Source organism: Eretmochelys imbricata, chromosome 1, assembly GCF_965152235.1.
Source record: "Eretmochelys imbricata isolate rEreImb1 chromosome 1, rEreImb1.hap1, whole genome shotgun sequence".
NCBI lineage: Eukaryota > Metazoa > Chordata > Testudines > Cheloniidae > Eretmochelys > Eretmochelys imbricata.
Window position 1 is genome coordinate 30,207,721 of NC_135572.1, and position 576,716 is coordinate 30,784,436.

At 43.9% G+C, this 576,716-nt stretch overlaps 2 protein-coding genes across 4 annotated transcripts; both read right to left on the reverse strand.

Moving 5' to 3' along the window:
• Positions 1-35,146: 35,146 nt before the first annotated feature.
• MAML2 (mastermind like transcriptional coactivator 2) lies at positions 35,147-318,330 on the reverse strand. Its single transcript, XM_077805571.1, is given in 11 exon segments — positions 35,147-36,169; positions 40,730-40,841; positions 50,407-50,613; positions 59,012-59,045; positions 62,274-62,318; positions 67,017-67,020; positions 72,878-72,911; positions 120,363-120,398; positions 123,573-123,585; positions 124,199-125,652; positions 317,902-318,330. Coding segments are annotated over 11 exon segments (3,348 nt in total). The 3' UTR covers positions 35,147-35,189.
• Positions 318,331-324,025: 5,695 nt separating this feature from the next.
• On the reverse strand, positions 324,026-341,203 carry CCDC82 (coiled-coil domain containing 82). Of its 3 annotated transcripts, none has more exons than XM_077808492.1 (8): positions 341,185-341,203; positions 339,070-339,628; positions 338,139-338,358; positions 337,157-337,249; positions 333,900-334,024; positions 333,025-333,195; positions 327,668-327,853; positions 324,026-326,329 (listed from the first exon to the last, which is right to left on the reverse strand). In XM_077808492.1, the coding sequence occupies exons 2-8, from the start codon at positions 339,619-339,621 to the stop codon at positions 326,264-326,266; spliced, it is 1,413 nt and encodes a 470-aa protein (XP_077664618.1). In that variant the 5' UTR covers positions 339,622-339,628; positions 341,185-341,203; the 3' UTR covers positions 324,026-326,263. The 3 variants fall into 3 exon arrangements, with proteins under 3 accessions (XP_077664618.1, XP_077664609.1, XP_077664627.1); XM_077808483.1 differs by having other exon boundaries at positions 341,100-341,198; XM_077808501.1 differs by lacking the exon at positions 341,185-341,203 and adding an exon at positions 339,967-340,774.
• Between the last annotated feature and the right edge of the window lie 235,513 nt (positions 341,204-576,716).

Genomic DNA, 576,716 nt, shown 5'->3' on the forward strand with positions numbered 1-576,716 from the left:
GCAAAAAACCCACCCCAAGCAAATTGGGGCATGTCCTTTCCCTTTGGTTCTTGAGTCCAGCAACCCAAAATCACCCAAAGTCCCAAAAGTTCATTGACCCAAAAGTCTCTGTCCCTGGTCAGGGCAGCCCCAGAGTTCGAAAGTTTATCTGCAGAGTTTTATCTCCCAACCTGGGTGGAGATGGGGGGGGGGGGTTTAAAGGGGCACCTTACATGGTCCAAAGCTGATTGCCCCACCTTTCCACGGGGCTCTGCTCTGCCAGCCACCCCCCCCCCCCCATGAGCTGCTCCAAGCATCCACCAGCCGCTCTGCTCTGCCAGCCATCCCACTAACTGCTCCGCCATATATCTTCAGGCTCCCCCACTACTTAACACAACACTCAGTGATTTCAGCTCTTAGTAAGTTTAGCTCTTTTATGATTTCAGCTTGTAGTAGGGGAGCCTCAGTGCTGGTGCACTATTAGCCCAAAGTGAATTCAGCTCAGCAGCCTGTAACTAGACTTCTAATAGAATTCAAAATTAGCTCTGATACTCCACAGTAGAGAGAGGAGGAAGTGCAACTAGCAAGTAAAACCCTCACTAGGGGCCCATACCACCAAAAGTATTAATACCTATCCCCAGCCTTTCTTCATTCACTGGGTTTTGGAACCCATGACCCTTGCCTAGCGAGTGCTGCTTAGTTGATGGTGAGTCCCTCCATCATAACAAAAGGCCAAGTACAGTTCCACTGTCCTTGATTCACATAATCAGGATAATAACAGTTTGTTCCTGCCCCAATAACAGAAAACTGGGGCTCTTACAGCAGCCAAAGTGACCATCTAGGCAGGCTGGGTGTGCCTATGCAAATGAGATCAGCCCCTAGAGTTCTTTTGCACAACCCACCATGACTTGCCACCAGATGTCAGGGTAGAGCTCATCCTGACTCTGCTTACACTATTATAAGATCATAGAGAGCAAAGCTGGAAACAACCTATCAGGTCATCTAGCAGGTCCCTAAGGGGTTCACATTGCGGGGAGGGGGGAGGGTTATGGAGGAAGGATTGCTCCCTACAGTATATTCTCCAGTGCTAATGATTAAAGGTATTTACATTTAAACAAAAAGGGATTTGCTTCTTCATAGCCTCTCTCCCCACTTCATCCTGCAGATGCGATGACAGCACATTTATTTCCATGTTACAGGACTGCAGCTGACACATTCAGGGCTTTGACTGTTCTGTGGGATCACACAGAAATTAGGCATGGGGGAGAGAGCTTAATCATAGAATGATAGAATATCAGAGTTGGAAGGGACTTCAGGAGGTCATCTTGTCCAACCCCCTGCTCAAGCAGGACCAATCCTCAATTTTTGCCGCAAATCCCTAAATGGCCCCCTTAAGGATTGAACTCACAACCCTGGGTTTAGCAGGCCAATGCTCAAACCATTGAGCTATCCCTCCCCCCACAAACACAACTATCACTAGTAATAGCAAAGAACCAGATTGTACCTGGCCTTTATTCAACTGCAGAGCACTGGCAGGAGGTCACAAGGAACCTTCCCCACTCCACTATGTGCCCCTTCCTCAAGGTCAGGTGCAATGGTAATCCCCAAACTTCCCTGTCTAGTGTCCTGGGAGATGCAAGCCGCTTCTAAAGGCCATGGAATGCTGCACCAACCCTCCTTCTATTCCCTAGAAGGGTTTGTGCCTACAAAACTCCTTTAGGTGACTGTTAGCAGTAATACTGTGATGGGTTCAGTCACAGAGACCCCCTTGGGACTGCCACCTGACATGCTGGAATTACCTTTGAGCCCGTTTCCCTGCTTGGGACTCCAGAACCCTGCCTTGTTAAGCCAGACATGCTAGTCTGCTGCAACACAGACCCAGGTCTGGTCCACACCCCCAAAGTTGCAGACTTTAACCAAAAACTGCTCAGCAGGTCATCTATCTCCAACATCCAGACACCCAGTTCACAATGGGATCCAAACCCCAAATAAATCCATTTTACTCTGCATAAAGCTTATACAGGGTAAACTCATAAATTGTCCGCTCTCTATAACACTGATAGAGAGATATGCACAGCTGTTTGCTCCCCCAGGTATTAATCACTTACTCTGGGTTAATTAATAAACAAAAGTGATTTTATTAAGTATAAAAAGTATGATTTAAGTGGTTTCAAGTAATAACAGACAGAACAAAGTAAATCACCAAGCAAAATAAAGCAAAAACACACAAGTCTAAGCCTAATATATTAAGAAACTGTTTACAGGTAAAATCTCACCCTCAGAGATGTTCCAATAAGCTTCTTTCACAGACTAGACTCCTTCCTAGTCTGGGCCAAATCCTTTCCCCTGATACAGTCCTTGTTAGTTCCAGCAGACATCTTAGGTGGAAAACAGGGGCTTTCTCATGCCTGCAGCCGCTTTTGTTCTGTTCCACCCCTGTATGTAGCTTGGGCACAAGGTGGGAATCTTTTGTCTCTCTGGGTCCCCACTCCTCCTTCTAAATGGAAAAGCACCAGGTTTAAGATGGATTTCAGCATCAGGTGACATGTTCACATGTCCTGTGAGACCCCAGCCTCCATTCTTCCAGGGTTGGCCCACACGTACATAGGAAAGTTTGCAAGTAAACAAAGCCATTTACAGGTCACTTATTCTGAAGCACACTTAATGGCTTCCACTTAATGGGTTTACATCAGTAATACAAGCATATTTCCGTAAAACATTATTTCCAAAAAAAAATTACAGTACACCGTAGAGGCCCCAGCTTCAGTCCCCCTTGTGCTAAGTGCTGTCCACACATATGGTAAGAGACAGTCACTTCTTCCAATAGCTTACATTTAGGCATACATACCTCACCACAAAAATTGTTCCAAGGTTATCCCAAAACCAGATGGAATGGGTATTATGGAACATGGTGGGACAAAATGATGTGACTAAGTAGAGAGTCAGGTCTGATTCCCAGCACAAAAAAGAAGCTGATCGAACGTTTGCTTTACATGGACCACAGGTCACTTTGTGTGCCAGAGAAGGTGCTACAATAGATGATCACTACCAAGAGTTAGATAGTTCTGTGTGAGAAAGAGCTTGATATTCAGCCTCTTGGAGCACCTCTATATGCAAGAGAAAATATTTGCAAAGATTACAGAGTTGCAGTTTGAGTTATCTGGATGACAGCAAGGAGAGGAGTCTTCTATATTCACAACTGTTGTTTAGAGTGAGACCCTGTGAAGCAGAGAAAGAAGCCAAAGAACTGAGAAAGTGTCAGCACAAGAGTCCAGCAAGGCCCACTAACCACATCTGTCTGCTGGTAGAAGAACACCCACTGTTATTAACATCAGAGTATAAATTGCACCAAAAAGAACTGCAGTGGCAGGCGTAAACAGGAGTTGGAGTTTGCAGCCATGCCATCTCACATTGCTCACAGGTCCTCATTCAAATAGGCCACTGCTTTGTAACACCCTCATTGTCATCAGTGGCAAATAGAACCCAGGACCTTTTATAGCAAAAGCTCTGTTAGCTCTACTATTTGAGCTAAAGGAGAACCTCTGTCAGTAAAGAGAAAGTAAGAGTCTGTATGGTTCTTATGCAGACCTTACTTACCAGGCCTAGGGCAGCCAGGTGCCTGGTTTTTGACCGAAAGGGGACCTGACAGATCTACTGACCAGACACCCAAAGTCCCGATTACTGCGAGGCAGGAAGGCGCCGAGTCATCACCCGCGCCAGACCCTACTTAGCCGAGGCTGCCTCCTACCTGCGTCAGGCGGCTGCAGCTCCCACCCCCAGCTCTGCAGGCAAGTCCCTCCCAACCTGCAAAGAGATGGGCAAGAGAGGGGAAGAGCAGTGAGTGATGAGGGGACAGGGAAAGAGGAGGGAATGGGGCAGGGCCTCAGGGGGAAGAGGTAGGGCAGGAGAGGGGCCTTGGGGGAAGAGGCAAGGCAGGGGTGAGGCTTGGGGGGTGAGGCCTCAGGGCCTCAGAAGGAAGGAGCAGGAGACAGTCCTCCGGGGGAAGGGGCGGGGAAGGAGAGGTTCCAGCACTCCGCTGGAGTGTCCAGCTTTTAGATATTACAAAGTTGGCAACCCTAACCAGACCAGTGTGTTACACATGTGTATTTCATGTCTTATGATGTTACATCTTATGGCAGAAGCTGTTGGGTGCTGAGCACTTCAAAAATTCTGATTATTTGTGTCTTGATAGATTGTCATCTGCGCAGGCTGAAAATGACAGTTTTCACATACTCATAGCTTCCTTCAAACAAACCAATTCTCTTTTCAAACCAAGTAAAGACACCACTTCTAAGTGAGGAATCTGTGCAAAGTTTTTTTAATTTCAGCCATTTTTGCTGTGACCTTGTCATTTAAAAAAGTGTGTTTAGAATTTTTTTTTTAAATAGGAAAAATATTCCCCGTAACTCAAACAAAGGTTTCTAGCAAAAATTGCAACTTTGTCGGGCAGGAACCATGGAAAATGTCAGACTAAACATCAGTGTTTATGAGCAAGCAATAGCAGAGGCTTATGAATAGGGAAATATTTTTGCAAACTTAAATATACACCAACCCCTCTTAGAATAGGATCAGTCACCACTATAATAATCTGTTCTATCTGGGCTACTGTACAGTATCCCTCTAATATGTGTGTGACTAATCACCTGTTCTAATAATAGTTGTGAGCTAAGTCACAAGATTTCTTGTTTTCTCTAATACCTATAGAAGTAGTATCTAGACAGTAACTCATCCAGCAAGAAGTGGATTTTGCGTTCTCCCATTCCAGTGATGCCTGTTTTCCCCATTTTGTTCCTTTTCACACTCACCCTTTCCCACTATAGGCTGCTGTTGCGGAACTCTGGATAGACAGGCAAATATCCTTCCAAGTGAATGCTGGTATTTCTTCATGAATCAGCCATCAGGGGGTGCACTAACAGCAGAAACCTTGCCTCTTTGTAAGAGATTAAATTAAATGTTACCCATTCATGGTGATACAGCCCATTTCCCAGCGCTTCTCAGAACTGAGTTCCCAAGGTTAACCCCTGAGTCGAAGTCAGTGTTGTATAACTAGCATGAGGCAACATACAATAGTTTTTCCCTGTCTTCCAAGACTTTCATACAGAGCCTTTAATTATCTATGTTTACATATTACCTTTACTGCCTTTGTTGACCATAGTTTGATAATGGTGCAACTGTTACAAAAGTCAAGTAGGAATTACAAAAAATTACAACCTCCTTTGCTATGTGAAGGTATTAAAGTGCCTTCCTTTCTTCCTAATTTGCCATTGATGTGGCATTGCTAAACAGTTTATTGATGAAGTGCTCTGTTTGCTTCTCACTTCCCTGTTTTGTTCTTGGCCTTATCCCCAGGGCCTGTGAAACCCTATCGAAATCCCCACTGGTGCTCAGTAAATGAGAACAAAGCTAATCACCTCCTGGATCTGTCCTGCTGTTGAAAGAAACTAACAATCTGCACAGTGAGTCTTTTTGCCCAGCAATACCTCTTTTTTAAAGTCAGCAAGAATTTCTCTCTGTGAAGTGAGTTACTTCAGGGTTCTTACAAACGCCGGAGAATTAACAAAAGGCTCCAACCGTAACCAAAACCAATTAAAGGCAATTCACAGAATAGTTTTATAACTGGTGTAAAATGAGCAGAGCTCAGTCCCTTAGCCTAGTTTTTCTTGCCAGATCCCTTATTACTATCTTACAAATCACATTAGAAGCTGTTCCTTTAATGAGGGGTGGCCTAACTGTGATGTAATGACTCAAAACATAGAAAATATTACTAGAACATTAAAAGCACGTCAAATAAGCAACATAATATGATGTATTCATCTTTAAATATTTCCAGCTGATACAGGTAAGTTAAATTAAATCCCGAGAGTCAGAGAAAGAGAGAAAGTTGCTAGAGAAAATTCACTAAGGCTACTATCCAAAAAGGAGGGCTGTCAGATGTCCTAAAAAATCCCATTGTTAATTGTGCTTCATAGTCTCCCTTGGTCTGTAACATCTTTTAAGAGCTTAAAAACATTTGACCTGACTTTCAAAGGTGCTTAGCACCTATGGCAGCCATTAGCTGAAAGATAAAAAGAAAGGGTGGGCTTGTGGTTTGGGAATTAGCCTGGGTTTTAATGGTTCTTAGTTCAGTTCCTACTTGCTATGTGAGCTTGAGCAAGTTATATAGGGTCTGGTTCGCCTCTTGCTGATGTAAAACTGGTATAAGTGGGAGGAGAATCAAACCCTGGTGCTCAGTTTTCCATCTGTAAAATTCAGATAATGTTTGTCCTGTCTATTTAGATGGTAAGATCTTCAGAGCAGGGACTCTCTCTTACGATGTGTATGTGCAACACTTAGGGCAACATGGCCCTGGTCCATGCCTGGAATTCATAGGCTCTACTCTCTGCAATACAAATAAATCATCATTGGGTCCTGATCCCTGTTGGAAATGGCCAAAGAAAAACTTCACTGACGGGGTCCTGCAAAATCCCAAAACCAGTTCTGTCTGTTGGAGCTCTTAGAAGCCCCTATATTTCCTCTCCACATTTCCTCATAAATTCCTGTGTCACTGCCTGAATCTTTCTAGCCAGCTCATTGAATAGTTCATGGCCCTGCCAGCTTCACGCAGCGTGCTTGCGTCCATAGTGTCTGCATCAGGCTCCAGCAAATCTGCAGCATGACTCAGTCCCATAATTGTTCTAAAACCACACAGCCAGAGACACGCTGGTTTCTCCTTTAGATTCATTAAAATAGCTCTTAGATTTAATACATTTTCTTGTCTCCTTGCTGCACAGTTTAAGGGCAGCGGGCAGCTGAGAAAAAAAGGATGAATTGTCACTGACTAGACTACGCAGGGATGTATTGTCTCTGATTCACACTGAAGGTGATATGTGTTGTTTTTGTCAAGCTACATCACTGATGGCAGTATATCGGGTCAGGGCAGGAGCAGTGAGAGCCCTCACAACTTGCAGGGAGGCTGACAAAGAACCAGCTGCCACGTATTGGATGTGGGATTATAGCTGCTGGTGATTTCAGGAACACCTGTTACATGATGGTCATGGGGAATGTGCAACAATTCTTGCTCATCATGATGCTCTTGTTGCCAAGGCTAAAACCAGTCAAAACCAGCATAAGGCTGCACTTAGATTGTCTTCCCATCCCAAAAATTGCTGGACACGAGGTCAAACTGAGGCAGATTCATTATGCTAAAATCCAGAGACGATCATCCATGATGTCGTTCTTTTTGGTCCTAACAGCACCCTGATGGTGTTTTTGCCTTGCATCCCATGCATGTCCACTAGAGGCAGAATGTAATGGCTTTTGGGCCTCAGTGTATGATATTTCATTTGATTTGCACCAGGGTTGGAGACTGGGGGGGAGGGAGGCATGTAGGAGTGTTGCCCCTCAAACTGCATCTTTCCATTTCCCTCCCAACCCTGGCCCTTCAGCACAGCTCCAGGGCACACAGTCCTGTCCACTTGCCCTGCTTGACAGAGCCTGGGTGGAGAGCATGTGTAGGGAGGAGTTTGGGGAAGGGAGAAGGTCTGGAAGAGAGGGATTTTTCAGTGGGGGGGAAGCTGGGGTCAAGGGAGCAGCAAAGGCGCAAATGGAAGGTTTCCTCCAATCTTCCTCAGCATCTGGCTTGCAGGCAGTAAGAGGGGGGGGTTGCTATTTTGCAGTGGGGAGTATCGGGGACACTCCCCACCCCACTTGCACTGAGCTGTTCCCTCTATCTCATTTGCCGGTGGCAGGGTGTGGGTGTGCTGTTTTGCAGTGGAGGACATCTCTCCCCAGGGCACTGACCTGTCCCCTTCCTGCCCGCCCTATCTCCACTGTCCATGCTAGGAGCCACCCATCCCTCAATTGCAGGCTGCGCACAGTGTGGTCCCCAGCAAGCCAGCCCTCGCCAGGGTGGAGCATGAAGCTGCCAGGGGGAGCATCCTCAGCCTGTCACTGGCAGCCGGGCTCACCCATTTTGCCGACTGGACACTCCCCTGCCAAACCCAGGGTTCCCCGTCCCAAAGTTGGGGTTCCTCCACTCCACAGCTCCCATCACTTCCCCCACAATGTGGCTGCCCCACCCCTTCCGAAACACCCTTAGCTGTTCATATGCCACACCCCACCCCACCCCTTCCACCTCCCCATGAGCTATCTATCATCAGTGTCTTCCATCTTGGACCAAACTGGTCTCTATGTCACCCCCTCATCCCTCTACCCCAGTTCTCTGGGGCTGAACCTCTTCTCTGACTAGGGTAACAGGCTCTGTCTCCTTTCTCTGTCCCCTTCCCCCTCCCCCACCCGCCGCATCTCTCCTTGCCTGCTGCAGGAGACCCGGGCTCTGTGGGCTGAGCTGGCATTGTGGCGGTCCCAGGGCCAAAAAAAATGTCTGTGATGGGCAACACCAAGGGACCTCAGCTGCCCCACCCCGCCACAAGAGCCCCTTGGGGACAGAGGCCAGCTGGAGCTTGCTTATGGTAAGGGGGGGACATGGAGCTTTGGCTGTATTTGGGGGGTGAGGTCAAAGCTTTTGCCCTGGCTCTGCAAGGGAAGGGGTGCTGGGCATCAATGGGGTGAATTGCCTTTGGGGATGAGGGGTAGCACCTGCCCTCAGGCTGTAGCACTGAAGGGTCAGGGTCAGGAGGGGAGTGGAAAGACGCACTCATGAGTCCTGGCCCCCAGCTGAACAGGGCCCCCTGCTGACCCTAGCCCTTGAGCGTGGCCATGTCTGCTTTCCCTGCGCAGGTTCTGTCAGGCAGGGCCAGAGGCCACGGCTGTGTGCCCTGGAGCTGCACGGAAGGGTCAGGGTCGGGATGGCAGTGGAAAGATGCACCGAGGCTATTGGCCCCCTGCCCTCCCAAATATAGAAGTCAAACTACACCGATGTTTAGCACTTTATTTATTTTGCATGGTATGTGTAGCTTATGTCGTCTTCTTTGTAACTGCAGCATCCAGATGCTACACAAATAAATAAATAAATATGTACCCATGACAGCAGTTACAGACTTGAATTTTTACATTCACCATGGGGGGCTGATCCAGCGCACGGCTTTGCACCACTACTCTGAGCGTAACCCTACAGTGAGGGGCTTACATTACACATTTCTGGCAGGCAGGGTATTCGGCTTGCTGCCAGATGCCCTGGGCTATGCAAGGCTTACTTGCCCTCAGTGCACCCCAGACAGCTATTCCCCACAGAGCAGTAAAGGACTAGGCATCAGACGAGCTAATGGGTGTGTCACAGTCTAATCAGATGTGTGTGTGTGTGTAGAGGAGACAGACTACTAAGCCTGTGGCTGCAGGGTCCCATCACTTGGGAGGAGGGTGTCCAAATTCCCTAACTGTTCTAACCCCCTGCACACACATGCCATGGTTCTCTGCAGATTTAGCACCCTCTGAGCTGTGTAACTGGTACTAGAGCTTGTATTTCCTCTTTAGGCCTCTAGGGGGAAGGACCACCATATGCATCTGATGAAGTGAGCTGTAGCTCACCAAAGCTTATGCTCAAATAAATTTGTTAGTCCCTAAGGTGCCACAAATACTCCTTTTCTTTTTGCGAATACAGACTAACATGGATGCTACTCTGAAACCTGTCATAATATACTGCCGAAAGATGTAATTTCAACGCACTAGAAGATCAACTTTTAGTATTGCTTTGAATAAAATAATACAGCACCTTTCCTCCTGAAGCATTAAATACTTCACCGCAGCTCTCTGGCCTTCTCAGGGCTTGGAACACAACTTGACCATCTTCACAATAGTCCCCAGCTATAGAGCCTGATCTAGCAAATTGTGCTCATGTAAGGATTTCTCACATGAGCCAGGCTGGTAGGCTCTGGTCCATAGTCATTGCATCCCATTGAAATTCTGTGCATGGTTTCACAGTTATGTGCCCATTAAAAATTAAACCGCCAGTGTTAGAAGTGTGTTGTCGGTTCCTGTGCAGCAGATTACTTTTAGGGTAGTTAGAGAGCTTGTGAGAAGCTTGAGCAAGAAAATTCTAGGTACCATTCTCAATTATGAGGAACGGGTGAATCCCTAAAAAGAGGGGCCCACATTCTGCAACCCTTACATTGAACAGTCCCTCTGAAGTCCATGTGAGTGTTGTTATTCAGTATGCTTCTGAGTCATGGAACTGGGGCCTTAGAGTGAGTCTTACAGTCTAGAACTAAACGTTGATTTTCAAATAAATAAATAGCCAAAATGTACATACAGATCACTTTGGGACAGGGACTGTCTTCTTATTAGATGTGTGTACAGTGCTTGGCACAGTGGGGCTCCGATCCCCAACTGGTGCATGTAAGTGCTACTGCAACTGAAATAATTAGCATGCATAAATTCTGTTTCACTTACATTCATGTCCTTCTGAGGGAAATGACATTACTGCACATTCACATGAAGCAAAACCATGGGGTGATGTTCATTGCAGAAAGTGGTCTTAAAACTGGAGAGACAGAGATAGGACACACAAAACAAATATTCTATTCTACATAGGTTCTTAAAACCTCATCAACATAGTATCTGAGCACCTTCCAGTAGTGCATTAAGCAACTACTCTTCTGTCACGTGTTGTTTGTTTTCTCATCCTCTTCCCTGGGGGAGGATGGATGTAGGAATAAAGTAGAAATGAATGCATTTTGCTACTTGGTTTGCCAGAACGACTTCGGGTTCACTGTACCAGTTCTTGCAAAGCTGCCTGACTTGTTTTACAATCAATAAGATGTGCAGATTTAGTTATTAACGGGATGAGGAGGTACAGACTTAAGAGCAGGTGCAAACACTCTAGACCCTAGAAGGACGGATCTGTTTGATGGTGTTTGGCCAACTTAGCTTAATTTCTTTCAATATTCAATATTCTTTCTTTCAAAATTCAATAAGGACAAATGCAAAGTACTCCACTAAGGAAGGAATGATCATACAATATGGGAAATAACAATATGGCATACAATATGGGAAATAACTGCCTAGGAAGGAGTACTGCAGAAAGGGATCTGAATATGAGTCAACAGTGTAACACTGTGGCAAAAAACCCCAAACATCATTGTGGGATGTATTAGCACAGGGATTGGCAATGTTTGGCACGCAGCCTGCCAGGGTAAGCTCCCTGCCAGGCCAGGCTGGTTTGTTTACCTGCCGCATCCACAGGTTTGGCCGATCGCGGCTCCCACTGGCCATGGTTCGCCGCTCCAGGCCAATGGGGGCTGTGGGAAGCCACAGCCAGCACATCCCTCGGCCCGCGCCACTTCCCACAGCCCCCAGTGGCCTGGAGTGGCAAACCGCGGCCAGTGGGAGCTGCGATCGGCCGAACCTGCGGATGCAGCAGGTAAACAAACCGGCCTGGCCGGCCAGGGAGCTTATCCTGGTGGGCCGCGGGCCAAACGTTGCCGATCCCTGTATTAGCAGGAGTGTTGCAAGCAAGACACACAAAAAAGGTTCTTCTGCTCTACTCTGTGCTGATTTGGCCTCATCAGGAGAATTGTGTTCAGTTCTAGGCACTACATTTCGGGAAAGATGTGGACAAATTGGAGAAAGTCCAGAGAAGAGCAACAAAAATAATTAAAGGTCTAGAAAACATGACCTCTGAGGGAAGATTGAAAAAACTGGAGAAGAGAAGACAGAGGGTACATAACAGTTTTCAAGTACATAAAAGGTTGTTATAAGTAGGAGGGAGAAAAATTGTTCTTAATCTCTGAGGATAGGACAAGAAGCAATGGGCTTAAATTGCAGCAAGGGCAGTTTAGGTTGGACATTAGGAAAAGCTTCCTAACTGTCAGGGTGGTTAAGGACAGGAATAAATTGTCTAGGGAGGTTGTGGAATCTCCATCACTGCAGATTATTAAGAACAAGTTAGACAAATGCGTGTCAGGGATGGTCTAGATAATACTTAGTCCTGCCGTGAGTGCAGGGGACTGGACTAGATGACCTCTCGAGGTCCCTTCCAGCCCTACAAGTCTGTCTGTCTTTCTTTCTTTCTTCTAATGTAGCAGGAAAGTACTGTGAAGTGTAGGCAAATTCTCTTGCTATCTGACACCCTTTTTTACTTCTAGGCGGAAGGAACTGAGGAGCACACGCACAAAGGGCCTGCAGACTTGAGAACATACACAAGAAAAGTGAAAACAAGGATACAAATGGCCATGGGGGATAATTTCTTCCATTCAAATTATATTATATTTGGGGGATCTGGGAAGACAGAACTTAGGGAGTCCATTCTCCCAGTGTTCCCATTGGCCACGTGAACTTAAGGCACCTAAGATGAGGAAGTTGGTCAGTGCTTCTAGCAGCACAGACTACCCCAAAAAGGGTATATGGGGGCATGATGAGACAGTGCTAGTGGTCATGATTCCTAGCACACTCTGGCCAGTGGGTGTGCAACTACACTGGAAAGAAGCACATCAAATTTCTGCTCTCTAGCTGTCTGCAAGGCCACCAGTTAGCATGAAGGAATTATGCATGCTCCTTTGCAGGCATAATATGTCCATGGTCCCAGTCTGTCCTCATTAAGTCATCTTCTCAGAGTCTTATTATGGCTGTTTATGTAGCACCCCCAAGTGTTTTATGTGCACAGTCAAATAATACAGCACATGTACAAAAACTATGGTAAAATAATGTGATTTAGGTTGCAAAATCAAGCATTTGAAAGTTAAGAAATACCAGGTTTATGGCTGCCCACAGACCTGTCATTCAGCTCCCTTTGTGCATCCAACCTGGGCTTCGAATGAGACTGGGGTCCTGTGGAAAATATAATACATGATCATGTAATTAAAGGCTCGATCATGATGCATACCCACAAGGGGGCTGAATTAAGGTCACCCAGGCAGCTGTAAAGCTGGCATTGCTTAACTTTCGAGTGCTTGACTTTGCAACCTAAATCATAGAATCATAGAATATCAGGGTTGGAAGGGACCTCAGGAGGTCATCTAGTCCAACCCCCTGCTCAAAGCAAGACCAATCCCCAACTAAATCATCCCAGCCAGGGCTTTGTCAAGCCTGACCTTAAAAATATCTAAGGAAGGAGATTCCACCACCTCCCTAGGTAACGCATTCCAGTGTTTCACCACCCTCCTAGTGAAAAAGTTTTTCCTAATATCCAACCTAAACCTCCCCCACTGCAACTTGAGACCATTACTCTTTGTTCTGACATCAGCTACCACTAAGAACAGTCTAGATCCATTCTTTCACATTCTTTCAGCATAGTTTTTGTATATGATTTCCTATGTTTTTCTGAAGGACTAAGGTAAAAACATTTGTAACCCTTCTGCCAGGTGGAGCCAGTAGCAACCAGGGCCAGGTTCAATATCTAGGGGGTTCCTTTCCATCGATATAACACAGAACCGGCTCAAATCCCCACCTCGTAACCTGGGAAAATTGCACACCACGCTGGGCACCTCTGAGAGGCAATACTTCTCCACTCACAAGCACAGAGTCTGAGTATGGAAAATAAACTTTTAATAAAAGGAGGGAAGTAACTTGGCATTAATTTGGGAAAACACTGCAAACAGGGTTCATAAACAAAAACCATGAGCAAAGGACCCACCCTCAAGTAAGTTGGGCAGAGTCCTTTCCACCTCATGTTCTTAAGTGCAGCCACCCAAAAGTCCCTTTTAGGTGTCTGTCCCTTCTCTGAACCCCACTCACATTTGCTGTATTTGGTCAGTGCAGACCCAGAGTTCAGAGGTTCATCTGCAGAGTTCACCTCCCACCCTGGGTGGAGCGGGGGGGTTAAAGAGGCACCTTCATCGCTCGCTGCTCGGGCACTTGCTCGCCACCCCTCTCTGCCAGCTGCCCTGCCAGCCGATCCCCACGCCTCTCTGCAGGGCTCTGCTCTGGCCCTCTCCTCTAGCCGCCCTGCTGGCCGCTCGCTGCACCTCTCCACCAGCCTCCCTGTTGGCCACTCACTGCACTGTCTGGCCACCCCGCCAACCACTGCTCCTCACCCACCACTTGTTCACCAGCTGACTATCAGTCATCTTCTGCTGCCACCTGCCTCTCTGCTGTGTCCTCTGCTCATCGGTCTCAGTAATTTTCAGCTCTTTGCAGGCTGAGCAGAAACACTGCCCCATCTCAAAGTGATTTCAGCTCTCAGTGATGTTTAGTTCTTAGCAGGCTTGTTAGAAACATAGTCCCACTGCAACTGATTTTAGCTCTGATTGAACATTTAAAATAACAAAGAGGCTCCTAATGAAGCCTATTTAGCTCTTTCTTTGAACAGTGCAGGGGAACAGGCTAAACCAGACTGGAGAAGACCTTTGGGGAAGGCCTACATCTCCTGACTAGGACACCTGTCTGCCCCTCTTACTTTCACAGGGCTCTGGCATTCAAGACCCTGGCTTAATGAGGTCCTTTCAGCTGATGGTGACCCCCTCATTAGGGACTGGTTAAGCACAGTTCTGCTCCCCTTTATTCATACAATAATTACAACATTGGCAACAGCATTTCACTACCTCTGTATTCAGTACTAAAGTGATTTGTAACACAACACCAGCCAGAGTTGATTGCTTTGAGGAAAACACCACTCTATCTGCTGGATATCTAAGCAGAGCAGGAGCAAACTCTATTTACATGAACACACCTAAAGTCTCTCCTCCTCCCAGCTAGCTGTCAGGGAAGAATTAATTCAGACCCTGCTTACACATTTATAGTATGTATCTGTAATAATCCTCCTCCCATTGTCCAGCATTCGAGCCCTCAGTCTTCAACATGCAGGTTTTTACCACTTGAGCTACAGAACTCTCTCTGTTAGCTGGCAGCAGGAAAAGGCTGTTTATTCCAGAGTGGGGGGAATGAGCTACTACTGCCATGTGCTGGCTTGAAAGCGTGATCAGGAGTCTGACCCAGCTCTCTCTCTTCCCCACTTTGGGCGGTGGGTGGCCCCTGCCCCATGCTGTGCTCCTGGGGTGGGGCAGGGGGATGAAGTGGGAAACTAGCTGCTGGAGCCATGTGATTGGTTTATGGGTGGGGCTTGGCTCAGCTCCCAGTCCCCCTCCCTAACCCTAGGAGTTTGGGGAGCTTCTGTCCAATGTGCTGCCCCTGAGGGGAAGGATTGGAAGCTGGAGCCAAATGCTGGGTCTTGTGGGATTGCAGGATCAGCTCGTGACTCTCTCTCTCTCTCACCCCCTGCAGACGTTGGGGGAGCTCCTGCTCCATGTGTTGGTGAGGGATTCTGGAGGGAAGGCTAGCTCGCTGTCTCCACCCCTTCCTGCTACAGGTGCTTGGGGCAGATCACGCACGTTCTCAGTGCACTATCTGCTGCTACTGTGGGAGCAGCATGAACCCAGCCTTGGAATCGTCAGTGAACTGGGTGTGTGTCCAAACGTTTCCTGCACACTGGAAGTGAGAGAAGGGAAACAATGGAGATGAGTTAAACACTCACCCAAACCTGGATGGCTTTTCACTGGATAAAGAAAAGATATTTCTCTAACCTGAGCAGATTTCCCCTGCCCAATATCAAAGGCTGGCTGCAAACAATGGAGGTGTGAGGGCTTCTCTCAGAAAAAGTCACAAGAATACTTTGCAATGGAAATGCAGTGCCTGCCTAAGATCTAAATTTATTCTGGTTTAGAAAAATGAAGGAAAAGAAATATGAAGATGCGCTCTCATATGTTTCTTTATTATATGCACTTCCATGTCCATGAGTCTCTGAAGTCAAATCTTGAGACAAATAATATTTCATGGGAAGTGCTTAAAAACAGAAAGTCTCTTTTGGCAATAAAATATCATTGCATAAATATCACAAACTTCCCCTAGCCCAGGGCCTATTGTGAAAATCTTTCAATACTACTCGGCATTCTGTGCTCTGTATTCCAGCTCTGGGTGATCAGAACAGAATGAATTTGTGAGGTTTTACACCATGGCTGTAGTGGAGGTGAAGCAAGTTTTCTCCTCCACCATAACAATTATGAAGTCCAAACCAGGGCAACTGTTACAGGCGAAGGACAGCTTGGAAAATCTGGGCTGCCTTTGCTCAGACAGACTCTTTTCTTGCTGCAAAGAGTGTTCCCTCTTCTTTGAGGACAATAGCAACTGAATCCAGACCAAACGGACTGCTTCACCAACCTCTCAAAAGCTCTACTACTACTGGAGGGGGAGAGGAGGAAAAAATACAATGGGAGAGAGTCTCACACACACACTACCTCTTTTACACTGAGTAGAAGGTGTAAATGTGCCCTAAAATCCCAGTTCTGGCTGGGAGAGAATTTCCCCAGTGCAGACACTGCAGCATTCAGCCATATGTGACCCCATCAGAAGCCCTTGGTATAGGGGCATGCTGTGGGTGGGGCCGTGGAGAGAAGGAGTGTCATGTCATATATATGGCACTGCCTGAAGTCTCTGCAGCTCTGGGACTGGGACTCAGGATGGAGTCTGCCATAACTTAGACCAGGACTCAGGGCTAGTCTAAGTTCTGCAGAGCAGCGTAGGATTGAGAGGGCACAAAGTGTCTTAAAAGCCACCTTAGAGGTACAGCATGGACACTCACCCAATGTCTTTTCTGATTTAGTTTCCACCAGTCTGGCTCGTTAAAGGCTAAAGCTGTAGATGTGCTGGGAAAACTACTGTTTCTGACTTGCAAATTGGACCCTCCGCTATCTGGGCTGGTTAAATTTGTTGAGAGGTATGGGGCTCCATGTTTTGGAGATTGTCAACTTTCCTTTGTAGGCCAAGGTGCTATCTTTTCTCAAGTGGCCTTTGGTTAGGCCTTCACTCAAGATGGAGCTGACAATCTCATTATCAGAAGGTTCTGATTCTAACCATCCTGTTTAGAAAAGGTTATTGAGAAAGTAGCGACAAAGCCACTCTGGTTTCTTTTGGAGACTGCTGTGTTCCTTGACCTTTTCCAGAGGGAAGCTTTGAACTGGCTTTTGTCCATGGTGGGGTTTGTTCATTAGTGTTGTGCACTGCCAGACCACATGCTCAGATAATATGATAGAGATTTTTTAATACATCCAAAAAGGAATGTCTGACAGATCCATGTATAGATCTGTAGATCATGTATGCATTTTCCAAGGGTCTTTTTTTTTAAAAAATCTTTCCTGATCCTGGATTTAAAAAGGAAAATAGTTATTTTACTATCATCCAACAGCTTTGAAGTTTTGATGAACAGTGAAGAAAGCCGAACAGATAATTCTTCACTAATCTTTTAAATATCCACAAAAGCACATTGCACTCAAACACTTTTAAGCCTGGTTCTTTAGAAGCTGTATGTCTTCCTCTAACTCTTCTTTTAGGTTTGCAGCTTCATCAGACCTGAACAGAAGCCTGTAATACCTCTTTCTGTGGTGACTATCTTTCTGGGAGGCGTGCAGTGGGATGTTTTTTCCATAATAAAGCAGTCATCTGGATTGAATTGCAGATATCTAATCCTCACACAAACTACTCTTGTTTGGTTTTGTGAAATGAACAAAGACATCAATTTAGACATGCTCAGGACTGGATTTAGGCATCCCTCAGACCTCCTGATCGTACCAATGATTAACCAATGTGCCTTGGTCACTTTAACACAAAGGGGAAGCTTTGAATAAAAAAACTCTTTTTCACAAAGGGTATGAATGGTAGATTTTCTTATATGTATATAAAGAAGAGAACTAAGGCAGCAGCAGAACAGTGTGGACAGAATGCGCTCATGGCTCCAGCAGTATTTCTGTAGTTTCGAAGTAGAGCAATTGCATTCAAACTATGACATCAATGAATGAAAGAAAATGTTTTAAGAATTCCTTATTATACATTGGTTCATACATTACAAAACCATCTTGCACCAATGCTTCTATGATTCAATCTGAATCTATTTTCTCTGTCTTTTCTCCAAAATCCTGACTCTGAAATATCAATTTTTGCTAAACAAAAATTGTAAACACTGGAGAGGATGTAGCTAGGGCCCAATTCTGCCGTTTTAAGGTTCCACCCCACAAATGGGGCATTTTGGCTACTATTTGCAAGGACAGCATAAACTATTTGCCATATCGCCCTTGCTTTTCTCAAGGTCTGCACAAGAATGTCTCATTACAGAAAGGGCGAGTTTTTTGCTACTCAAATACTGATGTTATAACTCAGGGCCACATGTTGCCCTTTTGAGCTGCATGGACTTAGACGCCTAACTTTAGACTTAAAAAATCTTGGCTTTGGTGATTAAAGGCTCTAATAATATGGTGGGAGGAGGCATAACCTGTTGAATGCTTGGGAAACAATGTAAAGTAGCAATTCTGGAGCTAAACTTCCATCTGAATGCAGGGCTATGTAGTGTCTTGCTTTTGGTGGGGATGGGTAGGTTTCATTTCTTTATTTCATATTCTCAGTCATCACTAAATGCTAAACTAAGCAAACAAAAGGATCATAGAAATGTAGGACTGGACGGGACCTTGAAAGGTCATCTAGTCCAGTCCCCTGCACTCATGGCAGGACTAAATATTATTTAGACCATCCCTGATGGGTGTTCGTCTAACCTGCTCTTAAAAATCTCCAATAATAGAGATTCCACCACCTCACTGCAATTTATTTCAGTGCTTAACTGCCCTGACAGTTAGGAATGTTTTCTTAATGTCCAACCTAACTTGCCCTTGATCCAATTTAAGACCATTGATTCTTGTCCTGTCCTCAAAGGCTAAGAATTTTTTTTTTCTCCCTCCTCCTTCTAACAACCTTTTATGTACTTGAAAACTGTTATCATGTCCCCACTCAGTCTTCTCTTCTCCAGACTAAACAAGCCAAGTTTTTTCAATCTTCCCTCATCGGTCATGTTTTCTAGACCTTTAATCATTTTTGTTGCTCTTCTCTGGACCTTCTCCAATTTGTCCACATCTTTCTTGAAATGTGGTGCCCAGAACTGGGCACAATACTCCAGCTGAGGCCTAATCAGCGCAGAGTAGAGTGGAAGAATTACTTCTCAGGTCTTGCTTACAACACAATTGTGCTTCAGCACTGAGGAAGCCATGTAATCTTCTCCAGGATATTATTCCTATTTTTAACAATGCTACTGCTCAATATTTGAATCCAGGGCTTTGTAGCCCTTTACCAGGCTCAAAAAATCCCCCAAAAGGATTTAAACTCCCACTATGTTACTCCATTTCTATTTGTAAACTAGCAGATTATATTGTAGAAAATCAGACTATTCTGGGTCTTGTAAAAAGCATTCTGCACTTAAGAGTAAATTTGACTATTTCAGACACAGTAAATTCCACTTGAGTCCTCTGGATTGTTGAACACATTTTTACTATAAAAGTCCAAATTCTGCCCTCACTTATACTGGTGTAATCCAGAGGAAACTCCATTGACTCCAGTGTATTTATACCAGTGTAAATAAAGGCAGAATTTGGATCCAGATGAATGCCATGTACAAATGTCTCATGTTTTCTATACTGGAGCAGTCAGTGGGGCTGCACAAGTGTCAATGAGAGTAGAATTTAGCCCTGTGACTTTGACAAGCCTATTTCTGCCCTCAGCTACATTATTTGAGGTTTAGTGCCGTATATATGAGGGCCAACAAATATCATCATAGCTACATAGAAGTATAAGAGATGTGGGGCAGGTATAAACCAGAATAAAATCTGTCCTCTACTGAATAACACCTGCCCAGAAAAAAATATACCATCTAGCACAGTGGGTGACAGAGAAACAATAAAGACAAGGAGACGTGTAATCACTCCTGTGATGCTCTGTACCTCGGGGAACCCCCAGAACCCCCATGTTCATCCTTGTAAAATGATTGTGTGGTATCCAATGCAAAGTTTGTCATGTCAGGTGTCTTCAGAAGGCTCATGATGCACTGAGCATTGTTGTTATAGTGATGTTATAGTAATTGTTGTTATAGTTTTGTTAATGGTTATAATTTGATGCATATAGTTATGAGGCTGAAAATGTGTCTTCATGGCTTAAAATAAGCCCAGGCAAAAACTCTCCAAGAGCAGAGAGGCAGTTCACACCTCATCAGGGCATGTATGGGACAAACCCAGCCCAGCCTCACAGGAACAAAGGATGCTGGCCTAAGCAGCAACAAAAGGATCTGTTAGACTCTTGAGTGAGTCATCCCCCATTCCTTTGGTCAGTTTGGGACTGCAATGAGGTAATGCTCACCTGCCTCTGAAGGCGGGGGCGGGGGGAGTCAAGAGAGAAGAACGAACATGATAAAAGGGAGCAACGTTTGCCATGCTCTTCTTCTCCCTTCCACCTCCATCTACAGACACCACACCAAGCAACTGAAGCACTGATCAAAGGGGAGAGCCTGGCTGAAGGGCAACCAGCCAGCCTGTGGTGAGAGGCATCTAAGTTTGTAAGAAGCATCTAAGTTTGACCAAATCTGATTTGTTGTGTTTTGACTTATAATAATTTAAAATATATCTTTGTCGTTAATAAATCTGTTATTTATTCTACCTGAAGCAGTGTGTTTGGTTTAAAGCGTGTCAGAGACTCCCCTGGGGATAACAAGTCTGGTGCACATCAATTTCTTTGTTAAATTGATGAACTCATATAAGCTTGCAGTGTTCAGTGGGCATAACTGGACACCGCAAGACGGAGGTTCCTAGGGTTGTGTCTGGGACCGGAGATATTGGCTAGTGTCATTCGGTGGCACAATCCAAGGAGCAGCTTACGTGCCAGAGGCTGTGCGTGAACAGCCCAGGAATGGGGGTTCTCACAGCAGAGCAGGGTAAAGCTGGCTCCCAGAGTCAAGGATTGGAGTGGCCTAGCAGATCACCAGTCCAGATAACACCAAAGGGGAACATCACAGTCATCCTCTGAAAGAAAAAGGAACCCATGAAATGTTTAAACACTTATTCATATTTGGATCCAAAGAGGGAGATCTAGTTTTATTAATTTATACACCTGGGGTGAAACAAATACTCTAAAAAGTTCTTAAATATTTATACTCTACACCCACAGATTTTCAGCAGCCATAATAGTTTATCATGTGAATTCTCATACATTTATCTTTTTGACAGACATTTTGGGGTTTTTTTTTTAAGTGGATTAAATTCACTCTAAGAAGTAATTTAAAGAGAGGTGGGCAACATGCTAAGGCCCAACGCTTTCCTTGCAGAAAGTTCAGGCCTAGCCACTGATGGAAGTTCTACACACATGTATTAAGAGAAACATCACAGTCACACAAACCCCCTCTCAGTTGTTAGTCATGAGCTCTCTTCCTGGGGCTAATCCTGTGAGTAAGGGCTATTTACGTGAGTAAGGATTTCCAGGATTCCCAAACCAATAAGACAAACAAGGAAATTCACAGGGCATAATGGAGCTGTGGACCTAATTCTTCAATCAGACACAGACTGTGAAGGTGTGATTGACTTCAGTGAGCGTTCTGCTTGTGTACAGACTGCAGGATCAGCCCTACACCCATAACGCATCCAGTTACACCCATAGGTATCAGATCAGCACCCAAAGCAATTAGACCCCATCCCTTGCTTTCTGTCCTTCATGTTGCTCCAAACACAATTGTTACTGGAGATAAATTCTGTCCTTAAATGCATGTACGTAACAACCACTGAGCTCCAAATTTTTACTCAGGCAAAATTTCCCTTGACTTCTGATCAGGGCAGAGTGCAGGATTTCAGTATCGGGGCTATTTACTGTAATGTGAACAGAGGGCACACATCCGATGACAGAATTTTGTCCTAAGTAGTAATGTACAACAATAGATTGTCAATGTTGAGGCATTAAACAGGGGTAGGAATAAAATATAGACTGCAAACCAACCAGACACAGTAAAAATGAATTACAAGCAACACTCCAAAAGTACAGGACAGTACAGTAATGGAATGCATGATGTATTAATGATCAAAACTTCTGAAGACCCAATCACGCTCGCATTGAAGGCAGTTGAGGTTTTGCCATGGAATTCAATGACAGCTGGATTGGTCCCTTTGTCATGCATTGTAAGTAGAAGGACATCTTAGCTGCCAATTTAATTTCATTAATCATGTGATGGCAATACAAATATAAAGAGAAGTTTAACAGAAACCACAATCATTTGCTTGATATTTGCTGTTCAGCACAGATAAGATTGAATCATTAGCAGTCATTTGAATCAGTTATGATGGAACTGCAAGATCATTAACTACTAGAATTCTTTTCATAGAGTTTATGGCCATAAAGGCCATTATGACCATCTAGTCTCACCTCCTGCATAACACAAGCCACAGAATTTTACTCAGCAATTCCTATATTAACCCAGCAAATAGTCCTGTGGCACCTTATAGACTAACAGATGTATTGGTGAATACCCACTTTGTCGGATGCATGTAGTGGAAATTTCCAGAGGCAGGTATAAATACGCAAGCAAGAATCAGGCTAGGGATAACGAGGTTAGTTCAATCAGGCAGGATGAGGCCCTCTTCTAGCAGTTGAGGTGTGAACACCAAGGGAGGGGAAACTGCTTTTGTAGTTGGCGAGCCATTCACAGTCTTTGTTTAATCCTGAGTTGATAGTGTCAAATTTGCAAATGAACTGAAGCTCAGCAGTTTCTCGTTGAACTCTGGTCCTGAAGGTTTTTTTTGCTGCAGGATGGCAACCTTTACATCTGCTATTGTGTGTCCAGCGAGTTTGAAGTAGTGTTCTACAGGTTTTTGTATATTGCCATTCCTAATATCTGATTTGTGTCCATTTATCCTTTTACGTAGGGACTGTCCAATCTGGCCGATGTACATAGCAGAGGGGCATTGCTGGCACGTGATGGCGTATATTACATTGGTGGACGTGCAGGTGAATGAACCGGTGACAGTGTGGCTGATCTGGTTAGGTCCTGTGATGGTGTCGCCGGTGTAGATGTGTGGGCAGAGTTGGCATCGAGGTTTGTTGCATGGATTGGTTCCTGAGTTAGAGTTACTATGATGCGGTGTGTAGTTGCTGGTGAGAATATGCTTCAGGTTGGCGAGTTGTCTGTGGGCGAGGACTGGCCTGCCTCCCAAGGCCTGTGAAACTGAGGGATCATTGTCCAGGATGGGTTGTAGATCACTGATGATGCATTGGAGAGGTTTTAGCTGAGGACTGTACGTGATGGCCAGTGGAGTTCTCTTGGTTTCTTTCTATATTAACCCAGTAATGTGTGGTTGAACTACCCTGCAACAGCTTTGAAAGTTGGGAGAAAATAAAATAAATGATGTGAGTTATTTTGATGTATACTTCTCCAATAATTTAGATATATATCAAGAAAGACTGGGGTATATTGGTCAATCACAGGAGGACTATGAGCCACCAATATGATGGGGCTTGGAAAAAGGCTAATGCTATCCTAGGATGCATTAGGCGAGGTATTTCCAGTAGAGATAGGGAAGAGTTATCACCATAATACAAGGCATTGGTGAGCCCTCATCTGGAATACTGTATGCAATTCTAGCTTCCCAATATTTAAGAAAGATGAATTGAAACTGGAGCAGATGCAGGAAGGGCTACTAGGGTGATCAGAGGAATGGAGAACCTACCTTAAAAGAGGAGAATTAGGAGCTTGGCTTGTTTAGCCTAACTTAACAAAGGCTGAGGGGAGATACGATTGCTCTCTATAAATACATCAGAGGGATAAACACAAGGGAGGAAGCGGAGTTATTTAAGTTAAGGGCCAGTGTTGGCACAAGAACATGGATATTAACGTCAACAAATTTAGACTTGAAATTAGATGAACATTTCTAACTATCAGTGGAGTGAAGTTCTGGAACAGCCTTCCAAGGGGAATAGTGGGGGTAAAAAACCTAACTTAGTTCAAGACTGGGCCCTGTCTATACTACAAAATTACTTTTGTATAACTACACCGCTGAGGGATGTGAATAATCCATATCCCAGAGAGACGTAGTTATACCGACCTAAGTGCCAGTGTATAGAGCGCTATACCGTCATAGCTATCATCTCTGGCAGAGGCAGAGTTATTAAGCTGACGGAAGAGATCTCTCCCATCGGTTTAAAGCATCTCCCATCGGTTTAAAACATCTTCACCAGACATGCTACAGCATCGCAGCTGCATCAGTGCAGCTGCACCACTGTAAATTTGTAGTTTAGACTTGCCCTGAGCTTGGTAAGTTTATGGAGGGGATGGTATGATGAGGTTGCCAGTCCTGCACCTGCTTTTAGTAAATAGCTCCAAATACCAGAAATGGGACACTAGATGGGGAGGGATCTGAGTTACCACAGAGAATTCTTTCCCAGATGTCTGACGAGTGGGCCACGCCCGCATGCTTAGGGTCTAAGGCCTGGTCTACATTACGGCATTAGGTTGACATATGCCACATTAGATTGAATTTATAATATGTGTGTCTACACTACCGAGCCCTTTCCGCTGACCTAAAGGCCTTGTAAAATCGATGCCTGTACTTCACCTTGGTGAGAGGAGTAGTGCTAGAGTCGACCTTCCCGGGTCAAATTAGGGGTAGTGTAGACACAACGCTGTGTAATTCGATGGGATTGGCCTCCAAGAGGTGTCCAAGACTGCGCCAATGTGACCGCTCTGGACAGCACTTTCAACTCCACTGCACTTCAGCCAGGTACACAGGAAAAGCCCTAGGAACTTTTGAATTTCATTTCCTTTCTGATCAGCATGGTGAGCTCACCACCACAGCTGACCATGCCTGCCCAGGGCTGCAAACGCACTCCAGAATGGAGCATACAGGAGACACTGGATCTGATTGCTGTGTGGGGAGAAGAGTCTGTGCAGGCAGAGCTCTGAACCAGCAGAAGAAATGCTGACATCTATGCCAAAATCGCCCAGGGCATGGGGGACCAAGGCTACACTAGGGAGACACAGAAGTGCCGTGTGAAGATGAAGGTGCTCAGGCAAGCGTACCAAAAGACAAGGGAGGCGAAAAGTTGCTCTGGTTCTGAGCCACAGATATGCCGCTTCCATGAGCAGCTGCATGTGATTCTAGGCGGGGACCCCACCAGTGCCCCAACACTCTCCCTGGATAGCTCCCAGGGGACCCGGGCGGCCATGGGCAACAAGGAGGAGGACATTGTTGATGAGGAAGAGGAGAAGGAGGAGGAGAATGCGCAGCAGGCAAGCGGAGGATCCATTCTCCTGACAGCCAGGACCTTTTCCTAACTCTGGAGCCAATCCCTTCCCAGGACCCACTGGAGCGGGACTGTGATGGTGGGGAAGGCCCCTCTGGTGAGTGCACACTTGTAATCACACTACAGGGGTTAAATGCTATTGTGTTTAATGCTTATTCTGAGGTAAACAATTGATATACAATGGCAGCCAGTCCAGCTACGCAACAGGTGCTCCCCAGAAAAGCCTGTTTATGAGCCAAGTGTTTCCCCACCAAAAAAATGTCCCTGGCTGTGCCCTGACACCATCTATCCTTTCTTGTGCGCTCACCATGCCTGCCTGCAAACTGAAATCTGCTGCCCAGCGCTCTGCTGTGTGTCGTACCTTACTGGTAGGTGCTTCTTTCAAAAGACAAAATGTGGCTGTGTACCTCAGGGAATGTATTTACTGCTGTGAAGTGCTGCATTCATTGCAAGAGCTAACCTTCTGTTTTCAACCATGTATGTTCTGTAAAGCTACCCTTGTGTTTTTTTCCCTTGTAGCTGCAACCTTGACTGTGGGTGCTTCCTCCACACCAGCACAAAGGCTGTCCCAGATTAGAAGGCGAAAAAAGTGGACAAGAGAAAACGTGTTCTGTGATTTGATGCGTTCCTCCAAGACTGACAAGGCCCAGCCGAATGCATGGAGGTTTACACTGTCGGAAAGCATGCGCACCGACCAAGAGGGCAGGAAAGCATGCAGGGAACAAGAGCATAACACGCAAGAGGAGATGTTGCAGCTTATGCGGGAGCAAACAGACAAGTTGAGGTGCAGGAAAGGCAGCTAGACCTTAGAGTCCCGTTGCACCAAGTGATAAACCAGCTGCTCTCCTCTCCAAGTTCCCATATCCTCCTCTCCCAGACGGCCTAGAATGCGGGGGAGGGAGGGAGATTCATTATCCCTTGAACTCAACACCAGGAGATAGTTCATGGAGCAGAAAGTTCTCATTCCCACAGCTTTGACTGCTAGAAAATGCAGTTGTAATAAGCTACGTGTGCTTGCCCCTCCCACTCCTGTGTTATCAGGCCCTTAAACCTGGGCTGTCTTTGCTATTCATTGCTGTCTCTGTTCAGTGTCTGTTAGCATAATAAAAATGCATGGATTGAGGACAAGAGGCTTTCGTTCACTGTGCACACTGTGGTTGGTGGGGGTTTAGTTTACAGGGCAGTACCTGCGAAAAAATGGGGCAGGTTGGTAAGGAACAACACATAGAACTGTCAGATCAGTGTTGGGTCATTCATGAAACTGGTTTTCAAAGCCTCTCAGAGATGCAGTGCACCTCAATGTGTTCTTCTTATTTCCCTGGTGTCTGGCTTCTCATAATTGGCAGCCAGGTGATCTCCCTCAACACCCCACTGCTCCAAAAACTTTCTCCCCTTATTTTTACAGATATTACGGAGAACACAGCAAACAGCAACAACAATGGAAATATTGCTTTTGCTGAGGTCTAACCTAGTGAGTAAACTGCGCCAGGGCCCCTTTAAACATCCAAAGGCACATTCCACCATCATTCTGCACTTGCTCAGCCTATGGTTGAACTGCTCCTTACTGCTGTCCAGGCTGCCTGGGTACGGCTTCATGAGCCATGGGAGCAAGGGGTAGGCTGGGTCTCCAAGGATAACTATTGACATTTCAATGTCACCAATGGTAATTTTCTGGTCTGGGAAGAAAGTTCCTTCTTGCAGCTTTCTGAAGAGACCGGAGTTCCTAAAGATGCGAGCGTCATGTACCTTTCCCGACCAGCCCATGTTGATGTTGGCGAAACGGCCCTTGTGATCCACTAGGGCTTGCAGCACTATTGAAAAGCACCCCTTGTGGTTTATGTACTCGCTGGCAAGGTGGCAAGATAGGGATGTGTGTTCTATCGCCCCACCACAGTTAGGGAACCCCATGGCAGCAAAGCCATCCACTATGTCCTGCACATTTCCCAGAGTCACTACCCTTCTTAGCAGAAGTGAACTGATTGCCCAGGCTACTTGAATCACAGCAGCCCCCCCGGTAGATTTACCCACTCCAAACTGATTCCCGACTGACTGGTAGCAATCTGGTGTTGCAAGCTTTCACAGGGCTATCGCCACTCGCTTCTCAACTGTCAGAGCAGGTCTAATTTTGGTACTTCTGCACTTCAGAGCTGGAGGAAGCAATTTGTAAAGTTCCATGGAAGTGGCCTTACACATTCGACAGTTATGCAGCCACTGCTCCTCATTCCACACCTGCATAACTATGTGGTCCCAACAGTCTGTGCTTGTTTCCTGGGCCCAGAAGCGGTGTTCCACCATGTTAACAAGCCCGGCTGCCACTGCCAGCATGTGCAAATTGCTCCATTCCATGACTTCCAGCACGGCTATTTGCCTGGCATCACATTCTTCCACATGGCGGCTCCTGGCTAGGCTCTGCAAATATTGCAGGACAATGCGCGAGGTGTTTGCGACACTCACAGCAACAGTGTCCAGCTGAGCAGGGTCCATGCTTGCCATGCTATAGCATCTGCATGGGTAACCCAGGCTTAGGAGTGAAAATGATTGTCTGCCATTGCTTTCAGGGACAGAGGGAGGGAAGGAAGGAGGAGGCAAGTGCATCATGGGAGGCTGATGATATGTACGCAAAACAACCTGCAAAAATGTTTTTGTCCCATCAGGCATTGGGAGCCTAACCTAGAATTCCAGTCGGCAGCAGGAACTGTGGAAAGCTGAGCACAGTGCATCGCTCTGTGAGTCGATGCTAGCCATGGTAGTGAGGATGCACTCCGCCGACGGAATGTGCATAGTGGGGACATGCAACATTGACTTTGTAAAATCGGAGGCTAAATGTCGACTTAAATAAATTTGACCTAATTTGACATACCCTAACTGATCACCCTATTTGGGGTTGGGAAGGAATTTACCCCACAGAACAGATTGGTAGAGACCCTGGGTTTTTTTTTTTGCCTTCCTCTGCAGTGTGGGGGATGGGTCACTTGCCGGTTTGAACTCGAGTAAATGGTGAATTCTCTGTAACGTGAAGTCTTTAAATCAAGATTTGAGGACTTCAGTAACTGAGCCACAGGTTATGGGCCTATTACAGGAGTGAGTGAGGTTCTCTGGACTGGGATGCACAGGTGAGACTAGATGATCATGATGGTCCCTTCTGGCCTTCAAGTTTGAGCATTTGATTGAGCTGGCATCATAGGGACTCCGGCAACTTGGTTTACACCAAACATTCAGGTTCTTATTTTTTTAAAAATGAGATGATGGTGTTTACACTGCACATGCCAATATTTTCATGAGACTCTTCTAAAAATGCAAAGACAAAAGAATTTGGTGGATTTAAACATTCCCTTTTCAGAGTTGTGATCCTAGAAACAACAACTTTGTGGCAGTGCATGGGACCCTGGAAATGAAACTGACTAGAAACAAAACTGAAATAGACCTGTAGTTTCACTGCTGGAACTGAGCAAAACACACAAAAAAGGAAACAAACTGCATAAACAGTGTAGAGCAATTGAGAATTTTAAAAGTCATTCGGTTTTAATTATCCACAATGTTATCTGTAACACAGGGATGGAAGCTAAGAACATATATGACTTTTATTTTGACAGTATCCTCGTTTCCCCCCCTTTGCCGCTTTCCCCTACAGTGTCAGTATTACAGTGGGATGGGGTGGCATTCTTTAAAGTGCTGGAATAGTAGCAATTCCTGCGAGTCAAATCAGCTGCATGGGTGAAGGTCAGCCCTGTTCGGACATTTTGCGATGCTCCAGGTGTGATTTTACTTGCCAGGAATAAAAGATCACCAGTCTCCGCGAGAACGTCACTGTCCCGCTAGCCAGGGACCAGGTTGTTCCTGAGACTCCCTCTCCCTCCCACCTTCTCTTACAGCTAGGGCTGGTCCTAGCGGGTGATGTTGTTGCATTAGCCAGACGTGTCACAAGTAGCTGCATAGTCTCCCCCGCCCTCCACAAAGTCAATTGCAGCTACCAACCCCTCTCCCCAAAAGTCACTGGCTGTCCCCTACAATACATCCGTGCATCCTGATGCTGCCGCCACTGTGTCTGCTGCTCCCCGTGGGGGCCAAGGAGCCCTGGGCCAGAGTTGAGGGATACTGGGAATGTGTTGCCATCGTCACTTCCACCTGGCCAGATGGAGCAGCTGCTGGAAAGCCAGCTCTGGAGTGGAGCAAGGTTGCAAACAGAGGAGGTGGTGGGGGTGGGGGCTGATTTCTTGGGGCAAGAATGCCGTGAACTCTGTAGCCGGCTGCACAGCCATTGGGGAAACAAAGCCTCCCTGTGCCAACAGGTCTGTCCCTGGGGCAGTGGTGGTGATGGTGAGGGCTCAATGGCAGTAGGGAGTGGCGGGGGCAGGAAGGGCTGGGCCCCTTCCAATGGACGGAGGTGCGGGACAGGGATTCCCCTGACTCTATGTGCAGGGGGCTGAGAGCTGGCCCAGCTTTTGCCATGCAAAGTAGAGCCCGGGAAAGGCTCCTCCCCCCAGTGTCAGGGTCTTCCCCCAAAAGAGTTCCCATCCTATTGGGGTGGGCGCAGGGGGAGGGCTTCCCCAAGCTCTGCCTTTAAAAGGCCAGGCTTAGCACTTAGCTGGCTAAGTGCAGGAGCTGGTTAGCACAGCCAGCACAAGGGGATGTGTTCCCCAATGGACTGGGGGGCAGCGAGCCCCAAGGGCAATCCCTTATGGAATGAGGCGGGAGCAGCTGATCACTCCCAGACAACAGAGGGGAGAATGGAAAGGCCACTGGGCCATCCCCATAGACTAAGGAGGGGATGGACATTGGAGCAGTAGCAATTTTAAGGCAGTGGGGGCACCAGCAATTCGGGGTGGGCAGCAGCCCACAACTGAGTAACTGGAGTAGAAGGGTGTGGTGCAAAAATGTTGGAGGATCAGGGAGGGTCAGGAGTAACACTACGGGGGTCAAGGTATCTGGAGCAGTGTGTGGGTTGGAGGATTGGGCAGGCAGAAGCAAGGAAGATCAAGTGACTGGAGCTGAGTGGGATGGGGGTCAGGTCAGGATGGCTGGAATAGTGTGGTGGGAGTGCAGGGGCAGTGACAGGGCTGAGGAAGGGGAGTCAGAGGATGTGGGCTGAAGCAGTCGGGGGGGCCTTCACTAGCTGGGAGCAACTCTCACTCCTTGGCCTGCTCCTTTCTGGGCAATATGAGCCGCTACCCTCCCACATCGGGCCCTTAAAGGGCCAATGGCATGTCCCTTGAATGCATTGCTTTTCCGTGGCTGTGTATGCAATCACAGTTACTCTGTAAGAGAGTAGGAAAATGCATGAGTGCTATGCAAGGCGCGTGACATTTGGCAGGGCTGGGACAAGACTTATACACTACTTCGGTCCCACTTACCCCATTTAGAGGCTGTAAATGGGACTTAAGGAGTTAATATGCTTTGTGCTGACCCTTGCCTACAAGCAGATAAACTCACTCTGTGTGTCTTGACCCACAGGCTTGGTATGTTGGGCAACAGTGTAGTGGTTCAGATGCAAAAAGCCTTAACTAACCCCCAAATCTGAAATGGCATAAGAAATCCTTCTGGTGACACTGGCATTGAACATTTCCCCTTAGAACAGGTGCCCACTTGCCTTGATTTAATGGGAACTAATTCATAACCCACCAAGAGACTAAAACAGTAGCTGAAGGGCATGAAACGTTGTCATTGCCAAGAAATCAATTCCATAGAACTCCTGGAACTTCTAAAAATAGCCAGGATACGATTAATATTTTAAACCATGTGAAATCACACACAATACAAAATAATCTTTTACATGTTGAAATTCTTTGAGATTACGATAACATGTAATGATACATGGATAGTGAATTTAAATCAAACTAGAAGGGAATCACTGCTTAACAGACACAATTTAGACTCATGAGAAAAAATGTTAGTTCCATTTAAAATATTCTAGTACTCTGATATTTCTGACTCATGTAAATGTCAAATCATAGTCCAATACCTCAAACCATGCAGAGTTTTGTCACACCTTTCTATTAAGGTTCCATTTATAAAAGGCTTATAAAGGATTAGTAAATTATTAATATATGCTACAAGTACTGTATGTTATAAACATGAGTTGTATGTGTTTACAAATGGTTATAAGTACACCAGTGGAAGATATTATATACGGTCATAAGCAAATGATTGACCAGCTAAGCTCTGTAACAATAAATTTACCCTTTACTAAAAATCTATTAATCATTTATTAACTCGTAATAATAAATGCCTTATAATCTGTTTATGAATGGAACCTTCATATAAAGAGTGACCCAGATTTTAAAATGTTGTGATACATGTAACTTTACTGCAGTCATTATTTATAAGAATGAAGATATTGCCTCAACCTGTAGAAAAATAAAATCTCCCTCTCTAATGGACAGTCTTAGCAAACAGAAGTTGTTTGGAACACATTTTTTTCAAAATATTCCTGTAATTTAATGAACCAAATGAATATCTGAATAAATAGATATCAATGATGACATTCACATGAAGGAAAGAGACACCCAGAACATTTTGATTGATTTACTTGGTGGAATTTTGATAGCTATTGAAAAAACATACTATTAATGGTTAGGTGAAAAATAAATGGCGTTGAATAAGTGTCACTGCATAGTACGAGGAGGTATATACAGCCACATGTAAAAATGCATAAAACACAAACATTTATGTACAGCAATTTTTCCTTTCCATTTGTCTAGCGAAATACTGGTTTATAATATGAGAAAGTATAAAGCAGACATACATGCAACAAGGACATGACAGTTACATATAAAAAAACCTCAAAAGCTACAATAAAAAACCGGTTGAAACCTGGAATGTTTTCATATTGAGGTTTCAGGAGAGCCTCAGATTTGAATGTATCTGAAGTACTTTTAAAGGCTTGATCCAAAGCCACTTGAAATCAATGGAAAGTTCCCAAAGGTCCCATTCCGTCCTCCCCCACAACCCGATGTTTAAGTCTGAGGATGAAAATAAGCAATCATACCATACAAAACTTTGTATATTAGAATACAAAAGGTAACCATTTACTTTTTGTATAAAATACAACTTTGTAGATAGTATATTTATTTCACATATATATAAATATAACCCAAAGAATATGATTTTATTATTCCTACCAAAATATTATTATTAATTTGTTGTTTTTACAAAAGTTTACAAAACAAATAAATCTTTATATTTACAACCCAATACTGCAAAGAGCTCCTGGTCTAGGGTGAAAAATATAATATAAGGGTAGTGCATGCAGCCATTGTTACACAAAGAGAGCTCAATTTAAAGAGACCGGGGTTCTTAAGAACTGAGACTGGGTTCAAGTTTTGGTCACAAAAGTCATTCATAAACTGACATTTAAAATGTAACGTGTATATCTTAACAGGACAGCAAATGGCCTTTGCTGCATGTGAGTTTAAATTTATTTAAAATATACAATGGTGAAAGAATTTAGATGCAATTAAGGGCCTTATCCAATGCCGGCCATCAATGGAAAGATTTCCATTAACGTCAACGGATGCTGGATTAGGCTGAGGGCCAAATCTTGTAGTGTTTGGGCCAGAGTCTCAGCTCTTCCCATTTACACCAGCTGAGGATCTGGTCTTCAATGTTCAGGGGGAAAATGCAAGTTTTGCCTGCATCAGGACTGTGGTAGGGGGCTCCTTGCTATCGGACAGCAGTGTCACATGAGTGCATATGCTGTTTTAGGTGGTTACCAGCCCACTTGCTCAGGGCTCATGATAAGAGCAATGAAGGAGGAGTGCATACTCAGCCACTGTTGCAACAGGAAATCACTCACTCATGCAAGAGCTTTAGCATCGCTGCTGACCAGCTTACTGACACTGTGTATGTGTGACAGAGGTGGGCTGATTTTGATCCTACACCTGATTTAAACTGGTGTAACTCCATTAAAGAAATGGAACTGCTCCTGCTTTCTACAGGTGCCAGGGAGCGCAGACTCAGACCCCTGGTATCGCTCTACTCCCATATGTCCATATCGCTTCTCTCTAAATCAAGGTGGGACGCTACCTGACTTGTGCTGAAAAGCTGTTTTGTTTTTTGGGCTAAGCAATATCTGCCCTTCCATTCCTTAGGGATCGGCTAGAGGAGGCAGCCCAGCTCCCTAAGCCCAGGAGATGTGGTTGGGGGGAGGGCGGCTGTTGGTTCTGGCAGTGCTGAACACTCCCGAAAGGGAGTGTCTGGGAGGGTTAGAAATGTAGTCAGAGCCCTGGCCCCCTGCACTGGGAGGCTGATGCACCTTTTCTGAGTCTCCTTGGAGATAAATCCCTCCGGACATCACCACCTCTTGTGCCGTGCATGTCTTCCCCTCTCCACCGTCCCAATGCAGCTCTCCTTCTTGGAGCCATACCTGATTGCTCAGAGTAAGACTGGCCAGGCTCTGCACAGGCACATAAAGCAGGGAGGGTGTAGAGAGGTTTCCTCCTCACCCATCTCCATTTCACCTTCATGGTGTCTGAAAGCGGGAGAGGCATGGATAGGACCATGGCTCTGACCCCACCTGCCCCGGCCAGCACAGCTGGTCAAGTGTATTGTGGGCACATGATGCCCCTCTCTAAGGGTGCTGGAGCTGCTGCTCTTGTGTGTGTATATGCCAGGAGTCCTCAAGGAGGAACTTCTCCACAAAGAAATGATGGATTAATTAAAACCCATAATGGTGGTATAGTGAAACCTTCTGAAGGAATATGTTACTGGTCACCTCCAGGCATCTGCAAATGGGCTCTATATTCCCTAGCCTTATCTGACTCAGATTAGCTTTTGAAGGACTCTCACCACATCAGCGCAAGCAACATCTTGCTCACCTTGTCGGCAGAATCCCTTCCCTCATCCTCCTGCTATGAGATCGACTGGGAGAGTAACCAGGCTTCAGAGAGGTAGCTGTGTTAGTTTGACTCCTCATTGTTTTAACCAGGCTGTGAATTAACTGGTTTGAAGGGCCGGATTCTGGTACCTTGACTCGGGCTGAAGGGTACCTCACTCTGCAAGTAGTCCCATTGATTTCAATACATCAGCTGCACATCTTGGTTTCAGTGGGACAACTCAGAGATCAAAGGACGACTCAACCTGAGTAAAGGGATTGGAATCTGGCCCACAGTGTGCATCCATGAAACCGTCATCAGCACTTTTAGTTCTCAAGCGTGTCTCTCTTCTGACTCCCTTGACCTAGTGAACGAGAGAGTTACGGATATTCTCCACAGGAGTCACGCTGTATGTTGTCAGACTGAATCAAAATGGAAGTCTTCCCATATGCACATATAGCCCAGAGCTTGAGCAAGGATGAAGCAAATAGCTGGGTACATGTGGAACGCAAATATGGAGTGGGGAAGTATTCTTTTGGGGCCAAATCTTCCACCTCTATCTCACTCAAGCTGTCCATTCAAGTCACTGGCACCATCTGTGAGAGCAAAGAAGCAGAATTTGGCCCTGGAATTTTGGAATAGCTGATGGCATATTTACACCAGAAACTACACCGAACCTACTACCTATTGGAAAAACAGCCTCCCTTGTTACAACAAACCAAATCCCAAGAGAGAGAATAAAAGCTAGCAACCACTCCAGGGTGTATCTCACACAAACTGCTTTCCTCCTTCCTTGAAAGGAACCACTTGCCCTTTTCTATACAAGTTAGGTGGTTTAAAATGAAATCAATTAAAAGGGAAAAATGAGAGTTTCTACTATGTAGAAGTAAACAATTTTTATAACATACAAGAATTAGTTGTACAGAGGGCCTGATTTTGTGAGGCACGGTGTACTCTCAATGAGAGTGGAGAGCACAGAGCTCTTTGCTCAGAACTGCATGGGGTCAAACCCATAGCGAGGTGGCCGCTTGCATCTGAGACATGAAGTTTCATGATCTGCATACCGTTCAGGACTTCTGTTTGCTGAATGCATGTTACACACCTTCCTAAGCCAAATGCAGACAGTTCCCATGAGAACAACAGGTGCACTTCTAATGCCTTGGCCATAAACCCTCTCATCTGTTTTTAGCTTGACAAGTATAACTATCACCCTACATTATACTTTCATCTGGGGTAAGACTTAGAATCAGATTTTGTTCTTAGACCATCTCTTCAAACAGAGCAATCTCTCCACTTGGATCCTTATTTTAAACCAGTGGTTCTTAGACAGCCCAACCACTGGAGAGTAAATTAATAAAGCAGATTGTTGACCTTTAAAGAGAGAGCTATAGTCAATCCTGCCTCTTAGTACTTAGAGCATGTCTGTTTTATCATCAGCATTGTCTTTTATGAGTGGTTCCCCAAGATTTCGTCAAGGTTGATGTCTTTCATCCAGTCATCATTACCAGGCTCTGTTTTCAATAAAGAATCTATAAAGTCCGAATCACTGTTGAGTGCAGGCCCTATATTGTCACCATGCTGGTTAAGAAAGTCAAAGGCTAAGTCATTCCCATGGTCAGTTCCTTGGTAAGCCCTAGAGTTTTGGTTGGTAGATGTAAAACTGGCTGACGGCAGGGATGATGGTGGCGTCATACTTGTTCCTGGGTGATTCAAGTTAGGCACAGTCTGTTGTCTGATCTGGTTAGCTCCTACACTTAAACCTCTTAGTGACCCAACAGGTTGTCCATTTATTGTTTGGTTCATTTGGTTTAGAGGAGGTCTCATTTGCGCTCCTGTTGTTAATTGGTTTGGAGGTGCCATAGCATGCTGAGGAAACTGCGGATTGCCTATGGAGCGCTGCAGAGACTGGTTAGGATATGGAGTGCTCGTCGGGAAACGAACTCCTGTAGGTTTCAGTGCATCCTGCTGCTTTGTTGCTGCCTCTGGAGGGGCCCAGTTCTGAGCAGCAGCACTGGAAGTGATCATCACATTCGATGGTCTTTGTGCTGGGATACCTGTTGCTCCGTGGTTTAAACCTGCTCTCACTTGCTGAGAGTTAACCGCTGACCCAGTCCCAAAAGCTGTTACGTTGTTTCCTTGTGCCAGGGCTGGCTGGCGAGACATCATGAGGTTATTTTGACTGGTTATGATTTGGTTTTGGTTTCTGTGTTGCTGCACTTGGTTCATTCCTGACGTCACGTTGTATGAGCTTGGTGGATTGCAAGGAATGTTTCCGTAACAGCCCATGTTCCGGGCTGCTGAAATAGAAGGCATTCTGGTTCCATGGGGAGTTGACAAAAGGCTAGAATTCTGTGACAAAATGCTATGAGTTGAAATAGGATTTGATAAAGACAGATTGGAGCTCATACTCACTGCCGGAGAACCACCTAGAAAATGAAAAGAAAACACAAAGGTCTGTATTGATAATTGTTTCATTAAAATGTGCAGGTTAAAATCTAATTTCCATATAGCATAAGCTCTCAAATGGTGTATGTTGCCCTTGGTGGAGTGATGAAGACTTTACTGTTTGGCAAGGTCTACAAAATGCATACGAACCAAAGAAAGACCAGATCCAACTTCCATTTAAGCCAGTGGTGGTCTCTCCATTGACATAAGTGGGAGCTGGGTCAGATCCATAGGCCTTGACTGCAGTATCAGTAGCCCGCAGTTCTTCTTCTTCCAAACATTAGAAACAACAAAAAAAGGTCCTTGGCAAAAAAATTGACAACCACTGCCGAGGAGAGAGGAATTTACTGTATTTTCACGGCAATACAACACTAAGTATGGGAGGCAGTATACTTAAGTGATTAGAGCACAGCAAAGCAGGGATCATGACTTCTGATTTCTTATTCATTCTGCCACTGATTCCCTGTGTAACTTTGGGCAAGTCACTTAATCATTCTGAGTTTCCTTATATGTAAAATAGGGATATATACTCATCATCCCTGTGCTTTCTAGGCATTGGAATAGAATGTTTTCATTTACCCCTTTTGACAGATGTTTAATATTTTAAGGTATATTTATACGTGACATAAGCTGTACCATTTTTTACCACTTATTATTATTTTGCCCACTGCGGGGTGTGTGGAATGGGATCTCTCTGTATCTGGGCCACAATCTGTGCAGTGGGCCACAATCAGCAAGAAACTAATTATCTTCACCGATTTTTCAACCCTTTCACAAGCTTCCCTCAGTCTGGTTCCTAGACATGGCCTTACAATACAGTTATATATTCCAAATCAACATGACTGAACTTCAACAGCAGTAGCAGCCCTAAGAGTATGAGGGACTGGGAGAATCCAGCCTGGTTCTTCCACAAAGCGCGTTCTGGGCCCCTAATCTCAAAGAGTGCTATCAGTAGGCCACTGGGCTGCACTATACTTTTGGAACCAAAGTAAAAATCAATGCTGAGTCACTAACCTCATTAATTAATCTCCAACTTTGACTGCACTAACAATTCATTTCTTGCCTACCGTTTATCTGAAATATGGTAACATTTGTCTGTGATACCAAAGAAGGCCTGGGGCCTGATTCTCTTCTGATTAGCACCAGTGTAAATGAGGAATAGCTCCTCTGAAATCAGTGGAATTACATAGAGATGGAACTGCCGTAAGAGGAGAATCAGGACTCTGTTACCAGGTTAAATAAAGGAGCCTTAATACATTTACAGACTCACTTCACTTACTGCTGGTCTGACGCCATTCCTCAGGTGGAACATGCCAGCTCTTTAACAACCCCGAGTACTACCACCCCCAACTCAAGTGCCTTCCCATGAGATTGTTACAGGTCAGATGTGCTCAGGACCTTGCTTCCATATCTCCTCCAACAGACAAAGTTTGCTCTTTCTTTGTGTTACTATTTTTATTCTTGTATTTTTTAACCAAACTATTTTTCACTCTAATTTCTTCCAGATGGGAAGAAATGTCTTCCATAGCAGTGTTGTCCAGACAACATATCCAGTGCTTAGACACCAAGGGACACAGTGGAACCGAGGAGAATTTATTGCCAAGTTCACCTGCCATTGTCATGGGGTTTATTGTATTATAGAGGAAAAGAGCCCAGGAATGCAATGCTTAATAATGTCTCTCGGTGTCTCCACGGTATTTCATTTAACTTCTTGCTGTTCTGAGCTGTTTCCCTTCTTCCATTACTTGAGCACAGCTATTCCCAGAAACAAGCAACAGATTCCCAGCTGCTGCTGCCTTGTGCAACAGTTTCCCAATCAGTCCATCTGGTGGTTTCCCTGCAAGCTCGTAGCAAAGCCCTGTCTCTTATTCTACTCGGAAAAGCTGCTCTGCTCCCTGTGTATATTCAATCATTGCTAGTGACTTGAGGGACAGAATAACAGTATACTTAATCCTGCTTTGGCATAGGGGGGATGGACTAGCTGACCTCTTAAGGTCCTTTCCAGCTCTACATTTCTAGGATTCTGGTACTGCCAAGCCCAAACCTTCAATAATAAGGAGTCAGGCCCCAAAGTGTCATGAGGCTGGCATAACATTTGTGAGATTAAAAAAACAACAAACATTGGGGTTATTTTTATTTGTCATCTGATTTTTGAGTTTTAGGGTGTATGTGGGTCATATTTCCAAACTTTTCTCCACAACAGCTAGAAACTTATTCTTTTTTAAATAAAAGCAGAGAGTCTTAGTGAATCATGGGACTCCAGGAGCTGGGGCTTTAAGAGAAAAAAACAAATATCACAAGATTTCCAATCAAATTGCAAGAGCTGATGGCGTTTTCACTCTTGGTTGCACTGCAGGTGATGATACAGCACAGACAAACTGGGTTCTAGTCTTTCTGGGTCACTGTCATGGGAGCTGGCCCTTTCAGGGGAGTCAGGGACCAACCTACCTGTGACAGGCTCCTGTAAGGGAGAACAAGTCAACCCAGCCCCACCTGGAAGCAACTAAATCCCTACGTGGCTGGTTTGGCTAATTAGCCAATGAGCCAGCTAAAGGGTTACCAGGGCTCCGCTGGGGTGGTTCCCGGAAAGCTGGGACTGGACGACAGGGGTGGATCACTCAATCAGTTGCTCTGTCCCGTTCACTCCCTATGAAGCATCTGGCACTGACTGCTGTTGGAAGACAGGATTCTGGGCTAGATGGACCCAATATTGCCATTCTTATGTTCTTAGAGGACACTCCTGAGGAGAGTTGCTCCCAGGAAAGCTGAGCAAGAGAATTCTCCAGAGCAAGGAGCCTAGAGGATGTGCTCCTAGGTCCAGGAAACTCCCAAATAATGTCAGGAAGCCCAGCCAGTCAGGAACTACAGTCTGCCCCATAGAAGAGCTGCAGCTGACACATCTCTTCAGAGCCCTGGCTATGGGGAAGGATTCTTTCAGATAGTGGAAAGAGACCTGGCTCAAGAGAAGGGACCCAAACTGAGAGAATACTTCTGGAGGGGCATGGTGGATACAGGTGGGAATGGATAAACTGAGACTGACTTTGTCAACCCACTAAGACATTAGGTGAAGACTTGCTTGTATTTTCATTGGGTCTTTGGTTAATAAAATAGATCCCTCAGAAGGGGTATTGTTCCCTATGTAAAGCCTTGGTGAACTTAGTGATTACATAAAGGGAAACTGAAGCAGGGAGCCCCCCCTATAGTGCCAGACTTGGCTAAGAGGGGGCACTAAAGGGCAGGTACACCCTGTGACAGAACTGTTTGCTAAATTTGAGTCACTGACACCTGTGGAAACTTGCTGAAGACAATGGATTTGAGCAAATGTTAAGGGCATAACCTGACCTGAAGAACTTTGTTACTGAAGTAGACATATGGGAAGGAAAGAACCCAGCCGGACTCTCAGATCCAAACTGAGTTTACAAGGCAGGCTGTTAGAAAATAAAGTCCTTTTTACTTGTGAACTGAGCACATTAGATATGGAGATTACTGAAAAGCAAATGCTACAGATATCCCACAATCCTGTTTTTACAGGGTCATTCTTCAGAATAAAATCCCACTCTAATCTCATCTGCTGCATTTTCCTCACTTCCTGCCTCTCTATGTATCTCTTTTTATTTCATTTTTGTTCTCTCTCTATGCTGTGCAGCCTACCGTTAATGTGGGGACACAATCAGAATAAAAATCCAAATCCATCCACCTTCAGTCCTTATTTAGGCACAACTCCCACTGAAGAAAGAACTTGGTCCAAAGGGATTATTCTGGAATATTGCTAATTATCTCTGTTAGACAGTTTGGGCATGGAAAGTGAAAGGCATCAAATTTAAAATGGATCAAAAGAACTTTTCTTTTTACACAAAACTTAACTGACCTGTGGAACTCATTGCTACAAAATATCATTGGAGCCAAAGTTTTAAAAAAGGAGTAGATCATTAAATGGTTATTGAGCTCATCCAAAATTACATCAGATAGGATAAAAATAAATGAATTAGGGATACAGGCCCTCAGATTTCAGGACATAAACCAACCATCTACTGATGGGGAGATTCTTCCATTCAGGGGGGTTTCTTGCCTATTCCTCTGAAGCAGCTGGTACTGGCCAATGTCAGATACTTGATACCAGGCTGTATGAAACACTGGCTAATTCCCATTATTATTATTATTATTATTAATAATCAGCATTTTTCAATAATGCCATAGCTATAATATTGATGTTTTAGAAATGTACAGTATAGGAGCAACATTCAGAACCTGCTAGGAGAGATGTGTTTCAATCCGGATTGTTCCCCTTGAACATTTCCTGAGGGTGGAGGAACCTTCAAGACATTATTCTCCATTACTCCATGTACAGTTATTTACACTAGTGCAAGGTGACTGTACAATGTTGCCATGTCAGAATGGTGGCATTTTACACCCACTTGGCACTTGCTTTTGCACTGATGTAAGTGACTACACAGAGAATCAGGCCCATATTGTCAGTACTTGCTGGGCCTTTCTGTCTGGTCTTCATAACCATGGTTTTCTTTTTGGTTAAGTGCGCTTACCAGAATACTGGTTTGCTTGTTGCATGCTGACCACATTCCTTCTCTGGTCTTTGTAATCTGGTGGTGGCCTTGTCAAGTGTCTGTTCAATTGATCTTGAGGAGCGATTTTCTCCTAGAGAATTAGAGCAGAAACGGAAATATGTTACTTCATTTTCTTTCTACTTTCTACTCACACTTACAAAGTGGAAGCTGTTCCTTCCCTTTGCCCCACCCTGCCACAGTGGTAGTGCAAACCAAAGTGTTGACATTGCTCTTTAGGGGCCTGATCTATTGAAGCCAGTGGAAGTCTTTCCTTTGATTTCAATGGACTTGAACCTGGTCCTACTGCCATTAAAATTACTGTGTGCTGGGTCAAGCCCCAGCAGTCTAGCAATCTGTTTTTCATTATTTTGTGTACCACTAACTCCGAAAACTCTGCCTCAGTCCAATTCACCCATTGTGTAAGTGGGTGTAACTCCATTAACTTCAGTGCGCCCACTTGGCAATGGGGATTTTGACTCATCATCTAAATGAGCTTTCTCTTGTATCACCCCTTATAGGTCACTCCTTTATACACTGGCATAAAGAAAGAACTTGAAGCCTGCACTGCAAATGTGTCGTCAGTAATAGGGTGCCTCATCAAGAACAGAACAGCCTGAGAAGTTGCGAGATGAAGCGGAAAATATATAATGCTTCAGCAGTCAGTATTCCGATGTATGGGACTGAAACATGGACCCTCACGGTCAAGATTGAAAAGAAGTTGGACACCATTCAGCTGCAGCATCTCCAAATGATCAAAAACATTAAATGGTACAAACTCCTGTCGATTGAAGAGATCCGTTTTTTAACTAAACAGGTCCCGCTCTCTCAAACAGTAGCCCAACACTCTCTACAGTGGTATGGTCATCTGCTCTGAAAGCCTACCTACTTCCCACCGAGAATCATCTTCAACTTTGACCCAGTGGAAGCAAAAGACCCTCTGGAAGCCCTGAAACATGATGGCTGGACAACATCAACACAGACCCATCCTTCACAGGTATTTACATGGTAATGTGCCAGATTTGAGTCAGGACAGAACATCATGGTGGCATATAATGCATTCAGTGGCCTCTATGCTGTCCAAGCAACAGCATGACAAGGAAACCCTTTATAGCTGGGAGGAGCTCCCTGTAAAAATCCATAAAGCCACTATATTATCCCACTTCACATTTCTCCTTAAAACTCCCCTCTGCTGCAATGACTACAAAAAAACCTGACCATGGCTAGGCAGTTCATGTGCTGTGGCTGCTATTTGTCACGATAATTAAAACTGTCTCACGGTTGCCTTGTGCTTCCCCACCACTTTGTTGCATCTGCTTGTCTTTCGTCTTATGCTTAGATTGTAAGTTATTTGGGGCAGGCACTGTCTTTTCACTCTGTGTGTGTGTGTACAGTGCCAAATAGAAGGGGGCCCAATCCTTGACTAGACCCTTTCGGCACTGCTGCTATACAAATAACTAGTAACTTACTGTATGTAACAAATTACACGAACCCGCTCCATAAAAAGTCCCTTACTCTGCCCAGGTGTTTTGTGGATTGTTGTATAGCTAAAGGGAGAAAACAGCATTACAGATCCTTGCTGCTTGAATGATGTCAAATGCAGCCGACAAAACTGCATGTTACCAGATATTTAACGTGGTGATCACTATTATTTGAAGAAAATTTGTCTCAAAGAACAAGTTCTGTATAATGTTAGATTAGAAGCTGTTTGGAGGAGGGACTATGAGTTGGCGCTGGGTCTAATGCCATCAAGCCGTGATCCAAACTGGGGCCATTGGGCGCCGCCACCATACGAATAAATAACCAAAATAATACTAGCCTCTTCTCAAAGAAGAAAAAGCAAGAAACTGAAAAACGGAGATTTGGGAACTAAAGTTTGAACCTGTTACCATCAGCCTTCCTACCCCTTCCCTTCTTCCCAATGTCAATCCCTTTCATCCCCCTCCTTCCTCTCCATTGCATCATTCTGCATAGACTGCACCCCGATGAAATCCCCGCCGTGTTCTACCTTATGGCTGCCAGCCCTTGTACCGAGCCTGTCGGTCTAACCCTCCTAAGAGGTGAGCCCATGCCTCTAAGAGATGATGAAGAGGTGCTGGTAGCAGGAAGTGCATGCTCCTCTAGGAAAGTGGTCTTGGGAGCTGAAGAAGCCGAACCCTGTGGTGGGGAGAGGATTCTGCGCTGCGGCCCTGATTTCAACAGCCATGTCTGCGACAGAGGGAGAAGAGCGGGGCACTGTGACAGGGTGGAACAGCCAGCACATGGTTAAGGACTGTCTGTCTGTCAAGGTTCCTCCCCCACTCTGAACTCTAGGGTACAGATGTGGGGACCTGCATGAAAAACCTCCTAAGCTTATCTGTACCAGCTTAGGTCAAAACTTCCCCAAGGTACAAAATATTCCACCCGTCGTCCTTGGATTGGCCGCTACCACCACCAAACTAATACTGGTTATTGGGGAAGAGCTGTTTGGACGCGTCTTTCCCCCCAAAATACTTCCCAAAACCTTGCACCCCACTTCCTGGACAAGGTTTGGTAAAAAGCCTCACCAATTTGCCTAGGTGACTACAGACCCAGACCCTTGGATCTTAAGAACAATGAACAATCCTCCCAACACTTGCACCCCCCCTTTCCTGGGAAATGTTGGATAAAAAGCCTCACCAATTTGCATAGGTGACCACAGACCCAAACCCTTGGATCTGAGAACAATGAAAAAGCATTCAGTTTTCTTACAAGAAGACTTTTAATAAAAATAGAAGTAAATAGAAATAAAGAAATCCCCCCTGTAAAATCAGGATGGTAGATATCTTACAGGGTAATTAGATTCAAAAACATAGAGAACCCCTCTAGGCAAAACCTTAAGTTACAAAAAAGATACACAGACAGAAATAGTTATTCTATTCAGCACAATTCTTTTCTCAGCCATTTAAAGAAATCATAATCTAACACATACCTAGCTAGATTACTTACTAAAAGTTCTAAGACTCCATTCCTGGTCTATCCCCAGCTGAAAACCAGCATATAGACAGACACACAGACCCTTTGTTTCTCTCCCTCCTCCCAGCTTTTGAAAGTATCTTGTCTCCTCATTGGTCATTTTGGTCAGGTGCCAGCGAGGTTACCTTTAGCTTCTTAACCCTTTACAGGTGAGAGGAGCTTTCCCCTGGCCAGGAGGGATTTCAAAGGGGTTTACCCTTCCCTTTATATTTATGACACTGTCACATAATTCAGCTGCACTGTAAAGGGAGGGATGTATCCTCTTCCAGGGAGACAGAGATGCAGCCTGTTTGCTCCAAGGGAATAGCTTCTGTTTGTTTTTTAACCTGAGGCAACGGCCTGAAAAGAGACTTGGCCACAGCACTGAATTCTCCCTGGCTGCTGAGCGAGCCCACCACCTTGCAGGCAAGAAGTTCAAGGTGCTAGATTCATAATCTGTCCATGTCAACAGCACAAACCACGTCATCCTCATTAAGGGCTTGAGCCGACACATATTGAACACACTGGCAAAACTCCATTGATTTTTATGGTACAAGACCAGCCCTAATACGCCTCCTGGCGTGTGTAAGCAAGTACAGTCTTGTTTGACTTAAAAATCTATGTCTCCAGAGTGCTACTCATAAGCTCACAAGCAATGACTCCTCCCAGGAATGACCCTCAGTGTCAGCAAGTATGAGTAAGTATTTGGGCTTTCACCTTTATTTCTTTACCACATATTTATATAATAATAAACTACTAAATCAGCAGCATTGATTTACACCCAGTCACTCCTGGAATTGTGCTTCCTGTCCCTTAATCTCCTGAATCTCACTCTTGCTCCTCAGCGTGCTAAGCAGTGCACTTGCGTTTCATGCTTGGGAATAGGGTGGGCCTTGGTCTGAGGTGGGCAGAGCCGGAGCAGCCTCCACCAAAAAAATGCTGGGAAAATAATCTCAAAACCTCGGCCCCTTGGCTTACTGCTCTGTTTGTGAAAAGCAGGAAGCATATCCCCCCCCTTTGCCCCCCAGCAAATACACGCCAAAACCCAGAAGCCCAAGTTGTGACGCTCTCCATGAGTTGTCAAACCTTCAGACAGAAGGAATCTGCTCACATCTAACAACCCAGCACGCACACCAGTGAGCAGGGGACGTGTCCTCTGAAGGTTCACAGAGGCAGCATGTGGGTGGTCTCTGAAGATTCCCACCATCTGCTTGCTAGCAAGGGGAGCTGAACATCCTCTGTATCCAAACAGCTCTGAGACTCTACAACCTGCTCTCTCTGTCAGCCTGCCAGCAAAGTCTGTCCAACCTCTCTCCTTTATCTGAAACATAAGCTATATTTGGGGTGAGGAAAAGAAGAGATTTTCTGATCAGAGCTGAGGAAGGTGGCAAGTAGTAATCCGCAAACCTCAAAGGGCACAAATTTCAGAATCACAGTTAGAACGGGGCCTTGTCTCCGCTACACAGTTTTGTTGACAAAAGCTGACTTTTGTCGATGAACCAGTAGAGGTGTACACACTGAAATGCTCCTCCCACTGATGTAACTCCCCTGCTACGCCGACAAAATTAAACCACCTCAACGAGCGGCATAGAGCTTTTTGTGACATAGTTAGAGCAACGTAGACACTGCTCTGGCTTATGTTGCCCTAATTGGTCTCCAGGAGGTGTCCCACAATGCCCATCCTGACCGCTCTGGTCAGCAGTTTGAACTCTGTTTCCATGCAGGTACACAGGCATGCATCCCTCCCCTGTTTAAAGGCCCGGGAACTTTTAAAATTCCTCTTCCTGTTTGCTCAGCTTGGACTGTTCACACAGCATCTCCCCAGCTGACCATGCCAGCTTTCCGCACTCCTGCCTGGAATACACTGGAGCTGTTGGATCTGCTGGGTCTGTGGGGAGAGGAGGCTGTGCAGTGGCAGCTTTGCTCCTGCCATAGGAACTTTGATATCTGGGGCAGATTGCTCGTGGCATGCAGGAGAAGAGACACGCAGCAGTGCTGTGCTAAGATCAAGGAGCTGAGGCAGGCGGGCCAGAAGGCAAGGAAGGCCAACCATTGCTTTGGTGCAGCGCCAAAAACGTGCTGCTTCTACGAGGAGCTGCTCGCCATCCTCAGCAGCGACCCCACCTCCACTGTCAAGAGCCCTGTGGATACTTTGGGGGGACAGGAGGCAGCAGGCAGCAGAGTCAGCCCTGAGGACGACCCAGTAGATGAGGAAGTGGAGTTGGAGGAGGATGTGGGACATGCGACAGGGTCGTCTGGTGGCATGGCGAGCCAGGACCTGTTTTTGACTCCGGAGGGGTCTAGCCAGTCCCAGCACTCCGGCTGTGGAGTGCATGAAGCAAGAGAGGCAAGCTCTGGTAAGCAGGCGTTTTGCTTTGATATTGCAAGGTGATAGGAGATTGAGGTTTCATTTATTTTGTTATATGGTAGATGAGGGAGACGAGATAAAAATTAACAAAAGAGCCTATACAGCTACATGGTGTGGGCCTGGCGGAAAAGTTTGTTAATGTACACCGGGATGTCCCGGGAATCCTCCATAGAGATCTCTAGGAAACATTCGTGTAGGTACTCTGCAATCCTCTGCTGAAGGTTCCTTGGTAGATCTGCCTTGTTTCTCCCCCCGCTGTAGGAAACTTTTGCCGTGCCAACCGGCAATTATTTCTGCAGGGACCAAAGTGGCACACACATGAGCAGCATACGGACCCCGTCTGAAGCCACACGTATGCAGAAGATGCACCCTTGCATCCTGGGTTACCCTCAGGAGTGAGATATCGGGTTTGATTACCCCAGCCTATGGAAAAGGGTGCCAATATTTTCCTAATACTAATTTCTCCCTACTGTTACTCACACCTTCTTGTCAACTGTCTGTAATGGGCCACTCTCTTACCACTTCAAAATTATTTTTCCTCCCTTGGTATCCTGCTGTTAATTGATTTATCTCATTAGACTGACCTCACACTTCGTTAAGCAACCCCCATCCTTTCATGTATTTATATCTGCTCCTGTATTTTCACTCCATGCATCTGATGAAGTGGGTTCTAACCCACGAAAGCTTATGCCTAAATAAATTTGTTAGTCTCTAAGGTGCCACAAGGACTCCTTGTTATTTTTGCTGATACAGACTAACACAGCTACCATTCTAAAAAATATTCACAATAGTCTCCCTAGGCCCTCTTCACAAACCACCCAGACCAATTGTCCCCTCTTGCCCATTCCCCCTTCCCAATCACCCACCTCTGAACTCACCATATTTGGGACTTGCGCCAACCTGTGTGCTAGCCAAGAGACAGTGAGGAAGAGGTGTATATAACTTTTATGATTCACGGCTGTGAGTGCACTCACAATACTGTCTCTGTTCACTGTTTCTTTTGCTTCTGCAGATAAGCCCTTGAGGGCCAACTCATACCCACCAGCAGAGCACCTCCATCAGGCAAGGAGGTGAACCAGGAGGAGTAAGGAGGATATGTTTTGCGAAGTGCTGCAGTCTAGAGATACAGCAGATAGCGAAACAAGAGCATGGATGGAGACAATTAATGAAAACTCAGACTGGATAGCCTGGAGAGGAGGCAGGGGCAGGAGTGGATGACAGATGGACAGGGGTGGATGATAAAGCTACTGGAGGGCCAGACAGAAATGCTCAAGTCCCTCATAGCGCGACAGTCTGAGCACCTCTGTGCAGGACTCATGGTAGTTGCTGCTAAAATTAAAGCACAGTTGCTACAGGCAGGAACATTTGCTCAGGAACAATTCAAGCTCAGGAAGCAAGCATTACAGGGGTCACTCAAGGTGGCAAGTAAACATTGCCTGGCCAAATGCATCACATAAAGACACATTACTGGGGCTCACTATTAAAATGCTCCTTCAAAGTCTCCCTGATTCAAAAATCACCCTGCTGAGCCTCTCTAATTGCTCAGGTATCTGGCTGCTCAAAATCAGCAGCCAGCCGATCCACCTCACTCCTGAGGAAACTTTTCCCCCTTCACTTTGCAAATGTTATGCAGAGCACAGCAGGCTGCTACGACCATCGGAATATTGTCCTCAATGAGGTCTAGCCTGCCAAAAAGGCAGCGCCAGTGACCTTTTAATCTGCCAAAGGCACATTCAACAATCACATTCAGCTGAGCCTGTTGTTGAAGTGCTCATTGCTGCTGTCTAGCCTGCCGGTGTAAGGCTTCATGAGCCATGGGAGCAAGGGGTACGTGGGGTCTCCCAGGATCACTATGGGCATTTGAACATCCCCTATTGGAATCTTCTAGTCTGGAAAGAAAGCCCCAGTATGCAGCTTTCTGTGCACTCCAGGGTTTGTAAAGATGCATGCATCATGAACCTTCCCTGATCACCCTGCATTGATGTCAGTGAAACAGAATGATCCACCAGTGCCTTCAAGACCATGGAGAAATAGCCCTTTCCGTTGATGTGTTCGGTCACCACTTACTTTTCCACTGTGAGGGCAGCTGTCATTCTGGTGTCCTTGCACACAGTTCCAGGAATGTGGCTTTGCATATCCAAAAGTTCTCCAGCCACTGCTTGTCATCCCAGACATGCATCACAATGCGATCCCTGCACTGAGTGCTAGTTTCCCAAGCCCAGTACCAACGGTCCACCGTATGCAGCTGCTCCAAGCATGCCAGCAGCAATCTTGAATTGTTACTTTCCATTGCACACAGCAGGGTGGGCATCACAGATTCACTTTCTATTTCGCAGCTCATGAAATACTGTAGGCCCAGCTGCATTGTGTTCACGACACTCATCACTAGACTGGTCAGCAGTTCAGGATCCATGCTTTCAGGCAGAGATGGCAGGAGCACAGTTTACAAGGGCTGTTCAAAAATGGAGCAAAACAAAGTCGGAAGCCCTTGGAATGATGGGACGGACAGTACTGTATCATGGGACAGTGAGCATACCCCCATGATGCATTGCGATCTGCTCTCAGATCTCCAAGTGGCAGAGGGTGGCGAGTTCCATAGTGGGATAGCTACCTACCACGCAACGCTCTCTCTCTGTCGATGCCAGAGCACCAGCTGTGGACGTGCTCTGCCAACACAAGGAGTATTGTGTGGATGTGCACAACCGATGTAATTAAAGTGGCTTATGGTCATCAACGTAACTTAAGTCGACTTAACTCAGTAGACATGGCCTAAATATCCAAAAGTTTTGGGGTGGGGAAGGGGAGGGAGGTTTCTCATTTACACAAAGGCTCCTGTACACCACTCTGGCAATGTCCGGGGCACTAAAGCAGATGTAAATTACAATTTATTTTCAAGATTCTTTACATTGCCAGAATGGTGAAAAGGGGCCTTGATGTAAATGAGAATCAGGCTCTGGATGTTTATCTGAAGGTGATCAGAAATCAGAACTATTCTGACCTCTTCTGCCTGAAATCTCACACAAACAGACCTTCTTGTGAGAAATCTGGTTCTTCTGCTTCCAGCCATGGTTATAAACACTGTGAGAACACTCTTTGTTGTGGTATTCAGGCATTTCCGTATTCCAGTTTTGGAACCTGTGATCTGATTAAGATTGATCAGGCTCATCTTAACGAACTGTCCAACCTGAACCCTTGTGAAGAACAGAAACCTTTTAATTCTCATAAAAATCTTGGTCTGCAGCAATTCCTTTAAATTGCAACTGAGATTGTTTTATGTGTGTGTCTATGAACTTGTGTGTGTATAACAAGTGCAAAACAAAAACAAACACAAGCTGACCCACAGAGGGATTCACTCTGCAGTTATTATTTTAATTTTCCCTTTAACTTTCGTTTACTTTCCTTTTAGCACTTCTCAAGATGCTTGTAGGGCCTGATTCTCCATGGTTCCACCCCTTATACAGTAATCGACACCAGTGCACAGTGGATATAAGGAGCTACCAATCAAACTGGTATGATTTCACATCCACTTTACAATAGTGTTAATGGCTGCACAAGCTACAGGGTAACGAAGAATTGGGCCCCTAGGATTCAGAACTACAAATAAGGTAGCATGTGCACATCCTGTATCTCATAACATGACGATCCTGCTACACAAAGAGAAACTCTCTGCCTTCCCTCAAATCAAAGGGGAAATATGATAACTGGCTGCTAGTATCTAAAGGTGTGTCAACAATATGAAATGGGATTTATACAGCCCATGATCCAGCAAGCTACTTAAGCAAGTGCTTAACTTTAAGCACCTGACATTGAAGTCAATGCTCCTGATTCCCCTTTGCACTAAGACCACTTTACACCACTCTGCCCATGTAAAGAAGCCTTAAAGTGGGTGAAAACATAATTTATATCACTTTGAAGCCTTTCTACATGGCCAGAGTGGTCACAGTGGCTGCAGTATAAATGAGAATCAGGTCCATTGGGGCCACTCACATGCTTAAAATTAAGCATGTGCTTTGCCGGACTGGGGCCATAATCTGGAGTATTAAAATGAAACTGAGCTAAGGGAAATTTAGGCTCAATATCAGGAAAAATCTCCTAATGGTGAGAACAGTCAGACGGTGGAATAGTCTCCCAAAGGAAGTAGTGGAAGCTTCATCACTTGAATAATTTAAAATAGGCTGAACAGAGTGATCAAGAATATTCTATAGGAAACAAGCGTGAATGTTCAGTGGACGGACAAAGTGATCTAACCGATCTTTTCCATCTATGAATCCGATCGAAATTTATTAGACATAAAATAGGAATTAAAAAGAAAATTTACTGTTTCTGCCAACATCTGCTGCTGTAGAAGGAGCTGCTGCTTTTGCTCCATCATCTGCCTCTGCAACGCCTGTTTCTTTTCCATCAGTTGTTGATTCAACGTTGATTGCTGGGATGAGTTCATGTAACCACTTCCAGTGCTTGGATTTGAGCAAGTACTGGAACTTGGACTGGGGCCTGCACCTTGGCCTATCACAGAGTGTTGATCCTGAAAAAGAAGAAACATCTTATGAATGAGAAAATGAATAAAATAAAATTAAAAATCATCAAGAAAAGGCAATGACTCTTTTTACACACTTAGATTATTAAAGATCAAGTGTGGGACGCTGCTCTTTAAGCTGCAGGACAAGAGACTGACAACAAAGGCTCAGATAAAGAATCAAGCAGAGGAAGTAACTCTAACACTGTATGGAAAGCTTTGAAAACCTACCATGTGGTTTCAGTGGGAAACCTTGACATTCTAACAGGAGTTTATGGAACCTCAAAGGAAGTAACTGAGCTGTCCTGGGAATTTTACAGGGAACTCCCATAAGAACACATGGCAATTTGTATGATTACATGGCAACAAACACTGTATCTACTGACACCTAAAATTTGGTTAGGAACAACAACTATTATATTGAGACTCTCTATTAGAAGTGACAGCTATTTGTAACCTTGTTAGAAAACAAGAAAGTGGTTACTTGTCACTTCACTGTGCAATGACTGGTGCCTTTGCATTGGCTCCTTCATGTTCCCCCAGGAACAATCTCTGTGAAAGAAAAGAGTGAAAGCGTTTACAGTCTAATGAGACAAGACAGACGCAGGGTGGGGAGAGGGGTCTAATACACAAGCAGAGGGAACAATGTTATGGCAGCAAATGACATGGTAGTTCCATGAATTTTTTTTTTTTGTGGGGAGGGGTAAATTAGGAGGGGATTCTCTAAATGGGAAGAAAGGAGAAGGGAGGGAGGAAGAGGGGTCAGAACAGGGGCTGAGAAGGTAAGGGAGGTGTGGAGTGAATCTGAGGTGAAGAGACGATGTGTGTTTGGGGGGGGGGGGGGAGGGGGGTTTGGAGCAAATGGCCAATCAGCACAAGGCAGAACAAGTCCAATCAACACTGTTGAAGTTCTCTGAATGTTCAGTGGTCCTGGTTTTGGCTGCATCTGGCCCAATCGGCTGGCTCCTCTCTGTAGTTTTCCACAAAAGGCCACACTGGGGTGCGGAGAGGAAGGGTAGGGCGACCATCTTTTCAAAAGGCAAAAGCAGGAGCCCTGCCCTCTCCATGACCCTGCCCTGGCCCCTCCTCTTCCCCCAAGACTCCACCCCTTGCTCCTGCTCTTTCAACTATATGTGTTCTGTTTACTTTCTTGTTACAAACTAGACTAAAAAAAAAGGTCTTGCTTACAGCAACAGTAGACAGACCTCCACCCTTCCATAAATATAGAAAAAGAGCTACCTCTGTCCCCGTATTATCACACAAAAACCTGGAGCACTCCAATGCCACATGCACAAAGTTGCGCAGCTATAGATCAGACAGGAGCTACTGGGGAGTTAGCTAAAATGATGGGGACATTATTTTCCTGACGTTTAGGCTCAATTATTACAACTCATAGAAATGAAGCCATGCAATCTGAAAAACCTCCAGTTGATACAATATGCAGCAGCCTGTCTGCTCCACACCATAGGTGTCCAAGAACACATCACCCTGGTGCTCCATGGTCTGCATGGGCTCCCCCAGTGATTAGAGTCTAACTCCAGGATTCTGTCCACTGGATTCTTCTAGCTACTTGAGAGACGACCTCTCCCTCCATGACTATGATCTTCCACGACAGCTACATTCCACTGGGATAATTATACTTCACCAATGACAGAGACTCATGAATGCCAGAGTCAGAACTTTCACAGGCGCCAAAATTAGAGTATAGAACTCACTCTCACAAGAGACAGGAATGGCTACCCTGAGAACTACATGCAAAGTTAATTTCTGTGACTTAGCTTTCCCTCAATAAGTTCTACACACACATACACAGACACACACACCCAACCAAAACATACATGAAAAACAAACTGTAAATTAATCCAATTACTTCTCCTACCAGCTGGGAAGGAAAAAAATACATTGCTGGCCACTGTTTGCAGTATTGTTATAGCCATGTTGATCCCAGGATATGGGAGAGTGAGGTAATACCTTTCACTGGACTAGCTTCTGGCGGGGAAAGAGGAAAGCCTTCAAGCTCCACAGAGCTCTTCTTCAGGTCCTTTGTGAATCCTGAAAGCTTGTCTCTCTCACCAACAGAAGTTGGTCCAACAACAGATCTTACCTCACTCACTTTGTCTGTCTATTGATGGTTATTATTATTTCTAATTTAAAATAATTCTGGGGCATTCAGACAGGGCCATATAAGTAAAGCATTTAACAGTCTAAATATGAAATAAAACCCACAACTTTCTGTTGGAGCCACCTGCAGCCCCCAGGGCAGCATTACAATTGCACCTCTGAAAATTTAATGGGCTTTTACACAATTCTGTCTTGCACACATTCTTTTCAATTCAAGAAATAATCCAGAATTGCTCAGCCACTGTCACATTCTTCAGCCCGTATGTTAGCTGTGAGACAGAGAGTATTCCTTTCCACAGACCAGCTTGCCAAGATGTTGTGCAAACTTTGGTACTTCTTAAAATATTTTGAAAGGAAAAATATGTTACAATAAATTGGCTTTGACATCCCTATTCAAACTACACTCTAGCTTAAACCCAACCCACATGTTACATCCATTAATAGAATTCGTCTGTTTTCTCATTGCACAGAAAATGCAGACTTCCTCAATGTATGCTTTCAAAATTCATGGTAATATATGTATATTTATCCCCCCCCGGTCCATGTAACTGTGTGTTTTATTTTTAGATAAGCTGGACAGTTTCACTTCTCGATACCTAATAAATGATTTTTAACAATCATATTTGGAATAGCAGTTGGCACAAAAAATAGCCATTTAGGAAAAAGACACTGCAAGAGCAGTGTAAATCATGGAATTTGAGCTGTTTTATTTTTCTTTGCTGTCCATGAAATGAGAGTGTTAGTCTATGAATCTATAATGTGTTATTTGTCCGACTTGCTGGTGTTCCAGAGGAGGCCATGTGATGTGAGCAATTGCCTAATAAATCACACTTGATGCAGAGGATTAGTTGTGCTGCAGACTGACCCTTAAAGAACTGGTCCTGTTGGGCCTGATTCTCCTCTCACTTCCACCAATATAAATCAAGAGTTTATAGAGCTGCACCACTGTAAAACAGGTGCAAGTCAGATCAGATTTTGTCTAACAAGATTCGTTTTTTTAAACATACATATACAGTGAGAAATTCTGGCTTTGGTGGATTTACACTGCTGTAATTGAGAGTAGAATTTGGCCCAAAATGTTTTATATCTAATAATAACGAATATTTTACTGGAATTGTCTTTCCTTTCTAACTAGACACCAAGTATACCAGGCAACATTAGACCATTTCATCTTCCAGCATGCAGGATGAAATTGATGTTGGATGGGATTGGGCTGTGGAAGGAACTTCCTGCGGAAATTAGGCAAACCCAAAGTCAGACAGGCTTTTAGGAAATGCTACCAAACCTTCTGTGACAGAACAGGATGTGTCATTAGCAAATGGTAAATTCAATTTTCTATTAGGACCTCCATCTTGTATAGGGTGACCAGATTTCCGAAAGTGAAAACAGGACACCGTGCGGGGCTGGCCCAAGGCCCTCCTACTCCTCCCACATGGGCTCACCTGAGCTACCTGGTGTTATTGCTCGCCTGAGCCCCCACCACACATGGGGCTGCCCCATGGCCTCTCGCTCCCATACGGGGCTGGCCCAGCCCCTTGGCATTGCCACTCACCCAAGCCCTGCCTCCTGGGGCTGGGGCTGACCACCTGAGTACCACCGCCCAGCGTCGCTGCTTGCCCTATTGTATGTTCCTCCTTGTCCCCCTAGGGAGGCACACCCCACTTTTTTGGAAAAACTGGGCATTTGTCCCATTTGCTTTTGCCAGCTTGGCAAGAGCAAACAAGACCAAATGCCCAGTTTTGCCAAAAAAAGTCAGGATGTCCGGGACAGGGCTTAAAAAGGGGACTGTCCTGGCCAAAATGGAACATATGGTCACCCTAATCTTGTACCGTGCTGAACACCTCTAACCTTGCACAAAGCAAGCTTATGGAACTGCATTCCATATAGCCACCTTGCTGGGGAAAGATGGTTGACACCTTATTGAAGGATCATAATGGAGAAGCCATCAAGGAGGCAATCTAGGGCCATCAACTTTGAGAGGATGCTTGGAAGAGTAAAGTGACTGTGGTGAAGAAATTCCTATGCTAAACCTGTGTTCCATGATTCCCTGTCACATTGTCCCCAAAGGGGTTAAACTAGAAGACCAGAGAGCCCACAGCATAGGTGGGACTTTGAGAGAGCACATGAAAAAGATGAGGGGGGCTCAGAGGTCTGAAGCACTGGTTTTGGGGTCAGGGGCAACTGGACTGCAGAGTCCCATCTCCCAAAGAAGGGCATCAGACAAGAGGTCTGAGCCTGCGAGTGTGTCCTATGGTTCCAGAGCTAGAAACAATGACTAGATTCTACCCAGACCCAGTTGCCTTTTGAAGCATGTTGGATCCAGCTCAAACTGGGTCCACTTGCAACAGATTGCTGATTACACAGAGGGGCACAGGGCCAAGTTGTAACACCTTCCTCTCCAAAGACACACTTCCATATAGCAAGAATGGCATTCACAACACAGACACCCCTCATCTCCAAACAACCTCCCCTCAAAATGAATGAACAAATAAATACAAAAAAATCTGTAACAAATCAATGGGCGAAGAATCAGAGACTATGAAGTACACGAGAGACTTTGCTATTGCTATTATAGGGAAGGGGCTCTGCTACTTTGATGATTGGCAGCAGTATAAAACACTTAGATAGACAGACAGAGAGACTGATAGGTTAGATAATAACTCAACAAATCCTCCAAGCAGGTAATACTCCCAGGGTTTGGTCATGAAAACCAAGGGGAATTTTAAACACATTTATGTAACCAGCAAATCAAAACATTCAGAATCAAATTTTCTTTTCTGTTCTACTGCTGCTACCTCATTTAAGTCTGGGGGTTGCCATAGTATAATTGAGGGGGAGAATTTGGCTCCAAACATACACACATAAATGTTAAAACAGACTTTCCTTTGTTTCTTATGGGTACATTAGGTGTAAAATACAACAAAAATGCCAGATGAAGATCTTAATTTAGTTCTACCCACGGCATATCCAACCTCCACTCCCAGGCTCTAAGCACCATTATTTGTTGATATCACCATACGGGTGATATCACCTATAACTCAAAGGCAGCTCCATCATTGTTATGAATATATGCTAAAAATCACCAAGTGATGCTGGCCTGAGACCACATATACTGAGAAGTAAGGAATTCTGACCAGATTTCTACAGCCAAGTTACATATCCTTGAAACAGGCGTTAATAATGGAAACACTGACACTTGGAAGAAACCAAAGGGTCAGCTTTATTCAACCCCAGATGGGTTATGCGATCATCCTTTACTTGTGTAATTAAACTGTTTATGACAGGTTTCAGAGTAACAGCCGTGTTAGTCTGTATTCGCAAAAAGAAAAGGAGTACTTGTGGCACCTTAGAGACTAACCAATTTATTTGAGCATGAGCTTTCGTGAGCTACAGCTCACTTCATCGGATGCATACCGTGGAAACTGCAGAAGACATTATATACACACAGAGACCATGAAACAATACCTCCTCCCGCCCCACTGTCCTGCTGGTAATAGCTTATCTAAAGTGATAAGTTGGGCCATTTCCAGCACAAATCCAGGTTTTCTCACCCTCCGCCCCCCCAACACACAAACTCACTCTCCTGCTGGTAATAGCCCATCCAAAGTGACCACTCTCTTCACAATGTGTATGATAATCAAGGTGGGCCATTTCCTGCACAAATCCAGGTTCTCTCATTCCCTCACCCCCCTCCAAAAACCACACACACAAACTCACTCTCCTGCTGGTAATAGCTTATCCAAAGTGACCACTCTCCCTACAATGTGCATGATAATCAAGGTGGGCCATTTCCAGCACAAATCCAGGTTTTCTCACCCCCCACCCCCATAAACACACAAACTCACTCTCCTGCTGGTAATAGCTTATCTAAAGTGATCATCAAGTTGGGCCATTTCCAGCACAAATCCAGGTTTCCTCACCCTCCGCCCCCGCCCCCGCCCCAAACTCACTCTCCTGCTGGTAATAGCCCATCCAAAGTGACCACTCTCTTCACAATGTGTATGATAATCAAGGTGGGCCATTTCCTGCACAAATCCAGGTTCTCTCACCCCCTCATCCCCCTCCAAAAACCACGCACACAAACTCACTCTCCTGCTGGTAATAGCTCATCCAAACTGACCACTCTCCAAGTTTAAATCCAAGTTTAACCAGAATGTCTGGGGGGGGTGGTAGGAAAAAACAAGGGGAAATAGGCTACCCTGCATAATGACTTAGCCACTCCCAGTATCTATTTAAGCCTAAATTAATAGTATCCAAATGAATTCCAATTCAGCAGTCTCTCGCTGGAGTCTGGATTTGAAGTTTTTTTGTTGTAAGATAGCGAGCTTCATGTCTGTGATTGCGTGACCAGAGAGATTGAAGTGTTCTCCAAACTGTTTATGTCCTCCTCTCCATATGTTCTATATGTGGCTATATTCATAATTGTACTGCTTAGGTATCTGGAGCCCTGAGTATCACAAGAATTCTCCCTTTTGTTTTATATTGGTAAAAGGTGCCTACAATCTGACATAACTTGGGCTTCTGTTCACCATGCAATACAATATTGAAATATTCTATACAAAATATTCTATTCTCTTCTGTTTAAGCTTTTATACTGTGCTCACCACTGCAGTAACTGAGCACTTCCACCACAAGGACCCAAAACATTTTACATGCCACTCTCCAGCTTTTCATCTTGCTGCTCCCTTCATCATTCTTTCACATTAATTTTGGCTCCATGCCTTGTATCATCCTGGTTCCTGTGTTTGGAACAGTCTCCCACTTGCATTCCATCTAGATCCCTCCCTCTCCTTCTTCAAATCACCTTCTTGGAAACCACTTCTTCCTGGAATTCTTCTTTGCCCTCTTCTCTGGTGATGTGGTTCTCACTGTCCTGATCCAGAATGGGTGCTCTGGCCTGGTCTATACTTAAAATGTAGGTTGACACAGCTACATTGGACAGGGGTATGAAAAATCCACACTCCTGACTGATGTCACTATGGCGACCTCATCCCCCAGTGCAGACGCAGCTATATCTATAGACGAATGCTTCCATTGACCTAGCTACTGTCGTTCAGAGGAGTGTGGTGGTCCTACACCGATGGGAAATACCCCTTGCATTGGAGTAGGCTGTGTCTACACTACGTGGTTGTGCCACCATAGCCACACTACTGCAGCTATGCCTGTAATGTGGACATCCCTTCCAAGTCTTGTCTTGCAACCACACTTGGGACTTCCAGAGCCACTTTGCTTGTCTGAAGCACAATGCATCAGAGCACTTGATGGGGGTAGTGCACCTCTGTATTGCCACCTACTACTGGGCTGGGCTTAATGCCACACTTGAGATTCAAATGAATTTATAGGACATGACAGGACATTCCCCTACGTTATAGAAATCTCAGCCTAGCACGTTCATCCAGTAGCAGCAGCTTTAAATGTGCCTTGTATGCATGACACAGATCTATAAGAAATGATAATTATTTACCTGTAAAAACACGTTAAGGGCTTGAGTCTTATTTACACTAAGGCCCCTTCCCAAAGCTCTAGCAGTGCAAAGTAGCCTTTATTGTGTCTGTAAATCATAGAATCATAGGACTGATGTAATCAACTTGATATGGCTAGGCAGAGTTGGCCAATGGGAAAAATGCAGCTCATGGAGTTTGCAAAGTAGCCTGTAGCCCTCTACAGGCCAGGTATAAATTTGTGTAACTCCACTGAGATAAAAGACTGACATAGGCTTCTGTGCAACTTTGGGCAAGTCACTTAGGCCAGCCTTTTCAAACTCAGGTACCTAATGTTAGGTACCTTAATAAGTGCCCTGATTTTCAGTGGTGTTGAGCACCTGCATTTTCCATTGGAGGTAAAGTAGCATATATGGTCAGGTACTAAATATTATTGTTACTCATTTCTATTTTTTCCCTTATAGATCCTTCCCCAGAGACCCTGTAGTGACTGGAGCCATCACTGCAGATTTAAAACAGCTGACCATGGCTCCCGCAGAATCAAACACTACTCTTGGCTGGGCCTGTGGCAATTCTTTGACAGCAACACCGGAGACTGCAGCCCCTCGGCATCTCGCTTCCACGCCCCTCTAAGTGAGTCCTGTGTTGAGCTTGTGAGGTGAGATGAAAGGCTGTGTAGTAATGGAAAACATTATTTTTATAGGCTGTGTCACAAAGGGAAGCAGGGAATGTTCCTGATCCATGCTTCAATATTACAGCAATAATGGTTATAGAAACATGATGATAGACAGACAGACACCACAAAGCAAAGAGCAAAAGTTGACATTCTGAGTCTCCCCCGCCACACTTCTCTCCCTGTCAGCAGCTTGTCCAGACCCCCTGAAATACCTTTGGAAGTTTTCATTTCTGAACACATAATTCAAAGGCATTTTATGGAAATTTGGTTGGAAAAATGGACACAAAACTTTAGCTTCCCCCCACCCCCAAAAGGGCGCTGGAGTTGGTGAATATTATTTTCGGTGGGAGAGAATGAAAATAATGTTTGCTAAACCGCAGCTCCCTCAGAGACTTTGCCTCCTAACTAAGGAGAGTTGGCATTTGTGACACGATGGGGTTCTAGTTCTTGAAGATTTTCTGTCAAAAGGAGCAGACATTTTATTCTGCCTTTCTGTGACACCACAGAGTGGCTCATTTTGTTTTCACAGTGTCAGGCTTGGAGAAACAGCTCCAACTTTCCTTCTCCCCTTACATTAGTGGTGGTTTAATGAAACAAATACAGTAAAGTAAAGCTCTTCAGATTTATTCACTACAGTCTGCCCAAGGTCTGACGTTCGGCTGATGAAAACCTCTAGCTCCAGCTCTCTCCAGGGGAAAAGATGTGTAACTTTTTGTTTGCCTGGCAACTAATTCTGTACATTTTGTTCACTTTTCTGAAGCAGTGGGTCTCAGTTGTCTCAGCCACCATAGCAGGCTATTCCTGGTGCAGATCAAGGCTTCTACCCAGATTTATTTTCCCCTTACTAAGCAGTCAGACTTGCTTGCAAAATATTCCAGGCTACTGTATAACCCCGGAGGCTGTACCCTACAAGCCCTACACTCACTAACTTGAACAACCCAAATGTTGGCCTCTCGCTCACCTATAAGATGGCACTTTCAACAACACAATACTTGCTAGCCCCATTCTGAGCCATTGGTTTACTACTAGCCGAAAAGGAGTCTGCTGAAGCGCAAAGTCCACTTTCTGCAGTCCCTGGGCTTTTCCGGGAGGTCTCGCTTCCAAGTACTGACCTAGCCTGACCCTGCTTCCGCTGCGATATACAGAGCTCAGCAGAATTTTTCTGACCATTTTTTGTGTGTGTGCCCAAAACAGAAGATTTGGGTCAACTGAAACATTTCACAAATTTGTGTCAAATTTACCTAACTGTTTTGGCAACAAACACACAAAAAAATTCATAATTTTTTTTGCATTCAGGTTGACCTGAAACCATTTATTTTCAATTTTTTGGTTCAGCCACCAAACTGAAAAATTGGTTATGAGATCATGGCATAAGCAGGAATGGCTGCAGAGACTCTGTGGGTACATCTACACTGCAATTAGACACTCATGACTGGCCAGCTGACTTGGGCTCGCAGGACTAGGGCTAAGGGGTTGTTTAAGTGTGGTGTAGACCTCTGGGATCCTCCCACCTCACAAGGTCCTACAGCTCAGACTCCAGCCTGAACCCGAATGTCAACACTGCAATTTAACAGCCCCTTAGTCCAAACCCAGCGAGCCCAAGTCAGCTGGCACGAGCCAGCCACATGTTTTAATTGCAGTGTAGACATACCCTGTGAAGTAGAACTATTATTAATTATTACTAGGAATAAGTTAAATATTCTATTAATTTAAATAATAGCAGAATGTATAGGGCCAGATCCTTTACAGGTATAAATCAACATAGCTCCATTGAAGTCAATGAACCTATGCCAAATTATACCAGCTGGAAATTTTACCAACATGTATCAGAGCTGGATAAAAATAATACTATGTAGACAGGATTTACAAAGCAAAGTGGGCCTAATTCTCTACTGCCTTGTACCTTCTTTAGTCAAAGTCGGTGTAAAACTCTACCATTCTGTTTGGTAGCATCTTACACTCTTTTTACTCTCACTTTACACATGTGTACAAGATGACACAAGGTGTGAGGCAGTGGCAAATCATGCCCATTGTTTTGAGACTAAGGATATTGTTTTCATGTACAGAGCTACCTTAAAGTATATCAGATCATAATCTGTTCAGATGCTTTTAAAGGCCCAGATCCTTCCAACACAAACAAGTTTACATGTCTGTCAGTATCCTAATAGGCTCTAATGCGACTACTCACATGGATAAAGTTAAACACATCTGTAAGCGCAAGACTGGGGTCAAACACTGTCCCAGCATTTGAAAGAACTGAGGATTGGAAGAGCACATGATCGCTTTCAGTGTCAAACATCTTGAAATCAAAAATTCCAGGTGAACAATGCAAAATATTTTCCTTGAATAATTTTTTTAAGTGTTCACAAAAACTTTCCCTTGACCACATGACCCCACTTCTGTGTTTGCCTTCCATGAACATCTTGAGCTGTTGACCTTGACTGGCAAAAATGTTTCAAAGGCATATGCATCAGGATTTGTGGCAACCAGATTTTACAACTGCACAAGCAAGAATTGGCTGCCAGACATGCTTGTGCTCTCCTCCAATAAGAGAAAGGAAATAAACTATGTGTGACTTCTCTGACAAACCACAGCCGAGGTACACAGCTCAAAGTGCAAATACACATGAATTAGTCCAAAGAGTGCAAAATTTGAAAAGAATGTCACCAAAACCATTTGAAAATAATAATATATTTGTGGAATAATGATTGGCTCCTAGATATTCCATACAGGGGCCCCTCTGTCTCCAACTCATCTGTAATTCAGGAAAGGATTTATGTAGGCAGATGGGCCTATCAATCCACCTGGAAGCAGCAGGATCAGGGAATAATCTGAGTGGTCCAGCTTCACTATATATTTAAAACACTACAGGGCATCAATGCCTTACAGTGTCCTAGGCTGAGAAGTAGCCCCACCCAGGTCCTGACCAAAGGCAGGACCACCAATTTATATCTATTTAAGGTGCTTATGTGGCCCCGTTACTGTAGAATCTGAGTTCTTCACAGTCAGTAACGTATTACCTTCACAACACCATTGTGAGATAGGGCATTACTATTATCCCCATTGTACAGATGAGGCACCGAGGCACAAAGAGACTAAGGACTGGAGTTTTAAAGATATTCAGACTCCTACATATGCAGACAGGCACCTAGTGGGATGTTCAAAAGCATCCCTAACTCCTAATGAAATCAATCCGACTTGCAAAAAGTCAGAGGAAGTCTGTGGCAGAGCAGAGAATTGAGCCTAGTTCTGCAGCATCCAAAGCGAGAACCCTACTGACTGGACCATCCTTCCTCTCTATGGGCTAGTCTTTCCTATAACAGCTGAAGATATGGGTCTACGTCTGGGACACCACTGAGTGACAATGAGTGAAAAATTACAAAGTTTGCTATCAAGAAAAATTCCCATCCCCTCGCCCCCTTCTTAATTGCACAATCATTTTATTCTGGCATTTCTCCAGTATCATTTTCTGTTCTCTTGGAAATTTAAAGAAGCAATAGCAAAATAATAAAATAATAATACTAGTTACTTTACATGTACTAACTTGGCCAATGTACAGAATCATATCCAATCAGCAAATGCCTTTCTTAAACGACCACTTTCATATAAAAATGAGGAAAAAAAATCAACGAAGTTGTTTGTGCAGTTTTTACTATAAACACTTTTAAGCACTTTGTTTTTTAATTTAACAAACAAGCTACTCATTCCTGAGCCCTTGTGTGCCAAGTTTCGGCTTGGAGTGTTGTTTTTTTTTAATTTATTTTTGCTATCAACCTAGGAACATGGGGGTTTATGTGTGAAATACTGAAAGACGGTATATCCACTAGCAGGCGCTGCTATAAAAGTGCTTTCACTCTAGCTCATTAAAACCTGGGCAAACACAGAATTGCATTTTTTGCATGGGCTGAAGAGCAGATTCAGCACTCGCACAATCTCATAGCAACAGACACAGAAACAGTGCCTCATTACTAGCCTTGTCCAACAATCAAGTCTTTAACAAGAACAAAGGTTGACAGTGATTAATCATTAAGCAGTTTCTTGTTCCTTTCTGCACGTGTTCTATGCAGCCTCCTGCAGAGTCAGTCTGGCATACTTCCTGTCTGTGCTATACAGTGCCCATGCCTGGGCAGACAGAGAAGCCTTTTGCAAAAGCTAAACATACAGCTGAACATCTTGTCTCTCATTCTGAGTATGGCAAATTCTGAATGCACGCACATTCTGCAAAAATAATAAACCCTCCACTATACATCTGATTACTGTACATTCTATGGAAATGACCTAAATAGAGATTTGTCCACATGAAACATTTCCCCAGAGATTTCAATGATATATTATTAGAATTTTCCCAAGTACACCAGGATAATATTTTAATGCTATCTTCTGGCCTAAGCAGTATATTTAAAGGTCTCCATTTTGGAAAGATTTTGTTTGTTTGTATTAAAAATAACACGCATGTTGACATAGCACCACGTAAGGTTACTGTCAAATGTCTACATCAGAGATCATGGGTGAAATCCTGGCTCCATTAAAGTTAATGGCAAAACTCCCATCGCCTTAAATGGGAATAGGGTTTCACTTCATGCCTCTACCACCTATAGTGATACAGTGGCACTGTTCCCTCAGAGTGACCTTAGCCTATACGTTAGGGACCAGATTCGCAGCCTGAATACATGGACACAGACATAGATATAGTGTCAGATCCCCAGACAGTGTAAGTGGAAATGACTCCACTGAAGCCTGTAAGGTGCTGTAGTTTTAAATGTTCCACATGCTCTTATTTATATTAAAGTGAATGGGTCTATTTGCATGAGCAATGGTTATCCCCACAAAAAAAGTGTTCCCTGTCGTACTTCAACATTATCATTTATTTCAAAGCTGTTAACAGGAAAGTAAACTTCAGTGCAAATACTGCAATAAACTAAACCCTTTAGTGTGTGTGTGTGTGCGTGAGAGAGAGCGAGAGTGTGTGCATACTCCTATACACCCCTTTGTCTCTCTCTCCTCTATGAATACTATGCTACATTCATTTACATGTATAATGAGATTTACATTTCCTAATTGCAGCTTTGAAGAAAATGATGAAATTGAAGTAGTACATACAAAATATCTGCAGCTCTTTTCTCCTGCGAATAATCCTCGGGTGTTCAAAGAGTCTGAGCCCTTGTCTACCCTGGGGGAGAGGAGGGGGGAATATCCATCTAAGTTACGCAACGTCAGCGATGTGAATAACGTAGCTGAAGTCGACGTACTTAGACCTACTCACTGCGGTGTCTTTGCTACGGTGAGTTGACGGCTGCTGCTCCCCCGTCGACTCCGCCTGCGCCTCTCGCGGCGGTGGGGTACAGGAGTCGACGGGAGAGCGCTCGGGGGTCGATTTATCACGTCTAGACTGATCACTGATTCGTGACAAATCACTGATTTGTGACTGTCCCTGGGAATGAAGAGTACTCATGTGAGTGTGGGTTGCAGGATCAGTTGCTAACACTGTAGCTGTCAATTAGTGACTTTCTTAGACATATAATGGACACAAAACTATACACATAAAGGGTGGGAAAAGATCAAGTTTTTCTCAGTACTTAGTACCAATACAACTTACAATACACCACCAAATTACATTTACTTTAATTTTCAGGCTAATCACCAGGCTGTTTTAATTTTTGCCATTGATATTTATCCTCCCTTTATTCAGCCATATCTGCTAATTTAAACTAATTTGCTTTGCTTCTAAATGAAAATAAAGCAAAGAAATAATTATAAAACCCCACTCGGGGAAAAAAAACCTAAATGAACAACACTCAATGCTCAAAGGGTCTGAGTTTTACATAGGGGGAGGGGAACATCAACCTGAACTAAAACGTTTAATGAAGAAAGGAAAATAATGAAGAAATACAAAGAACACCATCAACAAAAAAGCCCACGTAGCTGGTGACTGAACACTTTCATACAAACGGACACGACACAGATGACATAAAAGTCAGTGGCCCAGAATAAGATCAAAGCACTCCTGCTGTGAATGCACAGCAAGAACATGAACATCTTTAAACTGGAGCCTCCTGGGATCAACTTTCTAAACTAACAACCCTGAACTCTGAACTCAGATGGAAAACAATGCTGAACACTGAAAAGCAAAATACTTCTACTGTACAGATAATGTCTCGTAGCCTGGACCTGCCTGCAGCCTCCATGTGTGCTGATTAACCCCCTGTGCGGGAGATTTAAAACACACAGTTGTATTGGAGGTATTGTATTGTTTCCAAGCTATATATTCTCTAATAATGAATTACATAATTAGGAACCAAGGCATCAGGATGCAGGTTAGGTGTCCCACTAAGAGTAGGGAATTAGTGGTTCCCCAGCTGTGGACACTGTGGCGTAGGTCTGATTGGGCAGCACACAAGTTCTAACCGAGCAGGCAAAATTATCCATCTATTGTAATGACCTGGATACTTATTTTTAAATGGCTACCCAAGTATATAGCAGTTGTAAATACAGCACAAAACCATGCAGCTACACTTCCCCTACAATCCTCTGTTTAGAATTAACACTGCCTCTGTTATAAGAGACCCAGGGTCCATATTGGTGCTTAATTTGAAGGATTGACTTATAGTTAAGGGCTGCTGTCATCCCTCTCTTTTGCCATCCAAGTGAGTGGGGGTAAAGGATGTCTATGAGCAATGATAAGAACATAAAAGAATGGCCATACTGGGTCAGACCAAAGGTCCATCCAGCCCAGTATCCTGTCCATTGACAGTGGCCAATGCCAGGTACCCCAGAGGGAGTGAACCTAACAGGTAATGATCTAGTGATCTCTCTCCTGCCATCCATCTCCACCCTCTGACAAACAGAGGCTAGGGACACCATGCCTTGCCCATCCTGGCTAATAGCCATTAATGGACTTAACCTCCATGAATTTATCCAGTTCTCTTTTAAACTGATGACAGCCTCAGGGTTAGACAGAGCTGCACAATTTTTAATCTAGACTAAAAGTAGTTTCATTAAAATGTGAACCAAGAAGATTCTCCAAAGAGCACTTGAGGGGTTTTAAAGCATCTTTTGTGTGTGTGTGTCAAGAAATGATAACTTGGTGCAATTTTGTCATGTGTCCTCATATATTTACTCTGTTTAACCTGTGGCATTACTTGGCATGGGAACTGTGAAATGAAGCACTTTGTGTGGCTGCATGCTAATATTGGTACACAGCTTATGGACCCTTCCCAGAGATGCTGGAGTCTGAGTATGCAGAGCAAAGAGAAAGGCTTGTGAGGGTGCATGTGTGTATGTCTGCACTGAATTATTTCATTTGTTCAAAACTATATCCAGCCTTTTGGTAATCTAAGTAGGGCCAGCTAATGTGGTGAGAATAGTTCGGTCCACAATGGACTGCTTCTCTCTCGGGCAACATGCCTCTGAGAAACTGCTTGAGAAAATGCTTCCTTAAATAAGTGTCAAAAGAGAATGATAATTACAGCATTTATTATTTACAATGCCCTAATTACACAGTATAGGAAAGCTACAATACAAATAGATAATACAGAAATTCCCTTCCTACACCTGATAAAGTGCCATTCATGCTGTTGGAAAGCTTGGCTGCCAACAGACAGCCATGACAGGCCTCTTCTGTTTCTCTTGTATCACTCTTCTACGAGGGCAATTAAACAGCCCCTTTCCCCCTTTCACTCTCATTTTCCAATCAACATATCCTTATAATTAAAAAGGAGAGAGCTAGTGAACAGGAAGTCATGTACCACAAGTTCTCTGTTTTATTGACAATAAGGATGTGTGGCCTAGTGGTTAGTGCCCTCTCCTACTAATTAGAGGATGTGGGTTTTAGTCCACACATGGCTGCTAATCTGGTGTGATTACCTTCACCTGCCTCTGTTTCTATTCCTGCTCGTTGTCTGTCTTATCTAATTATAGTGCCTTGCATGGTGTCAAGTATCAGGGGGCAGCCGTGTTAGTTTGTATCCACAAAAACAACAAGGAGTCCGGTGGCACCTTAAAGACTAACAGATTTATTTATGCATAAGCTTTCGTGGGTAACAAATCCAGTGTTACCCACGAAAGCTTATGCACAAATAAATCACAAATTTAAGGTGCCACCGGACTCCTTGTTTTTAGCTAATTATATGGTAAGCTCTTCAGGGCAGGGACTGTCTCTTACTCTGTATATATACAGTGCTGAGCACGTGATTCCAGTTTTGCTTGGGGCCTCTGGGGATTCACGAATTATAGCTTTTGGCATACCAACAACCAGTATAGCTCACAGTGGGTGGAGCGACCAACACCCTGTTTCCTGGACTAATGAGGAAAGGTTGGATTCACTCCTGTGCCCTGGGTCAGCACAAGCCTATTATCCATTCAATATGGGACCCAAATGGGATTTAAGTGATGTATTGGCTTTATGATGCCTAGTGTAGGGGTGAATTTTACCCAAATGGAACAGCTGCTCTTCGAGGATCACCAGAAGCCCCCTCCCCCAAACCTTGCACTCCACAAATTGTTTTGTTTAGGCATTGTGGTATTAAATTTGCCCTAGGTGTCTTGAGAGCCAGATCCAGAATCAGTGGAAAGACTCCCACTGCCATAAAGCAAGGTTCTTAACTAAAACAAATACTGAGATTTAGCCAGAGAGACACAGCTGGGGAAGAGAAAGGGGAAGGGAGCCTGCTTTTCAATCACAAAAGAGTAAGAAGGCAAACTGACACTCAAAGGGGACGGCTCTTTTGGGCACCTCCAGCACTTTTTGTCTGCAAGGTTTCTCTGTCTTGGCCACTTCTCCTGGCTTCACTTCGGCCATTTCTAAGGTGTACAGATTTATAAACCAAAAAGAACAGTACAAACGTAATATTGCATTAATATATTAAAATCCGGTTCTGGGCTGAAGAGTGAATGTAAACATGGCACCTTCTCACTCAACAGGCCCATTCCCTGTGAGTCAGAGCTCTTCATTTTAATGACCAAATGTCATTTTTTAAGACTTTTGTCTCCTGCAAGCTCTGCACAACCAACACAGCTACCAGACCTGAATTGTCTTCTTGTGCACCAGCAATAGAACAGTTTATAAAGTTCCTATCTCTTCCACCTGTGAAGACTGAATGGGGCTGAACAGTTGACAGAAGGGCATAAGTTAGCCTGCAGAATCTTTAATACTGGTGGTGATGCATGAGGAAGAAAGAACTCAGCTTGATTCAGAGCCCAGGTTATATGGGCAAAGCTGAAAGTTAGCAAAATAGGGATTGGGGTAAAACTTGTTTTGCAGACAATGGGAAGACTTCCACTGACTGCAATGGGCGTTGAATCACAGTCCATACTGAACACATTTGATCTGGAATGACGGACAAAATAAACATTGTGTCCCACAATGGCATTTTTACAGTCACTGTTTAGAGCAGAACTGTACTTAAGGTTTGTATTGTTCTTTGTAAAACTCATACCATACCAAACAGCACAGAAAGGAAACCTTGCAAGAAGATTCTGTCCCAGGGTAGCTTAATCCTAATTTACATGCCTTAAAAACATTAAAAGACATTCTTTCTTTTTTAACTATCCTACTTTTGATAGGAGTTCTCTCTTTACTACCTGTCTGATGCTGCCAGTACAACATCTGACAATCACATGGGGAAGGAAGTGCCCCTTGGAGTTCAAATTCTAAAATACTCTTTTGTGCAGATTTGTGTCTTTTCAATCTGTTCCATATGAGGGCATTTCAGGACATTACCTCCTAAATGACACCTATCTTGTTTGTGCAGTAATTTTGCAATGGCAGGGATGATCTAAAGTATTTTCTGTTTTAAATTCTGTGATGCTATTTCATAAAGATCCTTGTTCAAATCAAAGTTCTCTGGTCTTTCTTGTCCCCACCGTACATAAATTGTGTGAACTGATTTTCTATGATCAGTCTGTCTAAGCTGCTAAAAGCTGGTTCAAATAGCCAGATCATACGCCAAGTGGGCAGTATTTCATTGCCATTTCTACTGACAACCTTTAAGGAGAATATTTCAATTTACACAAGGTAGCTGCCAGCATTAGACATCAGTTAGGTCCAGTGCAATCAGACGGAGGTCAGATGTCCCCATTTTATTTTAGTATTTTAGTATTTTATTTTAGTATTTAGCATTAAGTATTTTATAAAAAAGTGGAACAGCTTAAGAGGTGAGATTACCACCCAAATACCCTATATCCAGTGGTTAGAGCACTCACCTGGGCAGGTCCTCTGAGGGGTCCAGAGAGGCCTAAGCCACTTCCAGCTTTTGAGGCTCCTAGCCATAATAAAAATAAAAAATGACGACACATGAGAACAAAATAAGACACCAAAAAAAGAGTGAGACATAATTTGAATTTTTTTTATTTAACAAATGCTTATCTAGCTGTTTTCTGTGCAAATGCACTAATTATTGAGGAAAAATCTAGCTTTTGTGCAATGTCACAGTTGATATTAAGCATGGCCAGCCCATTCAAATGCTCTTGTCCCATAGTTGAATGGTGATAGTTCTTTACCAGCTTCAACACGTTGAAGGTGCATTCACCTGAAGCCACTGATGCAGGCAAACTGACAAAAATACGCAATGCAATTGTGATATTAGGAAACACCCCAGAGAGTCCAAGTTCAAGTATTTCTTGAAGCAATTCCTTTGGTTTGTAATCCAATTTGAAGTTCATGAAATATATTCGTTTGAGAAAGATGACCTCAACACTGAGATCTTTTGAGATTTCTTTGTTGTACTGTTGCTGAAATTGTTCAACTGCAGAAAGTAGATCATCATTACTCAGTCTGTTGAATTGCCAAAGAAACCCAAAAAGGGTACAAATTAGTCACAGTGACTCAAATCGACATGTAAGACCTGACTGAATAGAGTCAATGATGACAGGGAAGACATTGACTCTATAATGCTGCTTGGCATTGGATTCAGTAGGTAAGTTGCGATTGCTGGAGAACTCAGATGAAAAGTCAATATTCTGTGCTACTAATTTGGGCTCAGTCAGGATCACATCCCATTGTTCATGAATCTTTTGAATGTCTTGATAAGACTTTCAGTGTTATCCCTCTCAACATCAAGTGTAGCATTGCGTGCTTCAACTACCAGATTAGTTTGGTGGATCATTGTAAGTAGCTTCATCCACAAAGATGACATCAGAATGAATTCAAATTTGGACAGGTGCTTCTGAATAGACTGAAGTTAGTTTGAGCCTGTGCAGTGAGATTGAGAGATACAAGCTCATTTAAAGCCCTTCTCAGTAAATTCAAATGCTGTGCAACTGGTTGAACACCATCAATCCGTGCAAAGCATCTAGTTTTGGACATCCCATGCAGTGAGACAGGAAGATATTCCTTCAGAATTTCCCACCTTTGTGGACTGCTACTGAAGAGACTGTACATTTGCTGAACAGTTCCAAAGTATGTAATTGCCTCCTTGCATGATTCAGCATGGTCAACACCTACGAGGTTTAGTGTGTGGTTTCCACAGCTGGAGAAAATACAGTTTGAATTATGCTCAAGCAGAACTGCTCGTACACATTTGTACTTCCCAGCCATATGAGATCCATTGTCATAGGCTTGACCAATGCAGACTTGAAAATCTAACCTAAAATCTTCTAGAATTGCTAATACTCGAGCAGAAATTTCTTTTCCAGTTTTTCTCATGAAATTATCAAACAAAATAAACCTTTCTTCAATTGAAAATCTTGAGCTGTCTACAATCTTAACATATCGAATAACCAGAGCAGTCTGTTCCTTGTGAGAACAATCTGGATTGGCATCAACAACGATTGAAAAATACTTGGCATTTCAAATCTCATCAAGAATTGTCTTTTGTACGAATGACCCACATAGCTCAATAAACTCGTTTTGTATGCATGTGGAGAGATAATGGACTTGCATGTGCTTTTGACTCTCCTGAGATTCTTGAACACGTTTAACATGCTCTGATAAAAGTGGGTCATATTTGCTGAGGAGCTCAACTATGCCTAGAAAGTTTCCATTTGCATGATCACCAATAAGTTGACTGGAACCAAAGAAAGCCAATCCCTGCTTAGAAAGAAAAAGGATGACATTCAGGATGTGCTCAAGAAGTTTTTTCCAGTTATTAGTTTCTGTAGAGAGTTCAGTCTAGAGTAAATTCTCAACTGAACTTTCAGCTGATGCTGCCCTACAGGCTGATTTCCATGCAACATAGTTTTCTTTGTGTGATGTTGAACTCTCATGTGATGATATTTTGTCTTTCAACTTCCTCCAGCCTCTGTTGATGCTCCATCCTGATTGATCAGAAAGAACTGATGCATTTGCAGCACTTTTGTTCAAAATGGAGCAGGGTGCACAGTACGGAGATTATTCTTCTGTACTCCAGCATAACCAGTCTCTTGTGCAGGTCTTACCATTTGGAAGAGTTTTAGTCAGCAGATGAGTAGGGAAAGCATGATTATCAGCATCTCATGGAATGTTACTTGGAATTTCAAAATAACTAATTTGAAGAAAAGATTACATTTGGGCAGCATTGCTCTTGTCAATAATTCCAACGTCAGTCACAGTCAAACCCGTAGTATTCATGAATTGCTCTTGCTGAGTAAGATCTACATCTTCCTGTTGCTGTTGAGTTTCTTGATCATACACAGGATCTTCGGCTGCATCTGTTACTGTTGGCACATCTCCTTCTTGACTCCTGTCCTCATGTTCAGGTACTGACATTAAAATATCACCTGTTGCAGTTGCAGAGTTTTCAGTATCTGTAGCATTGTTTGTTGGGTAGGGTGTTTTCTCCAGTGGTTTGAGAAATGAAGTTATTGGCTTTGAGCTCTTAGCTGCTGCTTCACTCAGTTGTTTTCACTCAGTTGTTTTCACCATCTCTTGCTTGCACCACTTTCAAATCTCCTCTTCATAGTGATCTATCTGGTCAATACGTAGCCTATCCACACTTGAAATATTTTGCTGTGAATCAAAACTCAAGCACGCAAAGTATAATATAACCGGCTAAGCTGAAGACAAAGGGATGACATATATTTAGTAAACACAGACACGGATAAAGACAGAGGGATAATGTCCAAAAATTTCAAACATGTGTCCTCACGAAACTCATTGTACAAGATTGTCCTCATAAAATTTCACCTTGAACCTGGGCCTGTAGACTATGAAAGCCTATGATGATAGCCAAGCTACCAAGCTAGGGCTCAACCAACCAATCAGTCACCTCTTTTAGCTACCATATGAAGCTAACAATGAGGAATTTTCACACATAAATCATTCCTTAGTCAACTAAATGTAAAACTCTAAATACACTAAAATGTAACAATTTTCTACCTTACAACATGCGCTTGATCCAGCACCAGCCACTAGTAGTGGTTTTTTTATATAATCAGCTGATCTGAGAGGACATGTTCATCATGGTCTAATTGTGCCATCAGAACAGATATATTTTTATTAATATTTATGAACATTTTTAACCCTTTAATATGACAAAATCTATATCAGTTAACAAAAAATTATGTCTTTTACCAAATCACATCTCTTATTTGCTTAAATTTGCAGCTCTAAGCTGACAGAGTGTGTCACATTTTGGTCTGATAGGGATTTGCATAAAAACAAGTTGTGAAACTTATCAAATGCCAAAAAATTAACAAGTGTCTAAATTTGAGGCCCCCTTTGAGCTTTAGGCCCAGGCCAAATGGCCCTCCTGGCCCTCTGATTAGCCCTGCACCTGGGAGGTGCGAGACCGGGGTTTGAGCTCCTGCTCCCAATCAGGCAGAGTGGGGACCGGAACCAAGTCTCCAACATCCTGGCTGAATGCGCTACACTCTAGTCCCCACTGGATTATAGGATATAAAAGGGAAGGGGGCACCAAAACCTCCAGTAATTATATTTTGTGTGGGGCCCAATCTATCTAGTAGGCATTCTCAGAGGCAGCCTACCAGATGAGGTCCCACATATGACACAGGCTGGGGAACGCCTACTTTGTGAAGCCCACCACGACTTAGGTGCTGGGCAGCTCAGCGCTATCAGGCCTTAGGCAGCTATGTGCATGCCCACTGGCAGAAATTTAGACACGCATAGGGGACTTTACCAGTGGAAACTTAGGTGCCTAGGGATGTTAGGTGGCATATGAGCAGGGGCTTTGAGAATTTAAATTTGGATTTAGGCACCTAAAGTAGCAATTAGGTGCCTAATCCCTTTGTGGATCTAGCCTTGTGCGTCCCCTCTGGCAGTCTGCAGCGTGCTGAACACAGACTGACTGCTTGTCTCTGCAGAGAGCAGAGTCCTTAGAGATTTAAAGAAGAAGCACACAGACAATCTATGGGCTAGATGGCCCAGCAGTTACATAGCTAAAAATATCATTGCTGATTAGCTCAATCCTAATAAAGAGGGACAATCCCCTTCACATTGACAGATATATCAGCATCTTTGGTGTCATTGGTCTTGAGTTTTGGAATACAGGGTCCCAGTCTCACTGATCTTAATTATGGGTGATTTTTAATTTCTGATAAAGAATATAATCATTGAACCGTAATAGCTTCCATTTCTGCCTTAAATTCCTTCTCTAGTCCCCAAAAGAGAAGTAAAATGTTATTCCTTATCTAAGAATTAGGTAACCCAAATGCTCTCCAGATCTGAAGCACAGCTCTGCGTGGCTCAAAAGCTTGTCCCTTCCACCAACAGAAGTTGGTCCAGTAAAAGATATTACCCTCCCTCACTTTGTCTCTCTCATATCCTGGAAGCCAACATGGCTAGAACACTGCAAATTTCATATCTAATAAGTCACTCAATCCTCAAAGATTGTTTTAAAAACATTTTATTTGGCATGGTGAAGTTCTGTAATGATGCTGGTGTGACACAAAATGTAGGAAGACTCACAGTAAATTCTGATTATGTTGAAAACTGGCTGCTCATCACTACAGTCAGAGCTACAGTCTCGCCTACTGAATAAGACACTCTTCCATGGAGGGAACATGCACAAATTAAGATACACTTGATTTTAAAATTTGCTAACAAGCGCCTTTCAGTTCCAGCCCATTTTTTAATACACTCCTGTCATAAATATAAAGGGAAGGGTAACCACCTTTCTGTATACAGAACTATAAAATCCCTCCTGGCCAGAGGCAAAACCCTTTCACCTGTAAAGGGTTAAGAAGCTAAGAACCTCACTGGCAGCTGACCAAAATGACCAATGAGGAGACAAGATACTTTCAAAGCTGGAGGGGGGTGGGAACAAAGGGTCTGTCTGTCTGTGTGATGCTTTTGCCGAAAACAGATCGGGAATGCTCTTCATAACTCCTTAAGCTAGTAAGTAATCTAGCTAGAAATGCGTTAGATTTCCTTTCGTTTAAATAAACTGGCTGGTAAAATAGCTGTGCTGAATGGAATGTATATTCCTGTTTTTGTGTCTTGTTGTTACTTAAGGTTTTGCCTAGAGGGATTCTCTATGTCTTGAATCTGATTACCCTGTAAAGTATTTACCATCCTGATTTTACAGAGATGATTCTTTTACTTTTTCTTTAATTAAAATTCTTCTTTTAAGAACCTGATTGCTTGTTCATTGTTCTTAAGATCCAAGGATTTGGGTCTGTGTTCACCTATGCAAATTGGTGAGGATTTTTATCAAGCCTTCCCCAGGAAAGGGGGTATAGGGCTTGGGGGGATATTTGGGGGGAAGACGTCTCCAAGTGGGCTCTTTCCCTGTTCTTTGTTTAACACGCTTGGTGGTGGTAGCACAGGGTTCAAGGACAAGGCAAAGTTTGTACCTTGAGGAAGTTTTTAACCTAAGCAGGTAAGAATAAGCTTAGGGGGTCTTTCATGCAGGTCCCCACATCTGTACCCTAGAGTTCAGAGTGGGGAAGGAACCTTGACAACTCCTCACTCCTGCAGATGCCATTGCATACTTAAGGAGTGTACACCTAGCCAAAAAAGTTCACTCTCCCTGGAGAAGAGTGCATTACTTTGGGAGTAAACAGGATTTATTTCAACTCTGCCTCTGCAGCAAAGGTCTGACTCAAAGCCCCCTGAAGTCAATGGGAGTCTAACTGAGCAGATCCCTAGCTCTTTCTCTCATTTCCCCATCTCTAATATGGAGATAACAATATCTCCTTTCTCCAGTCCTTCATCTGGCACGTCTATTAAGATTTTAAGCTCGCAGGGCAGAGACTCTCTCATCATTTTTATGTACTAGCACAATGGGATCCTGATCTCAGCTGGGGCCTCTAGCTGTTAATAATACATAAATAAAGAAATTAACTAAAAATAACAGTGTCAGCATGATGAAATAATATATATTGAAATTATTCTCAGTGACTCTTAACAGGTATATGCTAAACTGTACTATTATTATTTTAAATACAACGATTTCTGTATGTCCCTAAGTGGCTGGCATGCAGCCAACAATTTAATAAAGCTGAAATGCCTTCTGTCAGTCTCAGCTTCTGACTTTCCCCCCAGGTACCCTAACCCCTTGACTTTGGGCACCACAATAGATCTGCGAAACCGAGCAGATTCTTTTGAATCAAATCCATCCTGGAGAACTTGACCCCAGTTTTAGAACACTGACTAGGTTTGTTCCTGTACCGGAGTGAGGAGCCAATGTGTTTGGGAGATTTGCCAAAACACCAGTTCAGCCCAATTACCTGGGACGCATTCTGGGAAATTTCTGCCCACAAGCAAAACTTTGGCTGGTTCTCCTCACAGTAACTGATGCCTCAGCAGAAACTCTGGCTTTGCAGTTTCCCTGCTGTTTCAAAGCAGCACTCGAGTCAATGTCACATCCATGATACAACAAGGTTGAATATAAATTTTCAATATTAAACGTTGTTGATTGCAACAGCTTTTCCCCTAATATCATCCAAAATCCAACTGTAAAAAGCACATTAAGTTAACAGGCAGCTGCAATTTTATTTGATTTACCTTTCTGATATGATGGGGCCCTATCCTGCAAACTATTACACATGTATATAATTATCCTCACATTCCAGTCAATGGGACTCACAGCAGTAGAGAGGGGATTACAGTGTGTTAGGGTTTAAATCAGTAGAAGCTGGTGAAAGTCAGGACTGAATCTAGCCATGTGTCTCTAGTTGAAAGGTAGCTGGCTCTGGGTAAGAGATTCTGTCTGTCCTTAGAGAGATGAATCAGCTGCAATGAGACAGGGATGGAAAGTTCCCAAGGACATGGCAGGAGGTTGTAGAAGCACCAATAAGGATGAACCCATGGTGGGGCTACCAGAACCACGCAGGCATCTCACTGAGCTGCAGAGGAATGAGAGGAATTGGAGGGACGGCATAAAGGAAATATTATTCCCAGGCCTCCAGGGGGGCACTGGCTCTCTGGTCCCTCTCCAATAAAAATAAGGCATGTGGTGACCACCACAATCATAAAATCATAGAATATCAGGGTTGGAAGGGACCTCAGGAGGTCATCTAGTCCAACCCCCTGCTCAAAGCAGGACCTAATCCCCAACTAAATCATCCTAGCCAGGGCTTTGTCAAGTCTGACCTTAAAAACCTCTAAGGAAGAAGATTCCACCATCTCCCTAGGTAACCCATTCCAGTGCTTCACCACCTCCTAGTGAAAAAGTTTTTCCTAATATCCAAGTAGCTCAATGACAAGTAGCTCAATGTTGGGGTCCACCACCTGTGGTAGATTATATCAGCTATATCCCAGAGTGGATTACTGTATGAAAAAAGTGAGAAAGCTCTCCCGCAAAATGCCCTGTGGCCTTGGGGAAGCTGAACTGACTAGAAGCTAGGTGACCATCAGCTGTGGTCCCCTCTTCTCCATTCATTGCTGTTAATATTTCTCTGCATGTCACAACCCTTATTATTAACCAAGGCATTATGGCCCAGATTTTTAATGCATCAATGCATAGACTGACTTAAGAGCCTATGGCTCATTTTCAAAAGGGATTTAAGCACTTAGGAGTCTACATCCCATTGAGTGTCAATGGGATGAGCACATCAATGCCTAAATACTTCTGAAAATGTGGGCCCCTATACCGACTTCGGGGGAGGCCACTAGCAATTTTCTGGCTATACAGGTGAGATAACAGAGGGGCTGTATCCGGTCACTTCACGAACCGGGAACAGTACCTGGGTCTCTGCTATTGCACAGCCAAGTCTCATTCACTTGACCACACTTTCAGAATGAAGGTGCCAAATTATGTGCTTGGCTGTCCTAACTGTAACCACAAAACCACACTTTGCTTCCAGAGTCAGGACTAAAACCCAGGAATCCTGATACTCAACATTCCAGCAATGTCTAAGAAATAGTTACCATACCAGCCCCTAGCGTGACCTAGGTCAGCTCTAACTGATGCCAGCTAGAATAGTCTCCTAGGGACTACTTTGTTAACCAAAGAGCACTGAAATGCACTATGCTCTGCCCAGGTTCCCTGCAAGCAGGCCCTGGCCCAATCAAGAATGATGCCTGTGCTTGTGGGGAGGAGAGACAGAGGTGTAGAGCTCGCTATACTGTCTTTATGTCTTCTAGAGGTCCTCTATGTCTGCACTCTTGCACTACTGGAGCAGCAAAAAGGGATGGAGCTGGGGGCCAAGAACTGACCTTTCGTTTGGAATTAAGCCATGTTTAATTACCCCCCCCCAATCTGGACTGCTATTGCCTTATGGGCAGATTCCCCCTGTCAGCCCCATCTCCCCGGCCCACAGTGCCTTGTCCTGGCTGAACTGAGGACTGCTCTAACAACACAGCTCCTGAAGTGGAAATTTCCCAAGGTGGCTGATAAGCTCCAGAAAGAGAAAAGTATGAGTTGAAAAAGCTTGGACTTTAGTCCCTAAATCTTTCATCTGAGATTTTAAAAGACATTAGTCCAGGGAACAAACCTGGAGACGTAGTTAGACAGTAGAGGTGTCTTTCCGCTGCCAAGTACTTTGTAAATATTTCTTTTTGTAAATATTCTACAGCGAAAGCAGAATTCTGTGCTGAAAAGGTTTTTCCAGCCACTCCCAAGCACTAGGACAGAGAGATATCTTCTGAGCTAATACATATTTCTTCAGCAAAGAGCCGAGGAGGAGAGAGAAGTAATGACTGAATTTCTTCCCAAAGTCTGCAAAGGAGCAACAGTCCCTGTGCTTTTTAGAATGAGGAAACAATGGCAGTAAACCCCTTTTTCTTTGGGGGAGGAAGGGATGGGGCTCTGCAAGCAGATTCTTGTGAGAGCAAGAAGGTGTGAGAAAGGGTTGATACAGCGGTGCACAGACAATCCAGAAAGTTTTTGGAAAGTGTAGGGGACAATTTCCTGGTGCAAGTGCTGGAGGAACCAACTAGGGGCAGAGCTCTTCTTGACCTGCTGCTCACAAACCGGGAAGAATTAGTAGGGGAAGCAAAAGTGGATGGGAACCTGGGAGACAGTGACCATGAGATGTTGAGTTCAGGATCCTGACACAGGGAAGAAAGGAGAGCAGCAGAATACGGATCCTGGACTTCAGAAAAGCAGACTTTGACAACCTCAGGGAACTGATGGGCAGGATCCCCTGGGAGAATAACATGAGGGGGAAAGGAGTCCAGGAGAGCTGGCTGTATTTTAAAGAATCCTTATTGAGGTTACAGGGACAAACCATCCCGAATTGTAGAAAGAATAGTAAATAAGGCAGGTGATCAGCTTGGCTTAACAGTGAAATCCTTGCTGATCTTAAACACAAAAAAGAAGCTTACAAGAAGTGGAAGACTGGACAAATGACCAGGGAAGAATAATAACAATATTGTTCGGGCATGCAGGAGTGAAATCAGGAAGGCCAAATCACACCTGGAGTTGCAGCTAGCAAGAGATGTTAAGAGTAACAAGAAGGGTTTCTTCGGGTATGTTAGCAACAAGAAGAAAGTCAAGGAAAGTGTGGGCCCCTTACTGAATGAGGGAGGCAACCTAGCGACAGAGGATGTGGAAAAAGCTAATGTACTCAGTGCTTTTTTTGCCTCTGTCTTCACGAACAAGATCAGCTCCCAGACTACTGCACTGGGCAGCACAGCATGGGGAGGAGGTGACCAGCCCTCTGTGGAGAAAGAAGAGATTCGGGACTATTTAGAAAAGCTGGACGAGCACAAGTCCATGGGGCTGGATGCGCTGCATCCGAGAGTGCTAAAGGAGTGGGCGGATGTGATTGCAGACCCACTGGCCATTATATTTGAAAACTCATGGTGATCGGGGGAGGGTCCCGGACGACTGGAAAAAGGCTAATGTAGTGCCCACCTTTAAAAAAGGGAAGGAGGAGGATCCGGGGAACTACAGGCCAGTCAGCCTCACCTCAGTCCCTGGAAAAATCATGGAGCAGGTCCTCAAGGAATCAATTCTGAAGCACTTAGAGGAAAGTGACCAGGAACAGTCAGCATGGATTCACCAAGGGCAAGTCATGCCTGACTAATCTAATTGCCTTCTATGACGAGATAACTGGCTCTGTGGATGAAGGGAAAGCAGTGGACGTGTTGTTCCTTGACTTTCGCAAAGTTTTTGACACGTCTCCCACAGTATTCTTGCCAGCAAGTTAAAGAAGTATGGGCTGGATGAATGGACTATAAGGTGGATAGAAAGCTGGCTAGATTGTCGGGCTCAACGGGTAGTGATCAATGGCTCCATGTCTAGTTGGCAGCCGGTATCAAGTGGAGTGCCCCAAGGTCAGTCCTCGGGCTGGTTTTGTTCAATATCTTCATTAATGATCTGGAGGATGGTGTGGATTGCACCCTCAGCAAGTTTGCAGATGACACTAAACTGGGAGGAGAGGTAGATATGCTGGAGGGTATGGATAGGATACAGAGACAAATTAGAGGATTGGGTCAAAAGAAATCTCATGAGGTTCAACAAGGACAAGCGTAGAGTCCTGCACTTAGGATGGAAGAATCCAATGCACCGCTACAGACTAGGGACCGAATTGCCAGGCAGCAGTTCTGCAGAAAAGGACCTAGGGGTTACAGTGGACAAGAAGCTGGATATGAGTCAACAGTGTGCCCTTGTTGCCAAGAAGGCCAATGGCATTTTGGGATGTATAAGTAGGGGCATTGCCAGCAGATCGAGGGACATGCTCTTTCCCCTCTATTCGACACTGGTGAGGCCTCATGTGGAGTCCAGTTTTGGGCCCCACACTACAAGAAGGATGTAGAAAAATTGGAAAACGTCCAGCGGAGGGCAACAAAAATGATTAGGGGACTGGAACACATGACTTATGAGGAGAGGCTGTGGGAACTGGGATTGTTTAGTCTGCGGAAGAGAAGAATGAGGGGGGATTTGATAGCTGCTTTCAATTACCTGAAAGGGGGTTCCAAAGAGGATGGATCTAGACTGTTCTCAGTGGTAGCAGATGACAGAACGAGGAGTAATGGTCTCAAGTTGCAGTGGGGGAGGTTTAGGTTGGATATTAGGAAAAACTTTTTCACTAGGAGGGTGGTGAAACACTGGAATGCATTACCTAGGGAGGTGGTGGAATCGCCTTCCTTTGAAGTTTTTAAGGTCAGGCTTGACAAAGCCCTGGCTGGGATGATTTAGTTGGGGATTGGTCCTGCTTTGAGCAGGGGGTTGGACGAGATGACCTCCTGAGGTCCCTTCCAATCCTTAGATTCTATGAAAGAAGGGAGTGAAAGTGGCTGGGGGAAACTGCTGCCACACTGGGTATGAAGAGAGGAGAGGAGTAAACCTTTGACTCTGTTTTTGCAATTAAACCTTCAGAGTGATTGCTGAAAAGGACCAGGGGAAGAAGACAAGGGAGCCAAACTGAGACCTTCTGAGATGTGCTTCTGAGAACAACCTCAAAGCCCATGTTCATGAGACAAATGGTGTGGCCATCTGTGGAAAGGCTGATGTTACCTTGTAACTCTCTCTACTAACATTGGCCCCTTCTGTGCAGCAGTCAAGCAATATTTAAAGGTAATAAGTAAGTAAATAAATAAATAATACATCTTGGAAAGAAATAGGAGATTCTTCAAAAAGTAGGCCAAGAACATGACCTGGTACCTCTGAAGAAGAGATCTGAATTGAGGATTAATTCAGTATTGTTTCTATAGACTATGAAAAGGTAAATAACTATAGGTTTGTTTTCCCTAAAGAGGTGCACAGCTTCAAGGGCAGACCAGCCAGCCATCTTAGTGCCTGATGGGAGGAAAGGAAAGCCACAGGTGGCAGAGGGGTAGAGTGGAGTTGGCTATAGGTGTATGGCCTTGTATATGTAATAAATACTAAAGGATTTGATGAGCTTGAGGGTAGAAACATCCCTCTCCTTGTAGCACATCCCACCCTCTGAAGGAAGAATTCAGTGGAAATACCACAAAAGGGGAGCATCACTGAGTTGTCTTCCTCTCTTGGGTTTTTCTTTGGAAGGAAGAGAGCTTGGTGTACACAAGTGGTATTATAACTACACACTTGGAATTTATGGCTGATGTCAAGACAACTGGCATACATACCTGTGACAGAGATGTCCAAAGCAGTTGTATGAGTGTTTAAACAATTCCAACCTTTCCTATACAGTTCATTTAAAATGACTACCTGGATGATTCTATGACCAGTAATATAATGGTTATAACAAGCGACCAGAACTTGATAATTTGTCTTTTATACAGTAAGACTGTGAAGAAAACCTGGATTTGTATTGTCCCTGGCAGCTTTCATGACCAGATGTTAGGCTACATTTGAGCAGGCTTCCTTAGACATCTGAACTTTTCAGTGTTTATCTGGACTGTTTGAGACTCTCCCATCCATAGTGTTGGGACAGCAAAGGGTGCATCACATGAAGGAGGAGCGTAGTGGACTGAAAATCCATTGGAGAAGATAAAGGTACATTGATCTGTTGTGATTATCTCTGCCCCATTTGGATGGGGGCAACTTTGACATTTCTGGTTGAACATTGGCCTGCTAAACCCAGGGTTGTGAGTTCAATCCCTGAGGTGGCCATTTGGGTCAAAAATTGGGGATTGGTCCTGCTTTGAGCAGGGGGTTGGACTAGATGGCCTCCTGAGGTCCCTTCCAACCTTGATAGTCTATGATTCTATGATTCACACTGAGATGGGAGTGGACTTCACTAGTGGAACATTCCTTGAAAAATCTTCTACTTGCTGAAGGCTTTACTGTGCACCACTGACTCATCCTTGTGATGGCTCAGATGAGTAGTCCCATCGGCTCTGTGGCCCGGAGAGCTCATATGTCAATGGCACTACTCACATAAGCATTTACTACCATAAGCAAGGGTTGCACAGTGTGGATCCTTTGGATCAAAAGACATCACAAGGATCTCTCCTAGTTCTCTTATCCCCTTGTTCTCTTATCCCCTGCTGAAGGCAAGATAATCAGGTGGAATTTTGATGAGAAATTTGAAGGGCATGATTGGAGACATTATCTCTCCTAGTTATATGATGGGATCTTTAGGGAACAGAGGCAGCAAGGAGAGATCTTCAGTTAACAGAGTTGTCCCCCACTGTCATTTATCTCATGGGAACTTGAGGAAGCATGCTACAGAGTCCTATCATCCTGGACCTTTTGCTCTGCAGAGGGAGGACGTGGTGTATCTGACACTGTTACCTATTTCCTATAAAGTGTGAGGAACGCACACAGAAAACATCAGAACAAACTGGCAATGGAGGCTTGAAGGCTGAAGATGAATTTGCCACAGTATTGTCTCAGCTGCTCCCTCCTGTTAGCCATAGTGAATGCTGAGTCATGCTGAGTCTGTGGTGTTCTTTTCCAAAGAGCAGAGTCAACCTAAGAACATAAGTTTCAGGATGGAGTTGGAACAGTTTAAGAGAGAGACGCAGCGAGTTGGTAGGAAAATTGTAAAAAAATTTACTGGTTTATCCTGCCTAATTGACAGGGCAGGAAGCAGAGAGTACCACAATCTAGGTGTATTCAAAAACATTCAAAACTGCAATGATCAAAATAAAAATATTATCCAGATAAGTATTTACTCACATGTTTTCTTTGCTATAGGTTGACAATAATGACAGGAGGAGAAAAACATTCTGATACAATCACACTCTTAAAAGATTACATTAATCTTTCATATACTGCAGATACAGCCGAACAGGAAGAAAAGATTATTTAAATGGAATGTAATTTTTGCATATGTAAGTTGTTTTATTTGTGAATATTTTTTACTATACTTTTTTTGGAGAAGAAGGAAATATTGACTTACTGTGATTACCTAAAAAACTTGAATTTGAAATTTATCTCGTTTTCAAAAAAATGATCTCTCATCTGATTTAATACATCTTGCATGCCAAGTTTCCTGTTTGGAACACTTGTTTAAGATGGTGAAACTAAGGTATTTCAGTTTCTTTTTTTATCTGTTCCAACTTCAGAAAAATGCTAGTTTTGATGTATAAAATGTGCCTTCACATTCTTTTCATTCCCCCCCCCCCCGTTTTTAAGTTTATTTGACAATGAGACTGTATCAACTTTTTGTATCAACTTGTACATTCCTTCTGCTGACAAATCCATGGCGCAAGCAAACCAAGACCAGAAAAATTCAATGCTAAGCTCCGTTGGAAGAATTTAACTTTTTGCACATGCATATGTTCAAACATATTAAAAGTAAACAAAACATTCACTTACACATATTTGCTAAAAGCTGTCAATTTTTATGATAATAATAATAATAATAATAAGACAGCTGTTCAGCAATTCCTCTGACATTCCAGGTAAGATTTTAGTGCTGGAATTCTTTAATGTGTTATTTGACGTGGTTTGAGATGGGTAACGTACCTTGTTTAGTACAAGGGGGGAGAAAGTTTCACAGGATTGAGAACAGATATGTTGCTTCTGGGTTCTTAATTTGTGTAGAATTCTTCTTGCACATCCCCCAAACCCTCTGACCTTGATTATCTCCCTAAACACCCCCTCAGACATTTCTGGACTCTGACAACAAGGGTATTTTTTAGGTGCTAGAAACTAGGGGTGAGTGAAACGGAGGATATTCAGACGTGGGTAATAAATTCTGGGGGCCTTAGTGAGCCTTGAATCTCAACAGCATCCAAATCCATATATCAATCTGACCTCCCTCTTCCTCTTCTCCTCCTAACAGTCCCTGGGCTCCCCTACTGTCCATTACTTATCCAGAACCACTGGTAGATCACTAAATTTACTGGCTATTTCTCACTAGGTTCGGTTAGCAAGGAGATGGTAGTGCACAAAGAAACCTTGTGCCCCACTCCTGATGTCTCTGGTAGTAGCTAGCTTTAGTCCTCCTCCTTGGTTGTGAGGAGTCCTGGCAATTGTGCATGCTGTCACTCTAATCAACCAGTTATCTTGAGGGTGGTTAGTTCGCCTGGTCTTCCCATGTCCTGCAACAGTGGGAGGGTAAAACATTTTCCTCTTCCTGACTCTGCCTCTTGATTGTCTTTTAGCCGATTCTAAGGCCTAGATGCCCCAGAATGTTCTAGACTAATGGAAACCCCACCCATATAGACCAGCATTAGGAACATTCTGGGACTTTAATGACCAAAATGCCATTTTAAGGACCAAAGTAAATAAGAAAATTTTCAAAATCTCAAAAGAATGAAACACAGATCAGACAAGAATTCCAGATAAACTCTCTTTCTTTCTTTCTCACACACACCCTTCATAACCATCATCTCTGAACACCTCCAGACCAAAGACGTTTGTTTGAGCTTCATATATTAAAGAATCCAAAGATTCCATTACCATTAGCTGTTAATTATTGAATGCCTCCAGTGTGTTAGGTGCTGAATTATGACGGAAAACATGGCACTTACTATTTAAATTAGACCGACAACACAGTACAGACACATTTATCCATTTTGGGTGGCCACAGTTCTACTCTCTCCTCTGTCCTTTTCTGTATATCCAGTGCTCCTCTTCCCACCCTTGTTCCCAGCTCAGTTCCTTCTCTCTGTTTGCTCTTCCCCTTCCTTTGCCCCCTTCACCTCTACTGCCCAGGATGTGGTCAGCCTGAAAACCCTGCTCCCCATCAGAGCTGTGAAGAACTACACACCAGATCTCCTCCCGGCCAGCTACAGATTTCACACTTTTCAGCTGATTGGTTGCTGAGCTCCGGAGGGAGCTGCACAGAGCACACAACACAAGTGTTATTTGAGACAGAGGCACTCAACAGGCTTCTCTGGGGTCACCACATACTGGATATTCACTGAAATATAGAGAAAAACCCAGGCATTGAGAAAAAAACCTCCCTTTACCTTTTATATGTTCCCATGCACTTCTAACCAATAGGAGAACAGCGGCTCACGTGATTCCACCACACAACTGGTGTGCACACATTCTAAAATAGCATCTACCCTTCTAGTTACTCCAGCAACAACCTATGAAGCACATACTGGGCCAGATTTTCTGCCAGTGTAAATTGGCATTACTTCATTGTGCTGAACACAATGTTTTAAAAATGTATATTCTGTGGCTAGGGTTTTCAAAAGGTCTTAATATTCCCCTAACTCCACTTCCATCGAAATCAAGGGAGTTTTACCATTGATTTCAATGGGAGCAGACTAAGCCCTGGTCTATACTAGGACTTTAGGTCGAATTTAGCAGCGTTAAATTGATGTAAACCTGCACCCATCCACATAATGAAGCCCTTTATTTTGACTTAAAGGGATCTTAAAATCGATTTCCTTACTCCACCCCTGACAAGTGGATTAGCGCTTAAATTGGCCTTGCCGGGTCGAATTTGGGGTGCTGTGGACAGTATTGACCTCCGGGAGCTATCCCAGAGTGCTCCATTGTGACTGCTCTGGACAGTACTCTCAACTCAGATGCACGATTGTTTGCCGTTGCTCTGACGCAGGGAGGGGCAACTGACGACGCGGCTTACAGGGTTGGCTTACAGGGAGTTAAAATCAACAAAGAGGGTGGCTTTACATCAAGGAGTATTTCAGACAGGACTTCTTGGACAGGACTTCTTGGACAGGACTTATTGGAACAAGCAGGTTGGTCTGGCCTCTGATTGATACATGGCTAGATTTACCTCGCTGCACCTTCTCTGTGAGTGACTGCAGTGTGACCTAGACGAATGAGTCCCCTAGATGGGAGGCGGGGGCGAGGGTTGCAAATGAGTACAAAACAAATCTGGTCTATTTCTTGTTTTGATACACTCCATCTATCTTTTATATCTTTGGCTGGCAGCAGACGGTACAGAAGGACTGCATGCCATCCACATCTCATGGCTGCTCAGCAGAAGATGGTACAAGAGGACTGCTAGCAATCCGTATCGCCTGCCTGTTCACCATAAGATAGTTCAATAGGACTGACTGCAGGACTAAAGAGAATGACCAGATCAAGTCACTCCAAATTTAGTCCCTGCGCCCATGTCTGCCCAGGCGCTCCTGATCGACCTCACAGAGGCAACCAGGAGCACCTCAGACATGACGATGACAGCTACCAGTCTTATTGCACCATCTGCTGCCAGAAGGCAATGGGTTGCTGCTGCTGTGTAGCAATGCAGTACTGTGTCTGCCAGCACCAAGGAGACATACGGTGACAGTGAGCTGAGCGGGCTCCATGCTTGCCGTGGTATGGCGTCTGCACGGGTAACTCAGGAAAAAAGGTGTGAAACGATTGTCTGCTCTTGCTTTCACGGAGGGAGGGAGGGAACGGGGGCCTGATTATATGTACCCAGAATGACTCGCGACAATGTTTTAGCCCCATCAGGCATTGGGATCTCAACCCAGAATTCCAATGGGCAGCGGAGACTGCGGGAACTGTGGGATAGCTACCCACAGTGCAACGCTCCGGAAGTCGACTCTAGCCTCGGTACTGTGGAAGCGCTCCGCCGAGTTAATGCACTTAATGCACTTAGAGCGTTTTCTGTGGGGACACACACACTCGAATATATAAAACCGATTTCTAAAAACCGACTTCTATAAATTTGACCTAATTTCGTACTGTAGACATACCCTTATTCCCATTGACTTCAACAGGAGCAGAGTTGGGGCAATTGCTAAACATTTTAAAAAATCCCACCTCCAGTGCCCTGATTTTAATTAAATAGTACCGCTGCCCCTTAACAAGATATGGTTGGATTTTAACAACCATGAAGAACCCTCATATCTTGAGTCCTCTTATTTCTGTCACTATGTGCTGCGAGATATCACATCTCTTATTTCACATAACCAATGCAGTAATTAATTATCTACTAATCCAACTGCAGTGAAAAGAGAGCTTCTTTCTTTTAGGCTAGGAATTAATGTTATGTAGATGAGCATCAGTGTCTATGATATTTGGGTTGTCTGTCTATAATAAGTTTGGCTGGCATGAGATATTCTCTGATAACTCATATCTGATGTCTCCCTTATTGTTTTGTGATTTTAAAAAACTATTATTATTCCCAAGGAGAAATGAATAAAAGTGCTAAAATATATGACTCCTGTAGTGCTGTTGTGCAAATGTCAAAGTTTCAGTGAAACACGATGGGTTACAAGGTAACAGTAATGAGCACCGGAGAAACAGAGAATTAGATCAGAGAAACAGTTTTAATCCTGATTTGTTGCTTTCTACCTCTGTTTTTGTTTTATTTTTAGACTGTGTGGGCCAAGGTCCTACAAATATTTGCATAGGAGCTTAACTTTACTACCACGACTTTAGTGGAGCTACTCACCTAAGTACAGTTAAATGTGTGTGCGTGTATGTTTGCAGGATCAGGGCCTATGTTTTGGATATACCTATTGCTGATGATAGCTAATGTATTATTATTATGGTTTAGTAATTTCCCTTCCAAAATGCCGCTGGGGATTTATTTTCTCCACTCTTTACCATTCTTTATGTTTTAACTTTTCATTCTCCCTTAATATCCTCTTTTACTAATTGCACCAGATCTTCCATTTTGCCATCTCCCATCTTGCTCCTCCCCATTCATTCCTCTGTAGTCTCATCTGTCTCAGACAAAACAGATCCCAGTAATTCAGTAGTCTAATTGTACAAGAACAGAAAACAAACTTTACTGAAAGCTGGAGGGCAGAGATGTCATTATAGAACTCCAGGCTTCAAAGAAAGTGAAAGGTGAAATTCTGGCCCTCCTAATTGCTGCTGACTGACTATTGATCACTTGATAATTAATTTCAACCCCCACGTTATTTTGAGCACAGAGTGTTTGTTTCCGCTTCTCTTTTTGACAATCTCTGTAACATCCAGCAGATGGCACCTGTCTCTAACTTCTAGCAATGTTTACTTTGCATCCAAAGGCAATTAAAAGTATTTCTATTTTATAATAGTTTAATACTTTATTTTTCTCCCACAAATATATTTTTACATTATATCTATGGTGGAAAATGCTAAATGAAAAGCAAATAAGAATGAATCTGTACCATGCCATTTATCCCCTGCAGTTTGAGCTGTTAGGTTGCTGCTCTCTGTGTTCACAGTGACACCGCAGGCTTTCAGAGTGTGATGAGAACCACAATTTAGAAACAGGCCAGCACAAAGAGAACAAATTAATAATTAAGGCCAGTTCCCTTTTGTTCGAATCTATTAGTACAGAGACAAGGTGGGTGAGTTAATATCTTTTATGGGGCCAATTTATAGACACCTTGTGTCTCTCATATCCTGGAACCAACATGGCCACAGCAACCCTGCAAACAATAATGGAAGGAATCTATTGGTACAGTTATTCTAGACTGTTGTGTAGCCTACCAGCTATGTAGCAGTCTATCATCTAACCAAGTAGATAAAGCAGTCTGTAATCTCAGCAAGTGAAATAATAAAAGAAGGAAACAACAGCAACATAACAATGCCCATGTACTCCCTCTCTAAGAAAGAGGCAGTTACCACCAAAGAATATGTTATGAATGAATGAAGAGAGCAGAGATTTACATGGCTGTTTCATGGATGCAGAGCCTCCCTTCGTTTTTACCATGGATGAAGACATGAGTGTGACTGAATGACTTCTAACGTCTAATGACACCTGTGCTCCAGTGTTTTGTAAACTTCACACATGAATACACTGATCCATTTCCAGATGATCCGGGAGGCCCAGATCTTTTGTAGCTCACACAAAAGAAACAGGGAGGCGGAGCAAAAGAAACAGGCAGCCCATGGAGACAAGTCTTGAATAAGTTCTAAACTTCTAAGGGACCTGTGTCTACTGGGGATGGGGATATTAGTATTGGTGTAGCTACACTGATGCCATCACCAATGCAGATGTGTTGTAGTGATGTAATACAGTGCTTGCCCCATTTAAAGAAGAGTAACAACTGTTGTTTTGGTTGTTCTGTGGTACTGAGCTAGGCATCTCTAGAGAAAGGACGTGAGCCTCTGCAGACTGAGTTAAAGGAATAAAGGCCTGACCTAAAGCCCACTGAAGTCACTAGGAGTCTTTTCATTGGATGGGCTTTGGACTGGGCCTTAAGTCTACCAGCTGAGATCTGTAGCAGACTCACATCTTCCAGGTATCAGACACACATGGGGACACACAGAGCATGCTGAATAGTGGGTTACGCGGCCCTGTTTTACATCAGTGTGGTTCATCTACTTGGTGTAGCTGCACCAATAGAAAAAATCCCCCGTAGAGACAGGCCCTCGCTTGTAACTCAGCAGTTTTATGGAGTCACCATATGTGAACCCTTCATTGCTCTTGAAGAGAAATTCTGGATGCATTTAAAGGACTTTGGGCAAATAAAACTCCGAACGAGATTCCCTTAGTAATATCTCTTCAATAAGGAAATCAGTAAGGAAATCAATCTATAAGTGTAAGAGAAAATCGTGTGTCTACAAAAAAGAGTTAATATTGCTTCATCTGGGAATTGAAACCAACTACCACCATACCATAGCTAGTCATCTGAAGCTGAAAGCCGATTGGCCTTCTGGTGTATACACATATAGAACAAAGACATGAAGCAGGAGAAGCACAGAAGAACTGAAAATCTCTACGAACTCTTACAGAAGAGGTCATATGTATCTGCTCTGCCTTGCACCTATGTCTGAAATAAGATCTTCATTTTCCTTGAACTAAGAAGAGGGAAAGTCCCAAATCGATTCAGCTCATGTCAACGGACTTTTACTCTGCTTCAATAGAAGCTTCACTCCACATAGGCCTGGTCTATACTTAAAAATTTTGCTGGCATAGCTATATGATTTTGTGCCAACATAGTTATGTTGACAAAAGCCCTAATACAGAGGGAGTTATATTGGCAAAAAAGTCCTTTTGCTGGTCTAGCTTATTTTGCTCAGGGAACTGATATCAGCTGTCCTGGCAAAAATCTTCTTTGGATGGTATTAAATGAGTCTACACTAGGAGGGTTTGCTGGTATAGTTATACAGATAGAACTAAATTGGCAAACCCTTTTAAATGTAGAAAAGGCCTTAGGTGTTGTCTAAAACAAAGTGCATGATCAACATCAGTTGTTCTTTCTAGCCAAACTCTAAGCCACCCTCTGTCCAAACACAAAGTTCCCTCAGTTGCTATATTTAGAGTGTGGTGTGGCTACTGCTGATCCCCGTTTCATTGAATTATGTCTAGGTCAACCATGCTAGCTAGTATGGCTGGGGGACAGTGTCATGTTTCAACAAGTGAGGCAATCTAGTACACCAATGTTGTCCCATACCGCCCCGCAAACTCCCCTAAAGTGGCCTGTGTGGCTACTCCATTTCCAAGCGATCAGCCCAGCTGCCGTTGGAGCTGGGATAGGAACTCTGGATGTATGCCCAGAAGTCAATGCAGCTCAAACAACTGAGCGTAGCACCAGTGTGGAGGCAGCCCATAACAGCAAACTGGGTGCACATATGTGTACGTTCAGCATGTGGAGGCACTGACTCATGGTAGCTTGCATTGAGAGAAATCACTTGAGTGAAGCACCACAGATGTACATCTGGAATCTAGACAAGGTCTTAGACTGCGTTACCTTAAAGTCTCCCCCTGTCCCATTACCATTGGTGCCACCCCAGCAGTGGAAGCACCAGTGTCCGCATTATGCACCAGAATTTTTATCACTGTTCTGTCTACCTCAGTAGGTCTAATGACACAGTGGTAAAAGCAATGGCCACCAGACTGCAAGGGTGGGAGATTTTCAGAAAAGGACTAGGTTAGGGTGGTCAAGGTTTTATAGTGAAGCTTCATGCCATTTGTCTTTTACTAGACAAGAAAGTTGTGCTGGTTTAACTTACATTGGTTTTAAAGCCAATTTCATTAAACTGAGGCAAACCTTGTGTGGAGGCTCTTATTTCGGTTTAGGTGGTTCATTGTGCTCTAGCTTAAACCGATTCCTACACAACTTAAGCTAACCAGAAATAAACCCTGTTTAAACTGAAATAGGAGAGCCAACAAAGGGTGTGCACTGTTTAACTGAATCACTTTTCAATCACACCTTTAGTTAAAGCAGTGCAACTTTCTTCTGTCGGCAAGGCCCCAGTGAGTACCACTGGGTGCATCCCTCCTACAGCTATTAGCCTCTACAAGGCAAGTATGAAGTGCTGCATTCCCAGAGAACTATATCCTGCTTCTGTTCCTTTGTTCAGCCACAGCAGAGGCGGAGGGGGGAGAACAAGAGATGGAGCAACCGCTGCAGCTGTTGTGTACTCTTTATGCACTGAACTCAGTCTTTAGGATGTATTGTAGCTGCCATAACAGGCTATTTAGAGATCGGTGTACCTGCATGACCAATTGTACTAACAACAAGGAACTTATTGTTCACCTGTAGCTCCTCTGGGAACCTTCAACAATTAAGTGCTCACCTGCTAGTTAGTTTTTGTACTGCTATCATTATGTTGGTTTACAAAGTGATATAGTTACAGTGGTATAACCAGCTAGCGTGGACACAGCTATACCAGTGTATCTTACTCTCCTTCTACTTGTATAACTACCTTGTCAAGAGGTGGTTTGGCTTTAACTACTGTATATTAGTTTCTAAACCAATATAGTTATACCAGTACAAAAACTGTGTAGACAAACCTTTATTGATTATTTCAGTCATGTGTTTTCTGATCTCTTAGGCATGTGTTTCTCACATGGACATCTATAGTGTATCTCTAAATTGCCTACCTCGCCCTGAGAGATTCAAAGATAGATTGATAGATTGTCAGATCCTCAACTGGTGTAAACCAGCATAGCTCCACTGACTTCAGTGTATGCCAATTCTCAACAGCGGTGAATCCAGTCCCCCTCCCATTTCTTCTTCAAACCCTATGAATTTTGCCTGTCAAATTAAGGAATAGAAATGATACCATACGTTGGATGAGACCAATCCCAACTATCCATCACATCTCGACTATTGAGTATCAGGTGCTTGCAGTGAATTCTTCATGCTCAATCCACAGAGTGAAAAACAATTCTCGAAAGAAAAAAATCCAATTAAATTTGAATACAGAATATGTCTGAGGAAATCCCCATGGACATTCTGCAAGCAGAAAGTGGTGAAATTTGTAGGGTAAATTATTCCCAATGAACTATTTGCTTAACTCTAACTTTCAACAGGATGTTCTCCTTGAATGAAGATTTATGTTAACCCCAGTGACTAGGTCTAGTAATCTGACTGTTTTTTAAAAAAAGAATAATTGCATAGAAGATGATAAAAAGAAATGTACTAGCTATGCCACTATTTCTGCATAAGGATTTAAAAAGTCTGAATGCCGATTAGTCCTGGAAAGGTTCTCAAGATTGGTATATTATTATATTGTACCACCTATTTGCACAATGCTGTACAGGCTAAAATTTGAGTGCTTTTCAGCCATAGGTTGACCAAAGGCTTTTTGTATAATCTAAAGCCTCTCTCTTGAAAATAATTGATGGATCAATGGGAGAATCAAAGAAATTTGAGATGAAAAAGACATCATTTAGTCCAAAACCCTGTGTTAAACCAACGCTGAGTGCTTTTGAAAACACTACCCCCTATTTGAATGGAACAGTCATTTTCTTTGGGTTTTTAGAAAAGCTAACTCCTGCTGTTATTCCATCCAAGAGGAGCATATGGCTGATCTAGAAGAATTGAAAGTTAAGCACATACCTAGGTTAGAACATTTACTGTGGCTCGTACTATGCTGGCATTTTTAATCGTGAGGCAGTTTTGCCTCATAGACAGAGCAGTGGACTGGAATTCAGAGAGCTGGGATCTATTCCTGGCTCTGCCACTGGCTCTTTGGGGGCTAGTCATGTCACTGCTCTCTGCCTCAGTTTCCCCAACTGTAAAAAGGGGAAAATGTAAAATTTGTGAAGCACTTTGAGATCTACTGATGAAAAGCACTTGAATTTCCAGGACAGAAGTTACATTATTGCCTCTCCACCCCAGCCTGAACATCTGCACTGCAATTAAACAGCCCCTTAGCTTGAGCCCTGAGAGCCTGAGTCAGCTGGCATGGGTCAGCCATGGGTATGTAACTTCAGTGTAGACACATTCTTGGTGTCTCCTCCCTCATGAAGGGGCAAGGAGTGGGGGGTATTCAGGGGAAAAGAGAAACATGGCACAAAAATGGCACTTTTCTTTTTTTCCCCCACGCTCCAGCCAGGATCTGCGCTCAAAGACTCCCCTTCACTCACAGAAGCAGAGCAGAGCATGGGGGATTTAATTCTTGTAAAACTAAGATCTCCCTTTGCCTACTCACTAACAAAATGTGCACACTGCTCTCAGATATGCCTTTGTATCAGGCGGGCATCATTAGTCCCCTTCCTCTTAAATTGTCCCTTTGTGCTATGGCTAAATCATGATGATTTTTCATTGGGAAAATAGCCTCCTGTAAGACATGTGGCCATAAATCCACAGAAATGAACAGACCTAGGGAAATGCTGGCCTGTTTTGCAGCACAACTGAAAGCGTAAGGTTTATTGTCCTTTCCAGAAATTAAATAATTCAAAATGAAATGAAACTATTTTCAAAATGAATTAAATTTTTTTAAATGTTTTTTTCCCCCCAGAAAGTTAACGTCTCCCCAGAACACACCAACCAGGAAGCGATGGGAGTGGGCGTGTTCCTGGCAGCAGAGAGATGAATGAAAACAGGAAGTAAGCGGGACCAGGCAACTGTTTGAATACCTTAACCCCTTCGTTGCTACATTCAATCACGGCGGTGGCTTTAAGATTGTCTTGCCACAAAGAATATGAGGATGGATCTGGTGGACAGATTATGGGAATCGAAGGGCCAGATTGTGTCCTCCTTGCTCCTGGGGAGCAGCATATTTCTCTGCGAGTAGTGCCAGTTATCTTTATGGGATTTCCTTGGGGAGGAAGGTACCAACTCAATGTGAAGGTGGCAGAAATGTGGCTTTAAAAGTCTACATCCAGTCTGACTAGGTATGGTGCATTGTTTTTTACTTTATTTTAGGCACAGACTACTTACGCCAGGGTTTTCCAAAACCTTCTGTAGAACTGGATGAAATTTTTAAGACAAATCTGTTTTCAGTAAAAAATGTAAGTTTGTGAAACATTTCAATTTCACCTAATTCATGTCAGTTTTGCTGAAGTGTTTTGATCAAAACCTATCATCTCCCCCTCCACCCCCACAAAAAAAACCCAAAACATTGGCAAGAAGTAAAAAAGTTTACTTCTAACATTTTCAAAATCAACCATCTAGATTTTCCAGTTCAAAATGAATTAGCACTTTGAAATGTCCTTTAATTTAAAAAAAACAACCCCAAATGGTCAAAATAAAAATGGAAACATTTCTATTTTATCAAAAGGAAACATAAAGTTTGAAATTTTGTTTGACTTTTCAATTTGCTGAAAATTTTGAAAAATTTTGTTCATGGCTTGATCTGAAACAAATACGAGTTTTTTATTTTTTGGAATCACCAGTGAATGGAAAAATCTGTTATTTGCACATAGGTTTGCCAACTTTCTGCTCACACAAAACCCTTGATCCGCCCCCTGCATCACCCCTCCTCTGAGGCCCCGCCCCTTCTCCGAGGACCCAGGCCTGCTCACTCCATCCCCCCTCCCTCTGTCGCTCGCTCTCCCCACCCTCACTCACTCATTTTCACCAGGCTGGCTCAAGGGATTGGAGTGTGGAAGGGGGTGAGGACTCCGGCTGGGGGTGTGGGCTCCAGGGTGGGGCCAGAAATGAGAAGATAAGTGTGTGGGAGCAGGCTCCGGGTTGAGGCAGTGGATTGGGATGCAGGAGGGGGTGAAAGCTCTGGCTGGGGATGCAGGCCAGGGGCGGGGCCAGGGATGAGGGGTCTGGGGTGCAGGAGGGGGCTGCAGGCTGGAGGGTGGAGTTGTGGGGTTCACAGTATGGGAGGGGGCTCCGGGCTGAGGCAGGAGGTTGGGGTATGGGAGGGGGTATGGTCTCTGGGCTGGAGGTGCAGGCTCTGGTATGGGCCGGGGATGAGGGGTTCGGAGGGCAAGAGGGGGATCAGGGCTGGGGCAAAGGATTGGGGCATGGGAGGGGGTCAGGGGTGCAGGCTCTGGGCGGCACTTACCTCAAGCAACTACCGGAAGCAGTGGTATGTCTCCCCTCTGGCTCCTATGCGGAGGTGCGGCCAGGCATCTCTGCGCACTGCCCTGTCCACAGGCACTGTTCTCGCAACTCCCACTGGCTGTGGTTCCTGGCCAATGGGAGCTGTGGAGCTGGTGGTTGGGGCAAGGGCAGTGTGCGGAGCCCCCTGGCTGCCCCTACATGTAGGAGCCGGACAGGGTACATGCCGCTGCTTCCAGGAGCCACATGGAGCCACAACAGGAAGGAAGCCTGCCTTAGCCCTGCTGTGCTGCCAACTGGATTTTTAATGGCCCAGTCAGCGGTGCTGACCAGAGCCACGATGGTCCCTTTTCGACTGGGTGTTTGGTCAAAAACTGGACAGCTGGCAACCCTATTTGCACAGCTTTAGCCTTCTGCCTTGGCCTACCCAGGTTCCTACTGAAGTCAATGATACAATGCTAGCAGCAGAGGTAGGCCAGTGGTGAGGGCTTTGGCAAGTCCCACCTTTAATGTTTACATGACTTGTCCCTATAAAGATGTTGGGCATGAATTACTCTGGTGTGAGATGGGACTTTGTGGTTCAAAAAGAGCAGAAGGTGGATAATGCACGGAACTGGGAGGGAGAGGAAATAGGTTCTGCTCTGCCTGCCACAGATTTCCCATGTGACTTTAGCTAAAGCCTTTAATGTTCTGTGCCTTAAGTTCCTCATCTGTAAAATGGGGTTAGTACTTCCCTACCTCATAGAGGAGTTGCCATGAACATTCTTGAGTAGTCACTATACAAAGACAAAATAGTACAAAATTCTGCCCTTAGATGTCTGCATAGAGCTCACACTGAAGTTAACAAGAACCCTGTGTGTGTATCCGGAGGACAAAATTTAGTTCTGAATGTGGATTAGCACAGCAAGATTTCTCTTTGGGAGGCTTTGCAAGTGAAGCTCATTTAGCAGTATTTAGAACAGATAACATTTATCACAAAGAGCTTGTACTCTGTGCAAGCCAGGAGAAATGGGATGGCCCACACAGCAGAAGGGCAATATTTTGCTTCCAGCACGCTTGGATCGGTATAAATCCATGTACCTTTAGGTATCCCACAGTGCTTTACTTTTGTCTACTTACCTGTACCCTTTCTTCCCCCTTTCACCTCTCCCCATTCTAACTGGTGGCTTTCCTTGTACATTTGCATAGAATGGCAGGCTGGGCCAGCCACAAAGGGAAAGGCAGGAGAAGAAGAAGAAGCCAAGAGGAGGAAAAAAGCCTCCTTGCCTCACTGCTTAGAGGTTTGGGGTGAGAAATCAGAGTGCTGGTTGTCATTTCATTGTAAGGAACTAGTGAGTGTGTGTGAGGGGAGGTGCTGTATAAAAGCCTCCCTACAGTATTAATCTTTCTTTCAAAGTAGTCCCAAGGACCTGGGTGCCCAATTCCTATTGAAAGTCCTGATATATGGGGCTTTTTCTTATATAGGCTCTAGTTCTCTGCTTGCTTTCCATTACTTTAGCTCGTGCTGTGTATTGCTGAAGCCAGTCCTTATCCCCCATGATGCACTCAGTCTCTAGCTGATCCGCTGTATTTTATGTTCTCAAAGGTTCACAAGCTCAGGTCCCTTGGCTAATTCTGTAGTGCACTAAGGTCAGTATCTCCAGAGGCTATGCTGTGTCAAAAACAGTAACAAAAGGCAGTGTATGTATTCCAAAAATGCCTGCCTTCCACGTTCAGAGCGTGCATTTCAGCAAATTACAAGGGGCATTTCTGTTCAGATAAATATGTTTCTTGCAACCAGCTGCATATCCCTCTAACAGTAATGCTTCTGTTTCAGTAGGCAAGTCTATTATGTCTGTAACTGTCTAGCCACAATCATTCAGAACACAAAAGCAATCACATAATCCCCTTATTCTCTGTGAGATAAGTAAGGTTCCAATAAATGGAGTACTTCTTCTCTTGAGGATTAAATCTCCATTTGAGGGTTTTTATTTTAAATGATCATTCTCTTTAATAAGCCACTAGTAAGGAAGGATTTAGAATAAAAAATAACCCTTAAAATCTTAAAACTTATGTATTTCTCTCTCTATATATATATATAAATTTTATATATATATATATATAATTACGCACACAATCACTAGATTCAGAAGAACCTTTTGATTTGATTCCACAAACATGCACCTTTCCAAACAGAAACGAAGTGCCATGCTTTCATGCCAGTGGTTTCAAGTTGCAAACTTTAAGCTTTCACTGACCTTTGTACAGATTAAAAAAAATTTTTTTTGGAACTTCCAGCTTGATGGTGATGACAGAAACAGACTCAAACAGCTCCCTGCCCCCTGCCCCAATAAGGAAAATCATTAGCTATGTTGCTTTTCTGGTTTGACGGTAAAAGGTCAACAGCTTTTTCTGAAGCAACAAGACATTTACAACAATGGTAAAACCTTGTCTTCCTAGACATCTCCCGTGCTGAGTTCTGAATCAGATTCACATCTTGACACTGTTTATCACTGTCAGGACTTTATTTCTGACACTGAATGGCAAGACCCTGGACCTCCTCTGTCCTGGCAGCACACCTAGGAGAAGGAAAAATGGCTTCATACAGTTTTTGACCTAAAAAGAACTGTTTTCAGGATAAGAAGCAGCTTGTGGCTTAAAAATGAGAGACAAAAAAAAACCAAAAAAAAAACCCCAACAACAACAACAAAAAAACCCACTCCCAAAATTGCCAGGCAAGACAGTGAATCAAGTTTACAAGAAAAGTATTGGTCATGAATGATTAAGTGAAAAGATATTCCTCCCCTCTACTAGTGCCCCATGATTAATGCTTCATTTAAGGTACACTTAGGAAAGGTCAACATGGATTAAATAGATTTTACCAGGAAAGCTTTGCCTTACCTATTTCTCAAAGTCCCTTACATACACTGGGCAGTAGGAAGCTCCTGTTTTCCCAATATGAAAAAGTGTGAAAGAATGTTATACTGAAAAATACATGTTGGAACTCCAAAGCCCTTTGTGCTACATAGATTCATAGATTCCTAGATACTAAGGTCAGAAGGGACCATTATGATCATCTAGTCTGACCTCCTACACAACATAGGCCACAGAATTTCACCCACCCACTACCTCTCACCTATGTCTGAGCTATTGAAGTCCTCAAATCATGGTTTAAAGACTTCAAGTAGCAGAGAATCCTCCAGCAAGTGACCCGTGCCCCATGCTACAGAGGAAGGCGAAAAACCTCCAGGGCCTCTCCCAATCTGCCCTGGAGGAAAATTCCTTCCCGACCCCAAATATGGCGATCAGCTAAACCCTGGGCATATGGGCAAGATTCACCAGCCAGATACTACAGAAAATTCTTTCCTGGGTAACTCAGATCCCACCCCATCTAACATCCCATCACAGGCCATTAGGCCTATTTACCATGAATATTTAATTACCAAAACCATGTTATCCCATCATACCATCTCCTCCATAAACTTATCGAGGATAATCTTAAAGCCAGGTAGATCTTTTGCCCGCACTGCTTCCCTTGGAAGGCTATTCCAAAACTTCACTCCTCTGATGGTTAGAAACCTTCGTCTAATTTCAAGTCTAAACTTTCTGGTGGCCAGTTTATATCCATTTGTTCTTGTGTCCACATTGGTACTGAGCTTAAATAATTCCTCTCCCTCTCTGGTATTTATCCCTCTGATATATTTATAGAGAGCAATCATATCTCCCCTCAACCTTCTTTTAGTTAGGCTAAACAAGCCAAGCTCCTTGAGTCTCCTTTCATAAGACAAGTTCTCCATTCCTCGGATCATCCTAGTAGCCCTTCTCTGTACCTGTTCCAGTTTGAATTCATCCTTCTTAAACACGGGAGACCAGAACTGCACACAGGTGAGGTCTCACCAGTGCCTTGTATAACGGTACTAAAACCTCCTTATCCCTACTGGAAATACCTCTCCTGATGCATCCCAAGACCGCATTAGCTTTTTTCACAGCCATATCACATTGGCGGTTCATTGTCATCCTATGATCAACCAATACTCCAAGGTCCTTCTCCTCCTCCGTTACTTCTAATTGATGCGTCCCCAGCTTATAACTAAAATTCTTGTTATTAATCCCTAAATGCATGACCTTACCTTACACTTCTCACTATTAAATTTCATCCTATTACTATTACTCCAGTTTACAAGGTCATCCAGATCCTCCTGTATGATATCCCTGTCCTTCTCTAAATTGGCAATACCTCCCAGCTTTGTATCATCCACAAACTTTATTAGCGCACTCCCACTTTTTGTGCCGAGGTCAGTAATAAAAAGATTAAATAAGATTGGTCCCAAAACCGATCCTTGAGGAACTCCACTGGTAACCTCCCTCCAGCCTGACAGTTCACCTTTCAGTAGGACCCGTTGTAGTCTCCCCTTTAACCAATTCCTTATCCACCTTTCAATTTTCATATTGATCCCCATCTTTTCCAATTTAACTAATAATTCCCCATGTGGCACGGTATCAAATGCCTTAGTGAAATCTAGGTAAATTAGATCCACTGCATTTCCTTTGTCTAAAAAATCTGTTACTTTCTCAAAGAAAGAGATCAGGTTGGTTTCGCACGATCTACCTTTTGTAAAACCATGTTGTATTTTGTCCCATTTACCATTGACCTCAATGTCTTTAACTACTTTCTCCTTCAAAATTTTTTCCAAGACCTTGCATACTACAAATGTCAAACTAACAGGCCTATAGTTACCTGGATCACTTTTTTCCCTTTCTTAAAAATAGGAACTATGTTAGCAATTCTCCAATCATACGGTACAACCCCTGAGTTTACAGATTCATTAAAAATTCTTGCTAATGGGCTTGCAATTTCGGGTGCCAATTCCTTTAATATTCTTGGATGAAGATTATCTGGGCCCCCCAATTTAGTCCCATTAAACTGTTTGAGTTTTGCTTCTACCTCAGATATGGTAATATCTACCTCCATATCCTCATTCCCATTTGTCATGCTACCATTATCCCTAAGATCCTCTTTAGCCTTATTAAAGACTGAGGCAAAGTATTTGTTTAGATATTGGGCCATGCCTAGATTATCCTTGACCTCCACTCCATCCTCAGTGTTTAGCGGTCCCACTTCTTCTTTCTTTGTTTTCTTCTTATTTATATGGCCTTTTACTATTGGTTTTAATTCCCTTTGCAAGGTCCAACTCTACTTGACTTTTAGCCTGTCTCACTTTATCCCTACATGTTCTGACCTCAGTAAGGTAGCTTTCCTTGCTGATCCCTCCCATCTTCCACTCCCTGTATGCTTTCTGCTTTTTCTTAATCACCTCTCTGAGATGCTTGCTCATCCAGCTTGGTCTACAACTCCTGCCAATGAATTTTTTCCCCTTTCTTGGGATGCAGGCTTCCGATAGCTTCTGCACACAGTAGCAGAGTTGGAAAATGAAGAAGGGGCTGAGGAGGTAATCACTGAAGGTGGAAGGGCAAGAAAGAAGAGAAGAGCGGCTAGTCCTATAGGAAAAGGGGAAGAGTCAATGGAGACTACAGCAAATATGAGCCCCAGGAGGATACAGGATGGGTTGAAGAGGATTACAAGGGAGAATAGGAATGGAAAGAACTTGCAGCCAGAGGGAACAGAGGATGATAGACTGGATAATAGCACCATCACCAGGAAAAGGCAGGTCTATGTGATCGGAGACTCTTTACTGAGAAGAATAGACAGGCCTGTAACCAGAGCTGATCCATAGAATAGAAGGGTATGCTGTCTTCCAGGTGCTAAGATACAGGAAGAACTTATGGATCTAAAGGTAGAGGAGGCCTGGGATTACTTTAAATCAAAGCTGCAGAAGCTATCGGAAGCTACAGAACTCTTGGTACTGTATCTTGCACTAAAATCAAGAGGGCAAAACTGAGGGGGAGCCAGGCAATTCCATGCATGCAATAGGAGCATACAGTTGACACACAGAAGTGTTCTCATACTATAGCAATCATAGAATATCAGAGTTAGAAGGGACCTCAGGAGGTCATCTAGTCCAACCCCCTGCTCAAAGCAGGACCAATCCCCAATTTTTGCCCCAGATCCCTACATGGCCCCCTCAAGGATTGAACTCACAACCCTAGCTTTAGCAGGCCAATGCTCAAACCACTGAGCTGTCCCTCCCCCACAAAGTTATTAAAAAAAAATTCCACCCTGGGTAGAGGTAAGGAGGCATCTTACTCGCTCCACTGCTCGGGCACTCGCCTACTGGCCACTGGCTGCGCCTCTCCAGCCACTGCTGTGACCTCTGCACATCAGTCTCAGTGATTTACAACTCTTTGCAGGCTGAAACACTGCCCCATCTCAAGTGATTTCAGCTCTGATTAAGCATTTAAAACAACAAAAGAAGCTCCTAATGAAGCCTATTTAGCTCTTTCTTTGAGCATTGAGGAGGAACAGATTAAACCAGACCAGGGGGACCCTTGGAGAGGGTTTCCAATCCTCCTGGCTGGGACACCTTTCCCCACCCCTCTTGAAGGGCTATACAAGGGCTATACAAGAAGATGTGATGATAGACAGACAGCCTCTGAGCAATTCTGTTGCTCTACCTTGCACTAAAAACGAGAATACAGAAATGGCGGTGAACTTTTGCACGAGTCATTCTGTTTAGTTATTGATAACGAAATCTTAGCTTGTAGCTGAGTCAGATTGTACACACGAATATACAGTAACTCCTGGGGGATATAAGTTCATTTAGTAAGGAGAGTACACATGTGGCCACATCTTTAGATTGTAAGCTCTATAGGGCAGGGACCGTTATTTACTGTATGTTTGACTAGCACCTGGCACAATGGGGTCCTGACCTGGTTTTCATTTAGCTTCTACTGAAATATAAATGTTAATAATAATAATAGTAATAATAATAATAATAATAATAGTACTCTAACGGTTGTGTTTATGCTCTGATCCTGCAAACACTGACTGCAATGGGACTCCTCACATGAGCAGTGTTAAATGCACACATTAATGTCTGTGGAAGGGCCTTATACTATAAGCTCTTCAAGACAGGAACCCATTTTGTTACAGGTTTCAGAGTGGTAGCTGTGTTAGTCTGTATCAGCGAAATCAATGAGGAGTCCTTGTGGTACCTTAGAGACTAACAAATTTATTTGGGCATAAGCTTTCATGGGCTAGAACCCACTTCATCATGCATTTCAGTCTTATCAAGAGTCTAATGAAGTCAATGGGAGATTTAGCATAACATCTAGCATATTTTGGGACATGACAAATAACAATAAAAATGTAACCATCTTAAATTATAGTTGTAACTTTTGAGAGCACTTTGGATAAGACTCAGTTTTAAAATAATGAAAGTTTTTAGAAAGGCATTTCAATTTTTAAAAATATTATTCTCTTCGTTTTGGGTGGGACAATGTCCTTGGTTAGGATTAATTATGTGGCTATGGAAGGTAGGTATTCAGAGACAGGGTTTAAACTTCAATGTCCATTAACAGGAAATCCTTTTAAACTGTCATTCTGCTCCTACTCCTTCTGATGCTGACTCTGCAACGCACGGTTAAACACTGCAACACAGTATGCTGAGACATTATTGTTGGTCTTTGGTGTTCGTCAGTAGATTCAGGTCTTGCATACAAGTGACATTTTTTAAAGGGGAGACATTTCATTTTTATAGTTAAAAATGGTTTAAATCTCTGAGTCGCTGAGATGCCAAAAACACATAACCTCACAAGGCCATGTTCAGATTTACTTTTCATTGCAGAATCACACATCAAAGCTTCCCAGCTGTCAGCAATGCCAACTCCACCTGAGGTTTGAAAGTCAGACTGTGTTCTTTCCAGCCTATGCATCACCAGCAGTAATAAAGTTTCTGCAGTCTGAACATAGTTACCAATTCTGTTGATGACGTGAGAGCCAGACTGATCTAGTCAGCTCTCCCTTAGATGTTGCTGTTCTGCATTGCTAATAGGAGGGGAAAAAATAGTAAAGACTTGTTTGTGGCAGTAAAGTAAGTAGATATGACTCTGAGTTACGGTGACCAGATAGAAAGTGTGAAAAATCGGGACGGGGTTGGGGGGTAATAAGCGCCTATATAAGAAAAAGCCCCATATATCAGGACTGTCCCTATAAAATCAGGACATCTGCTCACCCTGCTTTGAGTGCACACTGGGGCCAGATCAGTTGAGTAAGAAAGTGCCTTTTTTACATCTTCACTTTTCTAATTATAGTCATACTTTAATACAAACCCATGGAACTTTGGCCTTTGCATTAATATTGCAACAGTACTGAGTAGCGTAATTGGGTTATCTTACACTATTTTCTTGCAAAAGCCTTTCTTGTTGGTACACAAATGGAGATTTGGCCTATGCGGTTAATAAGTTAATTTTATTCTCCTTCCCCTTTTATTTCTCCCTGCTTTTCTCTATTTTATTTCTCCCTGCTAGCTCTGCTTCTAATGAAATAACTATAACTGCATCCCATGACAATTCCACTATGTGATGACAAAGATCCTTTGCCCAGGGCTGGAATCATATTATATTTCTAGTCATCAACTTCAATATTCCAGTCAACAGTGCACTGAACTATTACAAACTGCAGAAATCCTGTATTGGGCCAAATTTATCTCTGGGATTACCTTTGTGTGTCTAAGGGCTTGTCTACATTACCTGCAGGATTGACGGGCAGTGATCGATCCAGCAGGGGTCGATTTATTGTGTCTAGTCTAGACGGGATAAATCAACCGCCGAGCACTCTCCTGTCGACTCTGGTACTCCACCGCAGTGAGAGGCGCAGACGGAGTCAACAGGGGAGCGTCAGCCGTCGACTTATCACAGTGAAGACACCGCGGTGAGTAGATCTAAGTACGTTGACTTCAGCGACATTATTCACATAGCTGAAGTTGCGTAACTACCTAGTGTAGACCAGGCCTAAAACAAAGATTTAAACAGAGGTAAATATTCTTTGGTACGCGTTTCCTTCTCAAATATTTCTTTGTTACATGTGTTGATAGCTCAAGCTACACGCACTGACTTTTGTTTTTGCTGGTGGGTGCTCCTCTCCGCTCCTCCCCCACCCCCATGCGAGCAGTGGGCGGAACCTGATTGGAAAGAGGCCAAGCAGGGGAGGGGCCTCTTGGAGGAGCACAAGTGGAGCAGGGAATGGGGCCATGGTCCAGGCACCATGGCCCACAAAAGATTAATCCAGACCTCCCGGTGCTGAGCACCCTCTATTTTTTTTTCAGTAGGTGCTTGAGCCCCAGAACACCCATGGAGTCGGCGCCTTGGTTCAAACTCTACTTTTAAATGACAGCCATGCACAGAAGAAAGCCACCAGCTATTAATCCTGTGAGCCAGCTTTTCCAAAAGACTTCTACTTCCATTTTACGCACCAATATATATGGACAGATGTTCAGAAGAGCTCTGTGTGTTGTGTGCATGTCAGCTGCTGAGCTCTTTTGAAAATATAGCCAGGAGACTCTCTGAGAGCTGCTGGGCACTGAGCCCTCAAACACCTGATCCTAGGCTCTTCTGAAACCCCAGAAGAACGTAACCGTTCAGGGCCAGATTTTCACACCAGCTCCACACCCACCAACTCTCATTTAGGCTCCTGCAGGAAGCTGGACAGATTTTTCAAAGTGCCCAGCCAGCAGCTCTTGTTCTCAACAGGAGAACTCGTGGCTATCCAGCCACTTTATTTGGGGGCAGCTGAGCACTTCTGAAAATGTGCCCCCCCCATTTGTGATAATCACATGCTATTTGATTCTGATGTACCCTAACACTCCTTTATGTCACTTTGGCAGTTTAAAGTGGGCTTTAAGTGGGGTTAATGTAACGGGCTCATACTTGAAGGGCCCTTTACACTGCCACTGCAAAGGGGACCTAGTGTAACTGAGAGCTGGTCCCACTGTATATTTGGAATTCATGGTTTCAATTGTTATATAACCTATGGCACCTTTTCACCGCTCTGGAAGTGTAAAAAGGCCTTGGAGTGGGTTTAACTGTAATTTATTACACATTCTTTAAGGTCCCTTTACACTGCCAGGACAGCATAAAAGTGGCTTAGTGTATATAAGAATGTGGTCATCTTGATTCAAGACTCAAACTTGTGACAATGAGAACTGCTGGTCACATGGGCAAAGTTCTCAGATCAAGACCAAGTGACGCAAAGTAGGCTCTCAGGCAGTCTGTCTTTTCCTCTGATGAGTGAAAATGCTGTTTCACTGGTGAAAAGCAGAATTTTCCCCCTGTTAGCTTCACACTCCACTTGGAGTAGTTTTGCTCACATGCGCATCTTTCATACAACCTTGAGGTATGTCGTTTATAAAGGCTAATAAATCTTTCTTTAACAATGAAAATTAAAAATTTGCATCATGAATTATAAGGTTACAGCATAGACGAGTGAAAATCTATCATCTGAACATCTGCAGCATTATTTTCCCTGTAGACAACCTTATGCCACTATTTACATTAGCTGAAGCACCGTAACATTTCCAGAAATACATTATCCCTGGGCTACATTTTGGGTCTGATCCTGCTCTCACTGGATTTTTGCCATCCTCTTCACTGGGAGCAGGACTGGGCCCTCTGTGTTCATATTTGTGAACATAAAGGATATAGAACAAGCACAATATGAGAAATATTAACAAATGACTCATTGCTGAAGAGCCATAAATTCATATATGACAAGGGAATAGGGTTTAAGTTCCTGATTTAAAGGCTTCACTTATGACTCTGACTAGCTAGCCATAAAGTAGCAGAAAAAGTCAAGTTAAGGACGGTGTTATTTATCTTTCTTCTTTAGTCAAACCTTCTAGGTAGGTAAAACACAGTATGGAACTACCAGACCATCAGAGGGCTCAAAGCTTTACCCGTACTGCAGTTTCATTTCAAAATTATTGGCAGTAAAAGGGTTCAGATGCTATCTTAGTTAGAGTAATGTAACACCACTGAATGCATGCCCATATTTTTTTTTCTCCCCAAAGACTATGTGGTCAAAATAAATGGGTAGGATAGTTATGATTTTATTGCACATGCACATTTTCTCACTCTCCTTTAAACCCCCAAGCAGCTTATCATCTACAGCCTGATTTTCCAAAACGAAACCTATTGCCTCATGTGTGTTTTGTTCCTTGTTTCTATCTTGTTGGAAGACTAGAAACAGACACTGGGGGGAGGAGGGGACAGAAATTAAGATTTTAAAATGCCATTTCCTGTGAGCAAAATTCACATCCCTGGGTTGCAGTTAACAAATCTGTCTGTTTTATAATGCCAGATAAGTGCCAGCAGAATGATAGGATTTGGCCAAACAGAAATTCCCATCATTCCTTAAACCTCTTCCACAGAAATTGCTGGTGAACCAGTCTGGGGAGGGAGGAGGGAGAGGAAAGGATGAAATGCAACAATCTACATCAGTCTATTATCCATGGGCAATAAGGGTATATTTGAAAAATAAGTTTATACTCAGCAATTACTAAGTGTACCTTTCATCTTGATCACAAAACGTTATTAATGAATTTGTGCCATTTGGCTGTGAGAAATATTGTTTTAGCTCTGCAGAATCATCTCCCTGAGGATTTGTGGAAGCATTACCTCAAACATCAAACATGCATATTTTAATGAACAGTATTAGTCTGTGCTCTGCTAAGCTATAGTCCTAGGCTTTCAAAATGGCAAAGTTAATGAGTTCTCCCCTCTTCCAATCAAATAAAAATAACTAAAAAAAATTCCTTTTTGCTAGCGGGGGTTTGAAATGAGCTGTATTTAAAAGAAATCAAACACATCTATTCTGTATTTTAAAAAAGCCATTTTGAATGTGTAGACTAGGATGATGAGTCCCCTCCCTAGAGTCAGTGAAATCAATGGAGCTATGCTGATTTACACCAGGTGAGGATTTGGTCAGATCACTGCAATACACTTAGTAGCCCATTCAAATCTTCCAAAGGCCACAGGCAAAATTCTGCTCTCTGTTTACCCATGCACAAAACTGGAGTAATTCCACTGACTTCAGTGGAGTTACTCTGGATTTGCACAATGGCGTAACAGAGAGCAGAATCTGGCTCCCTTTGAAATGAGTATATGTTTGAAAAAGCAGAGCAGTGGTCAGAAATGTACGTGTTAGGTATGCACGGACACAGAGGCCACAAAGAGATAGGTACAGGCGGCTGTTCTCTCTATGAACTTTTAAACTGATATCGCATGTGCCACGAAGAGCAGAATGGCAGGCTGCTCCTCTGTTCCTACTGACATACACTTACACAGATCCACATCATTACTGCTGCCTGCTTTGACTTCTCACAGTAACTTCCTCCATTTATTCCATGCTAGGACGTGGTCCCAAGGGAAAGCTTAGGCATCTCACTTTTGGCAAAGGTTCTCATTCCCATGGAAGTAAGCACAGCTTTTACACCACCATTTAACAACATGGCAACATTCTCATACATTAGACTCATTTCCTCACTGCCTTGACTTGAGGAGCAAATGCTGGAGAAAAGCCAGTCTATGCAAAGTGAAGCAAATTCTTAAACCGTTCATCTCCTCTGAGATGATTTACAAAAAACCCAACTGTGTTTTATCCTGTACTGTTAGTTTAGGGTCATTATAAATACATGACTTTGGATCATTTTACATTCTGAACTCCCTCGAGAATACAAACAGGCTGACCAAAGAGTAAGGATTTCTGAAAAGCAACTTCAATTTGTAAGCTCGTGTTTTAGACTGAATTCGCATCCATTTTGCCTTGACTGAAACATAAATGGGTGTAATAATGTGTACAAAATTTTACAACAGCACAGTCATCTGATGGAACAAGGTGGGGCAAAAAAGGAAACTTTTGAAGCTGATCAAAGCTTTTCTTTGTAGCTGAAAACTAAAATAGATCAAAGAAATGAGAGACAGACCTAAGCTGTAAAATTCAGAGATGGACTTTGAAAACCTGCTCCGACCAGCTCCAGGCTGTCCTGTGGACTGAAACCAGATTGGAGCACACCAGAGAATTCTATCCAGAGGACACTTCAGTTGCCCAGCTGTAAACGTCTTCAGCACCTTCCACCAAAAGGGAGATTTGAGACTAGATCCTCAGTGCGCAGTGAGGGTTTCTTCAGCCATTCTTTGACATATTTCTGCTGAGCTGGCTCTCTGCTCCTCTTAAAAGAAACATTGAAAATAGGTCCCATAGAGTGTTAACCTTCACAAGTCACAAAGAGCAAGGATCTTGTTCAAAGTCTGTGGGTCCATGTCCCACAGATCATCATGGGACAAGGCAGTGTCAAACCCAAACAATACAATGACATTTCTGGTCTTCTCCTATGCCAGTCCTATTTTGGCTGTTCTCTCTCTCTGCTACTGCTGCTGACAAAGAAGTGCAGTGAAGCCTGGAGCTTATTTGACTGATCTTGTCAGCAGAAAAGAGAGAAATATACTCAGAGAGTGTTCAAATGACAAGACCACTTCCATATCACCCATAACTCATTATAACACAGCATAACACAGTGCTGAACTTATGGCTCTCCGTTACTCACACCACTACATTCTATTCTATATAAGTTCTTATACCACCCTCATCCCTGTAGCATTGGAGTGTGCAATAGACAAGCTTCTCCCACCTCCGATACACCAGGAAACACCAATTGAGGTCTCCACAAGTATAGTTTAACTGTAATGAGTTAAGGCTCTTAGGGCGCTAGAAGACTCTGTCACTGTTACAGTGTATTAACAATTTTTTGTGCTTTCTATACATATGGTATATACAATTAACAAACATATAATTTATTACCCTTTCTCACTGTAGCTGAATGTTTTAAACAGAGGACCTATTCATCACTCTCTAACTAGTCCAAACAAACAGGTCTCCAGTGTTGATTGATGAATATATCGGGTTTCTTTGCTGCCGCTCCTGCTGCTGAATTAATTATTCTGAGTTTACTTTCCACATGGTTTTCTTTTTTTAAACAGCAATTGGAACACGTAGGGACTGACTCACTACCACTAAGGCCCCTTTACACCGAAGTCCACCTTACTGTGTAATTCTATTTCCACCCTCTTTAAGGGCCCTTTCTACTGCCAGAACGGTGGGAAAGGGTCTTAGGTTTAATGAGGATCAGCCTCGGAGTCTTTTGCTTACAGTTCTTCAACAGCAGGGAATAATAAAACAAAAAATGGAAAAGTTAATACATCCACAGCTATTTTTGCAGGACACTGGTAATTCATTCCAACTGCCTTATAAAAATCAGCAAAAAGTTTTTTTGAATATTATAGGGGAAGCTGGCAGCAACCCCTATATTTAGGCTGCCTAACACTTTACGTTATAAAAGATTCTTGTGGCCATTTTTGAGAAGTTCGAACACTTCTACTGTTTGCAGCAAACCTTTGAAATCCAGCAGGGACAGAGCCCTGAAGCTAGAGACAGGCCTTTCACTTCCCCATGAAATTTCATTCAAATTTGGACGAGTTATAAACGGTTGAAAATCATCACTTGCTTTCCGCTGCTTGTGTTCCTCAGGAAAATTCTGGCACCATGGCAAAATAATAACTGAACGTTAACGTTCTGAACAGGTGGGCCAAAGTTGCAACAGCAGCACATGCTGCACTGGGAACACCTGGAAAGTGCCCGAGCAGCTGTAGAATGGGGGAGGAAAAGAACGGAGCCTTCTCCCCAAATCCGGCACATGACCTTCCTCTGAGAGCACCACATGGGCAAGAGATCCCCCAGCTCCAGGTGGGGGGAAGGGGAAGAGAGTCAAGCAGGGCTTCCCACAACCACCTCTCCAGATCCAACACACCGTCTCTGCAGCCCTTTCCTCCTTTGTGGGTACCACGTGGGCTGGAGATCCACTACTTCAGTGGGAGAGACAGAGCCAGGCTGAGCTCCCACTGACTACCCCCCAGATCCCGCACATTGCCTCAGCAGCCCATCCCCTGCCAGAGTAACAGCCTACTCCTGCTACTAGCAAACATAGTCGTGGAGCTCAAGTGGTAGATATCTGCACTCCAGTGGTAAAAGTTCAGGGTTCAAAACTTGCTGCTGATACATGATGGGGTGGTTGATACAGCTGTACATAAAAAACTTGGTCTTTCCTTTTTTTAAATAAACCTAGGAAATTACACACAAAGAACTATGTGAAAATAATGTATTTAGGTTCCAAGTCACTGACTTGAAAGGGTGCTTGTTTGGCACTTTGGAAAATCAATTCATCTACTTAGATACCTTATTGTGGCTTTAAGTGCCTAACTTTTGGCCACCCACGCCTGAAAATGTTGATTTTAACCTCTTAGTTTATCTGTAAATTGGTTACTTAGTTACCAGCGTCACAAGCATGGTGGGGATGAATTAGTTAATGGATGTAAAATAATTTGAAGATGCTACATATTTATTTATTTATTATTACTACACAGTACTGGAATTCAGATGCCACAACAAAGGGCCATCTTTTCTCTCTCAACTATCTTATTTGTGCATTTTTATTTGTGCACTTCTAGCATGAGGCTGAAATAATGCAAATATTGGTCATTTACCATCTGGGAACTGATGTCCCAGAAGTCCAGCTATAGCATTGTTTTGTCACTATAAATGGCTTGCTGAGACACTAGAAAAAGCTGTTAGAAACACAGACATCTGTACAAGAGCCCACGCACACCCAGAATAATTGCTCTGAGAAATGCTGCTCTTTTTCCGAGAGGCCCAGGGATCTTGAAAACTTCATTCTAGTGAGGCTGCAACAGGAAATCAACCACTTGTTCTGCTTACACACTCGCTTTCTTTCCCTGAGAATAATGTGCTACTTTATTGTTCAGATCCATTGCATCAAATGCAAATTTCAAGCCAGAGTTCTCTAATTAGTAGCCATAGAACTGCTTTTCGTTTTATTTTGTTTTGCATAGTGGCCTCCTCTGCTTGAAAATCAACAATGCAGATGAATAAAACAGTCCATTAGCATTGCATCCGTTTGTTCACAGCAGTCCAAACATTTTTACACTCCCTAGTATCAAATTTAGAGGTCCTTATAGAAAATATCCTAGGGCCTTTCATTTCTTTTTTTTTCTTTTCCACAAATGATTTTCATTAACTATCAAAGTGCAAATGCAATGATTGGAGTATCAGTCTAATGGTTTCTGACTCACTTTGGATTCCACTTGGCGAAAAAAAAAGAAAAGAAAAAGAAAAAACCCTCCTGAACAGATTATAACAATAGACAAACCTAATGATAACTAGCACAGCCAGGGTCCTTTGTGTCAGCTGTGCTAATGCATGGTACACACACATCCCCAGTCGTCCCCTTCTAAGGGCCTGTATCCTGCTCAGTACATGCTCACAAATTTCCCATTAGCCTTCATTATCAAGAGGCACACATGAACACACAACAAGAGGACAAATTAATGTCTCAGCTCACGAGAACTTGTGTACTGGCAGGGGGAGGGGGGAAGGAGGACAGGCTGGGAAATCTGGAGAAATAAAACGGGCCTAGAAATGTTAAAGTCACAGAATCACCCAGGAACACACCTCGTTTTCTTGAGCTGAGACTCTCCCCAGAGCTGGGTAAGCAATTTGGACATGGATGTCCAAATCCCACGATGTGCCTTTACGAATTATAGCCTGAACATTTTAAGATTCATTTTTACACCTCTACAAATCAAGGGCCAAATTCCTTAAGTGAATATTCCAAGCTATTAGTCCATAACAAGTGAACACATCTCAGCAAGGACTAAAAGCACTATACATTATTTTGTTTTACAAAATAATTTGCTGCATGCATGCGGCTATTAAAAACAGCTACAAAGAGCCCAGTCCAAAGCCTGCTGAGAGAATGGAAAGACTTCCATCGATTCCAATGTACTCTGGACCAGGCCCTACTGCTTGTGAAACGTACCGATCTGAACTGCATTTTTAGGATGAAGCCAGAACCCAGCTGCTTTTAGCTCATGGAGTAAATTTCCATGTTTGCTAAGGAGGGTTTAGTTTGTGGACTGAGAATAATCCACAAGTTATTTACCTACTTTAAAAATAAAATTCGGCCCTGAAAACTCTATCAGAAGGCTGCTGAGTCCCAAAACCAAGGGAAGGGATATGGAAGGGTCTCCTATACCTGAGCCCAAAGGAGATGACTTCTTTCTCGAGGTGCTGGACCACACGGTGGTCCAACACCACTTAAGAAGTGTTCAGCTGCACAGGAGTGGAGGGATTGGACCTCGAAGGGGTGAGGGTAGTGGGAAAGACTTTGAGGAGACAGGAAGGGACAATGAGTGAAAAATGGGATGGAGGAATTCAATGAGATAATCGAGGGAGGTGAGAGCAAGGAAGAGAGGGCAGAGTGTGGCAGGGAAGTCATTTGGCTGCAAGGCTGAGGTTCTCAAAAAGCCCATTGAATTTTGGGTGGCTAACTCACTCAGGCGCTTTTTGAAAATCCCAGCCTACATCAAGAAGGGATAGTAAATGTAGCTATGAAATTAACAAGAATAGATTAGTGAAACATGTGAGCTGGCTAAATTATATAAACCACTAATTAAACAGACAATCAGCAGGGCAGGGCAGGTTAATTAAGTGGATAGAGCATCAGCTATGCTAGGAAATGAGACAGGCCGATGGTTTTGGATTGGCTCAGTTTGTGTTTTGGTTTGGTTAGTGCGGCACATAGATGGTTAATGCACACCTAAAACACTACATTAAAGGGAGACCATTGGGTCTGTTGCTGTAATAATGTAAGTTAGTCACTGGTCTGGATCAGCTCCCTGCTGATCCAGAAATATCCTACAGGTAGCATTGGTCAAAATAGGGATAAATGTTTAGCAACAGTTTCCAGGAAAAAAAATAGTCCATTTTTTTGCTGGGAATTTTTGAAATTCCAATTATTTTGACCAGCTCCACCCACAGGAAGGGAGGGGATGGAAAATTCCAGAAGGATGAAAGCCCCTTACGATCATTCCCAGAGGAAGGATTGGTTTATGTCACCCCATAAAATGCCCCCCCGCCCCATCCCATGGCATTCTCAAAAGCCAAAGGGAACCAATCCAAACCCATCTGTTTGCCTTTTCTCTGGACTAGCTGTGCTCAACATTATATATACACATAGGAAGAGACAGCCCTTGCCTTGAAGAACTTACAATCTACTAAGCAAGCTAGACAAAGGGTGGGAGAAAAGAAGTATTATTATCCCCACTTTACAGATGGGGTACGGAGGCACTGAGACATTAATGGCCTCATTCAAAGCCTACTGAAGTCAATGGGAAACTTTGCATCCTAGGAAAAAGACAGCAAAGCCATCCCAGAATTTATGGATCCCACAGGAGGCCAGGATCCTCCATGTGAAGGCCCAGTTCTGAGACAGGGAAGATCTATATAGCGGGGACACTGTTGGCAAGTAATCCTGACTAGACCATCCGGCCTGCTATTACAATTCTGTTCTCCCAGAGGAACAAAACTCTCACCAGCATGAAAAGATGAGAGAGATGTGCTGGTCCCAAAACCACCATATTTGTATTTTTCCATGAAGGGTTAAGTCTATCAGGTTCGGCATTTTCCTTTGTGGTGCCCTGGCGTATTGCACCATGCCAGATGTGTGCAATACTACAGAAATAAAAGCGAACGCCCAGCAGACACTTTGGAAGCAGTTAAATTAGCACCCAGCAGGGGCAAATTTGCAGCTTCAGGAGCAAGGTTAAAGTTAATGTGTTTTCATTCCTGGAGCATATTTGCAAGTGTATGATGGTAAAGATATAATTCTTAGGGCAAACTGGGAGGGAACAGATGTGTTTGGACTAAGTATGAGAAGCCAGAACCAACGCACACCATCTGCGATGAATTTGAATCTTTACAGTTCTAAACAGTTCTGTTAATTACTATATCTTTGCATGGTTCCCGCAGAGACCAAGAAGACTGCGTGAAAGAGGCTGTTTTTTATTATTGCCATTCTAGCTGAAACGAGAAAACACTGAAATTGTCCCAAGAAAGCCTGTTTTTTGCTAGGTTTAAAGTTTAGAGACGTTCAGATGAGTTTAGATAAGCACTGAATAAACTTGGTTGCTCTTCTAACCTCAACGAAAGCATTAACCCTTTAGTCATTCACCCACACTTAGAGCCCAGTTGTGGTCCAGCTTGCGTATAAGCACGGCCATACTGGGTCAGACCAATGGTCCATCTAGCCCAGTATCCTGTCTTCCAACAGTGACCAGTGCCAGGGAATGAATAGAACAGGGCAGTTGTGTGAAGAAATAAGGGGGTGCAAGGTTCCACATTACTCCCTTGTGCTGAGTCCTCGTACTGCAGACGGTAGTACAGGAGGGGATGGAGGCTCTATGTTTCTCTCCACTCCTGTGCAGGCAGGTGGGAGTGGATGGGAACTGGGTGGAGCCACAAGTCCATCCCTCGTTGGTCGCCATAGCTGTGCCAGCACATGGGATGATGTATACTGCACCAGGAAGGGTGGGGAAGTGCCATGAGACAGATTGTAATTTGCAGAGGAACAATCTGACTCCTGTTCTGCTCAACAGGAAGCACAGCAACACACGGCCCCTTTCTTGGGGCTCAGAGCAAAGCCACAACTGAGGTCTTAATTGGGACCTCCGATTACATATTCTCATCCAATCAATCTGACATTGTGTGTGTCCTACAAGCTGTAGCCCAGAGGCAGTGTAACCCAATAGATAAGGGACCTGGAGTCACCTCGGCTCTAATTCCTGGCTCTTTCACTGACTCACTCACTGACCTGGATAAATCAGTTAGCCTCTTGCCACCTCACTCTGCATGCCTGTACAATGGGGATTATGATCCTTACTCACCCGGGGATCTACAACTATGGAAGGGCTAAATTTTGCTAGCATAATGCTTTACAAAGTTAGGCTGGAATTTTCTACGGAGACTAAAGGAGTGAGGCACTCAAATCCCAGTGAATTTTAATTGGGGCCTAGCTCCAAACTCTACCCTCGTAAACAAACAAAAAATAAGCTACACACTGCATGAGTTTTAACTAAGCCCAGACCACTGGTGGAATAAACATTACACGTAAGCCTCCTCAAATATGAAGTCCCCAGGGAGCTAACTGTCTAAGGATATGGCTATATTGTAATTAAAAACCCGTGACTGGCCGGTGCCTGCTGACTCAGGCTTGTGTTGCTCGGGCTAAGGGGCTGTTTAATTGCAGTGTAGACTCACAGACTTTAAGGTCAGAAGGAACCATTGTGATCATCTTGTCTGACCTCCTGCACACTGAAGGCCACAGAACCTCACCAACCCACTCCTATAACAGATCCATAACCTCTGCGAGAGGGTCCTAGAGCTCAGGCTGCAGCTGGAGCCGGAACATCTACACTGCAATTAAACAGCCCCTTAGCCCAAGCCCCTTAGCCCGAGTCAGCTGGCACGGGCCAGCTGCAGGTCTTTAATTGCAGTGTAGACATATTCTAATTCCGGCATTACACATTTTCCAGCCAATTTGGACACTGAAATGGAGAGTGTAGGACTTGTGACCTTCTCTGTCGGACTTCACACCCATAAACCAATGAGGGTCCATGTAATTGATGCTAACTGCCAGTATATATGCAAATTATTATTCAGATCAGATCATTTAACCCTTCTACGAAGAAATGCAACCAAAATGGAGCTAGCAGCTAGGCTGAGAGGATTTTTGGTAGTCAGCATGTAAAGAAGGGTGCACTACTCTCCTCCTCAAGTAGGGAGCAGCTTCTTTGATTGCAGATCCAGAAGCTACAGAACCCTTTCCACTTTTAATCTAAATCCAGGTTAATCCCTAGTCTGCAGCTTAAATTCCATCTATGCTGTGTGGCCGGGCAGCTGCCTATTAAGCCCCGCACAGGACCTCACGGTGGCAGTGGGGACAGTTGCCTCTCCCCCAGCATGGACCTGCCCTGCGGCCAGGGGAGAAGCACCCCTCCTCCCAACCCCAACCCAGCCCTGGCACGGATCTGCCGTAGCTGGGGGAGAGGCAACTCTCCCCACACAGCCCAGGTGCTGCTGCAGGGAGAGAGAGTTGGAGGGAGTCCTCTCTCCCCACCATAGCCCCCGGGAAGCCTGCACCCCAAACCCCTCATCCCCAGCCCCACCCCAGAGCCCGCACCCCCAGCCGGAGCCCTCACTTGCCCCGCACCCTAACTCTCTGCCCCAGCCCTGAGCCTCTCATCCCTGGCCCCACCCCGAGCCCTCACCCCCTCTCACCCCAATCCTTTGCCCCAGCCCTGACTCCTCTCCCACACTCCGAACCCCTCAGCCCCACCCCCCCACATGAATTTTGTTATCTGCACCATATTGGTGCACAGAACAGAATTCATTACGCACATGTGTGGGAAAATTAGAGGGAATACTCATCTGCACCAGTTACCACCACGCACACTAGACTTCACTACTTCACAGGTATTTAAAAAGAACCCTCCACAGTCAAAAACATGGATCTTGCTGCAGTTAAATATGCTTTAAAAAAAGGTAAATACGAAGATCTAAGAAATATTTGTTTTTATATGAATCATCCAAGGAAACCATATTTTGTTTCACTTAAGAAATTTCAAAAGCTAAATTAGAAGTGTAAGTTAATGGTGATGGAAAATAATGGAGAATTCTACTGGCCACACTTTAAAAGTGAACAGGCCATTATGTTTATTGCTTATGGTGTTTCCTCGTATTCCGAGTTCTAACAGTCTGCAAGTTACAATAAATGCTCTTCACTAAAGACGTGGAGTGTCCATGGACAAGAAGAGTAAAAGCAAGATTCTGCCATTTATACTAGCATAAATGTAGACCATTTTCACCAAAACCAAAAGGTGTTCCTGTGGATTTACACTGGGGTAACTGAGAGCAGAATCTCTCCCAAAATCTCTATAGAACCATAGGCTTAGCTGAACCACTCAAACCATTCATATCACTTTAAAACATATACAAATATACATAGATATGCCACAGTTATATAAACAAGCTCCTAATTCATGCTAATGAAATATCAAGAACAGCAATTTTGTGACCATCTTCCTCACAGTTTGGCATAAGGGTTCAAGGAGAATTTGGCTGAGATCAAGCCTCACAGATTGGGCCAGGAGAGGTACGGCTCTCAGTCTCGCGCAAAGAGACGACTGCTGAACTGTTCAGGGTTCTCTTAGGAGATGGTACAAAGCTCTGTCAGTGTGGCAGAACAGCATATCAGCCCAGCTGGTCAAGGTCTTGGTACAGGGAAGAGATCTAGGGCATGACCAGACTAGGGCAAGTGAGGGCTAACTCCCCCCCAAAATAGTGATTAATCACATCAAATTTCCAGGGTTTTGAAAAGAATATACTGCAAGCCTGCCATGTCCTCCCCATACCTCCCAAAGGATGTGCCCACCCCTAGAAGGGATTATGAAAACAATGATTTATTATTTAAGTGCTGACAATGCACTAAGCTCTGTATAAGATGACACTGTCCCTGGGTGTAATCTTAGCAGAGAACAGAAGATGCACGGGGAGATCCTGAGTTTTAAAAATAAGGACAACTGGTTGCCCATATGAAGTAGTGGGTGAAGCTCTCCTGACCCCCACTTAAATTGACCCCAAGATCTGGGAGTCACTGACTAAATACAGCTATCAGGACACAACGGCACATGCCTAGAGCTGTATGAATTGCTGTGGCTTCAGTCCATTGAGATTTGGTGAATTTATTCTGGTTTCTGTTGATATGAGTTCTTTCCCCTCCCATAGGAATAAAAATGAAAAAAGAGAATCTCAGCTAAAACCTCTGAGTTTAACGTGCTTTTGGATCAAAACCATGAGAGGAAGGATGGTCCAGGGGGTAGTCTAGGACTTGAGAGACCTGGGTTCAGTTCCTTACACTGCCACAGATTTTCTGTGTGACCTTGGGCAAGTCACTTACCCTCTCTGTGCTTCAGTTCCCCATCTGTAACATAGGAATAATAGTATTGACCAACTGCACAGAGGTGTTAAAGATTGTAAGGCACTTAGATGCTAGAGTGATGGGGGCCATATAAGTACATAAGAACCAGAGGTGTTCAAACAATATTTGTTTGGTGAATCTGGGCACGTATTCTGTTCAATTTTGTTTTAATTATTGATTAATCATATTCAATAAACCACACAGCTGATCAAAAGCTTTCAAAAATATTTGCTGAATTTATTCAGCGCTAGTCAAAATGACTGAGTTTTGCAGGGTTTCCGCCCCAAACCCTAAGTCTCACCCCAAGACCATCCTTCAGTGACTGGTCCATCTTCTCACAAAACTAAGTGAAAACTTGACTTCAAATTTCTCTCCAGACTCAGTCATCCAGGCTTTCCCCAAACCCAGCCCAGGTTCACTAAAAGGGTGGCAAACTTCATTGAGTATGGGCTGAAATTGGGTTTATAATGAAACCTGAAAGCCAGAGAGTTTGAAATTTTATTACAAGAGAGTTTTGCTATGACTGGACACTTACTGGTAGAGGGTGGGAAAGGCGAGTCCCCACAACACAGGCAGAGAATAAAACACACGAGCAAACAAAACCCCAATTCAATGCAGCCTCTTTCAGGAAACCAAGAATATTTCATTGCCATGGCTTGTCCCTAGAGGCTAAAAAGCATCTAATTAGCAAATCCCACTGAAAACCTCCAGTGTAACACAAAGTGACTGAGACAGGCAGAGAAATTATAAGCCTGACATTCCATTTAGCAAGCTTTAAAGCCATAAAGTCATATCCAAATGCTTTTTGGGGATTTCAAACCAAGAAAAAAACAGAGAATTATCTAAAGCATGTGAATTGATAGTTGACAGCGGTGTAGTGCCATTTGATAGTGGAGTTACAGAAGCTCTCTATGAACTGTGTACTCATGCTACAAATCCATCTCTCAACTACAGTAATGAAGGGCCAGATTCCACACTCTGCTTTACAGTTTATACAGTATCTAGTATAATAAAGCACTGATTTCTCATTGAGGAATTAGGCAGACTGAAATAAAGTCAACGATTAACCATTAGTAATTAATAATTTACTACTCTTAATAACGAGTGGAAAGCCTCATAGGCAGGAGGTGAAGCTCATGGAAAGAAGGGAGTGGAGCCTACACGACATGATCCTCTCCCTTTACAAGATCTGTAGAGTTACGATCCTCATTAACTGGGAGAAGGGAGTGGAGCCTACACGACATGATCCTCTCCCTTTACAAGATATGTAGAGTTACGATCCTCATTAACTGTACTGGAGTTACGCCAAAAATGAATTTAGCCCCATATTTCCCCAAAAGTCCTCGCAGCCTGTGTACTTCCATATAGCTCATATAGCCCTTTCCCCTACTCAGCAGTTTGGCAGTTTCATGTGGTGAAACAGTTTTTAGATTACTTCCTTCCTTCCCACGGGAGTTTTCCACAGGAGGAGAGAAGAATACAGGCTTTAGTTAAGAAAATTACACTGTGGGTGATTGGGGGGAGGCACATACATCTTTAAACATAATTTGCCAATGATATTTTCATGGGTTTTTTTGTATTGTGTATTCTCATATTCTGAATATTCAGTTCCCTTTCATGCATGCCTTCTAATGGGGAAACTGCTGTCCAGTCTTGCTGGTCACTGTGTCTTTGATGGACAGTGGGATCTTATTGGCAAATCAGAGTCAAGTTAAGGTCAGTGTTTCTTGCGCCCTTTATTTTCCAATGTTTTTATGTGAGAGAGAAGGGTAATCATTTAAGAAGTTTGAATTTTAACATGTTTTAATAAAAACAAAAACCCCCCTCTCTTCTTATGAAAACATGTCAGTGACTCGATAACTAAAGTTGTAATTTACTTTTCATTTCATTAAAAGCCCAATTTGGAGATACCTGAAGCCTCTCACACACCCTTTAAAAAACAGCTTTCTGTCTCAGTTTCTGCATAGGCTGTCTCTGGCTGGATGATAATTTTCTGTGGAACATTTGATGATAATCAGAAAAAGCTTTTGTTTTTTAGGAGAGCCTGGAAAACAAGATTTTTTTTTCTTTGTAGAAACATCTTACGTGATTTTTTTTGGAATGCCATATCTCAAACCCAACTTTGAGCAGACACTCCACACTGTGCTTTATATACACTGTATGTCTTTCCTGAGGCTTATTACCTTTGAGTGATTTTATGAAAGGTTGTGGGACTGGGTTGGTGGGAACACCTGACAATTCAGAGAGACTTCAAAAGAGTTTATAAGCTTCTTGAGAGCTCTTGAAGCATTTATCAGATCCAAAGCAGAAGCTTTCCGAATCAGCAAACTCCACCATCTAAATCCCTAGCGTCCAAGAAGCAGAAAAGCTTAACATCTCCCATTGTGCATCCTGCAGACTTTGTGAGTCTGGAGCTCAAATAGTCAGTTGAAGGTGCTTACAAATTCTGCCGGCTCAGCCTAAGGAGTCTGTTGGCTCTGGCAGCTAAAAAGCGATATACAAAGAAGTTTAACAGGTGAACAACATGACAATTACCAATACTGCAGGTCAACCGTGGATCAACAATATCTCTCTGTAAACATAGCTCCTGCTTCTAAAGAATTTCACCACTGTGTAGTGACTGCCACAGAGCTTTGGAGTGATTGCTGTGGGGCTAAAAGAGGATGAGTTATCTCTTCAGTGTAGATGTTCCAGAGTTCTTGCTACAAAATTCTCACAACCTGTGGTTATCTTTCCAAAGCTTTACACAACAGCACTGCTATGGGCCAGACTGCCCCATTGTGCTCATGAAACTGTGGGAGATGATAATGAAATCTCCCTTGCAGAAGCTCCTGCTATGCATTCCTTATAGTGAGAAGTGATTGGGGCCCTGAAAAAGTTCACACGGGGAAAGCCTCTCAAGCCACCTGATCCTGTGAATGCACAGAGAAGAGATCCCAGATCCGCATAAGGAGGAGACGTTTTGCATGTAGAGCTTCTATTGGCCGTGACCCTGAAGCTTGCTTAGCAGCAGCTGGGCAAGGGACACAGTCGGAAGCTAACACTGCTTCAAGCAAGTTACCATTAGTGTTTTAATTTGCATCCAGTATGTTGTCTTGCATATTTTGCAAAAATATTCATGTTTATAAAAGTCCTGCCTGTCTCGCCTACGCTGACAGATTGCTGGAGGAGCACCATCATGGCTGCATAATGAGCCTGTTCAAATCCCTCTGACTGCCAGTCTGTTACGAGAGTGGGGAAACACTCCTGTAAAGACCGTTAAAGTACAATGGCTAATGAATAGAGAGCTACAGCCAAGGAGCAATAGATTCCCCTGCAACACAGAATCATAAAAGGTTAGGCTGGAGGAGACCTCAAGAGGTCATCTAGTCCAGCCCTCTGCGCTGAGGCAGGACTGAGTAAACCTAGATCATCCCTGACTGGTGTTTGTCTAACCCGTTCTTAAAACCTCCAGTGACGGGGGTTCCACAACCGCCATTGGAAATCTATTCCAGTGCTTAACTATTCTTACAGTTAAAAAGGTTTGTTTCCCCGAATATCTCACTTAAATCTTTCTTGCTGCAGATTAACCCAATTACTTCCAGTCCTACCTTCAATGGACACGGAGAACAACTGATCATCCACCTCTATACAACAGCCCGTAACAGTCTTCAAATTTGTTATCAGCCCCTCCCCCCATCTCCAGGCTTTTTCCCTCAGGACTAAATCAGGTTTTCTAAACCTTCTAACATTTTTGTTGCTCTCCGCTGGACTCTCTCCAATTTGTCCACCTCTTTCCTACAGTGTCAAAACATGGACACAGTACTCCAGGTGAGGCCTCACCAGTGCTGAGTGGGGCAGGACAGTTATATCCCATGTCTTACACAGGACAATCCTGTTAATATATCCTAGAATATTAGCCATTTTTGCAACTGCATCACATTGTTGGCTCACATTAAAATTGTGATCCACTTTAGCCTCCACATACTTTTCAGCACTACTACCACGTAGCCAGTCATTCCCCATTTTGTAGTTGTGCATTTCTAATTCGATTTATTCGATTTTTCCTTTCTAAGTGTACTACTTTGCATTTGTCTTTATTGATTTTAAACTTGTGAAATTCAGACCAATTGTCCAGGTTGTTTTGAATTCTAATCTTGTCCTCCAATATGCTTGCAACTCCTCCAAGTTTGGTGTCAACAGCAAATTTTATAAGCCTGCTCCCCACTCCATTATGCAAGTCATTAATGAAAATGTTGAAAAGTACTGGACCCTGGACAGACCCCTGTGGCACTCCACTTAAATAAGTCCTTCCAGTTGGACAGCAAACCACTGATAACTACTCTGAATATGGTATTTCAACCAGTTGTGCACCTCCTTTGTCGGAATTTCATCTAGACCATATTTCCATAGTTTGCTTATGAGAATGTCATGTGGGACTGTCAAAAGACTGACTAAAAACAAGATATATTATGTCTTCTGCTTCCCCCCCATCCACTATGCCAGTAACCCTGTCAAAGAAGGAAATTAGGTTGGTTTGGCATGATTTGTTCTTGACAAATCAATCCATGGTGGCTATTGCTTATTATCTTATTCCTTATTACACTATTAACATAACATAGTTGAAGTTGATTCCCACAGCTGCTCCCTCGCCAGCTTCTTCAAACCAAAAATAAAAAGAAATCCCTTCTGCCTGAAATTTCTCATATGCTGTCTCTTACAAGGAGATGAGATTTGGGGACAGTTTATGATTTATTGATCAAATTGTTTGGGAAGCTAAAATTAGTTTTTAGTTGTACAAGTCTTCTAATTTATTTATTTAGATTGCTACTTTTTGTACCACCAGATTCCATCTCAAAACAGGTTGGCCTAGAAATTCCAGTTTTGTTTGACCCATTTATACTGGTGCTTTCAATTACTATTCGGAAAGTTTGGTTTTTCCATTTTCAATCATTAGTTATAGGATTTTTTCCCCAGCTATGAGAAATTCAGAAGTTACCTAGCAGACTTTATACATTTGAAATATTGCTAACCCCAAGAATTCAATCATAAGTCAGGCCCACAACAATCATGACATTGGCTTAAAATCATAAGATTAAAAAACCTCCAATAACATTTTTTTTAAATTTGCTTTCTGGTTTCTGAGCCTTTAGGTTACATTTGGGTCACATTTTCAAGCTTTACTCTACAACCATGAAAGATAGAAATGTACTTTTTTGAAAACAAAAGCTGAGATTCTCCTCTAATCACATGACTCCAGGAGCTGGAGCTTTAGGAAAAGCAGCAGCTATCACTATACTCATGATAAAAAATCGCAAGAGTTTGCAACACTGCATTTGTCTGTAGGTTATTGTACAGTGCTCTTCACTAAGCATCTAAGCTCCTCATGTGCCTCAGTGAATTTTATTCTCACACCACCCCATGAGGCAAGTATTTACTATTCCCATTTCCCAGATGAAGAAGCGAAGCACAGAGACACTGATTCTCTGATGCCTTGTAACTTGTACAGCCATTTATGCAATGGTAGCGTTTTCACCCACTTTGCACAAGTATAAATGACTATACAAGGGGCACTGGAGAATCAAGCCTTTTGAGATTAAGGCCAAATTTATCAAAAAGAAGCCTATAATTCTGAGTGTCTCAGTTTTTGGTGCCCATCCTGAGTTGTCTACTTCCTGCTGTTTTCTAGTCCTTGCTCATTTCTACCACACATCATTACTTTATAAGCCTACTGAGCCAATGTGAAAGAGATTTTTTTTTTAACTGATGCCCACCATTCAGTCTATATATACCAGTGTTATAGGCCTTTACATGGTTAGAATTTATTTTTCCATTCTTTTATAAACACATTTTCCAAGAAAATGAATACTTAAAAATGTTGCTAGTCAAACCCAAAAATAACACTTGAGCAGTTTTAGATTTTCCTTTACAAACAGATAATATAATTCCCAGACAAACATTTTTGTCAAGTTACAGTCAACAGACATCTAAGACTATTGTTATTTCCCAACCTCTGTCCTCCCAGAAAAAAACAATGACATAGAGTTAACATTGCAAAGACATTGCCTTAGAAAAGGCAGCAAAAACAACAACAACAACAAAAATTGTGGTTCAAAGTAGCCTACATGTTATAAGTATGAAAACTGAACATGCCATCACCAGCTCTTGTGCAGTGGATCTCCATTAAATGTGAGTGGCCTTTGCATTTCATTACCAATTTCTTTAGCCCAATCTCACTGGGAACAATGACAAGAATGGAAAAGCCTTTCTATTGCACAGAAAAGGACTGTTTTACTACTGTTTAGGAGGAACACATCTTACCTGTCTGTGCTGTTGAGAGATGGGATACTGCAGTCCTGAGATTTGTTGGCTTTGCTGCATTTTCTGAAGTATCATCTTCTGCTGCAATGCTAAGGATACGTTTGGTGGCCGTTGAAGAGGCTGGTTTTGGAGAGGTTGAGTAGGTTGCTGCTGTTGCTGTTGCACCGCAACAGGGCTCTGCAGCTGCTGAGGATAGTGCAGGATAGAAGGCTTGCTTTGGGATCCCAAAACTGAAGGCATCTGCTGGTTAGTTTGCTCTGAGTTAAAATGACACAAAGGCTTTGTGTTGCCATGATGCTGCTCTAATGGTGATTGAGTGTTGTTTATAAAGTTTCTATTGAGATCCTGAGGCTTTGGTTGCATTATGATGTCAATAGGGCTGCTCTGGGTTGGGGCGTTTGGTTTATAGATGTAGTTATTCATGGCTTTGGACTGATTCCCATTGACAGGTACCCCAGGCATGGCTGAACTCTGGGGGCTGAACTGCTGCTGACGAAAGGAAGGGCTGGGAATTTTCTCTTGTACGAATTGTCCTGGGGAAGGGCCTGATGGGGACAAGGTGGGCCAGCTGGATGGCTGGGTTTGCTGCTGCTGCTGCTGAATCAAGGCATGCTGTTGTCGGTTGGCTGCTATTTGTTTTAGCTGCTGGGCGTGAGATACTTCTTGCCAGTTAGTCAATGGTCGATTGGAGACTGAAGAGACCTGTGACGGCTGTGCTTGATTCTGAGGCACCGAAGGGACTGGTGAAGAGGTGGACATGGCAGCACTGGACATAGTGAAGGCTGGTCCTGTAGAAGAAGGCCTCATTTGAGGGGAGCCCACAGGTGCCTGATTCAAGCCTGGTGAATATTCACTCTTTATCACAATTTTCTCCATCTGCAGAGAAGATCTAGCAGCGCCTCTCTGGTTTTGCTGCCCGAGATCAATGTTAAATGGCTCATCTTGTTTTATGGTGGCATTTATCATATTTTCTAGTTCAAGGTCACTCATTGGTGGCACCGATATGTTAGTCAGTTCATTAAACAGCTCCTGAAGCTCTGGGTCCATCATCTGTTCCCCTGTATCTTCCCCATATCTATTAGGGAAAATGTTTTCATGGGACATATGATCATCCAGATGTTTGCTGCAAGATATGGTTTCTCCTGGTTCTTTCTTGACCTCTTTCAAAGGCATACTAAACATATGCCCACTAGAGTGGGTACTGTTTGTTAGGCTGCTGGTCTTTCTTTGTGATCCTTGCCCCACAGACAAGGTTCCTGACATTGACTGGCTTTGGCAATTGTTAACATGTCTGCCTTGTCCCATAGAAAGATTATCACCCACTCGTATCCTCTTAATATCAAGGAAAGAGTTATCTGAAATACCATTGGGTCTCTTGTTGTTAACAGGTGATAAATTTACCACCAGCTTCCTCTTCAAGGAGCCCTGGAGCTGAAAAAAGTGGGGAGAAAATAAATAATTAATTGACATTCAAGATCCAGTCCATAGTCAACTCAAAAGCAGGTTGATACTAATTTGATGCTTATAACGTGAAGATCTTGAAAAATTAATTAACAAACGTTATGCAATACAGTAGGATACTCTGGAAATTAGCAGAAATTTGTGATACTAAAATTAATGGAATTGAAATAGATTTCATAAATTTTAAGGCTAGCAGGGCCCCTTAGCAGGACCCGCTAAGAGACGTTTTCAGAGGCAAAATGAATAATTAGCCATCCAGCTCCCACTGATTTTTGGCATACCCAGATTTACACCAGCTGCGGAGCTGTCCCCATATATTCAAATATGTCTGAAGTAACTAGGAGAATTTTACCTTGTTCACATACTGAATTTAAGGCAGTGGAGTTATGCCAATTTCAGCTAAAGATCTGGCTCATGAGATACCTTCTACTGCTGTACTATTTTTTCCAAATATGTACGTTAATTTATTAGGGAAGAATTAGGCCCTGGACATTTATGTTGTGAAATGTCTGCTATAAAATTAAATACAGGCTATGCAACATGATCCAGCTAACACTGATCTGAGAACCATAACTGTTTCATTTCCTTGCTTTTGAACATTTACGTATATAGTTTTATACACTCACAAACAGTGTGGGCTAGATATTGAAAAATATACACATACAATTGCACATCTAGTGTATGCTCAACTACCACAATTGGACATGCTTTATCACGTATTTATGTGTGAAAACTCCCACCTTGCACATATACAAATCAGGTGCATAATTCTGCACACCTTTACAGTACATAAAAGCAGCTAGACATGTTTGAAATGCGTGTTTGAAATTCAAGCCCAATGTATGCATCCTCCAGTACCTATAAGCAGAATTTCAGAAACACTTCATAACGGACTGTATTCATTCACATTAATGTTAATACTCTTGTTGTATCTTTTGCTCTTTACACAACCAATGTACTATGAAGGAACATCACTGGCACAGTAGGCTCTAAACAACTGTATTTATTAAATATACACAATATCCAAGCCTAGATACATATGCTCTGGCTAGCTTCTGCAGCACAGAACACAGTCATTGCTACTAGAATGCTTACAAACTATTTAAAGAAGTACTATACTGGTGTGTGTGGGGGAGAGGGTGTTGCTTTCATTTTTGTCACTTAACCATAAGTACATTGACCCAGGTGATTTATGATAATATGTCATTTGATGAATGGCCTGGTTTTTAGCTTGGTCTAAGAAACCAGGGCCCATGTCAAGGTATGATATCTTGTGAATATCTGAGGCAGAAACAAAAAACTGACAATCCCAGGTCTCCGGTAACATACGTCATGTTTTTTTGCTAACTATGCTGACTTGTGATACCATAAAAATCATATTTATATTATACCCTTTCACATATAGATGGCCTTGAGTTTGTAGAACAGTATTCTGGCCTCTGACCCCCTGAATTTAAGGACTTGTCTGGAGTTGTTCCTGATTAGCTTTTCCTTATCAACTCTGAGTGGATACTCTTATTCAGAAATATGTGTCTACCCATGGAATTAATCAGGAACAACTTCATGTGTAGACAAGCCCTTATATGCAGTTGGTGCTTATCCTTTTGTACCATTCAGGTCACTGAATAATCCCCTCGAAACATCATGAGGAAGATATAAAAGTCTGTCAACCCGCTTCCTAACATAAAAGAACAAACATCATGTTCCAAAGATGGTAAGATGAACTGCCATTTGCAAATCTACAATGTAGTTTTGTTCTTTCACTTTATAGCTGAAGACGTTCTGGTGTCTGTTCGATTTTCACCCACATAACTTGATGCATTCAGTACACTGAGTTTGTATTTTCTCTTTCATGGCACAGTCAGTGAGATTTTTGGGTGGTCATTCACACTACAGAGTGCAATGACTGTAATCTGGGTAGCATGTTTCTTTGTAACACATGAGTCACTGTACTTTCCTTTGCATAAAACCAGAAAACTACATTTCCTTTCACCATCATCTTTGCTATCATTTTGCTTATTAGAAATCATTCTCAAGTCCCCAGATTCTTCTTTATGGGAAATGGGGAAGTCCCTAGTCAAAGTACGTGTTTTGCTCTTCTACGTTTTGCTGACAGAAGGATTAAATAGATGATGAATAATGTATTCTCTGCATAAAAGTGGGTTACCTGGAACTTATGCCTTTCTTGATTAACTTTGCATTTGCACTGACACTTTGAAACATGACTAGCTGTTTAAAATGTCCACATACTCTCAAAGCCCTTGGACAATGGGCCCTGATGTGATTAACAATGTTGTTGCTGAACAGCACTATGTGTATCTGATATTTAAAATAATATTTGAATTAACTAATAGACAGATGTAAACAATGCCACATGAGACTACTTCAAGAATGGAACTCTACAGACAACTATATACAAGAAACCCATGGATCACCACACCTACCTTAATAGATCCAATAACAACCCCAAATACACCAAGAAACCTGTTATCTACAGCCAGACACTCAGATACCACAGAATATGCTCCAAGGAGAAAGTCCAGAATATACACCTTAATACACTCAAAATTGCCTTTGCCAAACAAGGACATTCCAGAGAAGTAGACTGCATCATAGAATGGGCCACCTTGAGACTGCAGAATACAGAAATAAACCCCCCTCTGATCGTGCACCCTTAGTTGTCACCTATTACCCCAAGCTGGAACTGATATGGGGTATCAAACAACTACAACCTGTACTCAGTGGGGACCCCATTCTGAAAGAAGTCTTTCCTGAACCTGCTCTTCTGGCCTTCAAACAACCCCCCAGCCTCTCCAAGCTTAGCATGAGAAGCAAGCTCCCCACAAACCAGGACACACCAACTCAAAGTGGCACCAGACCCTGCCAGAACAACAGACACAAAACCTGCAGACATCTCTCCACTGCTACAATGACCAGCACCCCCAGAACACACCTTTCAAGGTCCACAGGATCTATACATGCCAATCACAACATGTGGTGTACCTCATCCAGTGCACAAATGCCCCAATAACAATTATGTGGATGAAACCAGACAATCACTATGCTCTCAAATGAACTCACACAGGAAAATGATAAAAGACAAAAATACCTTAGCACCAGTGGAAGAACAGTTTTCACAAAGTGATCACTCTATACCAGACCACTCAGTCCTCATCCTTAAAGGAAACTGTACAACACCTTCAAAAGACAAGCCTGGAAGCTTAAATTTGTAACTTTGCTAGACACTAAAAATCTTGGATTGAACAGAGACACTGGATTTATGGTTTATCACAACAATCTATAATCTACTAAAGCCCCCCCGCCAGCTGCTTTTCCCCACCACTTCCCTTCCTTTCCCCCGACCTTGAATGGACCCTTGAAATATGTAACTACTTATGCTAAACAATCTGTTCCACCTTTTATTTTGCTGTGACATTCTGAGTATGTTTCTCAGACCTCAAGTAAAGCTCAAATGGGGAAACTGAGACACAGAAAAGGGACATGATTTGCCCAAAGTCACTGGCAGAGCTGTGAATAGAACCCAGCTCTCCTGACATCCAGGCCAATGATCTGGCCACTGGACCACATTACTTCTTCTGTAAGTTAATTATGTAATACACTATAATGTATGCTAGGTATAAAAATATGAATATATTGTTCTCAGATACATCTCGTGTTTCCTTTTCTGCATCCTGCTAAAATGCTTGCAAAAAGGGCCCATTCATTTTTATTTTTTTTTAATCTTCAGAACATTTTGCAAATATTAATTAATTCATCCCAACAACAGCTCTGGGAGGTAGGTACATGCTGTTATGCCCATTTTACGGAAACAGCAACTGAGACAGAAGCAATAAGGGGTAGATCCTCATGCCCTGCTAGGATACTTCTGTGCTCCCCAAGAGGTACAAAGGGACCTTCAAGCAGCTCAAAAGGGGCTGCAGAGGATTCTCTCTGCTTTATGAGACTGATTTCCCTCCCCTGTTTAAACATGGGGGAGGGGACAGGAAAGGGAAACATACAAAGGGTGGGGCCAAAGCATTCATTCTTGATTGGCTGGAGCAGTCTCATAGGACTCGACCAATCCCAGAGCCATTTTCCATCCTCTCTTCAGCTGTATCAAGTTGTTCTGAAAACTGCAGTCACTTTGCACTGCAAGGGTTTTCACCTATGTGTTTAGTGGTGGGTTGTGTTTTGTTTGGGTGAGTTATAATCTCCCTTATGCAAAGTGCCCCATCAGAAGCTTACGAAGAACCATGCGTCTATACCAGCCCAGCAAGAGGGAATCAACCAACCAGTCTAATCTCATTAGCTATGTTTTTATGTTGGCATCCATCGCTGTAACATCTGAACATTCTGTGCATGCAGGCAGGGAGAGAAGGGATTAGACTTCGTCCTGCTTTTAAAAAAAATAGAAGGCACCTATCGAACATGCTCAGAACTAATTTTTCAGTGGCTGATAACTTTTTTCATTGCCCAAGCAAAGCACATGCACCTCAGGAGGAAAAAAAACAGCCACTTCCATTTCAAGCATCAGCAGTTCATGTTGTAAGTGAGGACTTTAAGATTTGGCTCCCTGTATACGTGACAAATGTTTTTTGCACCTTACACACAAACACATTTCTCGGGCTAGATGTATTTGTGATTATAAATTTAAAGTGATCTGACCTGTGAAATACTGAAAACATCTATGATTGGAAATCTGTAAAATGACAGAAACGAGGAGGTGAAGAAGCTCTTTGTGTAAAGTGCTATTCCACAACAGGTAGGCAGTACTTAACATCAAAGTGTTTCCTGGCAGATAACATTATTGTAAGATCTCTTGATAAACAGGGTGCTGAGGAGCCAGCATGGGTTCATGCACTTACAGCAAGGAAGATCTGGATTACTAACTGCTTAAAATACTGGTTGTGAGACAGGGTAGTGCTTTTACTGATCCTGTGGCGGAATAGTGCCAATAGAATGCAAAACTCTAGAGATGAGTGGTCCAAATGTCACCGAGTGATAGTCACCCTGCACAATGGAATCAATCACTTCACACTGAAACCCCATTGTGAGGACTTAAATGGGATTTAGGAGCTGTATAAAGCTTGTGCTGGCTCCTCTGCTGAGGGGTGAATTTTACAAAACTACAGTGTCTAAAATGAGGACGATGGTGGTGAATTTTTGTCAACATTGCAAAGGCATAGGGGCCAAATTTTACTCTCATTGACACTGTTGTAAATCTGGAGTAATTCCACTGATCTAGTCATTAGAGTGGAGTAAAAAAAAATTGGAGGAAATTTCAGTTTTTTGTTGAGAATCCCAAACTTAAATCTAAACCTTTTTTTCCCCCTGAAAACCATTATTAAAAACTTTGAAAAATAGTTTCAAATTTTTGTTGAAAAAGCAGATGTTTTCATGGGAAGTTTAGAAAACAATAGAAAACTTTTCAAAATTTCCAGGGGACAATAATAGGCATCTTTCAACCAGCTCTTCTAACAACATGAGGGCCTGATTCTGACATTGGCTGCAAGCAGAGGACGGTCGCTGACCTTTGCAGGAGTTGCACATAGGTGACCAAGGACAAATTTTGGCCATCACTGTTGGCAAATGACAAGGATGCTTTTTAAAATTCCTTTTTGATTTAGTCTCCATTTCCTTATAACTGTATGCTTCGTGCAGGTTCTTCTGTTGGATAGCACTCCACAGTTCATATTTCCCCTTACTTTTAAATATTGTGTGTGAATATGGTACTTGTGAAAAGTTCTAAGTTGACAGTCTTGCAGACTTAAGTCTTTTGGCTTTCCACAGACCAGGTAACGCAGCATCTCCCCACTCTGGCCTGTCAGTGTATCTCTACGGTCACCTGGAAGGACTTTCTTCTATGGGCAGCAGAGAAACTCAGTATCCATGCCTAATCAATCCTTGACCTGCCTACAGAGATTATCAGTTTGTATCAGCTGTGAACGTCTGTCTTCTTTAAATGTCTGTACCTAGCCACTAAGGGCTGGACTGAACCACCAACTTATTTCAAGTAACAACTTTAAGTCATTACCAACCTAGGCTGGCTGAAGACCTAGTGGGGAAAAGATCTCCAATCTCCTAAAACGTCCACTTTCCCATCACTGGAAATTCCATACTCAGAGCTGTGGCAGTATTAACTTCTACTTTAGAACAATGATTGATTTGCAGCACAAACTCATGCAAAAACTTCTTGAAAGTTACTACCAATTTCAAAACAAGCAATTATCATACTTGGAAATGTAGTGAGGCAGATGACATGGTGACATTAAAAATTCATAGGGTGTAATAGTTTTGACATGAATACAAACATTTTTGCACCTGCTCTTGTAAAAACATAAAATATAATCAAAGCTGCTTTAGAGGATGTCTTTTTGACTGTTTGCCTCTCAGACTTTTCCCAATCTTAGATTTGTTGTACGTATGCGCTGCTTGCATTGATGGAGGCACTGTTAACAATATCTTTTATATTTTGAGAGATGGGTAGGATTTTAAATTAGCTATATGAAAAATACTGGAAAAGTCAAAGAAGGGGTTTTGCCAGAAAGTTTGTGCAGAAGGATGACAAAATTAAAAAGGAACCCTTTTTAAAGAAGGAAAATACATTGCAGATATTTTATTACTTGTATTGTGGTAGTGTAATGCCGACAGACCCGGGTCGTCGGCGGGCAGGATTGAACCAGGGACCTCAGGAGCTTAGTGCACGAGCCTCTATCACATGAGCTAGGAGCCAACTCACCATTAGCTAAGGCTGTAGAGCAGACTCAATCATTGCTCTCTCAGTGGTCTCGGTGCCACTAGATGGGACAGAACACCACCCCAAGGAAGTGTGTGGGTTACAGTAGCACTAATGGCCTCTATCAGGGCTGGTCTACACTACCGCTTAAGTCGATGTAACTTACATCGCTCAGAGGTGTGACACCCTGTGAGCAACGTAAGTTACATTGACTTAAAGCTGTGTCCACACCATGCTATGCTGGCAGGAGATGCTCTCCCGCCGACATAGCTTCTGCCTGTTGCAGAGGTGGGGTAATTACACCAATGGGAGTGCACCGTCCTGTCGGCATAGTGCATCTTCACCAGATGTGTTGCACCAATGTATAACAGTAGTGTAGACTTGCCCTCAGGATCCCATGGTGCTAGGCACTGTGTGTCTTCCAATACCTGGACATGACAGTGGGTCTCCTTAAGTATTTATGACCTGAGTCTGCAAGATGCCATTGAAACCATTCCTCCTACTGAGAGATTTGTTTGCATTATTTCCCAATGAGACACTCAGCACCCTGCACAATCAGGCAGTTAATTTCACCTGGACTTGGTCCAACCAGGAGAATCCCAGACAGGTGCCTGACGTCCTCCCCATGTTATCTCTTTTCCCATTGGAGTGGAGGCTGAAGACTACAAAGAGATGGAATGGAACACCCTTTATTCCCCATCAGTGTAACGCCTCCAGAGCAGTGCAAGGCTTCTCTTTCCACAGAATTGAGTGTTCTGCCTCTTGAGTGCTCCTTCCTTGATGCTGCAACCCCACACAAGCCCTCTGGGCCCAGGAAGGAACAAGACTTCTTACTATACCCTTACAAGACAAATGTTGCTGGTAAGACCTGGCAAAAATGATCTCCCACCACCTCTATTCTTAAATCATCTGGCTGCTTTGACAGTTCTCTTCTGCTGAAGGTGGACCTGACCCAGTTACAATGCAGTGTTGAGCTATGGTGAGGGCTGGCTCACTTCACTGGCTCTTCTTAAGATTTAATATGCTCACTCTTGTTTTGAGCAGCAGACTTCTTGTACATGAAGAACAAAGCTGAAACCATACATTTTTTATCTTGATATTAACTTTTACCTGTCCTGGCTTCAACCCAGAGTCTGCACAAACATGACACATGTTATGGAGATTTTAGCACAAAGTGCAATCTCCAGGGTGAAGTTCATCTTGGAAAAAATCTTAATTGTTCAAGGTGGATTGAATTCTGGGAACTCAGTCATCCTCCAGTCACCCTTGTAGACCATAGTAGCACAACACAGTTAATTCTCTTGCTAACCAAATGATTAAGACGTGATACAAGTCTTTCCCACATTTACCGTAATAAACATTACTAAATCAGAAATTATAGTAACAGATAAGGATGTTCTCCAGCTGACAAGTATCCATTTAATTCTTGTTAGTTGGGGACAAGGCTGGAATAGTAATCAGTGTGTTAAAATCCCACAATTTACCTTCATTTATGGAAAAACAACATCTCTTGCCAATTGAAATTACCAATGTAAAAATGCATCTATATTATCCACAGCGTACTGTCTAGAAATACAACAACAGGGCTTTGGTCCAAGTTGCTGAAGCACAATAATTATATCTCTTACGCAGATTCTACATCTGATGGATTATAAAATCTCATGTCTAGTTCTTAGTGTTTAAGGAGAATAGGAACACAGAGAAACAGTACAGCTTTAAATAGGTCACAATTGCTAATCAGGATATAGCATTTGTAATTCTGTGCAAAACAAATAGGCATGAAAGATCTGCATTCCTTATGCTATGCGCTATGTATTTTTCTTTTAGAGAACGCTCCCTTCTTTTCTCTCTCCAATTCCTTTCAACCATGAATAAGTTAATGATCACTTTATGTGCAATCTACAGAAATTAATGTCAACATTTATTGTCATGAAACGTGGAGCAAAGAGTAATGCAATCTGAGTTTGGGGAAATACAAATGCTTAACTGATCCTATCCTGATGAGAAGGAAATATCAAAGGCATTATAAATGTTGACAGGATGATCAGGCATGTAAAAGAGGTCACCCAACACCACCGTGCACATTGTTTACCAGTTTTGTAAATCAGCTTAAAATATTTAAAACACATACTGTCTCACACAGGAAGCTCCTAATCCTCAAAAATGTGGCTGCTGTTATTTGATTTGCCTTTAGACACTACCACACATAGTAGATTTAAACGAAGAGATTACTGCTTGCAGTCTGGCAATTGTTTTCAATGCAGCAATGCCTGCATAATTGAGTTTGTGGGGTCACAATTATGGCACACACCTATATAAACCACACCCATAGATTTGTATTACCTGTCTGTGCCCCAGTATCCTACACAACACCAGCCGGGTTTTAAAAGTTCAGTCAATGGAGAGAGAGAGAGCAGACATCCAGCCAACGCCAGAAACAAGGAAACAACCAGACCACTCACATTTCTGGCGAATTAGCACGTCACATAGGAGACTCACGCCAACCATTTGGCCTTGAGGTCTTCTTCAGGGCAATTTATAGTTCACAGGAGACACAGTCATTGCTTTTGAGTTGAAAAGCTGCAGCATACCTAGTCATTCTTCCAGTATCAAACAAACTCCACCATATGAGAGGGGGAAAGTATTCCTTCCTCCACGGCTTTCACCAAGGTTCTTAGAAGCAATCAACAAAATTGTTGCTCATTGGAAGGAAAGGTTAGTAATCTTTTGCCAAAAACTTCAGTGGACAAGTGAAATTTAGGATCAAATCTAGACCTGGCGTAAGGACAACTTCCAAGAAATTCAAGTGGAGTTGATGGTTTAATTTGACCCACACTGGCACCCAACCTCTCCTCTTTCTGTTCAGAAATTGCCTGGACTGCCGTGTCTTGTTTCTCACCTGTGTCACTGTAGCAGAGAGTGCTGTCTTGCTATTTGATCACAGACTTGGAATATGTATGACAGCAGTAATAAAAAATATCCGTCCTTTGACTGGCTGTGAAATGACAGTGAACCAGTTTGGGATTTTAAGAAATACCTTGTACATAACAGAACGAAATTCCAGATTATGGCATCACCTATGCAGTATATTATATACCTCTTCTGTTAGGATAGCAACAAATGTGGATAATAAGAGTTCTGCTCAGCTACTATGCTGAATCAACACTGCTATGTAGATTCAGAGCATACAGAAGCAGTCCCAGCAGGAATCGATACAAGGAAACTGTTCCCACAAATCATTCCAATAATCTGAACCTCCTAAATTCCAGCTCCACAGGAAGCAGCCCAGTAAAGAGAAAACTAATTTCTTATGTGTCCATTTACTGTGTTAGTCACAAAAAGTTATTACTGTGGCAACTAGCACATCACAAGGTCCTTAGCTGAGAGCTCCCCGAAGAAGCTCCTTAAAAGAAGCACACACAAATCAATATGCCATGTGATGGCAGGTTACTGGCAAATGAATCTTTATAGCAAATATATGAACTTCACCTTCTCATGGATTGCATATAAGGAAGCCAAAGACACAAGCAACATCTTAACTATGTGAGAGTTGCGCTATTATACTGTTCCCTTAAGGGAGAGCATCGGATTGGTGGCTCTTAATTGGCATAGATAATCCAACTGTTGACCAAGCCAACCAATTCTGATAAGATGAAGCAGAGTTGCTAAGGGAGTCAATGACTTTCTTTAGGCCCTGATTCAAAACCCACTGGAGTCCATTAGAGTCTTTCAAAGGACTTCATTGGGCATTGGATCAGAGTCCAAGGAGAGGAAGAGCACAGGTGCAGACTACTGGACACTGCTAGCAAGAGTCTTCCAGTCTCTGGCACATGGAGCTCATGCATACTGCCACCTCCCCACAGCAGAATACATATTCACACCAACACTTGAAGAAGAATCATCCTTTCATCCCTCAAGTGGCCCTCCAGAAAGGCTGGCTGTCAGGGCAATGTGGTAAAAGCTTGCAAGTTAGACCTATTCTGAAGGATACATATTTATTCCTATTTAGTGAGTGTCTATTAGGCATTTTACAACCTAAGAAAACATCTACAAAAATTCAAAGAGATCCATATCTAAAAACAAAACCTACAATCTATTGGAGATAGAATTCTCTCCATTCCACTCCCCGCCCCTTCAGGAAAAGTTTAGACAAACAAGTAGGCCTTGCAGTCTGCACATCTGAGGTATGGATGAGAATTAAGAGTTATTCTCCAGGGCTGCTGGTGCTCTGGCAGACATGGATGACTTAAGTCTAAGAGCTGTCAATCATGCCCCTTGCATGAGGACTTTGGGTGGGGAGAAGAGTGGGGAAAGAATGTTTTTCCACTATTCATAAGTGGAATTCCACTTCCCAACTGTATACATACCAGTATTCATCTGCATAAATACATGCAGTGTGAATCAGTGTTTAAATCAAATGAAATAGTGGGCCAGAGTCTCAGCTGGTGTAAACTGGTGTAGCACCTTTGACTGGCCCAGTACTTTTATGAATCAGGGCTGAAGGCTGATTATTATGAACCAGCATTTACTGTCACTGTAGATTCCACCAGGAACTTTTGTTGGATGTCTGTTGCAACAGACGCCTCGTTTTTTTGTCCTGCGATACAGACTTTTATTGAAAGAATTCAGTGGAGCAGGCAGGACACCAACATCTCTTGACCATCTGAGAAGAGCAAAAAAGGAGTCCTTAAGGATATAGTGCTGGTGGATAGCTGGGACAATGAGTTAATGATGTCTGACGTTTTCCTTCCCTCTGTTTTCGAAGTTATAAGTAACAAAATCTGGCAGGCTGAAAGGCCTGTGCTGTCAGGGGCTGTGCTGACATCCATATTGTCAGTTTAGAAAGAGAGTTTTTGCATTTACGCAAGTATGCCCATTCTCACTGAACTTGCCTCATGGGAAAATATTGAGCATCAGGAAAGAATGCTGGAGCGTGCCTAGTGTCTGATCTCCACTAAATTCTAAAATCAGTTTGCATTTAATTAAAATATTAACCAACAAAGAGCAATTGCCCAGGCTTTTCTTTTAGAAATGGGGAATTTTTGAAGTAAAATATTCCTTACCCACTGAAGTCAATAAGGCTGAATGAGTGTAACCCAAGGTACAATTCCATCTTCTGTCTCCAAAACACCATTATAAAGCTGCAGTTTTCTATTCCCCAGGAGGCAAATTCATCCCTGTGCAAAGGGCCAACACATGTCCAATGACCACTCAAGTCTCATTTATGGCCTCAAAATACGGTGCAGTGAACAGGTCAGAGGACTTCAGTAACTCAGCTAGAGTTTATGGGCCTACTACAGGGGCAGGTGGGTGAGAGAAGTTCTGCGGCCTGAGATGTACAGAAGGACAGACTAGATGATCATGATGGCGCCTTCTGGCCTTAAAGTCTATGAATCTTGCACTGACCCTCTCTGAGCTGGGACTCCCATGAAAATAAGGTGTGTCATTCTTGGAGCCGCGGGGAGGGGGTTTGTCAATGGGAGACTTGCCTTGAGGAGAGAGGTGAAGATGTATCACTTTGACAACATAAAATATGTATTTCTAGCAGCTGCTCTACTGAGAGAAAGTCTCCATTTTTTATTTAAAAAGTAGGGAAAATAGATCCAGAGCCTAAGAAGCCTAACAGTTAGATGTTTTAATTAAAGGTAAATTTTGCATTGGGGTGGCTGTGGTTAAAGCACCAGGCAAAGGTCTGACAGCACAGGCCAAACAGAGGCTCTTTCTTTCTTGTTAAGTGTTCAGTGTTGCCTCAGTCTTATATGGCTTTTAAACTGCAGGCACCTTCACATAAATGTTCACTTTTTAATAAAAAAAAATCCAACCCAGGCTGTTTGTAATCCTCCTGATTTAGATGTTTTAATAATGTGGGATTTTATCTTGGAAAGATGGTGGCTGCAATGAAATTAAAACTCTATCTGTGCCTACTTCAGGCAGGGGTCCCAGACAGACGACCAAAACCATAATATGTGTTTTACAAACAACATACGCACCTGTCTTTTTAAAATGATTTTAAAGCAATTCAAGTTACATGTAGCATTTTATTGGCAAGACACGTTCCCAAGACAGGCGCCCCATTATATACTAATTTTGCATTATAATATAATTAATAGGGTCTTTCAATTTAATGACCTTAATCAATAACATTTTCAATTAAGTGTCTCAAATTTCATTTACATTGCTGTAGATGTAATAAGGCAGTCATTGCATGTTAAATCTGTTAACCGTCATTTGGGATCTGCTCTAAGGCACCCTGAAGTCTACAATAGTCTTTCCATTGAGCAATGGACATTGGATCAGCTTCTTTGGGAGAAGGAGGAGATGGGTGGCATAGAATGTATTTAACTGGACTGTGTTAGATTGTGCATGGGGAGAGAGAAATGATCAATTCTGCAGATGGGTTATTTATTGTGTGGGGACAGCAATCCATTATTTGGCTTTGTTAATTGCTAACTAAGGAGCTGATCTTGCAATCAGCTCAGCACAGGCCGAATTCTCTGCACTCAAGGAGCCCCAGTGAACTCAATGGAGTTTTGCTGACACAGGCCTGATTTTAGTATTGGAGCTTAAATGATGGGAGGTCACCTACCACACAGGATGGATGCTCACTGGTTATTTTATACATTTTAAGAAATTAAGTAAATACATTAATTCTGATTTCCTAATATGTATTTACTGGGGATTTCTACCCAGGTCAACATGTTCTCCCACTGAAGGGTGATCTTCACTGCACAAGCTTTAATATTAACTTATTAAATTTTAGTAGAATCAGGCTTCTGAAATAACGACTTGTCTGCACTCTTTCAAAAGACAAGAATGCAGGGATCAAATGTCTCAGGCAGAGGAGAACATTTGTTTTCTTAAAATGTATCAAATGCTGCCTGAAAGAGTCACAAAAAGGAGCTCCTTAAAGACAGGTAAGTGCAGAAAAACTAGTGTGTGTCTATTAGCCCTTAATCCTGCAAACTGACAAGCTCACAAAAGGGACTGTGGGTGGACACAATGGGGATGTCAATGGGAATCTGTAGGGAAAGTGTCTGCCCAAATGCACCATTGTACTTAGATTGGAAGGGCCAGATTTCTAAAGGTATTTAGGTGCCTAAAGATGCAGAGAGGCACCTTGAAGGATTTTCAAAAGCACCTAAATGTTTAACTCCCATTGGTTTATTGTTTCCTTGTCTTTTCATGTCCAGCTGTCTGTAGCTGTCCTGTTGGTTCTTATCATATACTTAGACATTAAGTGTTTTGGGGCAGGGACTGTCTTTTTGTTCTGTGTTTGTACAGTGCATAGCACAATGGGACCCTGGTCTGATTGGGGCTCCTAGGCATGATGATATATAAATAACATGCCTTTTAATATAATGGGAATGCTGGGTTTGGTCTATAGCTTTGAGTCATTTATTAGATACGTTTCCAATTGAATTGTATCTGAGGCACCAGATATGAAAGCACTAGGTACTTACACAAGTGCTTTTCTTCAAACACTGAAGCAGAAAATGCTTTGCAGAGAAAGTCAATGGAAAGATAAGGAGAAGAAGGATAGTAGGTAGGGTTGCCAGCTCTGACAAGCTATTCCAGGGGATCCCCCCCCCCAACATGATATAATGTCATTTACTTAAAATATCCTATTAAAATCTCCTGGATTGCTTTCAGTAGTCACCAGGAGATGGATGCTGATTCTGGGAGACTGCAGGCCAATCCTGGAGGGTTGGCAACCCTAATAGTAGGAGGTAAAGAGAGTCATTGTATTAGTAAGGAACACAGCAGAGACTTCCAGACAGGCAGATCAGTAAAATGAAGGAGAGACCTTTCAGCTCCTAGCTGTGGTAGGCTGAGGAGAGACGACAAAGAGGAGCAGTATGAGTGGACAGGCCAGGAATAGATGGATATAAGTTTAGGCCAAGATCATGAACACATTTATGCACATGCTTAATTTCACTCACACGAGAAGTCTCATTGAATTCAGTATAAATGTTTGTAAGATCAGGACCTTAGAGAAGTACTACAGGGTATATTAAATTCATGGTGAATTTTGGAAGGTGGAAAAGCCAGTTTTAAATAGGCTTCACTGATGAATTGGGTTTGGATATTCCTACTTCTTGATGTGAGAAAACCATGTGTTTGCAACTTCCTGGACTCCATGAAGTTTAGAGAGTAGAGCTGGTCAGACAATGAATTTTCCATCTAGTAAAACATGGAGATTTTTAATTTTTTCATCCCAAATCGGGACAAAGTCAATTTTGAAATTTTTGGTGAACCAAAATTTTTAAAATAATTGTTTCTGGCCAATGAAAATCCTTCATTTAAGTTTTGACTCCTTTTATTTGACGCAGTCATTTCAAAATGAAAAATCAAAACTTTACATTAAAAAAAGGGTCAGAACAAGACTTGACATTTTCAAAAGTGATTTTTTGCCTTTATTTTTTAAACAAAACGGCATCAAAATTGACACACTGTTGTGAAAAACTAAGGTTTCATTGAAACAGTGCTTGCTGATGGAAAACTGTTTCAACAAACTATTTCTGACCAGCTCTCTTATTAAGAGTACAGGTTAGGGAGCACAAGACCAAAGAGTTGGAATGGTTAAGATGGAAAGAGAATTTCAAAAAGGACTGGGTCAAACCAGCCAAGGTAAAAAGGAGATTAGACCATGTCAGACCATGTCCCAGAGGTAACGATGGACAGAATTACAGAAAAGGGAGAAGCAGGAGGTGTATCGAAGATGGCTGACTATGCTTTCTGGCATTGGCAGTCAAGTTAAAGTTTGACTTAAGGAGAGCGTGAGCTAACGTTTACTCTGAGAGAAGTTCTAATTCTTAGAACTATAAATCTGATATACAAGTGGGCTTAGGGTGACAGGATCTGTGGATAACTCTTTGTAGCCCCCATCAAAAGGCTGTCTCCAGACTCTTCCATAGCATCATGCTTTTCAAGTCTGCTATCCTAAGAAGTTGGACATGGGAGAAACGTTCACTGTGAGGGGGAAAAAGTGTTCAATTCTGAAAGCGTCACCAAGAGTCACGTACATAAACAAGATCTTTATTGTGACAGAAGACATGACCCTTATCATTTTTAGAACGAAAGTAAAGAAGGAGTCCCGAAAAAAAGGTGTAATGAGTCATACTGCATGCTGCTTCTGCATTCTGGGCCTGACTGAGATCATATATAATAATACTACCTTACTTGTCTATAGCGCGTCCCATCAACAGAACTCAAAGTGCTTTATCAGTCCTGTAGCATCCCTGTCCCCATTTTGCAGACAGGGAAAGAGACACAGAGAGAAGTGACTTTCTGAAGGTCACCCAGCAGACTAACAGGACTAAAACCCCTATCTCCTGACTCCTAGAGCAGGACCCTAGCCATTAGGCCACAGTGCCTCCTTCACACAGAATTGTATCACCTCATCTTATTGTGCATTCTCGGGAATGGCTCCCATGTATCTCAGATCTGAAATGAAGCATTCTGAAACGAATGGCCAGCAGACAGCTGTTTCCCTTTAAAGGCATACTGAAGCCAGAGGACTATCGAGAAAACATGAGGTGGAGGAAATCATTCTTTTGAAATAATCAGCCTAATGGTAACTAACAATCAAAATACAGCGTGACAGTAGGGGCTGAGTGCTCTAGCGAACTGTGCCTGGCCCTGGAAACTAGGAGCCTCTGGGTTCTCTTCCTGGTTCTGTCACTGTCTTCCTCTGTGGCCTTGGGCAAGTCATATCACTGTCGGGGGTGAAATTCTACCCCCATTTACACCTATGCAATGTTTGTGACATCACTAGGTCAAATTCACAAAGCTGGGTTAGGGAACCTGACTTCTAACGAAACCCACTGTGCTCTCCTATGAGTCACACATGAGTCCAGGTGGTGGTTGTACCTCTGCCCTTCACCAGGATTGCACCACGAGGGAGGAGAGAGGCGGCTTTAAATCCTATTGGCGCTCCATAGAGTTCTGCTGGTGGGGCAGGGCACTGCCTCCGTGGGTTTCCTCTTGGTCTTGATCACACCTCTGTTTCAGCCACCATCACACACTTTCAGGATCACACTGTTCCTGTCTCACGAAGTAAAATTACAGCCACCAGGCACAACCAGTGGATAGTGACAGGCAAACTTGGGCTCTTGTTTCCCCATGTATAAAACAGCTCTGGCTATATAGAAAAGATGGGCAGGAGTTGACAGACAAGTCAAGAAATTGAACTGGATTTAGATTTTGAACATCCTGGATAGACCTTTGCTCCCTGAATAACAATAGGATCTGTATCATTCTAAAGCTTTTATCCAATATAAGGTGCCTATCCAATATAGGCACCCACTACCAGAGCATATCACACTCTAATGTATTATCCTCACAACACCCCTATGGGTATGTCTACACTACGAAATTAGGTCGAATTTATAGAAGTCGGTTTTTTAGAAATCGGTTTTATATATTCGAGTGTGTGTGTCCCCACAGAAAATGCTCTAAGTGCATTAAGTGCATTAACTTGGCGGAGCGCTTCCACAGTACCGAGGCAAGCGTCGACTTCCGGAGTGTTGCACTGTGGGTAGCTATCCCACAGTTCCCGCAGTCTCCGCTGCCCATTGTAATTCTGGGTGGAGATCCCAATGCCTGATGGGCCTAAAACATTGTCGTGGGTGGTTCTGGGTACATGTCGTCAGGCCCCCCTTCCCTCCCTCCCTCCCTCCCTCCCTCCGTGAAAGCAAGGGCAGACAATCGTTTTGCGCCTTTTTTCCTGAGTTACCCGTGCAGACGCCATACCACAGCAAGCATGGAGCCTGCTCAGCTCACTGTCACCGTATGTCTCCTGGGTGCTGGCAGACGCGGTACGGCATTGCTACACAGCAGCAGCAACCCCTTGCCTTGTGGCAGCAGACGGTACAGTAGGACTGGTAGCCATCATCGTCATGTCCGAGGTGCTCCTGGTTGCCTCTGTGAGGTCAATCAGGAGCGCCTAGGTAGACATGGGCGCCGGGACTAAATTTGGAGTGACTTGATCAGGTCATTCTCTTTAGTCCTGCAGTCAGTCCTATTGAACTATCTTATGGTGAGCAGGCAGGCGATACGGATTGCTAGCAGTCCTCTTGTACCATCTTCTGCTGAGCAGCCATGAGATGTGGATGGCATGCAGTCCTTCTGCACCGTCTGCTGCCAGCCAAAGATATAAAAGATAGATGGAGTGTATCAAAACAAGAAATAGACCAGATTTGTTTTGTACTCATTTGCAACCCTCACCCCCGCCTCCCGTCTAGGGGACTCATTCGTCTAGGTCACACTGCAGTCACTCACAGAGAAGGTGCAGCGAGGTAAATCTAGCCATGTATCAATCAGAGGCCAGACCAACCTGCTTGTTCCAATAAGAACAATAACTTAGGTGCACCATTTCTTACTGGAACCCTCCGTGAAGTCCTGCCTGAAATACTCCTTGATGTAAAGCCACCCCCTTTGTTGATTTTAACTTCCTGTAAGCCAACTCTGTAAGCCGTGTCGTCAGTCACCCCTCCCTGCGTCAGAGCAACGGCAGACAATCGTGCATCTGAGTTGAGAGTACTGTCCAGAGCAGTCACAATGGAGCACTCTGGGATAGCTCCCGGAGGCCAATACTGTCGAATTGTGTCCACAGTACCCCAAATTCGACCCGGCAAGGCTGATTTAAGCACTAATCCACTTGTCAGGGGTGGAGTAAGGAAATCGATTTTAAGAGCCCTTTAAGTTGAAATAAAGGGCTTCATCGTGTGGACGGGTGCAGGTTTACATCGATTTAACGCTGCTAAATTCGACCTAAAGTCCTAGTGTAGACCAGGGCTATGAGATGGAGAAATTAGCACTTCCCTTTTTACAGACAGGGGACTGAGGCACGGAGAGGTTAAATTACTTTCCCAAGGCCACACAGGAAATCATAGCAGAGCAGAAACTTGAACCAGAGTCTTTTCAGTCCTGTGTTAATGCTTGGGCTCCTGGACCATTCCTTTTCATGAGCCAGCCTACAGGCTGAGCCACACAGATGAACCCTTACATGGGCCACGGGCTTTGCTGAAGTCAGCATTGCTCTGCATAGGCACAACAGTCCATCCTCAAAGATCAATTCACCGGATCGGGGCCAAGGTTTTATTTTGTTGGGCAAAGAATCTCTCCTTTGATAAAAGCCAACTAAGGGCTCATTTCTGCAGATATAAACACGCTCAACTTTGCGCACACAAATCCCAGTTATTATTTGTGTTGCCATAGCGCGTAGGCCCTCTAGGAATGGGCCAGGACACCATTGTACTAGGCACTAAACAAACAAACAGAACAAAATGATGGTCCTTGCTCCAATGAGCTTCCGCCAGATTTCCAAAGGTATTTGTGCCAAGGCTTGCCAGGGCTGAGCCCCGGCATCTCCGGGCTTGCTACTTGAGTTCTGAACGTAAAAGAAATTACTTGAGCCCCGGCACCTAATTGCTTGAGCCCTGGCACCTCTTTCATTACAAATTATGCACAGGGTATACAGGCACCTAAAGATGCAGATAGGTGCACAGTGAGATTTTCAGAAGTGCCTAGACACCTAACTCTGCTCTTCTGCAAATCTCACTGTCTGCACCTTAAGTGCCTAAATACCTTTAAACATCTGATCCTTGCTTCCTGTGTCTCACTTGTCCATCTGTAAGGTGAGGAGCATAGTACTTCCTTCCCTCACCGGGGTGCTGTGAGGATAAAGATTGGGAGATGCTCAGGTACTTCTGGCATAGGGGTCATCTGAGTACCTAAGAGAGCTATTAAATAGATCAGCTCTATCTTGGGCCCTTAAACCAGCCGTTCTAGACTGTGGCAGTGAGAGCAGGCACCCTGCTCACAGCTCCTCTATTGAGAATGCTCTAACATTCGTCGTGATGAACTAACAGCTGGAGCTTTCTAGCAGATCTTAACTACTGAGGCGAGGCAGTATGATAGGGAAAGAGGCAGTCAGGATCATAACCTGCCCCTTGAATTGCATTTGGAAGGGACAAATAGCCAGTGCAGCGTGCGGCACACAAGTTTTATATGCTCACAATGACAGTGGTTGCCCTTCAAATGCACCCAATTGACCTTAGTTAAACAGGGACCAAACTACTTTAGTAGTTCAATTATCACTTCCCACTATTTACTACAGGAAATACCTGTGTACTGGATTTTGTTTCAAATGTTACCTAAGCCAAGTTTTCAAGTGTTGGGCTATTACGCTAAAGGCAGACTCTGCTCCCATCGAAGTCAGTGGGAGCAACAATGGGACCCACAAAGGGCCTTGCTTCTCAGTCCAGAATCAGAGCATCTCTAATACATACAATCTTGGTGCTAAAGTCACAAATAATGTGCTGGAAAAATAAATAATCAAATGAATATATTTGGACGAAGAAGTCCCTCAGCAATGAGTTCTGGAAGGAATAATGCTGCAATCTGCTCCTGGGGGTTGGGCTAGGAAGGCGCTATAGAATGGGTGCTTTCTGCATTATCATTCCTCCCTGGTACAGGGATTCCCCAGATAAGCTCATATTGATGGAACGAATATTAAAGTGGACATTCTACACTGTGCAGTGTGGGCTTCCCAGGAGCAGCCACTAGGGAAGGTCTTGGCAACAGGGCTCCATTGGAGAGTGCTTTCATGGAGATGCAGTGTGGCATGACTGGACAGCCCTAGCTTTTGTGGGGAGACACTGTAGATATGGCTCTGGTCTCAAGTATTTCTCCTAAGATTTGTGAGTGCCAAATCCCCTGGTGGCTCAGAAGCACTGAAGAAAGTTTGGTCACTCTTAGGAATGTTCTGGAAGAGCTTTATGAGAGGAAAATTGCGTAACCCCCCCTTCCCCTCCAGGTTTTATCATGTAGAGGATGACCTGACCAGATCTGCTGCAAGCAGAGTTGGATATTCGGTGAACATTTCTTTTGAAAATTTTCCATGAAAATTCATCACCATTTCAAATTTCCATTTCACCACAGCCAGCTTGAAAAAAGCAAAACGTGTTCTGTGAAAATGTCAAAAATTCTAACAAAATGTAACCAGTTGTAACAGCAGGCCAAAATCTGATCCAGTTCGGTCAACTGGATGGACTTCAATGGAGTTACACAAGAGAAACTGAGGCCCTGATTTAGCAAACACTTGCCTAATGTTAAGCATGTGAGAAGTTCCATTAATCTTATTGGGACCACTCAGGAGAAGGAAATTTCTGATTTTGTCATACAGACCTCAAATAATGAGATCAGTTTTACAGTGTGACTGAAGGATTACTAGCCAAAGGATCTAAGCCCTAATTCTTCACCTACCTGCTCAGAAACCAGCAGTGACCTGAAGAGTTCCTCTATTTGTGAAGACTTGTGAGGATATATATGTGTGATTTGTTAATATCCTGAAGGAACAAATCATGTAATGGAAACATTGCAAAACTGCCTTGTACAGAATTTCACTGCCTCATTTTCCAATTATTACTAGTACCTAGTTTAAAAGAGTATGATTTCCCCAAGTCTGAATTCTCCTCTACTGGTGGATTATTTATTAAACAGCAACAGTAGGTTGAAGCTGTTTTCACTTATGAACAGTTCATACAAATCCTAACCGAGACGAGTTACCATAGTTACCTATGCAAGCTACTCAACACAACACAGTTACTTACGAGAACCTATGAGTTAAGGTCAACTAAATATTTTTTCAGTCAACAAAATAATTTGCTTCTTAGTGGAAGTTAACTGGAGTTATCAAGGAGGAGAAAAGTAGTGCAAATGAAGGAAAAAATTGCATAGTGGGTTTTTTTGTTATGCTGTTGTTGGTTTGTTTTATTTTTTTGGTCCAACAATTCTGTAGGGTTCACACCAGCTGGAAATTCTGCAATGTAACTGGACAGCTGGAGAGTTCAGAGTAAAAACACATTTAGATCTTGGCACAGATTTCTGCCTTCCAATCCAGCTCCATTAACAGCTTCTGTACAGTATTGTTCTGCCTCTAGGGGCTGTAAAAATGAAAAAAAACTTTTGTTCAACGTAAACTTCCTTTCCTTCTTGGCTGTATTGTTTCACTTGGAAATGTCAGAGCTGCCCAGCATGCCTATTTTATAAGGGGTATGTTCCATTTTAGGAGGCCAAAAACACACACCATGTTGTTCCACAGTTAATTTACTTGAAATTTGCTCAGGCTAACTACAGCTTCTCTGAAATGGCCTTTTTTGGGACCTAGATGTGTATTTGGACTGGTAGCTACTTTTGCATGTGTAACGCCAACAGACCCCAGTCGTCAGCAGGTGGGATCGAACCCAGGAGCTTAGTGCATGAGCTGCTGCCAGAGGAGCTAAATGCCAACTGGCTGTTAACTGAGGCTGTAGAGCAGACTCTCTCTAAGTGGTCTCGGTGCCACTAGATGGGACAGAACACCACACCCAGGGGGTGTGTGGGTTACATACTACCCCTAGCTGAAGAAGCGCATCCCGAGCTTCAGAGACTTCACAGTTGAAATCCCGGACAAGCCCCCACTTGTAATGCCGACAGACCCTGGTTGTTGGGACTGAACCAGGGACCTCTGGAGCTTAGTGCATGAGCCTCTGCTGCATGAGCTAAAAGCCAACTGGCTGTTAGCTAAGGCTGTAGAGCAGACTCATTTAACTCTCTCTCTCTCTAACTGGTCTCGGTGCCACTAGATGGGACAGAACACCACACCCAGAAGGTGCGTAGGTTAAACATGCACCAGCTTTGCATCAAAGCAAACAGGATCGGTGAGGACAAGGATAGCTCTTCTGTGCCATGTCATTTGGATATGGGGCTTTTCTTCTTATGCTCAGGGGACAAGGCAAGAGACAGAACACCTTAGGTCTATGGGAGCTTTAGCCTGAAGAAAAGAACACTGAAAACAAGGGAGGAAGAAGTGAGTTGAGGTACCAGGAGAGGTAAAGAAGAAAGGAAAAGTGGAGTGAAGGGAAAGACTCAAAGCAAGGCCGGCATAAGTTGTTAATTATTTTGTATTCATTTATGGCAGAGGCACTCTGATGCCACATACCCATCAGCTATGGGAATACACTGAACTGCTCCCCCACCCACAACCCCCTAAATTCCACTCCCACTCTGAACTCCCGCTTTAGCTTTCCACCTGCTGCTCCTGTTTTCCATCTCCTGCCACTCACCCCACCACCACAAACAGCCTCCCTATTTTCCAAGCTGGGCCCTACCCTTTGGTCCTCCATTTCACTTCCCAATGGGCCCTGATACTTAAACCCATCTCTGCTCCATATGCCCAGATTTGTCACAATTGAAGGGAATCAGAGGGGATTATATGGCCTTTTGTTCTGGGCCAGATTCCCAGTGGCATGAATTAGCTTAGCTGTCTTCAATGACGCTTTGCAGATTTACACTAGCTTGTGATCTGGCCTAGAGTTTGGTGACTATGTTAAACTGGCATCTTCTTACTGGGATTATCTGTTTCCTTTGTGTGTTCAGAATCATATCTTCTGGGAGTCGGGTGGGGGAGGAAAGCTTTCACTTGGTTTTTTTTCCTCTTTCTCCTTTCTTGTTAGCACTACGCAGGCCAGCACCGCTAAGAGAGAGGGAAATGCATTTTATTCCATTTTATGAATCACAAAAAATTCCTTCGTAAGTTCTCACCAACTCCAGCTGTTCAAAGCCAGTGGGGCTGCAGCCCTGTTAGTGAGAGCATAATCTGAAGATGGTAGGCTCGCAGATGTGTGGCTTGCAGGCTAATTTTACGTGCAGAATTTTTATCACTGGGTTTGATGCGCAAGAATAAAAACAGCCCTTAGTTTGACTCAGAGCCTCAGTTGAGTTTGCAGGACTGGCAGTCAAAAGAACACAACAACAGGTTTCTGCTTGTAAAATAAACATATCAGAGCTAGAAATAAGAGCATATTTCACCCCCTGAGACAATACACATGGAACTCCTCAATGCTCTTATGACATGCTCACTTTTCAGAGGTGACCTGCACTGGAAGATTTTCTAATTACCCATTCCTAAGAAAGTATTTGATTCATCTTCACTATTTAACTGTGTATGATGAGCCCATTTAGCTCAAATCACTTACCTAAAGACAAAGTTAAATAATTAACCACATATGGTCTTCAATGCAATTTTCAGTCCTAAGAGATTAGCAGACATATAATCTTTCGGCAGCCTAATTCAGTCCACCAGACACAATAGAATGCAGGACAAACTCTCAATCTACAAGAGCAGCCAACAGTCACATTCTTGGTTTGTTTTACATCGGACAAGATTTCTTAAAATAAGGTTTTATGGTTATTTATTAAACTAATCAATAAGACTGGCTGTTCCAGTGGTACAGGGAGTTTGTTCTTGTTCTTTTGGGTTGAAACCCAAAAAAGCTTGCCTTCCAGGATCAGTTCCAGCTCTAAATAGGGTGATTTAAGCAAAGGCATAGCTGTGCTCGAAAAAGAGGGAACATAAAATATGCTGGAGTCAAACTGTGAATTCATTTATACAATGTAGTAAACTAAAGCCACTGCCTTTGTTCAGAAAGTCTTGGCAAACCAAGTCTACTGTAGATGTCATGTTCACAAGGAAGTACAAACCTGCATATTACATTATTTAATGTTTCCAGCCTCTGCAGCATGGTCTCAGACCAATTTAAATATATGACATCCAAGATGAGTAATAGATACTGCTGAACAACCTGATTTATTGAAAACTGAGTTCAAAGTCTTTCTTGAGCTGCAGAACAACCCAATCTCAAACCCACCATGCAGACAATCTAATCCACAGAAAAGACTCGGGGAATCTTGTCGACTGCAAAGTCTTTGGTGCAGGCACTGTCATTTACAGTATATTTATACAGCACCTAGCATAATGGGGTGCTCACCTGATGGAGGTCCCTTGGTGCTAATGCAATATTATCTTAAACAACTTTAAAGAGATCTTTCCTGTTTCCAAGATGCTGACATTGTTGAACCTGCTCCAGAACAATAGTAGCCACTGCTGTGAGAATTACCCAGTGTTAATTTCTGCAAAGTGAGAGAGAAACAAAAACAAACACTTTGTTTTTGTTCATTTAAAACCATTTCACTGGATCAGAAACAGATCTTTTCACTAGCATCTGATTACTCATGACTCCCACTGGAGACAAAAGGAACTGGAGCTGTCCAACACCCAATGTCAGGTGCAGGGGAAGGCAAACAGGGTGGTCACCTTGGGGGCAAACTTCCCAGAGGTGCTGTACTGCTGTGCCGCTTGGCTGGTGTTTGTTTTGCTGATTCTCTGGCTGGCAAAATGTCTAGGGCTGCTCCTGACAGCATCTTTGAAATGCACATAAATTAATTTCCTAAATGCGGCTTTTGAGTCCTAACTTTGGGCACCCATGTTTGAAATTTTTGGTGTAACTATTTGCCCAAGAAATGCATTGAATCTAGTACATAGCTCACCTTACCACACAGTTCCAACGTCCCTTTTTATTTTAAATAACCTTCCAAACTTCTCTCAGAGGACTAAGTCCAAACTAACCCGCTATAACGTGAAACAAGCCACAGAAAAATCATAAGCATACTCCTTTTCAGTAGCATCTCCACAAGGATCAGACAGCCAGTTCCTGACACCGCTATCTGCATATCTGAGAGATCCACTTATACATTTTTGTATTACGGAATGGGCTGGCAATAGTATTTTCCAGTGGCGAAACCCCAGCTCCACCGCACTCAGCGCATGTTTTGTCATTGCCTTCAATGAAGCCAGGATTTCACCACAAATATACAATTTTTGAGCGCAACTAAACCAATTAATTGCGTAAGACAAGACCAGAAGCAAGCAATGGAGAATCTCAGGACAGCTTTTTCTAGTCAAATTTAAACTGTTAATTTTTGATAAAAAGTCCCCACTATTGTTTTATGCCAGAGGGAAGCAAAACCACTCTCCCATGTGCACGCACATGCAGCTCTACCTATTCATTTATTTGCTTGATACATCCCACTCTTCCGCCCCCTCTGCATGTGACATACACCAAAATAGATTTCCTTAGACTAAGGGTATGTCTACACTACCCACTGGATCGGCAGGCAGCGATCGATCCAGCGGGGGTTGATTTATCGTGTCTAGTCTAGACGCGATAAATAGACCCCCAAGCGCTCTCCCGTCGACTCCTGTACTCCACCGCCGCGAGAGGTGCAGGCGGAGTCGACAGGGGAGTGGCAGCAGTCGACTCACTGTAGTGAAGGCACCGCGGTGAGTAGGTCTAAATATGTCAACTTCAGCTCTGGTATTCACGTAGCTGAAGTTGCATAACTTAGATCAATTCCTGCCCCCCCCCCCCGCCCAGTGTAGACCAGGGCTAATAGGCAATGTGCTGGGGACATAAGTTACAGGTCAATAAGTGGATGGGAATCTAAGGGCCAAATTGGGGTAAGGGCTTGGGCCAAACCTGACTGAAGTCAATGAGAATCTTTCCACTGATTTCAGTGAGCTCTGGAACAGGCCTTCTATCCAAAATAATTCCATTGACTTCAGCAGAGTAACTCCAAATTTACACCAAAATAACAGCCAGAATTGTCCCTAGATCTCCCATTCTGCAAGCAGACTCTGGGCCTATGTGGAACCCCTCTGAAGTCAATTGAAGGATAGGGGCCTTAGTTAGTTGAACTTACACACTTAGAAGAAGGCGTAAATCATACTAATTTTCACCTCTGGATTTGGCCCATTGCTTTAAATGGAGCCCTTCCTTATTAATGAAAGGAGAAACAAGCCCAGTGTGACTACTCATGTGAGTAACAGCCACTTGAGTAAGGTTTGTAGGATCAAATCCTAAGTCTTTGTTTTCTTATTAATGGCTCTCTTGGTTGTCTTATTTTTTCACGCTCTGCATTCTCTGTGTTTCTCTTGATAAAGCTAACAATGCTGCAGTTGTTTTGCTCCCTGTAGCTTTTTAAAGCTCTGTTTTTAATAGCAATTAACTTGGGCTGTGGGGATGGGTGGGAAACCAACTTATCACTCACCCACATTGTTTGTAAAGTTAGTGTTTAGTTTGACGTAGTGGTGTACACTTCTCCTGCGCCAACTCCACCTCTTTAAACTTATCAAACTTTCATCTGCAGCATCTCTTGCCAATAAAAACAGTCATTCTGTTTTTGCTTCATATATTCCTCATTTGATCAAACCAAACCTTTTACATATTCAATGTACCTGGTTTTGTATCCCAGCTCCCTTTAGTGCTTGGCATTTGGAACCTTATTAGTTCCTAGAAGCTATGGTGATTGGAACTATATAAACAGATGAGAGAGAAGAGGGATATCACCATTTCCCAAACTATTTTTGACAGTCACTTCCATATAACAAATCCTACTTATCTGACCTCCACAAAATTAACAAAATCCCTTCTTTCTGATTCCTCAGGACCAGATTCTGGCATCCCTTACTCAGGCTGCAAATAATCCCACTGAAATCAGTGGACTACTTGTTGTGATAAGGGTGGACCTTGTCAATTATTTCTATTATTTAATTATAGCTTGGTCTAGCCCTAGGTATTATTTACTTATATTCCCCTTCCACGACCTGCGAACCTACTGTGAGATACTGAGCAACTTGAACTCTCTGGGGTAGATGCTTAGGTGGTGAAAATCCTCATAACTCCAGTTCTGTAACTAGTTGCTACTTTTTAATACAGGAATCTTCCCATGCCAGTAGAGCAGTGCTCTTATCCTTGTATCTTGTTATGTTTAATTTGCACACTGCTTATTTAATCTACAGGAGTTGTTTATATTCCTCTTTCACATCCAGAAAGGGGGGGATAAAACCCTTGTCATTTCAAAAGGCTTTGTTTATCAAACATATTTTTCATGGGCTAGAGATTTGTTGATCATTAGTACATCAGGACAGGCTAGAGATTTGTTCATCATTAGTACATCAGGACAGGCTTCTGTGTCTGCCTATAAGGAGCACAGTCTATTTCTTCCTGCAGAACTGAGCCATTTAAACAACTCTGAAAACCCCACTTTCCGCTTCACTTCCTGTAAATAACTTTACACTTATTCTGAAAGCTGACCTTTCACTCAGACAGCAATCTGTGTTACTGAAAACCCCTTAGAAGAGAGGAATTCTATTGAATAGTTTGAACATAGAATAATTATTCTATTTCCCTAGGTTTATTTATGTTTCTGTACTGCAGGAGAATGTCAAATCATCTACATGTATGTGGCTAGAATCTATGAGGACGAACTCTTTGCCTACATTCTCTAAACCAAGGCATGTTCCAAAAGCATATTTAAATAGTAATCAGTGTTAGTTTTTCCTAAACTGCTTTTAAAATGCAGCCATCAGGGAACTCAATAAAAGCTCACTACAACCACCACCAAAGATCCTCAACTTTCCATGAGTTCAGGGAACCTAATGTACAGCACTGGCAGATATCAAATGCATGCAAAGTACATGATGGAAATTGCTTTAAGGGAACCCTATGTTATTAACTGTTTGCAACAGGCCTGTCAAACAAGAAAATTATCAGTAGAATCATATATAGATTGGACTTGGTTTTTAAAACGGTTAGAGACAAAACGGCACACCCCATTTGAGTGTGCAGTTACTATGCCTGCTTGAGCAAATGAAGTAATTGTGTATGCAAATGATCAGATCTGATCATTTGTGCATGTAATTACCCAATTCAAATGTGCAATTAGCATAACTGTATGTGCAAATCAGGTGCAGAATTGCATGCAATTAGGTGCCTGCTAATATTGTAAAAATCAGACCCATAACCTCTACTATTAATGTAATTAAATTGGAGCAGTGGAATTCTACATGCTGGATAAATCTAATTAGATTCAGTTTGTAACGATTTGCCACTAAGAGAATGAGTAGACAGATCTGTAAGCAGGCAGCATAACTATAACACTGCTTCATTCTTTACTCAGAAAGGGAAAACTCTATAGTATACTTAATCTAAAATACAAGGGGAATTAAAAACCTTTGCCAAAAGAAAGATCCAAGAGTGAATGGGAATCAGCAAAGTCTTCCTTAGAAAATGCGTTTGCTGTTTGTATTAAACGGAAGTTTTCCACTCTACAAGCTTTGTGAATTAAAGTTTAGCTTTATTATACGTTTACAGCCTGAAACTACATATTGGATGTGATCTGATTTTACCTTGTATCCCTGGTCCACAGTCTTCCAAGGGAAGCAGTGGAAACCTCTCCACTGAGAATATTTCTCACAAGACTGCACTAGCAGATATTTTGTAGGGAACAACTGTACATTGAAAGGAAGCTGAATGAGAAGATGATCTAGAAGGTATTACTTTTTCTGAGTCCAATGATTCATAAAGTCAGGTTCTACAGATAGTAAGCTTACAATTCTAGTGATAATTATGAATGCACTGGCCATTTGTAGTGCATCTGAATTTCTAAGCGATTGTGATTTATAGCAAAACGTATCAATGTCCCAAAGTATTTCTCTTTGAGATTTGTACTTAAGTATTCATTCTTCCCCTTGGGTGGAGTGTACATTTTATAAACCATATCTATGAAAACACAGGGACCAAGAAGTAGCCAAAAGATCAAATGCAGTTTATGGCTCGCCTCCAGTTTGTTCTCTTAGATTTGGAGATACAGTCCATGGAGAATGATCATTCTACAGGCATGAGACCAAGTGCGATTCCTCTAACTAGTTTTGTTTTGCTGTGCTTGAGTTCTCAACCAACATGACTAGAAACTGCCAGGCTGTGTTGCCAACTCTCAGGATTTTATCATGAGTTGCACAATATTTGGTGCCCCTGCCTGCTGGAGTCAGGTGGAATTAAGAATTTCAGGTGTTTTTTTTAAAAAATGTTTCCAGCCCTCATTGTTGCAGGGAAAACTGGTAAATGTGAAGCAACTGCACCTTAAAGACTCAAAAACTAGAAGGCAAAAAGAAGCCAAATTTGATTTTTAAGCCAAATTCATGATTTATGAATCCTTGGGCTGGCAATACTGCATCTGTCAAGGAAGACAGAAATAGAGGAAAACAGAATGGCTGTGTGCATTTATCATTTTTAGAGTATGTAGATTCATATGCAAGTTAGGCACAACCATCAGTGCCCAGTGTCAAGCTATCAGTGATAATCTTGGTATCACAAAGTTCATACACTGTTGAGTTAAAAGGCTCAATTCTGTCCTCAAAGCCACATGGTAGGCAAGATTCTGATTTTACTTATACCGTCAGTGGCATAAAACCACCATAAATTATATCAGAATCTGGTTCAGGGATCCCTGGGAAAGTCTGTATCTTGCAGGGTGCTTGCAGTTTTCCATAGCTGTAAAAATCTCCTAGTCTGAGAGAGAGAACTGTTGGCTAGCATTTCAGGCTGAGGATGGGCTTTTCAGAGGACAAGGGTGTGTTCCCACACCTTAACCAAATCACTGTAGAGATTTTTTTTCGGTGTTACCGGTATAGGATCAAACCAGGACGATCTTTAGATAATGGAATTCTGACTTCATATATTGGTCTCTCTTATGTTGGGTGTGACAATTATTTATGGTATCATTCAAGGCCTAGTGGTCACAAGATATACGCCCACTCAACACAAAGGCCTCAGAAGGAGTTAAATATTGACCATGTGGTGTTGAACATCAGGCTCTGGTAGAACATTGGAAGGAGGAACTGCCACTGATATAGACCTTCCATTTAGAACACTTTGCTACCAGCTATATATATTTCGAGAGCAAATAATACGTTACTCTGCAAATGTCAGTTCCTCGTTCTACATGAAGCATCCATAATATCAAGGATGACAATTGAAATTAAAAAAAAAAAAGCAGCAGCACAGAAAAGTTTGTTACTGCGATAATGGAGAACCCAAACCATTGCCAAGCCTGGGTGTCTTGTATGCTGACATGCCAGAAATAGCAGCCAAAAAACCAGTGGAGCTATATTGATTTACAGCAGCTGAGGATCTTGCTCTCCATGTCTATACACTTTACCAAAATTCGTCTCCAAGTGGGACAATTTCTTAGACTTTGTTAAACCCATAATGAGCATTCAGGTTCTTTTGTCTTAGAGAATGTGTGTGTTTGCTGGTGTGTTGTGGCAGAGTTGCTGGTTGATGCAGCTCAGATTTTCCTGACTCTTCTTAACAGATGTTTTATTTCTTTTTCAGTGGTGATGCACAGTACTCTGGCACTCTGCAACCTTCAGGCACTTGGTTTAAACCTATTCACAGAAAGGCAAAATCATTCTGATCAGATGTTGCAAGCATTCCTAACAAACTGAGTTGGGTGGGTTTGGATTCTTTTTTTAAAATGAATTACAGTCTTCACTGCATTTTTGCAACATTCAACTCCACGGCTAGTCTGACTACAGAAAGATCAACACTTTAGAATTAGGCACACCAAGATCACAGCCCTAGTCGTGGGTTCTTTTAGAGAGGCAATTCTTCTGCTGTGCAGCGGGTTCACAGCTGTCAAAAGGGAAGAACCAACCCTTATTCTCCGATGTGCATGCATGCCATCTAATCCTCTAGGATGGGATTTGCAAAGGAGCTAGGTACCCAGCTCCTATCTGAAAGTCAGTGAGAGCTGGATGCCACACTTGGGACCCTTAAATGTTTACTATTGTTATCCCTTAAAGTTAGGCAGGGGTTCTCAAACTTCATTGCACCGTGAACCCCTTGTGACAACAAAAATTACTATATGAACCCCTGGGGGGCGGAGGGGAGGGGAAAGGACTGAAGCCTGAGCCCACCTGAGCCCCACTGCCCCAGGTGGGAGTCCAAAGCCCGAGCCCCACCGCTTCAGGCAGGGGGGCCAAAGCAGGTAGGGGGCCTGTAACCTGAGCCTTGCTGCCCTCAAGCTTCAGCTTCAAGTGCTGGGGCTCGGGCTTCAGCCCTGGGCCTCAGCAAGTGTAAGCCAGCCCTGGCAACCCCATTAAAACGGGGTCATGACCCACTTTGGGGTCCCGACCCATAGTTTGAGAACCGCTGAGTTAGAGCAATCAATTCATCCTCAAACCCCACTGGCCTATTCTGAATGCTGCACCAAAAATGTTGCTTGGTGATCTAGATTTTTGGTTGTGTTTGCTCTTAGTGCTGACAGATGAGTCTAAGTGTGACAAAATTTCTAATCTTTCGCCTCCTTCCCCCCAAAACCAAATTTGCTAAATTCATATTTGTGCACGTCCTTGGGCGACAGAACAATGCAGGGGGTGCTGAACGTGCATTTCAACATAGATCATCACTGATCCTCTGTGCACTCTTCCCCACCAGAGTTACTCGTGTCTTCCCGTGTAATATGTATGTGTGTTTGGGGGAGGGAGAGGGAGAGGGAGAAGGGTCTGAAGGGTTGGACAGGCTATGCAGAATACAGGTACCAAAAAGTTCTAGAGGACTCGTTAGACAGCTGAGGTGAAGAGGAGCTGAATTTAGCCCAAACACATTAATCTTATGCAAATAAGATCTCGTTAAGTTTTTATTTGATTAATGTTGGACAAAGTCCATTTGCTTCAGCTGTTGTCATGTAATGGCTCCTGATGACTGGTCAGGGAATTACCAGATGATAAACAACAGCAAGAGATACAGGTTTAAAGGGGAAAAAGGTGCAGATTAAAGATTAGGGATCTTTGAATTCTCCATGGCACTTTTCTTTTAAAGTTTATTCCCACCCACATATGTGGCTTTTATTGGAGCAGTCAGGCATAATTCAGTGAGAGCTGTAAAATCTATTGAATTAAGGAAGTTGCCATAAATAAGGGAAGTTTATTGAAAACCTACAGTACAAAATACAGCTAAATTGCTCTTGTTGCTCATCACTGAGGCAGTTTGGCTGTCTGTAGGCTAATTGCCTGCTGCCTCGGTAGATGATTTAGGTCTCCTCAATAAACCCATTTGCCTCTAGTTACTGCTGCACAGATGATGTGTAGTGGTAACAGACTCATTGTGGCACCCACAGAACCAGCTCCATGTACAACAAGGTGAACAGAGGACAGGATGGCAACAAAGATAAGAGGGGAATAAGCTTTTAACTTTTCATTTTCTTGCTGTGTGCCACTCAGAACCTTTACGGGTGGGGTGTAGATATTTAATACTAGACATCTGAAAATTAAATCGGAAGGCTGTTCATATTGGTTCAGCCTGAATGGGGGGAATGAATGATTGTGGCCACCTGGCGATTTCTGGTTAGTTTTGGCCCAATGTTTGTGCTCTTTGCATCAATAAAAACAGATCAGACTGAATGGGTCATCCCCAACATAAACAGTCTTTCCAGGTCATTAATGCCATTAGATTACAATTCTGTAATATGGTCATCTTGATTGCATCCATATTGAAATAAAGTGGGCTCTGAGGCAATGATTTCTGTCAGCTGGAGCACACAGTATTGGGAGGCAGGACTCCTGGGGTTCATTCCCAGCTCCAATATTGACTATGTGGGCAAGTCACATAGGCTCTGTCTACACTACAGCCTATGTCGGCATAATTTACATCGCTCAGGGGTGTAAAGAAACTACCCCGTGAGCAACATAAGTTACACTGACATACACGCTCATATGCACAGCGCTTGTGTTGGCAGGAGAGCTTCTCTTGCTGACACAGCTTATGCCACTCATGGAGGTGGTTTTTTTATGCTGATGGGGAGAGCTCTCCTGTTGGCACAGAGCGTCATCACCAGGCACGTTGCGGCCGTGCTGCTCTATTAGTACAGCTGCGCTTCTGCAGCTCTGTACAGGTCGACATGGCCTCAGTTTCTCTGTGCCTCACTTTCTCCATCTTCAAAATGGAGATCATAATGCTACCTCCTACTGCCGGGTTTGTGAGGCGAAATCAGACTTTGTAAAGCCCTTTAAGATCCTTGAGATATAATTAGTATCAGAATTACTATTCTAATTAGCATTCTTTGTTGAATACCATCAGCATGCTTGGTGCTATTCAACACACAAAGGATGGCAAAGTCCTTCCTTCACAGTACTTCAGCTCAAGATTGGGCTTAGTTTGTCACACCTCCATTAAAGAAGAGTGTTCAAAGAGCCCCCTTTGCATACCTGCGCAGGGACAGGACACAGACCCAGTCTTTATACTCAAGACTTCATGGGACTAACTTGTTAGCCATGCCCACAAGCAGCTGGCAGGTCAGTGGCACGGCCCTCCCTCCACATCACTGGTTTGCTGCAGAGGGGACTGGACACAGCACCTGGTAAAGGGCGGTGCCTGTAGAATAACTGCATTTCCCCTAAACACCAGAGAGCATAATGCCTCCGGGAGACTGGAGTGGTGCAACTCAACCTTCCCTAATGTAGGGCTGTGCCTTGGAGGCACACTCATACCATACATAGTTTGATGATCCTCACTCTGTTTTCTCACTTCTAAACCACGGTCTCCTTTCTCTTCATGCAGCCTCCAATTAATGGCAAGCAAAAGCTAGGCTAAGAGTGGGACTGTCACAGTCCTGCAATTGCCACTGAACTGCCTGTCTTGCTGAATGAGGGTTGTGGTTAGATGTTTGGCTGCATGTGTGTGTTCCCTCTGTGTGCAGCCCCAGCTCTGTGCAGACTGCTGGCATGGCAGAATCATAGAATCATAGAATATCAGGGTTGGAAGGGACCTCAGGAAGGGACCTCAGACCTCGAGCAAACCGCCCAATGACCACAAGATCGGTTAAGGTATGAAGGCACCCAGCCAGGTTTATTGTTGACGAAGCACGGTACTAGTATCCCGCAGACTCTACCACATCACTAGTGCATGTATGCCTGTAACAATGGACCAGCTCAGTGAACAGCAGGACTTTCCATTCCTCCCTAGGCCAGACAAAGACACTTGCTCTGAGATACGTCTTTATACCCTGATACAAACAAATTACATATTGCCCCTCTGACATAGTTAGTTACTGCCCCCTGACGTGGCTAGTTATCACCCATCACCTTGTACACGTTGGTTCGATCAGAACATCTCTATTACATACTGTCATCCTGACCTTATCTTTTAGGAGGGGTCAGTGTGTTCCTGTTATCCTTGGGGAATGTTTTTGTACCATCCTTAATATCGGGCTGTTCTGGTACCACTTGATATCGGGATCTGTTTGCGCGAGTTCTCTGTGCCTAGCACTTCTTAGGAATGTGTATTTCTGCAATATCAGCCCTGTTCTTGCCAGATTCTGCGAGCCGGTCCTGCCTCTTGCTCACAGCTGGTCTTTGCTTTATACTAGTAAAGCTTTGATTACTACGTTAGCCCAGGCCTCAGGCCTCATACCAGGCCTTTGATACAAGGGCTTATGTCTCAGGCTCGCTTCCTACTACCAGGGTAATTTGAGGACAGGCCATGCCAGAAAGCATTGGCAGTGCCAACTTCAGAACAAAGCAACAAACTGGCTTTACAAAGTCCCAGTACGTAGCACAGGATTGTGGCAGTGTCTCAGATGGCTGGCAGTGCCTAGAAAGTCTTTCTCCTTTGGCTTGATCCTTGCCCTGTTTTGGACTTAGCGTTACCTTTACATCTTCGGTCATACTGCGGTCTGGCACAGACACAGTTCTACAGCAGTAACGCTAACTCGCCTTCCCCCAAAAGCTCCACTAATGTTCCGTAACCTGGGCTCTGTAATTCAGATGGGAGCTGCCCCACAACGGCTTCTGAAAAGAGAACCAAGATAAGGATATCGCTCAGGATCCGGTTCAGGGATTGGGACTGGAGGAATTCTTTGTCTGTGAATACAAGTTTGTAAAGTTCAGTCTACGTTCCTTTCACAGTCCTGACGTTCACAGGCAGCCCACACAACCTAACTGAACAATGAACTGCGGGAAACATTTCTCCGTTTTCTTTGCTGAACTTCCAGAATGGGATTCAAAGCTAGGATTTATAGAGTTAAGAATTACATAAGGTTATATTACTACATAAAGTGCAGTTTACATTCAGAAGTATTTTATAGGCTTACTGCATCAGTGTTGTAGAATTTCATAAGCAGACGGTATATTTTTCCATTGCCTAGTTCAAGGGTTCTAAACGTTTTTCTTTCTGAGGCCCCCCACTACAGGCTATAAATACTCCAAGGCCCAGCTGTGTCACAACTGTTTTTCCTCACATAAAAGCCAGGGCTGGTGTTAGGGGGTAGGAAGGAAGGCAATTGCCCGGGGCCCCACACCATAGGGGGCACTGCACAGCTAAGTTGCTCAGGCTTTGGCTTCAGCCCTGGGTGGTGGGGCTCGGGGACCCGGGCTGCAGTCCCGCAAGGCAGGACTTTGGCTTTCTGCCTTAGGCCCTAGTGAATCTAATGCCAGCCATTATTGATGGACCCCCTAAAACTACTTGCAGCCCCCCAGGACACCTGGTTGAGAACCACTGTCCTAGAGCACTGTTCAAAAGCTGAAGGAAACGTATCAAAAGCCAATGTGATTAAACTATACATAGCTCCTATTACTTTGCTTTAATTAAAAAAGGACCTCACATGGATGCCTCAACTTGAAATGCAGGAACAATGGGGTTCTTTTTGCTGTACGTCCTTTAGGCTAGGTAAGAAATATTGGTGGTCCCTGTTGGTGTCGTCACAATAGATTCCTCAATGCCTAGAAACAGCCTTCTAATCAAATTACAAAGAAGAGTGATCAGGCCGGACTAATGAATTTCAGAAATATCATCTAAGGCAAATGTGTTAAAAAAAATACTGAAACAACATAGGAACTTGCCTAAATAAAATTTACAAACAGTGCCAGCTAACTGGGAAAAAATAGCAATAACCTTTTAAAACATTAATTTAGGCTTGTATAAGAATACAAAGAACCTCTAGTTTTTGAAAGCAGGCATTGTATCCCCTTTTTATTTCAATAGAACTGCGGCTTGAATACAACACAGCAGGGTGTTTGTTTTCTAAAGTTGGGTCATTATCAGAGTGTTCAATGCAGTTTGCCAATAAGCCTTGATTTGGCAAAGCTTAAAATTGCTGACAAATGAGATTCTTCCTGGAGCAGTAAAACAAGGCACCGCTAAATATGCCTAATTACAAAAAGACACCGAGTGCTGTTGGGAAATACGTGAATTTGTGAAGATTCAAATGAATGATCTCAAATTAGAAAGCACAGAAACCCTCCAGTGTCTGACACCTCACATCCCAGTCTACTAGTGTGGCTATAAACTGTACAAACCTGTAAATATCTTTGAACAAACATTTGGGGCCAAATTCTGCCCTAGCTTACACCTCCTAGGCTTGGCAGATATTTTTTTTATATAACTTCAACTGTTTATGTTTATTTTTTAAGCATTTTTTAGATCAATTTAAATTTTCACAGTTGCTGGAAATTATGGAGGTGTCAGACAATTATTTAATGACACCAGACCTCAAGATTAAAAAAGTTAAAGCTTTATAAACCCTTAGAACACAATATATCTACACAAGCATAAGATCAGAGTAAGGAGTAGGTAAATGGGGTGTAAGTCAGGTCCCTTGTTTCCAACCATATCTTCAAGGATTTGCTTACTTGGCCTCAAAAATACTGAGCAACTGCCTTCTCTAAGCTCCTGTTTCCCCTTGGCTCCTACAACTTTCCATCCCGGTGCGTTAACTGATAAAGAGGTTAGCATGTAACTAAAACCCATTTAAAACGATGTGATTCTCCATGCTCCTTTCGAGGGTAGGGTCAGGTTACTGTAGGACTGAGTTTATTATTAGTATTACTGTAGCATCAAAGAGTCCTAGTCATGGATCAGGACACCACTGTGCTAGGTGCAATACAAACACAGAACGAAAAGATGGTCCCTGCCCCAAAGAGCTCTAGTTTTCTGGGAGAACAGAGTTGGAGTCCCGCTGTTATTCTCACACAGTCACAGCTACACATAAGGCCAATGCATCTGTCATAACTCCACAGTAATCAGTGATGTGACACTGCAGATGAATTTGGCCCGTTGTGATAAGTGCTGTTTTCACCTACAGTAGACTTCTGTTTCTATCTCAACTTCAACCAGCCAGCAGCTATGTGTGCTCAACACCCTCTGATGAAAGAACGTAAGCATAAAGAACAGCAGTCAAAGAGACCGATGTACAGAAAGTGCTTTCAAATTGGCTTTCCATTGCAGAACAAAGTCCATTAGCTGACAGAATAAAGCACTGATGCAGTGATTGCTCTTCTCTTCAATTTCTGGACATTTAACAATGTTCCTAGGCAAAACTCAAGGTAAAATGCAGTCCAGGGTTAAATGGCCAGATTCTCAGCAGGTGTAAATCAGTATTGCTTCAGTGACCTCCACTGAATGCTGATCTACACTAGCTGCAACGTGACACAAATGATCTATCAATGACTTAAAGTGTAGTTCTATTTAAAATAACATTTTGGGGTTCCATGTTATTACCTCTCAGTGACTTCCAGATCACATTTGCTCAGTTTCCAAGACATTTTTCTAAGCAGTACCTGTATAAGCGCACGTTGCAGTCTCAAAGGTGTCTCAGTCACTTAGCAGCAATGAAAATCAATAGGATTTAGCTTTTAAATATACTAAATCACTTTTGAAAATGATACTTAGGTGCCTTTTTCAATTTTTACACTACATCTCAAATTGACCTTAACTACTCCAGTAATACACCTCATTAAGGTCAAGATTACTGGTGATGATGTATGAGCAGGAAAGAACCCTGCTCAATTTTCAGATGGCAGATTAAGTTTGCAGAGCTGGCATCTCGGGCGAAAGACTATCTTTATTTGCAAAGTGATCAAATTTGATCTGTGAATAACTGAGACATAAGAAACAAAGCCCAACATGAAAGTCTTTTATAAGAGCCAGTTTTCAAAATAGAATACTTTAAGGGGGGAAAAAACACAGGAGAATACTGTCATGATGTCCAAATACGCAAAACAGTAGCTTGCAAATTCAGAGTTGACCTTAAAAAAAAATCTAATTTGAAAGTGTTGAAGTGCATAGTTTGTGTCACTCAACCCTCCAGTTATACCCAAAGCTAAACTCTTGGTTTTGAGGTAACTCACAAAGAGCTCTGATGTGACCACCTGGAATTACACATAGTAAATGCCAGAAAATATTCACAAATTGGAGGGCCTTCAGAATACACAACAAAAGTGATCAGGGTTGATTTATGAGGAAGGATTCAAAGTTGTAACTATGTATAAGCAGGCTAAGTGAGAGGACACTTGATATGAACACAGAGCAGGGAGAGTTAATTATTTAGTATAGTCGAGGGTGTGTAACTAGGAGCAACAGAGTAAAACTAAGAAAATTAAAATTTAGTCTGAATATCAAAAACTTTCTAAGTCTGAAGTGTATTAGGCTGTGCAGAAGTCTCCTCTGGGAAGTGGTAGAACCTCTTTGCTTGAGTTATTTAAAATAGACTGGACACAATACTAGAAAATGTACTGTAGGGAACAATTCTGTACCAGCAGGAAGATGAGCTAGACGACCTAGTGACCTAGACTGCACCCTGCACCTCCCAATCTCTAATTTGCGTAAGTCCCAAATGACCTTCCAGACAGTGTTGGGTGAACCACTTCAAGTCAAATGAGACCCTGAATCTTCCCTACTATTAGGGTATGTCTACACCACCATTAGACACCCACGGTCAGGCCCATGCCAGCTGACTTGGGTTCAGGCTAAGGGCCTGTTTAACTGCACTGTAGACATTCAGGCTCAGGCTGCAGCCTGCGCGCTGGGACCCTCCCACCTCGCAGGGTCTTAGAGCCCAGGCTCTAGCCCGAGCCCAAATATCTACACTGCAGTTCAACAGCCCCTTAGCCCAAGCCAGATTCAGCTGGCATAGGCCAGCCACGGGTTTTTAATGGCAGTGTAGACATACCCTGACAATCAAATAACACCAAACCATTTCTGAAGTAATATTTTCCCCCACTTGGTCTGGAATCAAAAGTGGCAAAATGCCCTATGTAAGATGTTCTCATAGAATTTCCAGCTGGTACTAGAAACAGAAGTTGCCAGAAATCTGGTGAGAAAACTTGTTCTCAAGAGATTTTCAAACCAACTCTGCAGACTCTAGGGACTACTCTAGAAAGCATCTGAAGTTGGCAATATCATCTGAACAGATTCCAAACTCCACTTCTTTTGAAATTCACCCTTTACTAGAGAGAGTAGAGTATTGTTGCATTATCAGTGTCTGCAAGCAAACAAGGGCACTAAGAAATGAAATATTAGTCCCAGAAAGCACAGTCAATGGCTGTGCAGGTACAGTACCCTTCAGACACAAGGGCTGGCGTGAGTGAAACCTGTATGACTTGTCAGATTTCTGAATGTAAAAGAGAAGAGAGCAAAGATATTTGTCTTGCTGCAGTATTATAGCCAGAGACTGTTGCCAAATAATCTCTCCACTACTCATCATAGAGGCGAAGTTAATAGATGGGGTGGAACTGGAACTAGTACTGGTGTTCTGCGGGAGACACGGGTTACCTCTGTTTTTGTACTGCACCAACCCACTGGGGTCCTGATTAATCATAATAAATCCCACAAATGATTTCAGTCTCATTTTTAATATAAATTGTGACAGTGTCACCTTTCCCGCATAGACTGCAAAGAACTTTAACTGAGATCTTTACGTATCAGGCCCAAACCACTAGCCTGCTCAGTGACCTTGGACAAGGAACTTCTCCTCTCTGTTCCTCAGTTTCCCCATCTGTAAAATGGGATAACCATCATTACCTCCTTTGTAAAATGCTTTGAGATCTACTGATGAAAAGGCGTATATAACAGCTGGGTATTATCATTTCAAGTGCTTTGAATATCTCAAATGAAAGACACTACGCAATTTACTACTGTAATGCATTAATGAATGCTTACATTCTTTAAACTGAAATCAGGAAGTGCCTTATTGTTGTGAAAAATGTCCACACCAACAACCCTTTTTCATGGTGAAATGCTACAAATGCTCAAATGCTCAGTGTATAGTCAATACAGCTATTATCTCTTCTGAAGGGTAGAGATAAGGAGTGTGTGGTAGGAAATTTTTTAGGTGATGTTTCAAGCGGTATGTTCAGCACAAACATACGCATCAGGACTATTACAACACACTGCTTAGCCTAAGCTGAATAACACTTGTACCATTCTAGTAAGTGAAATGGGGTCCCTGCTCTGAACACTGGTAGCTAACTGGCCAGTAACATTAGCAAAATACTGCTGATTGCTGGCAGTTGGCTAGTTGAAAAAGCACACAAAATATGAGGCTCATTTGTGGTCATATAATATATCAGCAGCATCTTCCTGTTTTCTATTTCAACACAACCCTTCACGATCAGAAGCAATAACTCCAGAGTTCAAGCTTCTTGTCCTTGCCTTCAAGCTCCTGCAAAATGATGACCTTCCATATTTACCAGCTCCTGTCCCTTTACGTATCATGCCGCACCCTGTCACTCTGACAGTGATACGTGCTGTGTAAGACACTGTTTGTCTCCCACAACCACTGGCTACATGGCACAAATTTAGCCCTAGTGGTGCAGCATCTCTGAATGCAAAAGCCAGAAGAAAGGCAATAGAGCTTTTTATAATGTAATAAAAGTAATAATTTAATTATGACAAATTAGAAAATGTGATTATGAAGTTTAAATAAAACTTTAAGAAAGGAATTTATTACTTTTGAATATATAAAGCAGATTTAGTTAAAAAAAAGGTAATTGTGAAAATTTTTAAAGACTATGAAAACATTTGACATGTTGTAAAGCAATGTTTTAAGAAGCTTTGGAGTTAAACAAAGAGACAAAACGTCCAAAGTTTTCTGGTTTCTGGAAAGCTGAAAAAAAAAGTTTTGCTTTTCAGATTGATTTTCAGGATTCCCCCCCCCCCCCAGCCTCTTCCTCTTTTCACAGTAACACAATGGAAAAAAGAAAAGAGGGGTTTGGGGTTTTTTTTTTAATCCAACAGAGGGGAAAAAAAGGGAAACAAAAATTTTCAGTTTCACTGTTTAAGCTTTCAGCTCTCATTGGAAGAAACAAGACAGTTAAAAATTCCTAACTGTTTTCATTTTTAAAAAACATTTTAAAATGGTCTTTTGTTAAAAAAATTAAAAGGTAAGAATTTCAACCACCTGTAATAGCAAGCGAATACTTTGTTCTTTAGACTACGCAGGCTTTTAGCTCAGCCATTAGAAGCTAATACATGATAATGTAGGAGCATTTTGATACTGCAGTGATGGGAGATATCCCAAGCCACAAGACTGACAGTACAATATAAATTAGACTTACAAGGAAAACAATAGTTAAAATACTAAAATATAAAGGCTAAAATGTTGAAATAGAAGACCAGATCCACAGCTGGTGTAAAGCTGATTTACTTCACCTGAGGAGCTGGCCCAAAGTGTGTTTCTTTAGCGCAAACCAAGATCTGTATGCATGAGAAATATCAAAGTTAGATTTGACACCATACGAGTAGCTTGATTCACAGCTGTGTTATGCTGCCGTAAAACTAGTATAACTCCACTGAAAGAACTGATTTCAGTGGCATTGCACTGGCATAAAACTGGAGTAATGAAGATGTCAATCTGGCCCACTATATTTTGTTTATTCCTCAAAACGGTATTTAAATACCTTTATTAAATATAAAGAGCCAGATCAGTTGAATGGAATTATGGCAAACGGACACCAGGTGAGAATCTGGCCCATTGTATTTTGGATAACTTAGGGTATGTCTACACTACAGCTGCTACACTGGCTGTAGTTGTGCCACTGGAGCATAGGAGCATAGATGCTTCTGGCACTGTCAGAAGGGTTTTTTCTGTCAAAGTAGTTAATCCAGTTGTCCGAGAGGCTTCAGCTAGGTTGACTATATCTACGCTGGGGGTTAGGTCAAGCTAACAATATGGCATGGGCTGTGAAATTTTTTGCCACCCAATCACCAAAAAAAAAAGGCCTTGACTGAGAAAATAGAAAAGATCTATATCATATCTGAGAAACACAAGACAAAAAATACCACTATCTCAACTCACAATTTTGGCAACAACAACAACAACCAAAAATAGACACTCTCTGGTAGGCTATACAGTCTTTCTTTGCCAGCTAAGGGAATTTGCAGGTGTTAGATTACCCACAGAAGGTCTGTTCCCTTAGGGTCTGTTGTTGTTCCCTTAGGGCAAAATTCTGCTCTTTGATCCTCACTGCTGATCTTGATGGGAGTTCTGCATGAGGTCCAAGTGAAAAAAAATATGCAGTAACAACCACTCTCTGGAGAAGAAATCCAGAGTGTAGATCCAAGATTTTGCCCTGAGAGCTTTGCTTTCTCTGTAAAGGTGGGAGGAATGTTTTCCCCCAACATTTTAGCTGCAGAACTTCTCCACGAATAGAGCACCTAAAGTACCAAAACAACTGTTTTTCAGTACAAGATGTTATTTGAAATAAATCTGTGCAGATACACATGAAAAATAAAGCTCCTTTGCTTGGCATTGTCAAGGAATAGCCTAGGTCACCCATCCAGTTTGGTCCTGTACAGAGAGTTAACTGTAGAGCTCTTTTCCTAAAATGGCTCGAGTCAGTGCTCTCACTGTACTCTCAGTTATAGGTTTCATGTGTAACTTTTTTTGCGACTCTTCTCACAGAGCAGATTTGCATTCTGAAAGGTGTTGTTGCCATAAGCTCTGTTGTAAAGGTTTCTCTGAATGCATGCCTAGCAGGGCTCATTCAAACACTGACCTTTTCCTGAAAATATCCTGTGTTTTTTATATGGAAAATGGGCTGTTCTCCTTCTTAGTACCAGATCTCCCTCTCTTTCCTGTACAGTTTTGGTTTATATACTGATACAGATCATTATCAGTACACCTGGTACACCCCGTCACAACCACTGTAGCAGTAAATTTATATCCACTCGAAGGTTCAATCACTTTAAGGGGTGGGTAAATTTACACCTGCTTTCAGACCCCTTAACACTGCCAGAAGAAGGTTAAGGGGTCTTAGTGACAATGAGAATCAGGACCTCTATGCCAGTCTAAAGACAGAAGGATACAGTCTGAAAACTTCTATTATCATATGAAGCCATGGTTCCCAACCTTCATTGGTTCACATCCCACCTTCATAACAATTGTTATGATGTGAGTTGATGGAATATCAAACTTATGTACACATACACAGTCTGGGAAGCCCTGATATATAGTAAAATTCACAGTCTCAGCCCTTCTCATCAAGGAGCTCAATGTCCTGGAATGAGAATACCTAAAAGATCACCTAAGTCTCCAGCATGAGGACTGTGGTCAACAGGCACAATGCATGATGTCCACAGCAAGGGGAAAGCTCGTCTGTACAGGAGACAGAGCTCTCTGTGGGGCTGGTCCAAGACTGTGGAAAGAACTCCATAGCTCCTCAGAGCCATCAAAAACCTTGCCACTTTCTGTTCCCAAGGCATATTACACTTCACTGACCTCAACGTCAATAATAAGAACAGGGCGTAGCAGGCATAACATAAAAATTACGCATAAAAAAACAACCACCAAAATTTCCCCCCAAAAATTTTGAATTAAAAATATCTTGTACCATTTCTCTCCTAAGGGAATAACAGAGTAAGGTAGAACCACATGTGACCTAGACTAGTCACACTGCTTAATGCACGTCTGGAAGGCTCTCAGATTACTACAGTGATAGGCGTGGTATAACCACCTTAACAGAATTAAATAGGATATGTGGGAGCAAGACCTAAGAGTTTTTAAACAAAAGGAGATCTGAGAAATATGCCCATTTCTGTGCAGATCATCTGGAGACAACGAATACTGTGTAAACAAAAACCACTGTGTACCTACAACATTTCCATCCCTCAAGAGGGCAAAGAAATTAAGCCAGGAAGCTGAGCATCACTTTTCATCTCTATTCTACAAATAAGTTTCATTATTATGTGGTACAAAAAGGCTAGAGATCACAGGCCTGATTCTCCTCTCATTGCACCAGTTTCATACCCGTTGTAACTTCCTGAATTTCAATAGAATTCATTTTGACTTTAATATAGTGTAAATAGGAGAAGAATCAGACCTTTTGCTTTCTTGATCCAGTATTTTGTTCACATCTCTGTGTAGGGTCTAGAATAATCCTTGTTTTAGCCGTCTAAATTCTCTGCTGCAACAAGGCAATATGAGCACACTCAGGCACATCATGTATTCAGTTTGATGTTCCTATTGGTAAGTCATTCCATATTTGTCTATTACAGGAGTTTCTTTCACCTTCCTCTAAAATACTAATGGTCAATGTCATTGACAGGACACAGGACTAAATGGACCATTATACTGATCTGTTATGGCAGCGCCTATGTAATAGGATTCATATTGATAAACTTAATCCACAGCAGCAGCATCCCAATGAAAACTAAAAAAGCCACCAAAACTAAACACTCCAAGGAATTTTAGAAGGGAGCTATACATACCCTGGGCCAGACTCTTCTCTAACACACCTTTAGCTGAACCAGTGCAATTCTGGGGCTGTCTACACAGGAAGTTAAACCAAATTAAGAAAAGATGTTTAATTAATTAAACCAAATTAATTAAAGTGCATTAGTTAAACTGCATTAACCCCTTCCTCCCCACCATGGACAGGCCAGAGTAGGAGTAGTCTGTTGAAACTACTGGCAATGAGAATGCTCCCACCGAGGTAGCAACACTGAGCAGACTAGAAAGATGCTTCCTTTAGGAGCCTATATACTTGGCTTGGGATCACCTGGATGAGTCCTCATCTGTGGACTGGCTGAACCCTGGTTGAATGAATGGCATGGGGCCTATCTCAAGACCTGCAGGTAACTGCCGCTGGTGACTCATCCCACTCTGGTGCAGAGATGACTCATTAAGCTTAAGCAGGCTTGGGCTCAGAGTAACTCAGGCCTGGTCTACACTGGGAGGCAGGGGCAGAGGAATCGATCTAAGTTACGCAACTTCAGCTATGTGAATAACGTAGCTGAAGTTGACGTACTTAGATCTACTCACCGCGGTGTCTTCACTGCGGTGAGTCGACTGCTGCCTCTCCCCCGTCAACTCCGCCTGCACCTCTCGCGCCAGTGGAGTACAGGAGTCGACGGGAGAGCGCTTGGGGGTCGATTTTTCACATCTAGACTAGACGTGATAAATCAACCCCGCTGGATCGATTGCTGCCCGCCGATCCAGTGGGTAGTATAGACATACCCTCAGAGTATGTCTGCACTGGAATAAAACACCCACTGCTGGCCTGGGTCAGCTGATTTGGGCTCACAGGGCTTGGGCTGCAGGGCTATAAAACTGCAGATAGATATTTGTGCTCAGGCTGGAGCCTGAGCTCTGGGACCCTCCCCTCTCCAGGGTCCCAGAGGCTGGGCTCCAGCCTGAGCGCAAATATCTATCTAGTCTTGCAGCTTGAGTCAGCTGACACAGTCATCCACAGGAATTTTATTGCAGTGTAGACATGCCCTCAGGCTTAGGCAGGCTCAGACTCAGAGGTAGCACAGGATCCTCTACTTAGCTTAATTCACTTCTAAATCAAAAGCAAACTAAGGTGACTTTGCTTCTGAATGAGAGCATCCACACAGGGATTTAATGCGCTTTAAATTAGTTAATAATATGGCTTAACTTCCTGTGCAGACATGCCCAAAGTTGCACTGGTTTGACTAAACGTGTGTTTTAGATGCAAGCTAAATCTCTACTGGCTACTCTTAAACTGAAAGGGTTTTGCTAAATTGGTTTAAAAAAAAAAATAAGTGCAACTTCTGTGTGCAGACATAGCCTACAATGCTGGGAGAATAGGAATAATAGGTAAATGAGGAATCCCCTAAAGTTCCTTTGAGACATAGCTGTGCTTCTGTTCTAAAGCCCTATTCTCTCCTAGTCTGCTGCCTCTGTTAGAAAGTGTTAGTTTTTTTTTAAACCCTCAGTTAAGTTTCAATTTGCTTCACAAGACTGACAAAAGGGACTTAATCCTTCTTGGAATTTGCAAGCTGTAAAAGGCTGACAGGCCAGTTTGGCGGAATTTTGACTTGAGAATTGTTAATACTGTTTGGGTGCATAGGTTTGCTCTGATTGATTTATCTGATCTGTCCACCACCAGCTCAGAGTCAGGGGAGCTACACCAGCATAAAACTGGTAAAACAGAGTGGAGAATCAGGCCTACTGAGTGAAATCTTGGCCCCATTGAAACCAATAGCAAAGCTCCCCCCTTGATTTCAACACGGCCAGGATTTCATTCATTGGCTTTAATTCTCTGTTGTGCTCAGCAAAATATCAGAGTTTGACATAATTAGGTTTAACTGACAGAATAAAAATGTTGTTAAAAAACTCCCATCCAGATGCTTTTGACTTGCTTTGTTGAGCTGAAGGCCCATATCTTCAGAGGGAGTTAAGTGCCTAAATACCTCTTACAATCGGAACCTAAATTCTCATTATGAATGACATCAGGCCTGCTTCTGAGCCATTTAGAAAATGCAAAGGAAGACTAACAACAGCTACAAACATTTTTTTGGAAGGAGGATAATGGACATAATTTGCAATCAATTAAGGGAAATATTTAGACATGCCATTATCACTTCCTGGCTGGATTTCTGTAATCCATTATTTACAGGTTTCTGTACTACAGTACTTCCTTGAGGGATTCGCAACTTTTGCAGAACTCTGGTTCCACAACATTCACATTACTCCTGTGCTGTGATGTGAGAACTTTCCTGACTTCCTCTGAAGCAGAGAACTTACTTTAAAGATATTTTGGTTGTACACTTTAAGATTCCGAGAGATTTTACACTGGCCTCAAACTTTATACAGAGTTTAAATTTAAAGTCTGCAAATTTGGAATGGTATCAGGAGGTTTACTCTAAAATAAAGGATTACTGACTTCTGTCCTAGAGCAGGATTAGGAACAAAGGTGCACAATGGGACATTTTCTGTCTGCTTAATGTCAAACAGCTAATAGTGAGAATTATCACTTTTCCTTAGTTAACTTCAGCAATTACTCATGGGCCTCTGTGGTATGTGACTGTGAGTTTATACTACATTGACTGAATTTTCAAAAGGGTCTCAACCTAGGTCTTGAGTCACCACTGTGTTATTCCAGTTTCAAATTGGTGTAACTCTACTGGAACTAAATGAATGGAGTTACACTGCTGCAAAGGGGGAGTTAAGCAATGGGAATCAACCCCCAAATCTTGATAGCTGAACCCACAGTTTTGCTCACAGAAAAACTTGCAATTTGAGCTCAAACAGCATTTGCTTTGCATTCACCCGTTATGGGGCTGGGCACCAAATGCAAAGAAGTGTTGTCACAAATATACAGACCACTCTTGAAAACGTGATCGCTGTGTCCCAGAAACCAAACATAAGGATCCATACTGCCATGCAATTAAAAAAAGACTAGTATAAAGGCTGAGAGAGCAGGGGACACGCTCATTTGATTTTAGTTTATCATTATATTTTCATCCTGTTTCCTCAGATCTTTGCCTTCCCAATCTATTCATTTTCATTACCCAGTCAATTTGTAATCAGCCACAGCATCTTCCATTCTGTTAAATACTGGATTGAAGAAGCTGAAGGTTACACTAAGTTCTTTGAAATGGAGCTCATATTCCTAGACTGTGCTAAGTAAAAGGACTTATAACCATGCCCCCAGCGAAGTACTGAAATCAATTTTCTGATGGCACCAATAAAAATACACATTTTTTCCTCCCTCTGTTGAGTGTTTCTTTCCCTAAAGGAATCATCTGTGCACAGCACCTTTTTGTTTGCCTCAGCAGGGTCTACACAGGGCAGTTAAAGTGCTACGCATTAGAGTGCTCTGCAATTCACCCCTCTCTACTGAATGGTCTGTGGTGCCACTTCTCCCAGAAATCAGTCTGTCATCCTAGGGAACAACTGCCTAGTTTGTTTGCCTATGGCTAGAATGGCCCCTGGGCAAGGATATGGGGCAGCCGCAGTAGAGGGGCTGGGGGGCTGGAGCACAAAATGGCTCCTGCGGTCCTGTGCCTCTCTCATTCCTCCATCCCCTCTCTCCTCTCCTTTCCCCCATCTCCTTTTCCCTTTCTCTTTTCCCCTCCTCCCTCCCTTTCTCCCCCCTTCCTCTCTTTGCTCCTGAGGCCTTGTATATACTATACAGTTTTGTCGACAAAAGGCTGCTTTTGTCGATAAAACACTGGAGGTGTACACACTACAATGCTCCTCCCGCCGACAAAACTCTCATGCTTTGCCAACAAAAGAAAACCACCTTCACGAGAGGCGGGGAGCTTTTTGAGGCAAAGTTAGAGCCACAAAGTGTCAGCGTAAATGCTACATTCGTTAACTGGCCTTTAGGGGGTATGCTACAATGCCTACTGTGACCGCTCTGCTCACTGTTTTGATCTCCGCTGCCCTGCACCCAGCTACACAAGCATGCGCCCCTCCCCTCTCAAAGGCCCAGGGAAGATCTGAAAGTGCTCAGTGTGGGGAGCTCACATAGCTACTGCCCAGCTGAGCATGCCGGCTCCCGCAAGCAAACACACTCCTGCCCGGACTACAAGGGACGGGGTGGATCTCCTGGGTCTGTTGGGAGAGGAGGCTGTGGGAGAACATGGAGGGAATCATGGAATCAAAACACTAACACGGAATCCTGCTCTCCCCGGCACAGCGGCAGGCAGGGCGGGCTGCTGCTGTGGGGAATGGGGGGAGAGGCTGCTGTTCTGTGCAGAGCCGGGGCTGATGTCGGGGTGTCTCCCTACCCCCACCGGTGTACCAGTCTCTGCTGAGCTGGGGTGGGGAGCCATGGGGACACCAGCTGTCTGTGCACAAGCTTCTGCCTCAGGATTCGTTGCTTCCAGCTGTTGTCTGAACTTAAAGAGACAGCGTGCTGACATACTCACTCTCCCCCAACACACATGCTCCCCTAACACACACTCTGTCTTTATCACACACACACACATTCCCTGTCACACACGGTCTTCTCCCCACACTTCTGTGGGCTTCTTGTGTTAGTGATCAGCAATGTCAGTTTGGTCATATTACCAAGTGCTACTTTAAGAAGTGACTTAAAATGTGTTACTTTTGGGGCACACACAGCAATCATTACAAGGTTCATAGCACGGTGCAAACAAACAATGCCAGGCTCAGCACACTGAAGCAACACACATTACTGTGGCTCAATGTTAACATGCTCCTTCAAGGCCTCCTCCAGCCAAATAGCCCCCCATTGGGCTCCTCGTTTAGCGTTGTGTTCTTAACACACAGCACAGTACCGAAGAGCAGTGCAGGATCCACGCTTTCTGACAGAGATGGCTGGGTGGCAGGTTACCAGGACAGTTGAAAAGCGGCTGGCAATCTAGTGGGATGCCCATGGAACAACGGGATTGAGAGAACTGCATCATGTGAAGCTGTGCCTGCCCCAGGAGGCATTACAAACCCTTCCCAAAGCACCCTGCATCCAGTCACACAGTGGACTAGCTACCCATAGTGCACTGCTCTCTGGTGTGTTGAGGCAAGGGCTGCTATTGCGGCTACGCTCCACCAACACAAAGAGCATAGTGTGGACATGCAACAGCGGTTTAATAACAGCAGTGGCTGTATGTCAGTGTAACTTGCGTCGACAAAACTCTTTAGTGTAGACAAGGCTCAAGTATTGTTCTGAACTCAAATGCTGAATGAAGCAGGCAGCTCTCTGGAGGTATAAATTACCATCTGGCTAGAAGCAGGAAGGGAGGGAGGCCCTAGGTCACACTAGCCAAATGTGGGAAGCCTGGGACCAGGCTTTCAAAATGATGGACTCAGAGGACACAAGCTGCTGGAAGTAGGATCACTATGGAACAAGCTGAAATTTAAGACTAAAGGTCACCACACCCTGTGTGTGTAATGGCCACCAATGTGCTGAACGCTGGTCTACTCCTGGCCTAAGCCTTATGAAGCTGATGCCCAGCTGAGCTGACTGGGCTAAGTGGACAGATCAGGTTCAGGGGGTCATTAAGACCCTGGCCTAATACAGGGAGTGTATACAGCAGCCAGAGATCAAGGGCAAGGCAAAACTCCCATGGACCCAGCAGCCTTTCTGGGGGTCTGGGTCAAGAGAAAAAGACCAAGTCTACCAGAGGAAAAAGCAGGGAGGTTCAAGGAATTGTGTGGAGGGGCTGTATAGGTCCCAAGCTTGGATAGGAGCTGCCATGAGTTCCAGCAGGAAGGCCCCTCAGACAGAGCAGGGGCCAACCAGCCAGGCTCCCTCCCAGCAGGAGCCCCTACCCCACTCTTTACCCTGGTGGCTCTAGGCTTCCACAGTATAAAGGGGGCTACTGCAGGTTCTGGCAAGACAGGACAGAGCAGGACAAGGTACCGGCCACACTCCCAAGTCCCAGCCACGTGGTGCTTACTGCCACAGGGCCCCATGTGTGCATGGCTTAACGGGGACATTGGGCTGGGGGCAAATTTCATTGGTTTTGCCAAGTGCACCAAGTGCTGGTGCATTGCTCCAGATTTCCAGTGCTGGAGTGATGCTCTGGACCCCTCCGGCAGCACTACACCCCTGGATTACATTGGGAGACAACATGTATTTCGGCCAGTCTCTCCCTATCAGATTTGCTCCATTTACAAGAACAACTATAGCAGGGGTCTCAAAGTCCCGGCCCGTGGGCCATGTGCAGCCCAAGAACCTCCACACTGTGGCCTGCGGACGACAGACGCAGGCAGACATGCTGTGACAATGTCTGCTGCAGGCGCCGCCCCCCCACAGCTCCTATTGGCTGGGGGAGAGGGACAGAGATACCATCACTAGTCGCCGGGCAGAGTCAGCCAGGGAGGCAGCATCCCTTTTTTCCACAATGAATATAAACAAGTCAAAATACCGAACGCAACTATCTGATGCCCACCTTGCTGCAATCCTGAAGGTTTCAACTGCTCAGTCACTGAGGCCAAACATCAACCAACTGACAGACCTGAAACGTTGCCAGCTGTCTGGCAAACACTAAAACCGCTCTGGCTGGCAAAGAATTGTATAAAGTTGTATGACGGTTTTATTATGTCTAAGAAATTCAAAATAAAAAATACAATAGAAACGTTTTCTTTTCTGAACACCATCTTCAGTGACGTTATCGGCCCGCTGGGAGGATTTGAGGACTGGCACTGGCCCTAAGGTAAATTGAGTTTGAGACCCCTGAACTATACGGTTGTTGGGTTTTTTTAAAACTGGCAGATCTGCAAACTTCCATTGATGTTAATGGGAGCTACTAGATGCTAAGCACTTTTGAAAATCAGACTGTTTTAGGTGTGTAAGTATGAATTTAGGACCCTAACTTTAGACATCTTGGCCCAGAGTCACAAAGGGACTTAGGCAATGGGACATTAAGCATCACAATGCCTAACTTTTAGGTGCCTAGAAAGTCACTGCGATCTACAAAGCCTGAATTAGGCACCTTGGCTCCTAAAACAATGCAGGGGGAGAGACAGGTGCTTTAGAATGCGATTCACCAAAGCCAGCGTGCTAGGCAGGGAGGCTCCTAAACTAGCCAATGGGAGACGCCAATCAGAGGGGTGCATCTTCAATCCCACCCATCTCAGAGTTTGGCACCTAAATCTGGGCTTCAGCAAGGTGCTTTATCTCGGCTTGTGATCCACAACAGGGGACCGCTCTCCAGGCAGCTTAAGTGCCCAAGTCACGAGAGTGAGTGAGGCAGGCACTGAACTTCACACAAAATGGCCAGGAGGATGAGATGGCGATGCCCGGATTACAACTTTTCGGCAGTGGTTAGAGCACTCACCTGGGATGCAGCAGACCCAGATTCAATTACTCCCTCAGGGCAGAGGGGGAGAAAGGCTTTGAACTCTCAGGAGAGTACTGGAAGCACTGAGCTAAGCGTTATTGGGTAGGCATCACTACTAGCCCCACCACCTCTTCCTGCTCCTGCCGGATTTTGGATGGGACCTGATCCGGAAGGCAACTTCTGAGCAAGCCTACCAGATCAGGCCCCCCATTGGTGAGAGAGGCAGAGGAGTGTCTATCTTCCCTCAAAACCCCACCAAAAAACGAGGAGTACTTGTGGCACCTTAGAGACTAACAAATTTATTTGGGCATAAGCTTTTGGGGCCTAAACCCCACTTCATCATATGCATGCAGTGGAAACTACAGTAGGAAGGTATATATACACAGAGAACATGAAACAATGGGTCTTGCCATAGCAACTGTAATGAGACCAATCAATTAAGGTAGGCTATTAGCAGCAGGAGAAAGAAACCTGTTGTAGTGATAATCAGGATGGCCCATTTCAAACAGTTGACAAGAAGGTGTGAGTAACAGTAGGGGGAAAATTAGAATGGGGAAATAGTTTTACTTTGTGTAATGACGCATCCACTCCCAGTCTTTATTCAAGCCTAATTTAATGGTGTCCAGTTTGCAAATTAATTCCAATTCTGCAGTTTCTCGTTAGAGTTGGTATGGCAACACCCATTGTTTCATGTTCTCTGTGTATATATATCTTCCTACTGTATTTTCCACTGCATGCATCCGACAAAGTGGGTTTTATGCACGAAAGCTTATGCCCAAATAAATTTGTTAGTCTCTTAGGTGCCACAAGTATGTCTTGGTTTTTTTGCTGATACAGACTAATGTGGCTGCCACTCTGAAAACTGTCTTCCCTCAGCTCATGGATCGCTGTGGGGCTTAGGCATCTGAACAACTAGGTGGAGGCAGCAATGCACATGCCAGAGACAGAAACACAGGTGCCCAGGGAACTTGTACAGCAGAAATTTAGGAGCAGAGTGAGTTTAGTTCCTATGGGGTTCAGCGGCATTTGAGTGGGAATTTTGTGGCTTCTAAAACTGGGATTTAAGCACCTAAATCTGTGGTTTAGGTGCTCAAGTTTTGTGTACCTGAGCACAACTTTTGTAAATCTCATCCTTATGGACTAGTGCACTGCACTGTCTGTGTAGTAGGGTGCACAGTCTTTTGGTTCCTTAAAGTGGACCCCAAGTCCTATTGTACCCCAACTCAGTCTATCTAAGAGGAGGCTCTGACAAAGCAGCCAATGAGCTAGGCTTTCAAGGGTTAATGCCCAGCCAGTGTTCAGAGGAGGTACCAGTGGTGAGATAAACAGATGCAGCTGAATCTATTTAGGCTAAAAAACATAAGAAGAAGGGGATGTAATTCCCTCACAGAGGGAAGGAGAAGTTGGTGTTTTGGTCACAAGCCTAGGAGGGGAGCGCTGGGACACATAGGAGCTACCCTGCATGGTTTGTGCTTATTTAATTTGCATTTTTACATTTATTGCACATGTGGTCAGGGAGGAGTAGATTTCCAAAGATGTTCTTCTTTCAGTTTTGGAAACATCCATATATAATAATTCCTTGCACATTCGTGTTGGTGTTAGCAAATCTGGGATGGAAAAAAACCCCATGATTAGTCAGAGTGCATTTTGACTGACATTTCAAAACTCCTACTCTCTTGAATAGCACACAAAAAGATCCTGAATAATCATTAAAACAAGACAGTTTGCAAAGCAAAACTCTTCGCTGCTGTTTGTGCTGCCGATAGAGCTGTGTGAATCACTGATTTTTTTTCAGTTCAGTGACTGAACTGAAAAGTAAAAAAACAAAAAAATGGGTCAACCCATTTCCATTTTTTTCCTAGTGGAAACAAAGAAGTTGAAAATTTCATTTTGGGTTGAAAAAATGGAAATGAATTTTTTAAAATACAATAGTGAAATTCTCAAACAAAACATCTTTCCAAAACAAAAAGCGGAAACATTGATTGGACATGCCAAAACAGGCCTTTGTGACATTTTTCAATTTTTAAAAATTCAATTGAAATAATTTGCCACATAAAAAAAGCGACACAAATTGTTTCAGTCAACAACCCAAATCTGCATTTTTGGGGCAAAAAAAGGATTAGCACAGAAAGCTTCACCCAGCTCTAGTTGCCAGCAGTACATGACAGAACAGCTTTACCTGGAGTACGGGCCTTATAGAGAAGCCTTGATAAAAAGCTGAGATGGAGCCAAACAAAAATCCCAGAACACTGAAAAATCTTGAGATGTTCAAAATCCAGCTCAAGTCCATGTCTTAGAATAAGGCAAGACAGACAGATAATGACACCTCTTTGGAGGGCCAAAACTACAGAGAGAGGCAGAATTTAATCAAACTGAATCTAACAGAACTGAAAGCTGCATAACTCCATCAGTTTTCTTAGGAATATAAAAGTCAGATCTACTAATCAGTAGCTAAAAAGCAGCCTTGGGGCTTTGTACTTGGCAACACTGAATGGAAAAGGTTAAGTAGTCAAAGTATAAAATATCCACTAATATTAGAGTCAAACAGTGACACTGTCAAATAATTGACTTATGGATGAAATGTACATCTTTCACTATTTGAGGTTGCCAGCAGTCATAGGAAATCAGAAATGAATATCTTTGTGTATCAGGCCCAAACCACAGTAGAGTGTGACAGGAAGTGGGTGCATCTAATCTCCTGATAAATGAAATGATATCAAAGGGTATGCAGAATCTATTCCATGTCAGAAGTAGTAAAGGTTAAATCTCTCTCCATAAGATGGAGAAGATTCTCAGGTGTCCTCTCAGGAAATTGCCTCATTTCCTTACAGAAGATTCAGGTGGGAGGAAGTTCACCTTCAGAGTGGGGAACTCACTTTTGAGTCCTAACTACTTGCAGCAGGACTGAGTTTAGCTTATTGGGTTTAAGTAATCATTATTTAAATGGCATTACTCTGGATTTAGGGTTATATCTGGAGCTCTCACATGCATGAGCAGGCCTTTGTGTGCATGAGTGTAACTGTATGCAGAATCTGGCCCTTACACTGGTGTAACTAAGATCTGATTCGAACCCCAGATGCCCACTTACTGCACTGCTATTTGGCACAATTATGAGAGCAGACCCTTTAATCATTTCTTCTGGCCATGGCTCTGTCAGTGACTCAAATTTTCTCATAGGTGAAATCTGACAGCAGAGCAAGTTCAAGGATGATTTTTGTATGAGAAACATTAGGAGTGCGTGGAATAAGGTTTTGTATCAAATAACATTAAATCATCTCCTGGTTGTGGACAGTGACTGTCTCATAGCAAATGGTCTTCTTAGTCTTGAATCTCGATGAAGCGGTCAGACTCCCTGACAAAAATCATAAAGGGAGGCTGGAAAAATGGTTTCCTTCATTCCCTAAATATGAAGAGCTTGTTTCATGGAATCAACATGAATTGTTAAAATACAGGCTTCAGCTCTTTCTCCCCATTGCTCCTGACCTGGTAGCCAAAAACCACAGTGAACATGTGGTGAATCTGATCTCTAGATAACTGTACACAGAAGAACTGCAACAGCGTATTAGGACAAATAAATAAATAACACGCTGCCCAGCTGCATGAAAGTGGATCTGATGCTTGTCACATATATTTTAATATAAGATGCTTAAAAGGTGATGTCAGTAAAAGCATGCCACAATGCAAAAGAAAAAGGGTTTTTAAAGGGATTTTTACAAATCGTATGCATACAATAGCTACAATTGAGTTGTTTAAAGTTAAAATTCTCCACATTTCTTCCTTTTTAAACTGACCATTAGAAATTTAAAGAGGAGATCCATTGATTTCAATGGAGTTATGCTAATTTAAACCAGCTGAGGATCAGCTCCAAGTAATCTAGTAGCAGCCTCGAGTATCCATTGCTCTGCAGCTCAATTTAGACACAAGTTTTGTGTCTGTATTTTATAAACTGTTTCAATTCTGGTTGTATGAGAATTTGGGGAGGAGAAAGTGGGCCTGGAGCGACATATAAATATAATGGTGGTGGCTGCTGATCTTTGGAAAGTTTTGAACCCGACCTCCTTCAAGGTCTTGCTGGCAAATACTTTAGCTGTCTCTTCCACACAGAACCTTGCATTCTTGAGTTGTTTATTGATCACATGCTGATAACCTTGCTGGAGACATCGTAAAAATGGACTCTCATCCTCAAGGAGGGGCTTGGAAATTAGTGTGAACTTTGGGAAGCTGCCGTCTCCCTAACATGTACATTTTCTGCATGAGAAATAACTGGTGCTTAAGGATCCCATATCATTAGTACTATGGAATATCTCATTTCAGAATGAGAACATACTGCAAAATTCCATGAGCCTGTAACTGAGCCAACACAGAATAGGTGGGGATTTCTACTCTTCCTGCAGCATTATGATAGGATTTTTATTTTTAAATGTGTGCTGTGAGTGTTATAGCTAATCCTTAAATTTGTGTACAAGGAAACCTGAACTATGTGAATGTCAGGCAGAGAATCGGTTAATCTGGCAATTTCAGCTTAGTCCCAAGTAAATATTTTTCATGGTTAGGAAACTAAGCCTAAGTGACAGGTATTGCTTGAGGGAGTTGCTGGTCAAGACTGAGCTGCGTTGACAGAGCTGTGCTGGAAATCTTGAATACTGCCTGCATATAGCCAATATAACCAGACCTGTGACCTGCTCAACAAGAAGACAAGAGAGAATATAGTTTGAAAAGCATTTGAGCTCTCACTAGAAACACTGTTCAGTGCTAGGGCGACCAGATATCTCTGCTTGCAGGAGCCATCCAGAGGTCCCAGAGATCCCAGATGCCAGCTCAGATGCCTTGGTGCTGGGCAACTATAAAAAAACTAGATAGTAAAACTAGGACCCAACTACAACCTGGAATGCCTGGTCACCTCCTCCTGCTCAGGCAGCACCAGGGATAGGGAGGCAAGGAGCCTCTTCTCCTTTAAACAGGAAGGGAGGGAGAAGGCAACAGCTCTTGCTTAGTCAAGAGGGGAAGGGAAGGAGTGGAGCAACTGCAGCCACTGGTATTTCCAGAAGAGGGGAGGAAACAGCCAGGAGTCCTGCTCCCTTAAGGTGGGTGGGAGTGAGGAGGGGAGCAGCAGCCCGAGAGACCAGTAAATCACTGAAGGGGAAGCGCTAATTGAGAGGGTGATGTGGGGGGGGGAGCATTAGTTAAGACAATGGACTTTTGGAAAAGAAGCTTCCTCTTTCTTTCCACCCACCATTATCCTGTTTTTTTGCTGGGGAAATCTCACCACCCTCTTCAGGCTGTCAACATGATCACTGTCCTTATCGCAGCCCTATAAGAGCCTGAAGGGCTAGGGGAGCTGATCCTGCTCTCATTGAAACCAGTGAAAGCAGGACTGGGCCCTCATATAACAATCCCAAGGCCCGATCTGGTGAGGTGCTGAGCAAAGCTGTGTGGAGAAAGGCAGTTCCATTTCGCGGAGAATTTTGAAATTTGGTTTCATTTTGATTAGGAACAAAACTCAACATTTTCAAAGGTCACCATGAGAGCTCCAAGGCATTCCGCTTGGTGGGCTGCCCCAGAGCTGCTCACAGGCAGACACCCAGGAGCCAGGTGATTGCGCTGACAGGAAATCAGTCCGGTTCGCAACGGATGTCTGCCTGGCAGACAGGTCTCTGGCAGAACTTCAAAACTGAACCGTTTACACAAAACAGTCCGATTTCAACAAATCAGCAAATTCCAAGGAAGAAATGTGTTGTCGGAATTTTTCTGACTAGCTCCAGTGCTGAGCACATGGGATCAGGTCCAGAAGGCACAAGCCAATATGGTACAGAATAGCATGGTATGATACACAGCGTTGGAGACAATACAGAAGATGGGCTGGAGGTGGTCGTTATGGCAAGATCCTGCACCCCATGAAGTCACTGAGAGCAGGATTGTGCTCCTTAGCCCTTCAGAACAGGGAACTCGTTATTTGTTTGGCACAGCTCCCCCGCTGCTCAGTGCCATGTGCTCTCACTGTGCTGTGATAAGAACAGGAACCATGTTGACAGACTGAAGAGGGTGACTGGGATTGGGTCCTATCATTGGAACATGAGGTTATCAAGGATCTGATCCTTCAAACCTTCATTTACTTGAGCAGGCCATACTCTCACAAGTAATCCTGCAGAAGCCAACAGGACTGACTACTGGCATGAGTAAGGATTTGCAGGATTATGCCCTCACTTTGTTGAAAGATATGTTAGTGTTACGGTACACAAAACCCATGAATGAAGTCTGGGAGTCTCAGTGGGAGCTGGGCACCCAAATCCTGGCAGCCCCTTTGAAAATCCCACTCTTAGACTATGAGAGAGAACAAATCTCAGGGTGTGTCTACACAGGCATCACAGGGTGTGACTGCAGCTTGTGTAGAATAAGCACGCCAGCCTTAATACCACAGCAGCAAAGCTGCGGGCGTACAGGCTGTACCAGCCTGCCCAGAACCCTGGGTAATTATTCAGGCAGCTAGCTTGTGCTGAAACTCATGCTGCCATGGCTTCACGGCTCCAGGACCCCAGCTAGTTACATTAAAGCTAGCTCAGGTATGTCTGCAATCACACCCCATGACTGTAGGGTAGACATACCCTAAGAGGCAGATCTCTTCCCGGTAATCCTGAACCGTAAATAACATAGCTCAGGCTCCCTATGTGCCCTCAGCTACTGAAGGCTAACACAAATATTTTACAAGTAAGCTGAAAACACCACTGGAGTTTTTCCAATTTAATGCTTTGATTTCTTTATTTATTTTTAGAAGACTAAATAAAAAGCAGGGGAGTAGAGGATAGAAAGCCCCCCATGTATTGACACAAGATAATTGTGTGACAGTCACCGTCCTGGCCTACACTCTGAGGTCCTCCAGGGCTAAAAGCATGAGCTGCTACAGGTTGGGGCTGTAACAGACTCAGGCCAGGTCTACACTACAAAATTATATCGACCTAACTTACGCTGGCATACAGCCACTGCAGTAAGTAAATCGCTTCTGTATATGCACACTTGGCTTCTTGTGTTGGTGATGCGCATCCTCACCAGGAGAGCTTGTATCGATTGTATTGTCAGTGCAAGGCAGCTTATGTCCACCGAACCAGATAATGTAGACCGGGTCTCATATCCTTTACAGATGGGGCACTAAGGGGGACCTGTAAAACCCACCCATCCTTCCAGCCACAGGTTACAAATGCAATCTATATAATGTGCTACATTTGTTTACATTGCATGTGCTTTTTAGAAACTCTGACAGCTACTAAACACTTGGAACTCAACCCTGCCAACTCATGAGAGCAGCTCCACTGAAGTCAATTGGGCTATTCATGAGTGAGATTTTGCAGAAGCAGATCCTACAGCTGTAAATGCAACTAAAGCTTAACCTGTAATATGAACAATAAATTACTTGCACATTTTAATTTCAGAATTAACGCATAACCTGTTCACTTCTGAAAGTCTGGAATCAGATCCTGGTTTAGGTCACACAGAAATTCAGTGTGGATCTGATCCTACTCCTAGTAGGTATTTGTCCGCACAACAAAAGCAATGTAAATTGGGCAATCACCACTCAAGAACAGGATCCCAGTTCTGCAGCCCTTCCTCTCAGGAGTAATCTTACTCAGCAGAATATTCTATGTAATTAGACAGCCCCCCCTCCCTCAAACGACCTGAGCACCTCACAAATATTAGTGACATTATCTCCACAATGCTTCTGTGAGATCAGTGTTACTGGGTCTGATTCACAGCTCACTGAAGTCTCTGCAAGGACTCCCACTAACTCCAGATCAGCTCTATTGCCCACTTTACAGTAGCAAGTTGAGGTATACAGACAGGTCCTCAGTGGTATAAATCAACATAACCCTGGTGACCGGCACACACTGAAAATCTGGCTTCCTCTAAATTCTGGAAGACTACACAGGGACTCAGCAGAAGGGTATAGGACTTGAACCTAAAACTCCAGAGTCCTCAGGTAATACCTTACCACAAGACCATGCTTCCATTGATAGTCAGATGAGTAAGAATGAGCAGAGTTGAGATAAAAATGGCAGAGCAGACTGCAGAAACTTTCCCAGCATAATTTCAAACACAAATTAAGTCATTCCATTTTGAATTAGTTTGGTAATTAGTAATAAATTTGAAAAGTGACCCAGAATAAGTGAGAAGTTAATCTCTTCTTTTTAAAAATTATGTGTGTGTGGGGAGGGATATCATGTCGCCTTATTTCATTTGAAAGTGATAACTTTTTCATCACTACATTTTAAAACTGTGTAGTTACGGTGTCTTCTAAAATAAATTTCACATGAAATACTGTATGTGCTAGGGGATCTTGTATTCCCAGGGAATGTGAGTGTTCATTTCATTTGTCCTGTTACAACTTCCTATGAATTTACTCAGCTGGCTTCAATCAAAAAAAAAAAAAATCTGTGGGAATCTCTCTCTCTGTGTATATTATGAAGCTACCAGGCCCTCACACTGATAATTTAACACCAGCTAAGTGCATGAGCAAAGATGGGAAAATCTGAGTAATTCAGTTTCATGTTCTTTCCAGATTTTTGGTCTATAGAGGAACACAGAGCACTGTCTTAGTACTAGCCTATGAAGTATAACAACATAACTGGCACCCCTTTTCTAGAAACCTAGGGCCACCTCTGCTTAGCACAGTGCACACTGATGATAAAGGTGTGGGGGGGGTTAAACAAACACAGTAGTGAGTAGAATTGTATACAGCAAGGACATGATCCTTTGAGGTGCTGAGCACTTCCTGTAACTTAAAGGGAGTGGCTGGCATTCAGCTCCTTACAGGTGCATACCCACCCAACTTCGTTGTAGAAGAAAGCAATTCAAGAGCAACCCCCTAACATGATTTCATTCCTGGGCCTCTCAAGTGAGTGTTACAAGATTACCAGTTTGTGATGGTCAGTGTCCTGCCTCTCCCCCAGGACACTGACCAATTGACTTGGGCTCACACTCCAGCCTGAGCCCAAATGTCTACACAGCTATTTTTTGCCCCACAGACCAAGCCCCACAAGCCTGAGTCAATTGACCCAGGGTTCTGAGACTCACTGCCGTGAGTTTTTCTCTGCAGTGTAGATATACCCTGTGTCTTTGGAAACACCACATTAATCTGCCCAAGATCAGGAAGTAGCCAATTCCTCCCTGACCCCCTGCTCCTCCCCCATGGGCTAGGGAAATACAGGTTTTCAATCAACCAACCCAAGGCTTACATACCTCCGGCCCTCATTCCCCAACCCCTCCCCAGCTGCAACTCCTGTCCTTGTCCCAGTATCCCTGACATACATGCATACACACTAAGTCGTTTGGCTCTGGCTCCTCCCTCCCCAATACAACAAACATTTTGGTTAGACCCACTGACTATTCTGGTGCGTTCACAATAAACCTCCCCATAAAATAAAAACACGTTATACCATACAGGCAGCTTGTAGCAAGCAACATGCGTTATGAAAAGTGTATTGGACAGGTGTACAAAGGTTCGGATAGAAACATAGTGGCAGGCTGTTCATCGGAGTAAAAGCTGACTCATTGAGACCATTTTGGCATGTATCACAGCAATAGTTTGATCGCTCGCTCTGTGCATAAAAACCCAAGCACACAAACCCCTCAAGACTGAAAAACTGCTATTTTGCATGGGGGAGGAGAGGGCTTATGTCTCCAGATCCCCTAGCTCAAATGATCCCAAATTTGAATCACTAATCTGCACTGCCACAAGGCAAAGAAAATTCCAAGAAAACCTGCGCAAGCATGAGGATTTTAGAGCACTTTGGAGCGTTGTCCTGGAAACAGGAAAGATAGAATGATGTTGGAGGGTGAGAGCTCCTCTATACATCCATCCGCAGCACAGGAGGGTCTGAAAGGTGTGGAGTGGCCTATTCATCTTGACTGCATGAGAGCACTCCATGTAGAGGACTATAACCTGAAACACTGGCTCTGAGACCTGTGACCTGCTCCATTCATCTCAGCGGGTGTTCCCACCCCTGGCCCCCAGAGTGCGTCAGAACCTGTGATATGCAGGAAGCATGCCTGTTCTCAGCGGCCTGGCCAAAGGGGCAGGATTTCCCCAGGTCCTGGCTCACCTGGGGACAGGGAATGGGCTTCAGACCCTCCCAAAAGGACAAGCACCCCTAAGCCCAGCACTCCTGAGGAGGAGTAAGGGGGGGGCTCCAACATCCTGGCACACACACAGGGGCAGCAAGAGGGGCTCAGACCCCCTAAAAGGGCAAGCCCCCCGCAGGCACATATGGGAGGGGAGAATGTGGTGCTGACAGGTGCTTCTGCTGTTATTCTCCTCCAGTCCCTCTGCCATTCACCCCCACATTCCAGTGTCCCACCCCACTTAGCCTCCACCTCTCTCCCCTATCACCCATCCCCATAACCACCCCTTCCCTCACTGCAGCCCCAAACTTCTCTCCCCCATCCCTCACTCCCTAATACTCCTCCCAAGAAGCATTCACATCTAACTCATCTGGATATGAGTCAACAGTGTGCTGTTGTTGCCAAGAAGGCCAATGGCATTTTGGGCTGTATAAGTAGGGGCACTGCCAGCAGATCGAGGGACGTGATCGTTCCCCTCTATTTGACATTGGTGAGGCCTCATGTGGAGTATTGTGTCCAGTTTTGGGCCCCACACTACAAGAAGGATGTGGAAAAATTGGAAAGCGTCCAGTGGAGGGCAACAAAAATGATTAGGGGATTGGAACACATGACTTATGAGGAGAGGCTGAGGGAACTGGGATTGTTTAGTCTGCGGAAGAGAAGAATGAGGGGGGATTTGATAGCTGCTTTCAATTACCTGAAAAGGGGTTCCAAAGAGGATGGCTCTAGACTGTTCTCAGTGGTAGCAGATGACAGAACAAGGAGTAATGGTCTCAAGTTGCAGTGGGGGAGGTTTAGGTTGGATATTAGGAAAAACTTTTTCACCAGGAGGGTGGTGAAACACTGGAATGCGTTACCTAGGGAGGTGGTGGAATCTCCTTCCTTAGAGGTTTTTAAGATCAGGCTTGACAAAGCCCTGGCTGGGATGATTTAGTTGGGGATTGGTCCTGCTTTGAGCAGGGGGTTGGACTAGATGACCTCCTGAGGTCCCTTCCAACCCTGATATTCTATGATTCTATGAATTCCCCCACTCCCCAATACTCTGATTACATTCCTCTCAAAATGAAATAGCCGCCTCCCACCACTCAGTCCAAAACTTCTTTTGTCTTAGCTGGGGGCTTGTGATTAACTTATCCTTAGTTATGTTAATTGAAGGGTGAGTTCACAGCCATCAATCTCAATGAGATCTGTGATTCATTCAGTCTTTTGTACTGCTCAATTTAACAGTACAAGGCAGCAAAAGGAAACTTTTTTTGTGGGAGGCTGTAACTTGGGAGCGCCTTGGTCAAATGAGCCCAAATTTGGTCAGCCAATCCTATACTATGCCCCCATGAGGTGCACTAAATTTCAAAGCAATCCAAGTAACCATTCAGATTTTATAGCACACAAAAGTTGAGCTTTAAAGCACAAAAAGTAGTAAGAAGGAATGGAAACCCTCTAGCTGGTTGTTTGTATTAGCACATGTGCACTGTAAAAAGATGTACTGTTCTTAAATATCTTTCTCAGTTTGGGTCCCCCAAAGATTTAGTGGGTGTCATACCCTATCTTGGATAACCCTCAAGAGACTGAGACATAAATAGTTTGAGCTCTACCTCTGTGCAAAAGACCCCAAAACAAACAAAAAAAACTCTAGAAGCTTTTTGAAAAATGGCTGTTTATTTCAGGACTTAGATCTCCACAACCCCTGGCTCAAATGACCCCAAATTTGGATCGCCAACTCTACCCTGCACCTTCCTATGGCACATCAAATTTCAAAGAAAACCAATTAAACACGTGGATTTTAGAGCAATTAGAAAGGTTGACTTTTAAACAGTTGTGACACAACCTTAACTATAGTGGGCTACCCCACCACAATACTTATGTCCAAGTGGCCCAGGGAAAGAGGCAGCAAGGCAAATGCATACCTATACATTCCACTAATTCTCTACCGTCCTCTGCCATGCACTTCCTGTGTCACCCTGGGCAGGTCACTTAGACTCGCTGGGCCTGTAACAGGGGGATAATGCATTTCCCCAGCTCCCTGGGGTGCCGAGAATAACTACATTAAAGACTGTGAATGCTTTGAAATCTGATGAAAAGCACTACAGAAGAAATAGGCATCATTCTTATTTTGTGGAGATTCACACTCTGGTAGTAGTGCTGTAGCAAAGGGATAGGGTTTAACTATATTGTAGCACAGCCATTCTCAAACTTAAGCAATCTGAAGACCCCTATTTTGATTTAAATTTTTTTGCGGACCGCCAACCCCCGCTCAGTCCTAGGCCCCGCCTCCCCTCCACCCCTTCCTCCAAGGCCCCACCCCCACCCCACTTCTTCCCGCCCCTGTCCCTCCTTTTCACTGCCTCTTTGCTCACCTTCCCCCAAGTGCGCCCCATCCCCTCTCCTCTCCCTCCCTCCCAGTGCCTCTTGTGCTGAACAGCTGTTCCCCAGTGGGCAGGAGGCACAGGGAGGGAAGGGGACGGGGAGGAGGGAGGGAGAGAAGTTGATCAGCGGGGCTGGTGGACCCCCTGGAGTATCCTCAGACCCCAGTTTGAGAAACGCTGCTGTAGTGCGATGAACCATGTGTTCCTCCAGCGCAGCTCCCGCTATGTACACTCCTGAATTTGATTTGATAGATACTATCTTGAAAAATAACTTCAAGCCAGATTAAGTTCCCCAATGTGACAAGCCTGTAGGAGGGCCAGATCTTAATGGAAAACCTGGCTCATTCCCACTCACACCAGTTCCAAGAAATCATCTCATCAGAGGAGTGGGGTTAGCCATACTGGGGAAGAGACACGGCTGACTATCTGCATGGGAACTGTGTGTCTCCTGGTAGCAGGGTACAGTGCATGGTGCTTGGGGGAGGAAGGGTGGAGCAGTTTGGATAGGATACTTCAAGCACTTGCATTCCCAGCCTCGGCAGCAGGTTGGCTGAGAGCAAGGACCCCCCTGGCTCCTAAAGACTAAGGTAGCCATATTTCAAAATAAAGAATAGGACAATTTTGTGGCATCATTTTTAGAGTCATGACAGTACTTACAATGCTAAACTGTAGTGCAATTTCAGTCACACTTTATATTAAGGGTTAATAAATTACTAGATGTTACAAGCATGATACAGACATGAGTAACGTGCTTCTGTGACAGCCGTCACCTTGGCCAATATACTGGGGACCTCCAGAGCAAAAATCATGAGCTAAAAAGCCAAGACCCTACAATGCAGCTATCACAGATTCACATCCTCTGTGGATTAGGCACAAAGGGGGGACCTATAATGCCTGCTCACCAATGGGTTACATATTAACAACTTCTTCTACTGTTATATTTATAACCATTGATAACTCTTCAGTAGAAGGTGTTGTCAAATGGTTATAAGCAACCTACTGGCCAGTTGGGCTGTATTAGACTGATTATTAAAAATCTTTTAATCATGTATTAACTCTTATGATTTACTTATAAATGTATCCTTAATATAAAGTGTGATTATAATGTCTATTGTTTGGCTGTCCTACAGGTTTGCTCCCACCTTACCACTTACAGCCCTTTGAAATCCATAGTGCCCTTTCTGTCATGAGTATTCACAGAGTGACTTATATGGCGGGACTTATGACTTATGCTCTTCCTTGTTGAGCCATCCATGGGTTCTTGCTACTTTCACCCCTTAGCCTGCCTTTCCCTCGTGAGTGCTTGGACATGCTCACCTGAGCTCCAGGTGCTGTGTTATTGGATATGGCACTATGTTTCTGCACTGCAAGAAAGTATCAATGTGTGAACCTGCAGTGATCTTATTTCCTAAAAGCTTACGGAATAAAATTGAAGGCCCAAGCAGGCTCATCTAATTAAATAATACATGCAGTTTTGCTTATGGCAAAGAGGAAAGGAGCTCAGATGCCCAAAGGCAAAGACACATGAGTAATTTGGACAGAAAAAAAGAGCCTGAGAAAATATTGTGAACATGGATTTCCAAACTATTCCTAAATCCTTAGATCCACTTATTTCTACAGAGAACCTCGCTCTTCCCGTCCTCAACCCAACCCCCCACCCCTCCGCCCCCAGCAAGTACCTCTTCATAATGATAAATAGTGCATTGCTTTCCCCAAAAAACAATACGGAACTATTGTCTACAGGATGTATTTGTAAGAAAAACAGCAAGTGTGTTAGAAAACAGCTTTGATCACCTGATAGAAGAAATAAGAAACCTTCTCTCATATTTCCAGCTTCGTAAGAACTCCACAATAGGATTTTTAGGCTGATACTTGCAAAGTTCAAAACACAGGCTTTGGCTGAATGCTGGGTGTTGTCATCACTATCTGATGCAGAGGTCACAGTGGAGGGCCAGATATTCACACTTTACCATGGCATAGTTCAAACTTAATCTAATTAGTGGGTAGCAAATATTGATTCATTCCTTCTTTTAAAATTCCAGCTTGGAAACAGCCAAAGGTAAATATTTCACTAAATATCATATTTAGGATTCAATTTGGGCCTTATTCTTCAGAGTTCAATGTGTGAAACTTCCATTGAATCCCATACATGTATGGGGGCCTTAAATTCCATTTCATGTGGACAGAAGGAGATCTGATTTAAATAAAACTCCCAACTCCCCATTTTTAATAGAGATTTTCCAGTGGCCCTCAAGCCCAAAACAAAAGCAACCCACATTAGTGGCTATAGGTAATCCAAATATTTTTTCAGATCTTTGAATTCTGTAGTTAGTGCTAGGGATTATGGAAAGATCATAAAGTAGTACCTCGGTGTAAATGCTGTTATGCATCCTATAAAGTGCCAGGAGGGTCACATACAGTTTGCTATGAAGAGTCTAAATATTGCTGGAGATAGGTCTGGCCTGAAGAGTTCAGCTCCCAATCCAGACTCTTCCAATACTTGAAGGTATTCAGAACCATGTTTTGGTTCATCTATAATAGACTGGGGCAGCTGTGACATTCAGTTTTGGACGAGGATCTGAACTTTTCTGAAGTTCAGGGCTGTTTGGATCAGGTGTGTTGGTTCAAGCTCTCCACTGATTAATACAAAGCCCCTCTATAACTCAGAATAACAGATAAAAAATACAAATGAGTGGCAACGAGTGAGAATTGTAATGATGATTCTTGTAACAATGTGTTCATTTTATGGACTACTTTTTGTTCAGCACATAATCACAGCTGATTAATATGGGTCAGCAGCAGTATGAGTTCTTCTGGCAGCTGGAGAAGTCCCATTCTCCTGAGGAGTACTTCTTTGGGACTCTAACACTATTTGCAGAGGTTTAATACAGTGGTGCATTCTAAGGCAACTACAGGATATCCAGAACAGCAGAGTGGGATGGCTGGAGCTAATCTCTTGTTCTCATTCCATTTCCCTTAAACCCAGAAGTCTAACTTGTGATATTTCATTTCCATTTCACAACTGCATCCTCCAGTTGCACAATACCTTGTGGCAGTGATAAGCGCGGGAGTCCTCTTAATCTTTTTTTACATTGCTACCATAAACCTATCAGCTGTCTCTAGTTTTCATATGCACCCATCACCCCAGCATTTAAGGAGCAGGAAAAATTAAGGAGCAGAAACCCAAATGATGAAAATATCTAGTTGTGTCCTAACCATTAGACAGAAGACAAGACGCCTGGATTCTGTTTCTAGATTGTAAACGCTTTGGGGCATGAACCATCTTTTTGTTCTATGTTTGTACAGCACCTAACACAATGGAGTTCTGGTCCATGACTAGGACTCCTAGTGTTTCCATTATACAAATACTATAATAAGCTATTCCACTGTCTTGCTACAGGACCATGGGTGAGTTACTTAGTTAACTCATCTGAAATCTGGTGTTTTGATGGAATACCTGCTTCAGAGGTGCTGCAAGGCTAACTTACATGTTTGCAAAGCGCCCCACTGAAAGTTGCTATATTCCTTGTACTTTGTGACCCTTTAGGCATAAAGTCAGGAAAAACAATGCAGATCCAGCAAACATTGGTAAAAGCAACTATCATTTCAATTTACAGCCAGGATCAATTAGATTTTAATCTACCAAATATGTGCAGTAATTAACAACAATATTTGGCACTTTTATAACATCTTCCATCAGACAATTGTAAAGCACCTTTAAAATGTTAATGACCAATCAGTACCTATGCAACAGGGAAGGGATGTTGCAGCTCCTCAGATGAATGTTTTGTTAGACACCTGCACAAGAAAGGAAAAAAGCAAAGCAGCACCATGTGGGTTGTGTTACTGAATTAATCAGCCTGCAATTGACCAATTTTCTACCTATGAACACAAGAAATATAATTATTTTTAGGTCATATGAATGAGAAACTATTATGTTCACAGCTACTTTATATCCCAGGTGTGAAGACAACAGATACAAGTTTAAATATTAAATGCAGAAATTCAAGTCTCAGTAACATTGAAATTGTGACTCAAAGCCAAGAAATTCAAAGATATTGGCTCACACCCACACAGTTGCAGGAAAAGACAAGTTTCATCCCCAAGTGAATTTTTTTCACCAAGTTATAAGTCCCTAAACTTGGCTTTTAAATGTTACTTGCCAACACAACCTTAATCACAAAGTTGTAATTGTAGTACACAATATTAATACTAAACTAAATATTTCCAAAGTTCCGAACTTCCCAGGGCTTCTACAGATCCCTGCATTCAAGTTTGGTAAAATACCCAGCTAAGAATAATTTACCTGGAAAGGTGGGCCTAAATACCTCCAAGGATCTAGGCTGTGGTGACTAGGGACAATATGCAGAGCTGTAGGTCTACCTGCAATAATGAATCAAATGTTCTGGTCAAATGCACAATAAGACTTGGCTCTGATAAAATGAGATCAAATACTTGATCCATCTTCACCATGCTATCAGTTAATATGAAAACAGATGTTATTTCAGCATTAGAGCAAAGAACTTGTATCAAGACTCTTGGGTCCTTATTCTCAGACAGAGTAGTAGAGTGGAGAATTAGGCCCTTGGGTTCTATGCCTGGTGTTTATGTTTATGAAAATGTTTATGAAAAATGTTTATGCAGAAAATGTTTATGAAGTGCTCTGAGATCCTTGGATGAAAGGTGCTAAGTACCTAAATGTTAAAGACACCTACCTACTCTAATGAAAAGATTAGAGATTTCCCAAGTCAATGAGGTTGTCAAGCTGAGATGCTGCTTCTTTACATGACAGAAGAATTGGTGGGGTCCCAAATCCTGCACTGTTACACTGATGCCGTACCACTAACCTTGTATGGACGTGTCATAAAAGAGGGCAAAATGTGGCCTGATTTTCTGAGGTGCTGAGCACCCACAGCTCCCACTGACTTCATCTGGGATTGGAGTTGCTCAGCCCTTCTGAAAGTCAGATCCCTCATCTCATCTTTCATTGCAATACATGGTCTGTCACTCCATGGTCATCAGAAAATGAGGAGGGAACTAACAAAGGGCACTAAGATTTGACTCTTTCATTGTACCTTGTTTGGAAAAGGTTTAAAGCTAAAATAAAACTTTTCTGAAGCACCGTGAGGTTCACGGACAATGGCAGGAGCTGCAGGTCTCAGAAGTTGATTCCTGTTGATTATGTTCATTAAAACAACACCTGGAGAGCTATGGCAGCACTGACTGAATAGTCATCAGAACACAATTGTTTATGAAGCACTGGTCTTCAGAAAGATCTGAGTGTCAGGCAAGAGCTTTACCCCTGCCATCATAAAAACCCTACATCTTTTCTACCAATAATTAGACAAAATAGGCATTGTGGATTTGGGAGGTTGGAGGGAAATGGGTGAATGAATGAAATTTAATACAGTGGTGCATTCTAAGGGTATGTCTACACTACAGAATAAGGTCGAATTTATAGAAGTCGGTTTTTTAGAAATCGGTTTTATATATTCGAGTGTGTGTGTCCCCACAGAAAATGCTCTAAGTGCATTAAGTGCATTAACTCGGCGGAGTGCTTCCACAGTACTGAGGCTAGAGTCGACTTCCGGAGCGTTGCATTGTGGGTAGCTATCCCACAGTTCCCGCAGTCTCCGCTGCCCATTGGAATTCTGGGTTGAGAGCCCAATGCCTGATGGGGCTAAAACATTGTCGCGGGTGGTTCTGGGTACATATCGTCAGGCCCCCCCTTCCCTCCCTCCCTCCATAAAAGCAAGGGCAGACAATCGTTTCGCGCCTTTTTTCCTGAGTTACCTGTGCAGACGCCATACCACGGCAAGCATGGAGCCCGCTCAGGTAACCGTCACCATATGTCTCCTGGGTGCTGGCAGACGAGGTACGGCATTGCTACACAGTAGCAGCAACCCATTGCCTTCTGGCAGCAGACGGTACAGTAGGACTGGTAGCTGTCCTCATCATGTCCGAGGTGCTCCTGGCCATGTCGGCTGGGAGCGCCTGGGCAGACATGGGCACAGGGACTAAATTTGGAGTGACTTGACCAGGTCATTCTCTTTAGTCCTGCAGTCAGTCCTATTGAACTGTCTTATGGTGAGCAGGCAGGCGATACGGATTGCTAGCAGTCCTATTGCATCATCTTCTGCCGGGCAGGCAAGAGATGAGGCTGGCTAGCAGTCCTACTGCACCATCTTCTGCTGAGCAGCCATGAGATGTGGATGGCATGCAGTCCTTCTGCACCGTCTGCTGCCAGCCAAAGATGTAAAAGATAGATGGAGTGGATCAAAACAAGAAATAGACCAGATTTGTTTTGTACTCATTTGCCTCCTCCCCCGTCTAGGGGACTCATTCCTCTAGGTCACACTGCAGACACTCACAGAGAAGGTGCAGCGAGGTAAATCTAGCCATGTATCAATCAGAGGCCAGGCTAACCTCCTTGTTCCAATAAGAACAATAACTTAGGTGCACCATTTCTTATTGGAACCCTCCGTGAAGTCCTGCCTGAAATACTCCTTGATGTAAAGCCACCCCCTTTGTTGATTTTAGCTCCCTGAAGCCAACCCTGTAAGCCGTGTCGTCAGTCGCCCCTCCCTCCATCAGAGCAACGGCAGACAATCGTTCCGCGCCTTTTTTCTGTGCGGACGCCATACCAAGGCAAGCATGGAGGCCGCTCAGCTCACTTTAGCAATTAGGAGCACATTAAACACCACACGCATTATCCAGCAGTATATGCAGCACCAGAACCTGGCAAAGCGATACCGGGCGAGGAGGCGACGTCAGCGTGGTCACGTGAGTGATCAGGACATGGACACAGATTTCTATGAAAGCATGGGCCCTGCCAATGCATGCATCATGGTGCTAATGGGGCAGGTTCATGCTGTGGAACGCCGATTCTGGGCTCGGGAAACAAGCACAGACTGGTGGGACCGCATAGTGTTGCAGGTCTGGGACGATTCCCAGTGGCTGCGAAACTTTCGCATGCGTAAGGGCACTTTCATGGAACTTTGTGTCTTGCTTTCCCCTGCCCTGAGGTGCATAAATACCAAGATGAGAGCAGCCCTCACAGTTGAGAAGCGAGTGGCGATAGCCCTGTGGAAGCTTGCAACGCCAGACAGCTACCAGTCAGTTGGGAATCAATTTGGAGTGGGCAAATCTACTGTTGGGGCTACTGTGATGCAAGTAGCCCATGCAATCAAAGATCTGCTGATATCAAGGGTAGTGACCCTGGGAAATGTGCAGGTCATAGTGGATGGCTTTGCTGCAATGGGATTCCCTAACTATGGTGGGGCCATAGACGGAACCCATATCCCTATCTTGGCACCGGAGCACCAAGCCACCGAGTACATAAACCGCAAGGGGTACTTTTCAATAGTGCTGCAAGCTCTGGTGGATCACAAGGGACGTTTCACCAACATCAATGTGGGATGGCCAGGAAAGGTACATGATGCTCGCATCTTCAGGAACTCTGGTCTGTTTCAAAAGCTGCAGGAAGGGACTTTATTCCCAGACCAGAAAATAACTGTTGGGGATGTTGAAATGCCTATATGTATCCTTGGGGACCCAGTCTACCCCTTAATGCCATGGCTCATGAAGCCGTACACAGGCAGCCTGGACAGTAGTCAGGAGCTGTTCAACTACAGGCTGAGCAAGTGCAGAATGGTGGTAGAATGTGCATTTGGACGTTTAAAGGCGGGCTGGCGCAGTTTACTGACTCGCTTAGACCTCAGCGAAACCAATATTCCCACTGTTATTACTGCTTGCTGTGTGCTCCACAATATCTGTGAGGGGGAGACGTTTATGGTGGGGTGGGAGGTTGAGGCAAATCGCCTGGCTGCTGGTTACGCGCAGCCAGACACCAGGGCGGTTAGAAGAGCACAGGAGGGCGCGGTATGCATCAGAGAAGCTTTGAAAACCAGTTTCATGACTGGCCAGGCTACGGTGTGAAAGTTCTGTTTGTTTCTCCTTGATGAAACCCCCTGCCCCTTGGTTCACTCTACTTCCCTGTAAGCTAACCACCCTCCCCTCCTCCCTTCGATCACCGCTTGCAGAGGCAATAAAGTCATTGTTGCTTCACATTCATGCATTCTTTATTCATTCATCACATAAATAGGGGGATGACTACCAAGGTAGCCCAGGAGGGTTGGTGGAGGAGGGAAGGAAAATGCCACACAGCACTTTAAAAGTTTACAACTTTAAAATTTATTGAATGCCAGCCTTCTTTTTTTTGGGAAATCCTCTGTGCCGGAGTGGCTGGTTGGCCGGTGGCCCCCCCACTGCGTTCTTGGGCGTCTGGGTGTGGAGGCTATGGAACTTGGGGAGGAGGGCGGTTGGTTACACAGGGGTTGTAGTGGCAGTCTGTGCTCCAGCTGCCTTTGCTGCAGCTCAACCATACACTGGAGCATAAACTTCAGCCCTGTCTTCAGCCCGCCACTTACTCTCTTCAGCCCGCCACCTCTCCTCCCGGTCATTTTGTGCTTTCCTGCACTCTGACATTATTTGCCTCCACGCATTCGTCTGTGCTCTGTCAGTGTGGGAGGACAGCATGAACTCGGAGAACATTTCATCTCGAGTGCATTTTTTTTTCTTTCTAAGCTTCACTAGCCTCTGGGAAGGAGAAGATCCTGTGATCATTGAAACACATGCAGCTGGTGGAGAAAAAAAAGGGACAGCGGTATTTAAAAAGACACATTTTATAAAACAGTGGCTACACTCTTTCACGGTAAACCTTGCTGTTAACATTACATACATAGCACATGTGCTTTCGTTACAAGGTCGCATTTTGCCTCCCCCCACTGCGTGGCTACCCCCTCAACACTCCCCCCTCCCTGTGGCTAACAGCGGGGAACATTTCTGTTTAGCCACAGGCAAACAGCCCAGCAGGAATGGGCTCCTCTGAGTGTCCCCTGAAGAAAAGCACTCTATTTCAACCAGGTGACCATGAATTATATCTCACTCTCTTGAGGATAACACAGAGAGATAAAGAACGGATGTTGTTTGAACGCCAGCAAACATACACCGCAATGCTTTGTTGTACAATGATTCCCGAGTACGTGTTACTGGCCTGGAGTGGTAAAGTGTCCTACCATGAAGGACGCAATAAGGCTGCCCTCCCCAGAAACCTTTTGCAAAGGCTTTGGGAGTACATCCAGGAGAGCCGTGAATGCCAGAGCAAAGTAATCCTTTCACATGCTTGCTTTTAAACCATGTATAGTATTTTAAAAGGTATACTCACCGGAGGTCCCTTCTCCGCCTGCTGGGTCCAGGAGGCAGCCTTGGGTGGGTTCGGGGGGTATTGGCTCCAGGTCCAGGGTGAGAAACAGTTCCTGGCTGTCGGGAAAACCGGTTTCTCCGCTTGCTTGCTGTGAGCTATCTACAACCTCCTCATCATCATCATCTTCTTCGTCCCCAAAACCTGCTTCTGTATTGCCTCCATCTCCATTGAAGGAGTCAAACAACACAGCTGGGGTAGTGGTGGCTGAACCCCCTAAAATGGCATGCAGCTTATCATAGAAGCAGCATGTTTGGGGCTCTGACCCGGAGCGGCCGTTCGCCTCTCTGGTTTTCTGGTAGGTTTGCCTCAGCTCCTTCAGTTTCACGCGGCACTGCTTTGGGTCACTGTTATGGCCTCTGTCCTTCATGCCCTGGGAGATTTTGACAAAGGTTTTGGCATTTCGAAAACTGGAACGGAGTTCTGATAGCACGGATTCCTTTCCCCGTAAAGCGATCAGATCCCGTACCTCCCGTTCAGTCCAAGCTGGAGCTCTTTTGCGATTCTGGGACTCCATCATGGTCACCTCTGCTGATGAGATCTGCATGGTCACCTGCAGCTTGCCACGCTGGCCAAACAGGAAATGAGATTCAAAAGTTCGCGGTTCTTTTCCTGTCTACCTGGCCAGTGCATCTGAGTTGAGAGTGCTGTCCAGAGCGGTCACAATGGAGCACTCTGGGATAGCTCCCGGAGGCCAATACCGTCGAATTGTGTCCACAGTACCCCAAATTCGAGCCGGCAAGGCCTATTTAAGCGCTAATCCACTTGTCAGGGGTGGAGTAAGGAAATCGATTTTAAGAGCCCTTTAAGTCGAAATAAAGGGCTTCATCGTGTGGACGGGTGCAGGTTTACATCGATTTAATGCTTCTAAATTCGACCTAAAGTCCTAGCGTAGACCAGGGCTAAGGCAACTACAGGATATCCAGAACAGCAGAGTGGGATGGCTGGAGCTAATCTCTTGTTCTCATTCCATTTCCCTTAAACCCAGAAGTCTAACTTGTGATATTTCATTTCCATTTCACAACTGCATACTCCAAGGGCACTTGGTTGTGAACAGAGGGAGTGGGCAAAGGAAACAATTCTGATATGAAAAACTTTTTGGAAGGGAGTCAAATCAAGAAAACTCATGAGCCAGCACTTTGTTCTGATGATCTTTATACAGCAGCAAAAGCACAAGGCTGGCCAGTTTGCATATGTGTTGCCAACAAAAAGTCAAGAAAGAAACAAAGTTGGCAATGAATCAAGTTATTGTATTGACAGTAACAGAGCAAACTCCCTTGGAACTCGGCCATAGCCTCACATCGTACCATGTGAGCAGACAACTTTCTGGTTCAAAGGTTGTGCCAGCATCAATGGCTCCAATACACCTGGCTCCAAGCTTATGGAATTCCCTTTTTGTGCACCAGCAGGTCTCTTCACATTCTCAGCCCTGGCTTACAACGGGCCTTTACTCTAGTTATTTTCTGAATCTTTGTTGCACGGTTACTCTGTGATGCTGTTTGATATTCTTGTTGAGTAAGTTCCTGCCTCTCCCGCCAGGCCTGAGTCAATGGGGTTTGTGCCAAGAACACGGAGGTTGGAATCAACCTCCAGCACAGGCAGGCAGGGTGCACGGTTGCTCCACAGTCCCTTTGTGGTCACTATTTTTGCTTCAGGAATAGTGTTTGAAATCCCTACAGATACCTTATGTGGGTGTTTGTGGTCACTAGATCTATGTAATTGTGGACTCATGGGCTACACCATGGTCCTTTCCCGAGCCAATGCTCTCTCGTTGCCAGAGAAAGAGAATCATAGTGGAACAATGTGGGGAGTGGAAAATAGTTTTCAAAACAGGGGAAAATGTTGAGAAATTTGGCACCATCACTTACATCCCTCCACCTCTACATTCAAGGACTGTATGGCATTACACACAAGAGAGCAGAGGGACAAGTGGGCATAAGGGGCCTGATGCTGCAGTCCTGACCCAGCCAAAACGCTCCTTGACTGCTGTGAGATTTTTGTTTTATGAACAGAGCTACAGGGTCACACCCTCGATAAAACTGACTAACCCTAAAGAAAACTATTAAAAAGTGACTACTGTATTACAAAATATGATGGCCAACACAATAATAGCACAGAAAGCCCCTATTTCATAATTGCTACCAAGCCAGAGTGTATCACAGAGTCAGGGGTGACAGATTCTGCCTAAAAGTGGGGGGGGCCTTGAGTCCCTGCCCCTTTGTGGCCCCACCCCTGCCTCATCTCTGCCCCCGGAGGCCCTGCCCCCTCCAAGCCAGAAGCCAGAGATGGGCCTGGGAACCCAAGCCCCTCCACCTGCCTGGGATGGGAGGGGGGTCCAAGAGCAGCCCCCAGCCCATACCCCCATCCCCTGAGCCCTCCGCCCGGGGTAGGTGGAAGGGCCGCAGCTCCCCACAGCTGCCCAGGCTCCTCAGCTGGGCTTCGCTTCCAGCCTGGCTGCGGGGTGGGGCCTTGGGGGGAAGAGGAGGGGCAGGGGACTGGGCCCATGGTGAAAAGTGGGTGGGCCAGGCCTGTCCACTTTCAAAAAGTGGGAGGCCCATTGCCCCTTGGCATCCCCTGTTCTAGTGCCCCTGCACTGAGTACATCTACACTAGTGCCTATATGTCTGAATCCTGACAAGAGCAGTCAGGACCAAGGGTCAGAGCAGGGTCAAACCAGAGGCTGAGAGTAGCAGAGGAGTTTTAATCAAATTCTAGGGCAAGGTTGATACCAAGGATCAGAGTCTATGACTTGGATAATGGAATGGAGAGTATGCTTGTAAAACTTGCAGATGACACCAAATAGGAAGAGGTCGCAAGCACTTTGGAGAAAAAGATTACAACTCAAAATTACCTTGACAAATTGGAGAATTGGTCTGAAATCAACAAGATGAAATCCAATAAAGACAAGTGCAAAGCACTTAGGAAGGAAAAATCAAATGCACCACTACAAAATGGGGAATAACTGGCTAGCTGGTAATACTGCTGAAAAGGATCATAGAATCATAGAATATCAGGGTTGGAAGGGACCCCAGAAGGTCATCTAGTCCAACCCCCTGCTCGAAGCAGGACCAATTCCCAGTTAAATCATCTCAGCCAGGGCTTTGTCAAGCCTGACCTTAAAAACCTCTAAGGAAGGAGATTCTACCACCTCCCTAGGTAACGCATTCCAGTGTTTCACCACCCTCCTAGTGAAAAAGTTTTTCCTAATATCCAATCTAAACCTCCCCCCCTGCAACTTGAGACCATTACTCCTCGTTCTGTCATCCGCTACCATTGAGAACAGTCTAGAGCCATCCTCTTTGGAACCCCCTTTCAGGTAGTTGAAAGCAGCTATCAAATCCCCCCTCATTCTTCTCTTCTGCAGGCTAAACAATCCCAGCTTCCTCAGCCTCTCCTCATAAGTCATGTGTTCTAGACCCCTAATCATTTTTGTTGCCCTTCGCTGGACTCTCTCCAATTTATCCACATCCTTCTTGTAGTGTGGGGCCCAAAACTGGATACAGTACTCCAGATGAGGCCTCACCAATGTCGAATAGAGGGGAACAATCACGTCCCTCGATCTGCTCGCTATTCCCCTACTTATACATCCCAAAATGCCATTGGCCTTCTTGGCAACAAGGGCACACTGCTGACTCATATCCAGCTTCTCATCCACTGTAACCCCTAGGTCCTTTTCCGCAGAACTGCTGCCTAGCCATTCGGCCCCTAGTCTGTAGCGGTGCATTGGATTCTTCCGTCCTAAGTGCAGGACTCTGCACTTATCCTTATTGAACCTCATCAGATTTCTTTTGGCCCAATCCTCCAGTTTGTCTAGGTCCTTCTGTATCCTATCCCTCCCCTCCAGCGTATCTACCACTCCTCCCAGTTTAGTATCATCCGCAAATTTGCTGAGAGTGCAATCTACACCATCCTCCAGATCATTTATGAAGATATTGAACAAAACCGGCCCCAGGACCGACCCTTGGGGCACTCCACTTGACACCGGCTGCCAACTAGACATGGAGCCATTGATCACTACCCGTTGAGCCCGACAATCTAGCCAGCTTTCTACCCACCTTATAGTGCATTCATCCAGCCCATACTTCCTTAACTTGCTGACAAGAATACTGTGGGAGACCGTGTCAAAAGCTTTGCTAAAGTCAAGAAACAATACATCCACTGCTTTCCCTTCATCCACAGAACCAGTAATCTCATAATAAAAGGCGATTAGATTAGTCAGGCATGACCTTCCCTTGGTGAATCCATGCTGGCTGTTCCTGATCACTTTCCTCTCATGCAAGTGCTTCAGGATTGATTCTTTGAGGACCTGCTCCATGATTTTTCCAGGGACTGAGGTGAGGCTGACTGGCCTGTAGTTCCCAGGATCCTCCTTCTTCCCTTTTTTAAAGATTGGCACTACATTAGCCTTTTTCCAGTCATCCGGGACTTCCCCCGTTCGCCACGAGTTTTCAAAGATCTGGGGAATATAGTGGCTCACAATTGAATATGAGACAAAAATGTGAAGTTGTTGCAAAAAAGGCTAATATTCTGGGGTGAATTAACAGGAGTGCTGTCTATAAGACACGGGAGGTAACTGTCTCGCTCTACTTGGCACTGGTGATTCCTCAGCTGGAGTCCTGTGGGCACCACACTTTGTCCACATCTTTCTTAAATTGGAGATAGTCCAGAGGAGAACATCAAAAATGATAAAAGGTTTAGAAAACCAGACTTGTGAGGAAAGGTTGAAAAACCTGGGCATGTTTAATCTTTAGAAAAGAAGACTGCTGACAGTCTTCGTGTATGGTAAGGATTGTTACAAACACTGTTACGAGTGAAGGTAGGGCAAGAAGTAAGGGGCTTAATCAGCAGCAAGGGAGATTTAGGTTAGATATTAGGAAATAATCTAACTTTAAGGGTAGTTAAACTCTGGAATAGGCTTCCAAGGGAGGTTGTGGAATACTCATCATTGGAGGTTTTTAAGATCAAGTTGGACAAACACCTGTCAGGGAAGATGTGTGTTTACTTGGTCCTGCCTCAGCGCAGGGGGCTGGACTTGATGACTTCTTGAGGTCCCTTTCAGCTCTACATTTCTATGTTTCTATGGTACCCAAGCAAGACACAGTTATAAATCAATGATTGAATTGATTTCTGATGAACCACTATTATGCATGTGGCTAAAGCTGTGGCCTAAAAACAGTTTATTAATGACAAATCATTGTGCCCCTGACTCTGTGCATTTCTCTGCTAGCAATCAGGCACTGATGGTCCCAAGTCTGCTTGGACCAGGGGAAAGGGAGGGTGCAGCTTAGAAAGGTGCCAGTTGGGGCTGGGGTAGCCATAGAAAACATATAGTTAGTGATCTGAAGTTAGCAAAAGCTATCTTTTGTCCCTTGGAAAATTAAACAGTTTCAGTGCTTCTCCCACCCCCTGATCTTACCATCTCCTTACAAATGGGAGCCACACAGAATGGGCAATGGAGTAGAAATGGGGGCAGGGAGCAGGGTAAGGTCTGGGAAGGGGTCGGGAACAGAACACAGTTGTAGAACACTTTGGTTGTCTGAGGAAGAGCTAGTCACAGCCCTCCTTTCTCCCTTGGACAATTGCAAAACTTTTATCATCCCTGTCCCTGGTGTCTGGCCTCTCCCTAAACTGAGACATACTGCACAAGCGGGGGAAATAAGGGTGGGAGCAGGATCTGGTCTGGCAGTTAGATAAACACAGTGCAGTCTTCCTTTGCGGTGGAGAAATGAGAGGATTATGGTGCTGATCTGAAACTTCAGGGAAGCACAGAAAGTTGCTGAGGTGTCTTTCTTTCCTTGTCCATTTCACAGTTGTTAGGCAGGCACGGGAGCAGGATCTTCTGGTGATGCTGGGCCGGGGGAAGGGGGCGTGAAGGGTAGGCACTGTTTGGGATTCGCATTTCCCTTTGCATGGAAACTCTGTATGCTACTGATAACACAGTCAATTTCCAGTGAAATTGCTTCCCAGTCCTGTAAGTATATTTCAGCAAATTTCTGGTATAGCAGAAACTCCAGCTGGGGCTTGAGGTTCAACAGCAAGTGCAAATCTGCTTGGTCCACCTTCACAGCTAACCAAATACCTCCAAGCAGCAATATATACAGGCTTGACCATTAGCAGAAACATCTCTTTGGCATAGAATGCCAAGTCCCCTCCACAGGACTGGAAAGCGACTTCTTTTCCATTCTGGTACCTTGAAACCCACTATGTTCTCCATATGTTGGCCAGCCTTTAAAGAAGACATTCCAATTTGGTAGCATGGCCCTTGGAGGCACTACCTTCCTCCCTTGAGACTGTATGAACATTTTAAATTTTTAGAAAATTTACTACATGTATCTTACCATTACTAGCCTCTGCTCCTTCCTCAGGGTCTTCAGGAGTTGTCTGACAACAAAGTAATAACAAAGTAACAAACACTAATAGTCACATTCCTGGAATGCTGAAAAGTATAAAAATTGTGGCTTTCTGCAGCAATGTTAAGTGTGTGTGTGGGATTTCTTGGCTTCTTCCAAAGAAAAAATATATAATGCTACCCTTGTCTTTGAACTGGCGGGCCCTCCAGCTCCTGAAAGGGAAACCATTCCCCTAGGAGGGCAGGAGCAGCACACCAAAAGCAGATGGAGAATGACCCTGGAAGAAAAGCTCATAGGGATAGACAGGAGAAACCAGGAGCACTGAGTTCCTCAGGGCACAGGAGGATTGGGCTTTTCAGAAAGAGGAGATACTGATTAACTGGCTCATGGAGTGGGAGGTTTGTCTTAGGGAATGGGACCATTTCCTAATAGAGAGGCTCACTGAACTGGTGGCCAAACAGGTTTTGGGTCTGTCTGCTGCCCAGGCCACTGAACAGGCCCATGAAACACCATCTCCTCCTCCTCCGGCTGTGACCCACAGCACTGCTGGATCAGAGTATCCTGTTTCAAGGGCTCCTGCTGAGTGACAAGGAGGAGAACATGGAGTCTGTAGTACTCCTGTGACCTCACTCTCCACTGGCACCCAAATGACTCGCAGGGGGACCTCCCAGAACAACCAGGAGTGGGACAATGAGCTTGCAGGAGTCCAGAAACCCCACCATATGCCCGGCCCACAAACTAAATGCAGGAGACATCATCGGTTTTCCCCAAGAGTAATTTTCTCCCAGCATTTCTCCCTTCTCAGGGGAGGGCAAAGGGGACAGGTACAGAGACAGTAACATTTGGCTAGTGTTACCAGTTGCATTCACTTAATTTGTTTAAAGATTTGTTGTTGAATTTTCTTTTTAAAAATTATTTCAATGATGTTCAATCTAGCACTTTTAAGAAACGCTGTACATTTCCTTGACTAGTGTGTGGCCCATCCATCCTAAGTCTGATGAACTGACATTTTTTGCAGGTTCGGGACTGGGCCCCGCACATGAAATCAAATGTCTTTATGGTTCAGCTTACATGCAGAAAATCAAAACACAATTCCAGTAACAATACATGGACTGACAGCATCTGCTACTACCCGGTGCATAAATGGGCCCTTCTTCCCTCCGAAACCTTAACCAGTTTCATCCATAGTAGGCATTAGTGCTTTATAACAGCTGCCAAATGCAGCTAGCACTGCTGACAATGAAGGGTTAAACTGCATACCCCTGAGCAAATCTTCATAAGGCCAGGTAAGAGACTGAGTGCTCCCGATAACAGATGTTTGTGAACAAATGTGGAAAGTGAAGACAAAAGCATTGCACAATGTACCCCCTTCCACAACACAGGCGCAACCTTAAGGTGATAACCCAGTGAAGTTGTCCTGTTATAATTGTCTTTGATGTGTGCAGTGTCATAGGAACAAACAGCTAATGACCTTTAGCTACAGGGGACCAAAATCCTCACACAGCTATGTAGCCCTACAGATATGTACCAATGTTCCCATATGTGCATTTCCAGCAACTGTACAGGATGTGAAGGTTTCCCTTGTACAGGCAATTGGCATCACCTCCTTCCCTATTGTGCAAAGAGGTGTGCACATGTGGCATCCGTGATTTCCCTTGCCTCAGGACCAGTGTGCATGTGGATGGGGCCCAGCTTCCTGTAATGAGTTCATAAACCAGTCTTGTCTTGAGCCAACTCAGGACAGGAGCACTCCCCTTTACTCTCACAAACATTATGGCGTGTGCAGAAGGTGACAATTATACAAAGAGCATTTGCCACACTGGCATCCAGATGAGTATATAGGCAGCGCCAACGAGATTTCAGTCTACCAAACACACACTCTACGACCATTCTGCACCAGCTACTGAGCTTGTAATGAATTCCCGTTTTTTCCAGAGAGACTGATGTCAGGGTACGGTTTCATGAGCCCAGTTAGGGGCGGGTATGCGGAGTCCACCAAAATAACAGTTGGCACAGACACACCGTGCAGAACAATTTCATTTCTGGGGAACAAAGTCACTTCTTTCCCTTTCAAGTACAATCCTGATCTCCTCAGTGCTTTGGTGTCATGAACTTTTCTAGTGTTTCCCACAATGATATTCATGACTCTGTGGTCCACTATGTCTTTCAGAACAAGTGAATAGTAACATTTTGGGTTCACATACTCACTCACCCCTTGTGGTGAGCAAAGTTTTGGGATATGGGTGCCATTGATGACCCCTGCACAGTTCAGAAACTCCATCCTCTCAAATTCAGCTATTGTTTCTTACGGCAACCACCTGCGGGTAAATCTCAGTGTTAACTGCCTCACAAATCTGCACAACTATGAACCCGATAGTGGATTCTCCAACCCCAAAGTGGTTTGCAATGGACCTACAGCTGTCTGGTATTTCCAGCTTCCACAGGGCAATAGCCATCTGCTTCCCCACCGGCGTATGTCTTCCCTGAATCACATGTCCTGGCAGTGGAGGTTTGGTACAAGCACCTCACGCAGCTCCATGAAGGTCTGTGTCTTCATTCAGAAGTTCTGAAGCCCCTGTTCTTCATCCCAAGTTTCTAAAATGATGTGATCCCACCACACTGTGCTGGATCTCCTGCACCAGAAGTGATGGTCCACTCAATACTGGCATTCACCATAACTGTACCATTTGAGTTAAATAATTGTCATTGACGCTCAAGGTCAGCCATCTCTGACATGTCAAAAAGTTCTGCCCAAATTTCATTCAGCATGCAATCAATGGTCTACTCCACTACCTAAAAATATGCCCTGCAATAGGGAGCAGGAGCAGAACCAGATCAGCATCTCATTGCTCCATGTCTTCAACTCAGTGTGGCCGGGAATAACAGTGAGGGGTGACTTGATCAGGAACTGCCATCAGCAAATGTGTGGAGGTGGGGGACAGTACCAACAAGACACAGCAAAGCAGTTCCTAGACACACAGAATCCTGGGATGCTGTCCCTGAAAGGGTAGCTCTAACATTGCGTAACAACAGTGGCAGTGCGGACACGAGTATATGCATGTACACAGCATTATACCTGTGTCCAGCCCAGCATAATGTCAACACTCAGCGTGGGTATGGGGAACATGTGCAGGCATGTGCATGGTTCAGTACTCAAGCATGCTCACCAGTGTAGACAAAGCCTTTGTGTACAGCCCAGAAAAGGAAGTTATTTGACCCCTTTGCAAAATACACTCTCCATTTAAGCAGAATGTCCATTTCTTTTCTTTTCTTTTCTTTTTTTTTGGTGAGAACAACCTATCTTTGTTTAAAACTTTTCTTTATCCTTCTCCTAAGGAGGCAGGGCCTGTTGGAGTAGGGGTCATGGGCCTTTCACTCAACCTTTTATTCCAAATGCTATTTTTTTTTCAATTTAAATTCACTCCCGCTCCTCCTTATGCACAATCATTTTGTGTAGCACAACAAAAGGGGCCTGACAACCTCCTCTGTGAGCACTTTTTTATTTTACTGTCACCCCGAATAACTTTTCACTTTGTTAACTTCTTTTCTCCATCCAGGAAAAATGAGGGATTCATAGCTTTGGTAGCTGTTCTCTATACTACATACACCGATCCTTTTTTGAATGTTTCTGTGATTGTGTTAGATGAATACACAATGGGTACAGCCTTCAAGGGAGTGAAATCAGTGGGTAAAATTTTCAAAAATGCCTTAGTAACCTAGGATTTTAAGGCCCATTTTTAAAAGTGACTTAGGACCTGATTTTTAAAGGTATTTAGATACCTAAAGATGGGATTTTCAAATGGGAGTTAGGTACCTAGGCACTTCTGAAAATTCCAATAGGCACATATATGCATAGTTAAATTATTAAATACCTTTAAAAGTCTGACCCTTAGGCGCTTAAGTCCCCCTGACATTCTGTGAAACATAGGCTCCTAAGTCACTTTTGTAAATGGGACTTGGGCTCCTAACTTAGGCTATGTTTAAACTACAGCCTCTGTCAGCATAAGTTATGTTGCTGGGGTATGACTATCTGCGCTGAGCACTGGGCAGGCTCAGTGAACCCCACCTCCTCCCCTGCCTTTCCCAGAGCTCATTTTCTGCCCCTCCATGTAAGATTTATGACAGAGAGGGAGTCCCAGGCAGGTCTGTGGTGACAGCCACTGGAGAAGCAGTCCTGTGCATTAGAGACAGACTGCAACCTAAACCCCAGATCTGAACAAACTCAGACTTAGGGGAGGTTTGGATCTGGAGCTAAACTTCGTCACTTGGGCCTATCTGTTGTGTGTATGTGTTGTGTGGAGCTGGTAAGGGTGGGGTGAATGGGAATGCTTTGGTCCTAATTCCTTCATACCTTGAGGAGACATGGATATTTAACTTCCCAATTCCCTTCTGAAGCAAAACTCACCCCTGCCCTGTGTTTGAGGTGTCATTTAGATGTTCAGAATGCAGGAATAACTCTGGAAAATTGCCAGCCAGGACACCTTCTATAAAAGGTTTGTAAGCGTGACCAATCCTTGCTGCAGTAGATATGTAACCTTCCTTATGGCCAAATTCCATTCTCAGATGCGTGCATTCTGAATGCATAACACCGAAGTTAATGTGGGCCCTACACATGCATCCAAAATCCCTAACGGTCATTGTGAAAAAAAGTGGAAATTCATTGTTATTTTTCACAAAGTGTCATTTAAAACTTTTGACTTCAGGTTAATGGTAAGCCAGGAAGCCAGTCTAAATGTTCCTTGTTCAGGGCTTTTTATACGGGCTGCAAATAGATAGCTTTTTATAATGCACTCATAGAAAAACATGAATTAAGGGGCTCTGCTACACATGCAGTGAGGGAATGTTCTCCACTGTCATCTGAATTCTCTCCTGTAAGAGTAATAATATGGGATTTTTTTTATTTATAGAGCACCCTTGCCAGAAGGCCTCTGGTGCCTGTCAAAGTGGAATAAAAAATGTCATGATAGCAAATGTCACATGGACCAGTAAACTGAGTGGGGAAGAGACAAAAATTCTCCACAACCTTCACCTCTCCACAACCCCATCAATACATCTTCTGACACATATATGTGCATGATGACACACCCTGCCAGGGTTAGTAAGTGCTCAGCTCAGGGAACAGGCTCAGTTTCAAATCTTGCCATCAAATAAACAAGATGAAACTCATATGGCAAAAGCTAATTGAGAATTCCTGTGTCTTATTTCCCACCACAGGGCATGAAAGAAATTTCTTTGTGGAATTAATTCAGGCTTATGGAAGAAAACAAATGAAGTGCAAGCACTAAAGTTAATGCCGTGTTAAGGCTAAGAAACCGCCAAGCATATAAAAGTCAAGTAAATCCAGAAAAAGGAAAAATAAAGCTAAGCTTTCTAATTCGCCCAAGCAAGACAGAGGCAACGCTGGTAGGAAGAGGGAAGTACTAGAACTTGCCTCCTCTTTAACATTCCACAGTACTGAAGGCATCTGCCCTCAGATTGTTAAGCTGGTGTGCAGCCTTGGGATCCTTTTGGACTCCTCAGTGCTACTCGATGCCCAAATAGCCACAGTGGCAAAAAATACCAGTGAGTGGCCCCGTCCTATCAGACACAGACCTGGCCATGATGATCCATGCATTTGTGACCTCTAGGCTTAATTACAGTACCTTAATCACAACAGGCCATCCTGTGAACCTATTGCTTACGTTTGTGAACTGTACACAGCTGGACTTGAGTGGAACTACTCCCGAGAGCAACTGCTCACTGATGTGAGTAAGGGGTTTGCATACTGGGTCTACATCTAGAATTGAAGACATACAGAATCATAGAATCATAGACTTTAAGGTCAGAAGGGACCATTATGATGGTCTAGTCTGACCTCCTGCACAATGCAGGCCACAGAATCTCACGCACCCGATCCTGTAACAAACCCCTAACCTATGTCTGAGCTACTGAAGCCCTCAAATCGTGGTTTAAAGACTTCAAGGTGCAGAGAATCCTCCAGTAAGTGACCCGTGCCCCATGCTGCAGAGGAAGGCAAAAAAACCCCAGGGCCTCCGCCAATCTGCCCTGGAGGAAAATTCCTTCCCGACCCCAAATATGGCAATCAGCTAAACCCTGAGCATGTGGGCAAGACTCACCAGCCAGACACCCAGGAAAGAATTCTCTGTAGTAACTCAGATCCCACCCCATCTAACATCCCACCACAGGCCAATGGGCATATTTACTGCTAATAGTCAAAGATCAATTAATTGCCAAAATTAGGCTATCCCATCATACCATCCCCTCCATAAACTTATCAAGCTTAGTCTTGAAGCCAGATATGTCTTTTGACCCCTCACGCAGCTCCAACTGGTAGAAAATACAGTGGTCCTATGTAAACACATCATCCCAGTACTTTGCTCTCTGCAGTGGCCTCCTCCAAATACAGAGACCCTTCTTTCCTGAAGCCTTCCCTGTGATAGATACTAGCTACCTGAGGAATCACCTTCTTCCCTATCCCATACCCTTCCACCAGAACATTGAAACCATCAGCCACTAAGGGCTTGTCTTCATGTACAGTGCTGGAGTTGCATCAGTGAAGATGCTCCTATGCCGACAGGAGAGCTTCTCCCATTGGTGTAGTTAATCCGCCTCCCCAAGGGGCCCTAGCTATGTTAGGAGAAGCTCAGGGGTGTGGATTTTTCATACCCCTGAGCCACCTAGTTATACTGATATAGGTATGTAGTGCAGACCTGTTCTGTGATTTAGCCTCCCCTTAGTCATGTCCTCACACACCGGTAGACACCAATACGGCAAACACTTATGCAAGGAACTCAATGCACATGAACTAATGGGTTCACTCACGTGGGTAAAGTTACTCACCTGTGTAATCAAATAAATCTATTTTACCCTGTATAAAGCTTATACAGGGTAAACTCATAAATTGTTTGCCCTCTGTAACACTGATAGAGAGATATACACAGCTGTTTGAGTTAATTAATAAGTAAAAAGTGATTTTATTAAATACAGAAAGTAGGATTTAAGTGGTTCCAAGTAGTAACAGACAGAACAAAGTGAATTACCAAACAAAATAAAATAAAACACGCCAGTCTATGGTTAATATAGTAAGAAAACTGAATGCAGATAAAACCTCACCCTCAGAGGTGTTCCAGTAAGCTTCCTTTTACAGACTAGTCTCCTTCTAGTCTGGGTCCAGCAATCACTCACACCCCTTGTGATTACTGTCCTTTGTTCCAGTTTCTTTCAGGTATCCTTTGGGGTGGAGAGGCTATCTCTTGAACCAGCTGAAGACAAAATGGTGGGGTCTCCCAGGGGTTTAAATAGCCTTTCTCTTGTGGGTGGACACCTCCCCCTCCCCCTGTATAGAATCCAGCTACAAAATGGAGTTTTGGAGTCACATGGGCAAGTTACATGTCCATGCATGACTCAGTTCCTCACCAACCAAGCCACATTCCTGGGAAAGCTCAGATGTGGATTGGCATCTCCAAGTTCAATGTTGGCTTAAGGACTTCTTGATTAGGCACTTACTGGGAATAGACTTTTCTCAGGAAGCTGACCAACTGCTTCTCTGAGGTTTTTTAAAATTAAACAAGCATTCAGCCAATATTCATAACTTTGAATACAAAAATGATACATGCATACACATAGGTGAATATATTCAGTAGATCATAACCTTTGCAGAGATATGTTACGTGGCATGTAGCATAAACATATTTCAGTTATGTCATATATACATTCATAAGCATATTTCCATAAAGCCTTATGGGGTGCAACATCACAAAACATAATAAAATTACAGCCTAAACAGTCTTTCAAGGTAATCCAAGGAAATTTTCTCCCCACATTGTTTCATAAAGAGAGATATTCCTATCGCAATGAAAGCTCTTACCTTCTTGTAACTGTTGCAACAAATCTCTTAGTGCAATTGTAAAATCTGTGGCTTTGGGTGCTCCGAGCAGTGCTTCGTGTGTGTGTGTGTGTGTGTGTGTGTGTGTGTGAGAGCTTTCTGCTCTGAAACTCAGTGCAGCAGAGGGTGTCGTATTAATTATTGGCTGGCCCATCTCTTAAGCCTTTTAAGGGTAGTAGGTGAACTGTCAAAGGAGCAAATGCAGTGCAGCTGATACCTATTAAAAACCCCATGGAATTAACGAGTCTGGTGTGATAAAACAATTTGGAAACAAAAAAGCTCCTGTTTTATATTGATCTGAGGGTGGAGGAGCTTCACCCTGGCAACTTTCCAAGTATGAGTTAACACACCAGGGTGCATCCTGCAAACACTTACACACGTGACTTCACTCAGAGACATCTGCATAAGTGTTTGCAAGATCGGGCCTCAAATAGGAACAAAATGGTGCTTCAGTCGAGTTACTTCTTATCTTTATTTCAGAGGCTTGTCCTACATGTCCTGGCATGTAATGTTCCATTTCCATCTAAGGGATGTGTGTGTATCTATACACATATAGATGTACTATATACATATAAAGATAAGAATTCATCTTCAAAGTATGGATTTTATTCTTACAATAAAATTTACCACACATGTTCAGGTGAAAGCCACGGGACAAATGAATCCCACAGAGCTTTCATCATTGCCAGTCACGAGCATTCAAAAATCTAGACTCAAACCCCCTAAAAATCATGAGACTGGGTTCAAAATTATGAGATTTTAAAATAAGTGATACATTTGGGAGGTCTGTGTATTGGCCTTCTGGGATTTATTTGCCTTTAGGGTGCACTCTAGTCACACTTTCAGGCTTTTCTCTGCAGCATGAGGGCTAAAAACTCAGCTTTCCTTAAAAAAAAATAAGAGAGAGAGAGATTCCCGTGAAATCACCTGGGGCACACACCGAATATCGTGGGACTTGGGACAAAAATCACAAGAACTGAGAACACTTAGCTCTCCAGTGCAGCATGTAGCCATCCTAACTCTACGTGTGCCACACGAAAACTACAGGTCTCATCATACCATGTGAGCAAGAGAGAATTTTGCATGCTAGGGACACACCCCTAATTTCTGCAAGCTTCCCTCCATATTAAAAATGAATGCAGTCCATAGGACATGGTGTCAAACTCTGTGGGCCACATTTCACTTACTACACTTTGCTACACTTTGCGCTACTCTGTTCAAACTGCCTGTCAGGAATAATATTTGGATTTGGAAGATGACGTCCTGCCACTGAATTAACAATAATCTGCGGCTTTCCATTTAGATCAAGTTGGAGCAAGGCACACTCTGGGATGTGGTGGGCTGCACCTCTGGCATGATGGGGATGTGTTTTTGTTTATTTTTATGTTATAAATCTAAATAAAATAATTAAGTAAAGGCAAGGTGGCTGGAATCCGCCCCACTAAATAGCTGACAACGTGAGCATAAAATAGAAAGTCTGGAGGTGCGGGTATTAGAGAATGAGTGTTGGCAATAAAACAAGCAAAGCAATGCAGGCCTAAACATCTACATTTTTATAGGGGAAGTCAAAGTCCTTTAAAACTTGTGTTTATTTAAGGTGGTTGGTTTTTTTTCTCTTTTTACCGTTGATGTCATTGCTAGTATAAGCCTTTTATGGTCATCACTTAATAGTTGTCTCTCTGTTTCAAAATCAACAAAGAGCAAAGTAAAAGAAGAATGAAAAAAAAAAAGTGGCCCTGCTTCCTCCTTGGGAAATGGTGTAAGTTCATGGAGGAAGCTGTCTTCCTGTTTTCTCCATAATAGCAGCTTTGCACGGTTTTAGCAAGTTCTATGACTCTAAGCCTCCTCAATATGGTGTATGTCACTCTAAACATCTGGCTGCTTTTTTACTGCAAGGATAAAACGCATTTATTTTCCACAAACCGTACACAATATTACTTGCCTAGCATATGATCTGCTGGGTCCCTAAAAGTAAAAATGTACAATGAGATCAATAGACTCAAGCCTGTGTTGTAGTAGTGTCAACAGGATTAACTCTGCAATTATAACGGAATGTGGCCCAGACCCCCTCCCTCTTTTTTTTAATCATACGTGTTTTCCTTGATACAAACTTGTGCCTGACATCCTGAAATAAAAAATAATTCCAACTCAAATCTGCTTTGTACATTCAAGTCAGATTCAAAGATACGTCTATCAGTATTTTTTCCTGGGCCTATATATATTAAAGACCACCATTTGGAAGGGAATGCCTTTTTTACTTCGTTTAGAAGCCATCTTTCTCATTTATCTGTGCGATGCTAAAAAATAAAGCTCATGCCATAAAGTTCAGAGCACTGTATATTAGGAAAGAAAAGAGAGTTCCTTTACTATCTAATGGCAGTCTGGTTGCAACATCAAATCTCAGTGGGGCGGGCACTCAAGCCATAAAGCCGGAAAAAAACATTATAAATCAACAGATTTTGTAAGCTTCCCATTCCAAGTGCTGTTATTTTTAGACATACCGCATGCATGGGTAAGCAACAATGTTGCAGAGTGCTTCACCAAAAAGTTTTAATTTTTCCCCTCAGTGTTTCACCTGCTGCTGCCGCCTGAAATTATATATAATTTTATTGCACACAACAAGCCCCAAAATGGTCTATATCCTATATTCTGAAAGATCTGACAAAAGACTAGCTACAGTTATTTGGTCCATCAATTGCAAACAACCAGGCTGCTTGGGGGCTGAGTCATTTCCCACAAACCCATGACAAGAAACAAGTTCAGATACAAGTAGAGTTTTGTTTGATACATCAAAAAACTGTATTTTCCCCCTCATCTTGCAGCCCTTATATTTGTGCAGTTTCCACTTAAGCAAAGAGTTTTTATGCTCAAAGATTTCAGGAATTAAAACTAAAACTGTAGCACCTTTGAGAATAGTCGTCCCCAAACTTTTTACCTCGGGCCTCCCCTTACCCCTGTCCGCCCTCCCTCCAGCCCCCCGCGAGCTGGGGCCAGGAGCAGGGCCACGGCTACAGGAGGGGGCAATGCGGACAGAGGTAAGGGGGCCGAGGTAAGGGGGCCAAGCTGGGACCACGGCTGGGGGCAGGGGTGGGGGCGGGGCTGGGAGTGGAGCCAGCCGCTGGGGTCAGGACTGGAACTAGGTGGCACTCCCTCCCTATCCCCAGTGGGAGCTGGCCTGGGCCCCAGCTGTGGACCCCTGAACATTCCTCCATGCCCCCCTAGGCAGGCACACCCCACATTTTGGGGACCTCTGCTTTAGAAGGTCTATAGGGCTGAATTCTGCTGTCTTTATATTAAGGAGAACTCCCAGAGGAGTCAGTGGGTGCTTTGCTCAGTTATGACTCAGTTCAGCCAAGCATATAAGTATGTTCTTAAGTTTAGGCATGTGCCTGAGTTCCACTGAAGTCAATGGGAATTAAGTATATGCAAAAGTGTTTTGCTGAATAGGGAGGGATTGCTGATTCAGAGACTTAAGGGCTGCAGAATCTGACCCTGAATTTAAACCCTGAAGACTAAGAACCTAAAAGTGAAAGGGTCACATTCTACTCTCATTGTAAATTTGCAATAAAGGCAAAATTTGGCCCAGACGGACTAGAAACAAAAGTGAAACTGACAAGTTTACTTCAGTGTTCCAGCTGAGAGAAATACAAAAGGTAGAACAAAACAAACAAAAAAACTGACTACAGTAAAAATGGCCACATCCAATGGCAAAATCACACTGATACCAGTGAGATCAGATCTGCCACTACAGCAAATTAGATTCTAAAACTTCTTAGGGGCAGATCATGGTCCATGCCGTTAGTCATTACCTTTCCTCTCTCATGCCTATACCATTGTACCATTGTACCTCCAGTACCAATGTGAGAATGGAAGTAGGCCCTGCAAAGCCACTACAGGGCAGGAAGGGGTGGAGACTGGGCAGAGGCATAGCTCCGCCCCTTTCTCTGTATAGACCAGGCATAGACTTGGAGCAGTTTTTTCCTCATCAAAGCAGCAGGGTAACTGAGAGGCAGATTATGACTCTTGGGTCCTGACTCTACAGGTTGCTACCCCTGCTACACACAGAAAATTAACTCAAAATCTAGACCCAAGTAAAAAAAATTGTTCCTGAAAACATGATTTTTTCAATGATAATGTCCCTGTAATATAGTTATGTGGAGAGTAATTCACAAGTAGTAAATAATATGCATCTCTCTTTACCCTGATATCTAACCATGAGCCACATAAGTGTTTGATATAGATTACCATCTATATGCCTTATTACAAATTACACACTGAATGTGTAAATCATCAACAATTTAGATCTTAATGTTACTTGCTCAGACGGCCAGGGCACATCTAATCTCACTTCTGCTGCAGTTAAATATAAGCTATTCATTTGAATACAAAGGTAGAAATTCAGAAAGTTATCCTAAGCCTGAATAGCTCTGGATCCCAGACAGTTAGGGCCACGAAGGAGGGCACAAGTGCAGAGTATATAGATTATACATTTTTTTAACTTCTGCCAGTCCCACAGCAATATGAAGGAGCAGACAGGCCCAGCTCCTAAAACAAACACACCAAAGGTAACTGGAGTGAGTGTCAGCCTCCTCAAACCAGTGACCCCCTCAACCTGTGCTGAAGAGACAGCCGGGAGCAGGTGGGTGTCTGAAGGTCCCTCCTGCAGCCTATGGGGAGGAGCGACAGAACTTGGGGCTCAAGTGATTCCGGGGGACAACTAATAAGAAAACAGGAATGGTAGTGAGGTCATACGGCCAGAAGTAGGGAACCTGATGGGGACACCAAGCAGAGAACCCTGGACAGCACTCACTGCTCCTCAAAGGTATCTAAGGAGCTAGTGGATGTGGCCCAGAGGAACTCTGCCTGGATATGTGTTTGAAGGGAGGAACAGAAAGAGGCTCCACAGTTGCAGAGCACCTCCCGGCCCATCCTCCTCCTCCTAGTTTATAGATGGCCACTTTGGCCAGCACCAGGAGAAGATTGACAAGGAAGTCTCGCTACCTCATGGGGCCCCGGACAGGGTGTGTGTAGATCAGGATGTGCAGGGACAAGTGCAGCTCAGTGAGCTGAGACAAGCAGTCATTCCATATAGGGTATGTTCTGATCTTATTGCAAGAAGATTCATAGTATGCAGCTTCACAATAGTCTTGAGAGCCGTGAGAGTCAAACAGCTGCACTGAGATGACTAAGGAAATACCTCCAACTGGTGTGTGTTCGTTTTTGGAATGTACAATTTTAAGCCATCATCTAGAGTGAAGTGAACTGAAGATCAGAAAGAAAAACATGATGGTGTACCCCATTTTCCCAGTCCATTGCCACAAACACAGATGCATGCACTTCTTTTAATCTAGCAGCAGTGAGAATTTGGGCTATGGGATTCCCTTGAGCCCTCTCCCCACAAACCGGAGAACTTCCTAAGACCATTCATTTCCTGCCTGACCTGGATCCCAAGTTTTCTTTTTTTTCCCTGCTAATCCCCAAAGCCTGATATTACATTATCTTTGAATCCAACAGTGGCTTACACATTTCCAAACAATGATTACATGTGTAGTTTTGAGCATCTATTTAAGTATTAGTGACTCATCTGGATTTTTATCAGCCAGGTCATAGAGAGCTACAGCAGATCTAACGTTTAGCTACAACCTGCTACCTGAAAAATGACCAAAAAGGTATTCATACCCTTAGCAATTTAAAAAGTAGTTAAGAAATAGAAGGCCCTACAGCTTTTCATGTATGATCTGTTATCTTAGAAGAGGCAGTGCCTCCTAGTGTGGAGAGCAGCAGATGGAGTTCCTCACTTTAACAGTGACTACGGCCTTGTCTACACTATGGGGGTAAGTCGACCTAAGTTACGCAACTCCAACTACGTGAATAGCATAGTTGGAGCTGATATAGCTTAGGTCAACTTACTGCAGTGTCTACACCATGCTGCGTCGACGGGAGACCCTCTCCCGTCGACTTCCCTCACTCTTCTTGTTCCGGTGGAATACCGGAGTCGATGGGAGAGCAATCTGCAATCTGCGGTCAAATTGGCGGGTCTAGTGAAGACCCTCAGTGCATCGATCGCCACAGCGTCGATCCCTGGTAAGTGTAGACCTGCCCTCGTAGTGTGACCTTGGACAAGTCACTTAACTTCTGTATGTCTCATTTTACAGTAAATTTGATACCTCAAAGGAGCTATGCTTAACTCATTAATGTTTGTAAAGTGCTGTGAGAGCCTTGGATAGGATGATCTATGGAAGTGAAAAGTGGCAGTGTATTATCTATCTGGGTAATTAAATACAGTACAATAGAAAGTGAAGAAAGAAAAGTGTGGGACAGATCCTTAGCTGGTATAAAATGCTGAGGATGTGCCTCTGTATGTATAGCAGCTGTTTACAAACTGCATCTGAGACCCTTTAGAGAGTCAGACAGCACAGAAGACCAGTATAAATTATTTTAGTACTTCCTTAAACAAGTGCTATGAGTAAACTAGATGGAAAGTGCCAGATTCTCCATTCTGCAGCAGTGGAAAAAGGAAAGCAAGAAGTGTGGAAAATGCTGCCATTTGGATGTGATAGTATTTTACACCCACTTTGCAGTGATATTCATGCCCAGACAAGGCATGGTGAATTGCTCCCTACATCTAAAAGAAAGTGGTTGCATTGGTAAAACTTGTGCTAAACTTTGCGCTTGCTGCTTCCCAATTCCCACCCAGGAACCTATCCTTGCAACAAAGCCCGTTGCCAACTGTGCCCACATATCTATTCAGGGGACACCATCACAGGGCCTAATAACATCAGCCACACCATCAGAGGCTCGTTCACCTGCACATCCACCAATGTGATATATTCCATCATGTGCCAGCAATGCCCCTTTGCCATGTACATTGGTCAAACTGGACAGTCTCTACGTAAAAGAATAAATGGACACAAATCAGATGTCAAGAATTATAACATTCATAAACCAGTCGGAGAACACTTCAATCTCTCTGGTCACGCGATTACAGACATGAAAGTTGCGATATTACAACAAAAAAACTTCAAAACCAGACTCCAGGAAGAGACTGTTGAATTGGAATTCATTTGCAGATTGGATACAATTAACTTAGGCTTGAATACTGACTGGGAGTGGCTAAGTCATTATGCAAGGTAACCTATTTCCCCTTGTTCCCCCTCCCCCCCCCAGACGTTCTTGTTAAACCCTGGATTTGTGCTGGAAATGGCCCACCTTGATTATCATACACATTGTAAGGAGAGTGATCACTTTAGATAAGCTATTACCAACAGGAGAGTGGGTTTGTGGAGGGGCGGGGGGGGGGGGGAAACCTGGATTTGGGCTGGAAATGGCCCAACTTGATTATCATACACATTGTAAGGAGAGTGATCACTTTAGATAAGCTATTACCAGCGGGAGAGTGGGGTGGGGGGAGGTATTTTTTCATGCTTTGTGTGTATAAAAAGATCTTCTACACTTTCCACAGTATGCATCCAATGAAGTGAGCTGTAGCTCATGAAAGCGTATGCTCAAATAAATTCGTTAGTCTCTAACGTGCCACAAGTACTCCTTTTCTTTTTGCGAATACAGACTAACACGGCTATTACTCTAAAACCTTTCCTAGTTGAACATTACCTGTTTACACTGTCTAGTTAGCTAGACTGTCAAGTCTTCAGGGCAGGGACTTGGGTGAAATTCTGGCCCTGTTGTAGTCAATGGGAGTTTTGCCACTGACCTCAATGGGTGAGTCTAAACTGCAATGTAAACCTGGACTGCGGGACCCAGGGTTGTGGACTCTGTGTTTCCAAGCCCACACGTGAGCATCCACACTGCACTGTAAACCTGGGCTTACAATTGCTGGACCTGGGTCTCAGAGCCATGCTAATGCATCCACATAGCACTACACAGACCTTGTGACTCAGGTCTGCGGCTTGAGCTGCTTCCACACTGCGGAATGACAGGGCTTGGACCCAAGTTACAATGGGACTTGGACTCTGACCCATCCCCCTTAGTGGAATCCTAGGACCTGGGTCCTGAGTGCTTGCTGACCCAAGTCAGACTGTCTTGTGTCTGGATGAAGCTCAAGGCCGAGTCAGAGCCTGGGCTTAGTGTGCAGTGTAGATATACCCAACAGGATGAGGATTTCACCCTTTGTCTCCATGCCTGTCTGTAAAACACCTAACATACCATCTGAGCTCCACTCAGTGCAGAACTATTTCTGAATCAGCCAAGCTGGAACAGTTTCCGTGGTGTCAGAGAAAAGGATTACATAATTGATAGTCATTTTCTGACCCTCTTCCCATGGCTGACCACATATTTTAAACAAAAGGACTAAATCCCAGGTCTAATCAGTTATCACAGTGAGAAAACTGGGCTCTTTTTAAACACACCAACATATTATAGAGTTCGACAAATGAAAGTGCCAGAAAAACAAATGGCAGAGGAGGCTGGGGAGGTAAAAGTTTGGGTGGCAGTTTAAGTGGAGCACTCTGAAAAGTAGCTGGTTTTTCCTCCATCATTGTATTAGTTAATCTTCCTGGGAACAGGCTGATATTTATTCGTCCCAGGAGAAAGTGGAGTTGTCAGGAATCCAAAAGGATAAGGTTTAAGGCTCCGCACCATTAGTCATCTAATGGAAGAAAGTGGCACAGTTCTTTAGAGATGCATTATACTTTTCTCCCCCTTACAATTTAGTCTGAATTTCACAAAATTCAATGTGGGTTTAAACAGACACACTCCATGAGGACTACCCTTCTCCCAATGGGACTGTCCTCAGTCTATAGGCTGTGAAATGGTCCGTATTCATCAGGCTAATGCAGCGTGGCCCCAAACAAAATTATAACACCCTGTTAGAACTTAGAAAGAACTTATTCCTGTGTTTGGAACGGGAACACATGGAAAAGTTAAAATATCCTTCCTTCCACATAGCTTTCTACTGAGTAGATTCATACATAATGATCATTTAACTCTAAGCAGTGAGGCAATGGCAGCCATACGAACACTAAAAGGAGAGCGAGCTTTTCAATCTATGGCCTGGTTGTTGTGCTTTGCTCTTCCAGTTGTTGAGAGGGGCACTAGGAAGGATGCCCTGTTGTTGAGCCACATGACTAGGAGTCAGGAGATGTAGGTTCAGTTCCGAGTTCTGCCCCAGACTCTCTGTATGACTTTGGCCAGGCTGCTTAATCTCTCTGTGCCTCGTCTCCTCCTTTTCAAAACGGGGAGTATAGCACTTCCTTTCTCCTGCCTCACAGGGGTGGTGGCATGCCAAATTCATTCATATCAGCAAAGCACTCTGAGTTCTGCAGATGGAAGGCTCTACAGGGGCCTTACCCTACAAGGGACTGCCGTCCCCCAATCCCCAGTGACTTATTTGAGCCAACAAATCAGAGGAGGATGAGGCTACTGAGCACCTGCCACAATCAGGCCCAAGAAGCACAAAGTACTGTTAACTAGCAGCCCTTCTGAAATATTTAAAATAAAAATAGCACCGTGTCCTGATGCTGCACCTTTCATCTGAGGATCTCAGAGCACTCAAACATGGAGGTTAGATTCTGATATCTTTACTCAGACTGAACAGTCTCCCCAAATACCCCACTGAAGTAAACAGGACTCTTACTGAGTAAGATGCTACACCACATGAATAAAGGAAGGCCCTTATTAACCTACCCAACTCATACGGGAGAGGTAAATATTATTATACACATGTTACAGATGGCTAACCCACAGCTGGGGTTAAAGTATCTTACACAAGGTGGCCATAGTGATTATTAAAAACACTTGGCAATTACTATTTATATCTACTCAGAGTGCCAGTGGAAGCCACAGAGTCCACGCCCAGGTCCCTGCTCTAACCATTATGCACAATGATTAGCATTTTCCAAAGCACCGAAGTGACATTGTTTGCAGTGTTGTTGTAGCTGTGTTTGTCCCAGGACAGGAGAGAGACAAGGTGGGTGAGGTAATATCTTTTACTGGACCAACTTCCGCGAGTGAAAGAGACAAGCTCTCGCGCTTACACAGAGCTCTTTTTCAGGTACCTCTCCCAGGCATGAAGAAGAGCTCTGTTGAGCTGGAAAGCTTGTCTCTCTCACCGAAGGAAGTTGGTCCAGTAAAATATATTACCTCACCCACTTGTCTCACATTAATAGAACTAGTCAGGAATTTTTCTACAAGACATTTTCTCATTGAAAAATGCCAGTTTTTCAAAGTGAAAGCTCTTTGTGAGAAGGGGCCAGGACTGACAAATTTCTTGCGTTGAAAAAATTTGTAAAGAAAAGATTTCCAATGGCTCAATGTCCAGTTTCGACATTTCTGAAACAAAATGGTTTTGGTTTTTTGGTTCATTTCCGTTTCACAATTCAAGGTAATTATAATTAAAAAATAAATGAATACAAAATACTCTAAAGGAATCGTTTTGATTGATCCAAACTGAATTTGTTTCTTTTGTTTTGCCAGTTTGTGAAATTTTAGAAATTTTGACTTTTCAGGATAGGGAAGTTTTTTAAAAAAGTTTCCCAGGATGGGAAAACTCTTGCCTGCCTCGCTCTATTTAGGAGCCTAATCCCATTGAAAATAAATAGGATTTAGGCTCCTAAACTGCTTAAGCATTTTTGACATTTTTATAAATGAGCCCTTATTTGCTTTTGTACTAGTGTTACATTGTTAGCATCCCATTGTTTTCTGTAGAGATACTCCTGATTCACCATGGCTTGTGTCAGTGCAGAATCAGGCCCACTGCTGCTCTGTATTTCCCTTCAGTTACCAAATCAATGATTTTAAACTGAAAAAGCTAAAGGACAAAGAAAACAAACCTCCCTTGTGAAGAATAATCTGCCAGAGGGCACACATTTCATGATCCTGCTGCTAACTGAATGCACATACAGTAAATCAATGTATCCAGCCACTTCAATCACAGTCCAAGCCCTTGCTGAGGTACTAAGAGCTGCGGAGACACATTGACAAAATCCAAGTACGGTCTTTTGGCACAGTTATCAGTCTTACATCTAGTCTAGAGGCAGAATAATGCGCTGACCTTCCACTGGTCTTAGCCTCATGCTTCAGGGTGTGTTTGTGCCTTGTCTTTTTCCTGATTTGAAAATAACTCCTGACCTCCTTAGTTCGTGGATGTGATGTGCCAAAATGCCTCATGTTGGAGGCCGTTGTTCACTGGGTAAGCTAAGTTTCAGAAGGGAGCAAACACAAGACAGATGTGTGTATGTGTTCTGGGGAAAGGGAATGATTGCTTGATATTGTCAAGTAACAATAGAGCACTGGGGTTTTTTCAGTGAGTCTCGTGCTTGTGAATAGTGCTAGACTGTCAGACTTGCATTCAGAAGACTTAGGGCTTGTCTACACATAGAGTTGCTCCTGATTAACTCCATGTGTGGACCCTCTTATTCCAGAATAAGAATGCCTTGTTCTTGGTTAGCTTAACCCACTTTCTGGTCTAACAGATTAATAGATTAATTTGTTCCAAGGCCTGGAAGGACCGCTGTGATCATCTAGGATGACCATATTTCTCAAAGGGAAAATGGAACACCATGTGGAGCTGGTGCAAGCCCTCCACCCCTGCCTCTGCGGGGCTGGTCCGAGCCGCTCACCCTGCCTGCTCCCTGCATGAGGCTGACACGCATTATTGCTCGCTTGAGCCCTGCCTCCCCCCATCAAGCCCTGCCTCCCCCACTGCACAGGGCTGGCATTGCCACTTGCCCCTTGCATCGCCCCCTGCACATTCCTCCACACACCACCTTTTTGACAAAAGTGGGCATTTGTCCCAATTTGCTCTTGCCCACTGATCAACTTTTAACTTTAAGTGTGGATCCTCTACATCACTTTAAGCCCGGTTTATGTTGCTGCTGTTATTAGATTGATTTCACTGATGTAAACCAGGTTTAAAGCACTGGAGAGTATCCACTCACGAAGCTGCTCCAGGGTGGAGTTCTGGGAAGAGCGTGTGTACGCTACTGAGGAGACAACACACCTGGGCCTCGCATTCCAAGAAAGGGTACCAGATAGGAAGTCTGTGCCACAGGAGTGTGCCTGAGCTGCTGGAATTAGGGACAGCGTCTGGATGCTGCTCAGCTGGATAGAAAGCACACCGAATCCAAAAGCCGAATGCAGCATAGCAGGCTGGTAACGGTCCACAAAGGGGCACTTGGCCAGAGTTGTAACACCACTCATCTGGGGAGGATTGAGCAGACATCTGCATACCCAGAACCAAAGTCCAGGTGGCTTGCACAGGGATGTTAGGGGGGGTGTTTTACTCTTGTGTGTAGCCATGTAGTCCAAGTCACCTCTGTGATATGTGGACACCAGAATGTGAAGACACTCCGTTGTGTCAAAATTACATCCTATCACAATGTGACAATTCACTGTCACAGCATCATGTCACACTCAACAAAAAGTTAAAGTTTGCATTGATATTACATCAACATGTGAGCAGAACAAATGTTTTCCCAGGATGTCATGGGTTTTGCACAGCTCTGGAAAATGATTTTTCTACAGTCGGCAGCAGTGCAAACCAAAAAAGGACTTTTCCAGTTTAAACCCAAAGCTGGAAGCTCAGATTCCACCATAAGAAGAGTTGCCTGCCAATTCCCTAACAGGAATGTTCCTCCTTCAGTCAACTTACAATATTTTGATAACAAAGTAATACAATAAAATATGGATATGTTCCGAACATCTGATCCATCCAACTCAACTCTGCTCTGTCCTAGGAAGACTGAACATTCCCTTAGATTCATCTACATTTTGTGACACTTCCCTTGAGTTTCAGAAACCTTTGTCCCAAATGAGACGTAATGCAAAGGGAAATACTTCCCTGCTCTGGTACCCAGTTAGAGAGCAGGGTTGCACCCGCTGTCGAGTGGGTCAACTATTCTGATGTCAGAGCAGGGAAGTGTTTCCCTTTGCATTGCTTAGCGCAGGAGAGGATGGTAGGGCATGCACCACTCCCGCTGCCTCAATCAGGAGCAGGGGTTCATCCCATTGGTGCCCGCTGCCAGCCACAGACCATGTACCTGCACCGTCACTCATGTACATGCAGCCCAGACTATGCCTCCAAGCGCAGAGCACACTTCCTCTGTGCACAGTTGGGCATGACATCAGGCCCCCTCTCCAAGACAGCATCCTGCCCTGCTGCTTCCTGGGTATAGTAATGGGTTAGGTATGGTTCTCCCTTAGCCCTCTTCTCCCTCCGTGCAGACTCAGGCTACGCTGCTTACTGCTAGCACGTTACATTTTGCCTCCGAAAGCTGTCAGCAGTGCAAATATTTTTTAAAAAATATGACTTCACTTTTAGCCAATGACTCTCGTTTGGTTTATATTTTCCACATCCTTTTTGCAATCCTCAGATATGCATTTAATCCCCTCTCACTGGAGTGAGGGTATTCCGCTGCTGAGCGCTCAGACAGGAGGCAAAACTTCTATATCCAGTAAAGTCAAGGGTTAGCTAGCATAAAACACTTAACGGGCCATTATAATCCCCGGTGTCACTCCATTAGTTTTAATGGAGGTCAAACTGACACAACGGGCTTGATTCTGATTTTACACCAGTTTCACACTGGTGGCTGCCCATTGACTTCAGTGGAGTTAACCTGAACTTTCACCATTTTAAGTGTGATGAGAATCAGGCCCATGATGTTGAAGGTTTCTGATTTTCAGCCTTTACCGTCCAAACATTTAGCAGGAATTGAAATCCCATTCTCCTCTGGAAAATGAAGCTCTGCTCTTTCTTGTTATTTTATTCATACGCTGCTTTTCATACCAATTAGGTCTCTAGCTATGGCACTCCTCTAAAGCTTTTCCCTAACTTCGCAGTGTGATATTAACAAACAGCAGAGAACAAGTGAAAAGGAGAGGTGCATAAAAGTTTCAGAAATAAGAACAATGATTTGCTAGTGTGTTTACATGCTTACCACTGAATACAGCAGAGACTATGTCTGCCAGGAAGTTTTATTATTTGGATAACAAATTGCACATCAGGATGTCTGAATGTTACAAGCATTATATCCTTACTTTATAGCTCTTGCACTAATGTATGCATTTTCCTTTAAAGTACTTTCTTGCAAGTTAAAACCTAGTCCTCCTAACAATCTGTGTAATTCAGTACTTCCTTTGAAAACCTTCCAGAGAAAGATTAGAACAATCTTAGTGATTACAGACTATCTAGGGTCCACAGATGCCAGTAATCTATGGAAATTGTGAATTCACAAGTGTGATGTCCAAATGTGATTTAAAATCCACTGTCAAATCTCCATTTTTAAGAAAGTTTTTTCCCCTCAAACTGAATTATTATATATAATACTAACATTTATTTCAAATGTGAACAGGCACAAGTTGGGGAATTAAACAACATGGTTTCTTTGTTCCTGACAATGCTCACGTTAGGTTTGCTCTGCATGAAATAATCCACGGTAGTTCCAACAACTCCACCAGATAAAGACTGTCTGCTTTGGAATCTGTCTGCAACAGTGTCAGTGATGAAAGGCAGCTGTGGAAGGTTTCAGTTTATTCTGTTTAAAGGCCAATAGTGGACTCCCACACGAATGGGAATTTAAAGCAGAGTCACAAATCAAACCTGAACTGCGCAATCCTCTTAGGTGAGCACTATTTGTACCATATGTTTTACAGGTTAATTTAACTGAAATATTGAATAAAACGAAAATTAAGGCCAGATTTTCTAAGGCAGCACCTATGATGTGTCCTCCAGATGTGCACACACACAGACTGTAATGTTTGACAATCCTGCGTTTTTATATGTAAAGGGTCATTTGTGCCTGCAAACTTGGCATATGTGCAGCTAACTTCTTGTCTGCACATGCAATTTGTGCGTGTAGACTTCGTGTGTGCCGTGAGTGCATATACAACTTTTACAGGCAAATCTGAGGTGCCTGCTTTGAAAATTTGCCCCAAAGGCTACGTCTACACTACAGCTGGGCGGTGTAATTCCCAGCTCAGGTAGACATGCATATGTTAGCTCTGCTTGAGCTAGTGCACTAAGGCGAGGTCTACCCTACAGACCTATATCGGTATAACTACATCGCTCAGGGGTGTGAAAAATCCATTATACCGACCCCATATAGACAGTGCTACATCAGCAGGAGAGCTTCTCCTGTAAGCACAGTTCCCCACCTCTTGGGAAGGCGGATTAACTACACAGATGGGAGAAGCCCTGCCACCGGGGTAGCGTCTTCACTTAAGTGCTACAATGACACAGCTGCACCAGTGCAGTGCTTTCAGTGTAGACCTGCCCAAAGAACAGCAGCGTATCCATGGGGGCGTGGGAGGCTGCTCGGGCTAGCCACCTGAGTACAGCTCTGTCTGAGAGCCTAGGTTATTACTCAGGTGATTGCCGCAGCCACTCTGCTATCTTTAGTGCACGACCTAGAGCAGAGCTAGTGCATGGATGCCCCTCGCCCCCCCGGGAATTACACCTCCCAGCTGCAGGGGCGGTTTTTTAACCTTTCTATATTGGCTGTTACACACGCAAATCCTCACATGCAGAGATGAAAATATATTCCCAAGTCTTCAGAGTCAGCTTTTCAATGATGTGTTTTAAGCCCTCAACCACAAAACCACCCACTTGTGTTGGGAAACTTTTCCAGATGAAACGATTGAGTTTGTTCAAGTTTGAACAAGTGGGCAGAGCTGAACTGATCTAAAATACGGCAGGCCTATCACAATGGGTTCACGGCAGTTATCCATGGCAGACTGCCTGACTGACGAGATTTATTGGCAAACAGGAAAACCCTGGGCCCACGTCAATGAATGCTCCTCTCCCCGAACGGAGGATTCAGATCCAGTGGGCCTGAGTCCGAAGCAGACTTTTGGTTTTACAGCTCTTGAATCACAAGGTTTCACTAACCCCAAACCGGTCTTTCATTTGATCTCATTTCTATAAATAACACCAAAAAGTTTTTGCAGTATTTTGCCACATTCTCAAGGAGAAGACAAGCAAAGACTCAAGGCCAGGGCTATCTAAGGGTACCTGGGCACTGTGTGAGCCAGTCTCTTGCCACCAAGGAGCCTTTCAAAGCTTCTACCCAGGTGTTTCTAGCCTCTCTTGGCTTTCAGGACATATTTTTAATTTGGTGTTCCCTCGTGTTTCTCCTCATTTCCTCCCAGGTTCCACCTCCCTTTTGTCACTTAATCATGAGGGCCTCGGTAGCCTCTCATTTTCTCATGGTAACTCTAGCATCTTTATTAAATCCAGATTGTCTCACGCAGGGGAAACGTTCACAGATCAATCTGCTGACAGGCAGCTATCTCTGACTCAAGAGGACATTTCATCCTGCAGCTGTTAAAGGAAAGGTGGTAACTCATCTACAGCTGATGTTCAAAACCCTGCCCCTGTTAGCTAAATAATGCTGCTTCCCCTGTATTGTTAAACCAGTTACACTGGCTGGTATTACCATATTAAGGACGCAAACCAATTTCCATTCTAATTCCCTGTTTTCACACCTTTTGGACGGAGCTTTTCCATGTTTGGTCTCTAAAGATCTGATCCTGCTTCCAGTTCAATCAGTGATAAAATATTATGCAGGATCAGACCGTAAAGAAGATCATAATAAAAAAATAACACCCGTTTGATCGAAATCCTGCCAATCAGTTTGGAGTTAAGAAAGCATTAAAAAGCTGCTTGGTTTCAGTTTAAGTAGAGATCCTTTAACCTGCTCTGCACGGACAAACCCCCGCATCATCACAAAGCCCCACTGAATTCAATGCAGCATCTGAAGGAGTTTACAGAACAATTGTAACTCCACCAGCGTATTAGTTTCAGTGTAGACAGTTAGCCTGTGGAACTTGCAAACTTTGCAGGCCAACTGCTCTGTATTTTTCCATTTTTTCTTTAAAAAACCCACAGCACACACACAGGGAAATTAAAAGCAAAAAATCGAGTCGTATTCACGGAGCACTGAGGCTGCAAATTCAAGCACTCAGGTCTGAGAATTCCAGAAGCTAAAGGTTCTCCCACAATGTTAACTCAGTCACAGGACAGATGTGTCTCATAGTCTATTGCTGCAGCCTTGTTAAACACAAAATGTTCATGCACTGAGGGTGAGATTTTCAAACATGTTCTGCATTCACCTAACGCTACTCCCAGGATTCCACTGGCTTCACTGGGAGCGGAGTTCGGCCAAAACTGAACAGTTTTGAAACTCTCACTCCAGGCCAACATTTTCAAGAGCAGGTGCTTAAAGTCAGGCACCTAAATCCATACCGACAGTCCTAAATAAGTACTCTAATTTTCGTAGTTGCTAAGCCATTGCTTTCAACTGGAGTTGTGGGTGTTCAACATCTCTGAAAATCAGGCCCTTTGCATTTAGGAGACTATTGTGACAAAGCTCTGTCCTTGCCTCCGTGGGTCCCGCGTTTCCTGGCGGATTTCGCGAGCCTCAGAGGCTCACTGTGACCCTCCATGTAACCCTTCTCTCTCTAGAGACAAGGGTCACAGTCTACTGAGCCAGTTTCATCATAAGCCAGCAAGGGAGGTGAGGAGAAGTTATCCTTCCTTGCACAGTCTCTGTTGTCTCCCTGTCTCAGTGATTAATCAGGGGGCAAAGGTGGCGGGGGGGAGTCCTGGCCCACCCTCTACTCCAGGCTCCAGCCCAGGGACCCTAATAGTATCAGCTATGGTAGCTGACCTTTTAGAAACATGACATGTACAATTCCCTGGGCTACTTCCCCCACAGCAGCCCTCACTTCCTCAAACTCTACTTCACCCTTACCTCAGGGCCTCCTTCCTTGTGCCTGATATGGTGTGTACTGCTCAGTCTCTCCAACAGCACAACTTCCTCCCACAGCTCCTGACATGCACACCCACCTGACTGGCTGGGAGGCTTTTAACTAGTTTCAGCCAGCCCCTGATTGGCTTCAGGTGTCCCAATCAACCTAGCATTCTCCCTGCCTTCTGGAAAGTTCTTAATTGGCCCCAGGTGTCTTAATTGACCTGGAGCAGCTTCCATTTCACTTAACCTGGTACCAGGGATTTGTTTAGCCTGGAGCTAATATATCTATCTCCCACTACTTTTCTATAGCCATCTGGCCTTGCCCCATCACACTATACATGGATTTAGGTCCATAAGCTCCTCTATCCACATTAATGGAGGAATGTCTTGATTTTTAAAATCACAGAACCCCCAACAACTCCCATTGCTTAGCATTTTTGAAAACTGCTCCACTTTTTCAGGTACCTACCTATAGAGTTAAAGAGCCCAACTTTAGGCTTCTGTTTTTGAAAATCGTGGCCTCAACAGAAGTACCACACAACAGCAAGAGGGAAAGGGTTGATTAATGCTTTGTACTTAAAAAAGGAAAATTAGCCAGATAGCCACAGATTATTCTTTTAAAATGAGAAATGCAGGCAAAAAATGGACAAAGGTAAAGAAAAAAAGGGAATTAGCCAAGGGTTAAAACACAGACACAAATCCAGAAGGTGAATAAAAAGAAAAAAAGGTCTAGTGCTGCATCTCTCCCACAGCCTCTGCATGCCATTTTTTTACATATAGTGTGACAAAGTTCCTGCTCTACCTTGGTGGGTCTTGTGCTTATTGGCGGATTTGCCTGCCTCAGAGCTTCACGGCAGCCCACAGCTTGGCCGTTTTTCTGAACCCACAGTCCAGGTTGACTCCTCCTGTGTCTGACCAGGAGTTGGGAGGTTTGGGGGGAACCCGGGCCCACTCTCTACTCCGGGTTCCAGCCCAGGGCCCTGTGGAATGCAGCTGTGTAGAGCACCTCCTGGAACAGCTGTGCGACAGCTACAATTCCCTGGGCTACTTCCCCATGGCCTCCTCCCAACACCTTCTTTATCCTCACCATAGGACCTTCCTCCTGGTGTCTCATAATGCTTGTACTCCTCAGTCCTCCAACAGTCCACATTCTCACTCTCAGCTCCTAGTGCCTCTTGCTCCCAGCTCCTTACATGCGCACTACAAACTGCAGTGAGCTCCTTTTTAAACCCAGGTGCCCTGATTAACATGCCTTAATTGATTCCAGCAGCTTCTTGATTGGCTGCAGGTGTTCTAATCAGTCTGTCTGTCTTAATTATCTCCAGAAGGTTCCGGATTGTTCTGGAACCTTCCCTGTTACTGTACCCAGGGAAAAGGGGCCTACTTAACCTGGGGCTAATATATCTGCCTCCTATTACTCTTTTGTAGCCATCTGGCCCGACCCTGTCACAATATACACAGGAGTGTGTGCAAGTGTTTTCTGTGCAGAATGCAATTCCTTTGGGGCAGGGATCTGTCTTCTTATGTATTAGTTAAGAATACTCCCCTCCCAAAAGACACACAAACACTAACATTACTCAAAGTCAAGCATAGATCCCGTGCCCCGTGCAGCAGAAACTGAAAGGTACATCAAGAATGACGTAGAGAGAGTTAGGAAGTGAACGGATAAAGAGTTTTTTGGATGAAATTTCCCAGGCTTTTAAATAAGAAAACTATAAAAAACAGAAATTCTATCGATTAATTTGCACAACTGAAAGAAACTCCAGTAAGGCAACAGCATCTTTTTTCCATGCAAAGAGAAAGAATGTGAAGAAAAGTTCAGGGTTTTCTTAAAGGAAATTTTTTTTAAGTGTAATCCATGTTAAAGCAGATAAAGTACTTTAAACAGAACTGAGTGTTAAACACTCAGTGCAATAAAGCTAATAATGAAAACTTGGGTTATCTTTCTAAATGTAAGGATTTTCTTCTTCATCTTAGCAAAAGAAACACTGCTGCTAGAATGAGTAAATTATATTCTGGTAACATGGTCTATGAACTACAATAGCTCTGCTTGTGGTCTCTGGAACTGGCTTTTAGAACAAATACGTTGAGCTGGGAGGTGGGATAAATATTTATTCTCCTCACCATTTTATCTTTCATAACAGAAGAGATTGTTGATATCAAACCCTGCTACTACATCCTCTGAACAAGATATAAACAGAACAAACATTTATGCCAGGCATATGGTTTACCCTCATTGGCAGGAAACATCATTAATAGCACTGACCGTTGCTCATGTTACCACATATATTTACCATATCTTGGGGGATCATTGTGCAGGAAGCAATAAAGAGCATTTTCTAGAGCTGGCCAGGAAACCAAATTTCACTTTTGGGAAAATTTTCAAGTTTTCAGAATTTTTTTCCCCTCCTAAATCAGGATGAAAAGTGGGAAACGCAAACATTTTTGTGGGACTGAAAATCCTGCAATATTTCATTTTGGAAACAGGGACACATGGTATTTCCAAAAGGAAATAAGCTCCCCAGGATTTCTGGCACCTGCTAACTGAAATTGACATGATTCTTGTCCATTTCACACAGCCCAGCTCTGAATAGCAGCTGAACCTGATCAAACTCCTTCACATGGGGCCCAGTCTAACACAGTGCTCTGCACTGTCGCCTCCCATAGACTTCAGCTTCCATTGGTTTCCATGAGACTTGAGGGCACTCATCACCTTACAAGCGTTTAAACCACTCAATACGACTCTTCTCTTGCACCTCAAAATACCTCAGTGTAATATTCCTGATCAAACCAAAGCAGAACTTTTATCTAAATCCTCAAACTTCAGAAGCTTGGATAGCATAGAACCCACATCCAAGCCACCATGGTTTTAGGTTAGCAAAAGCAAACTTCAATCAATAAAGTTTTGCAAGAGAGAAACGAAAATTATCTCTGTTTGCCTGCTAGGAAGTCAGGGCACCACCAAAATCCCTCCCCATCCATTCTAGAGTTTGGAAGTTTGGTCTTGCTAAAATGAGGCCTGCAAATGCAAAATCTGATTGATGAGTAGTCTCTAACCCAAACCCATTCCCCTCAGTCCAACTCTAGTTAATACTGAGCAAAGCTGTAGTGATCCCCATATGAACTTCAAATAGGTTTGAACAAGAGAGTCTTTATACTAGACTGTGCTTGTTCATTTTGATGTCAATGTGGGATTGCTTTCCAATAACATGTTGCTCTAGCCCCAGATCTTACACCACTTTGGGAAAGGGCTACAAAGAAAAAAAGGGAAGGAATAGACAACAGAGAAATATGCCAGCTAATTCTACCCAGTGGGCCAAATTCTGCCCCCAGAGTTGTGCATATGGCTTCCACTGAAGAGAATGGAGAGCTGCGTGGGCAGAATTTGTCTGATTTGGTTTAAAACATGAACACAAGATTTTGACTCTTACAGTATCAACATAGCTTCCTCCGAAACACTTAACACAAATAGTTGGGAGTACTGTACTATAACTATGCATGACCATGCACTGCTCTAGTCTATGGCCCAAACCCTGCCGTCATTATCTATCCCTTACTCAGGAATAAAATTCCACTAACTTCATGGGGAGATTTCTTTGAATAACGACTGCAGGATTTGTCCCTAGATCTTCAATCCACATGTTTTACACCTTTCTGAACACTAATAAACACGCTGTAAATTTGTAAGGACATACTAATTTAAACCAGCACCAAAACGACTTTAGAACAGGATTGAAAATTTTGAAATGTATTAGAGAAGAGGAACATTCACACTGCGTTTCTTACTGTTGATTGCCGTTCTGGAAGTGTTTTCGGCACTTCCCAATTAGAATATAAGTGGTTAAAAGCAGCTAAAAGGAGCTTTTGAGGACTCAGTGTCAGCCGGCATACTAATGAGAATTAGACTATCAGAAATAGCCAGCTCAGAGGCCAAACAATTAGCCAGGCAATTAAAAGGGTATGTTGTATGGGGTTTTATGTGGAATAGATAATAGACCCGCAATATTTGTACCAATAACACATAAGACTAAAGATTGAGTTAATTTTCCTTTTCAGCAGCTAACTGGATGGATTATTCCATTTTAGTCAAATAAAAAGGATGTATTTTTCCTCGCTCACAAAAAAAAAATCGGTATCTTTTGGTTACAGAATTAGGGCCAGATCCTACTGATGTTATGTCACTGTAGCTCCATCACTAGAACTAGACTGATTTACAGTAGCTGAAGAGCTTGGCCGATACAATCTGAAAATAATTTGAGTGGGAAATTTACTGAGAATCAAAGAAGGGACGCAGGCTTTAAGTTTCCATGTGCTATACATGTAATAGAAATTTCTGTCCCTTCTGTTGTGTGTATGCATTCAGGGTCTGATGCCACCATGTGCCCAGTGGCTCTTATTTTATTCAGAGTCCAGTCCTGCACTCCTCCTCTTAGCATAACTCCCACTGAAATCAATGGGTGATCTGTGTATGGAGATGCCTGCAGAATCAACCCTTTTATTTTTAGGGCCAGAACACCACGGTGAATATGCACAAGTCTTAAAGTTTTGTTTTTCTTTCCTATATTCCGAACCTTTAAGTGCCATTGGGTGGGCTGACACATGCATCACGAAAGCGCCTATGTCACAATGTACTAGTACAGTGGCGTGTTGAGAAGAGCTCAGAGATAAAAGGGTTGCAATGCTCCCATAATGCTGTAGCTCTTTGTTTTTCAAAGGACTGCCTCACTATGGCTGTCTCGATTACATCTACAATATCTTGCACATTTTCTTGCAAGGACAAATAAGGCTAGGCACCAGGCAATATACACTCTAAACCAGTGGTTCTCAAAGCCGGTCCGCCGCTTGTTCAGGGAAAGCCCCGGTGGGCCGGGCTGGTTTGCTTACCTGCCGCGTCCGCAGGTTCAGCCAATTGCGGCTCCCACTGGCTGCAGTTCGCTGCTCCAGGCCAATGGCGGCTGCGGGAAGTAGCGCGGGCCGAGGGATGTGCTGGCCTCCCTTCTAGTGGGAGCCGCGATCGGCTGAACCTGCAGATGCGGCAGATAAACAAACCAGCGCGGGACACCAGGGGCTTTCCCTGAACAAGTGGCAGACCGGCTTTGAGAACCACTACTCTAAACATCTGATTTCAGCATCTCCAATATCTGCAACATCCAGATCTGAGTCCCAATTTTGTGTCATAAAACTATCTCTACTACAAATACCATCAATGCAGTATTCAATGCCACATATAAGTGAAATAAAATATCAGAAAGGCGCCGTACATTATTCCCACACCAGACCCAGAAACTCCTACACCTTGGGAAGGTAGGGCTGTGAAGGGGCTGTGCTTGGTCCCCTGTGACATTAAGGCCCTGATTCAGCACGGTACATCAGCAAGTGCTGTAACTTTCTTATACTACACTCCCCACCGTAGTATCAGAGCATCTTACATAAGAACAGCCACACTGGGTCAGACCAATAGTCCATCTAGCCCAGTATTCTGTCTCTGACATTGGCCAGTACCAGATGCTTCAGAAGGAATGAACACAAGAGGGCAATTTAGAGTGATCCATTCCCAGTTGTCCAGTCCCAGCTTCCAGCAGTTGGAGTTTTAGGGACACTTGGAGCATGGGATTGCATCCCATCTGGGCTAATAGCCATTGGACCTATTCTCCATAAATGTATTGAATTCTTTTTTGAACCCTCACAACATCCCATGACAACACGTTCCAGAGGCTGACTGCATGCTGTGAGAAAAATTACTTCCTTTTGATTTAAACTTGCTGCCTATTAATTTCATCAAGTGATCCCTAGTTCTTGTGTTATGTGAAAGGGTAAATAACACTTCCTTATAGACTTTCTCCACACCAGTCATGATTTTACAGACCTCTACCATATCCCTCTTAGTCATTTCTTTTCTAAAATGAACAGTCCCAGTCTTTTAATTTCTCCTGTGTGGAAGCCGTTCCACATCCCTAATCATTTTCTTTGCCTTTCTCTGCATCTTTTCCAATTCTAATATATCTTTTTTAAGATGGGGTGACCAGAACTGCAAGCAGTATTCAAGGTGTGGGCATACCATGGATTTATATAGTGCCATTATGATATTTTCTATCCCTTAACCAATGGTTCCTAACGTCCTGTTAGCTTTTTTGACTGCCGCTGTACTTTGAGCGAATGTTTTGAGAGAACCATCCACAATGATTACAAGATCTCTTTCTTCAGTGATAACAGCTAATTTAGACCCCATCATTTTATATGTATAGTTGGGATTATTATTTACAATGTGCATTACTTTGCATTTATCAACACTGAATTTCATCTACCATTTTGCTGCCCAGTCTCCCAGTTTGGTGAGATTCCTTTGTAACTTGTTACCATCCGCTTTGGACTTAACTGTCTTGAGTAATTTTGTAACATCTGCAAATTTTGCCTTTTCACTGTTCAACCCCTTTTCCAGATCATGAAAAAAATGTTGAACAGGACAGGTCCCCATATTAATCCTTGGGGCATCCCGCTATTTATCTCTCTCCATTGTGTCAACAGGAGCCCACTGCAGGTGCCTCAAACTGAAAGACAGAGGATATTGAATATGATGTGGGGAAATGAATGCCACAAGAATCCTGCGGGTGGAATTTTGAGGACCCTGGTTAAAAGGACCTGCTATCTTAACTACTTGCTTTGGAAAAGTGAGGGCCTCCTTGGCTTAAACTCTTTGTCACAGACGTTAGCCTTTGGGTCTTTCAAAATCCATGGCTGGGAGCCCCCTGATTAGGGGTTGGGTCTAGAAATGAAAAGAAGAGCCTCTGCTTTCATTTTCTTAAACTTCTGCAGCAGGAAGCTGCCTAAAGCTTCATGTCCCCCCAACCCCTTCCATCCTTCCCTCCACAACACTTCTTGATATCAAATGAGTCAGCTGAGTGTGGGGTGTGTACCCAAAAGAGTCCTCTCAGTCTGCCTCTCCCAGATCCTCAGGCCAGCGCTGTTGTATATCAAAGTGTGATAGGAGTCGATATAAATTGTGTGTGTGTTGCAGGGGGAGGGAGGGAATATTGTTTCACTGGTTCTGCCCAAAAATGTTAAAGTTGCCTTTGATTGGTCAAGATGATAAGGAAGAGAGGCCCCACAGTCATATGCCGCCCGCATTAGATCTCTACTGGTCCCCACACTACCCTCCTCGTTTGCTTTATCAGGTACAGGATGCTGCCAGAAGCATGCTGTCATGTTCTGCATTAGGTTTCTGGGTTCTGTGGTGTACCAGATGTCATGTGTTGTTGTTTAGCAGAGAGAACCAACAAAGAGTAAAAATTTACTATTTTGGTTTGGTGTCTTTTGGTTGCAAAAGACTAGAAGCAAGCTTTTGTTCATGAGATAATGGAATTTCCAGGAAAACAAACCATTTGGCAAACAAGCTGTTGTTAAGTTTTACACTGGGTTGTACACTGTTGTATTTTGCTGCGCTGGTGAGGTTTTTATTTTGCAGAGGTTTACCACAGATACACAGAAAGACCTTGTCAGTTTCTCACATGGTCCCAAAAACGTCTATGAACTGCCATGTGTCAATATCACATACTCAATTGCAAATGTATTTACAGTGCATTGGCACAGCTCGGCTGAGACTACAATTACCAAATTACAGCCGGGGCCGAGCTTCGTGTTCCAAATAATGCCCAGATGTACAAACTGGCTTTCCTGTACCATGGAAACAGCTGAGGAGAAGGAGAAGTGCCTCGTATTAGGGGGAAATAAAAGTCCTCTCTAATCACAAAATGCCACTAATAAAAACCCCACTTCAGCTACACAGAGCGTGTGCATGGGAATGTCTCCCGCCTGCACTCCTGAAATATCAGAGCATAAAAATGATCACTCTGTATATTTAATCAGCACATTTGGTTGCTTTACTTTATCTGTTGTTCTCTATTTTTAGCTATGGGGGAGGACTATAAGCATCTGCTTGAAAGTACTTTCCTGCTTCATGGACTCTGGCACCATGAACCTTAGCAATGATCCATACTGAGGGGCCTCTCGCCTTCCTGACTAGAGTTCTGATCCATCAAGGTGCTGAACGTGAGGTGATCCCTGCAGTCCTTAGGTTTTTGCCCACCTCCTTCCTTATTAGGTTGTCTTTTCATGTTAGTCCAGCCCCTCTGTACTCACTCGTTTCCAGAGGAGAAGCCCAATTCCGCACAATGAGCTGAAATGCAGACTCCACTGACAGCTGCTGAAAGCTGCTACGTGCCTGGGACCAGATTATGCCTCCCACAATGCTCACTCAGGTAGGGAAGAGGCAAGAGGGACACCACTGGCATAATTCCACCTGATCTGTTGGGGACTAAGCAGTCAGGGGCACTACTTGCCTTACTGTGAAAAAGATATTTGACAGTCCTTTGCTAAGGATTAAACACAGGGGACTATATCAGGTCTCTATGTAGTTTTCCGTCTCACTATCTCACACACACAGTTGCATGGTGTAGCAGCCTTCCCTGTTCCGTGTCTCTCTGTCGGCGGCAGAGGTGGTTCAGGATGGCATATCTGGAGAGGCATGGGCCGGACAATGGGCCCATCCTCCTGGCACGGCAAGATGGCTGTGCTGGATAGTGTGCAGGCAAACACCTTTTTCACAGTGTGGCAAGGAGTTTTGAAAGCCTTTGCATTTCATTTTCATTCCCATGCAGAACTGGCAGAAATGTTACCTTGGATCAACTTCAGGAATGCTCACGATAATAATAATAATATCACTTTCTGCCCACCGATAGCGGGGTAGCCGGAAGTGGTAGTTACACACAGTGTTGCCAGGGATGATCCCTGCAAGCAGGGCAGGCAAGGTTGCTCTTACTAGCATTTCTAACTATAAACTGGCTTGATTTTAATTTTGCATTTTCCCTCACTAAAGATGCTCAGATCCAGAGACAGGGCACAGATGGACAGTCCGGAAACCAGGTAATTCTTTTTAAAAAAATGTGTAGCCATGTGCGGATTCTCAGCAAAGATTTACTCGTAAGGAGCACTAGTGTGTCTCTTGTTGCTACCAGTACACTCTGGGTACCATTAATAACACGCAACTACATGACATTCTGGACTTTTTTAATGGGGTTTGTTCGCTGATTTTTCCCATTTCGGTAACAAGCATCAGGTCTCACTGTTGGTGCAAATCAGGTAATTTTTATATCCTTGTAATCAACATTGAAAAGAGAATCAATAAAATTTTGTCACCTAATTCCATTGACATTCAAAATATGTTATCGATGCTGTGACCGGACGTATAAATCCCGCACTGGGGCAGGAAGGGGTTAAGGAGCAACTCTGGGCTAAGGAGGCCCTGCCCCTGCTGAGAACCTTGGTTTAGAGGCAGGATTTAAAAGGGAGCCAGACAGCTCAGTCAGGGGTTGGCAGGCCAGGGAGAAGGACATGTTCTGGGAGCTTCAGGGAAGGATGTAAGCCAGGGAACGGGGGAGGCGCAGCACCCGGAAACTGGGATCAGGGCTGGAAGCTCAGAAGGCAGAGCTCTCCAGGGATGGATGGTGGCCAGCTGGGATGCAGAGGGAGATAGGAATGACCCCGGGAAGCTGACTTGAGGCTGACACCAGGCACCGCTAGGTGAACGAAGCCAAACCAGCCTCCCAGGGCCCTGAGTCAGAACCCAGTGGAGTTCCCGTACCCCACCCATGAACTGTACCCATTAAGCGGAGCAGCCACCCGTGAACTGCACCCACAAGGCGGGGTTGCCATCCAGGACTGTACCCATCAGGCAGAGCTGCTACTCGAGAGATGCGCCCACTAGGCAAGGCTGTCGCTGGAGACCAACCAATGGGGATGACTGCTGCCTTGGGCTCTAACCACTAGGCAGAAGAAGCTGCCTTCCACCCACAGATGCAATTATTGCAAAGCCTGAATTGCAAGTGTTCCAGGCACTTCGGGTATGAATTTCAGAGGAGCTGCAAATACAGCACAAAGTCAATGGACAGTGTTTTCTGCACTGGTTTTGAAGCACAAACTATACAGAACTTCCACTGACTTCAGTGGGGACAGTATGTCCCCCATACTATCTAAGATTGCCCATTATTCTGGGATCCATACCATAATGAGGCACAGTCAGCAAATACTGGCCTTTCCAGTTTTGTATTTAATCTGGATATATTTCCTAGGTTCTCCATTGTATATCTTTGGCTTCTGAGCCCATCTGTTACACTTCAGGGTACATTTTCCTTGTGGTGTATGGGGATTTAGCTCATTAATGTATTGTTAATAAATTATGGCAGCTCAATCCCTACACATCACACTGATAACGTCCCCTTTACCGGAAGAAGGTTTGCCCAAGCAGATTCAGCAGCAGTCATCTATTTGTTTTTGAGTTTTAATGACTGTCTTGTTTTAATTACTGAATCTCAATGCTTACAGAAAACCGACCTCTCTATTGTGCAGCTAACAGCACAAGCCCAAATGTGCGAAATGCCAATTTGCTGTAAATAGCGAGCTGCTCACTAGCATTCAAGAGCAGTTAAACCCTAAACAGTAACTGACACTTAATGATCCCAGTGTTTACCAAAAAGCAGCTGTTTACTGGGCAAAATTCTGTGGAAATGCAGTGAGAGCAGAAAAAGGCACAGAGAACCTCTGTCTTGCCCCCACCAGAGATAGCAATGATTGGCCTCTCGTGCTCCCTTGAATTCTAGGCCTGGTCACTGAACCTAGTAACCCTCCACAGCCCCAAACAGCATAGCTGGATGGTTACAATGGGTATCCATCCTGGGGGCTTGGCCAAAACCCTCCACTCTCCAGTATGCCAGTAAGACGGCATGGCAGACCGTGTGCCAGGTAGCAGAACACCAAAAGGAGTCGCAGAAAACCTCCAAGAGTTTCCGCAAACCCAGCAACAAGAGAGACCGTCCTGGCTATCCTGGCAGGCAGGACAACAATGGAGCCTCCAGCAGTCTATTACAAGCCAGGCGTAGGTGCAGCAACAGCTCACAGAGAAGCGGGTGAGTCCCCGGGCAGGGAACGTTCACCACATGATGGGCATAGGACTGTGCAAACCGGGCCCGACACCAATACCTTTTGGTTAATATTCAGGAATGGGCTGGGAGAAGAGGGTTGGGCCTTTCGATTAGCTCCCTCCCTCTCGGGAGAGGCACAAGCTGTATATATGGCGGTGAGTGACGTACAAGCAGCTGACTCTGTTATAGTGAAAGCGGCCATTCTAGATTGAATGGGAATATCTGCTGAATGGTACTGGCAGACATTATGGTTGGCAAGATAGTCAGAGGGGACACGGCCTAGGGCGGGGTGGGCAAACTTTTTGGCCCAAACATCAGATGGAGGGCCGGGTAGGGAAGGCTGTGCCTCCCCAAACAGCCTGGCCCCTCCTCCTATCCCCCCCTCCCACTTCCCGCCCCCTGACTGCCCCGCTCAGAACCCCTGATCCATCCAACCCCCCCGCTCCTTGTCCCCTGACCACCCCCCCCCCCCCGGGACTCCTGGCTCCTAACCACCCCCCTGGGACCTCACCCCCTATCCAACCCCCCTTGCTCCCTGCCCCGACAGGCCCCTTGGGACTCCCACACCTATCCAACCCCCGCTGTTTCCTGTCCCCTGACTGTGCCCCCCAGAACCTCCGCCCCATCCAACCACCCCTTGCTCCCTGTCCCCTGACTGCCCCCCAGAACTCCCTGCCCCTTATCCAACCCTCCCCCTTCCCCCGCGGCCCCCTTACCATGCCGCTTAGAGCAGCATGTTTGGCAGCCATGCTGCCGGGCAGGAGTGAAGGGCCAGAGTGCTGGCGTCACATCACGCTGAGGCTGTGGGAGTTGGGGGATAGCAGGGGAGGGACCGGGGGCTAGCCTCTCCAGCTGGGAGCTCAGGGGCCAGGCCGGATGTGGCCCGCGGGCCGTAGTTTGCCCACCTCTGGTCTAAGGCCTTTGTTCAAAACTTATCTGATTGGGGCCACTAGGAGGCTGAGACTGGATGACAGAGGAGTTAGGATTATTATTATTACTCTTATTCTGGAGCAACAGCTACAGAGTCTCCCCCTGGACACTAGGGTTTGACTGCAGAGACACCAACCCAGTGCATGAGACGCTCCTGTAAAACTCCCTGAGGAGTTTGTGAAGGCGGACACCCCAATGAACCAGCCCATCCATTGAGAGGACAGAACCCAAGGAGGAAAGGCAGGGATCCACTGATGAAAGGACACCAGTAAAGAAGAGGGCTGACAAGGAGACTGCACTCACTCACCATCTAATGATGAGTTATCAGTGTGTGTGTGGGGGGGGGGGGCTGTCAGAATATTTGAAAAGGAACTGCCCCAGCATGGACTGTAATTTCACTGAGTTCTGTGGGTGGACAGAAACCCTGGGGACACCCACCATCTCCAGAAGACGGGAGCACCCACAAGGGGCTGGCCTGATAGACCCTGTTGCAGGGTGCTTATTGGTCAGGAGAGACTGGGTGAAACCCTATGAGATGGTGTTGGGAGAAAGTTTAAAACTGACATGTATTCATGGGGAGGAGAAAATCTGCCCAGAGTACCTCTGGATGTGTGGGGAACATTTAGAAGGCAGTGGGTTAGGGTGATCAGGACCTTGCCCCAGCTGGTATTAATCACAAGAGATTGGAACCCTTTTCTTTTAGGAAGGGAAGGAATTCACGGAGATCCAAATGGACAGAAAGGGCACGACCAGGGTGGGCGAGGTACCAAGGAAAAGGTCAGGAAGCAACAGGAGGGCTAGAGAAAGAAGAAATGGGGAATGATAGCCAGGAGTAAAGCCAAGAATCCAAAGACCTCGGAGAACACTCCAAGGTAGAGGGGACTGAAAAGATGGCAAAAATAGAACAGGATTTAGTGGAGAAAGAAGGCTTAAGGGGATGAGGACCAGAAGGCCCCTGAGCAAGCACAATTGGGTTTGAACGTCAGAAGTAATTTGGGTGAGGTAGGAGAAAGGGAGACCTTACAAGCAGAGGAGAAATCTGGTGGGGTACAGGGTTGCCTCTGGTGTGAGAACAGGGGGGCAGAGACAGATGTGACCCATCTGAATACACCTTTTGCAGGTGGAAGATGGAGAAGGCTTCCATAGTGATACCAGAGAGCCAGTTGAAAGAAACCTTGTCCACGAGTGGGGACAGTAGGTCTCAGGGGAAAGGCTGATCCCAGGAGAGGAGGGAAAGGCAAGGAAAAGGGGGGAAAAGGGGAGGAAGGTGAGTGACAGAATGTGAGTAGCCTAAGGCTGGTCAATACTACAAGATCAGGTTGACCCAGCTACGTTGCTCAGGGGTGTGAAAAATCCACACACCTGAGAGACATAGTTAAGCTGACCTGACCCCTGGTGTAGACAGTTTAGATCGACCTAGCTACCACCTTTCAGGAAGGTGGATTCCCTACAGAGACGGGAGAACCCCTCTGGTCGGCATAAGTAGTGTCTACGCTGCAGAGCTGTAGCTGTGTCACTGTAGCCAGCGTTCCAGTGTAGATAAGCCCTGACTCATCACTCTTTGCAAGTGTCCCTCCATGGGCCAAACTGAGGAAAGGCCAGAAGGAAGGGGCAGAGAAGCCCAAGAGCTCAGAGTCCCTCCTCCCCCCTCCACTTGCTCTGTGCCTGGGGAGAAGGTAAAAGCCCTTTGTTGTGGGGGGACAAGGACCCGATAAGCATGTTGTAAATAAAGCAGGTGGTGGTGAACCACCACAGCAGTGTGTGCAGTAAGGAATTAAGGGTGAGGGAACCCCGCCCTGTGACACCACGCCCCAGGTCCTTTGCGGCTGGCTGGCACTCTGAGGAACATATGCTGCTTCTTTCAAAATCAGCTGTAAATCGTGCTAAGCAGCATGCTACTTGAGGAATGCCTCGGCACACCTCTGCCCCACCCCCTCGCTAGCACTCTGGAGCAGAGCAAGGATACAGTTTGTCCCATTACCACTGTCCCTTTGCTGATTCTGGCCTCCTGTATCAGTTCTTTAAACATGCCATGCAGCATGAGGTGTGTGCCCCCTATATGAGGGAGGTACCTGATTCTCATGGAGAACTGATATGTTCCCTAGTATCAAGCATAATGCCTCACACCTAACTAAGTGCCTTTCACGGGAGGATCTGAAAGCGCTTTGGAAGCAGCAATTTATTAAGCCCCCCAATGCCCCTATCATGCAGGATTTATTTATATACCCTTTAGGATGGCTAACTGGAAGCAAAGAGAGGTTCTCCAGTTTACAGTTTACACAGTGACTCAGTGGCAGAGTCCTTACTCCTAGGGCTTGATCCTGCAAGGCGCTGAATGTCTCTTACGAGACGTTCGGTATCCTCAATTCACAGGTAAATTACAGGGCCCTCAGGACTTTGCAAGATCAATACAGCAGACCTTTGTCCTAGCCACTAGATTACGCTGCCAATCTCTCCAATAGAATCCAGTGGCAAAAAAGAAACAGGTGGCCTCTGAAATCTCATGCATTGCTGTTGTTTTCCACAAATGTCATTGGGCAAGTTCCTCTCTGCAGTGCGGTTACTTCGTACCTCAGCGCCAGGGGCCTTTTAACCACAGAGGCAGTTAATCTGGCCCCAGGAGAATCAGACCATTGTAATGCCCTTCTGGAGGTGCAGATCTGGTATAGAAGCTTCTTCATCACTGCACTCCCTTCTGCTGGTGTCCGGGTGTGGCCGGAGAAAAGAGGATGGAGTTGGGTTGCCTAAATGCTGCCCTAATCCCCTGTGGTTGTTTTCATGCATCAGTCTTCTCTGACTTATGCTTGGTGACGGCCCTGCACCCCGTAACCCCAAGACTGCGAGAGTGAACTTTATTCACCCCGACTGTGCTGTGAGCCAGATCCAAAGACCTCACCCATTATGCAGAAGACGCAAACGTCGGCTGTTCAGTGTAATAAACCGTTCCTTTGCAACTGTTAGATTCCACAATCTAAGTATTTGGCTAGCAAAATCAACTTTTCATAATACTTTTATGGATGGCCCACGTTCTCTATCTCCTGACACATTCTGTAACTATTTACTTAACTAAATTGTGAAAAAGCAAAGCTTCCATTCCCCAGAGACTCTTTCGTAGGCTTGTTTATCGCTATGTTGCAATGGTTCTGCTGTTGTGAAATCCTCAATTTGAAAGGAAATTTCTAGTGACAAGCTTTCCTTGAGGCAGTAAACAAACAGAATTCATTAAGGAGAAAGGAATAGAGGCAGAAAACACCCTAATTATCAGACACACGCAAAAACTGCTTTTCAGCAGAATCTCGCTGAGAAAAAAAATCCTTGTGCCAGTTTGGTTTTTAAGGCTTTCACTGACTTTAATGGCAGTTGAATTCAGAGAGTCATGTTGCACCTTTAAACAGCATGTTTCCATTTGCCAAGCTCAGAAAGTGCTAAGTCCTTTCTACACCTGCTTAAACAAACTCCCAAATCATTAGGAAGTTCTCAGGTGTTTGCTCACAGACAGACTATCTGATTAAATAAAAAAATGAATCATGAGCTCAAACACCAGCTGGCAATACTAACAATTTTTTTACCTGAAGCACCAAGAATTGTATGTTCTGGCTTCATGATAAAAAAAGAGATGATTAAACCATAATACTATGTGTTTTATGTAGCCTAGAGTTGAATGAATTACTGGCAGGAAGCACAGCTCATGAATTCAATCAAAAATCCTTTCATTTGTCACAGCCACTTCCTGTCCGTCTTTTAAACATCTGCTTCTCCTGTTCACGACAGAAAAAGTCTTTATTAAAATAATAAGCATTCACCAATGCTTCCCTTGAATACAGCATGCAGTTTCTCAATGAAACATGCTTTCTCCCCTTCAAGTTTATTTTATATGTCTTTAATAACTTCCTTGTACCCTTCTCTTTCTTTCCGCTTCTAAATTCTGGGAAATCTCAGACTGACAAAAGAAGACATTTTTGAAACTGCTCACACATTCACAAGCTTAAACAGCCAATCAGGAACAAGTGTTTGGGCTGTTTCACTGGCAGCCGTGCCAAGAATCACTTGCACGCCTTAAATGGCAGCCACTTCCTGCTGGAGGAGGCCCACGCTAGCCAAACATAAATCCAGCACAGAAGGCCACAGAGGGAAGCAGGAGGTGTTGCTCAAAGTTGAACTCCTCGGGACTGTGAAACGGCTGCTGGGCCGAGCTAGCAGAAGTGTCGCCGGTCCTTTGTCACCAGCCCTCGAGTGGCGCAGCACAGGTGAGCCCAAATCAGAAGGCCCAGATGTTCAGTCTGTGAGAAAAGCTGAACACATCCTTTTTATATATATATTCCATTTTCAGTAACTGATAATGCAATTAAGCTTCTTTAACTAGTCTCACGATTTCCTGGCTTATGCTATTCATTTACTTATGACAGTGATGGACCTCAGCTGTCTGACCCCGCCCGCCGCTGTCCTTAAATGTTGTGTGCGCCATTTTCTAGCAAAGGTGGAATCAAAACTTTTTTTATCTACACATTTTGCACTTTCAGGTGGCTCCATATTTCCTCCCAGGCATCTAACAAAATTACATCATTCCAGTGAAATGTCAAAATACATACTTTGAATTAAATCTTTTTGAAAAGAATGGGTACATACTACTGCTACTACTACTAAATAATAAATTAATATAATGCCCAGCTCTTACATGGCACTTTTCATCAGGAGATCTCAAAGCACTTTACTAAGGAAGTCAGTATCATTACCCCCCATTTTACAGATGGGGAAACTGAGGCACAGCGCTGTGAAGTGACTTGTCCCTGAAGGATGCCCAACTGCTTTTCCAGCTTAGTGACCCACTATACAAACTATATAGTGGTATTACTTCATCCACCTTCAAACTGTAGTCAGCTCTGGGGTGAAACATGCAGCTGTTTAATAGAGCATAACAGTGACTAAATTATACCGTGATAGGTTCTGCAGATAATCCCAAGAGAGACAGCTATGGGAAGGTTTAGGGCTGGAAGAGAAGAAGGATATGTTAGGGAGAAACAGCAGCCTCACGATAGTTAGGGTTACAGTGTCATTCGCAATGTATACCGGATGTTTGACCTCTTTTTAAAAGGCTCAGAAAAAGGCATAAGGGAGTCAGGTCAAGAAGAATCACTTGCCAAAATTTGACATGAATCGGCCCAGCTGATTTGGGTGTTTGAAAAAAGTAGTCAATTTGCTGGAGTGGCAAATTCTTAATGCTTTTGTGTTGTATCATGTCTTAAAAGGAGTGAGGTCTAGGGGGCACTTCTTGCAAGTGTCCGAAAGCTAACATGACACTAGAGACTGGCTTTCCAATGTGTGTTTTGTTTTTTTTTTAAGTACAATTGCTCTTTTAAAGAGTAGCTCACTTCAGGCCTCGATCAGCACTGCTCTACTCCTGTTTTTGGCCAGTGTAACTCCAGTGAAACAAATGGTGAAGCAGGCCATTTAAGTTTTTGATCTTCTCCAGTCATTTGTTTGTCTTCACAACTTGAACTCTAGCTTAATCAAACTTCTTTGACTGGGCATTCAGCTGAAATTGCACGGAGACTTTTTGTCTCGCACGTAGCTATATGTATGTACAATCTAAAGCAAACTCGATGGCACAAAATATTACTGACCTCTCCATTAGTGTATCACAGAAGGCTTTTGCTGTTGTTGCTGTTGTACCCGCACTTAGATTTAGGGCCCCACTCTGCTGCCAGTGACATCAATGGAAATCAGTGGGAGCAGGACCGGGCAGTAAGGCCCTGATTCTGTAAAGACCTAGCATGTGTTTAACTTTATACACATGAATAGACTCATAGTAAGTTGTGGTAGGTTCAGGGCCCTAGAAGGCAACAATCTCCTTTGCCTCTCCAATTGCCTTTGGAAGATCTGCGAAACACACAAATAGAAAATATTCCTAAAACCTGAAGGGAACCTCCAGTTGTACTCTCTAGTCCACTGCACAAAGTGGATTTAAGAGATGGCCGGTAGAGAATTCTCTCTGTTTAAGGGAACTCTGCCAGCACAGCTACTATCTGCACCAGATACCACCCTAACCCACAGCGGAAGAGGAGGAAGGGGGTACGTTGGAGGCACCCCATGGCAGGCAGGAGGGGGTTGAGCAGACCCTGAGGGACCTGAGGACAGTGCCATTAGTTGGAGCTTCTTCTTTGCAGCTCTAACTTGCACCAAGGCCAGGAAATTTGAGATCAGGCAGTTCCAACCTAAAAAGGAGTAAGGGCTGCAGGCAAGAACCTGCCTCTTACTCTGTTTTAAATATAATTTGCATTGTATTTTCAAGACCTCCTGTGAGAGCCAGCTCTGAATGTTTCCTCAGCTCAAGGCAGAAGAGTTCCAGATCTGGGTGTTTGGTCCAGCATGCCATAAGGAGAGGGCCCAGGTTCAAAGTTCTGAGCCAGATTCAAACTTTTCTAGCGTTCCGGGTGTTCAGATTTGGGGCTTTGGTTTAGGCCTGTATTTGAGGAGGAAAAAGCTGAAGGGAAGAAAAACCTCTCCTTAATCCCACTAACATCCACAAGGCAAAACCCAGTAGTTTGGTGCAGCTATTTTCCCAAAGTAAGACTTGGGGACGACTCTCAGGTTTTCAAGCCCTACCAATGAGACTCTGGGGGTGGGGGTCACCTTCTTCCGTTCCTATGATCAGGTCCCCCATCTCTAGGTTCCCACTATTTACAGACCTGCTTTATGCCCACCCTTCCTTTTTGGAAAGACCCACTTCCCTCAAACAGAGGAAGAAGCAGGAGATGGAGCTAAAGTGTATCTTTCCAAAAAGGAAGGGTGGGGATAAAGCATTTCAGTTTCTCCTGTGCCTCACTGAAACCAAAGTGCTTTATTCTCCTCACCCTCTCTGTGGTGTACATCCAGTGAAGTTAGAGCAGCACACCTTAATAAAAGCGAAAGGAGAGAAGAACCAGGCCCCAAGTCAGAGGAGACTGTGGTTAGGAAATCAGGGGTGGTGCTCTGGGGTGAGTGCTGTAAGAGGCCTTTGAAGTGCTGGGGGCCCCCCGTGCAGCTGCCTAGGCCTAAAGCAAACACTACACAGGACTTCCACTTTGCTAACGACCACGAAAGCAGTTCCGGGAAGGTCCCGCTTGTCCTGACAGCAGCAGGGTTTCCTGAAATATTTACTCATTTGAAAATGAGGAACTCGCCAGGGACCCGTCCCTCGGCCCGGCCGTTTTCCCTGCCTCCGTACCCTGTCCAAACTGTTAATTCAACGCAGAACAAGGCCATGATTCACACACAGTTGCTTCTCTTTTCATGTTGAACATGATCAAAAGGGTAATTGGACAGAGTGGAATTCTGCAAGGACAAAAATTGCGTGTGACCCTCCTAACATAAAGAACTCGCTGTGCGTCTGCAAACCCTCCCATTCGTTCTGCAGACAGACAGCCTCAGCTTTCAGCCGAGGACCACCCTGCCTTCTCTGAGACCTTTATGGTTGCCAAGCCTCCAGGATTGGCCTGGAGTCTCCAGGAATTAAAGATTAATCTTTAATTAAAGATTATGTCCTGTGATTAAATTTCCAGAAATATGTCTAACCAAAATTGGCAACCCTAGAGACCTTCCCTAGAGACCTGCTGTTCACCCCAGCAAACTCAGTCCATTTCTTTGAGTATACTGGGGTTCAGACTGCAAAGCAGGGATGATGGGTGTGGAGTCCTCGTTTTTCTGTTAGTTAATTACGTGGGGGGAACTTCACTCAAAGATCGCCATTGCCTGTTTAGCTCACTGAAACCAAGCTGTTTGTTAATAAGAGAGGCAGTAATGACTGTCCGATACCACGTAAACAGGAAAATGGGCTCTGGAGATTGTTATGAGAAGGATTGGTGGTGGTGGGGCTCCTGTCTTTTTTTTCCCTACAGAGCTTCCAGCCCCCACCTCTTCAGCTGCAGAGCCCTCCCCGAAGAGGCAGAACTACTGTGCTATCATGATGCAAGGGATGCACAATGCCAGGGCAACACAGAGCCAAGGCGAGTGGGGATGAGTTCTCAAGGTCCATTCCAGCCCTACAGCTTTATGATTCTACATCAGATGGGTCAGTGGACATCCTCCTACCACCCCCACTGTGTGGCTATTAGGAGTGCAAAGGTCTACTTTAGTTCAGGGCTTTGAGTAACCTCAGTGGAGCAGCATAGGGCAAGGATGACTCATCCAAGCCAACCCATGCATGTCTCCGCCAGGTTCCTTGGGCTGAGGTTTGACCCTATAATCTGAGAGTCGCTATAAATGGAATTGCTGTTTGCACGTGGCAATGCACTGAGAGAATATGGGATTTATCTATAAATGGAGTTTCATTAGATCGGCATTCCCTTTGTACATTAATTCTATCTCCTCATTTTCGGCTGCTCTTTCCTTAAACTTCACACTAAGTAAGCTCTGTAGTGCTAGGATGACTATTGACAGGTTCTGGTTGGTGGTCTATACTGTATGATCTCTTGTTAATTTTTCATATCCCACTCAACAGGTAGCCTTAGATTATCCGGGTTGTTTTTGTTAATAGGAGACAGATGGGAACTGGATGTCAAGTTGCTATTCTGAAGCGTGGGAGCTTTGTAGCCTTTTATAAAATGTGTGATATTAAGGATAATTTAAAATGAAATTAGTTTCTGGCATTTAACAATCAGGGAAACTAAATATAAATGTGTGCTCAATAAGGGGACTAGAGGGAGATAATTAAGTGGTCTGACCTGGAACAGCCAGGTTCCCAAGAACCACAAGCTAAAGTAATTAGATTTGGTGCAAAGGGACAGAATCTCATTGACACTAGCACTGCATTGGCACTGTAAAGGAGATTTATTTTCAATGAGAATCTGGCCTTTAATATTTCCAAACTATTTTACAAATCTGAATGAATTAATCTCCATCCCAGCCCTGTGAGATAGGTAGGCAAATATTATTATACCCATTTTACAAATGGAAAAACTGAGGTTCAAAGAGGTTCACATGAATTGCCCAAAGCAAGTCAATGGTACGACTTGCAATAAGACACCAGGAATGCTGTGCTCCCTCACTCACGCTCAATCCACTAGACCGTATTGCCTTTCTCGACAATGTGACATACAGCACAGGAATAGCAGGCACGGAGAACTCCTAGCAGAATTGACTGAGCCCTTCACAAGCTTCTGAGTTCCAGGTGGCTTGTGAATTGTACCATAAGGGGCTGGGGCAGAATTTCCCTCAGTGCAGATACAACATAGGCCTACACTGGGCCCCTCATACACCTCTGTGTAAAGGGTGTGCAATAGGCAGCTAACATTAACACACCTCTAGGGCTAATCTAATTTATGTTGAGGGCTGTTTCAGCCCTTGGCATGGTACAGAATCTAGATGGTACAAAGGTGGGTCCTAGAATGGCACCTGCCCAGAATCTCAGCCAGATTTTGTGAAGCACTTTGGGATCTGCAGAATGAAGAGGCATTTGGTGACATGTACTATCTGTATAGGTTAAATAGCTAATTGTCTGACTCCTTTCTGGGTGTCCACAGGCCCAGATTAACCATGTGCACTCTGTGTACCTGCACAGGGCCCTCATTTCAGTGTGGGCCATAGGCACTGACTCTGTGGGTACTCCAGATCTCAAGCACCCATGAAGAAAATAGTGGGTGTTCAGCACCCACAGCTGTTCGGCAACACTCTGATCAGCTGTTTGGCGGTGGAGGAGTGTGGACAGCAGTGAGCGGTGGGTGACTTGGCACCGCAGGGGTGGGAAAAGACAGAGTGAGGGTGGAGCCTCAGGCAGAGAGGGGGTAGGGCCTTGGGGCAAGGGGTGGAGTGGGGGCGGGTTCCTGGGGCAGAGCCAGGGTGGAACATCACGGTGGAAAAATAAAACTCAGCGCCTATGGTGGGGGCCTTTGATCACTGGGGAAAGCAACTCAGAAGCGGAGTGGTACTGCAACCCCATGCACCAGGTCACAACATCTCTGGCTCATATTTGGTCCAGCTGCCCTTCCTTCCACCATGACAGAGGGGCATCTGGGACAAACCTGAGTGAGAGGCACTGTGACCTAGTGCTTGACCTGCCTCACTTCGACCATAGCCACTGAACCAACAGGGGACTTGTCGTGCTCCCCCAGAAAGTTGAGACCCTCTCTTCTAGGGGGGCAGCAGGGGAGTGGCAGGCTGAAGTTTTGCCTAGGATAATAGTTGTCTTGTATATCACATGCTCTGTCTAGTTTAAGGAAGGAGGGGGCAACTTTCATAATGCACAAGGCCCCAAGATTCTTTAATGTGGGCCTGGATACCAATTAAGATTTGCTACACCTGCATTCTTGTATGGGTAACCGCAGAAATGTTACAGATACCACATTTAAATGTACTTCACAATAACGTTTATATAACTGACAGTTTGTTGCCAGAGACTATTGTAATTCAGAAGGCTGGAACAAGAGTTTCCTTGCGTGTATGGCTCTAGCTGGGCTAGGTACAACTATGGGGGAAGAGAGGTGAATAAAATAAAAGCACCGGATCTTGGGGCCAGCCTAGCAACCTTGTGGTTAGTGTTTTGCACCACTAGACAGGAAACCAGGGCTTGACTCTCACTGTCCAGGCCAGAAGACCCCATGCACACAACCACTGATGAAGAGGAAATTAAAGCCATGTAGGTTTAGCTCAAGCACACTCAAATTCTGGGTTTGTTTGGGTTTGATCGGCATTGGCAAAGCGGCAGGACTTCGGGAGGCCAAAGAGCCTTAGCTTTTATTTTTACTTATGGTTTTTGGGCGGGAGGGGGGGGATTGGGTTTTGTTTTTGTTTTTTGTTTTTTAAAATCTTTTGACCTAGCTGGATAGCCTCAAACCTGTAGCGGCCGCAGTTCAGGTCAGAGGAGCTGCTGCGTGCTCAGCAGCATTACACAGGGATGCCCCATTGATTTTAGTCAGGTTACTCCTCATTCTCACCAGCATAAGTGAGAGGAGAATCAGGCTTGCTGTGTTCTGAGTTGAAACAGGGTGTTTTGGGAGATGTTGTGTGGGTTAAGTCACACGGTAGTGTCAAATTTGACCACCAGACCTTATAAGTAGCACTATGGACACCACTCTGCTAGCTGTAATTGCTTCTGCTTTTTAAAAATGTAAATGGCGGCTAAATATCTGATGAGTAGTTATTGCCCACGTGTATTCGTGATTTGTCCTCACAAATGCCACAAGAATCTGCAGCAAGGCTGTAGAACTCCTGCCATAGGTCTAAAGATCACCTTTTCCCCGAGACCAGCTCACCGAGAGAACAGCCCATCACAATCTACTGTGATAATAAACTAGTATTAAAAATATGCTCTACAAGGGTGTGAGCTGGACTGACTTCCAGAGCGGCCCTCTCCCTGGGATTTCAGTGTGCCCATAACTTCTTGACCTCTTACTGACTTTTGTGACTCAATGTCCGCAAGCTCCACCCTCCCCCCGCTCTCAGTTTCTAGAGAACTGCAACTTATAACTGATTGTGAACCATTTTCAATTCATATGTAACCTCACAGTCTGGAGCAGGGACCTTCTGGGGTTGGAGCTGTATTGGCTCACTGAGTAAAAGTGCCATCTGAGCAGAAAAGCATTGTCTAGCTGAGATCACTGGGGCACTGGGCTGTCTGAAATGCCTGGCTCTGCCACGGTGTGACCCTGGGAGAGTTACACAACTTCCCTGTTCCTGAGTTCCCAGCCTGTAAAATTAGGATAACAAAACTTCCCTATCTCAAAGGTTTCAGAGTAACAGCCGCGTTAGTCTGTATTCACAAAAAGAAAAGGAGTACTTGTGGCACCTTAGAGACTAACCAATTTATATGAGCATAAGCTTTCGTGAGCTACAGCTCACTTTATCGGATGCATACTGTGGAAAGTGTAGAAGATCTTTTATACACACAAAGCATGAAAAAATACCTCCCTCCACCCCACTCTCCTGCTGGCAATAGCTTATCTAAAGTGACCACTCTCCTTACAATGTGTATGATAATCAAGGTGGGCCATTTCCAGCACAAATCCAGGGTTTAACAAGAACGTCTGGGGGGGAGGGGGTAGGAAAAAACATGGGGAAATAGGTTACCTTGCATAATGACTTAGCCACTCCCAGTCTCTATTCAAGCCTAAGTTAATTGTATCCAATTTGCAAATGAATTCCAATTCAACAGTCTCTTCCTGGAGTCTGGTTTTGAAGTTTTTTTGTTGTAATATCGCAACTTTCATGTCTGTAATCGCGTGACCGGAGAGATTGAGTGTTCTCCGACTGGTTTATGAATGTTATAATTCTTGACATCTGATTTGTGTCCATTTATTCTTTTACGTAGAGACTGTTCAGAGGCTCGTTCACCTGCACATCCACCAATGTGATATATGCCATCATGAGCCAGCAATGCCCCTCTGCCATGTACATTGGTCAAACTGGACAGTCTCTACGTAAAAGAATAAATGGAGACAAATCAGATGTCAAGAATTATAACATTCATAAACCAGTCGGAGAACACTTCAATCTCTCTGGTCACGCGATTACAGACATGAAAGTTAAGCAGGCCAATGCTCAAACCACTGAGCTATCCCTGCAATTCTTCAACAAAAAAACTTCAAATCCAGATTCCAGCGAGAAACTGTTGAATTGGAATTCATTTGCAAATTGGATACAATTAACTTAGGCTTGAATAGAGTCTGGGAGTGGCTAAGTCATTATGCAAGGTAACCTATTTCCCCTTGTTTTTTCCTTCGCCCCCCCCCCGCCCCCAACGTTCTTGTTAAACCCTGGATTTGTGCTGGAAATGGCCCACCTTGATTATCATACACATTGTAAGGAGAGTGGTCACTTTAGATAAGCTATTACCAGCAGGAGAGTGGCTTTGTGTGTGTGTGTGGGGGGGGAGTAAGAAAACCTGGATTTGGGCTGGAAATGGCCCAACTTGATGATCATTCACATTGTAAGGAGAGTGATCACTTTAGATAAGCTATTGCCAGCAGGAGAGTGGGGTGTGGAGAGGTATTTTTTCATGCTTTGTGTGTATAAAAGTTCTTCTACACTTTCCACAGTATGCATCCGATGAAGTGAGCTGTAGCTCACGAAAGCTTATGCTCTATCTCAAACGGTGGTTCATTACTGTTTGCAAAGCACCTTGGTGATCCTGGATGGAAGGTGCTACAAAACTGCAAAGTACTGTTGTTTTTATTATTTCATACTGGGCCCCATGTAATAGCCATGATGTCTAGGAAATATTATGGAACAGCATTGAAATCGTACTAGAGTCAATATGATTTCAATAGCAGAAATCTCTACTACTCCCTAAAAACCAGCACCCGGACTGCTTTGAGAGGACAAGCAGTTACCTTCCACTGCACTATAGACGTAGCCTGAGATACTTGGGCTAGAGCACAACCACTTGATCAGTTAAAATCGAGCTAAAGGTATTACCCTCTATCTGCACTGTGGAAAAGGATATGTTTTAGCTAGCACATTAGCTAAGCCTGACAGAGTATGCATGTCCATAGTTAATTTCAGTGATCCACTGCTGAGTTACTTCCCTTGAGTTAGCCTATCATGAGGGAGAGCAGCCATCCTACAGAATAACAGCTGAGCTCTCTAAGGTCTGGTGGAACACCCCACACCCCCACTGGAGCTCTACTCCCGTATGTGTAGAGGTAAGGTTTCTGGGGGCACATGCCATGGTTCTTAGCACTACTGTAAACCATGCCATTCTATATAAATATATTTGTTGTGTCTTTATGGGAGAACTTGCCTTTCCCTTCTGCGGAGCCTGCATGGAAATGGTCCAAACCCAGCAACTCATTAAAGTAAATCAGTTACAGGCTGCCTTGACCATTTTTCCCGGTCAAGGCCAGGGTGGCTTGATTTTAAATCACCAATTATAATGATTTAAATCAACAAGCAGGAAACCTTGATTTAAATAATCAATTTTAATCTTGTTTTGTATTTAGACTACTTAGTTATTTTTTGAAAGAAAAGTTCGTTTCTCATTGGCTGGTAGCCATTAAAATAGGCTGACTTCCAAATAAATAGTCTTCATACTAAATTTGGTACCTCTTTTTGCTAACCAGGAGAATGACCTAGATCTATACAAATTTATTTAATCAGTTATATATATATTAACATACATTTATTCAGATTCTTAATTTTCACATATCTTCAGTTATGCTAGAAAATGGAAAATGATGCATTTCTTATGATTGATTTGTTTTACTTGGGATTTGTGTCAAGCTCTATTCGAATGGAAATTGGAATTCAATTAAAAATGTGCAAAAACAGCATTTGTGGTTTTTTTATTAGTTAAATAAAACTACCCTAAATGAGGTGAATACACAAGAAAAAAGTCTATCAAAACATGTTTTGCATTTTAAGTGAACTGATTTAATAAACAAAAGAAGTTTCATCTGCAGTTAGTAACTGAACTGATTGTTTCTGCTCCTTTAGAAGTAGTAGATTTTATCTTCTCCCACCTAGTTTTTATTCATAGCTTGGAAGAGGAAAACAAACTTTCCTGCCTTTTCAACTCCCAATCAGCTTTTTAACTTTGAATGAACTAGTAATGGAATTGAACTAGTTGAAAAACTGAAATGGAGAAAATATTCTCTCTGTACCTGCAGAAGAGGTTCTTGTTGTCAAAAGCTGTTTTGGCATTTCAACAAACTCTGGTGCCAGGCAATGACTTCCACCAGTTCAATGCTATGACTTTCTTTAAAACTTCAGCAGCAAAAGTATACTGCTCCATAATATTTTTATTTAATGTAAATTATTTTAATAGATTATAGTAAATTCAGGCCTTATAGGTTATCCTAACTTCAAATTAATTTTAAATTGGTTCATTTTTAAAAACAAAAATATACTTAATTTAAATTTTAAAATAATCCAATTTTTTTTTATCCACCCTGGTCAAGACACCCTTGGTCACAGTCCATGCTGGCTACTGGATATTACTGATAACATTAAAAAGTTGCAATTATGTGTATTGGTCTGAAATCTGCAACATGTAATCCGAAGGCAGCTAGTGTGTTAGTTGGCAGGGTGTATCCCCAATAACATGTTCCTGCAAACAAATTATATGCATAGGGTAAAAGGAAAGATATGACAGCGTGCTGTGCCCAATTCTGATCTCATTTGCACTGCAGTAAATCAGGAGTAACTCAGTGAAACCAATGGAGTCACACCTGTGTAAAACCGGTATGGGAGAGATCAAAATCAGGCCCAAGCTATAACTCATGCTCTCTATCTAAAGATCCACGAACAGACTTAAAGATTACGTTAGTGCTGTCTGAGATTTATGATACAATTCCAGGCTGTTTGGGGTATTTTCGCCTCATCTTGTCTCACGGCCTACAAATAATAATCAATTGGAAACACCTAATTCTAAAGTATCCAAGTATCCAACATCCTTGACATTGTGGCTGCTTGTGCCCCCATGTTTCCCTTTGGAGTTTCTCTCCCTGAAACATGTAATGCCAATGTATGTGACCACAGTTAATTTATTATGGTGGCAGTGAAACAGCTATGGTAGAAGGAGACAATAACATTTTAAAATATATTCAAAATAAAAGGCTCAATCTATCACAGCATTACTCCAGTTTGAAATCAGTGGAAATAAACTAGTGTAAATGAGGTTACACAGCATATAATTGGAGTAGCAGTGGTAAATTAGGACCACAGCATGGGTAGAATAGAAATTGGTTTTCTAAGGTGTGGCATATGTTAAATGGATCAGCTTTTTCTAGATTTTTGTGCAGGAAACTAACAAAGCACTAAAAAGTGCACAGGCCCAATTCTGCCCTCAATTCCACCCATATAAATCCAAGTGTAACTAAGAACAGTCAAGTCACAGCAGACTTCCACTGGTGGACATGAGAGCTGAATTTGGTCCTATGTTTCAGTTTGTGGTACACGAAAATGAGACAGTTTCAGGAAAATACAAATGTAAACTAGTGGAAGGCAAGAAAAACCAAACAACTCCTTGCATTTGATCTTTCTCAAGGTACCATAGAGTGAAAAGCTTCAGGGCTCCCACGCAAACAAGAGCTCCTCTTTCAAACATGTTAGCTACAAACTGAAGTTAAAAAAAAAAAAAAAGACAACTCAACAACCACAGCAGCAGCACAAAACATCCTTTGTTGCCGGACGTGAGAAAAACACACTAGCTTCTAAAAAAAGCCATAGGAAGGAAGTGGAAGAACCTCAGAGGCGAGTAGGAGTGTGAAGGGAATGCTGCTGCATTTATTTTTTCCCCCTTTCTGCATGTGAGGCTGATGTGCACAGCCAAAGAGAACCATTTGGGGTTCCAAAGCTTTAAGTGTTACTTTAACCCCAGTAACATGTCTAGAACCCACTCCCCCCTGAAATACATAAGACACTAAAAGACTGCTACATGGATGAATCTGTTAGATTTTATACAGCTCCAAAGCTACAGAGGCTGCCAGAATGACCCGAAGAAAACAGAAGAGTCATTTGAAAACAATGTCATGAAAAGGAAATCAATTTTGTATGCATTTCTGAGATTAATGATTAGCACAAAAAAGAAAAAACCCATGGACTGGAAGCCTGGGATTGTCTTTATAACCACGGTTGTTGCAGAGATTCATGGTCATAGGAATAAAATGCTTTCTACCTGTACCTACATGCTGTATATATTGCAACTTCAAAACATCTAATTGCCTCTCTACTGACCCTCAGCCCAGTAGCCTAAAATAATTAACTACCTGCTGAGGCACAATTACTGCTGGAAGCACTGTCTCCAAAGAACACTTATTTGTTGAGCAGTGTTACAAAGCCATCATTTGCATGAACTTGAAAAAACTCTGTATCATTTTAACAGAAATCTGAATTCTCCCCAGAAGACAACCAGGAAGTGGAAGAGTTCTAAGAAAATGCAGAGTTTTACTGAAATCAAGAGATGATAGAAATCGTAATTTATCAGGGTTTTTTGTTTTTAACAATGCTGACATCCCAAGATGTTAGTGTTTTACAAACACTAAATGGTTACATTTCATAACCTGTGAAGTATTAAGAATTCCATTGTGCAGATGGAAAGGAGGACTTGTGGCATCTTAGAGACTAACAAATTTATTTGAGCATAATCTTTCGTGAGCTATACAGCTCACTTCATCGGATGCATGCAGATGGGCAATTGGAAAGATGAAAGGGCTGATTTTCCTTTCCCTGGTATAACCCCTATGAGTTCGTGAAGTTAATCCTGGTGTACACAGCTGTAATTTAGAGAAGAGGGCACCCAAATAATAGAGACAAATATTTACATTTTGCATTTTTCTTCACTCATTCTTTATCACTCATGAGGTGGTAAAGTTGATCTGCTCCTGTTCCACCTGAAGTCATGCTGTTCCTCCTCTGGCATCACACCAAGTTGCGGTAGAAATTATGTCATCACAAGGAGGCATGAATGACTTTGGGAGGAGATAGGGTGAGGGGAGATCAGAAGCAGAAGATTGCAAAAGAAACAACGACCCCCCCCCCAGGCCAGCTCCTCAGCTGGTATAAATCTCCTGGGGGGATCTGCCCCTCTTTTCCATGGAAGTGCTCTTAGGAGTGAGGAGGGAAGGGTAAGAAATTCAGAAAATATTACACGTACGCAGAAACTGCTTCTAAATAAACAGTTTTTCAGAGTTTCCCATTGCCTTTTGGTTAATGTGGCAGCTTGCACTATGTTCCAAGTGAGCTCATCTCCTGTGTCCCGTACTTCTGGTGGAAACTAGAGGCCTGGTTCTTCAGCACCTGACACCTTGCATAACCATTTAGGCCCGTACAGAGTGGGCACAAAACACGGCCCAATCCAAACAATAGCATTTTACAACCACTTTGCATGAGGTCAATGACCTAGGCAAGGGCAAGGGAGGATCAGGCCCTAGTTCTCTCTGTATTTCACTCTGACTATGCAAGTAAACCAGGGCACTTGGTGAGAGTCCTTTAGATTTGCTCCCCTGGGCACACAGCGTGTTTATAGAAGGTATTTATATGTCTTCCGTGACTGTAATATCTCAGCATCTCAATGTCTTTAATCCTCACAACATCCCTCTGAGGTAGGGGTTTTATCCCCATTTTACAGTTGGGGAACTGAGGGCCAGAGTGACCCAGGGTAGGCCTTTCACTGATAGCAGTGTGTAGAGGACAGATGTTGCACGCCCAGCTAGCACAGGTATACACAGAAGTATAGATGGTGAGGCACTGCTTTCACAAGCAGAGTACAGACACACCAGAACTACAGGTTGTGTACTCCGCATGGCCTTCTACACACCCGAGCGGTGCCTCTCACATCTACACTGATATTTTTAGCTGTGTAGAGTCCTGCTACTTCCCCCCCGACAGAGCCTCCGATTGCCAGGGGTAGCTACATGCTGCAGTGTGGACACAGCCTGCTTTTCACTGCGGTGTGTAGTTACACGGACCCTACATGCTGCTGCAAGCAGAGATGAGGCCTAGGTGACTTGACCCAGGTCACACAGGGGTCCGTGGCAGGGCAGTGAACTTAGGCCACATCTCCTGCTTTCCAAGCCAGTGCCCCAGCCACTTGCCCCTCCTTCCTCCCTTCTCAATGAAAGGCTCTCAACTCTGACGCCCACGGTGCTCCTAATTCTGACAGAGCCAGATTTTGCTGACTGTCAGGGCATGTCACAAGGACTAACTGCTTACTCAGGGTTTTCCTGAGGGTATGACTTGAGTGGCTGAGTCTCTGAATAAAAATTGTGTGTGTGTGTGTGTGTGTGTGTGTCTTCAGATTTCTTTATTATTATGAGCTGACATTGGTTCAGTAGATACCAGGGTGATGACTGTTATTTAAATGCACAGATAGTTAGATAGTTCATGTGGTTTTATTTTTTGTTTACATGGGCAAAGACTGCATTGCCTCTCCTATGGTTCCCCCCAGCCTGGGAAACAGAGAGACAGCTGGGGCAGAGGCATCCGGAAAAAGGCTGGCCAGCATAGATTCCATGGAGCTCCATGGTCTTGTGGTTAAAGCCCTAAGCTGTGATTCAGAAGAACCGCGTTCAGCTCCCAGCTCTTCCATCTGCTGCCTGTGTGAGCTTAAGGAATCTTGATGGGCTTGCTCCAAAGCTGCTGGGAAGCCTTCAACATTCATTGCGTCAGGTCCTTACTCTTGCTGCAACTCAGTCCCTGATCTTCTGTTTCTATGTTGTAGCCCTTTCATCCTTTGTTTAGTTAGGCGGCACCACTTCAGGGTACGGCGGCCTGTCTCTTGGCGTGTGTCTAGCTCTGGGGCTGGAGCACCCATGGGAAAAAATAGTGGGTGTTCGGCATCAACCAGCAGCCCCCCGATCAGCTCCTGCCCCTCCCCCCAGCACCCCTCGGCCACCATGATAAGCTGTTTAGCGGCATGCAGGAGGTGCTGGGGAGGAGCAAGGGCAGGGCATGCTCGGGGGATGGTGCAATTCAGAAAGATGGTGCCTCTAAGTGGCACTGCTGTAAAACAAATCCAAATAACAGAATGCTTTCTGTTTGGTTGGAGGCACCACACAAGAAGAGATTCTGGAGACATTCCATGGTTACCCTGCCACGGTTTCTGTGCCCCAAAATTCTCCCCACAGATATTTCCATGGCACAGGGGGACCTGGATGCCCTCCATGAAGCTTGTGTACTGCTCTATGTTGACTTAGACAGTAAAAACAGTACAACTTCGTAGCTTGGATGTAGTTATGATGGTATAAAGTGTATGCTTATGTCATACACTTTTATATCAATCCTGTCAACAGGTCAGGACATTTGAATGTACATGTGCCATGCACTTGGGAAGCTATACCAACAGACTGTTGCTGGGGTCATTGTTAAGGTTTGCATTGCAGGGTTAGTTTGATGGAGTTGGGGTACGTACCTGTTGGAGATGGAAGTGAAAGCCAATAGAGCATCACAGTTTGTCGATTAGAATTGGGGTATGATTAGAATATGAAGGTAGAAAGAAATGCATAAGTCTTCCCCTTAACATCTTATTTACATCCTTTTCGAGTTTTGGGAGGATAGGTGTGTCCTACTGCAATGAGACCTAGTTTTTATCTGCTGATTATTATATACATTCAGTTCTTTAACTTGTGAACAAGTTTGCCAACTAGTGTCCACATCACAGAAACCACCACCAGAATTAACACTTATCCCCTGCGAACTGAATGGTACCAATCAGGTCATTTCAGAAAGGCCATCAAACAATAGGTAGACAAGTCCAGTCCTGGTTGGTGATCTGAAGCAGTGAGCTAGAGGAGAAAACACTATAACCTACTACCCACCTTCTGAGCCAGCCAGTCCATTTTTGTTTGTTTTCTTTACAGCAATCTCTTGAGTGGTTGCAGAAATGTAAACTGAAAGCGCTCCTGACAGATTTAAAACAATTAGGAATGTCTTAAATTCAGTCAAGCAGAGCTTTTGTTATGATAATAAAGAATGTTCTCTGCTGGTGTATTTTCAAAGAAGAAAATTAAAAAGAAATACATCATGGAGGAGCTGACAGTGCTCAAAACCCACATCCTGTTGTTATCCATGGGCCTAGTACTGGATAGTAGTGGTGGCTGTGAGATGAACTTTCCCATTAGGCCCCTTCCAAGCCCTTAATCCTGACCCAAAGGGACCTTCTTTCTCTCTCTTAAAGGGAGAGAGAAATCAATCTCTCTGCTGCCTCAGCTGTGGGCCTCTTATGTCAAAGAATATTAACCCTGCAAAATTTTTTTCGCAGAGTGCGGGTTTTGTTTTTTCTTTAAATGATGTGGATCGGTGATATTTATGGACTAAGTTCCTGTCCCTGGGACTCATTTGTTGCAATCAAATTACGTTCCTAAAGCATCAAAGACGGCGATTCTAGAACTGGAACGCCTTGTTTGGTCTTCATTTCTTCCACCCTACTTAGAATCAATGATGTCCAACACCACATTAAAGTCATGCATGCTACTGCTCCTAGCTCTCGTAAACCACTCCTGCAGGACTGCTTTACTCGAGAACCCCAACCCCTTTTCTTTCTCAGGCTTCTTAATGGCTACTCATGTGTCTTTAATTTCCTAAGACAAGCTCAGTTCCTTTCAAGATGTTCCCCTGACTCATTCCCATTACTGTCAGATGTTGGGAGTGCACACGCGCTCTCTCTCTCTTTCTGCTCTATTCTTCTGGGAATAAACTAAGATATACATTTTAATAAGACAGTGTTTCCTACCCCATCCCACTGTGAAGCTGCCTCATTCAAAGTGAAGCGGTGGGAACTGATCCTAACTTTATCCTAATTTTCAAATCTTTGCAATCTTTTAAAATGCTAATAGTGCCTCATTTAGATGCAGAAGTAAAAAGTTCACGAGAAATCCCCCCATCTGGAAACATTTACAGGTTCATGGTATCTCTGCCCCTTGCCATGTTTCCACAGTCTCATTTACAAGCAAATCAGACTTTCTGCTCAGATAGTCAGGAAACTGTTGGCAAAATTACTTTTAAATCAGAACCCTGAGGATCAGAGCTGAAATACTAACAGGGCCTTGCCATATTCCACCATTACAAAAATTGATTCCACAGCGGCACCTTGAGATTCACTTTAAAAAATGATACAGCCCTGTCAGGCTATTTGGCCATATTCAGTGCTCAGTGACATCAGTGTAAAACCAAAGTAACTGTCTGGATGGCACTGAGTCCGATTCTGATTTCATTGACAGCAGGTTTGACCTAGTGTAACTCCAGGAGGACCAGTGGAGTTCAATCTTCTGGATTTACACTGTAAGGGACATCGGAATTTGTCCAATCGATCTCTTCTGCTGCTCTTTGGGAAAATGTTGATATTCTTGCAGAGCCATGACAGCCATATATGCTAATATGTAGCACATAGGATTACCATATTTGAACATTCAAAAAAGAGGACACGCCACGGGGGGAGGGGGTATTTGCTCGCACCCCACCCCCAACCCTGGCCCCACTCCAACTCCACCCCTTCCCCAAAGTCCCCGCCCCAACTCCGCCCACTCCCTGCCCCATTGGACCCCCTCCCCAAATCCCCGCCCCGGCCCCACCTCCTCCCCTGAGCGTGCTGCATTCCCCCTCCTCCCCCCTCCCTCCCAGCCGCGCGAAACACCTGTTTCGCAGCGCAAGCGCTGGGAGCTAGGGGGAAAAAGCGGGCACTCTCTCGAGTGATCAGTATTCACTTTTTTTCTTGAATGTTCAACATTCACTCTCTTTCTTGAATGATCAACTCTTCTTTGGGGAAGAATAATATTGGCAAAATCCCGGACGTTTTTAGATATTTAAAAATTCCTCCCAGACGGCGATTTAAGAACCAAAATGCCAGACATGTCTGGGAAAATATGGACGTATTGTAACCCTAGTAGCACAGGGGACCAGGAGACAAGACTCCTGGGATTGGTTCCCAGTTCTACCATCACTGTTTGACTTAGGCCAATGTTTTCAAAACTTGGGGAGAGGGGAGCCTGATTCAACATTTTGCTGCTCCCCCTTTATATCAGCTAGGCTACTGTGGGCATAAGAGGCATATCTGGGAAATACCCCTGGTTCAGGAGGGTTGGTTCCCCATACCAGGTGCAAAGCTGACTTCATCGTCTCTGTACCTCCTGTGCAGTAGTCCTGGAAGCAGTGAGCACTGCGACGGGAGCCCGAGGCGAGGTAGCTGGTGTAGATTTTGAAAGGCCCCAACCCCTGAGTAGGCTATGCCCAAACTGCCTCCTCTGTGTTCCAGTGCTGGCGTATTTGGAGGCGACAGAAAGGGGGATAACCAAATCTGCCTACTGTGGGGTGTCTTGCACCTACTTCTGAAGCATTTGGTGATGACCACTCTCAGAGATAGCACAGTGAACTAGATGGGCCCTTGACCTGCTGACATAGGAACAAAGGAATGGATTGACTGGATCAGAAGGATGAATCTGTCTTACAATTAGACCCCTAAATCCATATTAAATTTACAGGCCTAAATATAGATTTAGGACCCTAACTTTAAGAAGAAAAGGAGTACTTGTGGCACCTTAGAGACTAACCAATTTATTTGAGCATAAGCTTTCGTGAGCTACAGCTCACTTCATCAGATGCATTCAGTGGAAAATACAGTGGGGAGATTTATATACACAGAGAACATGAAACAATGGGTGTTACCATACACACTGTAGCCAGAGAGATCAGGTAAGGTAAGCTCAAGAGTTACTTCAAGAGTTATCAGAATGATCATTTGTTGTCCAGTTGAGATCAGCAGTTTCATCATGCTATGGAGTGCACAGAGAGTGGGTTGGGCAGGGGAGGGCTTTAGCACAGAGCATAATTTCAACATAAAAATCCTTCTGCCAAGATATCATTATCTCCTGGCTCACAGATTTGTACAGGTTGAGGAGAGGAATGTGCTAAAAAAGAGAAAAGCCTTTTGTACTCCTACCACTTGTGAGCAACTCTTAAAGTTATGAACTTGATTTTGAATCATGCAAAAATTTGTCAAAATAAGCCATCTTTTTTTACACATCAGATCCATTTGTGGTAATTAACCTTACAAAACACTTTGTTCACTAGAGATAAGAGACTTTCAAAATATGACACTACTACATATCATGACTCCAGTAAAATGATCACCTGGACAACACATTAGTGAGAAGCTTGTTTCTGTTTGCTTGGCATTTACATAAAGGAGATAGGAAAATAATGAAGCAGTGTTATAGAGGAAGTATGTTCCAAGTGATTAGGGCACCAGTCTACAATTTGAGAGATCTGGATTCATATCCCTACTCTGCTACATACTTCCTTCATGACCCTGGGCCTCACTTCCTCATCCCCAGGGATGTTGTGAGGATACAAGCATTAAAGATCGTGAGGTGCTTGCATACTGTGGGAATGGTGGGGAGGACACATAGGTACTTTAGGGTAGGTCTACATGGCAGAAAGACACCGCTGGCAGGCCTGTGTGGGGCTATAAAACTGCAGTATGGACATTTGGGCTGGAGCCTGGGCTCTAGGACCTTTTCCCCCCTGCAGGGTCCTAAAGCCTAAGCTCCAGACTAAACCTGAACATCTGCACTGCAATTTTATAGCCCCGCACCCAGAGCCCCATGAGCCTGAGTCAGCTGACACAGGCCAGCCACAGGTGTTTTATTGCAGTGTAGATGTACCCTGTGCTGTGTTTTTTATTGAGCGGTCCTCATGACATTAAAAACCATGAGAATTTCAGTTTTAACAAAACTTACGGAATTACAGTTTCTAATTTTTAAGATTACGTTGTGAAAGAACTGTGGATTTGTTTGTTTGTGGCCTATAGCTCCCTTCCAGTCTGTTTCTTCTCTTTCTGTATTGCAGTAGCAGCCAGAGATCCCAGTCAGGATAGGCCACTGTCAGGGCTTAAATTCAGCTGAAGCTGTCTGGTGCAGCGCTCCGGTAAATATTTTCAAACCCACAAGGCAGAATCCCCGAGCCCTAGCACCTCTCATGGGGCTAAAGCCCCAAGCCCCAGCACCTCCCAAGGGGCAGAAGCCCCAAGCCCTGGTGCCTCCTGCAGGACAGAAGCCCTGAGGCTCTGGGAAATACTCTGTGAGAATTTAAGTCCTGGACGCTGTTGTGCTAGGCACTAATAGACAAGTAGGCATGGTCCCTACTGCCACTCCCTTCAAAATGTCCTGAGAATAACTGGTGGGACCCAACCAGCAGCTTCCGTTTCCCTGCATTAATTTTTATGTAGCTAGCTATTATTATAATCAGCAGCAGCATTATCTGTTTAGCACCAAAAGTGTGCTATTCTTTATTTGTTTATTACAGCGTTCACATTAACAGATCCTCAGACTCTTGTGGGTATGACTAGTCCCACATCTTTATTATGTGGGGGAACCAAGGCACAGAGGTGAAGTGACTTCCTCAAGGCCACACAGTGAGTCAGTGGCAGGATTCCAGACCTCCTGACTGTCAGTGCTATGATCACAGTGCCTGTAACCGCTCTAAAACAAGGAATGGGTCCTGCAATATTCCAGCTTAGAAAGTTATAAATACAGCTCAAAGTTCTGGTGAAACAATAATAATCCACAAGAGTGAAATCTGAGCCATTTATGTGTGTGTATAACCAGGACTTTGAGAGGTGTTTATAACATAGTTTGCAGATTTCTTGTATTTTATTTATTTTATATTATATTTTGGAGCAAATGTGGACAGGAGCATGTTACAAACAAGAAAACATTCCTCATAGATGCTGCTCTTTCTTGGTCGTCTCCCATCTTCCAAGCTCTAGCTCTTCTCTTTTTTCCTACTGTTGTTCTCTCCCCAGCCTGGGGCCTTCAGGATCCCTCGGGTTCTTCCCCTTCTGGCTTCCTGACGGCCTTAGACAAAGGTACCATACAGCCAGCAAAATTCCCAGATTCCTGATGGCCAACTGGGAATCCTCCTGGTAAGCCAGGTGTCCTCACCTGCTGCAGAGCCAACAAAATGGCATGAAAGTTGGGAGCATGGGTAAGGCTAAAGGCTATGGAGGAGTTCCAAAGTGCAACTGGGCTCCAGCTCTTCCTATCAGAATAGCCCCGTGGGTGCTCTAACATGCAGAAGGGGCCAAAATAATATTAGCCAGCCCCAGCATACACAGTAACCCTGAGGAGTCCTTGTGGCACCTTAGAGACTAACAAATTTACTTGGGCATAAGCTTTTGTGGGCTAGAACCCACATCTTTTCCTCCCTTGGCTCCTGCACTGTACAGAGGTTGGGGGTCACCTGAGAATTGGGGCCCTTGTCTCCTTTCTCTTTTCCCTGGGTCACTCCTGCTCCTTGTCCCTCCTTCAAACTCCTTCTCCTCGTGACTCTTGTCCCTCTGCCCTGCTTAGGAGACACGATATTTCAGAAACAAGGGAAAGGTCATCTGGACCAACATGCCTTCCCCTTTTTTTCCTGGTTTATCTTAATCCCAATTTCCTGCTTTTTCACCATACTCATCAGTTCTCTCTTCCACAAACAACTCTAGGTTTTGCTTGTACTCCTGCATAGCCTTTGCTTCAATAGCCTTTCCTGGTACTTTACTTCATATGTTTATTGCCCTTTATCGTTCCTTGCTTATTTTATGGTACCAAAATCTGTTCCTTGGGCCAGCCTCAGCAGGCAGTGTCTGCCAGCTCTTCCCATGTCGCTATCCCTGGACAAGGGCAATTCTATCAATCCCTCGGGAGCCCTTTTGGCTTTTTCTCCTAAAAGCGAACAGAGCTGAGGATGTTCTGCCTAGAAAACTGGGGGGAAATGAAATACCCAGAGATGCTGCAAAGTAAGTATGTTGTGAGCTATAGTCTGCACAGTGTTTATCTCAATTAACTAGTAGCTTGTTTTGCAAGGTTCACTATGCTAACTTTAAAGTGCTTTCATGTAAGCCTAATTCTAAAGAGACTATTAGCTCTTTGGAACTCTTTGTTCTGCTTGTACAGCACCTACCGGCTGCTACCACAATACAAACAAATAATAATATTTGAGTGCAGAGCTTTTCTGACAAGCCTCTGATTCAATTTTCATACCCACTGGACCCAGCACTGTTGGCGGCAGTGGGAGAAGGGGGCCATACTCCAGCTGGTTCTGTGGCTGCTGACCATGTTCCAGCACCCCCTGGAGGCATTATATCTGCATTGTCCTTATGCCTACAGGCATTGATCATCCATCCGCTGCCAGGTGTTTGCTGTACCTCCTTTCCTTGCCCAGCGAACCACCTGTTCTAAAAGCCATAAGTAAGCCTTGAATATCACAAGCTAACTCCCACTTGCATCTCTGCTCACTTAGGCCTAATTTTGCAAATTGTCCTGTAATTTTGGGGGACTGCATTTTTGGGTCTCTTTCCTGTGCTGAGCACAGAACATCTCCAGCTGATGTCAAGGGAGGGATATGAGTGCTCAGTACTTCTGAACATCAGGCCCCATATCAGGCATGATGTAAGGACCCATGGCTTCTGTGGCAGCCCTCACACCCTGCACTTACACACAGCCCTCACACCCTGCCACTAGGCAACCCACCCAGGACTACTGGAAATGAGGGGCTAGCAGATCTCTGACCCTTCCCAAAGGCACTGCCTATGAGGATCACAAATGGGGATGATGACCGGCCCCACTGATTGGCCCAACCATACCATCTAAATGACTGGCTGCTGCACTGGATCTGATTCTTGCTTAGTTCTTGAGTCTGGCTCTGACCACTAGGCCTGACCCCTGCTCCAACCACTAGGTCAGAGTGCCCATATCCCAGTCCTGTGACACTCAGGAACTGTAGCACCCATATTAGTGGACCGTGTAGAAAGATTAGATCTTCGAGCCTGATTCAACGACAACCTGTGGATGAGGCCCATAACTAGTCCTGGACACTTCACATGAGATTACTGCCATGAGAAAGATTTGGTCCCAAATGGCACAAACTCACTTTACTCTTATTCTAAAAACCGATTAAAGAAGAGGGAATTACACATAAAGTTTCTTACCACAGGCCCTAGATTCAAAACCTCACACATACACCATGGATCTGTCTCGTATCTTGCTTCAGCCATAAATCCACTGTATTCTGGAATGACAGTAGGTTTTTATCAGGAAGTAATTGTATATTTCAAATGTCTGGCAGATGTCCTAAGTTCCCTCGTTTATGTCACTGAAGTTTTAACATAAGCCATAAAATTCATTAAAATGCAGTACTCCCAACCCCAAGCTTTTAAAAGTCATAAGCTGGCCCCTCTGAAACCATGACTGGCTTCAAAAATCATGAGAGTGGCTTAAAATAATAACCAAAAGAATCCAATACTTATTTTTCTTCTGGTTTCCAGGGGCGCTGGAACAATTTCTATTGTGGGGCTGCTTAAAGCCATTGAATCAAACTGTAAACCCTGTATATGACGGAAACCACTTCAAGCCAGGGGGTGCAGCAGCACCCCCAGCACCCGTAGTTCCAGCACCCTTGCTTGTTTCTGAGCCTCTGAGTTCATTTGTTTATTGTTTTCAAACTTTTCTCTGTAACCATGGGGACTAGAAACATACAGAAAAAAATACAAATAAAGCTGAGATTCTCACCTAATCACATGCTTCCAGAGGCTGGGGCTTTACACCACACACCAAATCTTGCAAGGAGCTGGTCATAATGCAAATTCACTATAGTTTTTACACAAAAGATAGTCAACCACTATAGGTGAAATCTGCCGCTGGTATAACTTCATTGACTTCAAGAGAGTGATGCCAGGAGATAATTAGATCCTATAGTACTTTAGAATAATGCACTATACATAATAGACTGGGTTAGACCAGGCAGTCAGAGTGGATCTGCTCATTCTAATGTATACTTTAGCAGATGAAATGGACAAAAATGTTAGTTATGGACTCTACATGGGCATTTGGACTTACTGGAAAGGGTGAGGAGATTTGGCGTGTGTCGAAATGAGATGGGAAAACAGGAGAAATAGTTTCCTTGTGAATAATTGTCCACAAATGGTGTAACCATGAGAGTGAGACAATAAAACCTGACTTTATGGAATGGGCTTGGTGAAGGTGACACAACAAACTGTGTGCAAGAGCAAAGGAGCATTTGGTGCAAACCCAGCTGTGACTCAGCACAGATTAAAAGCCTGCTGGCTTTTTGCACATCAGATCCTTGTGGGACTCAGTCGGCCCCCAAATCTTTTTCAGTTCTGAAAGTGGGAGGGTGCATGTGAAAGTTTCCAATGGCTCCTTTAAGACAGCTGAATGGTTTCTGTATTTTTGTGCCTGCCATTCTCATTGTTAGAGGCCTCCACTGCATTGGGTCTGATACTGCGGCTGTTGAAATCAAACGCAAACCCCGCCCCCACTTGCATTGACTTCAATTGGAGCAGAATCTGAGGGAGGATAAAGAGCTGCTGAAAGAAGGATGCTAAAATACCTATTTGCAAGAATGAATTCGGAGTCATTTTATGCTGTTTTAACAAACTCTTTGAGCAGTACCTGGCCTGAATAGCCAAGCTGGGACTGGAGAGATTCCTAAGGAAATGGGGGAGGAATCTTCCCTCAAGCCTGCAGAATGGCTATGGTGTAACTCTATGACATCATGCTAAGCCCCACCATGCCCGAGACTGCAGTGGGAGATTCCCTGGCTACTCCTCAACCTGCTCAGGACTACCCACCACCTGCCATGCAAGGGGCCACTGCTCATGGAGCAGCCCCATGCATTGCCCCACAGAATCCCACCTCTGGTACACAATGGCTCTGCTTCCAAGGATGCCTACACAGTTGCAGGGGCAGGATGTGCCCTGAAATCCAGGCTGGAAAACATCCCTGGAAAGCATCCTCTACATACTAAGCAATGCTTTGCCGGGATGTACATAGGGAGTATGTAGAGGCAGGGGAGCTGGGATGCACTGGATCAACAAGGTATGGAAATGTTTACTCCATCCATGGGATGGTGCCAGAGGATCTGAATATCCTGGGAGGAGTGACCTTACTTTGAAATGCTTTATTTCTGTAAATAATTGATAAGACAAGAGTAAAAAATGCCTAAGAATGACTGTTGGACACAAACTGCCCCTCCCACTTGTTTAAATAACATGAAGGTTGTGACACAAGCTGACAAAAGCAAGGAAATTTACAGATATAGCTGCATAATTCAGCCAAGTCAAACATGTCCCTGGCAACCCCCAGCCGAAGGAGGTCACTCTCATATTTTGGTTCCCACAAACAAAAAAATGCACCGAGATGCCCAATGAGGAGATATGTAGGAGCATGTCTGAGTGTACTCAGCTAATGACAGAGCAGCTTTCAGATTGTAGTGTCTGATACAAGGGGGCACATCAGCGGTGCGATCAGCCACCTACAGCCTATTTCCATTCAGTGCTTAATGTTAAAAGGACTAATGCTGGTCCAGGGCTTCAAAGACATACCGTACTATGTAAGCGCTCAGGGTTTACTTCAGTCTGTGGAATCAGTCCTCTTGAGCACTGAGACTGGGATTTGCACAGGCACCCAACTCTCAATAAATGCCAGTGGCATTTGGGTGCCTAACCCCCTTCAGCGTATGGTAGGGAGCAGTACGGAGCTGCACCGGCTCAGCCGGGGTGCCTAGAAATGTTGCTCTTCAGGCAGGCATAATGGCCGCTGCGCTGCTCTTTGGCCAGGTTCCCGCCCCGCTCTGTGGATGGCATAGGGAGGAGGAGAGTGGCAACGTAGCCCCATCCCTCTCCACCCCTGAGAGGAGTCTGGTGCTGGCAGTGGCACCAGACTCTCATATGACTTGTGTTCCTCTGAGTTCAAAGGGTATGACTGGGCCAAGCCCTTAGACAGGGGAATAAGAGAAGAGAAAACTCTCTCCTTACCCCATGGCCTACCAGCTCATGCCCAGTGATAGCCAGTTTCTCCTCTCCCGCCCATTCAAATCAGGAGAAACTCCACTAAAGTCAATGGAGTTACACAAGAAGAAAGCCAAGGAAAGTGTGGGCCCCTTACTGAATGAGGGAGGCAACCTAGTGACAGAGGATGTGGAAAAAGCTAATGTACTCAATGCTTTTTTTTGCCTCTGTCTTCACTAACAAAGTCAGCTCCCAGACTGCTGCGCTGGGCATCACAAAATGGGGAAGAGATGGCCAGCCCTCTGTGGAGATAGAGGTGGTTAGGGACTATTTAGAAAAGCTGGACGTGCACAAGTCCATGGGGCCGGACGAGTTGCATCCGAGAGTGCTGAAGGAATTGGCGGCTGTGATTGCAGAGCCATTGGCCATTATCTTTGAAAACTCGTGGCGAATGGGGGAAGTCCCGGATGACTGGAAAAAGGCTAATGTAGTGCCAATCTTTAAAAAAGGGAAGAAGGAGGATTCTGGGAACTACAGGCCAGTCAGCCTCATCTCAGTCCCTGGAAAAATCATGGAGCAGGTCCTCAAAGAATCAATCCTGAAGCACTTGCATGAGAGGAAAGTGATCAGGAACAGTCAGCATGGATTCACCAAGGGAAGGTCATGCCTGACTAATCTAATCGCCTTTTATGATGAGATTACTGGTTCTGTGGATGAAGGGAAAGCAGTGGATGTATTGTTTCTTGACTTTAGCAAAGCTTTTGACACGGTCTCCCACAGTATTCTTGTCAGCAAGTTAAGGAAGTATGGGCTGGATGAATGCACTATAAGGTGGGTAGAAAGTTGGCTAGATTGTCGGGCTCAACGGGTAGTGATCAATGGCTCTATGTCTAGTTGGCAGCCGGTGTCAAGTGGAGTGCCCCAGGGGTCGGTCCTGGGGCCGGTTTTGTTCAATATCTTCATAAATGATCTGGAGGATGGTGTGGATTGCACTCTCAGCAAATTTGCGGATGATACTAAACTGGGAGGAGTGGTAGATACGCTGGAGGGGAGGGATAGGATACAGAAGGACCTAGACAAATTGGAGGATTGGGCCAAAAGAAATCTGATGAGGTTCAATAAGGATAAGTGCAGGGTCCTGCACTTAGGACGGAAGAATCCAATGCACCGCTACAGACTAGGGACCGAATGGCTAGGCAGCAGTTCTGCGGAAAAGGACCTAGGGGTGACAGTGGACGAGAAGCTGGATATGAGTCAGCAGTGTGCCCTTGTTGCCAAGAAGGCCAATGGCATTTTGGGATGTATAAGTAGGGGCATAGCGAGCAGATCGAGGGACGTGATCGTTCCCCTCTATTCGACATTGGTGAGGCCTCATCTGGAGTACTGTGTCCAGTTTTGGGCCCCACACTACAAGAAGGATGTGGATAAATTGGAGAGAGTCCAACGAAGGGCAACAAAAATGATTAGGTGTCTGGAACACATGACTTATGAGGAGAGGCTGAGGGAGCTGGGATTGTTTAGTCTGCAGAAGAGACGAATGAGGGGGGATTTGATAGCTGCTTTCAACTACCTGAAAGGGGGTTCCAAAGAGGATGGCTCTAGACTGTTCTCAATGGTAGCAGATGACAGAATGAGGAGTAATGGTCTCAAGTTGCAGTGGGGGAGGTTTAGATTGGATATTAGGAAAAACTTTTTCACTATGAGGGTGGTGAAACACTGGAATGCGTTACCTAGGGAGGTGGTAGAATCTCCTTCCTTAGAGGTTTTTAAGGTCAGGCTTGACAAAGCCCTGGCTGGGATGATTTAACTGGGAATTGGTCCTGCTTCGAGCAGGGGGTTGGACTAGATGACCTTCTGGGGTCCCTTCCAACCCTGATATTCTATGAATCTATGGGTGTAAACCCAGCGTAAGCAAGAGCAGACTCAGGTCACTACAGAGCATTTCACAGGTATTATACCTGAAATACAGGCTAGCCCTCTGCTGACAACGTAGACACAGAACTATGAAAGTCGCTCACTGGGATTTTTGCGAGAGCCATTCCAGCACATCGGCATTTCCCTGATATACGCCCATTTGCAAGGGCCTATAAATCAGATACAAAAATTCACTCCGCAATTTGCTGTGCAGCTTTTCCTCTGTATATGCTTTAATAGCTGAAAAAGCAGCTACAATAAAATGATATTGTACAACACATTAGTCTGTATAGTGAACTATTGCTGCTTTAATATTTTCACACCAAAAAAAAGATATTTTTTAAGTTTAAAAACTAGTTTCCTCTGCACATCTCAAGTACGTAAAAGATTGTTACAAGGAGGAGGGAGAAAAATTGTTCTTCTTAACCTCTGAGGATAGGACAAGAAGCAACTGGCTTAAATTGCAGCAAAGGAGGTTTAGGTTGGACGTGAGGAAAAACTTCTTAACTGTCAGGGTGGTTAAGCACTGGAATAAATTGCCCAGAGAGGTTGTGGAATCTCTGTTATTGGAGACTTTTAAGAGCAGGTTAGACAAACACCTGTCAGGGATGGTCTAGATAACACTTAGTCCTGCTATGAGTGCAGGGACTGGACTAGATGACCTCTCAAGGTCCCTTCAGTCCTATGATTCTCTGAACCATAACATTTTTCTCCAGCAACAAATACATCAGAATGGTTCTGTCAAAGGCTGCCAACCTAACGTTAAAGAATGCCAGGTCTTTGAATGGCTCCCCTCCTCCACCAACCAACTGGCCTGATAATTTGGACCTAAAAATCCTCCGAGTCCACATTCACATGACACACAGAGTCTCGAACCTCCTTCTAGAAGCTCCTTTTTGACACGGTCTCCCACAGTATTCTTGTCAGCAAGTTAAAGAAGTATGGGCTGGATGAATGCACTATAAGGTGGGTAGAAAGTTGGCTAGATTGTCGGGCTCAACGGGTAGTGATCAATGGCTCCATGTCTAGTTGGCAGCCGTGTCAAGTGGAGTGCGCCAGGGGTCGGTCCTGGGGCCGGTTTTGTTCAATATCTTCATAAATGTTCTGGAGGATGGTGTGGATTGCACTCTCAGCAAATTTGCGGATGATACTAAACTGGGAGGAGTGGTAGATACGCTGGAGGGCAGGGATAGGATACAGAGGGACCTAGACAAATTGGAGGATTGGGCCAAAAGAAATCTGATGAGGTTCAATAAGGATAAGTGCAGGGTCCTGCACTTAGGACGGAAGAATCCAATGCACAGCTACAGACTAGGGACCGAATGGCTAGGCAGCAGTTCTGCGGAAAAGGACCTAGGGGTGACAGTGGACGAGAAGCTGGATATGAGTCAGCAGTGTGCCCTTGTTGCCAAGAAGGCCAATGGCATTTTGGGGTGTATAAGTAGGGGCATAGTGAGCAGATCGAGGGACGTGATCGTTCCCCTCTATTCGACATTGGTGAGGCCTCATCTGGAGTACTGTGTCCAGTTTTGGGCCCCACACTACAAGAAGGATGTGGATAAATTGGAGAGAATCCAGCGAAGGGCAACAAAAATTATTAGGGATCTGGAACACATGACTTATGAGGAGAGGCTGAGGGAACTGGGATTGTTTAGTCTGCAGAAGAGACGAATGAGGGGGGATTTGATAGCTGCTTTCAACTACCTGAGAGGTGGTTCCAGAGAGGATGGTTCTAGACTATTCTCAGTGGTAGAAGAGGACAGGACAAGGAGTAATGGTCTCAAGTTGCAGTGGGGGAGGTTTAGGTTGGATATTAGGAAAAACTTTTTCACTACGAGGGTGGTGAAACACTGGAATGCGTTACCTAGGGAGGTGGTAGAATCTCCTTCCTTAGAAGTTTTTAAGGTCAGGCTTGACAAAGCCCTGGCTGGGATGATTTAATTGGGGATGGGTCCTGCTTTGAGCAGGGGGTTGGACTAGATGACCTCCTGAGGTCCCTTCCAACCCTGATATTCTATGATTCTATGATTCTAAGGGATCAAGGCATGGATACAAATAGGGTTACCAAGAACATTTCCTGTATATCAGAAAAGGATCCAGATTTCAGAGTAAAAGCCGTGATAAAGTCTGTATTCGCAAAAAGAAAAGGAGTACTTGTGGCACCTTAGAGACTAACCAATTTATTTGAGCATAAGCTTTCGTGAGCTACATCTCATTAACAATGTCATTTATGCACTAGATTCTGTCTTTTATCTCTGTTTACTTCTATTTTTATACCATACCGATCTCCACAGTATGTTTGGCATGGAGGCAGGTGTGGCTGGCCCGTAATACACCAAAGTCCTTTGGCTGAGGCAGATTTATCTTTGCACCCTCCACACCAGCCAACAAAGCAGGGACCACAGGGGTGGAGTTAAGGTTCTGAAAAGTACTTTCTGCAGGCTGGGGCAGAGGGGGGAAAGGACCATGATTCATTCATCTCCTGAAAATACTCCCATCCCAGAAAATGACCACTCTTAAAGTAGAGGTGGCCACTGATTTATAAGAAGGCACAATGCCCAACTTTGCCCTTGAAGGTATAAAGCTCCTTATTATTTGTATTGCGATATCACCTTGGATCTCCAGTCATGTGCTAGGTGCCGTACCAACAGGACACAAAGATGGTCTGTGCCCCCAGCAGTTTGCAATCTAAGTATAAGACAAGAGTCGACAGGCAGATAAAGGCCGACGGGAGCCCAAGGATGCAATGAGACAGTACTGGTCAGCATGACAGGCACTGGACTGAGCATACCAGCTGCCTAACTGGCATCAAGTTTTGTGTAAGCAACATGGCAAAGGAGAGTTTGAAGGAGGATAAGGGAGCTTTGTGGATGTCTGTGGGGAGCTTCTCCTAATTGCGAGGGGCAGCGTGGGAGAATGTACGAAGGTGCTTGTTTGAAAATGTAATAGGTGGGAGATGGAAGCTGGCATCATTGGCTGATCAGAGACAGGAGGCGATTTCTCAATAGTGTATGAAAGTTAAGCTGCAAAGGGCTTTGAAAGTGAAGAAGCTTACATCTGATATGATGGAGACAGTGGAAGGGACACCAAATGTGTGTGACATGGTCAAAGTGACCAGCGAGGAAAATTATCTTTGCAGTAATGTTTTGAATGGCTATAATTTTTCTGTCTGTCTTCATGTTTGGAGGTATCAGGAGTTTGACTAATTGCACCTAAATTCTCTGCAAATGTCTATTTTCAGTTAGAATTGAGGTTTTGCCAAAGATTTTTCACTTGCAGGTTTTCTGAATTCTCAGCAGTCCTATCTAAAAGCCTGAGTGTAAAACCCTTATTCAGGTGAGTAGTCCAATTCGGATCAAATGCCCATCCGTGGGACTTACTTAGGGTTGCATAACTGAGCTCCATCCCATGAACAAACACTAAAAAATGAATGCAATTGGCCAAATGCTCTCAAAGGGTAGAATTTGACCAATAATGTGGAGGCAGCATATGTTAGTCATCATTAGGCTATACAGTAAACACACTGGGGTTTTTTAAGAGTTATCCTGCATTTAAGATCTACAAAGAGTGTACTTTCCAGCTAGATCTTTTTTTAATTTGCCCTCATTAGCTGAAAACAGTCCATTTAATGTGCAACACGTGATAATGCTTTTATTGTTTTTTTATGATCTGCAACAGATTAGCTGCAGGGAATTGACACTGGATGCCCTAATTAGACCTTTATAGGTAGACATAATTTTCTTTTCATGTACCCATAAAGACTGAGAAATTAATCCACAAGTCCCTGAACACAATCATCTTCTCTCTCCTTCCTTGTTTTGACCAGCCCTAAAGGACCCACTTGCCCAACTCCCTTCTGTTTGTTCTCCTTGGAAGGCTAATTTCTCATAGACAGTTCGACCAGCTGCAATATTTTTCCATATATGATGCCAGGGAATAAGAAGCAAACAAGACCCTTTCTTATCATTTAATTATTTCTATTCTAGGCAGAAACTGATCCATCAACAATGACACACAAAACGGGGGGGTGGAATCCGTCGGCTTTAACTTTGGATCAGTTATTTAAAATTCAAGGAGAACTATGAAAAAAAATTAATAAAATAGCTGGCAATTGTCCAGTAACCAGGGAAAGGTGAGGGGGTGGGACAGAATCTCTTGGATAAGAAAAACAAGCCATAATCACACACTTGAAAATACATCTCACACCAGTGATTAAAATCTGTCAACAGAGACAAAACAATAATTTTCAGTAAGGGTCAGAGCCCTGATTCAGCAAAGCACTTAAGCATGTGCTTAACGTTAAGAGCATGCTTACGTGTTCTGATGAATAAGGATGGATTTAAACAAGTGCTTAAGTATTTTGCTTAAATAGGGTTTCAAGCCTGCTACCCTAACTGCCTACATTATTCCTGCAAAATCCCATTTACAAGTTCACACAGGCAGTTATTGTGTTCCTCGTGGAAGAGAGGAGTCAGAAATCAGGTGTAGAAAACAGATAGGTTCTGGCAACAATGCTCTTTAGCTTATAGATTGAGGAACGCATCTGGTGTTGCAGTAAGTCATCGCAAAGGATGCGCCTAAATGCTGGCAGAGATCGAGCAATGGTAGAAAGGATTGCTGGCTACACAACAGGTATCTGTGCCTGCAAAACAGATACCTGCACTCATGAGCCTATGCACAATTACCCTCTTGGGTATCAAAATAAAAGCTGACAAGAATACAGCAGTATACAAGAATTATACCAGCAAATAATCAGCCATCAGCTACAAAGGGGAAAATATTGCTCTAAGCCCTAAACAACGTAGCTATACCAAGAAAACAATGCAGTGTCAGGTGAGCCAACAAAAGAAAAAGCTATCAGCTGGCTCTCACAATGGGGCGTAGGGGGTACAGCTCTTGGTGCTGGTGAGAGAGAAGAGACGCTATGACAAAATAACCATTACAGGGCATCACACCATCAGCAAAGGAAGAAAAGCGGTAGCTTCATGTACTTTAGCAATAACATCTGGGGGAATTCACTCCAGATAATAGCCAAAGTCAGGAATTTATAAGGGCTGAGGGCAGTTAACAGGCCATTTGGGGATATTAATCTGATGGGAGATACTCTGGAGAATGTAACTTTGATTAACAGGCGCTGTCTGGTGTGATATATGGACAAAAGGTTTTAAAGCGAAAACAGACCATTCAGAGCAACACTCTGAGGGGAGGAGCCCGGCCTGGAGGTTACACCACGCGCTGGAAGCGAGGAGGCCTGGGTTCTATTTCTGACCCTGGGCCGGACTGACCTGGGGCCTTGCAGCCACTGGGGTAAACGAGAGGAGAATCTCACCCTAAGTATGCAGCCAATGCCTGGCTGTCAGCTCTGTCTAATTATGGTGTGCCGAGGGTGCTCAGCACCTCACAGGATCAGGCCCTCAGGCATGGCCGTGCTAGCATGGTGCCCCAAACACAATCCAAACTCGCATTAAGACTTTGTTCCTCGCCGTGCCCGGACGCCAGCACTTTTACTCAGAGGGCGCGTGTTTTAACTTGACGTTTTGCATGGACTCACATGGCCAGTTTACACTTGGTGCAGCTGAGGGGAGAGAGGAGGGAAGTGGCACCGAGCCCACAGGCACCACTGTATCGGTCGAGGTCAGGCGGGGGGGTTCACTCCACCCCTCCCACCTTTGCCATGCCTCCCCCACCCTCCCGCGATGTGGAAGAGGAGTGGATGGCGAGGAGCCATTTAAGCTTCTCCACATCACCCCAGGGTCCCCCTCTGTCAGAGGGGTGTCTCCACTTTCCAGCTGCTTTGAGCTAAGCAATCGGGGTCTGAATGGAGGACATCGCACATAATATTTATCCATCCCAAAAGAGTGCGATGACGGAGTAAACCACCCTGGCCTTAGCACATTGGCTGCACCTCCTCTTTGTGTCTTTCTGCTTATTGTGTATTGGAACGTTTTCAATAAAAATCTAGGTTAAAAAAACAAAGAACAGTACAAGGAAGTGGAGGCAGGGTGGAACATATTGGATCAAACTCACTTGGATTTATTCATTCCTGGATTGTAATGAATTGACACCAGAGACGAGTCTGGCCAATTACATTTAACTTGGGGGCCAAATCTGGTCCTCACACATCCCCATTACAATCAAGTAAGCAAGGGCAGAGTTTGGGTCCTAGAGCTGACCACCTGTCCTTTGTTTACTGGTAATTTTGAAGCGTGGCTCGTTAGGAACAGGCAAATGGCACCTCGGGTCTCCAACTTTCTGGTGACTCTTGCATGCACTGCAGAAATAACAGATGTGCCAGGCTTTCTGGAAAAAAAATATTTGCATCACAGCGAATAGCCCCATCTGCCAGCTGTTGACATGATGCCTCAGGCTTGATTCTGTACCCGTTGAAGGCAATGGCAAAACTCCTATTGCCTGCAAAGGAAGCAGGCCATTGGTCCCTTAGTACTTGGTCCCTCTGCTCTTATTGGTCACTTTCATTTTAACTCAGAAGTTGAAAAGCACTGCCCTAAAGAAGAGGCTACAGTAAATAGTAAATACTCTCTTTTTTAAACGTCATCAATGCATTTGGTTATTGAGCACCACCCTGTGTTCCATAGAAACCAATTAAACTGACCCTGTTACCTCAAATAGTCCCATCGTAGCTAATTAAGAAAATCTACAGTGCACTATGCTGCCTAACTGCAGTATACACTGTCTTTAAGTGATGACCCAGTTCTGGAAGATGCAGAGTATCTACTGAGAGCCTTGGGGTGGCCAACACCAGGAGCTTACATTTGGATAGCTACATCCCTCAGAGATGTGAATAGTCCACACTCTTCTCTGTGCACAGACGTTACAGTCTGATATCAAACCCTTCTTGTGCAGCCAACATTGCTAACAGTTTCAGTCACAGACAAAATAAGGCACCAAGAGCACCCAAGAACTGCACTGAAGACCGTTTCCTGGAAGGTGCTCAACGCCCTCATCTCCCGCTGACATCAGTGGGAGGTGAGGGCACCCAGCACTTGGCAGGATCAATCCAAGAAGCTAGGAGGCTAATCTAAAGGCAGAGGGATGGCTCGCTGATTTCACATTGGATCTGAAGAAACACTTCTGAAATGGCAGCCAAAGAGCAATGAAGTCCTGCTACTTGTCTCTCAGGACAGCTGCTCATTTACCTGGAGATTTCTGAAATGCAGGGGCTCTAGTTTCTAAAGCAGAACTTCAAGGAGGGTTTTTTGTTTTGTTTTTCTCCCACTATCCCTTAAATGTGCCCAACTGTTTCCTCCACTTCTGGAAGCACAGGAAACCCAGAGCAGGCATATACGGGTTGTGGGGCGAACGGAAGGAGTGGAAACTCTCTGTGCAGCATGCCCTTTCTGAGGTCGCACCACAGGAATTGGCCTTTGGCGGTTACACCAAGCAGGGGCCAAGAGAGATGTCCCCTTTCTATGCTGCCATCACCCCTACATCAACCTCATAGGCATTCCCTGACCAAGAGAATGCACACGCTGTAATCACCCTGCTACGCTTCTCTGATACCCTGATGGGGATTCTGAGGAACTGGCCAAAGTGGGCAGCATAGGGGAACTGTACTGGGAATCAATGAGGAGGCACATGGCTGCTGTGTGGACAGCATTAGCCTCTGAGGATTTAAGGGACCATGCTCCCTGTACTAGAGGGAAGGAAAAACTCAGAGGAAATTCGGGTTGAGACTCGCATTATTTCTTCCCACACCGAGGAAATAATACTGCTGAAAATGGGTCCAGTTATAATTATTGCTCATGACTGTCTCTTTCTAAACCAGGGCCAGTGCAGATTGTTAGCTCTTTCGAGGAGGGAATGTGCCCTTTATTTCTCTGAAAGATACCACATACTCCTGTGTTGTCTACAAAAAAAGACAACCCAAACACCAAAATATCCTCATGGGCACCTCTTGTTAGTCACAACATGCACACTATACCCCAGGCTCTCCAAAGCATGCTCCAGTCACACTGTTTTGAACTGTCCATCTATTCTGCTGGCATAAACCAGGATACAGATCCCCTAAAATGCAAAGTCACCAGGAAGGGAGCAAGTTGCAGAAGAGCAAGGCAACTAGAAGCTGCTCTTCACCGGATAATGTAAGAGCCCAGTGCTGCCTTAAACATGGGAGGTGCTACATGTCGGGTTCTTTATATTTGCCTTCTGGATTTTGCGCTTTCAAGGTTCATGCTTTCAACTCTTCATCACCAACCACAAGGGCTAAAAACTTATTGAAAATTGAGATTCTCCCATAGTCACATGACTCCAGGAGCTAGGGATTGAAGAAAAACACTATCATGAGACTTGTGATAAAAATTGCAAAAGGTGGCACCACTGAGCAAGTATACTTCGCAAGCCATACCAAAAGTTTTAAAAGCTATAAACACAAATTGCACATTAATTTTTAACATGCATGAATTCACAATAACTGATTCACAGTCTAAAATATACCTACAAACTATCCATCTCAGAAACAAAATTGCCACGGCAGGTACACAGAAGAAAACAGCACTGTGAATGAAATTTAATTTAGCAAAGTCACATGTGCTTTCTTGGAAGCTTAAGAACTGCAGTAAAAACCAACGTCTCCAGCCAGCATTTAACAAGAGTTGACTCGAGCCAGCTAGAGTTTGACTGTAGCTGCGTGATGAATGTGTATAATTTTGCTCCCATTAAAAAGGCAGGGACATTTTGACCCCCCTCTCCCTTCCTTCCTGCCCCGGGTATTTTGTTGTGTGGCAGTAGAATCTATTGAAATGAGTAACCAGGGTTGGTGGAGGTAGTTTTGGGTGGGTATGTAAAAATTATTCACAGCATACCTAGCCTGCCCTAATGATCACACTGCATGCACAGGGCACAGCCTGAAAATCTAGGGGAGGGTTAATGAGATGATTTTTAGAGGGGTACAGCAGCTTAATTGATTCATTTAAGCTAAAAAGTGAACCTCAGGCCTTTCCAGTACCAAGTTCATGCTTGAAGAGAAGCAAAATCCAGACGCTTGGGACTGTGCATAGTTGCCAACACAGTACTCGGTTTTGCAAGGGAGTGTTAGCCAAATAGGTCCAACACTAGTGGGCTAATCAAGTCCTATTTATGTGAATTCTGGTGGATTTTTAGCACATGAATAGGACTTTTCAACTTGTCCCCATGAAGATAAGTATTAATCCTCCTATTTTACAGGTGTAAAAAAGGTTTGACTAAGCCCATGCAGAGAGACCATCTCCAAGCCATGATTAGAATGAAGGAGTCTGTTGCTCTCAGTCCTTGATTAGTCCCGTCGACCCCAATGCTTCTTGCCTTGCCGAGCACCATCACCATAAGGTATTAAAGGAATTAGGTAACGGACTTACTACACGACTGACAATTATTCCTTAAACATCAAGGTAAACCAAACCCAAGCCAAAGATTAAAGAAAAGCAGCTCTAGTACCAACTTCTAAATAAGGCTTGAAGAGCGATCCTGGTAATTATAATCTCTTAATTCCAGTCACTCTCCAGAGTAACATAATGGAGCTAATATTAAGAAAGAAAATACCTAAGCAGCTAGAGGGTAATGGAACCAGGAATAAGAAGCAGCATGGGTTTAAAAAAAATGAGTTTTGCCAGACAAACCTGATTGCTTTTTTTGTTCGTTTGTTAGAATTGCAAATTTATTAGTGGACAAAATCTTAAACGAGAAGTGAAATTGAATTTGCTTGGCTAGGGACACTATCAGATGGACTGAAATCTGGCAGAAACAGCATAATCAACCGCTAATAGATAGCAGCGTAGCAACTCGTGGGGGGCCCTCATGCGGTGAGGCACGTATCAACGTTAAGACGGAGAAACAGCAAACAACGAGGATGAATGCAAAGGGACCTGATGAGGACAGAAACAATAACAGCCTGAGATGTAACATGGAAAGCTGCATGCTTCTACATATGGGGACTAATCACCGGACACACATTCATGCATTGAGGTGGGGAAACCTGGGAAGGGTTAATGCTAACAGAGATCTAGGGGTGATAGCGAGCCACAAATTAAACATGAGTTTGCAATGTGACCTGGTTCTGGGACACATCCTTCAAAGGCACCCTGTCATGGAGCTAGAATAGGGTGGCCTGAACTAGGAACTTTTGGACCAGACTGATGCTGACAAACTGAAGAGACTTTTGAGAGGAGCAACTAAAACACCCTGGTGTCTCAATCCTTGGCCCCCAATTCTGGCTGCCCTAAAGGAGAATAAGGACACAGGCCTCCTCAGGTGGCGCAAGACCAGTGTAGCCCTCCCATTTGGCCCTCCTCCCTGTAGGGAGCATGCTGGGGCAGAATACATAGCACACCACCAGATCCTCAGCTTCACAGACTGCAGGCAGCATCACTCAGAGCAGCCCTGAGGTGGTTTTAAATGATGCTGGGGGCTGTTTCTGTCCCTGGCCGTCCCAAGATTAGGGGAGTGGAAAAGTGGCTGAGATCCACCTTCCCTCCACCCCCTCCCAACTTCCTCTTGGCAGAACAGAGGCCTCAGCCCAGGGGCAGGAGGGATTGATTTATGAGGAAAACTCTGCATAGTTTGGCTCTGAAACAACTGCGGGGGGGAGAGGGCCTGCCTGATAACATGCTGCAAATATTGAAGGGTGCAAAAAGCAAGCAGGAAAGCAACTTATTTTCCAAGGTTTCTTAGCACACCCTTGCTCCCCATCTGGGCATGTCCCTGAGGTGCCACAACAGGAGCTGAGTTCTTTTCAAAATCCGGCTCCAATTTTGGGTGCTGGGCCCTTTTAAAAGTCTGGCCCTTAGGCTGCTGCAGGCGGGTGTAACCAGGAATCACGCATGCAATTAAGAGAGGGGAGCGCTAGGCTGAATATCAGGAAATGTGCTGCCAGTGAGCTGTATTAGGCTGTGGAGCAGGGGTTTAGGGGAGGTTCCCGCGGTTGGGACTTTCAAGCTAGACTGAACAAAGCACAAGCAAAGGTCCTGAAGGGTTCAGTCCTTCACTGGGAAGGAGAAGAGCTGGATGAACTAACAGCTCTTTTCCTCCTCAGCCTGATTGTATGATTTGCAGTGCAGGTTCCCTCGCCGGCACAACAAGCATTACAGAAAAGGAGCATTTCAGCTCAAATCAATAATCCCCCAAGAACTCTCACCCATTCAAAACAACTGCAAAGGCAGAAGAATTCTGTGAGCAGATGTAGCCTGCCCCCTAGTCCCATCTGTTCACATCAGAAAACCACCACGCAATCTGGCACAGATCGCAATCTCTGCTCAAGACAGACCCCGGACTGGAATAGCTGGATTGTTGCAGGTCAGGATTGCAGAGCTATGTGGAAAGCTTACATAGCATCTGCCAGTATGACGGCTGGCTAAAGTCAGAGCTATCACACCCTAAATAGCTAGCAAAGTCTTGGGAAAATAAAGAACCTGTGTGAGATAAGTTTCTGCCTGCCAAGTCTCCCCGCTGAAGGAGGAGCATTAGGGACATATCTCCCTCTCCACAGCGAGCCATTTTCTCCTATCGATTCCTTCTCCTCCATGACCTTTCCCCTCTGCACCAGAGTCACTGCAATGCTGGGTCAGCAGCAAAACGACATACCTACTAAGTGGAATTGACTGGCTTTGGGAATAGGAGGCAACAGATCGATTTCCTGGTTGGCCACAGACTTCTTATGTGAGCTTGGGCAATCTACTGTGTGCTTCAGTTCCCCATCTGTAAAATGGGGCTGGGGGCACTTCCCAGGTGTGTGGTGAGGACAAACACATTACCCATTGTGAGGTGCTCATATACTGTGGGGATGGGGGCCATGAACCTATGTAGCCTCTAAGATACCAATAGAACTAACCTGTCAAACAGCTCTCCCTATACATGGGGGCAGCCTAAGAATAACAGCACCTCCCCATGCCTTTCCTTTCCTGTACAAACTCAGGGTGCAGCATTAAGTATTAAAAATATACCTGGCAATCTTTGGGGACAACCTGGCAATACAGAGATGATCAAGTGGCCTCCCCATCCTAGCAAAGTAACTCAATTCAGATTATTTCTGAGATCACAAACTATTAATGGGTGCTCCCCATGCTTTTCTATTGATCACTGACGTCAAAACCTATCAGCGATGTTTTATTTTGAAACTTCTTTCTTTTTCTTAATGGGTTTTCTTGTGCTGGTGTTTGTGGAGTGCTTACTACCCTCTGGGAAGGATAAACATCAGGGATTATTTTAGGCCTGTATGACCTTGCTGAACAGTAACATGACTCCTCCGTGCAGCACTGAGTGCAGACTTGGCAGACTCAGGCTGTAAGGAAGTCTTCTATTGTGCAGACTTGTTTAGCCGGTGATGCTAAGAGTGCAGCTTACATGCACCAAGCTGTTACAAGGCTTTAAAGAAAGTAACTGACTCATTTTTAGAAAATCAAACAGAATCACAGACGGAAGTAATAACTGGCCTTAGAGGGATATTGCTGAAATTTTACAACCCTGTGCTTGATCCACACTTACGATTAAAGAGAAAGAAGATAGTAAATGACTTCTTTGATGATAGAAAACAAGACATTGTGTGCAGCTTAAACCAGCATTCGATTTATGACTGATTTTTCTAAATCTTTATAAAACAACCCAGTGCAACATCTGAGGCGATGTTCTCTTTTAAACTAACAAAGCCACATTTCACATTCCTGACTGTGTGTCTTGGTCGGCCAACAGCGGATTCTCTTCCCCTAACAAAATGATTTGTTGCAATAGAGACTGGGATAAGTGACAACAGCTGTAAATCTGAATTCTGCTTCTACACACAGGCCTTCTGCACCTGCAGGTGAACTTTCTGCTTGGTGGCTGAAACAAACAACTCCTGCAATAAAGGGATTTATTAGCTGTAACATGCTGGAACTACTGCGGGGCCCTTGAAACATGTATGGATGGAGTAATGGACTACTGAAGATTCATTCAGGTTGTAATCTGCACAGTGTAATATGATTATTTTCATGCTGTTTCCGCAGAGCTTGTTGTTCTTTTAAATCTCTTCTTTGATTTAAAAAAACAGCAACAACAAACACTCAGCTGAGCGAAGTCCTGTGGCCCCGATTCGGCAAAGCACCCCTATTCAGGAAGCACGTGTGTGGCTTTAAGCACAGTTTTAGATCCCACTGGAGTCAATGGAACTTAAATGCTTTCCTAAACTGGGAGCTGTATTAAGACAGTATAAGGCAAGAGGGGCCTGATCGCTTGTCCATTGAATTTCATGGGAGTGTGGGTCTCTGCATTGACTTCAGTGGGTGTTGCATCACGCCCTAAGGCATGCTGGTCTACATGTATAGCTAAACAGCTAGGACAAAGTCCTACGCTCTGGGGAAGAGGTGGGCAAACTACGGACTGCGGGCCACATCCGGCCTGCGGGACCGTCCTGCCTGGCCCCTGAGCTCCCGGCCGGGGAGGCTGTTCCCTAGCCCCTCCCCTGCTGTCCCCCCTCCCCCACAGCCTCAGCGCACCGCACGCGCTCTGACCTGCCGCTCCAGCTGGGCAGCGCAGGGGTGTGGCTGGCTCCGGCCGGGCAGCAGGGCTGCGAGCTCCTGCTGCTCTGAGCAGCATGGTAAGGGGGCGGGGGGTTGGTTAAGGGGCAGGGAGCAGGGGGTGGTTGGATAGGGCGGAGGTTCTGGGTGGGCAGTCAGGGGACAGGGAGGGGTTGGATAGGCATGGGATTCCGGGGGGGCGGGGGCTGTCTGGGGCAGGGGTGTGGATAGGGGTCAGGGCAGGGGACAGGGAGCAGGGGGGGTTAGATAGGGGGTGGGGTCCCGGGGGGCGGTTAGGGGCAGGGATGCCGGGAGGGGGCCATCAGGGAGAAGGAGCAGGGGGCATTGGATGGGTCAGGGGTTCTGAGGGGGGCAGTCGGGGGGGGGCAGGTAATGGGAGGGGGCAGATAGGGGGGCGGGGCCATGCTGTTTGGGGAGGCACAGCCCTCCCTACCTGGCCCTCCATACAGTTTCTCAATGCGTATGTGGCCCTCAGGCCAAAAAGTTTGCCCACCCCTGCTCCGGGGGTATAATACAGAGGGGCACCAGAGGACATAGGAGACTCTACAAGGTCCAGTGGCATCCAAATCCTGCAGCTTGTAGAGCTGTATGGGGAACCTGAAGCTGCAGTACTGCTGCTGTGATGCAGACTGTCACTGGATACTCTGCCGGAGCTCAGGGAAATCTCCCGCCCTCTTTGGGGACTGGAGAAACGAAGTAGGATTTCACGGTGCCCACAGCAACTAAGGTTAGCAGTTTGGAGGACCACGAGGCTCAATAGGGAGTATGCTAGAGAGCCGACATGCCCACTGCTTGATCCACAAAGCCCAGTCTACCACAGTGGGTAACGTCAACTCTAGCTGAAAGGGTTAAGGCCAGGTTGGGTAAGTTAATTAGCCTCCACCAAACCATGACCTTTTTCCGAGTGTGGCTGCATTACAATAACTTCTACCTCGACTGGATAGGCCAAAGTGTGTTTTGGGGGAGCCATTACCCAACCTACTCAATCAAGGCAAAAGGCTTCACAATGAGTCCACACTGGCGAAAAGGTTGTGGTTAGGTTGAGGTGAGTTAATTCCCCAATTCAATCCCAGCCCATTGTTCTAGGGTAGACACGCCCAATGGGAGTTTCCACAGAGTCAGGGAAAGAGGGAGCATGGAGTGCAGACCCCTAACACAGGTCTGTTGGATTTCATTCCCTGATGCTTGTAGAAGAATATGTAAGCCTCTGAGACTATCATTTGGGGCTGGGAAGCCACATAAACCATTGCTGCTCTGTATATGCTAAGACCATTTTCCCATGGGGAAGAAAAACAAACCAGGAGCTCCGGAAGCTGACGTCCCGACTTTCTCTGACACCACAGTTCGTGTTACTACAGAAAGCTACTCTTGCTGCCTTTTCCAGCTTTTCCTGCAGAACCCTTGGCAGACCAGAGTAGTGGAAGGAAGATGAAGAATGAAAAGGTTCTAGGGAAGGAAACGTGAAGGTTACAAAGCACTACCCAGGAGAACATGCACTGACAATACCCGGGTTGATTTGGAGGTTAGTGCCTTTGATTTAAAAGCTGTGTATTTGGATGGTTTTACTCTGTGCTCAGTAGCAACATCCTCTTTGGAAACCAGTGGCAGAGTTGTGCCCTCTAATGCCAGTAGTCTATTTGGCCTATCAGCTAGTAAAAACATCCCCCTCCTTTCAAGGAACATCATTCACTTTAGTCCCAAAGTTATCTGCATTCCATACATATCTGGTGTCTATTGCTGAACATTATCAGGCCAAATTTTCTGCTGGTATAAATGAGAGCACCTCCACGGAACTCAGTGGAGCATCACCAATTTGGCCCATCTACATGAGAAATAAAGACTCAGGAAACTGAGGTTATAGAAAGGGTGATTTACCCTAACAGAATGACTCACAGGGCAGTTTCAGTTTCCTGAGTGAACACGTTTCTTATGACCCTCATTTTTGTTCTTTGTCACAGACTGCATCCCAGACTTGGCATTCTGAGAGGTCTGATTACAAATATTGAAGTTCTCATTAAATTGGAGAGTCCCTGAATGGGCAGCGACTCCAGCTCTGGCTGGAGAGCTTGAATTTGTGTTCCAAAATGTCAACACCACAAAACAGCTGATATTAAAAGAAAAGGGAAATAGGAATATGTAAAACCAGTTACAACAGTTCATCAACTTTAAAGCAAAACTCATAGATTCTTTGGGGCAGATCCTCAGCTAATGTAAATAGTCATAGTTCCACTGAAGTCAATAGAGCTATGACATTTACATCAGCTGAGGGTCTGTGGCTTTATGTTTTTTTATCCACTTCAAGGTTTTTCTCTCTCTCTCTCTCTCTCTCTCTCACACACACACACACACACACACAACACTTCAACTGTATACTTATTTGGAAAACTCAGACACTGAAATATTTGGAAACTTGTTTTTTAACTAAGCCAAATATATCTTGCTAAGTGGAGCAAAGTACACAGTTTTAGGACCTTGTCCAGCTCCCAGTAAGTCAGCAGAAGGTTTCGTCATTGCCTTCAGCGTCTGCAGCACCTGAACCCAAACTTCTCAGTGAAAACCATGTCAGACAGATAATCACCCTGGCTCCACTGAAGCCAATGGTCCTCATGAGTTCTCTCACATCATGACAGAAGGGTTTGCAGGAGTCACCCTTGATTGAAGTTAATGGGAGTTTTGCTATTGACTTCAACAGAGTCAGATTTTCATCCTATATTCTTATACCAAATTAGAAAGAAAAGTCACTCAGAAATGGTTTCCTTCAAAAGCTTAGATCAGAATTTGTTTTAGAAAAATGGACTTTTGCAAGTTTATACCCCTATTTTATTAGTACATTTAAATCATCAACCCCTGACATGTGCATTGTAAAATATAATTCCTAGGTGCATCTTTTTCTGCACTGTTTGGAACAAAACAGAGGAAAAAAAAAGTAGCAGTATTTAACTGTAGCAAATGGATCTTCAAAGCCCCAAGATGCACTCACAAAATACCCACACACCTACATGAAAACAGGGCACAGCAGTTCACATTAAAGGAATGTAGTCAGCTTAAAAGTCGTGTATTTAAAAAAATGCTATGTGAATAATTCTTGGATAGATTTTTTAAAACCTAGGCCCAGACCCTGCAGAGACTTCTGTAGGTGCTTAACTTAGGAGGCAGTGTTCTAAATGGATAATGCACTGGCCTGGCACGCTGGAATCTTAAATTCTATTCCACTCGTGTGCTGGGTGATCTTGGGCAAATCACTCTGCTGGTTTTTGCCTTAGTTTCCCCTTATGTAAAAAGGGGATTATGATTCTGACCTCCTTTGTAAAGCACTTTGAGATCTGCTGATGAAAAAGCATCATATCAGAACTAGGAATTATTAACTTTACACAGTGTGTAAAGTTAAGCATGTGCATAGGCCTTTGCAGGATCAGAGTATTCATTTACATTGCACTATTTACACTGCTTATTTACTTTTTGCACTTCATTCAGCTGTGAGAATGAAAACAGTCTAGTCTCTTTCCACTTTTGTTTCTGGAATAGATCAAAGGCTTTAATGTACTGGGGCTCAGCAGAACTTTAAGAGCTCCTTTCTGAGCAGATACAGGCAATTAAACAGTTCTGTTGGCTTCTAGGGGGGATTACTTGAGATCTTATTGTTTTTACTGCTCAGAATCCAGTACTTAGGAGTAAGTAGAACAGTTTTCCAAAGAAGATAACAGAATTTTTGTTTGCATCTCACATATTTATTGAAAGGCACACTTAGTAAAGTGCACTCTCTCTTGCTCCCTCATTAAAGCAGTCCTGTGCTTTCCCCCTCCTCCTTTGAATTACTACACAGGGATATAGTTCTGCAAGGCTTGCTCACTCACACAGTTGTAATAAGTCAAAGCAGCTTGGCTTGCTGCCCAACAAAACACAAACTCCCCTGAAGTCTCCAGCTTTTCCATGGCAACATCACAGTCATCAACACAGCAAACAATCACTCCAGTCCATTCTGCTTCTCCCCTTGTAGCACAGAGAAGGATATCATTGCACCCAGCTTCTGGACCTGTACTAATTATCATCCATGAAAGGAGAGAGAATCTGAGATCAAGTTACCCTCTGCTCCCAGCTTTAAATGAGATCAAAGGAAGGAACAGGCATAGAAATACTGAACACTTTTAGATGTACTTTTTCTTAAAAAGACAAGAGCGGTGCTGTATGCCCAGTGTATAACTGCTGAAAAAATGTAAGCATAACTGTGTTCCTCAAGGTTGAGTGACTTACTTACGTCACCAGAACCCTGCTACCGTCTATGACGTCTGAAGGCCTGATTCTTCTCTCACTTACCCACATGTGGCTCCACTGAGCCAGATTCTGACTTCAATGGATTTACTCCAGACTTTGACAGTGCAACTGAAACCTGGCTCTGACCGACTGGTTTCAGTACTACTACTCCTGATTTACACAGGTGTGAGAGCTTAAGCAGAACCAAAGAGCCTGGCTTGCCACTGCCTTGCATCTGATGTGGTCATTTACACCTGTGCAAAGTGGGGTTAAAACGCCACTGGCTGCATTTTACATCCACTTTGCACAGGAGCAAATGACTACACAAGCTGCAAGGCCATGGCAAATAAGGCCTATAGGGCCCCAAATCTCATTTCCACTATAGCCCCTTTATACTGCTAGATTCCCTTTACATTCCTTGTCTACACTACAGAGTTAGGTCAACGTAAGGCAGCTTACGGCTACACTACAGCCTTGCTCTCGCCAAAGTAAATGCCCTAGTACACTGCCATAATAACTCCACAAGAGGTGTAGGGCTTATGTCAGTGTAGTTAGGGCGACGCAGTGTATGTGCAGACACTGCATTACTAAGGCTATGTCTTTTGTCAGTATAACTTATGTCGCTCAGGGGGTGTGAAAAAAACCGACCCTGAGCAACATGAGTCACGCATACAGAAGCGCCGGTATGCACAGCGCTATGTCGATGGGAGAACGTCTCCCGCCCACAGAGCTGCCGCCGCTCATTGGCGGTAGTTTAATTATGTCGATAGGAGAGCTCTCTCCCATCGGCATAGGGCGGCTATACGGGAGATTTTACAGCTTCACAGCTGCATGGGTACAGCTGTGCTGCGGTAAGCTGTCTAGTGTAGGCCTAGCCTTACTGTTGGCTGTCCTGCTTGTTAATGTCACAGCTCTGTACTGGAGCTGTGAAATTGACAAGAAAGGCAGGTAGTCTCCCTGCAGCGAACCCCCTGCCTGGCTCACAGCTTGGGCTGTCATCCCGGGGAAGGTGTGGGATTCCAGCTGGAGCCTGGCTGCCACCCAGGCTCCCTGCTCCCCACTGGGAGCCCTGCTGCCGCCCAGGCTCTTGGCTCCATGCTCCCCGCTCCAAGCCGGGCTCCTGCCCGGGCGCCCAGCTCTAAGCCCAGCTGCTGCTTGGAGCAGGGGGCCCGAGCGGCAGCCTGGCTTGGAGCAGGGGGCCGGGATCCTTCTTAAGTCTGTGCAAGCACTTCTGGTGGGGACACACTCCACCAACAGAAGGAGAGTGGTGTGGACATGAAAAAACACAGTAATTACTGAGGTGGCTGTATGTCGACTTAAGTTGATACTGTAGACATGCCCTCACTTCAAGACCCCTTTACACTGTTAGAGTAGTACCAAGGGGCCTTAGATCTGGTCCACATTAGCAATGTTATACCATTTTAGCTATGTGGTTTAGGGAGTGATTTTTTGCAGATATAGCCCTAGAGTACATGCAGTTATACCAGGATAAGCAGTTTTACACTGATAGTGTGATCTAGGAGAGGTTTGTGAGTTTCATTAACCTGACATAGTTAAAGCAGCTCAACTTTCTAGAATAGACAAGTCCTTAGTGTAAATGAGAATCAGCCCCATCGTTTTTCCTAAACCACTATAATCAGGTAAATACTTTTCCAGAAAAAAGTACCTTTGGGCCCTTAGTGTTACACCAAGACCACTTTGCATCTCTCCAGACATGTAAAGGGGGTTTAAAATGGGAAATGACACTGACACCCATATTAAAGGTGTATTACACCCCTAAAGCTGTGTAAAGCACTCTTATTATACATGAGAATCAGGCCCACCAGGCTGAAGTTTCTCATATCCCAAAATTAATTTTTTGGGGGTAAGTTTGGTAAAATTCCATTGGGTCCCTTTGGAGTCATCTCCTTATACAAGAGGGCGTATTTCACGCTTCACAAAACTGTCCCATTTCTTTCACTGTGTTTGAAAAATGGCTTCATTGTTACAAGTTCAAACTCTGGCTCCAATCTGGCATTAAACTTGGTCATTCTGATTCTTATTTACGTGGTCCCTTTACACTGTTCTGGCACCATAGGAGGCTTTGGAGTGGGTGTAAATTACACGTACCAGAGCAGTGTTAATGGGGTCTTAGTGAGAATCAGGTCTGGTTTCCTAAAACAATGGACCTAATTCTGATTCCCATTAAGGCTGCTTGACACCATTCCAGCACTGTAATGGGGCCTTAAAGTGGATGTAAAGTTGTTTTATACCCACTTCAAGCTGCTTTTACAGTGCCCATATGCTAGGCCCAATATCTGCTGGGCTAAGGCTGACAAAAGGAGCCGAGGATAAATAAATTATACACAAATGAAAACAGCGTTCTATGAATTAGCTAAATTACAGTGACACCCACTTTGAGGTGCATTTTAAAAAAGCCCTGTCACTCCAACATAATGACAACCCCAAATTCGGATCACATCCCCACCTGCTTCATCCTCTAGTACTACCACCGAACCATTCACACGCATCACAGGACTGACCCGAAACCATTTCTTAAGTACGTTAAAAAAATCCCCAATAAGTAAGTATATTGCTGGGGAAAGGTGTTAAAAATCAAAGCTCTGAGATTCAACCCCTCACATTAGCTCCAATACAAGTGCAGTCCGGGCAGCAGCCATGCAAGCTTCCACACTGCCCGACCAATGTACTTCAACACCAACCTGGAGGGCCGATTCAATAGCCAGGAGGCACGTCTACCCACCACCTGGCCTCTCTGCTGACACCGCCAAAAAGGATGCCAGTAAGTAGCAGCAGCAGTGCTTGTCTTTTTTTAATACAGACTTTTGTCCAGAAAGAACTGAAGTGAGACCACCGATATATTTCACATAGGCAACTAAACAGCTGTCAGATGCTAATAACCCTTGGCCGGGACCTTATGTTAGATTCTAACTAGCAACCTCGAGTGAAAGACAGAATCTCCCTTACTCCTTTATTAATCACCAGAGGAATCAAGTCACCCATGTGAGTCAGATTCTGTCACCCTTACTACAAATGGAGCCCACTGGCCAGTGTGTGTCGTGCAGGCTCTTCTGTGCCTGAGCCCCAGAGGATATGACTCTCTTACAGCTCTTACTTGAAGAAGTTGTCTCTTTAGCTCAAATTGCAGAGGCTTGTGATTTATCCCTGTTGGCTTTCAGGTACTTGCACACTATGGTAAAATGAACATGAGGAATGGCGGCAGAGTTGCGGGATTATCACTGCGTGTGTATATATACAGATATTACACAGTGGTTCAGTGTTGACTTCAGGCCTCCGTAATAATAGCAAAGTAAAAGTCTGACTCCTCCAAGAAAATTCTTTCCTAGTATTATATACAGCCAGTTTCAGGATTCAAAACAAAGTTTCATTTAGATACTGAGGGTGTGATCCAGCTCCCATTTAACTCCATGGTGAAATTCCCACTGACTCTAGCAGTCTCCAACACGATCCTAGCAACTGTGTTTTGAGTTCCCTTATAAGGGATAACATTCACTAACTTGGATGTAATAAGGATGTAATTCCACCGAGGGATTCCAGTGACATCATAACCCAGGAGAGAGCAAAGATCAAATGGTTTATTAACCTGAGATGGAATTTCAGCCTTCTTTCCATATGCACAGGTAGAATGTGATTCTCCTCTCACACTGATGTAAATCAAGAGTCAACTGGGGTTACAGGTGTATAAATCTGGGGAGAGGCTAATCAGGCCCTGCATGCATTCTCTCCGGTGTACAGGGGAACAGGGACCATTTCCGCATCCACTGCTTACCCAAAACAGCCTGGCTGGAGATGGTCACTATTTCAAGCACCCTTGCACACTCCAGTACCAGGAGGCTGGTGATGCCTGCCTCCTTCACAGTTGCACTGGGGGAAGAGCTCCTTACCATTCTTCCAGCATTGCTACACAGGAAGAGAAACAATTTAACCCAGGACAGGGAAATGAATTAGGAGTTCTTAATCCCACCTTCCTGCTTTACGATGCCATCTCTTCCCACTCCAGAAACAAAATCAAGGCTTACATTTTCAAAGATGCCTTGGGGAAGTAGATGCTCAGTTCCCATTAACTGAAGATCTCAGCCCCATTTTTCACTTTTATGTATTTCTATCTTCTACTCCTCTCACTTTCTGGGTGCAGTATTTACTGTTAGATTATTATCTTTAGGTAAACTGAAGGATGGATTCACCAGCCAGGACACTAAATGCTCAAGTTTAGTTCCAGGTCCCTTTCCTCAGGGTGTGTTTTATTAAATAAACAGAAGCTGCAAAAGGCTCAAAGTATAAACTACTTAGGCTTTGTCTACACTAGCACTGTTGTTGGCAAAACTTTTGTTGATCAGGAGTGTGAAAACACAAACACACACACACAAACACACCCCCGACCGACACAAGTTTCACTGACAAAAACTCTAGTGTGGACAATGCTATGTCGGTGGGAGATGGTCTCCCGCCAACATAGCTACTGCTGCTCATTGGGCGTGGTTTAATTATGTCAGCAGGAGAGCTCTCTCCCACTGGCATAGAGCAGATACTTGCGAGACCTTACAACGGCGCAGCGGAAGCGGTACAGCTGTGTAGACATGGCCTCAGTGACAGAGACCTTGCCTGTAAAATGGGAAGGTAGAGGACACCTCCTGCGACAACATTCCTGCCCCGGGCCTAACAGGCAAGAAACCTGTATCTGGCTTTAGGTCATGTTTATTCCTAATCATGTGCCCAGAGACTACAGCTCCCAGTTTTAAAGGGCCAGAACAGCTGCTCTGGGATGCGCACAGGCACCCAAAGTCCAGCAGCCTGTCACACTCTAGTTTTTGAACCCTTCAGCCATATAAATATTGTGCATCTCTCACTACTTTAATAATTTTATAAACTTCTGCTTAAGGGATAACATCAAGTCCTTTGGGCTCAATATTTATGCTTTCTAAAAGGAATCAATGGGAAGGCTTTCATGATTTAAAAACCATTAAAATAAGTGAAAACAGGTTTTGGGATTATTATTTTTTTTGAAGATGTCAGGGTTGTTTTACCCACACCTCTGCAGAGAACTAGAAATAAAAGTGAAACTGACTATAGCCCATTTCTATTGCCCAAACTGAGTGAAATCCAGACAGTGCAGAAACAGTATGAATGGGGGGAAAACATCTCATTAATATTATTTCAATTTGAATAATCAGATGTATTATTAGTAACACTGCGAAAGCACTTCTTTTTTATTTTGTTTGTTTCAATGTGATTTTTTTTCTAAATGGGAGGAATATTATGAAGACATTTGAAACCACTCAACAACCAGCACATCAGCTACATCATCTCACGGTCTCTTCTTTTTAACGAGGATAAGTGCAAGTCTATGATCCCAGCAACCAATATGTGCAGGCAACCCCTTACCACTGCCGAGTCTGGTGGAAGTCAGTGGGACTCCACGAGGATTTGCCATGTGGAACGCTTTGCAGGGTCATGGTCCAAGACTTTTAACTTTTCCTTGTCATTTAGATTATGAACATCAGGTCTCATTTCGTTGTCTCTGCACTGCGTTTCTACCAAGGCACTAATATCATTCCTGTCATTCCTGGATAACAAGGTAATAAATGCCTTAGAAATGCTGATAGATTAGATAAAATGGAGTACAGAGTGGAATCTCTTCACCAGTTTTGAATGGAGGCCTAACATATGCCTTATACAGCAACAGTATAATCTCTTTAGTTTTGTATTCTAGACCACTGCTAATATAACCTTGTACCTAGATTGCCTATTATATCACTACAGTGCACTGGGCTAGATTGTATCAATGATTTTTCTGGCAGTAACCCTACATATTATTTTTCTATCAGTGTGCTGTTCCATTTGGAACGTATTCGCTAACATGACTTCTTGCTCCCAGTGTAATTGTTATCCTTACTTTGCATATGTTTTAATATTTTGTATAAGCATAAAAAACCTTGGACAGACACTTTTAAAAGCAAAAGTAAAACAAATAATGAACTAATGGTGCAGTTGTCGACACTGCATTTACGACTTACTGCAGTGTTGCCAAGCCCCAGCATTCAAGCATCATGAATCAGGCCCCCAAAAATCACAAGATTGGATTAAAAATCAGGAGTTTGGGGTTTTTCAAATACATTTTGGGTTCATTTTGTCTTCTGAGCCTCTAGGGTACACTCAGGTCTCATTTTCAAGATTTCCTCCATAACCATAAGGGCTAGAAATTTCATTTTTCTTCATGAAAGCTGAGATTGTCTCATATTCACATGAATCCAGGAAGTACAATGAATTCTTAAACTAAGACTATGGACTCATTTCTGCTCTCAGTTATGTGGGTGCATCACCATTGGGACATAGGCCCTCCTCTCTCTTTATTTCAGATTACAGTGGAAATTAGGAGCCTAAATACCTTTGCAGATCTGGACCTAAGTGCCTAAGTCACTTTTGAAAATGTTGCTTAGATACTTGAAATATTACCTATTGTCTTCAAACTGAGACGAGAACAGCTCACCCTTTCTTTCTTTGGTCGGACAGTCCTCAGGGCCTGGTGCATTTTCTTCTGCATCATTGTCTGTGGTGCTTCATCAGTGAGTGGATGCATTATATTAATCAAAGGCACTTGTGATCAGACATGCTCAGCCAGGCATATACTGACTATTTTATTTGCCTACATCTCACAAACTGACAGGGTCATAGACACTGCACTGAATTTGCAAGAACATTTTAATTCTCAACCTTAATGAGTCTTCATTTATTTTTAATTTGCCAAGGTAATCCGCACATCGACATGAATGTGTTACGTCTCGGATGCAGAACTGTGACAATGGCAGGTTGGTTGGGTTTTTTTCAAACCCTGGACAGTTTGAGGCAATGAGACTATTCACTTGCTTAAAGTCAGATATATCCTTAAGTACCTTGATGAACCAGGACCATAAAACCAGATTCTCAGAAATTAGGCCCTGATGCAGCAAAGCGTGTGCGATGAGAAAAACTATGAGAAAAGCATTTAAGCATGTGCTGTAAGTGTTTTCCCGGATGCAAGACTTTTCATGCACAGTCATGTGTGTGCTTCAATGTTATGTGGTTAAACTCCAGCCATATAAAATCCACAATCTTAGTGTATATTAATATAGGGTTTTGCCCTGAATTTCTTATAACAATGAAAAAAACCCACTCCTGAACTAGTCCCATAGAAACATTTAGTAAAAGGGAAGGAGTGCACATACTGTCATTAAACCATCAAAGTTGAAGGAAAGAAACAGAGAGAGAGGAAATAGGAGGCAGAAAGGGAAATGTTAAATGGCCAGGGCGGGAATGGGGAGACACTGTTATAGAAGAAACATTAGGAGCGATGAGGAGAACATGTGGAAACCATGTGTTCAGCAAGTCTGTGTTAGCCTGTCTCTAGCTCAGAAGAAAAACACCATTACAAGGCAGTGTCAGGATCATGAAAGGAGGGAAGGCAGGGGGAGACCCCAGGTGAAAGGGAAGTGAATGTGCATAAAGGACAGCTAAGGAGTGGGGGCGGGGGAGCAGTCAACCACTAGGGAGGGATATGAGGGTGGTTTTTGGTGGGGGACTTTCTGCTTTGTGCCAAAAGAACTATACTTTGATTGTGTGCTTGGAGATCCAGGTACATACAGTACATCCTGGGAGTAATGTACCTTACAGCAACGTTATGGAGTATTTCTGTAAAGAGGCCTTTCGATACGTGGGTTATCCAAATGCATATTTATGAACTATGGGCCAAACACAATAAATACACATCCAATATAGAGAGTTTTCAGAAGGGATGTTATTGACTTCACATGCTGTCATGACATTAATGAAGTGACTAGAATTTATCAGGTATAGTAAATATGCCTGTTGAAGGTTTTATATATGTGTGTATATATAGAAAATATTTCAAGTACATGCTGTTTACCCAACAGACTGGATTGACTTCCTCTGAGCTATTCTGGTCTACCGTGCAAATACGTGTGTTAAAAGTCCTTATGAAAAGTAGTTACTGTGTATGTGCAAAATACACTTTTCAAAGCTAAATACCTCCGGTTACAACATTGCTGGTTTCTAACTACTAAAAGTGATTGGATCATGTCACAGAGTAATTCGATGCCAAATTTGATTTTGCAACTCAAACCCGTTTTTCCACTATCCTGGTGGGAAAAAAATGTGTCTTAATCTTTCCATGCAAATTTCTGCTCTGAGTTACTCACATCCACGCATCCACACTGAAGTCAATTGGTCGTGGAGTATGGCTTAGCCCAGAGCCTGTTTTGTAAATGCATAACTTTGCAAAAGTGAAATGATTCTTTTAAAGTCAACTTGGAAAAAGAAAAAAAAGTGTTGCCAGCTGTTGGCCATCAAATGTCAGTTCAGTCTGCAGCAAATGTTCACAACTGTGTTCCAGTTCCTGAGAAAGAGAGCTTTCGGTGACACATTGACACAGCCTGAACCACAAGCAGAACTGCTCTCATTACAAGGATTATAGTTAGAATTCTACTTGGAAAGTAAGGGCCAAAACCCCATGACCTTCTTTCTCTTCAAAAGGTGGCCAAAAAGTATAAGAGAAACTGATTATGTGACTATACAAAATCAGTAGGGAGAACTAAAGAAAGAACTCAGCTTGTGAAAATGGATCGCCAGTCAACTGCTAGAAGCTACTTGGGGGTTAAGCAATCAGAAGGAAAAGTGAAGGCATGGATATGAGGTTCATATCAATTGGCCTGTCAGTAAAAGTAGAAAGCGGTTTAAAAGAGAAAAAGTATGCGATTAACTGTGTTAAGAAAATAAGTCAAACACCAATAAAGATGCTACTTATTTATTAATTTACTATTTGTATTATTTATTATTATTTATTGAAATGCACAGAGGCCCTTCTCAGGATTGGGGCCCGCTGTGTTAGGTATTGAATAAACTCAAATGCTTATGTACATTTTCATTTTACACAAGAGTAGTCCTATTGATTTCAATGCGACGATCCAGGCATATAAAGTTAAGCACATGCATAAGTATTTATGCATCCTTTATGATCAGGGCCATAGAGATTGACTACCCCTGTCTTGAAGATCATGCAATCTAAATAAGTCTATCTCAGAATGCCACAGAATCAAATCCTTTCATGGGATGGAAATCAATACATTTCTCTGCAACCATCTCTGATTGAACACTAACATCTATTAAAATGAATGGGAGTTTTCCCATGGACATGAATGGGACCCGGATCAAACCCACATTCCTGTGGAAATGTCTCTAGCAGTAGTTTTTTATCTTGAGCCTCAAACACCTGCCAGTCCCTATGCAGATGTGTACTCTCTCCCCTTTCCTTGCAAGCAAATAGGACAGAGGATTAGGGACCTTGGTCTTACAAGAATATTTATTGCACTGAAACACCTCTTGCAACTATTATAGAGTGGTAATGACAGAAAAATGAGGGTCCTAAATTCTAAATAGGTGACTGATTATTAAAGGTGCTGTGTACCCAACATCTCCCACTAAAATATTGCAATGGGAGCTGCTGATTGCTTAGTGCATTAAAAATTGGGGTCAAGATCCTCAAAGCTCAGATGCTCAGATACTACAGTGATGAAGGCAGTCTAATAACCTACACAGAATAGAATAGAATAGAATAGAAAGGCAAGTGCCTAAAATTAGCCTTCTAAAGCCATAATTAGGCTCATATATATGTTGTCTGATTTTCAAAAGTGATAAGCCTGAACTGAACAACCTTTATGGCGCTTTTGCCAAATGCCATTGCAGTGACATGTCTGAAATCTGGTGGATTGGCTCCATAGAAAACAACTGCTGCTGTCAACAAGTCTTTTCCTCCAGGGCTAATTATTCTAATAAGAAAGCAAATAAAAAAAAAAAGATCATAAGCAGGAAAATCATTGAAAACTCCCCAGTCTGGGATTCACCTCAGCACTTCAGTGTGAAGCCCCGGATTCGCAAAGGCATTCTCCCCACCTGACCTAACATGCATCCACTAAACACCTATGTAGGGATGGGGGAAGCTGAGCTGGAATTAACCCCTTATTCACTTACACTAGGTATTGCTTCCGCAGTCTGTCAAATAAAAGAATTTTTTCCACCCTATCTTTATCTCCCCTTTTGCACTGTCGTACTAAGTCAAACACAACCGTGGGAATGGAGGCCGTCGTGGCCCTGCTGATACACAGCACGGTCTTGTTTGCTCTGAAAGGTCCTCATCCGAAGCCCATTGAAGTGATCGGAAAGACTCTCTTTGACTTCAGTGAGTGCTTGATCAGGCCCCAAGAGAACATTGTACAATGCCATGTGCAGTTATCAGAACGGACATGCATCCTTCTGTAGCTGGCACAAAACAGGCCCGTCTCCAAGACATTTTCCAAAGGAGGGTTATTGCTGTTGAATAATTAATATTCTGGAGACCTGCAGAAATTAACAGTATGTGCTTAATATGGTGACCATTATTCCGCCGACAGTGTGCACTGCATTCAGTAAGCCCGCTTCTTTACACCACTGTTACCATGACTGTAAGAAAGTGATTCTCCCATTGTTTACTACAGGCTCTTGATAAGTCATTACCACTCTGGCCAGAGTTTTGTCTCCAGTCACATTTCTGAAGAAAGAAACCACTGATGCAATTAACTTTCATTTCAAGACAATCCAATTCTAAGGCTTCTTCTGAATCAAACAACATCGCACAGCGAGGAATGAAAATAAATACATACCACAAGTGTCTCCTTACTGTTGATTGTTTACTTTCTGCATGTTTTATTAGTACACTGAGTAAACGCCATGAAAAATAACTGTTGTAACGTGCTTCCATGCAATAAATAATTTACAGCAAAAGCATCAGTGCTGGATACTCAACAGTCATGAGTAACCCCATAATAGCAAACCAGTGTGCAAACGAGGGAAGGAAACAAAACTGGAAAAGATTTCCATTTGGAAACTCCAAGAGATTATAAACAATGGTATTTTTTTAATTATGCAGAATAGCATGCCAGTGTCCTATAATGAGATTAGCATGTAATCCACCAAAACATCAGTTAGATCAGAATCCCTGCCCCCTACACAGCTGAAGGATCACGTATAATGGGATAACCCCCTTTTGGCCATGTATGTATGCCAGTAACAACAGTGCATGGCAATGCGGTATATGACCTCTTTTGTTCAATGTTACGCTGGTGATTTAGTTACCAAAACGAAAAATTGACTCTGAAGTTTTTACGAAGTTCTCCTTACATTCCTATAGGTCATGGCACACAAAGCAAAGAAACGATTAATGGGGCCTGGACTGGGAGTCAGGAAATCTGGGCACTATTCCCAGTTTTGCCACTGATCCACTGTCTGACCATGAGCAAAGCACTTCACCCCTTTGTGCTTCTGTTTCTCCTCCAACCACTCGTCTGTCTTGTCTTTTTAGACTTTGGAGCAGGGAATGTCTCTCACTATGTATTTGTACAGTGCCTGGCACAACAGGGCCTCAAATTTGGTTGGGGCATCTAGCCAGTACTTTAATAAATAAAATAATTACAATAACAGTATTGGCTGGGGTACCATATTAAGGCATGCAGCATGTAAATGCGTTATGACAACAGAGAGAAGACAGTACAAACCCACTGTAATGGTTTATTTGTTGGTGCAGTATCTTACTGGTTTCTTGCAAACATCAGTCAGGTTTCTGATTTGCAACAAGTGCATGGTTTTTTGTTTCTACAGCAGCTAGATTGCTTTGCCAGTAATCCCAATGAACTTTCTAATGGCACATTTCCATTTGTCCCAGCTCTTCCATGCCCATCCATATCCCATCCATGCCAGTTTCCTTGATATACTGCTGCCACCTGGATCCAAAGTTCAGCAGACAAGAATCTATTTCTCAAATAATTTTTTTTTATTGTTAATTATTTACTTTTCAGAGAATTTCTCCAAATGTGGCTCCCAGCAGCAGCAGCCATGAATCTGCCCATGATGCCACCAGAGTGGAATCACACAGCTTTAACAGCAGGTAATGTGAACAGCCGTGAAAACACACTGCCACCAGCTGCCGCTGGGGAGTGCTCGTGCTGCCTATCCGAACAGCAGCTGCCTTGGGTATGCTCGTGATTCCACTCCCACTGTCTGTCACTAGTTAGCACAAGTGCTGAGCAGCAGCACTGTATGGAGGCAGCCAGCTTGAGTAAAAAAATAATCAGAGACAAAACAGCCGGCAAGACGACAAACGTGCAACATAATACACACAAATATAAACAATAATAACTTAGAGGCTTTCAGATGAGAATGCCCCCTCTTCTCTAAAAAGGAGGGACTGTTACAGTCAACTCTTAGGATTTTAGGGTGTGTCTTGCAATATTTGGTGCCTCACAAAAAGCCTCAGCTCCTGGAGTCATGTGATCACGTGAAACTCTCAGCTTTCAGGTTTTCTTTTTCTTAAATAACTTTATAACCCTCATGGCCATGGAGAAAAGCTTGAAAATGTAACCTGAAAGCACCATGATGGCTCAGAAAAACAGAAGGCAAGTAAAAAGAAGCCAAATTTTGTTATATAAAAAAACCTCATGATGTTTAAACCAATCTCATGATTTTTGGGAGCCTGACTCGTGATAGCTGAACGTTTGGAGCTGATGACTCATGATGGGGAAATTGACGCAAAAAGAACTGATATGATTTATACCAGCATGGTCTAGTGATTAGAGCGCTAGACTGGGATTCAGGCAAAGTGATTTCTAGTCCCAGCTCTGCCTCTACAAGCACCTTTGGTGGGGAACTGTCAGCATTTTGTGCTTGGCATAATGTTGGCACTTACATAATAATAATCATTATTAATTTTAATGAATTAATTATCCCCATGCCAACTGTCCAGTGGCAAACGGGAAGCCTTCCCTTAACAAGTGCAGGGACATAAATCACCAATGCATGCTTTCATTTACAATAAAATCCAGCCTTTATGGTTGCTCTGATGTAAAAGTGATCCAAATATCAACCCGTAAAATATGGTTTTTCTGAGTCTGCAGCTAATAACGGCTGCTTCATTCGCTGCTCAGAGCTCTTCTGGGCAGCAGCAGAGCAAAATGAATAAGACCCCTGTCATTTCATTGCTCCTAATCTGAACTCTTCGGAAAGCAATGTGCTGTCGAGAATCACGTCAGCTGCATCCTGCTGCTGTTGGCAAAGGCATGAAAGGCACCCACTGGGGAGTGGGACCCAAGATTAGGAGATGGGGGAGGGGCAAAAGATCCAAGACTTCATTGCCTTCTCCCTCTTGACAGAGCCCACAAGGCTGGGGGATGGATAGAGATTCATGGGTTCTGTGTAAATTTAATGTGCTCTGCTGAAATTACTGTTAAAAACCTACAGTATTGAACAGAGGCTTATTTAACCATCCTATAATTCTATCGCACTTAACTGGTGGGGAACCCTCCTTCATCTATGCCTTTGGCTAGTTAGTTTAGTCTTCTGGCTAGTAGGTGTCTAGCAGATTTCTCAAGTCCTGATCATTTGTAAACTCTAGTACAACTTCAGGCCGTGTACACCTTCTTTTTCACTTAGGCAGGCAGCCTTCCTTCGGGGGTGAGGGGTAATCTTAAAGTTGTTAAAAAATAATAATACCAAGTTAAGTCAAGGTTTTGAGAAGCAGTTCATGTGACTCACAGGAGACCAGTCACCCTTTCAAGAGTTCAGACTTCCCCACAGAGAGATTTACATTTTCTTTGGAGTCACACTTCTCAGCACAGAGGAAATAGAAGCATTACCGCTCTCCTCTGCTTGGGTAGCACACACCAGGGATCTGAAGATGAGTAACAGCAAATGTGTAAACCATGCTGTGAAATACAGCATAAGGGCCAATGGAGGCTAACTAACCAATTCTTTTGGCTTGGCTGATTTGTCAGGACAAGTCACATGTGAAATCTGTTTTGCTGCTTGATAGCTACAGAAGCCCTGTAGGTAAAAACTGCAAAATAAACTACTGAAAAATGGAGGGGAATTCCATGAAAGTTACCCAATGGTGTAAAGGCTTCAAAGGAAGCAGGTGCTTTGGCTGGAAAGCTAGACCTGAACAAGTCTGGCCAAGCTTCTCAACTAGCAGACACTTAACACGTGTAACTTATTCAATGTTTAATTAAAAATACACTTTATATGGCTCCCAAGGGTTCTCCCAGAGTTTTGTTCAGAGAATAGTTGCACAGACAAAGCAGATTAAGACAAAAGGGGCCCAGATCCAATCTAAACAATGGTTCCCTGCAGGCCAAAGGGCTCTCAACAGTGACTCAAAGCCTTTCTACCCACAAAGTGATCCGAGTTGATGCATTTCTACTCGGATCAATCTGATTCAGATACATAAACTTTCCTTATCAGCACACAGCTGCAGCGCACTGCAGCTCAACAAGCTCTAAAACATCCAGAATCAGGGCTTGTCGACATTTAAAATGCTACCGTGGCACAGCTATAGCGCTTCAGTGTGGACACTACCTACACTCACAGGAGCAATTCTCCCACCGGTGTCATTAATCCACCACCTCAGGAGGTGGTAGCTAGGTCAGTGGAAGAATTCTTCTGTCAGCCTAGTGCTGTCTACACCAGAGGTTGGGTCGGTACAGCTACGTCTATGGCTATTAGCCAGAATGGACAGGGATGGTGTCCTTAGCCTCTGTTTGCCAGAAGCTGGGAATGGGCAACAGGGGATGGATCACTTGATGATTACCTGTTCTGTCCATTCCCTCTGGGGCATGGGGCATTGGCCACTGTCGGAAGACAGGATACTGGGCAAGGTGGACCTTTGGTCTGACCCAGTCTGGCCGTTCTTATGTCTCTCAGGAGAGGTGGATTTTTCACACCCATCAGAGACATAGCTATACTGGTGTACAATTCTAGTGTACACCAGGCCTCAGTGAAATGCAACCTCTTCTGGGGACAGAGACTGGCAACCAACTCTTGTTCACAACGAGTAGCACAGGGATGGCAGGGAGGGGAAAATTGGGGCCAAGGATACTAGGGTGAAGCACCTACTCTTGCAGAAAGTGCCAGAAGGTCTTTAATGAGCAGACCAAACCTCAGTATTTCAAGTGTGAATCTACCCTGAAATGTGGCTTTCAAACTGGCATTGGCATGGTGAGGGCTCAGTGTTTACTGTCTCTCCGTGACTTCCAGCATAACCACCTGTAATAAAAGTTCTACAAGCCAAATTCAGCTCTCTGTGGCATCTGTGCAATCCTATTGCCTTCCAGTTACGCCCTCAGCCACACTGTGCAAACCCATTGCCGTCTATAGGTTTGTACAGGTGTGACTGATTGGAAGTTAGTGAACTAGAAGGGCTAGAATCCAGCCCCCTCTGTTAGCTATGTCCGCTCTGCAGAGCTGCAAAGCAGGCAAAGTGTTTCTCTTTTTCTTTATTGTCACTTACATGTAAGAGCAGACAGCACACAAAGGGAGAAGGCATGTGGAGCAGGAGGCCATTTTCCAAAGTAAAGAAAATAATAATAAAAAAAAATCCACAGGCAGTTTTCCCCCAGTGGAGAGGAAGAGTGAACGTAGGAAAGAATCACATATCACAAGTGACAGTCATATCACTTAGCACACTTGTGGCAAGGAGTTCAGATACCATCGTGATGGTCATAGTATAAGAACCCGAAGAGAACAGTAATGCCTACAAGCCCCAGTGCATGGTACTCAATCTACACTGGACAAACAAAGAGATGAATCAGCCCTGCTTGGATTAGAACCTGCAGTTCCAGTGTCTCTAGGTATTACAAATTTACTGTTCAGACCACTGGAAAATGCCCTCCGGCACATAACTGTAACAGATATGTAATGAAAACCAGAACAGTCCCGCTATTACAGTTTGCACTGGGAAGAGTAACCAAAAAAGTTCTTTAGGAAAAGATGGCTGTACGCAGACAGTATAATAATGTCTCCTAACACTCTCCTAGAGAGGAAATTTGTCACTCAGTCAGATACAGTCACAGGGGTTCAGCCAACAAGTCTGGTCTTTATTCTCCAGTCAGAAAATATTGCTGGCAAAAATGCTTTACTAGGGAAAAAAATATTTGTTTTAAACTGCTAACTGGAAACCAATGAGTATCAAATCAAAAACCCAACACAGTTGTACTAATTCTTTGAACTGTTTTACACTTTCAAGCTAACAATTCATGTTTCAAACTTCATGGGGTGTCAAATATTTACTTTTGTGTGCCATCCACCTGATACCCCTAAACACGGTAGCTTTTCAATAATGTGATTGACGGTATATGGCCACACCCAATCTTTCACTGGAGCCTGCTTGCGTATGTCTACACTGCAACATAAGCCCAGGAATAGAACTCGAGTTAACAGACTTTAGGTTTGTTAACCTAGGGCTTGAGGATCTGTACTCATTTGTAACCCCAGAGGAATTGTTAAACCCTGGGTCCCAACCTGGTGCTCCAGCATCTACACTGCATTATGCAGCCTGAGTTCAATCACCCATATTCAAGACTTCCTAGCACTCTCCCAAAATGTGGCCACTCTAGCCCTTTGTTGGTGGTGCAGTGTCAGAAAATTTAACTGTCCACCAAATTTGACTGTCCAGAGAACAAAGAAAGTTAGTCTGTGGGACAGTGGAATACTTTTGGTGGACTCCCAGAGCACATTTTCCAGTAGGACTGTATCTACAGTGCAAAGTACTTGGGCTTGAACCGGGGGTCCCAGCTTGACTCAGGCTTGGACCCTCCACTCTCATGGGATCCTGGGACCCTGGATCCAATCCCTGGGTGATTTGTGTGTAGACAGAAGTGGGGTTTGGCTTGAGCCTGAGTTTGAACCCAGGGCTTACACTGAAGTGTAGACATACCTTTGCTGTATATATGAAAACCTGACCTAAAGCATGTGGACTTAATTCATCTTTATTCACCAAGGACCAGTTCTTGCTCCCACTGAAGTCAAGGGGAGTTTTGCCACTGACATGGACAGCACCAGGATTTGCAACAACTTTTAATAGGATCTGTAAAACAAATTACTCCTGAGGGAATTCTGTGGCACTGCACATGTGCAGAATTCATGTCCCCCACTGATTCTTTTTTCTCAGCACAATACAAGATTCTGCTGGAGAGGCGCTGCAATTACACCTTTCACCCACCAGAGGCTGCTGTGGCACCAGAAGAGATGGCAGCCAGCCAGAGAGGCTGCATTCCTTGCAGTAAGGCCAGGTGAGGAGGCACTGGATGGACAGAGTGGGACATGTGGCGCTGCTTTGGGTGTGTGTGTCACAGACTGGGGTTCAGAAGGGCTAGTGGGGGGAACAGACTGGGGTGTGGGCTCAGGAGCTAGTGGGGTGACAGCACTGAGCCAGGGCCTGAATGGGAGGTGGGCTGCAGGGCCACATGGGGACAGGTGATGGGGGGCTGCAGGGCCACGTGAGGACAGGGTAGGGGGTTAGGAACACATGGGGATGAGGGGGGGGGATGGAGGTCCACATGGGGACGGGGCGGGGGATGCAGGGACACACAGGGACAGGGGCAGATGTGCCTGACTGAATGGGAGAGGCTAGGGGGTCAGCCAGGATCTGCATAGGGTAGGCTCCCCAACTCCCTAACAATCCCTCCCTCTCCCCCAAAAAACCTGTTCCATAGTTCTCTTGCCCATACCCAGTAATCCTCCAGGTTCACTCTCTGGCTCTTCCCCAGCAATTACTTCCCTCTCCCTCAGCTCCTCCATTATGCCTGACTTCCCCAAGCCTTTGCACTTTTTCAGAGGCATGCAAGAAATACGTTTCTGTATTGTAGTTTAAATTAATTACTCAACATTCTGTATTAATATGTCTAGTTAGGAATCTATCTGTCAAAAAATAATTCCCTAAATCTTTTGGTTTTGCTGTTGTCTGTATTGTTACAGACATACTTGCTGACAAGTATTTTGAAATAATTGACCAAAGTAATTGAAACGGGTGTGATTATATTGTATTATTTTGACAAATAAAATATGCAGAATTTTGCAGAATTTTCAAATATTGTGCACAGAATTTTTAATTTTTGGCGCAGAATTCCCCCAGGAGTAACAAATGTAATGATCCAGCGTTCTTCAACAGATAAACCATAGGCCTAGATCCTGGCTCATGCAAGCAGACGGGCTATGTTGCAACCTAAGTCCCCAAAAGTTGTTATGCCTGTCTCAGGGCCTTGTCTACAATGAGGGTAACTACAGGGTAGCTACACCAGGGTAAGTGCACCCTTGCAAAACCGCAGTGATTTGCACCAGTGCAACTTCACAGTTCATATGGGTGCAGTGTGTCCACGTTAGGGGGTTGAATCAGTGCAAAAAACCCTCTGTGCGGATAGCACCTTAGCTAGAGTTCCTTTGCGAGATCATGGGAATGCCCCCCAGAGCACAAGCTCTGCTGCCTTTGGAGAAGGTGAGGAGAGAATTCACTAGCATAACTCATCACATTCTGATGAATGGGGAAGAGGGGTCAGAGGGCCAGGACCTAGACTTGCCTGGTCGAAAAGGACCCTGGCCATTAAAAGTCCGGTCTGTGGCTCCGCATGGCTCCCGAAAGTGGCCGCCATGTCCGGTTCCTAGGCTCAGAGGTGGCCAGGGAGGCTCTGTGCACTGTCCCCGCCCTGAGCGCCAGCTCCGCAGATCCCATTGGCCAGGAACCGTGTTCAATGGGAGCTGTAGGGGCAGCGCCTGCGAGCGTGGGCAACATGCAGATCCCCCTGGCCCTTCCGCCTAGGAGCTGGACATGCAAGATGCTTCTGGGAGCCGCCTGAGGTAAGCACCACCCAGCTGGAGTCCGCATCCCAAACCCCCTCCCACACCCCTACTGTCTCCCGGAGCCTGCACCCCCTCCCACACCCCAACCCCCTGTCCAGCCCTGAGGCCCCTCCCGCACCCAAGCTCCCTCCTGGAGCCCGCACCCCACAGCCCCTCCTGCACCCGAAACCCCTCATCCCCAGACCAACCCCAGAGCCTACACCCCCCAGCCAAAGCCCGCACCCCCTCCCACACCACAGCCCTCTGCCCCAGCCTGGAGCCCCCTCCTACACCCTGAACTCCTCATTTCTGGCCCCACTCCAGAGCCCGCACCCCCAGCCAGAGCCCTCACTCCCACCCACATCCCAACCCTCTTCCCCAGCCCAGTGAAAGTGAGGGAGGGTGAGCAAGTGATGGAGGGAGGGGGGGATGGAGTTAGTGGGGGGCGGGGCCTCGGGGAAGGGGTGGGGAAAAGGCAGGGCAGGGCAAGGGTGTTCGGTTTTGTGCAATTAGGAAGTTGGCAATCCTACCTGGACCTCACCCTTTCAAGCAGTGAGCGCACTCTGAATGACTCGTGGGGAGCAGGGCTTGTTCTCCCCAGCCATGCTCTGGCTGGACCCCATGAAGGGCCCCCTTAGGCCATGTCTACACTTACAAGCTTACAGTGACACAGCTCTCCCGTGGACCTAATAAAACCAGCTCAATGAGCGGCAGTAGCTACGTCAGTGGGAGCGTGTTGAACTGACCAGTCAACCACACACCTCGTTTGGAACCGGAAGTACACCATGAGGCAGCAGCAGAGACCAAAACAAAAAACCGAATACAGTACAGCACTGTGTTAAACGTAAACTACTACAAAAATAAAGGGACAGCGTCATTTTTCTTCTGCATAGTAAAGTTTCAAAGCTGTATTAAGTCAATGTTCAGTTGTAAACTTTTGAAAGAACAACCATAACATCTTGTTCAGAGTTACAAACATTTCAGAGTTACAAACAACCTCCATTCCTCAGGTGTTCGTAACTCTGAGGTTCTCCTCAACTTGGTATGTGATATTTGACTATTTGAATTTTACATCCCCATACCCAGTCAGGGGGTTTTGAATACCTCAGATAACGTTCTAAGAAGCAATTGGTAAGGAGAACACCCACTTCTATTATGCATAACAATGATTTAGAACTGGTGATTTTTTGTGTTCCTTAGTTAGCTAGTCCTCCCAAAGAAGCAAATGAACGGAAAAGAATGTCTGTGGATAGTGTCCGACACAAAGTAGGAAAATCAGTAATGTGCAGTGATACCACTAAAACAATGCTGCTTTATGAGCCAGCACTTCTTCAGAGTCACAATTTGGTTTGGGCATTCAAACACAGCAGGGAAGTCATCCACCGCATTAGTAGGATCTAAAAACCCCTCAAAATGCAGGTATACAAAACCTACTGTGACCATTTCAAATCTCTCTCTTGTAAGGGAAACACAAATTTAGCTCCATCCTGCAGTTAACTTTGAGCTGATCAAGGCGCATAAGAAATTGAAGCTAAGTACAGCATCTTACAGCAAAAAGCAGGCTGACAACCTTTAACACTGTTCCACAAACAAGGGCAAAGCCTTCTTCACTCAAAAGAAGAAAATCAAAGTATTTTCTTGAGACTTGTTTGTTTGTATCCATAGCACTTTCAAACAGCTGCCTCCAATTATTTCATAATAATCGTCACCACTAGTTAAAAACCACACCGGCCTGCTAACTGAAATGAGAAAGTGAGGCTTTTTGGAAAGTACGTGATTAAGCAAAAGCCTTTTATTGTTTTAAAGATGAATGCAAAGCATTTAATTAACACTCACTGAAAAAATAAGATAATGGCTTACTTGACTGTGATGGGAAATACAGAGATTTAATCTGAACACCAGATCAAGTCTGAGTGTCTAACTCCCTTTGGACACAATGTTATCACATTCATGCTTCCATCATCATCCTCAGTATGATGCTGAATAATGTGGCCCCAAATTTAGATCCACAGATTGTAGTGAATACCAGTGTAACATGAGAAAAACAACACAGCCGGTCCCATTTTAGAATAAATTAGGTATTAAAAAGGCGTGTGTGTGTGTGGGGGGGGGTGCGCGCGCAAAGCTATTTTCAGTCATTCAAATAACAGCCATCCCTGTCATTTGTTGTGTGTTTTTCTGGAGTCGCGGTAGAAAGGAAAAGCAGCATTGTACATGCTCCAAGAGCAAGGCAGACTCCTCATAAAAAGACTAGTGAGACTTCCCTATTTTGTATCTACAACACTCAGGCCTACACTTTCCGATTTAAAAACATCAACATGTCTTTTCATCATGCCATTTACAAAGTGGCATTATCTGTAAAACTCTTGCAACTTTGCTCCATAAAACGTGTCCTATGATGACAGCAAATAAACCCTTTCTGGGTCAAGTTCATACTTTAAACACCAAGTCTGAGAAGCAGTTGTTTAGCTACCCAATATTACATAATATTAAGAATTCATCATATTTAAGTGTTTGCTGACCTTCAGAATTTAAAGCTAACCTATACACACACACACACACACAAACACACACACACACCTTTTTTCACTGTCTATCTGTACATTGTATAAATATTGACTGGGTGCAAAAGCAATAGCAACGAACTATTGCCCAGAGTTAAAATTGTTCTTGCAATTGAGCCCTGGACAATATGTTAAAATACACCGGGGATCATTTAATCCACTGGGAATATTTTTAATGCTGCTTTTGTCCTCTAACTCAGTAAATATTCATTTTAACCTTTTAAATTTTGTTTTAACCATTTACTGATTATGTATTTTTCTTAGAGCTGACTTGAAATGGAAGTTAAAGAGACATCATAAAGCAGACATATAATGACACCAGAGGTATCTTCTGTGTGTGGAATTCTGACAAGTCATTCTGGTTTGGAGGGCAAAATCACATGCTAATCTGGGTCAAATGCATACATATAAACTGATTATAATAGTTCAAAAATCCAAAAGATTAATAAATCAATCTAAATACTGCATATGACCCTGATCCTGCAAAGACTTTCTTAACTTTGCCCATGTCAGAGACTATTCATCTGTGTAAAGTCAAGAACATGTGCAAGTGTTTGCAGGACTGAGGTTTACAGGCCTGATCCTGCAGCAGTGAAGTCAATGGGAGTTTTGCTACTAACTTCAGTGAGTGCAGGATCAAGACCTACGCGTGCCTGCATGTGTAAAAACATTGCCAGACTGGAACAAAATAATGATCCATCTAGTATGGCATCCTGTTTCCAGGAGTGCCTTCAGAAGAAGGTTAAAATGTAGCTATACCCACCTATACAGAACTCTGTCTAGACAGTCATATTTTACACTGTATTTTTACACTTTAGAAACACTTGTATAACTTGTCATGCCAACAAAACCTCATTCAATTAAACTGAAATGGGGATGTGTATGTATAGGGGAGATTTTGCTGGCTTGGTTTTTTTTACAGATATTGATTTATATATATATATATATATATATATATATATATATATATATATATACGCATCAGCTTTGGAAGATACTGTTTGCCCATTCACCCAACACCATATTCCTCCCCCCCTCCGTCCCCTCCATAATCATAAAACTAAATTGTGGGTGAATATATTTTGTGCCTGGGCTGGTATATTTTTCAGGCCATCATGAATGGCTGGAGGATATATGTACAGTACACACAGCATGCTGGGGATATCAGAATGCTACATCATCATAGTGGCAAATAAAGTTCCTTTGCAGGAAACAAGAAGTTGTGATGGGCGTGCTGGAGGCTTTCCCTGCCTTTGCCACTGACAGACATGTCATTTTGTACGTAGGCTGGTAAACACAGGAGACAGCAGGTTGCCGCACATCACACAAGTGCACTAGTAGCATCTGCTACCCAGGCACCCTGCGTTGGTGGCATCCAGTGCTCACGCCCCATTTATTCACACTGTCCACAGTAGTAGCACCAGAGCCTATGCCCCCTGGGCTGACAGCACCTGATGCCCATACACCTGTGCCAATGGCCCTCAGTATCCATGCATTCTACATTGACAGAACCCGGTACTCATGCCCCACACCAGTGGCACTCAGTACCCTCATCTCATATTGGTGACACCTCGTATGCCCCATACCAGTGGCTCCTAGTCCCCAACATCCAACACCAGAGACACCCAGTGCCCCATGTCCCATACCAGTGGCACCCAGTCCCCAACATCCAACACCAGAGACACCCAGTGCCCCATGTCTCATACCAGTGGCACCTAGTCCCCAACATCCAACACCAGAGACACCCAGTGCCCCATGTCTCATACCAGTGGCACCCAGTCCCCAACATCCAACACCAGAGACACTCAGTGCTCCATGTCCCATACCAGTGGCTCCTAGTCCCCAACATCCAACACCAGAGACACCCAGTGCCCCATGTCTCATACCCGTGGCACCCAGTCCCCAACATCCAACACCAGAGACACCCAGTGCCCCATGTCTCATACCCGTGGCACCCAGTCCCCAACATCCAACACCAGAGACACCCAGTGCCTCATGTCTCATACCCGTGGCACCTAGTCCCCAACATCCAACACCAGAGACACCCAGTGCCCCGTGTCCCATACCAGTGGCACCCAGTCCCCAACATCCAACACCAGAGACACCCAGTGCCCCATGTCTCATACCCGTGGCACCTAGTCCCCAACATCCAACACCAGAGACACCCAGTGCCCCATGTCTCATACCCGTGGCACCTAGTCCCCAACATCCAACACCAGAGACACCCAGTGCCCCATGTCTCATACCAGTGGCACCTAGTCCCCAACATCCAACACCAGAGACACCCAGTGCCCCATGTCTCATACCAGTGGCACCCAGTCCCCAACATCCAACACCAGAGACACTCAGTGCCCCATGTCCCATACCAGTGGCTCCTAGTCCCCAACATCCAACACCAGAGACACCCAGTGCCCCATGTCTCATACCCGTGGTACCCAGTCCCCAACATCCAACACCAGAGACACCCAGTGCCCCATGTCTCATACCCGTGGCACCCAGTCCCCAACATCCAACACCAGAGACACCCAGTGCCCCGTGTCCCATACCAGTGGCACCCAGTCCCCAACATCCAACACCAGAGACACCCAGTGCCCCATGTCTCATACCCGTGGCACCTAGTCCCCAACATCCAACACCAGAGACACCCAGTGCCCCATGTCTCATACCCGTGGCACCTAGTCCCCAACATCCAACACCAGAGACACCCAGTGCCCCGTGTCCCATACCAGTGGCACCTAGTCCCCAACATCCAACACCAGAGACACCCAGTGCCCCGTGTCCCATACCAGTGGCACCCAGTCCCCAACATCCAACACCAGAGACACCCAGTGCCCCATGTCTCATACCAGTGGCACCTAGTCCCCAACATCCAACATCAGAGACACCCAGTGCCCCATGTCCCATACCAGTGGCACCCAGTCCCCAACATCCAATACCAGAGACACCCAGTGCCCCATGTCTCATACCCGTGGCACCTAGTCCCCAACATCCAACACCAGAGACACCCAGTGCCCCATGTCTCATACCCGTGGCACCTAGTCCCCAACATCCAACACCAGAGACACCCAGTGCCCCATACCTGTGGCTCCAAGTACCGAACTCCCGCCACCAGTGGCGCCTGATGCTCACGCACTCTGCATCTATGGCACCCTACGCTCACACTCCCCACGCTGACCGGACCAGTCTCTCTGTCCCTGCCCCACTGGCACCAGGTGCCCACACAGAGGCGCACAACCTGCAGGCGACGCCGTCAGCTGGAAGGAGACAGGATCTGACTCACCGCAATGAGGGCTGAGTTCCTCTGCCCCGCCTCGGCCGCTGAGCCCGGCGGCTGCTGCTGCTCCCCGTCGATCCCACTCCTGCCCCCAGCAGCCCCGTTGCTGAGCAGCTGCGGGTGATAGTCCGGCGGCGCGGCAGAGGGAGCCGGGCCGGCGCTGCCCGCCCCCTTGCTGTGCTTGCCGCTCTTCCTGGCCCCCTGGCCGTGCTGCACCAGGTTCAGCAGCTGCAGGGTGCTCTCCCGCTCGCGGTCCGAGCTCTCCGCCCGGCCCCGCTCGTAGCGTCCCTCGCAGCTCTGGTGGTGCTGGCGGCAGACGGCGATGCGGGCTCGCAGCCGCTCCACGATGGCGCTGTGCACCCGGGGGGCCACCGTGCCCCCTCCCAGGAGACCGGCCCCGAGATCCGGGGCCTGGGGGGGAGCCGTGTCCCCCATCCTGCCGGCCACGCTGCTGCTCGCTGCTCCGGCTGGGTCGCGCCTGCGATGCTGCCCCGACAACGCTGAGCTCTGGTCTCACTGCCACATGGATGGGGACGGAGAGGGAGGGATGGGCTGGCTCGGGGGGAGAAGGGATCCCGAGCCCGGGCCCGGCAGTCCCCCAGATCTCGATCAGCCTCCCCCACCCCCACCCCTTAGCAATCGGGCTTGACCTCTCTGGAGGAGCTTGCCAGAGCTGGGGTGGGGGCGGGATGGGATTGACCCGCGATCGCTAGGTATTTGCCAACATAGAATTAAAGATGATGGGCGGTTTGCGTCCCAAGACTGCAGATGACCATTTGAAGGAGGGAGATTAAAACAAATTAGAACAAGGGAGAGGGTGAAGGGCTCATGGATGCACACAGCAAAAATCCTGGGGGGGAGGCGGGGGGGGGCAAGAGACCTGTCTCAAGGGGAATAATAATGAAACAAATCAAACCACCAACCCACTGCCTTAAAAAAAAAAAGAGTCCCCCAGACGGAGGGACTCTCCCTCCCAAATGAGTGAAACTTGGCGGCTTTATTTAATTATTTAATTTTCGGGAGGAGGGAGAGATTCTTTAGGGGGAAATTTCTCTAGAGGAAGAAATTGCAGTGATGGGGCGAAGGATCTCAAAGACTGTCCCTTGTTTTGGTTTGTTTTAATTTGGTCGAGAGGATTTTTTTTATAAGCCTTCAAGAAACTGCAGATAAAGGGGGCGGAGGAGGAGGTTCAGATGAGTTAAGTCTTTGTGTTTTCTCGTCTCTCTCTCTCTCTCTCTCTTTGCTCTCCAGTCTTCTTGTCTTATTACTGTCTCCAGCTGTCTGCTGCTAATATTGTAGCTCCGCTAAAAAGAAAAGAGATGGATCCCCAGTTGGTAACAATGTCCGTAACTGGACTTTCAGACCATGCTTTGCTTTCTATTAATCCAGCCACTCTGTGAAATCCGTATTAAGTGTTTATATCCACCCCGGACCCCCTCCCCCAGCAATAAAAGCAAGCTAAGAACGTAGGCAAACATCACCTTTAGCATATTTTCCCTTATACGCCACTTCTCACTCCCCCCGATATTTCGGTTGCAAGTACAATATCAAGAAAAGCACGAGAAAACACACACACAGAGACATATCGCGCTTCAGAGCAATTACAAATGATAGTGAAACTTACGAACTTCCAGCATTTCGCACCGGGAGTAGTCCACTGCTTTTCCTTTGTGGGTTTGTATATTCCATCCCCCAAACAGCGGGGCTAGGTGTCTCTGGTGCAGTTATCAGCGATGCCTCTGCCGGATTCCCCCGCTTGATAAGTGAAAAGTACCTTGCAACATCCCTTTCTCTTTCTTGTCTGTTGTTAGCTGCTTTGCTGATACTGACTCACTGCACGGGGGTTACGGGTACACACAGGCTTTCATTGTGCTCGGATAAAGCAGAGCGGCGGCGGAGGAGAAAGCGTCTGGGGAAGCCCTAGTGGAAGGCCGGTGTCACTGCAGGAAAGAGTAATGGGCACGGAGAAGAGGCAAAAGAGAAACACGAAGCCTCCAAGCGGCAAAGGAGGTGAATGAAGAGAGAAGCCAATTATGAACTATGATCCCAGTGATTTATTTGTATGGATGCAAGCCAAGGAAATCCCCTTTGCCGTCCCCAGGTTTATATGCTACCTCTTCCCTGGCTCTGAATGTCCAATAACTTCCCTTATTCGTAGGGAATAAATTTCCCTCCTTCTGTATATATATCTTTGTGTTGCCTAATCATCCACTCATTATATTAGGGCAGGCTGCTTACCCTCCTGCCCCAGCATCAAGCCCTTTGTGCAATTACTAGAAGTTTCACAGATAAATCACAGCTATGAATACTCTTAGCAGTTGGATTTCACCGCAGTACAAGTGGAAAAACAAAAGTATCCATTCTTGTGCAATGCCCTGTATACATATCGGAGCAGACCAAGGGTCTTTGTGGTCTAGGCTGGGATTCAGGAGCTTTGGGTTCAGTTCCCAGTTCTGACCCAGACCTCCTGTGTGTACTTGGGCAACTGATGTAGGCCAAGGTCTTTACATGCCTAACTCCCATTCAAATAAATAGGAGTTAGGCACCTAAATATCTTTAATGATCTGGGCTCTAATCTCTGTGTTTCAGTCCCCCTCTGTAAAATGAACACAATAATACTTCTTTTGTCTGCCTTCTCCATTTAGGCTATAAAATCTTTGGGGCAGGGACTGCTTCTCATGATTGTGATTATATAGCACAATGGGGCGCCCCAGTCTCATTTGGTACTACTGGAATACCAGTAGTAATAATGTGGATGTGTTATAGTGACACACTAGAGATGCTTGATTAAAGGTGAAAATGCACTCTCATTCATGAGCCTTCGTTTTCAGGTGCTTATCACTTTCCACACACAAAAAAATCCTTTTTACTTAAAGTTAGAAATAACGAAGCAAAAGGATTTTAAAAATTGCCTAAAACATGCATGCTGTCTATATATGCAGGTAAACCCAACCATGCTTATTTCACTGTGATCCTGGACATATGAGATCAGCCAAGAAACTGCACATTCAAATAACCACTCATGGGGGTTCTCAGTGGTTGTTGTGCCTGAGTGAGAACTGCAGAACAGCTCAGTCAACAGGCAGGGCCAAACCTCACTGCTCTGTTCTTTTTGATTCAACAGAACCCAGTTCTTTGATTTTAAGGCATGCTGCAAGCCCTGTCTGGTGTCCCAGGCATCTGAAGGAGCTGAGTTAAGAAGAGGGAAGTGTGGCTAAAGTGGAGAGTGGATTTTTGTTTAGTGCTGAATGGTTGAATGAACCTGGAAGAATTTATTGCTATTTATTTGATATATTTAAAAGAAAATAGCATACATATGCCTAGAGCAAACATTTTTGAAAAATCTAAATTGCTTAAGAGTTGCATTGACTGCAATGAGACTGAAGAACATTAGTTAACCATCTGCTAAAGAGCTTTACTGAATTTGGGGCCTTTAATTTTGAGCCATTTCAGCAATTAGTTTTTCAGTGATGCTTCTTGTCTCTAGTTAAAATGACTACAGTTTGTAAACTTTTTGGCTCTCATTTAGTTTTCCCATCTAAAGATATTGTTTGAACACATTCTGTAGCCTTTGTGGGATTGTTTAACTTAACAAGTTCAAGGAGTGCTATGTTCATCCTGTATCCATTTTTTCTTGTGGACAACTACAATGCCCTTGTTTATTATGGACAAGGCTCAGGTGTTGCTATGCATATATTGCAAAATAGACCTCTTCAACATAAAACTCATTTCTGAGATACAAAAAACTAATAAAAACCCAGGAGAGTCCTTAAAAGTTAGCTTTGTGTACATATTCTTTCACAAACGTCAAATTTTTAATTTTAGATCACATTCATTTATTGCCCAGAGTAAAACTATATATATATATATATATAAAAACATCCAGGTTAATGGAAATGAACAACAAAGTGTGGTATCCTATCAGTTGTCTGCAATGCTATTTAAGAGGAGTAAAAAGAAAACACGATCGTTCTAACAGTTTGCTACGTCATGTATTTTCTTAAGCTCTTTAGTTCTGACCTCTGTACCCAATTTATAAATGTACATTTCTCATTTTAAAAAAAAAATCAACAAAATATAATCAGTAATTCAAATTTATAGGTGTTTGATGTGTGCAACATATTTACCATATTTACATGTATTTATCTAACACACCCGCACTGTTTATCCAGAATGACTAAAAGAAGGTTAGAGCTGCAGGCCTTTATTTATTCAAATAAAAATATACTAGCTAATTTAGAAATGGGAATACATGTAATTGCCTTCTGATATGCTAGAAATTTACTTTCTCACACCGGATGCTCATTATCCATTCTGGCCTTAAAAATCTAGGAATTTACTGACAGTATATACACCAGTCTTTGAAAGGAGGTGGTCAAAAAGAGCACCTACGCAATCCCCTCTTTCACAACTTTCAGCATAAACACTAATGCCCAGTTCCCAAGAAGCTATTCTGCCCCAAGAACTGACTCCAGTTAGAGAGACTGAGGCAGAGAGCACATGCTGTTCTGCTTGCGGAAACTCCTCACAAAATAATTTGCATCACAAAACTAACACAGAACTTCTTTAAAGACTCAAAGGTGCTCTCATATTAAGAAAAGAACTTGTAAGATGACTTGTAAGTGACAGCCCTATCTGGTGGCTCCTGCAATAACAATTAAGTACAGACACTGTTTACTTTATTTTCTTAAATAACAAGAAAATTAAATGTAAAAAGCAATATTAACGGATAATTTACGTCACAAATTTAAATGCAAAAATTTTAAGAAATGAAGTTAAGCTTCTCTCATTAACATTAACTCTCCCACATTGCACACACAGCATACTCAGATGGTTAATAAAATAGGATTTAAAAAAATATATCCTCCATATATGCAAATTAATATTACTTTACAGAGCATGTTTAAATTTTGTTGTCTTCTATTCACTTATATCCCTTACCATTTCATTAACGTAGTCTTGAATTTTGTAGTGATCCATTTAAGTATACTAAATCAGAAATCTAGAATTTTATTTGATGGAATAATGTTGTAATGGAATCAAGATTTCCCATTACTGTATTTTAAGAGGTATCATTAAGTTTCTCTCCACTCTGCAAAAGGTAACATGTAATAATGGGACATGGGGCTAGTTGGGAAAGGCTGCTAAGCAGCATACATCTCACCCACTTCAAACAAATGTGTTTGGGGCTCGCTGGGAATTCTAGCCGGTCACAGAGGCAGAGCTGGGAAGGAGCTGTTTATTCTATATGGCAGTGCTGCACTACTAGTCCCCATGTAACCCTTTGGAGCGAATGCATGTAGGGTTCTGAAATATCTCTTTGGCCACAATTCCCACCAGCTTCTTCTTTTCCAGATACCACATTACCCGACAAACCCATCCACAGCCTTAATTGCATTGTCTTACCTTTGACAAGGATATCCTGGTCTAAGTCCTAGGAATTAAGGCCAGGCTTTTTGGAAATTGGGGAAAGCCCTCTCAATCCCCCACAACTGCTTAAACAGTGTTCTGATGCGAAGTACGTGCCACTACTCTGTGCACATGTAACAAGTAATGGCTAATGTCACTGCAGCTACTGATCTGCCCTCACCCGAATGCCTTGTGCTGCTCCTTGTTTTGCTCATATGGGGGAAGACTGAAAGGGCCAAATTCAGAAGTGATGCACAAGAGCTGGACTGTGCAAGTCAGTAAACGGGGATGTGCCTAAGCTAGTGCAATCCACACAAGCCAGTAAAAAGTGTAATTACACTCAGATGTCTCAGTTTTGCCTCCTGATCTGTCAGCTTGCAGCAGGTTCCCCGGTGCAGGTACATTTTCGGCCTTTCCTTGCTGTGGTGGGTTTCTTGCCAGAATGATAATCAATTTGTTCCTATACTTCCTCTATAGTGAGGTGAATATTTTTTCTATTGTGGACCAAAGAAACTATTTTTTTAAATTAACCCCTTTTTATAGTGGATGGGAAAAATATGATGTTAAAAAACAGTACAAAGTAGACATTAAACGTAGTATATGGTTTCTAGCCAACACAGGAGCAGGCACATACCTAAAAGAGGAATCTTCACTTACTCTACGTTAAATACTGGTTATTAATCATTCTTTCTTGTATGAATAAGAAAAATTGTGAAAAAGGTACAAAGCACATTCATTTTTATTAAAATGCATCCCCTATTTTGTCAGTGTAGTTTAACTGAATAGGTGGCAGGAGATATCTTCCATTACGCAGTACAAAACTACATCTGTTTCAAAGCCGCTTTCCACAGTTGTTGTTCTTAACAATGATGTGCTCAAGGCTTTTATACATGAGCAGTGTAAACTTAAGCATGGTAAATGTTAGAGAGATAAGAAAACCTCTTGACTGCTAACAAAATATGCGGTGGAAAAATCAGTGTCATTGCTGCCCACTTTTGCAAAGGAGGTTAAACATACAGACGTCTTGTAGCAGAACTGTATTCATCTGCAAAGATGAAGCCTATTAGAAATGTCAACAAAAAAAAGTTGCACGGAAGGAAAAGTAGTATGTAACAAAGTGGTACTGTAATAATTTCACCCTCAAGTGTTAACTATGAAAACCTAGGGCACAATCATAACTGGTGCATGGTGTGCATTTGACAAGGTTGTGTGTAACATGGCACACAGCTTGTTCTTCTTCTGGTGCCCTGTACAAGAGGCCTGGTCTTCCTAAAAAGTGATGTGATCAGGGCCAAGTCTAGTAGGATTTTCCTCAAGAGCCTGATCCAAAATCCACTGAAGAATATAGGTGTCTGTCCCTTGACTGACAGGCTTTGCATCAGGCCCCAAACAGCAATGAAAAAAAGGGGGGAGGGAAGCAAGTCATCACTGCAGAAAGCATAGTTAACTCATACGTTTGCCAAACGCCTTATGGGATCATATATAAGTGCTAGCATGGGAAAGCAGGGCAATTGGGTATCTACCAGAGGTATTCTGGAGGGTGATTACTGCAGCGACATATTTGGCATACATATTTTATTCTGACAATACGCAGTTAGTGGCATGAAAATACACTGGGACCTATGTAATTGAAATGTATCAATGCTGGGATACTGCCTGTGAGTAGATCACGTACTTAAATATGGATTAATTTTACAGTGTTGAGTTACAAAAAATAATTTTAACCTCAGACCATCCTTGCAACATGCTCAGCCATAAAACCACCATTCCCAGGGTGACAAGCATGTATGACTACAGCAGTATTAGAATACCGAATATATAGCACTGTTAGAGTGTAGGTTCTCTTCATAGGTATGATCAGACTACACCCCAAGAACAACATTCACTTGAGTATCTGTTCCTGCATAGGGTATAAACAAATGGCTCAACAACAAAAAATGTCCTTTACTTTCCCAGGAGGTAAGAACAGTTTGAAGTAGTTATCCTCTTCCACAACTCAATCAAAAAAGAGTAGCATTTACCTTTCCTCTAGTCACTAGTCTCTTTGCACTGCCACTGCCTGCTTTCTTTTATGTGCAGCAAGTGGGCCAAGGGGTTAATGTGCACCACATCACTTAACTCTTCTTATATCTCTGAAGAGCCAGAAGAAAGTTGGGTTAGGGTTTTATATGTCCCAGAGAGGAACTACACCCTACCACACACGTTAGTAGACCTAATACAAACAAGGTTTTGCACACCTTCCCACCTGTTAGCCAGGTGATTACTTGTTATTAGTTAGTTTTACAGGAATTATCCACCTATCTTTCTGTACATGGCAGTAGCTATTGTGCTGTCTATACTACATATAGCCACTTTCACATCAGCCGCTATGGCTAGATGCAAATTGCAGTATTCTAGGTCTCCAGAGATGGGAAGTGAAGGTGGTTTTGACACTGGATTAACAATGAATGTGTCTAGTTATGTTTCAGCCTCACTATTACCATGCTAACTGGTTACTGCTCATATTTCAAGTTTACAGGGATGTGATGGGACAAAATTTATACTTTCTATTAAAGTATTCCTACCCCAAAAAGGGTTAATTGGGGCTTACCATCTCTCAAGTACTCTGCCATGGAGCTGGTCATCAATACACAGAAGTATTATTTCATGAATACATAGGGACTTGGATGCTAGTCTTTTTAACCACAAAGGAAAGTTCAAGTGACCTATGCATAACAGAAGGCTGTTTACTTCATAAAACATCTTTAAATCACTATTTTTACATTTAAAATTAAGGGGTATAAAAGAATATGCTGTTTTTCTTTTCATATATATGGCAATTTACAGGCACAGCTACAGACTTAAATACAATGCAGCGTAAGAAAACATCCTAAAAAGCATTTGGAGATTTTTTTGTGGACAGGTGGATATCATAGTTAGAGATTTTTATAAAGCTTCTCTCAAAGAGATGCATGACCACTCAGTCCATTTTCTCTTCTTGGAAGTAATCTGCATCATTCATATATTCTTCCAGATGATCATATCTCTGCATATAAAATAAAAACTATGTCAATTCATCAAATACAGCAACTGAATGAAGTAAATACATTGCTTGTTGTGCCAAGCTTAATGCATAAACAAAAGCAGCAGCACTGATTCAGAAGCAGAGAGAACCAAAGCCTATTTGGTAAGTCTGGCTCTACTCAGGTAATTTGTCCTATAGTGTTTCATGAAGTTTTAAGAAATCAAAATAATTAAGAAAAACTGATCCTGATACAGAAACACTGGAGGCTTACCCATGAAATACATCTCACCATCTAGGTGTAGTTGCACCACTTACTCAACCTTTTTATTTTTTACACTTTTAACTAAGACCCCAGTATTGTAACATGTAGCACATGGACCGACTACTGCAGCAGCACATACATAATATATTTTTATTCTTGTATTTATTATTTCGTTATTAATAATGTTACATTATGCATTTTGTTAGGACATTAATATGGACTCATTTTGCCAAAAATATTCATGCTTTAAAAACTCATTTTAAAAAGGGCCCTATTTCTATTGGAAGGTGTCCATTTACAGACAAGCAAAAATGGGTCCATTCCAAGAGAGAGGTGGCCTGAAAGTCACATTTTTAAATGGAGGAGAATAAAATGGCCAAAGAAGAATTTGCTTGGAAGTTTGAATCTGAAATCCAGCGGATGAAAGTCTATCAGACTAGTATATAAGCTGGAAGTATTTTAAATGGCCCAAGCAAATCCCTCCTTTGATTTACACTCCCCCCCCCTTTAGTTTAAGGATTTCCCTCCTTTCGGTCAAGTTACTGGGCCTTTCCCCAACAGTCAAACTCACATATTGTCACTGGAATTTGGCCTGTAGAACTTTTAACATTCTCAGTTACACTTGTGTAACGCTGTTTCCTTCATATCATACTTTGAATTAAACCTGTGCAAACTCAGAATCTTTAACTATAATTGGAACCAAATAAATTATTTTGCTGGTGCTGTGGAATAGAATCCAGCTCCCTCATCTTACCTGTCCAGCACTGCTAAAAAGAGTAAAAAAAAAAATCAGTAAGGTACTCACTTACTTTTGTGACTAAAATAAGACTGATTATTTGCAGGGAGCAGCTTTGTTCTGTAAGTAGGTACTATTTTTGAGTCACTTTTCAGAGCAGAACTGCACTTTATGGGAAGTTATTACAAGTCTTGCATGGCTGATGTCTACTTTTTACCATCTTGAATGAACTACAGTCAATCACAAACGTACTACTTCTTACAACTTATTGCTTAGTTAAAGCACAAACATTTTATTTAGCATTGCTGTCACCACCCCCTTTGATACAAAGGAATTAACTCAATGACAGATTCCATCGTACCTCCTGAATCCAGCCATTCTCTTCCAATTGGCTGAAAAGCCTGTCGACTGTGTCTTTGACTGGCTCATCCTGAATGCCCTCCACCCCTGTAACCGAGCAGCAGCGCTGATACAACTTGTATTTAAAATGTTTCAGATTATGATAAACCCTTGTACGATTTGCACACACGCTGCCAACCTTCAAAACCTATATAAAAGTGAACAAACTTGGTTATCTAAGATAAATTAACGTGAAGCAATGATCATCTCGACAATACAATGCATGGCTAAATCAGTTTAGTATTTTGAAATAATGAACTCAACAGCCTTTGACACTATATGATTGACTATTTTATAAGCAATGTAGCCCCCCACATTCTTTGCACCCCAACCCTACAGGGGCAATGACTGGTGATTCAGTGCAACTGCAGTTCCATCTGCCCCTGTTCCTCAAGAACCACTATTCACAGCTGTGCAGGAAAAGTGAAATGCTGCCAGTGAATCCACCTGAGCAACTGTTACAAAATCCCCTGCAATGCTTACACTGATGTTTGGAGGAAAACTGATTAAATCCTTTCTGGTTTATACTTACTACCTGCTGGAGTCATAAGATGTAGCCATTTCAACATTCATATTAAATTGTATGAAATAAAGTCTGGATTTATTAAGAATAAAAGCTCAAAAGCCTAAAAATCAAAAGCTATATCAGAGTCACACTAAGAATGCACAACCATTTTGGACATTCAGGAAATGAAAAAAATCGCCAGAGATGCACCAAATCCATACATGCATGTTAACTTCTTCCTCTTGCTAAAGCCCATAGAACAGTTTGACAAAATACTGGTTTTAAACATAACCACAAATTGTGCAGTGCATGTATGGAGACTAAGTTAGCAGCACTGTTGGAACTTGAAACCTTGTATTCCACACTCATCACTATTTTATATCTGGGAAGCCTCTGTGATGCACAGCTATAAGTGTTGCATTTGATGGCTTCAACCTTTATGCCTCAAAGAATGCTGTAAAAATCACTGGAAACCTGGGTAATCCATCTTCACTTGCTGTACCATCCCAGAATGCCCAACAATCAAGAGCTGGATTATGGATATTTAGGGGCAGTTGAGAATGTGTATTGAATGTCCCTGTATTCTCTATCCACCTTGCTGAATTCAGCATATTATTTTTGTATTAACTAATTCAAAATCCTTTAATTTTTTCATTTTACCTTGAAGTTTTCCCAATATGGTACAATTTTAATATTACAGTCTACACCAGGGATCAGCAACCTTTCAGAAGTGGTGTGCCAACTCTTCATTTATTCACTCTAATTTAAGGTTTTGTGTGCCAGTAATACATTTTAATGTTTTTAGAAGGTCTCTTTCTAGAAGTCGATAATATATAACTAAACTATTGTTGTACGTAAAGTAAATAAGGTTTTTAAAATGTTTCAGAAGCTTCATTTAAAATTAAAATTAAAATGCAGATCTTATCAGTGTAGTGTGATCCTTGCCCTTGCTTTTCCTTGCTGAGTTTTCCAATGTATGGCATGTCTTTGGATATTTTAAGATGCACACAGGCTTCTGAGTGATTAGTTGTTAACCGGCTCTGAGAGGGACATATGACAGATTTCATGTGTGAAAATACCTCTTCACACAGGTATGTGGATACAAATGCTGAAAGCATTGCAAACGCAATTTTCTTCAAACAGTTACATTTCACTAGCAGGGACATCCAGCAGATCAGAATAGAGGCCCCACGATCTCTCTCGGTAGCTTCAAGTGAACTCTGCAGAGCTCCAAACTTTGATGCCCACAATTCTGAGCTTTTTAACTGAATGAGCTACATTTTGAAATCTTCAACACCCATCCACTGAAATACAGACAAATCCCAGTAGCTTTTGTTGAACTTTTCAGGTGTAATTAGAAAAGAAAGCATTGGACCAAATCGCTGGAAATCTTGAAATCTGTCAGAAAATTCTGATTCCAGTTCTTGCATGTACATTCTGATCTCGAAGTCAAATGCAATGCGCTGTTCCACGTGGCGTGATAGTGATGTAAGCAGCAAATCAGGACTTAAAAATATTCCAGTACAGTGGTGCTGGAACAATTTTTAAGGTGGGGGTGCTGAGCTGTGCCCCCTCTTGCCCCTGTCTGCACCCCTCACTACCCCAGGCTGGGGCCAGTGGACCACAGCTGGGGTCGGCTGCAGATTCCCGGGCCAGTGGCCAGGACCCCAGGCCGGCAGCAGAGCCCCCTGGACCGGTGGCCAGGACCCAGCTCTAGCAATGGGCTAAGTGGGGTCGGCGGCCGGTACCCCAGGCCGGCAGCAGAGCCCCCGGGACCGGTGGCCGGGACCCCGGCAGTGTGAGTGCCACTGAAAATCAGCTCGCGTGCCGCCTTTGGCATGCGTGCCACAGGTTGCCTACCCCTGGTCTACACTTTATATCTGAAAACATTTCACTTTTTTTAAGCAAGATAGATTTTGTTAAAGTTACCAAAATCTTCTTTAGAACTCAGCCTTGGAAAAAGTCTATATATTGCATTCATTCTAATGTTAATTTCAGATATCTCACTGACTTTTTCCTAATGCTTCATTTGTCTCTGTTAGGTGGCTCTACTAGCCAAACTTGTTATGCCTGCTGATGTGGAATGCACAGAGTGACTTGACCACAAAAGAGAAGAATGAGAAAAAGGCACACCACAACTGTTATGTTTACTCTTAATATAAACAATGTTACTACCACGTTGGCAAGCAGAAGACATGGTCCAGATAATAGGGCACATGGCAGCAAAGCAAAGGACTCACATCTATAATGCTGAACTACATGCGACATCTTGGCCTAACCAAGGAGAGGATAGGAAAGAAAAAGGCTATGCACAAAAACAGTCACTGGAAACCTAAGTAAAATAGCAACCACACCCAGTAGGTATGAAGAGAAAAAAATCCAAAGATCAGAGGGAAAAAAAAACCCTGTACTTGTTACAACTAAAAGGAGGTGTGCTGAGGTGCAGAAGAAAGGGCCGAAGTGAAGTTTTCATCCTCTCTCTCTGGTGCTTTTCTATAGTTTTTAAAAAGCCCAAATTACGTAATACCATTCATTCTGATCCACTGAGGCTGCACTGACTTTTCCTTCACTCAGTTATTTTCCTGAAGTGCCAGTTTAGCATTACACTGTCCTCTTGCAGTTGAGTTAAGTGCCATGAGAGCAAAGATGGGACATTTGGATCAACAGGCTGCAGATAAACCTCCAGCACTGTACTAGTGAGCAGCACCCAATACTGGCTGGATTATGGATCACCATAGGAGTAAGGAGGTAGTGTGGGCAGCTTCCAAGGAGCCGCTGCTGTTTACAATAGAAAAATGGGGCAAATCTAGGGTAATGTAACATTCCCTGGTTTGTTTCGTGGCTTCTGAATAGACTGTACTTTGTCCTCATTCCCCCAAAAGATGCATTTTTGCAGGTCAGGGTACACTATGATGGTTACGTGTTAAAAAAAGAAAAACTAAGCTCCAGTTTTTTGATATTGAATAGTCCAACCCAAACTGAAAAGATGAACTGTAATGAAAGTAACTATAAATTCAGTATGACATTGTATCTCTGTTCCAAGTTTTAAAATGGCCTGTGCTCTTAAGTGGGATAACAGGCCATCCAAGAGGTGCCCCAACAAAGAAGATTCTGTTTGGTAACACATGCAAGACCTGGAAAGTGTGGAAACTTCAAAAGATTATTCTACTGAGATGTGCCATATGCTGTGGGTCCAAGGATTAGTCCAAGTTTTGTCTCCGTATCTTTGTGAGCTAGGAATTGTATTCTAGCTATAGCGGGGAAGGTTACCGAGCTTCATCCAGGAACTAAAGTCAGTAGCAGGTGATTATTAAACATCCCATGATAGGTAAACAACTCCAGAGAAGAACAAATGAATTGCATATATTGACTAAGACTTGGCTCAACAGGCCCAGGAGACAGAGTTTGGATACAAAGGGTCAGCCTGAACTGGCTGAGTATCCCTCAAACTGACATGTAATTGTAACCAAGGGGGGAAAACCCTGCTGAATGGGTTTGAAGCACTGGAAACTTACTAGGGTTTCCATGTGGAAGATAGGTAACACCTTGTAAGCTTATTATGCATATAGACTGTTTATTTTTTTGGTATGATAACTCTGTAATGCTTTTGTCCTAAAAATAAGCATACTGTGTCTGTGATAGCTGGCTGGTCATTGAGAGCGTGAACTGAGTGAACTGGATTCAGCTCAGATGTGCTGGGACAATCACAGTGAACTGCAGGAGGACTGAAAGCCTAAATCCCTGGTTTTGAGGCCCAGACCTAAAGGGGTATCACCCACTGAGGAGTGATGGCTGGAGTCCCAAGACATAAAGAGGCACCCTTGAGCAGATGACAAAGGGGGCAGAAGTGCAGTTAACCCTGGAACCATTTCACTTTTTATTGACATTTTTCTGATCTTAAACAAGGAGTGGAGATTACATCCTTGTCCTGGTTAATTCATTACCTCCTTGAGTTTAGGTGGGGGTTTTGATATCTGCCCTTGGAGACCCATGTGCTTCCCTAAGGCAGCAATACAAGATTTACGATTGGATCGTAACACACACTACACTGACTTTGTCCTCACAGGTCATTAGGATTTAGTGCTGTCCTGTCCAGGTTTTCAGTGAGCTGCAAGTTATGGTCTAACTGGTTATTTGATTTAAATTTTGTGGATTGGAGTAAGTCTGGATAGGTTAACTAGCTGAACGGGATTAATTTCTTTATTTTTAAATATCTATGCAAGTGTCTAGAGCTTTAGGATAAGTGATTTCAAATATGAATTTTAGATGAAAAGCATCAAGTTTTGGAATTTACAAATGATGCTAAAATAGTGTTGAAAATTTGTTCAAGAAACTGTGAAAGGTATGGATTAATAAAATTCAAGAAGTTCCCTATAAAATCAGATTTAGGTAATCTAAGAGCAATTACTAACTATGCTTCTAAAAGAAATATTGATTTTCTGTAGAACAGTATTTTTGGAGTAGACTTCATAGAAGAAGGTATAGATAAACCTGAGATCATGCATGAAATTTAATATTAATTTTCCATTTTATGGTGGAAATGTATAGTATTTTCACCAGGCACTGGTTAATCAATAATTACTTGCTTCCCTCTACCCAAGGTTCTTCCAAGGTTGTAGCTCCAGTAATGTGAAGACTGATGGTGAATAAAGATTCAGACATCTGAATTCAGGGCAACTTAAAAAAAACAAAACCAACCCCATGCACACCACCCTGGGGGATCAGTTATGATGATGGGATCATCTCAGTGTTTCACCATCTGAAACGTACAAAGCACCAACCAAGAACACAGAAGAACTTAAAAAAAAAATTACCTGTTTGTCATGCAACATAAAGTCATCTGTTTCCAAAGTTCTATAGTTGTACAGCTTTCCGGACAACACCACGTCAAATTTACAGTACCGATGCAGTTCACAAGCTTGACAGGATCTATTTATTGGAGTCTTCATTACTATGCGGACGTCAGGGTAACAATCCACTCGCTCCTACAAAGATATATTACACAAAACTCTTCAACAGGATATCCCCTAAACCAAGGCAAAAACTCTTGACTACGTGAGCTGCTGAGTACTCATCTCCAGTTGTCTTTGCGGCACTAATCAACCTCATTCATATTTCCATTTATTTCATTTTATTTGATCTTATTTCGATTATTCTCCTCATTCACATGCATGAGACTGAATTATTTCACACTGATTTCATATTCCAAGTTGTATGAACTATATTTTGAATTTCTTGGAAGATATAATATTTTTGTACTGGTGTGTTTCTTTAAAAGAAATCTACAAAAATTTATTGTGACAGTACAACCAACTGTCAAAGGATGCTCTTTGAAGTGCATGTGTGGGGCATCTACCAAAGTCAGTGGGACAACTGTTAATACATCTTTCAGGGCAGAATCTAGCTCGAAATACAGGGAAGTAGCCATGATTTATTTACACACTACCCCTCAACATTCAGATGTGTATTATCATGCAGTTTGTGCAACTAGCTACTGGACACACGTGCGAGAATCACAGCAGTTTAAAGTGTACAGTAATGCCTGACTACTAAGGGGCAAGATCATGCCCCAAAATATGGAAAGACAAATAGTTATTAGGATTTGTATTTTCAGTTAGGAGTAGAGTGTATGAACTTTTTTTTTTTTGGACACCTGGAGCCACTTTATTGACCAAGACAGAAGCTATACCTTATATCGTTCTTTCCAGCGACTTCTAGAGATTAAGTTTTCAAGACGAGGTTGAATAAAGCGATCATCCAAATAATGGAGTGAGGTTAGAATTTCTTGTGCATATCTCTTTTGCCTTGTTCCATCTGTTCAAAGAAAGAGTCACTATAATACAATATATGATGTTCAGTGAATGTATGTGTTTCTTCCAGCCACAAAATCTTCAGGGAGATGAGTCTACACACTGAAAAGCATCCATATAATTATTTACTGATTGAAGAACAGTAACCTCAATGATTATTAGGGATATTTACAATAAAATCTGTTGTACATGAAAGCTACACAAATCATTAAAATTAACTTTGGTATATTCATAAAGACACCTGTCCACAGCAGGTGCTGCACAATAATAAAAAGTAGAATAGAAATAAAAACTCAAAAATATGAATAACTGCTGAATCAAAGATCACAATCTGAGAACAGTTAATCTCAAAATATAACCACTCACACTTATCAAAAGTCTGAAAAAACAGATGCTCCTGTCCTTTTCCCTACAACGTTTGTAATGTAATTGCTTAATGTTTAACGTTTGTAATGTAATTGCTTAATTATATTTATACAGATCCTTTAAGTTAATTCCTAGACAAAAAGCTATGTGAAGAGGGAGTTAGGGTTGGGAGTACATGATAGTAACATTACAGTATTGTAATTAAACCCAAAACATTTATTACAAACCAAGGAAAACAAAATATTACATAAAGAAGTTCAAATACATTAAGCATATAAACAATCTCAACTTTCCATTCTTAGCGATATCATACTAAAATGCACTAATCATTATTCTACCTGTGGTCGCAGATTAAATTACCATGGATTTTTAAAACACATAGGTTTCCCCCCCATCCAATTCTCTTGCTCAATGATAACATCACAGAACAAATTAAAGTTGGATACCACTGGTCTATATAATCATATCTTTACTGATTGTTATACCTAATTATCTTAATTACAACTAATTTCCTCAAACATAGCATATGTGCAAAATTTCAGTAATTTTTAACTGTGTGGAAAGTTTGAAGAAATAGTGCCTGTTAGTCAATTATTAAGATAGTTCAGGACAAAGTGTGACACTGTGCTAAAATGGGTCATTTAAAAAATAATTTTTAACTCAAACTAATTAATAGATTTTCTTGTAAGTCCTCTTTGGAAGATATTGCACATGACAAATATAGAGTAATTCAAAGATTCATAGATTCCAAGGCCAAAAGGGACCACTGTGATCATCCAGTTTGACCTACTGTATAGCACAGACCACAGACCTTCCCCAAAGTAATTCCCTGAGCATATCTTTTACAAAAACATCCCATTTTGATTTAATAGTGGCCAGTGATGTAAACTGTTCCAATGGTTAATTACTCTCAGTTAAAAATTTGCATCTTAATTCCAGTCTTCATTTGATCATGTTATACCTTTCTCTACTAAATTGAAGAGCCAATTATTAAATGTGTTCCTCAGGCAGATCGTAGTCAAGTTACCCTTAACTTTTTCTTTGTTAAACTAAAGAGACTCACATTTAGCCATATTAAAGTCCATATTGTTTGCTTGCACCTAGCTTACCGAGCGATCCAGATTGCTCTGTATCAGTGATCTGTCCTCTGTTATTTACCACTCCTCCAGTTTTGTGTCAACCGCAAACTGGATCAGTGATTTTGTGTTTTCTTCCAGATCATTGATACAAATCTTAAATAGCACAAGGCCAAGAACTAACCTCTACGGGACCCTACAGTACATGTACTCGATGATGATTCCCTATTTATAATTACATTTTGAAGCAGTTTTTAATCCATTTAATGTGTGCCATGTTAATTTTATATTGTTCTAGCTTTGTAATCAAAATGTCATGCACTCAGGTATCAAGTCAAAACACCTTACAGAAGTATATTACAAACAGTATTACTCTGACCAACCAAACTTGTAATCTTATCCAAAAAAGATGTCAAGTTAGTTTGGCACGAACTATTTCCCATAAATCCATGTTGAGTGGCATTAATCATATTTAATATAATTCTTTATTAATCAAGCCTCATATCAGCCGCATCAAAGGACAAATCCCTGATACAGAGAGGAACTCATCCAGATTTCAAAATACTTTCCAAACCTTAAAGAATTAAGCACTACAGCACTCTTTTAAGGGTTTGTTCACACAGTGACTTTGTACAGCGCATTAGCCTGTTGCGCACTTTCACACCCTGGCTCCACTGTGATGCACAAAACTCCACCAAATCCTGCATGAACCTAAACTCAATCGGTGTCTATGTTTTCCCTAGGTGCCCATGTTTCCCCCTCTGAGCATGTACACTGCTACCTCCCTCTAAGCTTCTAGACACCTTTCTCCCAGCGTAAGCGCAAGGGCAATTCACAAACAGGGAAAGACAGATATTGGTCCATTTAAGTCTTGTGTGGGACCCTAAAAGTTAGGCATTGTAAACCTGAGCATCATGGCACCTATGGGCAGATCTACACTTCAATGCAGCTGTGCCACTGTAATGCTTTAATTAAGACACTTTAAGCCAATGGGAGAGCTTTCCTGTCGGTTTAGTTCACCCACCTCTGTGCAAGGTGGTAGCTATGCTGGCAGGAGAAGCTCACCTGCTGACATAGCACTGTCTACACCAGCGCTTAGGTCAGTACAACTACGTTGCTTGGAGACATGGATTATTCATGCCCCGAGTGACGTAGTTATACCCAAGTAATTCTGTAGTGTAGACCAGGGTTAAGTCCCCTCGTGGATCCCACCCAGAGGCTTTGTCTACACTGACAACTGAATAAAACTTTGTCGTTCAGAGGTTAAAAAAAAAACAAAAAACCACACCCCACACCCCCAAAAGACAAAAGTTTTGTGTACAAAAAGTGCTGGTGTGAACAACGCTTGGTCAGCAGGAGCACTCTCCCGCCAACAAACAGCGGCCACACTGCATGCCTTTTAGCAGCACGACTAGGTCGCTAAAAGGTGCATAGTGTAGACAAAGCCTAAATCTCTACACAGCCAAACCCTTAGATTATTCTCCGCACTTCACAGATGGAGTAAACTGAAGCAGAGAAAGGTTAAGTGATTTGCCTAAAGGCACACAAGCACGTCGGTGGCAGAACTGGGAACAGAACCCAGGAATTCTAATCCCCAGACCCACACCAACTACCAAACATGACTTCCTTATGCATAAATACCATAATGTTTTACCCCACAGGCATTACATTTTCTGCCATGTAATGTTACTTACCATACAATGAGTTCAAAAAAGTGTCATCAATTGTGTTTATGAGGAAAGCTTTTACAACTCTTTGGAAGTGGACATAATGGTCACAGCGAGAGACTGGAAAAAATGCAACCAGATAAAGCAATTAACAATGTAAAAAAGCCTCACAAGGAACAAATTCGTATACAGACCATACAAGTTTCATGCAAAATTTGATAAAGAGCTACCTAATCTCAAATACTATAAATACATTTTTTAGAAGTAATTTTTCAAAATTTCAGTTCAATATAACTTCCAAAGTCCTGTTTCTGTATAAGATCGTTCATTTAAACAGTGCCTTTCATCCCAAACAATATCAAAGAACTTTACCATACAAGCCTCCCTCCCTCTCTCTCTCTCTCTATATATACACCCCCCCCCCATATACACATATCCTTCCACTAGCTGATTACACCTTGGAGACAGCGGTGTAACAAATTCTCTTGAACAGCACATGGCAATAACACAGAATAGTTAATGACAGAAAGCAAAGGATACTGTATCCAAGAGAAACTGCAGAGGAACTTCATGTAGCTACCCAAAAATAGCAATTAGCTACAGCAGAATTCAGCCAGAACATTAGGGTTAACATGGCTGGTTCTGAAGAACGCAGCAAGAGTTTTAGTAACCACAAGAAGCAAGAAGTTTCGTGTCTCAATGGGAATTTGATACCTAACGTTAGGGGCTGAATAATTTACCTCACATCTAACTAAAAATACATGTACAGCACCTTACCAACCCCTCCCCCCACCATAAAACAGTAAGATAAAGGAATAAAATGATTGTGTATGGAAGCTACAATGCCTCTACAATAAGCTATAGCATTTTTGAATTTTAATTTTCTACTTTCAAGCTATCATGCACTTTCATACTATTTCGAGCTAATATAGACAAGTTCTAATAAACACCAAATCATGGGTTTACAAGCAAAGTATTCATATCAACTTGTCGCTTATTTTAACCTTACAGCGTGGAATGTAATATTCCAGTAACTGGAATTTTGATGTAGCCAGTTCTTTCCCTTGTGGTTGGTTTTCATCCTCAGCACGTTCTGCACATTCTTCCTCATCCTCAACTATAAAGTCTTTCATACTATCATCGTCATCATCAATGTCACTACTTTCTGTTGGTGTGAGGGGTAAATGATAGGATGATTCTTCTATTATTTCCACATCATCATCAGAATCCTAAGTAAATTAAAAACATCCTAAAACAAACTATCATTTGAATACTTCCCCTATGAAATTTTCAACATTTGCATTGCTTAGTAAAATATGCAATTTTTTGTATACCCCTCCCCCCACACAAACACACGTTTTGACCTTTGATTATTGCATGTTCAATTAACAAGGGAGATTTTAATTGACTAATGGTCTAAACAAAAGAAAATTTACTTTCACATGTAATTCATATAGATGTCTAGTCCTGTGTCTGTCTGTAGCAATTTTTTTTAGCTCTAGAAGTCTAAGCTACCTCAATTAGGTAGCATGTTCCTCCATTGAGGAGGTTTGGCAGCCCCCTCCAACGTCTCTGTCAAGTCCTTTTAAAGAAAAGGAATTTTAAAAGAATAGAAAAAATTATGGGGAGAAAAAAAGGGAACATATCCTTAACTATTTGGAGAAGATGGGCAGATGAGTTCTAATGCTATACAGTCTTCTGGCTGACTATGAGAACAAACAAAAGGAGCTCTTCAGCCCTTGGCAATAAAAGAAAAAGAAACCAAAACTAAAGGCATCAGAGACAGTACTACTGCACAGTTGTAACATGGGTTCCTTGAAAGTGTAGGGGATGAAGCTCTTGCAACTTTTGGGGAGCTCCCAACCTATCTTGAGAGTAAAATTCTGTGAGGTGATATGTATGAAAAAACAAAGTATTTAATTTCAGAGGTAAAAACATACCCCACAATATTTACTATTACTGGATGCCCGGGTTGATCTTTGTCTTGCGAGTTCTTTCAGTTTCATTAGTCGCTTCTGCTTCCCATTAGTCAAGGCTTCTTCTGTGGTAGCGGTTTTATGATGTTCCTGTTCTTGAGAACACTCATCTTCATCCATTATGCAATAACGTTTAGCAAATACTTTTCTAACAGGGATGTCACTGTCATCACTCCTGTCACTGTCATACATCACAGATGTGCTCGACCTCTTACGCTTTCCTGGAGTGATGCATTCATCCTCCACATCCTCTACGACTGTGTCATCATGGCTTTTCTCCTCATGATCTGAAAGATTATACCCCTTAACTACAGTTTCTTGTTTTTCAGCCACTTCATCTTCTGACGTAGATGAGAGTCGTTCGTCTTCTGAAGCAGATGTGAGTTCATCATCACTATCAAGCAATATGGTCTCTCTTTTAGTCCGCCTCCAATCAACCCGAGATTTGGATGCTGGTTCTTCTATTCTTGTGTTCCTCCTTGTTTCATATCTTCTGATAACTGGTTTTGTTTCCATTGAAAAGCTACCGCAATAATAAAAAACAAATTATATTTACCAAAAAACCAGAGTAGCTATGATGCCAAGATATTCAAAACAGTATGAGAGTATGCATTATTAACCTAATAAACCTATGATTAATGGTATATTGCTTGGAGAAGCTCTCAGACAAAAGGGCCGAGAGTTCACATCAATAATTTCATGGTAAGACATACCTTACAAAAATGTTATTGTTATCAAAAATTATACATCTCCCCCCCCGCCAAACACCCCACACACCAGGCATTAGAAACAGAGAAAATAAAAGTGAGAAAAAATCCCATAATCTGAAAGTTTTAATTTAAATTTTACATTTAAACGTACAATTAGGTGTTTAATCAACCTTAACTCTGCCCCTTAGTGATGTTCAGAGGAAGGGCATGTGTAGAAAGAATGTAACAGGAAAATACTACAAGAGAAAGGTATCCATCCATAACAAAAAGTCTCCTCTCCTTGGTGACCAAAACACTAGAATGCTTTACTCTTATGATGCATCCGATGAAGTGAGCTGTAGCTCAGGAAAGCTTATGCTCAAATAAATTGGGTAGTCTCTAAGGTGCCACAAGGCCTCCTTTTCTTTTTGCGGATACAGACTAACAGGGCTGCTACTCTGAAACCTTTCTCTCACAGGGCGGATGTGCAAACTCTGGCTTCTGTAGGACCAGTCTTTCAGAAAACCTTATGGTGATATCCCCGCATTATACCCATCACAGTCACTTTTTGTCTGGGAGTTTCGTTAATTTCAAATTCTCAACTCTCCAGCTCCTCAGACCCCTGCCTGGGGGTGAAACAGGGCAAGGGCCATTCAGTCCTGAAGAACCCAGGCCACGGCAGAAGGCAGCGGAGCAGAGGAGCCCTGTGATGCGGGGACTTCAAGGAACTGCACGGTCCCTGGGGTGAGCGCTTTTGCAGTGGGGGCGCTGAGCCCACCCCTCGGCCGATACACCGCGGGAAGCACCGTCGCCCCTCCGCCTGTCCCGCCCCGCGGCTACTGCGCGGCGAGAGCGCTCCCCGCGCTCAGGCCGCCGGACCCGCCCCAGCCGCAGCGGCGCCGAGGCGAGGCCAGTCGCCTCTGCCCGTCCCAGGCCGTCACGAGGGGACGAGTGCAGCTCGGACGCCAAGAACGGGCGGCCGCGCCTTCCGTGACACCCTCCCAGACCCCACCCCCCCGGTGACGAGAGCCAGGCGGGAAGGTGGCGGCGGGGCCAGCCCAGCCTGCGGCCTCCGATACCGCGCCCCGGCCGGCGCGGCAGGGAGATGCCGCCGGCTAGACGTGCTGGGAGGGGCGGCGCATCGCCGCGGCCCCGCTAACAGCCCAGCCGGCCCCAGGGCGCGCAGAGCGCTGGCGGGCAGTTTAACCGTCAGCGCTCCCCGCGGGGCCAGTGCCCCCCAAAGGGGGGGAGGGAGGGGTTCCTCCCTCGCGGCAGCCCAGCCAGGACACCTCCCCCGTTACGCACATTTAAAGGCTCCGGCCGCGCGCCCCCCAGGAGTCCCCGCGCCGGCCGCCGTTGCTCCCCCAGCGCACCACCCAGACGCTCCCACCTTCAAGTTCAGCGGCCTCGCAGGCTTTGATTGGCGCGTCCCGCCTGTCACTCACTCCCGCTCTGTATTGACGGAAGTGCTGGGAGGCGGGTCGCATGGGGTCACGTGACCTGACATGCTGCCAGCCTGTGCCAGCTGCTTGGGACGGAGGTTGAGGTTTAGGATGATGTCACTTCCGGGGTGAGAAGTGTTTCCCTCTGAGGCAGAAAGGCCCCGAGGTGTTGGGCTGGGTGGAAGAGGCTCCTGGGGGGGGGGGCTCCTGGCCTGGCTGTGACCGGCACTGGGCGGGCAGGGCAAGGCGGAGCGGGGCGGAGAGAGCGCCTGGGAGCAAGACTAGACCTTGCACCCCCTTGGCTTCAGCTGGGGGACAGGCTGCTGGCACAGGCAGGCAGCATGCCGGGTCACGTGACCCCATTGCAACTGCCTCCCAGCACGTCCCAGTGGGGGCAGGGGATCAGCATGGCTTTGACTGGCCCAGGCAGTGGAAAAAGACCCTGGGTGCGTGCAGGTCTGGCCTGGAAGAGGCATGGTGACCTAACGGAGACAGTGGGCAGGGGGCTGCAGCGCCCTCAGTTGGCCCTCTGTGCACATCAGCCCACGTACCATGATGAGAATCACAGGCAGAATATGCCTCACTTGATGGAAGGGTAAAGTAGTGGGTGTGCTTCTGCCTGCATCAGGGACCACTGGAGGCCAGGGTCCTGACCTGGCTACCTGTCGTACTGGGGGCTATGCCTAAATCTGTCCTCCTGAGGTTCTTTCCCTGGCTGTACCACAAACTTCCTCTGTGGACTTTGACAAGTCATTTTAAAAATGTAGGCATGATTCTCCGTCGCCTTGCACTGTGTATCATCATTTATACCAATGCTAAGTGGGTGTAAATGCTACTGTTGCTTTTTGGGAGTGTTTTACACCCACTTTACACCACACAGGAAAGGCAATGCAGCCCTGTGTCTCAGTTACCCATGCCAAAAAGAATACAGGAACTGTTTTCAATCGATAGAGGATTTTATTTTCATTTTAAAGAGTAGTTTGGGCCATGTTGTAGGCTGTTGACAAGTATTCTCTATTGCAGAGGTGGGCAAACTACAGCCTGCAGGCCACATCTGGCCCGTGGGACCGTCCTGCCCAGCCACTGAGGTCCTGGCCCAGGAGGCTAGCTCCGAGCCCCTCCCCTGCTTTCCCTTTTTCCGTGCCGCATGGGCAGCGGGGCTGTGACCTCCTGCTGCTCTGAGCAACATGGTAAGGAGGGGCTGGCGGTGGCAGGGGGTTGGATAAGGGGTAGGGAGTCCCAGGAGGCAGTCAGGGGACAGGGAGCAGGGGGCGGTTGGATGGGGTGGAGGTTCTCGGGCGGGGGGGAAGGGTCAGGGGATGGGGAACAGAGGGGGTTGGATAGGAGGTGAGGTCCTGGGGGGCAGTTAGGGGCGGGAGTGTGGATAGGGGTTGGGGCAGTTGGAATAGGGAGCAGGGGGGGTTGGATAGGGCAAGGGATTCCCGGGGGGGCCTGTCAGGGGGCAGGGGTGTGGATAAGGGTTGGGGGAGCAGTCAGGGGACAGGGAGCGGAGGGGGTTGGATAGGGTTGGGACGGTTTGGGGCGGGGGGGTCCTGGGAGGGGGCGGTCAGGGGACAAGGAGTGGGGGGGTTGGATGGGTCGGGGGGGCAGTCAGGGGGTGGGGGCCAGGCTGTTTGGGGAGGTACAGCCTTCCCTACCTAGCCCTCCATATAGTTTCTCACCCTGCTGTGGGCCAAAAAGTTTGCACACCCCTGCTCCATTGTCATGCCCCACCCCCCCGTCTTTATTGACAGAATGGCATTTATTTTTCAAATAGTAAAGATTTGACTATTACTGCCCTTGCCACTGTAAAAATCTACTGCAGTTTCACATTTTGGGGTGCAGCGCAATCAGTGGATAAAAGAGATATATAAAGAATCATTACATATTTTACAAATATTTCAGAAGAGCGATATGATGTTTTCTGTATCACGCAGTAAGGTCTATTAATATTTTCATAACAAGTTCATGTTGTCAATGATACTTAACTCTCAAAATTTGAAACCATGAAGCTTTCCCTTATGTTGTGTTTTACTATTTAGTTTTGTGTCACAAGATGGATCAAAATTAGCCTTGTAAAAGGACCACAACCCAGCTTATCAAAGGTTTTTAAGAGCCTAACTTCTATGGAAGTCAATGCTTTTGGGGATCTGCACCCAGTTTCATATCTCAACTATTTATAAATTCACAGTGATTAAGCCAGAATATACCCTTAGGTTGCCTAGTCTGATCTGTATTACAAGACATTAAATTTCACCAAGTTACACCAGTACTGAGCCTAATAACTTGTGTTTGACTAAGCATATCTTCCTGGAAGGCATCCAGTCTTGATCGGAAAACACGAAGAGATGGAAAAATCCATCATGTCTTAGAAGTTTGTTCTAATCGTTATCATTCTCAGCTATGGGACCTGATGTTCAGAAGTGCTGAGCATCCACAGTGCTCATTGATGTCAATGCTCAGTACCCTGGAAAAGTCATTTCTGTAGTGCTTAATTCTGTTCCTATTTAGCTCATGACAAAAAATCCTCATTGACTTCTATTAGGAACAGGAATGATCACAAACTACTAGGAATGGAACTATTAATAACAACTTTGTTTAGTTTTACAATACATTAACTTAAATTGGTGTATGCATTTCTAAGTAGATTTAATCACATGAAGAGTTTGAAGGGGGAGTAACAAGCTGTGTTTGAGTTACAGGTCATTAAAAAAACCACTGTCCTGATTTGAGATGGTGTTTTTTCTATTGTTTTTGTCTCCGTCTAGCTTAAATATAATTTCAGTTTTCTTCAACCTTTGTACAAACCAAACCAAACCAAAATATTCTCCTTTGCCTTCAGAGCAAACTTGACAATTCTAGTTTTCCAGCCCATATAATTTTGGGTTTGAAATCAAGTCTTTACAGAGGAAGCTAGTTGCAACTTCGGAGTAGCTACAGCTGCTCCATAATATTGCACATCTGGTGGTGATATCCATATGATAAATTGTATTTTTCATGCACTTTTGACCACTTAAGCTGCACTCTGCTTAGTATTCTATCCTCCTTGGGACTTACTCAAAACAGTTGTAACCTCCCACAAAAATGTTTCTTTTGGGATAATCTCCATAAGTCATGGCTTTGCTGCTTGTAAGTAATTTGGCTATTCTGAATAGCCATACTTTACATTTAATGCTAGTCCTACTCCAAAAGTCAATAAGGCAGGGCAGCATTTAGATATACACTATATATAAATAGTCTATGTACACACATACGTAGAAGAATATTTTTGCACCAAGATTAGCATTTTATAGTATGGAAACCATCAAGTAGTTTGTTGGGTAGGAATTGAGACTTCATGACCTTTGCAAAGCATTCTTTAGCTGGAACGAATATTACAGATGCACTGATCTAAGGTGCGTTGATAAATATTGAATCTTGTTCTCAATTTTATTTTCAGATGTAATTGTTATGTAGACATCTGTGATAAATAAAGGTGGGGATACCTCTCTTTGATGGATACCCAGCCAGAGAGTTAGCTGTAAAATCCCCCTTGGTAGCTGTTCTTTACTTGCTTTATCCGTAAAGGGTTAAAAAGTCCCCAGGTTAAAAAAAAAAGTGGGCACCTGACCAAAAGAGCCAATGGAAAGGTAGAACTTTTTAAAATTGGGAAAGAAACTTCCCTTTGTCTGTTGTTCTCTGGGCTGGAGGGACAGAGCAACCATGCTATAAGCAGCTTAAGCCAGGTCTGATCATAAATCATCAGATCATGCCTAGAACTACTTATCTCAACTCTAAATGCGTAAGTAAATCAGAATGTTTAGCTAGACGCAATTAGGGTTATTTCTTTTATTTCTTATTGGCTTGTGGACTCCTCTGTGTTAACCCCACATGCTTTTGTTTGCTTGTAACCTTTAAGCTGTGTTAGGGGGCTTATTCCTTCACCCACTTACTTCCCTGGTCCTTCTCGCATGAACAGAGAGCAACAATACCCGAAGTCCAAAGGTGCAAACAATTCGATGTTTATTGGGGTGAAATTCCAGCAAGCATGATTCCAGTTTCCTTCCTTAGTGTCCCCCTTCCCAGCTCTGACACCACCGAGCCTTACCTGTGTCCCTGTTCCCATTTCTGCCCTTAGCAAAACATGATTCCAATTTCCCCACCCCCATTTCTTGTTCCCATTTCCCCCACCCACACACTTCCTGATTGACTGCAGACTATATAGTAAAACTTGAGTTCTGCTTAGCTATACCTTAACCAATCATTTTCCTGAAATTTAACTAACCAATCCTAACATATTGTAACATGATTATGTAACCAATTATATTCCACCACCTTAATTAGTTTACACCCAGCAAAATTAATTATACAGCAGACAGAAACAATCACAGAACCAGACAGAGACCATGCAAATAAACAATAGCAAAGTGGGAACTATAATGACAAAACAATACAGAAGTGAGGATTTCACATCCCAGCTATTGATAAGTGAGTTCTTGCCAGACAGGATGCTATCAAACTAAGTTTCCTTTTACATTTTCTAAGCACTTCCCTTTCTCTGGAGGCGATAGGCATTATCAGGACAGGATTGTATTCCTAACAGCCCAATAGCACCTTATTTCAATGTGATTAGTTTGGAATGTGAGGATGTGACCGTTCGCTTCTCAGCTTATGGCTGCCTGTGCTGCTTAGCCAAAGGCCTTAGCCTAAGAACAGGGCCTCAGACTGTCACAGTAAGAGAAGGACCTTACACTGGCAGACAGTGATTTTGATTCTTTTATTTATACCTCTATAAATAGCTAAGTGATAAGAATACACCTAAATTCTTAGAGTATAGGCCTTTATAGACAGGCCTGAATATCTGTATCCTAACAAGTTGAACCCCTAAGAAAGCTATTTTGGGTGTTTGATTTTTGGAATTGCTCTTTTAAAATCTAGCAAAAACCTAAATTCCAGATGTATATTCTTTTTGTTTTTAATAAAATTTACCTTTTTTAAGAACAGAATTGGATTTTTGGTGTCCTAAGAGGTTTGTTCATGTTGTTTGATTAGCTGGTAGGCACAGCTAATTTTCTTTGTTTCCTTTCTCAGCTCTTCCCCAGAGGGGAGGTGAAAGGGCTTGAGGGTACTCCACAGAGAGGAATTTCCAAGTGCTCCTTCCTGGGTTCAAAGGGGGTTTTGTTGCATTTGGATGGTGGCAGCGTTTACCAAGCCAAGGTCAGAGAAAAGCTGTAACCTTGGGAGTTTAATGCAAGCCTGGAGTGGCCAGTATTAATTTTTAAAATCCTTGTGGGCCCCACTTCTGCATTCGGAGTGACAGAGTTGGGATTCAGTCTTGACAACATCAATTCGACATCCTTTTTTCCTGGATAGGTATATTCTTTTGAGAAAGCTATAACAGTTCAAATCAAAAGTTATCCAATGTGGTAGATAACGTGTCTGTCTTTACTACCTGGAAGTTGCAGTTTATTCTGGTTGAGGTTCAACATTTATTTTAAAAAAATGTTACTCAACCCAGAATTGTTTTTCCTCTGCTTGGTCTGCAGTAGCACAACAGATACTAGTCCTACAGAACAGCCTATTCCTATTGGCATTCCTGTTGCAGCAAGGTCTTATTCACGTGCAGACCTTTCAGTATATTATTGGAAAAATAGGTGATAATAAAAATCAAAATGGTAGGAAATAATATGAACTGAATGGCCAAACCTTGTCCATCTTATTTGCACAGTAATGCCATTGGTCATTGTGGGAAGCATATGAAATCAAAGGGTGGAAAGGAGTTTCTTTAGGTGGTTGGCTGCATTCCTGTTTGAAAAGATTATTTTAATGCTGCTGGGATTTTATTGTATAATCAATGGTGTGTGAGGGTGCCTAGAGTCCTTCTTGGGTAGGCATTTTTCATTATTTTAAGTCTAATTACATTATAAAATACTTGTGTAGGTAAACAGTTTAGAAATCAGGGTACATTTCATTTAAATCAAATTAGTGATTTAAATCATGATTTAAATCACTAGTCAGGAAGATTTAGTTGGGGATAGGTCCTGCTTTGAGCAGGACTAGATGACCTCCTGAGGTCCCTTCCAACCCTGATATTCTATGATTCTAAGACTCAATTTAATCATGGATTTCTACATAAAAGTGTATTCTTTTGGTTGTTATAACCTTAATACATATTCTTCACAACTCAGAGATAGATGTAGGTTTCATTTTTAGAAGGTACACGCAATACATTTCTAGGTGTTTTATTTTGAAAACTTTTCGGATTAGTTTTACAGCTATATCAGAAGATGAATGATTGTTTGGTTATTTCATTTACCAAAGGTAATTGAAGCAATTGCTTCAATTACCTTTGGTAAATGAAATAGTTCACCTCCCAATGACTTCAAAAATATCTCCAATTCAACAGGTTTTAACCATTAATATTTGGAGGATTTGCTTGCCAAGCTGTATTAGGAGGAGAACATCACCAGACAGACATTTAAACTGTTTTATTTAACTAAAACAACAATGTTATGTATTCTGGATTTTTTTCTTCAACAACAAACATATAATATTTTAACAAACAAGCATATGAATTTTTGAATTTAGTTAAACATTCAAGTTTTTTAAAATCAGGTTTGTTTTTGTTAAAATTGTTTTTAACGAAAATAGTTAAATGAAATATAGTCGATTTAATTTTTTTTTTATTTAATGTCAGCCAGGTCAACATGAGAAACTTAAAATGTTGGCTTCTGCAGCTAACTCAGTCATCTTCACCTTCATTTTCCTGTTTGTTCATAATCTCGAGGAGAAAAACAATCTTTCCTGCTTTTTCAGATCTCAAACGATTTCTCAATTTGGAATGAATTAGTCCAAAGGAAGAATATATTATTTCCACACCAGCGGAAGAAGCTACTGCTGTTAAAAGTGAAATTATCACTTCAACAGTCTCTGAATCCAAGTGCTTAAGTGACTTCCACCAATTCGCTGGTGTGACTTTCTTTAAAACACCATCAGCAAGCATATATTTCTTGAATGGTTCTTATTCCCAAACTGGGTCTCTTTTACGGCCTGCTGCCGTTATAGGTTTTCCCTTCTAGTGAGAGAATGGTATGGTAGATCTCAAATCAATGAAGGCTACACTCAGAAAGACCTCAAGACTTCTGGAATATGCTGCTCAGTTTCACTTTTGTTTCTACTGCCTGTCCCTGCCTTCTCACATTTATCTCCAGACTTCTTCTCCTTGTCCAGATCTATTCCACCCCTAACAATCTTCTATTCATTGAACTTTTTGAAACTTTGCACTTTTAGAGAGAGGTAGGGGATTGACTCTGTGTACACAAATTTGCAGAGGAACGATAGGGCTGAGGTCTGTTATTTCTCACCTCTATATATTTATTTATTTAAAAAACATTTTTACTGTTAACAAGCATGTTATCTCTGGAGACACAAATCCACAGTTTGAGAACTGCAAAAGTAAACATCTCTGATGGTATCTTCTAGACTGAGCACTGGGTCCCATTGGGTAGATAGAAAGATTAACCTAAATAATCTATACAGAAGCCCATGGAACCCCATAAAATTGGGTCCCTAATCCACGAACTATTGGAACCATTTACAAAACTTTTCTTAAATGTTACATGACTATATTGTCTCATACTATAGAATTAGAATGCATAATCCCTATTCCATGATGAGATATCTTTGAGCTATAATGTATCTTAATTAAAACTATCTTTAGATAATTTTTTTCTGAAAAATCATTTTATCAAAAAAATCCAATTGAAATTTTAAAAATCTGATTTTTTATTATTATTATTTTTTTAAATCATTGATTTTTATCCACCCTGGTAGAAATTTACCCAAGGTTTACTATTTTTTTCTCCAAAGAGTGAGACATCTTACATTTCAGGAGTACTATTCTATGTGTACTCCTCCCTGTGCTGCTTGCTCGATGTTATTGGAAACAAAAACCAAAAACACAAATAGAAAAAGACAGCTGTTAACATCCCCATCTAGTGGCAACAAATATGAAACAAAGCAAAATGTTTTGTACACTTTTAGTAATAAAGGAATTAAATTAAACAGAGTATATGACTAGCTAAGAAAAAAAATCTTCAGACAGTGATTTTATTCTTTAAAAATGTTTATACTTTTTTGCAATGCAACGAATTTGTCATAGCTTCATTAATACACAGAACAACATCAGCTCTTCACAGAAAATGAAATACACTGCAATACAACAGCTCTGTACAAAGCCTGTTTTGACGCTTTAAATGGGATTTATGAGGTTCCTAATCCTTATTCTTGCTTTCTGCCCAGTAGTGAATTTCACAGAGAGCAACTCTTAAACTAAGTGGCTTTATGGAGTTAATATTTAGCCTCTCTAAAGGCTCTGTCCTCCTGGGATTCTGGAATCCTATTCCATGGACAAGAGTTCTCTTTGTGTGCTTTTGAGATAAATCATTCCTACTAGAAAAGTTGTCTGTCATGCCTAGGGGAATTCTTGTTCATGCAACTTGTTGGTCATGATTGCTGATAACTTCCCATTTCTGTGGGGGAGTTAAAATCTTTTATCTTCAAGGCCTAAATGTACAGGGCTTGATTAGAGCAGAGAACCAACTCTGCTATGGGTAAGATTGAGCACCACTTTGTTTAAAGAACAGTTTATCGGCTTTGATTTTGCTGAAGTTACACACACAAAACTGCAGTAATACAATGGTGAATCAGGCTTAGAGGGTTTGAATTGTACTCTGCCACTTTTTTAAAAAAAGAAGAGCAGAGTGTTTCCTTTCCTGGTAAGATTTGACATTTAACATCAATCATATACGTCCATATCAGCAAGGCATCCGTTTCCAGCAATGGAATGGTTCTATTTGGAATGGTGTCAAGCTTTGGGCAGTATAGGTCAGACCGTGCTAATTTTGATGTGCTGAGTTTTGAACCAGATGAACCCAAAACCTAATCCATGAACATCCCCAAAGACCACACACACACACACGGAACCTCACTCATTTTAGTGTTTCACTTGCATTTTGACATTCGTTAGAAGGCTTACATCAAACTTTTGTCTGGGTCAGATTTTCTCCAGGTCTTGTACTCAAGTTTAATTGACAGGCAACATTTCTTCAGCCAAGTCTACACTACAAACTTTTGCTGGCATAGCTAGGTCAGTCAGGGGTAGAATATGATTTGTGACCAGCATAGCTGTGCTGGCAAGAAGCACTTATGTATGTGCAGTTATACAGGCAAGACTGTGCTTTTGGCTTTTAACTCTGATGGGGGGAGGGGCATGCCATGGTGGAATAAGCTCTACTGGCAAGAGTGCTTTGGTATAAGCTGTGTCCCCACTAGGAGTGCTTTGCCACTATGCTGGTATAGCTATGCCAGCAAAACCTTCTTGGTTTAGACCTGACCTTCACAGTTTAATAGTCTTCGGCCTGGTTTGGAAACAGCTGTTAAGCATGAAATGTTTTTTGTTTTGCTTCATTTAAAAAAAATAAATTTCAATGAAAAGATTTTATGAATGGTAAAGAAATAATATAGTATAATAATATGTAGCAATATCCATTCATTTTCTTATCCTGTTTTATTCTTTGTTATATTCTTATGCATGGGATATGCAAGGACAATGTGTCTATTTATAGTCCAATCTGACACTAGACATGACAGCCTCTGGCCCATTGACTTTAATGGCGCAGGATTGAGCCTAGAAGCCCAGCATAGATAGAAGAGATTCACTGGGAGATCCAGAGGAGGAAGGCACATGCATATACAAAATCCTTTAATTAATCTAGTCTAGTTTTGTACTTGTAGGTCTCATGGAAGTGGGTGTTTAGGAGGGACTTAAATGAGGAGCAGGTGATGGCCCAGCAGAGTAGCAGTGGGAGGCCGTTTACAATGCGGGAAGCAGAAGGAGGAAATGACAGAAGTAGAGGCTGTTGTTGGTGCAGGGAAAGGAGTGAGGCTGGAATGCAGTAGGAGATGACAGCTGAGCTGTTGGACTGGGCTGAGTTGTGCCTAGTCATGAAGACAAGGATAACAACTTTAAACTGGATACAGTGGACAAGGGAAAGCCAATGGAATAAGCCAAAGAAGGGAGTGATACATTGTGATTGATGGGTAAAAAATTATAATTCTGGCTGCAGCATTTTGGGCAGATGCGGAGCAATCTGGGTACAAAGGAATCAGAGAGGAGAGGTGATTACAGCAATTGGGATGGGAAGTGACGTGAGCACAGACAAGTATTTTAACACAAGACAGAAAGGAAGAGTTGGGTTTTCAAAGTGTTGTAATGGAAAGAGCAAAAACATTTAGTAACAGCCTGCATATAAGTGAAGGAGACAGATGAGGTTTTATTTCTAAATCCAAGCAAGCTATGAAGTGTAATTTACTCACAACTCATTGGCTATGACTCAAATTAAGAAATTATTCTCTTCAGGTTATTTTCCTAAGATTTCTGTTAGAGCAGCAGACTTAATTATAGTTCTATGATCTATGTTGATATCAGTATGTGATTGTCTTTTAGCTGACAGACTAGTCCTCGGATATGTAACATTCAGTTTCACTGGATCTCCACCACGGCTGAGTGATTCCATAATCCTTCAGAGATAGATAAGCTGACTTCCATATCTGTTTGCTCTATGGGTGTCTTTTGAATGAAACTTGATACATTGAGGTCTTGTCTTCATTAAGTGGACTTTAAGGGGCAGCTGATGGGTGCAGTTGAGATAGGAACTGGTTTTGACTCCCTGGTCCTAGAGCAGTTTTTATGACAGACTCTGGTCCACTGTATTTTAGGGTAGCCGAGAGTTCCTGAAACACCTTGGCACAAATGGCTATCTAAATTCCTGACACTGGCTGTTAATGAGGGTAACCTGCCAAAGATCTGGAGGATGTTAAAAGTGATCACACTTCTAAAACCTGGAAAGGACCCACACAATGCAGCATGCTACCAACCAATCTTTCAGCTATCTGTCATCTTCAGAGTCCTGAAGTGGCTTATCCTCCAGTGTATATCTCCAAAGGTAGAGACAACTCTCAGCATGCATCAAGCTGGCTTCCAGAAAGGCTGAAGCACACACAACCAAGTTCTAGCCCTTGTGACATATATGGAAAATGGGTTTCAACAGAACTTGAACAGGAGCTGTTTTCCAGGACCTGACAGTGGTCTATGATACAGTATGGAACACTGGTCTTCTGGTAAAACTGTCAAAAGCTCTCCCAGCATGGGTGGTGGACATTGGTGAACTTTTACTTTGTGACAGGCATTTTTGGATACAAATTGGAGATTGTCTTCTCCATGCATTTGTTCTAACAGTTTACCCCAAGGCTCAGTGCTTGTGCCCATCCTGTTCAATCTGTACACAAATGACCTGCCACTGACTCAGTCACACAAGTTTATCTATGCAGATGACATCCAAATTAGAGAACATTTTGAACACTGACCTGGCCAAGATGGCAGCCTACTATAGCAGTTGTCACCTCCAACCAAGTGTGACTAAGACAGTTTTGAGTGCCTTCCACATCCACAATGCAAGTGCTAAATGTGATTTAGATATCTTCCTTAACGGAAAAGGACTGAAACATGAGGCAAAACTGGTCTACCTTGGTGTCACAATGGACTGCTCTTTGACTTCCCATGACCATCTAAACAAGCTGGCTGCTAAAGTCAGGACCGGGAATAATCTAATCAACAAATTAGCTGGTTTGACATGGGGTGCAGGTGCACAAACACTTTGCACACTGGCTCTGACACTGCACTGTTCCTCAGTGGAATACTGTATCCCTGTGGGGTGTCAGTCACCTCACCCTAAATTGGTTGACATCAAATTGAACTTGGCCATGTGTATCATCACAGGCACCTTGTGCCCTACTCCTATCCCATGGCTACCAATTCTGAGCAACATAGCCCCTCCACACATTCATCTCAGAGAGTCTACAGCCAGACTGGTAGAAAAAGCTATGTGCCCTTCCAGCTCTCCCATTGTGCACAGACATTTTCAGTCACCCCAGAGCATGACTTATGTTGAGGCATCTATTGTGGTCTCAACTGCCAGATCTGAATCTGTCAGCAGCAACCCTATGGCATGATGAGTGGTTGGCTAAAGACGTTTGGAAGCGTTTCCTTGTGGCTGATCTTACTGTTCGGCCACCTGGATTTGACCTGCCACTCACCTTTGGACTCTGCTGAACAGGTTCTGAACTCGCCAAGGAATATGCACAGCCAACCTCTACAGAACAACAACCCACTTTGTCACTGTTGCCTGAGTCAGTCAATAGCGCATGTCGTCAATGAGTGTCAACTGAGTAGATTTCACCGTGGCCTTAGGTCCCTTCATTGTGCTGGTGAAGCTGCTGTTGGGTTGCTTGGTCGATCCTGGAGATTCTCCCGGTCGAATGTGATCTCTGGCTGGTAACAGTCCAGTGGTGCAGCAGGGCTGCTGCTAAGGCAGGCTTGCTCCCTGTCTGCTCCAGCCCCACGCTGCTCCCAGAAGTGGCCAGCACACCCCTGCGGACCGAGACAGTGTGGCAGGGGTCTCCGTGCACTGCTCCTGCCTGCAAGCACTGCCCCTGCTTCTCCCATTGGCCAGGAACGGGGAACTGTGGCCAATGGGAGCTGCAGGGGCAGTGCCTGCAGAGAGGGGCCGTGCGCGGAGCCACGTGCCTCCTTACCTGCTCCCCCAGGGACCACAGGGGTGCATTGGCCTCTTCCGGGAGCAGCGTGGGGCTGGGGCAGGCAGAGAGCCTGCCGTAGACCCGTTGCGCCACCGACCAGGAGTCGCCTGAGGTAAGTGCCACCTGGTGGGAGTCCGCACCCCAGCCCCCTCCTGGAGCCAGCACCCCATACTCCCTCCTGCACCCTGAACCCCCTCCTTCACCCCAACCTCCTTCCCCAGCCCTGACCCCCCTCCCAGAGCCAGGACCCCATAACCCATCCTGCACCCCAACACTCTTCCCCAGCCTGGAGCCCCCTCCTGCACCCGATCTCCCTCCCAGAGCTTGCATCCCTCACCCCCTCCTGCACCCCATACCCCTGCCCCAGGCTCAGCCCGGAGTCCCCTCCCACACTCCATACCCCTCGACTCTAGCCCAGACTCCACACCCCCTCCCAACCCTCCGCCCCAACCCGGTGAAAGTGAGTGAGAGTAGGGGAGAGTGAGCGACGGAGGGAGGGGGGGATGGAGTGAGTGGGGTGGGGCTTCAGGGAAGGGGCAGGGCCTTGGGGAAGGGGCAGGGTAGATCCTGGGTTGCATTTCAATTCAAAAAGTGATCTTGTGTATAAAAAGGTTGGAGACCACTGCATTAGAAGAAGAAGAGCAGCTGAGGGACTGGACAAGTAAGCCAGCTGGGAGGATGCTTGAGGATTCTTCCAGCAGCTGGGGATTTCTGGAGTCCAGTACACACCAGCCATCCCCCCTCTCATTCCATATGTCAGGGTACTGTGGAGTAAGGGTAGTGTAGGAGACAACTATGACTGCTCTATACCAAGTGGAAACTCCCACCATGCTGAAGGAATCCCCACCTGGGCAGACCTTGTTACTTTCAAAGTAGTTCAAAAAGGGTGGATCAGAGCTCAAGATCTGCCCCTAAAGTTCCTACTGATTCCTCCACCCCACTTTAGTTCTGGAGTTTGCCCAGGTGTCTTAGGCTAAAATTCTCCCTTCCTCACTTTTCTGTTCTCTTCCAGCTGGTTACTGTCCTCACATTCTAGAGCTGGCTGTATTTAAGCGATGCTGAACATATGTGACTTTAAAGATGTCAGGATCATTCTGCATGATAGGGGCTATTTAAATGTAATAATTGTGTTCTTATCAAAGTTGTAGTCTCCAATCTGAATCCAAAAGCCATGAACAATAGTGTACTCAAAAAAAGGGTATGTGCTGGTATCTGGTAAATTAACAGAAGTTATCTGAATAAACTGTGCTCACTCACCCCTCTCAGTGTATGTAGAGTCTTTAAAATTGCCTATATTGAACAGAATTAGTGTCCAGAGCCTTCAATTTTCTCTGCCCCCAGATTAAAACTCTCTACCCCCTCATTTCATCCCTCCAGAAAAGGCCTAGGAGATCAGACAGACCTTGCAGTGTACCCTGAAGTTCAGCGCTTGAGCTCTGATAAGCCAATGGGTAAGCAAATTACTTCGTTGGAAGCCCATCACTGAAACCTTCTATCTCCAAGTTCCTCATAAACCAGAGGACGGTAGTTTGAGGACCTCCAATGATCACAGCCACATACTGCAGTTTTGAGAGAGCCTATCAAACTTCAAATTAATTTTGTCCAGGTTAAGACCAGTACCTTACATCAGTGGTCTCCAACCTTTTTACACACAAGATCACTTTTTGAATTTAAGCGCAACCCAGGATGTACCCTGCCCGTTCCAAGAAGCCCTGCCGCACTCACTCCATCCCCCCCTCCCTCTATCACTTGCTCTCTCCCACCCTCACTCACATTCACTGGGCTGGGGCAGGGGGTTGGGATGTAGAAGGGGGTGAGGGGTGCATGCTCTGGGTGGGAGTTTGGGTGCAGGAGGGGGCTTCAGGCTGGGGCAGAGTGTTGGATTGCAGGAGGGGGTACAGGGTGCTGGCTTCGGGAGGGGGGCAGGGCTGGGGCAGGGGGTTTGGGGTGCAGGAAGGGGTTCACAGTGCAGGCTCTGGAAGGGGGCTCAGGGCTGGGGTGCGGACTCCTGCTGGGCAGCACTTACCTTGGATGGCTCCCGGTTGGTGGCACAGCGGGGCTAAGGCAGGTTCCTTGCCTGCCCCAGCCCTACGCTGCTCCCGGAAGGGGTCAACACGCCCCGGGAAGTGGCATGTTGCTCCGTGCACTGCCTCTCTCTGCAGGCACTACCCCTGCAGTTCCCATTGCCTGCAGTTCCCCATTTCCAGCCAATGGGAGTTGCAGGCGTGGTGTTTGCAGGTAGGAGCAGCATGCAAAGACCCCCTCCCTCCCTGACCCCAGGATGTGGGCTCATGCTGGCCGCTTCTGGGAGCAGCATGGGGCTGGGTCAGGCAGGGAGCAAGCCTGCCTTAGCGGCAGCCGTACTACACCACCAGACTCTTAGTGGCCGGAGATTGTGATCGACTGGGGAAGTCTCCAGAATCGACCAGTCGATCGTGATCAACCAGTTGGTTACCACTGCCTTACATCATACCCAGAAATGAAATGGAAGCTAGCACAGACCATGGAGCAGAGGTGGAATGTGCTCTGAGAAATGCCACTCAAAAATGGCCAGCCATGCTCTATATAAATTTCCCCAGAGGCCCAAATAACATTGTGAAGGATGAAATATGCTTTTTGTGTGATAGGGAGATAAGGAGGCCCTCAGAGGCTTGGACCAGATTTTATCTCAGATTTCTCAGGTTAATAATGTAGTACCAAGTTCAGTTCCCAGGACTTTTCAATCTCTGATGTTATCTAAGCAAATGGTGTATTTTTCCATTCTAAACTTGAGGTACATAGTTCATTAATTACTAATATAAGCCACACAACAGGCCTGTTAATTGCTGTAGCCAGTAGTTTGGGAATGAGGAGAATTTTTTTGCTTTCATTAGACATGGGCATTTGCCAGCAGCCTGATTCTAAGTCAAACAACGGCTACACTTTTGATCAGTTAAATTCCTGTACTGCCTTTTTTCCTTGGAAGTTGGTATGATTTTCCCATTGTTGGCAGTAAACACAAACATGGAATAAAACACCAACATGTTGTTTAGAACTATGATCACATACCAGAAATTGACTATACTTAATTACAGGCATCACCAGAAGTTTACAGAAGAAACTTGGAAAACTTTCCATTGAACATTATTTAATCCAATTTCTACTTAAGTCAGATGCCACAAAAATACATGGCAAATTAAAAGAAAGTTGAAAATGCAACTGCATATGTAAGAACTAACTTAATCAAACCTGCCACAATATAAAATTTGCTACCAACTTTTAGGATTGCACATAAATTACTGGTAACTTAACAAATTCTAGTTTCTTCCATGTGAATATCATGCAATAGCACTGATTCTTGCCCTCACAGATAATACTTTTACATTATCAATAATTTCATCCATAAAAGTTGACAGGCTAAATTCAGATGTGACATAAGCGATGGTGCAAGTTACATGTTGATAAATTCCAATTATCTTATTACTTATGTGTTGTGTAGTAGCTAAGGAACATGAACAGAACAACACTAACTGGATTGTAACACAGGTAGTGTCCATGCTTTCCCATGTTTTTATACCGCACAATGGTGACCTAAGCTTAACTGGGGTTCTGAGGAGCACTACTGCAATATAAGGAAGTAAGGCATTGTGGAAGCTCCTTCTTTGGAGATTTTCAAAAGGAGGCTGGATAGCCATCTGTCTTGGATGGTTTAGATAAAACAAATCCTGCATCTTGGTGCGGGGTTAGACTAGATCAGTGGTTCTCAGTCTTCATGACTACTGTACCCCTTTCAGAAGTCTGATTTGTCTTGCGTACCCCAAGTTTCATCTCACTTTAAAATTACTTACTTACAAAAATCAGACAAAAATGCAAAAGTGTCACAGCACACTAGTACTGAAATTGGTTACTTTCTCACTTTTACCGTGTAATTATAAAATAAATCAACTGGAATATAAATGTTGTACTTACATTTCAGTGTACAGCGTACAGAGCAGTATAAATAAGTAAGAAATTTTAGTTTGTACTGGCTTTGCTAGTGCTTTTTATGTAGCCTGTTGTAAAACTAGGCAAATATCTAGATGAGTTGATGTACCCCCTGGAAGACCCCTGCATACCCCCGAGTACATGTACTCCTGGTTGAGAACCACTGGACTAGAGGACCCGTGTGGTCCCTTCTAGCCCTATGGTGCTATAATTCTATTTCAGTTTCAGCTCCCTGTCGTTATGATTATTTTATTCTGGTAATGCCTAGAGACCCAGTCAAGGCTTAGTGGTGCTAGGCACTGTACAGACATGTATAGCAAAAATATTCTCTCTCATCTCATTCTTAAATTGTAAGCTCTTTGCGTAAAGATACAACAGATGGGGAAGCAAGGAAACAGTGAGACCATCTATAAGTACCTACTTGGCTTGGGGAACAAAACTTTGATAGTGGGCTCTTCAGTCTAGCGGACAAAGCTATAACAAGAGACAATGGCTGGAATTTGAAGCAAGACAAGTTCCAACTAGAAATAAGGCACATAAATAAATAAGCTTTAATAAGCTTTTAAATAAGCTTTTAACACTGATAGCAATTAGCCATTGGAACAACTTATTAAGGGTTGTGATGGATTCTCCATCACTGGCAATTTTTAAACCAAGATTGGATGGTTCCACCCCCCCACTTCCCCCTTAAAAGATCTGCTCTAGTTCAATCAAATTAATCCAGGGAAGTTCTATGGCATGTGTTACACAAGAGGTCATACTAGATCAGTGGTTCTCAGCCAGGGGTACATGTACCCCTGAGGGTACGCCGAGGTCTTCCAGGAGGTACCCATCTAGATCAGTGTTTCTCAACCTGTGGATTGCAGCCCCCAGGGGAGGGGAGTCATGGGATGTGTTTGTGGTGGGGCTCACAAGTGCAGGGCTGGCATTCGCAAAAGTGGATGGGAACCTGGGAGGCAGTGACCATGAAATGGTCAAGTTCAGGATCCTAACACAAGGAAGAAAGGAGAGCAGCAGAATACAGACCCTGGACTTCAGAAAAGCAGACTTTGACACCCTTGGGAACTGATGGGCAAGATCCCCTGGGAGAATAACACGAGGGGGAAAGGAGTCCAGGAGAGCTGGCTGTATTTTAAAGAATCCTTATTGAGGTTACAGGGACAAACCATCCCGATGTGTAGAAAGAATAGTAAATATGGCAGGTGACCAGCTTGGCTTAACAGTGAAACCCTTGCTGCTCTTAAATACAAAAAAGAAGCTTACAAGAAGTGGAAGATTGGACAAATGAACAGGGATGAGTATAAAGATATTGCTCGGGCTTGCAGGAGTGAAATCAGAAAGGCCAAATCACACCTGGAGTTGCAGCTAGCAAGAGATGTTAAGAGTAACAAGAAGGGTTTCTTCAGGTATGTTAGCCAGAAGAAAAAAGTCAAGGAAAGTGTGGGCCCCTTACTGAATGAGGGAGGCAACCTAGTGACAGAGGATGTGGAAAAAGCTAATGTACTCAATGCTTTTTTTGCCTCTGTCTTCACGAACAAGGTCAGCTCCCAGACTACTGCACTGGGCAGCACAGCATGGGGAGGAGGTGACCAGCTCTCTGTGGAGAAAGAAGTGATTCGGGACTATTTAGAAAAGCTGGACGAACACAAGTCCATGGGGCCAGATGCGCTGCATCTGAGAGTGCTAAAGGAGTTGGCAGATGTGATTGCAGAGCCATTGGCCATTATCTTTGAAAACTCATGGCGATCGGGGGAAGTCCTAGACGACTGGAAAAAGGCTAACGTAGTGCCCATCTTTAAAAAAGGGAAGAAGGAGGATCCTGGGAACTACAGGCCAGTCAGCCTCACCTCAGTCCCCGGAAAAATCATGGAGCAGGTCCTCAAGGAATCAATTCTGAAGCACTTAGAGGAGAGGAAAGTGATCAGGAACAGTCTGCATGGATTCACCAAGGGCAAGTCATGCCTGACTAATCTAATTGCCTTCTATGACAAAATAACTGTCTTTGTGGATGAGGAGAAAGCGGTGGACGTGTTGTTCCTTGACTTTAGCAAAGCTTTTGAAATGGTCTCCCACAGTATTCTTGCCAGCAAGTTAAAGAAGTATGGGCTGGATGAATGGACTATAAGGTGGATAGAAAGTTGGCTAGATTGTCGGGCTCAATGGGTAGTGATCAATGGCTCCATGTCTAGTTGGCAGCCGGTATCAAGTGGAGCGCCCAAAGGGTCGGTCCTCGGGCTGGTTTTGTTCAATATCTTCATAAATAATCTGGAGGATGGGGTGGATTGCACCCTCAGCAAGTTTGCAGATGACACTACACTGGGAGGAGTGGTAGATACGTTGGAGGGTAGGGATAGGATACAGAGGGACCTAGACAAATTGGAGGATTGGGCCAAAAGAAATCTCATGAAGTTCAACAAGGACAAGTGCAGAGTCCTGCACTTAGGACGGAAGAATCCAATGCACCGCTACAGACTAGGGACCGAATGGCTCGGCAGCAGTTCTGTAGAAAAGGACCTAGGGGTTACAGTGGACGAGAAGTTGGATATGAGTCAACAGTGTGCCCTTGTTGCCAAGAAGGCCAATGGCATTTTGGGATGTATACATAGGGGCATTGCCAGCAGATCGAGGGACGTGATCATTCCCCTCTATTCGACATTGGTGAGGCCTCATCTGGAGTACTGTGTCCAGTTTTGGGCCCCACACTATGAGAAGGATGTGGAAAAATTGGAAAGAGTCCAGCGGAGGGCAACAAAAATGACTAGGGGACTGGAACACAGGACTTATGAGGACAGGCTGAGGGAACTGGGGATGTTTAGTCTTCAGAAGAGAAGAATGAGGGGGGATTTGATAGCTGCTTTCAACTATCTGAAAGGGGGTTCCAAAGAGGATGGCTCTAGACTGTTCTCAGTGGTAGCAGATGACAGAACAAGGAGTAATGGTCTCAAGTTGCAGTGGGGGAGCTTTAGGTTGGATATTAGGAAAAACTTTTTCACTAGGAGGGTGGTGAAACACTGGAATGCGTTACCTAGGGAGGTGGTGGAATCTCCTTCCCTAGAAGTTTTTAAGGTCAGGCTTGACAAAGCCCTGGCTGGGATGATTTAGTCGGGGATCGGTCCTGCTTTGAGCAGGGGGTTGGACTAGATGACCTCCTGAGGTCCCTTCCAACCCTGATATTCTATGATTCTATGATAGGGGGCAAGGAGGGCAATTGCCCAGGGCCCCGCACCACAGGGGGGCCACACAAAGCTAAGTTACATGCTTCAGCCCCAGGTGGCAGGGGCTTGAGCTTTAGACAAGGCTCATAAGTGGAAAAAAACAGGCTCAAGTATCATACTGAAATGTAACTACAATAATTATATTCCAATTGATTTATAATTTTACAGTAGAAATGAAAACATAAGCAATTTTTCAGTACCGGTGTGCTGTGACACTTTTGTATTTTTATGTCTGACTTTGTAAGCAAGTAGTTTTTAAGTGAGGTGAAACTCGGGGGTACACAAGACAAATCAGACTCTTGAAAGGGGTACAGTAGTCTGGCAAGGTTGAAGACCCCTGGACTAGATGATCACAGTGGTCTCATCTGGCCTTAGAATCTATGAATTAGTGTGATAGATAGCTGTTTATTAGCTAGCTGTGGCTCATGAAAGCTTATGCTCAAATAAATTGGTTAGTCTCTAAGGTGCCACAAGTACTCCTTTTCTTTTTGAGAATTTAGCCCAGTGAGAGATAACAGTGCTTGGTTGACAAAGAACCCTGCAGACTAGAAAAGTAAAGGTAAGTGGAAGAAATAGTTGTCCTAAAGTCCAGTGCTTTTCTATCTGCTTTATGAGGATTCTAAAAGATTTATGCAATTCTCCTGCTTAGAAAGTTTTTGAGAAGGTCAAACTCTGAGGAATGATGATATACAATATATTTATTGCTATAGTAGGACCAATTAAACTAGTTCTAATCAATACCATAATCTTATGGAATAAAAAAAAAGCCAGCAAAATTCAATAGAATGACCCTCCTTAGAAAACTACCCTCCTTGAAGCTGGTGTCAATACCATACCTGAATGTTATATTAACCTTCCACTCTATTTAAGCAATATCTTAGGTACTGCTGTGACGATGCAAACTATATAAAAGCCAGACATCTTCCTCTACTCCTGCTCTGTTTCTATACTTGTCTCCATTAGATGGACACAAGCAGCCTGTAGGACGATCATTATGCTATCCAGATTTTCTAAAAGTGGTTCTCAAGTTGAATCACAAGATAACATCCTATCTTGCCAATACACATCCTTGATAAAATCTAGTCATTAGTTATGGAGCTGCCACCAGGAAGAAAGTGTTTCTCTTAAATAAGACAAAGACTGACATTGTTAACCAGGAACTGCCAGCATAGCTTATTTTTAAAAACAATGTAAGAAGAGATGAATCTCAGGAATCCATTCTGAAACCAGCTAAATCTAAAGGGTAGCTGTAATACCCGAGTGGAAATTCAGTTAGATTCATCCAAAGACTATCGGTTTAACTGGTCTCTCCTATGAACTCTCTACATTTGCTCTTTCTCAAAACCTAAATGGTCAGCTACAACCAACTGAGAATTTGCTACTGGAATTTCCACTAGGCTGGAAATCTCTCCTTCTGTGTGAAAGGAAGCAAAACCAAACGGTAGAAACCACATCTCAGGAAGCTATCCCAAATTAGTCTGTTGGGTCATTCAAGGATCTGCACATATCAAGGAGAACAGGAAGATAAGGGAACAGACACTCATCAGCATGGACCCCCGTGTATTCAAGTTGGAGTGATAGGAATAAAGAGTATTTCACGAAGATATAATAAATTAACATTGCCACAGAATACCGGAATTTGGTACCGTTATGCTGTGGAGAACATATGGTCTTGATCATAAGCCATTGTCTTGAAAAGGGTGCAGTGAAGAGCTCACTGGGGTGCAGTGCACAAATGGAATAGAGAAGGACAGGGAAAAAAACAAGGTCATTCATACTAAGTTCAGTGATTAAGTGAAGGTAAAGCTTGGTCCACTGTGTATAGTTCTCCTATTAGAGAGGGGACAAAAACTTGAGATGAACCTAGAGAATTAAGTGCTATGAATCAAGCTGAGAATCCCAGGACTGAGTAAACATAGGACCCATTGAGTCCAAAACTCCCATGGATTTCAGTGACCAGCACTAGGACATATCAAGAATGAGGTACCTATTACCTCTGTTAGCAATCACTTGCGGTCAGGATTGAGGCATATTGAGAGGACAAGAAGAGAACAGTGACTACTGGATAACTTAATGATAATGATTCCTTTGTTAGTTTGGGAGGTGCTAATTTAGCAATTTTTATATATTGCTACTGTAGATGATTTAACACTATTCTTATTATGGGAAGGAGTGGGTTCTGTAGATTTAGTAGATAACATGCTTTCCTGATCTCAAGAAACTGTGGGGTTTGTTTTCATTTTTGATTTTGTTGGGGCACTGAAAAGAAGTTTTGAGCTATACTAGTTCAGGCTGGTGTGCCATTAAAAAAATAGAACTAGTTGGGAATGTTTCAACGAAAGCTTTTTTGTAGAAAAATGCCAATTTGTCAAAACTAACCCTTTTAGTATAAAACAGCACGCGGTCAGTCTTGATGAATTTCTTGACTTTAAATTTTTGAAGTTGCCAAGTGTGAAACAGCTTTTCATTTAGAAATAAACTAATTAGAATTTAAAAAGATAGTCAAAATTGAAACAATTTTCAAGTACTGAAACAAAGTGTTTTGGGGGACTCAATCTGTATTTTTGAATGGTTCATAATTTTTTTCAAGTCTTTGCCTTTTTGCCCTGATTGGGGATGGGAATACTTTTTCAAAATCTCAAAAGTTTAGGGCAGGAAAACAGGTTGTTTTTATTTGTTTGCGGGGGGGGGGGGGGAAAGTGGTTGACCAGCTCTATTAAAAAAAGAGCTGAAAGAATGTGGATTGCTTTTTGCTGCTTTAGTTCAAGATCTCAGAACAAATCTGGAGGCATGGTGGCGAGCCTTAATAAATGAAGTGTGGACACATATCTCACACTGATTTTTCCCCGCTCAGGCAAGTATAGTAAATAAATATTAAACCACAAGCTTCTTGCAGAAATCAATGTAGTATACAAATGGAGATAATGATACAGACCTGTTGTGAAAGGGAATGCACACCACCTAGTGGTCAGGAAGGGGTGAAGGAGGTTGTCTTCTTTCCAGGTATCCCGTTTTCCTACTGCTCCACCCTATGGTGGTTGGTCCTTCCAGTGAGTCTTCCCTTCAGCTGCATCGTGTTCTCAAGGCTGCCCCTTTCAGGATCTGTACAAGGAGTCCAACAGTGGGAGAACCTTTGGCATTAAGTAGGAGGCCTCAGGACTCCTTCCTCTTGGGTCAAGATCTCACAGCCCAAAACCTTTCATCTTCAGGGTCTTCTCCCTCCAGCTAGGATCCCCATGTTAAAGATAGGTCTCTGTAGTTGTCCCTCCGTAGAGGTTGGCAGGGGAGCCCAGACCCATGCTTTCCACCAGGTTCCAATTTAGTGCCCACTGGTTGGCAGTGAGATCTTACACCCTCGGTGTTATGCAGCTACATTGCAGAATCACTTCCTGCCAGCCTCTTCTCTTCCCACAGGGTAAAGACCTAAAAGACAAAGATAAAATCTCTGCCCTTCAAAGAGTCACAGGTCCCTTCTTTGAAGGCTTAGGTCACTATAACCAGGCCTTAGTCAGCGGGAACTCTCATGGGGCTCTCTCTCAGAAGCTCAGACCATAGGGCAGCTCACCTCCACAGCCTGCCTCCCTGCCACTGAGCTACCCTGGGCAACTCCTCTGTTCCCCTTGTTAAGCTCCTCCTCCAGCCTGTACAGGTTTTTCAGGTGCAGTGGGGTGAGGCTGTCTGGGCTTAGAGCAGCTGTTTAACCACTTCCTTTCCATTGTGGGGTTTGTACACCTCATCCTACCTCCATTGTAAAGCACTTTGAGATCTATTGATGCATAAGTGCTATATAAGAGCTTATTATTATTATTATTATTATTATAGCTGAATCCCTGTAACATGTCCGTTGCCATTCTGAACACACATTTGTCCAAATGGATGTGAGGGTTAAAAACTGATTGTGCATATGGAGATTATCAAGAAGTGAATAGCTTGCTTGTAATTGATCTTGCAGATCTTCAGATTTGAACTCCCAGCCATAGCAGAATGGACAATCTTGCTTGCTTTTCATTTTAAGTGACTCAAGTGGATGGAACTTCCTCCAATTCCCTTGGGAGACTACTGTACAGTTTAATATTAAGCACTTATTAGCTTTCTGTTGAGGTCAATATCAAAAATTTGTCCTGAGAGTTAAAGTTAATGGGCTAGATCCTCAACTGGGGTAAATCAGCATAACTCCATCACTACTAGCTGAGGATCTGGCCTAAGGTATTTGGATAATCATGGGTTGTCTGAAAGGAGCTGGTTTGCAGACAATTGGTCTCTAAGCACAGAGGGGTGAGAGGAAGAATAGACATTAGTTTTTAGAGAGAAGTTTCCTTTTTCACAGTCATTAAGCTTAGACGAACCTGCCTTTCCAAGTTCTCAAAGCAGTCAGTGAGGTTTGCTTTACTCCCATGTTCTTTCAATTTTTTAAAATATCTTGTTTTGTTTTTAATAAGATAATGTGTCTTTCACTGCTGCTTGGGTCACTTCCTGCAGGTTGCCTCAAAGAGAAGTTAACACTTCATCCTCTAATATGAGGTAATGAAGGGTACAGGTCTCTGGAGCCTAATTCCTCCCCATAGGGCTCTGTTAATAAGGACTCTGACAGAGGTTTCTTTTTCTAGAAGTTGTGTTGCAAGGTGCTGCAGCCAGGCAAATGCAAGGGAGAAACTTAATGACAGCAGTGCCCGTGACATGGAGATTTACTCCTTCTGCCTGTGCTTCAGGATCAGAGCATGAGCTGGTGGCATGAAAGTAACCATCCCTTTCCTTTTCCCTGAATTCTAGGGTTGACATGTGGTGTACAGATGTGTGTGATGCAGACTTCTGAAATATGATTTGCTGACCCAAGTTTGCCAGGTTTTTGGAATGGGTTGTGCAGTCCTACATAAGGCTGGCTGGGTCTGTTTCAGATGTCTTAATGAGAGAGAAAGGAAGTAGCAGAAAAATATGAGAATGTGGAAGGGAATATTAATTACAAGTAAATCACTGAAGAACTGAGGAGACTGAGGTCAGCCTGTGCTCAAACCAGTAGCTTAATTTGCATCCTAATTTTGGCATTTTCTACCTTTGATACAGTCTAAGGTCCCAGATGGATCTGCCTGGGTTGACCCTAGTGTCTGGATAGAGACCCATTGGCTTCAGTGGGACAGATCCTTCTGTGATGGCCACCCTCATAGCTGAAGTGCTAGGGATTGAACCCAGGGACTCCTAGAGCTAAAAGCTTAAGCTGCTACCGCTTGAGGGAAAGAGCAAGGCTATATCGCTGCGGAATATAATACCTCCTTCTTCTGTGTGGATTGGTATAGAAGGGCACCAGTAACACAGAATGGTCTTCACTACGGGGAGATCGACATTGCTGCAATCTATGCAGCAGAGATCAATTTAGCGGGTCTAGTGAAGACCCGCCAAATTGACGGCAGAGCACTCTCCGGTTGACCCCAGTACTCCAGCTCCCCAAGAAGGTTAAGGTAAGTCGATGGGAGAGCATCTCCCATTGATACAGTGCAGTGAAGACACTGGGGGTAAATCGACCTAAGCTATGTTGACTCCAGCTATGTGAATAATGTAGCTGGAGTCGACGTAGCTTAGGTCAACTTACACCTGTAGTGAAGACAAGCCCTCACTAGTGGATTACATGCTAGTGGATTGAGCTCAAAGGAAGCTTATCCAGAGCCTCTGAGGCCCACAGTGGTTCAAATCCAGACAAGCCCCACTTATGTGACAGCCACCTGCCTGGCTGATATATTAGGATTGAACCAGCACCCCCTTGAGCTAAAAGCATAAGTTACTATGGCTTAAGCTAAAGCTTTGAGGGTAAGACTCGACCATCTCATATACTCTAGATTGCCACAAAGGGGGACCTGTAACACTCAACAGTTACACTACCACCATTGGAATCTCAGTGAAGTCAATGGAGCACGGCACCAGCTCAAGATTCCACCCCGGAAAACTCATGATAGCTTCATGACCTAAGATTTCAAAATGAAATAAAATGGATCAAATTTCACAAGACATTTAAGAGACAGCATACACCCTAAGTGCCTAGACCTTTCTCTTCCTTCCACCTAGTGCTACTGCACATGAGTCAGTGGTTCTCAGCCAGGGTTACCTCTACCCCTGGGAGTACACAGAGGTCTTCCAGGGGGTACATCCACTCATCTGGATATTTGCCTAATTTTACAATAGGCTACATAGAAAGCACTAATGAAATCAGTACAAACTAAAATTTCATATAGACAATGATTTGTTGATTCTGCTCTATGTACTATACACGGAAATGTAAGTACAATATTTATATTCCAATTGATTTATTATATAGCTGTATGGTAAAAATGAGAAGGGAAGCAATTTTTCAGTACTAGTGTGCTGTGACACTTCTGTATTTTTATGACTGATTTTGTACGCAAGTAGTTTTTAAGTGAGATGAAACTTGGGGGTACACAAGACAAATCAGGCTCCTGAAGGGGTACAGTAGTCTGGAAAGGTTGAGAGTCACTACGCTGACTCATGTGGAAGCTTTTGTACTTAATGCCCTGAATAATGGAGAAGGAAGGTCCTACATTTATAAAGTAATAAGAAAAGGAGTACTAGTGGCACCTTAGAGACTAACCAATTTATTTGAGCATGAGCTTTCGTGAGCTACAGCTCACTTCAACGAGGTGCCACTCTAAGGTGTCTCTAAGGTGCCACAAGTACTCCTTTTCTTTTTGCGAATACAGACTAACACGGCTGCTACTCTGAAACCTTATAAAGTAATGTAATCCAGGCCTGCTTGGTGTGGTGCTCTATCCCCATCTAGTGGCACCTAGACCATCTAGAGACTGAAGAGTCACGTGGCTTCTAGCTCGTGCAATAGAGGCTCATACACTAAGTTTCAAAGGTCCCAGGTTTGATCCCCAATGACGGGGGTCTGTTGCAGTGCTTAATTTTCTCTAACGTTGGCAGTTTATAGCTTAGGTACCCCTGGGCTTGCTGTATCAGTTGTGAATGTAAAAAAATTGCTTGAGCTTCGTAACCTCCTTCATTACAAATTGAGCACTGGTCTGTCAGTGTTGCAATTACAGTTGTGGTCATGAGTAAAGAACCCCAAACATTGGCTTTTGGGCTGCCTTGCTTGTTCTCGGTATAACAGAACAAAAAGTGAAGGAAAAAAATCAACATCAGCAGAAGTTGATGTAAATGCAGGCCCATTGCAACTTTTTTAAAAAAAGTTCATTATCTATTCTCCCCTTTTTAGGCTTCAATTCAGCAAAGCTGTTGAGCACATGCTTAACTTCAGTAATCTCATGTCTATTCAGCAACTTTGAGCGCATGCTTAAGTCCCACTGAAGTAAAAGTTAAGGCAGATGCTTACATGCTTTGCTGAATCGGGCCGTCAAAGTAGCATGAGAACACAGTTCAAATAAACTAGAGCGGCCTGAACAGAATTCCAGCTCTCAAATGATCTCTGATCTTGGGGAACATATGACTCCCTATAGGCCCTGATGCAAGAAAGAGCTTGAAATGCTTAAGCATTGCCGTGAATGAGGATGCTTTCTTGAATCAAGACCATAGGCAGTGTGTGACTCTTGTGTTTGGGGAGGCTGGGCACAAGTGCCAGAAGCTCCCTAGAAGCCGTACTCCAAAGGCGGTGGGCCAGCACACCTCCAAAGGGAGATGTGACGCATTTGGCATTTCTTGTCCATCTGGCATTTCTGGCCCCATTTGGGGAGGGTTAGCCTCCCCAACTCTCTTATACCTGCCACCCATGGTCAAGACTGTGGTTTGTGCGCTCTCTGTGGTGGAGACTCTTTCTACTTATCTGAGACAGGTAGTACATTTTGGGCAGTATGTAAATTAGAAATAACACTCTGGATCTGGATCTGAACTTCATGACTAAGACCCATCTCTGAAGCAAACAAACAGTTAACAAATATTCTCGTAAAGCTATCACATCTGAAAAAAGACTTATAACTGAGTCATAGAAATTGGAACTAATCTAGGGTCAGATCCAGAGCCCACTGCATTTACTGGAAAGTCTCTCATTGATTACAGTGGGTTTTGATTCAAGCCCAGAACAGGAATGCCCCCAACAGTATATTGATTACTATTTTTTCGAGGTTTGTTTCATAATTCCCAGGTAATGGGGCTTCCACCACTTCCTTGGGACCTTATTCCACAATTCAACATATTTCAGTGTCAGGATGTATTTTCTGGTATCCGTCCTAAATTTTCCTTTCCTTAATTTTATCCGTTTACTCTGAATTATACCAGACGAAAATATTCTTTTCACTCCTTGGTTATTACACCCTTCAAATATTTTACCAACAAAGAAAAGATTTATATGACTATAATACATTAAAATTTTAATACTTATTCTCAGCAAACACCTCGCCAATCCAGCAGAACCCTTAAATAGTGCCTATTGATTTCACAGGCATATGCTAAAGGTAAACCTGTCGTTAAGTGCTTTGTCAAGCTCTTTGGGGTAGGGTGACCAGACGTCCCAATATTATTGGGACCATCACCATTCCAATATCAGGGGCTTTGTTTTATATATGTAACTATACTTCCCTTTCCCTCTCCCCCCCAAAAAGTAACCTGATTTTTCACACTTGCTATCTGGTCACCTTAAACTGGGGCCATAATTGGAAAACCAGAGGAAAAACAATACATATTTGGTACTTGCATAGCCTGATTTGCCCAGTAGGTGGCAGCTGAACCCCACACTGTAAACCACTATCAATGTAATTTTAATGTGTCTTAGTTTTCATTGCTGAAGTGATTGTTAATTAATACATACCTCTGTGTTTTCATCAGCACTGGTCAGATGAGGTCACTTTGACCTTGATTAATAAAATGTGTAATCATTTTGGAAATATTTGAAGTCAGAGACCTGTCAAGTGGTGTTTTTTTTTCTTTTCTGTAATCAATAAAACAAAATCTAAATTGCAAATCATGCAGGCTCCATTCCAATGCATGTTTTAAATTTTTGTGTGTTTGATTTACACTTTCTGAAAATGATTTGCAAATGTCATTACAGATATGAGAAAATAAGCCAAATTTGCCCTTTCTTGTTACTTTTCAAGGAGAATAAGTAATGTAAAAGTACTGAAAATTATTGCTGCCACAAAACATGGCATTAATCGAATGCCTTTCAGTAAAGTACTCTGTGCTTTTGGCAGGTTCCCAAGCAAGTTTGTAGACTTTTCGCTTTCTCAGTTTAAATGTTCAGAAAGTGAGGTCTAGGCTGAGAAGTCATCTCATACAGTGCAATGACCCTGGCAGGCCTCCAGAGTGCAGTGCTTACTGTGCCATCTTCTACATGACATGTTCAGACCAGCATCTCCAGTACTGTAGAAATAGGACTAAATTCTCTGGTGTTGTATAGTGATGCTGCTCCATTGCCAATTGCCAGTTTGCACCAGCAGAGAATCTGGGTCCAAGTATTTTATTTAATGTTTGATGAGCTTATGAAAAAAGGTGGTGGAGGAATAATAATGTCATACCCTATAGTTTAAGACAGCATACTCCTTCTATTATTCATCTGTTTATGAGAACAAGGTCCACTCAGTTCTTGTTCTCTCTGTGGGAAGAATTATAGAAATGTGCTTGGAGACTTACTCTTTTCTAGGTAATCCACAATTTTCTATATTATATACAATGATGGAAGAAGTTGAACCATGACAGAGTTTTTTCTGACATGGTTTTCAGCATCTCCATATTCCCACTATTTGTGTGAGTTTAATGCATAATTTCAGTTATTGTGTAAGAAATTGCCTAGCTCTTAATAACTTGCTAATTGTTTCTCTTTTGTGTGTTGAATCTTCCACAGTATTTTATAAAAGTAAAATATTTGCTTAGCAGAATGTTGCAGAAAAGAAATATATTTTTAACAGAACACCTAGAAAACTAAAAGAAAAGGAGGACTTGTGGCACCTTAGAGACTAACAAATTTCTCTGAGCATAAGCTTTCGAGAGCTACAGCTCACTTCATCGGATGCACTGGAATGCATTGGAATGAATCCGATGAACTGAGCTGTAACTCACGAAAGCTTATGCTCAGATAAATTTGTTAGTCTCTGAAGTGCCACAGGTCCTCCTTTTCTTTTTGCAGATACAGACTAACACGGCTGCTACTGTGAAACCTAGAAAACTAAGTTTTTGATTGCTCCAGGATATGCACCCTAAACTATTTCCATGAGTTTATCACCTTTGGCTGTGTGCTTGTGAAAGCACACAAGTTAAGCATAATTATGCCCTGGTTCAGCAAAGCACTTTTACTGTGCTTAAAGGTAAGCATGTGCTCAAATCCCATTGAAATTAAAGGGACTATTCAAATTCTTAAAGTCAAAGACTTCCAGAGAACTGCAGCCACTGCTGTTGGTAAATGTGAGTCAATACACCCTCATCTGAAACCCTAATTCTGCATTGTGATCTGCTGGCACAGACCCATGTGCTGTGTGGAGTCCTAGTGAGCACAGGGATCGGTGATAGAGGATCTTAATGCGGGAGATCGGAGCTTGAATCAGTAGTACATCAATGTTCCAGTAGAAGGTTAACAGGCTTTTTTTTGCTAGTAGCACTATCTTCTCAGTATGTTGTAATACCAAGGTCTTTCTTGACCACATGTGGTCATAAAAGAGCCTTTAGAATTGTTTGCTAAAGTGTGGCTCTAAAGTTGTGGCCAAATTGTAGTTGGGATTACATGGCAAGCTACGTTCGCCCTGCAGTTTCAATTACCATTACACTTTTGTGTAAACTGATTTGAGTATAAGTCAATCCACGCTGGTTTGCAAGGCTAATCTCTAAAGAAGTATTGACCCTGCATATGAAACAACTCAATAGAACAGAGAATGCCACACTGTCTAAAACCAGCTCCTGAGCCATTTATAGGCGCTGCATTGTCTAACCTCACTTTTGCAGTGCATACAATCTGTGACAGTCATATAAACTCTCCTTCTCCCCCCTTTCATCCAGACATTTTGATTTAAAAACTTTCACCACATCACTTCCTCTTTTATTCTCATGTCATGCTATGCTCTGTTGAACAGCGACTCTTTTCTATTGCAGCAAGTCATTTCAGTGATGTGTGAAGGGATTCCTTTGTATTTTGGGCCAAATTCTTTTACTTCAGCCTTGCATGGGGTATAAAGCTGAGCAGACTACTTGGTAAAGTAATTTGGGACTCCAAGGTTGAAGGCACTATGAAAAGATAAAATAGAAATACTAAAGTAATTATAACCATCTTCCAGTCACAGGAATTATTATTTTGGTTTTTCTTTAATTTCTGACAAGGTCACTCTTGTGATACTACCTCACAGGATAAAATCCAATAATGATGAAGGATAGTTTAGTGGTTAGAATACTAGCCTAGGCCTTAAGAAACCTGGCTTCAATTCACTGCTCCACCACAGACTTCTTCAGTGACCTTGGGCAAGTCACTAAGGGCTAACTTCACAAAGGAACTAGGTGTGGCAATGCTGAGTATCACCATGCCTACCTTTTAGGTGCCTAGAAAATCACTGGGATTCACAAAGCCAGGAGTTAGGCATGTAGGCTCCCTACACAAGGAATGGGGAGAGATAGGCACTTCAGAATTGGATTGTCAAAAACCACCATGCTCAGTGGCTGTGATGGAATGAGCTATATCTGTACAACGTATGATTTCTGATTAATATTGTGAAGTTGTGTTAGAAAATCTTCTATGCCGATAGGGCACAGGTGCCGACTTTCAGCTGTCCCCAGGGGGGGCTCTACCCTGAGGCCTGGCCACCACTCTGCCCCTTCCCCCAAAGCCCCACCCTAATCATGTCACTTCCTGCCCCTGCTCCACCCTCTCCCTCGCAGCTCCACCCCACCTGTTCCCGCCCCATCTCTGCCCCTTCCCTGAGTGTGCCCTGCCCTCACGCTGCCTCTTCCTGCCCCCGCTCCTCTCCCTCCTCCCAGGACCTCCTGCTCACTGCTGAACAGCTGATCAATTTTACAAAAGGTTATTGTAAAAAGCAACTCAGGCCTTGGAAATCCAGTTTAGCTGAAGGGAGGGAGGAAGGTAGAAGCAGCGAAAACTTACCAGGAGAAGAACAAAAGAGACCAGGTGATCAGAAGGGGGTTAAATAAAGAAACACACAGCAACAGGGGCCAGACAGAGAAAGGAAGTGGGGGGGGGGCAAGAGAGAGCAAGGTCACAAAAGCTGGATAAGGGGCTCTAAGAGGGAGAGGTCACGCAGCATGTAGCAGTCTCATGGGGCAGGGGATCCCTGCCTGCTTTCCTGAGCCCAGATGGCCCCCAAGGGTTCTGGAAAAGCCAAGGGACTTAGACCCCAGCCCAAAGAATGCCCTGGAGTAGTGAGGAAACTGAGGCAGAGGCATGCAGTTAGTATTTATGGGTTTGGATCTGTGCTCTCCTATGCTTTGTATGGTTAAGTATAAAAGAACATTCATGTGGTAGACTCTGAGCAAAGTGTCTCTCTATGTTAACTGCTTCACAACTGCTGTGTGCCCCTGAGAGACTTAAACTGTAAACCAGAATATTCACACCTTAGGGGTGGAGTTTTGGAAGAGGGGTGTGTTTTAGTACTAGGGAGTCTAAAGGATCAGTGTTGTACCGAGAGAGGCACAGAACTAGGAGACCTGTTCTGTTCTGACCTCTGTATTGCATCAGGCAAGCCCCTTGCTAAAGTTTTCAGACATGAGTGCCTCGGTACCTTTGATGATTTGGAGAATTTGTCTGCACAGCTTATGAATTCTGGGTGAGATTATGAACTTTCTGTACGTATCTTTTTCAAGCTCCAAACCTTACCCAGTGGTGCAGCCTTTTGCTTTCTGTGTTTTACCTCTGAGTTGGACTGAAATTCCAATGGGTAATTATAGAGGACTGACAACAGAGAGTCATTACATTGGGATAGTCCTCTATTCAAATTACATCCATCCTAGGCAATTTCTTGACAGAGGAAACTGGAAGGTTATAAAAGGCCTGGAGCTGTTCTATTTGGGGTCTTGGATCACTTTCACCACCTCAAGATGAAGGAAGCAGCTGCATAAGTCTGGGGGAACCCCTGCCTCCGAACACACAATCCCCCAAGAGAAAGGTGAGCTAGACTAAGGGGCATGACATTCAGTATGTTTGCTCTCTAAATGACTTGTACTCTCTTGGGCTTGTAAGTAAAGGTTAATAGTGTTTTAGAGTCTTGTGGAAAGTCTGTGTCTGTTATGTGCCCCACCTATCACACACCCTTGAAGAGTTGACCTGTGGATCCAGACTGCCCACATGGCTGGAGTTCTGGGAGAGGGCATTTGATATAGAGGAGTCTAGGAAGGTGGGGAAGGAGGGTCAGTTCTAGGTGAAGGGGCTGGGAAGTTGGACCACAAGATGTTAGTCCTCAGGAGGGGAGCTAAACAAAGGATCTGCACCCCAAGAGTGTGCCGGGGGTCCTGGACTCATGAGGCAGTTGGATCCCTCACATCAGACTAGTGAGTGCCCAGGAGGGGGGATTTGACTAGAACTGTGATAATATCTAAACCCATGCTGAGAGCATATGAATAAGTGGCCTGATTTTCAGAGCTTTTGAGTCATTTGAAGTCAGTTTGAAAATTGAGTCCTTAGTTCATTAATTTTTGTAACTTGCTCTGAAAACCTTGGAGACAAGACACTATAGAGACACAAAGAATTATTACTTCATCAGGTGGCACTATTATGGTGTCTGGGCAGGAAAAGAATAACTTTTTACAGTATCAAAACACACCCATCTAAAATAATCTCAAAATGCCATTAAAGGGTAATGATAGTGCCGTTCTAAACCCAGCTGAAAGACAGCTCAGCTAAAATGATAGTGGTTTAGCCAATAAGAAATGCAAAGGGTGACTTCCAGCTGACTCAAGTTTATTACAGTTCCTATTGACTCATCAACAGAGAGTCTCCCCTTTTTGGTTCAAGTGGTAAAGTTGCTTTCTGTGGACCACAGAATATCCCATATTACATCTCAGCTGCTCTTGATGTACATTTTGCCACCACACTGGGGACTTTGCCCATTCATTAACTGTTCTTGTGTCTAGCAGCCAGATGCCAGACAGAATATTGCTGGGTCCTGTCTTCATGCTGTTTGTTACAATCGGTTAATATGTCTGGATTATGAACTTTTCTTCTGCTATCAGGGGGAAAAAAAGAACAAGCAGTCTGAGGCTATTTCAGTCCGTCTGCTCTTCCTTCCCTGTCAAAAATCTAATTTGCAATTAGTAATTTCATCAGCACTTTCATGTCTTCAGAAAGCAGTTGAGTAAATGTTCCAGAGAGATTTATTTACCATAGAGGTAGAAGTATCAGTAATCCCCAGGAAACCAGTCATTACCAGAAGTTAGTAAATGCATTATTGTTGTTGTTTATAGAGCCATAAATGTGCAAGGTGCTCAGTTGTCTGATCTTGAGACAAAGCTGATAATCATGTTCTCCCAAAGAGCTAGATTGTGCTTTTAAGGCAATCTTGTGATGGGACAGTGGGGAGCTACAACGCTGTAGGAGAAACTCAGGGGGAGCTGTTCCTTGGGAAGGTACAGTCCCTGCCCATGTTCTCTGATGCACTATCCTTTAGGATAGAGTAGAGGGGGGCCAGTGTAGAGGGGGGCTGAGCCATGATGCCACCTCCTCCTTGCCTCCTATGGAATACCTGGATGGAACTGTCCCTTTTCTCCCATGAGCACCCTGGACTGCACCTGATGTTGGTCCCTGTGCAGCCCCCCCCCACCCCACTGCTCAGCCATGTATGATCCAGTCAGTCTGGCACTATTTCTGTTCAGGTTCTTACACCGTTCCATTGCCATGATGTATGATCTCTAATAAATCAGGACCTGATCCTGCAAGATGCTGTATACATCTCAAGAGAGGCTGAACTTCCTCAGCTTCCCAATTATTTCCATGGAAACGGAGGGCATTCAGCCTCCAACAATGAATGATCAGCAGCTTCTAGAATGTGGCCCTTGTTCATTACCTCTGTTACTATTACTAGTGTCCATGCAAATTCCATTTTCTATTAATAATTAATAGTCACAATATAACATTGTTTTAAAGTTAATATGTAGGGCCAAATTTAGGGGGACCCTCCATCTGACCAAGAATTTTGCCCTGAAAGATACTGTGGGCAAAAAAACTAGACACACACCTTAAACAAGCCTACAATTAACTATAAAAAGAAAAGGAGTACTTGTGGCACCTTAGAGACTAGCTCACGAAAGCTTATGCTCAAATAAATTGGTTAGTCTCTAAGGTGCCACAAGTGCTCCTTTTCTTTTTGCGAATACAGACTAACATGGCTGTTACTCTGAAACTTACAATTAACTATGTGTACACTTGGAGCTGGGTGTGTGATTCCCAGCTTGACGAGAGACACTCATGCTAGTTCTCATCGATCTAGAGTGCTAAAGACAAAATGTAGTCATGGCAGCACAAGTACATGCCCATCAGAGACCATAGGTGTGTACTCAGGGCAGCTAGCTCCCCCTTCTGCTCACGCTGCGGAAGCTACATCTATTTTTAGTGCGCTAGCTGGGTGCGAGCTAGGTGCTATGCCCTGATATGTCTCATCAAGCCGGGAATCACACTTCCAGGTCCAAGTGCAGACATACCCTGCCTGATTTGTGAATACAATCAAGCAATTAGATATATACAGATTTTCAGAAGTGACCAGTGATTTTGGTTGCCTCATTTTTTGGCTGCCTAATCTGAGACATGTTAAAGAGCTAGATTTTCAGAAAATGCTGAGTGCCCATGCTCTGGAAATCAAACATCTTTAAGGTGCCTCAAGTTGAGCACGCAGAAACTTACAACATCACTCCTCACTTTTGAAAATCTCAGCCCTCAGACTTGCTATTTGTGCCTCCAATTACTTGTGGGCAGAAAATGAGAAGATATTTTAATAAAATGAGGTGCATCGTGTGTTCTTTAGTAATTATAATTCCCAATGCACTGGTATTATGTTTTAAATGTAATTTCAGAATTGCCATACTGACAAATTGGAATCTTTCTAATCGTTAAATGGCTTACCATCACCAATCAGAACTGAATACACACTCTATTAAGTTTATAATTACCATATATCTGAGCATTTCACAGCCCACTTAGCCTTCCGTGAGAGTTCCCTGAGTGCTCTCTTCTCACATTTCTTCCTAACAGATTATTCTACAAATGCTTTAAAACTAGTGTATGAGATAAAAATGTGTACAGTAACTCTCAGGCAGATTCGATGGCCTGAGAAGATTGGTAAAGGGGTGACTGTCATGAACATGTTGCCAAATCCAGCCCAGGTCAATAGCTGTGGGAAAGTAGTTGCCATCTGATGGTGTGCAGCGGCCTCCATGAAATGAGTTGGTCTCATTCTAAGTGGGGTACGTGGTCCACATTGTAAGCCCACTACCACACAGCTGGAATGGGCACTAATAAGCACGAAAGTGCTCAATGTACATGGATGCTGAACTACTGTCTCAATCCTAGAAGGCTTCCCTCCAGGTGAGGTGTAAAGAACATTCTTAGGATAGCAGCTTTGCTTCCATTGCTGGTGCTTGTACTGTACCTATTCCATGGCAGACTTCCGTCTCCAGGGTGGTGGCAATTTGTCAACTTTAAAAACACCGAAGAAGCGGGACAAAAAAAAGAAAGACTCAGGAAAAAAAAAACACCGAAGAAGCGGGACAAAAAAAAGAAAGACTCAGGAAAAAAAAAGGTTTTTTTCCCACACTCACTAGGTGTTCATTCCAATTGGAAAGCTGAAAAAGCTGCAGTCAACTGGATAGTTATGGTACTGGGGAAATGTCTGCTCTCTCTCTCTTAATGCTGGCACATATTTTCCAGAGTTACAAAGCTATTTAAATCAACACGGGGATTTTTTGTCAGCAGGACAGCAAGACATTAATAATAAAATAGAAAGTTGAAAACAATTCATGAAAGTCAAGGTGATTGGCTGTCAGCCATAATTTGTTTTGTTAGAAGGAAATATGCCAAGCAGAGCTAGTTGGGGACTGCAAATATATTTTCTGTGAATATTCTTTTGAACTTCTGAATGAATTCAGTTTGTGTGTGTTCATACCCCACTTGTGTTTCATTTCCACAGTTATTCTCACAAATGAGTACTGAGACAGGAAAGTTTGCTGAAACAGAACTTTTAAAGCAAATATTGCAAACCATTGGCAGAAAGCAAATTTCATTCTGGTAATTTTGAGTATTTACACAAGAAAGTAGTTTTAAGGGTTATGCTCATCCAATCACGGAGCTGAAACATACCATGTCTCCTGGGTGTCCATTCAGAGCAGCTCCAATGTCAAATATGAACAACATTGAAAGAATTCTCATGCAAGGAAATTGAGTATGGAACAAACTTCCAGAAGAGATTAAGCAAATCCAGAGTCTGACTGTCTCTAGGAAGTGCTGCTAAACCTTGCTCTTTGAAGAAACCTTTCTGCCATAGGAAGAATGACTTTATAACATTGACGCTCCATCTATACACCCATTCCACCCAATATCTCCAAAGGAACCTGAAACAAACAAACAAAAAGCCCTTCTTCAAGTGGAGTTGAAGGAAGAAGAGTTAGAAACTCCATGAAGCCCACCATGGATTTTTGATTGTTATTGATTTTACATGGAAGGTGCTCAGATACTATGGTGATGGGTGGGGTATAAAATCCTAAGACAGATAAACCTAGACTTAGTCACAGAATGTGTTTTGCAAGCCCTTTCAAGTACATGTGAGAAAATCACAATGTGTTTATGCAGAAGAAAAAGAGACAAAGCTAGTCAAGCAAATTATTCATTATAAATTATTTTTTCAGCCCTAATGTCTCTAAGGTTACGAAATACCATGAGTGAACTACAGTGAGACAATAGTGGAGAGCAAGTCATCTCTCTGGCCTTGATCTGCAAAGCACTTAAGTATATTCACATACTCTGAAGAGGGTTGGACTTACAACATTGGTTCAAAGTTAAATACATGCTTGAATCCTTTGCTGTGTCATGGCTTCCAGCTTTAAAGGAGAGAAATACAGATTGTAATTACTTTCTGTTTGACATTACGAATAGAAGTATAAACACTAGAAAACATTTTAATGGTTTCCTGCTGGGGTGCCATCTGGAACTGGGATACCACTCAGCGCCTTTGACTCACCAGCCTGGGCTTCCTTTACACTGTACTGCTGTGACCAGCCTGCCAAACCCTCTCCCAGGCTCCAGCACACATACAGGTAGGGACACACCCAGCTGCAGAACATACAGACACTATGATCAGCTCTGCGTGAGGAGGCTACAGCTAAGGAATGGCCCAGCTACTCAAATGTACACCCCGCTCTGGAGTATAAACCCAAAATTATACCATTGTGTGCTGCACAGAGATCTGTACAGCATAAGCTCATGAAATTCTCCCCCTCCCTCAATGTGGAGAAGGATATGCAACAGCTTTGCCCAAGTTATGACTCCCACACACTGGTTTTAGACAAAGCAAAAATAAATGTATTAACTATAAAAGGTAGATTTTAAGTGATTATAAGGGCTAGCAAACAGATCAAAGCAGATTACTTCGCAAACAAACAGAACACGCAAACGAAGCTTAATATACTAAAGAGATTGGGTATGAGTAGCAAATTCTCACCCTAAATGATGATACAAGCAGGCTGCAGAGAGTTTTAAGGGGTAGTTGCACTTGCTTACAGCTTAAAAACCCTTTTAGCCTGGGTCCAGCACTTCCCCCCAGTTCAGTCCTTGTTCCTCAGGTGTTTCCAAGAATCTCTTTGAGGTGGAGAGTCAGTGAAGAACCAAGATTATGTCACTTCCCTGCCTTAAATAGCTTTTGTATATGGTGGGAACTCTTTGTCTCAAAGCTTAGTTCCCACGCCAGTCAGTGGAAAAACACTGGTATTCCAAGATGGAGTGCAGTACCAGGTGACCTGATTACATGTCCCTGTAGTGCCAGAGCAGCCATGAGTCAGATGCTGTTTGTAGCATCCTATGCTGGCTGTAGAATCCTCAGGAAGTCCCCCCTGCCCTGCCCCAGTGGGAGATAAACTTCTTCTAAGGCCAATTGTTTTCTCCAATGGCCCTTTCCAGCCAGCCATCTAGACTGATTGCATTCTGCCTAGTGGGCGTTCCCCAGGTGCAAACACATTTGTAATACAGATATACAGTCAATATTCCTAACTTCAGATACAAAAATGATACCTGCATACAGATAGGATGATAATATTCAGTAAATCATAACCTTTCCAAAGATATCTTACGTGACCTTTCTTGCATAAAATACATCAGAAATATGCCAAAATCATATCATAATAATATTACTGTGAAGAATATGGGGTACAGTGTAACAAACACATGGTCCCAAGTTCCTTCCCCAGTGCTATTTATGGTACCTAAATGGTTCCTTGTGCTTCTGAACCAGTCATAACTGATAGTACTACTTAAGGAATTGAATTGAATGAAGCAATGGGAACCACCAATTACAAAAGTTAGAGATGGGGAAAGATCACTTTTGTCATCTTATCCATTCCCTGAGAATTAGTACAGGATTGTTTCTAGAATATCATAGAATCATAGAATCATAGAATATCAGGGTTGGAAGGGACCCCTGAAGGTCATCTAGTCCAACCCCCTGCTCGAAGCAGGACCAATTCCCAGTTAAATCATCCCAGCCAGGGCTTTGTCAAGCCTGACCTTAAAAACCTCTAAGGAAGGAGATTCTACCACCTCCCTAGGTAACGCATTCCAGTGTTTCACCACCCTCCTAGTGAAAAAGTTTTTCCTAATATCCAATCTAAACCTCCCCCACTGCAACTTGAGACCATTACTCCTCGTTCTGTCATCTGCTACCATTGAGAACAGTCTAGAGCCATCCTCTTTGGAACCCCCTTTCAGGTAGTTGAAAGCAGCTATCAAATCCCCCCTCATTCTTCTCTTCTGCATGCTAAACAATCCCAGCTCCCTCAGCCTCTCCTCATAAGTCATGTGTTCTAGACCCCTAATCATTTTTGTTGCCCTTTGCTGGACTATCTCCAATTTATCCACATCCTTCTTGTAGTGTGGGGCCCAAAACTGGACACAGTACTCCAGATGAGGCCTCACCAATGTCGAATAGAGGGGAACGATCACGTCCCTCGATCTGCTCGCTATTCCCCTACTTATACATCCCAAAATGCCATTGGCCTTCTTGGCAACAAGGGCACACTGCTGACTCATATCCAGCTTCTCGTCCACTGTCACCCCTAGGTCCTTTTCCGCAGAACTGCTGCCTAGCCATTCGGTCCCAAGTCTGTAGCGGTGCATTGGATTCTTCCATCCTAAGTGCAGGACCTTGCACTTATCCTTATTGAACCTCATCAGATTTCTTTTGGCCCAATCCTCCAATTTGTCTAGGTCCTTCTGTATCCTATCCCTCCCCTCCAGCGTATCTACCACTCCTCCCAGTTTAGTATCATCCGCAAATTTGCTGAGAGTGCAATCCACACCATCCTCCAGATCATTTATGAAGATATTGAACAAAACCGGCCCCAGGACCGACCCCTGGGGCACTCCACTTGATACCGGCTGCCAACTAGACATGGAGCCATTGATCACTACCCGTTGAGCCTGACAATCTAGCCAGCTTTCTACCCACCTTATAGTGCATTCATCCAGCCCATACTTCCTTAACTTGCTGACAAGAATACTGTGGGAGACCGTGTCAAAAGCTTTGCTAAAGTCAAGAAACAATACATCCACTGCTTTCCCTTCATCCACAGAACCAGTAATCTCATCATAGAAGGCGATTAGATTAGTCAGGCATGACCTTCCCTTGGTGAATCCATGCTGGCTGTTCCTGATCACTTTCCTCTCATGCAAGTGCTTCAGGATTGATTCTTTGAGGACCTGCTCCATGATTTTTCCAGGGACTGAGGTGAGGCTGACTGGCCTGTAGGTCCCAGGATCCTCCTTCTTCCCTTTTTTAAAGATTGGCACTACATTAGCCTTTTTCCAGTCATCCGGTTTATAATATATAGTTTGTAGTGCTTTCTTTTGTCTGTGTCCTTTTTAACCAGTTAAGCAATAAGGCGTCCATCACTTCTCTTGGGTAAACTACGGCATAATTTAATAGATCTCACTGTTTTAAAAGTGTTTTCTCACCGTTTTGGCAACACATTAATTCCACGACTAGCACGACTGGCAGCAGCTTCAGGATGAAATGGAGAGAGGAGACAAAATGGGAACAGTGAGAAGAGAAAATTGTTTCTTAATTTTGCTCTAGGCAGTCTTTGCTAGATCTTCCTTGAAACAGAAGGGAATTAAACTGTGCCCATTTCTCACTGAGACACATCAAAAGTAAAATGTGAAGGGCACCTGAAATGACTGTGATAGACAGACATCCCAGCTAAACATCGTGTATGTGACATACAGAACAGAACTCAGGAGTTTCTGCATCAAAATAATAACCTTTAGCAAATGAGCTGAAGGAAAATCTTTACTACTGGTAGTGGTAGTATTTGGGTTTATATTTTTTATAGGCTAGACACTAGAAGGTGACATAACTGAATCCACTTGAACAGGTCTTATATTCCTGAGAGGAAGCAGCAGTGGCACATGTATACATTAGCCAGCATACTATATGCCTTTCCCTATTGGCAAAGATATTTTATTGCGTCTCCTACATGTAAGTAATCCCACTGAAGTCAACAGAACCAATCACATGCTTAAAATTGAGCATGTGCTTAAGTGCAGGGCCAATCAGAGGTGAGGCCAGGAGGGCAATTTGGCCTGGGCCTCAAGCTCAAAGGGGGCCTCAAATTTAGACACTTGTTAATTTTTTGGCATTTGATAAGTTTCATAACTTGTTTTTAGGTGCATCCCTATCGGACCAAAATGTGACACACACTGTCAGCTTAGAGCTGCAAATTTAAGCAAATAAGAGATGTGATTTGGTAAAAGACATAATTTTTTTGTTAACTGATCCAGATTTTGTCATATTAAAGCGTTAAAAATGTTCATAAATATTAATAAAAATATATCTGTTCTGATGGCACAAGATTAGACGGTGATGAATGTGTCCTCTCAGATCAGATGATTATATAAACAAACCACTACTAGTGACTGGTGCTGGATCCAGGGCGTGTTGAAAGGTAGAGAATTGTTACATTTTAGTGTCTTTATAGTTTTACGTCTAGCTGACTAAGGAATGATTTATGTGTGAAACTTCCTCATTATTATCTTCATATGGTAGCTAAAAGAGGTGACTGGTTGGTTGGTTGAGCCCCAGCTTGGGCTCAACCAACCAACCAGTCACCTCTTTTAGCTTGGCCATCATCATAGGCTTTTGTAGTCTATAGGCCCAGATTCAAAGTGAAAATGTGTGAGGACAATCTTGTACAGTGAGTTTCGTGAGGACAGACATTTGAAATTTTTGGACATTATCCCTCTGTCTGTATCCGTGTCTGTTTACTATATATGTGTGTGTGTCATCCCTTTGTCTTCAGCTCAGCCTGTTATATTATACCTTGTGTGCTTGAGTTTTGATTCAGTGATAAGGATAATAACCTGTCTGACTGTTTCTTTTTGTGTTCTTAATTAGTATTCTTTCATTTTAAGTCTTTTTCAGCATTTCAGCAGAAGATCCTGTATACGATCAAGAAACTCAACAGCAACAGGAAGATGTAGATCTTACGCAGCAAGAGCAATTCATGAGTACTATGGGTTTGACTGTGACTGACATTAGAATTATTGACAAGAGCAATGCTGCTCAAATGCAATCGTTTCTTCAAATTAGTTGTTTTGAAATTCCAAGTAACATTCCACGAGATGCTGATAATCATGCTTTCCCTACTTGTCTGCTAACAAAAACTCTTCCAATTAGTGAGACCTGCGCAAGAGACTGGTTATGCTGGAGTACGGAAAAACAATCTCTGTACTGTGCACCCTGCTTCATTTTGAACAAAAGTGCTGCAAAAACATCAGTTCTCTCTGATCAATCAGGATGGAGCATCAACAGAGGTTGGAGCAAGTTGAAAGACTGAATATCATCACATGACAGTTCAATGTTACACAAAGAAAACTATGTTGCATGGAAATCAGCCAGTAGGGCAGAATCAGCTGAAAGTTCAGTTGAGCACTTCTTGAGCGCATCCTGAATGTCAAACTTTTTCTTTCTAAGTGGGGATTGGCTTTCTTTGGTTCCAGTCAATATATTGGTGATTGTGCAAATGGAAACTTTCTAGGCATAGTTGAGCTCCTCAGCAAATATGACCTATTTTTATTGGAGCATGTTAAACATGTTCAAGAATCACAAGAGAGTCAAAAGCGCATGCAAGTCCATTATCTCTCCATATGCATACAAAATGAGTTTATTGAGCTATGTGGGTCATTCATACAAACAACAATTGTTGATGAGATTCGAAATGCCAAGTATTTTTCAATCATTGTTGATGCCACTCCAGATTGTTCTCACAAGGAACAGACTACTATGGTTATTCGATATGTTAAGATTGTAGACAGCTCAAATTTTTCTATTGAAGAAAGGTTTATTTTGTTTGATAATTTCATGAGAAAAACTGGAAAAGAAATTGTTGCTCAAGTACTAGCAATTCTAGAAGGTTTTAAGTTAGATTTTCAAGTCTGCATTGGTCAAGCCTATGACAATGGATCTAATATGGCTGGGAAGTACAAAGGTATATGAACAGTTCTGCTTGAGCATACTTCAAACTGTATTTTCTCCAGCTGTGGAAACCACACACTAAACCTTGTATGTGTTGACTATGCTGAATCATGCAAGGAGGCAAGTACTTACTTTGGGTCTGTTCAGCAAATGTACAATCTCTTCAGTAGCAGTCCACAAAGGTGGGAAATTCTGAAGCAATATCTTCCTGTTTCACTGCATGGGATATCTAAAACTAGATGCTTTGCATGGATTGATGGTATTCCACCAGTTGCACAGCATTTGAATTCAGTGAGAGAGGCTTTAAATGAACTTGTATCTCTCAATCTCACTGCACAGGCTCAAACTAAACTTCAGTCTGTTCAGAAGCACATGTCCAAATTTGAAATTCATTCTGATGTCGTCTTTGTGGATGAAGCTACTTACAATGATCCACCAAACTAACCTGGTAATTGAAGCACACTATGCTACATTTGATGTTTAGAGGGATAACATTGAAAGTCTTATCAATGACATTCAACAGATTCATGAACAATGGGATGCAATCCTGACTGAGTCCAAATTGGTAGCACAGAACATGGGCATTTCATCTGAGTTCTCCACCAATCACAACTTACCTACTGAATCCGATGCCGAGTAGCATTATAGAGTCAATGTCTTCCCTGTCATCATTGACTCTTTTCAATCAGGTCTTGCACGTCAATTTGAGTCACTGTGACTAATTTATACTGATTTTGGGTTTCTTTGGCAGTTCAACAGACTGAGTAATGAAGATCTACTTTCTGCAGCTGAACAATTTCAGCAACAGTACAACAAAGAAATCTCAAAAGATCTCAGTGACGAGGTCAGCTCCCTCAAATGAATATATTCCACAAACTTTAATTGGATTGCAAGCCAAAGGAATTGCTTCAAGAAATACTCAAATTTGGACTCTCTGGTGTGTTTCCTAATATCACAATTGCATTGCATATTTTTGTCAGTTTGCCTGCGTCAGTGGCTTCAGATGAACGCACCTTCAATGTTTTGAAGCAGGTAAAGAACTATCACCATTCAACTATGGGACAAGAGCATTTGAAGGGGCTCGGCATGTTTAATATCAGCTGTGACATTGCATGAAAGCTAGATTTCCCCCCAATAATTAGTGCATTTGCACAGAAAAAAGCTAGAAAAGCATTTGTTAAATAAAAAATATTCAAATTATGTCTCACTCTTTTGTTGGTGCCTTATTTAGTGTTCATGTGTCATCATTTTTTATTTTTATTATGACTAGCTTTCCTCAAAAGCTGGAAGTGGTCTGGGCCTCTCTGGACCTCTGAGAGGGCCTGCTTAAGTGTTGTCTGAATTGGGCTGCGGTGCTCAGCATCTTGCAGAATCGAACCCTCAAGGCCCAATACTACTCACACTGAAGTTAATAAGTTATATTGACCTCAGTAGGAAGAGGAACAGTTCTCACAAGGTACGTAAATTGCTTAATTGCCAAATTCTGAAGTGAAGTAACGATAGGGCTGTCAATTAATCACAGTTAACTCATGTGATTAACACAAAACAAATTTACTAGGTTAAAAAAAAATCACGATTAATCAGTTTTAATCACACCATTAAACAATAATAGAATACTAATTTCCATTCATTATAAATATTTTTAGATTTTTTTCTACATTTTCAAATACATTGATTTCAATTACTACACAGAATATAAGGTGTATAGTACTCACTTTATATTATTTTTGTTTAAATATATTTGCACTGTAAAAAAATAAAAGAAATAGTATTTTTCAGTTCACCTTATACAAGTACTGTAGTGCAATTTCTTTATTGTGAAAGTGCAACTTAAAATATAGAATTATTATTTTTATTATATGCTGTGACAAAATTCCTGCGCTACCTTGGTGGGTCTTGCGCTTATTGGTGGATTTGCTCGCCTTGGAGCTTCATGGCAGCCCTCAGCTTGGCCGTTTTTCTGAATTCACAGTCCAGGTTGACTCCTCCTGTGTCTGATCAGGAGTTGGAAGGATCTGGGGGGAACCCGGGCTTGCCCTCTACTCTGGGTTCCAGCCCAGGGCCCGTGGAATGCAGCTGTCTAGAGTGCCTCCTGGAACAGCTATGCGACAGCTACAACTCCCTGGGCTACTTCCCCATGGCCTCCTCCCAACACCTTCTTTATACTCACCATAGGACCTTCCTCCTGGTGTCTGATAATGCTTGTACTCCTCAGTCCTCCAACAGTTCGCGTTCTCACTCTCAGCTTCTAGTGCCTCTTGCTCCCAGCTCCTCACACACACACCACAAACTGAAGTGAGCTCCTTTTTAAAACCCAGGTGCCCTGATTAGCCTGCCTTAATTGATTCTAGCAGCTTCTTGACTGGCTGCAGGTGTTCTAATCAGCCTGTCTTAATTGTCTCCAGAAGGTTCCTGATTGTTCTGGAACCTTCCCTGTTACCTTACCCAGGGAATAGGGACCTACTTAGCCTGGGGCTAATATATCTGCCTTCCATTACTCTCCTATAGCCACCTGGCCCGACACTGTCACAATACCTACACTCAAAAACAAAACAATGTAAAACTTTAGAGCCTAGAAGTCCACTCAGTCCTACTTCTTGCTCAGCCAATCACTAAGAAAAAGTTACATTTTGTTTACATTTGTTTACATTTACAGGTGTTTGTTTACATTTACAGGAGATAATGTTGATTGTTTCTTATTACAATGTCACTTGAAAGTGAGAACAGGTGTTTGCATGGCATTATTGTAGCTGGCATTGCAAGGTATTTACGTCCCAGATATGCTGAACATTCATATGTCCCTTCATGCTTCGACCATCATTCCAGAGGACATGCCTCCATGCTGAATTGAAATTGTTATTGTTTAACAGTGCAATTAAAACTGTGATTAATCACGACTATTGTTTTAATCTCATGATTAATTGCAATTATTTTTAACAGTTTGACAGCCCTAGTAATAACAATCAATAATTTTTTTAACTAGATTGAAGTGGGGCCCAAATTGTGCTAGAAGAGGGCACAGTTCCTGTCCCATAAAATGTACAACAGAGGAGACAAAATATATAGGAAGAGAAGCAGAAAGGGATCTAAATTTTAAAGCAAAGTAGTTAGGGTGATGACAGGCATCTAACCTGTTGTTCAAATTTTATTTAAATATCTGTAGGGCCAAATCCTCAGGTGCAAATGGGTTTAACCCTTTGAAGCCAAGGGGACTACCACAGTTTACATCAGATAGGAATCTATCTCAAACGAATACTATTAGTTTTTTTGTAATTTACAAAAGACATTCCTGTGCCTCATCCCTGTGTCAACTGGGGTCAGTGAGGAGATTATTCCTTTCTATAGCACAGAGAGTTTCATTATATGAATAATCAACCTCTTGATGACAACCGCTGAATATACTGTATGTTCTAATATTCATTCCAGTCAATTGTGGCAGCACATCAGCTGTGGAAGAGGACTGGTAGTGGAAAGGACACTGTAGTATGTGAATAGTAACTATTATTGTTAGAGCTATATGGGAAATGGAATTTCTATTTTGTGGGAAATTCCACGATTTTGCAACTTGTTTGTTTTTGAACAAAATGCAAGGATCACTAAATTTCTTGCAGAACAAAATTTGGGTCAGTTGGAAGGTCTTGTTTTGATAACATCACAATGTTTTTTATTTTTGACTGTATATTATAATATAAAATGGAACGAATTTTGAAACAATCATTTTGAAATGAAAAATCGATGTTTCAAGCATTTAGACCATATCAGTATGCTTCTTTGATTTTTTTCTAAGTGAAATTTAATTGAAATCAACACATTCTTGCAAAGGATGTCAATTTTTATGAGCTGGCATTTCTTGACAGAAAAAACATTTCATCTGAAAATTTTCAACCAGTTCCAATTATTACTACTATTACACAAGGACCTTAATTATGTTGCACTTAAGTCTGACATTCTTTAGTTCCAGAAAGATGCTGTTTCCACAATTAGCCTTCTACACTTCACTGTATTTTTTTAACCCAGATGTTATAAACGTAAAGTACATGTAGAAGGTACTTCAGATGTAAAGTCAACATTATTCATTTAATTCATGCTCACTCTTGATAGGAGCACATTTATATTTCATAGATTTTAAAGTCAAAGTACTGTAGTATCTAGATCTGGATGGCTGCTTTCAGGGCAAAATGATAAACAGCATTGTCCCTTGCAGTTAGATAGCAATACTGGAGAACAGTCCATTCAGCAACAAATCAAAAGATTTATATTAAGTAGGAAAGTCGTATTAATCTTGCTTAGGTAGCACTGATGTTAGAAACTTATTTAAAATGGAAGGTAGAAATAGTATCCTACAAAAGAAGTTGATTACACTTCAGCCTAGGAAAGCAATAACAATACAATGATATAAAAAGGGAAGTAAACTGCATGTAATTTAGAAAATTTTTGTCTCTGCTTCAAAACAGAAAACTCTGTATTTCCGTAAGTGATGAAAAATAATGTGTTTTAGCTGGTATTTTGCAGGTGCACTACCTCCTGGTCTAGATAGATTACATTTGAAAAGATGTATTGCAGTGTGTAAAAACTCTTTGTTATGGGTATAATGCTGCTAGACTATAATATTTTATCTTCTTTGAATTTTTATATAGTAGGAATTTTATATATTATATCATATATAATAGGTTATTTTAGTTACAGTGAAGGAAAAATGAATATTTAATGCAATGTGATAAATGCTATAGAGATGCTTTAACATACATATATATATATATATATATATATTCATAGGCTCAGTTCTTTTTTTAAGGCATGTATAAGCATAGAGGATCAGATAAAGTATAACTGATATCCAGATATCTTCATTATTTTAGCTCAATGAAAAGTAGTAGCATGTTTCAGAGGGTAAAAGTATAAGGGATACCATTCCTCTGAAATCGGATGCGTTGGGGTATCTGTCTGTCTACACTGAAAAGTTACATCGGCATAGCTGCTTCTCTCAGGGATGTGAAAAATCCACATCTCTGAGAGACGTAGTTAAGCCAATTTAACACTCAGTGTAGACAGCACTAGGTCCGACTTACTTGCTGGTGGGGAGGTGGATTACCTACAGTGATGGTAGCGTCCCTCCCATTGCTGTAGTATATGTCAACACTGAGGTGCTACAGGGACACAGCTGTCTCAGTGTAGCATTTTAAGGGTAGACATAGCATAAGAAAGAGCTGGAACTTAATTAGGTGACCCCGAAAAAAAAAAAGGGCATCAGGAAATGGAGACCAGAAACTGCAACACCCTCCAGAAAGCTTAGGGCCGGGGGCAGTGCTACCAATGGATGGCCACTAGAGTTACTATGGAGAAGAACTGGTCTAGAAAAACAAATGGACAGGAGGGGAGACTGTTTGGAGTCCTTTACTGATGAGGCTTGGAGGTAGGGAAGGAACAGCTTTGCTTGCACAGACTTTGAGGGGTTTGATTAAAGAATGCTTAAATAAAACAACTACCCCTTGCTGAAAACAGCTTCCCTGGATATCTTGAGAAATTCTTGGTAGAATTAACCTGTGGGAGTGAACTGACCCAGCAAGAACAAAGCTTGGGCTGAGAGGAGGAGGGTGCTCTAAAATAGGCCTAATCCTTTTCCACAGAGATTTTATGGCTGACTTCCTTGGTAGTTCCCAAGATAAGCCAATCAACAACAAACGATATTATGAAGCAATATTGGTCATGTCTTCTGGTTAAGACACTGGATTGGGACTCAGGAGATCTGGTTCAGTTCCTAAGTCTGCCCCAGACTTCTTGGGCAAATAATTTAATCTCACTCTGTCTCCCTTTTCCATCTGTAAAATGGGGATAATAATAATTCCTTACTTTTTCCTGGCTCAGCTCTTTATATTGTAAGATCCTTGGGTTCACAACTATCTCTTAATATGCGTATGCACAATTCAAATGCAGTGGGTTCCCAATCTGAAGGTACTACTGTTGTACAACTGCAGACAAAATACACCAGTGATCCTAGCTTATTACTGCTGTGACAGAGGGCTGAAGCTGCTCTGATCACTGTGGCCTCAATTAGTTTCCCTGGTGATGGCCAATTGAGGAAATAGGGAGGAATTAGCTAATCAGAAAGGGAGGCTGGGTGAATTAAGGAACTAATTGGCTCATCAGATGACTAGCTTGTTAAAAGGTTGGAAGGATGTGTTAGCTCGGGGAGAGGGAATGCGTGAACTATCTGTCCATCCGTACCAGCCTGGACTGAAGGATCTCCCAAGGAAGGGAGATATTATTTCTTCTCAGAGTCCTGATGAACAGGGGCTGAAAGCAATAGAGTTGTAGGTATTTGAATTGCTGTATTGCACTATACAGGTGTTGGTGGCAGAAACTTGAATAAAGTATCTGGAGCAGATGATGAAACAAGAGAACGGTTTCTGGGTGATCTAGGATTGGAGGAAGGGAGTATGTCGTGCTATGCTATAAAGCGGAGTCATTAAAAATACTTTTTATCTACCTCAAGGAAGGAAGCTTTCACGGGGACAGCGTGAGAGGATTATTGTTTCAAAAACAGACAACTGCAGAAGGTTTGGAGATGAAAAAGTGGTGTCTGCAAAAGCTTTCTAGGAGTCAGATCATTCCTTTTGCTAAGTTGCTCTGAAGGACATTGTGTTCCTTGTTACTGCATCTAGGAAAATATATTTCCCCTGTTACAGAGCTGTCACGAATTGTGTGCAAGACACATGTGAAATGTTCTGTTGTTTGGCATGTATAACTATCATGATGAAAGCCAGCAAAGGAGCTCATATTTCAGATCTCCTCATCTCTGTCTAGAAAACCCTTTGGCCTATAGCATCAGTTTAGAGTTGCAAATCTTCATGCTGGATTTCAGTGAGACTAGCAGGTTGAGAAAGCATCACTGGTCCCTGTTCAATGCTAGTGTAACTCCTTTGCAATCAGTGGTATTACCCTAGGAGTGAACTGAACCCAGTGACAGCTGAATGTAGTAGCCTCAGTGAAATCCATTATGAAGATTTGTAACTCTCTACTAAATGTATGATAAAGGTAGAGTTCTCTAAGTGGAAATGAGGAAAATAAGAGCCATTTTCCCTTCCCCCTTCCCCCCCCCATAAAAAAACAACTTTTCTGCACGACTTTCAGATCTTCCTGTCGAATCTCCCTTGTTCTGTTTTCATGGTCTTGTCTTTCTTTCCTCACAGGTTTCTTCCTTCATTCATTTGTACTGTTGTTTTTTTCATGCTTTGGCTATCTTACTTCCTCTCTTCTCTAAGGGGCCTGTTTTCATAGATTCATAGATATTAAGGTCAGAAGGAACCATGATGATCATCTAGTCTGACCTCCTGCACAATGCAGGCCACAGAATCTCCCCGACCCACTCCTGCGATAAATCTCTCACCTATGTCTGAGCTATTGAAGTCCTCAAATCATGGTTTAAAGACTTCAAGGAGCAGAGAATCCTCCAGCAAGTGACCCATGCCCCATGCTACAGAGGAAGGCGAAAAACCCCCAGGGCCTCTTCCAATCTGCCCTGGAGGAAAATTCCTTCCTGACCCCAAATATGACGATCAGCTGAACCCTGAGCATATGGGCAAGATCTTTTGATCTTTTGGCACCATAATTTCAATCCAGGAGGTCCCTTTTAATTGCTACTTTGTACTAAGTCCCAGCAGCACTATGGACCCTGCTTTTCAGCAACACTTTGCCAACTTAATTTAGTCCAGACATGTAGTGGAACCCACTCATAGTCAACTCAGATGTAGTGAAACTCCACATATGTTTTAGTTCACTGAAAATTGCAATTCTGCTAATAGTACATTTCTGCTCACTGCTGTTTAGTGAAAAAGGTGACTTCACCAAAGACCTGATCCAAAGTCCACTGACATCAGTGTAGGTCATTGATCCTGTGCCCATCAAAGTAATTTCAAAGATTCCCGTGGACTTTGGATCAGACCCTACAAAAGTGATCCACTGTATTCATAGCACTCCATCATTATGTTGGGTGTTCCTCACAAATTCATACCACATGGGATCCTATTTCAGCAGAAACAACGAGGAGTCCTTGTGGCACCTTAGAGACTAACAAATTTATTTGGGCATAAGCTTTCCACAGAATTTTATGCCCAAATAAACTTGTTAGTCTCTAAGATGCCACAAGGACTCCTCGTTGTTTTTGCTGATACAGACTAACACGGCTGCCACTCTGAAATCTATTTCTATACCTTTTGGGTATAGATGAAGATTTGGATTAAGGTGTGTTGATAAACACGTTTTATTTTTTCTTTGTAGCTTTCCTGAGTTCTGCTGATAGATTTGATCAGATTTTAATTGTTATGCCATTTTCTGAAGCAATGAGCGTATTGATCTGCACCTGACTCACAGATGTGACTTTAAAAATATTCTTAGAAAAAATCAGTTGGTGAATGATCACTGGCTTGAACTTTTGAAATTGCTTTTCAAAGTCATAAATCTGTTACAAGATTAAATGAGGCATTTGTTATTTTTCTGAATCAGGGTTTTCTAGAAAACTAAATGAAAGACAGAGGTTTTGCCAAAGATGTCTTTGCCTTTTAAAGATAGTTATTGTATTCAACACTCTCCTTTTATTAAAAGGAGGCATTTACCTGTGTTCTGCTATGGAAATATATTAAAAGGATTCCTTTGTGCTGTAAAAGCCCAGAGTTTAAATCTTGGGGTGGGTGGGGGGAATAATAATCAGTATTATGCAAATAGATTTGGCTGCACAACTCCCATTGCAGCTAAATCTTTGCAAGCTGCTTTGAAAATTTACCTTGTTGTGTCTTGGAGGAGATAGGTGTTTGTTGCCAGATGCTCCTAATGACACACATACAGTTGCTTGGAAATATCGTGCTCTGGATAGCGATGACTATGTTCTCTTTGCCAATGCGGACAGAATCAACAGTGTTTCCTTTATGGAGTGTGTGTGTGTGCGGGGGTGGGGGTGGGTGGGGGAAAGACTTGGAGTGTGGGTGGGCTGTAAAATGAGATTTTTTGCAAGAATAAACCTATTGATTGCAGGAATTAAATGGTCCGATGTAGCTGAAGGCTTATTCAGGGTTATGATCTTATTCTGAATTCAGAATAGAGCAAGAGGGTCATATGCATACTTGCATATACACTCTTCTCATCAAAATTAAATCTAAGTTTATTAACCTGTAAAACGACTTCTAAGAGACTAATGTACTGACAAGAACTTTGCTAATGCAACATTAAGTCTGAGGCTGCAAATCTATGAAAGCTAGAGAATTTAGAGTTAATGTTGTCATGACAACTTTAACTTTACCCCCTCCTTCCCTTGCATGTACACATCATGAAAAAGGGCAGAATTAAAGGGTAGAGTTAAGGTTGCCATAGGAACCTTAGCTGTGAAATCTGTGGCTTTTTGTGGGTTTAAATTTCAACCAACCATAAAGTTGTGTTAATGTAATTCTTTGCCCAGAATTATTAGTCTTGTAATGTTTCTGCTACATGATCACATAGTACATAATCACATTTTCATTTTGTGATCATATGGACAAATTAAATGTATAATCAAGAAAGTTCAAGGACACCCTACAAATCCCAGCATTCTTGTTGCTATCAAGAATACATAAAACTCTAATTAAAACCTTAGGTAAACCTAATACAGCAGGTATAGGAGCCTAAATAAAATGGTAGAGCTTCATACTTAACAAGCCATGCATAGACATACCATCTGTGATAATGCAGAAAATGGACTATTGATACCATTACTCTAAGTATACTGATAGCTCTATAAAGGGCTTGATTTCGATTTCACACCAGTTTTATACTGAGTTAACTCCACTGAGCTAAATGGAGCCAGTCCTGATTTACACATGTGTGTAAGAACATATTCAGCCCCAAGTACTATGTAACACATGTAAAAATTATTTTTTTGAACAGCAAACATACATTAAATATAATAAGCCTGATTTTCTTCTCATTTACAGTGGTGTAAATTAGAAGTAGATCTGGTGTAATCAATGAATTTAAGAACAGTCATCCCAGATCAAGCTAGAAGTCCATCTAATCCTGTGACTGAGTCGCCAGTGCCAGTTACAGAGCAATAGGCAAGCAACCTACAGTGAAGATGATGAAGTCCCAACTACAGGTCACTTCCCATCCCTTTCTTCAGTGCTGGTTTTATTTCTAAAAACAAAAGCTCCATAGCAGAAAATAGCATCTCAGACCAGCTTCAGCCAGTAGGGAGGAGAGGACATACTCTTCCCCTTTTCCTTTTATAACTCTGCCAGAGCAACTATGTGATGGGCAGGATTCCAGTAACCACTTATGTGCTGGTGTGCCTGGACACCTTCCACAGATGGACAGTAAGACATGGTTCTGCAAGCCACACATTTTGCCTGTGTCACTGCCATTGAAATCAAAGGGCATTGGATGAGCTGAGGGCTTTCATGATGGGGCTGGTACTGCGGTATTTCTCACTTGTTGCCCTGCACCGTGTGATTCTATTACAGCATGGAGTTGGGGGCTGTGGTTGAGTAGCCTGCGTTATATCAGTGTCTTTTCTGATATAGGTCCCAGATCAGCCAGGTATTTAAACTTGTGAGTAGTCCTACTGAACTGGGACATATCACATGTTCTAAGTTAGGTATGTGCTTAAATATCTGCCAGACTCAGGGCCTTGAGTTACTGTGTTTACCTGGTAATAACTTAAAATATAAAAGTTGTTTGCTAACAGCTGTCTGTTTCCATGGTGACTAGCCAAGCTCTGTTTAATAAACGGAAGTGTATGGATTACAATTTGCAATATTGGTTTCTAGTGATTAGTTCACTAGATACAGCTTCCCAGTAGTCTAATTCATTTCCCAGCAGCATGAGGGTCTTGAGGAAAACATTGCAAAATCTTCAGAAGGTGAACAAACACTCTGTAGGTCGTGGCTGCACATTCAAAAGTGGTTTACTCAGCAGTAAAATCTTCACTAAGGTTTAATTACCATAAACACATGGTGATGGAAGGACTTCAGAGTTGTGCACCACCCAAACAAAGGCTTTACATTAATTCACATTTACAGTTCCCATGAGATTACCCAAAACTATTCAAGAGCTTCCGATAGTTGAACAGGAGGCAAAAATAAAATTAATGAATGTCAAAGGTCAGTAATACAAAAACATATTGTAAATACCAGCTGGGGATAAGTGCAAAATATAAACATCTCTATTTTCATTGCTTCTCTCTGACTAGACATGCACAGTATACAAAGGTCATTGCAAAACTCCTCCCCTGGGGTGCATTGTATTGGGGTGCTTCTGAAGGAGCTGCACTGCCAGGTGTGTTTCTGAAGACTGGAAGATAAATTGGCTGAAACTATCATAATGAACAGAATGATCAGACACATAGATGAACACAATATGTTGGGGGAAGAGTCAATATGGATTTTGTAAAGGAAAATTTTGCCTCACCAATCCATTAGAATTCTTTGAAGGTGACAACAACATATGCACAAGGGTGATCCAGTTGATATAGTGTACTTGGACTTTGAGGGAGCCTTTGACAAAGTCCCTCGCCAAAGGCTCTTAAGCAAAGTAAGCAATCATGGGATGAGAGGGAAGGTCCTTTCATGGATCAATAACTGGTTAAAAGATAGGAAACAAAGGGTAAGAATAAATAGTCAGTTTTCAGTGTGGAGAGAAGTAAATAGTGGGGTTCTCCAAGGATCTGAACTGGGACCAATGCTGTTCAACATATTCATACATGATCTGGTAAATAGGGTAAACAGTGAGATTGCAAAACTTGCAGATGATGCAAAATTACTCTAGATAGCTAAGTCCAAAGCTGACTATGAAGAGTTCCAAAGGGATCTCATAAAACTGGGGAACAAAATGGCAGATGAAATTCAGTGTTTGAAGATGCAAAGTAATGCACATTGGAAAACATAATCCCAACTATACGTATAAAATGATAGAGTCTAAATTAGCTGTTATCAAGAAAGAGATCTTGGAGTCATCATGGAAAAAGTGATTTGGAAAACTACAGTCCTGTTAGTTTGAATTCAATTGTATGCAAGGACATGGAACAAATTTTGAAAGAGAAAGTAGTTAAGGACGTAGAGGTGAACGGTAATTAGGATAAAATACAACATGATTTTACAAAAGGTAGCGCATGTCAAACCAATCTGATCTTTCTTTGCGTAGATAACTGATTTTTTTTAGATAAAGGAAAAATAGAGTGGCTCTAACGTATCTGGATGTCAATAAAGCATTTGATACAGTTCCACATGGGAAATTCTTTGTTTAAATTGGAGAAGATGGGGATTAATATGAGACTTGAAAGGTGGGTAAGAAACTGGTTAAAGGGGAGCCTATAATGTGTCAAACTGAAAAGTGAACTGTCAGGATGGAGGGATGTTACTAATCAAGTTCCTCGGGGATTAGTCTTGGGACCAATCTTAATTAATGTTTTCATTAATGACCTTGGCACAAAAAGTGGGGGTGTGCTAATAAAATTTGCAGATGATACAAAGTTTGGAGGCATTGCCAATACAGAAGAGGATTGGAGTATCATACAAGAAAATCTGGATGACCTTGAAAACCAGAGTAATAGAAATGGCATAAAATTTAACAGTGCAAAGTCATGCACTTAGGGATAACAACACAAATTTTTGCTATAAGCTGGCGATGTATCAGTTGGAAGGGACAGAGGAGGAGAAAGAAGGATTATGAGCCGCCAGTGTGATACGGCCATGAAAAAGACTAATGCAATCCTAGGATACTCCAAGTGAGGTATTTCCAGTAGAGAGAGGGAATTGTTATTACCATTATTCAAAGCACTGGCGAGACCTCATCTGGAATAGTGTGTGCAATTCTGGTCTCCCAAATGACTGAAAGATACATTCAAAGTGGAACAGGTGCAGAGAAGGGCTAATAGGATGATCAGAGGAATGGAGATCCTCAGTGGTGGTGCTGGGGGGGAGTTGCGGGGGCTATAGCCACCCCAAAATTTGCCTTACTCCCTCTCAACACAAAGATAAAATGTTATGTAGAAGTAAGGGTGGCATGGTATAGTATTCCCACCCTTACTTCTGCACTGGGCACCTGGCCAGCAGCTGCCACTCTCTGGCCACCCAGCTCTGAATGTTGACAATGGCCAGGGCTGCCTGTAGGAAAAGTGGCACCCTGGGTGAATGGGGGTGGAGGGCAGATCCCCGTAAAATGACCCATTCCCCTGTGCCTGGGGAATGATGAGGGCAGGAAGCGAGTGGGTGGGTGTGAGGCCCTTCCTGGGGTGGTTCCCAGAAGTGGGTCTGACCTGGCCCTGGGAGTAGCCCATGCAGGGGAAGAGGAAATCCCGTCCCTCCCCAGCCTGGCTGAGACTAGCATCTGGAGGCCAGTGCATAATTGGAGACCCTGACTGGGATGCCTCCAGCCCTGCTCCTCCCTGGACCCTGGCCTAGCACTCAGGGGGCCAAAGAGATTTTGGGCTGGCTGTGTGTGTGTGGGGAGAGGTATATGTATAGCACAGACCCCCCCCCAATTTTCTGTCTAGCCCACCTCAGTCTCCTCCACCAGGAAGAGGCTGGCACCGCCTCTGGAGATCTTACATCACGAGAAATTTATATTATTTATTTGGTGTATGCAATCTGGTCAAGCCAAGCCACAGGATTCTTATCAACAGTGTTCCACAAAGATCTCCAGGAAGTGGAGTAATTTTGCAGTCCTTAATGTGTGTCATGGTTTGTGACTGCCCACATTGACATAGTGGACTGTCTCTAAAACACCCCCAAAATTCTTCTGCAGCAAAAATTCCATGTCTAGTGTAAAACCAGTTGAGAAGGCTCCATTACCTTCACAGTAAATCAAACCCGGGTTGATGTTGAGTGGAGTCCAAGACAAGATAATTATTTGTCACTTTTTCTGCAGACCATGGAGCTCGCCACCTTTCCTCTACTGTAAATCCCTCACCTGGTAAACTTATCCACAATGAGCGCCGTGAGGGCTGATGACCATGTGGATTAAACAAGTCTTTAGTTAACAGCAGATGTGGCATATCACGCAATGTCATCACAAGCTTTGCTGCACTTTTCTCTCTGAGAACACCGGGTGGAGCAATATTGCAGAGAACTGGTAATCATGGTAGAGAAATAGATTTAAGTGTGCCTGAAAAAATACACATGGTGAAATTAAGTTGTACGTCAATCATCCTTCTTTGAGATGAGCTAACCCATAATGGAGCGCAGTACTCTGATGCTGAGTAACAGAGTGCCAAGGTTCAAGCGTGTAACCTGTGACCATTGGAGCCCCATGTTGTTCTGGCCGGTTTTCTGAGCAGGTTGTTGCACATTTTGACATTAGTCATTGTCTTTGTAAGATGGGTACAATGTAAGAGTTCTGTCTATCGTGATGCTAGATAGACTGGGTGTGATTCATGCTTTATTCGCTGACCATTGTGAACTATACTCAGCTCTCTGCCTACTTGTGCATGATGTAAGTGGAAGACACTTGACAGTCTCACTTCTATTTGGTATCAAGCACCAGCAATGACAATAATCGGCCACAGATGCCATATATGCATTCAAAAGATGCTGAAGTCTGTCAAAGGAGTGGGACTGAGTGCCGAGGCATATGTCGTCTGCATAAACAAACTTGTGAGACCCGGTATATGGTAGCTCATTTGAATATAAATTGAGTAATATTGGAGATAATTCTGATCCTTGCAAGAGAGTGTTCTTCTGGTGTCTCCAAGCACTTGTTCTATCACCAATATGCACACAGAAATAACGAGTTCTCAGAAAAAGAGCCACTGCACTTATTAACCAACTTGGCATAGTTGTAGACCAGGGGTGGGCAAACTATGGCCTGGGGGCCGTGTCTGGCCTGTCGGACCTTTTAATCTGGCCCTTGAGCTCCCGCCAGTGAGTGGGATCAGGGGCTTGCCCCGCTCTGGTGCTCCAGCTGGGGAGCAGGGAAGGGGGACAGGTTGCCCACTGCATGCGTGCCGGGCTCCGTGTGGCTCCTGGAAGCAGCAGCATGTCTCCCCTCCGGATCTGACATGTAGGGGCAGCCAGGGGGCTCTGCATGTTGCCCCTGCCGAAAAAGCCAGCTCTGCAGCTCCCATTGGGTGGGAACCGCGGCTAATGGGAGCTGCAGGGGCAGCGACTGCGGATGGGGCAGTGCACAGAGCCACTTGGCTGGCGCCGCACCTCCACATATGACCCAGAGGGGGGACATGCCGCTACTTCCGGGAGCTGCTAGAGGTAAGCACTGCCTGGAGCCTGCACCCCAACCCCCTGCCCCAGCCCCGATTCCCCCTCCCACCCTCCGAACTCCTTGGTCCCAGTCCGGAGCACCCTCCTGCACCCCAAACCCCTCACTCCCAGCTCCACCCCAGAGCCCACACCCCCAGCTGGATCCCTCAACCCCCCCTCACACCCCAACCCCCTGCCCCAGCCTGGAGCTCCCTCCTGCTCTCCAAACCCCTCAGCCCTAGCCCAGAGCCTCCTCCTCCCTGCCCCAGCCTGCAGCCCACTCCTGCACCCAAACCCCTCATCTCTGACCCCACCCCAGAGACCGCACCTCCAGCTGGAGCCCTTGCCCCTTCCCAAATCCCAACCCACTGCCCCATCCTGGAGCCCCTTCCCACACCCTGAACTTCATTTCTGGCCCCACCCTGGAATCCACACCCCCAACATCATATGCCATGGTCAGGTCAAGAAAAACTGAACCAGTCTTCAGCTTATGCTGGAATCCATTTTTGATTAAAGTTGTAAGTGCTGGCACTTGATCACATGCACTTCAACCATGGTGAAAATCAGCTTGCTCTGGTACCAGTGTACCTTCCACAGATGGTGAAATTCTTTGCTAATCGGATGCTCAAGCACCTTAAAGCAGACGCTCAGAAGTGAAATTGGTCTGTAGTTCAAAGGCAAGCGTGGATCTTTCCCAGGTTTCAGCAAGGCAATGAGCTTCGCTTGCGGCCAGATTCTGGGCAGTCTGGATTCCTGAAGAACTCTGTTGAAAAACTGAACAAGACATTTCTGAGTGTGAGGACCCAGATGTTTCATGAATTCAGGTGCAATTCTGTCATATCTGGGAGCTGCACCCAGTTTTAAATCATTCAGCACTTTATCCAGTTCCAAACTAGTGAATGGCTTTATCTTACTATCGGCAGGATTACTCCTTAGGAAATGTCACCACCCATCATATACCTGTCATTTGACAACTTTGTCAACAGGAGTTTGGTGACCTTCAACAGATGACTGGCAATCTGATTTGGAGTAACTGCCGGCCTGCTTTGTGTGCATGGATGTTGAGCCGCACCTAGTCAACAAATTAAACTCCAGCTTTTCTGGCTTGACCCATTGAGCCCAGCGAGTGGCATCCAATGATTATATAAAATAGTCTGCAATCTCTCGATCACCTGACTGCTCATACTGCCTCAGCAAATCTGCACAATCCTCATTCAAACATGGAATGTACACCGGTCAGAAGCCGTGTGGAATTGTTGCACCTGCAGCTTTAAAAATGGCACAACAGAAATGACAGTTTGCATCTTCCATGGAGATGATGTTTAATGGGATGGTTACAAGAGGTGTCTTAAGGAGCTTGGCTTGTTTTAGTTTAACCAAACCAAGGCTGAGGGGAGATATGATTGCTGTCTATAAATACACCAGAGGGATAAACACCAGGGAGAGAAAGGAGTTATTTAAGTTAGGGGCCAATGTTGGCACGAGAACAAATGGATATAAACTGGCCATCCACATGTTTAGGCTTGAAATTAGGTGAAGGCTTCTAACCATCAGAGGAATGAAGTTCTGGAACAGCCTTCCAAGGGGAGCAGTGGGGACAAAAAACCTAACTAGTTTCAAGACTGAGCTTGATAAGTTTATGGAGGAGATGGTATGATTGCTTGCAAGTTTATGGAGGAGATGGTACGATTGCATGGCCCACCTGCTACAACAAGTAGTAAATATCTCCAACAGCCAGAGATAGGACACTAGATGGAGAGGGCTCTAAATTACTACAGTGAATTCTTTCCTGGGCTTCTGGCTGGTGGGTCTCGCCCACATGCTCAGGGTCTAACTGATTGCTATATATAGTGTCAGAAAGGAATTTTCACCCAGGTCAAATAGGCAGAGACCCTGAGTGTCTTTTGCCTTCCTCTGCAGCATTGGGCATTTGCTGGTATGAACTAGAGTAAATGGTGGATTCTCTGTAACTGGAAGACTCTAAATCATGATTTGAGCACTTCAGTAACTCAGCCAGTGGTTATGGGTCTATTGCAGGAGGGGATGGGAGCAGTTCTGTGGCCTGCGATGTGCAGGAGGTCAGACTGGATGATCATAATGGTCTCTTTTGGCCTTACAGTCTATGAGTCTATGAGAATCTGCTTCAAAAAAGAAGCTTACAAGAAGTGGAAGATTGGACAAATGACCAGAGAAGAGTATAAAATATTGCTCGGGGATGCAGGAGTGAAATCAGGAAGGCCAAATCACACCTGGAGTTGCAGCTAGCAAGAGATGTTAAGAGTAACAAGAAGGGTTTCTTCAGGTATGTTAGCCAGAAGAAGAAAGTCAAGGAAAGTGTGGGCCCCTTACTGAATGAGGGAGGCAACCTAGTGACAGAGGATGTGGAAAAAGCTAATGTACTCAATGCTTTTTTTGCCTCTGTCTTCACGAACAAGGTCAGCTCCCAGACTACTGCACTGGGCAGCACAGCATGGGGAGGAGGTGACCAGCCCTCTGTGGAGAAAGAAGTGATTCGGGACTATTTAGAAAAGCTGGACGAGCACAAGTCCATGGGGCCGGATGCGCTGCATCTGAGAGTGCTAAAGGAGTTGGCAGATGTGATTGCAGAGCCATTGGCCATTATCTTTGAAAACTCATGGCGATCGGGGGAAGTCCTAGATGACTGGAAAAAGGCTAACGTAGTGCCCATCTTTAAAAAAGGGAAGAAGGAGGATCCTGGGAACTACAGGCCAGTCAGCCTCACCTCAGTCCCTGGAAAAATCATGGAGCAGGTCCTCAAGGAATCAATTCTGAAGTACTTAGAGGAGAGGAAAGTGATCAGGAACAGTCATCATGGATTCACCAAGGGCAGGTCATGCCTGATTAATCTAATTGCCTTCTATGACAAAATAACTGTCTTTGTGGATGAGGAGAAAGCGGTGGACGTGTTGTTCCTTGACTTTAGCAAAGCTTTTGACACGGTCTCCCACAGTATTCTTGCCAGCAAGTTAAAGAAGTATGGGCTGGATGAATGGACTATAAGGTGGATAGAAAGTTGGCTAGATTGTCGGGCTCAATGGGTAGTGATCAATGGCTCCATGTCTAGTTGGCAGCCGGTATCAAGTGGAGCGCCCAAAGGGTCGGTCCTCGGGCTGGTTTTGTTCAATATCTTCATAAATAATCTGGAGGATGGGGTGGATTGCACCCTCAGCAAGTTTGCAGATGACACTACACTGGGAGGAGTGGTAGATATGATTCTATGAATGTGCAGCAGCAGTAAAAAAAGCAAACAATGTTAGGAGCCATTAGGAAAGGGATAGATAATAAGATAGAAAAATCATAATGCCACTATATAAATCCATGGTACATCCACACTTGGAATACTGTGCAGTTCTGGTTGCCCCATCTCAAAAACGGTATATTAGAATTGGAAAAAGTACAGAGAAAGGCAACAAAAATGATTAAGGGTATGGAACAGCTTCCTGTGAGGATAGACTAAAAAGACTGGGACTGTTCATCTTAGAAAGGAGACGATTAAGGGAGGATATAATAGGGGTCTATAAAATCATGAATGGTGTGGAGAAAGTGAAGTATTATTTACCCCTTCACCTAGCACAAGAATGAAGGGGTCACCCAACACAATTAATAGGCAGCAGGTTTCAAATAAATATAAGGAAGTATTTCTGCACACAACACAGAGTCAGCCTGTGGAATTTATTGCCAGCGGAGGTTGTGAAGGCCAAAAAGAATTAAATCTGTTCACGGAGGATAGGTCCACCAATGGCTATCAGCCAAGATGGTCAAGGACGCAACCCCATGATCTGGGTATCCCGAACCCACTGAGGGCCAGAAGCTGGGACTGGATGGCAGGGGTTGGATCACTTGATAATTGTCCTGTTCTGTTGATTCCCTCCGAAGCATGTACCTCCATCACTGTCAGAAGACCGGCTGCTTTGTTAGATGGATCATTAGTCTGACCCAGTATGGCCATTTTTATGGTCATAACACAACTAATGCGCCAATTTTTAAAAAGGATAAACAGGATGACTCAGGCCTGTTATTCTGACAGTGATCCCAGGCAAGATAATGGAGTGGCTGATATGGGATTCCTATTACTAAAAAGTTAAAGGAGGGTAATTAATGCAAATCAACACAGGCTTAGGGAAAATAGGTTCTGTCAAACTAACTTGATATTTTTTCTATGAGTTTACAAATTTGATTGATAAAGCTAATAGTGTTTACATACTATACTCAGCCTTCTGTAAGGTGTTTGACTTGGTACTGTACAGCACTTTGATTAAAAAACCTGAATGATATAAAATCAACATGGCACACATTAAATGGATTAAAAGCTGGCTAACTGATAAGTCTAAAAATTAATTGTAAACAGGGAATTGTCATTGAATGTGTGTGTTTCCAGTGGGGTCCCACAAGGATCTGTTCTTGACCCTGTACCATTTAACATTTTTATTAATGACCATGAAGCAAACCTAAAATCATCACTGATCAAGTTTGCAGATGATCCCAACTGGGGGAGTAGTAAATAACGAAGAGGACAGGTCACTGATTCAGAGTGATCAGTATTGCTTGGGAAACTGGCTGTAACAAGAAAACAATACATGTTTTAATACAGCTAAATTTAAAGGTATACATCTAGGAACAAAGACTGTCGGCCATACTCACAGGATAGGGGGACTCTATCCTGGGAATCAGGGACTCTGAAAAAAATGTGGGGGTTATGGTAGCTAACCAGCTGAACATGCGCTCCCACTGTGACTCTGTGGCCAAAAGAGCTAATGCTATCCTGGGAGGCATAAACAGGGGCATCTTGAGTAGGAGCAGAGAGGTTATTTTATGTTTTAATTTGCACTGGTGCAACCGCTGCTGGAAACCTGTTTTGAATTCTGGTTCCCACAATTCAAGAAGGATGTTGATTAAATTGGAAAGAGTTCAGAGAAGAACCACGCAAATGACTAAAGGATTAGAAAACGTGCCTTACAGTGATAGACTCAAGGAGCTCAATCTATTTAGCTTAACAACGAGAAGGTTAAGGAGTTACTTATAGACTGTAATCAAGTATTTACATGGAACGATATTGAATAATGCCTTCTGTCTTGCAGAGGAAAGGTAGAACCTGATCCTATGTTGGAAGTTGAAGCTAGATAAATTCAGACTGGAAATAAGGTATAGATTTGTAACAGTGAGAGTAATTAACCATTGGAAAATTTACCAAGGGTTGTGGTGATTTCTCCATCCCTGACAATTCTGAAATCAAGATTGGATGATTTTCTGAAAGCTGTGCTCTAGGAATTATTTTCAGCTAGTTCTATGACTTGGGTTATACAGGAGGTCAGACGAGAGGATTACAGTGGTCTTTTTAGGCTTAGAATCTATGAGCTGCACTTGAAATGGCTGTGAAAACAAGAAGTGAAGCCTGAAGTCTCACACTGACAGGCACAACAGAGGCTGACACAGAGATTGGTAGAAGCACTTAATCTGGACATGGAAAATTGCACCTGTTAGTTTCCTGCGTTATTCAGCCTAACTGAACCTCAGCTCACTAATGTACCTATTCTGTAGAGACTATCTTTAGGGCAAAAGACTGCTTCAGTCTCCAAGCTTTTTTAAGCTGTGATCTCTGCTGAAATTACCTTCAAGTGTCAACTGAGGTGGATATGTCCACTGGGCAATGGAACGAAGCCACTCATTAGATGCTAATGACTTCTTGTTACTAATGATCTGGTCAAGATTTGCCCCAGTGACTTATGGTTGAAAGAGCTCATATCCCATCACCATTATCAATATACTGTGCCTGAGACTAATTTGGAATACCAGAAAGGCTTTATGAGAACGAGTGAGCCTCTTAGTTGTCGTGCATTAAAATAACAGGATTTTTCTTAAAATCAGGAAACTGAGAGTTGTGGTTGAAAATTTCAAATATGGCTATCTAAAAATAGGCTCCTAAATCCATATTTAAGCACCTAAATAAGAATGGCCTGAATTTCAGAGGTGCTGAGCCCCCACCAATCCTCATGAGTCAAGGGGAGCTGCAGATGCTCAGAACCTTTGAAAATCAGGCCATTCTTATTTAGATGCCTAAATTTGGATTTAGGAGGCTGACTTCAGGCTCCCAGCCTGGGATTTTCAGATGTGCCTAGGTAATTTAAGAGCACAAGGTGCTCTTGAAAATCCCACCCCAAGGGCTGAATATTGGGGTCCATGTCTCCAGTTTAGGTCCCTATTCGGCACAGGGAGCACTCGATTGAAGGGAGGTTTTGCTTGAGTAAGGAATGACGAATAGGGCCTTGAATCATTAATTTATTCCATTGCACTTCTGTTTTGCTTGTTCTAAGAGTGGGCAATCACCACATACAGATGTGGCTGCAGTTCCTGGGCACAATTGCCTAGGGATGGCGAAATTTTAATGTGAACTCCATATTTCCCTGCTTTAATTAAGAGCATTAATATCTATTTTACGTTCTTATAGACCCTCCCCCTTATCGCATAATCTAAGTGCTTCACAATTTTTGATATATGTGTCCTCAGAACACTCTTGTGAGATAGGAAGTACTTACTCCCATTTTACAGATAGGGAGCTCAGGCCCAGAGAGACTAAGGGCTTGTCTACAAGAGGTGGGTCTACTAGCTACAGAATATTTAATGCACACTGGCTACTCCATAATAACTCTTTGCATGGATATACTTATTTTACTCAGAGTGCCTTTTTGTGCAACTTGGCACTCTTCATGCAGAATAAGCTAGGGTATGAATTTGAAGACCCCTCACTACTCTTCACTAAACTTCCCTTCCATGATTTGCCCAGGGTTATCTAGGGAACTGAACCCCGGTCTCCCAAGTTATGGGTAAGCACCAGACCATCCTTCCCCTCTCATGCTACTTGGAAACAATTTTCTCCTCTAACCAGAATAATAAACTATAGTGAGACTGTCGCTCAGCTATTAGCAAAGCTACATTGTGCAGTTTGCTAATTTAACACAATAATCAAAGCAATTCTATAATGTTGCCTTTTGCACCATGGGCTGGTCATGATGTTTTATGCATTTAATTCTTGTCTTTTAAAAAGCCCCGCATTGGCACTTTGATATAGGCAACAAATAAATTAAAGCTTCAGAGCTAAAGCATGTCCATATCTCTGTTTTTTAAATTTTGTACAAATGCAGACCAAATATTGTGACTGAGACTGCTAAATTATGGTACCAGGGTTTAATGAGATGTAATTATAGGTCCAAAAATACTTTGCGTGTGGAAGAAAAAGCTTACTGTACACTATTAAAGTGTTTTATATCCAGATATGCCTGAGACAACGCATTATGGGGACTGAATAAGCATAACTGTCCAAGAAGACATAATTGAAAACGATCCTTTAGATGTCAAAATAAAACCATATAGCCTGTGATTCTGTCAGTGGTTATTAAATATCTTTGCTACTGTCGACAAGCTTGTTACTAGGCAAACAATACTTACAGTCAATAAGATAAGACCTTTGTGTCAGTCGGGGTCAGCGTGGGCACTGCACAGTCATATTAGCACTAAAGGGCAAAATCTGTTGGCAATGCCCAGCCTGAGTAACTGGGCGGAGTGCGGATCTCTGAGGGAGCATGACGGGAAAATTATCCCTCCTAGACCACTTAGCCAGCCCGTCTAGGCATTTGTACTGGATCCATCACAGTGGAATTTCAGCAGATCTGTTCTGTTGTGGCTGCTCCACTGTCTAGTTTCTATGGCCCTGGCTCTCCTGATGGTTGGAAGTTGGAGGGCTTGGGTAGTGCAGGCCAGGGGAGAGCCACAGTACATCTAGCCCAGGCTGTGTATGTCCCCCCGGCATTCAGAGCGGTCTGTACTTGGCACAGCTACCCCTTGCTACTACGGCTACGCTATTTTTAGTGTGCCAGCTCAATCAGATCAAGTGTGACTACGTCTACATGAGCTGGGAATCCCATCCTCCACTCCCAGTGGAGACATACCCTTAGAAATGAAGGGTGATGATTCGCAGGCCGGTGGGGGGGTGTTCTCTTGTGAGCTCAGGGCTGCATCTGCACAACTGATTGCAGAACCAGAGCCTAGGTGCAGTGACAAGATTAAAGAGGCCCCGTGGACAGATTGCTACATGGATTCTGTACACTTGCTTTGACAGCTGCAGATGAGTTTTAATTATTTGTGGTACTTCATAACAGCATTGTGGAAATAAACAGAGTAGTAAGCTATCAATGCAAGCCTCTTCCATTTAACCTGCGTTGAGATGGGAGAGACTGACAGCTTTGTGAGTAGACAGTGGAGCGCAATGGTGCCCAAACTTCTCCTGTAATGGAATCTACCCATGGCCCCCCTCCATTACTGAACAGCCAGGGCTTCCTCAGCAGAGGAGCTTGGGCTGCAGGCAGAGCTGGGGGCAGAACTGGGGATGGAGGAGGAGCTGGGGCTAGAAGAGGACCTGGCCTGGGGGTAGAGAGGGAATGAGGGCAAAGCTGGGATGGGGGTGGAGTAGAGCTGGGCTGGGGTTGAAGCTGGGCTGGGGGCAGAGCTGGGCTGGGTGGAGCTTCCTCCCTGCTCCTCGTGGGGGCTGGCATGGGCCCCGCCATGTGCCCCGCTGAATGTTCCTCTATGCTCCCACTAGGGAGGGTGTGCCCCACAGGTGTAGGGAATAAATTTATGAATGTTGTACCTCACAAGGGGCAAGAATCTTAGCTGCATCTAATCAATGCTGGGCAAAGCAGCACAAACAAGCCCCTTTTCTGTTCCTTGAACTTGGGGCCAGTTCTGTGCCAGCAGAGATGCCAATTAAGGATTGCCACAGTGCAGAGGTGCTCTAGCCTTGCTCCCAGCCAACCTCTCTCTGCTGGGGGTTGGTAAAGCAGTGCAGGGAGGCACACAGCTAGGGTTGCCAGGTGTCCAGTTTTTGACTGGAATGCCCGGTCGCAAAGGGACCCTGGCGGCTCCAGTCGGTGGCACAGCACAGGCCCGGGGCTAAGGCAGGCTCCCTACCTGCCTGGTTCCACACGGCTTGCAGAAGCAACCACCAGGTCCCTGCAGCTCCTAGGTCCATGGGTGGCCAGGGAGGCTCCATGTTCTGCCCCTGCCCGAGTGCCAGCTCCGCAGCTCCCATTGGCTGGGAACCGCGACCAATTGGAGCTGTGGGGTGGCGCCTGCGTGTGCGAGGGCAGCGTGCAGAGCCTCCCTGGCTGCCACGTGCCTAGGGGCTGCAGGGACCTGGTAGCCGCTTCTTGGGAGCCGTGGTAAGCACCACCAAGACCTTGCACTCCGAACCTCCTCCCGCACCCAAACCCCCTCCCAGAGTTCACACCACGCCCACACCCTAACCCCGGCCCTGAGTCCCCTCCTGCACCCCAAACCCCTCATCCCCAGCCCCACTCCAGAGCCCTCACCCCCAGCCAGAGCCATCACTCCCCTCCTGCACCCCAACCCCCTCCCAGAGCCCTCTGATTGCAATGTAGACATGCCCTATTGCCACTGACTTGCAATGGGACTTGTACTCCTAACTCACTTAGGCCCACTTGAAATTCCCACTCTAAGTGACTAATCCTCAAACCAGTCCTCTGTTGTAGGTAGATAAGATCATTCTACAGAGAGGAAACAGAGGCCAAGAGAGACTGATTCTGCATTAGTAATGGTGCCCAAATTGTAGCCCATCTCAGAACGGATGGAACAGCTTTTCCTGAGTCTCTAGACCACACGAGCCTTAAATCCAAAAATCACTTTCTGTGCCACAGGTTCTGGAATGGAACAGCCTCCCCAGGCTTCTGGCTAAGTAGCTTACAAGTAGGGGAGAGAATCTGTGCTGATTGTTTTGAGGAAGCTTGAATGTTGCAATTGTTCAGAAAGCTTAAAAGATTTAGAGAGACAAGGTGGGTGAGGTAATATCTTTTAGCGGTCCAATAAAAGATATTACCTCACCCATCTTGTCTCTCCAGTATCGTGGGACCAACACAGTTACAACAACACTGCCTAAAAGATTCAGGGTAGTTTTTCCTTCCAAGTCATGTGACTTCCTCACCTGCATGTTCCCCTGGATTAATTGGCTGCGTGTCTGAACTGATTTTTCTGTAACACACTTTCACTCTCTGACCTACTAAAGCCAAGTGATCAAGGCAATGTTAACTGGGGGTATTGGTCCCTGGTGATTCAGAGCCCTGGGCCGTTTAGGGTTTCCATTAGCCAAGTGATCAAGGCAATGTTAACTGGGGGTATTGGTCCCTGGGGATTCAGAGCCCTGGGCCGTTTAGGGTTTCTACAGGACTATTTGGAAAAAATATTTTTATTCCAGGGAAAATTACTGTGAACACAACAAAATGCCAATTTCCAGGTAAAATGGAAATCAAGACCTTTTTCTCCCCACCTCCCAAAGTCCTTTTATTTATTATTGTCACCCGTCAGCACTGCCTTATCACCACTCTCTGGCTCCCTCTCCTGAAGACCTGTCTGGTCACCTTCCCCCACCATCTTCTATAGCCCCTGCAAAGGCCAGTCACAAAAGCAGTCCCTCCAAGTGGGGATTGCTTGACTTCTAATCTTGATGAACAAATTCCCCCAAAGGCCTGGGTGAGACAGGGTCATGGTCCTCCCGCAACTTTTTTGCTAAACTGCTGCAAGAGCGGCCCCTACCGGATAAAAGGCAAAGCTGTAGGACAAGGTACCTCCTGCACCTGGTTCTGGGTCTGACCGCTCAGGGGTCCTGGGCTCTCATCCTCTCTCTGGGCATGGGACTGAAAATGCAGCAGCAGCAGCAGCTCACTCTCATCCCCTGACCTTGTCTCCTGGAAAGGGGGAAGGGGGGGGGGATCTTCGTTGGAAGGCAGACCCAGGCACGGGGAATCAGGAGAGAGATGGAGAGGCTAGCACTCATAAAAAGGTGCCCTGTGGGGGTGAACATACTAATGGCATATTTCTGATAAAATCATCCACACGGAAGTAGTTAAGCCTCTTGTCACTTAAACAGTCATCATTTAAGCTTCAGATTCTACAACCCATTTAAATCAATGGAGTCACTTCATGCCTCTCTTGGGTCTCGCGTTTTGGGCTCTCTGTCTGTAAACGCAAGGGTTTTGTCTAGCCTAGTATTTACCCCTGTGCCAAGTGGGTGGCTTTCTGCTTTGGTATCCACTTTGCATTGGCATAAATGACTACATGACTTGCAAAGCATTGGCGAATCTGGGCCAGGGTATGTATCTTAACAGTAATAGTTGGCTATTTTTCTTCAGTGCTGCAGGTTGGTAAGATTAATACCAGTTTCCTTAGAGATGGTGCAGCTATTTGCTATTGGTAAAAGTTAATGTATCGGGGGAATTTATAGGAAAGACGCATTTAGTTAAGAGTTCATGGCTGTTGAATCCACCCACCCATCATTCAGTGTAAGTGAATTCTGGCAACAGAGGTTTTATTATTGCCTTGGCCCTGACAGATGATGGTGTTTGTCTAAGTAAATGCATTTTTCTGACTGAGATAGAAGATATCTCAGTCATGGAGATAGAAGAGATGGCTTAGCCCTCGTGGAAGCAGATATGAGTTTTGTCATGATAGAGAAAGTGAAGTTAAAGTCTCCCAGTGGTAAGGATGACTTCAAAAATGAAGTAAAAGAGCGCCTACCATACCCTGTCTATTGTGAGGACTGCTCTCTAAGGCATTTCTCCCTCCCTGGAACAAGCTGTATGTGCTATAAACGGCACGCTGAGGAGAGCTAATAATCTTTTGCTCCATTAAACATTATTATTTTCTGTATCTCGCTAGTGGTTTTTATGAGTATGCCGCTAAGCCCAAATACTCAGTAACTTCACTCTTCTGCGGAAGATGAGCCTGCTCAGTTATGATAGCGACTTATACTCTTCTAATGTACAACTGTTTAACTGAAGCTCAGTTAACTGAAACTCTTGGATAATAGGACAGTTATGTATGTCCCTTAGGATTGTGCTATACTCTGCACTGCGCTCTGCATTTCATCTGGTTTGGATTAAGTTACAAATCCTTGTCTTGGGCAGCTTTGCTGGGATCCATGAACTTTTTGGTAAACTTGGGCTGAGTTTCAGGTCACTTTCATTGTGGGTCAAACTCATGATTTCAGGTGGAAATCACATGATAGTTTTCACACCAAACCAGGCACAACACTATGGTTCATCTGAGTTTTGCTTTAAGGTTTTGAATGCATTCAAACCTGAAACTCCGAGCAAAACTAAAAGAATTTGCCCATTTTACAGATCAGCAACCAGAGGCACTGATACTAAGACACTTGGCCACGGTCACTAAGGGTATATCTACACTGCAGCAGAGAGATGTAATTCTCAGCTTGGGTAGACATACCCATGCTAGTTTCTGATCAAGCTATCGCACCAAAAATAGCTGTGTGAGCTGAGAGGCTCAGGAGCTGCCTAGAATCTCAGACAGCCTAACTCAAGCTACCAAACTTCTATTTTTAGTGCGCTGGCTCGATCAGACTAGAGTGTGTACATCTACTCAAACTGGGAATTATACCTGCCAGCTGTAGTGTAGACATCCAAGTGACACCCAGGTAGGTGGGGTCGGAGTAGAACCCATCTCTCATAATGCCCACTGCGCCTGGCCACTCTGCTAGGCTGTCTTTGAGAGCTGAATACTCTTCAGTTCATGAGGTTTGTAAGCAAACCACATCCTTCATTTTTGCTTGGAAGTTCAATTCACAAACTACTACCCTAAGGGAATCTCTCAAATCTGTTCTTCCAAAGGATCTCTTCTCTATCCCTTAGCTACCCTCCAACAAGCCCGGGGAGCCTGACTAACCACGGCTTGTTAAATCCTAACCAGCATCCTTATCACATCACCCAACCGCCTTCTAGGACCTGATTCTTTTCTCACACTAGTTTTACATCATTAAATCCATTGACTTCAGTGGAATTACAGCTGACTCATGTTGGTGCAAGTGAGATTCTTTGGGCATAATCCTGATCTCGCTTACCCTAATATAGATCAGGAATAAATGCCTCTGGTGTACAACTGATGGGAGAGGAGACTCAAGTTCAAAGGATAGGCTGGCCATGTCAGACAAGGTGCTGAAATATATATACAATAAATAATACCTGAAAAACCAGATTAAAAAAATCCTATTTATTACACTCAGCAAAACAAGTGTAATATTTACCTTTATTTCTGTCTTTCCTGAACAGCACATACCCTTCACTACCTGTAGTCCAGTCATGACGACTGTTCCACCATGTTTCCAGTATCTCTATAATATCTGGTTTCTCTTCCTGCACCAATAGTTCCAGTTCTTCTGTTTTGTTACTCAGGCGCCTTGCAATGGTGTACGGACATCTTAGTTGTTGCTGCTTGGCTTCACTCAGATTTCTCGCCCGATTAGGTACAGTCGTTTTACCGCCAGTATCACATACCTGTTATTGGCAGTGCTATTGGCACATCTTTCCTCTTGATGTCCATTTTCCTGCCCTCTGTTGTCCCTTTCTCCATTGCTGTATCCTCTTTCACGTGATTTTCCTTCTGCTCAAATATTGGAATCAAACATTGAGATTATATGAGCACCTCCCAACTGTCTCTCCTGAATTCGTAGTTTAAAGCTCTTCAGCGGTGCCAACCTCCATCCCAGAAGTCTGTTTCCCTCCCTGCTCAGGTTGAATCCATCCCAAACACAAATATGCCCCTCCCCCAAATTGGAGCTCTAAGAGTATGAAAATTAAATATATCATAGAATCATAGAATATCAGGGTTGGAAGGGACCTCAGGAGGTCATCTAGTCCAACCCCCTGCTCATGTACTATAAGAGAAAACTGTTTGCAGTGTTGTTATAGCTATTTTGATTTCATTATGTTAGAGAGACAAGATGGGTGAGGTAATATCTTTTACTGGACCATTTTCTGTGGGTGAAAGACCAGCTTTCGAGACACACAGAGCTCTTCTTTGGATCCGGGAAAGGTAGTCAGGCCTAGTCTACACTACAAAGTTAGGACAATGGCATGCAGCTTATGTCAACCTAATTGTGCATGGGTCTACATTTAAATTGGTCTCCCACCATTGTAAGTGCCCTGTTATACCAACCTAGTAAAACCGACCTCCCTGAAGGGTGTAGAGCCGCTGTCAATATACTTAGATCGACACAGTGTAAGAGTAGACACTGTGTTACTTACGTTGACTGTAACTGTCCTCCAGCAGCTGTCCCACAATGCTCCATGCCAACCGCTCTGGTCAACATTGTGAACTCCATTACCCAGGGGTTACAGAGACCAGAACCCTCCTTTCCTCTTTAAATCCCTGTGAATTTTTGAAATTCCTTTTCCTGAGTGTCCAGCTGAGCAAGCACACCTAGCAGCTCTCCATTGTTGTGTGCAATTGCCCAGCTGACCATGGCGGCTCCACGCTCCACATGCGCTCCTGCCTGGAGTAGACTGGAGATATTGGATCTCCGGGGCCTGTGGCAGGAAGAGGCTGTACAGGCACAGCTAAGCTATTCTACAGCTGTAGAAATGTGGACATCTGTGAGCAGATTGCTTGGGGGATGCAGGAGAAGGGCTATGACAGAGACCAGCAGCAGTGCCATGGGAAAGCCAAGGAGCTGCAGCAGGCATACCAGAAGGTCAGGCAGGCCAACAATCGAACCGTGCCAAGCCACAGGCCTGCCACTTTTACAAAGAGATGCATGCTGTGCTCAGCAGAGCCCCCTGCCCAAGCACCACGAATATCTCTGAGGACCCCGAGTCAGAGAACACTGCTGTGAACAGTGAGGAGGAGCTGGTGGATGAGGAAGAGGAGGAGAAGGAGTATGGGCAACAGGCCAACAGGGGTCCAGCTATGCAGTGAGCCAGGACCTGTTTTTGACTCCACCTCAGTGCAGGCCGTCCTGCCAGCTGAGCACTGGTGAGCCTGATGCAGGGGAAGGAACTTCAGGTAAGCACGTAGATACGTTTTCAGTTACAGGGATGGCACCCTGTGAATGGATCCGTGGCCTGCCATATAGTGGTTAGAGTCTCTGCTGGTCGCTCTGCCCATTGGTTACAGCTGCATGAGGAGTAGGGGAACCTGGGTTCTCCCACTCCCCCAGGTTCCGACCTAGGGCCCTGTGAGTCTTGTCCGGCACCTTGCACCCTGAGTGGTCTCAAGTTAGCCTCCCTGAGTCACATCTCCCCCCTTTCCTGCACTGGTTTGCAAAGTGTATACTTAAGCATCAGTCTGCGGGTTGCCTACATATCTCCAACCCGTAGGAGTGGCTACTTGATGACATTCCTTCTCCCAGCCTGGGTCTGGCTACATCCCGCTCCAGAGCAGGTCCTTCTCCCTGCCCTGTCCAGCCCCAACTGAGCTGTTTGGCTCCCTTTTAAACTCCGCCTCCAACTGGAACATGCTCTGCAAGGACAGGGGGAGGGGCCTCCTAAGCCAAGGGCTGCTCTTTAACCCTTTGCTGTCCAGTGTGGGGTTTATACACTCTGTCATACACCCCCAAAGTAGCAGGGCACAATCTTTTGACTTTTCATTAAAATACTCATGCTAGAAGAAGTAGTAGTACAACCAAGTGAGGTAGACTTGCTGTCTGCTTTTCATTCCCTGCTAGAGTTAGGCAGTGGGGGCCATGTGGAGCAGTTTGTTTATGTACATAGGGATGTCCCTTGAATCCTCCTGAGAGATATTGATGAAACTCCAATGGAGGTACTCTGCAATCCTCTGCCAAAAGTTTCTAGGGAGCGTTGCCTTATTTCTTCCTCCATGGCAGGACAGTTTCCCACACCACTCAGCGATAACTTTGGCAGGCACCATTGCAGTACACAGGCTAGCAGCATACGGGCCTGGGCAGCTTCGGGACATCAGCAGCCACTGACTTTGTTACCCTCAGGAATGAGGTATCAGCTAAAATCACCACAGCCTGTGGAAAATGATGCCAGCATTCAGTGTCATTGCCCTATATTACTAGAATCATGCAACTAAGCAATTCCTCCTCACTTCCCCAACCCCCTGTAGGCCATACTCACCATGGCTGGTGTCATAAATATAAAGGGAAGGGTAAACCCCTTTGAAATCCCTCCTGGCCAGGCGAAAGCTCCTCTCACCTGTAAAGGGTTAAGAAGCTAAAGGTAACCTCGCTGGCACCTGACCAAAATGACCAATGAGGAGACAAGATACTTTCAAAAGCTGGGAGGAGGGAGAGAAAAAAAGGGTCTGTGGGTCTGTCTATATTCTGTCTTTGCCGGGGATAGACCAGGAATGGAGTCTTAGAACTTTTAGTAAGTAATCTAGCTAGGTACGTGTTAGATTATGATTTCTTTAAATGGCTGAGAAAAGAACTGTGCTGAATAGAATAACTATTTCTGTCTGTGTATCTTTGTTGTAACTTAAGGTTTTGCCTAGAGGGGTTCTCTATGTTTTGAATCTAATTACCTTGTAAGGTATCTACCATCCTGATTTTACAGGGGGGATTTCTTTATTTCTATTTACTTCTATTTTTATTAAAAGTCTTCTTGTAAGAAAACTGAATGCTTTTTCATTGTTCTCAGATCCAAGGGTTCGGGTCTGTGGTCACCTATACAAATTGGTGAGGCTTTTTATCCAACATTTCCCAGGAAAGGGGGGGTGCAAGTGTTGGGAGGATTGTTCATTGTTCTTAAGATCCAAGGGTCTGGGTCTGTAGTCACCTAGGCAAATTGGTGAGGCTTTTTACCAAACCTTGTCCAGGAAGTGGGGCGCAAGGTTTTGGGAAGTATTTTGGGGGGAAAGATGTGTCCAAACAGCTCTTCCCCAGTAACCAGTATTAGTTTGGTGGTGGTAGCGACCAATCCAAGGACAAAGGGTGGAATATTTTGTACCTTGGGGAAGTTTTGACCTAAGCTGGTAAAGATAAGCTTAGGAGGTTTTTCATGCAGGTCCCCACATCTGTACCCTAGAGTTCAGAGTGGGGGAGGAACCTTGACAGCTGGTGCAGTGACTGACACTGTGCACAAGCAGTTCCAAGCATAAGTGAGAATGTAGTACTTAAAACTTTAGGTGAGCAAGGGGAGTGAGTTCAGTATCTCTAAGTTTCACTTTCTGTAGTGAATACACTGACAATGGTATCTCTGTGTCTCCCCCTTCACACCCATGGAATGGCTGAGACAGATAAGGAGGAGAAATAAGAGGACTCGGGATGACATGTTCAATGAGATCCTGCAAGCCAGTACTGCACCCCACTGTGATCACAGGACCTGGAGGATGAACATTGCATACAGCCTGGACAAGGAAAGAGTGGAGAGGAGAAAGGCCCAGGAGTCCCAGCAGCAAAAGGAGAAGGAGCTGCACCAGGACATAATGGGGCCTTCCAGGCAGCAAACACAGATGTTGTAGACTCTGATGGACTTGCAGGTTCAACAATCATGGTCTCGCCTCCCTCTGAAGCCCACTGAGAACTTTATACTGGGACATCCCTACACCTTCCCTCCCTCCCTCAACATTCCATGTGGCATCAGGGGTTGCTGCACTACCCCTACTACCATGGTTGGTGTATGTGCAGCTGAAATGGACGTGAATGTTCTTTCCCCTTCATAAGTTCTGTCCTCTTAATTTTATTAAGTTTTACTTAGTTTTTAATTTGTTTGTTTTTAGATTGCCTGGGGTTTTTTGAAGTGATTGTTACAAAATAAAATTTTATTATTTGGCACATAATTCATCTTTATTAGTTCACAACATATGCTGCTGAGTGTTCAGCATTTCTGAAAGCAACCAATTACCTGTTACTGCATAGTGTCCCTCAACTCATAGGATCATTGGCAAACAAAATGAATAGGTGCATTAACAATGTTATATCTCTCCATGTACAGCAATCACCACATGATTCCTACCAGGCCACAAAAGAGCAGGGCCAGGCAGAGCACACTACAGCCAGCACATGCTACTCTGGCTCCCTGTTAAAATGGCCTTTCAAAGCCTCCCTGAGCCATATAGCTTTGTGTTCAGCTTTTCTACTAGCCCTTGAATCTGGCTGTTCAAATTCAGCAGACAGCCACTCCACCTCCACCCTATCAGAAACGTTCCCCCCCTTTTGCTTCACAAATATGATGCAGGACACTGAAGGCAGCTATAATGCTTGGGATATTTTTCTCACTGGGGTCAAATCATGTGAGTAAACAATGGCAGTCTCTCTGCAAATGACCAAAAGCACATTCAAAGTCATTCTGCATCTGCCAAGCCAGTAGTTGAATTGCTCCTTGGTGCTGTTGAGGTCACCTGTGTATGGCTTCATGAAGCAGGGGAGCAAGGGGTAGGCTGGGTCCTCCAGGATCACTATTGGCATTTCAACATTCCCAATGACAATCCACTGGTCGGGAAAGAAAGTCCCTTCTTGTAGCTTTCTGAAAATTCCTGTGTTCTTAAAGATGTGACCGTCATGCATCCTCCCCTTCACTGACATCAGTGAAGGATCCTTGTTGATCCACCAATGCTTGCATAACCATAGAAAAACAGACTTTCGGTTGATGTACTCAGTGGCAAGGTGGCCAAAATAGGAATATGCATGTGCCATCTATTGCTCCACCGCAGTTCAGAAAGCCCTTTCCTGCAAAGCCATTCAGTACGTGCTGCCCAGTGCTGAGAGTCACAGTCTGGTGTAGCAGGTTGAGATTAATAGTCCTGCTCACTTGCATCACAATGGCCCCCACGATAGATTTTCCGACTCCAAATTGATTCCCGTCTGATTAGTAGCAATCTGGATCGCACTGTGGAAACTAATAGCAAGTTTCCACAGTGCGATCACCACTCACTTCTCCACTGTCAGTGCAGCTCTCATTGATGTCCCTGTTCTGGAGGGCTGGGGGGAGCTTGGCACACAGATCCAGGGATGTGGCCTTGTGCATCTGAAAGTTCTGCAGCCATTACCCATTATCCCAAGCCTGCATTACGATGCAATCCCACCGGTCAGTGCTTGTTTCTCAGGCTCAGAATCAGAGATCCACAAACTGAAGCTGCTTTGTGAATGCCACCAACTATCATGAACTGGTTCTTGCTGTGTCCCACAGCAATCTGTCCTCAAGGAATCACTGTTCACTCATTTGGTCCTTCTTGCAGTTCTGCAAATACTCCAGGATCGTGCATCCTGTGCTTGCAACACTCATGACAGTAGATCAGAGCTGTGCAGGCTCCATTCTTCTGTCCGAGATGGTGGACAGTGAGGAGGGCTATGCAGGTTTGTGGGATTTTGAGAAAAAAAGGCACAAAATTATAGGACACGGATAACATTTTGCCTTTTGGTTCTTTGCATAACCAACTTCTATTCTGAATTAGCCCAGACCCCAGACCTGAACAATTTCAGAAGCATCCACTCAGCATGGGGCAGAATGAAGAAAGAGATCAGAGTCAAGGTAACATTTTGGGATGGAGACCATTGCAAACTGGGAAGCTGACCCGATTCTCCCATTCAGCCCTGCATGACTCATTTCAGCCCCATCGTGTATTGCCAAAACTTCCCAAAAGACAGTGGCGAGTTCAACAGTGGGATATCTACCCATGGTGTACTACACTCTGCATCGATACAAGCACTCAGGGTGAGTATGCACATCGCCGACACAAGGAGCCAAGTATGCATGCGTACAAGCGATGTACTTACTAACTGCGGTGGCTGTATGCCAATGTAACTTGAGTCAACATAAATTTGTAGTGTAGACCTGGCCTAAGAGTGTCCCAGCTAAATACAAAGTGGAACAGATTGTTTAGCATAAGTAGTTAACACATTTCAAGGGACAATTCCAGGCAAAATGGCCAGTTAACACCTCATAGGATAATGCAGGCATAAAAGAAAGTGGCACTATTGATTTTCATAATCCAATCTGAAAGAAATGCAAAAAGTAAATGCAAACCATAAATAGGGACAAATAATTTGGACTTTTAATTTTTATTCACTTTTAATATCCTCAGGTGATGACACTAACATAAATCAAGAAATGTCTTTATAATGTATCTTTTCCAAATGGACAGTGCCCCTTTAAACTTGTTGGTAAAAGTCAAAATGCTCTGATAGAAGTGAATATAAAATCATAAAACACATTCAGCAAATTATGTTTTCTTTAATGTGATCTTTTTATGTTAGACTGAGGGAGAAAGAGAAACTTGATTTGTGCTTTTTTCAGTTGAGTATAATCACTTCTGGGCAACAGTTAATAATGTTAATCAACTTTGTGACTATGCTACTGGTCTAGGTTGGCAGCAATGTAATGTTTAATAACACAGTGGAGGGAAGTTCAATATCTAAATCAGTAACTGCCTGTACAATGTTTCATTCTTTATGCCAGTGGGAGTTTGTCACAGGAAAGTCACACATATGGGCAAATGTGCCTTTTGGCTCTTTGCATAGCCAACTTCTATTCTGAGTTAGCTGAGCCCTGAACAATTTCAGAAGCATCCACCCAGCATGGGGCAGAATGAAGACAGAGATCCGAGTCAAGGTACCATATTGGAGGCTGATTAATCCCTGCACTGGTGAGGTTAGTAGGTGGCTGTGCTGAAGGTATTAAAAACTATTCTGCATTTACACAACAGTTTTGATCAGAGCATCTAAAAGTCCTGTACAAAAGTGGGTGACTTTTATCTCTGTTTCAATCGAGCTGAGGCACAAAGAGGTTAACTGACTTACTCAGTGGTACATCATGGCAGTCAGGACTAGAAACCTGGGCTCCCAGTGCAGTGAGGTATGCACTTAACAGCGTTGCCTCTCTAGTAAAAACACATGAATCAGCATTAGGGATTTTTAGGGCTAACCTTATTCATGCCTTTGTGCCCATAATCTCTTCTAAATTGTCCCGTAAACCTGGTTCTCATCTGCATTGATTAGGCATTTCCCATGCACCTGTTACGCCCCAGCTTTCCAAATTACATGCTTCATGGGAAAGCACTCCTTAATCCATGTCCTTTTTGCCAATGAATCCTGAGTATGGAAGGCTCCAGATACCATCCCTTTGCTATCTACTCTTAAGGGATGAGGGGGGTTGTTCTTCTCTGGGATAGGCTACTTGAACTCCTTAAACAAGGTTCTAAGACTTGTGTGGTCTAATTAAAAAACAAGATTTATTAAGATTAGTGAGAAAATTAGATTTAAAATAAAAGAAATGCTCTGCATATGTCAAGGTTCCTCCCCCACTCTGAACTCTAGGGTACAGATGTGGGGACCTGCATGAAAAACCTCCTAAGCTTATCTTTACCAGCTTAGGTCAAAACTTCCCCAAGGTACAAAATATTCCACCCTTTGTCCTTGGATTGGCCGCTACCACCACCAAACAGATACTGGTTACTGGGGAAGAGCTGTTTGGACACATCTTTCCCCCCAAAATACTTCCCAAAACCTTGCACCCCACTTCCTGGACAAGGTTTGGTAAAAAGCCTCACCAATTTGCCTAGGTGACTACAGACCCAGACCCTTGGATCTTAAGAACAATGAACAATCCTCCCAACACTTGCACCCCCCCTTTCCAGGGAAATGTTGGATAAGAAGCCTCACCAATTTGCGTAGGTGACCACAGACCCAAACCCTTGGATCTGAGAACAATGAAAAAGCATTCAGTTTTCTTACAAGAAGACTTTTAATAGAAATAGGAGTAAATAGAAATAAAGAAATTCCCCCTGTAAAATCAGGATGGTAGATACCTTACAGGGTAATTAGATTTAAAACATAGAGAACCCCTCTAGGCAAAACCTTAAGTTACAAAAAAGATACACAGACAGAAATAGTTATTCCATTCAGCACAATTCTTTTCTCAGCCATTTAAAGAAATCATAATCTAACACATACCTAGCTAGATTACTTACTAAAAGTTCTAAGACTCCATTCCTGGTCTATCCCCAGTAAAAGCAGCAGACAGATAGACAGACCCCTTGTTTCTCTCCCTCCTCCCAGCTTTTGAAAGTATCTTGTCTCCTCATTGGTCATTTTGGTCAGGTGCCAGCGAGGTTACCTTTAGCTTCTTAACCCTTTACAGGTGAGAGGAGCTTTCCCCTGGCCAGGAGGGATTTCAAAGGGGTTTACCTTTCCCTTTATATTTATGATAGCATACAAATCTAGTCTTATTCTCTGCCACACCTAAGTCAGATAGGCACAGTAAACATAGTTTACTGTAGGTTACATAGTTTACTCAAGTAGATTTAAAAGACCTTTCCTTTTAATAGGGCTGTTGCCAGGTATCATGGTAAAGGGGTGCAAATCCATATGAGTGCGGGGTTGTGTCACCACTTGCTCTGTAACCTTTGGTGCCTTACAATGCTTTGCTGTTGTAGCCCCCAACCTGGCTGCTCACAACCAGCCTACCAGCATGCGGGTCCCACCCTGACTGACTGTGTTCTAGAAAGCCAGGACACTGCAGCTCTGACCGCAGCAGCCTGTCTACAGCCCCACCCTGGCTTCCACCAGCCTGGATTACTACTTGCAGGGTGACCCCAACATACTTCCATTCCCAAATTTCCCCAAACCCTGTGCCCCAAAGTGATACCTCACAAGGTGTACTTTGTACAAAGATTATAACAATAGCATGTAGAGTGTGAATACAGGGGTGCTAAGTGTCACAAGGGTGCTTCTCCTTTTCACCCCTGACTTTTTCACCTTCCCAGCCTGTCAGACACGTACAGTGTGGTAATAGCTGTCACCCTTCCCAGCTTATACCTTTTGTGTTTCTTTGTGTCTGGCTCAAGCAGCAGCAGTTGAGGATCTGGCCCACACCGTCTGATTATCCTGTTAGTTGAGTTACTCTTTTGGTCTGGTAAGAGATGTGTGAGTTAGTTTAACACAATCACCCACAAAACTAAAAGAGCCAATTTCTCACCTGGGAGCTGATAAGGGTGTTTCGACCCCTCTGAAAATCAGGTCATTTTAGCAGCTCTCTTTTGATTTAGGAGCCCAGCTTTAGGCACTTACATTTGAAAAGGTTAATCTCAGATTCTGTAAGTCATCAACAATATTTCCTGAAATTGTAAAGCCCAGCAATTTACTGTCCAAGCCTAAGCTGAACAGAAGTGAGGCTAGCATGCCACAATGTGCGCACGTCTGTATAGAACATGAGCAGGGAGAGCTACACAGCTTGGAAAGGACTTCAGAGTTTATTCTCTTGCTAAACTACACATTTTCAGAGCTCTTTTCAAAGTTCATTGCCATTTTTTGACAATATTCCAACCCATGTAGTAATAGTGGGAATGGGTAGTGACAGAGTTGCAGAACAGCATGCATCTACTGTGACGCCTATGTAATCTTTTATAATGATATGTCCATAAAAGAACTCCAGTTATTCCAAGTTTGCCTTGTGAGCTTGAAGTAAGACCTCTTCCCTGGAAAAATAATAATAAAACGCAGGGGGATGCAAAGATCCATTATGAAGATCACACACTTAGCCTTAATTTACCCAAAAGAAAACATAGTCTTCTAACATTTGTTAGAACCACCCACTGTGGGGCTGTTTGGAGGAGGAAATGAATAGGAAATCAAAGAAAACTTGAAGACATCTCTTATTGTAAATTCACAGCTATGCACTCATTTTTGTAGCTTTTTCTTAATAGTCCAGTAGTTTCTGCCATGCAGCAATTTCATTAAAGCTTTGATCATACTAGTAACATAAAGCCACGCTTACTGCAAAGGCTTCATTGCCCTAAAGAGTCTGTAATTGGCCAAATATCTTAGAAAGTTTTGCTTGGTTTCACCACAGTGCCAGTAAAAATTAATTATCCCAGCAGTTGCTGCGATGCCATAATACAAGGGTGTCAAAAAGTAGTTTTTCCAAAGGGCATGTTCTAGCATAGCACTAGATATGGGACTTACCATAAATGTGATTTATGAGGGTCATTAATGAAGTACTAGACCTAATTGACTTCTCTTGGCTTTATGACAATATAAAAAAGTTCTGCACTAGCAATGGTATTTCTTTTAAACTTCTCCAGTTGAATCCCTGATACTATGGATCTTTGCATAAAGTAGGACTGAAGCAAAATTTAGTTGGGCTCAAGATTAGGGCTGGCTGGAAAACAACATTTCCACTTCCACTCCCAAAATATTTTAGAGTTTCAAAATTTGTGTTTGATCCAACATGGAATGGAACTACGATCATATTCTGTGGAAAAACACAAAAGAAAGCCCCACCCAGAATAGCTAATACTCCTGTGATTAGTAATGCATGCATTTGGGATGTAGGAGACCCAAGTTCAAGTCTTGTTTATCTGATTCAGAACAGGGATTTGATCCTGAGTCTCTCACGTTCCTAGCTAGTGCCCAGACCTCTGGGCTATAGAGTGAATTACCCTATTAGAACTGTTCCACTTTGTATAAATAATTAATATTCATTGGGCCAGAGGGTAAGAGAATGACTCTAGAGCGTGGTCTTTAGGTCTTTGACCATTCTTCTTAGCCCTTGACTGCATCTTCACTAATCTATGGGAAAGAGATATAAGGTCTATGAAGAGTAGTCTATTCCAGGAAAGCCAGGAAAATACAAGTTCACAGGCTAATATTCTATGAACATTATCTTGTTTGCGCCAGGCGAGATTAATTTGTATGCTCGTACAAATGATGCTATTACCTATGAGCTAAATCCTGACCCAATGGAAGTTTTGCCTTTGACTTCAGTGGGTGGGACCAGGATTTTACCCAAAGTCTTTTCTTGGTATTTTCTTAAACCGACATTTTTCAAAGTGAGGTACCTAAAGCCTGGCAGTAAATAGCCTGATTTTCAGCACTGCTAAGCTTTGAGTTGGTAAAAATGGAGTAAGAGTAACACACTGATCAGTTTTGCTCTATTGTATTTGTTGTCGATGCACTTGAACAGTTAAAAGGAAATAATCTACTTGACTCTCAGATCACTTGATCTCTGTTTTTCACGTCTGTTCTGTTCAGGTTCTTATACCATGCCTTTCACTGTGGTATCCAGATATGTATTAAGTGATGAGACTATCACGTGTCTCTTTCTTTCTCTCCTTCACCTCAGACGCAAAGTTGTGTGAGAATTAAAATAAATAAATAAATAAATAAATAAATGTCTTTATGTTAAGTATAATAAATATACACCTGGCTAAAGAACAGATTTGAGTTGTAGGAGGGCAAAAGTCTTTGCAAACATTTGGCATCTGCTTAATTTGTTAATTAATTTAATTGAAACTCATTATGTAATGTGTAAAAATCATCACAGTTCTCCATTATTCACTTCACTTTCTCACACAACGTGTTGTTATATTTCAATATATCTTTGAAGAAACTGACAAAGGCAATGTTACCTTCAGCAATCAGGTTTCAGAGTAACAGCCGCGTTAGTCTGTATTCGCAAAAAGAAAAGGAGGACTTGTGGCACCTTAGAGACTAACCAATTTATTTGAGCATGAGCTTTCGTGAGCTACAGCTCACTTCATCAGATGCATACCGTGGAAACTGCAGCAGACTTTATATATACACAGAGAATATGAAACAATACCCCCTCCTATTCGCAAAAAGAAAAGGAGGACTTGTGGCACCTTAGAGACTAACCAATTTATTTGAGCATGAGCTTTCGTGAGCTACAGCTCACTTCATCAGATGCATACCGTGGAAACTGCAGCAGACTTTATATATACACAGAGAATATGAAACAATACCCCCTCCAGCAATCAGATTACCCTTCTGGGCCGCATGCAGTCCGCGGTCTGCAGGTTGCCCACCACTAAATTATAGCAAAACCCATCCTTACATTTATTAAAAACATATGATAAATTAGAATCTTGCACTTCCAAAGCACTTTTCTAGACTGTCCATGTAATTTCATTTTGCACAGCTTTTCTTATACAAACTGTACCCCCAGATTTGGTGGCTGCTTCAAATTCTTTCGTATTATGAGAGAATTTCTGGGTTCTTTCTGTATTAGGTTAAACACACTCTAACCGAACCAGCTGCTTATGTGGATGCAGAGTGAGATGGAAGGGAGAAAGGCAAGTCAGCTCTGGCTGAGCTCAGGTCAGTGATGCTCACTGAAGACAAGTTCCAAAGCCCACTGAAGTCAATGCGATTTTTTGCCATTGACATCAGTGGGCTTTAGATCAGGCCCAGAGGTATTTGTTCCACAGATTATCTGTTGCTTCCTTGGCTGGTGAAGCCTGGTGGGTAAGCACTGGGTCAAGAGCTTGTGGAAGCTGCTAATGCCTCCTTTAGGGAGGGCAGGTTGCTGGCTTCTCTTAAAGAATCAGTTGTGGAAACTTTGTCAATATGGTGTGTGATGCTGTTTGAACAATCTGGCCTCTCCAGTACATAACTGCCCACTTTTGGTTCAAATGAGAGAAAGGGTTGTAAACAGTTCTGAGTACCTAGGGGCCTCCTCCCAATCTCTCTACATCTACTCTACACATCACTTTAGGTGGCATGTAGTGCACGTATAGTGAAAAGCACATTGCATCTACACTGTGGTATGTAGCTACAAATGTCAGTGAAAGGCTCTGGCAGAGGAGACACAGCAGGGAAGGCTGAGCCTTTTGCCCCTGCTGCCAGAGCCTTGTTCTCCCACTACCAGAGGAGAAGGGCACCAGCAACAGGGAGCTGGAAGACTCCACAACCCCACTTCCAAGCTTTTTCCTGAGGAGGGGAGAGGCTCTGGCAGCTCGCTGCTGCTGAAGCCTTTCCCTGTTGCCAAAGTCTCTCTCTCCCTGCAAAGGTGAAGGGCTCCAGCAGCATGGAGCTTCCCAGCTGTCCCTTAGCTGCCAGAGCCTTTCCCTGCAGGGGGGAAAGGCTCCAGAAGTGGACACTGCTAAAAATAGCAATGTAGGCAGGGCATGGTTTGGACCATGGTTAAACACACTCCAACTGAACTAGCTGCTTGGACCAGTACAGAATGTGTAGCCCACAGTACAGAATGTGTACAGCAGAGAACAACTATATACCCACGCCCTCCAGGTGTGTGTTTACTGGCTTAATCCATGCCTTACCCTTTACACTGCTATTTATACTTGTGGTAGGGGGGCTATGCGTGTATGTACACTACCTACCGGTGAAAGAATCCTGTAGTGTAGACATGCCCTACATGTAGCAACCTGCATGGCACTTGGAGGGAGGAGCACAGATTGCAGGAGGGAAGAGTTGGGAGGAGGTACCCAAAAGTCAGTCTGTGTGCATGTGGCTGGAATTCTAGCTGCAAGCTGACACATCTCTATAAATAGTTTTCTTTACTAAAGAGCCAAGTTAGTTTTTAGAAACATCTTGCTATTACCCAGCATTCACTAGATGAAACAATAGCCCTGCAGCTCCTGTCTTCTGGAATCATCTTCCCGTGTCTTTTGGTCCACTGCATCTCCATCTCATGACAACAACCAGATGAAAAGTTTTTGACCTTGTCTATAATTCTTAATTTCGTTCTTACGGTGCTATTATTTATTGTTTACCCTCAATGTCAACTTGAAATCTAGTCAGCTCTTAAAAGTGAGTTAAACGCCATTTGAGGGAGAACATTTTAGCTTACTATTGAATGCAATGGGGACTCAGTCTTTGGGGAAAATGTACATCATGGATGTTCCAGAAGGTAGGAGATGCAAAGCAGAAGGCTCTGGTGTCAGCTGTGGTGAGATTGTGAAGAGGGACACAGAGGAGGCCAGTGGTTGGCTAGTGGAGACGTGAGTAGAAAGAGACCATTGAGGTATGCTATAAAAAGTCATTTAGAGATTTAATTCGTTAGATTCCAAGGCCAGATGAGACCGTTGTGATAATCTGGACTGACCTGTATAACACAGGCCATAGAACTTCCTGGAAATAATTCATGTTTGAATTGAAAGCCAGAGGGCCTGTTCTTGATCCCACTGAACTCTGTGGGAGTTTTGCCTTTGATTTCAACAGGAGTCAATGGCATAAATGGGAGTTTGGCACTGGATCCCGAGGTGAAAGGGGGCAAGTGCAATCTTTTGAAGACTAGGCTCATGTTTCTTTGTAAGTATAAGGAGGTGGCAGTGGCATGCTGGAAATACTGTAGCCTGGAGAGCTGGGACTTGGAGATGCCATGGAGGAATGAGTGTGGTGGACCATGACTCCAGAACTTTTCCTTACAAAGGGACATTTTGGGCCAGATAACGTTTTCCTTTTCCTAACATTTCTCATGTATGTATGTTCTAAATGCCTGAGAATTTGAATGTGTGTCTTGAATATCTTTGTCCTTTTGGGTCCATCAGGTATATTCTTGTACTAAGCTTGTTAAGCTGATGTTGGTTTAAATATCAGAAGACTCAAACATCTTCCCTTTCTCACACTGGACATTAATTATTGAATTTATCTTGTACGTGCCAGGCCCGAAGGATCTGCTGAGAGAGATGCACTTTTTTTTTTAACTTCCTTAACTTAGGCTAGGATCAAAGATTACATTCTACCACTTCATCCTTCCTTGCTCTGCTATTCACAGGTGTCATAAAGCTGCTTTTTGGAATCTTTAATTAGGCTCATTTTGGAATAAGCCTCATTGCACTTCCTTTCATTCAATACCTTTTAAAACTGCGGTTTGGATTAGTTCCCCCCTGCACATCAAAGAAGGATTCAGAAGCTCATCATTTATTGAACTAGCAGTCACGATGAGCTGTTACTAGTGGCTACAATTCTTTTATTTAATGATATTGCCAAAGCATGACACAGGCCTATGGGTACATCTACACTATGAGCTAGGGGTGTGATCAGAAATGCCAAACCCACCAAAAAAAATGCAGAAACTGGGCTTGTTTTTGGCTTAATTGGCTTGTGAGTTGCTTGTTGGCTAGTTTTTGGCTTGTAGCTTGTTGTAGCTTGTTGCTTCTTTTTTTGATCAGCTCCCGGCAAGCAAGGGCAAGGGGACAGCGGGCCCACCACAGTCCCAGACTGCACACTAGTGGGATCTAGTCACATAGAGTGTTGGGGTTCTTAGGGATTGGCTTGTTTTGACCTTGTTTTGAAATGGGATTAGCTTGATTTTTGTCTTATTGTGAAAGTCGGGGTGTTTATTTAACCACATGAAAGTTGGCAACTGTGGGTATGATTCCCCTGCTCATGCACACATGCTCGTGCTAGCTCTCACCAAGCTAACATGAGTATAAATAGCGGGGTAGCTATGGTTGCACCAGCAGAGGCATGGTTGGGCTGGGCAGAGAACAAACTTGTTTTGATACCATTGGATTGTGACTTGGACTACACATTAGAACAGGGGATTAAGGTGGAATATAGGCCAGTGGCAAATTACTCCTCTTTGACCCCTAACTCAGAGCAAGAGATTGTACTCCAGAAGGGTGTTGCTAGAACCTGCAGGGCTGAACTCTGGGACCATGGGGGTTCTGGGAAACTGATGCCTTTATATCACAGAATCATAGAATCATAGACTTTAAGGTCAGAAGGGACCATTATGATTGTCTAGTCCGACCTCCTGCAAAACGCAGGCCACAGAATCTCACCCACCTGCTCCTGTAACAAATCCCTAACCTATGGCTGAGCTATTGAAGTCCTCAAATCATGATTTAAAGACTTCAAGGTGCAGAGAATCCTCCAGCAAGTGACCCGTGCCCCACGCTGCAGAGGAAGGTGAAAACCCCCCAGGGCCTCTGCCAATCTGCCCTGGAAGAAAATTCCTTCCTGACCCCAAATATGGCGATCAGCTAAACCCTGAGCATGTGGGCAAGACTCACTAGCCAGACACCCAGGAAAGAATTCTCTGTACTAACTCAGATCCCACCTCATCTAACATCCCATCACAGGCCATTGGGCATATTTACCGCTAATAGTCAAAGATCAATTAATTGCCAAAATTAGGCTATCCCATCATTCCATCCCCTCCATAAACTTATCAATCTTAGTCTTGAAGCCAGATATGTCATTTGCCCCCACTGCTCCCATGGGAAGGCTGTTCCAGAACTTCACTCCTCTGATGGTTAGAAACCTTCATCTAATTTCAAGTCTAAACTTCCTGATGGCCAGTTTATATCCATTTGTTCTTGTGTCCACATTGGTACTGAGCTTAAATAATTCCTCTCCTTCCCTGGTATTTATCCCTCTGATATATTTATAGAGAGCAATCATATCTCCTGTCAGCCTTCTTTTGGTTAGGTTAAACAAGCCAAGCTCTTTGAGTCTCCTTTCATAAGACAGGTTTTCCATTCCTCGGCTCATTCGAGTAGCCCTTCTCTGTACCTGTTCCAGTTTGAATTCATCCTTCTTAAACATGGGAGACCAGAACTGCACACAATATTCCAGATGAGGTCTCACCAGTGCCTTGTATGCCTTGTATAACCAGTGCTTCCTTATCACTACTGGAAATACCTCGCCTGATGCATCCCAAGACCTCATTAGCTTTTTTCACGGCCATATCACGTTGGCGGCTCATAGTCATCCTGTGATCAACCAATACTCCGAGGTCCTTCTCCTCTTCTGTTACTTCCAAGAGATGCGTCCCCATCTTATAACAAAAAATCTTGTCATTAATTCCTAAATGCCTGATCTTGCACTTTTCACTATTAAATTTCATCCCACTACTATTACTCCAGTTTACAAGGTTATCCAGATCTTCCTGTATGATCACTGCAGGAGGCGTAGGTAGGCCTCCCACAGGAGAACCCTGTGAGGCTGGGCTTCGCAGAAAGTGCTGCCCAACAGGACCTGATTAGAGGCCCTTCACAATCCCCTGATTGGCCAATACCAGTACTTAACCAGGAAGCCATGAAGGGACTCTCTCCTAACAACAACACAGACTGCCTGCCAGTCTCTACTCCAGACCCTGCTCATGATAGACCCTAGACTCTGGCTTCCAACCTTGGTTTGTCCTCAACTTTGCTATTCAATTGCTGGCTGTAACCTGGTGCACGATCCTGACCTACTAGTACATGACCCTACCTACCTCCTGGCACCTGACTCTCACTTTGCCCTTTGGCCCATCTCGGACTCTGATCTCCTGTACCTGACTTGGCCTGACTCCCGACTCCTGCTTCAATCACTAGGTGTGACCTCCATCATCCTAGTTGTGACAATTTGTTCAGACCATCTTTGCCACAGATGGAGGGGCAGGTTGCCTTCCAACCAGTGGATCCCTGAAGACCCAGGACCAAGTCACCCATCAGCAGGTGGAGAAGGATGCGCTGAAGACCCATGCTACACAGAGTGCTCTCAAAGCACAGGGTCCGGGATCAACTAGCCCGGTCACAGGCTGAGATGGTGCAGCTCACTGCCAAGGCAAAACCCCTACATGAGCAACTTGCATGCTCAAAGGGAGAAGTGGTGACATTACATGCCCAAACAAACTGCGCATCTCCTGAACCAGCCCCCACTGGTGCCACTGCTCAAATGGTTCAAGGGGGATCACTGGAAATTCCAGGGTTTCCTGAACCAATGCAGGCTGCTCTTCCTGTTCCACTCCTGAATGTACCCCACAGACCAGAACAAAGTGGGGCTTGTAGTCAGCCTGCTTTCCAGAAAAGTGCTCGAATAGGGCTCCCTCTCTTGGAGCAGAATAGCCCTGTGCTCTCTGCCTGGGACACCTTCCTGCAAGCCTTCATGACCATCTTCTATGACCTGCATCGCATCCACATGGCAGAGGCTGCCCTCCGGAAGCTTCACCAGGGGCAAGGGCTGACCACCTCCTATTCCACCCATTTCCAATGGCTCATGGCTGATGTTGAACAGAATGAGGCAACCCAACTTTACCAATTCCGGTGAGGGATCAATGGTGAGGTCAAAGTTTAACTAGCCTGTGCTGAAAATCCTACCTGCCTAGACACCTTTATTGACCTCATTCTGCATATTGACTCTTGGCTGTGTGAACTGAAGGAGGAAAGGAGGTATGACCTGACACTCCTACTCCCACCTACCGCACTGAGGCCTGTAGAACTGAGTCCTGCAACTATGTGTATCAACCTGGGTCACCCACATCAGACCATGGAGGAGAGAGAACATCAGCAACAGCTGGGGCATTGTTTTTACTGCAGGGGAGCAAGACAAGCTCCTGTCTCTTGCCCAACTCTCTACAACTCAGGAAACAGTAGGGGGATACAGCCTGGGCATCACCAGAGCTCCATGCTTTGGAACCAACCCCTACCCTCAAGTAGACTCCAAACTGGGAACCATAGTACCTCCCTGAATTTCCAGCTGCTACTGTGGTTGCAGGTCTTGGGACAGGTGCAGCAGATCCTTCCACAACTAGCAATGATAGGCTCCAGGGCTGCTGCCAACTTTATAGAGGCAGAGGCAGGCAAAACCCTTCAGATCCCCTCTGGCTGAATCCCACACTGGACCTTGTGGATATGATTGATAGGTCACCCCTATCATTGGGAACCAGTGACTTAAGAGACTGACTCTTTAGAGGCTGTAGTGGAAGGGTACTGAGAAACAATATGCTTTGATGTGATCCACTCCCTGTTCTTCCTGATAATTCTTGGCATGTCTTGGTTGGAGTTGCATGACCCATATATCTCCTGGTGGCTGAAGAGCATTAGTTTCTCCTCTGAATACTGTCAGAAAGGCTGCTTCCAAAGAAGCAACCAACCCCCAAATGAACTGCATTGAGACCCTTGGAAGAGGAACCCCAGATGGTGGGGGCTAGCTAGATGGGAGCGGCTCCAGGCAAGAACCTCAGCCTCCTTGAGAAGTACTGTGAATACCTGGATGTTTTTGGGGAAAAAAACAAACAAACTCACTACCCTCCACAGAGATTATGACTGCCCAATAGACCTACAGTCTGGGGAAAACATGCCCTATGGACAAATATACTCCGTGTCTGAACCAGAGCTCAAGAAAACCTTGCCAAGGGCTTCATTTTCAATCTACCTCTCCAGCAGGGGCACTATCCCTCTGCACAGACTATCGCGCATTGAACCAAGTAACTATTCATAATCAGTACTCCTTGCCCCTTATTTCAGAATTGTCCCTGGGCCTTATGCATGCTAGACTGATACCAGTACTTAAACCAGGAACATCTCAGCTGTCTGAGAAATTACACAGACTGCCCGCTCCTTCCTCTGTGTTGCAGACTCTCCTTGCAAAAGACCCTAGATTCTGGCTTCTAACCCTGGTGTGTCCTTGACTTTGCTATTTGATTGCTGTCTGTAACCAGGTGCATGACCACAACCTACTGGTAACCTGACCCTCCTGCTTCCTGATGTCTGATTCTCAGTTTGTGCTCTGGCCTGTCTTGGACTCTGACCTCCTGGTACCTGACTCCTGCTTTGACTACTGGGTCTGATCACCATCATCCTGGTTGTGATAGGCATGTCTAAAGACACAATCTAACCCTATTTCTAAGGTCAAACAGAGACTGTGGCTGAGGCAAGAACAGAATCCAGATCTGAGCCATGAGTTCATCCTTTCTCCTTCATGGCATGTGACACACACCATAACAAGTAAGTGATGTGCTATAAATGATTACTGAGGATGCTCTGCATCCCATCGAAGATGCTCAGTACCCTGAAAGATTGGGCCATAAATGAGGGAGGGGCATAAAAACCTCCCTTTTCACTGAAAGAGAAGACAATTTTTCTAAAGGTCAGTTTTGTTGACAGCGCTTTGCTTTAAAACCAGTGTTGGGGACAGAGGGCAAATACCCAAGGGCATAGCTAAATTTATTTAAAATTTGTTAAATTGACAGGCCTTTTCTCTATAGCTTCCTAATTACTTTATTTAAACAATATTTAAACAAAGTGGCTCTGCAATGCCAGCTTAAATGTATTCATATGATAACGTCTTCAGGTAGCTGCTCTTCGGTTATTTCATTATTTGGAAAGGGAACTTCTGTCTAATGCCTCATTAAGATTCAGTGGAATCTTTCTTGCTTCAGTAATTTTCCTATTAAATTACAACTATTAGCAGTAGTTTTTTCACCCTAAAGGAAACCAATAAAATCACCCAAGCTAATGAAGTTGTTTTCAGCAGGAAATACCTCGTTACGGGGGTACTTCTAATTACTGTTAAAATGAACTGGAACTCACTGTCTCCAGAATGGGATGTCCCAGAGCTATAAACCAAAACCATAAACATCTGTGCATCTCCTAATCTATTCATTTAACCTTTTGTAACAGCAACACAACCTCAACTAATTTTTAAATGCTGGTAGGCTTTACAATAGATAGATATAAAAATGTTGATGAACAGAAGAAATAGAATTCAAATTTAGGTGGGATTTTCCCCCCAATGAGTAATTTGTTTCCTTTTTTTTTTTAAAGAAAGCAAACAAAACACTAACAACTGGAGTTTATTTTTCTCTATAGTGTTTATTCTGGCCTCATTTTATCTCTCTGCACTAATTGCTATGTTTAGCTACCTCTACGTTGCAAGACTATACTGAGAAGGAATTGTGATACAGTTTATATAGCAGAATGCATTGAGCAAACTCAAAAACCAGAGTTTCAGACTGGATTTAATTAAGATAGCTTTTCCTTGCTTTAGACATAAAACTGAACTGAAAGAATAAACATAGACCCAGAGTCTAATCTGAAAAACCCCTACTCATGGACTAGATTCTGCAATCCTTAGACAGAGTAGCACTGACTCTTGCAAGCAGCCCTGTTGACTTCAAAGGGGCTATTTAGCTGAGTAAGTGATGCTCTGTGACAAGAGTGCATACTCTGAACCTGTCTGAGAACTCTTCACTCTGGCAAGTATTACTGCTTAAGTCAATCTTTGTACTTGTAAGAATAAGGACTACTCACATGAGTTTTCAGGATGATCCCTTTTATCTTTCAAAACTAAGACTAATTCTCTGAAATTGAAGCAATGAAATCACAACAGGCTCTGGCGGAAGTACAACCCTGCTGTAAAAATGGTATTTTCAGTCCAGTGCTCATTGTCTAGGTGACTTTCATATCAGCTTTGCCCTCCTTAGCAGAAGAAAAGTGTTTGACTAACTGCCAGTGTGCTATACCACCAGTTCAATGTGTTAATTATAATCTCAGTGTGTCATGACATCTCACAGGTCATCACAGCTGTCATTTATCTATTTGCATTACAGTAGCACGTAAAGTCTCCAAACAGAACTGGAATCAGTAATTGGAACTGAAGCCCTGAGCCTGCATAAACAAATCTATATAAGTAACTTCACGCACAGGAGTAACTGCATTGAACTTAAATTTACTCTTTTATAGGTGTTTGCTCATCGTGGCCTTAGTTAATTATGCTGTTGGTGAAGCATGAGCCAGAATACAATCCATCTCCTTCTCCCATAGAAATCTGGTCTTAATGATCCATGAATTGCTTTGAAGAGAAGGACTAAGGCCTTAAACTGGCATTGGAAACTGACTGGGAAACAGTGGAAGGGCTTGAGCCTGATGTGTTCACTGGGATCTAAACCATGGAGAGGACAGGCAGTTGCAATCTGTACCAGCTGGAGCCTGTGTGTTGTCTTGATTTCACATTCAGCTTCCGATGCACTGAATTACAATAATGCAGCTTGAAGGTGACAGATGCATGGACCAGTGTGGCCACGTCCTCCTCCAGGAGAGAGGAATGAAATTTCCTTGTGAGCTGAATGTCAAAAACATTTTTTGATAATGACACTAACTGGTCATCCATGTGACCTGAGGAGCCAGAACAGGACCCCACCCCTGCAATGTTTTGCACCACTTGGATGAATGTGTGGTGAAAATGAGAAGCTTGAGTTGTTCTTAACTGGACATGGTCTTTTCATTAGTGAATCTATGGATTTCAGTCCTTAAATATTGCTTTTAAAACTTTTTTTGTTGTCTGTATTTATTGTTACCGTATTGGGTGATGTAAAGACCTTTAATGACATGGGGTTTTTGTTGTGATGATGTCATAGGGTGGTTGACCCCAGTAAATGAAGTAGGTCAGCTCCCCTGTGCTACAGAAGGTGCTCCATTTGGCCAATTATGAGGGCTGGGCAGCACCTGGAGTCTATAAATGGTCAAGGAGTGACTCTATCAGAGGGAATCCCAGTAGGCTGGTTCAGTCAGGAAGGGCAAGTGAGAGCTACCAGAGACTGGAGTGGTTGCAGGGGGAAGTAGAAGGTGGTTCTTGGGAGAAGGCTGAAAGCAGGAGAACAGCCAGAAGGAGCTGTCTCCTGGCTCTACGCTCCAGAGCCATAGCTAAGGGTTGGAGAGGGCTGAAGGCAGGGGAGCATTGCAGGAGCTTACCCACTGACATCTCTAGAGCCAGAGAGCTGGTCCCAGAATAACTGTGAGTGGGCCAGGAGGAGTGAAATATGCTCTCCTGGCAAGAATGCTCCCAGCAGACCTGCTGTGGGAGTTGCACTGAGAAAAGATGGTTGCACTCTGGTTGTAAGGCCTGGGGTGTCTGTCCTGGTACCAGGCCAGGAGATAACTGATAATTTGGGCACGGTCAAAGGCATTAGTGTGAGGTATTGAGGGATGAGGTTTCATGAGTTTAATGACTGCTTGCACTTGGGTGAGAAACAGACGTGTTTAGGGCTCTTGTCAGAGACAACGCTTTGGTAATAAAGTAATCGCACAAGGGCTGTTTGCACTAAGACTATTTGGACTGTTTCAGGAGGCTCAGGAGGGAAACTGAGGTAGGTGCATCTGTCATGTTGTGGACTGCTGCAGGACACATGGCTGCTCTATGACAGATTCCATTGATATTTGTCTGTCACATTCACCTTCTCTATACTTACATATGGTGAATTTATCATCATATATATATATAATGGACGCTCTGTAGGAAGAGATACTTTTCTATTATATGATACTTTTTTTCTTTAGAAGAAAAGTGGAAAAAACCCATCGTTCCTGTGGAAACACGAACTTTTTTATTTTTATCCAAAATTGAAAGTGAATTCTTTCTACAAATGGAAGTATGGAAACAAATTGTGAAATGTTTTTTCTTTTTTTTTTTTTTTTTTTGGACAGTGGTGAGATCTTCCTCACAGAGCTTTACTGGGAAGATCAATCTTAATTTGTGACAATGATTTTTTTTTTCTGTGCTACTGTTACTCCCCTCTGTATCCCTGATACATAAATAAACTCTTCTGGAATTTCAGAACACCAGACGTTTTTAAGCCCTTTTTCTAAAAAAAGATGTCCGTGGCAGAATAGCCCAATTGTCCTGAAATGCATTTCAAACACAATAACAAGGAGAAGTGTAACTAATAAATGTGATAGTTATGGTGGTCATGGATAAATGTACTTAAGATGGCTAGAAGGAAGGCAAGCATGCAGAATAGTTTGCAGCTGCAGCACTTACATGATTTTCATAAAGCATATTTATTTACAAGTGTCCCTTCTCACCAGTTGGCTATGTTAGTTTCTCACCACTGAGATTTATATGAAAATGCAAATTCTGACCAGCAGTGTTATGAACTGATAAGCACATCCATTTAGGTGCTCTTAAAGCATTAAATGAAATTAACAGCCCCATTTCATCTCATTTTGGTAAGGTTATTATAAACTACACTTTCCTCCCATGAAATGGGGTTATATTGACTAAAGCTATTTCTTTGTTTGTTTCTGCTGTAAGGTAGCCTCCGGGCTTGACTAATGTTGTACACTGATATGTATATTTGGGCTGAGGAGGCTAGGGAGTGGTGTGTGAGGGGACAACAAACCTCTACTGATCTTTTAAATCTGGTTCTGAAATCGCTTGGATTACACTGTTACCTGCAAAAAGAAAAGGAGTACTTGTGGCACCTTAGAGACTAGTCTCTAAGGTGCCACAAGTACTCCTTTTCTTTTTGCAAAGACAGACTAACAAGGCTGTTACTCTGAAAACTGTTACCTGCTTATCACTGTAAAGCACTCATGTGTGCCCTGCTAGTACGGGGCCGGATGGAGCCGGGGGCCTTGTAGCATGTTCTAGCCACTGCCCATGACTTGAGCTCTGCAAAGGGATAGCATGCATTTCCCTGAAGTCCATGCTCTACCACATGTCTAGGTGGGGATGGTCAACCCCCAAGCAGACTGCACCTTCTCATGGCCATAGAATAGTGGGGTGTGCATCAGCTGGTTTCCCTTCTTGGAGCTCAAGAGCACAAAGAGGAAATCCTGTCCAAGTTGCTGTCTGGGTTCCCAGCACCCTCTTTCTGCTATAAAGTCACTTGCTCAGCACACCATATGCTTTTGCCACACAATTTTTAGATGCTAATTGTAAGTAGGCGGGATGGATCATGACCATGGGATAGCTAACTATTTAAAAGGCCTATGTATTTGTAATTAGCCATAAGTAGGAATAATTGGCAAAGGGATGGGGCCTTGTGACACCCAGAAATCTCACACCAGCAGCGAAGGGGTTAAGGAGTACCTATGGGACCCACCTAGCTCCACCCCACTATACCTGCAACCAGTGCCGTGCCAGGAGGGGGAATAAAAAGAAAGAGCTGGCTCAGTTCATAGCTGACTGGCCAACAAGGTGGATGTAGGTCTGCCTGAAGGGAGCTTTGCCTGCAGAGTGATGTGCCTGTTAGCCAGCCAGTGGAGAGGAGCATTTTAGACCCTAAGAAGCAAGTGATATGCAAGTCAGAGACTGTTTGGGAACAAAGGAAATGGTAAGGATACCCCACAAGAAGACTGGCGGATGGCTCAGAACTGAGCTGGATTTGCTTTTGTTCTAAAAGATTTGAGGCTATGTTACCCAGGGTTTTCTGAACTCAAAGCAGTGGTAACTCAACTGTTTCTCTCCAGGCAGTGTTGGGAATAAGTCAGTAGGGACAAAGCTCCTTCATCTGATAAATGGTTGATGCAACCCAGAGTGCATTTACTTAAAGCTACTTTTTATGAGGTCTCAAATGCACACACACACAGGTACTATAGCCATAGGGTCCGAGCACCCTAAACATTAGTTATCCAAAGTCTGAGATTGTTTCAAGTGATCACCAGCTGGGGGCCCTTCTTCCCTCCAGTTCCTGAGGAGTTTAGGTGTCAATTCCTTCCCAAAAAATGTTTCCTCAGTCTGTGACAAAGTGTATTCTTTTGCTTAATCTTTTATAGCTAACTTAAACAGAGCACATAACTCAGTGACTGCTAGTGGGTTAGTGTAATGGCATAGCACCCACCTCTCATGAGTGCCCCTTCTGGTCAGGTGTGTCTGCAGTCTTTAAACAGTCCCAGCCCTGGTATTGAGCTGTACCTCCAGGGCTTCCTCCCTAGAGGCAATGGTTTCACCCTCTTTTGGCCCTTCTGGCCCTAGTTAGGCCACTACGTAGTTCATATCCCCTTTATTACCGTCCAATTGTAGGTCACTTCCCCATGGCCTATGGGGGGAACCTGGGACCACACACTATTCTAGGTCCCAGCCCAAGGACCCTAAGAATAGCAGCCACACATCACTGTGTCCCCTAAACTAAACTGCTTTCAGTTTCCGAGGCCACTTTCCCATAGCTCCAGCCTTCACCAAAGCTTCACCCTTACCTCAGGGCTCTTTGTTCAGGCCTAACAGCCAGTGGTATAATGGATAGATGTCTGTGTAGGGGCTTGTGCAGGAATTTAAATTTGACCGCTTTTGGAGGGTACATTAAACATATACATTCTACACATTAAACCACATCAACACCGTCACCTTCATCATATGCAGAGAAATAAACAGCAGTACACTCACCATTTCAACAAAAATCCCTGTCTCATGGAGCCATCTGAATAAATGTATCACAAGTACTTAGCTGTGGTGGGGTCACAGAGCTCCCCAGGCCACAGCAGGGAGATAGAGCTAGTCCAATCCCACCTAGGACACTGGGTACATACTTCAGTGGCTAGCTAGTGGCATCTGCCCATGCTGCCATAGCTACAATGCTATTGTTACTCAAGTTAGCTTTGATCTCCCTAGATCAAAGCTATCTCAGGTATACCCGTGTGAGCTGCATTCACACCTACCCTAAAATCTTATGATGTCACAGATGAATTACATGTGTAATTGTAGGACCGCTGAGCCCTCTGTTCCACCAATCTGGGCTGCCTCTCTCACTGTGATGCTGATGTCAGGAAACAAAATTCTGGCAGGTACTGCATTTACACAGACATCCACAGGCAACCCAACTGAGTTACACAAATGCTCTCCCAGCCACTCATGAACCAACAATAAAGAGGCTCCAGGCAATTCCCCCCAGCTCTCCAGTCTTGTACCCCAGAACTGTACTGTCTTGCACTGGTCAGAAGCGTGGCCAGTGTAAGTTCATTACCCAGTCCACCCCTCCCTCGATGTGGAGAGGACACACACTAGCCTTTGTAAACTGAGCTGAGATTTTCCAAGCACTTCAACCAAATCACACTGTTTTAAGTAAAATATAAAACAGATTTATTAACTGCAGAAAGATAGATTTTAAGTGATTATAAGTAGCAGGCATAGAGATCAGAATTGGTTACTTAAGAAATAAAAATAAATTTGCAGTCTAAGTTCTACAAACTAAACAGGATTTGAATCAAGCAGTGTCTCATCCTAACAGATGGTACAAACAGGTCACAGATCTTCAAACACAGACTGGATTCCATTTCCTTCCTGGGACCACCCATTTCCAGTTCAAAATCTTTGTTCTCCAGATGTTCCTCCAGCGGTTGAGCTGCGGGAGGGGAGAAAGGCCGAGTGATGATGTCACTTCCCCTCTTTTATATTTTCTTCCAGCTTGCTGAAAAGATGTTTGCTATGACATGGGGATCAGGCAGTCCCCATTGGTCAAGCAATCTCCATTGCATACGTGTTCTCTCTGAGAAGTCTCTGGGATAGTGGATTCTTCCTTTGATGGGTGCTGATGAGCCATTGATGACCGTCTGGCTATCTGTGGCTACTCCATTGTTGTACCTGAAAGGCTGGTTGTGGGTGTTCCCAACCTCACAACATACAGTGACACATACAGCAATACTTCATAACGTCACATACAGTCCAACAGGATATTAATGTTCAACAGATCAAGACTTTTAAAATGATACCTCACAGGGCATTCTTTGTACAAAACATATCATACTCATATCACCATGGTGAATATGGGGGTTCCAGGGTGCTACTTTGAGGTACAGAGTGTCACACATATCTTAAATGAATGTCAGAGTATCGGTGTGTCTGGGCTCTCTTTGCCATTTTCTGACAAATGTTTTGTCAAAGTTCCCCACCAGCTATGTATACAGCACAAGGAAGCCACCCAAAACACTATTATACATTTCAGCTAAATGCAATAATTGTCTGCTTCAAGGTTAACCAGACTCCTTTATGGGAGTGGGGTGGGGGGAAATATCAAAACATTCCCATGTCTCTGAGAACATGTGGCTTACACCATCTTCACTAAAAGGACTAATAATCAGGAAGCTATTCTACTACATCAATACGCTTGACAAGCTAAAAAATAGCTACAAGATTTCATGAATATTTTTGTGCAAATAGAATTTGTTAGTGTCAATACTTTCCCTTCTGTAGATTCTGAATTAGTGTCTATTCTCCTATTTAGTTAAAATTAAGCTCTTTTTTTGTTTACTTTTGCACCAAATTCTATTTTGGTAGTAAATGCATTACATTCTTCAGAAGGATGTTTCTCACAAAGTCCAGATGGCAGCAATAATAATTTATCTTTAGCTATAATGATTACATTCCCCAATCTGATATTATAAATCTATTTTCATTCGGTCATAGGAGTTGTGGCAACTCAGTGGAAAAACTACTTGTTATATCTTCATTTAGAAGAATTCAGTAGCTATAGGGCTATTGCTACATTGATAGCTTTATCTAAGGCCTTGTCTACACTATGAAATTAGGTTGAATTTATAGAAGCTGGTTTTGTAGAAAGCGTTTTTATACAGTCGATTGTGTGTCCCCGCACACAAATGCTCTAAGTGCATGTAGTTGGCGGAGTGTGTCCACAGTACTGAGGCAACCGTCGACTTCCGGAGTGTTGCACTGTGGGTAGCTATCCCACAGTTCCCGCAGTCTCCGCCGCCCATTTGAATTCTGGGTAGAAATCCCAATGCCTGATGGGGCTAAAACATTGTCGCAGCTGGTTCTCGGTACACATCATCAGGCCCCCTTCCTTCCCTCCCTCCCTCCCTCCATGAAAGCAATGGCAGACAATCGTTTCATGCCTTTTTTCCTGGGTTACCTGTGCAGATGCCATACCACGGCAAGCGTGGAGCCCGCTCAGCTGTCACCATATGTCTCCTGGGTGCTGGCAGATGTGGTACTGCATTGCTACACAGCAGCAGCTTATTGCCTTTTGGCAGCAGACAGTGCAGTATGACTGGTAGCCATTGTCAACGTAGTCCAGGGTGCTCTTTTAACTGACCTCAATGAGGTCAGGGGTGCCTGGGCAAACATGGGAGTGACTCAGCCAGGTCATTTCCCTTTTAAGTTTCATCTCATGGCGATTCAGTGCTACCAGGAGTCCTAGTGCACTGTCTTTTAATCAGCAGCCAAGAGAAGACGATGGCCAGCAGTCATATTGCACCATCTTCTGCCAGCAAGATGAATAAAGATAGATGAAGTGGATCAAAACAAGAAATAGACCAGATTTGTTTTGTATTAATTTTCTCCTCCCTCCCTCCGTGAAATTAAAGGCCTGCTAAACCCAGTTTTGAGTTCTGTCCTTGAGGTTTTGAGTTCTATCCTTGAGGGGGCCATTCTGTTTCTTGCAAAGCCACCCCCTTTGTTGATTTTAATTCCCTGTAAGCCAATCCTGTAAGCCATGTTGTCGGTCACCCCTCCCGCCATCAGAGCAACAGCAAACAATCATTTCACGCCCTTTTCCCTGGATTGCCCAAGCAGGAGCAGACGCCATAGCACAGCAAGCATGGAGCCCATTCAGCTCACCACAGCAGTTATGACCATTGTAAACACCTTGCGCATTATTGTGCAGTTTATGCAGAACCAGCACCTGAAAAACCAGGAGAGGAGGTGACAGAAGTACGGTGATGAGGACATGAACACACTTTTCTCTAAAACCGTGTTCCCCTGCAATTTGGAGATCATGGTGTTAATGGGGCAGGCTCATGCCGTGGAACGCCAATTCTGGGCCCGGAAAACAAGCACAGAGTGGTGGGACCACATAGTGTTGCAGGTCTGGGATGATTCCCAGTGGCTCCAAAACTTTTGCATGCGTAAGGGCACTTTCATGGAACTTTGTGACTTGCTTTCCCCTGCCCTGAAGTGCAAGAATATCAAGATGAGAGCAGCCCTCACAGTTCACAAGCTAGTGGCAAAAGCCCTGTGGAAGCTTGCAATGCCAGACAGCTACTGGTCAGTCGGGAATCAATATGGAGTGGGCAAATCTACTGTGGAGGTTGCTGTGATGCAAGTAACCAACACAATCATTGAGCTGCTGCTATCAAAGGTAGTGACTCTGGGAAATGTGCAAGACATAGTGGATGGCTTTGCTGCAATGGGATTCCCTAACTGTGGTGGGACTATAGACGGAATGCATATCCCTATTTTGGGACTGGACCACCAAGGCAGCCAGTACATAAACCGCATGGGGTACTTTTCAGTCGTGCTGCAAGCACTGGTGGATCACAAGGGATGTTTCACCAACATCAACATGGGATGGCTGGGAAAGGTTCATGACGCTCCTGTCTTCAGGAACTCTGGACTGTTTAAACAGCTGCAGGAAGGGATTTACTTCCCAGACCAGAAAATAACTGTTGGGGATGTTGAAATGCCTATAGTTATCCTTGGGGACCCAGCGTACCCCTTAATGCCCTGGCTCATGAAGCCGTACACAGGCACCCTGGACAGTAGTTAGGAGCTGTTCAACTATAGGCTGAGCAAATGCAGAATGGTGGTAGAGTGTGCATTTGGACATTTAAAGGGTCGCTGGTGCAGTTTACTGACTCGCTCAGACCTCAGCGAAACCAATATTCCCATGGTTATTGCTGCTTGCTGTGTGCTCCACAATCTCTGTGAGAGTAAGGGCGAGACGTTTACGGCGGGGTGGGAGGTTGATGCAAATCGCATGGCCACTGAATATGCGCAGCCAGACACCAGGGTGGTTAGAAGAGCACAGCAGGAAGCGCTGCGCATCAGAGAAGCTTTGAAAACCAGTTTCATGACTGGCCAGGGTACTGTGTGACACTTCTGTTTGTTTCTCTTTGATGAAAACCCGCCCCCTTGGTTGCCTCTAAATTCCCTGTAAGCCACCCACCCTCCCCCCTTCGATCACAGCTTGCTTGCAAAGGAAATAGAGTCACTATCGTTTAAAAACATGTATTCTTTATTAATTGATTATAAAAATAGGGAGATAACTCACAAGGTAGCCCTGGTGGGGTGTGGGAGGAGGGTAGGAGGAAAGGAAAAGGCCATTTTAAAACTTGTTGAATGACAGCCTTCTGTTGCTTGGGCTGTCCACTGCGGTGGAGTGGTTGGGTGCACGGAGCCTCCCACCCCGCGTTCTTGGGCATCTTGGTGAGGAGGCTATGGAACTTGGGGAGGAAGGAGGGCGGTTAAGCAGGGGCTGTAGCGGCAGTCTGTGATCCTGCTGCCATTCATGAACCTCCACCAGACACCGGAGCATGTCCGTTTGATCCCGCAGTAGCCCCAGCATTGCCTCATTCTCCTCTGATCTTCCTGCCACCACCTCTCCTCACGTTCATCAGCCACTGTCCTGTACTCTGCTATTGTGTCCCTCCACACAGCTCTGTCAGTGCCGGACGACTGCATGAGCTCAGAGAACATGTCATCGCGCGTGCGTTTTTTTTGCCGCCTTATCTGAGATAGCCTTTCGGACGGAGGAGGGAGGCTTGAAACATTTGCAGCTGCTGGAGGAGAAAAAGGGAGTGAAGTATTTTGCAGAACAATGGCTATACTCTTTCACAGTGAACAACACTATTCACATTACATAGCACATGTGATTTTGGTACAAGGTCGCATTTTGCATCTTATATTGAGTGCCTGAGGCTTTGGTTTTAGAAATCACACATGCAGGGCCGGGCAATAGGATTCAGCTTGCAGGCGGCCATGGTAAGCCATAGTCTTTCGGCTTCTGCAACCTTCATAACAGCAGCCCCCTCCTTTCCCATACTAAGCAAAGCCCGTTGAGCTGGCTATTTACTGCTGCAGTTTTCCTGTTAACGTGCAGCAGCAGAAACCAAACTAACCGCCTCCCCCCATCCAGTTCTCTGGGATGATCGCTTTTCCCCTCCCCCCACCGCCTGGCTGGTATCAGTGAAGATCCATGCTAGCCAAACAGTGAACAGCTCAGCACCAATGCCCTTCCCCCTGCCCCACGTGGCTAACTGTGAGGAGGATTTCTTTTAAGCCACAGGCAAACAGCCCAGTAGGAACGGGCACCTATGAATGTCCCCTTAATTAAATTCCCCTATTTCAACCAGGTGACCATGAACGATATCACTCTCTTGAGGATAACACAGAGAGATAACAAATGGATGGTACTTGAATGCCAGCAAACACCGGGACCATACGCTGCCAGGCTTTGTCATGCAATGATACCAGATTACTTGCTACTAGCATGGCATGGTAAAGTGTCCTATCCTGGAGGACGGAATAAGGCAGCTGTCCTCAGAAACCTTCTGCAAAGGCTTTTAGAGTACCTCCAGGAGAGCTTCATGGAGATGTCACTGGAGGATTTCCGCTCCATCCCCAGACACATTAACAGACTTTTCCAGTAGCAGTACGGGCCACGAATGCATCCCAAGTTCTCAGGGCTACTTAATCATTAAAAAACGCTTGCTTTTATAACATGTATTTTATTTAAAAAGGTACACTCACCAGAGGTCCCTTCTCTGGCTTGGTTGGGTTGGGAGGATATTTCAGTCAGGGTGATAAAAAGATCCTGGCTGTCGGGGAGAACTGTGTGCTGTGTGCTCTCCCCAAGCTCGTCTTCCTCCTCCTCATCTTCCCCATCTGCAAAATCCTCAGCCATAGCAGAGAGTACCCCATCATTGAAGTCCACGGACAGGGGTGGGGTAGTGGTGGTGGCCCCCCTAGAAATGCATGTAGCTCAGCATAGAAGTGGCATGTCTGGGGCTCTGTCCCAGAGCATCCATTTGATTCTTTGGTTTTCTGGTATGCTTGTCTGAGCTCCTTAAGTTTCACTTGGCACTGTGATGCATCCCGGCTGTAGCCTCTGTCCCTCATGGCTTCGGAAATTTTTTGAAATGTTTTGGCATTTCGTCTTTTGGAACGTAGTTCTGATAGCATGGATTCCTTTCCCCATACAGCGATCAGATCCAGTACCTCCCGTTCGGTCCATGATGGAGCCCTTTTTCGATTCTGGGACTGCATGGTGACCTGTGCTGATGAGCTATGCATGGTCACCTGTGTGATGAGCTCACCTGACCAAACAGAAAATGAGATTCAAAAGTTCCTAGGGCTTTTCCTGTACACGTGGCCAGTGCATCTGAGTTCAGAGTGCTGTCCAGAGCGGTCACAATGGTGCACTGTGGGATAGCTCCCGTAGGCCAATACCTTCAAATTGCATCCACACTAACCCTAATTCGAAACAGCGATGTCAGTTTCAGTGCTAATCCCCTCGTTGGGGAGGAGTACAGAAATCAGTTTTAAGAGCCCTTTATGTCAAAAAAATGGCTTCGTTGTGTGGATGGGTGCAGGGTTAATTCGGATTTAATGCTGCTAAATCTGACATAAACTCGTAGTGTAGACCAGGCCTAAGAGTTTAGAACAAAGATACTCTGGGAGTGGAGGGTTCAACATGAGGGAACAGGATTTGGGGCACTTCCCTGGGAGGTGGGTGGGCAGGGGAGAAGACGCCACCTGTGTGGCATGGAGCCCATATCCCCTGGAGATCCATGTACCCTATGTGAGGGGCCAGAGGATTCTTGTATTAGTGCTGAGGACTCATCAGTATATCAGAGAAAGTTATAGCATGATTCCATGGCTGGATGTTAAAGCTGGACGCATTCAGACTGAAAATAAGGTGTAACCTGGAACCCTTTACCAAAGGTTGTGATAAATTCTCCATCACTGACTATTTTAAAATCAAGATTGGATGTTTTTGTAAGAGCTCTGCTCCAGGAATTATTTTGGGGCAGTTCTATGGCCTGTGTTATACAGCAGGTCACAGTGGATGATGACAATGGTCTCTTCTGGCCTTGGAATCTATGAATCAGAGACAGGTGATGCATGTGCATTTACTATTTGGAAAGTTAAACATGTTGGATTTAAAATCAAGTTGTAACCACTATCACTCTTGTACAGGTGCCTTGTATGGAACATGAAACAAGCTTTGCTTTTGATTGTTGTAATGTTTCTCTAGCTACAGTATTCTATTTGTTCCCCTTGGGATGTATTTAGGTTTGCTCCAGTACACACTTTAAAGGATAAAACTCAGTAATGCTTAGCCTTAGTTGTCAGTCTGAAGCTGCTTGCCGTCAAGGCACGGCACCTACAAAAATCTTTCTTTCCACTGAGGAGGACTAGACACTGCTGCCTCTAGACCCTATCAAGACTACGCTGACTTGACCAGCAGGGTTAACTAGAATAGCTCTTGGTGCACCCTGCTGTAGAGGCTGAGGTTATACAGTACCTTTGATTTAGGCTCTTAACTTTCACTGAAATCAATGGAAGTTAGGCCCAAATCTTCAGATACTGAGGTGCCTTTGCCATTGCTGGGCTGCAGACGTTGGAGGACCTCTGCTCTGCCAACAGAGGATCTCCACTGTACATTGCCATTAGCGAAGAAAAGTTGAGTTAGGGAAGCTGCCATTACTACTTGTTGGTAAAGTAACAGTAAAACTTCCCCTGTCCCCCCTCAGTCCAAACCATGCTGTTCATCTGCTTATATCTCCTCTGTAACATGCTGACTGAGCTCCTTTAAGGATGAGGATCTCAATTCTCCTGCAACAGAACAGGTGCACCTTGGCCAGCAGTGGGGTCAGGAGAGAATCGGACTTGGGAATCAGAAGGAGAAACAAGGAAATCTGCCCAAACAGACACCTGGAGAAGGAGGTCAGCTTCCAGGGAGGGGCTCAAAAGGGAGAGCATGACTCTGTTGCCGCAGCAAGCTGCACAGCCTCCCTGGGAGTAGGGAGGCAGGGCTAGCTTGCCGAACTTCCTGAGTCAGTGCTGGAAGGCTGAAAGAGGCTAGGTTGTTGGACTGTACTTTGGGATTTTTAAGGACTATTTTGCATTGTGTGGCACAGCAAGCAGGCCCCAGGTAGGGGAAATATTGCACACGAGAACATATGGTGGAATTTTTAAGGAGTCAGAGGGGAAATGGAGGCAGTAACCCTGGCAATATTGTGCACAGTTACAAGCAGGGGATTGTGATAGCCTCCCATCACCACAGTATCTGAGCACCTAAATATTTATGGATCTGAGGTAGACTTTCAAAGCCTCAAATGGCACATAGGCATCTAGTACCATCTGAGCCTGGAGCCGGGGACAGACACGGGCTCTCCACCCTTCTCTTTACAACACCCCTCTGCATTATCTCTACCTGACAGCTGGAAGAATCGACATTAAGGGTATGCCTACATAGCAATTAAACACCTGTGGCTGGCCTGTGTCAGCGGACTCCGGCTTGTGGAGCTGTAAAATTGCAGTGTCAATGTTTGGGTGCAGGCTGGAATCCGGACTCTGGGACTCCCCTCCCCACTTACGGAGTCCCAGAGCGCAAGCCCGAATGTATACACTACAATTCTGCAGCTTGAGCCCTGGGACCCTGAGTCAGCTGACATGGACCAGTGGTGGGTGTTTAACTGCAGTGTAAACATGCCCCAGCTAACGCAGGAAGTTACAGAGGCAGAGCTGAGAACTGAATCCAGAGCTCTGGAATCTCAGTTCAGTGCACTGATCACAAGATCATCCTTCTTCCAAAATCAGTTACCCATATAAAACCACGGAGCTCTGTCATGGAGGTTATCTGTGGCTGAGGATGGGGGCCGGGAAAAGCCAAAGGCCTGATTCTCACTTACACTAAGGCTCGTTTACACCACTATGGCAGTCTAAAGGATGTGGATGTAAATTATATCTACACTCCCGTAAACCCTCTTTACATTACCAGAGTACTGAAAAGGGGCCTTAATGGAAGAGATAAGGAGGACCCTAACGTCTAGGTATCCAAAGAGAGATGCTCACCCTAATCCAGCGCCTGTATCCTGGTGCAAAAGGTGCAAAAGAGCCCTAAAAGCCCTGGATTTCATGGGAGGCGGTTGCCCCAGTGCAGGCACTATGGAATAAAGTTGTAAGGCTGCTTTTTGAGGTGATCTTCTGCAAACCCTGGTGCAGGGGGCAGCAGAGGCACATTGCAGTCTGAGCCACAGCCCTGAGGAGTTACTGAGCAGTCCTGTGATTCCAAGAGCAACCCCTGGGAAGCTGCTGTAAAATTAGAGGTGCAGCATAGTCTCACCCCCGCAAAGTAACCTTTCTGGGCCAGATCTTGTAACCTCTACCTATGTATATAAAATCAATTGAAATCAAAGGACTGTACCTGTGGGTAAGGATGCAAGATGGGGCTCAAAACATTTAAGGACCAGCACCAAACCTACACACCTTTCCCTGACACATTCAGATAACACTTTTTATTCTACTTTATATGGGGGAAAAAGTAGCTGATATCCAACAACAGTACCTTCTGATGCAGCCAAGAGGAAATCTTTGTTCAGTAATCAAATGGGAAACAGGGCCATGATTGCCTTTTCATTGGTCCACTGCCTTAGGATGATAGGAAGATGCTGACAGTCAGAAATGGCAAAGGGAGATAGTCAATGCAGTGGGGGAGGGGAAGAGGAGGAGAGATTGTTATCCCTTCCAGTGATCTACAAGCAATCTCCGATAAAGTCAAAGCTACACTGCAAAGCCAATTTAAGAAAGGCCAGTAAAAAACATTTCTTCAAGGAGTTCAGGGCAAAATTACCCCCCCTGCCCTTTATTTCATTTGGTATTAGCTGTTCTATAAATGCCATTAAGGGACATCTTTCTCCTGCAGGCCATCTATTATATACCAGGATTACCACAAACCTTCTCTTCTCCCCTGACCCTGAAGAATAGTTAGTGGCTGACAGTTAAGGAGGAGGAATCTAATCTGACAGCTCTGTGAAAGCTGACACTGACAATTCTTGATAGTGGTATAAGAAATCCCTTCTGTCTGAAGCCACCATATAGGTAAGTGTCTGCAGGAAAGAATTCTAAACATGGCTAGTAGTTAGTTGTGCCTCACTTGTACTGCTATGATCTGTTACAGAATAGGTCCAGAAAAGACCAGGTGTAGCAAAATAATTTTTTAAAAGTGAAGCTATCGTAATGACTTGATTGAAATGAAATCTTCTATAGGAACAGACAGCTATTACACGATGCTCAAAGCAGGTGTGTGGGTGTGTGAGAATGTTGTTTTCAATCACTGCACCGTGGCATCAATCCAGTGTTGCTCTATTGTTAATTTGTATTCCAATAACACATACAGGCTTCAACAGAGATTGGGGCCCCTTTGTGCTAGGCACTATATAGAGAAAGCTGCTGCTCTGAAGAGCTTGCTGCCTAAATACATAAGGCAGACAACTCACTTGCAACCATGTTTGGAAGGAACTGATGTCCTGGGTGTATCTCACCCCCCTGATGCGCTCCCCCTCCAACTGTTCAGAGCTATCAGGGAGGGGGAAGAGGGGACAAGGTTGTTCCAACTGACGCTGCTTTCTAGAGGTTTGCTCTAGTCCAGGCTGCACCACTGGCACATTCTGTGAGGTGGGAATGTGCAGAGGCCACTTAAGGGATTACTAACCCTATGGCGAACGGACGTACAGAGATTAAGTGGCTTTCCTGAGATGACACAGGAACTCGATGGCAAGAGTCAGGAGTTGATCCCAGATCTCCCAAGTCCCAGTCCTGTGTTTCAGGAAACATTAACTCCAGATTTACACTAGTATAGCTGAGAGTAGAATTTGTTACCAATATTTACTTGAGGGGGATACTCACTCATCCATTGTCAAGCTTCTTGTTTCAAAGTCAGTGGTCCTCTTCATAGGTGCTTTTTGAGCAGGTCCATTTTCCCATGAATGCTTTTGGGTATCTGCAGTGAAGGTGCATATACACGTACACTCTCTGAGCTATGCACATACCAGCACTCTTGTGCAAAACTTTGACTCCTGTGGCCTTCTCTCTAAATACAGTTGCTTTTTCTTTCTAAACATTTATTTAACTTAGTGTCATCTGGTTTCACCTATTTAATGTTAATCAGAGGATAGCAAGTGCTTGTGGTTCTATTATCCAAGGTGGGACACAGACCTTCAGTGAACAGTACTGACTTTTAAGACTCCTGTCTTGGTTGTTTCAGAGGGCAGCCTGTGTTCTCTTGATGTTACTATGGCAAAGTCTCTTCAAAAAAAAGTTCACTTTTTAAATGGTCTCTTCAGAAAATTTAGCTTGTTAATATATACTGATTTTTTTTTTGCCTACTTAAAAGCTAGGATTTGTACTTCACACAACATGTCTGTCTTGACAAATCCAAATTTCTGCATGACCAAAAACCAGAAAAAAATTGCACATGAGCAAAATTGTGGGGGTAACTTTTTTAAAAAGGACTCACTGGGGGTCTTTAAAAACCTGGTCCATCGTGCTTCAGAACTGCTAGAGAAGACTGGGAATCAGAATACTTTGGAGAGCTTCGGATAAGAATGCAGCCCTTAATTTTGGGGAACTCTAACTCTGGTCTACTACTTCTAACTGTTGATATTAGATATAGAAAATATTCCTTAGTGATTCTAAGCTACTCTTTCACTCCCCCGATTTCAGAGCAGGCCAGATTTAAACAACCTCCATCATGACTTTCAACAGCCCATGGACTGCTATAAATTGGATGAACGGTTTTCCTAGTGACTCTTCAGGCTCACCAGAGTGCACATCCCCTCCCACAGTTTTGGCCTGCCCCTCTGTCTTCAACATGCTCATTCTGCCTAAAACAGAGGGGTATAGGAGACTCCATTGCTGACATCAAGGCAGTATAAATCCTCTTATACTTCATCTTATACAGCCTGAGCCAGATCCCATTAGTGAGCAAGAGTCTGACTTGCGTGGGTCCGGAGGGACTCGCCTGCAGAGCTAGGGCTGGGAGCTGCAGCCATCTGATGCAGGTAGGACGTGGCCCTAACTGAATAGGGCCTGGCGCGGGTGATGACTCGGTGCTTCCCCCGCCTGCAGTAACCGGACTTTGGATGTCTGGTCAGTAGATCTGACCGGACATCATCAGGTCCCCTTTTTTACCAGACTTTCTGGTCAAAATCCGGACACCTGGCCACCCTAATGTGGGTTAAGAACAGAAGTCTTGGATAGCTTTGTTTTTCTGGGGGTGGAAGAATTATATAACAAGGGAGAAAGAGCAGAGTTAACAGCTAGAATAGAGCAATGCTGGTGTCAGAGCCCAGGACTGACAGGGTGGACTAGGCCCAGAAGCCCCCTGCTGGAGACCTCAGGGTCCTACCACACTCTGCCCCAGAGAGGAGCAGAATAGAAGTCCTCCAAGTGGCCTAGAGTGGTTGCGGGGGGCTGCATGGAGCAGCCAATCAGGGCCCAGCAAACTCACATAAAAGGAGATGCAAGGCCAGAGTCCCTCAGTACCTTCCTGGAGCTGGAGGAGTGAGGACTGTGTTCCTGGCTGAAGGAGCAGCAGGACCACGGAAGGGACAGTTGCTGGCAGGGACTGGGGGAACAAAAGAGAGTTTCTGGCTGCCTGGTGGAACTGAGTAAGGACTGAGCCCAGGAAGGGCTCCAGAAATGCCAACAGAAGGGTATGGTACATTGTACGCCCTGGAAGGGGTCTGTTCTGTTTCACATACAGACTGTGAGAGAGACTCAGCCAGAGGACTGAGTCACTGAAAACCTGCCTGAGAAACCACCGACAGGGGTCACCACAATCCAAGAGAGTGCAGGCACATGCATTCGACCAGGGGGTGCTCGTGAGTGGTAGGTGCCATGATATTACAAGGACACTAAAAAGGAATGGCGTTTTCCAGATTGCAGCCTATAGTGTTGATTTCAATATCTGGTAACTGGAGAAAAAACTGCCAAGGCTGCAGTTTGTAAGAGACCTGATTTGAGAATATATTCAAGAAATTCCTGTACCTCTGGGTAAGGAAGGAACATGTGCCAAATGTAAACAGTGCAACAAAGATGCAAGGCCTGGCTGTTGGAATGAAACATTATGAAAAGCATTCCTCAAAAGGCAATGACTAAAGATGATTAAGACAGGTCTTTACAATCTGGATCAACTGGTTAGCACATTTATTTTTGCACTTTTCTTATGGACTGCCTACCATGTCTTACTATGCTAATAAGGGATAACTCAGATTGTCCTTTGAGTTTTGGGTGGATTACTTATGAATTTAAAAGTGTGTTCAAAATATAATTGGTATGGTTGTCGCAGTATGTATCAATAACAGTCAAAAGTAACTGCTAGATTTCTGAAATGGCTTAATATATAGTCAAACATTTTAGGTGAAGATTTCCTGTTTAAAACTTTTAGGCTTGAGTTTTTTAACACTTAAAAAAAATCTTTCAAGCTGTTTGTTATGTTGCTAACAATAAGGGTTAATAGATTTAAAAAATCCCTGTGACTAATTCTTTTCCGTATAAAACCCAGTTTAGAATGAATCATTTAAACAGTGGTACAAACAGCTGCAGTAGGAGGAATCTTTCATTTACTGTTTTTTAAGGTCGTGCACTGAGTAATAGTGAATGACTTCACCATTTTGTCCAGCTTAGACATCAAGGGGTTTTGAACATCCATCTGCAATGTCTAAATCTTCAAGTCATCTGCTGGTACCACCAGCAGGGCTACAACTAAACATATCTCAGACAGTCGATTACCTGTATCTAAAGACTCATCCTATGTACTATGGATGAGTTTGTGATCAGGACCAGTGAATTCCAGCAAGACTCCTTAGGTGACAAGATTGCTCAGTTCATCTAACAAATTCTCCCTTTCATCTTGTTCAGAACAAAGATTTCATTGATCTGGTTCAATCATTATGACCAGGCTATGCGCCGCCCAGCGGAGCAGGCACTGCTGGAAGGCTGCTGGATACAGCATGAGAGAAGGAAATTGAACAATGGTCCAATAAACTGATGGGGAAACTTGTTAATCTGAGTCTTGATGGGTGCAGCAGTGTACACAAGGATCCAATAATATATGCTTGTTTAACAGAAATGGGGTTGTCTATCTTAGAACAAAAAGCTATAACAAACTGAACAAATTCAAGTATCAAATGTGTACCTTTGTCATGGAGAATGCTGCAAAGATTAGAAGAAATCCAGAAGATGATATGAAGGGAATGTGAAACTTCTAATATGTGGCTGGAGTGCTCATTTCAATGCATCTTTTAGCTAGAGTCGTAAGTGCAACTCCAAGAATAAAGGAAAATGTTGAAATTGCAAAATACTTATATATCCACTGTTTAAGCTACACTAAGGAGAACAGGAGATTCGTACTATTTTCTGCCAAGATGTATGATTGAATTCAGTGGTTGATTGTTGAGCAATTTATTAAGAACTGGCCTATTCTGATTATTTTTGAACAAAGTTGTGACAAAATAAATTAATCTAATCACAGCCAAAGTAGTCCACATCTAGGGTTACCATAAAGCAACTGTGGAAAAAACGGGACAGGGTGGGAGGTAATAGGCACCTATATAAGAAAAAGTCCCCAAAAATGGGACTGTCCCTTTGAAAACAGGACAGATGGCCACCCTATCCACATCAGACTAAAGAGAAATGTAGAATATACTGAAGCCTATTTCCATAGCCTTGGACAGGAGACCCAGATCGCTGTGTGGAAGTGACTCCTGTCCAGGAGCGTGCATGCTGTTTGAACACATGAGCATGACCAGGGACAGCTGCAGGTGAGCCTAGTGCCCGCCCCAGTGGGTGGGGCTGGGGACAGGGCTGGGGGTGGGACAGCCACGCCAGAGGAGCTGCCGGCGTGGGGCGCTGGCTCCTGGGAGCAGCAGCCTGACATGCTGCTCCTTTTCAGTTCCCGGCAGAGCCCTGCAGCTCCATGGATACCAATTTATATCCACGGATATCTGCTTCTGCAGACATAAATTTGTATCCGCGCAGGGCTCTAGTGTGTGTGCAGCACACCTGGCATACGGCGTCCTCCAGGTCTGGGCTGGAGCAGAGCTGGAGATGAGAGTGGACCTGGATGCTAAGTTGGTGGGCCATGGCCCACCCAGGCCCACCCGTGGCTACGTCCCTGAACTGACCTGAAATGAGTTTAATTCACTGACTCCAATTAATCCCTCTGTTCCTTTAATAAATTGTGCAGTTGTAAATATGAGATGTTTTGATAAGTTTAACACTTAAGGTTGTTTAATATTATATGCATTAATTAAATTTGTTACCAGTCAAACAGCTTGACACAAATCATGAGCAAAAAGTTAATTTGTCTAGAAAATAAGCAATTTATCATACCAGTTTCTAGTATATTAAAAATGTACAATTAAGAATCTGAAAATATTAAGCCATTATGTACCTTCCTAGCTTGCAAAAAGATATACCAATCTAGTATACAAGCTCTGTTTAGTTGTAAATGTGTGTTAATGGTTACATCAAAAAGTGAATGTATCTCTCTTTAGAAAATAAAGTTGATTAGAATTGATTATTACAGTGAGTCTTTCTACTTGGTGATTTCAATCAATCTACTACCCTGAAATTAAACTGCTGATACTAACAAAATACCATTAAATAATCCACAATCAGGATCCCAAATTAGGTGGATTGACTGAGTTGTAGAGTTTATATCCTTTCCAAATGCTTGAAGAAAGAGGGTAGTTTTTTTAAACGAATCATGGTGCATTGATATAAACTTCTCTGCAGTTGGGGAAATATTAGACTACATTAAAATACCAAGCTAAGAAACGGCTTCTATTTTATTTTAAGTAAACACAGAATTTGTATCTCGGCTATTCTTCACATATCACACAGCACTTCAAGCCCAGTTTAATATTTTTAATTGCTTTCCTTCTTTCTCCTCACAGCTGGCAGATGGCGCAGCCTGATCTACATCACTCCTTGTCAGTGGTGTTGGTTACTTGTGAACAAATAATGTTACTGAGTTTATTCCCTTTGATCCATACACAACTTGAACAAGGTGCAATAATTAAGGGTTGGTCTATTTCCTCCCCCTGTTATGGCATGATCCCTGAAGCACTAAACAGCTGTTTGGGGGCAGTCTTTCTGTGTTTGTACACACAGAGGTCCATGACTAGGGCTCGTAGGTGCTATGGCAATACAACTAATAAATAAAAGACATCAACAGCCGGTCTATTTCAAGAGAGCCACTGCCCTTGCAGAACCAAGGAGACCTGAGAGTCTCAGTTAACCAGCAAATACAATGCTTATGTTGCTTTGGTTTAGTTGGGGCAAGAGAACCCACTTCTCAAGTTGTGTAGTGAGTATTGACTGTTTCTGTACTTCACATGTTGTTGTTGTAGAGCCCTAATCAGAATGGACATAATGAATAAAAAAGAGTCAAGTTAGTAAGAAGGTGAACTGATATCAGCTTAAACCAATTGACAGAGAAAGGAAGGATCAGTAATACCTTTCCTATTCTGGGGATAAACTAAGCTGCCTCTCTATGAGCAGGCTGGCCGTATACAAGCACTCCCTTATAGACTGAGGTCACTATACAGCCACCCTGCCTCGGTTTCCCTTTTCAGCTCGGAACCTCTTACATCAAGCTACCCAACAACTGATTCCATGACATGCTTCCTTGGGCTGAATTTATTCACATATCAATCTCAAAACTGCATTCTCAAATCTTTAACCTCTCAATTCACTCCCAGTCTTTCCCCGGGAGTCTCCCAAGCCTTTCCTGCTTGTAGCCTTTTACCTGAAGGCTCCAGGTCCTTGCTAGAGCTTACTCACTCCCAGCTCTCACTGTAGCAATTCTCTGCAGCTTCCTGATGCTTTTTTATAAGAGAATCCACTCCTCCATCCCAGCTGGTTCTACTAATTTAGCCTCACAGCTCATCCTAGGTGTAGTACAGGGCTCACCAGCTCAAGCTCCTGGGCCCTAAAGGAGCAGGCCACCCTGTCACTGCGAAGGCCAATTCCATTTAAGGAGAGTAAGTGACTCAAAGAGTGATGCTATAGGGTCCCCACCTTTCTTCTGTCTTAATGGTTATCGAGTTAGCTTAACTTACAAGTAAAAAAGTAATTCTTCTGAATGCCAGTTCTGCAAATTCACCCTTGATCTGAAATGCACACAGTCTTTTGCCATTGTCATCAGCAATAAACTTCTTAATGCATGAAGCATCATGAGTTAGATAGTCTTCTCTCATAGCTGCGTTGCATCTTCAGTGCTAAGACTAAGATGGGACAGTATTGTGGTCACTGTTCTAACCATAATCCATGTGGTTATCTCAAAAACATTTAGCTGCAGAGAAGCACTGTAATACATTTGCTTCAGCAGGGTGTAGTACACAGGAAAACATTCTGTGCATTTTGCAGGCAAGATTTGCAAGGATAAATTTTCCAAAGCATCGTGTAGGATTTTAGCTGCAGTGCTCTGGCAAGTCACTAAACTAACCAATTAATGATGAGATTGGTTGGCAAAAATTCTGGGCTCTGTTTTGGAAGGTCATTTAAAGATAACTAAAAAGTAAAGTGACCCTATGGGATTTAAGGTGTTGCCATAGAAACTGAAGGTAGCATTCATTGTGTGGTCACTGTTTGTGATACCAGAATACAACACCAACAGAATTCCATGAGCCACAGCTCAAAGATGCCAGTTTAATTCTCTGAAATGCCTTGAGATCCTTGGGATGAAAAATGCTAAATGTAAGATGTTGACACCAATCTATAGGTATTCACAGAAGAGTATACTGCACAATAGCCAGTGAAGCTAATGTATGTTACAGTGCTTTAGGCAAATATCGGCTAAGTTCCACACAACCCTACTTACAGCCTCCTGCCATCAAAATGCTGAATGGAAGCCAACCAGTTTCACTCCATAGTCAGTCACTGTGTACTGTACAGTGATACCCAATCTCAATCATTCCCGTGCCTTGCTGGGATGAAGGACAGGCAGATGCCATGTGGTAACCAAACCAGGGTCTCTTGTATGGCAGCATGGAGCACTAACCAGAGGACAAGAGGGCTGACTTTTTCCTTTCCTGTGTAAAAAATCCATACACAAGTCTTATCTTTTGGGTTGAAGACATACCATGAGATAGTATATAGTTCTCACTGCTAGTAGCTAGAGGGAGTCACTTAGGATTCTAATCATCAGGTTACAGCTCCCTGGAACTGGGGTATGTCTACACTGCAGTGTTTGCCTAGGGTTCAAGCTCAGGCTCAACCCTAACCCCCTCTTTCATTTACATACATGCTAGCAAGTCATGCTAACCTAGGGCTTGGGCCTATGGTTCCAGGACCCACAGGGTTTGAACCTGAGTTAAACTGGGACCCAGGGTTTAAGCCCTATTGCTTTGTAGTGTAGACGCAGCCCCACTAGACTCATGCTCTGGGAGTCCATCAAAAGTATCCTACAATCCAAGTTTTTATCCTCTGGACAAAAAAAGTTTGGGGGACAGTCAAGTTTTCCTCACACTGTACCAGAAACAAAGGGCTAGAGTGGCCTCATTTTGGGAGGGTGCTAAGAAGACTGGGATAAGGTTGGTTGAACTCAGGCCTGAAAAATGCAGCATAGATGCTGGAGCCCCATGTTGGGAGCCAGGGTTCAATGATTCCTAACTTGGGGTTATAAGTCCTAGGTTAACAAACTCAGGGTCTGCTATCTCGAGTTCTGCTAACCCTGGACTTTTTTTTGTTTTAAACAAAGGGTCCTACTAAAGTCAGCTTGTCACTTAAACAGAAGGTCCTAAACAGAAGGACACTAAAAATCCAATAGTATTTCTTTTGAAAGAGTGTTGGTATTGAGCACTAGCTAGCTGTTACTCTTCACTCCAGAAATAACTGCATTTTCAGTGCTACTATCCAGTGAAGCACGCTGGGCTCTTTATACATGCTAGTTATTGCAGGCTACTGTTGTGTTTGCATCTCTCTTCATCTGCTATGACTTCAGTCACTTGTTCCTGTTGGGTATTTTTTCTCCTTTGCTTGATACCAATTATTTCCCCCCCAACTTTATGTAAATTGTCATTTAGTGCCAAAAGCACATCAGTTTCTTATGCTGTTACTTTCATTCTCAAACCTCAGTTTTTGGTCTAAGACCCTTTTCTCTTTCTCTGTTTTATAAACTGCCCTTTGTCTTCTTGATTAGACAGCGTCTGCACTTGATATTCTTGTCACAGTGGTTCTGTTCCTCATACTCTTCTGTATTTGTCACTGAATTAAATTTGTCACAGCATTTGTCTCATTCCTAATTCCAATTTCCAATAGTTGCTTGGTGTAGCTGATACAAGGTGTTCTCTTACAATCCATACGCTTGGCTCAAAAGTGCAGCTGGAGAAATGGCTCATTTGTGTAGCTCATCTGTATTGGTAAGAAACTTGCCCATGGGCTAGAAAGTTTTGAGTTGGAGCCCCAGAGTGGGATATTTGACTTGCATCAGTTACACTCCAGTGCAATACCAATGATCTCCACACGTTTAGAAGTGCACTGTTACAGAGGAGATGGCAATCTGTGGTTCCTTCACTTCATCTGTTACTGTCTACATTAAACTTAAAGCTCTCTGGCCCTATACTTCCAAAGACTTGGACTGCTGCTGCTAGTATTGTATCAATTATCTCATTAAATAAGGATCTTCAGTTTGTAAGGATGTCAATCTGCTACCTGTCACCATTTAATTTCAGACAGGGGAACGAGCCAAAAATGAGGAGGTTAGTTAAACAGAAATTAAAAGGTGCAGCACCAAAAGTGAAATCCCTACAAGCTGCTAGGAAACTTTTTAAAGACACCATACTAGAGTCTCAACTTAAATATATACTCCAAATTAAAAAAACATAGTAAGAGAACCAAAAAAGAGCCACCAGGGCTAAACAACAAAGTAAAAGAAGCAGTGAAAGGCAAAAAGGTATCCTTTAAAAGCGGAAGTTAAATCCTAGTGAGGAAAATAGAAAGGAGCATAAATTCTGGCACGTGAAGTGTAAAAATATAATTAGGAAGGCCAAAAAAGAATTTGAAGTACAGCTAGCCAAAGACTCAAAAAGTAATAGCAAAATTTTTTTAAGTACGTCAGAAGCAGGAAGCCTGCTAAACAACCAGTGGGGCCACTGGACGATCGAGCTGCTAAAGGAGCACTCAAGGATAAGGAGAAACTTAATAAATCATTGTGGAAAAACTTAATAAATTCTTTGTATCAGTCTTCATGGTTGAGGCTGTAAGGGAAATTCCCAAACCTGAGCCATTCTTTTTAGGTGACAGATCTGAGGAATTGTCCCAGATTGAGGTGTCATTAGAGGAGGTTTTGGAAGAAATTGATAAACTAAACAGTAATAAGTCACCAGGACCAGATGAATTCACCCAAGATTTCTGAAGGAACTGAAATGTGAAATTTCAGGACTACTAACTGTAGTCTGTAACCTATCATTTAAATCACCTTCTGTACCAAATGACTGGAGGATAGCTAATGTGATACCTGTAGCGGGGTCGTATTGGAAAAACCCGGGAAGTGGGTGGGCGCAAGCCCCTCCCCCAGCCTAGCAGGAGGGACCACTGGACCCAGGGACCAACTGATTATGGGGGACAACTAATGAAAAACAGGGATCGGAGTGAAGGTCAGAGGTTCAAAACGAGGATACCGGATGCGGACACCGAGCAGAGAATCCTGGACAGTTCCCACTGCTCCTCAAAGCTGTCGAGGGAGCCAGCGGACGCTGCCCAATGGAACTCTGCCCGGATGCATGAAACTAGGGAGGACCGGAAATAGGCGCCGCAGTCACAGAGCACCCCCTCGTCCAACATCCTCCTCCTGGTATTGTAGATGGAGACTTTGGCCAGAGCCAGGAGGAGGTTGACGAGGAGGTCTCGCGACTTTGTGGGGCCATGGATAGGGTGTGCAAAGAGGAACAAGTGTGGGGAAAAGTGCAGCCAGAACCTCAACAAGAGGTTCTGGAGGAGCCGGAATGGGGGCTGCAACCTGGCGCATTCAAGATAGGCGTGCGCCAGGTTCTCCCTCACGCCGCAAAAGGGGCAGGCCTCAGTTGTAGGGGTGAACCACACCAGGTGCATGCCCGTGCTCAGGGCTCCATGAAGGAGCCGCCAACTAATGTCCCTGGCGGGCTGTGGGACCAAGGTGGAATAAAGGCTGGCCCACCAGGGCTCCTCACCCTCTTTAGGTGGAAGATAGTCCTGCCATTTGGTGTTGGGGCGGGACACGAGGGTGAGGAAATGTAACGTATGGAGCACGAGCACGTACAGATGGTTTCTGGGTGCGGTTTGAAACCGGACCGGCTGCAGGGTATGCAGCCGGCTCAGAGTGTGGGAGTGGGGAGGCCGGGGGGGCTCGTGGAACAGCGGCCCGAGAAAAATGTCCAGAGGGCCAGGGGTGAGGGATGGGTGGGGAACTCCCTCTCAGAGGGCTCGCCGCAGGAAAGTGAGAGAATCGGGTGACAAGGCGGCCTTCACCTCCTGGAGTATGCGCCTAGGGGTCGGAAGGGTGGAAAGCCCCATGCGTTGTCCGAGCACTCGGGGCTCCACCCAATCCCCCCGTCGTAGTCCAGGAGGTCTCCGACTCTGGTGGTTTCTGCCAGGACCAACCTCCGACACACTGAGGGAGACTCCGCCACCTGCGCACGAAGATCGAGGTTGTGTAGCAGGGGCTCTGCGAGGAGGTCTGCTCCCTCAGTGGCCACAAATGACCTGGTCGCCGAAAAAAGCTTCCAGGTCCGGAGGAGGTCCTGGTAGAAGACTGGCAGCTCACAGAGGTCTCGCGGAAGGCCTCTCGGATGGAGAAAAAATAGCTGCCGCTCATATCGGAGCCCTCAGAGGCGGCGGAGGAAGGTTTGTGCCAACGTGCTCCGCGCCAGACTACCTGCACCGTAAAGGAGCCTCTGCAGGGCCTGGAGGTGGAAGACATGGACCTGGCTGCGCAAGCAAACCAGGCCCTGTCCTCCCTCCTCCAGGGGGAGACTCAGAGCCCCTGCAGAGACCCAGTGCAGCCCCGGCCAGAAGAACTCCAGAGCCATCCTCTGGAGGCTGGCCAGGATCCTCAGGGCTGGGCTCAGGGTGTTGAGTCGGTGCCAGAGCATGGACAGGACCAGCTGGTTGAGCACCAGCGCCCACCCTCACAGGGAGAGACACCGGAACAGTCCTGTCCATCTCTGCAGCCGCTCACCCACCCTGGCCTCCAAATCCTGCCAGGTCTTTGGCGGAGAAGGATGCGTGGTGGATAGATAAATGCCAAGATAGAGCAGCGGACCCATGCTCCACCGGATGGCTTGAAGCACGGGTGGGAGGGAGCTCACCTGCCACCCATCCCCGAGCACCAGGCCAGAGTTCTTGACCCAGTTGACCCGGGTGGAGGAGGCCGCCGAACAAATGGCCTGGCAGGCCTCCACCCGCACCAGGTCGTTCGAGTCCTGGACCACGAGGCGCACGTCATCGGCGTACGCCGACAGGACCAGCCGCAGCTCCGGCTCCTGAAGCGCCAACCCCGTCAACCTCCGGCAGAGGAGATGAAGGAAAGGCTCGATCGCCAGAGCATACAGCTGGCCCGAAAGGGGGCACCCCTGCCATACTCCCCGCCGGAAGCTGACCGGCTCAGTCAGGGTCCAGTTGAGCCTGACCAGACACTCCACGTCGGTGTACAGTGCCTGGAGAAAGCCCACAAACTGGGGCCTGAAGCTGAACGCCCACAGGGTGCCCAGGAGATACCCGTGGTCCACCCTGTCGAACGCCTTCTCCTGGTCCAGGGACAGGAGGGCGAATGACAGATCATCCCTATGCCCCAGCTCCAAGAGGTCCTGGACCAAATACAAGTTGTCAAAGATGGTCTGGCCCGGGATGGTGTAGGTCTGGTCGAGATGGACCATGTCAGCCAGCACGGACCCCAGCCGCAGCGAGATGGCCTTTGCTACGACCTTGTAGTCCATGCTGAGGAGTGAGACGGGACGCCAATTCTGTAAGTCGCGGAGGTCCCCCTTCTTCGGCAATAAGGGAGCACAGCTCACCTGCACGAGAGAGGGAGGACCCCGCTTTGCAAGGACTCGGCCCAGACGATGACAAGGTCCGGGCCGAGGACGTCCCAGAACATGCAGTAGAACTCCACGGTCAGTCCGTCCATGCCTGGAGATTTATTAGTGGGCATGCGACGGAGGGCTTCCGAGAGCTCGGCCAGAGAGAGAGGTAGCTCCAGCCGGTCTCGGTCACCTGCACTGACCGTCGGGAGTTCGGTCCAGAGCACCCTGCGGGCATTGGTGTCAGTCAGATCCGGGGAGAAAAGGTTAGCATAGAAGGCCCTGGCCCTTCCATGCATCTCCTCCGGATCCATGAGGGGGGTCCCGTCCTCCGCCAGGAGGCAGGTGATGTGGTTTTGGCCCCCCTCCTTTTCTCCAGGGCATAGAAGAAGTGGGAACCGCAATCCATCTCCCGAAGGAGGCGGATGCGGGATCGAACAAAAGCGCCCCGGGCTTGATGGTCCTGCAGGGCACAGAGCTCCTCCCGCTTCTCCCAGTATGCTGCGCGGAGGGGTGGATCCTCGGGGTCAGAGGCAAGACGCCTCTCTATCTCTAAAACCTCCTGCTCCAACTGCCCTATCAACGCACCCCTCTGCTGGCTGGTGCCCCGGGTGTAGTCGCGGCAGAAGAGCTATGCGTGCACCTTCCCCACATCCCACTACTACCTTGCTGAGGCCAGCCAGAACTCCTGGAAGGATGCCACAAAGCCCACATCCTCCAGCAAGCTGTTATTAAAATGCTAATAGGCCGGCCCCGGCCTCTCCGAACTGAGAGAGGCTGTCACGGTCCCCAAATGGTGATCCGAGAATGGGGCCGGCCGGATGCCGGAGGCATAGGCTCGTGCCAGATGGAAACGTGAAATATAAATGCGGTCCAGCCGGGAGTGGCACGACCAATCCCCCTCCACCCGGACATAAGTAAAGGTAACATCGTCATCCGGGTGGTGGTCGGGCCAGACGTCCACCAGGGAGTGATGATCCACGATCTCCCTGAGGACGCCCGCAGCTGCCTGGAATGTCTCAACTCCTGAGCGGTCCCAGTCCTCGAGGGTAGTGTTGAAGTCCCCACCCAAGACCAGGCACTCGTGAGGATCCAGAGTGCTGAGGAAGGCCGACGCATGCCGATAGAAATGCACTCGTTCCGGGCCTGCGTTCGGGGCATAAACATTGACCAGGTTTAATCTCAGCCCCTCCACACAGGTCCGGACTTGCAACAGGCGACCCGGCATGACCTCGGCTACCCTCAGCACCTCGGGCTGTAGCTCGGGGGAGAACAGGGTGGCCACCCCAGCCAAATGGGTGCCGAGGTGGCTAAAGTGGACCTCGTCCCCCCACTCCAGCCGCCAGCTAGCCTTGAAGGCTGGAGCCGTATGGATCTCCTGCAGGAAGATCACAGAGTACGCCCCTCCCAAAGGAAGGAGAGCACCTGGCTCCTGCGGAGACCCACTCTACAGCCCCTGGTGTTCAATGTAGCAAAGATGGTATCCTTCATATGGAGGGCAGGGGAATCGATGGCCTCCAACGGGCCCCTCAACAACACATGTTCGACCCCAAATGTCATCAGGGAGTCGCGGAACTTATGGGCCCACTGGTAGGCCTCAAGGCCCTGCCTCCCAGTCCCTCTCCCCTCCCCCAAAAGGCCCTTCACGGCCCGGAGGACACAGTGGAAGTCCCCCTAGCACTGGAGGGTGAGCTGCAACTTGCCCTTTGAGCCACGGGTGTCCAGCAGGAAATGACACAGCTTTTCCAACCCGCTGCCACCCTCCAGTAAGACCCCTAAAAGATCTTCGTGGCCTGTCAGACCCGTAGATTAACATAATTTGTTGGGGAATAGTCAACATGGTTTTTGTAAAGGGAAATCATGCCTTACCAATCTACTAGAATTCTTTGAGGGGGTCAACAAGCATGTGGACAAGGGGGAATCCAGTGGATATAATGTATTTAGATTTTCAGAAAGCCTTTGACAAGGTCCCTCACCAAAGACTCTTAAGCAAAGTAAGCAGTCAAGGGATAAGAGGTAAGGTTCTCTTATGGATTGGTAACTGGTTAAAAGTTAGGAAACAAAGGATAGGAATAAATTATTTGTTTTCAGAATGGAGAGAGGTAAATAGTGGTGTCCCCCAGGGATCTGTTCGGGGCCCAGTCCTATTCAACATATTCATAAATGATCTGGAAAAAGGGGTAAACAGTGAGGTGGCAAAATTTGCAGATGATACAAAACTACTCAAGATAGTTAAGTCCCAGGCAGACTGCGAAGAGCTACAAAATGATCTCTCAGAACTGGATGACTGGTCAACAAAATGGCAGATGCAATTCAATGTTGATAAATGCAAGGTAATGCACATTGGAAAACATAATCCCAACTATACATATAAAATGATGGGGTCTAAATTAGCTGTTACCACTCAAGAAAGAGATCTTGGAGTCTTTGTGGATAGTTCTCTGAAAACATCCACTCAATGTGCAGCGGCAGTCAAAAAAGCCAACAGAATGCTGGGAATTGTTAAGAAAGGGATAGATAAGAAGACAGAAAATATCATATTGCTTCTATATAAATCCATGGTACACCCACATCTTGAATACTGCATGCAGATGTGGTCGCCCCACCTCAAAAATATATATTGGAATTGGAAAAGGTTCAGAAAAGGGCAACAAAAATGATTAGGGGTATGAAACGGCTGCCATATGAGGAGAGATTAATAAGACTGGGACTTTTCAGCTTGGACAAGAGACGACTAAGGGGGGATATGATCGAGGTCTATAAAATCATGACTCATGTGGAGAAAGTAAATAAGGAAGTATTATTTACTCCTTCTCATAACACAAGAACTAGGGCCGCCATATGAAATTAATAGGCAGCAGGTTTAAAACAAACAAAAAGAAGTATTTTTTCACACAACGCACAGTCAACCTGTGGAACTCCTTGCCAGAGGATGTTGTGTAGGCCAAGACTATAACAGGGTTCAAAAAAGAACTAGATAAGTTCATGGAGGATAGGTTCATCAATGGCTATTAGCCAGGATGGGTAGGGATGGTGTCCCTAGCTTCTGTTTGCCAGAAACTGGAAATGGGCGACAGGGGATGGATCACTTGATGATTACTTGTTGTGTTCATTCCCTTTGGGGCACCTGCCATTGGCCACTGTCAGAGGACAGGATACTGGGCAAGATGGACCTTTGGTCTGACCTAGTATGGCCACTCTTATGTTCTTATGTCACATAAAATATGTTTAAAGAATTCAAATATGAATTTTCTAGGTCAATTTTTAGGAAGATTGAGATGATTCTGGTGTCTGAAGTACCACTCTCTCTAATGCTGTTGGCTATGTCTAAGAACTACGGGCTTGATTTCCATTTACACAAAGGTCCCTTTTCACTACCAGTGTGCAAAGTAGCCTGAGGGCGGGTCTACACCAGAAGTGCTACATCTGTGCAGCTGCGCTGCTGTAGCACGTCTGATGAAGATGCTCTATGCCAACGGAAGAGCACTCTCCCCTCGGCATAATTAATTCACTTCTGCGAGGGACATAGCGCTGGTGTGGGCAATACTTAGGTTGCTGTAACTTGTGTCGCTCGGGGTGTGTGTGTCTTTTTAACACCCCCGGATGACGTACGCTAGATTGACTTAAGTGGTAATGTAGACCTGCCCTTAGTGTAAATGAGAATCAGGGCCCTGCATATTCACTGCGGTTCAAGTACAGAATGTAAGTCATGTTTTATTAGAGCTTTAAAGAGCACGTCAAGGTTCCTCCCCCACTCTGAACTCTAGGGTACAGATGTGGGGACCTGCATGAAACACCTCCTAAGCTTACTTTCACCAGCTTAGGTTAAAACTTCCCCAAGGTACAAATTAATTTTATCCTTTGTCCCTGGATCTCCACTGCCACCACCAAACTCTAACTGGGTTTGCTGGGAAACGTAGTTTAGACATGTCTTTCCCCCCAAAATCCTCCCAACCCTTGCACCCCACTTCCTGGGGAAGGTTTGGTAAAAATCCTCTCCAATTTGCATAGGTGACCACAGACCCAAACCCTTGGATCTGAGAACAATGAAAAAGCATTCAGTTTTCTTACAAGAAGACTTTTAATAGAAGTAAAGAAATCACCTCTGTAAAATCAGGGTAGTAGATACCTTACAGGGTAATTAGATTCAAAACATAGAGAATCCCTCTAGGCAAAACCTTAAGTTACAAAAAGGACACACAGACAGGAATAGTCGTTCTATTCAGCACAGTTCTTTTCTCAGCCATTTAAAGAAATCATAATCTAACACATGCCTAGCTAGATTACTTACTAAAGTTCTAAGACTCCATTCCTGGTCTATCCCCAGTAAAAGCAGCAGACAGATAGACAGACCCCTTGTTTCTCTCCCTCCTCCCAGCTTTTGAAAGTATCTTGTCTCCTCATTGGTCATTTTGGTCAGGTGCCAGCGAGGTTACCTTTAGCTTCTTAACCCTTTACAGGTGAGAGGATTTTTCCTCTGGCCAGGAGGGATTTTAAAGGGGCTTACCCTTCCCTTTATATTTATGACAGAGCATCTAAATTAGAAGCCTGTTCATGGGTAAATCAGTTTGAACTTATTCATTCCAAATAGTTCAGCCAGCTCCAGTTATCACTGAATCAGCAGGTTGAACTAGCAAAAATCAGGCAATCCAGGCCAGAAATCCCAGAATTACTATTCCCCAGCATTTGAACTTGCAGTGAACTGCCTGCTCTGATAGGCTTCATCTTCATTACAGGATAATATACTGTGTAAGTGTAAATCAGTAGTTAGATGTTAGTGCTCTTGAAATGTGATTTATTAGAAGGAAGCTAAGTTCTAGTAAAACAAATATACTGTTAGAATGTTGACAGAACTCTCTAGTAGTTTCTTATATATCTTTGAGGAGTGAGTTCCTAATGAAATTGGATACTTTAACTAGCTCTCTAGCTCAAGACTTACTTGACATTTAATTATATGAATTACATTTTTAGGCTGGCAAATTCAGACAAACTTGGGTGCGAAGTACTATGTGAAAAACTGACTAGAGAAGAGAGATTCTAATATTCACTTTTATTTTTCATGGCAATCTGGCTGTTTCAGCGGCCTAAATACACTCTAGATAAAGCTGATATTAAAAGTGATACAACCTTTTATCTAAATTTATATTAAATGCTATCAAGTGACACCACTATGATCTACTTTGTGACTTTCAAAATTGGGTATATCAAAATCAAAGGAAATTGCAGTGAATAATATTCCCGTGCTAGTTGTGGTTATTCATTCAGGTATTTACTGGGCTATCATCTCCAGCATTCATTCTGAATGAAAGCCTTGAGATTTAAAACCGTTCTAAACAAATTGAAGTTTTAATCAAACTATGCTTAGATGATTCAAAACTATTGAATCATTTTAGTTAAAATATTTGTTGTATCTTAAGTTCTTTCCTGGATATTATAGAGAAACAGGAGGGGCGACAAATATTTTTTTGTATTCAAATTCTTTAGTTTTGGCTAGTTTAAAAATCAAACTGATCTGAAGCTTGTTGTATAATTTTATGACTTGGATGCAATTTGTTAGATAGGAAGTGTCAGTCTCTTAAGTATGTTATAGCTTGTCAAAAAATAACAATTTTCAGTTGTTCAAAATTGATATGATTTGCCAAGCCTCAGAGCAAAAAAAAAAAAAAGCCTTGGTTTTAGACAGTGTTATTTTGTAGGCAGATAGTCCTGCTTTTGAACTCAACCCCAGCTAATGCCTCAACTGCTGCCAAATGTGCCTGATCTGTCTGGCAGGCAGAATACACATGGTATATGGCCCAAAATGCCAGATACACCCCGATGGCCCACTGATGGTCATTGGCTACATCTCCACTCAAACGGGAGGCGTAATTTCCAGCTTGGGCTAACATACATGCACTAGCTTTGACTCAGGTAGCATGCTGAAAATCGAAACGTAGCCACAGTGGTTTGGGCAGTGGGACAGTCTAACTGCCCTGAGTACCCACCTAGGGGGATTGCACTTGTGGCAGCCATCTGTGCTGCACTAGCCATCCTGAGCGTAATCCCACTAGGACCCTGTAGCGGGGCGGCTCCTGCAATAAAACGAGTGAGAGCAGCTGAGGGAGGCTGGCTGGGGAGCTGGCCACAGCTGGCCCTGATAAGAGGGTTGTGAGTAAGGAGCTGTGTGAGTCTCACTTCAGCCCTGGAGTGAGAAGGACCTAGCTGCTGGGGAGATACAGGGTACCTTTGACAGAGCCGTGCTGGGGAAGGGGCAGACTGTGCTGCGAAGCTCAGGCCTGGCTACCTCCCAGGCTGAGGCTTAGCAGGAAGGCCTAAGGAGGTACTGGGCTGCAGGGAGACAGCTGGGATTAAAAAGGCAGCAGGTCCAGCTCCCTTGCCAATTATGAGTGGCCATTACAGACTGCAGTTTGCCCCAGAGAAAAGGGCCTAGATGACTGGCAGTAGCCACTGAGGCAAGATGGGCATTGGCAGCACCCCAAGATAAGGGGGCCTGAAGTACAGTGGTGGAGATTGATGAGGAAGCAGGTACCAGTAGGGAGATACTGGCCAGCAGGAGGTGCTCTGAGGCTGGACTGAGCTAATTCCCAGACTGACCAGAAGGAGGCGCTGTGGTGGTGAGTGCTCGACCTGTTACAGACCCCATGTAGGTACTCAGGACAGCTGGACTGTCCAGCGGCTCATACTGCTGTGGCCACACTGATATTTTTAACATGCTAGCTCTGTCAGCCAGAGCTGAAAATTGCACCTTCTGCTTGAGTTTAGATATACCCATTGAAAGGAAGGGTAGTCAAATGGTTAGGGCACCAGCCCAGGACTTGAGAACTGAGTTGAGTTTCCTGCTCTGTCACAAACTTCTTGTGTGACTTTGTCAAGTCACTTAGTCTATGTCCCTGTTTCCTCATCTGGGAAATAGGGCTAATAGTAATGCCCTACCTCACAGGGGAGTTGAGGATAAGTCCCCAAAGACAGTGAGGTGCTCAGCTACTGAGTCTGAGAATGTGCCCTAGATTAACAATTGTTACTGTAATATTGTATCCACATTTTTTTAAAAAGTTGAGAATTGGAGAGGGTGCTGAGAAGAGTTACAAAATGATCTAAGGGCTGGAAAAAGCTACCAGCAAGAGACTTCAAGAGCTCACTGCTGAATGTTCCTCTGTGGCTCGCCAGCTCTGCTGATGGGTGCAGAGGTGGGGCATGGTCTTTTCACTACTCCAGGGTATGTTGTGTCCTAAGATGTGGCCCAGCACAATTGCAGTTACTGAGAAGGATTGTCTGCCAAATGGGATTCCCTGAGAAGGGCACCTTAGGGAACAGGTGGACAGGCAAGGAGCCAGTAAATCCCAACACTTAAGTCATTTCGCAGTGATGAGGCCTCTTGGCAGGCCTGGCAGCAGCAGTCACTGGGGTGATGTCAGTCCTGTCCTAAAAAACTCCTGCTGGATACACAGGGCACAGAGGTAACAAAATAAAATTAATAATTTAATTATTTGAAGCATGAAGACAAAACAGAAAATACCAGGTTTGGACTTCAGCTCTTTGAAGTTACAAAAGAATAGTGCAAGCAGTAGGAAATGGAGGGAAAAATAAAGAAACTTGAGAGCTGAAGTAAAGAAATGGGACTCCAAGGATTCAGTCAAAGGGATCTGCAGCTCACAGCAATCGGAGAGCAAGGCCCCATTCAGACAAGTCCCTATACAGAGATCATCTCTTACTGCGGTGGCCTGGCCCCTTTTGGAGCTAGTACAACCCCACAATTGAAAGATGTGCATGGGGGGAGTGGTGATTTGAAATACCTGGAAGGAGAGTTGAGTTCATATGGGGTGTGGAAACCATGGTAAGTGCACGTTTATTTGCTAGGAGGGCGCTATTCTTACTACTCACATTCCTAACATGGAAGCAGACTTGTCTGCTCTACTGGTCCCCCTCCCCCTGAAGACAACAGGCTTTTATTCCTTTCTGTAGGGAAATTTAAGCAACTGAAGTGAGTTCAAGGCTCCATGTGGGGCGATTGTATGGATTTCTCAATAGCTAGTAGTTCAGTAGTAGGCTAGAGTAAAGTCCCATTCCTTTTCTGGGCTAGCCCCATTTTCTATTCAGTCTGGATCCCAGGCACTCCATCAAAACCCTGTTCAGTTTCTTCCGTTCTGTCATTTCCCAATTTGAAATCAGGTGGCCCCATACCCTGGCAGTGATGGTGGTGCCTCCCTTATAAGCTTTAGATTGGTGGATGGGACACTTACGTGATAGAGAGGGGATTTGAACTTGCACTTCCAAATTGCAGGGAACTACCCTAGCCACTAGGCTATGGGATAGTCTGTTAGGGGGTTTTTCTCAGTCTCTCCTCTTGAATCTGTTCTGCTTTTCAAAGGTGATTTAGGTTGGACAGCATTAGAAAGTTTTCTCTAATAACTATAGTTAAGCACTGCAGTAGTTTACTTGGAGAGGTTGTGGAAGCCTCATCACTGGGCATCTTTAAGAACAAGTTAGACCAACACCTAATCAGGGTTGGTCTCGGTATACTTAATCCATCCTCAGTGGGCGGAGGGGGCAGGGGATGGACTAGATGATCTCTTGAGGTCCTTTTTAACCCTACATTTCTATGATTCTGCCATTGAAAGGTTGTGGGAAATACATACACAGGACAAATTAGGTAATATCTTTCTCAATGACTTGAAGATAAATATCAGCATAGCTGAGATCACAGCACTTGCTTCTTTCTGGATAGAAACCAAGATTTTAATCATATAGACAGTCATTCTTAGCAACATCTGAGTAAACAAAAGTGACTAGGTGGAATAATGCAGCCCTGGCAAACTCCCTTCCTGACCCCTAGGTCCCCTTTTGTGCTGCCCTTGCTCTCCTTGCTGCTTTCTTGTCACAATGAGGATGCACACTGGTTAACCAGCTCCATGTCCCCAAATTAGTGTTTTATAGGACAAACCATTCAAACCACTTGTTTTTGTTGTTTACTATAGCCCACAGCAGCTGTTTGTGCTCTCTTGCTTGCCCCTCCCACATTAACATTTTCAGACTGTCTGATCTTGCCATGTTATTCTAGTAGGGTTTTCTAAGCTTCTGTTTTCTTCTCTTCCCTCATTCTGCTGATGCATTGCTGTTCTAATGCACTGACCAAGATTTGTCCGTAATGTGCTTGTCTCCTCCAAACCAGTATTTGTTTGAGAAGGGAACGAGAGCTGCTTTGTATTAAAACAGCTGGCTGTTGCCCAGTTGTCAACATGCAATTTCAATAAGCTTCAATATGAAGCTTTTATATCGTAAAAGTTGATCTTTGTGAAAATTGATAGATTGATAGCACTGAGACTGAAGTCCTCTGTCTAGTCAACATGCATCTCAGGGAACTGTAATGCAAGCTTCCCCACGCTGCCTCACTAATGTGCCTCAAGTTTTACCTGGAGGAGCCCCTTCAAGTGGTGAGAGCCCATTCATTCCTTGGCCCCTGCCAAGACAGGAAGCCATCCTAGCAACCACAGGAGGTGACCTCTGTCTCAGTTATCAGACTATAAAAAGGACGGTGGATAAAACATATCTAACAGTTGCAGTTAATGGAAGTCTCTGGGCCAAATTATTTACATATTACAAACTCATTTACATAGATCTAAGGGCAGAATTTGTCCCCCACTGTGATGGCTATTGTTCCACATTACAGACGGCAGTAAGGTTTGGTTGTTACGGGCCTGATCCAATGCCCATTAAGTCAAGAGACTCCTATTGACTTCAGTGGGCACGGGATGGGAGCTGATGTGAAAGTTTAATCCATTGAGCCATCCAGAATCCCCACTGCCACCATCCACACAGGGAATCAGAGCAGGCACAATATTACTTCCAGGAGCTATCTACTGATTTTTGTTGACAACACTTTCTATTTCCGTGCTCAGTGTTGACTGTTCTGATTTAGTAGAAGCCAAAAATCCCAGACAAGGTTTTTGTTAAAGGTTATTACACATCCATTATTTCTTCACGACATCCATATCTATCAAGACTCAGAATGGTGTTAAATATTGACTGGAACAGAGAGATTTGGAACTGCTGCTACTCAGGGTTTTCACACATCTCATCTTTGTCAATGTGCCTCTTTGGTGCATCTCATTAGGGTTCAGTTGAACATAGTATATTCCATTCTTTCTGCCATTCTGTAAAGTCTTTGCTTTCTCCTTTCTTATTTTTGCAAGCCAAATCCCAGACTTAACAATTGATATAAAGAGCTGCACAAAGGAAACCATTTGTAGTGCACACAAACAAGAAGTGTTATTGGTCCTGCAAAACCCAGGAGCTATGCTACATATTCTTGAGCACCATCTACCAGCACTTCCTCTAGTAATGATTTACATGTATGCAGATGTCTTTCATAACACAGAGTTCCCAGTTCTGGATTCCTCCCCACCCCATCCTGATTAGTTTTTAACATTTCAGCAGAAGCTTTGTCTCTTCAGAGTGTCCTAAGTAGTATTTTTCCCTGGCACAGAACATGCAGATGAGAAAAGAGGTTGTGGACCAGAAAGTAAGAGCTCCGCGTTCCACAAGGAATGTGAACAGATAAGGCTAGCTTTATTTATAGTAGGATAGCACCCAAAGGCACCAATCAGCCTGATTGTGTTAGGTGTGATTAAAAACATAGTTCCCTGCCCCAAAGAGGTTACAATTTAAGAGTAGCATACTAGTACAAAGGATGGGGGGGGGAAGGGAGATAGACCTTTCAATTCCCCCCCCCCCACCGCAAAGTGTGTGCGGGATATATTTTGTATGCCTCACCTTTTCTCATTTGTCCTTCAGTTTAGGCATTATGGGCGAAATTAATCCCTGTGCTGGTGATAGGGACTGAGGGAAGATTGCTTGCCCCCCCATTGCAGTCTATGGCTGATTTAAACAGAGATCCCCACCATCGTAGCGCTGATGGAGTTTGTAGCAACAGAAACTTACGAGGATTAAGGGCTGACCCAGTCAAGTGGGCCCCTGCCCCAGATCTGCTCTCTTTGGCCTGTTCCCAGAACCCCTGGCTTGGAATGCCTCTGCCCACCACAGAGGTTCAGCAGAGGCAGCACAGAGCTGATGCTGCGTTTGGGATAGTGGTCCTTTCCTCTGGTGAGGAGACAGAAACCGGCCCTACACAGCCAGCACAAAGAGGCCGGAAGGCCTTTATAAATGTGGCCCTATATATTAGTTGAAATGGGTCTTGGTAAGAGGTATGTTCAAGGGCTTGGTTCTGGTGTGACACTAGTTTTATACTGGGATCGTTTTACTGATTTAAAGGGATTTATTCATGGTTTATTTGAGGGAAAGGGAGATCAGAGTCAGGTTCAAGATGTGCAGCTGAGCTGTATGTTTTCAGCAGCACGTTGGTGCCATCTCAGATTGGTCAAGGAAGTGTCTTTATATTGGTGGAATTTCACTGCAATCAGTTTTCAGAGTAGCAGCCGTGTTAGTCTGTATTCGCAAAAAGAAACGGAGGACTTGTGGCACCTTAGAGGCTAACCAATTTATTTGAGCAGAAGCTTTCATGAGTGAGCTGTAGCTCATGAAAGCTTACGCTCAAATAAATTGGTTAGCCTCTAAGGTGCCACAAGTCCTCCGTTTCTTACTGCAATCAGTGTAAGCCAACTGCAAAAGCAAGATCATGCAGTGCTGTGTCTTACATTCCTTTGCTCTACTTCACTGAGACTAGTGCCATTACTTCTGGCTTATACTGTATAACTATGAATAGAAATTAAACAACTTAATTATACACTGAGTATAAAGGATTAAGTCCTGCCTTATAGCACCCACCTCCTACCAGACCAGGTTGGGCACCTACTGAGCCAGCTCACTCCCTGAGGCAATTTTGTCTGAGATCTATCGGGGAATCCATTTCCAGCAGGGTTAGTTGTTTTATTTTAAGCCTTCTTAACAAGAAGAATCAGAACTTCAGGCTCTTCCCTCAAAAGTCTGTGCAGGCCAAGTCTGTCGCTCACACTAATAACTTAAGCAACCCCAAATGTCCTGGCTCTTACCTCAGAGCCTCAGCAATAAAGGACTTTACATACTCTCTATTTTGTCCATTAGGTTTCTCGAGCAATTCCTTTCTACAATAACTCTAACAGTCCATTAGGAGCCCGGCATCCCGCAGCTTTCTGGGGGTGTTACAATTTCCCTCTTTATTTCCTGCTGCCCTTTTTTACAAAGGTCAGCGAATTAAGTCCAAGCACTTTCTCAGGTGCAGCAGACAGGGCTAATCAGCTGGCTGCTCGCCTCTAACACCAAAGGACTGGTATCCCTTATACCTTCAGTATATTAATGAGGTTTATTAATTGTGCAGATTACAATTCTGCAAGTGACATCACAGTTTACTGAAAACATTAAAGCCCATTATCTGGCTTCAGCAGACATGGAGTTTAAACCCTCTACGAGGTTTTCTCTGTAGTATAGACTTTTAAAAATAGTTCCTCTGGTGCTACAGCATGGTAGGTGAGTCAGGTCACCCCTCAGATGGGAAGTTCAGTCTTTGTTATGTGTTCTTCAGAAGCTGTCGGGGAGAAGAGGTGAGTGAATACGGTTATTATACTTGGGAGATGTTAAGATGAGGAAATCTGTCTATCAAGGCTCTTACAAGGTTATCTGCAGCTGTGCGCACCATATGCCAGGCTTTTATTTATGGAACCATAGAGACCCTCACAAAGTGCTAGGTTGGGACAGATTTTTTTTTCCCCTTCAAGACAAAAATCTCTCACATTTAGACTGGAAGTGAGAATGTTTAAGCTGTTGATATTTTGCACTGGGGCTGCCACATCTGCAACTGGGACTTCTCCGAGTCTCTGATGAAAGAACAGGCAGATGGAATTCTAACCTTTTACAAAGGGTACATTAAGCAAAACAAATGGGAATTAGATTAGTACAGCCATTTACTCAGAAGTTTTGTCTGAGAAAAGGTAAAGTTCAGACCTTGCTTTATGTAAGAAGCCTAGTGTTTGTCCTTTTTGGTATTTACTCTATTTTTTGGGTGGGCACAGAAAGGAAGGAGTAAGGGGTCATATCCTGGCATTTCAGTGTGTTTAGTGAGATAAGTCATCACCTTGCATCAGCTGCAGATGGGCAAATGCTAGCCTAGAATCTTGGAGTATGATCATTTGTAGAGAATCCCTTAACAGCAAAGGAAAAGGCCTTCACAGGAAGTAGAACAGTTGAGTCAGTTCTCTTTGATTTGTTCCTTTGAGTCAGTTACAACAGACCAACTTCTTGTGCCTTAATGGTATTTTTCTCTCGGGCTTGATCCTGAACTGTTACTCATGGAAGGCTCCAATGATTTCATTGAGAGTTTTGCCTGAGTAAGGAATGGAGGAAGAGACCCTTACTTGGCGTCAAATAGAAGTAGAGCTATCTTGTCTTGTTATGCAGTAACAGCAATAAACATTTTAAAACTACAGAAAGAAGAATTTTCAGAAACTAACTGGATAGTGAGGGAACGAACGTCATGAAAAATTTTGCATGAACAACCTGCCATTAAACATTGGTGTTAGGCATAGCATACACCTCTTCTGCCACATATTAACCAAATCGGAATCACTCTGGATTTACATAAATGAGAAGAAGCAGGCCCCTTGATGTCATAACTTAGAGGTAAAACAAAATGCAGGGGAAACTCTCTATACAGATGCCACTTCCAGGAGAGGAATCTTGACACAAGGTATGCCTGGGTGCTAGGAAATTTGATTTTTTTTTTTAAAGTCCTCTTCTGGTCCAATGATGGTGCTGATGTGTAGCTGGTTCGGCTAGAGGGAAAAAAAAACAACCAAACCTCACTAGTGTTTGTTATACTAAAAGCTATCCACAGTAGGTTTAAAAAAAAATCCAGAGAATACGTTTCCTTGCACTAAATTATTGTATATCTACTGGCATGATTGTTGTTTGCAACCTCCATGATGAATGATACATTACACACAAGCAACTTGGTGCTCTGACACAAAGAATGGGGATAAATAATGAGGACAGCAATATGCATTTTAATATGGCCAAATGAAAAGTCATACATTAGGGACAAACAATGCAATTCATGCTTACAGGATGGGGGACTCTATCCTGAGAATCAGTGACTCTGAAAAAGGACTTGGGGGAACCAAGGTGAATAATCAGCTGAACATGAGCTTCCAATGTGTCTCTATGGCCAAAAGGGGTGGTTATATTAGTTCTGTGTTTTTTGTACTGGTGCAATTGCTACAGGAATATTGTGTCTAGTTCTGGTGTGTGCAGTGTAGTTGCAGCTGTGTCAGTCTCAGACTATTAAAGAGACAAGGTGAGTGAGGTAATATCTTTTATTGGACCAGTGTCTATTGGTGAGAGAGACAAGTCTGAAACATACAGAGCTCTTCTTCAGGTCTGGGAGAGGTACTCCAAGCGTCCCTGCAAAACGCAAGGTGGAGCAGATTGTTTCACATAAATAATTAGCACATATTGTAAGGGACCTATGACTGCAGAGGTGTTAATAGTAATAGGTCACTACCTTGACTGATCCCATACAATGTGTGCTAACTACTTATGCTAAACAATCTGTTCCACCTTGCATTTTGCTTTGACACTGGGAGTATCTTTCCCAGATCTGAAGAAGAGGTCTGTGTGGCTCAAAAACTTGTCTCTCTCACCAAGTGAAGTTGGTCCAATAAAAGAGATCACTTCACACACCTTCTCTCTCTAGTTCTGGTGTCCACAGTTCAAGAAGGACATTGATAAATTGGAGAGAGTTAAGAGAAGAGCCATGAGAATGATTGATTAAAAGAGTGGAAAAAATGCCATATAGTGAAAGACTCAAGGAGTTTCCATCTGTTTATCTTAACAAAGAGAATGTTAAGGGGTTAGTTGATCACAGTCTACATGTACCTTTATGGGGAATATATTTGATAACAGAGGGCTGTTCTATCTAACAGACAAAAATATAACAGTTTTCAGAGTAGCAGCCGTGTTAGTCTGTATTCGCAAAAAGAAAAGGAGTACTTGTGGCACCTTAGAGACTAACCAATTTATTTGAACATAAGCTTTCGTGAGCATCCGATGAAGTGAGCTGTAGCTCACGAAAGCTTATCCTCAAATAAATTGGTTAGTCTCTAAGGTGCCAAAAATATAACAAGATCCAATAACAATGGGATCTTTTTCTAAAAGATATGCTCTTGTTCAAACAGGAATTAATTCAGGGAAGTCCGCTAATGGGAATTGTACAAATGTACAGACAGTAGACCCCCAAAGCTGATGGCTTTTACTGGGATCCTCACATTCACCATTGTGTCACTAATAGATAGGAAATTTTGTGATATTTTTGTTTGCCACTCACCTACCTATGTCTCAGGATCCCAACAAGGGCAGTCGGGCCAGGGGCAGAGCAGAGGCAAACCTGAGGTTAGAAATAGCCGAGGAGTTTGTAGTCAGGTCTAGGCCAGGGTCAAAACCAAGCATCAGAGTCTAAGTCAGGTTTCAGGGTCCAAGTCAGGAGGCAAAATCCAAATCAAGACAGGAGTTAGAGCATGGAGCACGAATGGTTGTGGCAGCTGCAGAAGATCTATGCTGTTGCCTGGACACTTCCTGGAATGTCCCTTTGGTTTATATAGGGTAGGGAGCCAATCAGGAGCCATGAGGCTGCTGCCTGTCAAACTGTTGAGCAGAACTTCCCATGATCTGTGTCCACAGCAGGTCATGGAAACTGGAGTTCAAACTAGTTGCAGTTGCTGCTGGATGGCAGCCTGGGGATACCAACTACCTGGTAGCACTACAGGCTTAGGTTCTAACCCTATGGGGCCTTATATTTCCCCCACCCCCTGCTGGTCTGGGTATGTCAGGATGGGCCTCATAGAAAGCTGCCATGAGGTTGGGGGCACGGACGTGGAATGTGAGCTCCCAGTATTGCTCTTTTGGGCCATAGCCCTCCCAGTCTATGCGAGCCAGGACGCATAAAAGTTTGGTCTGACATTTATGAAAATGAAAAATTGTTTCTGTAAATAAATGCAGATTAAACATGGAACTCAACAATTATAGGGAGGCTTTAAAAGTGTGTGTGTGTGTGTGTGTATAAATGTCCCCCCCCGACTCCCTAAATGTAAAATTATTATTCTTAACTGTCAGTGCAACTTTTTTGCAGCCACACATCCAGGGCATGGGCTGTCTTTTTTCATTTGTAGCTGCCACACTGTAGCAAAAGAAAACAAACTCTGTGTGATCACAAATGTGTCCATAATTCATTATAACCCATTTTAAGCTAATAACAAGGAAAATGACTAATACTTGAATAGTTTGCTGCATATACAAACAATGCAATAATTGCTTCTCTGATAGAGCAAAAGATCATAAAAGTATTTTACAACATTCCTTAATTGTACCAAAAATTGAAAACTAAGACTTTATTGCAGAAAAAGAAAGCATTAATCTGTCTGAGAGCAGTTTTGTGGATAATGTTCCGGGGAGATGCCGTGATAATTACTTATGTTTAATAGGTTTCTGGGTTGTGGCACCAAATATGGTGGAAAGGGCGGTATGGTGATTATTTATTAGCCTGAACACACTGTGTTCCAGTACATCCCACATTTAATATAACTTGCAGAGTTGCATTTGCAGCATATTTGTTTGTGTTCCTTTTAACATGAAACAGCTTCAGCTACCCAGATATAATACATGGGTAGCAGAGGTGGGAAATCATTCCCAGATTGTCATGAATTGCTTACATGCAGTGGCTTCTGAAAGTGAAGCTTTCCACTAAAAGCCTATTAGCAACAGGTTGGATCATACAAGTAATGCACAAAGTATGGTGATAATGGGACTCAGGCAGCCAACCGAGAATATAAAGAGATGGGGACAGAAAGAGGAGGAGGTTGTGGTGCAGCATTTGAAAGGAAGCTTGTAAATAGTGTTGCAATAAGAATAGGAGATAGGCAGAAGATAGCGACGTGGGATAATTTGAGATAAACTCTGAGTGCTTTATCATAACCAAGACAAATCCTGAATGTAGAGAAGGACTGCCATATTTAATGTGGTCAGCTGGTTAACCTAGGGTAGACCACGACTAGCTGACACAATATTAAACACGTTAGTTAACGTGTTGTAACATTGTCTACTATAGACAAGCCTTGAGCATCGTCTCTTGGCAAGACATTCTGGGCTGGGTAGTCTCAAATAAGGCAGGTCTTGTCTACAATGATTGCAAAGTTGTATTCAGCATAATGAAATGATGGAGAAGCCTTGAGGAGAGCAGTAGTCTCAGATGGCTGTGCAGTCTGTACAGCAGAGGCCACTGATATGCCTAGCTCCATTTTCACAGGCTCTCTAGTTGGAGTTGTGAAGAGGTAGTGGATGAGAGAACAAAAAAAAAGAGACACGTGTCTCTCAAGGCATTCAGATACTATAGTGATGAGCACAGTACAAGAACCTATGTAGAACAGAATTGTAGAGGTAGCGCCAACAGTAACTTCAAACAGTGGCTATGGTGCTCCATACTATCTCCACCCCTGGATACTTTAGTTGCGATTGTCAAAAGAGGCTAAGTAAGAAGCCTCTAGCATAGTATCTGAAAACTTTACCCAACAGAACTGTGCTAACTGCTAAGCAGCTTGAATGCTGCTGGACTGACTGCATGCGGAGACAGTAGAGTATTCCCTGTTGTAGAGAGTTTATCCTTTAATTTGTAGGTTAAATAGTTCATAATTGAGACAGTTTATCCTGTTCTAGGAACATAGGGTGAGAACATACCGGGGGGAGGGGTGTGAAGGGTAAATTTGAGGCAGTGTGATCCAGTTTTGCTTATGGCTGTCTGGATGTGGTGAGGGAGCTTTTGTGCAGTTGCCTGCAAGATAAACCCTTGTCCATCAAGATTGATGAAATTCAGTAGAGAGTATCGGGGTCCATTAATAATACTTTCTTGTCTCACAGAGCTATTGTGAGGATTCATTCTTGTTTGTAAATTACTTGCGATCCTTGAATGGAAAGTGTTATAATATTTCATAATGAAGATTATTAATATTGCCTTTTTGTGAGGGGAAAGGTGCTAGCCCCCTTAAAGCAAATAAGCTTTGTGTACAAGAAACCATACAATCATAGAATCATAGAATATCAGGGTTGGAAGGGACCTCAGGAGGTCATCTAGTCCAACCCCCTGCTCAAAAGCAGGACCCATCCCCAATTAAATCATCCCAGCCAGGGCTTTGTCAAGCCTGACCTTAAAAACTTCTAAGGAAGGAGATTCCACCACCTCCCTAGGCGACGCATTCCAGTGTTTCACCACCCTCCTAGTGAAAAAGTTTTTCCTAATATCCAACCTAAACCTCTCCCACTGCAACTTGAGACCATTACTCCTTGTCCTGTCCTCTTCCACCACTGAGAATAGTCTAGAACCATCCTCTCTGGAACCACCTCTCAGGTAGTTGAAAGCAACTATCAAATCCCCCCTCATTCTTCTCTTCCGCAGACTAAACAATCCCAGTTCCCTCAGCCTCTCCTCATAAGCCATGTGTTCCAGACCCCTAACCATTTTTGTTGCCCTTCACTGGACTCTTTCCAATTTATCCACATCCTTCTTGTAGTGTGGGGCCCAAAACTGGACACAGTACTCCAGATGAGGCCTCACCAATGTCGAATAGAGGGGGACAATCACGTCCCTCGATCTGCTCGCTATGCCCCTACTTATACATCCCAAAATGCCATTGGCCTTCTTGGCAACAAGGGCACACTGCTGACTCATATCCAGCTTCTCGTCCACTGTCACCCCTAGGTCCTTTTCCGCAGAACTGCTGCCTAGCCATTCGGTCCCTAGTCTGTAGCTGTGCATTGGGTTCTTCCGTCCTAAGTGCAGGACCCTGCACTTATCCTTATTGAACCTCATCAGATTTCTTTTGGCCCAATCCTCCAATTTGTCTAGGTCCCTCTGTATCCTATCCCTGCCCTCCAGCGTATCTACCACTCCTCCCAGTTTAGTACCGTCATGAACATCATGAACAGCCACATTAATTTCTGTCTCTTTTTGGCCACATCCCTCCCTATTTTGAGAATATGTCGTGAGATGGTGCAGATCCAGTTTAAAGCCAAGGTAACAATTTATTTCCCAGGCTTATCTGAAATCTATGCTGAAGCTCCGATGGGAGGAGGCAACCTTTAATCCTTACTATGAATCAATGAATTTAGATACTTCTGAAATAAAATTTGATTGGAGGGGGGGCAGATTCTCCACTATCCTGCACCTTTTGTGCTTGTATGCATCTGTCTCAAATGCATGTTAAAGGCTACCAGCTCAGATTTCTCCACTCACTGGCTCCAGAGGTAGCATATTACATACATGTTGTGCAGGTCTAAGTAACTACACAAGGTACAAAGCTGTGGCGAATCATACCCATGGCTTTTGGGCTAGACTGTAAACACGTTTCTCACATTGGTGATCAATCACACTCAAGAGGAGTTGTGTTGTGAACTCCTTATTCACACTGGGTGTGGCCGTGTAGCCCTTACCCATTAAAATGTAAGTACTGCTCATGCATTGTTATGAAAAGTAATTTAGTGACATAAGAGAACAAAAGTAAAGATGGAGTAAACTCTGACACTAGAAATGTGATTGGAATTTCCAAACATTCTCTAGATAAAGGATCCCCACGTGGATCAGGAAAATTTAAGCCTTTAAAAAAATTAATTCTAGACATTATGGCCCTGATACATTCCTTCTGTATGCAACCCGATGCAATATTGTCTCAGTCGGCTGACACGCTGAAACACTAGCTCTGAGAGAGTCAAACTACCCCATTCTGAATAAGGTTGCAAATTTTAAAAATAAAACTATTGAATGCTTTTTCAGATTATCTTTCTGTCCTGCTCCCACTGAAGATGAGAGTAAAATCTTGTTAACTTACATGGGAGCTTGTAATGGGGTTTACAAACCCCATACTAGGCTTAGGCAGGAGGAGGAAGGGAGCCTCTCCTCTCTGCAGGCAAACAGCTTGATCACAACCACAGGCAGCTGCCAGTCATGGAGGCAGGCATTCACAGCTGTGCCCAATAGAGAAAACTAGGCCTATTATGAAGGGAGAGAGAGCAGAAAAGGAGGGAGAGGCAGAAAAGGCCTGGGACAGCAAAGGGGCAACACCCCTGCACTAGACTGCTTTCCTGACCACAGCTAAGAGACTGAGGTATGGTTTTAGACTCAGCCAAAATTCAGAGTCAAAGAACCACTCTGACCAGGGGCAAACTAAAGGGGCTTGGTGGGAGCAGCAGCAACATTACGAAGGGCCATACCGGGAGTCAGTGACAGAGCTGGATTGGATCCATACTTCTCTGTTACTCCCATTGACAGTGTGGTTCCCATTTAGTTACAGAACTGGGTTTTCCCCACTTTTTCAACACATATGTACCTCAGATGTTTTGTAACACAGAGACTGACCGGTCTCAGAACAGAGCTAATCTTAAGGGTATGTCTGCACTGCACTAGGTAGACAAGATTCAAACTAGCGTACTAAAAATGCAGTGTGGACGTTGTGGCATGGGTGGCAGAATGGGCCAACCATGTAAGTACAAGCTTATTTGCCCCCTGAGTCCAAGTTCAGGGGGCAGCCCATGCCACAATGTCCACACTGGTCTTTTTAGCATGCTTGTTTGAATGGAGCTAGCAAGTCTGTCTACTTGAGCTGGGAGACATGCTCTGAACTGCAGTGTAGACATATCCACAGTGCTTAAAATCTGTGGTCAAGAACTTATAAAGTGGTTGCCTATAGTTGGGCTTTTAAGTCCATATTTAGGTAGCTAAGTAAGTGGCCTGAATTTTACAAACTACTGAGAACCCTCAGGTCCTGCTGGCAACTTCATGGGTTGGGGCATCCAAAACTCCAGTGTACAAGGCTGTTATTGCCATCTGTGGGGTGAGATCTCCAGAACCTCATTTAATGTCCCACACATAACCTAAGTAATGGTCAGGCAGACTGTGAATTTCTCTCTAAAAGAGGAAAGGATAAGGACTGAAAAATAGATGGCATGGACTTGGCGGGAACCATTAGTAAAGAGATAATGGAGGGACAGTAATTTGTAATAAAATACACTGGGATTGCCATCTGTATGAATATCAGAAAAATTCATCCTGATCAAAGTTTGCAGTGACTGCCAAACAAAGTCATAACGATATGCCATTTAGAATATAATGTCACTAGGAAAAAATAAAAGTGAATAGTTCTAAAAAGGTGGGATTTGGCTCAGACGTTTTTCTAGCCGCTTTCTTAATCTGACTAATTTTAAAAGCATGGTTTTTGAGTTAGAAACTGTAATGAGTTGAAATTAAATAAAATGGATTTCAAATGGAGCAGAATTCTGCATATTTCAGGGCAACCTTTGTTGATGAGCTGAGCCATCCTGGTTAAACTGCAATAAGTTACTGTACTTTTTGTAAAAATATATTGTCCACATGCTGTACTGACATTGCCGGTCCTGCCTTGAGCTCATTAAAGATAAGGTACATTTCTTGCAATTAGACAGATGTCCTCGCCATTATCCAATTCCTGGCAAAATTCCATCCTGGCTAACATTGTTCTATGTGCCCCCAATTCATTATAGTTGTTTCATTTCTTCTCCTAATCCACATGTTTTATTCTGTTTGCACTGGTTTGGCTTTCGCACTTCCATCTCCAGAAGCAGCTGCATTTTCAAGGGTGGCAGAAATCAGCCCTGTATATAGCGGGCCGGATGCTCCCTGCTTGCACTGCTATAAAGTAAGTCCTCCAGGAAATATAAAGAAACCACACTTCCTGTATACTCTAAATGCAGTCTTTGGGTTCCTGGGACACTTCCTGCCTAGGACAGGTCCGTCACAGGCTGCAGCAACAAAGAGTAGTAGAAAGTTTTGATTCCTCATTTTTGTACATAGTTCCTATTCATAAATAAAGGTTTAGTTTTAAACTGTTCTGCTCATCAGTAAGATATTACATGGTACAGGCAGTGGAAGGTACCATGTGCTGGAAGACCCAGTGAGAGACAACATTGAAATGACTGCTAGAAAGCCTGTGTAACTGCAAGTAACATCCCTGCCAGCCCTGACAATCAGGGGAAATGCTGAATATGCCTGGAACAGGTCCAAACAGCAATTTGAACTGTAAAAGAAGGGACAAATAAAATGGAGGATGAGCAAAAGATGGATCAATTCTTAAGAGTGGCAGACCCAGAAGCCCTAGATATATACAATGCATTCCATGAAGACAGGGCTGGGGAGGAGAGCGAGTAAAGCTGTGCAGAAATAATGAAAATATTTGAGGATCATTGTGTCCCTAGAAAAAATGCTACTTATGAGAGAGAGGCTCAGGATGAGAACACAGAATAAATGGGGAAACAACAAAAGAGTTTGTCACAGACTTAAAACTAAAACGTTAGTACTGTGAATATGGAATATTAAAAGACTCCACCATTAAAGCCCAGATTGTTCTGAGCTGTAACAATAAAAATGTTTGTGAATGGATACTAAGGGAGGTGGCTCTGACACTAGAAAGGGCAATATGCATAAGAACAGCCATACGGGGTCAGACCAATGGTCCGTCTAGCCCAGTATCCTGTCTCCAACAGTGCCATACCAGAGCTTCAGAGAGAGTGTATTGAACAGGACCATTTTGGAGTGATGCGACTGTCATCTGCTTCTGGCAATCAGAAGTTTAGGGTTGCCCAAGCATGGGATTGCATTCCTGACCATCTCGACTAATAAGCATTAATGGATCCATCCTCTTTGAAATGATTTAGTTCTTTTTTGAACCCAGTTCAGCAGCAGCAGAACAGCAACCAAAAATACAAATAAAAAAGCCAAGAGAAAGGCACTGAGAACATGCCTGGGAGCACTATAACTGAACCAGCAAGGCAAACGTTTACAGAAATTAAATTGGCTAAGGACAGAAACATGGCAAGCCGGAAGAATGTCAATGTGGTGACTAGCACAGACACAGGAAGTGCTCATTATTCAGGCAAATATTCAGGAACTCTTATAAATCCACCCATTGTGCCAAAATGTGCAGAGGAAGCAGGAAAGTGAATTCATTAGGTGCAGAAAGGGATTCCTCAAGTGAAGGGGAAGAGCTGTTCTTAAGCACAGTAATAGAGGAGGCTGAAAACTCAAAAGATTTGCTAAAATGTGGAGCATTTATGTGACATAAAAGATAGACTGGGGCACAAGTGAATGTAATAACCGAAACTGAAATAGAGAGATGTAAGGAGCACATAGAAGTGGACCAGTCTAAAGTGTCTGTGAAAGACTATAATGGAGGAACAATGTCAGCATTGGGAGAGTGCACGCTGACACTTAAATACAAAGGGAAAATGATGAAACAAGAGTTCCTGGAGGTACTCACAGGCAAGCAACCACTTTTGGGCATATACACCTGAGAGATGCTTGCCCTTGTTAAGAGGATATATATATATATATATATAGAGAGAGAGAGAGAGAGAAAAACAATATCTAATCAGAAATGAAAGTATTAATAGCATTATATGAAGATGTATTCACCAGGAAATGTATGTCTCCAAGTAACATACAAGATACAGATAAGAAAAATGCAGGACATGTGGTACATGTGTAAGTGATGCCTACTCGCTGTGGCACTCTGTCCCCCTTTAGTAGTGGCTAGGCTAACTAAAGATTGATGAGCCTGCTATAGCTTTGGCTAAGAAAGCTGGGCCTTTTAGCTCAGGCACCTGAAGCTCATGTATTAAGATCCAGAAGTCCCAGGCTTGAGCCCTGCTGTCATCCACCCAGTCAGGGCCATTGGTACTACACGTGCTCCAGAAAAAATGCCACAAACTCTATGAGAGAGGCTAGAAATAGAGCTGTAAAACATAGCAATAAATTGTATCATTTGGAGAACAGAAGAACTAAATAGATTAGGTTTACTCCATAGAATTTGTAGGGGAAAAAGGAGGGGGGACTATGGCTGTGTATGGACCGTAAGGAGTTGAACAAAGATATAAAATGAGAACACTTCCACTTGCCTACAAGAAGTGAACTATTGTCTGATGTAGCAGGAGCCAAATTCTTCAGTAAATTGGATTCATCTGGATTTTGGCAGATCCCCTTGCACACTGAGAGCTCCAAAATTTGCACTTTCAATACACCCCATGGCAGATACTGCTTCCAAAGACTGTCTTTTGACATATGTTTGGTTCCAGAGGTATGTCAATGAGTCAGATGTTAGAGGGTCTAGCAGGCATGAAAGCATATACTGATGACATAATTTGGGGCAGCACTGCCATTGAACATCAGGAACGACTGAGGAGTACTGAAAATTGTGAGAGCTAATAACCTTAAACTGAGTAAGGCCAAATGTCAATTTCAAACAATGGAATAACATACTTGGGAGAGAGATGAACCTCCAAGGAAATCTTGCTCAATGAATCAAAGATTCAAGCAATACTGAATATGCCAAGACCTGAAGATAACAAGGGAATTCAAAACTGCTAGGTGTGTTGAATTATGTCAGCAAATTCATACCTAACTATCCAGTTTGCACAATTCACCTAAGACATCTCCTTTACAAGGTCACTGAATAGCCATGAATACCAGAGCATGAAAAAGAGTGGAGTGATTTAAAGCACATTCTGATGTCAGCTCCAGATGTAGTTCTTGACCCTTTGAAAGACATCAAACTCTCCACAGATGGCAGCAAACCATGGATAACAGATGGCAGCAAACCATGGTTAACCTGTCTTTTAGTACAGTTTTTAACCAGATATGCACCCACCTTATGTAACTTCATCTAAATCACATTTCCCTAGTTTGCTTTAGAGAATGGCATGTAGGACTGTGTCAGAAGCCTTACTAAAATCAGGGTTGAACACATCCTCACTATCCTCTAAGTGCTTACAAATTGATTGTTTAATACATTGTGCCAGTATCTTTCCAGATATCGAGTTAGACTGATTGTTCTGTAATTCCCTGTGTCCTGTTTGTACCCTTTTAAAAGATAAGTACTATGTTTGCCTTTCTACAGTCCTCTGGGACCTCTCACATCCCCTATGAGTTCTCAAAGATAATGGGTAGCAGGTCTGAGATTGCTTCAGCTAGTTCCTTAAGTACCCTGTCTACTTGAATCTATCTAACTTATCTAAATATTCTATAACTTGTTCTTTTCTGGCTTGTGTTCCTTCCCCTTTGTTAATATTAATTGTATTAAGTATCTGGTTACCATTAAAAGCCTTTAAAGGTATTTAGGCATCTAACTCTCTGTGATGGAGTGGACAAGGCCCAGGGACTCCCTGCTGGAGACCTCCGCGTCCTGCCACACCTGTCCAAGGAAAGAAGCAGTGGAGCTAAGTCCTCCAAGTGGCCTAGAGAGACACTGCAGGAAAGCAGCCAATTAGGAGGAGGCTGCAAGGGGCTAGGCAATCAGAGGGTTGCAGTCTAGTATAAAAGGAGCTGCAGGGCAGACTAGAGTCTGTTCCTTGCTGGAGCTGGAGAAGTACAAATGGTGCTCTTGGCTGGTCAAAGGGAATGGCAGTACCATGGACAGCTCAGTGCTGACAGGGACCAGTGAGTAAGGATGGGATCCTGACTGGCTGCTGGACTTGATGAAAGTGTGAAGCTTTGGTGAAGGCTGGGGCCATGGGGAAGTGGCCCAGGGAACTGAAACAGTTTTGTCAAGGGGACATGGTGATGTGTGGCTGCTATTCTTGGGGTCCCTGGGCTGGGACCTGGACTAGTGGGTGGGCCTAAGTTCCCTCTCCCCCACAATAGACCACTGGGGAAATGACCTACAATTGGACAGTGGTAACAGCCCCCCGCCCCCAGAATGAGATCTGAACTATGCAGTGGCCCAGCTGGGGCCAGAAGGGCCCAAAGAAGGTGAAACCATTGGCTCCAGGGAGGAAGTATGGCTCGGTACCAGGGCTGGGACTGTTTAAAGACTGCAATATATGTGACTAGAAAGGATGCTTGCAAAAGGTGGGTGCCACCCTGTTATACTTCCATTATTTTAAATACCTTTAAAAATCTGATCCCTAGTCACAATGTTGCCTTTCCGGAATAGTCTTCACTAAGACTCTTCGGATGAATAAATGCTCACTGACATGAATAAGTATTGCACAATCATGCCCTAATATATCTACATACCTATAAATATGGAAATACAATAAACATCTATTACTGTTCTCTTACAGTGCCTGTGTTAGGCTCCATACAGCACAGAGTAAAATATTGTTCCTGCTCCGGGGAGTTTACAGTCCTATTTTAGACATGATGTAATGGAGTGGGGCAACAGGCTGAATTTATACCAGACTGGTATCTGACACAGAATGACATGAAGCAGCCAGGCCTGGTGCTATGACGTGGTCTGTGTTTTGAGGTAAGTTGGTCAAAAAGAGACAGTAAAATATTTGTGGCCTGGGTGACCGCTATCAGGAAGAGTCACTGCTTGCAGACTGACAGGTACCTTCATTTTTGGGACAAGAAACAATTTCACGGTGCATGATGTGCTCTGTGCACCACCCGCTGTTTGAAAATGGCTATTCTAGGACTTTGTAGCTTAAAGACTGTTGTTTTTAAAAAGAAAACAACATTTGCTTAAACACGTTTCTTTGCTAACAAACAAAAGCTGCTGCAGTAAAGCATTTTCCCCGAAGAGAAACGACCAAAAATTGGTCATCTGGACTAAATCAGGTTTGGGATACCTACTCCCACTATTATTTTAAGCTGAGACTTGTGTGTTACCTTAACTAAAGGACACACTATAACTAAGATTCTTTTTTCTACGATTCATAAATCCAGTTAGAACTGAGACTGCAGTACGGTCAGCATTCTTCTGAGCCCACTGCTCGCAAAACCATGCCCTGGAGGGAGATACTTTCCTTTCAATGAAGCACTAATAAAATATTCCATTGTAAACCAATTCTGTTGCTCAGACTCTCAAGATAGATACATTGGTGCTTGTATGGACATTTAGGGCTATATACTTTTAGTGTTGAGTTCACAGTGATGATCATCATTGAATCATAAGAAATTAAATTAGGCTTCCAACCGTGAGTCTTTCGATCAAGATAACTGAAAATAACTTCTTAATTTGCTGAAGTAAATTTGTTAGCCTTAGATATGTGCCACCAAATTGCGTTACTTGATATATTCTGACCATTTTCTTACTTAATATCTCTGTAATGTATTATGTTTCTACTAGCTCATGGTCATATATTCAGCTATACCAACCAGGCCGAGGAACGATGCAGTATGACATTGCTAATGGATGTGACCTTCCCATTGGGAGCTATAACAAAGTGGCTTGCCCCATGGGCTGGAGAGTCTGGGGCTAAGCCCATTCTGACTACAGGATGTGCCACACCAGGGTTCAATCTGGCATTCCCAGGATAAAAAGAGGAGGATGTTGTTGGGGTGTAATGGAGATTGTAGATATGATTGTTCGTATTGCAGGGCCCTGAGAACAGGAGGAGAGTGTGGGGGAAAGCTCTTCAGGCGGTGGGAGAGACTACAAAGGCTCAGCTGGAAAGACCTGTGGAGAAGGACAGACTCCAGGTGGACCGTAATGGAAGCAGACACAGACCTTCAGAGAGGAGGGGGGGCTGTGTCTAGCTGAAAATGGGGTGAAAACCATATGAGTTTGTGTGTTGGACTACTGGGCGAGAGACACTGAACTAGGGTTGGGGCCTGGAGGGCCGGTATGCACCTGAGGACTAATAAATGGGATCCCTTCTGGGGACTGTTTGAATTGCTCTGTGAACTCTGAGTTCTTGAAGGACCCCTGAAGAGATGGTCTGGCCAGAGAAGCAGGGTGCAGTAGGGTGAGGGGGGTGCTCCAGAGGCAATTGATCAATAGCCACACTGCTACAAGGGCAAATAGGACTGGTGGAACATCAAGAATTTTTCAGGACCTTATGAAATCTTATTAGGTTCAAGGATAAAGTGTACAAGGACTGGCTCACTGACAAGCTGGGTCTTGTAAAAAACTTCCTGTGGGGATGAGTGAAGTTATTCTAGTACACATAGGGACAGGTTTCCCTCTTGCTCTTGCACAGGTATGTGAGGAGAATGAAGATGCAAAGCACCTGACACACCTCTTGCATGAAATGCCTAAAAGAGAGGCTCACATGCTTCATGGTACTGCTAACACATAACCAGCTAAATTACACATCTAATGTCTCTAATCACACATAACATATGCAATAGCATACTTTTTTCATGAACAAAATCTAAGTGAAGAATACATCAGTGCACACTTCTAAAAAGAAAAAAAACAATCTAGCTGTAATCTGAGTGTGGGATTCTTCTTCTTTTTTTTTTTTTTAGGACGGGCTTCTGGTGTGTGCATACGGTGGCTGGTTATATTGCAAATGCAAGGAAGTTTATTGTGGAGGGGAGGATTGGGTGCATTTGTGTAGTTTGATGATTAGGCATTAAGGCATGAAAATGAATGTTCCTTAACAAGTGACTTCCTTGATTTTATTTTTGTGTTGGTAGAATTTACACTTGAAAAATTGTATAAGTCTTAAGTTAAAAATGTATGTGTGAGATACACATGTGTGTCTGTACATAATATAAATCATACTGTACACAGAATCTCTGAAGCAGGAAATGACTCATACTGGAGATTCCAGTATGTGCCTGTTGAACATTAAGGCTAAAATGTTCATAGCTGGATGTCCAAAGTTAGCCTCTTAAGTCCGTAGTTATTTAGATGCCTAAATTTCCTGATGGTCAGAGGTGCTGACCCCCCCATAGACTCCTATCAGATTTGTGGATGCTTAGTGCTTCTGAAAATGAGGCCACTTTTATTTAAATATCCATGGATATGGATTCGGAAACCTAGTGGTAGGCACCTGGCTAGGAAAACATTAATTTTTAGGACTCTTTCCTTTAAACGCCTGTCCCTTGCTAGTGTCACTAGCCTAACAAGACTATCTAATGCTTCAGATTTCGCCTTAGCCCTGACAAGGCGAACTGTTTATGGTCAGAGCAGGCAAGTGAATAAAGTATTGGATTGCATTAGTTATTACTGTTAAATCTGAAACAGTCAGTGCAACAGATAATCTGTTCTAGACCACACAGCAGCTCATCAGGCAGATAACTATAAAGAGCAAAGATTGCCGTGACCCTTAATAGTTTCTTCTCACTGCCCTTTCGCCATACATCGTACTTATCGCTGTCCCTGGACACTGTTCCTCTTCTCTGCCCTCACTAAATTTAGTTCCTTGTTAATCCTGAAGGCTCCCTGCCTTCTGTCTGTTTCTGCCATGTAGGTGCATTATCCCTAGACTGCTAATGCTGACACAGGCTAATGCTAGAAATGCTGATCACTGTGACCTCGGGTGCTGGGAAAATACCATGGGCCAAATTCATCCCTGCTGTAACTGCTGTATAAATACATCAGTGATGAATCTGGCACCTGGCATAGAATTTACTGATGTTTTTTACTGGGCCTGTGTCCTCCAGCAATGCTACTTATTGTGTATTGTCTGTTCAATAGCAGTAGCTGGCAACTGAAATATAAATCTGGAGTGTTTCGAGCATGGATTTTGGAAACATGACAGTAAACTGCCTTTTATCCCATGAGCTATGTTCTCACTATCTGCTATTGCACTCATCCGCTGTTGAGCTAAAAGAGGAGCTGGTCACAGTAACTCTTACCGTTAGGGTGACCACCCATCCTTAATTGGGCAGGACAGTCCCAAAATGTAAATTTCCAGTCCTTATCCCGGGCTGAATGTCTCTGCGACAGCATGGGTTCCAGATTCCCTGTGGCACTGCTCCACGCCTGCCTGAGGCTCGCAGACGGTGCCAGCCTCTTCCCAATGGAGGGGGGACTGAGGTGGGCCTTTGCCCCCCTTGGCACAAGACCCTGCCAGAAGCCAGAGCCAGGCTGTAGTAAGAGCTGCTCAGGGAGCCCAAGCCACTGTGGGGAGTCCAGGACTGTGCAGCTGCCCTGGGCAGCATGCCTGTGATGATGGTGGTGGGGGGTGAGGGCACCCCAGCCTCTTGCACAGGGCAGATGGAGGGTTCCAGGGCTCCCCACAGTGGCCTGGATGGCTCTTACTACTGCCTGTCTCTGGCTTCTGGCCTGGTCAGCGGGTGGGGCCTCAGGGGGAAGAGGAAGAGCAGGGGGCAGGGCCCTAGAGGGAGCGGAGCTCCTGCATGTGTCCTATTTATTGCACTTAGAAAGACTATTAGGATGAACAGTAAATTAGGTGACCACCTTTTCAAACACTTACATTTGAGTTGGCATTTCTGTCCAGGTTGTACAGTGGGTGTGCCTGGTGGTTAGTGGCTGACCCTTATAAAGTCTAGTTATAAAATACTGTGGGAAAAGATTTTCTAAAAATAATTTTTCCCCCCTAAGAAAAACAAAAAACCAAAGACAACCAATGCACCAATCAAGATGTTTAAATTAATATAGCAATCATTCTTACTGATAGCAAGAAAAGGAGTGCAAAGACAGAAGTCTACTATTTGCTTTTAGCTTCTAATAGAGAAGATTTGGAGGTCAGAGAGACCACTGTGGTCATCTAGTCTGACATCCTGCATAACTCAGGCCTTAGAACTTCCCTGAAGTAATTCTTGGATGAGTTAGAGCATATCTCTTAGGGAAAAAATATCCAATCTTGATTTCTATTTTCTTGCCTTAAAATTTTGACACTGTAAAAGGCCAGCAAATGACCAAATGATCAGTGTATGTGTAATGCCAACAGACCCCTCTTGTCGGGATTGAACCTGGGGCTTCTGCAGCTTAGTGCGTGGGTCTCTACTGCAGGGATCAGCAACCTTTGGCACGCAGCCCATCAGGGAAATCTGCTGGCAGGCCAGGATGGTTTGTTTACCTGAAGCGTCCACAGGTTTGGCTGATCACAGATCCCACTGGCCGCGGTTTGCTGTTCCAGGCCAATGGGGGCTGCGGGAAGTGGCGTGGGCCGAGGGATGTGCTGCCAAAAGTTGCCGATCCCTGCTCTACTGCATGAACTAAAAGCCAACTGGCTGTTAGCTAAGGCTGTAGAACAGACTCACTTTATCTCTCTAAGTGGTCACGGTGCCACTAAATGACACACAACACCACACCCAGAAGGTGTGTGGGTTACATAATTCCCCTAGCTGAGGAAGCACATCCCGAGCTTCAGAGACTTCCCAGCCTCCACTTGTAATGCTGACAGACCCCAGTCATCGGCGGGCAGGCTCGAACCTGGGACCTTAGTGCATGAGCCTCTACCTCATGAGCTAAAAATCAACTGCCTGTTAGCTAAGGCTGTAGAGCAGACTCATATTACAGTAACTCCTCACTTCATGTTGTAATTATGTTCCTGAAAAATGCTACTTTAAGCGAAATGATGTTAAGCAAATCCTATTTCCCCATAAGAATTAATGTAAATAGGGGGGGTTAGGTTCCAGGGAAATTTTTTTGCCAGACAAAAGTCTGTGTGTGTGTGTGTATATATATACACACACACACACAGTATAAGTTTTGAGCAAACAATTTAATACTGTACACAGCAATAATGCTTGTGAAGCTTGGTTGAGGTGGTGAAGTCAGAGGGTGAAAGAGGGTGGGATATTTCCCAGGGGATGCCTTACTGCTAAATGATGAACTAGCACTCAGCTGAGCCCTCAAGGGTTAACACATTGTTCTTACTGTAGCCTCACACTCTGCAGAGCAGCACGAATGGAGGGAGGGGAGACAGCATGGCAGAGAGAGACAGAGACACATACCCTGTGTGTGTGAGAGATAGACATGCATTGCCCCTTTAAGTATGCTGACCCCACTCTACGTACATTGGCTTTTTAAGTAGATCAGCAAGTTGAGACAGCAGCTGCTGCCAGCAAGCTCCCTCCCTCCTGAACCCTGTTCTGTCCCTGCTCTGCTCTATGGAAATGGGGGTCAGGAGTGGGGCAGGGGGGCGGAGGACACCCTGACATTAGCACCCCTCTTCCCCACCCCCCTCTGCACAGCAAGCTCCCGGGAGCAGCTCCAAGGCAGAGGGCAGGAGCAGCACATGGCAGTGGGGGGAGGGACAGCTGAACTGCCTGGCACTTGATAGCCTGCTGCGTGGCTGCCACACACACTTAGGGGAGCTGATGGGAGACTGCCGGTCCACCCTGGTTCCAAGCCCCCACCAACTAGCTCCAATGGGCTGCTTTTCCTGCAAGCAAAGGACAAAACAGGCAGCTGCCAAACAACATTCTAAGGGAGCATTGTGCAACTTTAAACTAGCATGTTCTCTAATTGATCAGCAACGAAACAACGTTAGCCGGAACGATTTTAAGTGAGGAGTTACTGTATTTCTCTCTCTAAGTGCCACTAGATGGGACACAACATCACACCCAGAAGGAGTGTGGATTACATATGCTAATTCACATTTGTTTTAATAACATCATGTACGAATTGTATTGCCACTGTGTGCATCCATGTTACACTGAACTTCAGTTCTTTTCCTCTGTTGTCACCACTTCTATTCTATTCGTAGCAAAACATGTACCAGATGTGAATGCTTAGAACATGGAGATCTAACACACATCCCTCTATTTTATTCATAATGATCGAAAGAATTGTCTGATACAGCTTTGAAGGAGAAAATAACCCTCTCTGGGTGACAAAAGACTTAATGCGATGAGATATTGCTGTGACCAGCATCATAGGCACTGACTCCATGGGTGTTAAGCATCCACTGGCTGCACCCCCAGTCAGTGCCTTCCCCTCCTATCAGTGCCTCCTGCCTGTTGGCAACCCCCACAATCAGCTCCTTCCCCTCCCCCCAGCTGTTCCATGGTGTTCAGGAGGCGCTCAAGGGAGGAGGTGGAATGGAGTGGGGGTGGGAAGAGGTGGGGCAGGGGGTGGGGGTTTGGGGGAAGGGGTAGAGTAGGGGTGGGGCCTGAGGTGGAGCGGGGCTCGAGCACCCTCTGACAACTAGATAGATGCGGTAGATATGGTAGATACACTAGAGGGTAGGGATAGGGTACAGAGGGACCTAGACAAATTAGGGGGTTGGGCCAAAAGAAATCTGATGAGGTTCAACAAGGACAAGTGCAGAGTCCTGCACTTAGGATGGAAGAATCCCATGCACTGCTACAGACTAGGGACTGAATGCTAGGCAGCAGTTCTGCAGAAAAGGACCTAGGGCTTACAGTGGACGAGAGGCTGGATATGAGTCAACAGTGTGCCCTTGTTGTCAAGAAGGCTAACGGCATTTTGGGCTGTATAAGTAGGGACATTGCCAGCAGATCGAGGGACGTCATCATTCCCCTCTATTCGACACTGGTGAGGCCTCATCTGGAGTACTGTGTCCAGTTTTGGGCCCCACACTACAAGAAAGATGTGAAAAAATTGGAAAGAGTCCAGCGAAGGACAACTAAAATGATTAGGGGGCTGGGGCACATGACTTATGAGGAGAGGCTGAGGGAACTGGGATTGTTTAGTCTGCAGAAGAGAAGAGTGAGTGGGGATTTGATAGCTGCTTTCAACTATTTAAAAGGGCGTTCCAAAGAGGATGGATCTAGACTGTTCTCAGTGGTAGCGGATGACAGAACGAGGAGTAATGGTCTCAAGTTGCAGTGGGGGAGATTTAGGTTGGATATTAGGAAAAACTTTTTCACTAGGAGGGTGGTGAAGCACTGGAATGGGTTAACTAGGGAGGTGGTGGAATCTCCTTCCTTAGAGGTTTTTAAGGTCAGGCTTGACAAAGCCCTGGCTGGGATGATTTAGTTGGGGATCGGTCCTGCTTTGAGCAGGGGGTTGGACTAGATGACCTCCTGAGGTCCCTTCCAACCCTGATATTCTATGATTCTATGAACTAAGAAAGACAGCGCCTATGACCAGCATGATGATGAAAGAAAGGTCTGAGATGAAATTACATGGACCCTGCATCCCAATTAAAAACATAGTAATGTTCAGCAGGCTTTCAAAGGATTAAGCACATTTGGAAATACAGTACAAATTCATGACATACATGAACTACTTTAGAGAAATACATCACTGTTTGATGTAGTTAAGACCAAAATATTCAAAAATAGGTGCCTAAAATTAGAGCCAGGATTTTTCACAAATGATTAGGGATTTTGGTTGCTCACTCTAAGTGTCAAGGGCCAGATTTTCAAAAGCACCCACCCCTGGAAAAAATGCCCTTGAATGTGTCTCAGATTGTGTGCCAGCCCCTTCCCCCCTACTCCCTCCCCCCAAAAAAAATCCCAGCATGCAGAGTTCCTACTCCCTTTTGAAAATCTTGGCCTAGGTGGCCTAAGTCCACATTTAGGAACTGAAATCAGTGATGCTAACAGGAACTGCAGGTGTTCAGCCCTCTTGTAATATCAGGCTGCTGATGACGGTGTCTAAATATGAACTTTGGATCCTCACTTTAGACACCCATTTTTGAAAACTTTGACCTAAATAAGTGGCCTGGTATTTCAGAGATGCTGAGCACCGGCAGTTCTTATTGAAAGCAAATGCATTTGAATAGCAGCTGATATTATATTTGAACGTTCTGCTGGGCACTTGAATACATATTTGTCTCTCTCAACCTCAGGCTGCTAATCATGCTCATATACATACTAGGTCTCCACATGCATGTCACTGGGTATTTTGTTGACCTACAGAATTTGTTTCAGCTCATTAAACACAGCTGCTCTTGAGAAAATTAGTTGAATACGAAGGGGAAGGACATGATTGACGGAAACCAAGTGCAGTGGCTATTTTAACCATATTGGGCATTAGAAATGCAGACCTTAGTGTTAGGAAAAACTTTATTATTAATAATATCTAGCTCTTATATAGCACTCCATCAGGAGATCTCAAAGTGCTTTATAAAGGAGGTCAGCATCATTATCCACATTTTTACAGATGGGGAAGCTGAGGCAGAGGGGAGTGGTGACTTGCCTAAGCTCACCCAGCAGACTAGTGACAGAGCCAGGAATAAAGTCCAGGTCTTGATATCTTGTCCAGTGCTCTATCCACTAGGCCATATGGTCACTGTCTCCCCTTATCATTGTAGAGATAGTCTGTCCCTCTGCCCATACACATATGTTCTCTACAGTACATCCTCTAGTGCTTTGACCAGCCTACCTTCACATGTCCCAAGGTGTGGAGCTTCTATCACATCCCTTACAAGACCAGTCTATGGTTTAATAGACTTTACTGTTGATACAATTAAGGGAAAACGCAGGAATGTCCTAGTCATCCACCTTCTACTATTAGGAAAAGCACATTTATTTGTATCTTGAGATTTTACTGTAGGGAAGAATCACATAATGGTGGAATATGAGCTAGTTTGTTCGTGCAACTTGGGTGCAGACTATGTATAATGCTTGCAAATTTAAACATCTGTCGTAATGAGTAGCCTGAGTAGTCTCTATACAGTTATTCTAGCCTACCGCATAAAAAACTACTTAAGATGCATGCCATAAGCCCTGAAATACACTACAGTGCACATTTTGGTTATTTTCCATATATTCCCTCATATGCCAAAAGTCCTTAATTTGCTTTTCACTAATGCCATTTTTAAATTAAGCCATTACAGATATAAGAACGTAAGACTGGAACAGACTTCCTGGGTCACTGAGTCCAGTCCTCTATCACAGGCCACCCTGTTGTTACTGGGGGTTCTTTGAACCCAAAGCTCTTGGTAACTTTCACTCTGTGAGAGTGGTGTCAGGAAATAAATCAAGGGAGACATATCCATCTGTCATATAATCCTTTTTATAAACTTATTGAGCTCCATCTTAAAAACAGTTTGGTTTCTTGCCCCCACTGTTCCCCTTGGTAGGCTTTCCAGGCCGTCATGCTTCTGATGGTTAGAAATGTTCTTCTAATTAACAGCCTACATTTGTTCATGGCCAACTTATACCATTTGTACTTGTGCCAATGTAACACCAACAGACCCCGGGACTTCTGGAGCTTAGTGCATGAGCTAAAAGCCAACTGGCTGTTAGCTAAGGCTGTAGAGCAGACTCATTTAACTCTCTCTCTCTCTAGGTGGTCTTGGTGCCACCAGATGAGACAGAACACCACACCAACATTACACCAACATTGTCCTTTAACTTAAATACCTCCTGTCCCTCCCTGGTGTTTGCTCTCTATAATTACATCAGGGAGTAATCCTACCCTTTCAGCCAAGCCAAGCTCTTCTAGTCTCCTCTCATAAGATAAGCCCTCCATCCCCAGGATCATTCTTGTGGCCTCTTTCTACACTTGTTCCAGTTTGAATGATCTTTCTTGAGTATTGGTGACCAGAATTGTCTATGGTATTTCTGATGAGGTCCAATACTTCCCTATCTCTACTGGAAATGCCTTGCCTGAAGGATCTTGGGCCCACATTTGCCTTTTTCACAGCTGCAGCACATTGGTGGTTCATCATCATCCTGAGATCAACCAATACATCAACTGAAGTCTTTCTGAAGTGAGATGTCTATTAATATAAAAAACAACTCTTGAGAGAGTCAAATGAATCTCTACAAAGAAGTTAGTTTCATCATCAGATGAACTTGTCTCTATGGACCATGATAGAGCACTTCATTTAACCTAAGTCCTAAGTAGTTCTAAGTCCAGACAATTGTGAACCATTTTTAATAGTGTTGTACATATTATAAACACTTCAAACCCTGGTTCTGTGCAAACTGATTAAGGAATTTGCCTCATGTTTTTTTTTTATGACCAAGTATTGAATCTCTGAAGTGGAAACACTGAAAGACCCTTATTGTTACACTGGAGACAAGAATGCTGACACTTCAATATTTGTAATATTCAGTTTTTGCTAGATAAATGCTAAAAGAAACCAGAAGACAAAAACATCTGTTATAACCGAGGGACATAGGCTATAAAGCCAGTTGGCATTACTGCTGGCAGATCGACTAATCATACAAATGCTGTTAAAACAAAGATTGTTTTATAATCCTATAGAAGCTTAGTATAATAAAAGCTTAAATAGCCTGCAACCATATTTGACAATGACATAGAATGGCAATAAATAAAAGCTGTACAATAGACCATGAGCCACAGATGGATGAATAAGAAAGGAACTCAGAGAAAAATACAATCAGCCGCTTGCTATTTTCTAAGCAGTGAAGAATATAGTACAGGAGCTAACATAAGCAGCTGTATGCCACCCTTTGAAAGCCCCCTGGGGTACAGGGCTTGCTGGGGCTATTTTGGGAGTGGCTGGGGCATCTCAGTAATGCTGAGTTCTCCATAGCCCATTCCCTCTCTGTCTTTAGCTGTTCTGCTTGCTTCCACTTTTGCGCAATCAATAAGCATGGATAGGCATGTAGTACCTGAGCCTCTTTTCACTGAACTCCCAGTCAAATAAATGGGAGAAGGATCAAGTCCCTAGGGTCCAAATATGCAGACTTCACTAAAACAAAACTCCCAATGAAGTTGACACAAATTGATGTTAATGGGATGTGGTTATTTTTACACCAAAATAGTAGCAAAACCCAAGGAATGGATGTTACATCACTTTTTCTAAATAAAATATGCTTTCAAATTCAAATGACATCTCCTCCTTATATAAACCAACTAATTGAATCGTCTTATGCCACTGTCAATTAATTTGCCTTCATTTTTTCATTACTCTAAAGGAATTTGATTGCACTTTATCTTTAATTGTCAAAAACAGAACTAAACATCACAAGAGAGGTTTCCTTTCATCACCTGCTTTAGAAACTTGTTTTTTAATTATGACTGTTATAACTGCTGTGGAATTTTATGATAAGATATTCCCCCCCCCCATGCCTCCAAGGAAATATGGCCCTCTTGTAAAACACTAAAATTGATCACTACGGACTATAGTTCTTCATGGCTTCAGATATTTTGTGGGATTTTTGCTTTTTATGTGGGGGCCATGGTTTGGTGTGTGGGTGTCTTTTTTTTGGGGTGGTGGTGGTGGTAATAAAACAGACTAATTTGGTTGGAGCTATTAAAGGGTAATACATTGAAATAGCTTCCTTGTATTGTGAGAGAATTAGGCATTACTGAGGACTACAAGGGTGCTCCTTTTTGATGTAACAGTGGTGTGCAACCTATGGATAGAAGCAAGAGGGTTTGATACAGAATGGAACCAATTCCCATGGTCAGCCAGACCTATCAGAACTTTGTCTCAACTCTCTTATTTGGACAAGAAGACTGAAAGCAAACAATGTTTGACTGATATTCTCATTCACACCCTGCATAAGAGGTTTAATGGCACCAAGAGTTTGCGGAATGAGTGTACAGAGTGGAAGAGTAAAAGAAATCTCTCCATACAGTCCCTTTACTCAGTGCCCAGGTCCTCTCACAATTACTGCACTGCCCCAGGAATAGAAACCATTCCCTCATGTGCCAATGAGTGCATGTTTGTCCAAAGGGAGTAGGACAATGTACTTGCTTCCTTTTCAGAATGCTAATTGGAGGAGGCCAGGGAAGAGGGGAGTGAATGCTTCATCAGATTAAGGGATAAAAACAGTAAGAATGGACTGCTCTCAGTGCTTTCTGAAGCTCCCTCTAGAGCAGTGCAGTACTGCATTGCCCCTTACACAGTGCTCTGCTTAAGCATCGGAACCTGGAAAGAAGTCTGCATCAATATTTTTCCAAAATAAAAAGCCACAACCATTTATTTCCAAGCTCTGCTTTCTATTCTGTGTATTTACCATGTGTACGTATATCTTTTTTTCTGAACCCCCCCCCAAATATTTATGCATTTACTAAACTCAACACAGATGTACTGTTCCAGAACAAAACCAAGGATTATCAATTCAAACATAATCTTGGTGGTAACATGACTGAAAGAGCTGGAGATCTACAAAAATGTTACTCAGAAAACTAGCCTCCCCATAAAATAAGTATCTATGAAAGATTCTGGGCATTGATTAGAAAGACTTCACCGATGAAGCAATCTGAGAAATTGTCAATGAGTGGCTTGTTTTCACTGGAATCAGAAGGAAATGTTTAGAGCACATATTTTGAATGCCAATATACACTCCCCCAAGCTGTCAAGCAGAAACCAACTGGTGCAAGGAAACAAGGACACCGAAAAAACCCGTTAAGAGCCACCTTTAGAAGAAAGGCAAAATAACCCATCTCAATACTGCAGAGCAAATGGAAGCAGCCGCAAATGATAGTGGAATGGAAGAGACTGGTTTCCACCCTGTGCACCCACACTGCCATTAAAAACCTCAGCTACAAAACTGTTGAGGAATGGAGCATATAAAGAGTCAAGAAGCTCAGAGCTAAGGCTTAAAGTTCAATCTTAACTTTGCCCCTACTATCTTATGTCTTTAAAATACGAGCTTCTAGTCAAAAGCTGTTATAACTTGGGGCACTGCTTATTTTAAAAACACCCATATGCTTGACTGATTGTAGCTACTTTGTTGTGTTCTTAGGACTGGTCCCATGGTTTAGATTCTTTTAACTGCAATCTAAATCACAGGAAATGAGGGCTTTCATCACCCTCTGGGACTTACTCAGCAGTAGGCGGCATTTATGTCTTAGAAGTAAGGCTATTAATTTGCTCCCAGTAATATACTACTCCTATTTATGATATTCCTGTAAGCAGTTTCGAGTAGGCCTTGGGGATTTTCTTCATGGAATAAAAGGTGCACTCTTAAAGTGAGTTGCCTAATTTTTGAGGCAAAATATTAGAGAAGGCAGTTTGTAGTTTTCACATGAGTTAGCAGATTGAGTTAAAGACAAGCCCCTGCCCAATAACTAACATGACTTGCTAATGTGAAAATTACAACCTGCCTTGTCTTCACTAGGCTTTTATCTTGAGTTAAGAACTCACCTCTTCTCTCTCCCCCTCTTCCTCACTTACCCCCCGCAGTGAAGGCACGGTTTAAAAATTTGGAAGGCTGGCTAGTTTATCTGAAGCTCTGTTTTATCTGAGCCACTTTTATCTGGAAATCCTATGAATCTGGCTTTACTGTCATATATAAAGTGTTTCCTGGTTTCAACCTGGTGAACAGACTTTGGGAAAAAGAAAAGGAGTACTTGTGGCATCTTAGAGACTAACAAATTTATTTGAGCATAAGCTTTTGTGAGCTACAGCTCACTTCATCGGATGCTGTAGCTCACGAAAGCTTATGCTCAAATAAATTTGTTAGTCTCTAAGGTGCCGCAAGTACTCCTTTTCTTTTTGCGACTACAGACTAACACGGCTGCTACTCTGAAACCAGACTTTGGGAAGAGTGTGGTTGATGGTGTATTTATGCAAAATGCTGTGTACACAATTCCAAGACTCCGTAATAAGTAGGCTTGGCAGAATTAGATTTTTATCTAGATGGACTAGATGACGTCTTGAGTACCCTTTTAGTCCTACATTTCTATGACCCTCGGAGTATCCAGGTGAGTGGGAATGCTACTGTAATCTGCACCGTCTTCCTTATAAAACCTTTCAGTGGCTGATACTGTAAAGCCGCAGATGAAACTAGCCAAAGGCTGCCCCAGTGTTGCCAATTTGTGAAATCTGGAGTTTTTCTTCAAGCCCCGTTTGTTATCAAGACAGCATGTATCTCTGCTTTTTTTTTTTTTTTTAAAGTAACAGTCTAGTCCTCCTGGTGTGGAGAAAAGATGGAAAACGTGACATGCATGCACTCTACAGGTTCAGAAACCTATGGGGCCTGGCTCATGATCTTTGAATGCTTTATATTAATAATACTGGTTACCTTCTGTTCTGTACAGGTTCTTATACCTCCCGCATCACGGTAGTATGAATGCATTAAGCGACATGACTCGTGTCACATGAGGTTCACGAACATTTACATCCCACCAAGATATTAACTTGCATGGCTTGACTTACAATCCGTTGGGCTGACCATTGTCTTCTACTACATATCCAAAGATCAGAACTTTTCAGAACTGTGTCAACACAGATCCTGCTGGGAACTCTTACTCTGGATAAGTGTGCTAGGTCAGTGGCTTAACTAATGCCCCACTAATCAGTGAAAGAATTGGGATTTGTTTTAACTCATAACTGAGATGCTGTCTTTTCAAAAAAATCTAAATGCTATTGATAAAGGTGGATTTAATTTATCACTGGTGCAACAGAACCCCTGCTGCTCCTGGAGAAGCCTGACACAGCAGGTGACAGAAAATCATTTAGCTAAGGGAAAAAAAATGTTTAATATTAGCCTTAGGGCACAGGCATTTACTTTAATACATGTTTTTAAAGCCGGAGGTGATTGGTAAAGGGGATATGAAGCAATATGAGGACACAAATGAATCTGCGTGAACGGGGGAGTGGGGAATAGAATTCACAAAGTGGTGCTGTCTCAGGCTTCCCCTGAAGGTCTTCACCCCAGAGTGGGGAGAAAATAGGAAAGTCACTTGACTCCGAACTGTCTGTAATCAAACCAGACTTTTTTTTTTTAAGTTGCTTTAATAGAATGGCTTTCTGCCCCTTGCTGGGCCTGCTGCAGCTCAGCAAGTCTCAAAGATCTAGAAAATCAATGCAAGGCAATGTCTGTGAAAGGTCATAAGTGAAAAAGAGTGCAGTCTAATAATATTTTAAAGTACCATGGAAAGGATATTTCATAAAATATTAAAAAATCAATTGAACTTTCAGGAAATTTCATGTTGATCTCAATACTGAGGACACTGAGAGCAGTGAAAAGGTGTTGATGGGGCTCTGTGTTCAGATTTGTACAGCAGGTGTCATCAGGTCGAGCAGTTTTTGCTGCCCTGTAATGAATGGAGAAGAACATTGTCTTAGAAAAATGGGGTCTCCAGCTTTCTGGTAGAAATTTATCTCTACTTTACTGTGCCAGGCACACAATAACTTAAAATGCTGCAGTCTGCCTAAGAAGACTTCCTGTTGCCTTGCCTTGCCTTCAGTTTGAACGATGTATATCAGCCTCAGAATAGAAAACTGCACACTTCTAAATCCAGTTGGCTTCATAAAACTCTCTTGCAGCTCAAGAGTAATACATTGGGTTACTTCTCAAATGTGAGCTCTGATTGCTGAAAAGCTGACTAGGGGATCAGAAATCACTTAACTTCCAAATTAAAAACCTTAAGGGCTGTCATATATATAGTATTTGTGGGCTGTGTATCATAACAGTGTTCATAAACCAACCTAATTCCTTCTGTTTAGATTTTTTCTGTACTTATTTGCAATCAGTAGATGAGACACAGCAGTAGAATTGTTTAGCTTTGGAACTCATGGGTCTCATTTTTATTGCTGTCTTACTGATTCTTTCTGGATCCTTAGGACAGAAAAAAACCCTTTTTTTCTGTCTTAATCTAGTCTGATTTTTATTCAAAGCATCAGCCTCCCCCTCAAAGATCTAATGTCACTTTCTTGTTCCAGTGGGGCTGACTCCTGCACATGGAATTCCTGTTGATTTCAGAGGGCGTTCCATGTGTGACGAGCTTATAGAACTCTGATTTGTCTCTCCTGGAGACATGCCTGGATATAGAATTTATGCAAGGGCAGCCATACACTCTGGAGAGCTGTGAATAGGTGAGCATAGATATTCACAAAGCTTCTTTAATTAAGACTCTTAACATGAAGTTCTTTCTGTCTTAATAGTATACAAATTCCAAATTCCTCAGTGAAAATAGACCTGCAATATATGCCAGACTTCAAAATATCTAAAATTGATTGGTCAAAACCCCGCATACTTCAGGGCATATGCCAACCACTATCTGCCTGGGTTATGGAAGATGTCTTTCTATTGGCAGGTTTTTATGCAATTCTTTCTTGATGTTCCTTAGAGGTACCTGGTACTGGCCACTGACGGAATAGCTACTAGAAACCTTTTGTATTTTTATACCCATTTTCATCTGCAAACAGGATATGAGAAGAAACAGCTGAAGTCTCTGAATGGTGGTTCATGTAAACTATTCTATTCTACTTCCTGAGGCTTGCCACTCTGTCAGACTCCTAATTATGCATACTACAGTTACCTCGCCTGTAGGCATAACCGTGCAGTAGGTGTTTCCCTGCACTCCTTATAGAACATCAGGTGTAATGGGGCCTGATCCAAAGTCAATGGTAATACTTCCATTGACTTCACTGGGCTTGGGATCATGCCCACCCTCTTCCCATAGTCAGTCACTGACCCTAGAAGCTTAGTCTTCATAAAACCCTCATGATAGTCAGCTTGTACTTCTCTAGAACAACCAGCCTTTCCTCTAATACTCTAGGACAAGGAGTAATGGTCTCAAGTTGCAGTGGGGGAGGTTTAGGTTGGATATTAGGAAAAACTTTTTCACTAGGAGGGTGGTGAAACACTGGAATGCGTTGCCTAGGGAGGTGGTGGAATCTCCTTCCTTAGAAGTTTTTAAGGTCAGGCTTGACAAAGCCCTGGCTGGGATGATTTAGTCGGGGATTGGTCCTGCTTTGAGCAGGGGGTTGGACTAGATGACCTCCTGAGGTCCCTTCCAACCCTGATATTCTATGATTCTATGATTCTATGGGCAAAATGTGGAGGCCCTTCCTTCAGTTTTTACTCAGTCCATGTGTTAGAGATTCTCAAATTGTTAATAAGGAAATTTTCAGAAACTGTCCAGAACCCCTTCCAAGAAATGAAATAGAAGATACGAGCTCAATGGAGTTTGTCTGGATAAGAATCTGCCACCCTGGCTCAGATTGACTTCATGGGACTGTTCACAGAATAAGTTACCTCTCAGTGTTGATTAGGCTGGCAGAATCAGCTGGACCTGGCTCTGCATTCACATTAATCCATTGGCTGTCTTTAGTATTTTTACAATTAGTCACTTACCTCTTACAATCTCTCAAATCAGTAATTTACTAATACATTATTTTGAATCTCATCCTTAATTATTTTTTAAAAACCGGGAGGCGATGAAGGACTACTAAAAATTCCTAGTAGCCTAGCTATTCCTCCTTGGTTTCTTTTAGCTATTTTTTAGTGCTGTCTTCGTATTGTGTTAATGTCCATGAATCAATAGGTATATGGTATTTCATCTACCATAGAGCAGGCAGTCAGACACAAATATAAGTGAACATAAAATGAGGAATTAGCTTATGGTTTAAGAGTGTAAACTTATACTCTGCAGTTGACAGTAAAAGAAAGAACATTTTAAAATGAGTAAATTAGTAAATGAGCAAATATTTGCAGTACTCTAATAGGGAAACTTATGTTAGCTTATTTTCTTGGGTAATGTTTCTTTTGCTATTTGTCTGATATCTATCAATAGGGCAGCTACTGAAGACAATTTCATGACCAATTAAAATACAAACAAATGAGGTCAGATTGTAGTACCTTCATTCAGTTAAGTAGCACTTTGTGGGAGATTCTCAAAGGCACAAATGAGCTAGGTGGTCAATTCCCACTGACTTTCAATAGGATTTGGGTGCCTAACTGTCCTTTGTGCCTTTTGAAAAGATCTTCCTGAATCACAGTCTGTCCCCAAATGCTAAACAAACTGGGCACAATGCAAGATGCCTTCATAGGGTTGAAAGATTTGGCTCAAGGGAGTGAACTCCAAAAGGTGGGAGTGCTCACCCAAGAGATCTGCTGTCCCCATAGAATGGTCCAACTTGCGTACTGACAGCAAACTGTTAATCAGGAAACTTTCAGTAACCATCAACTACTCCTTCTAGGAAATGAAATAGAAAATAGTTTCTCTCATCACCAGTTTATCTGAATAAGGACTGCATAAAAACTGAAGACCAGAATCTGCCACCTTGGCTCAGATTGACTTGTACCTTACTCCATGAGTAGACCCAAGCAACTCTCTGTCTTGACTGGTCTCTTGGTGGTCTCAGTTTGAACTGGGTCCAAAACCATTCCAGGCTTTAGAGATCATTGCTAGTAGCTAGAATAGCAACCTGAAGCTAAGATGGCATCAGTGTGGAGATTTGAGGAGATGTATTATGTATCCATGCTGGGCAGAACTACTCAGGAAGCAGGTAGCTGTGTTCTGCATTAGTATTAGGTTCCAGGTGGATTTCAGTGGGGTATCCCGAAATAGAGCACATTGCACTAGTTAAACTTGGGAATGACAGGACAGCTGTTTGTAAGGTCTGCACTGGAGAGGAATGACCACTGCCTCCTGGCCAGCCATAGATGGAGAAAGGCAGTATGGGCCACCACTGATATCTAGGACTCAAAGAGAATTCAATCCAATAGGACTCCTGTGGTGCAAGGCATCATGTACCTCTTTCCACGAAGGTACATGATACGACAATCACCTGGGATGTTCAACCCTATGTGAAACAAAATGTTCACACTTTTCATTATGGTTGTTCATAAAATATCAACAATTTTAAAATGTTGATGATGATAAATGGGGAGGGGAAATTTCATTACATTTTCTGCAGAAAATGTTTCTATTTCTTGACCAGCTTTACTCTTAATAAAGGTGTCTGAGTTCTGACTGCCAATGTTACTTTGAGTTGTATAACCTGAATACTTAGGACAGCATGTCTGCTTACATGTATGATGTCTGACCTCCTTTAGGTCCTTTGTCTGAATGCAATGCTATTGAAGAATTTCCAACAAAGCAGCTGAAAGTCCCTGAGACTGTAGCATGAACAACAAGCCCCATAAAGACTAATGGTCAGCTAGACACAAAAGCAAGACCTAGATACACTTGCCTTGAGTTTCTTTGCATAATCAGCTGAGATATTAACTTTGATAATAGCACCATCTATTGAGGATTCGCAATAATATTTAGTGTTCTTCAAAATAGACGGATGGCAAAATCAATTTTGCATGGATTACAAATATAAATAAGCTTTTAGGTTGTACTATTATAATAACAACTAGAAAGCACTTGTACTTTATTAATTTATTACTAATAATTCAGCGTTTAGAACCTGTAGACCTGAGGAAATAATGTTTTTTTGCCTTTAGTTTGGGGGCTGAACCAAAAAATCTGAATACATTTTTGGTTCAATTCACATTGAAACGGACTATTCAGTTTTCTTGCCTGTTAGCCAGTATGTGTATATTGTATGTATGAAACACCACATTAATATGTGTTACATGTTGAACATTAATATTGTGCACATTGAATCATATATGAATGTTGGGTAGTTATGTTAAGTAGTATAGCTATGAATTGTATTATGCTTTTCCTGGAATGCTGTTCACTCATGCTAAGGTATATTGTGTAACACAATGGAACTCTGCTCTCAGTACAGGAAAATATATAATCTATTAGAAACAAAACATATGAACAGCATGTCCTGCCACAGTTAGAGGGGGCCTCCATGGCTCGCTGGTATCTGGAATGTGGTATCCAAAACAATGGTAAGGACGGTACAGGATGGTACAGAAAAACAAGATAAACTGGTACTGACTTCTGGATTTAATCTTGGGTGATGTATACAATGCTTTTAGCTTGTAAACACCACTGTATAAATATAGGTGGCCTTGAGTGCATATTTTGGAAGCAGACTTAAGCTGTGAGGTTGCTTCCCTGAAAGAGTGGTTGTGACATAGTGGGGTATGATACAGACCAGTCAGTGGCTGAATAACCCTGTCCTGTAAGCTGGGGTCCCTTTGGCAATCTTGCTGCTGTAGCCTCCAACCTGGACTGCTCTCATACAGCTATCAGTGCAGCAGTCACTCTCAGATGCTTGTGGCACCTTAGAGACTAACCAATTTATTCATGCTCAAATAAATTGGTTAGTCTCTAAGGTGCCACAAGTACTCCTTTTCTTTTTGCGAATACAGACTAACACGGCTGTTACTCTGAAACCTCTCAGATGCTTGTATGTACTCCAGCCTGCCAGCCACACTCTGGCTCTCACCAGCCTTCATTATTACTACAGGGTGACCCCAACATACTCACATCCCAGATTTCCCTCAGAAATGTTTGTCCTGCACTGTCCAGCCCACTCCTAGACAGCCCAGAAATATTAATTATTCCTTTAAGGGAATAATACACATCAGCTTCAATGAAGTTACCCAGACACTTTAAGTTAAACACACTGGATTAGACCAAACAATAAAACAAGTTTATTGACTACAAAGATTTTAAGTGAGTACAAGTAATGAGGCATAAAAGTCAAAATGGTGACAAGAAAAATAAAGATAACATTGTCTAGTGCCTACTTAAATGAAATTGGATACAAAGCAAAGTTTCTCACCACATGGTTCCAACTGCATTACTGATCAAACTCTTTGGGTCAGGATCCCTTCCCCCAAAGTCCAACAGCTGTTTTCTTTTGTCATTTTACATGCAATGCCAGAGACAGACAGAGAGAATGGTGTCTTGGAGTGTTTGGGCCTCCCTTTTATATTTTCAATCCCGCTCTTGAAAAACATTTCCAGCTGAGAACCCAGAGGCAAAGAGTCTGTGTGGAAGGATGTTCCCTGCTGGGTTTTTTCCCCTGTGAGCTTCCTTTGTTTTTCTTTCCTCCCATTTCTGTTTGAAGACTGTTTACTGCTTAAATGCAAATTAAGACAAGCATACAGTTATTTTGTTCAAGATCTACCTGTTCAATGACTTCTGTCTGGGTAGGTCTATGGGAGTTTTGAACATGGGCTAAAAACATTATACAGGGGAATTCCATAACTTTACACAATGCTGCTACATAAATTTCACCATGATATCCAAGTTATGAGTTTTCAAATGATACCTAACAAATCATGCCTGGACAAAAGATTATTACAAGAATGTGGATGTGAACATGTGCGGGGTAGGGGATGTATTCTGTCACAGTTTCCTTTTCTTGTTGTACTGCTTTCTCTGACTAATAAACTAATATAGAACCACAAGTATAGTCAAGTAACTGGCTATATCTTTTTTACATGAACCATTTTGACTCTAAAAACATTTTTTTTCCAGCCAGAACTATTTATTGGATTCTACCTGAATTTGCAAATAATTTTGGTGCCCCGAAAAATGTACTTCCTGCTGAATTGACTGTTTGCCCAACCCTAGTCTCCTGTATATCCCGTAAGGGAACTGACAGCAGGAGTCCATCGCTTTGTGTTGAGAAAGTAACTTTCTGCCCCTTGGCTGGAGTGATGTACAGCCCCTGAAGTTATGCCATCTTTTTATGGCACACATTTCGCTTATATCACAGTACTCCAGTATCCTAAAAGCTTAATCTCCTCCTTGTAGCCTGCTGCCTTCACACTTAACAGTATGACTTCCCTGTTCACTTTTGAAAGGTGTTTGATAACCTCTACAAAGAGAACTAAAATGTTAAGAATACCACAGACCTTATGGGTGGGATTTTTAAAATCACTCAACACTGACCTAACTCTTCTCCCACTGCAGTCAATGGGAATCTTACCATATACTCTAGTGGAAACAGATACACTAGTGCCGAAAATAACACCGAATACCTTTTAAGAAAGCAGGGGATTAATCTGCATGTGTGGAAGAATGGTCTTGTGGTTTAAGGCACTGTCTCGGAGTGAGGAACTGAATCAACAAACTTTCTGTGTGACCTCAGGCAAGTCATCTCATCTTCTGAACTGTAAAATGGGGATAATAATGCAATCTAAAAAGGCAAGAGGTATGAGCAAGAAAGTGAGATCTTCAAGACAGGGGCTGTCTCTTCCAATGTGCTTAACAAGTGCCTGGCCCTGATCCTTGGTGCTGTTTTTGGCACTACTATATGCAATTAATAAATAATGCTGTAAAATTTCTTGGTGTTTTGCTTCTTAAGTGCTCTTTGGGTAGATGTTGCTGAAAAGCCTGTTTTTCAGAAAGCAGTCCTACCTATGAAGGCATTTTACAGAAAAGTCACACTTAAGCCAGTTGTGCTTTTGGAATTTAAACTTCTCACTTATCTCCATCATGAAGCACCCTTTGCCACAAAATCATGTTTATCTCTTATTTTCAAACTCATGAGCCAATTCAGTTTTGTGGTGACGTGCTGGAACATTAGGGGGTTCAAACAGTCCTTTGCTAAGTCTGACATCGTCATATTGAGGTTGCAGGCAATTTCCTTGCCTCTGATGGAGCTCACCCTTCCCAGGATATGATTAATCTTGCCTGCCAGGTAATTTATCCCTAGGGCTCATAAACATCACTTCTGAAGAGCAATGTGGAGTCTTTGGAATGGAGCGGACTGTTCCAAACAGCAGGTATTTTCATTTTTCTGGGAGGGTAATGCTATCATATGATCTTTGTCACCCACCCACCCACCATCTCTAAACACAAGTGGAATTCTGTATGATACAAGTAATGTACAGGGTGGGTTTTTTGTAAGTAACAATAAACACTTCCAGAAAATCCATTTAAAACAAGTGTTTGCCAGGTATTGCTGCCTCCTTCTTTTGTTCTGGTTCTGAGAAAGCAAGTTTGTTAAATGAGAGAACTAATAAATGGAATCTCCAGTCCCTCTTCTTTTTCTTGGCAGTCTTATGTGCCTCTGGGAGGTAGGATTTCTCATGGGCTAAGGAGGCAATTTAGTCAGTTTTTTGTTAAAATATTGGCAGCACATCACTGCAGTTCTTCTTTCTTTGGGGGCCATAGGGTCTATCAAATGTAAACAGACAGCACAGCAGGGGGAAATTGATTTTTTTTTAAATCAATTGTTCAGGTGATTGGGACCAGGGCTAAAAATCTTGACAAAAATGTTGGAGGTACATGTGCTGGTGTTCAGGGTACAATCCAGACCAGTAAGGGGTTGTCACCATTTGCCCTGCAGCCTTGGGTGACTCACAATGCTTTGCAGTAGTAGCTCCTCACCTGGGATGCTTACAGCCAGCCAACAAGCATGCTGGTCACACTCTGAGGCCTTGTCTACAATGGCAAGTTTCTGTGCAGTAAAGCAGCTTTCTGCGGTGTAACTCCCGAAGTGTACACACTGCCAAACCACTTAGTGCACAGAAACTGTGCAGTTGCAGTACTGTAAAAAACCCACTCTGATAAGAGGCCTACAGCTTTCTGCGCTGGGGCTGCAGCACCGTGGTCCCCGTGTAGACACCTTGTCAATTACAGAGCTGCAGTTGGCCTCCAGGAGGTGTCCCATAATGCCTGTTCTCGCCTCTCTGGTCATCGGTTTCAACTCTACTGCCCTGACCTCAGGTGACCAACCGTAAGCCCCACATTTTGAAAGTCCCCTTCCTGTTTGCTTGGTGATGCGTGCAGTAGTTTCAGCACATCTTTCCAGGTGGCCATGCCTGCTCCACGCACCAGGTGATCCCCTGCTTGGAACAATGCCGAGCTGCTGGACCTCATTAGCATTTGGGGAGAGGAGGCTGTCCAGTCCCAGCTGCGCTCCAGCCATAGGAATTATGATACCTATGGACAGATTTCACGATGCATGACAGAAAGGGGCCATGACTGGAACACACTTCTGTGCAGGGTAAAAGTGAAGGAGCTGCAGAACACCTACCACAAGGCACGGGAGGCAAACTTCCACTCTGGTGTGGCGCCCACAAGCTGCCAGTTCTACAAAGAGCTGGACGTGATACTCAGCAGCAACCCCACCTCCACTGAGAAGGCCATTGTGGATACTTTGTTGGCTCACATGCCAGTCGAGAGTGGACCAAGCCAGGTGGAGGAAATCTTGGACGAGGATGTGGAGGGGGACCCAGAGGCAGAGGACGACTCGGAGGTCAGAGATGCATGCAGCCAGGAGCTCTTCTCTACCCCAGAGGAGGCTAGCCAGTCATAGCGGTCAGAGTTTGATGAAGCTCAAACAGGAGACGAGTAAGTGGCTGGTAAGTGGCTTTGATTTTGTGAATTGCTGAAGCAAGTTGTTGGGGGCAGGAGGGTTGCAGAAAGCAGGCTTGTGTCTGTATGATGCGTGTACCATCACATGCCTAGTCTGAGCGGTGGAACAGGGTGTAGATTGACTCTCTCACTTCATGGGAATCTGCCTCAGAGATCTCCATGAAACTCTCCTGGAGATACTGGGCAATCCGCTGCCGCAGGTTCTTTGGCAGAGCTGCTTTGTTTCTTGCCCCGTTAAGGATAACTTTCTCATGCCACTCTGCCATCACGGGGGAGGAGATGGGAGGGGAGGGCGGTTAGACCATTGTTGCACACAGGCAAGCTACATAAGGGCCAGGGTGGAAACCGCAGTCTTGGAGAAGACCCTCCCTTGATTCCCTGCTCAGCCTCAGCAGCGAGATATCTTCTGTAATGAACACAGCCTGTGGAAAATGTGGGGACAGTAATGATTATAAGGCTCCCCATACAGTGCTGGGTCTCCCCAAGAGCCACGTGCACAGTGTACAATATGGTCCTGGAACACTGATTTCCCCTTCCCCTGCGAGTACTCACCATTTGGGGGTCTTGTGGCTCGTGGGTGCTTGCCTGGGATCAGCCAGTTAGTGACAGGTATGTGAATAGTGGTTGTGTTTTAAATCACTGAATCAGTGGTCGGTGTGTTGCAAACAATACTGCTTCTGTAAAATGTTGCATTTTGGCTTCACAGATATGACCTTGGGAGCCCAGCCTCCCTCTTTGTTATTGCTGGCTGAATGGCTGCGCAGAATTAGATAGTGGCCATGAAAAACTAAAGAGAACTTTCTGCGTGATGTCATGATGCACTCCGTGGCTGAAAAACAAGAATTGAAGGAATGACGGGACAGTGAGAAGAGGGACCAAAAAGAACGTGGCATGGCAGAACAAAGTCATGGAGTGGCTCTTAAATATTATGGAGTGCCAAGAGGACATGCTCCAGGTGCTACTAGCACTGAAAACTGAGTAGGTCCGCACCTGCCCTCTCCTGTAGCTACTGTTGCAAAACTCTTTCCTATGCAACCCCCCAGACACCGCCAACACACTCTTATCAACTTCCTGGCTCCAGTACCCTCCTGTACCCGCTGCATTCCACTCCTGCCCTGTCATGGTCCAGCCCTGCGGACTGCCAGTACCCACTGCACTCAACACCCAACCCTCTGCAGTTTAGCCCTGCTGAAGAACAGTACACTGCACTGTACTACAAAGGACAAAGTTGCATATGATACCTGGACATACACAAATCTTTAACCGTCCCGAGACCCCACCTCCTCCTGGGACCATCCTTTCCCCCATCCCCCACAGTGCTGATGTGGTTTTTTTTTTGGTCTCCCTCCTCTGGTGGTTGTTTTTTAATAAAATAATTGTTTTGATTTCAAAACAATCTTTATTCCATTAATTGAAAGCAAACAGAACCCTCCAAAGCATCAGGCAATTTTCTTAAACCTTCAAAGTGCATCATCTGCACCAATCAAAATCACCTCCTAGCATTATAAGCACTGCACTCCTGAGCATAGCAACAAATATTAGTGGCTTTCAGCTTCCAATTGCTGCCTCAAGGCATCCCTGATCCTTATGGCCCCGCACTGCGCCCCTCTAATAGCCCTGGTCTCTGGCTGTTCAAATTCAGTCTCCAGGTGCTGCGGCTCAGCAGTCCAGCTCTAAGTGAAGCTTTCACCCTTCCCTTCGCAAATATTATGGAGTGTACAGCATGTGGATATAAGCATAGGAGTATTGTAATCGGCCAGGTCCAGCCTCCCACATAGGCAGCACCAGTGGGTCTTTAAATGGCCAAAAGCATACTCAACAGTCATTCTGCACTTGCTCAGCCTGTTGTTGAACTGCTCCTTGCTGCTTTCAAGGTTCCCTGAATATGGCTTCATAAGCCATGGCATTAAGGGGTAGGCAGGGTCCCCCAGGATCACAATGGGCATTTCAACTTCCCCTCTGGTGATCTTCTGATCCAGGAAGAAAGTCCTTGCTTGCAGCTTCTTGAACAGGCCAGTGTTCAGACAGATGTGTGCGTCATGCACCTTTTTGGACTAGCCTGCGTTAATGTCTGTGAAATGCTCATGGTGATCTACAAGCACCTGGAGAACCATAGAGAAATACCCCTTCTGATTAATGTACTCAGTGGCTAGGTGGTCTGGTGCCAAATTGGAATATGCATCCCATCTATCATCCCTCTGCAGTTAGGGAAGCCCATTTGTGGAAAGCCATCCCCAATGTCATGCATGTTGCCCAAACTCACAGTCTTTCAGAGCAGGATGGGATTAATGGCCCTGCACACTTCTGTCAACACGAGTCCAATGGTCGACTTTCCCACTCCGAACTGGTTAGCCACTGATTGGTAGCAGTCTGGAGTAGCCAGCTTTCACAGTGCAATCACCAGGCACTTCTCCAACGACAGGGCAGCTCTCATTTTCGTGTCCTTGCACCGCTGGGCTGGGGTGAGCTCATAACACAGTCCCATGAATGTAGCTTTCCTCATCTGAAAGTTCTGCAGCCACTGCTCGTCATCCCAGATGTACATGACAATGTGATCCCGCCACGCAGTGCTTGTTTCCCAAGACCAAAAGTGGTCCAATGTGTTCAGCACCTCCGTGAATGCTACAAGCAATCTCATGTCGTAGCTACTACGCATGGCGAGATCAATGTTGCACTCCTCTTGCCTTTGTAGTTTAAGGAATAACTCCACTTCCACTTGTGACGTGCTAGTGAGAGCAAGCAGCATATTGGTCAACCGTGCAGGATCCATTCCTGCAGACCGAAGAGGCAGAGCGCGCAGTACACAAACCATTGAAAGATGGCGCCAAATGCAAATGGAAGCACAGGGACTGCTGCGATGCGAAGCAATGCATCACGGGGCATTGGGACAGGACCCAAGATGCCCCCCAACGCCCCGCCCCTTCCCACAACTCTTAGTGGCAGAAGAGGAAGAGACGCTTTGTGGGGTAGCTGTCCAGAGTGCACCGCTCCGAATACCGTTGCAAGTGCCGCAAATGTGAACATGATATTGTGCAGGCAGCTAACAGCTTGAACAAACAGCAGCAGTTTCCCTTCAGTGCTCTCTGAGCGGTGATGTAACTGCCGGTAATGTAACTCTGTCAGTGTAGACCTACCCTGAGCGTCAGTGTGCTAAACAACCCTGGTTCAGCAGCTCTGACCTAGCAGCCTGTCACCAGCCTCACTCTGGCTTCCACCAACCTTGGTTACAAGCAGCAAGTGACCCTAACATACTCCGCCCTCAAACTATGCACTCTTCAATGTCCAGTCCTCTCCTGGACAGTTCATAGAAATGATAAGGTCCATTCGTTCCTCTAAAGACAAAAACACTTTCCAGCTTATTAACTGAGGTAAATATACCCTTCCCTGCAAAGACTGCACTGAGTTGGTTTACATTAACAGTAAAACAAATTTATTAACAAAATATACATAAGATTAAGTGATGCCAAGTAAAAAGGAATGAAGTTAGAAAGGTTATGAGCAAATAAACATGCAACTTAAAAGTCTAAAATTTAATTTAGCAAGGTATGGGCTTTGTTCAAGATGGTTTCTCACCAACCTTCTTTCTCCCCATCCATGACTTACTTTCTCACAGTCCAGGACCTTCCACAAAAGTACAAGGGGCTGGTTTCCCTTATCGTCCTAGCTGAAAGATCTTTGCCTGAGCAAGTTTCTCACCTATAGTCAGAGATAAAGACTTCAACCCCCCTTTGGTTGAACGCCCCATCTTTTTCAGCTTGCAGGAGTCCTGTTCCCTTGTCTGTCTGATAATGGATGCTCAAAGATGTCTCTGCTTATATTTTCTAGAATTTAATGACTCTATTTCAAGAGTACAGAGTTCTTAATTTACTTAGAAGACAGGTAGATAGTTGCCTCCTCTCCTGTCTGGGAGGGAAATTTGTTCTCCGTTTGGCCACAGACTTTAGAACATATAATTAAATATCTGTATTTCCTTGTAGTGTTAATACAGACCTTTCACAGTAATAATGTCCAGCCCCTCTTCTCTTAGCTTTCAGAAAAGACCTCACTCTATATGCTTTTATAATATGAATATTATATACAATCAGTTGATTCAATTGATTTATTGCTTGAGGTTCAGCCCCTGTCTTTATACACCAGGAAATCTTTGAAATGGATTCTTTGACGGTTACCTCTGAAAGTTAAGTATATTCAAACTGTGGGAAAGGCAATATGAAGTTTCTTGGTGAAAAAGAAAAGGAATTATTGTGGCACCTTAGAGACTGCTCTTCCCTTCTCACTTGTGTTCACTGAAATGCAAATTGTTGTGTTTCCTGCCATCTCTTCTCTCTGCTGTCTTGATGGTCCTGTTTACTCCTTTATATGTAAATTGAGGTAAACACACATTCCTTTGTTTAGGACAGACCTGTTTAACAACTCCAACATACCAGGTTTCCACACACGTTAATCATAATTTCAAGCATATATTCATAACTGAATACATCATGTACATAAATCACACAAAAATATTATTCACCAATGAGTTATTAATTTACAAATGATACCTCACAAGGCATATTTTGTACAAAGATTATTACAGGTGTGTGTAGGGTGTGAATACAGGGGTGCCTAGAGTCACAGTACATGAATCTGCCAACTCCCAGCATTTACCATCCCAGCTGGCAACTAGCCCCTCTGCTACTTTATTCAGTAATACTGAATTGCTCCATTTTAACAGCCTTGTAAGTATGAAACCCATCCAGACAACACAATGCAACTGGCATCATATGCAGGCTATCCAGGGGAGCTTTCTTAGTCACAGTTGTTTGTAATATAATGTTGACAGGGTGTCTTTTTGTATGTCAGTCTGTTCCCTTTCTTTTGTGACAAGCGACATTAACACCACAATGACACTGCAACTGAAGTTTTCCTGCTGCCATCTATGCTGATCACGTGGTACACTGAATAATTAGTATCATTTCTAGACAGTCATTGAGTTTGCTGGGCTATCATCTTATCTTAGAACATTAGATTGTAAAGGAAGAGCCATATACTCTACTTGCCCTAAAATAATTTTGATACTGAAACGTTATATAATCTAATATCCTTATCGCACACTGGGCACTTAAGATGCTGAAATTTATTTTGCCGGCATAGAGCCAGATTCTTAGTTACTTCCATGAAATGTTGCTTAAGGGCCTGATTTTGGAAAGCATCTCTAGTCAGCACAGCACTTAAGCAAGTGCTTACTTTTAAGGATGGACTTGCTACAGTGCTTTGCTGAATCAGGACCTAAAGGAGTGGAGTTATGCAGGTATAACTGAGGGCAGAATTTTGGTCCATTATATCATACCATAATGACATCAAAGGGAACATTATTCATTGTGTTGCACAGAATGAATTTTGCTCTTGTTATCCTGGACTACTGTCTACTAGACTTTTGTACATATGATGTCTTGTTTTAGGTCAAAAATTACTTGATTTTTTAGCGCTGGTGTCTCTTTAAAAGGAGATGCAGTGAAACACTTGAACTAGCAGAACCATGAGGTTTTTTTATTCCATTTCTTCAGTGAATGGTATCCTTGGGGATATACTGTTGTATCGAAACAATTTCTTCAAATAAGAATGTAAGATTTCTGGAAAGAATCTTGCAGTTAAGGCACTGGGCTGGGATTTAAAACATCTGGATTAAATTTCTTACTCTACCATAGACTTCCTGTGTGACCAAGGGCAGCCAACAGACTCTCCTCATCTGTAGAATGGGAAGAATAATACTTCCTTTCTCTCACCCCCACCCTTTCCTGTCTCGTCTATTTTGGTCTGACTCCTGCAAAGAATTAAGGACATGTTTAACTTTACACATTGAGTGGTCCCATTAAACTTAATAGGCGACTCATGGTGAATACTTGTCACATGCACACGTCTTTGTAAGCTTGTGGCTTTAGACTGTAAGCTCTTTGAGTAAGACTGTCTCTTACTATATATACACAGGTTTCAGAGTAGCAGCCGTGTTAGTCTGTATTCACAAAAAGAAAAGGAGTACTTGTGCCATCTTAAAGACTAACCAATTTATTTGAGCATAAGCTTTCGTGAGCTCGAAAGCTTATGCTCAGATAAACTGGTTAGTCTTTAAGGTGCCACAAGTACTCCTTTTCTTTTTATATATACACAGTACCTAGCATAATAGAGCCCTGATCTTGGTTGACTCTAAGTTCTACTATGATACAAATCAATGGCACTCACTCTTTACAGAACCTGGTATATGCACTGATGAGTTCTTTGATGGCTGCTGAGTCTGATGCATGAGCGACAGTCCCGTCCACAGGTAGGGCACACCCACACACTAGCAATTCTCTGAATCCGAGCAGCAGATTCTTTCCTCTTCTTATGCCAGTCATCACAAAGCTTGATCCTGTCCACCTCACTCCATCTACAAGCTGACTTCGCCAACCAGAGTGGCATTCTACACTCCTCTTCCAATCATCCACAGAGTTTCCAAAGGATGCTAAATCATCTTTGCTATCATCCTGAAATCTGCACAGAGGTCTGCCTTTCTTTCTAGACCTTTCACGAGATTCAGAGTACATACACTCTTCGGGATCCTGTAATCCGGCATTCGCTTGACATGTTTAAGCAACCTAAGTCTTTTCTTACTAATCAACATTCCCATGAATGACATACCAGCACAATTTAACACTTCCACATTTGTCACCCTATCTTGCCATCTTATTCGAAGAATTTTACACAAGCATCTGATATGAAAACTGGTTAGTCTTTTGGTATGTTCGGCTGTCGTCCATGTTTTTGAGACATGTAGAACAGTGGATAAAACATGTCTCATAAATATAGATTTTCACTTTAGTTGACAATGTGTTATTGTTCCAGGGTCTGTCTTGCAAAAGACCAAAGTTCCTGGCAGGGCAGGCCCACAACATTTTGGCACCTGAGGTGGGGAGCTCAAATGATGCCCCCATGCCTCCTCTGGATCCTAGTGACGCCCCCCCACAGTCTGGCACCTGAGGCGGCTGCCTCAGTTCGCCTCATGGTAAGGCCAGCCCGGGTTCCTGGCTGCTTTGCCAATCCTACTAATAAGCTCAGCATCAAGATCTACATTGCTGGTAACAGTAGAGCCAAGGTAGCAAAATTGGTCAACAACATCTAGACAAACAGCATCTAAGGTGATACAAATATGTTTAGGTATTATTGCTATTAATAAACAGAAGTGGATGGGAAACAGTTTTCCTGACTCACAAGACTTTTTGAGAGTCCTACAAGTTTTTCCTGTTCCAAAACAGGAAAAAAGTCACAATCTCAAACATTTTGGAAAACTGATAATCCAAAAAAATTAGATCAGGTTAATCAAAGTGTTTTTTGTTTTGATAATTTTGAAATCATTTCAGTTTCAACCTTCTTAAAATGTTTTTATTATAAATTAACACATTTCAAAACAATGTTTTAATCAAGTTATTTTATTCAAAAAATGTCAAAACTGGGCTCTAGGCAATTTAAAAAAAAAATTCCATTTTTTTTTCTAAAGTGGGAGGTTTTTCAAAACTCATCTTTTCTCACAAACAGTTTTAGTTTCAACAAATCAACTTCTGACTGAAAAATGTTTAGTCAGAAAATTCCTGACGAGCTCTAATTGTCTCTATAAGAGAAATGAACTCTGTCACTGAATAACAGCAAAACTTTTGCCTATCAAAATTGAAAGAAAAAAACATGTTTATTTACTAACATATAAAAATGTGTTTGCTTAGTGGATCTACTGCTTTCAAAGGAATTATGTATATTATGTTTTGCTGCACTCTAGTATGCTGGAAGTTTAATCTTGTAACTGGAATAGTTCTCTGTGTATGAGTTTGTGTGTGTGTGTGTAAATATAAAGACCTCTAGTAAATCGTATTCTTTATACCTTATTTAGCAAAGTTTTAAATACTGTATCACTTCATTGGATCTAGTTTGAGTGCAGTAAAGGTGTTTAACCATAATTCATAAAATCCACATACAAGACAGAATTATGAATTTTAATTAGTCATTCTGAAGCTTGGACTGATGGTGGAAGTGCATTTCCACTTTAAACTTTTAAATATCAGACTTACTAACAGCTCCAGTTATAAGTCACTTAAGTGTGGTCAACAAGTACACAACATTCCTGATATTACACAACTAGTAGCTACTGCTGACTGGAGTTTTACATCTTAAATTTCTGAATCTGATACCTGGTTACTAGCATAAGCCTTCAGTGGAACCTGCAGTGACCGAAAGTACCCCTGTATTCAGACCCTATCACTATTGTAATAATCTTTGAACAAAATATGCCTTGTGAGGTATCATTTGAAAACTAACAATATTATGTGTAAAGTTAAGAATTCCCCCTGTATGATGATGATAGCACATGTTCAAACCCACACAGCCCTGACTAGGCAAAAGTTGTTAAATGGGTCTATCCTAAACAAAGGAATGTGTGTGTACCTCAATTTAAATATAAGTAGTAAACAGGGTCCTTGAGACAGCAAGACGTGGAAATGGCAGGAGACAAGACAAATCCGTATTTCCTCACATATAGGGGAGAAAGAGTTTGAGGTGCAAGTGGTGTTCTCGTCCATTCTCCCCGTGGAAGGAAAAGGCCTGGGTAGAGATCGTCGAATCGTGGAAGTCAACGAATGGCTATGCAGGTGGTGTCGGAGAGAAGGCTTTGGATTCTTTGACCATGGGATGGTGTTCCAAGAAGGAGGAGTGCTAGGCAGAGACGGGCTCCACCTAACAAAGAGAGAGAAGAGCATCTTCGCAAGCAGGCTGGCTAACCTAGTGAGGAGGGCTTTAAACTAGGTTCACTGGGGGAAGGAGACCAAAGCCCTGAAGTAAGTGGGGAAGTGGGATCTGGGAGGAAGCACGAGCAGGAGGACGCGAGAGGGGAGGGCTCCTGCCTCATACTGAGAAAGAGGGACGATCAGCGAGTTATCTCAAGTGCCTATACACAAATGCAAGAAGCCTGGGAAACAAGCAGGGAGAACTGGAAGTCCTGACACAGTCAAGGAATTATGATGTGATTGGAATAACAGAGACTTGGTGGGATAACTCACATGACTGGAGTAGTGTCATGGATGGATCATGGATGGATATAAACTGTTCAGGAAGGACAGGCAGGGCGGAAAAGGTGGGGGAGTTGCATTGTATCTAAGGGAGCAGTATGACTGCTCAGAGCTTCGGTATGAAACTGCAGGAAAACCTGAGAGTCTCTGGATTAAGTTTAGAAGTGTGCAACAAGGGTTATGTCGTGGTGGGAGTCTGCTATAGACCACCAGACCAGGGGAATGAGGTGGATGAGGCTTTCTTCCGGCAACTCACGGAACTTACTAGATCGCAGGCCCTGGTTCTCATGGGAGACTTCAATCACCCTGATATCTGCTGGGAGAGCAATACAGCGGTGCACAGACAATCCAGGAAGTTTTTGGAAAGTGTAGGTGACAATTTCCTGGTGCAAGTGCTGGAGGAACCAACTAGGGGCAGAGCTCTTCTTGACCTGCTGCTCACAAACCGGGAAGAATTAGTAGGGGAAGCAAAAGTGGATGGGAATCTGGGAGGCAGTGACCATGAGATGGTCGAGTTCAGGATCCTGACACAGGGAAGAAAGGAGAGGAGCAGAATACGGACCCTGGACTTCAGAAAAGCAGACTTTGACTCCCTCAGGGAACTGATGGGCAGGATCCCCTGGGAGAATAACATGAGGGGGAAAGGAGTCCAGGAGAGCTGGCTGTATTTTAAAGAATCCTTATCGAGGTTACAGGGACAAACCATCCCGATGTGTAGAAAGTATAGTGAATATGGCAGGCGACCAACTTGGCTTAACAGTGAAATCCTTGCTGATCTTAAACACAAAAAAGAAGCTTACAAGAAGTGGAAGATTGGACAAATGACCAGGGAAGAGTATAACAATATTGTTCGGGCATGCAGGAGTGAAATCAGGAAGGCCAAATCACACCTGGAGTTGCAGCTAGCAAGAGATGTTAAGAGTAACAAGAAGGGTTTCTTCAGGTATGTTAGCCAGAAGAAGAAAGTCAAGGAAAGTGTGGACCCCTTACTGAATGAGGGAGGCAACCTAGTGACAGAGGATGTGGAAAAAGCTAATGTACTCAATGCTTTTCTTACCTCTGTCTTCATGAACGAGGTCAGCTCCCAGACTGCTGCACTGGCCAGCACAGCATGGGGAGGAGGTGACCAGCCCTCTGTGGAGAAAGAAGTGGTTTGGGACTATTTAGAAAAGCTGGACAAGCACAAGTCCATGGGGCCAGATGCGCTGCATCCAAGAGTGCTAAAGTAGTGGGCGGATGTGATTACAGAGCCATTGGCCATTATATTTGAAAACTCATGGCGATCGGGGGAAGTCCCGGACGACTGGAAAAAGGCTAATGTAGTGCCCATCTTTAAAAAAGGGAAGAAGGAGGATCCTGGGAACTACAGGCCAGTCAGTCTCACCTCGGTCCCTGGAGAAATCATGGAGCAGGTCCACAAGGAATCAATTCTGAAGCACTTAGAGGAGAGGAAGTGATCAGGAACAGTCAGCATGGATTCACCAAGGACAAGTCGTGCCTGACTAATCTAATTGCCTTCTATGATGAGATAACTGGCTCTGTGGATGAGGGGAAAGCAGTGGACGTGTTGTTCCCTGACTTTAGCAAAGCTTTTGACATGGTCTCCCACAGTATTCTTGCCAGCAAGTTAAAGAAGTATGGGCTGGATGAATGGACTATAAGGTGAATAGCAAGTTGGCTAGATTGTCGGGCTCAGCGGGTAGTGATCAATGGCTCCATGTCTAGTTGGCAGCCGGTATCAAGTGGAGTGCTCCAAGGGTTGGTCCTCGGGCCGGTTTTGTTCAATATCTTCATAAATGATCTGGAGAATGGTGTAGATTGCACCCTCAGCAAGTTTGCATATGACACTAAACTGGGAGGAGAGGTAGATATGCTGGAGGGTAGGGATAGGATACAGAGGGACCTAGACAAATTAGAGGATTGGGCCAAAATAAATCTGAGGAGGTTCAACAAGGACAAGTGCAGAGTCCTGCACTTAGAACGGAAGAATCCCATGCACCGCTAAAGACTAGGGACCGAATGGCTCGGCAGCAGTTCTGCAGAAAAGGACCTAGGGGTGACAGTGGACGAGAAGCTGGATATGAGTCAACAGTATGCCCTTGTTGTCAAGAAGTCTAATGGCATTTTGGGGTGTATAAGTAGGGGCATTGCCAGTAGATCGAGGGATGTGATCATTCCCCTCTATTCGACATTGGTGAGGCCTCATCTGGAGTACTGTGTCCAGTTCTGGGCCCCACACTACAAGAAGGATGTGGAAAAATTGGAAAGCGTCCAGAGGAGGGCAACGAAAATGATTAGAGGAGTGGAACACATGACTTATGAGGAGAGGCTGAGGGAACTGGGATTGTTTAATCTGCGGAAGAGAAGAATGAGGGGGGACATGATAGCTGCTTTCAACTACCTGAAAGGGGGTTCCAAAGAGGATGGATCTAGACTGTTCTCAGTGGTAGCAGATGACAGAACAAGGAGTAATGGTCTCAAGTTGCAGTGGGGGAGGTTTAGGTTGGATATTAGGAAAAAAAATTTCACTAGGAGGGTGGTGAAACACTGGACTGTGTTATGTAGGGAGGTGGTGGAATCTCCTTCCTTAGACGTTTTTAAGGTCAGGCTTGACAAAGCCCTGGCTGGGATGATTTAGTTGGGGATTGGTCCTGCTTTGAGCAGGGGGTTGGATTAGATGACCTCCTGAGGTCCCTTCCAACCCTGATATTCTATGATTCTATGAGAAGAAGGAGCATGGAACCACCTTCACATCCAGACTCCGTGTTGCCACCTTTACTGTTTGAATAAACTTTGCTTTGAGGGGTAATCTTCAGAAGAATCCACTTCAAAGGGTGACTGGACTATAAAAATGAGTGGCAAAAACACCCCAAGACTTCTCTATCTCTCTTTCTCTCTCTTTTTCATGTAAGAAGTCAAGGAACCAGCCTTTTGACTTTGAGGGAAGATCCTGATCTAAGAATTTGGTCAGCACTGTTTCCAGGAACATGTGGTAGGGATTTTACCTTGAACCTTGTCTACCTTGTTACATTTTAGCTACTAGAAAGCTTTTATCTTTATTTCTCTTGTCACATTTCTGACTTTTTAGTACCTTGTACTTGTACTCACTTGGTTAAAAGGAGTGACAGTCCCGTCCACAGGTAGGGCACACCCACACACTAGCGGTGCTCTAAATCCTAGCAGCAGATGCTTTCCTCTTCTTATGCCAGTCATCACAAAGCTTGATCCTGTCCGCCTCGCTCCAACTACAAGCTGACTTCGCCAACCAGTTCTTTGTAGTTCAATAAACTTTTTATTTTTTAATCAAACTAATCCAGTGTTGTGTTTAAACTGAACTGTTTGGTAACTCCAGTTAAAGTAGGAAACTATTGAATGTTGACCTCTTACAGAGGCAATGGACCTATAGTATCTGAACAACCCAGGAGGGAGCCTGACAGTGTGGGACACACATTTTGGGGAAAATTCAGGAGTGGAAGTGTGTTGGAGTCACTCTGCAAGTAGTAAACAAGGCTGGTGGAAGCCAGAGTGTGACTGGAGTGTTGCTGACAGGCTGCTGGGGTCAGAGGTTCTGGGCCCGGGCTGCTGTTGACACTCAGGGGGCGACCTGCATACCGGTAGGCTGTTTGTGAGCTGTCCAGGTTGGAAACTACAACAGTAAAGCATTGTGAGGCACCCAAGGTTATGGTGCAGGTGGTGACATAACCCCTCGCTGGTCCGGTCTGCACCCCGGAATACGACACCTGCATAATTCTGTTCCTAGAAGTGATTTCTCTAAATCAAACTAGTCCCAGTGTTTGGTGTGGAATTTTTTTTTGATTTTTGATATTTTTAAGGCAAAAATTCAAATTGAAAAACTTAAGCCAAAAATAGAAATTGTGATTTGGAAATGCGAACGTAGCACCTCAGGCTCCCATTTTTTTCTATAGGCTGGGTTCCCAGGACAGACTACATCTCCCATGATGAACCACAGCCTTCCCTCTTAGAGAGAGGAGGCAGTGCAGCTCGAGAGTCTCTGACCATGGTGCACCATGGGATATGTAGCCCAGGTGTTCAGTTTCTATAAAAAAAAAAACAATTATTTTTTCATGGAAAACACTTTTTTGTGAATATTTTCATTTAATGAAAATTTAATTTTTTTTTATTGGGGGGAAAGACAATTTCAATGGAAAATTTTCAACCACCTCTAGTGTGGCTATTTGCTATTCCTACACACACACACAGATAAGGAAATGTGGAACTATGCTGCTAAACTGGGTTCTGACACTAAATTTGGTTGTAGTTGCCTCATCTTGCCTGAACGTAAGAACATAAGAATGGCCATACTGGGTCAGACCAAAGGTCCATCCAGCACAGTATCCTGTCTACCGACAGTGGCCAATGCCAGGTGCCCCAGAGGGAGTGAACTTAACAGGTGATGATCAAGTGATCTCTCTCCTGCCATCTATCTCCACCCTCTGACAAACAGAGGCTAGGGACACCATTCCTTACCCATCCTGGCTAATAGCCATTAATGGACTTAACCTCCATGAATTTATCTAGTTCTCTTTTAAACCCTGTTATAGTCCTAGCCTTCACAACCTCCTCAGGCAAGGAGTTCCACAGGTTGACTGTGCACTGAGTGAAGAAGAACTTCCTTTTATTTGTTTTAAACCTGCTACCCATTAATTTCATTTGGTAGCCCCTAGTTCTTCTATTATGGGAACAAGTAAATAACTTTTCCTTATTCACTTTCTCCACACCACTCATGATTTTATAGACCTCTATCATATCCCCCCTTAGTCTCCTCTTTTCCAAGCTAAAAAGTCCTAGCCTCTTTAATCTTCCCTCATATGGGACCCGTTCCAAACCCCTAATAATTTTAGTTGCCCCTTTTCTGAACCTTTTCCAATGCCAGTATACCTTTTTTGAGATGAGGAGACCACATCTGTTTGCAATATTCAAGATGTGGGTGTACCATGGATTTATATAAGGGCAATAAGATATTCTCCATCTTATTCTCTATCCCTTTTTGAATGATTCAAACATCCCGTTTGCTTTTTTGACTGCCGCTGCACGCTGTGTGGACGTCTTAAGAGAACTATCCATGATGATTTCAAGAACTTTTTCCTGATTAGTTGTAGCTAATTAGCCCTCATCATATTGTATGTATAGTTGGGGTTATTTTTTCCAATGTGCATTACTTTACATTTATCCACATTAAATTTCATTTGCCATTTTGTTGCCCAATCACTTAGTTTTGTGAGATCTTTTTGAAGTTCTTCACAGTCTGCTTTGGTCTTAAGTATCTTGAACAGTTTAGTATCATCAGCAAACTTTGCCACCCCACTGTTTACCCCTTTCTCCAGATCATTTATGAATAAGTTGAATAAGATTGGTCCTAGGACTGATCCTTGGGGAACACCACTAGTTACCCTCCCCATTCTGAAAATTTACCATTTATTCCTACTCTTTGTTCCCTGTCTTTTAACCAATTCTCAATCCATGAAAGGATCTTCCCTCTTATCCCATGACAACTTAATTTACATAAGAGCCTTTGATGAGGGACCTTGTCAAAGGCTTTCTGGAAATCTAAGTACACTATGTCCACTGGATCCCCCTTGTCCACGTTTGTTGATCCCCTCAAAAAACCCTAATAGATGAGTAAGACATGATCTCCCTTTACAGAAACCATGTTGACTTTTGCCCAACAATTTATGTTCTTCTATGTGTCTGACAATTTTATTCTTTACTATTGTTTCAACTAATTTGCCTGGTATTGACGTTAGACTTACCGGTCTGTAATTGCCAGGATCACCTCTAGAGCCCTTCTTAAATATTGGCGTTACATTCGCTATCTTCCAGTCATTGGGTACAGTAGCTGATTTAAAGGACAGGTTACAAACCAGAGTTAATAGTTCTGCAATTTCATATTTGAGTTCTTTCAGAACTCTTGGGTGAATGCCATCTGATCCTGGTGACTTGTTACTGTTAAGTTTCTCAATTAATTCCAAAACTTCCTCTAGTGACACTTCAATCTGTGACAATTCCTCAGATTTGTCACCTACAAAAGATGGCTCAGGTTTAGGAATCTCCCTAACATCCTCAGCTGTGAAGACTGAAGCAAAGAATTCATTTAGTTTCTGGAAACATGTCTGCCTTTTAGTTTGAGATCCAAGGTTCAGGGCCAAACTGAAATTATTGTAATGCCATAAATCGTGACAGTGTATGATGCTCTGCTGATTAAATCAGCACGGATGATTATTATTATACTACCTTATTAGGTAATGAATAAGCCATATGAAGCTGGTCTCTAAGGGTCTGCACACGACTGTTCTTCATTGTGCAGTAGAGTGAGAAGCCATCTTCACTGCAGTTTTCTATCAGGAGCCGTCTTGTTGAGGAAACAAAACAAGATAAGTCTTTATCACTGGATTAGCAGTACCTTTGTAGGATATTTGAGGAGTGAAGATCATTTTGCTCTGATTTTCAGCATGCACCATATTTCATGACATTATTTATCAATAAAAAGGTCAGTGCTTTTATGAGCATAGTCAACATTCTGATGAATGGGCTTGATATTTGAAATCCCTGAAGGCTATTCTTTGAGCTGTCAAATGAAACAACAGCAATCTCTAAAGGGGGAAAAAAAGCCAATCCGGTTGAAGAAAATAAATAGGGGGAAAAAATCCTTTCTCCAATCTGAAGGATGCCAAGGTAAACCAGGGACATTAATTAAAAACAAATCAATTTACCTTATGGCAATCATGAATGTTTCCCTAATGTTGCTAATTATTATGAATGGTTTTGGTTTACAATAAAAGCTTTTTCCATATAATCCATCTCCTCCTTCCTGTTCCACATAATGATGTTAGAAGATAATAACCTGATCTGACTGCTATTTTCTTAATAGATGATTATGGAAACCTATATGGATTAATGGGAGTCTTGCCTAGGTAAGGACTGTGGCTTTGGCCCCTGAGAATTCAGTAAATGGTGCGGGAGAAGTGAGCAGTTAACTATAAAGGCTTATATTTTTTTAAACTTAAGTATTTTTGAGATCTGTCTTTGTCCTAAGTGAAAAGATGGAGATTTAGCAAAATCCTGAAATCAAAGAAACCAAAATAAAACTCCACCACCTATAGAAAATGCTCTTTTGAAAATACTTCTTGCCTTAGCTCAGGAAGATAAGAAGCATTTCCCACATACCATAAAACAAATGCATTTGGAAGTATAGGGTCAAATTATTCCTTCTATGAAAAATAAATGGAAAAAGAGGAATCCTTGAGAATATCCTCAAGGAAACAAGACAGACAATGTGGGAGAAAAAGTATTATTTCCAATTTACAGATGGGAAATGGAGGCTCAAAGATTTTGATTAGGGACTACCTAATTTTGATTTGGATACCTCAATATTTAGTTGCCCAGATGGAGACTCTTTAAAGGATCCTAATAATTCAGAGGATGGGTGCTCAGCACTTTCTGAGAATCAGGCCCCCTTTGAGATGACTTAAGTTTAACACCTGAAAATTGAGGCATCCAGAAATCACTAATCAATTTTGAAAAATCTTGGCTTTAAGTGGCTTGCCCAAGGTCACACAGGAAGCATTGACAGAGCTGAAATTGAACCCAGTCCAGTGCCATAATCACAAACCATCTTTCCCGTCTCATCCCAAAAAGTGAGAGTGGGTGGCACTGGGCTGCTTATTGACTTTGCTAGGAAAATAATTCAGGTTTCTGGTCCAAATTTAAAATTCGGTTTTCTTTCAGATATCACTGTTAGCAGAAGATCTGATATATTGCATACAGCTTGAAGTATTTAATTGTATTTATACTGCAGTAACATGTCTACAGTAATACCTTTTGTACATTCATACTGCTTGTGCATGGTCAGTTGTTCAAGAACAGGCCAATGAGAGGAAGGATGACCCAGTCTTTAGGACACTAGCCTAGGATGTTGAAGACCTGGGTTGAAGTGCCTGTTTTGCTATAGACTTCCTGAGTGACCTTGGATAAGTCACTTAGCCTCTCTGTGCCTCAGCTTCCCATCTGCTTTTTAAAAAAAAACGGGTGATGACAGTACTTCTTGACTCCAGAGGGGTGTCTTGAGGCTAAATATATTAAAGATTGTGAGGTGCTGCTCAGATACTGCAGTAATGGGGTGTACATAAATACCTAATATAGATAGAAGATTGGATAAATTTCAGTGTAGCACCAGTCAGGCAATGGCTATTGGTAGTAACAGAACAGAAGAGCCTGAGAATCCGTGTCGTCCTACTGCTATAGACAGCTGGGTGCCCCCAGAAAATTTTCACATGGTATGCATAACTGAACCACTCTTGCTTTTTAACTTTAGCTTGGCACCACTCAGATTTGGCCTGGCCTGCCCCTCTGTTGTCATAGACAGGTGGCTGGGCCAAATTTCAGTGAGTGGTGGTGTGACTTGGCCCTTTCAAATGGAGAGGGGACCGGGGCAAACTTGCCTGTTGCCCCCTTGGGTAGCCTGCCCCTAACAATGTATATAATGTGCATTCAGCTGCAGGCACCACTGAGAGACAGCATCTCAACAGTTTCAGCTTGTGTTACTGACATTGTGCTGGCAAGGTCATGTCACTTTAAATGAGCAAAACAGAAAGAAAAGATAAAATGTACTTCCCTCCCCCCTTAAACTGATCTAAGAAGTTCTGTAATGCCTAGGCACATCTGGCATTGATTTCACGTTCACTGTTGTGTACTGTCAATTTGACGTTATGTTACTGTGCTCTCCATGGGGAGCAATGACAATAGAATAGGAGCCCCAAGTGCCTAGACACTGCAAAACAATCAAACCACAGGAAACACCAATTATACTTTCCCTTTTTTCTTTTTCATTTACAGACCTGTGTGCTAATTCACGGATATGAAACTGTCAGCGCAGCTGGTGTTGCATTTACAACACGAGATCTCTTACACAGACGAAGCTTCCCCCAAAGAACAAAAGCCAAACTTGGGTTTTTAACTGGCATTCGGTGCACCTAGGAAATTCACAGCCTGCTGGAACCTGAGCCTAGATGTAGCTAGGGCTGACATGCATAGGGCTGACATGTACCCTTCAGGCATAGCCCCACATTGGGCAGGGAGAAGGGGTGTGGACTGCACAATCCAAGCCTCCTTGACTTGCCCGTTGCCTGTGAGGGTGTTGATTGATATTGGATAGTTGACAGTTTAATGCTGGTGCAACTTCATCGAAATCAATGGGGCTGAGTGGAAATAGGCAGGGGAAGAAAGAGCTTTGTGGGAATAAAGTGACTTGGGAAATGGAGAAGGGGGCATAAATTGTGTGGGATTTCTAGGGTTGGAGGGCTAACAAAGGGACTTATTTGGGAATGGATAGGAAAGAGACATGAATGTTGAAGATGAATGGAAGCAGGGAGACTGAGAAGAAGAGACTAAACTTGATGCACTTGGTGGAGATGCTGTGTGGGATGTGGTAGGAACTGGGCTCCTTAGGTACAGCTGGAAGAAGATGGGGATGGGCTAACAGATTGAAATGGAGGAAGCAGAGCCTGAAAGCGGAGCTAAGAAACTGGAGAGGCAGAGGGAAGAGACTGAACAAGGAAAAAGCTGGAGGGGAGAAAGGCACAGGAGAGTAGGGGGAAAGCGGGCAAGACTGGGAGAACTTGGGGTAAAGAGGGAGAGAACACAATGCAATGGGAAAGAGGAGGATGGAGGGAGACGTTCAAAAATGGCTTTCAAATGAAACTTAAAACTTGAGAGAACCTTAGAAATATGGACTTAATGTTCCAATTAACTAAGCTGCAGGGGGGCAGGCAGCATCATTTAAATTAGCGTGGTAAAAGCAATCTGTTTCAGTCACCTGGCTGGTTCCATGTTCATAAGGAACTCCCCAAGTGTCTCCTCCTGGGTTGTCCAAAATCCAGTCAGCCACACTATTGCATCAGTCCCAAGGGGCTCCAGGTAAGATAATAAGGAAGTTTTAAAAATTCACAAATGAAGGGTTTTTTTCCTATTAAAAACAAAATAGTTGGAAATTTAAAACCACTTCAGAGATGGAGGGCTGGGAGGGAAAGGGAGAAATTGGACTTAGCTAAGCCCCTTAACTGTGAAGGAACTAGATCACATGAGTTCTGGGCCTTATTCTCCACTGCCAAGTACACTGTGTAGTGATTTACATTGAGGCAAAGGGAGTGTAAAATACTAGTAATCCCATTTCCTGCTGGTGTCAATGTGTGTCACTCAATTGACTTCACCCCTTACTGCAGCAGGAGTTTTGACCTTACACTCATGTTGGACAACCACTTGGCACAGTTGTCAATGACTACACAACATGCTCTGCAGGCGAGAATCAGGAATGCTGTCCTGGAACCTTTTAATGGGAGTTTCACTGTAGACTTCAGTGGGAAAAGATCAGGCCACTCATTCTCCCCTCTCTTTCTCTTTCCTTGTGTTAGGGTTATGTTCTGACTTCCTGGAGTCATGGCAGCAGGCTCTTAATGACTTCTAGAGTATGAAGTGAAATCTCCCTGTGTGGGGAGAGGAGATGAAGGCTGTGCTATCTAAGTCTGGTGTACTGATCTACCAGACATGAGCTAAGACAGAGGCCAGGCAGTCAGATGCCCCCTACCCCTCAACACCCACACACACCCACCCCTCTGAAAACAAAAGCATTGGTTCACTGGCTTTAGGATTTTTGAACCTATTTAATCTATTTTTTTATTTTTCTCTCCCTCAAGTATCCTGTAGCCTGTGAGCAAATAGAGTTTTTTGGGGAAGAGACCTTCCCCCTCCCCCACACCACCATCCGCTGAAAAAAGCTCTAGAAAATAAAGAAAATAAAACTAGTTTAAAACAAAGGCTTTTCAAGCACTTACCTAATATCTTCTGTTTACAACCATTCCGCCATCCAATGCTACAGACTAGGGGCTTGTCTACCTGTGAAAAATGTGTACACTCTATTCCAGGATAAAGGTGATTTTATTCCAGAATAAGTACTCTGCTTTAGAAACAGACTAATTATTCTGGAATAAACATGGCTTGTGTGATATATTGAAAACTGTGTTAAAACTGTAAGCTATTACTTTACATTTTCATATGTTTTCCTGGTCCTGCTTGCGGGGGGAGCAGGGGGACTCTGTAGAGAAGTGTGTGATCAGGCTTTAGCAGCAGTCACTCTGCAAGAGCCAGCCTAGAGCAAGGTGGGGGTGAGTTGTACCTCGTTGCCTTAGAGAGCAGCCTGTTTTCTCTCTCTCTGTTGTTGGTTCTCCTGTTTTAAGGGTCTGGATTTCAAGAAATAAAGTAGTGCTAATTTGCAGCCTTCCAGAAAGAATATCTTATGTTTTTCTCTGTTTGTATACTATTAACATAACTTGTGAGCACAGAGGGTTGCTGACATCATAGTAAGAAACTAGTCTGAGTAAACAGACACAGTTATATAGGGCCTCAAAGGTGAGGAATCTGGCACAGTGGAGAAGAAGGAGCAAATGGATGGACTCAAGGTAGGAGAGCTATTGTGGAATAAGAAAAGGAGTACTTGTGGCACCTTAGAGACTAACCAATTTATTTGAGCATGAGCTTTCATGAGCTACAGCTCACTTCATCAGTGAGCTGTAGCTCACGAAAGCTCATGCTCAAATAAATTGGTTAGTCTCTAAGGTGCCACAAGTACTCCTTTTCTTTTTGCGAATACAGACTAACACGGCTGTTACTCTGAAACCTGTCATTGTGGAATAACTTATTCTGCAATAACTATTCTGGTCAATTTCCCTGTGTAGGCAAGCCCTAAATAATACCCTTTTCAATAATACCCAGTTAGAGAAACCAAAATAGTTGGCATTTACTACTAGGAAAATATAGGGGTATATTTGCAGAGTGGTGAATAGGTGTATCTATAAAGCTCTTATTACTCAGTGGGAATCATACATGTGCTTCTTTGAAAACTTCCCCCCGAGAGCTTGAATCCATCCATTGATCCCTCTTTGCCACTGTAGTAAGGACCTGTATAACTCTGGCCCAACCTATGCATCAGACCTAGTTTCTTACCTGATACCCCTGTCCTTCTGCTCTAATAAGGCTACCAACATAAACTCACCTCAGTATCTGAAAACCAAGCGGGGTCCTGTCTGGTTCATGTGTCACTAACACTAATATACATTCTGCTGGCCACATCTTGTCCCCAGCTGAACCTGGCAACTTCTTGTCTTCATGGGAGTTGTAAGTGGAGCTGAGTGAAACTTTTTGACCAAAACTCGGGTAGTGTCCACATTGTAGTGTCACAAGATTATACTGCTGGCCACCTCCAGTCCTGAATGGAAAAAGTAATGAAACAAAATGTGACAAAGCTCTATCCTTGCCTCCATGGGTCCCACGTTTCCTGGTGGATTTCACTAGCTTCAGAGGCTCACTGTGACCCTCCATGTAACCTTCTCTCTCTAGAGACAAGGGTCACAGTCTACTGAGCCATTTTCATCATAAGCCAGCAAGGGAGGTGAGGAGAAGTTATCCTTCCTTGCACAGTCTCTATTGTCTCCCAGTCTCAGTGATTAATCAGGGGGTAAAGTGGTGGGGGGGAGCCCAGGCCCACCCTCTACTCCTGGCTCCAGCCCAGGGACCCTAATAGTATCAGCTATGGTAGCTGACCTTTTAGAAACATGACATGTACAATTCCCTGGGCTACTTCCCCCACAGCAGCCCTCACTTCCTCAAGCTCCACTTCACCCTTACCTCAGGGCCTCCTTCCTTGTGCCTGATATGGTGTGTACTACTCAGCCTCTCCAACAGCACAACTTCCTCCCACAGCTCCTGACATGCACCCCCACCTGACTGACTGGGAGGCTTTTAACTAGTTTCAGCCAGCCCCTGATTGGCTTCAGGTGTCCCAATCAACCTAGCATTCAACCTGCCTTCTGGAAAGTTCTTAATTGGCCCCAGGTGTCTTAATTGACCTGGAGCAGCTGTCATTTCACTTATCCTGGTACCAGGGATTTGTTTAGCCTGCAGCTAATATATCTATCTCCTACTACTTTTCTATAGCCGAGTCTTTGCAGGGCGGGGTCCTCCCTCTTTTGTGTGAGCGGTGCTCGCCTTGTTGCCGAAGAAGGGGGACCTCCGCGATTTACGAAACTGGCGTCCCATCTTGCTCCTTAGCACGGACTACAAAATCGTAGCGAAAGCAATCTCGCTGCGGCTAGGGTCTGTGATGGCGGACGTAATCCACCCAGACCAGACCTATACTGTCCCGGGTCGCAGCATTTTTGACAACCTATTTCTAGTCCGAGACCTTTTGGAACTCGGACGTAGAGACGGTCTGTCGTTCGCCCTCCTGTCTCTCGATCAGGAGAAGGCGTTAGATGGAGTGGACCATGGGTACCTCCTGAGCACTCTGCAGGCGTTTGGGTTCGGACCTCAGCTTGTGAGTTTTCTCCAGGTGCTGTATGCCTCCGTGGAGTGTCTGGTTAGACTCAACTGGACCCTGACCGAACTGGTCAGCTTCGGGCGAGGAGTGCGGCAGGGGTGCCCCCTCTCGGGCCAGCTGTACGCTCTGGTGATTGAGCCCTTCCTCTGTCTCCTCCACAGGAGGTTGACAGGGTTGGTGCTGCGGGAACCGGAGCTGCGACTGGTCCTGTCAGCGTACGCCGATGACATACTCCTCGTGGTCCAGGACCCGGGCGACTTGGCACAGGTGGAGGCTTGCCAGGCCATCTATTTGGCAGCCTCCTCCGCCCGAGTCAACTGGGTCAAGAGCTCTGGCTTGGCGGTGGGGGACTGGTGGCAGGCGAGCTCTCTCCCACCCGCGCTTCAGACCATCTGGTGGAGTGCGGGTCCGCTGCTCTACCTAGGCGTTTACCTTTCTGCCACGCACTCTTCTCCGCCGGAGAACTGGCAAAATTTAGAAGGCGGGGTGATAGAGCGGCTCCGGAAATGGACGACACTACTCTGATGTCTCTCCCTCCGAGGGAGAGCACTGGTGCTTAACCAACTAGTCCTGTCCACGCTCTGGTACCGGCTCAACACCCTGGTCCCGGCCCCGGGTTTCCTGACCAACCTCCGGACATCGATTCTAGAGTTCTTTTGGTCAGGAATGCACTGGGCCCCTACTGGAGTTCTTCAACTACCCCTGAAGGAAGGAGGACAGGGCCTGAAGTGTCTGCACACTCAGGTCCGTGTCTTCCACCTCCAGGCCCTGCAGAGGCTCCTTTATAGTGCAGGTAGTTCGACGTGGAGCATATTGGCGCACGCCTTCCTGCGCCGCTTCCAAGGGCTCCGATATGACCGGCAGCTCTTTTATCTCTGTCTGAGAGGTTTTCCGCGAGACCTCTCCGGGCTGCCGGTCTTCTACCAGGACCTCCTCCGGACCTGGAAACTGTTTTCAACAACCAGGTCCGTGGCGGTCATTGTGGGAGCAGATCTCCTTGCGGAGCCCCTGCTACACAACCCCCAGCTCCGTGTGCAGGTGGCAGAGTCCCGCTCGGTGCACCAGAGTTTGGTCCTGACGGAAGTCACGAGAGTCGGAGACCTCCTGGACTACGACCGGGGAGACTGGTTGGATCCCCTGACGCTCACTCGGCGCATGGGGCTCTCCAGACCTCGTACTCCCTGACTTGTACTTCAGGAGGTGAAGGCCGCCTTGACGCCCGCTGCTCAGGCTTATCTCAACCGAGCCCTGCGCGAGGGTGCACCCTGCCCACCCTCTACCCCAGGCCCGCTGGACCTTTCAATTGGGCTCCTACCCCATAGATCCCAACAAACCCCTCACCCTTTCACTGCGAGCTGGCTGCATGAACTGCAGCCGGTCAGCTTCCAGATTGTGCCACGGAAATATTTATACACACTCACGCTTCACACCCTTCACGCCCACACCCTGGTGTCCCACCCCGATACAAAGTGGTGGGACCTCCTGCCACCTTTGGAGGGTGAGCAACCTCAGTGGGCCAACCTATATTCCACCTTGGTCCCGAGGCCCATCGGGGACATTAGTTGGAGGCTCCTTCACGGAGCTGTGAGCACGGGCATGTTTTTGAATCGTTTCACCCCCATCCCGGATATTTGCCCTTTTTGCAATGTGAGGGAAACCCTGGCGCACGTATATTTAGAGTGTGCCAGATTGCAGCCCCTTTTCTGGCTCCTCACGAATATTTTATTACACTTTTGGCTCCACTTTTCCCCTCACCTTTTTATCTACACACTCCCCATCCGTGGCCCCACAAAATCGCGAGACCTCCTGGTTAACCTCCTCCTAGCCTTGGCTAAAACAGCCATTTATAAAACCAGAGAGGGGAGGTTGGCTAATGAAGCGTCCTGCGATTGTAGGGCCGTTTTCCGATCCTCAGTACATTCACGTATCCGGGCGGAGTTCCTCTGGGCGGCGTCCACTGACTCCCTTGACACCTTCGAGGAGCGGTGGGCGCTGTCCGAGGTTCTCTGCTCGGTGACCCCGACCGGTTCCCTCCATCTGACCCTTTGATTGAGGGGAATAGCGAGGGACCCCAGCCCCAGCCGTTGCCGCTGTGGATACCATCATTACTGTCACCTAGGAGGGGTCCTATAACATGTGGGTGTACACCTCCCCCAACCCCCCAAACCGCCCACCCCGCAGCCGTCCCCATCTTGTCGGGCACTCTCAGGAGAGGAATAATCGGTGACACTGGGCGTGGCACTAGGTAACTCGAGGGGGTGGAAGACCACGAGTGTCGAGGAAGTCTCCCCCTGCTCTAGGCCACCAGGTAACTCAGGAGGGTGGAAGACCACGAGTGTCGAGGAAGCCCCCCTGCTCTGGGCCCAGGCTAGCCTGAACACTTCCCCCTCCTGAAGGCTGCTGTGTCATACCTTCTGTTTGCTTTGTTTTGTTGCATAGTTTTTCTTTATCCTCTTTGATGATTCTTTGTAAGTGTTATACAAATAAAATTCTTTTCTGCTTTAAAAAAAAAAACAACTACTTTTCTATAGCCATCTGGCCTTGCCCCGTCACAGAAATGAAACGCTTCTTTTCAGCCCGAGAAAGAATGTTAAGCCATTTACATTCACAATCACATTACAGGCACCTGTACTACAGCCTCGCTCTCAGCTTTTCAAGTATGGAAAATTGCATGTTCTTTAGTGCATGTACTTGTAAGTAATTTTCAAGGCAGTAGGCACCAATATTACAGGGAGCGTACCTGTGAGTCAACTATTTTCTCACCCTGCTTAGCTAACGGATGCATTATTGATTGAGAGCATGAATTCTTCTAGCACATCATTCAGCTTTGGGGGGACATGGTATTGCACTATACATTGAAACATCCTGGCAAAATAAAGCACATTGAATAGCACAAGAGCTTGAAACTTTCTATGAATTTTTATTGCCATTTCATTTGATAGTAGTTCATATCCAGCAAATACACAGCGGGACAATTTCTGCTCGCTTCCACACTGGTTCACTCTGGGTTAAGTGGAATTGCTCCTGATTTGCACTTGTCAGAATGATGGCAAGATCAGAAGTAAGCCCGTTGTTTCAGAGAGCATGCATCTCTGAGGAAATAGATGGTTGGTCCTTGGGGACTGCTAATGAGAAACCAAACCTTCCTGCTTTAGTTCACTCGTTTGAATTACATTGATAATGACTAAAAGTCATTGCTGTTTGATAGCAGTTCAGTAGCTGCTGTGAAATGAGCTGTTGGTTTCAGTTCAGTTTCCTGCTCTGAATCAAGCTGAAGAGTCCAGACTGTGGTGGAGCAACATTGCATTGTGGGTAGGCAGCAGCCACACTTGACATATTTGTTGACAGACGGTGTTAGGGAGGCAGTTGATCATATTGTTTCTAAAGCATCATCTGTGGAACTTCCAAAGAATTAATTCTTCTGTGGAGATTCCTACAGAGAGCAGGTCCATTTGAGGGGAAAACAGTCTAACTACATGTCTGTAAAAATAGTAGGGGCTTTTAAATTCATGATTGTGCCTCTTGAATCCCTATTCTTTTGTCACTAAAGTGACATGTAAACTGGACTTTGTCACTCAGATTCTCATGGAAGTCAGGTGCATGGCCCCAAGTGGAGTGGGATTTGAATCAAGTAAGATGGGAGTGAGCTGCACAAAGACAGAAAAAATAAACAAAATACTGAGACTCCTTCTAAATACTCAAATCCCCACAATGCAGGAATAGTCAAAGCTGACCCCAGGGAGCTCTAATTTGCATAGCACACAGTGTCTGTATCTCTGTGAACCCACCCGAGTGCAGGACATCTCCTAAGCCTGCCAACCGCTCCATGTATAGAGCACTCACTGAAGTCAATGAGAGTTCTGCACCTGAGGGCCATGCAGGAATGGGCCCCATCTGAGTCAGGGTTACAGGATTGGGTTCTTACTGTTGCATTCATTTTTATTTTTTCATTTAATATTTTATGATTTAGAAGGGAAGAACAATAGGAGACTTGGGTATTTATTGATTCTGCAGCCAAAGGCTAAATAAATATGTATATAAAATTTAAAAATTAATGTTTGCATTATCTGATGGCCTGCAACAAGATAGCAGTAGACCCACCTTTGGGACATGTTCTCATCAAAAGTTGTAAATTAAGTTTAGAAAACAATGGTGTAACTCTTTTAATTTTAGCTAACCAAGAGAAGTTAAAATCATTCATGCCTTTTTATTTTGGAAAATTATTTGCCTTTTTTTTTTTTGCATAGACAAGTGTGGTTGCTTGGGTATGTCTGATGCTGTGTATTGTTATAGATCTGACTTGCTAAGTTTAAAGGGAATATATAATACCGATTACAGGGTGTGAATCAACCCTGTGCGGAGAGCCCAGGATCATTAAAATCCCAATCAAGATCTCTTGGGGGAGAGGGGCTTCAGTGGGATTTAAATGGTGCATTTAGGGAGGCCTAAAGGGGGAGGGCCTCCTTTGGCTTTGTTGTAAATCTTCACTGAGCATGCTGGGAAATGGTTTTTCAACCACAAGTTTTTTATTTCCCATCCACCCTACCAATTATGCAATGCTCATGCTCCCCAGTGAGCACCGCATATGTCCATGCCAAGCTTAGCACGTCCAGCATCAGCTAATTTTCATTATTGCTGTTTCCTGTTCAAATAAGGGGGTTATAATGTCTTTTCCCCTGCCCCACATTCTCACATAATTGGAGCTGAGTGAATAATACCCATTGAATATTTTATTCCATTTTCCCTCACCTATTTAATAAACTTATTAATGAATACACTTGCAGGTTATTTGACCAGCTGTAAAAGATCAGTGAATGGAAAATAGTTATCATATAACTTACTCAAATAATTACGAAATCTATTGAATACATTATTATTTTCTTTGGCCAGTTCTATACACAGCTGAAATTTTTGCACATGCACAAAATCACCTTTGGGTTGGTATCCAGCCAGAAAAATGTTGCCCCCCAAAACTGACAGTTTGGGACAGTTCTCAGCATGTGGAAACGAGGGATTATAATGAAAATTTCAGAAATGCAGTCAGCATGAACAGTTACTGCGGTTCCTTATGTTCTTGTCATAAACCATTGCATATTGTACAGCTGAATATATGGTGTCAAGTAGGACCATTGCTATGTCTGGTCGGTGTTGGGATATGCTTTTCCTGACTTCACTGCCGTCTCTTGGGAGAATATATTCTGGAAATGGGGATGGGTTCCAGGTGCTGTGGGACTGGGGCCATCATATGGGAGGTAGGATAGTTGAGAGGTGACGCCTAAGGAACCTGTCTGCCTGGCTTTCCATTCCTGGTTTCTTGGTGCAGTAGTTGCATTGCTAAATACTCACCCCCCACCCCCACGAAGCTCTCTTCTACTAGTAAATATTTGGGAAGAACATTCTTCTACTTCAGAGACCAATATTAAAATACACTCTACAAATGGCATGCATTGGTATAGAAATAAGAACGTGTGATGAACCTCTTCCCTATTTTATTTAGCTGTAGAAAAAAAATGTACCCTTAAGGTTGAAGCTAGCATTAAAAGAAATAAAAGTATAGAAGTAAAATAATTCACACTGTGATATCTATGTACTATGAAAACTGATATTTAGCCAAAATTTATACACAAAACCAAACTCCAATGAAAAGATCTGAAGTCATTACCTTAGAACATAATATACAATAAATATCTGCATCAACCAAGTATTAAAAACAAAACAAACCCAGGCAAGCTCAATATCCATTCTATCAAAGAAGGAGAGAAGAAATACCAGAATACTATCAATGTATTGCAATGTATGCCATACAGGATAAAAAATGCATACCCAGCAAATATATTTATTAGTGAATATTATATAAATGTCAGCCATAAGGTCCTCCGGTGGGGGACTTCTTTGAAATTAAACAAAATCACTTATTACTCATTGGGTAAAGATAATTTTAATAGGTTAGAATACTCCAGCCCCTTTATGGGCTGGGGTCCTAAAAAAGCCTGAATTGCAGTCATGGGAAGATTTCCCCAGTTCAGACCCTGTGGAAGAGAGTGGTAAGATTTCCTCCGGAGGACCTGCCTTGTAAACCCAAGCATAGGGGTCATGCTGGAGATGGGAAGAGTGTGTTGGGCACAGGGCTGCACCACTCTTCCAGCTCCTGGAACAGCCAGGACTGTAAGGGCACAATGGAGCCTTAAAACCACCTTAGCTCTTTCTCCTGCGAGTTGTATGCCCTACCCCTTAGAGATGCAGCATAGAATCACTCCCTGTATTTCTGTTCTGTTTCCATTTCTAGGCCCCAATTCAGGAAAACAGTGAAATAGGTGCTTGATTTATCTCTAGTCACTTGCTTAACTTTTGTTTGATGTATACTGAAGTCCCAGTGGCTTCAAGCTTAGCCTGATTGTGTCTGTATCTTAATGCATAGTTTAAGCAGCAGTCAAGCGTTCACTCCATGCTTCAGTTTCTAAGGCTCACTGAACTCCTTTCCTCCCTCTTCACTTCCAGGAGAATGAAGGTATTTTCTACCATCAATGTTCATCAAGAATTATCCTGAAAGATCGCTACTGAGAGCTTTCTGGAACCTTGCCTTGTTTTAATGACTGCTTGAGTTGTCACCCTGTTCCTAAACAGATTGATCAATAGCTTTGTCAAATACTGTTAGGTGTCTCTGAAATAAGAAATTATATTCAGATTACTGACATTGCAGCACAATCTACCAGTTTACTAGCTAACTCTGAGATTCAGAGTGAGGGCAAGAGTCTTCTCTTTATGAGACAGTATTTGGAAAAGATATTGTAGGACTAATTTACTGTCAACAATATATGGTTGGCTTTGTAACATTGGAGCCAATATTTAAAGCTGGATGAATAACAGACCTTTTTCATGCGCAGTTATGAAAAATAAAAAAATAGGTTTTGCTTAGGGTTGAATTGAAAATGAAAAATTAGCAAAAAAATAGAAAAGTTGGAAAAAGTCATTTTGATTTTGAGCCTTTTTTCATTTTTAACAAATGAAATTAAAGAAAAATTTGAAATTAAATGGTTTCAAATAGAAGAATTGAAACATTTCATTTAAAAAGTCAAAACAAAACATTTAACTTTTTCAGATTTTTTTTTTTTGGTCAAGACAGCTTGGTGAAATCAACATGAATTCACAAAATATTTTGGGGATACCGAATATGCATGTTTTGCCAAAATTGTTTTGGTTGAAAAATTTTGCCCAGCTCTGCTAATATTCAGAAAGCCACTTGTGGTGCTGTTCTAGAAGTTATTTCTGATATTCAGGCCTTCTGCTTCAAGAGCCACTGCACAATCTTGGGAAAGGGGCTGAAGGCACACACTAGGTAGTCAGGTGCTAAAACAAGACAAATAAATCTTGACTGCACCAAATAAATGAGCGCTAATGAAATGGTAGTATGATAGCACTATAGTTATCTGCTTTGATATTTGGTGGCTATATTAAGCGCAATGAGAGATCTGTAACATTTAATAAATGCTCAGGAGATGGGTTGCCTGGAGACACTTCCGTTGAATGCATGATTGCTCACTTCAGTGTATTCATTTGGAAGTGTCTAGTTCACATTGGGCAAACTCAGAGCTTTAATACACTCCTATCATCTCATTACCATAGCCATTCCCATACCAGTAACTTGACCCATATTTTTATAGGATGAAATTCACCCCATAAACTTGAGTACTTGAGCTCTATGTTAATGAGGGGCAGAGGGTGTGAGGAGACAAAATTGACTCTCAGCTCGGAGCCAGGGTGTGGTGCTGCTGTTAAGTTATCACCCTGGCTATATCTCCAACCCATAGGCTGGCATAACACTCACAGCCCCACCTGTACTTACAGTATGGGGCTGAAGGAACTGCCTATAGGTGGGTCTGTGGCTACTTGGCTACTCACCCAATCCCTGGAGCCTGCTTTTCCTGGACAGGAATTGGGGGATCTGTGGTCAGGAGGAAGAAGAGCAGATACTAAGATGCGCTAAGATACTGCATTGTCGATGACGGCAATATAAGAACTAATAAAGCACAGAATGAGATAGGATTCAATTCAGGGCAGAATGAAGAATCCTCATCACTGCTCCTCCATTTCTGCCTGGTCTGCAAATAATGGAATTGTAAGCCCTTCAATGAAACCGCAGGGTTAATGTGGTGAACTCCTGAGCTCAACTCCTGTTCCACATATACATTGCAAATGAATGGCAAGTTTGAGGAGAGTAACTATTCATTGGGGCTGGCCAAATAATTGCATTTGAAACTGTTTTTGTAATGAAAAATAGAGTTTTCTACAGTGTCTGCTTTTGGCGGAAAAGTTTTCAGTTTTCAGGTGTTTGATTTTTCAAAGTAAGCCCAAAATTTTCAGTGAGGTTGGGAGGAATCGTCTTTTCAGACTAGCTCCACTCTTCCTACCCTTTAATGTAGGTAGGGCAGAAAAGTAATAATTCTCCGCAGCATCCCACCCCAAAGGCAAAATTTTTGATGCAGGATGAAATGGTGGGGAGAATCAGAATGGGACCTTACATTTCTTATGTGAGTTTGTACTCTGGATCTGATCTGTGAGATGCTGCTTTAATTTTAAATAAACCATAATTTTTGTAACATATTGCATAACAAGACTTATTCATGAATCTGCGGGGAAAATTTTGTACAAGCGAATGACAGATGTAGTTTTTTAAGCTTTTTTTTATCAAGTTCTACAGTTTATATTTAAATTTGTTCTTGGCACTGTAAAATATTTCTGAAGACCATGAAAAGGCTTATAATAAGGAATCAAACAGATTGCCTGATATTTTTCCAATCTGAATTGGGCATAGCTTTTCTATTGGAACCCTGTCATCTTATATGTACAAACAACAGGTGGTGAGAGATAGCAAGTTCTTCAATTAGAAATAATATCTCTCCTCCCTTCCCTATAATTTCATAGATATTCTCCAGCAGCCACTTAAGAATGTAAGATAAAGTAATGTAAGAATTAGCACACTAGAACAGATAAATGGTCCATCTAGTCTGGCAGGCAGTTTTTGACACTGGCTGATGCCAGATGTTTTTTCAAAGGAAGGTATAAAACCCTCATAATGCACCTGATTGTGCAATATTATACAATGAGATGAAATCTCTGCCTGTCCCCAGCTGGTGACCATCTTATGTCTGAAATTATGAAAACTGTTGGCCCATTTAATTTTTATCTTAGTTAGTGTAATTATAAGGCATATTCTTAGTCACAAATGTCTAATTGTTTTTGAAACCTGCTAAGCTAATTTTACCTCTTAGAGCCCAGTATCTTCTTTCATGTTCGTCTGCCATTCCATAATCACAGATTTGCTGACTGTGTTCCAAAGGGCTGCAGCAGCTACCTGCTCTGGGCACATTTTCTAAGAAGTGACTGATGTGCTGTGTATATGCAATACAGCTAGTCCTAAATGCTGAAAAACCATGTTTCAGGGCCCCCCAAAATATCTAAGATTGGCCTAAAAATTGGAATATTCTTTAAAATAGTTCTCCCTTTGCATTCTAGTTTGAGCCTTTGGGGTGGGGGAGGGGTGCTTATTTCATGTATCAAGTGTTTCTCTGAAACCATAAGGGCTACAAACTTACTATTTTTTTTAAAAAGGAAAGCTCAGATTCTCATGTAACATCTTGACTCTAGCAGCTGGAGTTTTATGTACAATACCAAATATCCTGAGACTCGGGCAGCTGAGTGGAAGTTTTGAAAATGCCAGTGGTACATAAATGGTGGAACTAGGCACCTAAAGAGGCCGGTGCTTAAATACCTTTGAGAATCTGGGCTCCCAAGTTCTGACCAGATATAAAGTTTTATTTCAACAGTTACTTTGGGAGAGAATCTCAAGTAAATAAGCAGAGCTCTGACTGACTTTAATGGAGCTCAGCTGATATTCACTAGATGAGGATCTGGCCCTTTGAGTCTACATGTGATGAGATGAGAGTGCCCCATTGGTTCAGGTCCTCTACTCTTCATTCAGGCAAAGGCCCCCATGGCCATCAACAGTGATCTAATTGACAAATAGTAGAGGAAGAACTCTTGTAGATGGCTGTGTATAGGACCTGTCTGAAACCCCTTAAGAGTAGGTTTAGTCATGAAGAGTGAAGGGTCTGAGCATTGTGGAAGATTTAGAGAACCAAGGGTCTATTGATTCTTACCACTGAGCTGCTCTAATGAGACTGATTTTTAATCCTATTATAAAGACGTCTATTGATTTTTAAATAGTAGTTTCCAGTCATAATGAACCCATCAATATAACAATATATTGACTTAAGCTCCAATAAATTGGTTTTATTAAGAAGGCATTTATCTCTGCTTAAATCTGTGATATTTTCAGTAGATGTCAGCGTGGACCAATACCGTAAACTGCAAGCTGTACAACTTCATTGAAAACAATATGTTTTCACTGAAGAATCCATACATAACGTAATTAAATGCAAGTTAGAGCACACAATAAATTGTGCAATGCTAGTTGATTTTGTTCCCATTTTTGATTATATCTCTTGTCACCTTCTCAAAATTCTGGGAAGTCATTGGCTACTCTGAATTAGGGCTCCTCATTGTTTTACAAAGCACAGCTAAGAGTCATGAAATCCAAAGGTTTTTCACTTGCAGTGGAAGATCACTGCTTCATTTCTCTGACATTAAAAAAGTTTACTTTATTAGCTTTCCTCTGTAAGTAAAGTTTTTGAAACTTGCATGACAGCAGTGCAGTATAATTTAGACACATGAAAGTATCATGGACGACTAATTCTAAACTCTGCACTTTTAATTTGTATTAATAGATGAAAAATATCTACCAAAGGGAATTTCTCCGATATGTTACTGAACAGCATTATTTCATGGGTCATTGTGATAGGGTGTACCTGGCCCTTTGAAGCCCCCTGGAGGCCCTGCAGTCCTAATAGACCCCACTTTCGGTCGAAGCAGCAAAGGTGGGTCCTCCAGGCCTACCTAGATAGGCTGCATGGAAGCAGCCAGTTAGAGTCCAGCCAGCCCAGATAAAAGAAGCTGCCAGGCTTTAGCAAGGCAGGTCCTGGCTGGGCCCAGAGAGGTGAGGAATGGTGCTCTGGGTGAAGCAGTTTAAGTGGCTGCATTTACTGGGCCTGAGAGAGAGAGAACCTGACAACGTTAACTAACAGGTGAAAGGGACCAAGTGGGAAGAAGCCCAGGAGAAACAGCAGCAACTAATTGAAGGAAGCAGTGTATGGTTCCTCTTTATAGTATTCCTGGGTTGGGACCTGGAGTAGTAGGTGGGCCTGGGTTCCCCCACAGGTGAAGTGGCCTAAGCTCTGAGCAGGGGACAAGGCTCCTTTAGAGGCCTGAGAGAAGGGCTGGAGTTAAAGGGCCCAGAGATGGTGCTGAAGACCTGGGTGGGGAGAGACAGTTTGGTGAACTCTTTGCTGCCTGGAAAGGGTTTGTCTGTTTTGACTGTGCCACTGCAGACCTGCCAAGTAAGGTTGACAACCTTCAGAGGGTGTCTGGGGCAGGAAAAGGCCTGCCTTACCAGCTGCAGCAGAATGAGGTGCTCAAAAGGTGAATGTCCCCCATCATTATCATGTGTTATCCCTATGACAATCTCTGTCTAGTATGGGTTGCTTATGCTTACGCTTGGACCAGCCTAGTGCATACAAGCCTCAAATAAGACTATCACTAGAGCTGATTGGAAATTGGGTTTTTCCCCCATGGAAAACTGACAAACATCAGAATTGTTTTGTTTTCTTTGAAACTTTGGCAGAAAACTTGAACTTTTTTCAACCCAAATACTGAATTTTTTTTCAACCCAAATATCTTCAGCTGACAACTGGGAAAACCTGAATTTTCTTCAGCTGAAAATTGGCAAATTATTTTCAGCTGAAAACTGGCAAAAACTGAATTTTCAGGGTTTTTTTTGTCTGGGGAAAAAAGTTCATTTTTAGGTTTTTAATTCTCTTCTGAAAAATCAAAATTCGGCAAACAGTCACTTTTGGTGAAAGCGTTTAGTCAAAAACCCAATTTTCCATCAAAACCTTAATCAATGGAAAATGTTCAACCAGCCATAACTATTACTGATGGGCTAATCAGTTTCTCCTTTCACTTTAAAAAAACTTGTATCCCCATTACTGCTGGATGCAGAGGTCCTCTAAAGGGAACGCCTTCATGTGAAGTTTATCTGTTGTTTGGCTTCTCCCTCCCCACCCCATGTTTTCCACTGTCTATATCTGACTTCACAGTTTTTTTTTATTCTAGCCAGAGTGCACTAGCCCAATAGCTGTTTTTTGTATACTTAGGCTTGAGGAGGAGATACGCTCATTCTAAATCCCAATTTGCAGTGGCTTGTTACATTTCAGCCCAATTGTTTTGGAAAGGTGTGGACACTCTGAGTCCAGCGGTGGATTTGTTTAGTGAGAATGGGTAAAGTAAAATGTGAAGGCAATTCCTTTGTTGTGTTCTGAAGCAAAGATATCAAATGAGTTCAGTTAGATTTCTCTGAAGAAATACTTCTTGAAATATTTCCCCATCCCCTTGTTTGATTCCTAAATACAAGCAAGGAAATTATCCATAAAACATTCCATTACTGCCATGTTAAGGCTGGAATTTTAAATGCATATTCTTGTGTAATGAAATCATGGGCCTGATTCTCCACTGCTTTGCAGCTAGGGTTGTCACAGTACAGCTTTGCATAGTGAGTGCAAAGTGCAGACAGAGTAATGGTATCATCAAGTGGTTAAATTAGGTTGAATCAGGAAGGAAAATCCTCACCCATCATCCAAGGAGGACAGGGAGCGATGAGGGAGTGCTGTCCCCCTGCCCCTGCACTCCAGTCAGGGAGAAAAGGGCAGGGATTCCCTATGCCTTTAGTGGAATCATAGAATCATAGAATCATAGAATATCAGGGTTGGAAGGGACCCCTGAAGGTCATCTAGTCCAACCCCCTGCTCGAAGCAGGACCAATTCCCAGTTAAATCATCCAAAGAGGAAGAGGATGAGCTGACAGCCTCTTAATCTCACAGCCTCTTATTTTTAGTATTAGTATTTTTACACCCTCTTTGCACTGGACCTGATCTTCTGTAAATCAGCCTACCTCCATTAAAAAATGGCTATTCTGGGTCAGACCAATGGTCCATTTAGCCCAGTATCCTGTCCTGTGGCAGGGATCAGTGCCAGATGCTTCAGAGGGAATGAACAGAACAGGTCAATTTCAAGTGATCCATCCCCTGTTGTCCAGACACAGCTTCAGTCAGTTGGAGGTTTAGGGATACCCGGATCATGGGGTTGCATCCCTGACCATCTTGGCTAATAGCCATTGATGGTCAATAATCCCATGGGGCTATGTTGATTTACAGCTGCAGAGGATATGGCCAACAAGATAGAGAATGAGGCCTGCATTTTTTTTCCTCTCTACTATCATGTGCATGTCACTAAGCAGATTTAGAATATCAGGGTTGGAAGGGACCTCAGGAGGTCATCTAGTCTAAGTCCCTGCTCAAAGCAGGACCAATCCCCAACTAAATCATCCCAGCCAGGGCTTTGTCAAGCCTGATCTTAAAAACCTCTAAGGATGGAGATTCCACCACCTCCCTAGGTAACGCATTCCAGTGCTTCACCACCCTCCTAGTGAAGAAGTTTTTCCTAACATCCAACCTAAACCTCCCCCACTGCAACTTGAGACCATTACTCCTTGTTCTGTCATCTGCTACAACAGAGAACAGTCTAGAGCCATCCTCTTTGGAACCCCCTTTCAGGTAGTTGAAAGCAGCTATCAAATCCCCCCTCATTCTTCTCTTCCGCAGACTAAACAATCCCAGTTCCCTCAGCCTCTCCTCATAACTCATGTGCTCCAGCCCCCTAATCATTTTTGTTGCCCTCCGCTGGACGCTTTCCAATTTTTCCACATACTACTTGTAGTGTGGGGCCCAAAACTGGACACAGTACTCCAGATGAGGCCTCACCAATGCTGAATAGCGGGGAACGATCACATTCCAATCTCCACCTTCACTGAGATCAGATTTCAGTGGGGACATCCAGAACAGCAGCTGAACTTGGTATAGACAACCTCAAGGTGCTTCACCTCGATGTTTTCTGGGACATGAGTGTAACTGAAAGTTAGTAGTGCTGACCTTTTTCCTGTGATTCATTCTACATTGCAATGCCTTGTTCTCTTTCATGAAGATGTCAAACTGGAGTACATCCTGAGATTTCCCAAAGCAGCACTTTCAGATCTCTGAGACCAACTTCCTCATTTTTCATCCGAGATGAAGTGGCTTAAATTCTCCTGTCCACTGTAAATAAAATTTCCAAAACCTGTCAAATGTCATGTGAAGAATATCTGAGCTTCTAGTAGCTTCAGATTTAAATTCAGAGAGATTGAACTCGGCCACACTTCTGAAATTGAAGGAGATCTGCCTCAAACAGACTTGTACTTGGTAGGGTGAGGAAAGAAATGAGCAAAATATTGGGGCACAGTCCTAGTCCTGTCCTAGCTTCCACAGTTTCTGGGGATGGGCTAGATACTTGAATGAATTTTTCCATCTCTACTTTTTTTTTCTGCTCAGGGTGTGGCAAAGGCATATTACTAGCCATCAGTAGGATGACTCAAGGTTGTAAGCACTCAACAATATAGTAAGTCTTGGCAGGAGCAGCCCTCTGGCCCTGCTCCTGCAGACACTTACTTGTGTGCTTATCTGCGAGCATGAGTGCAAAGGTTTCCAAATTTGGGCCCTTGGATTGTGAGCTCTGGACAGGCCTGGCAGCCCATCTCTGCTCTGCATTCATTATTGTCTTTCAGATACAGTTTTTGGCTTAACTCCTTTTTACAACAGTCTATACTAACCATTCGTCTTTCTGATCTTGGCAGTATATATGGGATGTTAGATTCTCTGGAAGTACCTAATTCCTTTAATGCTAGTTCTTTTTTCTATGCCCTCTTGTTTCCCTATGCTCTTATATTTAACACTAGCTCAAATAATCTGGCAGCATTTATCCTCTCTATTCCCTTGGAAATGTACTATACATCACTTTTATCCCCTCTTAATCTCCTCTTTTCCAGAAACCTAGTTTGTCTAACCTTTTATGAATAACTAAAATCCTTGAGTCTGTCACTGATTTCTCTCTTTGTTGTATCCTTTACTAATATCTATAGTGATTGCTTTACTATTCTGCTCTCACAAAGTTGCGCAAAACTATACTACTTCCTCATTATGGCAGCAATAGTCCCTGAAAGAGAAACATAAAAGTGAGAAGATTGATTAAAAAAAATCTGTTTATGTGTCTCAGTAAATTGTTTAGTCCTCAGTGGAACACTTCCCCCCCATCCCTCCCGAACCCGGAAGAATTAATGGAAGAAATCCTACCCTCAATCACCCCTATATTAGAGCTACAGCAGGCCAAAATTTTGTAATTCCCTCCCCTGTTTTTTTAGCTTTTAAAGCTATGAAACTGGAGCGACATTTTTCAAATGTGATTAAAATGTCATGGAAAATATTTTGCCATAGGTTTCAGAGTAGCAGCCTGTATTCACAAAAAGAAAAGGAGTACTTGTGGCACCTTAGAGACTAACAAATCTATTTGAGCATAAGCTTTCGTGAGCTATAGCTCACTTCATCGGATGCATTCAGTGGAAAATACAGTGGGGAGATTTATATACATAGAGAACATGAAACAATGGGTGTTACCATACACACTGTAACAAGAGTGATCACTTAAGGTGAGCTATTACCAGCAGGAGAGCAGGGGGGTGGAACCTTTTGTAGTGATAATCAAGGTGGGCCATTTCCAGCAGTTGACAAGAACATCTGAGGAACAGTGGGGGTTGGGGAGAAATAAAAATGGGGAAATAGTTTTCCTTTGTGTAATGACCCATCCACTCCCAGTCTCTGTTCAAGCCTAAGTTAATTGTATCCAGTTTGCAAATTAATTCCAATTCAGCAGTCTCTCATTGGAGTCTGTTTTTGAAGTTTTTTGTTGTTGAAGTATTGCCACTTTTAGATCTGTAATCGAGTGACCAGAGAGATTGAAGTGTTCTCAATCAGGGTTTTTGAATGTTATAATTCTTGACATGTGATTTGTGTCCATTTATTCTTTTACATAGAGACTGTCCAGTTTGACCAATGAACATGGCAGAGGGGCATTGCTGGCTCATGATGGCATATATCAGATTGGTAGATGTGCAGGTGAACGAGCCTCTGATAGTGTGGCTGATGTGATTAGGCCCTATGATGGTGTCCCCTGAATAGATATGTGGGCACAGTTGGCAACAGGCTTTGTTGCAAGGATAGGTTCCTGGGTTAGTGGTTCTGTTGTGTGGTTGCTGGTGAGTGTTTGCTTCAGGTTGGGGGGCTGTCTGTAAGCAAGGACTGGCCTGTCTCCCAAGATCTGTGAGAGTGATGGGTCGTCCTTCAGGATAGGTTGTAGATCCTTGATGATGCGTTGGAGAGGTTTTAGTTGGGGGCTGAAGGTGATGGCTAGTGGCGTTCTGTTATTTTCTTTGTTGGGCCTGTCCTGTAGTAGGTGACTTCTGGGTACTCTTCTGGCTCTGTCAGTCTGTTTCTTCACTTCAGCAGGTGGGTATTGTAGTTGTAAGAATGCTTGATAGAGATCTTGTCGGTGTTTGTCTCTGTCTGAGTGGTTGGTCTGCGTGGTTGGTCTGCGGTTGTGGTTGTAAATGTGGTTGCATTGTAGAGCTTGGCTGTAGACAATGGATCGTGTGGTGCGGTCTGGATGAAAGCTGGAGGCATGTAGGTAGGAATTGCGGTCAGTAGGTTTCCGGTATAGGGTGGTGTTTATGTGACCATCGCTTATTAGCACCATAGTGTCCAGGAAGTGGATCTCTTGTGTGGACTGGTCCAGGCTGAGGTTGATGGTGGGATGGAAATTGTTGAAATCATGGTGGAATTCCTCAAGGGCTTCTTTTCCATGGGTCCAGATGATGAAGATGTCATCAGTGTAGCGCAAGTAGAGTAGGGGCATTAGGGGACAAGAGCTGAGGAAGCATGGTTCTGAGCCATAAAAACGTTGGCATACTGTGGGGCCATGTGGGTACCCATAGCAGTGTCACTTATTTGAAGGTATACATTGTCCCCAAATGTAAAATAGTTATGGGTGAGGACAAAGTCACAAAGTTCAGCCACCAGGTTAGGCGTGACATTATCGGGGATACTGTTCCTGACGGCTTGTGGTCCATCTTTGTGTGGAATGTTGGTGTAGAGGGCTTCTACATCCATAGTGGCCAGGATGGTGTTTTCAGGAACATCACCGATGGATTGTAGTTTCCTCAGGAAGTCAGTGGTGTCTCGAAGACAGCTGGGAGTGCTGGTAGCATAGGGCCTGAGGAGGGAGTCTACATAGCCAGACAATCCTGCTGTCAGGGTGCCAATGCCTGAGATGATGGGGCATCCAGGATTTCCAGGTTTATGGATCTTGGGCAGCCAATGGAATACCCCAAGTTGGGGTTCCAGGGGTGCATCTGTGCAGATTTGTTCTTGTGCTTTTTCAGGGAGTTTCTTGAGCAAATGGTGTAGTTTCTTTTGATAACCCTCAGTGGGATCAGAGGGTAATGGTTTGTAGAAAGTGGTGTTGGAGAGCTGCCTAGCAGCCTCTTGTTCATATTCCGACCTATTCATGATGACGACAGCACCTCCTTTGTCAGCCGTTTTGATTATGATGTCAGAGTTGTTTCTGAGGCTGTGGATGGCATTGTGTTCTGTACGGCTGAGGTTATGGGGCAAGTGATGCTGCTTTTCCACAATTTCAGCCCATGCACATCGGCGGAAGCACTCTATATAGAAGTCCAGTCTGTTGTTTTGACCTTCAGGAGGAGTCCACCCAGAATCCTTCTTTTTGTAGTCTTTGTAGGAAGCTCTCTGTGGGTTAGTATGTTGTTCAGCGGTGTGTTGGAAATATTCCTTGAGTCGGAGGCATCGAAAATAGGATTCTAGGTCAGCACAGAACTGTATCATATTCGTGGGGGTAGAGAGACAGAAGGAGAGGCCCCGAGATAGGACAGATTCTTCTGCTGGGCTAAGAGTATAGTTGGATAGATTAACAATATTGCTCGGTGAATTAAGGGAACCACTGTTGTGGCCCCTTGTGGCGTGTAGTAGTTTAGATAGTTTAGTGTCCTTTTTTCTTTTGTAGAGAAGCAAAGTGTGTGTTGTAAATGGCTTGTCTAGTTTTTGTAAAGTCCGGCCACGACGAGGTTTGTGTGGAAGGTTGGTTTTTTATGAGAGTATTCAGTTTTGAGAGCTCATTCTTAATCTTTCCCCGTTTCCTGTAGAGGATGTTGATCAGGTGGTTCCTCAGTTTCTAGGAGAGTGTGTGGCACAAGCTGTCAGCATAGTCTGTGTGGTATGTAGATTGTAATGGATTTTTTACCTTCAGTCCTTTTGGTATGATGGCCATCTGTTTGCATTTGGAAAGGAAGATGATGTCTGTCTGTATCTGTATGAGTTTTTTCATGAAGTTGATATATTTCCACTCCATACAGCTAAATTCAGTGCCTTGCATAATGACAGGTTTCAGAGTAGCAGCCGTGTTAGTCTGTATTCACAAAAAGAAAAGGAGTAATTGTGGCACCTTAGAGACTAACCAATTTATTTGAGCATAAGCTTTTGTGAGCTACAACTCATTTCATTGGATGCATTCAGTGGAAAATACAGTGGGGAGATTTATATATAGAGAGAACATGAAACACTTGGTGTTACCATGTGAAAAATATAAATATTTAGGCAAATATTCATATTTGTGATGTTTGAAAAATCTGCCATGGAAGAAGCCTCTTTTAGGAAGTCATGGGTTCTGTTCCTGCTTCTACCACTGACTGGCCTTAATTCTTTGCACTTACATAGTACTTTACCAACACAATGTTTATCTACTAAATAATCTCCATTTTACACATTGAGAAAATGAGGGGTAGGTGACAATACCCAAAGTTACACAGCACACTACAATCAGATTTAGAACCCATGTCTTCTGGCTCCTTAGCCAAAGTCCAGTCTACTTTGTGGTTTTTGGAACCAAAACGTCTAATATTTAAGCTAGAGTACAGTGCTGAGTAGAGGTAACTAGCAGCTGGCCTTCCATCCTTGCTATAGGCTGCAGCCTGTTGCTAGAAAGTGATATAGGTGTACACATGGTAACCCTTGCATTATATAAGTGCAGCATTTGTTTGGAGACCACCGGTCAGTGATGAGCTCAGGTACAGTAAAACACTCCACATGAGGGAAGAGACCAGATGACAAAGTTTGGATCTGAACTTTGAACACCCCAAAATTTTGGCCTTGGCTTTGTTTTTATCCCATTATAAAGAGGGGCTGCTTGAAAATTAGGATTCTGATCTGGAAAATGTTGACATTGTGTGGTCCAGTGGCACAGGATTGGGAGTCAGGACACCTAGTTTATTTCCAATCTGTCACTCCCTGTTTGAATCATGAATCATAGAATATCAGGGTTGGAAGGGACCTCAGGAGGTCATCTAGTCCAACCCCCTGCTCAAAGCAGCACCAATCCCCAATTAAATCATCCCAGCCAGGGCTTTGTCAAGCCTGACCTTAAAAACTTCTAAGGAAGGAGATTCTACCACCTCCCTAGGTAACTCATTCCAGTGTTTCACCACCCTCCTAGTGAAAAAGTTTTTCCTAATATCCAACCTAAACCTCCCCCACTGCAACTTGAGACCATTACTCCTTGTCCTGTCCTCTTCTACCACTGAGAATAGTCTAGAACCATCCTCTCTGGAACCACCTCTCAGGTAGTTGAAAGCAGCTATCAAATCCCCCCTCATTCTTCTCTTCTGCAGACTAAACAATCCCAGTTCCCTCAGCCTCTCCTCATAAGTCATGTGTTCCAGACCCCTAATCATTTTTGTTGCCCTTCGCTGGACTCTCTCCAATTTATCCACATCCTTCTTGTAGTGTGGGGCCCAAAACTGGACACAGTACTCCAGATGAGGCCTCACCAATGTCGAATAGAGGGGAACGATCACGTCCCTCGATCTGCTCGCTATGCCCCTACTTATACATCCCAAAATGCCATTGGCCTTCTTGGCAACAAGGGCACACTGCTGACTCCAGCTTCTCGTCCACTGTCACCCCTAGGTCCTTTTCCACAGAACTGCTGCCTAGCCATTCGGTCCCTAGTCTGCAGCTGTGCACTGGGTTCTTCCGTCCTAAGTGCAGGACCCTGGACAAGACATTCACTCCTCCTGAGCCTCATTGTCCCCACCAATCAAATGTAAATACTGATGCTTATTCACCTTTCTAAAATTCTGTGATTGGTTCTTTGAATGCTGGTCCCTCTGTGTATTCCACTGTGCATGTGTAACACCGACAGACCCCGGTCATCAGTGGATGAACCTGGGATCTCTGGAGCTTAGTGCATGAGCCTCTAGAGCATGAGCTAAAAGCCATATACCTGTTAGCTAAGGCTGAAGATCAGACTCAATAATCTCTAAGTGGTCTTGGTGCCACTAGATGGGACAGAACACGACACCCAGGAGGTGTTGGGATTACACATGCACATGTGCTCCATGCATCTGAAGATTTTTGCTAGTGGCATCCATTGGTTGATGCCTCCATCATCGTCCTTTTGCTCCAAACAGTGTATGAGGAGTACGGAGCCTGACAGTCTCTTCTGTTTCTTTCTACCATCCATGGCCTGAGGCAGGACCTCCTCAGGGTCTGCAGCTTTTGCTGGCTCCCTCTATTGTCACCCCTCCATCCCACAGAGTATAACAATTATGTCCAAGATCCTGGGCTTCAAGAACTTTCCTGCTCCTGGGCCTTCCTGGTCAGTGACAACCACTTCCAGCGACTCTACTGCTGGGGGGGGACTCATGGCCCCTCAAAGTTCTCCATTTGCTAATGTGTACCAAGTTGAACCCATCAAGCACATGAGTACAGAGTATGAAGATTCCTCATAGATCAAGCAACGATGCCCCAGTCCAATCCTGGCTTAGTAGAACCCCCTGTACATTGGGCAGAGGCATCAAGAAGCATCGTCCAAGCACAGTGACCTGCTCCAGTGCTGATAGATGAGGAGTCCTTAACGCTACCAAACAGGGGTCTGAGGACGGTTGGAAACACTTTCACAAACGTGAGATAAATCTCCCTCCAGATCCTCATCCAAGAAGAGGACCTCCTTTTTGACACCCTCCAAATCAGATGAGACTCCATGCCACAGTACGGGGGGTGGGCGGGAGGTGAGGAGCTCATAAGGAGCACAGTATCAGTCTTCCATCTTTGAAGAGCAAGAGTGCTCTGACACTGGCATTGCCTCCCAGGGTGGGACTGTCCAGGGGCTGGCAAGAGAAACACTGAAAGTCACTCTATTGACGGTACCATTGTGCCTTGATGAGGATGTATCTATGCCCAAGACTCTGAGGACCACTCCACTGTCACAGAAAGAAAGTAGTCCTCCAGCTCTCTCATGCCTGGGGGTACATACACTACCCTTGAGGATATCATAATCTTCCTGGATCCAGAGTCATGCAATACTGTCAGATCCAGTCCTGACAAGGGAGATACTCACATGACCAGTCAGGGAGTTTAAGGAAAGGAGATCACTTACTGAGACTCTGTAGCACCCCAGTGTGTAACAAGAGACATGTACTGACAGCAGCACCCATGAACTAGAGTCTACCTTGTCTTCCTCTGGTGAATTGAACATTAGTGGGAGAGCATCACCACTCCTGTTGAGACAAAGACCTAGCCCAGACAGAAGAACTAGGGTCTCCTGGGCTCCATCCTGATCACAAAGATTATGCACCTTGGAACTAGTGGTATGCTGCTCTGTGGAGACCACCTCAACTCCAATTTGACCCATCTCACTGGCTGTATTTGGTATGGGACCCATACATGCAGTACCCCAAGTTTATTCAGTCCCATTGAGATGCTAGACCACCCTCCCCTTTCAGGGAGGACCCTGAATCTCCTCAGGAGGTAATGGAGGAAGAGCCTGATCCAGCAGAACTGCCAGCTCTGAGTCTATTGCCATCCTCACCAGTGGAGTAGGTAGCACCAGTCTCATCTTCCCCACCTGATGACTACAGGCAATTTCAAGATCTGTTAAAGAGGGTCACTGACACACTTCAGATCTCTCTTGAGGAGGTGCTCAACATATCTCAGAAACTGCTGGACAGTCTACAGAACATGGGCCTCAGTAAGGTGGCACTTCCTCATCAATGAAGCCCTCTTCAAACCTGCGAAGATGGTTTGGTCCCATGCCAAAGAAGAGAAAAAAGAAAAGCAGTACTTTCTGCCAGTCAAAGGAGCAGAATTTTTATTTTCACACCTAGCCCCAAATACTTTGAGTCCAAGCAGTTGCTGAAAGAAGCGGGAAACATCAACTCAGATCTACTCCTTCTGATAAAGAAGCTAAGTGACTGGACCTCTTTGGAAGGAAAGATTTTACTTCCACCAGTTTGCAGTTCCACATAGTATCAAGCATCGTTGAAGTATGATTTTCATTAATTTCACATAATTCACTGACAAACTCGCTTAGAAGGATAGGGTGCACTTCCAGCTACTTACTGAGGAAGGAAATGTGCTAGCTAGATCAGCCTTCAGTAATCGTGGTAGATATGGCCTCACGATCACTGATGACTGCTATTTCTTCCATTGGGCTTCATGACTCCAATCTTCCAGGCTTCCTGTACTAACAACAACTAGCACCTCAATTCTCTTATCACCAGAGGGGCAATGAATGACCAAAGAAATGAGAGAGAGTGCAATATAGTCAGTATAATATTCCCTCTGTTTTCCCCCTTCCAACTTCAACCTCCTGCTTTTTAAAAAAAAAAAAAAGTTTCTTAACAGGACCTGTGGGAACTGTGAATCATTCCAGTTACCACATTCATCTATTCAGGAATCTGAAACCCAACTTTGTGGCTGCCTGTATTGTTTCTACCACGCCTGGCATATGATACCAACAGACAAGTGCGTTCTTGACGTAATTCACACTGGCTACATGTAGTAGGATGGCTGCCCCACTCCTGCAGAAAAGGGGTTAAAACCAGCCCTGGAGAGGGCTGCAGCAGGGAAAGGGATTAAGAACAGCTGGGGGAAGCTGACTGTGTAGCTGACCACAGCTGTGGCCAGCTCAGTTAGGGCCCAGCTGGCCCTGATAAGAGGGCTGTGGGCCAGAAGCTGGAGAAGTCTCTTTCTAGCCCTGGAGTGGGAAGCACTAGCTGCCTGGGAGCAAGGTACCTGAAGCAGAGCAGTACTGGGAAAGGGTAAGGGGAGTTCCAGCCTGGTAAGCCCCCAGGCTGCAGGCCTTGGTAAAGGCCCAGAAAGGTACTGGGGCTGCAGAGGGTCAGCCTGGGAATAGGCAGAGGCAGCTGGTCCTAACCCCTTGCCAATGATGAGTGGCCATTACACTGCAGTCTGCCCCAATGAGCAGCGGTTAGATGATGACTGGCAGTAGCCACTGAAGCAAGGTGGGTTTAGAGGGTTGGGGGTTCCCCTGGGAGGGGAGACCCAGAGTGTGGGGCACTGCTGGGGCAGAACCCCAGGGTAAAGGGCATCGGGGTCCAGGAGGGACACCGGCCTGCAGAGGGCACTCCGAAGGCTGGAAAGATCTAATTCCTGAGTCGACCAGCAGGAGGTGCTGCACCAGTGAATCATCATGTTGCTACACCACACCATAGATTTCTTTTCCCTTCCCCCTGCAAAGCCCCCTTACCTATCCCTCTTCATAAAGAACTCTCACAAGAGGATGCTCAGTCAAGAAATAGACTCCCTGCTTCATCTAGGAGCCATAGAGGAAGATCTCCTCAACACTGTGAAAAGGGATTTTATTTAAGATATTTCCTCATCTGCCCCCCCACCCCCACAAAAGGAGGATTGGGACCCATATAAGATCACAGATTGAGGTTTAGCATGGTCATCCTGGCATCAAAAATTCCCTCAGTGAATAAAGTGGTTCACTGGTCTTGATATGAAGGATGCCTATTTCTACAAAGATATCCATTCTGCACACCGAAGACTTCTGAGTTGGCCCTGACAATTCAGATTTTCTAACATTCTTCAGATGTCTGCATGCCCATGCATTTGGATCCATCTCTTCCCAGACCAATTGACCCAGGACAAAGGCAAGGTCAGGAATCCCAATCTGGCTTCCCTTCACGTGACAGCCTGGTTTTTGGATGCATGTATGTAGGGGCAAGGTTGCGGAAGATTGGCGAGGAGCTAAGTGATGGACTGAGTATGTGACTGGAGGTAAGCGGAGGATGCAGGCAGTTTCAATTAACTTTGTCTGGCAGACCCTTCCAAAAGACATTGTAGCATAGCTCAGCATATTTTTGCCTGTAAATGAGTCAGTTTATGTAATAAGCATAAATCGTACATATAAGAATGTAGCCAGCTGTCGACCCCATGTAACCCCGAGATAAGCACGGAGAATATAGCGCTGCAGAGGACCCCCCCCCCGGAGGCGGAGTCTTGCCCGGTCAGCTGTCCTGAACTGCCAGAGTCCCCAGCACGTCCTAGGGGCTCTCCGCGCAGATTGGAGCGTAAGTTCTTCCTTCCTTCAATAAAGCATGGTTTACTATTCTTAGGTCTGAGTGTCCTCCTTTCGCTGGTATCTTCCCCCCTACCCCTTGTGGGCACAATGTAGAACTTAGAAAAAAAATTTTTGCAAGCAGTTCATCTTTAATAGCAGGAAAGAGTCCATAAGGAAGTTCTACACAGCAAAATGGAAAAGGTTTTCTGTCTGATGCCAACATCTCCTGCCAAACCCAAATAATTTGACATCCCTAACATCTTGGGCTATTTTCTTTTCTTAAAGACCTCAGGTCTGTCCCTGAGGTCCATATGAGTGGACCCTATGCAGTGGCTGTCAGCACTTGTCACCTTCCGAATGAGAACCAATTCATCTCCACCCAGCATATTGGAGTATGTTTTTTCAAAAAGGTCTCATTAATATCTTTCCTCCCATGATGAAAGCTGCCTCTTCCTGGGATCTCAGTCTAGTTCTCTGAGCATGAACTAGAGCCTCATTCTAACTCTTAGTCTCATGCTCCTTAGTCCATTTGTCAATGAAGGTTGTCTTTTTGTTGCTTTCACCGCAGTTAGAGGGGGAGAATGGGATGCCCTTGTAGCTGATGCACTGTACACAGTCTTTCATACAGATGTTTCTCTCAGACTACATGCTAAATGTACCCCCAGAGTAATCTCTGATCTCCAACTGAATCGGACAATATACTTACCTGTCTTCCCAAAGGTGCATGTCACTAGTGAAGACAGGAGACATTATTCTTTGTATGTCGTCAGGCTTTGGAATTCTACTTACAAAAAACACCTAAACTCTTTGTATCTTTCTCAGAATGTATGAGCGGGGAAGCTACCTCTACCAATTCAAGTGGATTTGGGGATGCATTCTGCTGTGTTATGTGTTATCAGCTATCCCCTTCTCCACAAGGTATGAGGACCCACTCTACTAGAGCCCAGGCAACATCAGTCGCTTCTCATTGAAGTCTGTAAAGCAGCAATATGTTGATCAGTTCAGACCTTTGTGAGACATTTCACTCTGGCGCAAGCTTCTGCAGCAGACACATCTGTCAGTGCAGCTCTCCAGTCTTCGGCACTACAGAGGTCTGCTCACCCTCCTCCTCCATGAGTACTGCTTGTACAGTAATTGGAGTTCTTCAAGATGTGCAGTCCCTGTCTATATTCCACTACACGCCCTCCTTCCCCTTTGCTGTGGAGCTTTATCCTGAAGAAATTTGTGGTTAAAAAGGGAACCAGAGAGAGGTTGCACCACCCCTTATACACTCAGTTTGGAGTGCCAGGAGGAGAAGGGCATGAACTGATAGACACGCGAATCTTCTGGTCTTAGGCACCTGGTGCACATATGTACTCCCCATAGTGGAATACAGATAGGGACCACACATCTCAAAGAATTCCAGTTATGGTACAAGGTAAGTCACTTCTCTTTATATTGCTGACATGTGGTGTGTATGGATACAAATATGCCAAGTACTTGGGAATGTTGAGGTCTGAGCTTATCTCTAGTCAACACCAATTGAGTTTAGAAGAAGCAGAGTTACTACTGGCAGCTTGCAGAAGAGGAGAAAGCACAAATAACATTTAAAATGGGGGAGAAACTAGCTTCTCTGAACTGACTCCCTAACTAATGCTTAATTCAGTAGACCTCAGTGGGAGCTGAGAGATGCTCAGATCCTTTGAAAAACAAGCCACTTATTGTTTAGGTGCCCAAATATGAATTTAGGACCCTGAATTTAGGCTCCAATTTTTGAACATCTCAGCCTTGGCTTTGATGTGAAGATACCACAGTTTATGGTACTCTCCTGTGTTTGATTATAATATCTTCTTGTTTGTAGTCAATACAGTACATGCATGTAACCCTTCTGCCAGGTGGAGCCGGCAGCAACCAGCACTGGGTTCAATATCTCAGGGTTCCTTTTCAACAACACAACACAGAACTGGCTCAAGCCCCCAGCTAGTAACCTGGAAAAATTACACACCACCCCATGGCACCTCTGAGAGGCAATACTTCCCCACTGACAAGTACAGGTCCGAGTGTAGAAAAGAAACTTTTAATGAGAAGAGGGAAGTCACCTGACAGGAGTTAGGAAAAATGCCACAAGCATAATCATAAAACTGTGAGCAGGACACCCACTCCAGAGCGCATGGGGCAGTGCCTTCTGCCTCATGTTCTTGAGTTTCTACAACCAAAAGTTCCTTTTCTGTGCCCCTCTCTGCTCCCTCACCATACCTCCACTCACACACTCAGTGTTTGCCCTTGGTCAGTGAGGACCCAAGGTTCAGAGGCGCAGCTGTGTGAGTTCCCCTTCCACCCGGGGGGGGGAGAAGGCACCTTGCTTGCTCTGCCATCTGAGCATTTGCTCTGGCTTGCTGCCCCACCAGCTGCGATTCCTCACCACCTGGCTGCCCTGCCAGCTGCTTGTTCCTGGCTGCCCCGCTAGCTGCTCACTGCCCCACCTTCATCTCTGCTTGCTGCCTCACCAACCACTTGGTCTGCTTGCCACCTCTCCAGCTGCTTGTTCACTGGCCAACCATCAGTCACCTTCTGCTGCCACCTGCCTCTCTGCTGTGACCACTGCAGGTCAGTCTCTTAGTGATTTTCAGCTCTTTGCAGAAACACTGCCCCATCTCAAGCAATTACAGCTCTTTAAAATATCAAAAGCCTCCTAACGAAGCCTATTTAGCTCTATCTTTGAATAGTGGGGAGGAACAGGTTAAACCAGACTAGGGACCCTTAGGAAGAGTCCACACCTCCTGGCTGGGAAATCTGTCCCTACCCCTCTTGCTTTCACAGAGGTCTGGCATTTGAGCCACTGGCTTAATGAGGTCTTTTCAGCTGAGGGTGACTCCCCACATTTGTGACAGGTTAGGTACAATTCTGCTCCCCTTTATTCATATAATAAAGACAACAACACTGATGATATTTCACTACCCCGCATTCAGTACTAAAGTGATTTGTAACCAAACATCAGCCAAAGTTGATCACTTTGAGCAACACACTGTTAGCTATCTTGACAAAGTAGGTGTGTTCATGTAAACACAGTTTGCTCCTGAAGTCTCTCCCATTCCCAGCTAGCAGTCAGGGGAGAGCTCATTCAGACCCTGCTTACATGTATAATAGTATACATCCTTCCATCTTGGTATCAGACACATATTGAAGTGGAAATGAATTATTATTCATATTAAGCCCCATCATTTACTCATAATGAGTTAGCAACAGCCTTGTGTTTAATAAGGGGAAAAGATAGGCGAGGGTCTGTGTTCCATCAGCTGCTGCTAAATACCTTGTTTTCCCACCTGCTAAACTGATTGTCCTGCATTCTGAGGCTTTGTGTTAATATAGGGAATTTTCAAAAGCACCGAGTTTACTTTTTATCAAGGTGAATCACACTCCCCTCTTGCTAACCGAGTATCCGAGTGTCTGTTTGCTGGGAGGGCAGTGTGAGAGCCTGAGCGAGTGCCTGATTGGCTGGTAGCCTGCAGGGGCGGGCACTGGGGCTGTCTGTTTGTTTCAGGGAAGCCTGGCTGTTTAAAAATAGCCAGAGCTTCACGAACCAGCAGAGCGGCGGCGAACCAGCAGAGCAGCACACAGCAGGAGTTTGCCTGGGAGTTCGCCTGGAGTGAGCCCAGTGAGGCTTGCATCTTGCCAACTTCTCTGAGGAAGCTCATAGTAGGAAGGTAATATGGAAGGGGGGGGGTTCAGCTGTTGTGACCTGCACTGGATGTGCCATGTTTGTCTTTCTTCCACAGGACAGAAGCAACTTTGTCTGTACAAAGTGCAAGCTGGTCTCCATATTGGAAGAGAAGATTGAAGGTCTGGAGCAACAGATAACGACCCTGCGTTGCATACGAGAAACGGAGGATTTTCTGGACAAAAGTCAGGATATGCTTCTACGGGCACAAAGCTCTAAAGATTTAGAGCAGGCTGCACAGCGGAGCCAAGAGGCCAGTGAAGAAGCTTGGCAACATGTGACCTCCAGAAGAAGAAGGGGGAATGTCCAGGTTCCAGCAACGTGGACACAGGTAACTAACCACTTTCATGTTCTCTCCACAGGTACCATTGCGGAGAGTGAACCAGATGATATGTCTGGGGGGAGAAAGCAGAAGGAGACTCCGCTGGTTGGAAGGCATGAGATGCACTGTCCTGAGATGGGGGGTTCCACGACCACCACTCCCAAGAGAAGGAGGCGGGTGGTGGTGGTCGGGGACTCTCTCCTCTGGGGGACTGAGTCATCTATCTGCCGCCCTGACCAGGAAAACTGAGAAGTCTGCTGCTTGCCGGGGGCTAAGATTCGCTATGTGACGGAGAGACTGCCGAGACTCATCAAGCCCTCAGATCGCTACCCCTTCCTGCTTCTCCACGTGGGCACCAATGATACTGCCAAGAATGGCCTTGAGCGGATCACTGCGGACTACGTGGCTCTGGGAAGAAGGATAAAGGAGTTTAAGGCGCAAGTGGTATTCTCGTCCATCTTCCCCGTGGAAAGAAAAGGCCTGGGTAGGGACCGTCGAATCGGGGAAGTCAACGAATGGCTATGCAGGTGGTGTCGGAGAGAAGGCTTTGGATTCTTTGACCATGGGATGGTGTTCCAAGAAGGAGTGCTAGGCAGAGACAGGCTCCACCTTACGAAGAGAGGGAAGAGCATCTTTGCGAGCAGGCTGGCTAACCTAGTGAGGAGGGCTTTAAACTAGGTTCACCGGGGGAAGGAGACCAAAGCCCTGAGGTAAGTGGGAAAGCGGGATACCAGGAGGAAGCACAGGCAGGAATATCTGTGAGGGGAGGGCTCCTGCCTCATACGGAGAATGAGGGGCGATCACCAGGTTATCTCAAGTGCTTATATACGAATGCACAAAGCCTTGGAAACAAGCAGGGAGAACTGGAGGTCCTGGTGATGTCAAGGAATTATGACGTGATTGGAATAACAGAGACTTGATGGGATAACTCACATGACTGGAGTACTGTCATGGATGGTTATAAACTGTTCAGGAAGGACAGGCAGGGCAGAAAAGGTGGGGGAGTAGCACCGTATGTAAGGGAGCAGTATGTCTGCTCAGAGCTCCGGTACGAAACTGCAGAAAAACCTGAGTGTCTCTGGATTAAGTTTAGAAGTGTGAGCAACAAGAGTGATGTAGTGGTGGGAGTCTGCAGTAGACCACCGGACCAGGGGGATGAGGTGGACGAGGCTTTCTTCCGGCAGCTCGCAGAAGCTACTAGATCGCACGCCCTGGTTCTCATGGGTGACTTTAATTTTCCTGATATCTGCTGGGAGAGCAATACAGCGGTGCATAGACAATGCAGGAAGTTTTTGGAAAGCGTAGGGGACAATTTTCTGGTGCAAGTGCTAGAGGAGCCAACTAGGGGGAGAGCTTTTCTTGACCTGCTGCTCACAAACCGGGAAGAATTAGTGGGGGAAGCAAAAGTGGATGGGAATCTGGGAGGCAGTGACCATGAGTTGGTAGAGTTCAGGATCTTGACACAGGGAAGAAAGGTAAGCAGCAGGATACGGACCCTGGACTTCAGGAAAGCAGACTTCAACTCCCTCAGGGAACAGATGGGTAGGATCCCCTCGGGGACTAACATGAAGGGGAAAGGAGTCCAGGAGAGCTGGCTGTATTTCAAGGAATCCCTGTTGAGGTTACAGGGAGAAACCATCCCGATGTGTCAAAAGAATAGTAAATATGGCTGGCGACCAGCTTGGCTTAACGGTGAAATCCTAGCGGATCTTAAACATAAAAAAGAAGCTTACAAGAAGTGGAAGGTTGGACATATGACCAGGGAAGAGTATAAAAATATTGCTCGGGCATGTAGGAATGAAATCAGGAGGGCCAAATCGCACCTGGAGCTGCAGCTAGCAAGAGATGTCAAGAGTAACAAGAAGGGTTTCTTCAGGTATGTTGGCAACAAGAAGAAAGCCAAGGAAAGTGTGGGCCCCTTAATGAATGAGGGAGGCAACCTAGTGACAGAGGATGTGGAAAAAGCTAATGTACTCATTGCTTTTTTTGCCTCTGTCTTCATGAACAAGGTCAGCTCAGCTCTGTGATACAACCGCATTTGCTCCAACCCCTCAGACAGAGACAAACACCTACCAGATCTCTATCAAGCATTCTTACAACTACAATACCCACCTGCAGAAGTGAAGAAACAGATTGATAGAGCCAGAAGAGTTCCCAGAAGTCATCTACTACAGGACAGGCCTAACAAAGAAAATAACAGAACGCCACTAGCCGTCACCTTTAGCCCCCAACTAAAACCCCTCCAACGCATTATTAAGGATCTACAACCTATTCTGAAGGATGACCCAACACTCTCACAAATCTTGGGAGACAGGCCAGTCCTTGCCTACAGACAGCCCCCCAACCTGAAGCAAATACTCACCAACAACCACATACCACACAACAGAACCAGTAACCCAGGAACCTATCCTTGCAACAAAGCCCGTTGCCAACTGTGCCCACATATCTATTCAGGGGACACCATCAAAGTGTTGCCGGCACCCAGTGCCGAGAGGCTGAACAACAGCTTGAGTTGGTTCGTTACCCGGTGTGCTGCACCCAATAATCACAACGGGGTGGAGAAGCAGAAAAAGTTTATTTGAAGCTTCAAAAAGGTACAGGGAGATTTGAATCTCAAATCCTGTACAACAAAGCAGGAAGTTACACAGGCTTTTATACATCCTTTTTCCCAGCATACTTATCCAATAGTAAGCTGCTCCAAGTATCCATATAGCCAGCCAATCCAGTTCCCAGCTAGTTCCCTGATTCTCTGTATCATTTGTTAAACTATACATAAAGCTGCTTTATTCAGCATTGTTCTTCCATATCTCCCCTGTTTGGCCTTGCTTAGTTTCAGGCAGTCTGACTCTGCAACATACTGTTGCAGATTCTCAGCATAACTGCTGTGTGTGCCTCCAGGCGGGGGGGCCAAGGACACTTGGGCCTAGCACGCAGAGCTGCTGCGAGTGCCTCCAGGCAGGAGGGGGGCCAAGGACACTGGGGCCTAGCGCGAGGGGGCTTCATCGACACTCGTGGTCTTCCATCCCCTCGAGTTACCCAGTGGCCATGCCCCAGTGTTCCCAACAAAAGGGCCTAATAACATCAGCCACACTATCAGAGGCTCGTTCACCTGCACATCCACCAATGTGATATATGCCATCATGTGCCAGCAATGCCCCTCTGCCATGTACATTGGTCAAACTGGACAGTCTCTACGTAAAAGAATAAATGGACACAAATCAGATGTCAAGAATTATAACATTCATAAACCAGTCGGAGAACACTTCAATCTCTCTGGTCACGCAATCACAGACATGAAGGTCGCTATCTTACAACAAAAAAACTTCAAATCCAGACTCCAGCGAGAAACTGCTGAATTGGAATTCATTTGCAAATTGGATACTATTAATTTAGGCTTAAATAGAGACTAGGAGTGGCTAAGTCATTATGCAAGGTAGCCTATTTCCCCTTGTTTTTTTCTACCCCCCCCCCGACGTTCTGGTTAACTTGGATTTATGCTGGAAATGGCCCACCTTGATTATCATGCACATTGTAAGGAGAGTGGTCACTTTGGATGGGCTATTACCAGCAGGAGAGTGAGTTTGTGTGGGGGGGGCGGAGGGTGAGAAAACCTGGATTTGTGCTGGAAATGGCCCAACTTGATGATCACTTTAGATAAGCTATTACCAGCAGGAGAGTGGGGTGGGAGGAGGTATTGTTTCATGGTCTCTGTGTATATAATGTCTTCTGCAGTTTCCACAGTATGCATCCGATGAAGTGAGCTGTAGCTCATGAAAGCTCATGCTCAAATAAATTGGTTAGTCTCTAAGGTGCCACAAGTCCTCCTTTTCTTTTTGCGAATACAGACTAATGTGGCGGTTCAATGATGAGACAGAACACAGCTTTATCCAAGCAAGCAGGCTGGTCAGCTGAGATGGGCTGTTCTGCCCCCCTGCCTTCCACCTTCTCCTTTTATTATATTTCTCCCCCCTAAGCATTACACACTGCTACCGCAAAAAGATACACAAAGGAATGTATGACGTTGATTAATATACTTATTTACCATCCTTTATCTACTACAATCCTGGTTCTCAGGCCTTGAGCCCAGGCTAAGAAAGCTTCCCACAGTTGCTGTCCCAACAATCAAGTTCTCATGGTTCATATCTAGCCCTTGTCCTTGGATAGAGCAATGTGTGCCCTGCCTGCTTCCAGGTGGAATAGCTAAACATGAACCCTTCAGACTAACACGGCTGTTACTCTGAAAAAAGCTCCCAGACTGCTGCGCTGGGCATCACAACATGGGGAATAGATGGCCAGCCCTCTGTGGAGAAAGAGGTGGTTAGGGACTATTTAGAAAAGCTGGACGTGCACAAGTCCATGGGGCCGGACGAGTTGCATCCGAGAGTGCTAAAGGAATTGGCGGCTGTGATTGTAGAGCCATTGGCCATTATCTTTGAAAACTCATGGCGAACGGGGGAAGTCCTGGATGACTGGAAAAAGGCTAATGTGGTGCCAATCTTTAAAAAAGCGAAGAAGGAGGATCCTGGGAACTACAGGCCAGTCAGCCTCACCTCAGTCCCCGGAAAAATCATGGAGCAGGTCCTCAAAGAATCAATCCTGAAGCACTTACATGAGAGGAAAGTGATCAGGAACAGTCAGCATGGATTCACCAAGGGAAGGTCATGCCTGACTAATCTAATCGCCTTCTATGATGAGATTACTGGTTCTGTGGATGAAGGGAAAGCAGTGGATGTATTGTTTCTTGACTTTAGCAAAGCTTTTGACACGGTCTCCCACAGTATTCTTGTCAGCAAGTTAAAGAAGTATGGGCTGGATGAATGCACTATAAGGTGGGTAGAAAGTTGGCTAGATTGTCGGGCTCAACGGGTAGTGATCAATGGCTCCATGTCTAGTTGGCAGTCGGTGTCAAGTGGAGTGCCCCAGGGGTCGGTCCTGGGGCCGGTTTTGTTCAATATCTTCATAAATGATCTGGAGGATGGTGTGGATTGCACTCTCAGCAAATTTGCGGATGATACTAAACTGGGAGGAGTGGTAGATATGGTGGCAGGTAGGGATAGGATACAGAGGGACCTAGACAAATTGGAGGATTGGGCCAAAAGAAATCTGATGAGGTTCAATAAGGATAAGTGCAGGGTCCTGCACTTAGGACGGAAGAACCCAATGCTTTGTTTTTTGTTTTGAGTGTGAGCTTCTTGGGGGACAGATGGTCTCTTGCTTGTTCTAAAATGCACCAAGCAGGCTGTTGCCACTCAACAAATCGCGGCAATTAGTATCAGCAAAGGTTATCTGAAATCCAAATGAGGACAAGTGAAGAGGTCTTACAGTCAGGTTTGTGGACTTCGGGCCTGAGCCAAACCCACTGAAGACAGTGGCAAGTCTCTCCAAGCTTTTCAATAGGGTTTGATCAGAATCGTATTCATGGAACAGGTGAAAACTGGGAAAACAAGGCATCGTCAAAAGTTTTGCTGCTTAATTCTGCACCATTTTGCTTGTATAGCCTTCCTTCCACAGTTGCTTTTGTCATTTTCTGACAAAATGGTTATTTGGAATCAATAGTGAGGAAAATGACTTTGTATATTTTTCAGTATGAAAGTCATAGCTGCACAAAGGTAGTTGTATTTTTTTCTTCAGCTGCTGATCTGTTTCTCTAGAAAAATTCACATTTGCTTTCAAAAAGGCCTATTTTTAGGTTCATAATAAAACAGGAAAACCTTGAATTTCAAGTAGTTTTGTATTTTGTTCTTGTTACTCTGCACATCCTTAAAGGGACTGAACTGGATGCTAAACTGCCCTGTTCTCTCTTAGGCATGGCGCCTCTAATTCTAGAGTTGAGGTATATACCTCATGGGGTATGAATTTCATTGTTGTTGCCTTTGATTTAAAAACTATATGCATTTTGTGGATAAATTAGAGGTCTTCAGTTTCCAGTGCTGTCAATCTTGCACCTTTCACGAGCCTGAAGTATAAAATAAAAATGCAAGTGGTCTCTTATGCACATGGCATAATTGCTCATGCAATAGCCTTGTGAATAACACAACTGATTGGAGAAGTGATTGCCTTTGACTGTCAGATTCTTTTTTCTGATGAAATTGCAGACTTCAGAGAGCTGCTGAAAGAATTAAAACCTAAGCATAGCACTGCATCTTAGTTTATTTTTCTCAGTGCATTATTCTCAGTTTACACAAGGCTGTGAAAACTCATGCCATGTCATGTATGAGCCCAGAAGAGAGGATTAGTGGGGATGGTGGGGAGCGGGAAATGAATCCCAAATGATGTTTTTTGGAATTGCAGCAGGCATGTTGCAGTCAAAACAGTTGAACAACAGCCGAGTGTTGCTGTTTATTAGTGAGAACTGCAGCCTTACTCCTAAACAGTATCACAGGATGACCAGCCCCTTTATATGGAGATGGGTCCAGCCCACTTGTGGTTGCCTGAAGAAAATCTGGTTCTTCTAGCATATGTCTCCACAGCATTTTGGAGGGAGCAGGAATGAGCCTCCCAGCCTTGGTTGACAGTCCTGAGCTAACAGAGCTCACACTAACTCTCTAACAATGGCTGTATAGACAGTGCTTGGAAGTTGTGGATCAGGCTCTGAAGCCTGGGGCAGTGGGTAGGCTTCAGAGTCTGAGCTGCAGCTTCAAAACCCTGTCTACATGACTAGTTTTACTGCACTAGCATGAGCCGCACCAGCATGAGTCTGTTTTGAGAGGCTCACTCCAAAATGCTGTGTAGACAGACGCAGGAAGGCTGGCAGGTGCTCAGTTGAGGAGATCCTGAAGGGGCTAAGAGAGGAGAGAACTGGAACACATATTGGGCAGAGGACCTACTTTATTTTGGTATTTTGTCTGTTTTTGGTTTAACCAACAAACTGTGCCCTCAGGCAAGGGCCTAACGGAGTCTAATGTGGCATGGGTTCTGTCTGGTGAGCTAGCCCATAGGCTTCCAGAGAAATAATGAATAATCAAACTGGAAAATTGAGCACAGGAAAGGATTACAACTGGAAATGCAGTGGTCTTCAGTTTTTGTCCTGAATTCTTATGTTACTGTGCACTGTTTAACAGCTTCTGCATTCACCCAGAGGTGGCTGAACTTCACTGGTGTGTGAAGTGATCCTTATAATCTGTACCTAGTATATACAGATACATGTAATAGGCTATTTTCTCAGTTAGAATTTCAAAATACATCAGTTCACTAAGGGTTGCTGGATACAGACACAAATTTTCTATTAGAAGTTGCCAAAAGACTGTTGGTCACTTTTATTGGCTACATCCATTCAGATGCTCTTATTTGCATATTAGAGAGAATAGTTTACAATATTTATTTCTTCTGTGAGCCAGTCACACTGGCTCTGAGGTCCTAGTGGAGAAATAACATTTATCTGAGATCATCAGTTCTATTTAACAGATCCTGGCAAACAGAAATCTTGAAGGTAAGTGAACCACTGATACCAGCATTGAGAGCCATATCCACGCAAAGGGTGAATTGTTGTCAACTAGTCTATTCATATGTGTTTGTCTCATACTCATACACACAAAATAGAGATCACTTCGCTCAAAAGGCAAGAGGTTTTCCTAGGATAAATTACACTACTAAATCATTACAAAAAGAAGTTTGTTGATTTGAATGCGTGGCAAGTTTCAACTTGTTTTATCTATACATGGCTTGATCCTAAATTTAAAGATTAGTATGTATCATCTGACATCACTGAACACAAACTGGCAGCTAAAGTCAAAAACATGCACAGTAAAAAAACCAAAACAAAAAACTCTTACTCAAATTAGCAATTGATATATTTGCAGTGGGTAGAAAAGACACTAATGATGGCCAAGAACCTTCAATAGGCTTTGCGGGTTTTATTGATCACATCTGGGAGGATCTGCAGAAACAGAATATCCATACAAATGCTGTTCAACAGTGATAGCCTTTGGGGAGCAAAGCCCAGCATCTTATATTGCAGAGACAAATGTGTTGACCTGTAGTGAGCCAGTCAGCTTTTGGATCAATAGACTAAGTTTGGGTCACCCTGGGTAAGGCTGCAAGTATTGGTAGGTGCAACTACTGAAGAGGATGAGGAAATACTCCTTATGCTCCCAGTTTTTTACTATCCAGTTGATGTCTCCCTCATAACAGCTAGAGAACTAATGCATTCCCATTCCTGGTGTCCTTCAAACCTGAACTGTGGAGCAGTGGTTGCAGCATCATTTTAACAGCACTGTTCTCCAACTACATTCTGGTGAGTTTTCAGGATGAATGGCGTCATTGTTCCATACACAGAACTATATTAAGTTTCTCCCTAAGAAGCTTGGGACCATCACCTCTGTCTTTCTCAGGTCTTTGCACAGTTTGTCTGTATAAATATGGCCACAGAAGTAATCACCAGGCTGGCCCTGGATCCTAAGATATTTTGAAATTCTACTAAATGGCAGAAAAGACTCTGATCTCACCCACAGCTCCAAATCTGCCCCTTCCTCTCAGCTCTCATGTGGCACAAAGTATAGTCTTGTGTCAGTGTCGTTGTCCCCAGTATAACTGGAAACCTGTAAATAGGGCCCCTGAGCTTTAGCAGTTCAGTTTTCAGGGCTAGAGGATGGCTCATTTTGTATGCTGGAGCCCAGGGACTTACTGCCTTACCATATAGCATTGGACTGCATCCTGAGCATAGGGAGAGGCAGGCTCCGCACAGCTGCTGCATGCGGGTGGTTGGGAAGGGTTGATGCCAGTGCAGAGGCTGCATTCCATCCCCAGTGTCTCTGCTGTACTTAGACTGGTATGTTGGTGAACTTACGGTGGTGACCGGTGGCAGTGCATTCCATCCTGGAGCAGTGGGGAGACGGAGAGGAGGATTGTGGCACCATAAGTCACAACCTCCCTCCTGTGCTCCCCCAGAAGCAGATCCCCTTGCTGTGGGCTAGACTGCAAGGTGAGGATCCGGCCCTCAGTTAGTATTTGGCACCACTCCACTGCCAGACAATACACAAGCATATCAGTAGGTTTCCATGCATCAAAAGGATTTTCTTTCTATGTAGAAAGAACTCAATTTAAACTCTTCTTGGGTCTGCCATGAGCTAATTTCCTGTTCCCTCACATTCGTGTCTGTCAGCTGCCCTTTTGTGTCTATAATGATTCTCAATCAATGTGCTATAGCAAGCTTGCACATGCTACCGGACATATCCTGTCAGGCTGTGCCGGAAAAGAAAGCCCCGATAATACTTCAGATAGCCTCAGGTAGAAATTACTTAGATTTAAAAGCCAGACAAGTTGGCCTTGATTGTCATAAATGTAATACAATAATGCTCCTTTCTTCAGGGCTAGATAGAAGCCTGGACTGCATGTCTGTGCAGAGGCATAAGGGTGAGTAAAACCTATCATTAGGCCCCTGTGTGGAACCCCTGATCCTTCGAGCTGGGTGTCAAAGGGTAAGGCATGCCGTACAATCATTCACTGGGGAGGGGAGTGGGAGGAGCTTGGGCTTGGCTCCTTCCCTACAGATGCCAGTCAACAGAGCTGAGCTGAGGTGTGCTGAGGTGAAGGCTAGTAACTTGCAGCTGGTAACGTTCCAGAGAAAATTACTACCCCCTGCAACATGGGGGCAGCAGGGAGGGAACTGTGGCTCACTGAACCACAATTCCTCCTCTGGAATGATCCTGCAACGCTGGCTACATCTACAGCACAAACCAGGGCTGTGATTCCCCTGCTTGGGTAGCCATACTCGTGCTAGCCCTCATTGAGATAGGGCAAATGTAGAGAGCAGTGTAGCTGTGGAAGTGCTGGTGGAGGCATGGCTGAGCCATGCCGCGTACATACCAGTTCCTATTTGGCATAGCTCAGCTTTTCCTCCCCTGCCATTACTAGCGCTTCCATGGCTACACTGCCCTTTATACTTGCTCTCGCTCAATGACAGCCAGCGTGAGTACGCAGACCCAAGCAGGGGAATCGCATCCCTGGCTCGTAGTACAGATGTAGCCAGAGTGTTAACTCTGCTAAGGCTCTGTCTTTCGGACACAGTCTAGCCCTTATCAACTCATGGACAACATTTAATGAAAAGCCTTTTTACTGTGTCATTTAAAACAACTCAATGCAGTTCTCTGCTTGAACAGTATAAACTTCATCCTTCCTTACTTTCTCTGATGCAATTGCATAGGATGCACTTTTTTTTTTTGAAAAGCAAATTTAATTACTCTAATTCTGAGACTCTATGTAGCGCTTGGGCTTTTAGGTCCAGTTGAATGAATTTGGAAATCTATGAAGTACTTCATTCTCTGAATGATACATGATCGCTCTCCTTCATCCCTGTCAGCCTCGGCAGGTAAGGATAGGTTGCCAACCGTGGTCTGTCTAAAAGCTGTGGTTTTGAATGATGAAGCCTGTGAAGTCTGAACTCTTCTTCTTTTTTTAAAATACCCCAGCAGATTTTGAAATTGTGTTCTGTCTGTGACTCAAGCGCTCAATATTATCTTCCTGGTATATGGCTGCTGAAACACCAAGAAGTGACTGTACGTTCATTTCCCATCACTCATGGGTAGATTGACCCCTCTTTAAGCTGACTGAAATAAGAAGCCTTCAGAAGCATTTTTCAGCTCCTCAAGTGCTAAGGTTGTTTTCCTCTGTAAAGCTCTCTGGCTTACACTGGAAGCCAGAAACTCCTCAAGCTTTGCTTCAGCTGCAGTAATTCATCAAAAGCGTATCACCTAGGAAAGTACTGGTAGGGGTTTGCTCAGGAAATGAAGCAGTATTATTGTCCAAAGGTTAGGAAGGGTGCTGATGGTGGTGGTGTGTATTTTCTTTTCCACTTTTTCTATCCCTTTCTCATTACAAATGTTGGCTGTATTACTGTCCTGGAAAGTGAGTGTGGAAACCCACATGCAGGACTGTAAAACACTTAGGTGACCATGGCTGTATACTAAAACTCCATTTATCCAAACAGAATGGGAAATGTGGAATTTATTCGGATAAAGGGGGTAGATTTAAAAGGAAATGATGCACATCAGGGAACATAAACCAATCTAAGATGAAGGGGATGAATTTGGGTTAATAAGCCTCTCCTGTAGAATGTCCAAGTTTACTGAAAGCAGCATGTTCATCCATTGTTTAGATATGCAGCATCATAGAGGGATAGGGTTAAATGTCAGAAGTGGAGCAAAATGTCAAATATAAAAGCCTAATAATAAATTGAGATTTTCAAAGCAGACTAGGGGATACTTTTAATAGAAGATAGGTATCTAGCTCCCCCATTAGAACTGGGCTGTAACTTTTTCCAATAAGTGTTCTGTGAAAAAGTCTCTCTTTCCACAAAAAGTTTTGGTTTTTGATAAAACATAAAACCTTCATCAGGAAAGGTTTCTTCAGTCCAGGATGGAATTTCTAGAGAAAGATCCACCCCAGGATAGCCAATAGCCCAGTGGCTAGAGGACTCATCGGAGTGAGAACCAACTCCCTGCTCTCCATTGGGCTGTTGGGTATTCTGGGGTGGGTCTCTCTTGTGTGGTTTTTTTTTTTTTTAATGAAATTTCAAAAAGTTTTCAGTTTTGTTCTGTGATAGACCCAGGCCAGTTGGGTACAGCAGAGTAGCCTTATTGGGATCCAGGAAGTGGGCGGGTGAAGCCCTCCCACTGCTAAAGGATCCCCCCCAGCCTAAGGGGGGGGAGTCCACAGGACCTGGAAAACCAAGTAATTACAGGGGACAACTAACGAACAACAGGGACGGGAGTGCGGTCAAAGGGTCAAACGAAGGGAACCGGATGGGGACACTGAGCAGAGGACCCTGGACAGCGCCCACTGCTCCTCAAAGGCGTCAAGGGAGTCAGTGGACGCCGCTCAGAGGAACTCTGCCCGGAGGTGTGAACGGACAGAGGATCGGAAATAGGCCCCACAGTCACAGGAGATTCCATCGGCCAACCTCCTCACCCTGGTTTTATAGATGGCCCCTTTAGCCAGGGCCAGGAGGAGGTTGATCATGGCCCCACTAAGTTGTGGGACCTCCTGGACAGGGAGTGCGTAGATAAGGAGGTGAGGGGAAAAGTGCAACCAAAACCTTAACAAAATATTCGTGAGGAGCCAGAATAGGGACTGCAGCCTGGCGCACTCCAGGTAGACATGCACCAGGGTTTCCCTCACGCCGCAAAAGGGGCAGGTGTCCGGGATTGGGGTGAATCACGCCAAGAACATGCCCATGCTAACGGCCCCGTGAAGGAGCTGCCAACTGATATCCCCGGCAGGCCTCAGGACTAAGGTGGAATATAGGCTGGCCCACTGGGGCTCCTCACCCTCTAGAGGTGACAGGAGGTCCTGCCACTTTGTGTCAGGGCGGGACGCGAGGGTGAGGACGTGAAGGGTGCGGAGCACGAGCGTGTAGAGATGTTTCTTTGGCATGGTCTGGAACCGGACCAGCTGCAGCTTGCGTAGCCAGCTCATGGTGATAGGGCAGGGGGGTCGGTCAGGTCCACGGGCCAGGGGCCTGATGAAAAGGTCCGGAGGGCCTGGGGTGGAGGGTGGGCAGGGCACGCCCTCTCACAGGACCCGATCGAAGTAAACCCGAGCAGCGGGCGG

Bases quoted from the DNA above. Each gene is read 5' to 3' on its own strand.
- CCDC82 (XM_077808492.1), bottom strand. From the start codon at position 339,621: ATGGAAACAAAACCAGTTATCAGAAGATATGAAACAAGGAGGAACACA. The intron at 338,359-339,069 runs GTATGTTTTTAC...TAATTTACTTAG, and splicing joins GTAATAGTAAATATTGTGGG to GATTCTGATGATGATGTGGA. The intron at 326,330-327,667 runs GTACGATGGAAT...TTTTATATGCAG, and splicing joins AGAATGGCTGGATTCAGGAG to AGATATGATCATCTGGAAGA.